Source organism: Hemitrygon akajei, chromosome 4 (assembly GCF_048418815.1).
Source record: "Hemitrygon akajei chromosome 4, sHemAka1.3, whole genome shotgun sequence".
Taxonomy (NCBI): Eukaryota; Metazoa; Chordata; class Chondrichthyes; order Myliobatiformes; family Dasyatidae; genus Hemitrygon; species Hemitrygon akajei.
In genome coordinates, this window is record NC_133127.1 from 181,638,002 (window position 1) to 182,214,717 (window position 576,716).

At 41.6% G+C, this 576,716-nt stretch overlaps 7 protein-coding genes and 2 long non-coding RNA genes across 27 annotated transcripts; 6 read left to right on the plus strand and 3 right to left on the minus strand.

Annotated features, from left to right (window-relative positions):
- Nucleotides 1-521: 521 nt before the first annotated feature.
- Nucleotides 522-7,271, plus strand: LOC140727011 (uncharacterized). The gene is made up of 2 exons (XR_012098774.1): nt 522-3,060; nt 3,107-7,271. It is a non-coding gene; the product is annotated as an uncharacterized lncRNA (long non-coding RNA).
- A 6,046-nt stretch (nt 7,272-13,317) lies between these two features.
- Nucleotides 13,318-43,133, plus strand: LOC140727012 (regucalcin-like). Of its 3 annotated transcripts, none has more exons than XM_073044157.1 (7): nt 13,318-13,473; nt 23,249-23,414; nt 25,117-25,299; nt 26,020-26,235; nt 28,685-28,816; nt 33,522-33,676; nt 41,762-43,133. In XM_073044157.1, the coding sequence occupies exons 2-7, from the start codon at nt 23,252-23,254 to the stop codon at nt 41,810-41,812; spliced, it is 900 nt and encodes a 299-aa protein (XP_072900258.1). In that variant the 5' UTR covers nt 13,318-13,473; nt 23,249-23,251; the 3' UTR covers nt 41,813-43,133. The 3 variants fall into 3 exon arrangements, with proteins under 3 accessions (XP_072900258.1, XP_072900257.1, XP_072900256.1); XM_073044156.1 differs by lacking the exon at nt 13,318-13,473 and adding an exon at nt 13,490-14,332; XM_073044155.1 differs by lacking the exon at nt 13,318-13,473 and having other exon boundaries at nt 19,561-23,414.
- Nucleotides 43,134-63,562: 20,429 nt separating this feature from the next.
- LOC140727016 (uncharacterized) lies at nt 63,563-78,710 on the minus strand. Its single transcript, XR_012098775.1, has 3 exons — nt 78,656-78,710; nt 65,015-65,095; nt 63,563-64,009 (listed from the first exon to the last, which is right to left on the minus strand). It is a non-coding gene; the product is annotated as an uncharacterized lncRNA (long non-coding RNA).
- Nucleotides 78,244-109,349, plus strand: plcxd1.2 (phospholipase C, X domain containing 1, tandem duplicate 2). 10 transcript variants are annotated; one of them, XM_073044161.1, is made up of 11 exons: nt 78,244-78,518; nt 80,287-80,413; nt 81,099-81,328; nt 82,776-83,047; nt 85,508-85,600; nt 86,009-86,138; nt 91,924-92,057; nt 95,440-95,568; nt 102,366-102,527; nt 103,074-103,254; nt 107,922-109,349. In XM_073044161.1, the coding sequence occupies exons 5-11, from the start codon at nt 85,571-85,573 to the stop codon at nt 108,152-108,154; spliced, it is 999 nt and encodes a 332-aa protein (XP_072900262.1). In that variant the 5' UTR covers nt 78,244-78,518; nt 80,287-80,413; nt 81,099-81,328; nt 82,776-83,047; nt 85,508-85,570; the 3' UTR covers nt 108,155-109,349. The 10 variants fall into 10 exon arrangements, with proteins under 10 accessions (XP_072900262.1, XP_072900264.1, XP_072900261.1 ...); XM_073044163.1 differs by having other exon boundaries at nt 80,287-80,385; XM_073044160.1 differs by lacking the exon at nt 80,287-80,413.
- Nucleotides 109,350-110,305: 956 nt separating this feature from the next.
- Nucleotides 110,306-135,275, minus strand: gtpbp6 (GTP binding protein 6 (putative)). Its single transcript, XM_073044158.1, has 10 exons — nt 134,458-135,275; nt 131,859-131,996; nt 130,437-130,507; nt 126,737-126,867; nt 125,836-125,906; nt 123,725-123,883; nt 120,911-121,119; nt 119,815-119,963; nt 116,649-116,801; nt 110,306-110,754 (listed from the first exon to the last, which is right to left on the minus strand). The coding sequence occupies exons 1-10, from the start codon at nt 134,906-134,908 to the stop codon at nt 110,631-110,633; spliced, it is 1,656 nt and encodes a 551-aa protein (XP_072900259.1). The 5' UTR covers nt 134,909-135,275; the 3' UTR covers nt 110,306-110,630.
- A 218-nt stretch (nt 135,276-135,493) lies between these two features.
- LOC140727017 (uncharacterized) lies at nt 135,494-156,045 on the plus strand. 2 transcript variants are annotated; one of them, XM_073044170.1, is made up of 8 exons: nt 135,494-135,582; nt 141,486-141,604; nt 142,706-142,766; nt 145,029-145,096; nt 145,436-145,538; nt 149,725-149,843; nt 150,197-150,342; nt 153,632-156,042. In XM_073044170.1, exons 1-8 carry the CDS (start codon nt 135,519-135,521, stop codon nt 153,735-153,737), a joined length of 786 nt encoding a protein of 261 aa, XP_072900271.1. In that variant the 5' UTR covers nt 135,494-135,518; the 3' UTR covers nt 153,738-156,042. The 2 variants fall into 2 exon arrangements, with proteins under 2 accessions (XP_072900271.1, XP_072900272.1); XM_073044171.1 differs by lacking the exon at nt 150,197-150,342 and having other exon boundaries at nt 153,632-156,045.
- Nucleotides 156,046-163,733: 7,688 nt separating this feature from the next.
- Nucleotides 163,734-305,590, plus strand: LOC140727018 (cohesin subunit SA-2). Of its 3 annotated transcripts, XM_073044172.1 has the most exons (35): nt 163,741-163,841; nt 165,305-165,408; nt 180,472-180,649; nt 181,642-181,714; nt 189,463-189,609; nt 193,106-193,202; nt 204,873-204,949; nt 212,562-212,633; nt 217,800-218,004; nt 219,345-219,487; nt 226,419-226,492; nt 230,128-230,251; nt 234,197-234,295; nt 241,141-241,220; nt 243,786-243,893; nt 246,249-246,363; nt 247,044-247,161; nt 247,248-247,351; nt 253,036-253,128; nt 254,359-254,454; nt 257,689-257,892; nt 261,063-261,133; nt 263,681-263,768; nt 264,754-264,834; nt 266,294-266,386; nt 268,399-268,573; nt 276,050-276,174; nt 280,569-280,670; nt 283,714-283,785; nt 284,411-284,559; nt 284,682-284,810; nt 287,398-287,600; nt 298,038-298,215; nt 299,430-299,557; nt 300,548-305,590. In XM_073044172.1, exons 3-34 carry the CDS (start codon nt 180,606-180,608, stop codon nt 299,545-299,547), a joined length of 3,657 nt encoding a protein of 1,218 aa, XP_072900273.1. In that variant the 5' UTR covers nt 163,741-163,841; nt 165,305-165,408; nt 180,472-180,605; the 3' UTR covers nt 299,548-299,557; nt 300,548-305,590. The 3 variants fall into 3 exon arrangements, with proteins under 3 accessions (XP_072900275.1, XP_072900273.1, XP_072900276.1); XM_073044174.1 differs by lacking the exon at nt 165,305-165,408 and having other exon boundaries at nt 163,734-163,841; XM_073044175.1 differs by lacking the exon at nt 283,714-283,785 and having other exon boundaries at nt 163,742-163,841.
- ppp2r3b (protein phosphatase 2, regulatory subunit B'', beta) lies at nt 262,776-409,200 on the minus strand. 5 transcript variants are annotated; one of them, XM_073044176.1, is made up of 16 exons: nt 409,101-409,200; nt 401,073-401,540; nt 359,874-360,059; nt 357,014-357,117; nt 354,634-354,736; nt 348,695-348,769; nt 343,972-344,058; nt 343,176-343,332; nt 340,644-340,692; nt 338,848-338,937; nt 336,649-336,824; nt 335,366-335,484; nt 333,980-334,089; nt 311,409-311,495; nt 309,307-309,364; nt 306,752-307,916 (listed from the first exon to the last, which is right to left on the minus strand). In XM_073044176.1, exons 2-15 carry the CDS (start codon nt 401,430-401,432, stop codon nt 309,340-309,342), a joined length of 1,728 nt encoding a protein of 575 aa, XP_072900277.1. In that variant the 5' UTR covers nt 401,433-401,540; nt 409,101-409,200; the 3' UTR covers nt 306,752-307,916; nt 309,307-309,339. The 5 variants fall into 5 exon arrangements, with proteins under 5 accessions (XP_072900280.1, XP_072900281.1, XP_072900277.1 ...); XM_073044178.1 differs by lacking the exon at nt 311,409-311,495 and having other exon boundaries at nt 333,980-334,086; XM_073044177.1 differs by lacking the exon at nt 311,409-311,495.
- Nucleotides 409,201-450,925: 41,725 nt separating this feature from the next.
- Nucleotides 450,926-545,199, plus strand: LOC140727020 (SH2 domain-containing protein 1A-like). The gene is made up of 4 exons (XM_073044181.1): nt 450,926-451,173; nt 463,762-463,822; nt 499,636-499,777; nt 544,718-545,199. The coding sequence occupies exons 1-4, from the start codon at nt 451,040-451,042 to the stop codon at nt 544,759-544,761; spliced, it is 381 nt and encodes a 126-aa protein (XP_072900282.1). The 5' UTR covers nt 450,926-451,039; the 3' UTR covers nt 544,762-545,199.
- The last annotated feature ends 31,517 nt before the right edge of the window (nt 545,200-576,716 follow it).

Sequence of the window (576,716 nt, forward strand, 5' to 3'; positions counted from 1 at the left end):
TGCAGACATGGTCAAGAGGTTTAGATGTTGTTCAGACCTCAGTGACTTTGACTGTGTAATGATAGTTGGTGCCAGATGGGGTGGTTTGAGTATTTCAGAGAATGTTGAATTAATGCACAACAGTCTCTGGAGTTTGCAGTGAATAGTGTGTAACCCTCAGGCTCCACAAACACGTGTTCATCTAGGGGAAAACAACTTCTGGCCCTGCCAAACTGAGAAATCTCGTTTGTGTGGATGCTGCGTGATGTGTTGCCCGGTTACAAATCTGCACTGCAAAAGATCAAACAGTACACAATATGCAATTAAATGATTGAACTTTATAAATCTTATCTATATACTACTAAAACTCTCATGTTCTGTTTGTGACTTCCAATTAGCCCAAACGGTGCATTATAGTGCTTTTTTTTTGACTAAATCGACTTAAAAAGCTCTAACTTACAGAACACAGCAGGCTAGGCAGCATCTATAGGGAGATGCGATGTCAATTTTAAACGTCGACATCGCTTCTCCCTATAGATGCTGCCTAGCCTGCTGTGTTCTACCAGCATCTTGTGTGTGTTGTTGTTTGAATTTCCAGCATCTGCAGATTTCCCCGTGTTTGCTAACTTACAGAATGCATGCAAAGTTCAGGGTTATATATTCGTATAAAATTGCTCTCTCGTCAATCAACAGGTCCTGCCTTCCACAAGCCAAGCCGATTCCACCTTTAATGGAAACTGCAAAGCGACACAACGATGCATGCTCACGGCCAGCTTCAGCAGTGCCTCACGATGCTCACAGAGCCGATCCCACCTTCCATGGAAACCGCGAAGCGACACCACAACGCACGTGCACGGCCAGCCTCAGCAGTGCCTCACGATGCTCACAGCAGTGACACCAACCCCAGCAAAAGGACAGGGCTATCACGTCCATTTAGGAGAGCGCCAACCACATCATCAAGAATAATCAGCTATCTTCTATCCAGCATTAAGGTAAAAAAAAATGATCAACCTAATTATGCCGCGTGGAAAGAGAAGGGGAACATTATGATCAAGAGATGACGCCAAACATCGTCGGGAAGCGGCAAGGAGAGGGAGAGAGCAAGATGAGACCAGGGAGATGCGACCAGGGATGCACGACTCCAGGATCAAAGAGTCAGGACAAGAAAGATGAGAGAAGAAGAAACAGAGGAGCAGAGGCAGGCAGTATTCATGAAGGGTGGCAGATCAACCAGAAATGTTGTGATCAAAAGTATCCTTCGTTAAACGAGGAGGAGCTATATTTGTCTTGCTACGCGTCTTTCTTCTTTAATAAACTGAGTTTTTCTTCTTTAATTTCCAAAGCGTATCACATCAGACTGCACTACTTTTCTCTCAAAGGGTGCCCCAATGGGTGACCTGGTTGTCTAGTTCTGAATAAAGGGTTATTAAAGAAAATAAAAAGGGTCCATTTTAAGGGGGAAAAAAGTCTATCGCACATCGTTGGAGCTCACTGATATGGCTATTCATCAACCGTCGACCTCCGAACGTCGCGGACCTCGTAGCTGGCCGTCGAACCCCCACTCCTCAGTCCACGCTGTCCTCTCCATTCGCGTCCTCTCTCTCCATCGCTCCCCGACGAAAGACCACGGAAAACTCGCTTCCAGACTCACAAGAAAGAACAACATTTCTCCCATTGGTTAACGTACATTCCAAAGTCCCATTATCTCTAGCCATAACCCAAACATTGTTGCTACAGAGAAACCATTACCTTAACAGTGGAGCATTACAGAGAAACCATTATATCAGCCTTAGCTGTGAAACCTTAGAGCCTGTTACAAGTGTGAGAAACAAAAAAATCCAGTGAGTGGCAGTTCTGTGGGCAAAAGCACCTTGTTAATGAGAGAGGTCAGATGAGTGAGGCCAGACTGGTTCTAGCCGACAGTAACTCAAATCACCACGCGTGATGGCGGTGTGCGGAAGAACATCGCCCAACGCACACCAGATCGACCCTTGAAGTGGATGGGCCACGAGCAGCAGTACATTCACAAAATACAGAAACACACTCAGTGGCCACTTTATGAGGCACCGTATCTCCTGTAACTAATAACGTGGGCACTAATTGTATGTGGTGTGTGAGATCTTGGTGCGCCATGACTTGCAACAGGAATACTGATGACGAACGGGCCGGTATCCAAACACGAGTCCACGTAGTCGCAAATATTTATTTTAAACGGCACCGAGGTAATCCCATTAATAATTGATCCCTTCGTGGCTTCTCCTCTTCCACCAAAATCCGTCAACATCAATCCAGGTAAGCGGGAGGAAAGAAGTCGCCCCTACCTGGTATCTGCCGGGATTTACACCTTACTCCTTTCGTTTCACGGTGGCCTGCCCGGGACAGGTGTTTGAGGGAAGGCACTGGGCAAGGGAGAAGTCCATCCCGGCCTGCAGCGCTGAGGGAAAGGGGGAAGGGAGGTCTGGGATGTCTGACCGGTCTGGCGGCGGCGATCCGGCGAACGTCAGTCGCTGAGAGGAGTGCCTGCCTGCCACTGAGTGAATGTAATCAGACGTGGTGAGGTTGGTGCGTGTGTGTGAGGTTGTGTCAGTGTAAATATATCTCGGTGTGAATCCGCCTCCCTCTCGCTCTGAGTCGGTACATGATGCACCATCAATAACTCACTCTGAGACGTAAAAAGCGAGGTATCGGCTTTTATTGACTGGAAGAATGAACAACACTACATCCTGGGGAATGAGGCTGGGCATCAGGCCTCAATCGCCATTATACAGGGGTCTGTGGGAGGAGCCACAGCAGCAGTCAGCAGGGGTCTGTGGGAGGATGATGCACCATCAATAACTCACGCTGAGACTTAGGAAGTGAGATATCGGCTTTTATTGACTGAAGAACAACACTACATCCTGGGAAAATGAGGGAGAGCAGCAGACCACAGTCGCCTTTATACAGGGGTCTGTGGGAGGAGCCACAGGGGCAGTCAGCAGGGTCTGTGGGAGGAGCCACAGGAGCAGTCAGCAGGGTCTGTGGGAGGAGCCACAGGGGCAGTCAGCAGGGTCTGTGGGAGGAGCCACAGGAGCAGTCAGACAGGTATATCTAGTTCACCACAGAGGAGCCACAGGAGCAGTCCAGACAGGTATATCTAGTTCACCACAGAGGAGCCACAGGAGCAGTCCAGACAGGTATATGTAGTTCACCACAGTACAGTATATGCTTTGTGTGCTTGTGGTGGGGAGTGCCGGTATATGCTTTGTGTGCATGCATTTCTGCATGTCGCTGAGCCTGCGTCCCACTGAGTGTGTGTGAGAGTCAGACAGGATCATGGAATCATATGCGTCATTTGGCCTACTATCTCCACGCCAGCAATCAAGTATCAATCTGTACTAATTCCATGTTCCAGCACTCAACCTGTATGTCTCTAGCGCTGATTTCAAGTGCTCTTCTAAGTATTTGGTATTAGTAATGGTTTATTATTGTCACATGTAGCAACATAATTTCTTCCCCACCTTCTTACTCTGACCTCTCATATTTTTTCTCCAGTCCTGATGAAGGATCTCAGCCTGAACCGTGAACTGTTACTCTTTTCCATAGATGCTGCCTGGCCTGCTGAGTTCCTCCAGCATTTTGTGTGTCTTGCTTGGATTCCAGCATTTGCAGATTTTTTTCTTGTTTGTGACTACACTGCAAAGTCTCTTCTAGGGATGTTTAGATCCCTGTAGAAGTTTAAATCTTCCCTTCGGAGACCTCTGCTGCTCGCCGGCTCTTCGACCATGTGCTCACCTATCACCTACTACCTTGTACTTCTTCCTCCACTCCCCCGCCTTCTTACACTGACTTCTCATCTTTATTGTCCAGTTCTGCTGAAGGGTCTCGGCCTGAAACGTCGACTGTTTACTCTTTTCCATAGATGCTGCCTGGTCTGTGAGTTCCTCCAGCATTTTGTGTATCTTGCTTGTGTATGGTTCATACAGTTCAGATCATTACACAATGCATTGAGGTAGAACAAGGTAAAAAAAATCTTAAACCTTATGAGACCACCTTTCTTCACTAATACCCTCAGGCAGTTCCAGATTTCAACCCTCTTTAGATGAACAGAATCTTCCTCAGATACTCTCTAAAACCTACACTTACTGTAAGTGTCTGTCCTCTGGTTATAGATACCCCCACTAAAAGGAGAATTTTCTTAATATCTACCCTCATTGTAGCCCTCATAACATTGTATATCTCAATCCAATCCTCATTCTCAGCTCTGAAGAAAACAATATCAGAATATCCAGATTCACCTCACAGGTGAAATGTTCCATCCCAATGAAGAAAGAGTGATGAAATGCTTTGGGAGGTTGGTCGTGGCTAGAATCAATTCCTGCCTCAGCAAAGACCTGGGCCCACAGCAATTTGCCCATGACTACAATGGCTCAATGGTAGATACAATCTCAATGGCTCTTCACATGACCCTAGATCATCTGGACAATACAAACACCTATGTCAGGATGCTGTTCATTGACTATAGCTCAGTGTTTAACACCATCATTCCCACAATCCTGATTGATAAGCTACAGAACCTGGGCCTCTGTACCTCCGTCTGCAATTGGATCCTTGACTTCCTAACCAGTCGACCAAATCCTTGTGAATTGGTGATAAAACACGGGCGCACCTCAGGGGTGTGTGCTTAGCCCACTGCTCTACTCTCTCTATACCCATGACTGTGTGGCTAGGTATAGCTCAAATATCATCTATAAGTTTGCTGATGATACAACCATTGTTCGTAGAAGCTCAGACGGAGAAGAGAGGGTGTACAGGAGTGGGATGTACCAGCTAGTTGAGTGGTGTCGCAGCAACAACCTTACACTCAATGCTACTAAGGTAAAGGAAGACAAACCAATCCTCATAGAAGGATTGAAGTGAGTAATTTCAAGTTCCTGGGTGTCAAGATTTCTGAAGATTTAACCTGGTCGCAGCATATCGATGCAGCTATAAAGAAGGCATGACATTGGCTATATTTCATTAGGAGTTTGAAGAGATTTGGTTTGTCAACTTAAAACACTTGAAAATTTCCATAGATGTTCTGTGAAGAGCATCCTGACAGGCTGCATCACCGTTTGGTATGGACAGGCCACTACACCGGACCGAAAGAAGCAACAGGAAGTTGTAAAATTAGTCAGCTCCACCTTGGGTACTAGCCTTGGTAGTACCCAAGACATCTTCAGGGAGCGGTACTTCAGAAAGGAGACGTCCATTATTAAGGACCCCCATCACCCAGGACATACCCTCTTCTCATTGTTACCACCAAGAAAGAGATACAGAAGCTTGAAGGCACACACTCAGCGATTCAGGAGCAGCTTCTTCCCCTCTGCCATCCGATTTCTAAATGGACATTGAACCCCATGAATACTACCTCACTTAAAAAAAAATATATTAATTAAGTTTTTGCACTATTTTAAATCTATTCAATATATAGTTACTGTAAATGATTTATTTATTATTTAATTTTTCCTTCAATATTTTATTGTTCTGCTGCTGCCAGTGATATTAACCTAGTCTCTGATTCTGATAGGATAAGGCTTTGGCCATGGTGCTGTGCTTTATCCTTGGTGTTTAGTCTATGTTAGTGCATTAACAACGAAAACTTGCCTTTGTAATGTTTTGTAGGGAGTCTGTTGGGGTCCTGGATAATGTAGGAGAGTTGAGGCGGGAAGGATTAAGGGAAGCAGGGACCAGACAGTTAGGTATAGATGGTGTGTTGTCTGATGGAAGATTTGGAAGAGGCTTGGACATAGAACAGTACAGCAGAACAAGGAGTAGAAAAGAAGGGAAGGGATAGAAAGAAAGAACTTGAGTGAGAAAGAGAAAGGTGTGAAAGAGAGAAGGAATGTGAGAAAGAAAAAAGAGAGAAAGAAGCCGGAGCTGGGAGAGAAGCAAGTATCGAAGTTGATCCAGAGACAAAAGCTGAGAAAAGGACAAGAAACCTCACTCACCTCAACGCTGAACTGACTCCACACCCTAGAGAAATAGCTCCAACGACTCCATATTATTTATTAATTGTTTGTATTATTTACACGATTTGTCTTTTGCAAATTGGTTGTCAGTCTTTATTATTTATAATTTTTCATCAATTCTATTGCATTGCTTTTTATTTCAAAGGTTTCAAAGGTACATTTAATGTCAGAGCAATGTATACTATTTACATCCTGAAATTCTTTTTCCTGTAAATGCCTGCAAGAAAATGACTCTCAAGGTGGAGACATATACACTCAGTAGCCATTTTATCAGGTACACCTGTACACTTGCTCGTTAATGTAAATAGCTAATCAGCCAATTATGTGGCAGCAAATCAATGCATAAAAGCATGCAGGTATGATCAAACATAAGACCAAACATCAGTATAGGGAAGAAATGTGATCTAAGTGACTTTGACAATGGAAAGATTGTTGGTTCTAGATGGGGTGGTTTGAGTATCTCAGAAACTGCTGATCTCCTGGGATTTTCATACACAACAGTCTCTAGAGTTTGCAGAGAGTGGTGTGAGAAACAAAAAGGCATCCAGTGAGTGGCAGTTCTGTGGGCAAAAATGTTGTGTTAATGAGCGAAGTCAGAGGAGGATGGCCAGGCTGGTTCAAGCTGTCAGGACGGCTGAGGTAACTCAATTGGCTAATCGTTGCAACAGTGATGTGTGGCAGAGCATCTCTGAACACATCAAACTTAAAAGTAGATAGGTTACAGCAGGAGAAGACGACATTGGGTTCCATTCCTGTACCTGATACACACTGGGCCACTGAGGGTAAATGCAGTTCGATAATAAATTTACTTTGAACTTTGTAAAGTAGGGCACTGGATTTCACAACTCTGCAATCTATAAGCTCAAACAGTTCAGACAATCCAGAAAGTTAAAATTTTCATGAGTTAGTTTAATGTCTAACAGGAATAACACTTTTCTCTTGGCTTGTGTTTGACAGTCATTGACCTTAGTGGCAGTGCTGAGAGACTGCAGAGTAAATGGTTGCTGAGTGATTATTCATTACTTAGGCATGATTGTGCCATTTTGGCTTAAGTAAATATTGAAGTAGTTTAATGGCTGGAAACCAAAAAATCTTCTGGAATGTTTTATTTTCCATAATTTAATAAGAGTGAATTAAAAAATAACTGCTGTGTATTAATCAAATGTAATTAATCCAAGGCGTTTGTCCGAATCCGAATTAGAATTACTGACATATGGCGTGAAATTTGCTGTTTTGCGGCAGCAGTACATTGCAATGTATTAAATAATAATAAATATATATAGTGCAAAAAGAAAGCAAAAAATAGTAAGGTTTGGCCATGGGTTAATTGTTTGGAAGCTTTTCTTAAAAATGTTGAGTGTGAGTCTTCAGGCTTCTGTACCTCCTCTCTGATGGTAGCAATGAGAAGAGGGAATGTCCTGAGTGCTGGGTGTCCTTAATGATTGATGCTGCCTTTTTGAGGCATCACCTTTTGAAGATGGCCTCATTGCTTGGGCGGCTAGTGCCCATGATGGAGCTGGCTGAGTTTACTAAAACTGGAGGGCAAAGTTTTAAGATGAGAGGGTAAAATTTAAAGGAGACCTGGGGAGTTTTTCACATGAGCTGCCAGAGGAAGTGGTAGAGATGGGTGCCATTACAATATTTAAAAGACATTTGGACAAGTACATGGATAGGAAAGATTTAGAGCAAGGGTTCCCAACATTTTTATGCAGTAAACCAATACCAATTCCCAGGTTGGGAATCACTGGCTAAGAAGGATATTGACTAAAATCAGCTAAATTAGACTATCTCATATAATCTTGATTCTTTGACCATCATCTTGCCAGCATTATCAGCAACATTCCCTCTAATTCTTTTTTACATTTGCATGGACCAACCATTGCTCTGAGTTGGAAATGTTTACACAGCCTGAAAATTGCGCGGCATGTTAAATGCTGTTTTTGGTAATATGCATACTATGAATATTTTTTTTAAAGAAATATTTTTTTTATTAGTTTTTCAAAACATTTTACAAATTAAAAACCCCAAATCCCAATGAGGAGCATTAATACAGTGCAAAATTAAGCATACAATAACAATATGCTACAAAGGAAGAGAATTTAACAAAAAAGCACCTAAATTAAAGACAAGTAAGCTTAGTGTCTTCCCCAAGTCCCACAACACAAGAAAAAAACAACAACAACTCCAGACCGACCACAACACAAGTCCAAGTCAGGACAGTCAAACTCCCAGACTGTGAATACACTTAGCAACAGAGGATAATAATGCCTACTACCAGAAAAAAAAGGGAGCTGAAAGCAAGGGACCGAAAAGAAGAAAAAAAAAGAAAAAAAAACCCTAGTCAAGAGGAAGGTTATGAAAGTACTCGATAAAAGGTCCCCAGACCTTATGGAACTTTAGATCCGAATTAAGAACTGAATAATGAATTTTTTCGAGGTCCAAGCAGGCCATAATGTCGTTAAGCCATTGCGCATGAGTGGGCGGGGCAACATCCCTCCATCTAAGGAGGATCAAGCGTCTCGCCAGGAGAGAGGCAAAGGATAGTATTCGGCATTTGGTCGGACCCAGACATAAATCTGTCTCGCCCCAAAAACCGAACAGAGCAATTAAGGGGTTTGGTTCTAGTTGCTGATTCAGAATACCCGATAATGTAGTGAAGACATCTTTCCAGAATTTCTCCAAACTAGGACAGAACCAGTACATATGGATGAGAGAGGCCACGCCCCTCTTGCATTTATCACAGAGTGGACTAATGCCAGGGTAGAATCGAGATAGTTTAGATTTAGACATATGGGCTCTATGAACAATCTTAAACTGTAAAAGGCAATGGCGAGCACAAAGAGAGGTTGAGTTAACCGATTTGAGAACTGAGTCCCAGCTCTCCTCGGATAAGGAGATATTTAAATCCTGCTCCCAGGCCATTTTAATTTTATCCACAGGGGCCCGTCGTAAGGCTGCTAGTTTATCTCCAATGTGCTCCTGGTAGGCAAATGTGCTCCAATGTGCTCCTGGTAGGCAAACTGCAGGGGATTTCTAAAATAGCACCAGGGTATTTTTTTTTAATTCTTCTCAGAGGACGCACAGATGACTTGGCCTCTCAGTCAGAAAGCACTAACGGGAAAGAACTCGTAGGGCAGTTTGTCAGTGAGATAGTTTTAGAGGCATAGAACACTACAGCACAGAAACAGGCCATTTGACCCATCAGGTCTGTGCCAACCAAATGGTGAGAGGGGTAAGATGGTTTACATCTCTAGGTTCAAGTGTCTGCAGTGGGGCCATGATGTTCAGACCTGGAGGCAGGAGTCCTTTCAACTCAATTGATTTAGAAGTCAGCTTTGTTCATGGTCATAGAGCAATAGAGAAATATAGCATGGATAAAGGCCCTTTGGCCCATCCAGTCCATGCCACCCATAGTGGCCTCACATCTGGTTCCAACATTGAGTGGAGAGTGTGTTCGGAAGTCTGCCGGGAGCAAGCAAAGGATGTTGGGAATGGCGAAGGTGGAGCTCCCTGGGAGGGTGTGGGAGAGCACAGCACAGGGATGGGGAGGTGGCGCAGGTGCAGACACACCCAGCTCTGAGACACCTGGCAAGGACATTTGATTCCAAACAATTGGTTTATTGATCATTACAGATCGTCCGTCTGGTGCTTCCCACTCCTTCCTCTCTCCCTGTCTCCTTCCAAATCTCAGTTAACAACAGAGATCTATATCAGAATCAGGTTTATCACGTCATGAAATTTGTTTTTTCGTACCGTGCAATACAAAATGTTACTACAGTACTGCGCATCCTAGCTATAGATAAATCAACACGTACAAACAAGCTGGACAAACTCAGCAGGTCGGGCAGCATCCGTTGAAATGAACAGTCAACGTTTCGGGCCGAGTCCCTTCGTCAGGACTTCGTCGGTCTCGGCCCGAAATGTTGACTGCTCATTTCAACGGATGCTGCCCGACCTGCTGAGTTCATCCAGCTTGTTTGTACGTGTTGATTTGACCACAGCACCTGCAGTGTACTTTGTGCTAGCTATAGTTATGTGCCCAAGACTTTTGAACAGTACTGTATATCCACATCAGCCACTCTTCTCCACAACCTGTCAGCACCCTTCATCCCCCATATACTGCAACTTTATTTGTACATTATGTTTTATAGGATTGCTCTGATCATTTATTGTGCTTTTTATGCTTATTGTGTTCTTTAATGCTGCATCAGATCTGGAATAACATCATTTTGTTCTCCTTTATACTCATGTACTTGGGCATTGCAATGAACTGTCTTGAATTTTGAAGCTTGAACACGAGATTCTGCAGATGCTGGAAATCCAGAGTAACGCGCGCGCGTGCACACGCACGCACACACACACTGCTGGAGAAACTCAGTAGGTCAGACAGCATCGGTGGAGAGGTATAAAGAGCCAATGTGTTCAGCCATGCCGCTTCATCAGGACTAGAAAGGAAGGGGGAAGAAGCCAAAATAAGAGATGCTGCTTCCAACATTGTGTGTGTGTGTGTGTGTGTGTGTGTGTGTGTGTGTGTGTGTGTGTGTGTGTGTGTGTGTGTGTGTGTGTGTGTGTGTGTGTGTGTGTGTGTGTGTGTGTGTGTGTGTGTGTTACTCATGAATCTAGATTTCCTGCATTTGCCCTGTTTCCCTCTAAGCCCATCTTATCGGTGTACTGATTAAAATTTCACTGTGGAATCTGATTGTATTTATGAAACACACAGAGGATAAATAGGGTTGACTGGGAGGTCAAAGAACCAATGATCTGATCAGTGAGCCTTGGGAAAATCAGCCGTAAAAATCCTACTCGTAGTGTCACCTCGCAGTGCAACAAGAATGTAGGCCCAATGGCCTAACAGTTTTTATTCTGTTTACCCATCACTCTAATGCAGGGGTTTCCAACTTGGGGTCCATGGACCCCTGGCTTAATGGTATTTGACCATGTCATAAAAAAGGGTTGGGAACTCCTGAGGAACGTGCTGTTCCTGGACTCTTGATATCTCACTCTTCAAGGCCCCCCACTTACTCTTATTCCTTTCCCTTTACAAGAAACATCATCTCCCACCATCCAAGCCATTCTCTCTTCTTGCTGCTGCCATCAGGAAGGAGGTGCAGAACCCTTAGGTCTCACACCACCAGGATCAGGAACAGCCATGACCATTCAAGCACCTTGTTAATGAGAGAGGTCAGATGAGTGAGGCCAGACTGGTTCTAGCCGACAGTAACTCAAATCACCACGCGTGATGGCGGTGTGCGGAAGAACATCGCCCAATGCACACCAGGTCGACCCTTGAAGTGGATGGGCCACAAGCAGCAGTACATTCACAAAATACAGAAACACACTCAGTGGCCACTTTATGAGGCACCGTATCTCCTGTAACTAATAACATGGGCACTAAAACCAGAAGAAGAGGGCCTTTAAAGATGGTGATCGGTTGGAGCTTAAAAGAGTTCAGGAGGAACTCAGAGTACAGATAAGGGGGGCAAAGGAGCAGTATAGGAGGAAGCTAGAACAAAAGCTGCAGAAAAAAAGCATGAAGGAGGTGTGGGATGGGATGAAGATCATCACCGGATGCGGTGCAAAGCGGGGGGCAAACATAAGTGGAGATGTGGAGAAAGCGAACCAGCTGAACAACTTCTTCAACAGGTTCGACAGCACAATCTCACCCTCACTGCAGAAATCCACACCAGGCTTACTTCCCTCACAGGAAAATAGCCACTCACAGGAGACCTTGCCCACGCCCAGGATTACGGCTGCACAGGTGGAAGGTCAACTGAGGAAGATCTGTACCAGCAAGGCGGCTGGACCGGATGGAGTTTCCCCACGATTACTGAGGGCCTGTGCGACTGAGCTGGGAGAACCACTACAGCGCATCTTCAACATGAGCCTGGAGCAGAGAAGAGTACCCAGACAGTGGAAAACATCCTGTATTGTCCCGGTACCGAAGAAACCACAACCAAAGGAGTTGAATGACTTCAGACCTGTTGCCTTGACGTCGCACGTGATGAAGACCATGGAGCGGCTGATAATACAGAATCTGAGGCCACAAACCAGGCACGCCCAGGATCCTCTTCAGTTTGCGTATAAGGAGAAGGTGGGAGTGGAGGATGCTATCACGTATTTGCTGCACAAATCACTCTCTCACCTAGATGGGGTCAGTTGTGCTGTGAGGATTACATTCCTTGACTTCTCTAGTGCCTTTAACACCATCCAGCCCAAGATCTTAAGGCACAAACTAACGGAGATGGGAGTAGACTCTCACATGGTGGATTGGATAGTGGACTACTTGACAGATAGACCTCAGTATGTGCGGTTGGGTGACTGTAGGTCTGACACGGTGGTCAGCAGTACAGGAGCGCCGCAGGGAACCGTACTCTCTCCGGTCCTGTTCACCCTGTACACATCAGACTTCCAATATAACTCGGAGTCCTGCCATGTGCAGAAGTTCGCTGATGACACGGCCATAGTGGGGTGTGTCAGGAATGGACAGGAGGAGGAGTATAGGAAACTGATACAGGACTTTGTGATATGGTGCAACTCAAACTACCTGCGTCTCAATATCACCAAGACCAAGGAGATGGTGGTGGACTTTAGGAGATCTAGGCCTCATATGGAGCCAGTGATCATTAATGGAGAATGTGTGGAGCAGGTTAAGACCTACAAGTATCTGGGAGTACAGTTAGACGAGAAGCTAGACTGGACTGCCAACACAGATGCCTTGTGCAGGAAGGCACAGTGTCGACTGTACTTCCTTAGAAGGTTGGCGTCATTCAATGTCTGTAGTGAGATGCTGAAGATGTTCTATAGGTCAGTTGTGGAGAGCGCCCTCTTCTTTGTGGTGGCATGTTGGGGAGGAAGCATTAAGAAGAGGGATGCCTCACGTCTTAATAAGCTGGTAAGGAAGGCGGGCTCTGTCGTGGGCAAAGTACTGGAGAGTTTAACATCGGTAGCTGAGTGAAGGGCGCTGAGTAGGCTACGGTCAATTATGGAAAACTCTGAACATCCTCTACATAGCACCATCCAGAGACAGAGAAGCAGTTTCAGCGACAGGTTACTATCGATGCAATGCTCCTCAGACAGGATGAAGAGGTCAATACTCCCCAATGCCATTAGGCTTTACAATTCAACCGCCAGGACTTAAGAACTTTTTAAAAGCTATTATTAATGCTTTTTGAGATAGTGATTTAGATGCATATCATATTTTTTACTGAGTTAAGTATTGTATGTAATTAGTTTTGCTACAACAAGTGTATGGGACATTGGAAAAAAAGTTGAATTTCCCCATGGGGATGAATAAAGTATCTATCTATCTATCTAATTGTATGTGGTGTGTGAGATCTTGGTGCGCCATGACTTGCAACAGGAATACTGATGACGAACGGGCTGGTATCCAAACACGAGTCCATGTAGTCGCAAATATTTATTTTAAACGGCACCAAGGTAATCCCATTAATAATTGATCCCTTCGTGGCTTCTCCTCTTCCACCAAAATCCGTCAACATCAATCCAGGTAAGCGGGAGGAAAGAAGTCACCCCTACCTGGTATCTGCCGGGATTTACACCTTACTCCTTCCGTTTCACGGTGGCCTGCCCGGGACAGGTGTCTGAGGGAAGGCACTGGGCAAGGGAGAAGTCCATCCCGGCCCGCAGCGCTGAGGGAAAGGGGGAAGGGAGGTCTGGGAGGTCTGACCGGTCTGGCGGCAGCGATCCGGCGAACGTCAGTCGCTGAGAGGAGTGCCTGCCTGCCACTGAGTGAATGTAATCAGACGTGGTGAGGTTGGTGCGTGTGTGTGAGGTTGTGTCAGTGTAAATATATCTCGGTGTGAATCCGCCTCCCTCTCGCTCTGAGTCGGTACATGATGCACCATCAATAACTCACTCTGAGACGTAAAAAGCGAGGTATCGGCTTTTATTGACTGGAAGAATGAACAACACTACATCCTGGGGAATGAGGCTGGGCATCAGGCCTCAATCGCCATTATACAGGGGTCTGTGGGAGGAGCCACAGCAGCAGTCAGCAGGGGTCTGTGGGAGGATGATGCACCATCAATAACTCACGCTGAGACTTAGGAAGTGAGATATCGGCTTTTATTGACTGAAGAACAACACTACATCCTGGGAAAATGAGGGAGAGCAGCAGACCACAGTCGCCTTTATACAGGGGTCTGTGGGAGGAGCCACAGGGGCAGTCAGCAGGGTCTGTGGGAGGAGCCACAGGGGCAGTCAGACAGGTATATCTAGTTCACCACAGAGGAGCCACAGGAGCAGTCCAGACAGGTATATCTAGTTCACCACAGAGGAGCCACAGGAGCAGTCCAGACAGGTATATCTAGTTCACCACAGAGGAGCCACAGGAGCAGTCCAGACAGGTATATGTAGTTCACCACAGTACAGTATATGCTTTGTGTGCTTGTGGTGGGGAGTGCCGGTATATGCTTTGTGTGCATGCATTTCTGCATGTCGCTGAGCCTGCGTCCCACTGAGTGTGTGTGAGAGTCAGACAGGATCATGGAATCATATGCGTCATTTGGCCTACTATCTCCACGCCAGCAATCAAGTATCAATCTGTACTAATTCCATGTTCCAGCACTCAACCTGTATGTCTCTAGCGCTGATTTCAAGTGCTCTTCTAAGTATTTGGTATTAGTAATGGTTTATTATTGTCACATGTAGCAACATAATTTCTTCCCCACCTTCTTACTCTGACCTCTCATATTTTTTCTCCAGTCCTGATGAAGGGTCTCAGCCTGAACCGTGAACTGTTACTCTTTTCCATAGATGCTGCCTGGCCTGCTGAGTTCCTCCAACATTTTGTGTGTCTTGCTTGGATTCCAGCATTTGCAGATTTTTTTCTTGTTTGTGACTACACTGCAAAGTCTCTTCTAGGGATGTTTAGATCCCTGTAGAAGTTTAAATCTTCCCTTCGGAGACCTCTGCTGCTCGCCGGCTCTTCGACCATGTGCTCACCTATCACCTACTACCTTGTACTTCTTCCTCCACTCCCCCGCCTTCTTACACTGACTTCTCATCTTTATTGTCCAGTTCTGCTGAAGGGTCTCGGCCTGAAACGTCGACTGTTTACTCTTTTCCATAGATGCTGCCTGGTCTGTGAGTTCCTCCAGCATTTTGTGTATCTTGCTTGTGTATGGTTCATACAGTTCAGATCATTACACAATGCATTGAGGTAGAACAAGGTAAAAAAAATCTTAAACCTTATGAGACCACCTTTCTTCACTAATACCCTCAGGCAGTTCCAGATTTCAACCCTCTTTAGATGAACAGAATCTTCCTCAGATACTCTCTAAAACCTACACTTACTGTAAGTGTCTGTCCTCTGGTTATAGATACCCCCACTAAAAGGAGAATTTTCTTAATATCTACCCTCATTGTAGCCCTCATAACATTGTATATCTCAATCCAATCCTCATTCTCAGCTCTGAAGAAAACAATATCAGACTATCCAGATTCACCTCACAGGTGAAATGTTCCATCCCAATGAAGAAAGAGTGATGAAATGCTTTGGGAGGTTGGTCGTGGCTAGAATCAATTCCTGCCTCAGCAAAGACCTGGGCCCACAGCAATTTGCCCATGACTACAATGGCTCAATGGTAGATACAATCTCAATGGCTCTTCACATGACCCTAGATCATCTGGACAATACAAACACCTATGTCAGGATGCTGTTCATTGACTATAGCTCAGTGTTTAACACCATCATTCCCACAATCCTGATTGATAAGCTACAGAACCTGGGCCTCTGTACCTCCGTCTGCAATTGGATCCTTGACTTCCTAACCAGTCGACCAAATCCTTGTGAATTGGTGATAAAACACGGGCGCACCTCAGGGGTGTGTGCTTAGCCCACTGCTCTACTCTCTCTATACCCATGACTGTGTGGCTAGGTATAGCTCAAATATCATCTATAAGTTTGCTGATGATACAACCATTGTTCGTAGAAGCTCAGACGGAGAAGAGAGGGTGTACAGGAGTGGGATGTACCAGCTAGTTGAGTGGTGTCGCAGCAACAACCTTACACTCAATGCCACTAAGGTAAAGGAAGACAAACCAATCCTCATAGAAGGATTGAAGTGAGTAATTTCAAGTTCCTGGGTGTCAAGATTTCTGAAGATTTAACCTGGTCGCAGCATATCGATGCAGCTATAAAGAAGACATGACATTGGCTATATTTCATTAGGAGTTTGAAGAGATTTGGTTTGTCAACTTAAAACACTTGAAAATTTCCATAGATGTTCTGTGAAGAGCATCCTGACAGGCTGCATCACCGTTTGGTATGGACAGGCCACTACACCGGACCGAAAGAAGCAACAGGAAGTTGTAAAATTAGTCAGCTCCACCTTGGGTACTAGCCTTGGTAGTACCCAAGACATCTTCAGGGAGCGGTACTTCAGAAAGGAGACGTCCATTATTAAGGACCCCCATCACCCAGGACATACCCTCTTCTCATTGTTACCACCAAGAAAGAGATACAGAAGCTTGAAGGCACACACTCAGCGATTCAGGAACAGCTTCTTCCACTCTGCCATCCGATTTCTAAATGGACATTGAACCCCATGAATACTACCTCACTTAAAAAAAAATATTAATTAAGTTTTTGCACTATTTTAAATCTATTCAATATATAGTTACTGTAAATGATTTATTTATTATTTAATTTTTCCTTCAATATTTTATTGTTCTGCTGCTGCCAGTGATATTAACCTAGTCTCTGATTCTGATAGGATAAGGCTTTGGCCATGGTGCTGTGCTTTATCCTTGGTGTTTAGTCTATGTTAGTGCATTAACAACGAAAACTTGCCTTTGTAATGTTTTGTAGGGAGTCTGTTGGGGTCCTGGATAATGTAGGAGAGTTGAGGCGGGAAGGATTAAGGGAAGCAGGGACCAGACAGTTAGGTATAGATGGTGTGTTGTCTGATGGAAGATTTGGAAGAGGCTTGGACATAGAACAGTACAGCAGAACAAGGAGTAGAAAAGAAGGGAAGGGATAGAAAGAAAGAACTTGAGTGAGAAAGAGAAAGGTGTGAAAGAGAGAAGGAATGTGAGAAAGAAAAAAGAGAGAAAGAAGCCGGAGCTGGGAGAGAAGCAAGTATCGAAGTTGATCCAGAGACAAAAGCTGAGAAAAGGACAAGAAACCTCACTCACCTCAACGCTGAACTGACTCCACACCCTAGAGAAATAGCTCCAACGACTCCATATTATTTATTAATTGTTTGTATTATTTACACGATTTGTCTTTTGCAAATTGGTTGTCAGTCTTTATTATTTATAATTTTTCATCAATTCTATTGCATTGCTTTTTATTTCAAAGGTTTCAAAGGTACATTTAATGTCAGAGCAATGTATACTATTTACATCCTGAAATTCTTTTTCCTGTAAATGCCTGCAAGAAAATGACTCTCAAGGTGGAGACATATACACTCAGTAGCCATTTTATCAGGTACACCTGTACACTTGCTCGTTAATGTAAATAGCTAATCAGCCAATTATGTGGCAGCAAATCAATGCATAAAAGCATGCAGGTATGATCAAACATAAGACCAAACATCAGTATAGGGAAGAAATGTGATCTAAGTGACTTTGACAATGGAAAGATTGTTGGTTCTAGATGGGGTGGTTTGAGTATCTCAGAAACTGCTGATCTCCTGGGATTTTCATACACAACAGTCTCTAGAGTTTGCAGAGAGTGGTGTGAGAAACAAAAAGGCATCCAGTGAGTGGCAGTTCTGTGGGCAAAAATGTTGTGTTAATGAGCGAAGTCAGAGGAGGATGGCCAGGCTGGTTCAAGCTGTCAGGACGGCTGAGGTAACTCAATTGGCTAATCGTTGCAACAGTGATGTGTGGCAGAGCATCTCTGAACACATCAAACTTAAAAGTAGATAGGTTACAGCAGGAGAAGACGACATTGGGTTCCATTCCTGTACCTGATACACACTGGGCCACTGAGGGTAAATGCACTTCGATAATAAATTTACTTTGAACTTTGTAAAGTAGGGCACTGGATTTCACAACTCTGCAATCTATAAGCTCAAACAGTTCAGACAATCCAGAAAGTTAAAATTTTCATGAGTTAGTTTAATGTCTAACAGGAATATCACTTTTCTCTTGGCTTGTGTTTGACAGTCATTGACCTTAGTGGCAGTGCTGAGAGACTGCAGAGTAAATGGTTGCTGAGTGATTATTCATTACTTAGGCATGATTGTGCCATTTTGGCTTAAGTAAATATTGAAGTAGTTTAATGGCTGGAAACCAAAAAATCTTCTGGAATGTTTTATTTTCCATAATTTAATAAGAGTGAATTAAAAAATAACTGCTGTGTATTAATCAAATGTAATTAATCCAAGGCGTTTGTCCGAATCCGAATTAGAATTACTGACATATGGCGTGAAATTTGCTGTTTTGCGGCAGCAGTACATTGCAATGTATTAAATAATAATAAATATATATAGTGCAAAAAGAAAGCAAAAAATAGTAAGGTTTGGCCATGGGTTAATTGTTTGGAAGCTTTTCTTAAAAATGTTGAGTGTGAGTCTTCAGGCTTCTGTACCTCCTCTCTGATGGTAGCAATGAGAAGAGGGAATGTCCTGAGTGCTGGGTGTCCTTAATGATTGATGCTGCCTTTTTGAGGCATCACCTTTTGAAGATGGCCTCATTGCTTGGGCGGCTAGTGCCCATGATGGAGCTGGCTGAGTTTACTAAAACTGGAGGGCAAAGTTTTAAGATGAGAGGGTAAAATTTAAAGGAGACCTGGGGAGTTTTTCACATGAGCTGCCAGAGGAAGTGGTAGAGATGGGTGCCATTACAATATTTAAAAGACATTTGGACAAGTACATGGATAGGAAAGATTTAGAGCAAGGGTTCCCAACATTTTTATGCAGTAAACCAATACCAATTCCCAGGTTGGGAATCACTGGCTAAGAAGGATATTGACTAAAATCAGCTAAATTAGACTATCTCATATAATCTTGATTCTTTGACCATCATCTTGCCAGCATTATCAGCAACATTCCCTCTAATTCTTTTTTACATTTGCATGGACCAACCATTGCTCTGAGTTGGAAATGTTTACACAGCCTGAAAATTGCGCGGCATGTTAAATGCTGTTTTTGGTAATATGCATACTATGAATATTTTTTTTAAAGAAATATTTTTTTTATTAGTTTTTCAAAACATTTTACAAATTAAAAACCCCAAATCCCAATGAGGAGCATTAATACAGTGCAAAATTAAGCATACAATAACAATATGCTACAAAGGAAGAGAATTTAACAAAAAAGCACCTAAATTAAAGACAAGTAAGCTTAGTGTCTTCCCCAAGCCCCACAACACAAGAAAAAAAACAACAACTCCAGACCGACCACAACACAATTTAAAGAGTATAGGTCAGGACAGTCAAACTCCCAGACTGTGAATACACTTAGCAACAGAGGATAATAATGCCTACTACCAGAAAAAAAAGGGAGCTGAAAGCAAGGGACCGAAAAGAAGAAAAAAAAGAAAAAAAACCCTAGTCAAGAGGAAGGTAATGAAAGTACTCGATAAAAGGTCCCCAGACCTTATGGAACTTTAGATCCGAATTAAGAACTGAATAATGAATTTTTTCGAGGTCCAAGCAGGCCATAATGTCATTAAGCCATTGCGCATGAGTGGGTGGGGCAACATCTCTCCATCTAAGGAGGATCAAGCGTCTCGCCAGGAGAGAGGCAAAGGATAGTATTCGGCATTTGGTCGGACCCAGACATAAATCTGTCTCGCCCCAAAAACTGAACAGAGCAATTAAGGGGTTTGGTTCTAGGTGCTGATTCAGAATACCCGATAATGTAGTGAAGACATCTTTCCAGAATTTCTCCAAGCTAGGACAGAGCCAGTACATATGAATGAGAGAGGCCACACCCCTCTTGCATTTATCACAGAGCGGACTAATGCCAGGGTAGAATCGAGATAGCTTAGATTTAGACATATGGGCTCTATGAACAATCTTAAACTGTAAAAGGCAATGGCGAGCACAAAGAGAGGTTGAGTTAACCAATTTGAGAACTGAGTCCCAGCTCTCCTTGGATAAGGAGATATTTAAATCCTGCTCCCAGGCCATTTTAATTTTATCCACAGGGGCCCGTCGTAAGGCTGCTAGTTTATCTCGGATAATTGATATTAAACCTTTACCTAGTGGATTAATGGAAAGAAATAGGTCCATAGCATTTTTCGCAGGCATTTCAGGAAAGTTAGGAATTAAAGGAGCAATAAAGTGTCGGATTTGGAGATATCTGAAAAAGTGAGCGTTAGGCAGGTTGAACTTAACAGAGAACTGTTGAAAAGAAGCCGAGCGATTATCAATGAAGAGATCTTCAAAATGTCTAATGCCCTTCCTATACCAAACATGGAATGCTAAATCGTACGTAGTAGGTAAAAAAAGGTGATTATGTGCGACAGGGCTAGAAACGGAAAACCCCTGGAAACCATAGCATTTCCTGAACTGAGCCCATATACGCAAAGTGTGTCTAACAAAAGGATTAACTATTGATCTGGGCAGACTACTAGGGAGTGCAGAGCCAAGAAGTGCAGATATAGATCATTCTTTAGTGGAGCTAAAAAATCAATTACTAATGCATAAAAGGCAGCAGGCATATAAAAAGTCAAGCAGTACAATAGCAGTCTGGGAGCAGAGATGTAAACATAGATTCGTAAAATCAAAACATATACATGTCCTGAGCAATAAAGAGAAACAATAAATACAGTGAGTGATGTTGGACCTGGAAAACCCACCCCACTCACACAACCCAAAACTAGATGGCTACTAAAACAAGTAGCTAGCTGTACCAAAAAAATTAACCCAAATACAACTTCCAGATCTGTGTCATTAACAACAGTTCCATATAAATACTATAGCAAATAGTAACTAGTTTATGCACTAGAAAACATAACTACAGATTAGAACACCTTCTGCAGAAATATAAAACTTAATACAGAGAAAATCGGAAGAAAACCAAAACTAACCTACTCGCGAAAAATTATAGAAGAATAAAGTAAGAGAAAGGAAAAAAAAGGTAAAAAAAAGGAGAGGAAGGGGAAAATTATAAATTCAAGATGAGTATTTATCAACCATTTACAGAGAGGAGAGAAAAAAATTCAGAGATTAGAAAAAAGGGGTGAAGAAAAGAAAAAAAGATAAAATAAATAAATATTTAAAAAAAGGAAAAATAAATCAGCAATTGAACTGTGAACCAACGAACAGGGAGGCCTTCACTAAAGACTTCGAACCTCCAAAACAAGTTAGAGTCAGTTGTAGAACTCTGTAGATAAAGTTATACAAGAATAAAAATAGATTACACACACACCAAATCCCGGGAGAGATTGTCAACAGCCCTTAGAGTTTCAATGAATAATGTCTGAGTGATTCAAGTGAAGTCTGAGTCCAGAAAAAGTAATTTTACTACGACGAGTACTTATCCACCATTTTAGGAGGTCCGATCAGATTCCGAAGATGACTGGATAGCTGGAAGACTTGCCACAAATGCTTCAGCTTCCTTCACTGATTTGAACCACTTGTATTTTCCAGTATTAAGCTTGATTCGTAGATCGGCAGGAGTACGAAGAGAGGGTTTAAAACCACGATCAAAAAGCACTTTCATTGCGCCTTTAAACTCAGCGCGCATCTTTAAGGTCTGGGGTGCAAAATCTTCCACAAAGCGAATGGTTGTATCCTGGAAAGGAAAATACCCCCTGCGACGTGCCTCTACAATCAGACTGTGTTTTACCTGGTATTGATGGAAACACAAGATTACTGGTCGCGGACGGGAGCTCAGAATTCCGGGGGGAACGTAAACTCTGTGTGCCCGTTCGAGCTCGGGCGGGTTCGGAAGCAAATCTTTCCCGAATATCTCACAGAGAAACTTGGCGAAAAACTTCACGGTTGATCCCTGTTTGGTCGCCTCTGGCAATCCAAGAATTCTAAGATTGCAGCGTCTGCTGCGATTTTCGAGATCCACCATTTTGGAAAGAAGTTTGTTAGATTTTTCCTCTAAGCTGGAACAGAGAGTCTCCAAGTATCGAACACGACTTTCTAAATCTTCAGAAGTCGAATCGATGCGAGATAGGTGTTCGGCATGCTTGTCCACTTTATCGTTGATCCGATCCAGTTTGTCTTCCAACTGTTTGAAAGCGGTTTTAAATTCCTTTAAAATTTTGTCTCGGAGCTTTCCGAGCGCAACCAGGGTCTCGTCTCAGGGCGCCATAGCTTCCTTTCTCCTGGATTTAGAACTCTTGCTAGACATTGTAAGTTAGATATGTTCACAGGCAAGTAAGAGATACCAAAAAAATTCCTAACTAAGGTTTAAAAAATGGAGACTTTTAGTGCAAAGACAGAGACAGTAACGGAACAAAAGTTCGGAGCAGCTAAACAATCGCCATCTTACCGGAAGTTCCTCAGGAGACGTCCATTATTAAGGACCCCTATCACCCAGGACATACCCTCTTCTCATTGTTACCACCAAGAAAGAGATACAGAAGCTTGAAGGCACACACTCAGCAATTCAGGAACAGCTTCTTCCCCTCTGCCATCCGATTTCTAAATGGACATTGAACCCCATGAATACTACCTCACTTTAAAAAAAAATTATATTAATTGTTTTTGCACTATTTTTAATCTATTCAATATATAGTTACTGTAAATGATTTATTTATTATTGAATTTTTCCTTCAATATTTTATTGTTCTGCTGCTGCCAGTGATATTAACCTGGACTCTGATTCTGATAGGATAAGGCTTTGGCCATGGTGCTGTGCTTTATCCTTGGTGTTTAGTCTATGTTAGTGCATTAACAACTAAAACTTGCCTTTGTAATGTTTTGTAGGGAGTCTGTTGGGGTCCTGGATAATGTAGGAGAGTTGAGGCGGGAAGGACTAAGGGAAGCAGGGACCAGACAGTTAGGTATAGATGGTGTGTTGTCTGATGGAAGGGTTGGAAGAGGCTTGGACATAGAACAGTACAGCAGAACTTCAGCCATGAACTTTTCAAGCAAGTTTACCCAATCGACCTCTGCTAGCTCCTACATAATTCCCCCAAAATTAGCCCTGCTCCAGTTTGGTACCCAAATCTGTGGTTCTATCCTATCCTGCTGCATCACTGTCTTAAAGCTGAAAGAATTATGACAGTCTTAAAACTAGAGCCAAAGTGACCACTTCATTTACCTGCTCTGCCTTTACTGAATGGTACGAAGATCAAGCCAACACATGTTCCCGGAGAAAATAGTAATGACTGATTTTATTTTTCAGATCATGGCGTCTGTCAAAATTGAATGTGTCGTGAACGGGCGGTATTCAGTTGCAGAAAGCCCAGTTTGGGAAGAGAAGGACGGCACTCTTCTCTATACGGATATCACTGAACAGAATGTGTACAGGTGGAATCCTGTTGATAACCAAATTAAAAAAATCCATGTTGGTAAGAAAATTGTGTCTCAATTTACTTCTGAATTGAATAAGGGCAGAACAAACTGTTTGCCAGCCATCACACCCCTCATGCTCCCTAAACCATAATGGGTCTTTTATCTTGTCTCACCGTTCTGTGTTGAGATACTGTAAGCCATGGAAAAAAGTTGAATTTCCCCATGGGGATGAATAAAGTATCTATCTATCTATCTATCTATCTATCTATCTCGTAATGTTATTCCTCCTTGCTTCTCGCCTCAGCAACCTTTTTGATGATCTGTATTGCTCTCATTTTTACTGGACTCGAGACAGATTGTGTGAGGGGAGTTTGGTGAGAACGCTATTGGGTTGAGCAAGGCGCTGGAGGATCTTGGCACCTGGAGAAAACACATGCGTTGGGAAATTATTGTTACATGTGAGTTGGCTGGAGGAGTGGAGATACGTCTCTGGTGTAGGGCACTCCTTTTCCCCTGCTAGCTGCAGGTCACCCTTGGGCAGGTTTAAGCACCTGATTAGCCCCTCCCCCCCCAACCCCAGTCAGGGTCACATGAAGCCAGGGTGTATAGTGGATGGTTGTTTGAGCAGCTGGTGTATATCACAAGCCCTGGTTATGCCACCACTGATGCCAGGCAGACATCCTGAAAAGTATTGATAACGGCTGGGGTCAGCCATCTTGTAAAGACACTGCCCAGAAGGAGTAATAGCAAACCACTTCTGTAGAAAATTTTTCCACAAACAATCATGGTCATGACACTGTGATCGCCCACATCATACGACATGGCACATAATGATGATGGCGACTGGGAGTAGAAGATGTGAGGTGCTATTACAGCCAAAGTAAAGGTCAAACCCGTGATCAGTGAGGCCTGGGGTTGATACCCACAGGTCCGCGAAGTCCGGAGGGTAAAACTGAAGGTGGAAGGTCAGAGCTTGGCAAGCTGGGAGGTAGAATGCCGGAAGGTCAAAGACCAGAGTTGCGAGTCTGGAGGTAGAGGTCCAAAGTTCGCAGACCCTGGGTTGGTTTGTCCGGAGGTTGGAGGCCTGATATCTGTGAGTCTGAGAATCTGGAGCCAGGGACTAGATGACCGAAGGTGACCTGTCACGGGGTTGGAGGTCTATATGTGTGTATGTGTGGGTGGGAAGAGGGCTTGTTACCCTGTTGTTCTCTTGTTTCATTGTTGTTGCTGCTTGTGTTGTCGTGCTGAACGTTGTGGGCATGTTATGTTGGCGCTGGAATGCGTGGTGACCCTGCAGCACATCTTTGGGCATGCTGGCTGTTACTGCAAATGATGCATTTCACTGCACTCGTTTCAGTGTACATATGATAAATAAATCTGAATCTAAATAATTATGATATTATGGCAAAACTAAACTGTCCATTTTAACCAAATAACCCATTTTCCTCAGTTAAATGACTTTGGTGAGAAGGTGTATAAGTTCCCACATATGTGTTGCTAAACATACAATTCCATCCCACCATCTCTTCTGGAAGGGGTTTGCAACATTAAGCACACCATACACCATAGTGTAGGAAGTTGTATCTTGTATCTTGCCCAATTTCCCTCGGGGCCAATAAACTATGTCTGTCTGTCTGTGTGAGTTGGACAGATGAAGACTATGTTTATCTTCTTTGTAGATAAAAGTTGTAACTGGAATGTGCTGCAGAAAAATGTTCTAAAACATAATCTATTTTTTTTGTTATTGTGTGTTTTCAGATGCAACTGCTGGTTCTGTTGTTCCTCGAAATTCTGGGGGTTATGTCCTGGCTCTTGGAAAAAGGTTGGCTTTTTTGGATTGGGAGAAACAGGTGGTTACTGACATAACTGAGATCGACCGTGAGAAATCAAACATTAGATTCAACGATGGCAAGGCTGACCCAGCGGGGCGCTTTCTGGCAGGTTTGAGTTTCAAACATATCTTGCTAGTACCACCTTATTCCACTGTGTCTCAATTCATCAGCTACTGAATCCCACCTCCCCCCAACTCCCCACCCATGCCTTTGTTACCTCTATACTTGATTATTCCAATTCTCTCTTCAGTGGCCTCTCACTCTCTGCCTTCTTCAAGTTGAACTCATCCAGAAGTCTGCTCTTCATGTCCTATCTTCCTGACCTATCACCAATCTGCATTGACTTTTGCAATCTGACAGCTTTAAAATAGTCACAGAGAGCTGAACAGCACAGACATAGACTCTTGGGCCCAGTTTGTCCCCACCAACCAAGTAATCTAGTCTGATTTGCCTGCATTTGGCCCATATCCTTCTCAACCTTTCTTCTCCGTGTACCTGTATAGATGTCTTTTAAACATTATAATTCTACTTGCCTCTACTCTTGAGAGAATTTAAAAAGGAAAAGAGAAAAAGAAATGGGGATTGAGTGAGATAGAGAGTTACAAGAGCATTGAAAGAAATGAGAGAAGGAAAAAGAGTGAGAGAAGAGAGTGTGGGAGTGTATACTTTAGTAAATGCAGTGAGTATCCATGAATGCATGTTGCTAAGAAGGTATTTTGAGAGGCAGCGACATTTATTCTAACCTTCAGTCATGGCAATCTGAGATTTTAAGTACTGGATTTTTTTAGGAAAGGTACAATTTTAATACAGTATTGCCATTTTATTTCAGGGACAATGGGAATGGAGACTCGTCCAGATGTATTTGAAAGGCACCAGGGATCTCTTTATGCCTTGCAGACAGATCATTCGGTAGTCAAACACTTGGACCAGGTGGATCTTTCCAATGGCCTAGCGTGGTCATTGGATCACAAGATCTTCTATTATATAGACAGCTTGCATTTTTCTGTGGATGCATTTGACTATGATCTGCAGTCAGGAAAGATCTGTATGTATTGCACCTTTATTCATTTGCATGCTTAATTTTTCTAACTTATTTATAAGATTCAGGATTGCTTAATGTCATTTCCAGTGCACAACTGTAAAGGAGAACAAAATAATTGCTACTCAGGATCTGATACAGAACAAAAATAAACACAATGAGATGAAGAATGCAATAATTTAAAAAAACACTATAAAAAATAAATATTGATTGATTGAGATACAGTGTGGGAGTCGCACCACCCAGCAACCCCTGATTTAACCCTAGACTAATCACGGGACAATTTACAATGACCAATTAACTTACCAATCAGTACGGCTTTGGACTGTGGGGGGAACCGGAGCACCCGGTGGAAAACCATGCAGTCACGGGGAGAACGTACAAACTCCTTACAGGTAGCAACAGGAATTAAACCCGGGTTGCCAGTACTGTAAAGCCTTGTGCTAACTACAGTGGTACAGTGCCACCTGTACATAGCCTGTACGCTATCATACATAGCTTTTCTATGTACAAACTGTATTTAAATAAGCTATCTAAATACATAAGATAGCTTATAGATAGAGATTGATTGTGTGCTCATAAAGTGATGCTAGGCACAGGAGTGTCTGTCCATAAGGTGACTTTGACAGGAAATGATAAACGGGTGGTGCAGTGTATATCCAGTAATTTTTCTGTGAGCTGCCCACAAAAAGTCACCAACTACCATCAGCGCTATTATAAAAAAAATTCTTAATACTTTATTTTTCTTCTTATTATTGATATATTGCTTAGCTTTGTTAATCAGTTATTTGCTAATTTAATTCTTCATTGTATATAATGATATATTGACTTGATTACCTTAATGTATTTTTTTGGTTGATCTTCAATAATAATTAATAAAAAAGATTTTAAAAATGAAATGAAAAAAAATCTCAATCACTGTTTGTTTAATGACTAGTTTTTTGTAAAAGTCTATTGTATTTCCTTTTTCCTGTAAATGCCTGCAAAGGAAGGATATAGTAATATATAATAAATTTACTTTGAACTTTGAATAATGTGGATGATACATCAGATGTTAGCTGGCATTAGTTGCCCAGAGTTCAAGTTGGAGCTGGCTACCCCTCTGGCCTGTTGTTGCCCCTCATTAGTACCTTTTTGGTATTAAGTAGTGTGGCAACCACACTCACTTATCCTACATTTTAGTAGTCTGTCTAGCAGCTGGACAGCCGATTGTGGATCAGGAGATGAGCAGAGCAAGCAGTCTCTTGTAGCAATCATACAAAGGGTGATTGATAAGATCATGGCCTAAGGTAAAAGGAGTCAATTTTAGAAACCCCAGCATATTTATTTTTCAACATAGTCCCCTCCTATGTTTACACACTTAGTCCAGCGGTCGTGGAGCATACGGATCTTGAACCTCCAGAAAGTGTCCACAGATGAGTGATCGACAAGTTTGTGGCCTAAGATGGAAGGAGATGAGTTATACAGCTCTCTTTAAATGCATATGCAGGTCAACTCTTTGAGTGATTATGCAGAAAGTTTGAAGTTAATAATTCATCTCCTTCTACCTTAGGCGATGAACCTATCTATCACTCCTAATGAGTTATTAACTTTAAACTTTCTGCATAATCACTGAAAGAGTTGAACTTAATGTGCATTTAACGAGAGCTGTGTAACTCATCTTCTATCTTAGGCCACAAACTTATCAATCACCCATGCTGTGGACACTTTCTGGAGGTCCAAGATCTGTATGCTCCACGACCGCTGGACTAAGTGTGTAAATGTAAGAGGAGAACGTGTTGAAAAATAAATGTGCTAGGTTTTCTAAAATTGACTCCTTCTACCTTAGACCACAAAGTTATCAATCACCCCTTGTAGGAGTGGAATAAGTATCATGAGAGGGTGAACAAAACAGCCATAATTGAATGATAGAGCAGACTTAATGGGCCAAATGGCCCAATTCTAGTCCTATGACTAAATACTTCATACTGAGTGAATGTGATTACTCCGTCTCAGTTCACCTATGCATTTATTCATTCTTTAAATACTTCACGAGTTTCTGCTTGTTGTTCTATGCACACAAAATGTTGGAAGAACCCAACAAGTCAGAGGGCACCTATGGCGGTGGATGAATAGCCAATGTGTCGGACTGGTCCTAATGAAGGGTCTCAGCCCAAACATTGATTGTTTCTTCCTCTCCATAGATGCTGCCTCGCCTGCTGAGTTCCACCAGCATTTTGTGTGTGTCCCTAAAAACAATTGTTTTCTCTCTTCCCCAGTTCTCTTGAAGGAAGCTAAACCTGAGATGTTAACTATTTCTCTTCCCACAGATGCAGCCTGACCTGCTGAGTGTTTCCAGCATTTTCTGTTTTACTTCGGATTTCCAGAATCAGTTTATTGATTTTTCAATTCCTGTGAGATAAAATACATTCAAGAAGTAGTAATCATTTGTAAACTATCTGTATGTTTTGAATAGCAAATCGAAGGGTCGTTTACAAGCTTGAACAAGGTGTGATCATACCTGACGGGCAATGCATTGACAATGAAGGGAAGCTCTGGGTTGCTTGTTATAACGGCGGGAGCATCCTTCGTATCGACCCAGAGACAGGTGAGAACACTACTTCAGGAGATTTCTATTTAGTTCATCCCAAGCAAGAGCCTAGGTTGGGAGAAAGAATCAGGAGTAACGAAGGAGAAACCAGAAATTAGGATTTAGGAGAGTTCTGACTCGTACACTAACTGAGAGGAATGAGGGGGTATCTCATCCCTGTCAAATACTCCACAATTTGAAACCTATCAAATATTGAAAGGCCTAGTTCCCAAAGTGGGCGATATTCCCCCCCCCCCACCCCCGGGGGATGAGTGAGTTTGTAAAGGGGCGCACAGTAGCAAGGGGGGGTGCGTAGCTGAAGGATTACACTTCAATTTAAGAAATGATGAGCATTTGATCCTTAGCGCCTCATAATTGATTACATTTATCATTTGATCACCTCATCTCTTGCTAATCTACTTAGACTTTGCTCGAAGCAAAGTTATAGTCGTAATAAAGCAATTGGGCACTTATGTACTTGGCATATTATGTGAAATCGGGACTGAAGAAATTTGTTATTTCTGGACCCATCTCAAGCATTATTGCCTTTCACTACTGTGGTCCAGTGTTAGCTAGTACGATTCTCATACTCTAAACACACTATGACACAACTCCTGTGAATTAGGTAACATTTAGAATCTGCCCTTTTGAATGGTCTTGACCACATTTCTCCAGTCCATGGCCCCATCGAGATAGATATTGCTGCCTCACTTTATGTACTTTCAGGCGGAGGGTCAGGTTTTGTCTGAGCTATGATGATGTCATAACTTCCGCCATTATTGATCACAGCACTTGGACTTAAACAATACGTGATTGACCATGGTTGTTAATCCATAATGAAAATGGCAGAAGCAGACCAAAGCAGAAAGAAGTATAGGCAGTATAGCGTGGAGTATCTGAAATATGGGTTTATACCAGAACCAAGCAACCAACAGTAGCCAAAGGTCAAAACGTTTTTTTTCCAAATGAAGCAATGAAACCATCCAAGCTTCTTGAAGAGAATACACGCTGATAAAGCAAACAAGAACTTGATTTATTTTCAGTCACTTCATGAAAACTTTCAGAAATGGAAAACACTTCAAACCATGTTTGCCAGCAGTTCACAACTGTTTCAAGTGATTCATGAAATAAGCGAGGAGAGGCTTCCCGAAGCAGAAATGAAGTGATTCTTGAAGAAACAAAGAAACCATTGTTCAAACCAATCCCAGCCAAGAAGTACCTTTTCTGAAGAGACTATGAAGAGTGAGTTTTCTCAAAGTAACTGACCTTTCGCCGAAGTGGTCACCACACAACACCCAAACCATGTAAGGATTAACAGAAGTGTGTGCCACATATGGATTATACCAAGTGTCAGTCACACCCAAAATGCACTGAATGCCGCTGATTAACCCCAATCCTTTGGGTTCGTTCGAAGCCTGCAATCTTCACTCTCTCTCGCTTTCTCTCTCTCTCTCTCTCCTACAATTGCGCAACCATCGACTGCAACTCCCCGACAAAGCAACTGCCAACAATCCGCACTCCCCCCCCCCTTTTATACCAGTGGGATATGCCATCATGTGACGCTCACAGGTTACAAAGTCATGGGACACTCATGGGAATCACGAGACACTCACGGGAATCGACACTGTGGAGAGGTAACAACAAAACAGTGATGGTTTGTGTGCTTCATAAAGCATTTCATTGCTCATTGCTGAATCTGGAAAGCCCCAGACAGACAGACAGACAGACATACTTTATTGATCCCGAGGGAAATTGGGTTTCATTACAGCCGCACCAACCAAGAATAGTGAAGAAATATAGCAATATAAAAACCATAAATAATTAAATAATAATAAGTTAATCATGCCAAGTGGAAATAAGTCCAGAACCAGCCTATTGGCTCAGGGTGTCTGACACTCCGAGGGAGGAGTTGTAAAGTTTGATGGCCACAGGTAGGAATGACGCTTGGTATAATCCATATGTGGCACACACTTTGGTTAATCCTTACATGGTTTGGGTGTTGTGTGGTGACCACTTCGGCGAAAGATCAGTTACCTTGAGAAAACTTACTCTTCGTAGTCATAATTGGAGAAGAACTGATTCTGCCAGCGGTAAGGGAGGTTCTGAGTATGATTTTGCTTATGTCACCAGACCAAATAATAAGAGGGATTCCATTCAGCGACAACACTGTTGAAAGATGAATAGAAGAGATGTCTGAGAATGTGGAAGGTACAATGTGCAACATACTTGGGACAACAACATTTGCTCTGTTGATGATTTAACTTTGCCAAGCAATTAATTATTGCTTCTTGGTTACATTCGCTTCATAAAAGATGAAAATATGATTCAAGAGTTATTACTAGCAAGGACACTAGAAACAGATATAAAGGGAGAGTCAGTATTTAGGTTGCTGAGCAATTTATCAAAGGGAAGACATTGCTCTCACCAGCATTCTTGCTTCTGCAACAGGTGGGGCACCATCAATCACAGGATGCCACCGTCTTGAAAAAGTCTGTACCATTCACTGTGTAATTCACAGACAGCATCTTGTCACAAATAAACCTAAGTGATCAGCTGCACAAATCATTGAATCCTGTTATCACAGTGGTAAATAAAATCAAGTCCCATGCTCTCAGTTCTCAACCACTGTATTTCTAGAGCTTTGAATTGAGAATTTCTATTGCTGTTGCCCACAGAAATCAGATGGCTTTCAAAAGGAAACTAACTGAGATGCTTTGGAAACTGGGATAAAATTCTTTGAAGACTTGAATGCTTCATTCAGTAATCGATTCATGAATATTAGGATGGCATTGCTTATTTGTCAGAATTATTCACAAAGTTTAATCAAATCTTCAATTGTAAGGAAATTATGTAAATCTTATTAAAGTCAAGTCAGTTGGCTCCACAACTGTCCAAGTTAACCGTATTTAAGTGCAATACTGGGCATCATGACCTTTTCCAACTTCTGATCCTCTCTGAGTTGGAAGAGAAAGAAAGAATCCCAGATGATGATCTTCTCGTATACCTGGTTAAGCTGCATAAAGTCATGTCAGATAGGGTTCAAGATCTTGACCCAAATTCCAGACTGGGAAATTATCCATTCCTGAAAACTTGTAATGAGGAATTAACAGGAAGGATGGAGGAAGAACTGAACTTGCTACAAAATTATTGAGGATCAAAAAATCATATCAAGTCATTTGATTGCAGAACTAAATCTCTGAACGCTATCCTGCACTGTGGAAAAAAGTTCAAGATGTTCTTTATTGCCTTTCCAACATCATATTTAGTGGAGTGTGGTTTCAGTGCAATTGCTTAACTTCTTTCAAAGCAATGAAATAGACTGCAAATTACTGAAAGTGGGTATTTGAGACTCCTGAGTGATATTCAGCCTGATGTTAAGAAGCTGTTATCATGTCACCAAGCCTCATTGAAAGGCAAAAAGGCAATGAAGGAGTGAATAGTTGGACTACTAATGTATGCTTTAATATTGTTGATGAAAATCAATTTTACTGTAATTAATAAAGAGATAATTTTATTTGTAACATTAACTAGATTTGAATATTTTTACAATTGTCACTGCTTTGAATTTGCAATTCCTATTTTCTTTCACCATGCATTGTACACCTTTATAGTTTTTATGTAATGGCTGGTCAGGGAGAGGCGGACACTATGAGTGTGGTTTTGGAGCCAAGAGGCAGTAACCCAAAAATATTTGGGAACCACTGGCCAAGATAGAATGGACTTGGGGAGGATGTTTTTCTATAGTGAGGGAGTCTAGAACCAGAGGGCACAGCCTTAGATTAGAAGGAGATCCTTTTAGAAAAGAGATGAGGATGAATTTATTAGCCATAGGGTGTGAACCTGTGGAATCTGTGACAAAGTCATTGTGTCTATTTAAAGCGGAAGTTGATAGGTTCTTAATTAGTAAGGATGTCAAAGGTTATAGGGCAAAGGTAGGAGAATGGAGTTGAGAGGGATAATAAATCAGCCATGTATCTCAACAGATTCAGTGGCTGAATGGCCAAATTCTGCTCCTATATCTTGTGGTCTTATGACCTTGGCAGGCGAAGGGGAATTCCATGGAGTTGAACCACACCAGTATTATTTGTTTATTTATTTGCACCATCTGTATTCTTTATGCACATTGGTTGTTTGTCAGTCTTTTATTATGCATAGTTTTCCCTAAATTTTATTGTATTTCTTTATTTTCCTGTAAATGCCTGCAAGAAAATGAACCTCGAAGTAGACTATGATGACGTATACACACTTTGATAATAACTTTGACTTTGTCCTGGTCTATGAACTTACCTTTCATTCAAGTGATGGTGGAAGACCTTGCTCCTTCAGTTCTTACTGTCACTACTCAGCCCTTTCAATGCCCACACCCTGGCTAATTCTGCACTCTACCTCTGCAGAATAAAGCTTATCCTCACCATCGTTCATCCTTCTCCCCTTCAATGATGTTTGCTTTTCTAACTTCCACTGCAATACATTATTTCTTTCCCGGTCATTCATTTCCCTCTTTCAATACCATAGAATGCTGTTCCCATTGGATTCTGTTGGGAATGTAATATTAATAAGCCATGATCAGTTATAAATCAGCTGTGATCGACATGGAGCAGACTCGATGAGCCAAATGGCCTCATTCTGCTCCTATAGCTCATTGTTGTATGGTCCTAATCAAAGTTGGGTCCCGTCCAATGCACATAGTTGTACAAGTAACCAAGGACGTTCTTTATTGCAGGAAAAAAGATGCAGACAGTGAAGCTGCCTGTCAGTAAGACAACATCTTGCTGTTTTGGAGGAAAAGATTATGCCGACCTTTACGTAACATCAGCTACCAGAAGTTTGGACCAAGAGTCATTTCAGAGAGAGTCACTGGCTGGTGGGATTTTTAAGGTACATTGAATCATCTTTCCGAATGCTGAATACTATTAGCAATGGAGTTGCGTTTTAATGGGGCATCCACCCACTTGTCTTTGCCCCATCCCGTAAACTTTTTAATCCAGATTTAAAGAGCAATACAGCACAGAAGCAGGGTTCATGAGCATTTGCTGTAAGGAGAGATTGTTTTCTCTGGGGCATCAGAGACTGAAGCACAACCTGATAAAAGTACGCAAATTATGAGAGGCACAAGCCGGGCAGAGCGAGTCTTCCTCCTGGGTGGAAATATCAAATTTTAAGGAGTGAGAGTGAAAGTTGTTTCATCCTGGGATAATTGCAGATGGTCTGCCATATATTCCCATGGTGCCCGTGGTTCAGGTGCAGAGGTGGGCAGAGTACGGTGGCTGGCTGGCAGATGGCACAGTCAGCAACTCAGGAGCACAAGAGAGTAGGAACGGGGGTAGGCCACCAGACCCCTCAGGACTGATGCACCACTCAGTTCAAGATTGTTTAATGCCCTTTTCTGTACACAAGTGTAAAGGATAATGGAATAACTGTTATGAAATAAGTATCATCATGGCTGATCAACTCCTTCTTTTGTACCAGTTTTCCATAGTCTTTGATACCAGTCATAAAATGTCCACTTCATGATTTAGCCTCTGCATCCCTCTGGGATAGAAAACTCCCAAAATTTTCATACAGAAGTGCTTTCCAATGGAGAGTACAGGTCAGCAACAAAGAACCTCAAACAAGGGAAAATCTGCAGATGCTGGAAATGCTTCTGAAGGGTCTCAGCACGAAACATCAATTGTACATTTTTCCCATAGATGCTGCCCGATCAAAAAACCTGTCTGGTTTGTCCTTCACTGAATCAGGTTGCCCTGACCAGGTTTATCTGACATTGCTCTGCTGATATTGTGTAGATGGGCAATTAAACCAACCTTCCTAGTGGCATAAATCAGTTAGTCATAGAGCCATCTACAGCACATCGACCCATCCCACAGACCCATTGACATGCAGCTGGACCATAGCCCTCCATACGCTTCCCAGCCATGTACTTATCCAAATTACTCTTAAATGTTGAAATTAAACCTGTATCCACCACTTGCACTAGCAGCTCATTCCACACTCTCACTACCCTTTGAGTGAATAAGTTCCTCCTTAAGTTCCCCTTAAACATTTCACCTTTCACTCTCAACCCATCAGCTCTAGTCTAGTCTGTTATAACCTAGGCCCCCTCCTTTTTGAGAATCACAAGAGCCCTAGTCAAGGGGGGTTCAACTGACCCAAGAGGGGGAGAGACGTGCTGAATAGACACAGGAAATGGGAGAGAGAGAGGGAGACGTGCGGAAGACCACGTTCTCCCGAGAAGCAGAATAAAGACGACATTGACTATTGTCTCATGGAGACCACGTGAAAAGCCCTTGGGCAAAGTGGGCTGGTTGAGAGAGAGATCGCATCACCTGCAACCTGATTGACACCTGCGATCCCGTGAAGAAGTATAAAGGAGGGTCTGAGGGGGGGAAACCCTCAGATGCACCCAGGAGACACAAAGGAAGCACGATACCGATTCCCGTGGGAGCGGGAAGGCATTTTGAAGGAAGCCACGTGCGTCAGATTCCAAATTTTGAATCTGTGGCTAGAACCAATGGAAGACTGCTTTTAACTAACAACGGGGAAGCCTGCTCCCCTGATTTCAAGGATTTGCTCTGTAAAGACAACGGGCAAGTATTTATCCTTTCTCAACCATCTCTCTCTCTCCACAACGTGAAACCCCAGCGGTTCCCAAAAGGGAAAAGCCTGCAAACTTCTGAGTGACTCTTTATATTTCAATTGGACTCAGTATTACCCCTAGACAACTATAGAGCTTATTTCTGATTGATTATTATTACACCGGTGTTTTAGATTGAGTTTTGACGATGTATATGATCTGAATGTTTTGTATTAACCATACGTTTGTGCCCCTTTTTGAATAAAACGTTTGAAAATAGTAGCATCTGACTCAGCTGATCCCGCTATCTTTGCTGGTAAGTTACCTGGTTACGAGGTTACATAACAAGTCTCACCCAACCTCCATGTATATGTAAAATTTTAGAGGGTGTAACTTTAGGAAAAGAGAATATAAGTATAAAGGAGATTTGTGCGGAAAATTTTTACACTGTAGTTACAGTGCCTATAAAAAGTATTTATCCCTCTTGGAAGTTTTCATTTTTTATTGTTTACAACATTTATAACATTGAATCCCAGTGGATATAATCTGGCTGTCTTGACACTGATCAACAGATTAAAAACTCTTTTGTGTCAAAGTGCAAACAGATCTCTATAAAGTGATCTAAATTAATTACAAATAAAAAACACAAAATACTTGATTGAGTAAGTATTCACCCCTTTGAAGTCAGTATTTAGTAGAAGCACCTTTGGCAGCAATTACAGCCTTGAGTCTGTGTGGATAGGTCTGTATCAGCTTTGCACATCTGGACACTGCAATTTTTCTCCATTCTTCTTTACAAAATTGCCCAAGCTCTGTCAGATTGCATGGGGATTGTGAGTGAACAGCCCTTTTCAAGTCCTGTCACAAATTCGCAATTGGATTGAGGTCTCAACTCTGATTTGGCCAGTAGAGTACATTAACTTTGTTGTTTTTAAGCCATTCCTGTATGCTTGGGGTCATTGTCTTGCTGCAAAACAAATCTTCTCCCAAGTTGCAGTTCTCTTGCAGATTGCATCAGGTTTTCTTCCAGAATCTCCCTATATTTTGCTGCATTCATTTTACCCTCTACCTTCACAAGTCTTCCAGGGCCTGCTGCAGTGAAGCAGCCCCACAGCAAGATGCAGCCACCACCATGCTTCACGGTAGGTAGGGATGGTGTGTTTTTGATGATATGTAGCTTACACTGAACATAGCGTTTAGTCTGGTGGCCAGAAAGCTCAATTTTGGTTTCGTCAGACCATAAAACCTTCTTCCAGCTGACTTCAGAGTCTCCCACATGCCTTCTGGCAAACTCTTGCCAAGATTTCAAATGAGTTTTTTCAACAGTGGGTTTCTCTTTGCCACTCTCCCATTAAGCTGCAACTGGTGAAGTACCTGGGCAACAGTTATTGCAAGCCCATCTCGGCCTCTGAAGTTTGTGACTCCTCCAGAGTTGTCATCAGTCTCTTGGTGGCCTCCCTCATTAGTCCTCTTCTTGCACAGTCACTCAGTTTTTGAGGACAGCCTGCTCTAGACAGATTTACAGCTGTGTCATATTCTTTCCATTTCTTGATGATTGACTTAACTGTACTCCAAGGGATATTCGGTGACTTGGAAATTTTCCTGTATCCATCTCCTGATTTGTACTTTTTAATAACCTTTTTGCAGAGTTGCTTGGAGTGTTCTTTTGTCTTCATGCTGTAGTTTTTGCCAGGATACTGACTCACCTGCAGTTGGACCTTTCAGATACAGGTGTATTTTTACTACAATCAATTGAAACACCTTGACTAATTATATGACTTCTAAAACCAATTGGCTGCACTTGTGATGATTTGCTGTGTCATATTAAAGGGGGGGGGGGTGGTCAATACTTATGCAATCGATTATTTTGTGTTTTATATTTGTAATTAATTTAGATCACTTTAGAGGTCTGATTTCACTTTGACATGAAAGAGTCTTTTTCTGTTGATCAGTGTCAAAAAGTGCCAAAGTAAATCCACCGTGATTCATTGTTGTAAAACAGTAAAACATGAAACCTTCTGGGGGTTGGTGGTGAATAATTTTTACAGACACTGTACCTATAACAGGCTGCCAGAGAAGAGGTGGAAGCAGATACAATGACAATGTTTAAGAGGCATTTAGATAGGCAGGGGTGGTGGGGTATAGAACATGTGTGTAGGCAGATGGAATGTTTAAATTGGCACAATGCTTAGCACAGACATTGTGGGTCGAAGGGCATGTTCTGTGTATTACTGTTCTATGTTCTTAAATCTGTATGTTTTTATTACCATGGGACAAAGATTCTGACCATGTACCCTATTTACAGTACTGTGCAAAGCAAAAGACTTTTGTGCATCTATAGTTAGGGTACCCAAAACTTTTGCACAGTACTGTATTTGTCAAGATGGAGTGAGGAGCTAGTTTGCTAATCTGGTGAGAGCAAAGGATGTTGGGAATGGCGATGGTGGAGCACTGGGGGAGGGGTGTGGGACAGGTGGCAAAGGAGTGCCAAGGGCAGGGAGTTGGCACGGGTGCAGGCACACATAGTGCTGAGACACCAGTCAAGGACATTTGATTCTAAACAATTGTTTATTGTTCATTTCAGAATCTCTCTCTGGTGCTTCTCACTCTCTCCCCCCTTACTTCCCCTTTTCCCAACCATGATTCCCCTCTCCCTGCCCCCTTTCCACTCTCAGTCCACAAAAGAGACCCATGTCAGAATCAGGTTTACCATCACTCACATATTTCATGAAATTGTTTATTTTTTGCGGCAACAGTATATAGTGCGATACATAAAATTACTACAGTACTGTGCAAAAGTCTGAAGTACCCTAGTTATAAATTTGTGCCTGGAACTTTTGCACAGTACTGTTTGCCTCTCACAATTTTATATATTGTATATCTATCAGTACACACCTGAGCTTCTTTCATACCAGGGAAAGCAAACTCAGCCTGTTCAACCTCTCCCCATCACTTCCATGCCCCATACCCATTAACGCAAGCAAGTCATTTGCCACCTTCACTACCCTATTGACCTGTGCTGCCACGTTCAAGCCACCAGGGCCTTGAACCCCAATGTCTCTCTGCTTACTAATGTTCTACTATTTACTGTGTATGCTCTTCTCTATTTGACATCCCAAAATGCACTGCTACAACCATTGTAGACGGAATCTCCGATGGAGATGAGAGGGTGTACAGGAGTGAGATATACCAGCTAGTTGAGTGGTGTCACAGCAACAACCTGGTACTCAATGTCAGTAAGACCAAAGAGCTGATTGTGGACTTCAGGAAGGGTAAGATGAGATCACAAACCAATCCTCATAGAGGGATCAGAAGTGGAGAGAGTGAGCAGCTTCAAGTTCCTGGGTGTCAAGATCTCTAAGGATCTAACCTGGTCCCAACATATTGATGCAACTATAAAGAAGGCAAGATAGTGGCTTTATTTCATTATGAGTTTGAAGAGATTTGGTTTGTCACCTAAAACACTCGAAAACTTCTTAGATGTGCCACGGAGAGCATTTTGACTGGCCGCATCACCGTCTAGTGTGTGGGGTGGGGTGGGGGGCTGTTGGACCAAAAGAAGCTGCTGAAAGTTAGTCAGTTCCTTCTTGGGTTCCAGCCACCGTAGTATCAGGACATCTTCAAGGAGTGGTGCTTCAGAAAGCCGACGTCCATTATTAAGGACCCCCATCACCCAGGACATGCCCTCTTCTCACTGTTACTGTCAGGTAGAAGGTACAGAATCCTGAAGGCACACACTCAGCGATTCAGGAACAGCTTCTTCCCCTCTGCCATCCGATTCCTAAATGGACATGAACACTACCACAATTTAAAAAAAAAATTCTGTTTATGCACTATTTTTAATTTAACTATTTAATGTACATATATACTTACTATAATTGATTTACTTCTTCAGTTTTTCTTTCTATGATGTCATGTATTGCATTGAACTGTTGCCGCTAAGGTAACAAGTTTCACGACACGTGCTGGTGATAATAAACCTGATTCTGACTCTGACCTCACACTTGTTGAGATTAAATCCCTTTTTCCAATGCTCTGCCCAACTTTCCGGCTGATTTATTTGCTGCTGTGGAAATAAATGTTCCTCACTTTCCAGAGCGCCTCCAATTTCCCTGTCATTGCCAAACTTCCTAACCATACCTCTTACATTCACATCCAAGTTGTTAGGATATTAGTTGAAGTTGTATGAGACATTGGTGAGGGCTAATTTGGAGTAACGTGTGCAGTTCTGGTCACGTACCTAAAAATATCAAACAATTTAAAAAGTACAGTGAAAGTTTGCAAGGATTTTGCCAGGACTGGAGGACCTGGGTTATAAGGAAAGATTGAATAGGTTAGGACTTTATTCCTTGGAGCATAGGAGAATGAGGGAGGATTTGCTAGAGGTATACAAAATGATAGGGTCGGCTGGTGGTGTAGTGGCATCAGCACTGGACTTCCAGGCAGGTGATCCTGAGTTCAAGCCCGGCTGGGTCCCAACCTGGAAGAAAGGCCTGGCAATCTACTTCCAGATCTTGCCATAGAAACCCTATGGACCCTCTGGTCAATGAAGAGTTGGTCATGGAAAATCATGAGGGGTACAGATAGGGTACCTATCTATAGGTAAGCAGACTTTTTTTTCCCTGAGGTTGGCTGAGACTGGAACTAGAGGTCATGGGCTAAGTGTGAAAGGTGAAATGTTAAGGGGGACATGAGAGGGAACTTCTTTATCCTGAGGGCGGGGGGAACGTGGAACAAGCAGCCAGTGCAAGTGTGAATGCATTTAGTGTGTGTTGCTTTGTATTCCCAGCATCTGCAGACTTTCTCACATTTGTACTTCATTTTATCTATTTTATGCATTGACACTCTCCTGATCCCTCCTCTCCTGAAGCCATTTGCTCTGTGCTAGGTTCTCTCCCATGAATGCTGGCTTCTACTGATATCTTCCCAAGTGGGCTTACTGCATCTGCTTGCCCACTCATGGGCATCAGGTTTCACTGAAGACATCGCAGTTCAACCAGATTCTGCCACAAACAAGCTTTACTGTAATTTACCTTTACGTCAATTCACAGATAACCAAGTACTGATCAGGAGCAAGATTTTCAAATCCACAGGTGTTGAAACCAACAATAGTAGTGTTCCACTGGGCATTATTACTGGGAGTTTATTCATTAGTTTGGTTCATATAGTCCTGGTGCGATCGCCTCTACATTGGAGACACCCATGCAGATTGGCGGACTGCTTCGTCGAGCACCTTTGTTCTGTCTGCCACAAAAAGCAGAAACTCCAGGTGGCTACCCATTTCAATTTGACTCCCCATTCCCATTCTGACATGTCAGTCCATGGCCTCTTCTACAGCCATGATGAAGCCAAACTCCGGCTGGAGGAGCAACACCTCATATTTTGTCCAGGTAGCCTCCTACCTGATGGCATGAAAAACGATTTCTCTAACTTATGGTAATTATTCCTACCCCCCTTTCTATTCCCAATTCTGGTTACCAATTTCCCCCTTCTCTTCTCTTCACCTGCACATCACCTCCCTCTGGTTCTCCCTCCTTCCCTTTCTCCCATGAACCACTGTCCTCCTGTTAGATTCCTTCTCCTTCAGCTCTTTACCTCTTTCACCTATCAGCTCTCAGACTCAACGCGTACAAACAAGCTGGATGAACTCAGCAGGTCGGGCAGCATCCCAGACCTCTCAGACTCATTCTTCAACACCCCTCCCCCACGTACCTGACCTACCCATGTACTCCTCACCTAGTCTCACTTATCACCTTCCAATTTGTACTCCTTACCCTCCCCCCAACCACCTTCCTATTCTGGTTTCTGCCCCTCCCTCTCCAGTCCTGATGAAGGGTCTGAGCCTGCTATGTCAACTGATTTTCCCCCTTTATAGAGGCTGCCTGACCTGCTGAGTTCCTCCAGCATTTTGTGTGCGTGGTTCATATACTTGTTGCCTTTTACCATTTGTGATTTCCCTGTCGAGTCCAATCACAAACGAGAGAAAATCTGCAGATGCTGGAAATCCAAGCCACACACACAAAATGCTGGAGGAACTCAGCAGGCCTGGCAGCATCTACAGAAAAGAGTTCAGTCTGCACGTTCTCTCTGTGCCTGCATGGGTTCCCTCTCACCTCCAAAGGACATGCTGTTATTTGGACAATTGTCTACTGTAAATTGCCTCGTGAGGGTGAGTGTGAGTACTGTACTCTTTTCCTACGATGCTGCCTGGCCAGCTGAGTTCCTCCATCACATTTGTGTGTGTTCCCTGCTGAGTTCTCTCTGACTAAAGTCTGTATAATTTTTCAAAGATTTATGGGGAGAAATTTAACTATTTACTGGCAGATATTTTGAAGATGTAAACAAGAAATTTCAAAGTGAATGAGTACCATTTTATTTCTATTTCCCAGGTTACAGGACTGGGCGTGAAGGGGATTCCGCCACATTCTTTCATGGGATAGAAAATTTCCTAGCAGCTTCACTGCCAATGGAAAAGAGACCCAGCAAACAGCTGCATGAACAAAATGAATGAAAATTATACTATATCTAACTCTAATGACTTACAGTTTTCTATTCAACGTGTGCAGATGTAGAACTATAACAGTAGTGCTAATTCACAGTGTAGAAAAAGTCCAAACAAAGTTACCTCTGTCTAAGAGGGGTAAACGTGGGTTTTCCTTCTCACTCTCTCTTCTGAGCCTCTTCAAAACGCAGAGACTCTTTCTGATGGTGTATTCTATGGGATCTTTGTTCTCCCATTGACAAGCGTGCCAGTGATTCACCAGTGCGTAACTATGGTGAACAATTCAGTGCCTTGAATTATTCCGAGGGTTTATTCGCAGAAGATGTGAAAATCCTCTCTAGGAAGCAAGCTTGTAAAAGTACAGCATATTGGGGATTTTCAAAAGCTTCGCAAACCCTTTTATCACATTGAGAAAGTGGATGCACCCATTTAGCTTTAAAATGTGAGAAAATGGCCAAAAACAAGCCACAGTGTTTTTTTTTAAATTTATTGAGAGATACGGTACATTAACAGCCTCTTCTGGCTCAATGAGCCTGTGCTGTCCATTACACTCATGCGATCAATTAGCCTACTAACCCGTATGTCTTTGGAATTTGGGAGAAAACCAAAGCACCTGGAAGAAACACACACTGTCACGGGCAAAACGTGCCAACTCCTTACAGACAGCGGCAGGAAATGAACCCGTGTCACCAGCACTATGCAAGCCGCTTCACTACTGTCCCATTTCTAAGTTTGTGCTGGAAATTCTCCCATCCATTTTTAACTTCTCCTTAGACAATGAAGGAAGTGATCAACTCACTGAGTTCACTGTTAACTCTCAGCAAAGTTATCAGTCTCATTCTCCCACTTATTTCCCCACAACCCATTCTCTCTCTTGTCCCCCTTGGGGCAATTTACAGCAGACAATCTTCCTACTAACAGCATGTGCTTTGGAGGTGAGCGGGAACCCATGCAGACACAGAGAGAATGTGCTAACTCTGTGCAAAGTGTTCTGCCACTGTGTCAGTGATAATTTTATCAGTAATGCCAAATGCAGAGATTGAATAACCTTCTATATGCAGTCTGAAAATGTGATTGATTATAAATGTAACTCTATTGATTTTCTCCCGGGGGGCTGGGGGTTTAATTGTGGGTTCCTGCATTGGTTTAGTGACTAGATTCCAAGCAGCATCTGACTATTAGCACTTGGCTTCTCCCGCTCTCTTCAGTGTTAATAGTCCCCTGCACTGTGGGTAATAATAAAAAATGTTAACCACTCAGTGTGTCTGGTGTTATTGGACAAATTTAAGCAGAATAGATTTGAGGTTCTTACACCTGCAGAAAGCCCCATTTAGAATCACAGAGCTAAGAAAATAGCCTGAAACATTCTGCAAGGTGAAATGGTGGAAGGTTGAGATTTAAGAGCAATTTAGATAGGTGCATCAAAAGGCAGATGATGGAGGAATATGAAGTAATACTGCACAGAAATAGGCCCTTTGGCCCATCTGGTTCATGCTGCCAAAATGCCCATTCAAGCTTTCCCATCTTCCAGCATTAGGCCCTATAATGCTAACATATAACATTCCAAATCTTAACAATTCACATACCTGACCAACTGTCTTTTAAAAGTTGCTAATACAAGAGGGCTTAATTGAATTGACTTTATTTCTTACATCTTTCACATACATGAGTAAAATTCTTTACGTTATGTGTCCGTCTAAATGTGCAATTTATAGTAATATATAAGTACTCTGTACAACAGGAGAGTCAATATAACATAGAAATACAATGGTATCAGCATGAATTAATCAGTCTGACGGCCTGGTGGAAGAAGCTGTCCCAGAGCTTGTTGGTCCTGGCTTTTATGCTGCAGTACCGTTTCCCGGATGCTAGTAGCTGGAACAGTTTATGGTTGGGGTGACTCAGGTCCCCAATGATCCTTTGGGCCCTTTTTACTCACCTGTCTTTGTAAATGTCCTGAATAGTGGGAAGTTCACATCTACAGATGCGCTGGGCTGTCCGCACCACTCTCTGCAGAGTCCTGCAGTTGAGGGAAGTACAGTTCCCATACCAGGCAGTGATGCAGTCAGTCAGGATGCTCTCAATCGTGCCCCTGTAGAAAGTCCTTAGGATTTGGGGACTCACGCTGAACTTCTTCAACCGTCTGAGGTGAAAGAGGTGCTGTTGTGCTTTTTTCACCACACAGCAGAATGTACAGACCATGTGAGATCCTCGGTGATGTGTATGCTGAGGAATTTAAAGCTGTTCACCCTCTCAACCCCAGATCCATTGATGTCAATAGGGGTTAGCCTGTCTCCATTCCTCCTGCAGTCCATAGCCAGCTCCTTTGTATTTTCAACATTGAGACAGAGTTTGTTTTCTTGACAACACTGTGTCAGGGTGATGACTTCTTTGTAGAAGGCTGCCTTGTTATTATTTGAGATAAAGCCAATCAATGTAGTATCGTCAGCAAATTTGATTAGCAGATTGGAGCTATGAGAGGTGACACAGTCATGGGTATACAGAGAGTAAAGGAGAGGGCTTAGGACACAGCCCTGAGGGGCACCTGTGTTGAGGGAGCCCATTCTTACCACTTGCTGGCAACCTGACAGGAAGTCCATGATACAGTTGCACAAGGCAGGGTGAATGCCGAGGTCTCTGAGCTTCTTGTCAAGCCTGGAGGGAACTGTGGTGTTGAATGCTGAACTGTAGTCCAAGAACAGCATTCTCACATAAGCATCCCTCTTTTTCAGGTGTGTAAGGATGGTGTGTGGAGCTGTGGCTATTGTGCGATCTGTCGATCGGTTGTGTCGGTAGGTGAATTGCAGGGGGCCCAGTGTGGGTGGCAGCAAGCTGCAGATGTAGTCCTTGACCAGCCTCTCAAAGCATTTGCTTGTTATTGAGGTGAATGTGACAGGCCGCCAGTCATTCAGCCATGTTACCTTGGTCTTTTTAAGTACTGGGACAATGGTGGATGTTTTGAAGCAGGAGGGCGCTCTACACTGGGAGAAGGAGAGGTTAAAAATGTCTGTAAACTCACCTGCCAGTTGTGCCGCGCACATCCTGAGTACCCGCCCTGGGATGCCGTCCGGTCCTGCAGCCGCTCGTTGGAAACACCTGCGTACTTCAGCCTCAGAGATGACCAAGGTGCAGGTTGCTTTGGGGGCTTGGTGTTGGTGACATCGAACCGAGCATTAAAAAGGTTTAGCTCGTCTGGGAGAGAGGCAGCGATGTTGGCAACACCACTGCACTTAGCTTTGAAGTCTGCAGACCTTACCATAGGCCCCATGTGTTGTTGGTGGAGAGTTGTCTGGATCTCATCTCTGTATTGTCGTTTTGCTGCCTTGATGACTCTGCCGAGATCGTAGCTGCATTCTTGTGTTCCTGTTGGTCTCCAGCAACGTAAGCTCTGTCTCGCGCGGTAAGTGCATGGAACTGTTGATCCAGGGTTTCTGGTTTGGATAGACCACAACTGATTTTTGGGACACAATTTTAAGGTGATTGGAGGAAAATATAGGAGGGGTGTCAAAGGTGAGATTTTTATACAGTAAGTGGTGGGTGGTAAAGGCAGTATCCATCAACATCACCAAAGATCGTCACCACCCAGGCCATGCTCCTTTCTCACTGTTGCCATCAGGTAGAAGGTACAAGAGCCTCAGGACTCGCACCACCAGGTTCAAGAATAGTTACTTCAACTGTCAGGCTCATGAACAAAAGGGGATAACTACACCTACTCTATTTCTAGTGTTCGCACAACCAATCATCTCACTTTAAGGACTCTTTATTTTGTTACTTCATGCTCTCGTTATTTATTACTATTTATTTATATTTGCATTTGCATGGTTTGTTGTCTTCTATGTTCTACTTGTTCTTTCATTGATCCTGTTTACAGTTACTGTTCTATAGATTAGCCGAGTATGCCTACAGGAGGAAGAATCTCACGGTTATATGTTGTTCCTTTTTGCCCCTTGTACCACATTAGATGGTATTTTTCCCATTTCCATAGCATTTGACTGCTTTTTATGAGGCTGAGTTGCTAGCTCGACGCTCAAGTGTACAAGGAACTGGCCAGATTCAAACTCGAGACCACTCGCCTCGAAGTCCAGTGCTGATTCCACTGCATCACCAGCCAACCAATGTATCTTTGAGATACATTAGGGGCATTTAAGAAACTGTAAGATAGGCGTATGGATAAGAGAAAAATGGAGGGCCATTTAGGAGGGTAGGGTTATATTGATCTTAGAGTAGGCTATAGGGTCGGCACAACATCATGGTCTGAAATGTCTGTACTGTCTTGTAGTGTTCTATGTTATTGTACCTGCCTCAACCACTTTCTCTGACAGCTCATTCCACCCTTTATGTAAAAAATCTACCCCTCAAAAGTTCCGATTAAATCTTCCCCCTCTCACTTTAAACCAGGGGTTTCCAACCTGGGGCCCCCAGATTCCTCGGTTAATGGTGGGGCTCCATGGCATAAAAATGGTTGGGAAACCTTACTTTAAAGCTGTGCTCTCTAGTTTTTAATTTCCGAACAATGGGAAAAAGACGGAATTCATCTACAATCTCTTCTTTCTCCACGGACTGAAGGGAACTTTCTTAAAATGAGAAGGTAAGTCCAACAACTACCTGCTTCAAAATGTAAGGAAAACAACTCCAACCATTGTCTCCCAAACCCAGATATTGGAGAAGATACTTTCACCCTTCTTTGTTGTAAAAGAGCATAATGATGAAAATAAGCAGAGGTTTACCCTAATAGTGTGAAACCTTTAAAGTGATCATTCAAAAATAAGGGATTGGCAGATTTCTTAGACATTCTCTGATATTTTTTGTTCGAAGTTCAAAGTAAATTTATTATCAAAGTACATACTATGTCACGATATACAATCCTGAGATTTGTGGGCACACTCAGTAAATCAAAAACCTGTAATAGAATCAATGAAAGAGCGCATCCAACAGGGAGGACAAACAACAATATGTAAAAGACAACAAACTGTGCAAATACAATAGAAAAAAGAAATAATATTAATAAATAATATTATAGTGAGGTAGTTACACCCAAGTAACACACAGGAGTTTGGGTTACAGTCAGGTAGGGGAAAGAGATTAAACAGCCAGTGCAGAGTATTCTTGAGGTAATTCCCTCAACAACATATATATCACTTTTGATACTGTTGGGGGAGCAGGGAAATGACCTGGCAGAGGGATATCACAGTGGTCAGGTCTCTGGCACTGACTCTAGCTCTATGACTCAGAAGGGAAGGGAGGAGAAGAGGTGACCTGTGGTGACAAGAATTTGTTAGGGGAACAGAAAGGAGGTTCTGTGGACGAGGGCCAGATTCCCAGATGGTATGTTGCCTCCTGGGTGCCAGGGCTGGGACATCACAGATTGAGTCCTCAGCCATGTTAAGTGGAGTAATGAGCAGTCAGAGGTCGTGATCCATGTAGGTACCAATGACATAGGCAGGAAGAGTGACGAGGTTCTGCAAAGGAGGTTAGGTGCTATGTTAAAGGACAGGACATCCGGGGTTTTGATCTCAGGATTGCTACCTGTGTTACATGCTGGCGAGGCCAAAACTAGGAAGGTTATACAGTTTGGCATGTGGCTAAGGAGTTAGTGTAGGAGGGAGGTGACAGATTTTTGGATCATTGGGCTCTCTTGCAGGGGCCTGGGAACCAGAGTGCCAGAACAGATAGTGGAGAGGTTGTGGAGACAGATGTTGTTCAGGCCTCAGACAAAGTCGGGAATCAAAAGGTTGAGTATGGTGCGACTAATGTTGAGCTGTGTATATTTCAATGTGAGAAGTATCGTAGGAAAGGCAGATGAGCTCAGGCTATGGATCAACTCATGGAATTATGATATTGTAGTCATTAGTGAGACTTGGATGCAAGAGGGGCAGGACTGGCAGTGTAATATTCGGGGTTCTGCTGTTTTAGACACAACAGAGCAGGTGGGATTAAAAGGGGATGGGTGGCATTACTAGTCGGGGAAAATGTCACAACAGTGCTCTGTCAGGACAGACTGGAGAACTTGTCTGGTGAGGCTTTATGGGTGGAATTGAAGGTTAAGAAAGGTATGTCCACATTAATAGGGCTATATTATAGACTACGCAACAGTCCATGGATTTAGAGGAACAAATTTGAAGAGAGAGATCACAGACTGTTTCAAAAAACATAAGGTTGTTATTAGCAGATGATTTTAACTTCCTACATATTGACTGGGACTTCCATACTGTAAAAAGCCTGGATGGGAAAGAGTTTGTCAAATGTGTTCTGGAAAGTTTCCTTAATCAGTACATAGAGGTCTTAATGAGAGAGTGTGCGATACTTGACCTGCTATTCGGGATTTTCCATTCAAGGGCAATGGTGTTTCCATACCAGGCTGTGATGCAGCCAGTCAATATATTCTCCAGCACACATCTATGGAAGTTTGTCAAATTTTAGATGCCATGCTGAATTCTAAGGAAGTAGAGGCACTGTCATGTTTTCTTCATAATTGCACTTATGTGCTGGGCCCAGGACAAGTCCTCTGAAATGATAATATCGATGAATTTAAAGTTGCTGACCCTTTGATCCTCCGATGAGTTCTGGCTCAAGGACCTTCGGTTTCTTCCTCCTGAAGTCACAGAAAACAATCAGCTCTTTGGTCTTGCTGACATTGAGAGAGAGGTAGTTGTTGTGGCACCACTTTGCCAGGTTTTCAATCCCACCCCTCCTCCCCATATATATACTGATTCATCTCCACCGTTGATTCAGCCAACAATAGTTGTGTTGTAGGCAGTGGAGCTGTGCTTAGCCTCATAGTCATAAGTATAAAGCCAGTGGAACGGGGGCTAAGCCACAGCCTTGTGCTGAGGGAGATTGTGTAGGAGATGCTGCTAATGCAAACTAACTGGGCTCTGCAAGTGAGGAAATCGAGGATCCAATTCCAGAAGGAGGTATTGAAGCTCATTGATTAGTTTTGAAAGGATGAATGGATTGATTGCAGAGCTGTGGTCAATGAAGAGCATCCTGATGTATGCATCTTTGCTGTCCAGATGTTCCAGGGTTAAGTGACGAGCCAATGGGATAGCACTTGCTGTGGACCTGTTGTTGTGGTAGGCAAATTGGAGCAGATCCAAGTCACTTCTCAGGCAGGAGTTGATATGTTTCAACACCAGCCTCTCAAAGCACTTCATCACAGTGGATGTAAGTGTTACTGGACAATAGTCATTGAGGCAGATTGCTGCCTTCTTCTTAGGCACCTTGATAATTGAAGCCTGCTTGAAGTAGGTGGACACCTTGGACGGCCAAAGTGAGAGGTTAAAGATATCAGTACAGGTCTTTAGTACTCAGCCAGGTATCCCGTATGGGTTGGGTACTTTCTGTGGGTTCACCCTCCTGAAGGTGCTCTCATATCGGCTACAGAGACTGAAATCGCAGGGTCATTGATGAGAGCTTGTGAAGGTGCCTCCATGTTTTGATGGTCAAAGCGGACATAAAAGGCATGGAGCTCATCTGGGAGCAAAGCCTTGTCTCCTATGTTGCCTGATTTTATGATTTAAGAGGTTATGTCACTCAAACCCTGCAACAGCTGCCGAACATCCTTCAGTGATTCAAGTTTGGTCCAGAATTGCTACTTCACATGTGTGATGGCTTTCCGGAGAGCATAACTGGACCTCCTGTATTGAATTTGGTCACCAGGTTTGAACGTCACTGATCTAGCTCTAAGCATATTGCAGATCTTCTGGTTCATCCATGAATGATTTTGTGGGTTCACACTCTTCATGACTGTTTTAATAAAGTTTGTGGTAACCGTGGTGTATTCATCCAGATCCGTTGATGATTCCTTGACCAGGGCCCAGCCAACTGACTCAAAGTAGCCACTCCTCTATCTCCCGCGTCCACCTCTTTGTTGCCCTTTCTCTGGAGCCTTGATCTGTAGTCTCTGCCTGTATGAGGGTAGGAGGAGGACAGCTAAGTGGCCAGATTTCCTGAAGTGTAGTCTGGACATGGAACAGTAGCATTTCTAATCACAGTACAGCAGTGTGCAAATGTGTTGGGCCCCGTGGGACTGCAGGTGATATGCTGATGATAGCTGGGCAGAGATTTCTTCACACAAGAAATTACATCCCTGACAATGATTTGGTGAGAGTTTATGAGCCAAGTATAACAAGGCATCAGGGTAGGCTGCTGCATGTTTGCTAATTGCGACATTCAATACACCGAGTGCTTGCTCAATGTGTGCTTTTGGTGGTATGTGAACTGTGGTCAGGATCACGGAGGAGAACATTCCTGGCAAGTAGAACAGATGGAACTTAAATCATCAGACGTTCCAAGTTGGGGCAGCAAGTATGTGACAAGAAAACGAGTCTATCATGAAACACGGGCCTCCCCCTTTAGCCCTCTTCGAATCGGCAGTCTGGTCAATCCGCTGTATTGAGAAGCCCACGGGTCTTTCCAATGTATCCAGATGGTCCAGAGAGAGCCATGTCTCCATGAAACACAGAATACAGCAACCCCTCATTTCCCTCCAATGTAACAATCTTGCCCTTAGTTCCCCAGTTTTGTTCTCCAGTGAATGTATGCTTGCAAGGTTTCATACCTCAACAGTTTAGTCTGGCTTGGAATCCTCCCCTCATCCCTCTCTCCTGGCCATAGCTATGTACAGGTACTTATGCTAGAAGGTGCCGTACCTGCATGCTTGAGCGTTAAGTCTGCTGAGTCCTTCAGAAGATCGTGAAACCATGAGTTGAATAAGAAGATTCAAAAGCATGTTGCTTAAAGGGACATTACACGCTACAGATTGCAGTGAGAGTAATCCAGACGTATAATTGGAAGTTTTATAAGCAGTGATTCATTGTGATTCACCAGCACCATCTTGGACGCATGTATCTCCTTCCTGATGGCGGAAGTGAGAAAAGAGCATGGCCTGGATGGTGGGCTCCTTCATGATGGATGCTGCTTTCCTATGGTGTTGGTGTCAGTATGAGAGTTGCTTTGAAGAACTTGAGGCCTTCATGAAACAAAATGTAATGCTCTGGTTAAGAACACGTTTTATTGTATTCCTACTGCTATGCTGTGAGGTATTTTGTTTCAGCAGCTTTTCTGCAAAATGTAGTGTGTTCTGTTAATTAAGCTTCATAGATTAGTGTTTTAGCTTCTGCTGAAATAAGGGACTGCTTGCTCAGCTTAGGAATGTTGTGTCAGCTAATCGATTTTGTCTTGGTAATGTTCTGTAACACTCTGCCCAGTGGGATGCCATGGAACATCTGACAGGGCTGGGTGGGCTCAGATTTCTGGGGGACAGCGGGGTGACTTTGGGTCAGTTGGCAGGAGGTGCGGAGCGGAGCACAAGGGAAGATGCTCGCGGAATGCCGGCTGAAGGAGAGACCCCCCCCCCTTTGTAAGAAGTGCTTTGTGTAGGCGAATGGTTCCGAGAAGCAAGTGCCAGTAGTCCTGAGTTAACCAGTTCGTTCAAAATGGTCTCTGAGGGTATTTCAAACTGTGGCTGGTGTCCTTCATGCAGAACGTGGATTCAATGGGTGAGTATACACCTGACTACTCCAGAAATGAGCTCCAGCGGTTATGTCCTCATTTAAAATGGTTTAACCGTACAGGGCCCTTTTTATCTTTTATCCCTATTAAGTGTTTGTTAAAGTTGAAATATTTGTAAATATACTTCCACTTTAATTTTATGCTGGTGTTTATTTCCTGGCGAATGGTAACTTTGCATAGGGTAGCACTGTATTTACACAGCAGTCACCATAACTTTCAAATCCTCATCGGAACATTCCAACTATCCTGTTTGGTTGAACCCGAATCATACTGACCCTAGACATATGTGCCTTGTAGTTCTTCCACCCTCATCCCACTCTCTTACTCTGACTCCCCATCTTCTTTTTTCCAGTCCCGATGAAGGGTCTCGGCCCGAAACGTCGACTGTACTCTTTTTCATAGATGCTGCCTGACTTGCTCAGTTCTTCCAGCAATTTGTGTGTGTTGCTTGGATTTCCAGCATCTGCAGATCTTCTCTTGTTTGTGATTGGACTCTAGACGTGTATTGCTCATCGAAGATGGTCTTCTCATCGTTTCCCATGCAATGCTGTGTCACACGGCTGTTAGCCAGAGTTAGCTAACGAGCCCGGTTTATTACGAGCCGCAGTGAGAGGGTTACAAATATAACGTAAATCATGTGATATCTGCCCCAGTTCATCTTTCTGCTGTTGGATTGATGAAGAGAGCTGTTCAGACTTATAGAAATGGAATCAAGACAATGCAGGGGACAAGCAATGTGAGAAGCACACACAAAGTAGTGTAGAAACCCAGGAGAGGAACAAAAAGCCAATGTTTCATGTCTTGGCCAGTGCCTACAGAATCTCTTGTGAGTATGATATGCCAATGTGGGTAAGCTGCAGTGTAATCCTTGGTTACTGCATCGCACTGCGTTTACACCTGGACAGTCTCTGGCAAAACTACTCATTGCAAGGAAATTGAGGTCAATTTGAGTTCTCGTCATTATGTGCGAAATCCAAAATGCAGGCTAATTATTTTAAAAAATTTTAAAAAACAACTTGAGAAATATGCAGACTAATTGGTTTCATATCTGGAATTTGCTGGTAGTTCTGGTTTTGGCTGAAAGTGAGTTTTTGCTGTGGTAGAGCAGAGTATGAAATACTGGTCATTCTGGGAAACAAAGTCATCTGTTGGCAAATAGACCAAATATGAATGAGGATCACATGCTGTCAGCTTGAAACCTCTCTGGGGAAATGGTCCCCAGTAACTGCTGGGGATTTTTATTTGTTTAGAGATACAGCACGTTAACAGGTCATTCCCGTCCAACAACCCGTTATACCCATGTGGCCAATTAGCCTTCTAACTTGTATGTTCTTCTGAATGAGCGAGGAAACTGCAGCAGCTGGAGGAAACCCATCTCGTCATGGGGAGAACATTCAAGCCCCTTCCAGAAAGCGGCAGGAATTGAACTCAGATCACTGTTGCAGTAAAGCATTGCGCTAACTGCGACGCTACTGTGCCACCCTCATATTCTAGGATGACGTCCTCTAGGACAGGGTTCCCAACCTTTTTAAGCCATGAACCAAAAGCATCAAGCCCAGGGCCCATGGAGCCCAGGTTGAGAAACCCTGTTAGTGGGTGACTGAGGCAGAGGAAACTTCCACGAGAGACAATGAGGATTAAGCTAGAGGTCATGTAGAGCCCAGACATCTGCCAAAGAGAGAAAATCTCAGGTATATGTGCTAAATAATAGAAACATAGAGAACCTACAGCACAATACAGGCCCTTCGGCCCACAAAGTTGTGCCAAACATGTCCCTACCTTAAAAATTACTAGGCTTACCTATAGCCCTCTATTTTTCTAAGCTCCATGTACCTATCCAAAAGTCTCTTAGACGACCCTTTCGTATCCGCCTCCACCACCGTTGCCGGCAGCCCATTCCACGCACTCACCACTCTCTGCGTAAAAAAACTTAACATTGACATCTCCTCTGTACCTACTCCCCAGCACCTTAAAACTGTGTCCTCTTGTGGCAATCATTTCAGCCCTGGGAAAAAGCCTCTGACTATCCACACAATCAATGCCTCTCATCATCTTGTACATCTCTATTAGGTCACCTCTCATCCTCCGTCGTTCCAAGGAAAAAAGGCCGAGTTCACTTAACTTGTTTTCATAAGGCATGCTCCCCAATCCAGGCAACATCCCTGTAAATCTCCTCTGCACCCTTTCTATGGTTTCCACATCCTTCCTGTACTGAGGCAACCAGAACTGAGCACAGTACTCCAAGTGGGGTCTGACCAGGGTCCTATATAGCTGCAGCATTATCTCTCGGTTCTTAAATTCAATTCCACTATTGATGAAAGCCAATACACGGTACGCCTTCTTAACCACAGAGTCACACCACAGTCCTGACGAAGGGTCTTGGCCCAAAATGTCAACAGTGCTTCTCCTTATAGATGCTGCCTGGCCTGCTGTGTTCCACCAGCATTTTGTGTGTGTTGTGTCAACCTGTGCAGCTGCTTTGAGTGCCCTATGAACTTGGACCCCAAGATCCCTCTGATCCTCCACACTACCAAGAGCCTTGCCATTAATACAATATTCTGCCATCATATTTGACCTACCAAAATGAACCACTTCACACTTGAACCATTGTAGGAAGGATATGAATGCAGATATCTATATGATTCACATGGCAATATATGTATCTGAAGAAGATGTGGTCATATATGCCTCAAGAAATCAGTTGTTAAATCTGTTGTTAAATTCCTTCACCATCTGAGACAATGCCCCTTCTCGTTATTACCATCAGCAAGGAGGTACAGGACCCGGAGACCCACACCTAACAATTCTGAAATAACTTCTTCCTGTCTGTGACCAGATTACTGAATAGAAACACAGAAACATAGAAAATAGGTGCAGGAGTAGGCTATTTGGCCCTTCGAGCCTGCACCGCCATTCAGTATGATCATGGCTGATCATCCAACTCAGAACCCTGTACCTGCTTTCTCTCCATACCCCCTGATCCTTTTAGCCACATGGGCCATATCCGACTTCCTCTTAAATATAGCCAATGAACCGGCCTCAACTGTTTCCTGTGGCAGAGAGTTCCACAGATTCACCACTCTCTGTGTGAAGAAGTTTTTCCTCATCTCGGTCCTAAAAGGCTTCTCCTTTATTCTTAAACTGTGACCCCTCATTCTGGACTTCCCCAACACCGGAAACAATCTTCCTGCATCTAGCCTGTCCAATCCCTTTAGAATTTTATACGTTTCAATAAGATCCCCCCTCAATCTTCTAAATTCCAGTGAGTATAAGCCTAGTCAATCCAGTCTTTCTTCATATGAAAGTCCTGCCATCCCAGGAATCAATCTGGTGAACCTTCTCTGTACTCCCTCTATGGCAAGAATGTCTTTCCTCAGATTAGGGGACCAAAACTGCACACAATATTCTAGGTGCGGTCTCACCAAGGCCTTGTACAACTGCAGTAGAACCTCCCTGCTCCTATACTCAAATCCTTTTGCTATGAATGCCAACATACCATTTGCCTTTTTCACCGCCTGTTGTACCTGCATGCCCACCTTCAATGACTGGTGTACAATGACACCCAGGTCTCGTTGCATCTCCCCTTTTCCTAATCGGCCACCGTTCAGATAATAATCTGTTTTCCTGTTCACAAATCCATGCTGACTTTGTCCGATGATTTCACCTCTTTCCAAATGTGCTGTTATCACATCTTTGATAACCGACTCTAGCATTTTCCCCACCACCGATGTCAGACTAACCAGTCTATAGTTCCCCGGTTTCTCTCTCCCTCCTTTTTAAAAAAGTGAGGTTACATTAGCCACCCTCCAATCCTCAGGAACTAATCCAGAATCTAAGGAGTTTTGAAAAATTATCACTAATGCATCCACTATTTCTTTGGCTACTTTCTTAAGCACTCTGGGATGCAGACCATCTGGCCCTGGGGATTTATCTGCCTTTAATCGCTTCAATTTACCTAACACCACTTCCCTACTAACATGTATTTCCCTCAGTTCCTCCATCTCACTAGACCCTCGTTCCCTTACTATTTCCGGAAGATTATTTATGTCCTCCTTAGTGAAGACAGAACCAAAGTAGTTATTCAATTGGTCTGCCATGTCTTTGTTCCCTATGATCAATTCACCTGTTTCTGACTGTAAAGGACCTACATTTATCTTGACCAATCTTTTTCTTTTCACGTATCTATAAAAGCTTTTACAGTCAGTTTTTATGTTCCCTGCCAGCTTTCTCTCATAATCTTTTTTCCCTTTCCTAATTAAGCCCTTTGTCCTCTGCTGGTCTCTGAATTTCTCCCAGTCCTCAGGTGTGCTACTTTTTTTTGCTAATTTATATGTTTCTTCTTTGGACTTGATACTATCCCTAATTTCTCTTGTCAGCCACAGGTGCACTACCTTCCCTGGTTTATTCTTTTGCCAAACTGGGATGAACAATTGTTGTAGTTCATCCATGCAATCTTTAAATGCTTGCCATTGCATATCCACCGTCAACCCTTTAAGTATCATTTGCCAGTCTATCTTAGCTAGTTCACGTCTCATACCTTCAAAGTTACCCTTCTTTAAGTTCAGAAGCTTTGTTTCTGAATTAACTATGTCACTCTCCATCTTAATGAAGAATTCCACCATATTATGGTCACTCTTACCCAAGGGGCCTTGCACGACAAGATTGCTAACTAACCCTTCCTCATTGCTCAATACCCAATCTAGAATGGCCTGCTCTCTAGTTGGTTCCTCAACATGTTGGTTCAGAAAACCATTCCACATACATTCCCAGAAATTCTCTTCCTCAGCACCCTTTCCAATTTGGTTCACCCAATCTATATGTAGATTGAAGTCACCCATTATAACTACTGTTCCTTTATTGCACGCATTTCTAATTTCCTGGTTAATGCCATCCCCAACCTCACTACTACTGTTAGGTGGCCTGTACACAACTCCCACCAGCGTTTTCTGCCCCTTAGTGTTATGCAGCTCTACCCATATCGATTCCACATCCTCCAGGCTAATGTCCTTCCTTTCTATTGCGTTAATCTCCTCTCTAACCAGAAATGCTACCCCACCTCCTTTTCTTTCCTGTCTATCCCTCCCGAATATTGAACATCCCTGGATGTTGAGCTCCCATCCTTGGTCACCCTGGAGCCATGTCTCTGTGATCCCAACTATATCATATTCATTAATAACTATCTGCACATTCAATTCATCCACCTTGTTACGAATGCTCCTCACATTGAACCACAAAGCCTTCAGGCTTGTTTTTACAACACCCTTAGCCCTTATACAATTATGTTGAAAAGTGGCCCTTTTTGCTTTTTGCCCTGGATTTGCCTGCCTGCCACTTTTACTTTTCACCTTACTACTTTTTGCTTCTACCCTCATTTTACACCCCTCTGTCTCTCTGCACTTGTTCCCATCCCCCTGCCACATTAGTTTAAAGCCTCCTGAACAGCAGTAGCAAACACTCCCCCTAGGACATTGGTTCCAGTCCAGCCCAGGTGCAGACCGTCCTGTTTATACCGGTCCCACCTCCCCCAGAACTGGTTCCAATGCCCCAGAAATTTGAATCCCTCCCCCTTGCACCATTTTTCAAGCCACGTATTCATCTGAAATATCCTCCTATTTCTACTCTGACTAGCATGTGGCACTGGTAGTAATCCAGAGATTATTACCTTTGTGGTCCTACTTTTTAGTTTATCTCCTAACTCCCTAAATTCACCTTGTAGGACCTCATCCCGGTTTTTACCTATATCATTGGTACCTATGTCCACCACGACCACTGGCTGTTCACCCTCCCATTCCAGAATGTCCTTCAGCCGCTCAGAGACATCCTTGACTCTTGCACCAGGGAGGCAACATGCCATCCTGGAGTCTCATTTGCAGCCGCAGAAACGCCTATCTATTCCCCTTACAATCGAATCCCCTATCACTATAGCTCTCCCACTCCTTTTCCTTCCCTCCTGTGCTGCAGAGCCACCCATGGTGCAATGAACTCGGCTGCTGCTGCCTTCCCCTGATGAGACATCTCCCCCAACAGTATCCAAAACAGTATATCTGTTTAGGAGGGAGATGACCCCAGGGGACTCCTGCACTACCTGCCTACTGCTACGCTGTCTAGTGGCCACCCCTTCCCTTTCTACCTGTGTAGCCTTTACCTGCAGTGTGGCCAACTCACTGAACATGCTATTCACGACTTTCTCAGCATCGCGGATGCTCCAGTATGAATCCAATTGCAGCTCCAGACGCTCAATGCGGTCTGCCAGAAGCTGCAGTTGGACACACTTCCTGCACACATAGTCGTCAGGGACACTGGAAGTATCCCTGATTTCCCACATGCTGCAGGATGAACAAACCACAGGGCCAATCTCAGCTGCCATCACCTACCCAATACTTGCCTCAACTTTTGAAACTTTCTCCTTTGAAGGGAGCTTACCCGGCCTTACCTCACTTGGAGTGAAGCTCGTCCTCAGCCTCTGCTCGTTGAAGCCTCTCGAGTCAAAGCCTCAAATCTCCACTCCTTCACTGGCCCACTCACTGAGTGGGTCAGTGGGGCACTGAATGCCCCAATTAATCTTTGAACACTACTTCATTGTTCAATTTTTTTCACTGTTTAGTTTGTAATTTATGGTAATTTTATGTCTTTGCACTGTACTTCTGCCACCATACAACAAACTTCACCTCAGATATAATAAACCTGGTTCTGATTCTGAAGGTTGAATGATAAGTTAATTGTTATTCTCTTCCAAGCCAGCAGGGGTCACTGTGTATTGGGTGCTTGTGACATGAGTTGACCTTTTTCAGATGTTCTCTGTAAGAGTTTGTGTTAGCAAAAGTGTGCACTCGGCCAACCTGAAGAAGTAAAATGCTTCATAAAGGATGAAACTAAGCCCTCACTGTTTTTGTACATTAAGATATAGCACTCCCACCTGGTATAGCACTGTCTACATGGGTGTATTAAGCCAGACCTTTGAACACACACTTGTATAAGAAGATGTGAGGAGGGGGATGTTTGTGTTCAGGCAAAATTGGAGGAGTGCAAATCTGATTAACATTTACCTGTTGATGGCCTTTCAAAATGAAACACAAATAAAAGCTCTATAAAGCCTACATTTCCATAAGATATAGGAGCAGAATTAGGCCATTTGGCCCATCGAGTCTGCTCCGCTATTTCATCATGGCTGATCCAGTTTTTCTCTCAGCTCCAATCTCCTGCCTTCCCCCCCATATCCCTTCAAGCCCCGACCAATCAAGAATCTATCAACCTCTGCAATGGGTAAGCCTAGTAATTTCTACGGTAGGGACATGTTTGGCTCAACTTTGTGGTCTGAAGGGCCTGTATTGTGCTGTAGGTTTTCTATGTTTCTAAATATACATAAAGATGACCTCCACAGCTGCCTGTGGCAAAGAATTCCACAGGTTCACCACCCTCTAACTAAAGAAATTCCTCCTCATCTCTGTTCTAAAAGGATGCCCCTCTATTCTAAGGCTGTGTCCTCTGGTTTTAGATTCTCCCAAAAGAGCAAACATCTTCTCCATATCCATTCTATCAAGGCCTTTCATCATTCGACAGGTTTCAATGAGGTCACCCCTCAGTCTTCTGAATTCTAGTGAATACAGGCCTGGAGCATCAAACGCTCTTCATATGACAAGCTATTCAATCCTGGAATCATTTTCATGAACCTCCTTTGAACCCTCTCCAGCTTCAGCACATCCTTTCTAAGATATGGGACCCAAACCTGCTCACAATACTCCAAGTGAGGCCTCACCAGGCCTTTATAAAATCTCAACATTACATCCTTACTTTTATATTCTAGTCCTCTTTAAATGAATGCTAACATTGCATTTGCCTTCCCCATCACAGACTCAACCTGCAAATGACTATTTAGGGGATCCTGCACATAAAATCCCGAGTCCCTTCACAGCTCAGATTTTTGTATTTTCTCTCCATTTAGAAAATAGTTAATTCTTTCTTTGCTTCTGCCAGAATGCATGACCATACACTTCCCAACACTTTATTCCATCTTCCATCTCTTTACACATTTTCCTAATCTGTCTAAGTCCTTTTGCAGCCAATGTGTTTCCTCAAAACCACCTGCCCCTCCACCTATCTTCATATCATCTGCGAACTTTGCAACAAAGCCATCAATTCCATCATCCAAACCATTCACATATAATGTAAAAATAATCAATCTCAACACAGACCTCTGTGGAACACCACTACACACCAGCAGCCAGCCAGAAAGAGCTCCAGTTATTTCTACTCTTTGCCTCCTGCCAATCAGCCACTGCTACAATCTTTCCTTAAATACCATGGGTTGTAGCTTGTTAAGCAGCCTCATGTGTGGTACCTTCTCAAAGGCCTTCTGAAAATCCAAGTACACACATCAACAGATTCTCCTTTCTGTTTGTTATTTCTTCAAAAAGTTCCAACAGATCTGTCAGCAAAGAATTACCCTTGAGGAAGCCACACTGGCTATGGACTATTTTAACATGTGCCTCCAAGAACCCTGAGAACTCATCCTTAATAATCAACTTCAACATCTTCCCAACCACTGAGGTCAGACTAACTGGCCTATAGTTTCCATCCTTCTGCCTCTCTCCCTTCTTGAAGAGCAGAGTGACATTTGCAATTTTCTAGTCTTCTGGAACCATTCAAGAATCTAGTAATTCTTGAAAGATCATTACTAATACCCCCACAATCTCTTCAGCCACCTCTCAGAATCCTGGGTGTACACCAACCGGTGCAGGAGACTAATTTACATTCAGAACTTTCAGTTCCCCAAGAACCTTCTGGGTAGTTATAGTAACTTCACACACTTCATTACCCCCGGCACCCGGAACTTCCACCATACTGCCAGTGTCTTCCACTATGAAACCTGATGCAAAATATTTATTCACTTTGTCCATCATTTCATTGTCCCCCATTACAACCTCTCCAGCATCGTTTTCCAGCAGTCTGATATCCACTCTCACCTCTCTTTTACACTTTATGTATCTGAAGAAACTTTTGGCATCTTCTTAAATATTACTGGCTGGCTTATTTTCGTATTCTATTTCTACCTTAGTGACTTTTTAGTTGCATTCTGTTGGTTTATAAAAAACTTCCTAATCCTCTAACTTCTCTCTAATATGCTCTCTCTTTGACTTTTATGTTGGCTTTGACTTCTCTTGTTAGCCATGGTTGTGTCATCTTTCCTTTAGAATACTTCTTCCTTTTTGGGATGTATATATCCTGTACCTTCTGAATTGCTTCCAAGAAATTCCAGCTATTTCTGCTCTGCCATCATCCCTGCCAGTGTCTTTTCCAATTAACTCTGGCCAACTCCTCTCTCACACCTCTGTAATTCTTTTTATTCAACTGTAATACTGATACATCTGACTTTAGCTTCTCCTTCTCAAATTTCAGGGTGAATTTGATCATATCATTTTACCTTAAGCTTTCTAATCAATTCCAGTTCATTGCACAACACCTAATCCAGAATATCTGATCCCCTAGTGGGCTCAACCACGAGCTGCTCTAAAAAGCCATCTCCTAGGTACTTTAGAAATTCTCCCTCTTGTAATCCAGCACCAACCTGATTTTCCCAATCTACCTGCATATTGAAATCCCCCATTCAAACAGAACATCTTATGTCTGGTATTTACCCTTCTCAATTTTGTCACACCATGTTCAACCTTTTGATTCCTAACTTTGTCTGAGGTCTTATCAACATCTGCCTTCACAATCTCTCCACTAACTGTTCTGGCACTCTGGTTCCCATACCCCTGCACTCCTAGTTTAAACCCCTCTGTGCAGCATTAACAAACATTCCTGCTAGGGTATTAGCCCCCCTCCAATTCAGGTGCAAACCGTTCCTTCTGTACAGGCCCCATCTTTCCTGGAAGAGAGCCCAATGATCCAAAAATCTTTTTCCCTTCCTCCTATACCAAATCTTTAGCCACATATTAAATTGTATAATCTTCCTAGTTCTGGCCTCAATGGCATGTGGCACGGGTAGCAATCCTGAGATCACAACGCCAGAGGTCCTGCCCTTTAACTTAGCACCTAACTCCCTACGCAGAACCTCATTACTCGTCCTACCCATGTCATTGGTAACTACATGGACCACGACTTCTGGCTGTTCTCCCTCCTACTTAAGAATGTCAAGGACTCGATCCAAGATATCCCAGACCTGGGAATCCAGGAGGCAAAATACTATCCAGGAATCTCATTCTTTCCCACAGATCCTTCTGTCTGTTCCCCTAACTAACGAATCCCCTATCACCACAGCATTCCTCTTCTTTCCCTTCCCTTCTGAGTCACAGAGGCAGACTCAGTACCAGAGACCTGACCATTGAGACTTTCCTCTGTTAGGTTATTCCCCCCCTCCACCCCCTGACAGTATCCAAGTTGATATACCAGTTGTTGAGGGGGTGGCTACAGGGGTACTCTGCACTGGCCCCTTAACCTCCTTTCCCTTCCTGACCGTCACCCAGTTTCCCGCATCTTGCACCTTGAGTGTGACTACCTCTCTATATGTCATATCTATCACCCCTTCAGCCCCCTGAATGATCTACAGTTCATCCAGTTCCAGCTCCAACCCATTACTGCGGTTGGCTAGAAGCTGCAGCTGGATGCACTTGTTGCAGTTGTATTGGTCAGGGACACTGGAGGTCTCCCTGCCTTCTCACATCCTGCAAAAGGAGTATTGCACTATCCTGCCTGGCACCTTTACTGTCCTAGCTGAGCGGATATAAAAAATGAGAAGGGAAAATCAAGCTTTTCTCTCCTTTGCTTTCTCTGAGTGAAGCCTCTCTTCGATGAAGTCTCGAAGAGCTGAAGCCTTAAGATCACCACTCCATGTCCACTCAGATGATGGCTGCTACGATGATTGCCATTGTGTTTCCTTAATTTGCTCTTACTAATCAATCCCAAATGCCTCACTTTGATCGAAGGCTGTAGACAGTGAGGATGACAATCAGGAATTACAGTGGGTTTTTGATCAACTAAGTAAGTGGGCCAAGGAATGGCAAACGGAATTTAACTGGGATCAGTGCCAATTGTTGCATTTTAGAAAGACAAACTTTAACAGTAAATGGTAGGGCTCTGGGGTATGTTGTAGAACAGACAAACCTAGGGGTACATGTACATAGTACTTTGAAAGTGGTGACACAGTTAGACAGGGTGGTGAAGTACACTGGCCTTCACCAGTCAGGGGCATATATGATGACATGATGCTGTTCTGCAAGACATTGCTGAGACCATACTGGAGTATTATGTTTGGATTTGGTCACCTACTGTAAGAAAGATGCCATTAAACCGGAAAGAGTGCAGAAAAGATTTATGAGGATGTTGCCAGGACTCCAGGGAAGACAGGGAGAGGTTGGGCAGGCTAGGACTTTATTCCTTGAATCGTAGAAGACTGAGGTGTGATCTTATAGATATGTATAAAATCATGAGGGGCATAGATAGGGTGAAAGCACATCAGCTTTTTCCCAGGGTTAGAGAGTATAGGCTTAAATTGAGAAGGAAAACAAATAATAAGTTGCCTGAGTGACAATGTTTTCACACCCAGGGTGTATAACTGTATATAGAACAAGCTGAAAGGGGAAGTGGATAAGGCATGTATTTTTACTGTAGATGTCACAATCACTTCCTCTTTCAGCTTAAAAAATATTTAGATAGATATGTGGATAGGAAAGGTTTAGGGGGTCAAACATAGAACTAATGGGTCTTGCATAAATGATGGCCATCTTGAGTTGACATGGTCAAGATGGGCCAAAGGACTGTATGTCTCTATAACCTCATAAAAGCACTATCTAAATGAAACATGTAACTGTGTGCTCTAACCTGGTAATTTTAACCCCTATCCTTCTCTCTTTTTCCATTTCCCATTCTGGCTACTAGCTTATCCCTTTTCTCCTCACTTGTCTGTCTCCTCCCTCTGATGTCCTTCCTTCTTGCTTTTCTCCCATGGTCCACACTCTTCTATCAGACTTCTTCCTTGGCCATTTGCTTCTACTCATCACCTCCCAGCTTCTCACTTCATCACCCCTTCTCCCCATCCACCTATTTTCCCCATCACCTGGCTTCACCTATCACCTGCCCAACTTCTCATTTCATCACCCCCCCTCCCCATCCACCTATCTTCCCCATCACCTGGCTTCACCTATCACCTGCCCAACTTCTCATTTCATCACCCCTCTCCCCAACCACCTATCTTCCAGCTGTTCTCCTTCTCATCCTTCCACTTTCTTATTTTGGCTTCTCCCCATCCTTCCAGTCCTGATGAAGGGTGTCAGCCCAAAAGGTCGGCTGTTTATTCCCCTCCATAAATACTGCCTGAGCCTCTGAGTTCCTTCAGCATTTTGTGTGTGCTGCTCTGGATTTCCAGCTTAACTGTAGGATTGTTCAGTTTTACTGTTGAAGCAGTGTGTAAGCCAGATGATGAATGTGAGAAGTGCCCTTAAGTTAAAACAGTCTGCTGGAGGAACTCAATGTGGGCTGATACTGGGTTTAAACACAAAACATCGACCATTCCTTTCCTCTACTGATGCTGCTCAACCTGTAGAGTTCCTCTAGCCGATTGATTGTAGCTTCATAGCATCTGTAGTCTCTTGTGTCTCCAGTATCCCCAGTTCCCTGGCTGGCCCTGTTGATGAAACATCATAGATCTCAAATGTCATATCTGTTTCCCCCATCATAGATGCTGACTGATCAACTCAGCCTCTCTTAGCACTAAGTTACAGAGTTATACAGTATAGAAGTAAGTGTGTTGGCCCAAGCAATTCATGCCAGTCGAACTTGCATGCGTATGGTCTCTGCTCTCCTCATTTCCCTTCCCTGTTCCATGCTCCACTCTCCTCTCCTAGAAGATTTCATCATCTTCAGGTCTTTGTTACTTCTGTCTATCACCTCTCAGCTTCTGGTGTCATTCCCACTCTCCCTCTCCCTCACCTGGATCCCCCTGTCACCTGTTGGACCTTGCTCTACCCCTTCCATCCCCCACTTTATAGTCTTCCCTCTATTTTTCAGTCCAAATGAAGGATCTGAATCCAAAAATTCCATTTCCCACCACAGAAGCTACCTGATCCACCAAGTTTCTCCAGCATTTGTGTATTACTTGATATCCTAGTTGTCCGCCGTACTACCAATTCTGGTGTCATCCACAAACTCACAAACCACACCGACTACGTTCTCTTCCAGGTCACTAATCTTCTGTTTGAATTTTGATTTCCTTTTCTACCACAAAGCCTGGTTCTACTTTTACGGTGCATTAGAAGATTGGGTAGTGTGGCCGCAGTACGATTGCACCTTTAGGTAGGGCCCTGCTTTGAAATGCTTATGCAGTTTAGAATCTGTAAAAATAGTTTTTTTTTACAAAATAAGAGAACAGTAAATGTTTATCGTGTTCCCGGACCTGAATGTTTACACTCCTTACTCTGGTATTTCCCGTCTGAAAGACATGCACTTTTCCTTGTTTCATATTTGAGAAACTAAAAATAAAACTAAAATATAGAAATGGTGGTAAAATGATAGGATTTTTAAATTATTGTAAAGTTTTCTAATAACATTATTTTTCATTATCTTGATAAAGATAAGCATTATTAGAAGAAAAAGTAGACAAAATAATTTCTACATATTTAGTGCTATTTACCTTCACCAGGGCCTCACTGAGTATATGATTGTGGCCGTGTATTCCTTTTGATGCATCTTTTCTCAGTTCGCTTCACCATAACTGTGTGTTGAAAATAATATAAAATACCTTAAAAATGATTAACATTTCTTGTGCAGGTTTTCTCTTAGTAAATTGGTATTATTGGATTTATTTTTCAGCTCAGGCTGGTAAAACCTGAGATACGGACATAGCCAAGCACGCTCATTTCTCAATAGTAGGAACTTTCGGACTATTCTAGTGGTGTTTAAGATTGTGGTATTCTGAAGATTTACATAAATGTTGCTGTGTAGTTTTACTAAGTAGATTGGGAGATGGCTTCGCCAAGCATCTATGCTCTGTCCGCCAGAACAAGCAGGATCTCCCAGTGGCCACCCATTTTAATTCCATTTCCCATTCCCATTCCAATGTGTCCATGCATGTCCTCCTCCACTGTCATGATGAGGCTACACTTAGGTTGGAGGAATAACACTTTATATTCCGTTTAGGTAGCCTCCAACCTGATGGCATGAACATCAATTTCTCAAACTTCTGGTAATGCCCCCCCCACCCACCCCCTTCACCATTTCCCATCCCCTATCCCCTCTCTCACCTCTCTCACCTTATCTCCTTACCCACCCATCGCCTCCCTCTGGTGCTCCTCCCCCACTTTTTCTTTCTTCTATGGCCTATCTTTTTCACCAATCAACTTCCGACCCCTTTATTTCATTCCTCACCCTCCAGGTTTTACTTATCACCTGGTTTTCTCTCCCTGACCACCCCCCCCCCAAACTTTGCAGCCTTTTAAATCTACTCCTCAGTTTTTTTTTCTCCAGTCCGACTGAAATGTTTTGTCCTGAAACATCAACTGTACTCTTTTCCTATATGACGCCTGGCCTGCTGAGTTCCTCTAGCATCTTGTGTGTATTGCTCGGATTTCCAGCATCTGCAGATTTTCTCTTGGCTATGTAGTCCTAATTGTTTAATGCTTTCATGTAGTGACTTTGGGATGATGCCAGTTGTTGGTATTACTATTGGGACAATGTATACCCTGAAGAAGGGTCTCGGCCCGAAATGTCGACTGTTTACCCCTTTCCATAGATGCTGTCTGAGCTGCTGAATTCCTCCAGCATTTTGTTTGCGTTGCTTTGGATCTCCATCTGTAGACTTTCTCGTGTATCTTACACTTTCCTCTTTTAATTTAGCATATTTCTGGTGTTTTTCACATACTGATTTCTGTATGTTATGTGTGTTTGGAATGGCTATAACCATTAAGTAAGTTGTTCTGGCTTGTTTAACCTGCAATATTATATCCAGATGGTTATTATGGATTGCCCTATCTGTAATAGAGGATTGGTTATTAGATAATTTGGAGGACTCCGACTCTAAAACTGGATCAGGCTTGTATTTATAGTCAGGTATGGTGTCTTTTATGAGTTTGTATTTTAAAGCAAGATTTTGGTGAATGATGTTTGTCACTTGATTGTGCCTGTGCAAGTAATCAGATTGAGTTAAACTGCTACAGGATCCTGTAATGTGTTGGATTGTTACTGGTTTCTCTTGGCATTCTCTGTATTATTATTATTATTATTATTATTATTATTATTATTATCATGATTGTCACATGTAAAACAGGAAAACAAAACTATTTTGCATGCAATCCATCCAGATTAGATCATCACATCACATTGAGGTAGTACAAGGGATAACAATACAAACCATAGGATAAAGTGTTATAGGAACAGTGCAGTGCTACAGACAACAAGGTGCAAGGTCATGGCAAGGTAGACTGTGAAATTAAGAGCCCATTTTATTGTATTTATAGACCATTCAATCATCTCATAATAGTGGGGCAGAAGCTGTCCTTGAGCCTGGTGCTACATGGTGGTTTTCAAGCTTTTCTATCTTCTGCCTGATGGGAGGGGGGTGCAGGTGAGACTTTTGATTACAAGTAAACCTGAAGATGCTGGAAATCCAAGCAACACACACAAAATGCTGGAGGAACTCAGCAGGCCAGGCAGCATCTATGTAAAAGAGTTAACAGATGTTGTTTGGACCGAGACCCTTCATCGGGATCTTTGATTAAATTGGCTGCTTTATCGAAGCAGGAAGTAAGAGCAGACAGAGTCTATAGCAGGGGAGGCTGGTTTCAGTAATGTGTTGAATTGTGTCCACGACTTTCTATGGTTTTTGTCAGTCTCTGGCAGAGCAGTTGCTGTGCAAACTCTTGATGCATCTGGATAAAATGCTTTCTGTGATGCACCTATAAATATTGGTGAGGGTGAGTGGGGATATGTCAAATTTCTTTAGCCTCCTAGGAAAATAGACATGCTGGAGCACTTTCTTGGCTGAATCAGGACAGGCTATTGGTGATATTCACTCCTTGGACCTTGAAGCTCTCAACTCTCTTGACCTCAGCAGAGTTGATGTAAACAGGAGCATGTGCCCTGCCCCTTCCTTTTTTTTAAATTAGTATTTTTATGCATTTTCTACAATGTTACAGATGAAAAAAAAACCCCAATCAAAATGAGGAACATTAATACAGTGCAAAAATAAACATACAATAATAATATAATACAAAAAAAGATAATTGAGAAAGCACCCAAATTGAAGACATGCAAAATTAGTATCCTCCCCAAGCCCCGCAACAAAAAAGAACTCCAGACCAACCACAATACAATATAGAGAATATAAATCAGGACATTCAAATCCCCCAAACTGTAAATACTCTTAAAAACATAAGATATTAATGCCTACTACCAAAAAAAAGGAGCTGAAAGCAAGGGACCGAAAAAAAAACCTTAGTTAAGAGGAAGGTTATGAAAGTACTCAATAAAAGGTCCCCAGACCTTATGGAACTTTATATCCAAATTAAGAACTGAATAATGGATTTTTTCAAAGTCTAAGCAGGACATAATATCATTAAGTCATTGAGCATGCGTGGGTGGGGCAACATCCCTCCATCTAAGGAGGATTAAACATCTAGCCAGGAGAGAAGCAAAAGATAATATTCGACACTTAGACGAACTCAAACATAAATCTGTCTCACCCAAAAAACCAAACAGAGCAATTAAAGGGTTAGGTTCTAGGTGGTGATTCAGAATATAAGATAAAGTTATGAAGACATCTTTCCAAAATTTCTCCAGGCTAGGACAGAACCAGTACATATGAATAAGAGAGGCCTCGCCCCTTTTGCATTTATCACAAAGAGGACTAATATTAGGGTAAAATCGAGATAGTTTAGATTTAGACATATGGGCTCTATGAACAATCTTAAACTGTAAAAGGCAATGGTGAGCACAAAGCGAGGTTGAATTAACCGATTTGAGAATCGAGTCCCAAGTCTCATCAGATAAGGAGATATTTAAATCATGTTCCCAAGCCATTCTAATTCTATCCGCAGGGGCAAGTCGTAAGAATGCTAATTTATCATGAATAAATGATATTAAGCCTTTACCCAGTGGATTAATAGAACGAAAGAAATCCATAACATTTTTCTCAGGCATTTCAGGGAAGTTAGGAATTAAAGGATTAATAAAGTATCTAATTTGGAGATATCTAAAAAAATGGGCATTAGGCAGATTGAACTTAGCAGAGAGCTGTTGAAAAGATGCGAAGCGATTATCAATAAAAAGATCTTCAAAATGTCTAATGCCCTTCCTATACCAATCATGGAATGCTGAATCATACGTAGTAGGTAAAAACAGGTGATTATGTAAGATAGGGCTAGAAAAGGAAAAACCATAGAAACCATAAAATGTCCTAAACTGAGCCCATATACGCAAAGTGTGCCTAACAAGAGGATTAACAATTAATCTGGACAAACTACTAGGGAGTACAGAGCCAAGAAGTGCAGAAATAGATAGACCTTTAGTGGAACTCAACTCCATTGCCACCCAATTAGGGCACTTGGGTTGGCCATGGAAAAAAGACCAAAAGGTAGCACAGCGTATATTGGCTGCCCAATAATATAAACGAAAGTTAGGTAAAGCCATGCCACCCTCTTTTTTAGATTTTTGCAGATAAACTTTATTAATTCTAGAACGCTTATTCTTCCACAGAAATGACAAAATAATAGAGTTTAAGGAATCAAAAAAAGATTTAGGAATAAAAATTGGGATTGATTGAAATAAATATAAAAATTTAGGGAGAACATACATTTTAACAACATTAATATGACCTACCAAAGACATAGATAGAGGTGACCATTGTAACAGACTCTGTTTTATAGCATATGGAAGATTGGCAAAATTTTCAATAAAAAGATCTTTAAACTTCCTTGTGATTGTAATCCCAAGATAAGTAAATTGATTATGAACTACTTTAAAAGGGAGGTCATGAAATGTTAATTCTTGTGCTTCTTTATTAATTGGGAAAAGTTCACTCTTATGTAAATTAAGTTTATAGCCAGAAAACTGGCTAAACTGATCAAAAAGTGAAAACATTGGAGGTAAGGATGTAGACGGATTTGAAAGAAAAAGTAATAAGTCATCAGCATAAAGAGAAACTTTGTGCTCAACACCCCCCCCTCCAAATCCCGGTCAGTTCAGGACAGTTTTGAAATGCTATCGCCAAAGGTTCTACAGCCAAATCAAAGAGAAAGGGACTTAAAGGGCATCCCTGACGGGTGCCACGTTTGAGGTTAACTAACTGGGAATTCTGAAAATTAGTCAAAACAGAAGCAGTGGGACACAGATACAGCAATTTGATCCAAGAGATAAAAATTTGACCAAGGTCAAATTTTTCTAAAACTGCAAAAAGGTAGTTCCACTCTATACGATCAAATGCTTTCTCCGCATTGAGGGAAATAACACATTCAGGAATCCCAGTTGAAGGTGAATATAAAATGTTAAATAAACACCAAATATTAAAAAAAGGAAGACGGTTTTTAATAAAACCAGTTTGATCATCAGAAATAATAGAGGGAATAACAGTTTCTAATCTGTAAGCCAAAACTTCGGCCAAAATTTTGACATCGACATTAAGCAAAGAAATTGGCCTATACGAAGAACACTCTGTTGGGTCTTTACCCTTTTTTAATAAAAGAATAATAGATGCCTCATTGAAAGAGGGTGGCAATTTACTGTAATTAAACGAGTCAGATAAAACTGAGAATAACTGAGGAGAAAGAAGTGAAGAGAATGATTTATAAAATTCTACGGGGAACCCATCAGGTCCAGGAGATTTCCCTGAAGACAATGCAGAAATTGCAAAGGATATTTCTTCTGATGATATAGGCGCATTAAGTTTGGCTTTAAAATCAGATGAAAGCGAAGGGATATTCAAATTGTTTAAAAAATGATCAACGGAGATATTCTCATTCAGAGATTCAGAGGAATAAAGTCGAGAATAAAATTTTTTAAATGCGTCATTGATTTCTAAGTGATCCGATGTAAAGTCTCCATTCTCCTTCCGGAGCTTTGTAATATGTTGTTTAGCTTTGGAATGCCTCATCTGATTGGCTAGAAATTTACCAGATTTGTCACCATGAATATAGAAGCGACTCTTACTTTCAAGAAGTTGGTGTTCAACAGGTTGGGTAGACAAAAGATTAAATTTAGTTTGAAGTTCTACAGGCTTCTTGTATAATTCAGGATTCTTAGTTTGAGCATACAGTTGATCTAATTCTTTAATCTGATTAATGAGGTCTTAGTTTGAGCATACAGTTGATGCCCTGCTCCTTCCTGAAGTCAATAATTAGCTCTTTGGTTTTGCTGACATTGAGGGAAGGTTTGTTGCTGTGACATCTTGTCATTAGGTTCTCAATCTCCTTCTGGTGTTCCAGTTCATGGTTATTTGAGATGTGGCCCATCACGGTGCTGTCATCTGCACCTTTGTGGAAAGAATTAGAGCAGACTTAAGTCACTGAGCCACAGGGAGTAGATTAGATGATGCAGCTTTGTGGGGCAGTTGTCTTGAGGATAATTGTATTAGTATTGGTTTATTATTGTTATATGTACCAAGATACAGTGAAAAGCTTGTCTCGCATACTGTTTGTACAGATCAAATCATTACACAGTGTATTGAGCTGGAACAAGGTAAAACAATAACAATGCAGAATAAAGTGAAGAAGTTACCTAAAGAGTGCCATGCAGATAAACAATAAAAAGCAAGGTCATAACGCGGTAGATTGCGAGGCCAAGCATCCATCTTACTGTACAAGAGGTCCATTCTGGAGTCCGACAACAGTGGGACAGAAGCTGTCCTTAAACCTGGTGGTTTGTGCTTTCAGGCTTTTGTATCTTCGTCTCAATGGGGGAAGGGAGAAGAGAGAATGTCCAAGGGGGGTGGGGGTCTTACAAAATCAAAAAAAAAAATGCAGATGCTGGAAAGCTAAGAGAAAAACAGAAAATATTGGAAACACTCAGCAGGTCAGGATGCACCTGTGGTATTGAGTTGATCTAAATGATTGATTGTATCGGTGTAAAAAGACAAGTCCGTCATCAATAGGGCCAATAAAGGGATTTCACACAGCTTAAATCCTTCTCAGCTGACTTGTATTCTGTGCCTTTGTAAATATGTGCTGGTAATAATGAAAGATGATAAGGATCATGATGAACGGTTTATATTGTGTAAAGTGAAACAGAAAATGAGACAAATATCCAATGGTTCACTATCTGTATAAGAAAAAAATAACCAGAGAGATAATATTTCATGCTAATGATATTTCAGGAAAAAAATAAGATTTAAGTTGTGCAGAGGGCAGGGGACAATAGCAGAAAAAAATTGTGGAGGATCTATGATACTGTGAAGGGCAGAAGGAATTGATTGAGAAAAACACCATTCGATCATGGCAGATTATTATCCGTCTCAAACCCATTCTCAATAACCTTTGTCACCTTTAATAATCAAGAAACTATCAACCACCACTTTAAATATACCCAATATACTTGGCCTCCACAGCTGTCCTTGACAATGAATTCTATGCCTTTACAACCAGCCCTGGCTCTCATATTCTCTGTGTAACACTTTGTGTAAAAAACCTACCTCTGACATCTCCATTCACTATAATTTCCTCCAATCCCTTTAAAATTATGTCCCTCATTTCTACCCTGGGAAAAAGGTCTCTGGCTGTCCACTCGATGTATGCCTCTATTTCTTAGGAAACTAGCAACACATATGGGGATGTTCTAGGTACAGCCTGCATTTGTTATCTAACACATTGAAAAGTCATGCTGTTTTTTTACACCACTGCAGCCTGTATGACATTGGTGTATAGGTGGGACGTCAGAGATTAGTTTTTTAACACAGGCAGGGGTGGGTGCATGGAACGCCCTGCCATGGGGGGTGTAGATACATTAGGGGTATTTAAGAAACTTTTAGGTAGGAACATGCATGACAAAAAATGGAGGGCCATGTATGGGGGAAAGGGTTAGATTGATGTTAGAGTAGGTTAAAAAGTTCTACAACATCGTGGGCTGAGGGCCTGGAATGTGCTGTTGAGTTTTATCTCGTAGAAATTGATACATATGAAGGGTCTTGACCCCAAATGTCATCTGTGCATTTCTCTCCATGAATGCTGCCTGACCCACTGAGCTCCTTTAAAAAATGTGTTTTATTTTCACTGTTACTCCCAAAAAATAATAATGTGTGAAATCTAAAAAGATATAGAAAATATTTCATGGTTGAGTAGTCATCTTAGAATTCTTGTCATGGTGAGTAGTCTTCTCTGAAATAGTAATGCCCAGGAATTTAAAGTTGCTAACCCTTTTAACCTCTGACCCTCTGATGAAGACTGCATCATGGACCTCTGGTTTCCCTCTCCTGAAGTCTACAATCAGTTCCTTAGTCTTGCTGACATTGAATGAGAGGTTGTTGTTATGACACCACTCAGTGAAATTTTCCATCTCCCTCCTGCAAGCTGAATCATCACCATCATTGATACTGCCCACAACATTGGTGTCATCTGCAAACTTGAATACGGTGTTGGAGCTGTGCTTAGCCACAGGTATAAAGCGAGTAGAGCAGAGGGCTTAGCACACAGCCCTGTTCTGCAACAGTTGCTGATGGAGACTGTGGAGGAGATGTTTTTTGCCAATCTGAACTGACTGGGGTTTGCAAGTGAGGAAATTGAGAATCCAATTGCACAAGGAGGTGTTTGAGGGCAAGGTCTTGGCTTATTGATTACGTTTTGAAGAGACGATGGTATTGACTGCTGAGCAGTAGCCAATAAAGAGCATCCTGATGTATGCACCTTTGCTGTCCAGATGTTCCAGGGTTGTGTGAAGAGCCATTGAGATGGCTTATGCTGTGGACCTGTTCTGATAAGCAAATTGGAGTAAATCCAAGTTGCCTCCAGGAAGGAGCTGAAATGTTCTATCTCCAGCTTCTCAAAACACTTCATCACTGTGGAGGTAAGTGCCACTGGGCAATCGTCATTGAGGAAGGTTGCCACACTCTTCTTAAGCGCTGGTATAATTGTATCCTCCTTGAAGTGTCTGGGTACCACACACTGTGGAGCAAGAGGTTAAAGAGCTCTGAGAACACGCCAGCCGGTTGGTCAGCACAGCTCTTCAGTACGTCTGGGTACCTTGTCTGGTCCAGGTGCTTTCCTCAGATTCATCCTCCTGAAGGCATGTCAGCTTCAGATACTGAGATCAAAGGGTCACCAGGAGATGTAGGGGTTCACGATGGCTCCTCCATGTTCTGATGGTCAAAGTGAGCACAGTAGGCACTGAGCTCATCTGGAAGCAATGCCCTGTTGTTCTCCATGTCGCTGTTGTATGAAAGTAGCACCCATCATCAGAGATCCTCAGCATCTAGGCCATGCACCTTTCTTGCTGCTGCCATCAGGTAGAAGGTACAGGAGCCTTAGGCACCATCAGATTCAGGAACAGTTACTACCCCTCAACCATCAGGCTCCTGAACTATAGGGGATAACTACACTCACTTGCCCATCCATTGAGATGTCCCCACAACCAATGATCTCTCTTTAAGGACTCTTTATCTTGTTATTTCATATTCTTGTTATTTATTGCAAACTATTTATATTTGCATTTGCACAGTTTATTGTCTTCTGGTTGATCTTTCATTGATTCTGTTATAGTTACTATTCTATACATTTGCTGAGTATGCCCACAGGAAATTGAATCTTAGGGTGGTATGTGGCATACTGTATATGCAGAACAATAATAAAATTTGCTTTGAATTTTTCTGGGGAAGTTGCAGTCTGTGTATCCAGAATGGGAAGGTGCTGACACTATAGGAACGATACCCGCAAAACAAAATATCTGAGCATATCGTCAATCAAGATGCCACTGAGTTGCGGTCTCTGTTGAGGCTGGGGCTCAGACTTACTTGTTTTTTAAATTTGCAGGGATGACTTCGGAGACAGAGAGGGGAGTTAGGGGTCAGGTTAGGGTTTATGGACAGTATTGAGGGGGAGTTAAAGTTCAGGTTAGGGTCTGTGGAGCTCTGCTCTGTGTTCGAAGTTCAGCCATGTTACTGGGCGATGAAGGGTATCTGGGGATTAGGGCTTCACTCCAGCGATTTGGGCATTGCTGCTCCACTTCGCAGTTTATGTCCAGCGATGTGGACGTGTGGACAAAGGACATCCGAAGACTAGGCCTCCATTCCTTGCTTCAAGTACAGCAATGCAGGTGTTGCTGCTCTGCTCCGCGCTCAAATTCCAGACGTGGATGTGGAGGCAAAGGATATCCAACCACCAGGACTCCACTCTGGGCTTGAAGGCCAGCGATGTGGACGGGTGGCGAAGGACATCCGTGGACTGTCCCAAGGTCAGATGTCCATGCGAGCAGGAGGCACGAGGGCCAATCGCTTTGCACACTCGAGGTTCGATCCTGGAGGTCAAGGTCCTGTCATTGTCTGGTCTGGGGGTCAACACCAAAGATCAAAGCTCAGAGGTTGAAACCTGGAGACGGGAGGACTGTCTGCATGTGTGAGTTGGTGAGAGGGCGAAAAGGGGATTACTTTGCTGTTGTTATTTTGTTTCTTGTGTTCGGTATAGTTCTGCTTATGGGCATACTATGCTGGCACTGGAATGTGTACTGACACTTACAGCTGCCCCAGCACGTTCCCAGGTGTGTCGGTTGTTAACACACTCAGTACATTTCATTGTGTGTTTCAATTTATATGTGATAAATACATCTGAATCTGAGATACATTGTGCCAATATCATTGTGTCTCTTTGGGTATTACAAAGACTTCACAGCACAAGATTCCGCCCAAATGGTCTGTGTAGCTCTTCCTACTCCAGGTGAGGTTCCAACCACCTTATTTTGAACCATCCTACCTGCTGAAAAAGTAGTTGATGCTTTCCCAGCGTATATGACAAATAACCTCTCCTCGGGCTTCCAGCTGGGTTCAGGTATCGATTGTAACTGACGTTTCGATGAAAAACTCTGCCATCTTCTCCACGGACTATAGGGGTATAACTATCACTGGACTAGACATACCCAGGCATCATCCCTGAAGAAGACGGCAGAGTTTGTCATCAAAACGTTGGTTGTAATCGATACCTGTACCCGGCTGGAAGACCGAGAAGAGTTTATTCACCCTATCTGCTCTTTCTCCTTGATTTCTCCTTCTCCCTCATAAACCTATAAATAAATACTTGCCATTGTGTAGCAACTGAAAGTGGAGAATTCCCAGTGAGTCATTATGAAACTAGACATGGTGACTTGTGCTGCAATGATCTATGTTTGGTTCTAAACTTTGCCCTTTGTTCTCAGCTGTTAAACTCTATGCCGATTATAACAAATTACTTTTAATTTCTACTGCACTGAAAGCAGGTGAACTGCCTCCTTGTAGGTCTACCAAAGTCACGGGGACTGCAGTGCCTTAAGAAGGCAGCAAGGCTTCTCAAGGTCAGAGGTTTAGGACCTTCACCCCAACTGGTCCCTGATGCCCTTTCCAAGCTAGACCTACTTGCCTACATTTGGCCTATAACCTTTCCAATCCACTTACCTGTCCAACTGTCTTTTAAAAATTGTTATTGTATCTTCCTTAACCAATCCCTCTGACAGCTCAGTCCACATAGATACAACCCCTTACGTGGAAAATGCCCCTCTCACCTATAATTCTTGATTCCCCTTCTATGGGGAAAGGGGCAAATTCACTGTACTCCCTCAATGGCTGTGTAATGAATTGATCAGTATGGCAAGCATTTCACTGTAACTAGATACATGTGATAGCAATAAATCAATTCCAGTTCCTCTGGGCATACGTGTCTTTACCAGAGGCACAGGTTTAGAATCAGAATCAGATATCACTGGCACGTGCCTTGAAATTTACTGCTTTGTGACAGCAGCACGGTGCAATACATAGTAAAACAAAACTATACGTTACAAAAAGGAAAATTAAATTAAATAAGTAGTGCAAAAAGAGCAAAAAGATAAGAGAGCAACACACACAAGATGCTGCAGGAACTCAGCAGGTCAGGCAGCATCAATGGAAAAGAGTAAACAATCGATGTTTTGGGTCGAGACCCTTCTTCAGAACTGAGGGGGGGGGGGTTGATGCCTGAATAAAAAGGGTGGGGGGGAGAGGAAAGAGGCTGGCTGGAGGGTGAAAGGTGAAACCAGGTGGGTGGGAAAGGTCAAGGGCTGGAGAAGATAGAATCTGATTGATGCACCATCAATAACTCTCTGAGACGTGAGGCGAGATATAGGCTTTTATTAACTGGAAGAAAGAACAAGCAGCAATTGACCACCATGCTGCATCCTGGAGACTGAGGGCAGGGCTCAGGCCCCAATCGCCTTTATACTGTGGTCTGTGGGCGGAGCCACAGTCAGTGGGAGGAACCACAGGAGCAGTCAGCAGGTATATGTCCAGACAGGTATATGTAGTTGTATATGTATATGTAGTTCACCACACTGGTAGGAGAGGTGAGTGGGCAATAGGAGAAGGGGAAGAAGGAGGGGAATCAGGGGGAAGTAATAGGCGGGTGAGAAGTGAAAGGTCAGAGTGGAGAATAGAGGGAGGGGAAGGGGGTTTAAATTTGTTCACTGGAAAGAGATACCAATATTCTTGCCATCAGGTTGGAGGGTACCCAGATGGAATATAAGGTGCTGCTCCCCCACCCTGAGGATGCCTCATCCTGGCCCAAGAGGAGGCTATAGATTGACACATCAGAATGGGAATGGGAATTTGAATCAGAAGGTAGTGTACAAGGATTAATTATCCACTTAAAAATATGAAGGCAGAGGGTTAGAATCTGCTCCTAAACATTGAGTGTGTGGCTTCAGGCTCCTCGTCCTTGATGGTAGCAATGAGAAGTGGGCATCTCCTGGGCGATGGTGTCCTTAATGATGGTTGCCACCTTATTGAGGCATTGGCAACCTGAACTGGTTAAGGTAAAGAGTAAATGGTTGAAAGGGATATAAAGGATAATTTTTCACTCAGAGAGTTGTTTAGAAGACACACTGCCCGAGAGGGTCGTGGAGGCAGAAACTCTTACAATGTTCATGAGATATCTAGATGAGCACTTAGAATTAACAACCTAGTGCAGGTAAATACAAGGATGTTGACAGGATTTGAGGACCTGAGTTATTGGAAAAGGTTGAATAGTTTACGACTTTATTCCCTGGAGCGTAGAAGAATGAGGTATACAAAGTTGATAGAGGTATACAAAATTATGAGAGGTATAGATAGGGCAAATGCAAGCCAGCTTTTCCACTGAGGTTGGTTGAGACTAGAAGTCATGGATTAAGTGTAAAAGATCAACTGTTTAAGGGGAACAAGGGGAATTTCTTCACTCAGAGGGTGGTGAGAATGTGGAAGTGGTGGATGCAGGTTTGATTTTGAACATTTCAGACAAGTTTCGATAATTACGTAGATAGGAGCGGTATGAAGAGCAATGGTCCAGGTGGTTCTTGATTGGTCAGGGCATGAGGGGATGCTGGGAGAAGGCAGGAGATTAGGGCTGCCAGGAAATATGGATCAGCCATGATGAAATGGACTCGATGGGCCAAATGGCCTAATTCCGCACCTATATCTTATGGCCTAAGGTGCAGGTTGATGGGACCGGTCAGAATAATAGTCAGCACAGACCAGATGGGCCGAATGGCCTGTTTTGCGTTGTTGTGTTCAATGACTCTGCCGGGAAGGGCCGTTTCTCTGCTCAATGGCAATATGAGAACGCTGTGATTTGGATTCTATGTGTTATTTTAACCAAATTCGAATTAAATTCTGTCAAAGGAACAGGAGCAATGAATGGGCAGTTAGCAAAATATCTCCTGCCTTTTCACCAGAGGATTTACATAACACTGGATCTTCAACACGCACATACCCACAGTAATTTCACTTTCTGCTGAGACCGACGCAAAGATACAATACACGATTCGGTGAACAATTTTTAATATCAGGTTGGACTGAATATCCGTCAGAAAGCATTAACAAGAGACACCCGCCCCTCAGGACTTCCGCACAGGCCGTGGCATCAGAGAGAGAGAGAGAGAGAGAGAGAAAGACCGACGCACTGTAACCAGGGCAAGGCAGCGGAGAATCGGGGCACCGGCCCTGAGAATCGCGGGCCGGTGGGCACACGGTAGCGCTTTCTTCCCTCCCTTCCTTCCACAGTGCTACCCCTGTTTACGTACAACCCCGGCCCACATAAAATGCTTCTGGTTATTCTGATTTGTCTTTGAGCTGCTAATGCTGAAATCTGGCTTCTAGCCAACTTACTGTTTTGCTCCTCTTCCGTCTCCGAGCCCACTTCTTCGGCGAGAATTCTCCACCCCACCGATGACCCCTCTCCCACCCACCACTTCTTGGAGACGTGGCTCTGGTCTTCTGCCTGTTCTGGATCTTTCCATCTCCAACTACCGACAAGACATAAACCGCCTCCACCCGGAACCTCACCTTGGTGAAAAAAGACTGCCTTTTCCCCCCTTACTTTCCAATCTTGATGAAGAGTTTCGGCCCGAAATGACGACTGTTTATTCCCCTCCATAGATGCTGCCTGACCTGCTGAGTTCCTCCAGCAGTTAGCGTGTGTGTCACTTCATATCTTGCCGGATTTCTTCTCTAGATCAGCAGGTTTTCATCAGTGTATCCTCCTTGTACTCGAAGATACTGTAGAGGGTTCTGCTTTGGGGTTTACTTATTGAAAATGACATTTAAGTAAAATATGGTTGAAATGGCGTTGGTTGACCAGTCAGAAGGGAGGAGAATAACAAGACATCTGAGGGAGGGCAGGAAAGGAATAGAAAGAACTCTCTCCAGCCTCCCACCTCAAATGAAAGTCTGCCCTTTACCTGGAAAATTCCAGGTAAATTTGGTTTATCCGTGAAAAGAGAAATAAAGTTAATATCTCGGTTGGTCAGAACCTGAGCAGGAGGGAATGCTTAGAGTGTGTTAGAATCTCAAAGTACTTATTTATAGTACTTTGAGCATGGTGCTGGTGCATGGAAGCATGGTGCTGCTTCCTGCACCCATGCTGAGCTCGTCAATTTCATCAACTTTGCTTCTAACTTTCACCCAGCCCTTAAATTCACGGTCCATCTCGGACACTTCTCTCCCCTTTCTTGATCTCTCCGTCTCCATCTCTGGAGACAGACTATCCACTGACATCTTCTACAAACCCACTGACTCCTGTAACTATCTTGACTTACCACCTTGCCCAATGCAAAAATGCCATTCTCTATTCCCAGTTCCTCTGTTTCCGCCGCATCTGCTCCCAGGATGAGGCTTTCCGTTGCAGGACTTCTCAAATGTCCTCTTTCTTTCAGGATCGTGGTTTCCCTTCTGGCGTCATCAAAGATGCCCTCACCTGCATCTCCTTCACCTCCCGCACTTCAGCCCTTAACCCATCCTCCCGTCACCACAACAGGGACAGGGTTCCCCTTGTCCTCACCTATCACCCCACCAGCCTCCGGATCCAACACATTATCCTCCGCAACTTCCGCGACCTTCAACAGGACCCCACCACTAAGGACATCTTTCCCTCCCTACCCCTCTCAGCTTTTCACAGGGATCATTCCCTCCGCGACTACCTGGTCTGCACGTCCCTCCCCACAGAACTCCCAACCGGCACTTATCCCTGTAAGTGCAAATGCTACACCTGTCCCCACACCTCCCCCCTTACCACCATTCTGGGCCCCAGACAGTCCTTCCAGGTGAGGCAACCCTTCACCTGCGAGTCTGCTGGAGTCGCCTATTGCATCCGGTGTTCCCGGTGCGGCCTCCTCTACATCGGCGAGACCTGACGCAGATTGGGGGACCGCTTCGTCAAGCACCTACGTCACAAGTACGTCACAATAGACAGGACCTCCCAGTTGCCACCCACTTCAACTCTGCCTCTCATTCCCATCTAGGTATGTCCATACATGGCCTCCTCTACTGCCATGATGAAGCCAAACTCAGGTTGAAGGAGCAACACCTCATCTACCGTCTGGGTAGCCTCCAGCCTGGTGGTATGAACATTGAATTCTCCAATTTCCGGTAATTCCCTCCCCCTCCCCCTCCCCCTTCCCCTATCCTAGGTCCCTCTCTGCCTCTCTCCCCTTTCAACTTTCTGCTCCTTTACCTCTACAGTTCTTTCATGCTTATCCCCTCCCCCCTTTATCCTTCCTCTGATTGGTTCTCCACCTGGCGCCTCTAGCCCTTCCCCCTCCCCTATCTCTATTACTGGGCTTCGGCCCTCTCTTCCCCCCCCCATTCCTGATGAAGGGTCTCGGCCCGAAATGTTGGCTACTCTTTTCTCACGGATGCTGCCTGACCTGCTGAGTTCTTCCAGCGTCGTGTACGTATTCTACTTATTTATAGAGCTACTGCATGGAATAGGCCCTCCGAGCCACACCACCTGGCCATCCACCAATTTAATCCTCGCCTAATCACAGGACAATCTACAATGTACAATTAACCTATCAGCCTGTACATCTTTGGTCTGTGGGAAGAAACCAGAGCACCCGGAGGAAACCCACGCAGTCACAAGAAGAACGTACAAGCAGGCAGCGATGGGAATTGAACCCGGGTCGCCTGTACCGTAAGACATTATGCTGACCACTATGCTACTTTTGCATCTCTATGTTCTGATGCTTGTGGTATGTCTCCGTAAAGTGACTCTAATAAGCCATTTTGACAAACTTTTACTCTGGTGACATTAATTCTATTTCTCTTTCCGCAGAGACTGCCTGACTGACTCGAGTATTTCCACACCTTTTGTCCTTGTTTCTACTAGTTGGCGGCGGAGCCGTGCAGTTGGTAGACTTCCCTTGCTCGCAGTTCTAGTGACCTGAATTTCATGGTGACTCGTGGTACCGACTGTGTAGAGGAGTTTGAAAGTTCTCCCTATGAGTGCACCGGTAGCCGCTTGATGCTCTAGTTTTGTCCCACGTTATAAAAACATCCAGCTTGGTAAGTAAGTTTGTCTGGGGCCAAGGAATAAAGACCTGTCTAGGGCTTTGTGTGCGAGGATGGGAAAGGGCTTGTTTTGCTGTGGTTGTCTTGTTCAGCTGTTATTGCTGCTTGTGTTGCATGTTGAACATTGTGTGCGTGCTGTGTTGGTGCCGGAATGTGTAGCGACACATGTGGGCTGCTCCCTGCACGTCCTTGGTTGTTAATACAAATGACATTTCACTATCCTAGGAATTTCATTATGTTTTGATGCACGCATGATAAACTTGTCTGAATCTATCTGGGCATTGTAAATTCTTCATAGTGTAAGTGGATGGTAGAATTGATGGGAAATGCAGGGAATGGGTTTGTTCTGTGAGCCAGAAGGTACTCGATAGGCCAAATGGTCTCCTTCTGCGTCATGTGGAAATATTTTTCTGGCCCTTCTGTGTAGCCAAGTGCTACTTTGCATCTGCAGATCCAGCTTTTTATATGTTGGCTGGATTTCCGGCCTCTGCAGACCTGCTGATTTCCTCCAGCATGTTGAGTGTGTTGCTACTTTGGAAGTGTGATTACAGTTGCAAACTAGAAAAATGACAGCCAGTTGGTACATTGCAAGCTTTCCCAAACAGTCTGAGGAACGTGGGCAAAACCTCCTTTAATTACAACCATCAGGCTGCGAAACTGGCGTGGACAACTTCACTCACCACTACTCTGAGCTGCTTCCACAGCTTACAGACGCACTTTCAAGGAGTAGGGGGTCATTGGTTAAGGGTGAAAGGTTAAATGTTTAAGGGGAACAAGAGGGGGAACTTCTTCACCCAGAGGGTGGTGAACATGTGCCCTGTTGTCTTGTTTATTATTTATTGAAATGCCTGCACTGTTTTGTGCACTTTATGCAGTCCTGGGTAGGTCTGTAGTCAAGTGTAGTTTTTTTTTCTCTGTTGTTTTTTACGTAGTTCAGTCTAGTTTTTGTACTGTTTCATGTAACACCATGGTCCTGAAAAACATTGTCTCATTTTTACTGTGGCAATAAAAAGTGACTAGACTTGATGTGGAATGAGCTGCCAGAGCATGTGGTGGATGTGGGTTCGATTTCAATGTTTAAGAGCAATTTGCAAAGGTATGGATGGGCGGGGAATGGAGGGTGCAGGTTGATGGGACTAGGCAGAATAATAATTCAGCATGGACTAGATGGGCTGAAGGGTCTGTTTCTGTGCTGTAGTGTTCCATGACTCTACAACCTTCTTAACATTTTTTTCATTTGCACATTTAGTTGCTTGTCAGTCTTTGTTTATGTATAGTTTTCATAAATCCTGATTAGTTTCTTTATTTTTTCTGTAAGTGGCTGCAAGAAAGTAAATCACGAGGAACATAACTTTAGGAATAAGTTTTACTTTCACATTGACTAAGTGATGAATATTTTTACAGCGTACTGGAAATAACATTCATGCTTTTCCTCAAACAGTGGTTTTTACAGCCTTCACTTCCATTTGAGAGAGCAGAGTGGAGGGGTTCAATGGATTGAACTGGCAACTCTAGAGAACCATCGGCGACCTGCACCCTGTATGCCCCCCTGCTATAAATCTGGGACAAGCAGAGTGATAGTTAAATCATTCGACCTGATGTGGTCCGCTGGTGTTGCCCCGTTGTACTGGGCTTCCCCTGGATTAGCAGCTGCTGTAGAATCTGTCTCCCCACTCCTCAGGGATTCCTGACCTGGAAATCAGGAAGGCAAAGGTATGCTTTTGTTCTTGCTTTAGTGTATTGCTTTTAATGATCATGGTTAAAATTTTTAATTAACTTTAATATTAAATAGTAATTGTATAGTTTTCAGAAGTACATCACAGAGTTTTAGGAAGTCCTGCAAAGCTGAGGTGACTTTGAAAGGATGCCAGGCTCCACCTCTATCCATGTGTCCTATCAGAGGCTGTCAGTGTTTTGTGGGTGGGGTGTCTAAGATGAGGTTTAGTCACCACTTAAATCTCTCTATTCCTTATTGCCTGACTGAAATTGGGAAGCCTAGGACTATTGAATCAATGTACTCCTACCAGGTTAGTATCAATGCAGGGAGAGAATGTGGAGAGAGGGGTGGGTAAGGATTGGCTAATGAGCTGAACTAAATGTAATTTAGCTTAGTGTCTGTTTTAGAAGATGGTCTGTACTCCCTCAGTATTGCTTTGGAGTGTTTGGCTAAATTATTTGTGCTTGTTTCTGATCGGGAAATATAACAAGCACCGTTCTGACTCGGAGGTGAAAGTGCTTCCCAGTGAGCCAAGAATTAATTTACCCATCCTCTCTGATTTCCTATTTCCCATCCTTAATCCCAGTCTTCTGTCACCCTTCTCAATCTCCAGTCTTTTTCCTCAACTTAAGTTTACCCTCTTTCTAATTTCCCCATTTGGAAAGGTTATCCTCCTGTAGCGTGCAGGGGAAGGCCAGGCAGCAACGATGGGAAAGAGTACACAGTTGATGCTTGGGGCCGAGACCCTTCATTCGGACTGAACAGTTGATTGCTTACTCTTTTCTACAGAGGCTGCCTGACTTGCTGAGTTCCTCCAGCATTTTGTGTGTGTTGCCTTGGATTTCCGGCATCTGCAGATTATCTTGCGCTTGCGCTTATTCTCCTGTGTTCCCTCACCCACCCACCCACCCACTCTTCATCCTTCCCGCTTCAGTCCTCTGGGCTGCTATGTGTATTTGGGTGCCATGGTAATGTAGTGGTTAGTGCAACGCTATCATAGCTCGGCGTTCCGGAGTTCGGAATTCAGTTCCAGCGCCGTTCTGTAAGGAGTCTCTGTTTTCCTCGAGTGTTCCGGTTTCCTTCCAGAGTCTGAAGACATGCCAGGTAGGTTAATTGGTCAGTGTAAATTGTCTCGTATTAGGTTGGGGTTAATCGGGGTTGCTGTGACGATGTGGGTCGAAAAGGCCGGAAGGGTCTAATCTGTGCTGTAATACTAAATAAATGAATTTGGGAAGTAAAGCGTAATGGTGAGGATGCAGGTCATAAGTGGGTTGTGGGATTTGAAGGCTGTTTAGAGATGTGGGTTCGGTTGGACGTTTAACGCTGGGTTGTGAGGCTGAGAGGAAGTACTCTTTTTGGCACAAGGATTACTGTAAGACACTTACTTTATTGCACCACACTGTCTTGGCTTCTTTCGTTTGCTGGGTTTCCCAAGACCAGGATATCAAGCTCAACTTTAAAAACTAGAATGTATTTATAAGAGTTAGGAAACTTCTTTATGCAGCTGCGGTGACTGTCCCCGTATTCGACCATATGACATAGGAGCAGAAATAGGTCATTGAGCCAGTCAAGTCTGCGCTGCTATTCGATCACGGCTGATTTATTTTCTCTTTCTCCTGCCTTCTACCCATAACCTTTGTTGTCCTTACTGATCAAGAACCTATCAACTGCTGCTTTAAATATTCCAGTGACTTGGCCTCCGTAGGGACATGTGGCAACGAATTCCACAGATTTGTCACTCTCTGGCTGAAGAAATTCCACCTCATCTCTGTTCTGAAGGATGTCCTATTACAAGGCTGCATCCTCTGTTCCTAGACTCTTCCAGTATTGGAAACCTGTCTGCTCTATCTAGTCCTTTCAACATTCAGTGGTTTTCAAAGGGATTTCCCCTCTCATTCTTTCAAACAACAGCCTAGAGCCGCCAACTGCACCTTGTATGTTAACCCTTTCGTTCCCAGAATAATTTTTTCTGGGAAACAATAGGCCTATAGGCCAAACAATAGGCCTAGAGCCACCAACTGCACCTTATATGTTAACCCTTTCGTTCCCAGAATAATTTTTTTTTGTAGAGGCCCAGAGCTTCAAACACTCCTCATATGTTAACCATTTCATTCTTGGGATCCTTCTCCTAAAGTTACTCTGGACCTTCTCCAATACCAGCACATCCTTTCTTAGATATGGGGCCCAAAACTCCTCACAGTACTCTAAATGCGGTCTGACCAATGCCTTTTGAAGCCTCGGGCATCACACCTTAAATGTAATGTACCTCTGTTCAAAGCCACAGTTTGAACTGAGTTGGATTTGGGTTTAAGAGTTAAACTTCCCACTTCATTCAAACCCACTTATTTATTGCGGCAAAAATTACCCTCCCCCCCTCCTTAATGACCTGTGATTGATTATTTTGCGTAATTCTCCTTTTGAAATCATTATGACCTCATTACATCTTATGCCCTCAGACAGTGTGCAACTGAGTGCAGTAGGGGGGGAAAGCAGGTTGAAAACTCACTGGATGATGCATCATGGTGAACAAAAGGATGATTTGCTCCCAGGTATGTATTTATCAAAATTGTCTGGCACCCGCCACTTTTGCTTTTTGATATTTTCCAACATTGCATTGTTTAAGACATGGGAATGTGTGGTACTCTTGGTCACACAGCGTGCATGTTTTTGGGATCTGAATTCAGGTTTGATTTGTCTAACTTCCTGAATGTAGTATCCTGTTCAAACTGAACTTGAGCACGCAGGCCAGTCTTGTGCACCCGTCATCACAGTTACAGCATGTCTATCATTAGCTAAGTAGGTTTGCTGCCTCATTCACTGTCATCTGGGATATTCTGGCATCTGTCAACCGAGTTTTGATGTGAGGAGGTTAGGGAAACGCAGTCTTGTATTTCCATTACTTTTAAACTTAGGACATCAAAATAAAACTGATAACTTCTTTGTAATTCTCGTTGCAGAAAATAGCAGATTCAAGGCCAAAGGAGCAAATAGTATTTCCAAGTCTTATCCAGAACCAGTTTTCTCACTGGATGTCTGACCTGCCGGAAAAGTTATGGGACATAGGTCTGTGCAATTTGGCTATTCCAGGTAACTATGGATTTGTCAGTTGTTCTTACCTTTTGTAGTCAGCATAGGTGTGGAAAGAAGTTCTCCGGCAACGTGTCAAATAAGTAAATAATCTCTAGAGTTCTGTACTCCCAGAGGGGTGTGGAGGCTAGATCACTGTATATATTTAAAGAGGACATCGCTAAAAATTTGAAAGGTCAAGGCATTGAGAGCTTTAGGGAACTGAAGCGGAAGTGAGGTTTGGGCAGATTGAATGGTGCTGCTCTTGAGAGATACAGGGTCAGGGTGCACTACAGTACAGAAACAGGCCTTTCAGCTCATCTAGTCCATGCTGAGCTATTATTCTGCCATTGGCAGTCCCATCGACCTGCACCCGGACTATAGCCCTTCTTACCCCTCCCATCCATGTACTTATGTTGTCTCATTTTTACTGTGACCTGTACCAGCAGTTATGGTCGAAATGACAATAAAAAGTGACTTGACTTGACTTGATCCAAATTTCTCTTACATGTTGAAATCGAACCCGTATCCACCACTTCTGCTGGCAGGTCATTCCACACTCTCAGCACCCTCTGAGTGAAGAGCCTCAGGTCCCCCTTAAATATTTCACTTTTCACCCTTAACCTGTGACCTCTAGTTATTGTCCTAACCTCAATGGAAAAAGACTGCTTACATTTACTCTTCAATCTTACTTATACTCTTCAATTTTATTGACAACTTTTCCTGTAGGTAGATGACCAAAACTGCACATAATATTCCAAGTTAAGCCTCTCTAATGTCTTACACAACTTCAACATAACATCCCAACTTCTGTGCTTTGGTTTATGAAGGCCAATGTGTCAAAAGGTCTCTTTATTATCCTATGTACCCGTATTGCTACTTTAAAGGAATTATAATACCACTTTCAAGGAACTATAAATTAACACAGTTGGGCTTTTTGTAAATTTGTGGAAAGGAAAAGGGAGCAATAGGCAAAGACTTGCCTGTTATATTTAGACAAGCAATGGGGAATAAAGGTGTGAGTGACTTGGGTCCTGGTGACAATGAAGTGAGGAAATATCTGAGAAATGTAATTTTGTTGCTGCCGTTTTCTCCGCCTCTGCTGGTGTTTGTGGATTCAGTGCTGGTTTAGGGATGCAGAATGCAACACTCTTCAAACATCCCAGAATGAGATAAAGTTCCCTCTGTTCTTTAAACTCCTGGCATTGTTGTCACCCCTCCCATCTCCCAACAGCAAACGTGCAGCCCGCAATAAAATAGGGTAGAATTTACTTCAGGAATGAGGATGCCAAGTTTTCTGATGTGAGTGTTGGTAAGTGCCTGTCTAAGTGACTTTAGTTTGAAACACAAGAAATTTAGCACATGCTGGAAATCCAGAGTAACATACACAGAATGCTGGAGGCAGCATCTTTGGAGAAGAATAGGGTCATCGTTTTGGGCCAAGAACCTTCATCACGACTGCCTGACATCAGGAGAGTTTAGTTTGAAACTCCACATATCTAGTGCTACTCCTGTTTTCAGACTCTGTGATCCAGGCCACTTCATCCCACTTCTTCACTTTCCCAATTGGTACATGGCATGTTGGTGTTTTCCCGGCCAACCTCTATTGTTCTAAGTTTGTTTGTCAGGCATACCAGAGAGCATTAAATACCACCTACATGGAACACAGCCCAATGGAAGCTATGTGGGACTGTTTCCTTTTGCTGAAGCCAATTAACAAACAGATTGCATTTTCAACAAAGCAGACTTATTAAATTCAGTTTATTAAATTGAATTTTCCATGGGATTTGAGCTTAGATTCTCGGGGGTTACATGCATGAGGCCTAGTACTATAATAGGACGTAGAATATCACAGTATAGGCCCTTTGGCGCACAATGTTGTGCCGATATTTAACCCACTCTAAGATCAATCTAAGCCTTTCCTTCCACATAGACCTCCATTTTTCTGTGATCCATGTGCCTATCTCAGAGATTCTTAAATGACCTAATATCTGCCTCTACCATTAACCCTGACAGTGAGTTCCACGCACCCACCACCCTCCATGTAAAAAAACAAACATACCTTAAAATATAAACACGAGGAAATCTGCAGATGCTGGAAATTCAAGCAACACACACAAAATGCTGGTGGAATGCAGCAGGCCAGGCAGCATCTATAGGAAGAAGCACTGTCGACGTTTTGGGCCAAGACCCTTCGTCAGGACTTTGAAGGGTCTCGGCCTGAAACGTCGACAGTGCTTCTTCCTATAGATGCTGCCTGGCCTGCTGTGTTCCACCAGCATTTTGTGTGTGATACCTCAAAATATCCCCATTATACTTTCCACCAATCATCTTAAAGCTGTGCCACCTCGTATTAGCCATTTCCACCCTGGGAAAAAAACTTCTGGCTATCCACTCAATGCCTTAAAGGTGTTATCTCTAATCTCATACTCTACATTGGTTCAGGAGCCTGAATTTATAAAATTCAGTTTATTAAATTGAAATTTCCCAAGTTTTACATTCTAATTATAGATCTGAATGTAAAATTACATTCAATTTTACATGGAATTTAAGGCAGACAAGCTTGAGTGTTGCGCTTTGGGAGGACAAATCAGGGTAGGACTTACACAGTCGATGGTAGGCTGTGAGGAGTGCAGTAAAACAGAGGGATCTGGGAATACAGATCCATAATTCCTTGAAAGAGGCATCACAGGTAGATATGGTTGTGAAGAGAACTTTAGGCACATTGGCCATAAATCAAGAGTATTGAGCACAAGAGTTGGGATGTTATATTGAAGTTGTAAAAGATGTTGGTGAGGTCTAATTTGGAATATTGTGTCCAGTTTTGGTCACCTATGTACAGGAAATACCTAAATAAGATTGAAAGAGTCCAGAAAAAATTTATAAGGATACTGCCAGAACTTGAGGACCTGAGTTATAGGGAAAAGTTGAATAGGTTAGGACTTTATTTCCTGGAGCGTAGAAGATTGAGTGGAGATTTGATAGAGGTATATAGAATAGTGAGTGGTATAGATAGGGTAAATGTGAGAAGGGTTTTTCCACTGAGGTTGGGTGAGATTAGATCTAGAGGTCATGGGTTAACGTGAAAGGTGAAATGTTTAAGGGGAACATGAAGGGGAATTTCTACAGTCAGAGGGTGTTGAGAGGGTGGAACAAGCTACCAGTGGAAGTGGTAGATGCAGGTTTGATTTTAATATTTGAGAGAAATTTAGATAGCTACATGGATGGAGGGAGTGGGTTTATGGTCCAGGTACAGATCAATGGGTCAAGTCAGGTTAATAGTTCAGTATGGACTAGATGGGGCAAAGCACCTATTTCTGTGCTGTAATGTTCTGTGACTCTGACTAAATCACTGCAGCTAAAGTAATTCAATCTGATTAACTCCCCTGGTCTTTCCGTGCAGCTCTTCAAATTAATTTCCTCGTGAGCCTTTTTAATCCCCTCTTGAGATTTTCCAATTCCCTCTCAACACTGATTCTGGTTCCAACCCTCCTCCAAGTTCCAAGCATCTCTCTGCTCAAAATAATTATCTTTGCATCCTCCTTGAATCTTTTGCCCATCAGTGTAAATTCAGTCCTTAAACCTCAAGCCAACTACTCCAGCAGCAGACTCGAATCAGAATGTTTTCCTTGAATGGACAGGGGTTCTGTATACGTGTCTTTATGTAGCATAGCTCTATCCAATTTCATCTCAAAGTCCTTTGTTCCAAGGAGAACAAGCTTGTAGCTGAAAGGACTCATTCCTGGATAAGTAAGACAAAGGCCATGTCTGCCTGCAAAAATAGACACCTGGGATAATGCTGTGTAATTTGAAAACTTAACTGGTTACTCAACAACATTGCTTTTAAAGGAGGAAGTGGGCGAAGGTAGTTTCAAGTTTATGCTTTTGGATGTTGACGGGAAAGTAAAGGATGTGGCTGATGGAAGTCATTCAGACCAGATGGGATGAAAAGCATGGAAGAATTGACCCTAGAAATTGGATTTAAAAAAATACATTCAGTCGTCACTTTATTAGGGTCACCTGTATGCCTCGTTAATGCAAATAATCTAATCAGCCAGTCACGGCAACATCATCAGCATCAGCGATCACTCATAGTCTTCTCTTGGTGGTTGATCTGGTCACCAGTGGGTCTTGAGATGACTGGAAGGCGGATGCGTGATCCACGAGTCGTATTGCAGTGCTGGCAGGTGTAGGTCATTGAGGTGGTGGTGGATGTAGCTGGTTGGGCCTTTCCCAGTCTCTCCTTATGTTGAAGCTTCTTAGTCTCAGTGGCATGGTGGAGGTATTCTTCCAGTTCCCTCGTAGGCAGTTCTTTTCCAGCTTTTCCTATCCCGTGCTAATTTCTCCCATCCAGTCAGGTCGATGTGGCACTTCCTCAGCTGGGTTTTGATATTGTCCTTGAACCACGTTTTCTGCCCTCCGGGAGCGCGCTTTGAATCCTTGAGCTGGCCGAACAGGAGTTGCTTAGGGAGGTGGGAATCAGGCATACGGATGACGTGGCAGACCCGTACCTTCTACCTGCTGGCATCAGTGCAAAAAGAGCATGGCCTGGGAGGTGAATGCTGCTTTTCTACGACAGGGTTTCATGTAAATGAGCTCAAAGCTTGGGAGGGCTTTACCTATGATGTACTAGTCCAAATACACAACTTCTGAAGTTGTGTATTTCTGCTCAAAGGCTCTGGTGTTTCCATACCAGGCCACAATGCAGCCAGTCAGCACACTTTCCACCGCACATCCATAGACATTTGCCAAGGTTTTTGATGACATGCCGAATCACCACAGACTCCTGAGGAAGTAGAGGCACTGAGGTGCTTTCCTTTGCAATTATATTTACATGATGGATCCAGGACAGGTCCTTTGAGATAGTGACACCCAGGAGTTTAAAGTTACTAACCCTCTGGATTAGGTAACCCTGTGCATTTGTTGCTGCCATCAGATAGATGATAGGAGAGCTTCAGGACTCACTTATAACTACATTCATCCTATTTCTGGTGTTCCCTCAACTGATGGTCTCACTTTAAGGACTCCATATCTTGTTTTTTCATGCTCTTGTTATTTATTGTAATTTATTTATGTTTGCGTTTGCACAGTTTGTTGTTCATTGATCCTGTTTACAATTACTGTTCTATAGATTTGCTAAGTATGCCCACAGGAAAAAGAATTTCAGGATTGTATGTAGTAACGTGCTTATACTGCGATAATAAATTTTACTTAGAATTTTTGAACTTTGAAGTTTAGTTATCATTCAACCGTACATGAATATAGCCAAATGAAACAGCGTTCCTCCAGTGCTAAGGTGCACAACACATTACCAATGACATAAAGCGCACTGCAAGTTGAAGAAATAGCACATATGGTTACAATTTCAAAAAACATAGTCACAAAGGTCAAAAATAGCCCAAGTCCCTGAGTATCCAGCTTGTTCTTCCACCAAGCGAGAACTCCCACATGATTGGCTGATTAGATGTTTGCATTAATGAGCAAGTGTACAGGTGTACCTAATAATGTGCCCACTGACTGTATGTCCAATACCAGCTGGTAAAGGTGGGGTGTTCAAACAATGCACAGCCATGGGGTGTCATCACCTCATTCCATGCACGTTGTCAATTTGAAGACGTTTTGAGGACGGCTTGTGATTTAATGTCATGTGTACCAACATTTACTGCACAAAACATGGGGGTAATCCAGCTTCTAAGCAGTTGCTTTGTGTTGATGTGTGGTAAATGTGGTTAGTAGAGTGGTGATTGATCTGTGTGCGTTTGTGATTCATCGTATGGTAAATAGAATGACTCTCATTCCGTTGCAGGAAGCCATGACTCCATGTCTTACTGCTTAGACTTAAATTCTCCTGTCACACCTTCGGATAAGTTTTTAAACTATCTGGATCATATAATACCCTGCATCACACGTCCAGAGATATACAGATGGTGTACGACACAGGTAAGCTCTGCCTTTTGCAGCCAACATTGCATGGCATTTGTAAGCAGTAGTTATTCCAATGTAGTGTGTCATGGTTAGGCAGAGGGTGAAGATTCCTTTGTCTTAATAATATACTTCATTTGCAAGTCCCATTAAGTGCCATGATGATCCTTCTCCATTTTTGACTGCTTTCACTCCACAGCCTGAAACAGGATCCATTTTAGTGTCAGATTTAGGTACAGCTTTGTGCTCTGGGTCGATACCAGTATGAAGACTACTTTAATTTATTTAACTTAAGTCTTCATACATTTTTCAATGTTAATCATATTCAGAGAGCAAAGTCATCTTTTCTTTGGTTGAAATAATTTTTCCAGCTTCTAGCTGTCCCACTTGAAAAGTTTTCTTTTATAATGAGTTATAATGCTTTATAATGTATTATCATTTTAAAGAATTTACAGAAAATAATAAAAGAAGATCTTCATGTGATGTTTTAATGAGATTAAAGCACTTAACCACTCATGCTGTCCCTAAATTCCCTCAGTTTTGTGTATGTTGTTCTATGTGGTGATGATGCTCTACAGTCGTCTTGTTTCTTGCAGTTTTATGACAGTTTCCGTGTATTCCAGTTACGCTGTTTACTTCTGTCTCTGGTGTTTACAGTTTGTGATAGATAGCTTTGCTTAGGAAATCACAGATCGTGACATAAATAGGAGTCAGACTACCATTTTACGTGGGAATTAGTCAGAATCTGCACATTGCAGCTCCCTCTAACTGCAAGTCTCACATTACTGTTATGGGCACTGCACATTTGAGGAGGCCTTCCGTTGGTCGAGGTCGACTATGGATGTTGTATCCTCGCTGTCTACATGATACACAAGCCAGGGCAGTATGATATGGAGAATAATCTGTGGACCATTGATGCACCATCAATAACTCACGCCGAGACTTAGGAAGTGAGATATCGGCTTTTATTGACTGAAGGACAACACTACATCCTGGGGAAAATGAGGGAGAGCAGCAGGCCACAGTCGCCTTTATACAGGGGTCTGTGGGAGGAGCCACAGGGGTAGTCAGCAGGGTCTTGGGAGGAGCCACAGGAGCAGTCAGACAGGTATATCTAGTTCACCACAACCATGCAGCAGGCTCCCCCTCTCCACACAGCTGATGAATCTAAAGGAATGGCAGAGACCGATACAGTGTGGCACCAGCGGCTTCGCGGGAGTTGCCAGTCAGCATTGAACTCAACGTAGGAGTTCCTTAGGGACTGCAGCTCTGGGTTTTTCATTGGGGTTTACTCCCGTAGTCTTTACCATGAGTGGGTATAGCTGCAAGGCACCAGAGGTTTGAGGTCAGAGTTTTCCTTCCCCAAGATGAGCTGCCAAACACTGAAGCAACTTGTTTTAAGGCACCAGTAATCCACCTTTGCCCCTTCTCCTGTCAGTAGAAACAGTTCCATTGGGCCTAGCAGCTAAGCCACACATGAAAGACTTGGTTGTCAGAGGGTATTTGAGTCACGCACCATTGGGGGCATTTGATAAGTGTAGGAACTTAACACCACTACCACCCTGGCTATAACAAGCTTAAGGAACCTGGCACATTTAAATAGCGGTAAAGCCTTATGGTGATGGGTGCCTGTTCGGTGTGAATAAATCATTGGAATGCCAGGATTCTTGTATCCTCCCTCTTACTTTTTCTCCTTTTGTGGCTCTCTTGATTATCTTTGTGCTTTGAGGTGCCTTTGTCCTGTTTGTAAGTTGTCACTCATTATTTGGTGTGTCTGTGATTCTTCCTTTCTGTCAGTGAGTGCATGACAGAAGGGACGATTGCAAATCATGCCCTTTAGGAGGTTTGTGTCGAGGGGTGTTGGTTGGTTTGATGTGAGGTGTAGCTCTTTGCAGTTGAAACCCCCACAAGGGTTGATTTTTTTAAGCGACATTACCTCATGTCTTGTCACTAGGTCCAGTAGAAAATCATGTGGGAGCAGAATTAGACCATTCGGTCCATTGATCTGCTATGCCTTTTCATCATGGCTGATTTATTATCCTTCTCAACCCCATTCTTCTCCCATTCTCCCCATAACCTTTGATGCCCTTACTTAATCAAGAATCTATCAACCTCTGCTTTAAATATACCCAATGACTTGGTCACCGCAGCCACCTGTGGCAATGAATATCTTATCTTATTAGCCTTCCTTCCCTTTTGTGATTCTCCTTTATAAACCATCTTCTTCATCAAACCCTTCCCATTTGTGATTTAGTTCACCTCTGTAACTGAAAACATTCTACCACCTATCACTGAAATAGTTACGTGTAGAATATGCAATTTTATTATTAGGCATATGCAGAGCATATGTATAAGGAATAAAAAGAGGTTAAAAAAATTCTTGTACAACATCCCAATTCATTTTATGACCTTGCAAGAAGTTGAATTTTATGAGGATTAAAAGTTCAAAGTACACATAAGTCACCATATACAACCTTGAGGTTTATTTTCTTGGGGGCATACTAATAAATTCATAATAGAATAATAACCACAATGGAATCAATGGAGGACCACACCAACTTGGGTGTTCAACCAGTGTGCAAAAGACAAGAAATTGTGCAAATAAAAAAAAAGTAAGCAATAAATATCAAGAACATGAGATAAAGCGTCTCTGAAAGTGAGCCCATGGGTTGTGGGAACATCTCAGTGATGGGGCAAGTGAAGTTGAGTGAGGTTATCCTATTCGGTTCAAGAGCCTGATGGTTGAGGGGTAATAACTGTCCTTAAACTTGGCGCTATGAGCCCTGAAGCTTTTGTACCTTCTTCCTAATGGTAGCAGCGAGAAGAGAGCATGTCCCAAGCTGTGGGGGTCCGTGTTGACAGATGCTGCTTTCCTTTGTTAACACTCCACATAGATATTCTCAATGGTGGGGAGGGCTTTACCTGTTATGCCGTATCCAGAATTTTTTTTTGTATTTTGATTTTCTATTTGAGGGCATTGGTGTTTCCATACCAGATTGTGATACAGCCAGTCAATATACTCCCTACCACACATCTGTAGAAGTTTGTCAAATTTTTAGACGTCCTGCTGAATCTGCACAAACTCCTAATGCATGCTTTCACGGCAGCACATCGACGTGCATTAAAAAATATGAACGCAGAGAGTTTGGATGATCAGGATGTTGATGCAGCTGTAATAGAAATGAATAATGCTGTAAAAAAAAATGTCTACATCACACAAAGAGACATTGCCGAGTTCAGAAGCCCAGTAAAACATTGAACGGGAACAAAGAGACAAGGTTTTTCTGGAGCTTCCAGAGAAGAACAAAAATGCTGTTTTAAAATGGAGTCAAAGAGAGAGCAAACATAATTATACAGCAGAAGGGATTTTAAAAATAGAATTCTGTTACTTATATTGTAGGAATCCAATGTAACTCAACAGCTGGAGGAAGGAATTCGATTCTTTGATCTTCGGATTGCTCATAAACCAAATGATACAACTGAAAATTTGCACTTTGTCCATGGGATCTATACAACGATAACTGTTCAGGTAAGACAGCTAACAAACATGATCTGAATTAGCTCTGGGGAATACAATTTTAGAGGACTTTATTCTCTAGAGTGTAAGAGAATGAGGGGAGATTTGATAGAGGTATGAGGGCAAGATAGGGTAAATGCAAGCAGGCTTTTCCCACTGAGTCTGGGTGAGACTGCTACCAGGGGTCATGGGTTAAGGTGAAAGGTGAAATATTTAAGGGGAACGTCTTCACTCAGAGGGTGGTGAGAGTGTGGAACAAGCTGCTAGCGGAAGTGGTGGATGTGGGTTTGCATAGGTACATGGATGGAAGAGGTATGGAGGGGCCATGGTCTGGGTTCAGGTTGATGGGACTAGCCAGATTAATTGTTATGCACAGACTGAATGGGCTGAAGGGCCTGTTTCTGTGCTGTAGTGTTCAATACACCTATCCAAATTATTCTTAAATGTTAAAATCAAACCTGCATCCACCACTTCCGCTGGCGGCTTATACAACTTCAACACAACATTACATCACCTGTTCTCAATAAATTGATTTATGAAGGCCAATGTGCCAAAAACTTTCATTACGACTCTACTTGTGATGCTACTTTCAATGAATAATGGACCTGTATTTCCAGATCCCTTTGTTCCACCTCACTCCCTGGTGCCCTACTGTTCACTGTGTAAGACCCACCCTGGTAGATCCTACTGAAGTGCAACACCTCACACTTGTCTGCATTAAATTCCATCTGCCATTTTTCAGCCCATTTTTCCAGCTGATGCAATTCTCTCTGAAAGCCCTGATAGCCTTCCTGACTGTCCACTACACCCCCAATCTTGGTGTCATTCACAAATTTGTTGATCCCGTTAACCATATTATCGTCCAGATCATTGATATAGATGACAAACAGAAAAGGACCCAGCACCGATCCCTGTGGCACACCACTACTCATTGCCTCCAGTCAGAGTAGCCACCATCTACTCTCTCTCTGGCTTCTCCCACAAGCCAATGTCTAATCCAATTTACTATCTCATCTTGAATGCCAAGCAACTGAACTTTCTTGACCAACCTCCCATGTGAGATCTTGTCAAAGGTCTTGCTAAAGTCCATGTAGACACCAGCTACCGCCTTTCCTTGATCAACTTTCCTGGTAACTTCCTCAAAAAACTCTTAAGATTGGTTAGTTAAGACCTACCAGGCACTATCCCTAATCAGTCCCTGTCTATTCAAATACTTGTTCCTTAGAATATTTCCAATAACTTGCCCACTATGAACGTCAGGCTCACAGGTCTAAAATTGCCTCTCTTAAACGACAGAACAACATTAGCTATCCTCTAATCTCCAGCTCCTAACACATAGCTAAGGACATTTTAAATATCTCTGCAAGGGCCCTGCAATTTCTGCCCCCACCTCCCACTAGGTCCGAGGGAACACCTTGTTAGGTCTTTATCCACCCTAATTTGCCTGAAAACAGCAAGCACCTCCTCCTCTGTATAGGGTCCAAGAAACTGATGCTTTGCTTCACTTCTACAGGCTCTGTGTCCCTCTCCTGAGTAAATACTGATGCAAAAAATACATTTCAGATCTCCCCCATCTCTTTTGGCTCCACACATGGATTACCATTCTGATCTTCCAGATGTCAAATCCCCTTGCAATCCTTTTGCTCTTAACAGATCTGTAGAATCTCTTAGGATTCGCCTTCACCTTGTCTGCTAGGACAACCTCATGCCTCCTTTTAACTTTCCTGATTTCTTCCTTAAGCATTCAGTTGCATTTTTTTATATTCCATAAGTACCTCTTTTGTTCCTACCTCCTAAGCACCTCCTTTTTTTTCCTTAACCCGAGCCACGGTATTTCTTGAAAATCAAGATTCCCTAAACAAGTTCTTTACTCTTTGTTCTGTCAGGCAATACTCAGCAGTTGTTTATTTTACTGCTCTCCTTGTTCTCATACTTACTTTTAGCTGCATCATAAAAGGAACATTCACAAGGAAAACTCTAAATTATAAAACCATAAGATATAGGAGCAGAATTAGGCCATTTGGCCCATTCGAATCTACTCACCATTTCATCATGGCTGATCTGATTTTCCTCTCAGTCCCAATTTCTTGCCTTCTCCCCCTATCCCTTCATGCCTTGACCAATCAAGAATCTATCAACCTCTGCCTTAAATATACATAAAGACTTGGCCTCCACAGTTGCCTGTGGCAGTGAATTCCACAGATTCACACTCTGGCTGAAGACATTCCTCCTCATCTCTGTTCTAAAAGGACAACACTCTATTCTGAGGCTGCATCCTCTGGTCTTGGACTCTGCTACTCTGCTCTCCACATCTGCTCTATCAAGGCCTTTCTCCATGCGATAGGTTTCAATGAGGTCAGCCCTTATTCTTCTGAATTCTAGTGAATACAGGCTCAGAGCCATCAACGCTTCATATGACAAGCCATTCAATCCTGGAATCACATTCATGAACCTCCTTTGAACCCTCTCCAGTTTCAGCACATCCTTTCTAAGATAAGGGACCCAAACCTGTTCACAATACTCCAAGTGAGGCCTTGCCAGTGCTTTATAATTGCTTTTATATTCTAGACCTCTTGAAATGAATGCTAACGTTGCATTTGCCTTCCTCACCACAGACTCAACCTGCAAATTAACCTTTAGGGAATCCTGCACAAGGACTCCCAAGTCTCTTTGTGCCTCAGTTTTTTTTTTGTATTTTCTCTCCATTTAGAAAATAGTCAACTCTTTTGTTTCTTCTATTGAAGTGCATGACCATACACTTTCCGATATTGTATTCCATCTGCCACTTCTTTGCCCATTCTCCTAATCTATTCAAGTCCTTCTGTAGTCTCTCTACTTCCTCAAAACTACCTGCCCCACCACCTACCTTCCTATCACCGGCAAACTTGTAACAAAGCCATCAAGTTCATCACCTAAATCATTGATGTGAAATGTAAAAGGAATCGGTCCCAACACAGAGCCCTATGGTACACCTCTGGTCACCAGCAGCCAGCCAGAAATGGCTTCCTTTCTTCCCATTCTTTGCCTCCTGACAATCAGCCACTGCTTTATCCGTGCTAGACTCTTTCCTGTCAGACCTTCAGCTGTAGCTTGTTAAGTAGCCTCGTGTGTGGCACCTTGTCAAAGGCCTCCTGAAAATCCAAGTATACAACGTCAGCAGATTCTCCTTTGTCTATCCTGCTTGTTATTTTTTCAAAGAATTCCAACAGATTTGCCAGGCATGATTTCCCCTTGAGGAAACTATGCACACTACAGCCTGTTTTATCATCTGCCTCCAAGTACCCTGAGACCTCATCCTTAATGATCGACTCTGACATCTTCCCAACCACTGAGGTCAGACTAACTGGCCTATAGTTTCCTTTCTTCAGCCTCTCTCCCTTCTTGAAGAGTGGAGTGACATTTTCGATTTTCCAGTCTTCTGGAGCCATTCCAGAATCTAGTGATTGATACACAGTTTTTTTCAAGAAAGAGCACGATTAGAATAAAAAAGCCTATTTTAGTGCCAAGTGATCATGGTGTTGCTAAACTGTAGTGATTACCGCTTTCTCAATTGGTTAAGGAAACAAATGGCGAAAGAAAAATAGTTGTTCTTGGACTTGGTGATGTGGGACCTCAGGCTTCTGCACTTCCTTTCCCGTGGTAGCTGCGAGATGGCATGGCATAGATGGTGGGGATCTTTGGTGGATGTTGCCTTTTTGAGGCAGCACCTCCTGTAGATACTGCAAGTGGGGAGGGATAGTCCACTACTCTCTGCAGCTTCTGCCCATTTGAATTGCTGTCCTAGACCATGATTCACCAGTCAGGATACTTTCTATAAACATGAAGAAGTCTGCAGATGTTGGAAATCCAAAGCGACTGACACACACACACCTCCCCCCCCTCCCCCCGCCCCCGGAGGGGACTCAGCAGGTCAGTCAGCATTTATGGAAATGAATTAAAAGTAAACATTGTGGGCCAAGACCGTTCTCCAGGGCAGAAGAGGAAGGGAGAGGACACCAGAATAAAAAGGTAGGTGGGAGGGGCAGGAGGATAGCTTGAAGGTGATAGGTGAGGCCAGGTGGGCAGGAAAGGTAAAGGGCTTGAGAAGAAGGAATCTGATAGAGTGGGAAGGAGAAGGGGATCTGGGAGGAGGTGATAGGCAGGTGAGAAGAGGTAAGAGACCGGGGGGGGGGGGGGAATAGAAGGGGAGGGGAGAGGAAGTACTATACTTTATCTAGTATGATCTGTGACATTTGTTAAGAGTGTTTGGTGACAAGATGAGCCTCCTTAACCTAAGAAAGTAAAGACACCATGTACTTTCTTTATGGTTACATCTATGAGCTGAGCTTAAGACAGGTCATCTGATAGGTTAATGCTCAGGAACTTAAAGCTGCCGATTCTCTCCACTGCTGATTTCCCCAGTGCATTTTGGCTGATGTTCACCCTCCTTCCCCTTCCTGAAGTCAACAATCAACACTTCAGATTTGCTAATGTTGAACAAGAGGTCATGACACCACTCAACTAGATATCCAATCTCGCTCTAGTGAGCTGACTCATCCATCAGCAGCTGGGATCCATCCAACATTAGTAATGTTGGCTAATTACAGGTAGCTCCACAGACTTGCTAACCAACTCCATATTTATAATTGAGAAGTATCAGATAAAATACAAGGTTTACAGTGAAAAATGCTTTTTTTGTAAGAAGGGTGAGAAATTTGTTTAGGTAAGTAATGTGAAATTGTCAATAAAAACACAAAATGCTGGCAGAACTCAGCAGGCCAGACAGCATATATGGGAGGAGGTAGTGACGACGTTTTGGGCCAACACCCTTCATCAGGAGGGTTTTCTTTAAGTTCCTGAAATTGTCAATATTGGATTTGCTACATGATATACTTATATACTCACTTAACATCAGTAAGTGCCAATTGTGGACTTTGGAAAGGGTATGATGAGGGAACACATACCAATCCTCATAGAGGGATCAGAAGTGGAGAGAGTGAGCAATTTCAGGTTCTTGGGTGTCAAGATCTCTGAGGATTTTAACCTGGTCCCTATACATTGATGCAGCTATAAAGAAGGCAAGACGGTGGCTATATTTCATTAGGAGTTTGAAGAAACACTCAAAAGTCTATAGATGTACCGTGGAGAGCATTCTGACAGGCTGCATCACTGTCTGGTATGGAGGGGGCTACTGCACAGGACGGAATGAAGCTACAGAAAGTTGTAAAATTAGTTAGCTCCATCTTAGGTTCTAGCCTCCATGGTATCCAAGACATCTTCAAGGAGTGGTGCCTCAGAAAGACGGCGTCCATCATTAAGGATCCCCATCACCCAGGACATGACCTCTTTTCATTATTACAGTCAGGAAGGAGGAACAGAAGCTTGAAGGCACACACTCAGTGATTCAGGAACAACTACTTCCTTTCTGCCCTCCGATTCCTAAATAGACATTGAACCCATGAACACTACCTCACTTTTTAATGTATATTATTTCTGTTTTGCCCTAATTTAATCTATTTAATATACATACATTTTTTTTTTCTTCCTGTATTATCATGTATTGCATTGTCAGTGGCCACCTTATTAGGTACAGGAGGCATCCAATAAAGTAGCCAGAGTGTATTGCTTGCTTTGCATTGTATTTTCCTTTGCAACAGGATCCTCAGCTTCTTAACCGGAAGACCATTGTCTGTCTGGATTGGTAATAATCTCTCCGCCTCACTGACAATCAACAGTGGTGCATGGAGTGTGTGCTTAGCTCACTGCTCTACTCTCCCTACATCCGTGGCTTTGTGGTGAGGCGTAGCGCAAATACCATCTATAACTTTGTTGATGATACAACCATTGTTGGCAGAGTCACAGATGGCAACGCAAGGGCATACAGGAGCGAGATATACCAGCTAGTTGAGTGGTGTTGCAGCAACAACCTTGCACTCAGCATCAGTAAGACCAAAGAACTGATACCAGACATCAGAAAGGGTAGGAACACAAACCAATCCTCATAGGGGGATCAGAAGTGGAGAGGGGGAGCAATTTCAAGCTCCTGGGTGTCAAGATCTCTGAGGAACTAACCTGGTCTCAATGTAACGATGCAGCTATAAAGAGGGCAAGACAGTGGCTATATTTCATTAGGAGTTTGAGAAGATTTGGTTTGTCATCTGAAACACTTAAACTTCTATAGATGTACCGTGTAGAGCATTCTGACTGGCTGCAGAATGGGGGAGGAGCCACTGCACAATATCAAAGCAAGGTGCAAGGAGTTGTGAGATTAGTCACCTTCATCATGGGTACTAGCCTCTTAGTATCCAAGACATCTTTCAAGGAGCGGTACCTCAGAAAGGCGGCATCCATCATTAAGGACCCCCACTACCCGGGACATGCCCTCTCCTTATTGCTACCATCAAGAAGGAGATACAGAAGCCTGAAGGCACACATTCAGTGCTTTCGGAACAGCTTCTTCCCCTTTGCCATCCGATTTCTAAATGGATGTTGAACCCATGAACACTACTCACTATTTTTAAAGTTTGTTTTTACACTACTTATTTAACTATTTAATATACACACTTACCATAATTCAGTTTTGTTTCTCTGTTTTTATCGTGTATTGTACTGCTGTTGCATAGTTAACAAATTTCACAATATACAGTTTGCCGGTGATATTAAATCTGATTCTGAACCATTGCAACCAATGGGCATCCAATTAAATAAAATTCACTTTGTACTCTATTATGTGAATTTCTATACCCAGGAGTAGAAAGGATTGTACAAAAAAATAGGTTGCTTAAAATCTTTAAGGTTGCTTTCCTGAATCACAGTTCTATATTTTAAAGGATGCGTTCAAGAAGATCAGAGACTGGTTGGAAACCCATCCCAAGGAAGTAGTTATACTGGCCTGCAGGTTCTTTGAAGGGATGAATGACCAACAGCACCACCAGTTAATTCAGAAAATTGAGAACATATTTGGGTCCAAACTCTGCCTGAAAACCTCTGCTGTAAGTTATGCTTTTAGAGAAATGATCAAAAGATTTAAAGATTAGCTTTAGTTGTTGCATGTACATCAAAACATACAGTGAAATGCGTTATTTGCGTCAAGTCACTCAGATCAGCGAGGATTGCATCGGGTAGCCCGTTTTTGGCACCAAAATAGCACGCCCTCAATTCACTAACAGTAACCTGTATTTTTTTTTGGAATGTGGGAGGAAACCAAAGAACTCAGAGGAAACCCACCAGTCACTTGGAGAATGTACAAATTCCTTAAGGTTGGGAGAATTAAACCCAGCTGGTGATTGTTGGCACGGTAATACGGTGCTAAGCTATCATGCCATCCTTGAATGAACAATTAATTAATTGTAAAGATCTGTGAATAACAAGAAAATGTTTGCACATTAGAAGTTAATTTCTAATTTATTGGGGGATGGAAGGAAACAGAAAGGGGAAAGGTGTTCATTCATTTGGTAAATTCTGCTTAATTTCTACAGATTGAGGATTATATAGTTTTCAATTAATAGAGATGTTTCTACAATGCTCTTTCTCTACAGGAACAAGTAACATTAAGGAAACTATGGAAGTTGGGTTGTCAAGTCATCCTGTCCTATGATGACAACATTGCAGAAGAAAATCCCAAACTTTGGCCTGGAATCCCCTATTGGTGGGCAGATACATACAAACCTAAATCACTTGTTCAATATCTAGAAACACAGAAACAGAAAGGACGACCAGGTACTAGAAACATGACCCTTTTACTCTTGTCAAGACAGATGTGGCAGCTGGTATTGAGGTCAGGTCACAAGGAATAGTTCTCAGAACGAACACGAACACACACACACACACACACACACACACACACACACACACACACACACACACACACACACACACACACACACACACACACACACACACACACACACACACACACACACACACACACACACACACACTTACTTTGGTGTCATGCTATCTCCTGCAAAGGATGGGTGTGGAGAAACCAGCAGACAGCAAAGTAAAAGTCACAGTCGAGATCATTGTGATCTGCACAAGTACCTCTATGCACAGGTGCGATGAAAAGCTTACTGCAACAGCATCACAGGCACATAGCATCTTTACAAGAAAAACATACATCAAACAGAAATTATATATTTTTTTTATAAAACCATAGGGTGTAGTGTCCTGATGAAAGGTCTTGGCCCAAAATGTTGACTGTTTACTCTTTTCATTAGATGCAGCCTGGCCTGCTGAGTTCCCCCAGCAATTTGTATGGGTTGCTTTGGATTTCCAGCATCTGCAGATTCTTTCATTTTTATAATCATTATCCCTCTATGTCTAGGAATGCTGATTGATTTGATGTGAGGTGTAGCTGTTTACAGTAGAGAACTCCACAAGGGGCGATGTGTCAAATGCTATTACCTTGCGTCCCCTCACTTAGTCCAATATAAAGCCTTAAGACAAAACAGCAGAATTAGGCCATTCAGCCCATCGAGTTTACTCTGCTATTCCATCATGGAAGATTTATTATCTCTCTCAACCCTATTCTCTTGTCTTCTCCCCATAACCTTTGATGCTGTTACTAACCAAGATCCTATCAATCTCTGCTTTAAGTATATGCAAGGACTTCGCCTTCAAGGAATCTGTGGCAATGAATTCCACAGATTCACCACCCCACCCTCTGGCGAAAGAAATTCCTCCTCATCTCCATTCCAAAGGGATGTCCTTCTAATCTGAGGCTCTCCCACTATAGGAAACACTCTCTTTATCCAGGCCTTTCAATATTCAATAGGTTTCAGTGAGATTCCTCCTTTATTCTTCCCAATTCCAGTGAGTACAGGCCCAGAGCCATCAAATACTCCAAATTCTTAACCCTTTTATTCCCAGGATAATTCTAATGAACCTCCTCTGCCAATGCATCCTTTCATCGATAAGGGACCCCAAATATTCCAAGTGTGGTCTAACCAATGTCTTATAAAGCTGCAGCAATACATCCTTGCTCTTATATTCTAATCCTCTTCAAATGAATGCTAACATTGCATTTGCCTTCTTTATTACTGTCTCAACCTGCAAGTTATAAGAAAGAACACAATTAGAAGAAAAAAATTTTTTTGTTCCAAGTTGGTTCAAGAACCAAATGGCCGAAGAACCTACTTCTATGCTTTACAACTCAAGGACTCTACCAAGTCAGAATACCAACCTTGACACAGTGAAGAATGTAGAAGGGAATGTTGGAAGCAGAATCCAGATCTAAACCTGAGCTGACACAGATTGCATGCACGCCAGTCCACAAAAATAGTGTGCAATAATGGATTGGATCAGATCTTCAGGCTTGTCACATCTGGTTGTGAATGGTGCTTGGAAAGTTTGCTTCCACATTGCCCACCATTCTGACTTGGAAATATATCACCATCCTTCACTGTTCTGGGTCTTATCTCCACCTAACCTGTCTTTACATGGCTTTTTCCCAGGGCTGAAATGGCTAATGTGAGGGGGCATTGTTTTTAGGTGCTTGGAAATAGGTACCGAGGGGATGTCAGGGGTAAGTTTTTCACAGAGTAGTGGGTTTGTGGAATGCACTGGTGGTGATGATGGTGGCGGCAGATACATCAGGGTCTTTTAAGACCATGGAGTTCAGAAAAATATAGGGCTATGCAATAGGGTAATTCTAGGCAGTTTCTAGAGTTCGTTACATGGTCAGCATAATGTGCTGTAGATTTCTATGTTCTAACAATGCTATGGGAAGAGCTTCATTTGAAGGACTGCAGTGATTCATGAACGTGCCTTAATGCCACCTTTTCAAGGGCAAGAAGGGATGGGGAATAAAATCTATCCTCGCCAGTAATGCTCAGATCCTGAAAAATTATTCAAAATATTCTGCAAGATATAATCGGTTATAGTATCTGGGACACTGGCAACTTTCCACATATGTAACGTTGAGAGCCTTCTGACTGGTGGCATCACCGCCTGGTAAGGAGGCTCCAATGCAACGGATTGAAAAAAATCTGCAGAGGGTTGTAGACTGAGCCAGCTCCATCATAGGCATTAGAATCCCCCCCCCCCCCCCACCCCCGCCACCATCAAGGATATCTTTAAAAGGCAGTGCCTTAAGAAGGCAGTATCCGACATTAAGGACTCTCACTATCCAGGACATGCCCTCTTCTCATACTACCATCAGGGAGGAGTCACACACCTAACATTTCCCCTCCACCATCAGATTTCTGAGTAGTCCACAAACACTACCGCATTATTTTGCTCTCTTTTTTTGCACAATTTACTTATTTTTCCTCATATTTCTTACTGTAACCTGAAGTATATTAAATTTGTTGCTATGTACTGCTGCCACAATTAATTTGTGTGCCAGTGATGATACACCTGATAGATCGTATTCTGATACATTCAATTGGCTTTTTCAACCTTTGATTTGGGGAGGATCACAATCAGATTTAATATCACCAGCGTATGTTGTGAGATTTGTTGTTTTTGCGACAAAGATTGGGCGAAAAACACAGAAAAATCACAACCTGGTACTCCAGCTGCAGTGCTGCTGACAAAAAAGCCTTGCAGAGGGTGGTTAGGGGAGCAGAGAAGGTTATTGGGGTCTCCCTACCTTCTGTCCAAGACCTCTTTCAGAGTCAATGCCTCCAGAAGACACAGAACATCAATAAAGACCCCTCACACCCTCTCCATAAACTGTTTGTTCTTCTGCCATCAGGCAAACATTACAGGAGCATTAAAACAAAAACCACAAGGCTACCAAACAGCTTCCTCCTACAAGCAGTCAGACTGCTAAATAACTGCTCTACCTGACTCTGCTTTGGACACTTTTAACTTGCACTGGACACTTATAACTTGATTTTAACTGACATGTGGCTGTTGTGTTTTACTACTTATTGTTGTGTTTACTATTTATTGTTGCGTTTGTTATGTTATGATTGCACTTGCCCCTGGGAAACGCTGTCTCATTCTGCCCTGCAGAGCTGATGTATGGTTGGAATGACAAAGTTTTTTGAATAAAGTTTTATAAAGAATGCAAAAAACTATAAGACTGAAAAAAAAGTGTATGGTCCAAGTCCACGTCTAAAACACAGAAAACCTGGGCAGAACTCTGTGGGCACAGTAACAAGTGCTCCCCTCTCTGGTAGCAAGCAATCAAGAGACACGCAGTTGGTGTTCACCCTCTGCACTTGCCTTGATGCCTCAATCTCCCTCATTGCTTTAATCAGCAAAGTGGAGTCTAATATTGACTTGCACCAATTAACGAATTAGAATAACGAAAAAGGTTAATTATAGTTCAAAATGGTGCAGGTTGGATCCAAATGGACGAAGGGCCTGCTTCTGTGCTTTACAACTCCAGGACACTCCCAAGCCAGTAGGCGGCGCGGCCCACGGCAGCAGCGGCCTTTCGGATCTGGTGCTACTTTAATTTAGCTTTTTAATTTTACGGCACATTTAGGGTTTAGGGCGATGGATAACAGAGCGACTACCTACCATTGCCAGATACTGCTACAATACAGAGATGGCCCAAAAACAAACCTTCATGAAAATCTGCTGGCTAGATTGCGCGACCTTGGCTTGCTGAGGGAATCGGGCCTGCAGTCCTTGGAGTCGCCTGATGCCGGTGGCCGGAGTTGGGGACGTCGTAAGCGGTGTGCGAGGAAACGGAAGCGAGGCGAGCGGGCAGGAGTCTGTGCCAGGAAAAAAGCAAGCTCTAGCCGGTCGGCTCTCCCGTCCATTCTGCTCTCCAATGGACATTAAATTGGACTATATCTGTGGCAACAAAATACTCGGCAGGAGTACAGAAACAGATGGTATCCTGGACGCCGCCATTCAGCTGTTTGTTTATGTAACAGATTTTCCCCCAAGCCATCGGACTACCAACCTACTGACCTCTGCTGTGCCTATTGTCTTGTTTATTATTTATTGTAATGCCTGCACTGTTCTGTGTACTTTATGCAGTCCTGGATAGGTCTGTAGACTAGTGTAGTTTTTGTGTTGGTTTACATAGTTCAGTGTAGTTGTCTCGTTTTTACTGTGTACTGTACCAGCAGTTATGGTTGAAATGACAATAAAAGTGACTTGACTTGACTTGAAATCAACCCTGATGTGATAAATACACAAGTAGAGATTTTGAGAAATCTATAAAGACTCATTTTGACACTGCCACTTCAATGTCTATGTTTTTAATGTTTAGTTTGAGTTTCATGCTGCATAGGCATATTGTTGTACTTTCCCTATGAAATTCATTCTATTGAGTTCAACAGAGCGCAACATGCTTTAATTTGTACATAGTGTGTTTAGCATTACTGGTCAAGGATAAATTTCTAAGCAAATATCTTTCATAATTATCTTTCTGTTTTGAATGCCATTTTAACCAGTTATTTTATTTACTCCCCATGTAGATGGCTTCTTTGTTGCTGGCATGAACCTTACAGAAGATTGGTGGTACATTGTGACTCACCTCCACAGCTCTTTGAAGAAACTGACTTTTTCTAATTACCCATATTTGAGAAAATGGATTATAAAGCAGACAGCAGGACCTGGAAAGTGCTGCCTTAATATAATTGCAGGGGATTTCATACAAGATGGTGACCTGGTTCCGGCTGTACTTGACCTCAATAGAAAACTGATCTAAAGTGAAAGAAACTGATATACATATATAACATTTTAGAAAGCAGTAGAGTTTCCTTTTTGGCTTGGGCAAGTGTAACGCCTCTGACTCTGGAGCTTACAGGTTTAATGTCCCATTGTTAAGAGTGTTCATAATTTAGCACTGAAGGAGTTTGTTTATTTGGATGCCACGTGAAGTGAGAAGTTCCAAGTTTAATTATTCAACCATACATAATTATAGCCAAACAAAACAGCATTCTTCCAGAACCAAGGTACAAAACATATTATCAACAGCATACAGCACAAATGACATCAACAGAAAAAACAGTCACAAAAAACTGTGTCTGTTTCTTCAAATGGATCCACAAGATCCTATGTAGCATTGCAAAAGCTTCCTGCATCCTTACTACTCTCAGTCATGGAATCATACTGCATTCAGCCCATCCTGTGTGCGTTGGTAGAATCTTGGCCTATTGCTCTTTCCTTATAAACCTCCATTTTTTTTTGAATGTTAGGTATTACTTTTTGAAAGTTATCAATGAATCTGTTTCCACCATTCCAGGTCATAACACCCTGACAAGTTTATCATCATGTGCACAAGTACACTGCAATGGAGAAAGTTGCTTGCAGCAAAATCACAGGCACGTAGGTACAGACAACAAAACAATATAAATTATAGTTAAGTTATACTAGTGAAAAACTAAATCAAGAAACCTTATGCAATAAATAACATCTCCCTACACAGATTAAACGAACATCTATTTGCTTGTTGTCTCTGTGCAAACACTGGAGGGAGTCTTTTGCTTGCAATCTAAAAGCAAAGCACCTCGTGCTCATTGGTGAAAGTAGGATGTGGTGGGGGTATTGCTGAAGTTGGATGTACTGTGAGCAAAACGGCTTTGTTAATGAGAGAGGTTAGAGGAGACTGCCCACACAACACACTGAACTTTGAAATAGATGGGTTACATCAGCGGAAGGCCACACACATACACTAGATCACCACTTTATTAGTTACAGGAGGTATCACACTTTATCAGCAACAAAAATATGAATGCAAATATTGATTATGATAATGAGTGCCAGTTACATTCTACTATGCAGATTCAGGAATACTTGATATGAATTACTTCCTGAAAGTTTACATAAAACTTGATTTTATATGTTTGCAACTGTTACAAATTGCATTGATGCATAATAGTGTATAAAAATAAAAGAGCATATTTACTTACCATGTTAGTCCAGTATTTTATCTGCCGTTCAGATTCCCCCCCCCCCCCCCCCCTCTATTTGAAGATGTTGAATGCACAGTGACACACACAAAACGCTGGAGGAACTCAACACGCCAGGCAGCATCTATGGAGAGGAATAAAAAATTTGACATTTCGGGGCAAGATCCTTGATCGGGTCCTTTTGAAGATGATCGGGTCCTGATGCAGAGTCTTGGCCTGAAATGTCGACTGTTTATTCCCCGCCATAGATGCTGAATTCCTCCAGTATTTTGTGTGTTGCTCCAGATTTCCAGCATCTGCAGAATCCCTTGTTTTTGCACTTTGTGAATGAATCTTACTTCTTCATAGTGTATACACAACTATTTGATGGAAGATTGGTCAGCTTTGTGAACTTTACTATCAAGGTCCACGACTGCTCCTGCTGCACACCATTTTCAGCTTTAAATGTTCATATTCATACAAGGAGCCATTTGGCCCATCAATGCCAGCTCCAGGGGCAATCTCATTTTGTCATTTCTTTCCCTCTAACTTATTCTTTCACTCTACCCTTGATTCTTCAATCACCCATCTACATGGGTGATAATTTATAGTCAATGAACCTACCAACCTGCATGTCTTTGGGATGTGGGGAGAAATCACATCACAGCGACACTCTGGGGTCAGGGTAACCATGAGCTAGCAACCCTACCTGCTGCACTAATACGCAGCTCTTCATGCTGTTCTGGAACAGAGATATTAGTCCACTACATTTCTCTAACCATGGGATTAAAACATTCCCATGTTGTAAAAATTATTAAAAACTTTAGCCCAACAAACAATCTGCTGGAGGAACTCAACTGGTCGAGCAGTGTCGGAGGGATGAAAGAAATTGCTGATGTTTCAGGTTTCTGCAATCCTGCATCAAATAGATTAGCCCCGAGTGGAATAAATAATGTTTCACTATTAGGTACTTTACAATATCTGTGATTTATTTATTGAACAAAATTTTGACTTATTTTTGAACCTCCCTTCTTTGCATGAGATAAAGGTTGTGCCTGTCTCTTGGAACTGATCAAAGACTGCTTAGAAAAAGCTATGAATACCTCCAGGACTTTGTTCCTGGGATCTTGCTGTGTGCAAGTTTTCCAACAGAACAATGATTCCTGCACCTCAGTGTAATTCTCCACATTTCTCAGTGAGGCAAGTAAGTACTTTTTAAAATATCCTCACCTACAAGAGGGCAGGCAAAAAATGGTAAAACCTCAGGGTACAAAAACAGCATTTACATTTCCTTCAATGTTGAAACAGCTTCCTGTATTTCCCATATGCAGAGTGACTGATGATAACAGTCACGTTGGCCAAACCATCTTCTGGCAAAACATCCACTTCCTGCACAGTGGCTTCCTTATGCAACCAGCTGAAAAGATGAAAAGCAACAGTGTTATAAGTCTGCATCTTTATCTGAGCATTTCCATCCAGTAATCCATTAGAAACCACTCCTTGTCCCCCTGAACAGACCCGCATTATTTCTGCAGTAGGACTTAAAAATGTTCACAGACAGGCTAGAACTTCAGTCATAGAACACTATCGCACAGAAACATGCCCTTCAGTTCATCTGGTCTGTGCCAGCCCATTAATCTGCCTAGTCCCATCAATCTGCACCCAGACCACAGCCCTTCATGCCCCTCCCATCCAAGTACCTGTCCAAATTTCTCTTAAATGTTGAATTTGACCCTGCATTCACCACTTGCTCTAGCAGCTCGTTCCACACTCTCACCACCCTCTGAGTGAAAAAGTTACCCCTCATGTTCCCCTTAAACGTTCTATCTTTCACCCTTAACCCATGACCTCTCATTCTAGTCTCACCCAACCTCAGTGGAAAATTCCTGCTTGCATTTACCCTCTCTATACCCCACATAATTTTGTATGCCTCTATCAAATCTTCTACGTTCTAGGGAATAAAGTTCTAAACTATTCAACCTTTCCCTAAAATTCAGGTTCTTAAGTCCCGGCAACATCCTTGTGAATTTTCTCTACACGTTTTCCATCTTACTTAGATCTTTTTTTGAAGGTAGATGACCAAAACTGCACATAATACACCAAATTAGGCCTCACTGATGTCTTATACAACTTCTACATAACATCCCAACTCCTGTATTATGAATGCCAATTTCTCAAGGACTTTTTACAACCTTATCTTCCTGTGACACCATTTTCAAGGTATTATGGATCTGTATTTCCAAATCCCTTTGATCTACCACACTCTTTGTCCTACCCTAGTTGGTCTTCACAAAGTGCAACTCTTCATATTTGTCTGCATTATATTCCATCTGCCATTTTTCAGCCCATTATTTCTAGCTGGTCTAGATCCCACTGCAAGCCTTGGTAAGTTTTCCTTGCTGTTCACTACACCTCAGTCTTGGTGTCATCCACTAATCCAGTTTACCACATTATTATCCAGATTGTTAATAAAGGTACAAGTAACAGTGAACCCAGCACCGATCTCTGTAGCATACCACTAGTCACAAGCCTCCAATGACAGAGGCTACTATCTACAACAACCATTCTCCAGCTTCTTCCGCAAAGCCAATGTTTAATCCAATTTACCACCTCATCCTGAATGCCAAGCAACTGAACCTTCTTGACCAACCTTCCATGCAGGATCTTGTCAAAGCCCTGCTAAAGTCTATGCAGACAACATCCACTGCCTTGTCTTCATCAACTTACCTGTAAAAATTCCTTGAAAAAAATCTTCGAATGTTTTGTCATGACTTACTATGCACAAAGCCATGTTGACTATCCCGAATCAGTATGCCTATTCAAATGCTCATATGATGTCAGGCTCACAGGCCTATAACTTCCCAGCTTATTCTTAGAGGCTTTCTTAAACAATGGAACAATATTAGCTATCCTCCAATTCTCCGGCATCTCATAAGTGGCTAAGGATGTTTTAAATATATGTTACAGCCCTTGCAATTTCTGCACTGGCCTCCCACAGGATTTAAGGGAACATATTATCAGGCCCTGGGGATTTATCCACCTTAATTTGCCTCAAGACAGTAAACACCACGTCCTTTCTAATCTGTATGGGGTGTATGACTTTGCAGCTGCATTGCCTCACATCTATAGATCAAAAATCCATTTAAGATCTCCCATCTCCATCAGCTCCACACACATTCTGATCTTCCAGAGGACCAATCTGGTCCCTTGCTATCCTTTTGCTTTTAATATATTAGCAGAAGTTCTTAGAATTCTCCTTAACCTTGTCATGCTTTCTTTTAGCCCTCCTGATTTCCTCTTGCATGTCTTATAATCCTCAAGTACCTCATTTCTACATACCTGCCATGCACCTCCTTTTCCTTAACCAGGGTCTTAATATCTTTTAAAAACCAATATTCCCTAAACCATTATTCTTGCTTCTTATTCTGACAGGAACATACAAACTCTGTACTCTCAAAATTTCACTTTTGAAGGCCTCCCACTTGCCAAGTACACCTTTGCCAGAAAATCACCTGTCCCAATCCACACTTGGCTAAATCCTTTCCGGTACCATCAAAATTGGCCTTTCTCCGACTTAGAATCTCAACGCGACAACCAGACCTATCCTTTTCCATAACTGTCTTGAAGCTAATGTCATTATCATTACTAGATGCAAAATGCTTCCATACACAAACTTCTGTTAGCTGCCCAGTCTCATTGCTTAATAGGAGAGCTAGTATTATATTCTCTCCATTTGGGACTTCTATGTACTGATTAAGAAATTTTTCCTGAACACATTTGACAAACTCTTCTCCAACCAGCCCTTTTACAGTATGGGAGTCCCAGTCAATATGTGGGAAGTTAAAATCACCTACTATCACAACCTTATGTTTCTTGCAACAGTCTGCAATTTCTCTACATAGTTACTCCTCTAAATCCCACAGACTGCTGGGTGGTCTGTAATATATCCCAGTAACATGGTCATACCTTTCTTATTCTTCAGTTCTGTCCATAAAGCCTCACTAGCTCTCCAGTCTGTCCTGTTAGAGCACTGCTGTGACATTTTCCCCAACTAGTAATGCCACACCTCCGCCTTTAATCCCTTCCGCTCTTTCATGTCTATAACAACGGAACCCCAGAACACTAAGCAATCATTCTTGCCCCTCCGTCAACCAAGTGTCACTAATAGCTACAGTGTTATAATTCCACATGCTGATCCTTACCCTAAACTCACCTGCCCTTCTTACAATTTCCCTTGCATTGAAATATACACAGTTTAAAACATTAGCTCCACCATGTTCATCCTTTAGACTCCTGATTTTGTATGTCGGCTTAACAACATCATTCACCACCACCATTCCACTATCTTTACTGGTGCTCAGGTTCCCAACCCCTGCAACTCTAGTTAAACCCACCCCCATGGGCAACATAGCAAAATTAATCCTCCTCCAGTTCAGGTACCAACCATCCCTTCTGTACAGGTCCCACCTTTCCTGGAAGAGAGCTCACAGATCCAAAGATCCGAAGGCCTCTCTCCTGCACCAATTCTTTAGCCACGTGTTAAAGTACAGAATAAATTTATTGTCAATGTACATATATGTCACCATATTCAAGCCTAATTCATTTTCTTGTGGGCATAATAAATCCAATGGCAACAGAATCAATGAAAGACTGCACCCAACAGAGCAGACAAACAACCAGTGTGCAAAATTCAACAAACTGTGCAAATACATAAGAAAAAAAAAATAATAATAATAATAATAAATAAGCAAGCAATAAATAGAGGACATGAGATGAAGAGTCCTTAAAAGCAAGCCCATAGGTCGTGGGAAGATTTCAGTGATGGGGCAAGTGAAGTTATCCCCTCTAGTTCAAGAACTTGACGGTTGAGGGGTAATAACTGTTCCTGTACCTGGTGAGCCCTGAGACTCCTGTACCTTCTTCTTGATTGCAGCTGCGAGAAGAGAGCATGACCTGGGTGATGGTATCCCTTATGATGGATACTGCTTTCTTTTGATAATGCTCCATGTAGATGTGCTCAGTGGTGGGAAGGGCTTTACCCATGATGGACTGGGTTGTATCTACCATTTTTTGTAGGATTTTCCATTCAAAGGCATTGTTAGTTTTCACATCAGGCTGTGATAGAGGCAGTCAATATACTCTCCACTAGACATCTATAGAGGTTTGTCAAAGTTTTAGTTGACATACCAAATCTTCACAAACTCCTAAGAGGTGCTGCTGTGCTTTCTTCATAATTGCACATACTTAACTGGGCCCAGAGTCGGTCTTCTGAAATGGTAACACCAAAGAATGAGGACTGGCTTGTGGACTTCCTGAAGTCAATAATCAGCTCCTTGATCTTGCTGATATTGGGTAAGAGGTTGTTGTTGTGGCACCACTCAGCCAGATTTTCAATCTCCCTCCTATATGCTGATTCATCATCACCCTTGATTTAGCCAATGAAAGTGGTGTTGTCAGCAAATTTAAACATGACATTGGAGCTGTGCTTAGCCACAGTTATAGTGTAAAGTGAGTAGAGCAGGGGTCTAAACTCACAGCCTTGTGGTGCACCTGTGCTGATGGAGATTGTGGAGGAGATATTGTTACCAGTCTGAACTGACTGGGGTCTGCAAGTGAGGAAATTGAGGATCCAATTGCACAACGAGGTATTAAAGCTTACTGATTAGTTCTGAGGGTAATGTCGAGCTGTAGTCGATAAGGAGCATCCTGATGTATGCACCTTTGCTGTCCAGGGTTCCACGGTTGACTGAAATGGCATCTGCTGCTGACCTGTTGCTCCAGTAGGCAAATTAGAGTAGATCCAAGTCGTTTCTCAGGCAGCAGTTGAAATGTTTCATCACCAACTTCTCAAAACACTTCATCACTGTGGATACAAGCGCTACTGGACAATAGTCATTGAGGCAGGTTACACGTTCTTCTTGGGCACCAGTATAATTGAAGCCTTCTTGAAGCAGGTAGGTACCTCAGACTTCAGAAGCGAGGGGTTACAAATCTCAGTGATTCAACCATCTTCCTACCTCTGGCCTCATTAGCAGGTGTAATGGGTGCAAACCTGAGATCACAACCCTGGAGGTCCTATCCTTTAACTTAGCATCTAACTCACTTCGCAGGACCTGGTCACCCATCCTACCCATGTCATTGGTACTGAGGTGGACCATGCCCTCTGGCTGCTCACCCTCCCACTTAAGAATGCTGTGGACTCAATCCAAGGTGTCCCTGACCCTGGCACCCGGGAGACAACAAAGCATCCAGGAGTTCGTTCTCATCCACAGAACCTCCTTTCTGTTCCCATATCCAACGAATCCCCTATCACTATGGCTCCCCTCTTCTCCGCCCTTTTCTTCTGAGCCAATGAGCCAGACTCAGTGCCAGAGACTTGACCACCATGGCTTTCTTGTGTTAGGTCATTCCCCTGAACAGGATCCAAAGTGGTATACCTCTTGTTGAGGGGAACAGTCACAGGGGTACTCTGCATTGGCTGCCTATCCCCTTTCGCCCTCCTGATGGTCACCCAGTTACCTGTGTCCTACCTGTGTAACTACCTCCCTCTATGTCCTACCTGATCAACCCCTTACCCTCCAAAATGATCTGGAGATCATCCAGTTCCAGCTCCAACTCCTGAACATGGTCTGTTAGAAGCTACAGCTGGATGCACTTCTTGCAGATGTAGTTGTCAAGGCCATGGAAGTCTCTCTGCCTTCCCACACCCTGCAAGAGGAACGTTCCAGTACTCTGTCTGGCATCCCCACTGCTCGAAATGTGCAATAAGAAAGACAAAATCATGAAAAAAAAACTAAACTCATTTTATTGGTCCTTGCAAAGTGCCGACTTACGTGCAATCCAATATCTCCTCGGGGACTGTGGTGTGCAAAATGTGCCGACTGCCCCCACTCAGTTCAAACACCCTCTATGTAATCCGGTGTCTCCTTGGGACTGCGGCGCATGAAATACGTCCTGCACCTCGGATGTAACTACTACCCTGTATATCCTGTCTTTCAACCCCTCAGCCTCCCGAATGATCTGGAGTTCATCCAGTTCCAGCTCCAACTCCTGAACATGATCTGTTAGATGCTGCAGAAGCTTCACCTTCAGTCACTTGTATTAAGTACACACTATGATAGTATGGCACTTCATAGTATCATACTATGATACTATAGTATCACTTTAAATACTTTAAATATCTGGTTCCACTGAATTCTGTTACCACATTCTACATTTAATACAAGTTACTGAGATTGAATTTCCACTCTGTTAACTTCTACTATGAAAAGAATTGAGACCTGTTCTAAAGACGTGTGATTTAATTTTTACCTCAGTTGAGGTCCAGCCAAATTTACTTCGATGGTGAGGATCAGCTTTCCTGTTGCCTGCAAAACCGCCTCCTCAATTTTCCTTTTCAGTTCATCTATACCGAGTCCATGAAGAGCTGAAACTGCAATGGCGTTTGGATCTGTTTGTTGATAGCTTAAGAAGAAAGGAAAAGAATTATCCTACAGAGTCTGAGAGGAAGCATGATTAACTAGATAACCTTAAACTTAAATAAGAAATCTGTACGACATCAATAAAGTCAAAAGTCCTCTTCATTAAGACTTATTGTCACTTCAACAGAAACTTAATAGAGCACTACTCACAAAATACTGTTACCTGTGGGAATGGGGGAATGGAAAGAAATGAAGAGAACACGATAGGAAAAAGGAAAAAGTGAGCTGGAGACATGCAAGAGTTAGTCAAGTCTTGATGAGAAATAATTTTTTTTAAAAAAAATCACTTTTATGACGGCATAGTACATTCTTTAATGAATGCATTCTTTGAACAAGGAGTGATTATTGTTTTGAGAATTTTGAAATTTGAGAAGGATAAGGGCAGATCAGAGGTGTCAGTGTTGCAGTTGAACAAAGGAGACTATGGAGCCATAAGGGAGGAGCTGGCCAAAGTTAACTGGACAGATATCCTAGCAGAAAAGACAGTGGAACAGCAATGGCAGGTATTCTTGGGAATAATGCACAAGGTGCAAAATCAGTTCATCCCCCGGAGAAGGAAGGATTCAAAAGGGGGAAAGGGGCCACAGTGGTTGACAAAGGAAGTCAGAGATTGCATAGCATTAAAAAAAAGGAAGAATGACAGAGCTAAGGTGAGTGGGAGGACAGATGATTGGGAAATTTTTAAGGAACAACAGAACTTAACTAAAAAGGCAATACGGGGAGAAAAAATGAGGTACGAACGCAAGCTAGCCAGGAATATAAAGGAGGATAGCAAAAGCTTTTTTTAGATAGAAGAAGATAGTTAAGAACAATGTTGGGCCCTTGAAGAATGAATTGGGTGAAATTGTTATGGGAATCAGAGAAATGGCAAAAGAATTTAATAAGTACTTTAGATCTGTCTTCACTAGGGAAGACACAAACAATCTCCCAGATGTATGGATGGGCCAAGGACATAGGGTAACAGAGGAAATGAAACAGATTGACATTAGGAAGGAAATGGTGATGAGTAGACTGATGGGACTGAAGGCTGACAAATCCCCAGGTCCAGATGGTCTGCATCCTAGGGTACTAAAGGAGGTGGCTCTGGAAATTGTGGATGCATTGGTAATCATTTTCCAATGTTCCTTAGATTCAGGATCAGTTCCTGAGGATTGGAGAATGGCTAATGTTATCCCACTTTTTAAGAAAGGAGGGAGGGAGAAAACAGAGAACTATCGTCCTGTCAGCCTAACATCAGTAGTGGGGAAGTTGCTAGAGTCCATTATTAAAGATGAAATAGTGGCATATCTAGATAGCAGTGATAGGATTGGGCCGTGCCAGCATGGATTTACCAAGGGCAAATCATGCTTGACTAATTTATTGGAGTTTTTCGAGGATGTAACCAGGAAGTTAGACAAGGGAGATCCAGTGGATGTAGTGTACCTCGATTTTCAGAAGGCATTTGATAAGGTCCCACATAGGAGATTGGTGGGTAAAATCAGAGCTTATGGCATTGGGGGGAAGATATTGACGTGGATAGAAAACTGGTTGGCAGATAGAAAGCAAAGGGTAACGGTGAATGGGTGTTTCTCGGAATGGCAGGTGGTGACTAGTGGGGTATCACAGGGCTTGGCATTGGGACCACAGCTGTTTACGATTTACATCAACGATTTAGATGAAGGCATTGAGAATAACATCAGCAAATTTGCTGATGATACTAAGCTGGGTGGCAGTGTGACATGTGATGAGGATGTTAGGAGAATTTAGGGTGACTTGGATAGGCTGAGTGAGTGGGCAGATGACGTTTAATGTGAATAAGTGTGAGGTTATCCACTTTTGGGAGTAAGAACAGGAAGGCAGATTATTATCTGAACGGTGTAGAGTTAGGTAAGGGAGAAATACAAAGAGATCTAGGGGTCCTTGTTCATCAGTCACTGAAGGTGAATGAGCAAGTGCAGCAGGCAGTGAAGAAGGCTAATGGAATGTTGGCCTTTATTACAAAGGGAATTGAGTACAAGAGCAAGGAAATCCTTTTGCATTTGTACAGGGCCCTGGTGAGACCACACCTGGTGTATTGTGTAAGTTTTGGTCTCCAGGGTTAAGGAAGGACATCCTGGCTGTAGAGGAAGTGCAGCGTAGATTCATAAGGTTAATTCCTGGGATGTCTGGACTGTCTTACGCAGAGAGGTTAGAGAGACTGGGCTTGTACATGCTGGAATTAAGGAGATTGAGAGGGGATCTGATTGCAACATATAAGATTATTAAGGGATTGGACAAGATAGAGGCAGGAAATATGTTCCAGATGCTGGGAGAGTCCAGTACCAGAGGGCATGGTTTGAAAATAAGGGGTAGGTCATTTAGGACAGAGTTAAGGAAAAACTTCTTCTCCCAGAGAGTTGTGGGGGTGTGGAATGCACTGCCTCGGAAGGCAGTGGAGGCCAATTCTCTGGATGCTTTCAAGAAGGAGCTAGATAGGTATCTTATGGATAGGGGAATCAAGGGATCTGGGGACAAGGCAGGAACTGGGTATTGATAGCAGATGATCAGCCATGATCTCAGAATGGCGGTGCAGGCTTGAAGGGCCAAATGGTCTACTTCTGCACCTATTGTCTATTGTCTATTATTCCTTGGAGACTATGGAGGGTCAATCTGCAACTGCGTGTTTGCCAGGCCCAGGATAAAAAAAATACTTACGACAATGCGGGATTTATTTGTCCCATGACTTGACGGTCTAAATGTCATCTTTCCATGCCACTGAACATATCTGTCTACCTGCACTGCACCTTTTTTGTAACTGCAACACTATCCTGCATTTTTTTGTTTTTAACTACCTTGGGTATGACATTATCTGTCCAGACAGAATACAAACAAAAGTTCTCACTGTGTCTCGGTATATGTGATATTAATATATCAAGACAAACTATAAGAAATTATGGGAGAGTATAAAAATAGTGAGAAATATGCCCTTTATGCATTATATATACTTATGGTATGCTGAACAACCACAATGTTCTTACCTGTCCACCAAATCAATTTTATTGTGGACCTCAATAATAGAATTTAGAAGTTGATTTGACAGCTGAAGATTCTTGAGAACGTTCAACACATTCACCTTCTGGTTGGTGGTTTCAGGGTGACTTATGTCTCTAACATGAACTATAATATCCTGGACAGAGAGAAGAGAACATTTTTATAAAACTAATCTTTTATATTAAATTGCATTCAAACATCATTGGAACAAAGGAAACTCATTTTTACTATTTATCATTTAACCATGGCTCTGAATGGCTTTATTAGATTCCCTCTCAATATTTTTATTCTATTGAAGAGTTCTCTCAAGTGGGTTTTCTATTACCTTGAAGCTCTTTTGAGCATTGTTGAACTTTTGAGATTTGTAAAGGGATGTAAAAGAAAGAAAGGTTAGGAAATCTTTACTCCAGATTATTACAGCTAGTTTAACGGTACCCACCTTGCGTTACTTGCCTTGATTATGGCCAAAGCTGACTCCGCTCTTATTTGAGATGTTATAATTGCATTTCTAGTGGGAGCTGCTCAGAAACAAGCTCAGTTTCACTGTTGTTTTCATTTGTTCATTATGTGCCATGTTGTATGACTTGGGCGATCGTGGTCTTTACCTGACCATCATTGTTCTTGGCAAATTTTTCATGGCCTTTTTCTGGGCCATGCCTTTACAAGATGGGTGACCACAGCCATTACCAGTGGTTGCAAAACCAGGACTTGTGATATGCACCATCTGCTCCCTGGCTTCATGTGACCTTGATCAGGGGGGTGGGGGGCGCTGCTAAGCAGGTGGTACACCTTGTCCAAGGGTAACCTTCAGGCTAGCAGAGGGAAGGAGTCCCTTATCCTTCCTTTGGAAGAGATGTACCTCCACTCCACCATTCACACCATTGTTTATCCATTTCTAAACCAGGCACCATGTCAACTTGCCTGAAAGAAAAGCTGGGCTTTTCCTGCTGGTATGATTCAGCTCAGAATTAATTACTTGAGCTAAAACACAGAAAGTTACATTCCATGGCTCCTAACAATATCAGGTATATGCACAGAGAAAACATGTGACAAAAACATTTAAGTTTAGAATATCAAACTTACTGAATGTGCCACATCCTCTAGAGTTGCTGAAAAGGATCCAATTAAGTTGTGGGGAAGTTGAGAGAGAAATCCAATGGTATCAACATAAAGGATTGTCATACGACTTGGAGTCAAGCCAGCATGAGTGGTAACATCAAGCGTAGCAAACAGCTGATCTCTGGGGTGAAGTCTTAAGTCTCCAGTCAAACTTTTGATCAGGGTGGTTTTGCCTGTATTGAAATGTGAAAGACACCAGGATTAAAACATATTCCATAGCCAAGAAAACAGGTTTTACTTATAAGCCTGACAATGCTTTACAAAATCACCCATTAAAAGTTCAATTATTGTTAACTGTGCTAAAAAATTCCCAATGTAATTAACAGTTGTCAAAACCTATGGACTCACCTTCAAGAATTCTACAACTCTCAGTATTATTGTTCTCAGTATTATTTATTAACTTAGTTATTTATTGTTTTCTTTTGCATTTGCATAGTTTGTCTTTGCACTTTGGTTGTCTGTCAGTCTTTTTGAGTAGTTTTTCAATGATTCTACTGTATTTATTTGTTACTGTGAATGCCTCCAAGAAAATATATCTCAGAGAGGTATATATTGACATATACATACATTGATAATAAATTTACTTCGAACTTTGAACACATCTTCATCTTGTTCTGAAACATCGACTGTTTATTTCCCTCGATAGATGCTGCCTGATTTGATGAGTTCCTCCAGCATTTTGTGTGTGTTGCTCAAGATTTCTAGCAACTGCAAATCACTTGTGTTTGTAATTAACAATAATGCAGAACTTATAACATGTAAAATACCCAAACGTTTTTCACTTTCTTTGTTTAATGAAGTAGAACTACTTTCATTTTAATTACTTGGAAGAGCTTACTGTAGATACATAGAAGGAGGCCATTTGGCCCAATGGATTCCTGTCCACTCTCAGTTTATAAGGATATAGCTTTCTTCATTCACAAATATTAATTAATATAAGTGTAATGTCCTGGTTAAGATTCTTAATGCTATGCTGCAGGTATTTTATTTTAGCAGTTCTGTAAGAGCAGTCTTTACTGCTCTCAGCTTGTTTGGGTTTGAGTTGAGATAAGAAGCTTTGTCATTCAACTTAGGAATGTGGTGTCAGCCAATCAGGATGGTGGATTTGGGAGGAGGTTCTAGAGGACGCAGGCAAAGAAGTCTTGGTTGGTGTGTGCTGGAAGTAAACAGGGTGATAAAGGATGCTTTGTGTAGATGAATGGCTTCAAGAAGAACAAATTCTCCCATGGGAGATCTGTTTGTTTGAGATGGTTTTCGAGCGACGTTCGGAAGGTGGTGTGTGTTTTCACACAGGCCCAGCGTGTGAGTGACAGACAAGTTTAAGATGAGCTCTAACTTAAGTGCACATTTGACAGTTTAAGAGTAATGGGCCCTTTTAGTTTTTTTTTCTTTCTTTCATTTAATAACTGTTTGCTTAAATTAACATTCTTAAATATACTTTTAATTGTATGCCATGTACGATCTGTTACTTCTTACCAGGGGCAGTAACTCACAAAGAATGCACACAGACCGGGGTTTGGGTGGGCAAGACATCCCAACCTCACAGATTTGGCAGGACAGAAGTTGTATACATCCTAGATGTACAAAGTTGTGGAATCCAGTGAGGGGCTCAAGCCGGTTTTCCAGAGACACCCAGCATAAGGGGGTTTCATAAGCAATCAGAATCTGGTTTAATATCACTGGCTTATGTTGTGAAATTGGTTATGCGGCAGCAATACACTGCAATATATAATAAAAATTGTAAATTACAGTATATATATTAAATTAAACAAGTAGTGCAAAAACAGACATTAAAAAGTAGTGAGGTAGTGTTCATGGGTTCAATGTGCATTCAGAAATCTGATGGCAGAGGGGAAGAAGCTGTCCTGAATCGCTGAGTGTGTGTCTTCAGGCTCCTGTACCTCCTACCTGATGGAAGCTATGAGAAGAGGGCATGCCCTAGGCATTGAGAGTCCTTAATGTGGATGCTGCCTTTCTAAGCTATTGCTCTTTAAAGATGTCCTGGATGCCGGGGAGGCTAGTGCCCATGGTGGAGCTGACCGAGTTTACAACTTACTGCGGTGTATTTCAATCCTGTACAGTGGCACCTTCGTAACAGATGGTGATGCAGCCAGTTAGATTGCTCTCCACGGTAAATCTGCAGAAGTTTTTGAGTGTCTTTGGTGACACCTCCAAGAGGACCACAACCTTGTTGTGGTTTGGAGGCTTGTGTGCCACAATGACCCAGACAGCTATGTTGGCTGGGGTCAGGATTTTATGCTTTGGCTCTTGGTAGAGTCACCAATGCCAAACAGGTCAAAGGGTAGAGGCCAGACTAAGAGTGGCCTACCGGTCCTCAAGGTTTGGCTGTTCAGCTCAGCGCCAATAACCCTGACTGGTAAAACAAAATTGTTATAGAAACAGCAATGAAGAACCCTTTTACACCTCAGTGTGATGGTATTCCTGAGTCTCCACCCGGGACTTGCATGTCTGACAGTAGTGAAAATTGAGAGGAAGCTATTAACTTGATGAAGGAAACCCTGAACATCGTCTGAGATGGAGACCTTCATTGCTGCCCTAAACGCCAGTGGCATAGCGAGCAGTAAGTAAATTTGGTGACATGCCAAGTCTCCTCAAATTTCTGATGAAATATAGCTGCAGTTGTGCCTTATTTGTAACTGCATCAATATGTTGGGCCCAATGTTTACTTGCATAATTTTATTTTGTTTGAGTAAAGACCAGAGGAAAACGTATCCCCTTGGAGTTCTACTGATTTTTTTAGCCGAATATAGAACTCACCACAATTAGTGTAGCCCATGACAGATATAACTGGGAACTCTCTGCGCTTTCGTTGAGCTCTCAACAGTTGCCGTTTTCGTCTTAGCTTCTCCAAGGCTGCTCTAATCTTCAGTTCCCTCTCCTTGAGGAGGCGCTGCTGAACCTCCATGAAGGTCTCACCTGGAAAATGGTAACTGCATTAACTTGTATGAACCATAACAGCACAAAAAATAGAAGCAGAACACTATTTGGCCCCTAGTGCCTGCACCACCATTCAGTAACATTATGGCTGATCTTTTATATTGGCACAACTTCTCTGCAGTAACCACACTCTGTCTATACTGTTTTCGTAAGGCAGCCAACATAATCAAAGACCCCTCCCACCCTGAATATTCTCTTTTCTCCCTCTCCTATTGGGCAGAAGATACAAAAATCTGAAAGAATACACCACCAGATCAAGGTCAGCTTCATCCCACTACTGTTGGACTATATGAATGGACCTCTTGTACTGTAAAATGGATTCTTAACCTCATAATCTACCTCTTCATGGTCTTATTGTTTGCCTGCACTGCACTCTCTCCGTAACTGTAGCACTATATTCTGCACTGTTATTCCTGTTCCCTTGTACTAACTCAATGTACTGATCTGATGTGATGAAGTGATTTGTATGGTTGGCCCTGGGAGGAACGCTGTTTCATTCAGCTGCATACACGTGCATGGTTGAATGACAATTGAATTTGAACATGAACTTGGATGGCAAGCAAATCAAAGTTTTTCACTGTACCTCAGTACACAGGACAACAATAAACCAATTTACTAATGGTGCAGTGGGTAATGCTGTTGCCTCTATTCCAGCAACTGGGTTTCACACACACTCAATGTTTCAGGAGCAGTGTCTTCCCCTCCACCATCAGATTTCTGAATGGACAATGAACCCTTAAACACTGCCTCAGTACTTTTTCTCTCTTTTTGCACTACTTATTCAAAAATAATTTTCTTTTTTAATATTGCTTCTTATCGTAAGCTATAATTTTATTACTATGTATCGCAATGTACTACTACCACAAAACAAATTTCACGACATATGCCAGTGATATTAGACCTGATTCTGATTTTAGTGTTGGTTGTGTGGAGTTTGCAAGGTTTCTCTGGAAATGCATGGATTCCCCTGGGTACCATGTTTCCTCTCACATTCCAAATACGAGCTGGCTAGCAAACTAATTAGTTGCTTCAAACTATTCCTGGTGTAGGTGAGTGGTATGAATTGATCGGTATGTGAACGAAAATAGGCTAGAAGGAAATATATGGGTGAGTGAGACGGACAGAAATGCAGAGACTTGATGGGTAAAATGGCTTCCTATATTGTTAAAAAATGAAAATATGACAATGGCATATCCTCTAATATCCTTAAATCAGAAAGATTATTAATTTCTGCTTCAGTACTGTAAGATCTGTAGGGTCATAAATTCCACTGCTTCATTACTGAAAGTTTTTTTCTCATCTTGGTCTTGAATGTCTGGCCTGCTGTGAGGCTGTGACCCTTGGTTCTCGATGTCCTAATGTGAGAAACAGTAAAATCAACATCTACCTGTAGGAACTCTGCATGTTGTAATAAGATCAACTCTCAGTCTTCAAGAAAGTACAGGCTCAGTTTGCTTAATCTCTCCAATAATGATAAAACTGTCATCTCAGTAACCAATCTGGGAACCCTTGCTGTACGTCCACTTTTACAAGTATATCATTCTTTAGGTAGGAAACCAAGCTTTACTTATTATAGATGCAGTCTTTCCAGGATACCATATATTTGGAAGATGACCTCTTCACTCTTATTATCAAACTCTCTTTCAACAAATGCCAACGCATAATTTTCCTTCCTATGACCTCAGATTCAGATTCATTTATTTATCACATGCACATGGAAACATTCAGTGAAATGTGTCATTTGCATTAATGACCAGCACAACCTAAGGATAAGTTGGGGACAGCTTGCAAGCTTCACCACATGTGCTGGTGCCACATAGCACACACACGGTGTTCAACAGAGCAACACAGAACACACCAAGCAACAAAAACGATGAGATAATTGGTAATTAACCTCACAGACAGAAGTCATGCAAGAGCTGAAATATTACCTGACCCCATGATATACCTGGATCCACCACCTTGTTGGTCTAAATGGGCCAATTCATTTCTCAACTGGGACCTGCCAAATAAAGGCAAAACAATGGAGAACCAAAGACTGGAGATGCAGGAATCCAGAGCAACCAACAATAGAACAAAACAGCACAGAAACAGGACCTTTGGCCCATCCAGTCTGTGCCTAATGTGCTGGGTCAAACAGAGTCTCGGGGTAGGGGGGGCAAACTTGTTGATGTTGCATCAGGAGCACGATCTAAGATCATGATCAAAACATTGATAATTCCTTTCTCTCTACTGATACTGCACAACTCACAATGTTCCCCTAGCAAGACTGTTTGTTGCTCCAAAAGAAATGAAATATTTAATTAAAAACAGCAAAGGCGTTCTTAACAGAAGTGGCTAGTACATGTACAAGTCTGGCTAGTGTCTACTATCGAAGAATTTTGCAAAAATTAAAAAATTATATTTAAATAGAAAAAATAAATTAAATACTATTTCACTGCATAATTTAATTGTGTAACAACTCTTTTTTATATGTGCAACTCCTTCCTCTTAAGCAGTCCACTAGGATTGTGGCTGACTGGCATCCACTCTTAATACATGTGATTTGAGATGGCAAATGAGGTGATTAAGAGAACTGAATGAAATTGAATGCTTCGTACTTTGTGAATAAATGTTGCATTGGGGTTTTCCCAGCAGTTTACAGATAACAAGAAAATTTTACAGAGATTCGTACTTCCTTATCAAATATGACACCAAGGTGTGATTTCCCTTGGGGGTGTGGGTGAAGAGTGAGGGGGGAGGGGGAGAGGATGATGGGTGAGGGGGTATAGGGGTAAGAGGGGAGTGTGGGTTGATGGGAGAGGGAGAGAGATGCGGCAACACAACTCTTACCTCAGGTAAGGGATCTCAGCGAGTGCTAACTGCAGTTTGGCTTCTTTGGTACGAGCATTGCAATGGAAGATATGAAGGACGATGGAATACCGGTCAAAAACTTTAACACCCCAAGTAGACTCCAACTCTTTCTAAAATATACAGACATAAATATCTTATCAATTCTCCTTCTCCAGAGAATAAATTGTGTAATGAAATGATAAATAAGCATAATGCAGCAAATAACACACACAAAATGCTGGTGGAACACAGCAGGCCAGGCAGCATCTATAAGGAGAAGCACTGTCGACGTTTCGGGCCGAGACCCTTCGTCAGGACTGCAGCAAATGATTATTTTTAAAAGTTTGATGATTCTTGTTTAATATTGGAACAAAAATAATGAACAATATCAAAAGCAAACCTAAATCTATCGTCTAAAATTCTCACAGGTCTGCAGCTAGAATTGAAAAAAATTCTTCTTTTAATAGGTATATAATTAATTCTTATTTTCTGTTCACAAAAATATAAAAGCCTTGACATGAAACAAACATCAAAGAAATTACTGTATATCATAATGGAAGAAAGAAAGATTAGCTTTATTTAAGACTGTAAGACATAGCAGCAGAGTTAGGCCCTTCAGCCCACTGAGCCCGCTCCACTATTTCATCATGGCTGATCCTAGATCCCATTCAACCTCATACACCTACCCTCTCACCATATCCTTTGATAGCCCGACCAATAGGAATCAATCAACTTCCACTTTAAATATACCCACGGACTTGGCCTCCACTGCAGTCTATGGCAGAGCTTTCCACACATTCATCACACTTTGCCTTAAAAAAATTCCTCCTTCCTTCTGTTCTAAAAGATCATCCCTCAATTTGAGGTTGTGCTCTTACATATCACATGTATGTCAAAACATAAGTGTTATGCATTGTTGTGAGTCAATGACTGACACAGTCTGATGTGTGATGGGTGCAGCCTGCAAATGTTACCACGTTTCTGGCACCAACAAAGCATGAGCATAACTGACAATGCAAAAGTCTTCTATAACTCGGGTGCCCAGGGCTTTTGCACTGTACTGTAGTAATTTTACGTACAGCTGCCCTGCTACTGCAAAAAAAACCATATTTCATGACATATGTGAGTGATGATAAACCTGATTCTGATATGGGTTTCTTTTGTGGACTGAGAATGGGAAGGGGGCTGGGAGAAGGGAATCACAGTTGGGAAAAAGGGAAGGGAAAAGGGAGGGAGTGGAAAGCACCAGACAGACATTCTGTAACAATTAATAAACCAATTGTTTGGAATCAAATGACCTTACCTGGTGTCTCAGGACTGGGTGTGTCTGTATTCCTTCTCTGCCACCTATTCCCCCCCTCCCCCCCTCTGTGGTGCTTCACCCTTGCCATTCCCAACATCCTTTGCTCCCGCCAGATTTACAAAGTTGTTCTCCACTCCACGTTGACAAATATAGTAATGTGCAAAAGTCTTAGGCATCTAGGTATATATATTGTCAACAGTTTTGGGCCTCTTATCTCAGAAAGGATGTATTGTCATTGGAGAGAGTCTAGAGGAGGTTCAGGAGGATTACTCCAGGAATGAAGGAGTTAACATAGGAGTATTTGGCAGCTTTGGGACTGTGGTCACTGGAATTTAGAAGAATGTGTGGGGATCTCAATGAAACCTACCAAGTGTTGAAATGACTAGATAAGATGGATGTGGAGAGGATGTTTCCTCAGGTGGGGGTAACCAGAATTAGAGGGTACAGCCTCAATACTGATGGGTGACCTTTTAGAACAGAAGCAAGGAGGAATTTTTTTAGCCAAAGGGTAGTGAACTTGTGGAATGTTCTGCCAGACTGTGGTGGAGGCCATGTCAGTGGGTAAATTCAAAGCAGAAGTTGATAGATTGCTGATTGGTTGGGGCATGGTGAGAGGGCAGTTGTATGGGGTTGAATGGGATCTGGGATCAGCCATGATGAAATGACGGAGAAGTCTTGATGGGATGAATGGCCTAATTCTGCTCCTATGTCTTATGGCCTTGTACATGTGCCTAAGATTTTTGTATAGAACTGTACATTTTTGGAAGGTGGGAGGAAACTGGAACACTCAGAGGAATGCCACATGGTAATGGGGAGAACGTACAAACTCTTTAGAAACAGCAACAGGACTTGAACCTGATCTTACAGCATTATGCTAACCACTGAAAGTTTCTGTATGGCCTTCTACAAATGTAAGTTAGTATTGTATTGAATTGATTTTATTTGAATTGGATACATTGCATGTTTTCTAGAATGAAATACTCCAATAAATAAATAATTTTTAAGATTTAAAGAATTTATATCTTCCTTTACAAGTTTCTCCGGCAGGCTCCAGCTAACAATGCAGGTTTTGTAGACCACTTTCCAGTATCTTCACTGAGTGTGACTTGGCTAGTGAGAGCACTCTCAGTCTATTTGGCTTTGGGATACATCACAACTAGAGCAGCTAATATACTCATTAAATGATCAGGAGCATTTGCTTTTTAGTGTCTGGGGATTACAGGATCAGATTCTGAGCAGGAAGCATAAATTACCTTAAATCCAATGAAGGCAATCCAGCTAAGTTACTATAGTAGGAAAGTCAGATCTATAACATTCTTACTTAGTAAACTCAGTTTTACACTCAGAATACTGAGAACAGAACAAAACAATATAGCACAGGAGCAGGCCCTTCGCCCCACAAACTTGTGCCAAACTAATTAAATCAGTAAGCTAATGCCCAACTAAACTAATCCCTTCTGTCTACACAATGCCACATTCCTCTATTCCCAATGTATTCATGTGCCTGTCTAAAACACTCCTAACCACCTCTATTTTATTTTCCTCTGCCACTCAGGGGGAATGTGCAGATTCCACATACACACACACACACCTACACCTGGGTCTCTGCAGCTTCAATATTATGAACTATTTTCTAACATACAATAGTGCTTCTGTGTAAGTATCACAGATCTGACATATTAAGCTCTTCACTCATGATACGCAAATTAACAGCCTCTGCTGGTGCAATAATACCACCAAAACTCTGTAAACTGTTACTGAGTATTAGGGATCATGGAGATGATACCTATATATTCCAGGACAATTTAAGATATGGACAAATGCATGGGCACACTATCATCATCAGTTTCCCCTCCCAGCTATACACCAACTTAATTACATGCTGGTCCTTCACTGGTACTGAGTCTAAATTCTGAAACACACTCCTCTTCAGCACCAAGGTGTACCAGAAGTGCTGCGGTTGTTTTAGAAGTTCGATAGCCAGGCTCTTAAGGGCTATTAGGAATGGGTAATAGATACTTAACAGACATGAACAACATTTTAAAGACATTTGAACAGATACATGGATACGAAAGTTTCCCAACCTAGAGTCCATGGACCCCTTGGTTAACGGCAGTGGTCTAGGGCATAAAAAAGGTTGTGAAACCTTGCTTTAGAGGGATACAGGTTAAATGTGGGCAAATGGGCCTAGCTTAGCCAGCATATGCCAGTTAAGCCAAAGAGCCTATTTCTGTGCTGTATAACCCTGTGGCTCTAGATGTTCATATTCCCAAAAAGGTAAATTAAAAATAACTTTTATCCTTGTGATTGTCCTAGTTCTTGCTGTCAGCTATTTAACATGTAACACATCACGATCAATTCTTTCTTAATGCATTCTGCTCATGTGAAGCTCTTTACCTCCGATATTGCAGACAGTCTTTCAACATTCATAAATACTGCAGTAACTTGTGGCATCCCTTTAATTATTTCTGTAAAACAATTGTACTTAAATTAAATTGCTTATAATTCCATTACTGGAGCAGTTAATCTTCAAAATTATTATTAAGCAATTGTTTTCAGGTGTCTTGAGTTTATAAAATAAAAGCTGATAAAGATACAAGGCTTCTACTACAACAAAGGATCGCCAAAGTAGCTTGATCATATAATAGTACAATAACTACACAAACTTGCTAGTGTTCCAATAAAAGTTTCTTAAAGTTGAATGGCAACCTACAGCAAATTCATAAAACTAAGTTTTATTGGTTAGTATTATTTTTAATGCACTGATGAAGTTCAGTGAGACACTTGAAATTTAAATGGTTAACTACCAGAAAAGGCAGTGTAAAGATATTAACTAGATATCAGTATCATTTTCAGTCATATTTTCAAAATATGATATCTAGACTTTTTAAAAAACTTTTTTATTGTGTTTTCAAATAGTTACAGAATAAAAGTGTGTGAAAAAGAAAATATGTGTTACCCATCCCCCCTCCCCTTAACCCCTCCCCCCTAACATCCCTATAGAAAAAAAGAAAGAAAGAAAGAAAAAAAAGGAATGCCTGGATATTGGAGGATCCCCACATGCTCCATGGAGTTCGTAATAACTTTAGTATATATATTTATTTATTTCCCCAAGTAACCAATTATTTCATCTTCGGAGCACCTATATATTTAATCCTATCTTTTGTAAATAAGGGCGCCAAATTTTCAAAAATGTTTCATATTTATCTCTTAAATTATAAGTAATTTTTTCAAGTGGAATACAGCCATAAATTTCTTTCTTACAACGATCTATACTTAAATATGTATCCGATTTCCAAGTAACTGCAATAGCTTTTTTGGCTACTGCCAATGCAATTTTTATAAATTCTTTCTGATATTTATTCAATTTGGATATTGGTTTTATCCCTTCAATATCACCTAGTAAAAGTAATATTGGATTATGTGGAAGTTGTATTCCAATAACTTGTTCCAATAAAACTCTTAAATTTGTCCAAAAAGGTTGAATTTTAGAACAAGACCAAGTAGAATGTAAAAAAGTACCAATTTTGTATGTATAATTTGATTCAAAAACAGGCAATTAAACAAGGAGTCCATAAGTCAAGACAAAAATGGGAAAGTGATTTGAATATTAAAATTGAAGAAAAAAATTGGTCAAGACTATGTCTTGAGAGTATGACAAATACAATAAATGTCCGATTAAGATTAGTGCAATACAATTTTTTACATCAATTATATATGACACCACAAAAAATAAATAAATTAAATCCAAATTTATCTGATCAGTGTTTCCGATGTAACCAAGAAATTGATATTTAGACTTTTTAAATAAGTTTTTACCTGTAAGAGTCTCAAAATTGCCTTTGCCAAAAACTAGTTTGTTATCTGGATTTTTTGTAGAAAGGATGAGTTTATCAACAACCTGCCAGTTGGGCAAAGTATTTACAAGAGCAACTGCTTCGGCCATTTGAAGTTCACCTTGTGAAAGAAGAAAGGAAGAATGAGATAATCTCAAATTAACAGTGCAAATAAAACAATGCACAATCGCATCTGGTCTGGAGTAGTTTAATCCTGCAACAAGGCACCAGACGGCCGATGAACAGAGCCTATTCATATAACAGTGTGAAAATAATGTTAAACCAATGCATATGCAAACAACTAACAAGAATGAAAGAAGAAAAAAAAGCGTAAACCAAGAATATCTTAAATCTTGAAATACAGAAGAACTGCACTGGGGAGATTGTGTAACAAGACTAAATTTCAACATTGATGCAGCCTATCAACACATTCAGATACAAAGGATTAGAGCATAGTTATTGAATGATCTAGATAATTTGGTTTAAGAGTCTGAGAAAAGAAGGCATGCTAATACCTCTACTTTCTTAGAAGCTCGTTTACATTTGGCATGTAACCACAGGCTTTGATGGGATAAAACAGAACTAGATTGCACGTGCAAGAACTATGATGACTATATTATAATTATGATCCAACAAATTCAACAGAGAATTTAGGACGAACATCTGCACAAACAGTGGCAAGATTGTGGAACTCACAAACAGAAGGAGGTAACAGCAGGCATATATTGTAAGGGATAAAATTAATGAACTATGTTATTGAGGATAGATATGAAGATTAGAGGATAAAAACGTTCACATACACATGGTGTTGAAAAGACTCGATATGAGCAAGTGAATTAGGGCAGGAAAATGTCACTCAGTCATCTGAGCATCATCATCATCATTACGTACAGTGTTGTATGACGTGGATATTCATGGTCTTTGACCATGATTGTGCTTGCCACATTCTTCTACAGAAGTGGTTTGCCACTGCCTTCTTCTGGGCAGTGTCTTTACAAGACGGGTGACCCCTGCCATTATTAATACTCTTCAGAGATTGTTTGCCTGGCGTCAGTGGTTGTGATGTGCACCAGCTGTTCGTACGACCATCCAACAACTGCTCACATAACCTGGATCAGGGGCTAAGCAGGTGCTACACCTTGCCCAAGGGTGACCCGCAGGCTAGCGGAGGGAAGGAGACCTTACACCTCTTTGGTAGAGACATATCTTCACCCTACTACCCACTATTTAGTAATGTTCATAGCTGATCGGCTTGTAATCTCACCTCCATATTTCTGAATATCCACTACAACTTTTCACCCCCTGTTTATTCAGAACATATCACTGCCTTGAAAGTATCTGAAGGTTCTTTCTGCTGTGCTTTCAGGAAGAAGTTCCAAAGACTTACCATCACATGGAAAAATCAATCTCACCCACAGTCCAAGGATGTACCAGTAGTTAAGTTAATTGGTCATAGTAAATTGTCCTGTGATTTGGCTAGGATTAAATCGGGGGAAATACTCGGCAGTGTGGCCCGAAGGGTTGGAAGGGCCTATTCTGTGCTGTACCTCAAGAATGAATGAACAAATAAAGTTGCCCTCAGGACTAAGTTCCCTCTCACTCTTCCAAACCATTAGATATGTCTAACCTGTCCAGTCTTTCCTCATTCCAGGTACAGGTTTAAAAAGACTTTTTCTGAACTCCTTCCAACACATTAACACATGAAGAAAGTGACTGATTTGTGCACAGACCACCATTACCAATCATACCAATGCTCTAAATAACTGAAGCAAATCATCCCAACTTGTGTATTCAATTCCCCTGGTAATAAAGATTAAACTTCTACTGCTTTTCTAATTAATTACTGCACTAATCTTTTGCAAATTATTCAGAAGGAGACCCAGATCTCTCTACATCTCTACTGCAATATTTTACCAGTTACATAATCTGAACTAATGTTCATTTTCCTATCCAAGTGTACAGTTCCACATTTTCCCACATGGTATTCCATTTGCCAGATCTTTTCCCACTCACTTAACTTGGATCTCTTGGTTGTCTCCGTATGTCCTCACCACCACTTGCTTTTCTCCAAGTGTCTGTGTTAACATCAAATTTAGTAACCATGCCATTAGTACACCCATCCAAGTCATTTAAACAGACTGTAGAAAATTCTGGCCCTACCATCAATCTCAGTGGAATACTACTCATTATATTTTGCCAGCGAGAAAAAGAGACATTTATGCCTCATCTTTATTCCCCATTAGCCAGTCAATTTTCATAACGCAAACACGAGGAAGTCTGCAGATGCTGGAAATTCAAGCAACACACACAAAATGCCGGTGGAGCGGAACAGGCCAGGCAGCATCTATAGGAAGAAGTACAGTCAACGTTTCGGGCCAAGACCCTTTGTCAGTCAGCTGTATTTCTTCCTGTAGATGCTGCCTGGCCGACTGCATTCAACCAACATTTTGTGTGTGTAGCCAATTTTCAGTGTGTGATACTATGTTAAATTTTATTTTCCACTGCAAATTTAATTCAGCACCTTACTGAATACTAGTATACACCACTGAAACATATTTTATATTAGTTAGTAACAAGTTTACCTGTTGTGAGATGTTGTTTCTTTGCTCCCCACTTAACATTTGGATGAACAACAAATACTCTGTGCCCTCCTTCAGAAGGAGCAAATGCTTGTCCCTGAAGAAGTTCTTCATATTCACTCTCTTCTATTTCACAGTCCAGTTCCGTTATCACCTCATCATCCCCACCACCTTGCTTTTCACTTCTTGATTTCCTATTGCAAGTATCTTTCGTGCTTTTTGAATTACTCTGACTTGTGGCAAAACACCTCACAGAGTTCCATGATAAATTTCGGGGGCAGAGATTTTTCAATAAATTAATAGGGACATTTTTGTTCATCAGAACCAGTTTTGGCTGGTAAAACAGCAAGTCTGATATCCTCCTACAAGTTAGGGTTGAACATAATTTCAAAGAGTAGAGTCTGTTCAGGAGATGTGGTAAAGGCATTTTCGAGATATTCCTTAGCAATCCCATGGCTGCAAGAATCACTTGGACACCAAGGTTAACAGGCTGAAGTTTCCAAAACCACGTGCTGATGACATCTTTATGGCAGGTAATTAACAGCCATAACAAAAATTAACAGCAAAATAACTCTCTAGAACCAAACCTAAACGCCAGGAAACTCGGCAGCTTTTGACAACCAGAAATTGCTCCTGGAGCCTTCAGAGGTATAATCTCCGTCCCCAATTCTAATCTGTAGCGTTTATTTCAATATATCTTTATCACACCCTGATCAGCCCACACACAAAAAAAACTTCAGCTGTCTGGCACGAACTAAGTTTGATTCCAAACATTTCAGTAACACAGTCATCCACATCGGTTTGGCTCCTCACTGTTCTGGTTTCCTCGGCCGGAACGATTAAACTGGGACACCCAAACAGACCCGTGCGATTATAATATGCGATTTTTTGAAGGACAATCTTAAAGCATTTAGTCATAACAGATTATTACAATGCTGCTAGTAAAACAAATTATTTTGGGTTGTAAGGGTGACCAAGCTGTCAGTGTGACCCCGTGCTGACCCATCAAGCCGGTACGGCGCTGATTGCGCTCCGGGCTGCTGTCGGCTGTTGTCCTGGTAACGATGGCAGCCGTGGGTCGGACGGAGCCGCTACGGGAGCCCTGTTGTTACCAGCGCCGCTTCCGAGGTAGGGTCGGGAATCACCGGCACACATTTAACTAGCACCAGGGGCTTTCGATCGAGGCGCCCTTGAATGGGGAGACACCTGATGTGTAAATTAATCACAAAGTCGTGTGATCGCCGTGCCGGGGTCCGGAGCTCTGGAACTCCCTCCATCACCCTTTCCATTTAGATCCCTTCGCTCCCACCTACCCCCATCTCCCCCTCTTTTTGGGCGCCCCTCAAACCTTGTCCTTGACTGAGCACTTACCTTAGTTTCTCCTTGAGTCAAGTTTTAGGAGTGAAGCTGCTGTCAGGCTTTCGGCATGTTAACGGGACTTAGATGAATGGGAACTGTGGTTGGGCGAGAGGTTAAACTGCGGCCTGGTTTTTCCCTTCCCAGGCAGATGTTGAGAACCATAAAATGTAGGAGTAGAATCGAGCCATGCGTCCCATCGAGTCTATACCATCATTCAACCATATCTATTTTTTTTCTCTCGACCCGTTCTTCCGCCAAGATGTAGTTCAAGGCAGTGACAATACCACTACGGGATCCAAGTGTATATATATTTATTCATGCATGGAGTATAGATATTGCTGATAATTTATTGTCCACCCCTAATCCCCTAAAATGACTAAACAATGAAGAATTAATCAAATTTATGGGCTGCGGCCGTGTAAAGGTAAGCAGTCAGATAGCTTTGTCCAAAGGGTAGGAGTGAACATAGAACATGGAAAAATACAGCACACGAACAAGCCTCACAACATCTGTGCTGAGAATGAGGCCAAGATAAATTAATTCATTCTGTCAGCACATGATTGATATCCCTACATTCTTCACCTATTTAAAGGCTTCTTGAACATCATTATTGCTTCTGCTGCCATTGCCACTACTAGCAGATTGTTCCAATCATCCAAACAAAACTGCCTCATACATCCCCTTTAATCTCTTCCTCTCTCTAAACTCTCTAGTATTTGACATTGCTATCCTGGGAAAAAAAGATTCTGCCTACCCTATTTATGCTTTTCATAATTTTATAATTTTTTAGCACGTGTCTTCCCTCAGACTCCTATACTAAAGAGAAATGATAACCAGATAATTTTTATGACAATTCTGTAGCTTCAGGTTTGATATTTTTTGATAAAGTAAACTAATTTGGCGGTGGTGGTGGGGGAGACCGGAGTGATAGGGATGTTGGTTTACAAGCAGAGGTGATGTACAGTGAGACTGTCAGGAGGGACAGGCAGATGATAGGGCAAAATTGCAGTCAGTGGGATGGATTGCACTGTAAAAGGGGGCCAACATTGAAAAGGGTGACAAATACAGGACTGAAGGTATTATATTTGAATGTATAGCAAAAAAAAAGGTAGATGATCTTGTAGTGCAGTTAGTGATTGGGAAGTATGATGTTGTGGGTATCACAAAGTCATAACTGAAATATGATTGTAGTTGGAAGCTTAATATATGAGGATACACAGTCTATTGAAAGGACAGGCAGGTAGGCAAAGGAGGAGAGTAGCTCTGTTGGTAAAAAAAAAGAAATCAAATCTTTAGAAGGAGGATGTAGAATCCTTGTGGGCAAAGTTAACAAACTGAAAGAGTAAGGAAACTCTGATGGAAGTTATTTAAAGACCTCCAAACAGTAGCCAAGATGTGGTACACAAATAGATAGAAAAAGCATGTCAAAAAGACAATGTTACATTAGTCAAGGGGGATTTCAATATGCAGATAGATTGGGAAAATCAGTTGATGCTGGATCCCAAGGGAGAAAATTTATGGAGTGCCTCCCAGATAGCTTTTTGGAGCAGATTGTGGATGAGCCCACTAGGGGATCAGCAATTCTAGATTGGGTGTTATGTAATGAACCAGATGTGATTAGGGAGCTTAAGGTACAGGAACTCCCTGGAAACAATGATCATAATATGATAGAATTCATCCTGCAATTTGAGAGGGAGAAGCTTAAGTCAGATATATCAATACTACAGTGGATGATGGCAGAGCAGCAACAGCTGTAATTTCTGGGAGAAATTTGGAGGGTGCAGAATAGATAAATCTCAAAGACGAGGAAGTATTTGAAAGGCAAGATGATGCAACCATGGCTGACAAGGGAAGCCAAAGCCAACATAGATGCAAAAGAGAGGGCATAAAAAAGAGCAAAAATTATTGGGAAGAGAGAAGATTGGGAGATTTTTAAAAACCAACAGAAGGCAACTAAAAAGCCATAAGGAGGGAAAAGATGAAATATGAAGGTGGGCTAGCCAATAATACCAAATTGATACCAAATGTTTTTTCAGATATACAAAGAGTAAATGCGAGGTGAGAGTAAATGTTTGTCTGCTGGAAAATGATGCTGGAAAGATGGTGATGCGGGACAAGGAAATGTCGGAGGAACGGAATAAGTAATTTGCATTAGTCTTCACTGTGGAAGATACTAGTAGTATGCCAGAAGTTCAAGAGTGTCAGAATGCAGAAGTGAGTGAAGTTGCTATTACTAGGAAGATGGTGCTTGGGAAACTGAAAAGTTTGAAGGTAGATAAGCCACCTAGACCATATGGTGTATACCCCAGGGTTCTGAAAGAGGTACCTGAAGTCATTAGTGGAGACATTAGTTATGGGCTTTCAAGAATCAATGGATTCCAGCATGATTCCAGAGGACTGAAAAGTTGCAAATGGCATTCCACTCTTCAAGAAGGGAGGGAGGCAGAAGAAAGGATAGGCCATTTAGTCTGACCTCAGTTAAGGATGTGGTTTCAGGATACTTGGAAGCACAGGACAAAATAGGCCATCGTCACGTTGTACTGTACGTCATCGATTTGGATGATGGAGTTGATGGCTATGTGTCCACGTTTGTGGATGAAATGAATATAGGTGGAGGGGAAGGTAGTATTGAGGAAGGAGAGGGGCAGCAGAAAGACTTAGATTCGGAGAATAGGCAAAGAGGTGGCAAATGGAATATAGTGTCAAGAAGTATCTGGTCATGCACTTTGGTAGATGGAATAAAAGCATAGACTATTTTTTCCCTTTTTGCACATTGTGCCGCAATGGGTGGCATTCTGCCGTTTCCATAGCATTTGACTCTTTAAGAGGCCGAGTTACTAGCTTGACGCTCAACCTGGCATGGATGGAAAGCGTGCAAGGAGCTGGCCAGATTCCAGCTTTGGACCATTTGTTTCAAAGCCCAGTGCTGACACCACTACATGATCAGCTGGCTACAGAATATTTTCTAAATGGAGAGAAAGTACAAAAAACTGAGATGCAAGCCGATTGGGAGCCCTTGTACTGGATTCCCTGAAGGTTTATTTGCAGGTTGAATTGTTTGTGAGGAAGGTGAATGCAACGTTAGCATTCATTTCAAGAGGACTAGAATATAAAAGCAAGGATATAATGCTGAGCAACACACACAAAGTACTGGAGCAACTCAGCAGACCAGGCAGCATCTATGGAATAGAGTACAGTCAACGTTTCAGGCCAAGACCCTTCAGCTGGATTTTTACATTTTCTGTTGTTTGTAACATAACGCTGAGGCTGTATAAGGCACTGGTGAGGCCTCACTTGGAGTATTGTGAACAGTTTTGGATCCGTTATTTAAGAAAGGATGTGCTGACATTGGAGAAGGTTCAGAGGAGGTTCACAAGAATGATTCTGGAAATGAAAGAGTTATTATATGAGCAGCAATTGAAGGCTCTGGGCCTGTATTTTCAGGAATGTAGAAGAATGAATGGGGATCTCATTGAAAACTATTGAAAGGCCTAGATAGAGTGGACATGAAGAGGATGTTTGCTTTGGTGAGGGAGTCTGCGACTAGAGGGCACAGCCTCAAAATAGAGTGACATCCATTTAGAACAAAGGTGAGGAGGAATTTCTTTAGCTAGAGGGTTATAAGTCTGAGTGTGGTGTTGCCACAGACAGCTAGGGAGACCAAGTCATTGGCTATATTTAAGGCAAAGGTTGATAGGTTCTTGATTAGTCAGGGCATGAAGGGAGAAGGCAGGAGGTTGGAGCTGGAAATGGATCAGACTTGATTAAATGGTAGAGCAGATGGGCCAAATGGCCTAATTTGGCTCCAATGGTCTCATGGAATATTCCTGATGTATTTAGTACTTGAAAGTCTCCAACTGCCATAGTACAATTCCCATCCTTCTGGATATTGGTCTTGACTATGCTAGTTTAATTACTTCATGACTAAGCTGCCCCATTCTATTTTGTGTGGTACATAAACAAAAAAATGCTGTAAAAAACTCTGGAGATCAGGCAGCATCTATGGAAAGAGAAGCAGTCAACTTTTTGATGGGCAGTCCTGACGAAGAGTCTCAAAACCAAAACATTGATTGTTTCTCTTTCTACAGAAACTGCCTGACCTGTTGACTTTTTCCAGCATTTTTTGTGCATCTACAGTTCTTTTTATTTCCACTTTTTATAAAAAGTCTGCACCTACAGTACTGTGCAAAAGTCTTAGGCACATATATATAGCTAGGCTGCCCAAGACGTATTTAGCACAGTCCTGTATTTGTCAATGTGGAGTGGAGAGCGAGTTCGTAAATCTGGTGGGAGCAAAGAATGTTGGGATGGTAAGGTTGTGGGATAGGAAGCAGATGAGTGCTGGGGTGGGGGAATGGTGGCGTGGGTGCAGCCACATCCAGCCCTGAGATAACAGGCAAGGGCATTTGATTTCAAACAACTGGTTTATTGATCATTACATAATGTCTCTCTGGTGCTTCCCACTCCTTCCTCTCTCCCTTCCCCTTTTCCCAATCATGATGCCCCTCTCCCTGCCCCCTTCCCACTCTCAGTCCACAATAGAGGCCCACATCAGTATCAGGTTTATTATCACTCACATATGTCATGAAATTTGTTACTTTTTTCCAGCAGTAGTACAGTGCAACTGTTACGTACACCGTAACAGGTTAAAAAGAACCAGCAGAAATGGACACACCTGGAGTCTGAGTCTGCCGTTATAAACTCTATTTTATTAGTAACTACGTGAATAAAGTAATATAAAACAAGATAAGGCAAAACAGGTTAGCAGAGTATATGCATATATATAGGTGAGTAAATAAGGTTCCCAAGCTTCCCCAGCTCAGGTGATTAGGTGATACAGTCTTACGGTGGTATGGTAAGTAATCAGTTCAGTTCTGGAATTTGATTTGAGTAGAGTTGGAGAGGGAGAGAGATAGAGAGTTGGTTTGTTTTCCAATGCCGATGCCGATCCTCCACATCGTCCTCCTGTTCCCGAAACTTATCTAAAGTCACTACTTGTGACCACAAGAAGTGGAATGCCGGTCTTCCACAGTGAGCTATCAACCCAGGCCAGTGTTAAACACACTGATAGCTCCCCACCGGTCACTCCTTGGTCCACACTGTGAGCAAAAACCCCACCCTTGTTCTGGGCACACAAAGCTCACCAGTGTCCTCCTTGCCTCTGGCATCATGTGTCTCCTGTGTGTGTCTTGTGTGTCTGATTAAAAAGTCGACTGACCTTGCATATATCTCCAAGTGCTGAACGCAAGCTGTCCATCATATAACTCCGCCTTTCAGTTTCCAAGGCAACTCAGACTTTCTCAGTCGTCCTGCTGCTGAATTAGCACACAAGCTGTTCACTCCCTCTCTCTCTCTCCCTTTTAAAGGAACAGTCCACTTTAGAATAATCCTTCAGATCTCATCACAGCAACACATAAAATTATTACAGTATTCTGCAAAAGTCTTAGGCACCTTAGGCACACTTTTCATTGTCTTAACTGTTAAGTTAATATAACTAAGAACAATTAAATAGACAAGGCATAGAAGGATATGGTCCTAATGGGCAAATAGGATTATGTCGATGGGAAATAAAGGTTGGCATAGATGTGGTCATCCAAAAGTGACTTCTGTGCTCTGCAACTCTATGATTCTATGAATTAACATTATTCTCTTTTTGCTTGTTCCATGTTCAGTGGATATTAATATTAAGAAGCCCCTTCAACCTACCCATCTAAGCAGTGAGCAAATAGCTGTGGAGATCTGGTCACTCTGCTTCCAGCTTGATCTTCTTATTCGGGCAGAGGTGCATCAGGTAAGTAATGTTGGGCTAATATAGTGTGAACAATGGTTGATAATCAATAACTGACCCAGAATACATTAGCTACAAAGTAACTGCCAAAAATATTTGAAATGAGACTTAACATGTTTAAGAATGAAAGTACATTAACTTCTGTGTGATTTTTGGGAATTTGTAGGAAGTGTGCATTTTATAGGAACTGAGTAAAAGAATGTGGCATTCTTTACATTACAATTAAATTATATGACTAATAAACAAAAGTTAGCAAAATATACTTCTGCAGCCTGCACCATAAGCATGCCATCACCATATTGTAGTTCTGAATACATGAAGGTAGAAATAATTTATTTTTGCTTAAATTCAGGTGTAAATTCATGAGTAGTAATCTCCCACATTCTTCTGTCAATGTCTTTTAATTATGCCTTCCCTCCTTAACTGCTTTCATTTACTCAATGGCCAAATAACCTATTTAAAAATTATCCCCATAGTCACCTTTCGGGCAGGTGGGACCTGTCAACCTTGGACAGCGGCCCACCTGGAGAAGGAAAACTCTGATTTTAAACCTCCGCTGCCTTGCAGCCATACCCACCAATGGGAAAGACTTTGGGAGTAAACCCCGAGGAAGATATCTGGAGCAGGGGTCCTTAAGGCAGTTTGATGTTGTTCACAACTTCACGCTGGCAACCTCTGTGACGACACTGGTGCCAAGCTGTATCGGTGCTTGCCCTTCCCTTGGACTACATCAGTGATGTGGAGAGGGGGAACTGGCTGCATGAGCAACAGCTGGTTCTTCAAATGTTCCTGCCCAGGCTTATGCCCTGGAGAGGACACAGTCCACCAGGGGCACAAACCCATGGTTCCCTGGGATCGATGGCTGCCTACAATAGACACCCTGTTTTCACCCTATCAGTGATATTCACCACCTGCCACTCACCCTGTAGCTTTACAAGTTTCCATTATCTCTTTTTCAGTCCTGCTGAAGGTTCTCTGTCCTGAAACATTAGCTCTGTTGCTCCTCCATGGATTCAGCCTGATCTGCTGAGTATTTCCAGGCTTCTCTTATTTATTAAAGTTTTGCACAGCCCTCTGAATTAAAAAAAATCTTTTGTTATCTAGTTACAGGAACAGCTAAGAGAAGATAAAAGCCCTGTGGAATCAGAATCTTTTCATACAAGAGGTAGGTATAGTTATACTTTTAAAAATGTAAATTAAAAAATGACGAATGCTGGAAAACTGCAAAACAGCAAATTCTTGTAATGTTCATTAGATCATACAGCGTCTGTGGAAAAATGAACAGAGTTGGTAACCCAAACCAAAGACTCAGAAAGTGAGAGATTCAAAATAGTTTTAATTTGTAGAGAAGGTAGGGGAGTGATGGATAGGACAAAGGTTGAAGCCAGGATTGTTGTGGGAATAAGATACAGAGGAACATATGGCCAGTAGGTTAATAGAGGAAGTTAGAGAGTGCGGATGCAAACAAAGGAGAATAAATAGTTGCAAAAATGCTTCTGGGTGTGTTGCAGTCTTCTGGAGTCAATACTGAATTCAATCACTTCAGGTAATTTGCTTGCTCTGCCTGTATCAGAAGAGGCCATTTCTACTCTTAAGTCATCCATCTGTGATATTGGCAGACTTTCTCCTTCTTCATGAGCAAAGCCTTTCTTGCTGGATATGTCCTATAGCCCTGTATTTTCTGATGTTTTATACTCTCTTTGCTCATATTGTCAGTCTAATTGCCTTTTCAATTTTTATTACAATAATAACATTTTTAGGCAAAAATATACTGTAGTGACCATATGATTTCTGTTGTAGTTGGTTCCAACACTGAGATGCCCTTTGATGTCCTGGCTGAAGTTTTCTGAAGTAGATGATGTACAGGTTGGTCATCCACAAGCTGAGAGCAATGAGAAAGATGTGTTTGCAAAAAGAGTGAGAGATAAAGGGAGACAGGCTGGGCTATCAAAATCAGGTGTGTTCTATATCCAAAGTATAACCAATTCACTAATTTGACTTCAGAGTTAACAAAGACCTAGAAGGTAATCATTTGCTTGAACTATAACACAACTGTGGAGATTACAGAACTAAATAACGACACTCTTACAGCTTGGGGCCTCAAAGTTCAATTCCGACACCATCTGTAAGAAGTTGTATGTCCTTCCCGTGAAGTGCATGGGTTTATTCCAGGTGCTCTGGTTTCCTCCCACAGTCCAAAGATGTTACAGTTAGTAGGTTAGTTGGTCATTGTAAATTGTCCTGTGATTAGGCTAGGGTTAAATAGGTGGGTTGTCAGGTGGTATGGTTCATTAGGCCGGAAGGGCCTGTTTTGTGCTGTATCTCTAAATAAATAAACCCAAGTAAGGCAGAATCATTATTGAGGACTTTTGCTTACCTTGGAAAAGTCACAAGTGGATGAGCAACAGTCATAGAGGACAGGTGCAAGATAAAGTTCTGCTTCATGTCAGAATGTTGAATTTAAAAAAGCAAAGCAAAGCCTATGATGCCTAAATGAAGTCATGTCTATGTTTTGTGATTATGTATCATTGGTGGATTTTGGTTATATGAAATAATTTTGGACAATAGCAAAAATTCACGTCAAAAGTTGACCTTTGAATTCTTCAGCATTCATGAAAGTGTGTTAATTTGTTATATACAGTGAGCTAACAACTCAGACATACTTGAAGGCTTGGGGCTTTGATGCATTTTCTGTTGTGCAAATGGAAATTAATGGACAGTCTGAGGAGCAGGGCCAGGGCTGAGGTTTACAGGGAAGAAATACTTGGCAACTGGTATCTGGGTTGTAGATTGGAGCCTAGAAGGATTGTGAATCACAGGCTTTGGTGTTAACCGACTATGTTTGTAGGTGTGCTTGAGTTGTATCAGTAAATGGTTATGAATTGGGGCAATGAGATGGATTGAGTACGTTTCCTGGGGTCTAGGAAAGTAACATAACTAAGGTAAAAATAACCCAAATCGGATTCCCATACCTTGGCTTCATTTAAATTGCATTAGTCAGTTCTATCAAAAACCTGCATTTTGAGAGTTTCAAGAGACATGCTTGTCTCTGAACACCGATCTAATTTCCCTGGCAGCAGAAAATTTATACCAAGAAATTCCTCTAGATTTATAGAGATTTTTTCTTGACATTCATTTTTTCTCTTCAGATGCTAACCATTCATGAGTTCCTTTTGCAAGATTGCTAATCTGGGATGACCTTCTACCATGGCTCATGTGTTCTGAGAAATAGGTTGTGATCATCTTGATATACTTAATACAAAAATAGTGACAAATAAAGCATACAGTTTATAAACACGAGCTGGAATTCTGTCATGGCCCCAAAAAAGAAGACATTTAATTGTGTGAAGAGTTTTAAAAATAATTATTAAAGAGTAGTAATTGGAATTTGGCAACTTTATTTAACAGTTGTTTAATTCTCATACAGGTATATATTATGTTGAAAGAATTAAACATTTTCTGGAGCATCTACCAGACCCTGTTCCACAGTTGGAGGTAACGTGTATTCACATCTAATAAAACTCTTAATTTTATAGTGGTGCAAATTATTGTTCCAGTCTACACATTTGTTAAGTTGCTTGAAAAATATATGCATTAAGAATCAAGTATCTCATTCCTGATCCACTAGTAATGATAACAGAAAGATCGTGAAACGTTTTTGAATCATTTTTCTACAGTAAAGGTGCTGTTTAAATATAAACTTTTTAAAAAATTAATAATTCTACCATTCTAAAGCAAGGAACTCTAAATTATAAAGTGTTTTCTAAATGGTGACTTCCTGTGGTATTGTTGTGTAGCTATATGACTCTCTATAATGCAAACTGCTTTTAACAGGATTACCTGGATTCTCAAGGATTGTCCACATTGTTTCCCCGTGTTGAAATATATGTGATCCATGGTAGACCTGTTGATATGCTGGAACGGCCTACTACAGATGGTAAGAATACTTTTGCATGCGGCAATGCTTTCAAGTATATCTAACAAATAAAAGTGTAACTGGATATCTAAACCAATATACAGCTTCAATCCTTTGGGTTGGATCTCTGACTTATTCTGCAGAGAAAGGTGCACCGTATACCAAGTGAATAATTATTGAAAAGAATAAGGTGTGCTTTGAAAAATTTCATCTTTGAAGTGGAGCACACTAACATCTTTTTGGATAACTTTATTCACCGCAACTCTGAACTGATTCTACGACTTACAGACTCACTTTCAAGTACCCTTTATAACTCATGTTCTCAGTATTTTTATTTGCACAGTTTGTCTTTTGTGCATTAGTTGTTTGTTAGTCTTTGTTTATGTATAGTTTTTCATAAATTTTATTGTAGTTCTTTATGTAAATGCCTGCAAAAAAATGAATCTCAAGGAAATATATGGTAACATATACATACTTTGATAGTAAATTTGAAGCTGGAACATTGTCATAAATGTTTTTATCTTTTTTTGCATTGTTTTAAATATGTTTAGGGAAGGGGATAGACAGATTGGTTAGAAATCAGCCTCCAGTCAGTCTGTTAATAATAATGATGTCTATTGCTTTATTTCAGAAAGTTTTTTAATCAACATTTGCTCTAGGGGAATTGGGAATGATCTTCCTGCTAGCCAGTGACATGCTCAATTCATGAATAACTGAAACAAAATTCTAAACATCCCAGAAGAAAACATAAAATTGGTTGCTGGGTAAGACCGTAAGATACAGGAGCAAAATTAGGCCATTTGGCCCATAGAGTCTGCTCCACCATTTTCATCATGGCTGATCCATTTTCCTCGCAGCCCCAATCTCCTGCCTTCTCCCCGTATCTCTTCATGCCCTGACTAATCAAGAATCTGTCAACCTCTGCTTTAAATATGCCCAATAATTTGGTCTCCCACAGCCGCCTGTGGCAATGAATTCCACATATTTATCACTCTCTGGCTAAATAAATTCCTTCTCATCTCCAATCTAAATGGTCATCCCTCTATTTTAAGGCTGTGTCTTCTGGTCTTAGACTCCCTCACAATAGGAAACATCCTCTCCATATCCACTCCATCGAGGCCTTTCAATATTCAATATGCTTCAATGAGATCCTCCCTCATTCTTCTGAATTCCAGTGTGTAGAAGCCCAGAGCTATCAGATGCTCCTTATATGATAATCCTTTCAGTCATTTTTGTGATTTGAACCCTCTCCAATGTCAGCAAATTTTCCTTAGATAAGAGGCTCAAAGCTGCTCACAGTACTGCAAGTGAAGCCTCGTTAGTGCCTTATAAAGCCACATCTTTGCTTTTGTATTCTAGTCCTCTCAGAATGAATACTAACATTGCATTTGCCTTCGTCATCACTGAATCTCCTGCAAATTAACCTTTAGGAAATTCAGCATGAGGACTCCCAAGTCCTTTTACACCTCAGATTTTTAAAATTTTCTCTCCATTTGGAAAGTAGTCTACGCTTCTATTATAAGGAAGATTATAAAAATAAAGGGGGGAGGAATAGGGCAAGATAAGAGAAACTAATAATGAAAACATTTCAAATGTAAATATGAACAACACATATTTATAAATGGAAAGTTTTATGGCTTCAATTTTCTAATTTGTATTCTCAAGGAAAAAGGGGATTTAAAAACATGAAGGCTAGAGAATGTGTCTCTATAGCTTCACCTGGAGTTCTTCATGACAAATGAACAAATTAATAAAGATAAATTTCTGGACACCAAAATGTATAAAGCTTTGTATTGCAAATGTGTTACTGATGTTGTTGCATTCTTCAGTGACTAGCTTACAATCCTAATGGGGCAGAGCAGGCTTCAGATTCTTGTATAGATTTGAAATGATGGTTTTATTATCATTTAATGCAGTTGAATGAATCACAAAATACAACATGAATCACAGCATCTAGAATAGCGCCAAACTTGTTCATATTACTTGCAGAATACAGTAATTATTTGCTGCCTGCGCTTTTTAAAACCAGCTGCTATAATCAGCATTGCTGGGGTTATTATGCACTTAAACCAAATATAATGTAGTTTTGTTATTCTCAGATAACACAGTTGTAACTGTCTTCTACGATGCAATGCAGTGTTTTTTTTAATTTAGTTATATCACTTTGTCACAGTGATATTCAGGTATTTAAAAAAAACCCAATGTAGAACTTGTGTAGTTGGCATAAAACGTGGCTATATGAGCTGTTTAAACTCCACCATGGACGGTCCCAAGGCTGGCTTTGAAAGGAGGAGGGTTGGGCATTGGGTAAGCAATCCCATCCCATAAACACCCAGACCTACAGAAACACCAACAGAAGCTCCAAAGACCTCATTCCTGGGAGAGGAGGAACTTCAAAGATGGGCTGTACCTGGGGACAACATGAAAGACTGGCTAGTTGCTGTCAGTGGCCTATGCCCCAGCATAAATTGTTTAGAAGCTTGTGGTTGGAAACCCATAATATATGATGCATTATTTACATACTGTGCTGCAATTATTATCAGTTTCTTTTTCAGATTTAATTCCTTAGTAGAGGCTTAAAGTACTTTTCATTTCATTAAATTATAGTTTACTTTATTTTAATTTTTATTTAGTGTTGAAACTCAGCCCCATGGTTTCTATAACTTTTGCATCAAAGATGGCTTTTTGTTACGTACATGAAGAACTATGGGGGTTTTGAATTCAGGTGAGTTAATAACTAAGATAAACTGATTCTTCCCATTTAATTTGTGTAAATCTTCTAATAATTGCATTTTTTAAAAAAGAAGGATCTTTCTTTGAGCTTGGTAGTGTGAGGTTTGCGCTCATGCTTGTCCATACTCGATATTCTCAACCTTAAGAATATCAAGTATGGACATTTCTTAGGTTTTCTAGGAAATAAAAAAAAAAATGGAGGACAGTTAAGCTTTTCAAATGGTGGATTTCAAAGTCTTTTACCTTCAAGAGGAAGTAAGGGTAATGAACAAGTTACCCCTCAGATGACAACAGCTGTTAACAAAATGAAACTGACTTTCAGCAAACTGATGGCAGTGCATTGAAACCATCTGTTTTGTGGAATTGCTAGACTTCCAAATATATGGAATTGGAATTGCTTTCTATGAATTCTAGAATCACCATTTCTGACTGGAGGAAGTTGTATCAGATAAATAGCATTGGCAGGAGAAAGTTATATTAACTTTTAAAAACATCTAAGTAACATGGTATAATGCTGGTGTAAGTCCAGGAACAGTTTAATTGCGTAGTTTTCATTAAAGGAATGGTACATGAGAAATGGGAAAATCATTTATCTATAGGTATTAAACCTGATTGCTGTCTGTATCTTACTGTGTCTTCCTCCACCACCCCACCAAAGTCTGACAAAAATATTTTGAAATAGGTTTCTCAAAGTTAAATTCACACATCAAAGTATTTGCTTATCTCCATTTATTGTTTAAATTATGTATATGGTACACTGATGATTTATCGAGAAAGTAGTATTAGATTTCAGATGTGGAATGTAGCAGTCAGATTTGCATATTGAAAATAAATTTTGATTCTTTGAAGTCCTAAATGGGTTTATTCTGTCAGCATGTGCAGGCTTGCAAAACATTTGCTGTTTTACACAGTTTGGGGCAGCATAATAGCTTAGCAGTTAGAGTAATAATTTGCAGCACTGGCAATCCGGGTTCAATTCTCACCACTGCCTGGAAGGAGTTTGTTTGTTCCCCCCCGCCGTGATCACTTGGTTTCCTCTGGGTGCTCCAGTTTCCTCCCACATTGCAAAGACGTACAGGTTAGGGTTAGTAAATTGTAGGCATGCTATGCTGGTGCCGGAAGCATGGTGACACTGTGGGTGCTGCCAGCAAATGTTTTGTTCGTTGATGCAAACAATGTGCTTCACTCTATGTTTTGATGTACATGTAACAAATACAGCTGATCATTTGATCTTGCATTAATTTTAATGTAATCTTGATAATTCTTGGTCCATATTTGTAGCAAAGTTTTATTAAAATTTTTTTCAACAATGCTAATTTTTAAGTTCATGATTAGTATATGTTTCCATGTGTTCTTGCTGATATGATAACTTTCCCTACTTTGCTATTAGTTCTTACAGAAAGCAAGATGTTATTGTGCCAATCGTGGATGTTGAGTCTGGAGACTAAAGTTGTTCTGTTTGTTTTCATTACAGATTATTTTTCCCATATTGGGAAACTAAATCAACTTTTGGTTTTAAGTCAACAACTGGAAGATGATGTTCAACATCTGGGAAGTCATAAGTACATAGCACATCAACTTTCAGTCTTGTATGTGAGTGTTATCTTGATTTACCTCAAAGTGTATTGTAAAAATTGTTCTTTTGCTTTTTTGATGTAAAGTACTACCGAGCATCGGAGTCATTATGCTTTCTGTGTCCTCCCGTTTTTCCACTTCCTTCGCAAATTTCACTAAAATTAAAGAAGGCACTATTTCAGTAAAATACACCAGAAATTTGATTTTGATTGAAGGCTTGTAGGATTTTAGTAACAAGATTCTCAGTTTTGATGGCATTAAACTTTGTTACTGTATTCTTATGGATTAGAAATAGACTCGATGATTGCCTTGCCCACTGGGCAATGATATAGTTGTTCTTATTCCAGAGGATATTTATGTTCTTCTTCTAGAAAGTTTTGAATTATTTCAGTGGATATAATGCATTTGATGTACTAATAAGAGACATTGAAGCTAATTTCAAGGCTTTAAAATCTGCATTGGCTGTTGTTGAGAGTCCTGAAGAGGAGCCTCTTCTGCCATACCATTATGTAAACTGGTGAGTATGACTGGAAATGACTAGTAGATATGGGGAGGATGCTTGTTTGCAATCCACTTTGGAAATTATTCATTGGAAATCACTAAACAATTTAAAATCTATGTTCAAAGTTCAAAGAAAATTTAATATAAAATAAATAAGCAGTGAATATTGAAAGCATGAGATGTAGATCCCTTGAATGTTGAGTCCATTGACTGTGGGAACATTTCAATAATGGGGCAAGTGAAGTTGAGTGAAGTTATCCCTTGTGGTTCAAGAGCCTGATGGTTGAGGGGTAATAGCTGTTCCTAACCTGGTGGTGTGGGTCCTGAGGCTCCTAATGGCAGAAGCAAGAAGAGAGCATGACCTGGGTGGGGGGGGGGGGGGGGGGTGGGGGGGTCCCTGATGATGGATTCTGTTTTCCTGCAACAACATTTCATATGGATGTGCTCAATGGTGGGGAGGGCTTTACCTGTGATGGACTGGGCTGTATCCTCTACTTTTTGCTGGATTTCCATTCAAGGGTATTGGTGTTTCCATACCAGGCTGTGGTGCAGCCAGTCAATATACTCTCCACAACACATCTACAAAGTTTGTCAAAAGTTTTAGATGTCATGCTGAATCTTCGCAAACTCCCAAGGAAGTAGAGGCATTGCTGTGCTTTCTTGGTAATTGCACGTAAGTGCTGGGCCCAGGACAGGCCTTCTGAAATAATAACACAGAGGGATGTAAAGTTGCTGACTCTCTTCACCTCTGATCCTCTGATGAGGAGTGGCTCATGCACTTCTGATTTCCTTCTTCTGAAGTCAATAATCAGCTCCTTGGTCTTGCTGACATTGAGTAAGAGATTGTTGTTATGGCGCTACTTAGCCAGATTTTCAATCTCCCTCCTATATGCTGATTCATCACCTCATCATTAGTTTTGATTCAGCCTATGGTAGTGGTGTCATCAGCATTCTTGAATATGCCGCTGGGCTTAGCTGCTCAGTCATAAGTGTAAAAGTGTGTAGAGCAGGGGGCTATAAGCACATGGCCTTTTGGTGCACCTGTGTTGATAGAGATCATGGAAAGCAAGTTGCCAAATCTGAACTGACTGGACTGCAAGTGAGGAAATCAAGGATCCAAGCAACACACACAAATGCTGGAGGAACTCAGCAGGCCAGGCAGCATCTATGGAAAACGTACAGTTGATGTTTCGGGCCGAGACCCTTCAGCAGGACTGGAGGAAAAAGGGTGAGGTGTAGATTTAAAAGTTGGGGGAAGGGGAGGGAGAAACACAAGGAGATAGGGGAAACTGGTAAGCAGAGGGGTGAAGTAAAGAGCTGGGAAATTGATTGGTGTAAAAGATACAGGGCTGGAGAAGGAGGAATCTAAATAGAAGAGGGCAGAAGGCCCTGGAAGAAAGAAAAGGGGGGAGGAGCATCAGAGGGAGGTGATGAGCAGGCAAGGAGATAGTGAGAGAGGGAAAAGGGGATGGAATTAGTGGAAGTTTGACAAATTGATGTTCATGTCATCAGGTTGGAGGCTACCCAGATAGAATATAAGGTGCTGTTGCTCCCACCTGAGTGTGGCCTCATCGCAACAGATATCAGAATGGGAATGGGAAATGGAATTAAAATGGGTGGCCAATGGGAGATCCTGCTTCTTCTGGTGGATGGAGCGTAGATGCTTGGCGAAGCGGTCTCCCAATCTCTGTCGGGTCTCACTGATATACAGGAGGCCACACCAGAAGTACTGGAATTGAGGATCCAATTACACACAGAGGTATTGAGATGAAGGTTTTGAAGCTTATTGATTAGTTTGAGCGGATGTTGGTATTGAATGCCAAACATTCTGGTGTATGCATCTTTGCTGTCCAGATGTTCCAGGGTTGAGTGAAGAGCCAATGAAATGGTATCTGCTGTGAACCTGTTGTGCTGGTAGGAAAATTGTAGTGGATCTGAGTCACTTCTCAGGCAGGAGTTGATATGTTTATTCACCAACCTCTCAAAACACATAGTTTTTGACATAGTTAACTAATAACTGAAAATGTCTAACATTGGGCTTCATAATTATTTCTTGAGGTACAACAGTTGTCTGCCACTAATTGGCCTTATTTTGTGATCAATGTCCAGTCTTTTGCTCTGTTTGGAGAACTTTTATTAGAATTGGCAACAGGAGATAAATGGCCAATGACCAGTCAAGGTTGAGATGAGGCATTTAGGATTATCCTGTTTAGGTGGCTGAAGGAACATACCATAGCACAATCTACCCTCTGCCGGCCCACTATCAGCCACCATATATGGAAGTCTGTGGTCTGCACAGTGGACTCATCAGCTCCCTCAGAATTCATAGACAAGGAATGTAAGCAAGTCATTCACAATCCTGAAGGACTGCCAAAGAAGAAATGGAGATGAATCTAGAAATATTTGCTAATCTACGATCATTTTAGTTACTCATTATTAAACTTGAACAGTATGTATTGAGCAACTGTTCAACTTTGGAGGCACAACCCCTTTGATTTGTGGCCTGCTGCAGTTAAGGGTTACTGACGCTACCTTTATGGGATGAGGTAATTCAGCACTGCAAGTGTTCAAATGTAAAATGTTTTCCATCTCTCTGGTTGAGTGCTACCTTACAAAAATGCATTTATGCACCGTGAAATCTGTTGATTTTAATGCCCCTATCAGGAAAAGTGGAGTTTAGATACTCTGGTCACTTCATTAGGTACCTCCTGTATCTAATAAAGTGGCCACTGAGTTTTTCTTCATGGTTCAGTTGCTGAAGCCCATCAATGTGTTGTGGAGCAGAGATGCAGTTTTGTTCACCGCTGCTGTAACATGTGGTTATTTAATTTACTGTCGCCTTCTTGACAACTTGAACTAGTCTGGCCATTTTCCTCTGACCTCTCCCATTTTGCCCATAGAACTGCCATTCACTGGAAGTATTTTTTTGTTTTTCATACCATTTGCTGTAAACTCTATAGAGTGTTGTGAATGAAAATCATAACAGATCAGCATTTTCTGAGATACTCAAACCACCCTGTCTGGCACAACAATCATTTCCCTGTCAAAGTCACTTAAATCACATTTCTTCCCCTTTCTGATGTTTGTTCTGGACAACAACTGAACCTCCTGACAATGGTCTGCATGCTTTTATGCATTAAGTTGCTGCCATATGATTGGCTTATTAGATATGTACATTAACAAGCAGGGTACCTAATAAAGTGGCCACTGAGTGTAGTTTGTGAGACTAATTATTGCTAATAATTAAGCAACTTAAATACTATTGTTAATACTAAGCTATTATTTTCTATTTGCTTTTCATTCAGGATACTCAGTCTTACTCGCAGTATCATCAAAACTGTGTCAACTCTTCCTGAAGAGCTTACTGAAGAACTCTCGTTGGTCATGTCTTTTGCCACGAATCTGAGATGATGCTCAAAGCACAAAAACTCTCTGAGTATGCTAGAGACTTTAAGTAGATATGTGTTGCACAGAAGAATAATCTGAGAACAAACAGCAATTAGTTCTTTTCGAACTTAATGGTCAAGAAATTCTATTGCATAATGTTTGCTACATGATTGAATTTCTACCAATAAAACATTTTGTTATGGGAAGTCAGGGACTTATTATATGAATAGTAAATATGAAAATCTGCTGGTGCTGGAAATCTAGAGCAACACACATAAAATGGTGGAGGAGCTCAGCAGGTCTATGGATGGGAATTAACAGTTGGCGTTTCAGGCCGAGACCCTCCATAAAGACTGCTAAATAAGGGAGAAGAAGGCAGGAGTAGCGGAAGGAGTACAAGCTTGCAGGTGATAGGTGAAACCAGGTGAGGGAGAAGGTGGGGGTGGGGAAATAAAGTAAGAAATTGGGAGGCAATTGGTGGAAGAGTTAAAGGGTTGAAGAAGAAGAAATCTGATAGGAAAGGACAGTGGACCGTTGAAGAAAGGGAAGGAGGAAGGCCATTAAAGTGAGGTGTTGGGCAGGTGAGAGTAAAAGCAGAATGGGAAAAAAGAAAGAGGAGGGGGGGAGAAATTTAAAGAATTTAGAGAAATTGATGTTCGTGCATCAATATGAATGGTGAAGTCTGTAATTTTGCTTCTGGTGCTTAAACATATACATTGGTATTCAATGGCATGCAGTACATGCCGGGATGAAACTGCCATGGTTTTCACTAGTACATTTTGGTTTTGGATGGCTCTGGCCAGTCATGCAGAGACACAACTTAGGAACACATATAAGGCAAGATACATGACTGGATGAAGAGAGTCTACGCCATGGAGTCCGGGTCTGGTTGGTCCACTGTGGTTCTTCCCTTGCCCACAACATTTACCACCTACTTTTGATGAAGAGTACCCCATAACCAAATTGCAACACCAATTTTATTTTACCTCCCCTTCCCCAACCCACAACTCAGTTGTGTCACCGTATCTGCACTCGTACATCAATAGCTGATTTTCCCTAATACACTTCCATCCATTGTCCCTGGGCTTCTATGCAGTTTAATTTTGCTTAGTTTCAATAATATGTTTGCTGATTTGGTACATCAGTAGAAACTTTGAAATCAGTAGAAAGTTTGATGATCAGAGCTGTGTGTTCTGTAAAGCAAAATGGAATAAATGTTACCACAAAAATATAATAATGCAGATGCTTGAAATCTGAAATAAAAGCTGGAAATGCTGAAGGTATTCAGTCAGCATTGGAGAAGAGAGAAATAAAGTTAACATTTCAGGTTGATATAATTCATTTTAGCTATTTATACATATTTTGTATGTATTGAATGGAATACTCTGCTCTGATGCAGAGCACCACGGTAGTGTAGTGTAGTGGTTAGCACAGTACAGTACAGGGGACCCGGGTTCAATTCCCACCACTGCTTGTAAGGAGTTTTCCCGGTGACCGTGTGGATTTCCTCATGGTGTTCTGGTTACCTCCCGTAGTCCAAAATGTACTGGTTGGTAGGACAATTGGATATTGTAAATTGGTTATTAAGTTAGAGAATTACTGAGCAGAAGGGCCTATTTGTCTAGATATGCACACCAGTTCGGTACGATATGGAGAGCAAGCTGTTGCCGATGTAGCAAGCTCCCCTTCTCCATGCAGATGATGAACCCAAATGAACGGCAAAGACCAATACAGTTTGGCACCAGTGGCGTCACAGGAGTTGCCAGTCAGCGATGAGGTTACCATAAGGCTCCAGCTCCAGATTTTTCCTCAGTGTTTACTCCTGAAACCTTCCCCATGAGTGGGTATAGCCGCAAGGCAGCAGAAGTTTGAGATCAGAGGTTTTCTTCTCCTAGATGAGCTGCCAACCACAGCTAACAAGCCCCATCTACCCATTCCATGCTGAATCTCAATAAAAAAAATGTTTTTGAATGACTTTTAATAGTGAACTGTGCTGCAACTTCATTTCTTAACAGCGTGCCATAGAGAATTAGGCTAGCAAGTAAGCTTTCACTTGAGAACCTTTTAAATTTCTTTTTTATATTTTCCTGCAATCCCTATCCTAGCTGACATTTATCCATTAGCCAATTTGACTGTATCTTAGTGGAAATCGCATTACATTTTGTTGAATCTCAGTCTCCAAACTCATCTTGCAGAGTCTTTGTTAGTTAAAAATACTTTTCTTCAATTTACACTTAAGACAAGAAAAACAAATACAAATCAAAATGGAACTAAAAGCATTTTGAAGAACAATTCTTGTCCTGGTCCATGACTTTGGAAATGTGATAGAAATTGAGACTGAAATAAAAACAGTTGTCATTCAAGGGTCAAATATTATAATCTCTTGACTTTTTTTGTGGTTGTATAAACTGTGAAATAGTTCCATTTAAAAAAAATATTGTTACTTAGTATTAGGAATACCCTTAGCCAAAGGTGGTGAATCTGCTACAGACAGATGTGGAGGTCAGATCACTGGGCATATTTAAAGTGGAGGTTGATAGATTCTTGATTAGTTAGAGTGTTGAAGGATATAGGGAGAAGGCAGGAGAATGGGAGTCTGAGGGAGAATAAATTAGCAACAATGTAATGGTGGAGGAAACTTGATGGGTGGAATCTAATTCTGCATCTGTGTCTTGTAGTCTAAACCCAATGAGGATCCCTCTGCCTCTGAAATTGAATTAACAAATAGTCAATTGAGATATGGAGGTAAAAGTTTCCTGACAATATCATTCTCCAACTGCAAAGTTCAGTGTTACTTGATGTGAACTAGACTGATGGTGGGTTGAAATTACAAGCAGAGTTAGTTGGAACAGGTGAATAGTTCACAGGGTTTCATCTTGCTATTGTGTAAGCATAGCGAGAAGATGAGCCAAAGGATATTAGCAACGTCATTCAATTATTTTTAGAGTTCTTATTTTTGTATCACTGTATGGAAGGAGTGCTGTTGTGCTATGAAGTCTACTGTGTAAAAGTTTTCCCATCAATCCCATTCATCCATTTATTGGATTATTAATCCTGAGGTTGAATTAATGATCTTAAAATATGGATTAAATTATCTCCATTTAATTCATTAATTAAATCTAGAATGGAAATTAATGTCAGCAATCATGTTCTTGAAACTTGTAGGATGTTGTATAAATGTATCTGGTTTTAGAGAAGAAAATCTCTCCTACACACCCTAGTTTATAGGTGTAGCAATGTAGTTAACTTTAATACCTCCTTTGTAATGAGTAGACAAACAATTAAGTTCAATGACAATTAGAGATCAGCAATAAATGCGCATCTTTCTAGTAAACAAAAATGAAAGTAAAATTAAAGATAACTTTTCAAGTTTTGTTTTTAATGTAACCCTTAACACCCACTATTCCACCCTGGCATAGTTCAAAGTAAGTTTATTATCAAAGTATATATATGTGTCACTACATACAACCCTGAGATTAATTTTCTTGCAGGCACACTCAAAAAATCCACAATAGAATAATAACCATAATATAATCAAACCGCACCAACTTGAGTGTTCAACCAGTGTGCAAAAGACAATCTACAAACACAAAAAGAAAGAAATAATACTAATAAATAAATCAGCAAAAAATATCAAGAACATGAGATGAATAGTTCTTCAAAGTGAATCTATAGGTTGTGGTAACATTTCAACTGAAGTTATCTCCTTTGGTTCAAGATTCTGATGGTTGAGGGTAATGACTGTTTCTGAATCTGGTGACGTGAGTCCTGAGGCTCCTGTACCACCTTCTTGATGGTAGCAGTGAGATGAGAGCATAGCCTGGGTGGTGGGGGTCCCTGATGATGGATAGAACATTGCAGGCCCTTAGGTCCACAGTGTTGTGCCAACCATGTAACCTACTGTAGAAACTGCCTAGAATTACCCTACCAAATAGCTCTCTATTTTTCAAAGCTCCATGTACTAACCTAAGAGACTCTTAAAAGACCCTATTGTATCCCCCTCCGCCACTGTTGCCGGCAGTGCATTCCACGCACTCACCACTTACTGTATGAAAAACTTAACCCTGTCATCCCCTCTGTACCTTCTTACAAGCACCTTAAAACTATGCCTCCTCAATTGTCTGTTCAATTCTCCCCATGACCATGTGGGTTTCTTTAGGGTGCTCTTGTTTCATTCCATATTCCAAAAATGTATGAGTTAGTTGATTAATCGGTCATATGGGTACAAATGGGCGATGTGGGCTCATTTGGCTGGAAAGGCCTGTTACCATGCTGTAAAAAAAATAGTGGATTCCAGTTAATTGGGATAAATTTGGACCAATGCATTTTGGCCCAATTATGTAGCTTCCCAAATTAGCTGATATTTCAGATAATTGTTAGAAAGATATAAAAAAGACAAACTGAGTAACAAGTTGTATATTTAATTGAAATATAGATCAAATAAGAACACTACCAATAGTACTACAATACCCTAAAACTACGTATTTGTTCCTTATATTTATCGATGGAGGAAGTCATCCAGCATATGGAATAAATAAAGTCAGCTCATACACCTTGTGTAGATAATGGACTGCCTTCATACAATGCTATCCATGATTCCATCCTCCAAATCCTCATTTTCATTGTAATATTGAAGATGATTGTCGATACCTTCAAATTCTTTGTAGTTCCTCAAAAGTTCAAAGTAACATTTATTATCAGTGTATATACATGTTACCACATAGAATCCTGAGATTCTTTTTCTGTGGGCATACTTAACAAATATATAGAACAGTAACTAAACTATAAGCATCAGGAATTGTTAACTTTAAACAAACTGTGCAAAAGGAGATATAAATAAATAGTAATAAATAATGAGAATGAAATAACAATATAACAGAGTCCTTAAATGAGTAAAGTTATCCCCTTTGTTCAAGAGCCTGATGGTTGAGTGATAGCAACTGTTCTTGAACCTGGTGGTATGAGTCCTGAGACACCTGTACCTTCTACCTGCTGGTAGCAGTGAGAAAAGAACACGGCCTGGATGGTGAGGATCTTTGATGATGGATATTGCTTTTCTACGGCAATGTTTCATGTAGATGTGCTCTATAGTTTGGAGAGCCTTACCTGTGATTTACTAGGCCAAATCCATACCTTTTGTAAGATTTTCTGCTCGGAGACATTAGTGTTCCCATAACAGGTCATAAAGCAGCCAGTCAGCACACATCTATAGATGTTTGCCAAGGTTTTCGATGACATGCCAAACTCTGCAGACTCCTGAGGAAGCAGAGGCGATGTTGTGCTTTCTTTGCAATAATATTTATATGATGGATCCACGACAGGTCCTCTGAAATAGTGACAACCGGGAATTTAACATTACCCTCTCCACCGCTGATCTACCGATGATTACTGGCTCATGGACCACTCATTTACCTCCCCTGATGTCTACAATCAGTTCTTTGGTCTTAATGACAACTAATGATTAAACGTACACCACTCTATTTGCCTCGAGAGTTCTTATCTGTGATAGTTTACATTCCACCAATAGTCGATTATAAGCACTTGGAAACTGCATGACGCTGTCTATAAACAAGAATCAGCCCATCCCGACACACTTCAAATGATATTTGGTGACTTTCACCAGGCCTGTTTGAAGAAAGCCCTTTCCAGTTATCACCAGCATGTAACTTATTGCACCAGAGGTCTCAACACTCTGGATCACTGCTACACTACAATAAGGAATGCCTATTGTTCCTTCCCAAGACCACATTTTGGCAAGTCGGATTATTTGGCTGTACACCTGCTACCTGCATACAGACAGAGCCTAAAGAACAAGGCTCCAGAGAGCAAGACAACCAAGAGGTGGCCGCAGGGTGCTGAGGAGTGATTACAGGATTGCCTTGAGTCAGTAGACTGGGTCACGTTCAAGAGTTCATCTGTGACCTGAGTGACTACACCAGGGTTGTTACAGTCTTTATTAAAACAACTTCGGATGAGTGTGTCCCCATTCAATCATACAGGGTTTTCCCCAATCAGAAGCCCTGGATGAATAATGAAATCTGGAACCTGCTCCGAGCCAAATCAGAGGCAGTCAAGTGTGTGGATCAAGAATGATTAATACACACAAAATACTGGAGGAATCAACTATTTTCTCCATCAATCAACATCATTAAACGGAATCAAAAACAGAAGACTTGGAAACGCCTAGTTAATCAAGCAGCATCCGTGGCAGGAGGAAGCAATCTGTTATTCGAGCACTTTTGTTTTTGGTTCAGATTCTAGAAGCTTCATTTTTATTTGTTTTCCATCACATAAACAGAATGGAACTATCTCATTTTTTCTGTGTTCTAATTAGCTATGTGTTTCTTACGAGTGACTAAAAAATACTTTGAAATATCCTTGACATATAAAAGATATATAATTGAAAGTTACATATGAGAAACAAAAATGCTTCATTTTCAAGCAACAGATGAACTGGAATGATAAGGCTGTATAAATCACGTCAGAGTGCATTTGGAGTATTGTGAGCAGTCCTGGGCCCCTTATGCTGGAATTGAAGGGGATCCAGAGGAGGTTAATGAGAATAATCCCAGGAAAGAAAGGATTAATGCATGTGGAGTTTACTGGAGTCCAGAGGAATGGTGGGGGTGGGGGGGGGGGGCAGGGGGAGAGGATGAATCTCATTAACACCGATTGAATATTGAAAGACCTAGATAGATAGGTTGTTTTCTATAGTGGAGGAGCCTAGTGTCAGAAAGCACAGCCTCAGAATAGAATGATGTCCATTTAGAACAGAGATGATGAGGATCTTTTTTTTAGGTTGAGGATGGTGAATCGGTGGAATTAAGGGCCACAGATAGCTGTGAGTTTACTGAGAGCAGAAGTTGATGGGTTTTTACTTAGTAAGGGCGTTAAAGGTTATGGGGAGAAGGCAGGAAGATGGGGTTGAGAGGGTTGTAAATCAACCCTGATAAAACAGCATAGCAAACTCAATGGGCTGATCATATATGCTTATCAATTCAAATTCTTTTGTCACTTAATTATTCTAAGAAGTAAGTTCCAGCTGATTTACCTAACAGCAAATATTTAAGATGTGGGAGGAAACCAGAGGACCCAGTGAAAACCCGTACAGTCACAGGGAGAAGAAGGAAACTCCACGGGTATAACATCTGAGGTCAGCTTTGAACCTGGATCCTTGGAGCTGCCACACCAATGTGCTGCCACCTCTTAGTTGTATTCCCTCCTCTATTTACTCTTTGTGAATGAATATAAAATATAGAATATTGTGTATCCAGTGGTTGTATGGGTACGGGGCTTGGTGGTGTATTAAAATAACACACACAAAATGCTGGAGGAATTGATTTTGCTCCTTTCCACAGAAGCTACAGGGCTAGAAAAGTGTGAATCTAATAGGAATAGACAGAAGGTCATGGAAGAAAGAAAAAGGGGGAGGAAGACTAGAGGGAGGCGATGGGCAGGCAAGGAGATAAAGTGAGAGAGGGAAAAGGGGATGGGAAATAGTGAAGGGGGGGTGGGTTATTACTGGAAGTTCGAGTTCATGCCATCAAGTTGGAGGCTACCCAAATAAGGTGTTGCTCCTCCAACCCGAGTGTGGCATCATCGCGGCAGTGGAGGTGGATTGACGTCGGAGTGGGAATGGGAAGTGGAACTAAAATTGGTGGCCACTGGGAGATCCTGCTTTTTTTGGTGGATGGAGCGTAGGTGCTCGGCGAAACTGTCTCCCAATCTACATCGGGTATCACTGATATACAGGAGGCCACACTGGACACAGTAGATGATCCAACAGACTCACAGGTGAAGTGTTGCCTCATCTGGAAGGACAGTTTGGGGCCCTGAATGGTAGTGAGGGAGAAGGTGTAGGGGCAGGTGTAGCACTTGTTCTGCTTGTAAGGATAAGTGCCAGGAGCGAGATCGGTGGGGACGGATGAATGGACAAGGGAGTCGTGTAGAGAGCGATCCCTGTGGAAAGCAGAAAGTTGGGGGGGGGGGTTAGGGAAAGATGTTCTTGGTGGTGGGATCCCTTTGAAGATGGCAGAAGTTATGGAGAATTATGTGCTGGATGCGTGGATGCGAAGGCTGGTGGGGTGGTAGGCAGGTGAGGACAAGAGGAATCCTATCCCTGAGTGGGGTGGTGGGAGGATGGGGTGAGAGCAGACTTGCGCAAAATGAAAGAGATTTGGTTGAAGGCAACATTGATGGTGGAGGAAGGGAAGCCCCTTTCTTTGAAGAAGGACGACATCTCCTGAGAGCAGATGTGGCAGAGATGGAGAAATTGAGAGAAGGGGATGGCATTTTTACAAGTAACAGGGTGGGAAGAGGTAGCTGTGAGAGTCAGTGAATTTGTAATAGACATCAGTGGATAAGCTGTCTCCAGAGATAGAAGCAGACCGGGAAAGGGGATGGAGGTGTCGGCAATGGGCCAGGTAAATTTGAGGAGAGGGTGGAAGTTGGAGGTAAAGTTGATTAAGTTGACTGGCTCGGAATGGGTGCAGGAAGCAGAACCAATGCAGTCATTGATGTAGGGAAAGTGGGTAGTGACACCAGTGTAGGTTTCAAACATAGACATAGATTATGATGGGTATAGATAGAGTGAATGCAAGCAAGCTTTTTCCACTGAGGCTAGGAGAGAAAAAACCCAGAGGACACCTGCAAACACCAGAGGGCATATGTACAAAATTAAGGGAGGGAAGTTTAAGGGAGACATCAGGGGTAAGTTTTTTACACAGAGGGTTGTGAGTGCCTGGAATGACTTGCCAGGGATGGTGGTGGAGGCTAAAACAGGGGTATTTAAGAGCCTCTTGGACAGGCACATGGATGAAAGAAAAATGGAGGATTATGGGGTAGTGTGGGTTTAGTACTTTTTTTAAAGGATTATATGGGTCCGCACAACATGGAGGGCTGAAGGGTCTGTACTGTGCAGTAATGTTCTATGGTTCTATGGTTCTAGGACATGGGTTAAGGGTGAAAAGGGAAAAGGTTAAAGGGAATATTAGGGGGAGCTTCTTCACACAGAGAGTAGTGGGAGTGTGGAATGAGCTGCCATGGTAAATGAGGGCTCACTTTTAATATTTAAGAAAATCTTGGAGAGGTACATGGATGAGAAGGGTATGGAGGGATATGGTCTATTTGCAGGTCAGTGGGACTAGACAGAAAAATGGTTCGGCACAGCCAAGAAGGGCCAAAAGGCCTGTTTCTTTTTATTAAACAAAATATACTTTATTCAAAAATAAAATTATGTACAATAAACCATTCAATGATTCTCAGTCCTTTACAAATGTTTCCATTACAGTCTTTACATTCCCACACTTTTGCCACCCAGGTGGCACTCTGTTACTTCATATTTACATACACTTGTTCAGGGGTATACACTGTTTCTGTGCTGTCATGTTCTATGGTTTTATAGACTGCTCCACTTTGCTGACAAAAAGGCAGGCATATCTGGGACCCAAGCGACTACCCATGGCTACACCTTTTGTTTGAAGGAAGTGGGAGGAACCCAAGTAATTGGGTATATTTGAAGTAGAGATTGATGGATGTTTGATTAGTCAGGGCATCAAAGGTTACAGCGAGAAGGCAGGAGAATGGGATAGAGAGGGGTAATAAATTAGCCATTATGCAATGGTGTAGCAAACTTGAGGGTCCAAATCGCCTAATTCTGCCCGTATGGGAGGACGATTCCTATCGTGGGGGAGTCTAGTGCTAGAGGGCACAGCCTCGGAATAGAAGGATGGCCTTTCAGAACAAAGATAAGGAGGATTTTTTCTGTGGAATTTATTGGTACAGACGGCCATGAGTATATTTAAAGCAGAGTTTGATCAGTAAGGGTGTCCATGGTAACGGGGAGAAGGCTGGAGAATGGGCGACGGAATGGCAGTGCAAACTCAGTAACCTGAATAACTACTTCACGGACCTATGGATTCAGCTGTAACCAGGGATAACAGTACACGGTTATATTTTCGCATAGTAGCTACATACTTCACTGCGACCAGAGGGCGACAGTGTTGCGGAAATAAATATACAGAGAAATCTTTTCGGAGCTGCATGTAAGGCCATCAGATGGCAGTGTGCATCCGTTGTTCGGCAGCACGGACGGCGAGCAGGACGGTGGGAAAAGAACATTTCTAATCGGTACTAATTAAACTTTCTTTAACGGTCGCGATTTCAGTAGTGCCATCCGTGCGCAACGCTGCATTTATTACCACGACAGAATCTCTCTTCCTAACGGGCTGTTTGGAAGCGTGTATTCTGCCATTGCAGGGCCGTGGGTCTAACAATACGACCAGGGAGAGGGAGAGGGGGAGGGGAAGGCAGCTGGTGTGATGGACGGCGGCCCGGAGCAATCAGAAGCTGGGAATTCCACCACGTGTATGGAAAGTGAAATAATTTCAGCCAATCAGGGTTGGAGGTTTTCGGTCGGTATTCTTTCTCTGTAAAGCGAGTTTAGTTGTGTGGAGGCACCTGAGAAGTTGTCAGTTTCGGGCCAGAAGTACTCTATTGTTAAATGTTTGTAGATTGTATATTGGGAATAGTGGATTGCATTTAAGGTTCATAGCGACCAAAGAGCTTGCTTCATATGGGATCGATATGCATTCAAAGGTTTCAAAGTACACTTACTATCAAAGTACGTATGCAGTATACAACTGTTGAGATTCGTCTTCCCCACAGACAAAACAAGAACCATGGAACCCGTTCAAAGAAAATAAAGCAACCCTCCCTCCCCCCCCTCACGCGGAACAAAGGGCAAATTGCCCAAGCTGTAACAAAATTATATATGAAAGATCACAAACAAGAGAAAACCTGCAGATACTGGAAATCCAAACAACACACACAAACTCCTGACTGAGGGTCTCGACCCGAAACGCCGACTGTACTTGTCCTATAGATGCTGCCTGGCCTGCTGCGTTCCACCAGCATTTTGTGTGTGTTGCTTGAATTACCAGCATCTGCAGATTTTCCTCGTGTTTACGTTTTTAAACACACACAAAATGCTGGAGGAACTCAGCAGGCCAGGCAGCATCTATGGGGGAAAAAGTAAACAGTTGATGATTCGGGCCAAGACCCTTATGAAAGGTCAATTGTCCACTTTTCCTCTGCAGATGCTGCCTGACTTGTTGAGTTCCCCCAGCAGTTTGTTCTTGGCTGGGGTCCTTGTTTGTAACAAATATAAATGACTTAAATGTGAATTTAGGAAATACAATTACTAACTTTGCAGGTAAGTTAAAATTGTTGGTGTTGTGGATAGAGAAGAAGGTTGTCTAAGGCCACAGCAAGATTTAGATCAGGCTGGCAGGTGGAATTTAATCCAGAAAGGTGTGAAAAGTGTGAAAAGACATGCTGTCTTTTTCGTTACTACCATCGGGAAGGAGGTACAGGAATCTGAAGGCCCACACTCAACCATTCAGAAACAGCTTCTCCCCCTCTGCCATCAGAATCCTGCATGGACCGTGAGCCCTACCTCATTATTGCTTTTCTTCTGCACTATTTCTTTATAATTTGTAGTAATATTTTTGCCCTTGCACTATACTGCTGCCAAAACACAACACATTTCAGGATGTACAAAGACTGATAATATACCCGATTCTTATTTTTAGTTGATGCATTTTGGGAAAGTGTGCAGCTCCAAAAGAAATCGTCAAATATTCCCGTTTAGAACTACTACAGCTGCAGTCCACAGTCATAGCCATGGGTACTTAAAGTAAGCAACATTATTTTACAATGTTCACTACTTGTTTAATTTTTCTATATATTTATTGTATAGTGTTTTTTATGTATTGCATTGTACTACTGCCTACAAATTTCACATCTGTCAGTGATACCGAAAATAATTCTGATTCTGAAGTTCAGTAGGAGTAGGACATACACATTAAATGGTCGGTCACTAAGAAACGTGTTGAACAGCGGGACCTTGGGATTCAGGTTCATAGTTCTTTGAAAGTGGCCACACAGGTTGATGGGGCAATCAAGAGGGCATATGACATGCTTACCTTCACAGGTTAGGGAATACTATGCAGAAGTTGGGACATTATGTTGCAACTTTACAGAATGTTGGTTAGACTGCATTCGGTGGTAAAGATGTGGTGGTGCTGGAGAGCAGATTAATCACACTTGTTTCCATGATTGGAGGAATCTAATTACCGGGAGCGATTCGATAGCCTGGGTTTATTTCTTCTGGAGCAGAGGAGCCTGATGAAAGTATATAAAATTGTTAAAAGTATAGGTAGGGTAGATAGTCAAACTCTTTTGCCCATGCTAGTGTAACAACAATAAGATCAAAGAACCATAGAACACTACAGCACAGTACAGGCCCTTCAGCCCTCCATGTTGTGCCGACCCATATAATCCTTAAAAAAAAGTACTAAACCCACACTACCCCATAACCCTCTATTTTTCTTTCATCCATGTGCCTGTCCAAGAGGCTCTTAAATACCCCTAATGTTTTAGCCTCCACCACCATCCCTGGCAAGTCATTCCAGGCACTCACAACCCTCTGTGTAAAAAACTTACCCCTGATGTCTCCCCTAAACTTCCCTCCCTTGATTTTGTACACATAAAGGGGATTTGAGGGGAAAGTATTTTTTACACAGAGAGTGGCTGTCATCTGATTTGTCTGCCAGGGAAGCGGGTGCCATTTGACACAGTCAATACATTTAAGAGACTTCCAGACAGATACTTAAATAGGCAAGGCATGGAAATATGCAGTTGTAATGCAGGCAAATGGGTTTGGTGTAGATTGGCAAAAAGGTATGGTTTTCTGTATTGTATGACTGTATGGCAAATACTTGTTAAACTGATGTAGACATGCAGTATGACTGATAATCTGCGATCTGTTAATGCAGAAATGCTGATGGCTTGGTGCCTAGCTTGCCACCTGGTGATCACATGCTCCCTCTCAAACACTGGGGCCCTTGTTTCCACCCTTTCTTTCACCTACTTGGACATGATTTAAGCAATGTAGTGTGTAGTGGCATAAGTGATTCAAAATCAAAGCAGAACCATTGCCGCTCGCCTGCGACCGCCACAGGGTTGTTACACTTGCATGACGCACCCTCAGCACTTGTGAAATGATTGCTCCAAAGAGTTGAATCCTTTATTAGCAACCATACCGTCTTCAGGTAGCAACCGTACAATCCTGAGGCGATATTCAGTGGTCAGCAAAGATATGACCTCTGCCGGCCCCAAGCCACAAAATAAATAAGAATGCGTAACTTATTCCCTTTCGCTTTTACCACACCTCCACTAATGTGACTAGTTACTGTAATAAGTGCACGACACAGAATACAAGGATCCTACAGTAGCCTGAAATGTCTCCAAGTACCACACCACTACAGTTCTAAGGGTGCCTAATCTGCAGAGTCTTACACCAGTTGATAGAGTAATTGACAATAGAACCAAAAGAGACATGAAGAAAAATATAAGCAGAAGAAATTTTGCAGATGCAAATCCATAGAAAACGCTGGAGGAACTCAGCAAGTCAGGCAGCATCTATGGAAATGAACAGTTGACGTTTTGGGCTGAGACCCTTCATCAGGTCTGGAAAGGAAGAGGGGAAGAAGCCGGAATAAAAATAGAGGGGGGAGGGGAAGGAGGATAACTAGAAGGTGACAGGTGGGTGGGGAAGGTAATGGGTTGGAGAGAAAGGAACCTGATAGGAGAGAGAGTGGTGTATAGGAAGGGGGGGGGACCCAGGGGGAGGTGATAGGCAGATGAGAAGAGGTAAAGGGTGTAGGGAATGGAAATAGAGGAGGGGAGAGGAAATTTTATTTTACTGGAAAGAGAATTCGATATTCATGCCATCAGGTTGGAGGATGCCCAGATGGAATGTAAGATGTTGCTCCTCTGGCCTGACAGTGGCCTCACCTTGGCACATGAAGAAAAGTATTTTACACAGCAAGTGATTATAACGAAAGAGGTAGATACAAGTGTGGCAGTTATGAAGTAGTTATATGTCAGAGAAGAACTGTAAACTATTTTGGAAAGAATGTAAGGTTTGGCAAGAGGGCAGGGAAACGTTGTATGGTGACGTGGAGCTAGAATGGACTCTGGGCTGAATGGTCTTCCGTTCTGTGACATTCATTCCTTCCACCACCCGTGCATGCTGTGGCTACAGTCTATGTCATCTGCAAGATGTATTACTTGTCTAGGTCATTCTGAAACCACTTGACCTGATAAGCTTTTTTAGAATCTTCTGCTTTGATTCCTACAAGCATTTTGGAAAAATGGTGACTTTTGCTGCAACTGTCTACCTAGGTTTTCATCACATCGTCTTTATTTATGTAGAATCATAGAGCACTATAGTGCAGAAACAGGCTCTTCAGCCCATCTAGTCCATGCAAACCTGGTCTTCTGAGTGAGCCAATTGATACAATAGATAGTTGGTGGCCTAACTTTTATAGTTACATATAAACAACCTAACCGTTGCAGATTTGGTCTAGCAGTGTATTGCTTGCAGTGGTGAGTTAGGACCTGAGTCAAATTGCAATGTGACAAGTTCTAATATCGAATTAGATCTTTTGGGATTCTGCTGCTTGTTATCTTTCTGAGCTACTTTACAGATTTATGCCACTTTATCTCTTTATCTGTCTACGTTTTGTTCAGAGATGGTTTTCCTCCACATGGTGGTAGAGTGTGTGTTTATATATAATCAGGGATGTTCCTTTGGTGGTGACCAATGTTTGTTGTTAGTGATGTTTACTTTTTGAACTATGCCCATTGCTTGACTTCAGGATGAAAGTATTTTCAGAGCTTAAAGTTAACTTTGTTGGTTCCTTATGAAATATTGGTTGATATTTTTTATTCTCAAGGTTCGCAGTTTCTCTCAGTGATCTTTGCTGAGTAGGGAGAAGGTTGCCAGCATTGAGATAATTTGTCATTTTGCGCTTTGTTTTGCTATTGACATTGGTTAAGCTACAATACATTTAACTTTTGCTTTGTAGAATATTATTTCAGGAATGATTAACACTTTCACTTGTTTAACAAAGACGATGGTTAAACTATAATTTGAGAGAAAGCAAAATCAGATTTTTTTTATCATGGCACTATATATAGAGCTTTGGAAAAAAATAATCCACAGACAACTTTATGTGTATTTAAGACATAGGTTGATAGATTTTTGATTGATCAGGTCATGGTGGGATATGGGGAAAAGGCAGGAGATTGGGGCTGAGAGGGAAAATGGTACAGGCATGATGAAATGACGGAGCAGATGCGATGAACCAAATACCCTAATTCTGCTCTAATATCTTATGGTCTTATGGTAATTTCTCCCTCATGTGACTCTGAATCCATCTAAATTATTTTTTATAGTAACACACACAAAATGCTGGAGGAATTGAGCAAGTCAGGCAGCATCAATGGGAATGAATAACCAGTCAATGTTTCTGGCTGAAGTCCCTGATGAATGGTTTCGGCCCAAAACGTCGACTGTTTATTTCTATAGATGCTGCCCGACCTGCTGCAGTCCTCCAGCATTTAATGTGTGTTGCTTTGGATTTCCTGCATCTGCATCTTTTTCATGTTTATAATTCAACATTTTGTTGGTCTAACCTTTCATTGTAGATAGCTAATCAATGGGGGTGGGGTGGTGTGGGGGGTAAAGGTGGATATGGCATTGGGCAGGGAGAAGATTCATCTCCACATATTGTGAAATGCCATCAGTTAATCACCCTACATTGTGATCTTCAAGGAAGAACAGAGTAACTATATTGACATGGAACGATGTCCTTGGTGTTAATTCTGTCGCAGTGGATACTATTTCTTTCGTTGATGACTCACATGCTAAATAGCTTCCTGTCTTATTGGAAAGCTGAGCCTCAATGAATGGAAAGAGGAACTGATTGCTCAGGGTCCACCACCTGATTTGGTAATCCTTCTTTAAATGTTGAAAGAAAAGGAGAAGGATACCTGAGAAGGGTTGTCGCAATTTTGAGGAAAGTTTTCCCTAGGTTTTCAATATCATGTCTCCAAAATTAATTCTGTTTGTATTGAACTAGGGGCTCTTTTGAGATCCAAGTCTTTTTAAGCCATAAGACATAGGAGCAGAATTAGGCTATTCGGCCCATCGAGTCTGCTTGCCAGGTAATCATGGCTGATTTATTTTCTTTCTCACCCTCAGCCTTCATTCCTCTGCCATCTCCCCATAAATCTGAAGCACTTATTATTCAAGAGTTTATCAAACTCCTCTTTAAATATACCCAATGACTTGCTCTCCACATCACTATGCGACAATGAATTCCTGGATTCACAACTCTCTGGCTAAGGCAATTCCTCATTATCTCTGTTCTAAAGGACATCCTTCTATTCTGAGGCTGCTCCCCCACTATTGGAACCATCCTTTCCACATCCACTCTATTTTGACCTTTCAATATTTGGCAGGCTTCAATGAGATCCCCCATCATTCTTCTAAACTCCAGCGAGTACAGACCCAGAGCTATCAAACACTCCTCTTATGTTAAATCTTTCATTCGTGGGGTCATACTAATATACCTCCTCTGGACCCTCTCCAATTTAATGGGAGGATAATTGGAGATAAGGTGTAGGAGAACTTTCGGAGCGTTGAGAGGGATAATGCATCAGCCATGGTGGAATGACGAAGAAAACTCAATGGCCTGAATGGCCCAATTTTGCTCCTATTCTTATGGCCATTTACTATTATTGAAAGCTTAATCACTACAATTTTGAGAAATAATTGGATTTGTCTATGATTGAAGGTAAGTTTCAGGACTTCCAGTAAGCAGTCTTTATGCCATCACTTAATTTCCACAGATGTTATATTCAAGAGCTTCTGCAGATCCAGAGTAAGACACACAAAATGCTGGAGGAACTCAGCATGTCTGGCAGCATCTATGGAGAGGAATAAAGAACCAACGTTCTGGGCCAAGACCCTTCATCGGGACTGGCCGATGCTTCTGGCTGAGACCCTTCATCAGAACTACTGATGTTTTGGGACTGATGAAAGGTCGTGGCCCGAAATGTTGGCCCTTTATACCTCCCCATAGATGTTGCCCGACCTGCTGAGTTCCTCCAGCATTTTGTGTGTGTTCCTCATATGTTACCTTGGGATGGTTTGTAATTTCATATCTCAGATAAAGTTGCAGGAAAATGGTTCATTTCAGGATTTCATGACGTAATCTAGGCTGACACTTCTGAACTTCTACATGGTGTGAAGATGAGAGATAGAGTTAAGCTCTATACTACATGACTCACCGCTTGTGACCAGAGCTGATTGTTTTGGCAGAGGAAGTGCTCTGTGTTCCAACAACCTCATCTCTCACCTTAATGACTTAATTCACCAGACAAAGAATTGTGTCTGTTGAGCTGTCTGGTTCAACATCAGTCAAGGTAGGTACAACACAGCAATATCTGAACACATGCTGATTGCAGCTGAATTTTCTCCAAACCTTTCCTGTCACACTAATTACAGAATTCTCAGTTTTGTTCTACACCACTTTATAAACTTGCTTAATTATAAATACATTCGTGTTATTTATTCATTCTTATCATGTAAATAGATCAATGAATCTATCTATTTAATTATAATTATGGAATTATGAATTAAACTCCAGCCCATCAAGTCCCTGTCCTTAACAGGACTGCATGGATGCAAACTTAGGATGTACAGTATTGTGCAAAAGTCTTAGGCACATATATATAGCTAGGGTGCCTAAGATTTTTGCACAGTACTGTAGTAATTCTATGTATTGCATTGTACTGTTGCTGCTGCTGCAGCAAAAAAAAACCAAATTTCTTGATCTATGTGAGTGATGATAATCCTGATTCTGATGTGTGTTTCTGTTGTGGACAGAGAGTGTGAAGGGGGCAGAGAGAAGGGAATCATGGTTTGGAAAAGGGGAGGGAGTAGGAGAGAGACATTCAGTAATGATTAATGAACCAATTGATTGCAATCATATAATCTTACCTGGTGTCTCAGGACTGTGCGTTTCTGCACCCGTGCCTTCTCCTCTCCAGCACTTCTCTGCCACTTGTCCCACACCCCTCCCAAGGCTCCACCCTTGCCATTCCCAACATCAAGACGTAAAAAATGCTGGATGAACTCAGCAGGTCGGGCAGCATCTGTTGAAAGAAGCAGACAACGTTCCGGGTCGAAACCCTTCCTCAGGACCAACATCTGATGCTCCTGCCAGATTTACCACCTCACTCTCTGCTCCACAAATACAGTACTGTACAATGGTTTAGGTACCCTAGCTGTTTATCGTGCCTAAGACTTTTGCACAGTACTGTATGCCTGGCCCGACACACAGGGAGTAGTGAGACCCAAGGGAAAGGCAGTAATTGGAAAAGGTTCAGTGTAAGTGTGGAACATAATTAATTGACACTATTCTTCACTAGAAGTATTCATACTGGAGAAGTATGATAAACTAAACAAAATGAGAGATCTCATGAGACCTTTTCTATTACAATTGAGCACAGATATTAGTGGCTGCTGTTATATCATAAGTATAATTGAATTTATCAATGTAATTGTATAATTCAGGATCCTGTTTCTGTGCTGCATGAATCCATTTATAATTAATAAATGGGCCACTCAGCCCATCTACAGTACATTGGCTAAAAATAATTATTAAGACTAGTTGTACTTCTTTGAAGGTTATGACATTAATCAGTGCTTGTGCATCTTTTAAATGTGGAGGGTTCCTGCTATGTGGTCTGCTTGGGCATTGAGTACCACCTGTGATGCCTCTCAGGTGAAATTTTTTTCCCCTCATCTTCCTTTTGATCCTTTTAGATGGGAAGGATCAAAATTAGCATGGAGCTCCCAGTACCAGTAATACAATGACCCAAACCATCAGCTGTCCATTTCTCACTGCACGAGCTGTCTGCCTTGACGACTTCTTACAGCAGTTTGTGTATTTCTGTTGTATATCCTGATTTATGGCTGTTGACTTCTGCGGTAGATCAAACAGGTTGGGTTAAACTGGGAAGTATCTGTTGCTGCTCCTGGCTTCTTCTGCTGTATTCACTCTCTTCGAGTAGTAGAGGTCCCTGCAGTCGAGTCTGATGTTCTCTTGTCTATTGAAGGGGTCTATTGTAGAGGCTGACCTGGATCACCACGAGACTTAACCTGGGATGTTAGGGTGGATTCCTTTAATTGAGAATGCCTGTACATGACCTTGTTTAACATGGGGAGGCTGATTCACAGGCAGCCAACCCACGGTCCTTGATGGTAAGGAATGCAAGACAACTGGGGACCCTTCACTGCTGCAGCCTTCCTCCACCTTCACAGCCATTGTGATGTGTCATCATCTCCTGCCAGCTCCACTGTTGAGGTCTTGGTTGGATGATCTTTGCCTGGAACCTCCCCCTTGACCTTAACGCCATGTGTGGCTGTACCAGGAGCTAGGCGCCAGAGGGCTAAACTCCAGTCAGTCACTCTCAGAATCTCAGTAACTCAGAGCCCCAGTAACTCAGAGCCCCTCCACCAAGTAGGGATGTTTAAGCAGTTGTCTGGCTAGAGGGATGGGGGAGGGGGGGGGGTTACCAGAGAATATTAATGGACCAAGGCTAGTGAACTGCCTTTGAAGCCTCAGGTGCTCCTGGACCGCATGCTGAGCTCCTGCAGCAGATTGATTGTTGCCAATAAAACTTAGAGAGGTAATCAGGCAATTAGCCTTCAATATACTGCAGTTCACCAGTGCCTCTGCTTTCTGAGGAAGCTGAAGAGATCTGGTCTGTGCAAACTAATATGGCCTTCTACAGATGCGCAGTTGTGAGCATCCTAATGTGCTGTGTCACTGTGTGGTGCAGAAACTGCAGTGTGGTGGGCAGGAGCTCTCTACAGGTAGTTAAATCTGCGCAGCGCATCACCGGCACCAGGCTACCCACCATCAAGGTCATACAGTCGATACAGAAAGGTGCCGGCAAAAGGCCAGCAATGTCATGAATATCCCAGCCACCCTGCTCATGAAAGAGTCTCCGTGGCATCTAGCCCAGGACCACCAGACTCAAAGTGGATGGATCAGCATCTAAATGACACCTCCACCCATTGACCCCCCCCCCCCCCCACATCCCTCATCACCACCACATACACATCATCCAGTGTCACTTTACACACATCAAGTCAAGTCAAGACACTTTTATTGTCATTTTGACCATAACTGCTGGTACAGTACACAGTAAAAATGAGACAACATTTTTTAGGACCATGGTGTTACGTGACACAGTACAAAAACTAGACTGAACTACGTAAAAAAAAATACAACACAGAGAAAGCTACACTAGACTACAGACCTACACAGGACTACATAAAGTGCACAAAAACAGTGCAGGCATTACAATAAATAATAAACAGGACAATAGGGCAAGGTGTCAGTCCAGGCTCTGGGTATTGAGGAGTCTGATAGCTTGGGGGAAGAAACTGTTACATAATCTGGTCGTGAGAGCCCAATTGCTTCGGAGCCTTTTCCCAGACAGCAGGAGGGAGAAGAGATTGTATGAGGGGTGCATGGGGTCCTTCATAATGCTGTTTCCTTTGCGGATGCAGTGTGTAGTGTAAATGTCCATGATGGTGGGAAGAGAGACCCCGATGATCTTCTCAGCTGACCTCACTATCCGCTGCAGGGTCTTGCAATCCGAGATGGTGCAATTTCCGAACCAGGCAGTGATGCAGCTGCTCAGGATGCTCTCAATACAACCCCTGTAGAATGTGATGAGGATGGGGGGTGGGAGATGGACTTTCCTCAGCCTTTGCAGAAAGTAGATACGCTGCTGGGCTTTCTTTGCTATGGAGCTGGTGTTGAGGGACCAGGTGAGATTCTCCGTCAGGTGAACACCAAGAAATTTGGTGCTCTTAACGATCTCTACCGAGGAGCCGTCGATGTTCAGTGGGGGGTGGTCGCTCTGTGCCCTCCTGAAGTCAACAACCATCTCTTTTGTTTTGTTCACATTAAGAGACAGGTTGTTGGCTCTGCACCAGTCCATTAGCCGCTGCACCTCCTCTCTGTAAGCTGACTCGTCGTTCTTGCTGATGAGACCCACCACGGTCGTGTCATCGGCAAACTTGATGATGTTGTTCGAGCTGTGTATTGCTGCACAGTCGTGGGTCAGCAGAGTGAACAGCAGTGGACTGAGCACGCAACCCTGGGGGCCCCCGTGCTCAGTGTGATGGTGTTGGAGATGCTGCTCCCGATCCGGACTGACTGAAGTCTCCCAGTCAGGAAGTCTAGGATCCAGTTGCAGAGGGAGGTGTTCAGGCCCAGTAGGCTCAGCTTTCCAATCAGTTTCTGAGGGATGATTGTGTTGAATGCTGAACTGAAGTCTATGAACAGCATCTGGATGTATGTGTCTTTTTTGTCCAGGTGGGTTAGGTCCAGGTGGAGGGTGGTGGCAATGGCATCATCTGTTGAGCGGTTAGGACGGTACGCAAACTGCAGGGGGCAGCAGGGTCTTGATATGCCTGATGACGAGCCTCTCGAAACACTTCATGATGATGGATGTAAGTGCAACGGGACGGTAGTCATTTAGGCAGGACACTGAAGACTTCTTCGGCATGGGGACGATGGTGGCGGCCTTGAAGCACGTTAGAACGGTGGTGCTGCTCAGGGAGATGTTGAAGATGTCAGTGAGAACATCTGCTAGCTGGTCTGCACATCCTCTGAGCACTCTACCAGGAATGTTGTCTGGTCCAGCAGCCTTCCGTGGGTTGACCCTGCACAGGGTTCTTCTCACGTCGGCCACAGAGAGACACAGCACCTGGTCATTTGTCGGAGGGGTGCGATCAGTTCATGTACTTGTACATTGTGTTTTATAGGATTGCTTCCATATTTATATTTGTTTTATATTTATATTTATTGTGGTTTTTAATTTGTTTTTAAAATTATGTCCTTTATTGTGTTTTTTATGCTGCACTGGATCCAGAGTAACAATCATTTTCTCTCCTTTACACCTCTGTACTGAAGAATGACAACAAACACTCTTGAATCTGGAATATACATTTTTAACAGAACGTGAAGCAGGAGCTTAGCAACTTATTGCAAGTGACTCTCTGCAGATCCACTCATTATTTCTGCTGCAATCATTCTACTTTTAAAAAACCTATGTGCTATGACTCCAAGAATTACTGATAATGTTCCTCCTGGACTGCAGTTACTCCGTTGCACTTTATTCTGCAGTATTGCCTTAGTAATACCCCAATGCGCTGGTGTAATGAAATGATATGTACGGATGGCATGTAAAACAAAGTTTTTCACTGTACTTTGGTACATGTGACAATAACCAACATATTTAGAACATAGAATCTAGAAAACTACTATACAGTACAGGCCCTTTGGCCCGTTGTGTTGTGCCAGACTTTTAACTTCCTCTGCGATCACTCAGCCCTTTCCTCCTGTACAGCCCTTCATTTTCCTTTCATTCCATGTGCTTATCTAAGAGTTTCTTAAATGCTCTAAATATATCTGCCTCTGCCACCACCCTTGGCTGGGCGTTCCACGAGCCCACCACTCTCTGTGTTTTTAAAAAACAAACTACCTCTGACATCCCTGCTAGACTTTCCTCCAATCATCTTAAAATTATGCCGTCCAGTATTGGCCGTTTCTGTTCTGGGGAGAAAAAATACCAATTTTCTTTTGCCTGTTAACACCCAAGGTTAAGATTTCACCCCATGAAATATACAACAGACTAGCTGTACTAAAGCCCGGAAGATAAAGCTAGTTTAATTCTGATCAAATATGAAGGCAAGGACAGCCCATACCTCCCATTAAATTTGAGGAAATTGCACTAAACTTGTGGATTAAGTTAACCGTGCTCTAATTGCCTGTCAGAATTGGACTGGTGGCTGAACAGCCCAAGTTCCCAACACATCGCATTGAAAGAAATGTTAACCCACCCTTATTTTTCTTGGAAAGCTGATCATTTTTGCACTTGCGGCATTTTCTGCTTCTTTCTTTGATCACTCGGGAGATGATCCCGCAGTACAAGCATCCTCTTTTTATTTAGCAGGTTGAAAGAAATAGTAAACGTGTTGAGCTACAAGTTACTAATCATCGTCGGAGATTACTTCCTCTCCGCGGACAGTCCCATTTCCCTCCGTTCATCTATCAGCATAAAATTTCATATGCACAGTACCTCTCCCGTTATTGTAACATTTTTCACTCTAATTCCAGTGATTGTAACCACATTGCCTGAATTTCTAAGAGAAAATGTTTTGCGTTCTGCGGGTGACAGCTGTCTGGGAGTAACTGATGTATGTATAGCTCCACTTACATAGATACATATGTATTAACTGTGTAGGCATCTCCCTGTCTCTATCTGTGCAAACCTGGCCTTTGGATATCTCCAATTGGAAGAAATTATCATGTGAAAAATGCCACAATAAACCGCGGGCCTGCAGTGCTGTAAAAATATTCAAGTTTGACTCATTCAGGAATTAAACAAGAAGGCTGCCTCCCACCACATAAATCTGCTCGTGACAGAGCATGGTGCTGCGGATTATGAGCTGGCTGCTTTTTGATTTTATGTAGATAGTATGATTATTTTTTCATGTATTGTAATAAGATGCTACGCTGTGGGTTATTCTCCCAGTGTGTGGAAGTGGTCCGTGGAACGGCTGGTCTTGCCCTTCAGAATCAAGAGGAGACGACCTCATTGTGTCCTGTGGCATTTTCTCGAAAGTGTCGGCTGTGACTCCGTTGCGATCTCTGAGCCAGTTCAAGTCCTGTTTGTCAGCTTTCTTCTGAGATTTGATAACAAAAATCTGAGAGCAAGTCGCACTGTCAGAACTGTAGTCTTACAAGTGGAATGTTAAACAGAGGCACCACCTGTCGTCAGGTGTGAAAGAGTAGGGCAGTTATCTCCATTTTCTTGGTTAATGTTGAATTCAGATTCAGATTCATTTATTTATCACATGCACATCGAAACATACGGTGAAGTGCGTCATTTGCATTAACAGACGAATCAGCTTAAGATGGGCTGGGTTCAGCCCATAGGTGCAGCCACACGTTATGGAGTTTAGTGCAAAGTTGTTGCTGCGGCACCACTCAACTAGCTGATATATCCAGCTCCTGTACGCCTCCTCATCACCATCGGAAATTCTGCCAACAATAGTTGCGTCGTCAGCAAATTTATCGATGGTATTACAGGTGTACCTAGTCACGGGTGGAGAGAGAGCAGAGCAGTGGGCCAAGCACACAGCCCCGAGTTGTGCCAGTGTTGATTGTCAGTGAGGTGGAGATGTTATTTCCGATCCACACAGATTGTCCTGGGCGTTGTGGCTTGTTGGGCCGGAAGGGCCTGTTCCATGATGTATCGCTATAAAAATAAATAAATAAACAAACTCAACATAACCACAATGTCCAGCAGAGTCAGTAATCTAATTGTCATCCTAGTGTTGCTCGAGGAAAATTGCAGATTGGTTACTCATTGCTCTAGTAGGGGTTCCCAAGCAGTTGGTGGCATAAACAAGGTAGGGAAGCCCTGTTCTAGAGTAATCGCTTGGACGAAAGGAGGAAGCGAAAGGGGTTTACAAATTCAAGCCTTTAATAGCATTGAAGTGCTTGCTGTGAATCAGAGGAAATTCCCCTCATGGGAATTTTTCCTAGGGTAGGGGAAATGAAAGACTAAAGGGCATAAGTTTAAGGTGATAGGGGGAAGATTTAAAACGGACCCGATGGAAGCTTCTTCATGTGGAGGGTGGTGATGTTATAGAAATAGCTGCCAGGGGTCATGTTTGAGATACAATTACATCATTTAATGGACATGTAGACAGGGGCCTAACAATTGTTAGCTAGAGGGAATGAGCCATGGGGAATGATATTCTTTTGTTGATCACTCAAATACGCTAGCTTTGCTAATTGTAACACTAATTTAGTTCGACCGCTAATTACGCTTAGTTATATTGCTAATTAGAATGCTTAGTTTCGCTGATTTGAATGCCAAGATTGCTCCATCGCTATTTTAGTTTTTTTTACTGCTATAAGATTGTTCATCATCTTTGCTGGTTTTGTTATAAAGGACCGACCATACCTTTTTCGATTTGGAACTTTGTTATTTGCCGTTCAGTGTCGATTACCCTGGCTTAGTCTCAGTGGTTTTGGTTTGTGTTCAGGTAACTGCTACACCTGGTTGAGAGGGACATGGGTCAAATGCAGACAAAGATTAGACGGGCATCTTGTTTGGTGTGGACGAGTTAGGTTAAAGGAACTATTTTCATGCAGTATAATTCAATGACTCCGTAATTCAAATCTGGAACTTTCTGCCTGATTTTGGAGTACAAAATTCCCTATATCTATGGGGTGGTGTGGTAGCGTAGTGGTTAGTGTAACATTTACAGCACCGGCAGTTGGGGTTCAATCCCTGCCAATGTCTGCAAGGACTTTGTATGATCTCCCCATTCAGTATGCCCTCTAGTTCTTAATTTCCCAGCCCTGGAAAAAAGACACTGCCCATTGACTCTATGTCTCTTATGATTTTATTTCCATTTTCCCAAATTAAAGTAGCATTGTAGAGTTATAAAGACATACAGTGAGGAATCAGGCTTTTTGGTGCACCAAGTCTGCACTGGCCATCCATCACTCATTTACACTAATCCACTTTTTTATTCTTCCCATCAACTCTCCTCACCTCCCCTCCCCCCACCCAGATTGAACCATTTACCTACACTCTAAGGACACTTTACAATGGCCGATTAATCTGCCAACATGCTTGTCGTTGGGACGTGGGAGGAAACCGGAGCATCTGGAGTGAACTCACACAATCACAGGGAGAGTGGGCAAACTCCACACGGACAGCACAGCAGCTCAAGATTGAAGCTGTGTCTCTGGCGCCGTGATACAGTGACTCTGCCAGCACAGTGCAGCAGCCCCAAAACAGCGCATATGCGCCATGGAAATCACTCTATAAATAATTAAATGCATCATCATCATTTTATGCCATGTCATATGACGTGCGTGATCATAGTTTCATGACCATGATTGTTCTTGGCAAATTTTTCTATGGAAGTGGTTTGCCATTGCCTGCTTCTGGGCTGTGTCTTTACAAGACGGATGACCCCAGCCATTATCAATACTCTTCAGAGATTGTCTGCCTGGCATCAGTGGTCGCATAATCAGGACTTGTGACATGCACCGGCTGCTCATGCGACCATCCACCACCTGCTCCCGTGGGTTCACAGGACCCTGATCGGGGGCTAAGAAGGTGCTACACCTTGCCCAAGGGTGACCTGCAGACTAGCAAAGGGAATGAGCGCCTTATACTTCCTTTGGGAGAGATATATCTCCATCTTGCCACCCGAAGATAAATGGACATCTTTCTTTAATTGCCTCGTGAGTTCTACCCCAGTCAACAAGAAACGATCTGCTGGATGAACTCAGCAGGTTGAGCAGCATCATTCGGAGGAAAGGAATTGTTGACGTTTTGGGTCCGAACCTGTGCCAGACCAATTTTCTCCCACAGCTGCTGCTCGAGCTGCTGAGTTCCACCAACAGATTGCTTATTGCTTTACATTCCAGCATCTGGAAGCCTCTTATACATCATTCCACTGTACTGCCCTTGTTCTGCCATTGCTTGGAGATTTGAAGGCTGCATTGTTTTCTAATGTTGGTCTCCAACTAAAAACTAGAATGAAGATCAGGCACTGAGCCCTGGGGCGTGTTCCTTAAGGCCACAGGACATAGGAATAGAATGAGGCCATTCAGCCTATGGAGTCTGCTCCGCCATTCCATCATGTTATCCCTCTCAACCCCATTCTCCTGTCTTCTCCCTGTAAACTTTGATGCCCTGACTAATCAGGAACCTATTATTTCTGCAGCTTGACAACATGTGAAACCAGACAGACCTGGAGTCCAGCTGAAGAGAAGGAGGTGCAGCAGGTGGACATGATAAAATGGCTGTCGACGCAACGGGGACACTTCGTTAGGACTGTGGCTGAATCTTGTAGCGGAGATGATAGCAGAAGTGGAGTCACCCAGCAGAACGTCTTGCCAAAAGTAAGGAACTCTCGGACTGTATTTCAGAGGCCAGTGTGATTTATTTTGGGTTGGATGGGGCTGCAGAGATGTTTCTACAGAACCAATCCCATAACAGTTAGATCCTTGACCAACTTGACTTCCACTACAGTTGCCCTCTTCTGGAATTAGAACACAGCACAGAAACAGGCCCTTTGGCCCACAGTGTCTGTGTTGATCATGATACTATATTAAACTAATCTCTTCTGCCTGCACACGATTCATATCCCTCCATCCCTGAATATTCATGTGCTGTCTAAAAGCCTTTTGAATGCCACTTCCACCCAGTCTGTCCGGGTGTCCACAGTTCTGTATGTAAAAACATTTGCCCTTTAAATTTTCCCACTCTCATCTTTAACCAGTGACCTCTGGTGTTTGACATATTCACCCTGGAAAAAAAAACCTTGAATGTTTACCCTCTGTATACCTTCCATAATTTTATAAACTTCTCTCAGGTCTCCACTAAGCTCTAACACTCCAGACAAATTAACCAAGTTTTCCAAAACCTCGCTTTGTAACTAATGCCCTCTAGTCCAGATGCCATCCTGGTAAAATTCCCCAAGAACGTGAAAACTTTATTTTTCATCTAACATAAATTTTCCATTAGAATATGTTTGTTAGATCAAGGCTTCTCCACTTTTACCTTTTTGAGCAAGCATTCCAGATTCAAGGAATGCAATTCTCAAAAAGGTAAAAATCCAAGAATAGCACTCAAAAATGCTGGAGGAACCTAGCAGGTCAGGCAGCATCTATGGAAAGGAATAAACCTCATGAAGGATCTTGGCCTGGTACATTGATTCTTTATTCCTCCCTATTGCTGCTGCCTCACCTGCTGAGTTCCTCCAGCATTTTGTGTGTATTACTCTGGATTTCCAGCACCTGCAGAGTCTCTGTTGGAAAATCCCAGAGCATTCTTTGATGCAATTTTGTTTGCTATAACTCAGGAGGTTTGATATGTTTTACGTTTGTTGCAGAGAGAATGAGAGCCACTCTGAGTCTGACGATGACCTGGAGAATCAGCGGAGGGGAAGTGAAAGCACCACTTCTGTGAGTACCAGGGAATTTCCTCTCCCAATGTAGGGTTGAAAATCGCAATCTCATAACCCTGAGATAAAACTTTGAATGCCACAGAGATGCAGGACTGAAGTTTGTTTTAATTAATAAGTATTTTATATTTTATAAAAATGTTTCTGTATATGGGATCTAGATATGAAACTTTTTCTTGCAGCACATTTTGCTTTTGGTCACATTGAATTTTGTCCTTCCTAAATCCTTTGCTGTTTCAGAGTCTAACGAACCTGACTCAACAAAAATGTTCATTTTGATACATTCTTTTAATAACTTCTCTTCAAAAATGCTTTATTTTTGGAAAGAACTGTGGCTGATCCAGAAATGAAAGGCACTGTATAAATGCGAACTCTGTTTCTCTTTGCACAGATGCTGCCTGACTTGCTGAGTCTTTTCACCATTTTCTGTTTCTTATTTTAGATTTCTAGCATCTGCTGGCTTTGTAATTGGCTGCTGTGTTTCATATGTTGCAAGAGTGATTGTTCTTCACACTTGCTTCTTCCAAGCCTTGCTATACCTCTAACAGGCTGGGACTGACTATTTGTTCATAGGGAGTCAGTAAATTAGGGCACATTGAAATTTTAAAGTAAAAGTGAAGTCAACACAAATTTATGATCAAAATCACTGCAGGGATCTTGCAGGGATTTACAGGAAAATAAAAAAAACCAATAGAATTTATGAAAAACTAAACATAAACGAAGTCTGACAAATGTGCAAAAGACAAATCATACAAAAACACACTGATAACATGAGTTCTCGAGAGTGAGTCTGAGGCTGTGGAATCAGTTCAGCGTGAGGTTGATTCTGAATCTGTAGAGGTCTGCTTGTACTTGAGAAATTTCAATAAAACTGTCCTCTGTCTCTTTAAGTTATGAGCTTAATACTACATACTGAGAACTACAGGTTTCAATAGCTGCATTTAATGTCAAAGAAATGTATAGAATATGCACCCTGAAGTTCTTTTTCTTTGCAAACGTCCATGAAAACAGAGAAGTGCCCCAAAGAATGAATGACAGTTAAAATGTTAGAACCCCAAACCCCCCCTAGCTCCCCCCTCCCCTGCAGCAGCAAGGCAACAACCCTCCCACTCCCCACCAGCAAAAAGCATCAGCACCCTCCACCAAGCTCTCAAGCCTGCAGAAGCATCAATAAAGACACAACCTTGCAGGCCCCCAAATACTACTCGTTCACCCGGTAATTCAAACATACCACAGGCTTTCTCTCTCCCTAATAAGGGAAAAAGAGGTATCCCCGTTTCACAGCGAGAAGGGAGACATTAGCAATCAACTCGTTGATTTACAATGTTAAAAGTCTGTTGCATGGCTTTTCTTCCAAGCTCTGCACCCAGAGAGTCGGCACCAGAAGGGTACAGCTCTCCAGACACACAACCTGCAGCAAACTCGCTGTTCCCGATGTTCCGTGTTCTCCCGCAATGCTTCAGTCAGGGGCACCGGCCTAGAATCAGCACGTCCTCAGAGCCACGAAGATCTGGATCCTGAAGGCGTGTTTGCCTTCCAGGCCGTGCCCTTGGGATATCAAAAAGCGGCTGGTCATGAAGCCCTAAGAGCGGGTCCCATTCCCACAAAGAACTGAAGTCGGAGTGTAACTCCAGGCCAGGGTCTTCAAAGGAACCTTGAAAAGGAAAAAAATAAATATCAAAGATAGAAATAGAGCTGTTTATGAGGATGTAAGCAAAGGAGTCGTCGTTTAGTGCCAGCTTGACTTGACTCGGCCTTCAGAAACCCACTGATGACCCATCGACGTACACATTCTGGTCACTGACCAGACCGCTGCTTTCTGACTGTAGTGTCATCACAACTGAGAGGCTATTCTTTTATGGCCAAACTCTGCCAGCTGTTATCTCTCTCACCCCGCCCGACCAAAACCCCTACAACCACAAGCTCTGAATCCTGCTTCTCGTGCCTACAGACCTTATAACCTTGAGTGTGAAAAAATTCATGTAGAACTCTCTTTGCTGCGTGTCATCCTCACAAACTGTCTCCATGCAAGCAGCAGCTCAGAAATCTAATTAAGTTACAGACCACATGCAGAAATGCACTGAGGAAGTGCTTTTGTTTATTTACTGTCATGTGAGGGGTTGGTTTATCTGCCAGTCAAAAGCCACTTCTGCGGTGTTGGTCATTGATTGGCTCATTCGAAGGATGCGGCCACATCTTCCCATTGATTGGCTTGTGTGTCGTGGCACCGGTTTCCGGTTCCGGGTGCCTTAGGAGTATAAGAATAGGATGTCCGAGAGACCTGGACTCTTTCCTTTTGTCTCCAGGGTCCACTTCAGGCTGAAGTTAACCATATAACAATTACAGCAAGGAAACAGGCCATCTTGGCCCTTCTAGTCCGTGCCAAACGCTTACTCTCACCTAGTCCCACTGACCTGCACTCAGCCCATAACCCTCCATTCCTTTCCTGTCCATATACCTATCCAATTTTTTTTTTAAACGACAAAATCGAACCTGCCTCTACCACTTCTACTGGAAACTCGTTCCACACAGCTGCCACTCTCTGAGTAAAGAAGTTCCCCCTCGTGTTACCCTTAAACTTTTGCCCCTTAACTCTCGACTCATGTCCTCTTGTTTGAATCTCCCCCACTCTCAATGGAAAAAGCCTATTCATGTCAACTCTATCTATCCCCCTCATAATTTTAAATACCTCTATCAAGTCCCCCCCCCTCAACCTTCTATGCTCCAAAGAATAAAGACCTAACTTGTTCAACCTTTCTCTGTAACTTAGATGCTGAAACCCAGGTAACATTCTAGTAAATCTCCTCTGTACTCTCTCTATTTGTTGACATCTTTCCTATAATTTGATGACCAGAACTGTACACAATACTCCAAATTTGGCCTCACCAATGCCTTGTACAATTTTTACATTACATCCCAACTCCTATACTCAATGCTCTGATTTATAAAGGCCAGCATACCAAAAGCTTTCTTCACCACCCTATCCACATGAGATTCCACCTTCAGGGAACTATGCACCATTATTCCTAGATCACTCTGTTCTACTGCATTCCTCAATGCCCTACCATTTACCATGTATTTCCTATTTTGATTATTCCTACCAAAATTTAGCACCTCACACTTATCAGCATTAAACTCCATCTGCCATCGTTCAGCCCACTCTTCTAACTGGCCTAAATCTCTCTGCAAGTTTTGAAAGCCTACTTCACTATCCACAACACCACCTACCTTAGTATCATCTGCATACTTACTAATCCAATTTACCACCCCATCATCCAACTCATTAATGTATATGACAAACAACACTGAACCCAGTACAGATCCCTGAGGCACACCACTAAGTTGCAACCAGCGCTGATGGACAATTGTGAAAGAGCGTTGCAGATATAGATATGTTTGTTTTGTTAAGTATTCATTTGTAGCATGCTTAGTTTCTCAGTTTTATAACCTGGGGAGATTTGATGGAGTACCTGTTAAGTTAAAAGGGTTTCTGAATGTTCAGTATTGTCGTTCTGTGTAGTTTAGACAAACACTTGTTTAGCTAGATGCCTGGTTTATTGTTTTTAGTTAATGTGCCCTTCCGCAATCTGTGTCTTCTGTTTCGCTCACTGGATCCGCGAATCTGCCTTGCTTTACGTTTACGCATATCCAATGTGTAATGGTAGCTAACAGTGTTATTCCGATGGCACTCAGTTAGCCCCCCACACATGGGAGGAGTTCGCGTACCGTACAAGCAGGGTTCTCAGTAATGTTCGGTTGAGTATCCTGCATGCTGGCCCCCTGGTGTGCTCTGCACTCTCCCTCAATAACAAACGCAACCCAGTCTTGTGCTGATCTTCACTCAGGCTGCCCCTCAGAGTTGAAGGTGAGATTTTTATCACTGCTGCTCTGTGGTTTTGTAGATGGACGTGTGTGGTAGGAGGAGAGCGAGATACTCAAGTCTTCTCACTGTTCCTGTTTGGCTTTGTAGTGGCTTCATCAAAGTGTTTCCAAAGAGATCACTCACTTTTGGGCCATTATCATCTTTTTAACTGGTGGGAAGTCAGAATTCTCTTAGACTGGTGAGGATGCTCCATTTCTTCAAGGAGGGTTTGAGGATGTCTCTGAAACAGTTTAATCTGTTCACGTGGGAATCTCTTGCTGTGGCAGGGCTCAGAATAGGGGTCAAAGTTGAGAGTTTACTTTGAGGCATGTGAATGATGCAGCCTATTTAACAGCAGTGCCACAACAGCTTTTAAACACCTGTATCCTCCGTGGTAGATGTCCTGAGAGACCTCCATGGCCAATTTCCATCAGGAATGCTTCTTGCTTCAGATTAGGATAAGATTAGTTTCTTTTGTCACATGTACATTGAAACATACAGTGAAATGCATCGTTTTGCCTCCCATTATATCAGCGAGGATTGCGATTGTGTAAGTGTCACCATTCTCCCATCTTTAAAATAACATGCCCACAACTCAATCACCTTAAACCGTATGTCTTAAGAATGTAGGAGGAAACCCATGCAGTCACGGAGCGAATGTATAAACTCCTTCCAGACAGCAGCGGGAATTGAACCCCGATCGGTGTTTGCTGGCGCTGTAATAGCATTATGCTAACCCTTACCCTACTGTGCTGCCCTGCTTCCTTTTGCTATGCCATAATTACGTAAATCCATTTAAAATCAGGAAATGTAGGACTGAGAGGTGCAGCTGGTAGAACTGCTGCCTCAGGCTATCAGCCCCTCAAGTTCAGTCCTAACCTCCAGGCGTTCTCACATCCTCCTTGTGACCGTGTTGGTTTTCTGCAGTGGGCTCAGGAAACCGGAGCACCCATACTGTCTCAATGGCATACGGGTTGGTCGGTTAATTGTCCTCTGTAAATTCGGTAGGGGGGGGTGGTAGAATCTGGGGTGCCAGGTGGGGGGTGTGCAGAGAATGAAATGAGTTTAGTGCGAGTGGCTGCTTGATGGTCAGCATGGGCTTGGTGGGCTAAGGGACCTATTTCTCTGCTGTACGACCATGACTGCAAGGATTTTGAAGGAGCAAATAAAGCAGAAAAAGACCTGTAGCAAATGGTGAAGCTGCCTTCACAAAAAGGATGGGAACATTTCAAATAGGAAGCTCACTATCACATTATATATCTAGCAATGCCAAAATTCCAGAAAGGAATACAGTAAAATAAGTGTCAGTGATTAGAGGATACACATTTTAAGGCAAACGGCAAAGGAATAAGAAACATATGGAAATGTTGAGCTGTGTTTGGATACACATTGTAGTCCATCACAGCTAAAGCACTCTCCATCGTTGAGCTCATCTACAAGGAGCTCTGTCACAGAAAACAGCTTCCATTATCAAGGACCTGCACCATGCTGTCCTCTCACTGCTGCCATCAGGAAGGAGGTACTGGAGCCTTAGGTCCCACACTGCCAGGTTTGGGAACAGTTATTACCCTTCAACCATCAGGCTCCTGAATCAGAGTGCATAACTTCACAACCTAAGATTCACTTTCAAGAACTCTACAACTCATGTTCTCAATATTATTTTATTACTTAAACACAAGAATTCTGCAGCTGGGGCTGGCCATTTGAAAATGCCAGTCCTTCCCTTCCCCCCCACCCCTCCCAGTGATTTTTCAATATTCTGGCCTGCTTAGGATGTACCAGTAGGCCAACCTTCACGAATCTCTCAAACTTGTAAAGGTCACTCTGTCTACCCCGTTGTGGACATTGCACCTTATATGTCTGCCTGTACTGCACTTCCTCTGCAACTGTAACACTCTATTCTCACCCTCAACAATTTTTCCTTCAATCTCTCCCACTTTCTCTAAACTCGAGGAATAGCCATGGGCACCAGTATGGGCCCCAACTACGCCTGCCTCTTCGTTGGCTATGTAGAACAGTCTATGTTCGAAGTCTTTCCTAGTAAAACACCCCAACTCTTCCACTACTTTGATGACTGCATTGGTGCTGCTTCAGGCACCCATACTGAGCTCATTAATTCCATTAACTTTGCCTTTAACTTCCACCCTGCCCTTAAATTCACTTGGCTCATCTCTTACACTGCCCTACATTTTCTCGATCTCACTGTCTCCCATCTCTAAAGACAAACTGTCAACCAACATCTTTTATAAACCTACTGATTCCCACGGCTATCTTGACTATACCTTTTCCCACCCTATCTCCAATAAAAATGCTAATTTCTTTTCTGAGTACCTTCGCCTCTACTGCATCTGTTCCTAGAACATGGCTTTCTGTTCCATGACATGAGAGATGTCCTCCTTCTTCAAAAAATGGAGTTTCCTTCTCTCCACAATTGATGCTGCCCTCATCCATATCTCCTTCATTTCCTGAACATCTGTGCTCATCCCATCTTCCCACCGCCTTAATAGTGATGGAGTTCCTCTTGTTCTTACCCATCATCCCATGAGCCTCTGCATCCAGCCCATCATCCTCCACTGCTTCTGCCATCTCAAAGGGATCCCACCGCTAAATATAACTTTACCTCCCCCCCCCCCCCATTCTCTGTTTTTCACATGGATCGCTCCCTCTGCGATCCCCTTGTCCATTTGTCCTTCCCTACTTGTCTCCTTCCTGGCACTTATCCCTGCAAGTTGCCCAAGTGTTACATCTGCCCATACACTTCCTCCCTCATCTCTATTCATTGCCACAAAGAGACCTGGACGAGGCAACACTTCACCTGCGAATCCACGGGTCCGATTCTGCCAATATGATCTCCTCTATGTTGGTGAGATCTGTTGTAAATTGGAACGCTCCGACGAGAACCTTCGCTCCATCCACCACAAGTGGAACTTTCCGGTGGCCAAACATTTTAATTGTGATTCCCATTCTCGATCCGACATGTCGGTCCATGGCCTCCTCTTGTGCTAAAACGAGGCCACCCTCAGGGTGGAGGAGCAACACCTTATATTCCGTCTTGATAGCCTTCAACCTGGGTATGAATATTGCTTTCTCCTTCAGGTAAAAAAACAATCCCCTTCTTCCCAGTTCCTCTATTCATCCCTCTGCTCTTCCTCTACTACACCCCCTCCTCTATTCCTGACCTCTTACCTCTTCTCACTTACCGATCATTCCTCCTGGGTCCCCTCCTGTTTCTCTTTCTCCTATGTTCCAGTCTCCTCTCCCATCAGATTCCTTTTTCTCTAGCCTTTGACCTTTCCCACCCATCTGGCTTCACCTATCACCTTACAGCCAGCCTCCTTCCTCTCCCTCCCACCTTTTTATACCGGCACCTTCCCCCTTCCTTCTCAGCCCTGCAGAAGAGTTGCAGCCCGAAACATCGACTGTTTATTCATTTCCATAGATGCTGCCTGATCTGCTGAGTTCTTCCAGCATTTAGTGTGTTGCACTTTGAAGTGATCCTCTGTGGTGGGGATGGTTCTGCCCATGATGTCTAGTATGCCCTGATTCTACAAACCTCTGAATCCTCTTCTGATCCTATGCCAGTGGGCGAAGCACCCAGTCAGAATGCTTTCCATGGTACGTCTGTAGAAATTTGCAAGAATCTTTAGTGACATACCAACATCTCCTTAAGCACCTAATGAAGTAGAGCTTCATCATGATTTCATGGAAGTATAGGGCCAAAGAGATCCTCTGAGATGTTGATGCCTGAGAACTTGAAACTATCCTCCCTTTCCACTGCTGACTCTTCAGTGAAGACTAGTGTGTGTTCTGCTAACTTCTCCCCTTCTCGAAGTCTACAATCAGCTTGGAAATTTGATTTAACGTGAACTATTTCCTGGCATTTGTAGACGTGGAAGAGACGAAGGAGCCAGTCATCGAAAGGCAGGCGGAGATCGAGGAGCCACCAGATCCGATCGCACGGAGAAGAGCAGCAGGATGAAGTTGAGGCCGTGACGCTATTTGAAGTGGTCAGGATGGGCAAGAGCGCCATGCAGGTACCTGGTCAGCTATGTTGGTAGTCCTCAAATCGGTTTACACTGTAGTGGTTAAATTACTGACCAAGTTAGTGTAGGTACTGTTAGTCACTCTCCCTGCCGGCAAAGCCACCTCTGGTTCAGGAGGGGGGCAGGGTAACTTCCCACAGTTGGCTGTGATTGTCTACCCGCCCTGTTGTGATGGCTGGGATTAATTCAGTCAGTGTTATGATCTGGTGCTTTATCAAGTGGAGTTTATTTGTCACATGCTCAGGTGCAACGTGGTTCATGTATAATGAAAAGCTTGCTTGCAGCCAATCACAGGCACGTGGGTTCAGAAAGAAATAGATCCTTTAGCCCTATTGGTCGATCTGACCAAGTGTCTGTCTATACATATCTCATTAAACATTTCCTGTCAAATACCTTTTAAACATTCTAGTTGTACCCACCTCTTCCGTTTCTTCTGGCAGCCCAAGAGAGATGCACTCTTATAAAAGAGTTTACAATTATGAAGGATGTAGATAAAGTGGATGGCAACCAACTTATCATCGGTGTAGGGATTAAAAAAAGTCAGATACACAAACACAAGAAAATCTGCAGATGCTCGAAATCCAAAGCAACACACAGAAAATGCTGGAGGAACTCAGCAGGTCAGGCAGCATCTACGGAAAAGAGTAAACACTGGATGTTTACTTTTTTCCATAGATGCTGCCCGACCTGCTGAGCTCCTCCAGCATTTTTGTGTGTGTGGTCTGAAGTCAGGTACAATAGTTTCCTTGAAGAAGCACTTGTATAGGTATTTGAAGGGACGGGGCTCAGAAGGACATGGGCAGAACAAAGGAAATTGGCTCTGACTGGGTAGACAGCATGATCTGTCTGTACTGATTGGACCAAAGTGCCAGTACCTATGCTGTATTGCTCTGTGACCTTGTGACAACACAGTGTTGAGAGGTTTCAAAAACCAAATGAAGTACACTTCCCTTGTACAGTCATTCTCAGGACATGGCTACTGATATCAAAACTGACATTTAAAGTTCAATGCACATACTTATATGTCACCATATACCCTGAAATTCATTTTCTTGCGGGCATTCACAGTAAATACAAGGAAACTCAATAAAATCAGTGAAGAACTGCAGACAGATAGAAAAACAACCAATGTGTAGAATGAAACAAATTGTGCAAATACAAAAGGAAAACAATGATATATTGTGTGCCCCTTATTGTCCCACTAGACTGAATAACAATTTTCATTTCAAAGTTGTAATAACAATTTCAATCAACAATTAAGAATCAGCCACATTGATGGGCCTGGAGCCACATCTAGCTTGAACTAGAATGGGACTTATTTGCCCAGAGCAAATGTAGTCAGCCAGATGGGTTTGGACAACATTTCCATTGAGTTCCTGGTCACTATTACCTGGTCAGCAATCTAATCGCAGATTTATTTGATAAATTGAATTTAAATTTACCCACATGTAGTCCTTTGGATACTGGTAGGAATGATTCCAGAAACTGGGAATGTATTGCTTGGTAATTAGAAATTATAGAAATAATTTGATCAAAGTAAATCAGTGTAGGGAGAAAGTATTCTCAGTGGTTGGGGGTGGTCTAGAGTTTGTGAACTGAATTAATTAATTAATTTGTTGACATACAACACAGATTAGGCCCTTCTGACACTTTGAGCCACTCAGCCCATCATTCCCCTGATTTAATCTAAGCCTAATCATGGGACAATTTACAGAGACCAATTAATCTACTACTCAGCACGTTTGTGGATTGTGGGAGGAAACCGGAGTGGTCACGGGGAGAATGTACAAACTCCTTCGAGGCAGCAGTGAGAATTGAATCCTGGTTGCCTGTACTGTAAAGCATTATGCTGACCCCAATGCTACCGTGCTGCCTTTACTGTGAAATTTGATGTTCCTAGAATAAAACTAGGTACGGAAAAAAAAACTTATAATCAAAACTGGGGAGAGGTTTAGGATTCTCTGTGCAAGCAACACGATACATTAGGTAGGTTGTTATTTTCACTCAGAGCTTTGTTAACTAAAAGACTTAGGCGATGCGGAGTATAGGTGTATATGTGGAGGCAGGTTATAGATCAGCAAGGTTGCTGAGACAATGTTTTCAAGATGGGTAGGAAATGAATTGCAGCAACTCTCAGATTGCAAGCAGAGGAGGGAGCGATTGTTTCAACCGTGTTAATAAACTCATGACTTTTTTCAGTTGAATTCATTTAGCTCTGACAAGAAATATACAAACATCAGTTAGACAGCATTTAGAGTATTGAGTACAGTTTCTGGTCACCACACCACAGGCAACATGAGGTGCAATAGAGAGAAAGAGTGCTGAAGAGATTCAACGGGAGTCACCTAAAATGGAGGGCTGTAGTTATGAGGAGTGATTGAATAGGCTAGTTTATTCTCACTGGAATGTGGGAGGCTGAGCGATAACATTATTGAGGCTTACAAAAATTTTGAGGGGCACAAATGGGGCAGGTAATCAAATATTTCTGATCATGCAGGTGAAGTCCAGAACTAATGGACACAGGTTGAAGGTGAGAGATCAGAAATTTCAAAGTTCAAAACATTGAGCGCATCTACATGCAACATTGTAGGAAAGCAGCATCTATCATCAGAGATCCCCACCATCCAGGTCATGCTGTCTTCCTGCTGCTGACATCAGGTAGAAGGTACAAGAGCCCCAGGACTCGCAGCAACAAGTTGAAGAACAATTATTACACCCCTCAACCATCAGGCCCTTGAATAAAAGTGGATAATTACACTCAACTTCACTTGCCCCATCATTGAAATGTTCCCACAACCAATGATCTCACTTTCAAGGATGTTCTTGTTAATTATTGCTATTTATTTATACTTGCATTTGCACAGTTTGTTGTCTTCTGCACTCTAGCTGTTCATTCATTGATCCTGTTGTAGTTACTATCCTAGAGATTTATTGAGTATGCCCGCAAGAAGATGAATCTCAGGGTTGTATATTGTGATATATATGTCGTTAGATAATAAAACTTACTTGGAACTTAATTGTCACAGGTTGGAGGTGAGAGAGGAAATTTAAACAAGATCTAAGAGGTAAGTTTTTGACGCAGAGGGTAGTGAGTTGGCAGAGGAAGAGATGGACACAGATACAATTACAACTTTTAAAAGGCATTTTGACAGGTACTTGGATAGGAAAGAAGGAGGATATAGGCTTCATGGGATTAGAACAAATAGGTATAACAGCCTACATGGACAGTGTGTGTTAAAGACCTGTTACTGTACTGTACATTCCTATGACATCGAAAGTAACTTTCCCCCTGCGACCTTCTTTATTGGATACTAACACAGTCCATATGTGAAGCAGTGTTGTGAATAGTTACTCTGGTTAAAACTTTGCGATTAAGACCATAAATCTTTGAAAATAATCCAATAACCTTACTGTAGTTTGCAGGTTTTTTATTTCTTTTCTGTAATGTTGTATTGGATTGCGTGATGTTAGTTTCCTCACCTTGCAGTCCGTGGTTGATGACTGGATTGAAGAATATAAACAAGACAGAAATACTGCGCTCTTGGATCTCATCATTTTTTTTATTCAGTGCTCAGGATGCAGAGGTGAGCCACTCTGATTTGTCATTACTGTGCCCTGTATTTTCTGTGATGCATTACCCTGTATTCTACTAAATGCTCCGGAATATATCTGGGTGATTTAATAATTTCGAGACTTCTCATTTCTCACTGCTGTGATTGAAGCAGGGCTTACATTCTAAAATGTGTCCATTAGGAATGATTGCTGGATTTATTTTAAAAAATGCTTATTTATAATGGTAATCCCCATTTCTGCCCCACTTTCACACTATTTCTCTTTGCTGACATTACAAAAATGACTGATCCTCAAATGTAATCCATAGGTTGTAAAGTTTTTGGAATTGCTGAAGATTTGGTAAAGGATGTGATGGCAGAGAAACTATTTCTTTGAAAAGCAAGTCCATAGCAAAGGGCCATTTAAGAGGGGAAATCAGTAAGCTCTGTCCCATTCAAGGGGCAAAAAGAAGCCGGAATTCTCCCCCGACAAAAGGTGTTGAATCTAGTCCAGTCTAGCTTTCAGGACTGAGATTGATAGATCTAAATTGGTTCAATGATATTGGTAAATGAATTTACTATTTTACAGTGAAAAACTTTGTTTTACATGTCATCTATACAGATCATTGAACGTTACAGCATAGTACAGACCCTTCGGGCAAAGATGTTGTGCTGCTCTTATAACCTACTCAAGATCAATCTAACCCAGTGATTCCCAAACAATTTTGGATTACCTCCCCCTTGCCTCCCAGTCCATGTCCCCAGTGCCCCCCTCCCTTTCAGGCCATTACATAAAACTATAAAGGATTTATGGTGCACAGTGAAAAAAAAATAGGAACTGCAAATTGAAAGCAGTGACAAATAATTGCACAAAGTTATTCAAACTTCTTTAAAGTACAAATAAGATTATTTCCTTTTATCGTTACAGTAAAAACAATTTTTGCCAACAATTTTAGAATTGTCCAACTATTCACTACTTCATTGCTTTTTCACCTTTCAATGTGATGGATGGGTGATGCAGTGATGTTAGCTTCACAGCATCAGGCTGAATGCCACTCGGGAGGAGTCTCAGATCCCCACGTTCAGTAATTTACAGTTCATTTCATCGCTTTGAAAGAACTTGGGCAACTGCACTGGAACCACGCTCCACTAAATATTATGTTGGAAAGGCAATAAAAATCACCTTGCTCTTTTTTCACCATGCAGGATAGCGTTCAGAGACTTCTTTCTGCAACCAAAAGTCTTGATAAAATTTTTTGAACCTCGGCTCAAAGCCATTTTGCAGTCGTCAGTTCTTCCTCCATCCTTCCTGTTAATTCTTCATTACATGTGTTCAGGAATGGATTTATTGCCCAATGTGGAATTGGGATTGAGAAGATCTTGGAATCTCTCTGACATGTCTTTATGCAGCTCACCCAGAAGGGTACAGTATACTTGAAGATTATCATCTGGTACTCTTCCAATTCAGAGAGGCTTGGGAATTGGAAAAGGTCACAATGATTAATGTTGCATTTAAATACGGTTACCTTGGACAGAAATGTGGAGGTGAGTGTGAAGTGGTTCATTTTGGTAGATCAAATATGATGGCAGAATATAGTATTAATGGTAAGACTCTTGGCAGTGAGGATCAAGAGGGATCTTGGGGTCTGAGTCCATAGGACGCTCAAAGCAGCTGCGCAGGTTGACTCTGTGGTTAAGAAGGCGTACGGTGTATTGGACTTCATCAATTGTGGAATTGAATTTAGGAGCCGAGAGGTAATGTTGCAGCTATATAGGACCCTGGTCAGACCCCACTTGGAGTACTGTGCTCAGTTCTGGTCGCCTCACTACAGGAAGGATGTGGAAACCATAGGAAGGGTGCAGAGGTGAGTTACAAGGATGTTGCCTGGATTAGGGAGCATGCCTTATGAGAACAGGTTGAATGAACTCGGCCTTCTCTTCTTGGAACGAAGGAAAATGAGAGGTGACCTGATAGAGGTGTATAAGATGATGGGAGGCATTGATTGTGTGGATAGTCAGAGGCTTTTTCCCAGGGCTGAAATGATTGCCACAAGAGGACACAGGTTTAAGGTGCTGGGGATAGGTACAGAGGAGATGTCGGGGTTAAGTTTTTTACTCAGAGAGTGGTGAATGCGTGGAATGGGCTGCCAGTAACGGTGATGGAGGTGGATACAATAGGGTCTTTTAAGAGACTTTTGGATAGGTACATGGAGCTTAGAAAAATAGAGAGCTACGGGTAAGCCTAGTAATTTCTAAGGCAGGGACATGTTCGGCACAACTTTGTGAACTGAAGGGCTTGTATTGCGCTGTAGGTTTTCTATGTTTCTGTGTCCTTTGTTCTACCACAGCCTCCAGTGTGTCCGGTTTGACTCCCATAACAGAGCCAGCCTTTCTAATCAGTTTATTGACCCCGTTGGCATAACCCGTAAAGGACTGGTTGGTAAGTTGTGCTGTGATTCGGCTAAGATTAAATAGGTGGTTTAGTGGACAGTGCAGACTGGAACGGCCTGTTCCATGCTTTTTCTTTCTGCACAGGGAACGATATCTGTAACATGCCAGAAGTGGTGGTGGAGCCAGTTACGATGGCTTCTGCTCTGCCCGTGACTGCAGAGTTGTGGAGATAGCTCAGTACATGACAGAAACCAGCTTCCCCTCCATGGACTCGGACTATATCTCTCACTTCTTTGGTTAATCAGCCAGCAGAATCAAAGTCCCCAGCCACCCTGGACGTTCCCTTTTTACCCCCCTTCTTTCGAGCAGAAGAAACAAAAGCCTGAAATCATGTATCTCCAATCTCAAGGACAGCTTCTACCCTGCTATTAAAAAACTATTAAGTGATCCCTAGTACAACAAGATGGAGCTCTTATCGCACAACACTCTATAAGGATCCCCCTCAATCGCCAGTGCTACAAGGAAAAAGAATCCGAGCTTGTCCAACTGCTCCCCATAGCTTACTTCCTTGAGTTCTGGCAATGTCCTTGTTAATTTTTTTTTGCACTCTTTCTAGTTTAATATCAGCCTTTCTATAGCATAGGAACATAATCCTGGAGTCTCCTACTAATGAAAACAGCCTCTTATTGTCTCTGCCATCCAGGCCTTTATCCAGGCTCCATCCAGGCTCTTCCCTTGTATTTCTGTCCATCCTTATCTTCCCTAGAGCAAAGAAGAATGGGAGGACATTTGATGGAGTTGTACAAAATTATGAGGGGTATAGATAGGCAGGCTTTTTCCACTGAGGTTGGGTGAGACTGGGACTAGAGGTCATGCATGGGTTTATAGGGTGAAAAGTGAAATGTTTTAAGTGGAACATGAGGGGGAACCCCCACTCAAGGTTGATAAGAGTGTGGAACGAGCTGCCAGTGGAAGTGGTGGATACAGGTTTGATTTCAACGGTGAAATTTGGACACGTACATGGATGGAAGGGCTATGGAGAGCTATAGTCTAGGTGGAACTTGTCGCTGGGACAAGGCAGATTAATAGTTTGGCATGGACTAGATGGGCTGAATGGCATGTTTCTGTAGTGTTCTATGACTCTACAGGTCCAGAGACATCAAATACTCCTCATACATCAAACCTGTCATTCCTTTATGATCCTCCTCTAGACGCTGTCCAAGACTAGCACAATCTTTCCTTAGATATAATACCCAAAGTTGCTCACAGAATGATGTTGCCATGTTTGGTTCAAGACGGGGCTCTTCTGTCCAAGAAGATCAGTTTCAGAAGGCCGCCTCATCCCAAAACTGGCCATTCTTTTGTTGTTTCCCTTTACCACTGTGGCCGTCTATTAGCCTCTCGCTCACGGCTGCTGGAGGAAGTTGTCCGTGTGTGTGGTCTCTCTCTCTCTCACTCTTGCTCACTGCTCTCAAGGGCAGGCCTCTGCGTTCAAATGATCTCTGTCTCTCTCCATCGATGCTGTCGGGTTCTGGGTCTGCGGTTTGTGGATTGGACCGTGGTTTTCTGTTTGCTCCTTTCTCTGCGGCGATTTTGGGCCGTCTGCAGATAATGGACACTGAGCCGAACCAAATATGGATTCTTTTGATTTTGTGTTTTATCTTCTGTGTTCTTGCTCGTACTTGTTGCCGTTTGCGCAATTTATTTTTTTGCGCTTAGGAGGTTGATATTTTTGTTGCTGTTTGCGTGGTTTGTTTTAGCGCGTGGAGTGGGGTTGGTTGATGTTTTTATTGAGTGGGTTCCATGGTTTTCTTTGTTTCATGGCTGTCTCAGAGGAAGATGAATCTCAGGGTTGTATACTGCGTAGATACTTTGATAATAAATGTATTTTGATAATAATACATTTGATTCTTTGATAATAAATGTATTTTGACCTGAACAAAGGTTGAATTGGAGTCTCTGATCCAAAACCTGAAATGTGGCAGCTCTCTGTAGCAAGCATGGTGGGTCACTCTGCTATAAACTCGAGATTCTGATAATGCTGAAAATCCAGAGCAACACATACAAGGGGTGATTGATAAGTTTGTGGCCTAAGGTAGAAGGAGTCAATTTCAGAAAACCAATTTTTCCTACATTTACACACTTAGTCCAGCGGTCGTGGAGCATATGGATCCTTCTTTGTAGAGGTCGGCATCTTGGACCTCCAGAAGTGTCCACAGCAGGGGTGATTGATAAGTTTGTGGCCTAAGGTAGATGGAGATGAGCTATTAACTTCAAATTTTCTGCATAATCACTCAAAGAGTTGAACTGCATGTGAATGTAATGAGAGCTGTATAACTCATCTCCTTCTACCGTAGGCCATGAACTTATCAATCACCCCTGCTGTGGACCACCTGGAGGTTCAAGACGCTCTCGTTGCATGCACGTGTAGTTCAACTCTTTGAGTGATTATGCATTAAGTTTGAAATTAATAACTCGAGAGGTCAGCAGGAGACGCTCATGGAGTGAGCACTGTTTCAGATTCGCTCCATAACCTTTACTTTTTTTTAACCTATGATCACCCTTATTTAACTTATTTTTACCTACACCAAAAGATTCTTGCTACTTTTTTGGACTTATCTTTAAGAGTTTATTGTGAATTTTTGAAGAAATGAATACAGAAATGGGTCTTAGATCTAAAGGGCGAGAACCTGGGAAGGTTCCTAACGGGAACGGGAAGAAGAAGCAGACTGATCCTAAGCGCACTGAATTGACTTATGAAATGTTATTGGAGGTTTTAAATCAAAAATTTGAAGAACAGCGACAAATTTTAAAACAAGATATAAAGGCTTTTCAAGATTATATGGATAAGACGGATTCAGTAGTTAACCAGCAGCAAGTTCTAATCGCAACTCTGCAAGAAGACGCTCGGAAGCGAGACTTGATAATTGAAAAACTGCAGCAGAACTTACTTTCGACGATTAAACAGGTGGAAACACTTAAAGCCAAGAGTGTTGACTTTGAGAATCGGTCCAGAAGACAGAACCTATGCATACTTGGTCTCCCGGAAGGTATTGAACAAGGGCACCCTTCGAAGTACTTTGCTCAACTTTTAAAGGGTGCGTTCCCTTCTGTATTCCCAGACAGTCCTCCGTTACTCGATCGCGCTCACAGAATTATGCGTCGATCACCAAGTGCTTCAGCTAAACCACCGGTTGTAATTGTCCGATTTCACTATGTGCATGTTAAAGAGCAACTTATTCATGTGGCTCGGCGTGTAGGGATGGTCAAATTTCAAGATCACAATTTTCGATTAGTAGAAGATTTTAGTCCAGAAGTAATGAAGGCAAGGCTTCTTTTTAAACCTCTGATATCTGAATGTTATGAGAAAAATCTAAAACCTGCGCTTTTATACCCTGCGAAGCTCAGAATATCGCCTCCGAATGCACCACGGAGTGTTTTTCTTTCTACATCTGAAGCGAGAAGCTTTCTGAATGAGAACTTCCCTACTGCTACGGACACTCATTTCTAATAAATGAGTGATTTTGATTGTGCAAGATGATTTTTATTTTCAAAACCAGATTTTGTTTCTGGCTATTGGTGTAGGTTTATTCTATATTTTATACTCTAGTTAAAGTTTTTTTTTTTACATACTAATCTTTTTATTTTACTTACTTCAACCACTGTACTTTATCTTTGGTCATTATTATTAATCCTTTGAAGGTGAATTTTTTTTTACTAAGATGGCAGTTTCTTTAAAATATTTTTGGCTTTTTTTTGATTTCGCCATTTTTTTTCTCTCGTCTTCCTATAATGCATCTCTTATCACAGTTTAAATTTTTTTTTGGTTTGTTTGGGTTTTTAACCCGATTTATAAGTTACTAGTGATTATATTCTTTTTGGTTTTTTTTACTGCCAATTATATTAAGAAGTTTGGTTTTAGTATAGTGATTATTATTTCTTTAGCGTTTGGGTGGATCTTTTTTTTATCCTTTATATACGGAGTTGTCTTCTGCTGATATGGGGGTAGATTTAGTTTCATCTTTCCTTTTTCCTAGCCTATCCCTGGCTGGGGTGGTCTTTTTTTTTCCTCTTGGGTGGGGGGTGGGAGGTCTTTTTCTAAATCTTATGTTTCTTATATCAGTTTTTTTTAGTTTTTTCATTTGGGCTGATTTTAAACTACAAAAATGTCCGCAATGTCGTCACTTCCGGGTCCGCCCCTTATTTTCGTTCCTCTTCCGGGTGCATGAGTTCATAATTTGGTTAACCCTTTATATACCAAAGGGTTGATTTCAGAAATATGGCTCAGACCATTAATTTTGTCTCTTGGAATACTAATGGCTTAAACCATCCGATTAAACGGAAAAAGATTTTCAAAGTATTCCAAAGACTTAATGCTCATATTATTTTTGTACAAGAAACTCAAGTGAGGAAAGAGGATAATTTTCGCTTTTTTAGGTTTTGGAGGGATCAACAGTATCATTCGAATTTGAATGCCAAAGTAAAGGGAGTTTCAATTTTTATTGACTCCTCTATTGCATTTGTCCAACATGATATCTTTTCGGATCCGAATGGTAGATTTTTGTTAATTACTGGCTTACTTTTTAACAAAAAGGTTGCTATGGTTAATGTTTATGCTCCAAATGTGGATTGTCCCGATTTTTTTAAGTCCTTATTTACTTCTCTACCTAATCTAAATGAATATAAGTTAATAATGGGTGGTGACTTTAATTGTTGTTTAAATCCTTTGATGGACAGATCTATATCTACTCAGACTTTACCTAATAAGTCGGCCACTTGTATTAACTCTTTTTTGAATGATAATGGAATTTTTGATATTTGGAGATTTCGGCATTCTAAGGACAAAGAGTTTTCATTTTTCTCACATGTTTATCATTCCTACTCGAGAATTGATTTTTTTTTATTGACTCTTGTTTTATTCCATCGGTACTTGGTTGTAATTATGATATTATAGCCATCTCTGACCATGCTCCATTAAAACTTTCTATTTAATTTACGGATACAGCTTCTAGTGCTAGACAATGGCGATTTGATTCTACCTTACTGCAAGATCCGGATTTTATTAAATTTATGAAGGAACAGATCGATTTCTTCTTTTCAACTAATTCCACGGATGATATTTCTTGCGGAACACTTTGGGACACTTTTAAAGCATATATACGTGGACAGATTATCTCCTACTCTGTTGGTCTGAGAAAACGCATTAAGAAGGAAACTCTTTTATTGGTTGATAAAATTAAAGAGATTGACAAGAAATATTCGATTACTCCTAGTAAGGAGCTTTACAAACAAAGGGTTGAATTTCAAACGGAACATAGTTTATTACTTACATCTTCGATTGAAAATCAATTAATGAAAACCAGATCTGATTTTTATATACATAGTGATAAATCAGGTAAACTGTTAGCTAGTCGATTGAAGAATGCTTTGGTTAAACGTCAAATTACTAAGATCCGTCAGCAGAATGGGGATCTGACAGTTAACCATGATGAGATAAATAAATCATTTCAAGATTTTTATACCTCCCTGTATCATTCCGAATTCCCTCATGATCGTAATACCATGTGTGATTTTCTTGGGAAAATGAATTTTCCAAAATTATCATCAGATGGTCTTTCAATATTAGAAACTCCTATTACGGATGCAGAAATTAAAGGGGTTATTTCCTCTATGAATTCTGGGAAAGCACCAGGTCCAGATGGGTATATAGTAGAATTTTTAAAATGTTTTCCCGCTACTCTTTCTCCTTGGTTATGCAGGATTTTTGAAGAAGTAATTAGATTGGGCAATCTGCCACAATCTTTTTATAGAGCTTCCATTTCTTTAATATTGAAGAAAGATAAAGACCCTACTGACTGTGCATCCTATAGACCAATATCTTTATTGAATGTAGATTCCAAGATCTTTTCCAAGTTACTGGCATCCAGGCTGGAGAAGGTATTACCCCAAATTATTTCGGAAGATCAAACCGGTTTTATTAAAAATCGCTATTCTTTTTTCAATGTTAGGAGATTATTGAATATTGTTTATACTCCTTCACATAGCACTTCAGAATGTGTTATTTCATTAGATGCGGAGAAAGCATTCGATAGAGTTGAATGGCCATACTTATTTAATGTGCTTGAGAAGTTTAATTTTAGTCCGACATTCATTTCCTGGATTAAACTGATATATCATACTCCAGTCGCCTTGGTGCTTACTAACAATCAAAGATCTTCCTTTTTTCGTTTATTTCGGGGTACTAGACAAGGCTGTCCTCTTTGTCCATTATTATTTGATATTGCTTTAGAACCCTTGGCAATTGCTATCAGAGAATCACAGAACATTTTTGGCATTAATCGTGGGACAGATATACATAAGTTATCATTATATGCAGATGATTTATTATTATTTATTTCTGATCCTGAGAAATCCATTCCTGCAGTTTTATCATTGTTGGCTCAATTTAGTAATTTTTTCGGGTATAAATTAAATCTTAATAAGAGTGAATTGTTTCCTTTAAATAGACAGGTTCCAATTTATGGAAATTTACCTTTTAAATTAGTTAATGACACTTTTATTTACTTAGGGATTAAAATCACAAAAAACTATAAAGACTTATTTAAGGTTAATTTTTTACCCTTAATCGATCAGATTAAATGTTTGTTTACTAAGTGGTCACCACTATCTTTATCTCTGATAGGTCGGATTAATGCTATTAAGATGGTTATTTTACCCAAGGTTTATATATATTTCAAGCGGTACCAATTTTTATTCCAAAATCTTTTTTTGCTAATGTTGATTCAAAAATTTCCTCATATATATGGCAGAATAAAAATCCTAGGTTAGGTAAAATATATTTACAGAAGGCAAGGAAGGAAGGTGGATTGGCATTGCCTAATTTTAGATTTTATTATTGGGCAGTTAATATCCGATATTTGATATGTTGTTTAAAGGATTGGGATATATCTTTTAGCCCTCATTGGGTGAACCTGGAAATTAAATCTGTACAAGGATTTGCATTGGGTTCTATTTTAGGGACTTCTCTTCCCTTTGCTCTTTCTAAATTGCCGAAACGAATTGACAACCCGATAGTTAAACATACTTTACGTATATGGTTTCAATTTCGGAAATTTTTTGGGTTGACTCAGTTTGTTTTAAATATTCCTATTGTATCCAATTGTTTTTTTTATCCTTCTATTATAGACCAAGCTTATTCAGCTTGGAAGACTAAAGGATTACTAACATTTTCTGATTTATTTTTGGATAATTGTTTTATGTCTTTTGAGCAATTATCTAATAAATATAATTTCCCTAGATTTCATTTTTTTAGATATTTACAGATTAGGAATTTCTTAAATACTGTACTTCCTACTTTTCCAAATTTTGTGTCTTCAGGTATTTTGGAGAATTTGTTTGAACTAAATCCTTTTCAGAAAGGGCTAATATCAAAACTTTACAATATAATTATGAAGATACGTTCAGTGCCCTTTTATAAGACTAAAAATGATTGGGAAAGAGAACTTAACCTTACTATCCCAATTGAGAATTGGGATAAAATTCTTCAATTAGTTAATACATCATCTATATGTGCTAAACATTCATTAATACAGTTTAAAGTTGTGCACAGGGCTCATATGTCCAAGGATAAATTGGCTCGTTTTTATTCCTATATAAATCCTATTTGTGACAGATGTCATTCTGAGATAGCATCTTTAACTCATATGTTCTGGTCGTGTCTGCTTTTGAAAAAATATTGGAAAGATATTTTTGATATTATTTCTGTGGTATTGAACATTGATTTACAACCTCATCCTATTACTGCAATTTTTGGTTTACCAATGATGGACTCACTCCATTTATCCTCTTCCGCTTGTCGAATGATTGCATTTCTTACATTAATGGCTCAAAGATCTATTTTGTTGAATTGGAAAGAAATTAATCCTCCTACCGTATTTCATTGGTTTTCTCAAACTACGTTATGTCTAAATTTAGAAAAAATTAGAAGTGTTGTATTTGATACTTCTATTAAATTTGAAAAGATATGGAGACCATTTATTCAATATTTTCATATGATGTAATATGACCCTGTTCCAAGCCTATTTGTTTTTCCAGTTTCGATTTTATATATGTTGAGAGGATCGGAGTTGACGACACTGATAATTTTGTATTTTTCTGAGATATTATAAACAGCCCTTTTTTTTCTCCATTTTTTCTTTTTCTCTTTTTTCTTTTTTGTTTTTTTTTCCTTATTAGTTATTAGATTATTAGATTAGTTTTTTTGCATAATTTTTTTTCTTTTTCTTTATTCTGTTTTTAAAAAAAATATATATTATGATATACCTAGGTTTGCCTTGTTTATTTGTATATTGTATCGTCCATGATTTGGGAATACTCATTTTTACTGTAATCATTGCTTATGTATTCTTTCATGTTCAGTTGAAATGTGTATGTTTGTAATCCCATTATCTATGTATCAATTTTGTTTTGTTGATATTAATAACAATAATAAAAAGATTGAAAAAGAAAGAAAGAAGTTAATAACCCATCTCCTTCTGCCTTAGGCCACAAAGTTATCAATCACCCCTGCTGTGGACCACTTCTACAAAGAAGGGATCCGTATGCTCCACGACTGCTGGGCTAAGCATGTACATGTAGGAGGGAACTATGTTGAAAAATAAATGTGTTAGGTTTACTAAAATCGACTCCTACCTTAGGCCACGAACATATCAATCACCCCTCGTACAACATGCTTAGGGAACTCAGCGGGTCAGGCAGCATCTATGGAAAGGAATAAACAGTCGATGGTTTGGGTTGAGACCCTGCATGGGAAAGGAAAGGACAAGAAGCCAGAATGAGAAGGTGGGGAGGGGAAGTAGTAGCAGCTAAAAAGTGATGGGGAAGCCAGGTGAACTGGGGAGGGGTGGGGAAGCGAAGTGAAAAGCTGAGTGGTGATAGGTGGAAAGGGTGTAAAAGGTGAAAGGCTGAAGAAGAAGAAATCTGATAGGAGAGGACAGTGGACCGTGGGTGAAAGGGAAGGAGAAAGGGCACCAGGAGGACGTAATAGGCAGGCGAGAAGAGAAGAGGTAAGAGAGGAGGCAGAGTGGTGAATGGAAGAAGAGGAAAGGGAGAGGTGGAAATATTACCGGAAGTTAGAGTATTTGATGTTCATCTGTAACTTGGGATTCCTGTCCACTGGTAGGTCTTAGAGTGGGCAATCTATTATTTATACATTCTGCTTTATGAGAGTGTTTCTTTTTTTGCAAAATGTAATGTATTTCAAGCATGAATATTTTGAAGTAATGTATTTTATTCTAAGTGTTTTTTTTTCAGGAATTGTTACAGCTGAAGTTTTTCAAAATATGCACAGTCCTGACATCAGGAGAAAAATGACTGAGGAATTTGATGAGGTGAGATAAGGTTTTTGAGATTGATTTTAAAACCTGGTTTTCATCCTGTGCTGCATATTCAATCCCCTCTCCCACAGCCGCTGTGGACGTGAACGCTGGATAAGCATCAGTTTCTCAGTAGGCAGGATGCGCATGGGGATTGACACTCCGGACAGACTGCTGGGGACAGGTGACACAGCTGACAAAGTTACGAAAGTGTGTCCCCGGTGTCTTGGAACAAAATGCACCTTGTAGGCGTGGCATAGGGAGTCACTTGTAAGGGGTGACCATACCATCAGCCAGTGACCCCTCCCTTTGTCGCTCCCTTTGCTCCCTCAACTCCACTTTACTGCCAAAATTCTGAATTCCATTAGCTTCTAAAAATGTACTCATATTAATCCCGAGTATACTCAGTTCCTGAGCATCCTTAGCCCACTGGAGAGTTAATACTTTATCCACACTGAATGAGTTCTTCAAATTGTTTAAATAAACAGTTTGATCAGATCTTCCACATTTAGTGAAAGTATTAGCACAATTGGAACAGCTTCTTCCCCTCCGCCATCAAATTTCTGAATGGACAATGAACCCATGAACTCTACCTCACCATTTTTTATATACATACACACACACACACACACACACACATATCTTATAGTTTATCGTTTTATTATGTATTGCAATGAATGTACTGCTGCTGCAAAACAACAAATTTCACCATGTATGCCAGTGATATTAAACCTGATTCTGATTCAGCACCGGCGATTGATCACTGATTGGGGTTTGACTCCCACTGCCGTGTTGTAAGGAGTTTGCACGTTCTCCCTATGGTTTTCCACCAGCTGCTCCTGTTTCCTCTCCCATTCCAAAGACATATGGTTAGGATTATTAAGTTGAAGGCATTGAATGTTGGTGCCGACACTTGTGGGCTGCCCCCAGCACATCACGGACAATGACGCCACAACGCATTTCACTGTATGTTTCAATGTGCAAATTAAATCTAATCTCTTTTACCCCTTTAGTCGTGAGGAGACACTGCTTAGGCAGGGCTTGTTTGCTATGAGACATAGAGTAATTGTAATGAATAAACTTATGTGTGGTTGAAGAAGAGAAAGGCCATTTCCCTTCAGCAGTGAGGCCCACTTTCCTGCATATACTAATGTTACTGAACTGCCATTATAGGAAGAATATGGAAGCTTTACAGAGGGTGCAGAGGAAATCTACCAGGATGCTGCCTGGATAAGGCCTTTGACAAGGTGCCACACATGGGGCAGATTACCAAGTTAAGAGCCCATGGTGTCACAGGAAAATTACTGGCGTGGTTAGAGCATTGGCTGATTGGCAGGAGGCAGTGAGTGGGAATAAAAGGATCCTTTTCTGGTTGGCTGCCAGTGACTAGTGGTGTTCTGCAGGTGTTGGTGTTGGGACCACTTCTTTTTATGCTGTATATCAATGATTTAGGTGATGGAATAGATGGCTTTGTTGTCAGTTTTGCAGATGATACGAAGACTGGTGGAAGGGCAGGTGGTATTGAAGAAACAGGAAAGCTGCAGAGACTTATTAGGAGAGTGGGCAAGTGGCAAATGAAATATAATGTTGAAAAATGCATGGTCATGCACTTTGGTAGTAGAAATAAATGTGCGGACTATTTTCTAAATGTGGAGAAAATCCAAAAATCTGAGATGCAAAGGGATTTGGGAGTCCTTGCGCAGAACACCCAAAAGATTAACTTGCAGAATGAGTTGGTGGTGAGGAAGGCAAATACATTCATTTTAAGAGGTCTAGAATATAAGAGGAGGGATGCGATGCTGAGGCTTTATAAGACACTGGTGAGGCCTCGCCTTGTGTATTGTGAACAGTTTTGAGCTCCTTATCTAAGAAAAAGATGTGCTGGCATTGGAGTGCATTCAGAGGATGTTCACAAGGATGATTCTGGGAATGAAAGTGTTATCATATGAGGAACGTTTGATATCTCTGGGCCTGTAGTCGCTGGAATTTAGCGGGGGGGGGGATCAAATTGAAATCTTTCGAATATTGAAAGATCTAGACAGAGTAGATTTGGAAAAGATGTTTCCCATGGTGGGGGAGTCTAGGACAAGAGGGCACAGCCTCAGGATAGAGGGGCATCCATTTAAAATAGATGTGGAGAAATTTCTTTAGCCAGAGGGTGGTGAATTTGTGCAATATGTTACCACAGGCAGCTGCGGAGGCCAGGTCATTGGGTATTTAAGGCAGGGATTGATAGGTTCCTGATTGGACATGGCATCAAAGGTTATGGGGAGTGGGGCTGAGGAGGGAAAAAAATAAGCCATGATTGAATGGTAGAACAGACTCGATGGACCAAATAGCCAAACTCTGCTCCTATGTCTGATGGTTTCATAAGGGAGCATGGCTTACGAGGAAACATTAACCCATCCAGTTCTTTTCTCTTTAAAGTGAAGGAGGATGAGAAGTGACTTGCTAGAGGTATATAAGATTACATGAGGCAAAAATAGAGTGGACAGCCAGCATTTTTTTTTCTCAGAGTGTCAATGGCTAATAGCAGAGGATATCCTTTTAAAGTGAATGGAGAAATGTTTAAGAGAGATATTAGGATAGGTTTTTACACAGAGCATGTTAAGTGCCTGGATTACACTGCTGGAGACTGGTAGATTAGGGACATTTAAGTGACTCTTGGATAGGCACATAGATGAAAGGAAAATGGAGGTTATGGGCTACGTTAGAATGGTCGTGGAGTAGGTTAAAAGGTCGGTACAATATCATGGGCCGGAGGGCCTGTATTGTGCTGTACAGGTCTATGTTTTATGTAAGGTGGGGATGGTTGAGAGCTTGAAACTCCCAGGTGTAGACCATCACCTGGTCCAAACACAGATACTATGGCCAAGAAAGCACACCAGTGCCCTCTACTTGCATAGAAGGCTAAGGAAATTTGGCTTATCCCTGTGGACGCTTGTCAATTTTTATATATGGACCATAGAAGGCAACTTATAGTAATGTTACTAAATTAGAAACTCAAAACCTAAAGATCAGTATAGTATATGGTGACATACATGGAGTGGTCACTTTATTAGGTACACCAGTATACCTGCTTGTTAATGCAAATATCTGATCGGTTAACCATGTGGTAGCAACTCAGTGTATAAATGCACGCAGACATAGTGCAAGAGGTTCAGTTGTTGTTCAGACAAAACATCAGAATGGAGAAGAAATGTGATATAAGTGACTTTGACTGTGGAATGATGGTTGGTACCAGTTGGGGTGGTTTGAGTACCTCAGAAACTGCTGATTTGCTGGGATATTCATGCACAACAATCTCTAGAGCTTACAGAGAATGGTGTAAGAATTTAAAAAAACATCCAGTGAGCAGCAATTCTGTGGACAACATCTTCAAGGAGCGGTGTCTCAGAAAGGCGGTGTCCATCATTAAGGACCCCCATCACCCATGACATGCCTTCTTCTCACAGTTCCCATCAGGTAAGAGGTACAGAAGCCTGAAGGCACACACTCAGCGATTCAGGAACAGCTTCTCCCCCTCTGCCATCCAATTCCTAAATGGACATTGAACTCATGAACTCTACCTCACTTTTATTATTTCTATTTTTAATTTAACTATTCAATACACTTATATATACTTACTGTAATTGATTTATTTATTTTTCCTATATTATCATGGATTGCATTGTACTGCTGTCACTAAGTTAACAAATTTCATGACATATGCTAGTGATATTAAACCTCATTCTGTTTCTGACCTTCCCCCAGTAATGGCAACTTTACACACTTCTGCCCCCTGAACCTCTTGAACTTCCAGCATACTGCTAGTGTCTCATGCAAAATACGTATTCATTGTATCTCCCATTTTCTTGTCTCCCGTTACTACTTCTCCAGCATCGTTTTCCAGCCGTTTGATATCCACGCTTGCCTCTTTTTTACACTTGATGTATCTAAAGAACTTTTAGTATCCTCTTTAATATTATTGACTAGCTTACTTTTGTATTCCATCTTTTCCTTCTTAATGACTTTTTTTAGTTGTCTTCTGTTTGTTTTTTTTGTTCTATTATATACCCTCTCTTTAGCTTTTATGTTGGCTTTGACTTCTCTTATTTGCCACAGTTATGTCATCTTGCCTTTAAAATACTTTTTCCTCTTTGGTATGTATATATCCTGTAACCTTCGAATTACTTTCAGGTATTCCAGCCATTGCTGCTCTGCCATCATCCCTGCCAGTGTCCTTTTCCAATCAATTTTGGCCAGCTACTCTCTCATGCCTCTGTAATTCCCTTTCCTCCACAAAAATCCATTTACTTCTCAAATTTCAGGGTGAATTTGATCATATTATGATCACTTTCCTCTAAGGGATCTTTTACCTTGAGCTCTCTAATAAATCTGGTTCATTGCACAACACCCAATCCAGAACAGTTGATTCCCTAGTGGGCTCAAACACGAGCAGCTCTAAAAAGCCACCTTGTAGGCATCCTAGAAATTCCTCCTCTTGGGATCTAGCACCAATCTGATTTTCCCAATCTATCTGCACATTAAAGTCCCCCATGACTATTGTAAGGTTGTCCTTTTGGCATGCATTTTCTATCTCCCATTGTAATTTGTAGACCACATCTTTACTATTGTTTGCAGGTCTGTATGGAACTCCCATCAGTGTCTTTTTACCCTTGCAGCTCCTTAGCTCTCCCCATGATTCAACACCTTCCGACCCTATGTCACTTCCTTCTAATGATTTGATTTCACTTATTTTACCAACAGAGCAACGCCACCCCCTCTGCCTCTCTGCCTGTCCTTTTGATACAATGCATATCTTTGGATGTTAAGCTCCCAGCTATAATCTTCTTTCAGTGATTCTTACAACATCATACATGCCAATCTGTAACTGTGCTACAAGTTCACCAACCTTATTCTGTACCCTGTGCACTTTCAAATATAACACCTTTAATCATCTATTCACCCTTTTTGATTTTTTTCTGCCTTTACATTGCAACTCATCCTGTCGACTGCAATTTTGCCCTATCATCAGCCTCTCCTTACTAGTAGTCTCACTACACGCTGCCTCTGCTTGTGAACTAACTACCTCATCCTTAGCACTATCACTCCGGTTGCCATCCCCTGCTAAATTAGTTTTAACCCTCCCGAACAACTTCAGCAAACCTGCTCGCAAAGATATTGGACCCCCTCTGGTTCAGGTGTAAACCGTGCCTTTTGTACAGCCGTACCTTCCCCAGAAGAGATCCCAATGATCCATAAATCTGAACCCTTGCCCCCTGCACCAGTTCCTCAGTCATGCATTCACCTGCCGAATCATCCTAATCTTACCCTCACTGGCACATGGCACAGGCAGCAATCCAGAGATTAATGCTCTGTAGGTTCTGTTTTTCAGCTTTCTACCTAGCTTCCTAAAATCTCTCTTCAGCACTTCCTTACCTTTTCTACTGTGTCACTGGTGCCATAGGTACCGAGACCTCTGGCTGCTCACCCTTACCCTTGAGAATGCAATGGACTCGATCTGAGACATCTCTCACCCTGGTACCTGGGAGGCAACGTACCATCCAGGTGTCTCTATCACACCCACATAATCTCATTCCTGTTCTTCTGACTAAGGAATCTCCTATCACCACTGCAATCCTCTTCACCTCTCTGCTCTTCTGAGTAAAACATCAGACTCAGAGCCAGAGACCCAGTCACTGTGGCTCCCCCGAACCTCCACCCAGGTTGTCCCTCCCAACAGTATCTAAAGTGGTATACTTATTATTGGGGGGAATGGCCACAGGGGTACTCTCCACAGGCAGAGCATTTCCCTTCCTTCTCCCGACAGTCACCCAGTTACCTGTCTCCTGCAACCTAGGGGTGACTGCCTCCCTGTTGCTGCTATCTGTCACCTCCTCATTCTCCCGTATGAGCTGAAGGTCATCGAGCTGCAGCTCCAGTTCCCTAATACTCTGTCCGAGGAGCTGTAGCTCAGTGCACCTGGTGCAGATGTGTTTATCTCCCAGAAATACCACATTCCACACACAGTACAAAACACTGCCCCTGGAACCATTCTCACTCTGGCTAAGCAGACGAGGAATGAAAAATTAAGAAGAAAATAAGAAACTTACCAGATACTTTACTTCACCCAAGTTTGCTGAGCCAAAGCCACTCCAGTCACTGACCCACTCACAAGACTAGCTGCTCTGCCTGCACTTGTGTTATTTTTATTTGCCCTTTTTAATGAATCCTGCCTGGTGATTGCTGGCAATCCCACTTTGAGAAACTGCTGCAAAGTTCTGTCTTTCAAATCTTGATTGTGGACCTGATTGAAAAGGTAGCTCCTGTCACGTACTCCTGCTTGGTGATTAGTCGCAGTCCGACTCCCAGCGTTAAAGAGGAAGTGTAGCGCAGGAGAACAAGGTAGATCATTAGTGTACAGGAGATCAGTACAGAAGTTTGATAACTGAGACTGTTCTTGAACCTTGAGGTATGTGTTATGGTTTGTAACTCCAAAACATAAAACTACTTGCAAGAAAAAGACAGGAGAATGTGTCTTGGATAAAAACACAAAATGCTGGCAGAACTCAGTAGGCCAGACAGTATCTATGGGAGGAGGTAGTGATGACGTTTCAGGCTGAAACCCTTCATCAAGAGGGTTCTACCCGCCCTGGATCTGTTCATCTCTAATTGCCGTAAAAAAATACACTGAAGAATGTGTCTTGGTTTCATTTTTACTTTAAGCGAGGCATGCACATATGATGTAGTGGCGCGATGATGTATGGCATTCACATAATATTCCATAAAATCCATAATGAATTACTTAAACAAACAAAGAATACTTAATCAAATAATATTACTCAAATATTACTGAAATATTAAATGCACAACAGTATGTATTCTCAAGTTTCTGTATCTTCTGTTCAGTAGGTGGTGGGGGTGGGGGGGGGAAGAGAATGACCAGCGTGGGAGGTGTTCTTGATTTAGTCGCTTGGTTTTTCAAGGCCGTGGGAAGTGACAATGGCATCGACTGAGTGAAGGCTGGTTTGCATGACGGACTGGGTTGCGTCCACGCTTCCTGCAATTTTTTTTGCGACCTTGCCATGCCCGCATGTGGTGCATCTAGATAGGATACTTTTTATGATTCATCTACGATCAATAATTCAACTAATCAATTAGTTGCTAGAAATATGCAAATTGTTTCCACAAGTGATTCCGAAATGCTGGAAATCCAGAGCAACACCCGCAAAATTCTGGGGGAGCTCAGCAGGCCAGGCAGCATCTATGGAAAAGAGTAACAGTTGACATTTCGGGCCGAAAGCCTTCATCAGGATTCTCTTGTTGGTGGGAGCACCCACAGATCTGCTGGAGGAACTCAGCAGGGTAGGCAGTCCTGATAAAGGACATCAGCCTGAAATGTCAACTGTTTATTCCCCTCCATAGATGCTGACTGACCTGCCGAGTTCCTCCAGCTTTTTTAGTGTGTTGCACAGCGAATCATTTTAATGTGTCTAAGAATTTGGAGCCTATATTCTTTAGTTAAATCAATTATAAACCCCCAAAAAATTAATATGAAGAACTTTATATTGCAAATAGACTCAAGAAAAAAAATGACATTGCAATGTTTTTGAAATTTGAGGTAACTTTTATTCTTTTTCTATAGGAGACTGGCTTACAGTACAAGAAGTTCATGGTGTATCCCTGGATCCTGAATGTGACGTGGCCACTTGAACTGGTATTGTGTCAATGTCTGAATTTTACCCTCTCTCTCTGGCTCTTCAACACAAGTTACTATTTCTACCATGGAGATTTTAATTCTCTTGAGTGAAGTGATCATATCTGAACTTTAAACAAACGATGAGCAGCGGGTCATGCAACACCTGCGGAGAGGTAAATTGAGTTAACATTTTGGTTCAGCACGTCATCGACCTTCACAGCATAGAGTCAGGCCCTTGTGCCAATTGCCAACCATACTACTCATCTGAGCTAGCGCTATTTGTTCATTTTTGTCTCATATCCCTCTAAACCAGGGGTTACCAAACGTTTTATAACATTGTCCCCTACCATTAACCAAGGAGTCAGTAGACCCCAGATTAGGAACCTCTGCTTTAAATCTTTCCTATCCATATGATAAGGTTTTCTCCAAGCCAGAAGAGTCTGTTTTAAAGAAAAAAATAGATTGCTAGAATTGGCTAGAATTTTGGATCCAATTTTGATCACCTGGCGTTAGGAAGGACATGAAGTTCATTGAGGGAGTACAGAAAAGACCATCAGACATAGGAGCAGAGTTAGGCTGTTGAGCCCATCAAGTCTGCTCAATCTCATTCTCACGTCTTCTCCCCTCAGCCTTTGATGTCCTTACTGATCAAGAACCTATCAACCTCTGCTCTAAATATACCAAATGGCTTGGTCTCCTCAGCTGTCTGTAGCAATGAATTCAACAGATTCACCACCCTCTGGCTAAAGAAATTCCTCCTCATCTCTGCTCTAAAGGGACATCCTTCTATTCTATGTCTGTTCCCCCGGTCCTAGATTTTCCCACTAGGAAACATCCTCTCCACATCCCTCTATCTAGGCCTTTCAATATTCAATAGGTTTCAGTGAGATTCCCCCCCCCCCCCCGCCCCCCCATTCTTCTAAACTCCAGTGAGAACAGTCCCAGAGCCATCAAATGCTCCTCATAGGTGAATGCTTTCATTCCTGGTCACAGGATCGTAGATTATTGATCGTAGATGAATCATAAAAAGTATCCTATCTAGATGCACCACATGTGGGCATGACAAGGTCACAAAAAAAATTGCAGGAAGCGTGGACGCAACCCAGTCCGTCATGCAAACCAGCCTTCACTCAGTCGATGCCATTGTCACTTCCCACGGCCTTGAAAAACCAAGCGTTGAGGTTGAGATTCTACTGCAGTTGTACAAGGCCTTGGTGAGACCGCACCTAGAATATTGTGTGCAGTTTTGGTCCCCTAATCTGAGGAAAGACATTCTTGCCATAGAGGGAGTACAGAGAAGGTTCACCAGGTTGATTCCTGGGATGGCAGGACTTTCATATGAAGAAAGACTGGATCGACTAGGCTTATACTCACTGGAATTTAGAAGATTGAGGGGGGATCTTATTGAAACGCATAAAATTCTAAAGGGATTGGGCAGGCTATATGCAGGAAGATTGTTCCCGATGTTGGGGAAGTCCAGAATGAGGGGTCACAGTTTAAGGATAAAGGGGAAGCCTTTTAGGACCGAGATGAGGAAAAACTTCTTCACACAGAGAGTGGTGAATCTGTGGAATTCTCTGCCACAGGAAACAGTTGAGGCCAGTTCATTGGCTATATTTAAGAGGAAGTTAGATATGGCCCTTGTGGCTAAAGGGATCAGGGGGTATGGAGAGAAAGCAGGTACAGGGTTCTGAGTTGGATGATCAGCCATGATCATACTGAATGGTGGTGCAGGCTCGAAGGGCCAAATGGCCTACTCCTGCACCTATTTTCTATGTTTCTATGTTTCTATGAAAGATAACGTTATCCAAAGGTTTTTCTTTGTGGAAGGAAGATGAAGAGAATTTTTGGGGAGTTGTGCCAAACCATGTCTGGAACTGATGGGATGAATAGTCAGAGGCAGGGTTCTATGCAATTAGTGCTGAGGCCCTCTCTTGTTTGAGGTTGACCATGGATGTAATGTCCTAGCAGTCTACGTGATCCAAAAGTCAGTAGGCAAGCCAGGGCAGTACGATATAGAGAGCTGTTGCCCCTGGAGCAGGCTCCCCCTCTCCATTCAGCTGATGAGTCCAAAGGAAAGGCACAGACCGATGCAGTTGGCACCAGCGGCTTCACAGGAGTTGCCAGTCAAAGCCGAACTCAACGCAAGGCTGCCTTAGGGACTCCAGCCCTGGATTTATCCTCGTGGTTTACTCCTGAAGCCTTCCCCCATGAGTGGGTGTAGCTGCAAGGCAGCAGAGGTTTGAGGTCAGAGTTTTCCTTCCCATACACGAGTCGCCAACCACAGCTGACAAGCCCTACCTGCCCAAAGTGACTGGTTTTAAGGTGCCAGTAACCTGCCTTCGCCCTTTCCCCTGTCAGTAGAAACAGTGCCGCCGGGCTTAGTAACTAAGCCACACATGAAGGCCTGGAGCTGGACTTGGTTGGCAGAGGCTATTTGAGATGCATGGGGAGCATTTGGTCAGAAGTGCGATCTTATCCCCACTACCCTCCCCGGTTTAAGGAGCTAGTGTAGGATTAGGTTAAATGGGTGCTTGATGGTTGATGTGGACCAGGTGGGCTCTTTCTATGCTATATGCTACATTTGGCTGTGGAAGCCAATCATTGGGCATATTTAAAGTGGAGGTTGATAGGTTCTTGATTAGTAAGGATGTCAAAGGTTATGTGTAGGAGGCAGGAAAATGAGAATGAGAGAGAAAATAAATGAGCCTGATGGAATGGCAGAACAGACTCGATGGACCAAATGGCCTAATTCAGCTCCTATATCTTATGGGCTTCCTGCCACTATCTGCAAGCAGTATGTGTGTTCTCTCTGTGACCACATGGGTTTCCTCCGGGTGCTCCGGTTTCCTCCCACAGTCTAAAGACGTACGGGTTCATAGGTTAATTGGTCATTGTAAATTGCCCCGTGATTAGGTTAGGGTTGAATTGAGTGGGTGGCACAGCTTGGAGGTCTATTCCGTGCTGTATCTCAATAATTTGAAAAATAGATATAACTTAATGAGTTTAAAGTGTTCCATTAGCATGTGTTTCGGGAAGCAGGGAATGTAACACACACAAAATGTTAGAGGAACTCAGCAGGTCAGGCATATCTATGGAAAGGAATAAACAGTCGACGTTTTGAGCTGTGCCTTTCACCATGATTAAATTTAATCAAATCTGAAATGTAATACACTTTAAACAAATTTAATAAATCAGGACCAATTCAAATTTAATAATTGGGAAAAGGTACAAAATAGGGGAGGAGTATAAACTAAGGGAATGGTTTCGATCTTTTAGTTTATTTTATCATGAGTTAGTGTCTCCAAAAGGGGAGTGGATGGGCACTCTCGAGAGAAAATCACAGGGCTAAAGGGAAAGAGTAGGAGAATATGACCAACGTGACTGCTTTAACAGGTGTCAGAACAAATATGCTGGGCTGAATGTCTGCTGCTGTGCTGCAGCATGTCTGTGATCCTAATTCTATGAAATTCTAACTCTGATGGGTTTTAATGGAGCACAGATGCAGAGAAAGAGGCGAGGAGAACAAATACAAGGGAAGGGCTCTGATGGGGTGGAACACAGGTATGACCAAATCGTCATGGGGATGCTGGTACTGGGTGAAAGTGGACTGTCATAAGACAAGTATAGAAACAAAAGTTGGGCGTAGAGGAGGCGTGAATGTTGAAAGCAGAATCAATAGAAACAGCCATTATCTGATAAATTTGTTTATAGAAATGTAGAACAATGATGGACTGAATGGCAACACACACGAAATGCTGGTGGAATGCAGCAGGACAATTTATAATGACTAATCAGCTTGCTAACTGCTACATCTTTGAACTGTGAGAGGAAACCAGAGCACACACAGTCAGGGAGAGAACGTAAAAACTCCTTACAGACAGTGGTGGGAGTCAAACCCGTGTCGCTGGTACTAAAAAGCAATGTGCTGACCACTACACTACTGCGTTGCCCCAAAGTATGAAAAGTGCGGGGAGAAATGTGGCTAGCAAAGAGAGGACATGAAAAAATACCAATAAATTCAAAACTCCAGAGATATTTTATACAGAGAGTGAAACAAAGCTAAGGAAAGGAAAGCCAAACAAGGGTCCTGACGAAGGGTCTCAGCCCGAAACTTCGACTGTACTTCTTCCTATAGATGCTGCCTGGCCTGCTGTGTTCCACCAGCATTTTGTGTGTGTTGCTTGGATTTCCAGCATCTGCAGATTTCCTCGTGTTTACATGGACTGAATGGCCTGTTTTGTGCCATTCAGTCTTTGCTAGCTCCTGTCCATCCTTTCCTCTAGTTCTGCGAATTATTCATCCTCAATTATGCCTATCCAATTCTCTTTGGAAGGCCCTTGCTAATTTGGTTCCCATCATTATTTCATGTGATGAAATCCAGATGCAGACTGCCCTCTAACTAAAACATTACTTCTTGTGCTCCCCTCCCTTGCATCCTTTGTCCAAATCCTAAATCTGTGTTATCTGATCCCTTGAGCTATTTGCTATTGGCACTTTTTCATTTTAACCACATTCCTAACAACCGTTTTCTTGTGAAGTAGCCTTCAACCTTACTCCCTTCAGTGAGAACAACCCTACCTAGAGTCATTGAGTCATAGAGCACTATGGAACTGAAACAGGCCCTTCAGCTCATCTAGTCCATGCTGGACTTACTATTTTGGCTAGTCCCATTGAACTGCACCTGGACCATAGCCCTCCATACCCCTCACTTTCCAAACTTCTCTTGAAATGTTGAAATCTAAGCCAATCCACCATTTTCCCTTGCCGGCTTGTTCCACACTCTCACCACCCTTTGAGTGAAGAAATTCCTCCCCATTCCCCTCATGAGCATTTCATCATTCACCCTTATTCCATGACCTAGTCTCACCCAAACTCAGTGGAAAAAGCCTGCTTGAATTAACCCTGTCCATATCACTCTTAATTTTATATGCCTTTATGAAATCTCCCTTCATCCTCCTACACTCCAGGGAATAAAGTCCTAACCTATTCAACCTTCCCCTATAACTCAAGTCCTGGCTGCGTTCTTGTAAATTTTCTCTGTGCACTTTCAATCTTATTGATATCTTTCAATAGCTTCTCAATAGCTAAAGGGATACCTTCTCTACTGCATTCTTGCTGTTGAAATCCCTGTTCACCCTCTGCACCAGTTGATCCTTGCTCTATCTCCTGTTTTCTCCACAGGACAGTGGGGATTACCCCCTGACAATGTCGGGACCCTACTGGAAGAAGTTCAAGTCCAACTTCTGTGAATTCCTCTCAGTGTTGATTCAGCACTGTCAGTACACCATCATACACGACGAGTACCTGATGGATACAGTGATCTCACTTCTAACCGGCCTCTCAGACTCCCAGGTGCGGGCCTTCCGACACACCAGTACACTTGCAGGTGAGAGAATTTCATTCTGCCATGACCCCAGGAAGCCCCCTGAGACAAAACAGAAGGAGGTGGCAGATGGACTTCAGAAACTGTCCATGGCAAAGATCTTCCCCAGATCCCTTTGGATTTCCACATGTTTGTAGGATCTCCTGAGGAATCTGACGGGATACAGTGTCACTGAGATGGGGCTTAGAGCTCTGTTGGGGCAGAGTAAGTTTGGCAGCATCTGCTGTAGGGTTCAAAGTATGTAAAAGGATCTCTAAATTATTTAAAATCTAAATAATTTTTAATTTTTAGATTCTAAAGGGCATTAGTACCCAATAAAGTGGCATCTGAGAGTATGCAGATGTTATCTTCTACAGCTGTTGTGTGAAGGCAGTCTATATTTTTGCTATAGTTTATTGTTCTTACGATGTGGTATTCTTAGTTGTGCTGAGAAGGTGGGCTAATTTGCTGATCTCCTGCAATTAGAGGACATAGTGTCCACAATCCTGTACAGTACATTGTATGTTAATGATCTGGATGGGAGAATTGATGGCTTTGCAGCCAAGTTTGCAGGCGATACAACGTTACAGCAGGTGAAGGGGTAGGTAGTATTGAGGAAGCAGGGAGTCTCCAGAAGGACGGACAGATTAGGAGAAAGGGCGAAGAAGGGGCAGGTGGAATATCGTGTTGGGAAGTGTGGTGGTCATGCCCTTGGGTAGAAGGAATGAAGATGCAGACTATTTTCTGAATGGGGAGCAAATTGAGAAATCAGAGGTGCAAAGGGGCTTGGGAGTCCTTGTGCAGGATTCCCTGAAGGTTAGCTTGCAAGTTCAGTTGGTGGTAAGGAAGGCAAATGCAATTTTAATATTCATTTCCAGACGACTAGAATGTAAAATCAATGGTGTAATACTGAGATTTTATAACTCGTTGGTCAAAGCATATTTGCAATGTTGTGAGCAGTTTTGGGCCTCTTATGTAAGAAAGGATGTGCTAGTGTTGGAGAAGATCCAGAGGAGATTTGTGAAAATAATCCCAGGAATGAAAAGGTTAACATATGAAGAGTATTTGATGGCTTTTGGCCTGTACTCACTGGAGTTGAGAAGAACGAGGGGGATCTCATTGATCCCTATCGAGTATTGGAAAACTGAGGGGGAGTGGACGTGAAGAGGATGTTTTCAATAGTGGGAGAGTTTAGGGTCAGAGTTTGCAGCCTCAGAATGCAAGGACGTGACGTAGTGCCTGTGTTATCCTGAAACCCCAAGGCCTTTTTATCACTGTAACAAAATCTGGCCATCATGTATTTGATACCGTGCCTGAATTTGCCAAGCCTTTCCTAAAACCAGGGTATTCTCCTTTCCCTCAAGCTATGAAACTAATGACAGCTTTAATCCACGTGTCTCTGAGTCTGCGGGTACAGTTGCACAACACGCAACGACAGTGTGAAGTGGAGAAGATGAACAGAAGGCCAAACCGGGGACTAGAAACATTCTTGCAGAAGAAGGATGAGGTAAGTAGATTCCTTATCTCCCATTTTCCTTGTGGAAATTTAGATTGATGCCACCTCTAGGTTTTAAATAAATTCTTGACATAAAGTGCAGGTTCCACCGAGATGGCTGACCCTTGACTTCATTATATGGGGTACAGAATTGTGCACTGGTAGTTGATCAGTACCAAATCTGAGGCTGCTCCTAGTCTGTTGTTAGAATACAATTTCCCTCCTGTGTGGAGCAGTCAAGGTAAGTCATCACATAGGAAAACACAGCAGTAAAAAAGAGTACCGTGGACCAGGGTTTGGTCCTATGGGTGTACCTATGGTCTGAGTTCCGCAAAGAAAAAGAAAAAAAAACAAAAAAAAATAAGGGGAATAGAAGGTGTTTCGGGCTGGGTCCAAATATTTCTGAATGTGGAAAGATGATATTGGTGCAAGTCTTGGATCCTGCTTGAAGACCTAAGGGCTGAGTAGTCTACTCTGTACCTAATTCATAAGATGTCTGAGAGCCCCGACGGTAAGATTATTACGGGATTGGACACGTTAGAGGCAGGAAACATGTTCCCGATGATGGGGGGTGTCTAGAACCAGAGGACGCAGTTTAAGAATAAGGGGTAGGTCATTTAGAACAGAGTTGAGGAAAAACTTTTTCACCCAGAGAGTTGTGGATCTATGGAATGCTCTGCCTCAGAAGGCAGTGGAGGCCAGTTCTCTGGATGTTTTCAAGAAAGAATTAGATAGAGCTCTTAAAGATAGCGGAGTCAAGGGATATGGGGAGAAGGCAGGAACGGGGTACTGATTGTGGATGATCAGCCATGACCACATTGAATGGTGGTGCTGGCTTGAAGGGGCAAATGGCCTACTATTGTCTATTGTCAGTGGTCGTTCTCCCATGGTAATGCTCAGTGGTGTTATCCCAGTCCTGAACTTCAGTATAAGAGGGTAGTGCGATCACTCATGTTGAGTATGATGTTCTCCAAAGTGGTTGCTTAATGGTGGGTCTTCAGGTGGCTGCAGAGGCTGATCAGGGTTCCACGCATTCTGCCCTTAATGGACAAGGCTTGTGCATGACTTTGTTTAATGTTGGGGAGGCTGATGCAGGGGAACCGCCACACGGTCCTTCACAGATCGGGGTAAAGGTCCAGTGGCATGGACTGCAAGATGACTGGGGACCCTTCACTACTGTAGCCGTCCTCCACTTTCACTGCCATTCTGATGTGTCATCATCTTCCAGTTCCATTGCTGAGGTCTTGGTTGGATTGCTCTCCCTCTTGACCTTACCAGATGCCTAAACTCCAGCCGGCTTCATTCTCGGGATCTCACATGTCTCTTCATCACGCCAAGGTGACAACTGTTGGAGAAGTCAGTTTAAAGATAAAAGTAGACGCACCAGAGACCACAGTTGCTAGAATATGGAACAACTAACAATCAACTGGAGGAACTTGGTGTGTTGAGCAGCATCTGTGTGATGAAGGGAATTGTCAACATTTTGAGCCAAGGTCCTGTATCGGGAGAGGGGGAGCAGTGAAGCAGGAGCCATCAGGTGATTAGTGGACTGACAGGAGTGAAGCATGATGGGTGGAGTGAGCCAGGTAGTGGTGGTGTTGGGAGACAGAGGTAGGCCGATGATGGGAGAAGGTAGGCAATGAAAAGGACAGGCACATGGCGCCAGATGGATGGGAGGGACAGTGAGGGTTAAGACAGCTTGAATGGTGTTAAATGGGAAATCAAAGGATAAAGTTATTATTTTTTGTTGTGTGTATGGGGCAGTATGTTAAAGCAGATATTGGAGTTTATACAGCACTGTGCAAAACTCTTATGCTGATATGTAAAGCTAGGGTGCCCATGAGTTTTGCATAGTACTGTATTTAACAACTTGGAGCGGAGAGCAGGTTTGTAAATCTGGCGGAAGCAAAGGATTTTTGGGAATGGTGAGGATAGAGTGACGTGGGAGGGGTTTGGGACAGGTAGCAGAGAAGGAGTGCTAGGGGTGGGGTGTAGCTTGGGTACAGACACACCTAGCACCAAGTCACCAGGCAAGGTCATTTGATTCCAAACAATTGGTTTATTGATCATTACTGAACGTCTCTCTGGTGCTTCCCACTTCATCCCCTTTTCCCAACCATGATTCCCATCTCCCTGTCTCTTGTCTCCTTCCCATTCTCAGTCCACAACGGAGACCCATATCAAAATCAGGTTTACCATCACTCATGAAATTCGTTTTTGCAGCAGAAATACGGTGTAATACATAAAGTTACTACAGTACTGTGCAAATGTCTTAAACACCCTACTGTATATGAGGCAAAGATATTTGCATAGTACTGTACTATTAGTGGCTGAAAGAAGGCCATGGTTGGGAGCTTAACATCAATGGATATACTTTGTCTCAAAAGGACAGGCAGGAAGGCAATGGTGCTGCTGTGGCTCTGTTGGTAAGAGATGGAATTATATCTTTAATAAGCAGTTGATAGAGAATGTTGAGTCTTTGTGGGTGGAGTTAAGAAATTGCAAGGTTAAAAAAAACATTATGGGAATCACGTATAAGCCTCCAGATAGTAGCCAAGATGTGGGGTTGAGATTGCAAAGGGAGATGGAAAAGGCATGTAAGAAGGGTATTGACACAATTGTAATGGGGGACTTCAGTATGCAAGGGGTTGAGAAAATCAGGTTGGTGTCGGATTGCCAGAGAGGCAATTTGTTTAATGACTATGAGATGGCTTTTTAGAGCACCTTGCGCGTGAGCCTACTGGGGGAAAGGCTCTCTTACATTGGGTGTTGTGTAATAACCCAGATCTTAGTAGGGAGCTTAATGTAAAGGAACCCAAAGGAGGCAGGGATCATAATATGATTGAATTCACACTGCAATTTGAGAGGGAGAAGCACAAGTCACATGTATCAGTATCACAATGGAATAAAGGGAATGACAGAGGCATGAGAGAGGAACTTGCCCAGGTGGATTGGAGAAGGATACTGGCAGGGATGATGGCAGAACAGAGATGGCTGAAGTTTCTAGGAATAGTTCACAAGGTGCAGGATAGATATATCCCACAGAGGAAGAAGTTCTCAAATGGCAGGTGTAGTACTAGGCAAACTCAAAGGTCTTAAGGTGGATATGTCACCTGGGCCAGATGGACGACATCCCAGAGTCTTGAGCGAGGTTGCTGAAGAGATAATGGATGCATTGGTCATGATCTTTAAAGAATCACTTGATTCTAGCATGGTCCCAGAGAACTGGAAGATTGCAAATGTCACTCCACTCTTTAAGAAGGGAGGAAGGCAAAAACAAGGAAAATATAGACCAGTTAGCCCAACCTCAGTGGTTGGGGTCTATTATGAAGGATAAGGTTTCAGGGAACTTGGAGACTAATGACAAAATAAGTCAAAGTCAGCATGGTTTCTGTAAAGGGAAATCTTGCCTGACAAACCTGTTAAAGTTCTTTGAGGAAATAACAAGCAGGGTGGACAAAGGAAAGGCAGTGGATGCCATTTACTTGGATTTTAAGAAGGCATTGGATAAGGTGCCACACATGAGGCTGCTTAACAAGATAAAATCCTATGGTGGTACAGGACAGATACTGGCATGGATAGCAGAATGGCTGACAGGCAGGATGCAGCGAGCGGGAAGAAAAGGGGCCTTCTCTGGTTGGCTGCCGGTAACTAGTGGTGTTCCTCGGGGGTCAGTATTGGGACTGCTGCTTTTCACATTGTTTGCCAATAACTTAGATAATGGAATTGATGGTTTTCTGGCAAAGTTTGTGGATACTACAAAGATAGGTGCAGGGGAGGTAGTGCTGAGGAAGCAATGCGATTGCAGCAGGACTGAGACAAATTGGAAGAATGGGCAAAAAAATGGCAGATAGAATACCATGTTGGGAAGTGTATGATAATGCATTTTGGTAAAAGGAACAATAGTGTGGACTATTATCTAAATGTGGAGAGGGTTCAAACACTAGAGGTGCAGAGGGACTTGGGAGTGCTCGTGCAAGACTCCCAGAAGATTAATTTACAAGTTGAGTGTGTGGTAAAGACAGCAAATGCAATGTTGGCATTTATTTTGGGAATAGAATATAAAAGCAAGGAAATAATGTTGAGCCTTTTAAGACTCTAGTCAGGCCACATGGAGTATTGTCAACAGTTTTTGGCCCCATATGTCAGAAAGGATGTGTTGTCATTAGAGAGAGTCCAGAGCAGCTTCTCGAGGGTGATTCTGGGAATAAAGGGGTTAATGTATATGGACTGTTAGGCAGCTTTGGGCTTGTACTCACTGGAATTCAGAAGAATGTGGGAGATCTCATTGTAACCTACCGACTGTTGAAAGAACTAGATAGGGTGGATGTGGAGAGGATGTTGCCTATGGTGGGGGTATCCAGAACTAGAGAGCACAGCCTCAAAATTGAGGGGCAACTCTTTAGAACAGAGGTAAGGAGGAATTATTTTTATCCAAAGAGTAGTAAATCTGTGGAATGCTCTGCCACAGACAGCGTTGGAGGTGAAGTCCAGGCGTATATTGAAGCCAGAAGTTGATAAGTTTCTTGATCAGTCAGGGCATCAAAGGATATGGCAAGAAGGCAGATGTCTGGGGTTGAGTGGGATCTGGGATCAGGCATGATGGAATGTCGGAGCAGACTCAATGGGCTGAATGGTTTAATTCTGCTCCTATGTCTTATGGTCTTATGTATAAACTTAGCTCACCTGGCTTCACCTATCACCTGCAAGCTTACGTTCCTGCCTCATCTTCCATTTTCTTATTCTGGCTTCTTCCCTGTTCCTTTTCGGTCCTGGTGAAGGGTCTTGGCCCAGTGAGGGTCTGTATGTTTGTGATCTTCTGCTGCAGTACCCCATCATCCATTTCAAGGTTCAATGTGTCGTGTGTTCAGAGGTGCTCTTTTGCACACCACTGTTGTAATGCGTCACCTTCCTGTTGGCTTGAACCTCCCTGGCTATTCTCCTCTGACTGCTCTCATTAACAAGGTATTTTTGCCTACAGTATACTGCTCCCTGGATGTCTTTTGCTCTTCGCATATTTCTCTGTAAAATCCCAGGAGATCAAAAGTTTCTGGAATACTCAAACCATCATGTCTGGCACCAACAATCATTTTGTGGTCAAAGTCACTAAGATCCTATCTTTTCCCCATTCTAGTGATCGATCTGAACAACAACTGAACCTCTTGACCACGTCTGCATGCTTTTATGCATTGATTTGCTGCCACATGATTGGCTGATTAGATTTTTACATTAACGAACAGGTGTATCTAATAAAATGGTCAACGAGTGTATATTATGTCCCTATGGACCTACACGGTTTACCCACTCCCAGATAAGTTTGCCCAACCCTCCGTGAGGATAAACTGCAACGGGTCAAGAAGAAAATGGCATCTGTCAACATCCCAGCTGGGAAAGTCCAGTGAATGCTGTCTTACCCCAGGGCACCCACATCCACAGAATGTATGTAAATTTAGTGAGGCTTTCAGGTTGGTGGCAGGCAGCGTTCAACCCTTCAACCCTTGAACCCTGAGAAGCGTTCAACCCTTCTCAGATTGGATGATGACTTGGCAAATTTCAGTGCTGCTTACGTCTCTGCAGAATGTGGATGTCACGAGTATGGCCGCCACTCAATGTCTTGTGAGAGTTAAGAGCCAACACTAAACCAGAGATTCTGCAGATGATGGAGATCTTGAGCAACACGTACAAAACGCTGCAGGAATCTCAGCAGGTCAGGCAGCATCTGTAGAGGGGAATAAACAGTCAATGTTTTGGGCTGGGATCCTTCATCGGGACTGAAAAGGAAGGGGGCAGAAGCTAGAATAAGAAGATTGGGATAAAGAAAAAGTTCTAGCTAGCAGGTGATAGGTGAAATTGGGTGAGAGGGATAGTGACTGGGTGAGCGAGGGGGTTTGAAGTAAAAAGCTGGGAGGTGATAGGTGAAATTGGGTGAGAGGGATAGTGACTGGGTGAGCGAGGGGGTTTGAAGTAAAAAGCTAGCAGGTGATAGGTGAAATTGGGTGAGAGGGATAGTGACTGGGTGGGCGAGGGGGTTTGAAGTAAAAAGCTAGCAGGTGATAGGTGAAATTGGGTGAGAGGGATAGTGACTGGGTGGGCGAGGGGGTTTGAAGTAAAAAGCTAGCAGGTGATAGGTGAAATTGGGTGAGAGGGATAGTGACTGGGTGGGCGAGGAGGTTTGAAGTAAAAAGCTGGGAGGTGATAGGTGAAAAATGCTGAAGAAGAAGGAATCTAATAGCAGAGGACAGTGGAACATGGAGAAAAAAAGGAGGAGTGCGACTGGGAGGTGATAGGCAGATGAGGCGAAGGAGAGGGGAACCAGAATGGGGAACAGAAAAAGATAGAAGGAGGGACGGGGGAGTAAACCCACTGGTTTTCACAGGCTCACTTCACTTCTTTACCGTCTGTCTCATCTGTTCATGAGACATGGACATTATTGGCCCTTGAACTGAGCTCCTGGCCAACAGATTTCGAAGGCCAGAAACAGTCAACAACATCAGTGGGTCTGGAGTCACATAATGGCCAGACCAGAAAAAGATGGGGATCTCATCCCCTGAGCAACAGTAGGAAAGTTGATGAGTTTTTGTGACAGTCAGACTATTTTACAGTTGCCATGACTGATAGTGGCTTTCTTTTTACTCCACTTTTAGTTAGCTGTATTTGAATTTCCCAGTCGTGGGATTTGGAAGAACGTAATAATCCAATCCTTTGGATACTTTAAGAGCATTCCGTATAAGAGGAGAGGAGGAAGAGGGAAGAGAGTGTGATAGGGAGGTAACCCTGACCCCGAGCGAGGGAGCTCAGTCATGGTGTTGTCCCATGTTCTGACTCACAAAGGTTCCTCCACCTCTCAAGCGTCCATCGATCATGGGGAAATGATGCAGAGTCAGTGTGGGCCAGAAATGCTTTCCTTTCTCAGTGTAATGAATATTTAATTTTATTTTTTCAGATTTTAGAAAAGCAGAGTAATATTGAAAATCTAATGGATGCCATTTTCAAAGGAATCTTTGTGCACAGATATCGGTAAGTTTGTGTGTGCTTAAGGTGCATCTCTGTAAAAAGCTAATTTCATTGGTGTTTATGTTCAGTGGCCACTTTATTAGGTATGTCCTATAATCAATGAATCAATGATCTTTATTGTCATTATACATAGATACAATGAAACTCTGTTTGGCTTCCTCTCAGGCAATTAAACAAAGCGGTAGATAAAAACAAGACAGTAATAGAATAACAGTGTTAAATAGATAAGTAGCAGAAAATAAGTTACAGCAGCACCAGAATATCACAGTAATGCACAAAGTGCTGTTAGTGCAAGTATTTGAGTCCTTGTGTGTGCTCACAGTTTCAGTCATTGTTCTGTGGGAGTGGTGTGATGGAGGCCACAGCTCTGGGGTAGAAGCTGTACCTCAGTCTATTTGTTCTGGCTTTTAGTGTCCTGAACCTTTTGCTGGACGGCAGCGGGTCAACCAGGGAGTGGCCGGGGTGTGTGGTGTCTCTAGTTATACTGATTGCTTTCCTCCTGAGTCTGCTGGAATAGATGGTGTCCAGTCTTGGGAGCTCCATCAAATAAAGTTACCACTGAGTGTATGTTTCGTGCTCTTCTGTCACATCCACTTCAAGGTTTGGCATGTTGTGTGTTCAGAGAAGCTCTCCTGCAAACTTCTCTTGTAACGCATGGATACTGGAATTACTGTCACCTTCCTGTTGGTTTGAACCAGTCTGACCATTCTCTTCTGACCCCTTTCATTAGCAAGGCGTTTTCACCCACAGCATTGCCACTCACTAGATTTTTTTTTTGTTTTCTGCACCATTTTCTGTGAAATCTAGAGCTGGGGTTCTCAACCTTTTTTATACCATGGTCCCCTACCATTAACATAGGGGTCTGTGGACCCCAGATTGGGGACCCCTGCTCCAGAGACTGTTGTGCGTGAAAATCCTCGAGGAAGTCGGCAGTTTCTGAGAGACGCAAACCACCCTGCCGGGCACCAACAATCATTCCACGGTCAAAGTCACTTAGATCACATTTCTTCCCCATCCTGATATTTGGTCTGAACAATAACTTAACCTCTTGACCACGTCTGCATGCTTTTATGCATTGAGTTGCTGCCACATGATTGGTTGAATAGATAAACGAGTAGATGTACAGGTGTACCTAACTAAGTGGCCTGTGAGTGTATACCCAAGGTATATATGCTTACCATAATAATCTTTAACTTAGAAAAATGCCACCTGATGCTAAGCTCCAAGATGGAAGAAAAATTTGATATAAATGGTCTGGGATATGTTTTCCTTTTCACATGCACTTAATTGGCTAAAACCTCATATCTTTGTAGATGTACATACATGCTAATAACCGGCTGGTGGTGTAGTGGCATCAGCGCTGGACTTTGGGGTGAGAGGTCCTGAGTTCGAATCCGGCCGGCTCCCTTGCACGCTCTCCATCCGTGCCTGGGTTGAGTGTCGAGCTAGCAACTCGATCTCGTTAAAAAAAAACCTGGAGAGGGATGGTTCCGCCAGGTTTCAGATGCGCAAGACACGCCGTACGATGAGCAATCACCAAAAGAATCGGTGCAAAAAGCTTGTCAAGACGGCGCCCTTGGCGCGCGCACACACACACACGCACGCACGCACGCACGCACGCACACACACACACACACACGCGCGCACACACGCACACACACACGCACGCACACACACACACACGCACACGCACACGCACACGCACACACGCACACACACACACACACACACACACGCACACACACACACGCTAACACGCTAATACTAAACTGGTCTGAAGTCAAGAGCTCTGAAGTAGTGCAAGAAATTATTTTTAAAAATATTAAATGAAGTGCATTTTCTCAAAAAATCATTTAGTGTTAAGTGTGGGAAATGTGAAAATGTCCCACCCTTTAGACTGGCCTTCTCCTTGACGTGCTTGTATCTGGAGCCTTGATCTCCATCACTGTCGAGGCATGTCCCTGGAGGGCGCACATTCTGAAGTCTCCGCAGTCTCCGGGGAAATATGTTAGGACAGATATTGTTGTGGAGACTGTTGCAGCAACCGATGCCACTTAATCCTCGGAGTTACCTTTGAGCTCGGGAAAATTTCCATCACAAGGAAGAATGATGTTTTTGAAACGTTCTAACCAAGGAGCATATGAAGCATAGAGAACGAAATAAATAATTCCAATCACCATAAATTTCAAACTGCCACAACAGTGCATAAGGTGGAAGGAAAGCAAGCCTGCATATATTTGTGGTTTTATTAGACTCTATCCAATTGCACAGTTTTCCTTCGGATTCTTGCAGAATGACTAATGGCCTAAATTAGTCATTCTCCATGAAGTAGCGGAACTATCAACCTATTTGACTGCATGAGAAATCGCAAATTCAATCTTTCTCCTTCCCTCACATCTAAAGGTGTGTAAGGGGTCACAGGAAATGCATGTCAGAATGGACCTTGTACCCTGTTTTAATTTAAGATGGGGGGATATATGGGAGGCAGGGTTTAAGGGTCGACACAACATTGTGGGCCGAAGGGCCTGTGCTGTGCTGTACTATTCTATGTTCTATCTCTTTGCCCTAACATCCTTTTTCCTCTGTATTTTATTTTATATATTTTTATCTAGAAATACAGCACTGTAACAGGCCCTTCTGGCTCAATGAGGCCCTGTCGCCCTATAACACCCTATTAACCTAGTAACCCATACATCTTTAGAATGTGGGGAAAATGGAGCTCCCAGAGGAAACTTAACCGGTCATGGGGAGAACAGACAAACTCATTACAGACAGTGGTGCAATTGAACTTGTAAACCTAAGTTGGTGCACAGCAAAGCTTGAAGTAAGTTTATTATCAAAGTACATGTACAACCCTGAGATTCATTTTCTTGTGGGCATACTCAATAAATCCATGGAATAATAACCATAACAGAATCAATGAAAGACTGCCCAACTTGGGCGTTCAACTGGAGTGCAGAGGATGACAAACTCTGCATAGACAAAAGAAATAAATAATAATAATAATAAATAAATAAGCAGTAAATATCAGGAACATAAGATGATGCAGCCCAGTGGACAGCCAGCGCCTCTTCCCCAGGGCACCACTGCTCAGTACAAGAGGACGTGGCTTTAAGGTAAGGGGAGGGAAGTTCAAGGGGGATATTAGAGGAAGGTTTTTCACTCAGAGAGTGGTTGGTGCGTGGAATGTACTGCCTGAGTCAGTGGTGGAGGCAGATACACTAGTGAAATTTATGAGACTACTAGACAGGTATATGGAGGAATTTAAGGTGGAGGGTTATATGGGAGGCAGGGTTTAAGGGTTGGCACAACATTGTGGGCTGAATGGTCTGTACAGTGCTGTATTGTTCTTTGTTATTTGTGTGAGGTTAATGAACACTATAAGGCCCAGAGATTATTCACTGGGGCCTGGAGGTGTTTTCAAGGCAAAGCTCTTGAAGAATTTTAAGCCTCGGCCTGACTCTGGAGTGTTTGTATCGATGAGGGTTAACTGTATATCTGCCTGGCTATCTACCTTTGCATCCATCTCTCTATAACATGTAATATACATATATATTAAATTTTGGACCATAGTGTTTATGTGATACACAAGCACGGTGCAGTCATTCATCGTAAATATAATTCCCATTTTCCTGCAGTGATGCATTGCCTGAAATCAGAGCTATTTGTATCGAGGAAATAGGCATCTGGATGAAAACCTGCAGCGATCGCTTTCTGACTGACAGCTACTTGAAATATGTGGGGTGGACTTTGCATGACAAAGTGAGTCAATCTATAATGTTCTCCGGTCCTCTCTCCGTCTTGGTTGGGGGGTGATTAATTCTCCGTTCTGTGATGGCTTTTTTTGCAGTCCTTTTTGAATGCTATTATATATTCAAACTAATCTGGGAATTTTGCTGAAGTGGTGTTGTAATGAGCCCAAAGTAGACAAAGTGTCAGCCTGCTATTTGCCAAGTTTCAGTTCATGTTCATCATGGTCCATGCGCAAGTGAAAATAAAGGCCCCAAAGTCACTCTATATTGGCATTCGTTGCTTGGACAGCTACTTGGGACTTGTTCATGGGAGTAGGAAGCTAACTAGTTGAGATTGGTGAGCCCAGAGGACATGGCTGCATTCTCACCGGCTGCATCTCCGTATGGTATGGTGGGAGGTGGGCACTGCACAGGATCAAAATCAGCTGCAGAAGCTTGTGAGCTCAGTTAGCTCTATCATGGGCAATAGCCCTCCCCTGCTTCCAGGACATCTTCAAGGAACAATGCCTCAAAAAGGTGACGTCCATCATTAAGGACCCCCCCATCATCCAGGACATGCTCTTTTCTCATTGTTACCATCAGGAAGAAGGGACAGGAGCCTGATGGCACATACTCAATGATTTGGGAACAGCTTCTTCCCCTCTGCCATCATATTTCTGAATGGACATTGAAGCCATGAACCTTTTTTCTTTATGCACTATCTATTTAATTTAATTTAACTTACTGTATTTACAGTTTTTCTTTATTATGTGTTGCATTGTACTGCTGCCACAAAAACAAATTGCACTGATATTAAACCTGATTCTGATTCTGAATAGGTTTTTGCTGAAAGACGATGTTATCATTTACAGAGGTGGTTAAGATAAGTAGGCATCACCTATTAGACTTTGGAAGGCCAAACTTGAAAGGCAGAACACAGAATTAATGGCAGGATTCATAACAGTGTGGAGGACTGGAGCGACCTTGGGGTCCATGTGCATAGATCCCTCAGAATTGCCGTGCAAGTTGATAGGGTGGTTAAGAAGGTGTATGGTGTGTTGGCCTTCATTAGTTGAGGGATTAAGTTCAAGAGTCGCGAGGTAATGCTACAGCTCCATAAAACTAGTTAGATAGATAGATAGATAGATAGATACTTTATTCATCCCCATGGGGAAATTCAACATTTTTTCCAATGTCCACTCGTGAAGTATTGTGTTCAGTTCTGGTCACCTCATTAGAGGAAGGATGTAGAACCTTTAAAGAGGGTGCAGAGGAGTTTTACCAGGACGTTGTCCTGGATTAGAGAGCATGTTTTATAAGGACAGGTTGAGCGGTCTAGAGCTTTTCGCTTTGGAGCAAAGGAGGATGAGAGGTGACTTGATAGTGACATTGGGGTTACAGTTGTGACTAGCATTCAGAGCCCTGGACCATTTATCTGTAGATTTGAGTTCAATTCCCACCAACACAGCTGTGGAATTTAAATTCAGTCAATTAGATATATCTGAACTTAGAAGTAAATCGAATCATATTGGTCGATTATAAAACTACTGGATTGTTATAAGAATCTATTTCGCTTACTAATACTCTTCAGGAAATCTTCTATCTGGTGCTCCTGATGTTGCCTCCTTTATACTGGTGACTCCCAATGTAAATTGGGGGGGGATGGGTTTGCTTTGTTGAGCACTTCTGCTACATCTGCAAAGAGCGGAATTTCCTGGTGGACTGCAATTTTAATTCCTTTTGCATTTCCAGTTCCGAATATTGGTCCATGATCTCCACTTCTGCCATGATGAAGCTACTCTCAGAGTGGAGTAATAACTCCTCATGTTTCGTCTAGGTAGCCTCCAGCCTGAAGGCAATGACATCGATTTCTCCTTCCAGTCATTTTTTCCCCCACTCCCCTTCTCTCTTCTTCTTTTCCCTATTCTGCTCTCTTATCTCTCCTCTTCAGCTGCCTATCACCTCTCCCTGATGCCCCTCTTTGTTCCCCTTCTCCCATAGTTCTCCTATCAGATTCCTTCTTCTCCAGCCCTTTACCTTTCCCACCCATCTGGCTTTACCTATCACCTTCCAGCTAGTCCTCCTTTCCCTCTCCCTGCCTTTTGGCTCTGGCATCCTTTCCAGACGTGATGAAGAGTCTTGGCCTGAACTGTTGACTGCTAATTTATTTCCATAGTCTCTGCCTTGAGTTCCTCCAGCATTTTGTGTGTGTTAATCTTCTATTGTTTGAATCTGGCAATTATTGGTCAGCAGAACTCACAGCAACTATTAGCCCTCCTTACAAAAGGTCCGTGTTGATTGGTTGAGTGGTGACTAGGGTGGGAAGTATGGGCTACCTTACCAACAATGCCCAAGTCTTGGTAATGAACCAATGTGAGTGAGATGGCAAGTTTCAGATTTCAGTATATGTGTGTAGATTCAGAATGAGTGAAGACTAAAGGAGAGGGAGAGGGAATGGTGAAGAGGCATCTTATAACTTTGCAATGGATTAACAAAAGATGAGAGTCCAAGTCAGATAAGTAGGGGGAGCTGCTCATATCTTTCCTTGCTCATGACCTTATAGATTTATATAAAATATTGAGGGGCACAGATAGGTGACTGCACACAGTCTTTTTCTCATGGAAGGGGAGCTAAAAAATTAGAGGGCCTGGGTTTAAGGTAAGGGATGAGATTTAAAAGGGCTCTGAGCTATGTTCCCTCTAAGCTGTGCGCATGCAAACACGTTTTTCAACCAGCGCACAAAATAAATTAATGTGCACGCAAAAGGTTAGTTACCTAAAATAATAATTATACTTATTGAAAATAATTCACTAGCTAAACATTTCTGTTAACTAGTTAACAGAATATGTATGTTATTTTGTTGTTACTCTGTGCAGTTTTATGTCAAATATTTTGTAAACCTACATAAACTGTGCCATGTGTGCATTCAGTGTGCACATACTTTTGTCACAGGAAAAAAATTTGCACAACGTAAGATTTTTGCGCACACTGACTACTAAAAATAAGAGGGAACATTGGTCCTGAGGGGCAGTTCTTCGTGCAGAGGGTGGTGCCTATATGGGACAGGTTACCAGAGAAAGTGAGAGAGGCAGGTACAATAACAACATATAAAAGACAATTGGCTCGATATGTTGCAGGAGTTCAGAGGGATAGGGTCCAAACATGGGTAAATGTAGCGTATCATGGACAGCATGGACAAGTTGGGCCGAAAGGCCCTTTTCCATGCTACATTGTCTATGACTCTATGATGGGGACCTTTCCTTGATATTGTTACTTGCCAAAGCTGTTACAAGTGGGAACCTTCAGATTTCCTTTTCAGCTCTTTCAAATCTAAGCTTGTTCTTAGATCAATTCCCATATCCCCACGCTCCTGCAAGCCTCTCTCTCTTGTCTAATTGAAGGAAGCCAAAGACGGTAACTCAGTTGTTAATTTAGATGCATTTTTAGTTAATTAAATATGCTTCTGGAGATAGGTCACAGAACAACAGCCATCTGCTGAAAGGAAGACCAGGTTCGGCAGGTTATGTGACCACCTCCTGCTCCCATGGTCTTGGGTTCCAGGCTCCCATTGTTTGCTTTTGTAAGAGGTCGATTTTGGTTTCTCAATGTCCTTCGGGGTGAAATTAGTCATGATCCAATATCTTAGGTTTCAGATCAGTTAGCAGGTTAACCACAAGAAGGGGATGGTGGAAGAAAATACCCCCACAACATTTAAGACTGGGGTTCCCAACTTTTTTTATGCAACCAAGTGTCTGAGTTGGATTAGTGTAGTTGGATTGGCTTGGTGGTGGATATGAAAATGGTATGCTGAGGTGCCTGCTTGACTCTAAGGCTATGATCACTCACTCCGATGATATCGCCAATAAGAAAAGCAAAAAAAAAACATCTATGACATTCAGTTCAGGTAATTTATTTTGAAGAGAAAATGCAGTCTGACCATTTTTCCTCTAACCCTGCTGCTATTATTCTTTTGAAGCAAAGTGAGGTGAGATTGAAATGCCTGATTGGATTACTGGCCCTGTACTCTGACCAAGAGTGTTGCGCAAAGATGGATCTTTTCACCTGTCGCTTCAAGGTGAGTTGACGTCTTTCCTTCTGATGGCATCTGAGAGGGAGGGTTCTGGGAGAAGCAGCAACCATGGAATCTTTGCCCCAATCTTGGGTTGAATGAATTTATGGAGGTTTCAACGCATAACCTCTCATATCCAATCTTACTTTCCAGTCTAATAGCCCATATATTCAACTCCCAAACTTAATACAGCTAAACATCTAATGTACTGGTGTTGTTAATGTCCTTGGGCCAGAGTGTGGAGAATACCAGTAGCTCCACTTCCCACTGGTGTGGGGACGGCACCAAATTAAACTTGGAATCAATGTTGCTAACATTGAAAGTAAATAAAAGCAGGAATCTCTGAGTTAGACAGTGTTATACAGCACTTAGAGTCCGAGCCCTTCCTTGGACGCTCAGGCGTGAGGCAGGAGTGTGTGCTAGCGTCAATGCTCTTTAACATCTTCCTCCTGTGTGTTACCAAGCTTCTCCACAATGAGATTGAGGATAGCAGCGGTGTGGCAGTGAACGTCAGATTAGATGGCAACCTCTTTGACATCAGGAGGCTCCACGCAACCACCAAACTCCGTAGAGAGCAGGTCTTGGTGCTGCAGTATGCAGATGATTGTGCTCTTGTGGCCCATACTCTGGAGGATCTTCAGACTGTCCTTGCTGTGGCAGTGAGAGCGTACAGCAGGATGGGGCTGACCGTCAATATCACCAAGACAGAAGTGGTTTGCCAATGGAGTACCAGTGTCCCACCCACCCTACCTGCCTACACTGTTGGTGATGAAAAGCTGACAGTTGTGCCATCTTTCAAATATCTAGTGAGCATTCTCTCTGAGGATAGCGGCATTGACAACGACATCCAGAGCCGCATTAAACAGGCATCAGCTGCCTTTGGGAGACTTCGGCGTAGAGTCTTTCAGAACAGGAGCCTTCGTCCCTCCACAAAGGTCGCTGTATACCAAGCGGTCTGTCACCACCCTCCTTTATAGCTGTGAAGCTTGGGTAACCTACAGCTGTCACATCAAGTCCTTGGAGCGCTTCCACATAAGCTGCCTTCAGCGCATCCTGGGAATTACTTGGCGTGAGTGGGTGCCTCTCACTGAAATACTTGTTAAGACCAACTGCAGAAGTATTGAGGGCATGATCACCCAGCATTATCATGGTCGACACTCAGCTGGAGGGTCGAAGAAGCGCTATAAGGATCAGATGAAGAATGCTTTAAGGAAGTGCAAGATCAGACCTGGATGTTGCAGCTGACCGTAACACTTGGCGACAGCTGTGTAGGGATGGGGTTCGTATTCTGGAGATGGAAAGAACAACCAGAAGAGAGCCAGGAGAAATGCAGCCATGGTTGCCATCACTACCACCACTACCACATACACATGTCCCACCTGCAATAGAACTTGTGGGTCCAGGCTAGGACTGTATAGTCATCAAAGATCTCACCGCTAAAGGAGTGGACATCGTCATCGGATTCCGATGGACAACCGGAGAAGAGGAGAGAAGAGACAGCACTTACACAGGTCCTTCGGCCTAACTCATCCATGCCTAGCAGGATGTCTAGCTGTGCTAATCCCATTTGCCTGCATTTGGCCCATATTCTTATGAAACTTTTTTATCCCCATACAGTTCTGTGTGAAAGTCTTAGGCACATGTATATAGCTAGGGTGTCGAAGACTTTTGCACTGTACTGTACCTGTCTAAATGTTTTTTTTAAACATAAGCAACAAACGATCCACTGGAGAAGCTCATGGGTTGAGCAGCGTCTGAGGGTGGAAAGGAGCTGTCGATGTTTCGAGGTAAAACCCTGCAGGAGGACGATCCTGGTGACAGTTCTTTTCTCCCCGCAGATGCTGCTCGACCCACTGAGCTGTTCCAGCAGTTTGTTTGATTTTTAATTATTTGTCACACGTACATCGAAAGACTGAAGTGTGTTGTTTGTGTTAGCGTGCTGGGGGCATCCCACAAGTGTTGCCACACATTCCTGGCAGAACAACATAAATGCCAACAGCAGCAAAACAGCCCCTTTCTCATGCTCCAACCCCCCTGCACTCTCACCCATACAGACTGGCCTCCGACCCAGAACAGGCTGCCTCTGGGCCTCCGACTTCTAGTCATAAAACTAAATTCCTACCCACTGATACAAAGCCTTGGTATTTTTGGTTACTTTCTCCCAGTTAGCATACAAGGTGCAAATTAAATGGAGAAATTCACACATAAAATATGTAATGAGAAATGAAAGACCGGTTAGACAGTATTTTAAACAACTTTGTTCAAAGCAGCTTACAATGCTTGGCAACCATTAGTTTTGAAAACTCCACATATCTGCAGCATTAGAGATTGAATAACTTTCTAGTAAAGCATACACAGGTCACCAGCTTAATGTTAAGTAGTATAAAAACTCATTCAGCCATCAGGAAAAAAGAGCCTGCTTCACTTACTACAGTTGAAATTAAAAAGCACAGTATTTGCCATTACCTTCGAGAAATAAGACATCATTTGAATAAGATGTGATGCAATTGGCCTTATCTATGGGAAGATTGATGTGATGTTTAATTTCTGTCGTCTGACAGCCATTTTAAAACTTTGCTACTTCTATCGCTTGTTTTATGCTCCAGATTCCAGCATCTGCAGTCCCTTGTGTCTCCGGCCTTTTAAGTGTAACTGTACCCACCTCTAACACCTCCTCATGTTGCACCACCCTCTGTGTGGGAAAAACCAAGTCCTACAGATCTCCAAATTCGAATGCTACCAAGTAGCAAGTTGTGGAAAGATTTGTATTGACATAATGAGTTCTATGTCCACTCTTGAGTACTTCTTAGTTGATTAGATTTGTAAAATATAATTTGAGTTGTAAAGTAGGAAAAATAGCAGAGAGTCATAAACACAGGAGATTCTGCAGATGATAAAACCCAGAGTACCACATACAAAATGCTGGAGGAACTCAGCAGCTCAGGCAGCATCTATGGAGAGGAATAAACAGTTGAAGTTTTAGGCTAAGACCCTTCATCAGACCCTTCCTGATGAAGGTCTGATCAGGTCCTGATGAAAGATCTCAACCTGAATTGTCGACTGTTTATTCCTCTCCATGGACTCTGCCTGACCTGTTGAGCTCCAAGCAGAGCAGAAAATTTGCATACAGCAAAATCTCACTGTAATATCAATCAGATAATGTGCTGATTATTGTTTTGGCTGAATGAGAGTAATGATGGGCCTGGACACTAGGGATAATCCAGTTACCCTGGATACCAGAGATAATCCCATTTTTATGGTGAAGTTTCTCGAGTGTGGTGTGGCAGTTGAGCCAAATCCCTCTAGAGTCAGCTCCTTCTTTTCTTTGAATTCACCCAGTTGACTCTATTGGGTAGGCCACTGGCCTTCAAGTGCATGGTTCGCAGAAAGTGAAATCGCATGTAGACAGGATGACAAAGAAGCCAATTTGCACACTGTAACTCAATGGAGTGCACAATGACTGTAACTCAATGGATGCACTGACCCTTAGAATCCTCTAGTCAGTGAAAATGGAGATGGTTTTGGGAAGTTTAAGATCTTGTAGTGGGAGCAGGTAGAGCTGCATTAGCAGAGGAAGGAGCAGCCTACCACACAAGCTACCCATAACCCTCCCCGTTCTGTGGAAGTGTATGTGGATCCCATGTTGACCTCAAAATCCATATGAGAACCCACAAAACTAGAGTGGAAGCTATCTTTGATTCCAGCGCAATTCTCCTCCAGCCTTGGAACTCTCCTAGTCGTCTTAAACTTAACATCTCCAGAGCTGGGGGACTGAACCCTAAGCTCTGGAACTTCCTCCTTTTTCTCCTTTAGTTCTTCCTGACCCATTAAACTTAACTCCTGAATCTGTCTGTCACTATATTTCCTTATGCAACTCAGTCATACTCTTTCTGATAACATATCTGTGAAGGGAGGTTTTCTGTCCTGAAAGCGGTGTCTAGATGGGAGTTTGTTAGATTTTTCAAAACCAGTGTTGTGTCGATGTGTGCAGGCCTGTGTACTGGGTTATTTAACTGACAGACCCTAGTATATGTTAGTGCATACAATAATTAATCTGTTCAAGAGCTTCACATGATCTATAGTATAAGTGTGTTTAAAAAGCAGTTAATACACTCAGTGGCCGTTTCATTAGGTACACCTGTACACCTGCTTGTTAATGCAAATATCTAATCAACCAATCATGTGTCAGCTACTTGATGACTAAAAGCACGCCGGTATGGCCAAGAGGTTCAGTTGTTGTTCAGACCGATCAGCAGAAAGGGGAAGAATTGTGATCTAATGCTGTTCCGTTATTCAAGAAGGGAGCCAGGAATAATTCTGGAAACTATAGACTGATGAGTCTTACATCAGTGATAGGGGAAGTTACTGGAGAGCTTAGGGATAAGGTTTATGAGCATTTGGAACACCACGGCTTAATGAAGGAGAGCCAGCACGTCTTTGTGTGGGGCAAGTTGTGTTTTACTAACTTGATTGAGTTGTTTTGACGAGGTGACTCATCAAGGTGATTGATGAAGGTAGAGCTGTGGATGTTGTTTAAATGGATTTTAGTAAGGTGTTTGTCAAGTTCCCTCATAGGAGGCTCGTCTGGAAGATGAAGATGCATGGGATCCATTGTGAATCGGTCATTTGGATTCAGAACTGGCTTTCCTGCAGAAAACAGTGGATAGTGGTCAAAGGAACTTAGTCTAACTGGAGGTCTGGGTTTCTTTTGTAACTTTAAAAACATTAAACTAATTCAAAGGAAAACAAGAGACCCGAAAGATGCAAGTTTAATTTTGTCTTTTGAGGCATGCACATATCCTATGGTGGCATCATGCCGTGTGTGATTCATGCATTTTTACATATAACCCGTTATGAATTATTTAAATGAACAAGGATGCTTAATCAAAGATTACTCAAGTACTACTGAAATATTAAATACACTAGTCTGATTCGTGGTGTTCCGCAGGGCTCTGTACTGGGACCTCTGCTGCTTGTGATGTTTGTAAGTGACCTGGATGAAATTGTAAGTGGGTGGCTTAGTAAGTTTTCAGATTAGTGGTGTTGTGGATAGCTTATAACACTGGCCCAGAATACAGTGAGGTATAGGCCAGTTGCAGGTATAGGCAGATGGAGTTTAACCCAGACAAATGTGAAGTGTTGCACCTTAGTAGGTCAAACGTAAAGAGACAGGACTCTGTTAATGGAAAGACTAACAATGTTGAAGAGCAGGGTGTCGTTGCAGTCCAAGTTCAGAGCTTCCTGAAAGTGGCTACCCAAGTTGACAGGGTAGTTAAGAAGGTATATAATATGCTTGCCTTTGTTAGTTGAGGCACTGAATTCAGGAGTCTGCAAGTTATGCTGCAGCTTTGTAATACTCTAGTCAGGCTGCATCTGGAGTATTGCATGCAGTACTGGTCACCCCATTATTGGAAGGATGTCAAGTCTTTAGAGAGAGTGCAGATGAGGTTTACTAGGATGCTGCCTGGATTAGAGTGCACCTGCTATAACAAAAGGTTGGACAAACTTAAAGTTAACATGAGTGAATCTGCAGATGCTGGAAATAAATAAAAAACACAAAATGCTGGCAGAACTCAGCAGGCCAGACAGCATCTATGGGGTTCCCCTCCTGATGAAGGGTTTCGGCCCGAAACGTCGTTATTACCTCCTCCCATAGATGCTGTCTGGACTGCTGAGTTCTGCCAGCATTTTGTGTTTTTTACAAACTTAAGTTGTTTTCTCTACAGCGGCGGAGGCTGAAGGGAGACCTGATAGAAGTTTATAAGATTATGAGAAGCATAAATAGAGTAGAAAGATAATATCTTTTTCCCAGGGTTGAAATGTCTAATATCAGAGGGCATGCTTTTAGGATGAAAGGGGTTAATTTCAAAGGAGATGTGAAGGGCTAGTTTTTACACAGGGAGTGTAAAAAGGGATAGATATGGATATTGTATAGACAGAGTGGATTAGTTAGTTTGCTCATTTGATTACTAATTTAATTGGAACAGTACAGCATTGTGGGCTGAATGGCCTCTTCCAGTGCTGTACTGTTCTATTACTGACTTTGACCATAGAATTATTGTTGGTTACAGAAACTACTGATCTCCTGGGATTTTTACACACAACAGAATCTAGAGTTCACAAAAATCAAGAAAGCACAGGATAAGATGTTAATATCCCCTGTGCCAATGGGCTGTGAGCATTTGCTTGAGACTGCCCTGATGTTGGGAGAGAGTGGTCCGAAAAACAAAAAAAAAGTGTGTGGCAGTTCTGCTGGTGAAAAGACTTTGTTAATGAGGGAGGTCAGACTGGTTCAAGTTGACAGTAACACACATTACCACAAGTTACAACAGTGATGTGCAGAAGAACATTTATGAGTACACAGCACATCAAGCCTTGAAATGGATGGGAAGAAGGCCACACTGAGTTCCATTCCTGTATCTAATCGGCTGGCCACTTGTTGCGTATTTAATATTTCAGTAAGATTTGAGTAATAATGTAAATATATTGTTTGATTAAGCATTCTTATTTAAATAAATAATTATGGGTTTGTTGTAAAAGTACGTAAATGGCATTCGTCATAATGCCACCACGTCATGAGTGCATGCCTTGCTAAAAGTAAAAACGAAACTAACGTGAATGCATTCTGGACTTCCATATTTTTTATTTCAATTAGCTTCATGTTTATGAGTTACAAAACATAACGCCACTGATTGGATTACTGCAATTCTTGAATTATTATTTGAACAGTAAAATATTACAAATGTAATCACAAGTGTGGCGGTCATATCCACTGCTCTTTTTAGTGAGTGGGGCCCAGTTTAACTATTTGAAATCTCCTAACCACACCGTGTCCTTTTCCTTTCCAACAGGACAGAATCAAATCAATGACTCTGGACACTGAAAGTGAAGTAGCTGTACAAGCAATTAAGGTGTTAACTCTCATGTTGGAGTGAGTAATTGCCTCCTTATTGTTTTCTGATAAAATGGGGATTTTCCCAATTATGTCAGCACCTTTGGAATAATAGTGATCCTAACCATTTTGGGATTTCACAAGTATGAGAAAATCTGCAGATGCTGGAAATCCAAAGCATCACATGCAAAATGCTACAGGAACTCAGCAGGCCAGGCAACATCTATGGAAAAGAGTAAACAATCGGTGTTTCAGGCCGAGACCCTTCTTCAGGACTGAGAGGGAAGAGTGGAGATGGCAGAGTGAAACGTTGGGGGGGGGGGAGAGGGAAAGAGGCTAGCTGGAGGTGTTAGGCAAAGTCAGGTGGGTGGGGAAGGTCAAGGGCTGGGGAAGAAAGTATCTGACAGGCGTGGAGAGTGGATGATAGGAGAAGGGGAGCAGGAGGGGACCCAGAGGAAGTAATAGGCAGGTGAGAAGAAGTGAACGGTCAGAGAGGTGAAGAGAAGAGGGTGGAGAAATTGATATTCATGCCATCCGGTCGGAGGGTACTCAGATGGAATATCAGATGTTGCTCCGCTACCTTGAGGATAGCCTCATCTTGGCACAAGGCACATTGGAACAGGAATGGGAATATTTTGGGATTTGCACAATTAGAATTGGAATTGGTTTGTTAGTGTCGAATGTACGCAGGTGCGGTAAAAAAGCTTGACTTGCGTACTGTTCATACAGATCAGATCATCATTGAGGTAGAACAAGGCAAAACAATAAAAATGTAGAATGAAGTGTAACAGGGCCAAAGAAAGTGCAGTGCAGGTAGACAATAAAGTGCAGGATCCTAACAAGGTAGATGGTGAGGTCAAGAGTCCCAATAGGAATCATTCAGTAGTCATTTAGCACCGGGGTCAAAGCTGTTCTTGAGCTGGTTCTGTCGGCTGCGTAAGTCTAAGGAAGACACTCTCCAAACGTGGGAGATTGAGGTGCAGGCCCCCCCCCCAAAATCCCCCCGTTTGTGTGGGTGCTGCATGATTTGTTACCCTTTTACAAATAAGTACCACAAATTAACAGACAGTACACTGCATACGATTAAAAGATTTAGCTTTATAATTCTTAATTTGACTAAAGGGTTAGTAAAGAAAAAGCAAAAAAAAAGAAAAGGGCCCATTTTAATGAAACAGTCTAATGTGCACAAGTTGGAGCTCAGGGTTTCCCCTTCGCTGATCCTCCTTCGATCTCCCCGGGCTTCATCGAACCATGACCCCACTCTGGGTCGTCTCCTCCAACCTCTTCTCTCTGGCGTCTTCTCTCTTCTTCCCTCTCAAAAAAACCCCAAGCCCAACCTTAGTGTCCCTCAGCAGTGAAACTTCCCCTGAATCCGTTCATCCCAATAGGATGGCACACGTTTCTCCTATCTCTCATCTCCAACAGTAACCCAGACAAGCAGCTTACACAGAGAACAGGAGAGCATAACAGAGAAAAACTATGAACCATGTGAGGCAGGGCATTACAGACCGTTCTTTCAGTCTTTTGTAAGTTGTGCATGAGGGAAGGGGGGGAGAGAGTGGGGTGGGGTCTTTCAATATGCTGGCTTTTTTACTGACCTAAAGACAGAGTTATGGAGGGGGAGGGGAGGCTGGTTTCTATGAGCTTTGTCCACTACTCTCTGCAGTTTCTTGCAGTCACGTGCTGAGCAGTTCCCGTACCAATCCATGACACATCCAGATAGGATGCTTTCTCTGGTGCATCAATAGAAGTTGCTTACTTTTTCAATGATATGTAACACTTACCAATTAGTTCTAGCTCATAACTCAATATCAATATGTTCTTGCTCATGATAAGGTCCATTTGTTCAAAATAGCTTCCATTCCCTTCTATCCTGTAGAAATGCAGTTGACTGAATTGAATTAAAATTGAATGCCTGACCATTCAATTTTATCCTAGACTCTTAACAGATTAAGGCACTCTCATTCCTTCCCATTATGTAACACTAGGTTGCACTAACAGCAGTAGCTTTAGAGGAGTGGAGTAACAGTCCAGCATCCTACACTGATTATTCCAGGGATCAGAGGTCAAATCCAGTCAGGAAAGTTAGCTAGAGTTGAAAAAAAATCAGAGTGTAAGATATCAAAAAGAGAATTTACAATGTGAAGCTTGTTCTTATGGAGAATTAATAATAGAGAATTATGAAGTATTTTGCATCAGTCTTCACATATAGCATACAAGCAACGTTCTGGAAATGCTTTAAGTCATGAATTGGAAGGGCAGAACTTGGGACAATTGGAATCACTCTGATAGAGATGCTGAGGAAATTGTTGGAATTGGGAACCAACAAGATCATGTGTCCCAGGGTCTTAAAGGAAATGGTTAATGAGGTAGTTGGTGTAAATAAAAATAAAGATGGATGCTGGGAAGTCTGAAATAAAAACAAGAATTGCTGGAAGAATTCAGGTCAGGCAGCATTTGTGGAAAGAGAAACAGAATGTTTCAGGTTGAAGGTCCGTTGTCGGAACAGAGAGGAAACGTTGCAATGGTCATAAAAATGTTGGAGCACTGTACTCAAAACTGAGATTAAAACACTGGCACTTCTCTGTTCATGATTTTCTGTAGGAACTGCGAAGATGCATTGACTTCAGTAGACTGCGAGCAGCTCTACCATTTTGTGTACTCGGCACACAGGCCCGTTGCTGTGGCCGCTGGAGAATTCCTGCATAGGAAGTAAGTATGGATCTTCTCAATGAGCCCGATGAGGGGCCAGAACATCTCATTCTGTTTTCGCATTGGTCATTCATAGGAGAGGAGAGGCCACGGAGAAAGAAGTGATCATGGGAACCAGAGGTTCCAAGCCAACAGGAACAGATGAGGCAATGTAATTCCCAGCTTGCTTCAACTCCTAGTACACAGTGGACCCTGTTCTACCATTCCAGTTCTAACCTCTTTCTCCCTTGAGTTCAAGAATCCATGAATTCCAATTCCTGATTTTTAGAAGAATGAGGGGCCATTTCATTGAAACTTATCAAATGTTGAAAGGCCTAGATAGAGTGGATGTTGGGAGGATATTTCCTTTTGTTAGAGAGTTTAGGACCAGAGGGTACTGTCTCAGAATTAGAGGGATGTTCATTGAGAACAGAGATGAGGAAGAATTTCTTTAACCGGAGTATTGTGAATCTGTGGAATTTATTGCCAGAAACAGCTGTGGAGGCCAAGTCATTGGGTATATTTAAAAATGCAGTTGTTAGATTATTGATTAGTAAGGGCATCAAAGGTTACCGGGAGAAGGCAGGAGAATGGGGTTGAGAGGGATAATTAATCAGCCGTGATGGAATGGAGGAGCAGACTCGATAATTCTGCTCCTATGTCTTATGGTCTTATGAGTGCATTTAATGAAATTAATTTATTTAAAGAAACAGCGCATTAACAGGTCCTTCGAGTCCAATGGGCCGGTGCCACCTGGTTATACCCATGTGACCGATTAACTTACTAAGCCACATGTATTTGGGATATGGGAGAAATCTGGAACACCCTGCAGTATCTTTGCGTCCTCATTGGCCACAGGAGTAGCACCAGCTGATTGGAGGGTTTCAAATACTATTCCTTTGTTCAAGAAAGGGAGTGGGGATAGCCCTGGGAATTTTAGACCAGTGAATCGTACTTTAGTGGTGGGCAAGTTATTAGAGAAAGCTCTTAGAGACAGGATTGATTAGGGATAGTCAGCATGGCTTAGTGAGGGACAGATCATGCTTCATGAGCTTGACTGAATTCTTTGAGGATGTGGCAAAGTACTCCGATGAAAGCAGAGCAGTGGATGTGATGTATATGGATTTTAGTAAAGCATTTGATTAGTTTTCCCATGGTGGTCTTACTCAGAAAGTCTGTAGGCATGGGATCCAGGGAAACTTGGTTGGGTAGATTCAGAATTGGCTTGCCCCTGGATTCTGTCTGGAGATCAGTGACAGGGGTGTTCCACAGGGATCTGTTCTGGGACACCTACTCTTTATGATGTTTATAAATAACTTGGATAAAGAAGTGCAAGGGTGGTTTAGTAAGTTTGCAGATGACATGAAGGCTGGTGGGATTGAGTCAGGTTGTCGTAGGACGCAACAGGATATTGACAGGATGCACAGTGAGCAGAGAAGTGGCAGATGGAGTTCAACCTGGAGGCTATGAAATGATTCACATTGAAAGGTCAAATTTGAAGGCAGAATACAGGGTTAATGGCAGGATTCTTGGCGGGGGGAGGAATAGAGGGATCTTCGGGTCCATGTCAATAGATCCCTCAAAGATGCTGTGCAGGTTGATAGGGTGGTTAGGAAGGTGTATGGTATGTTGGTCTTCAGTATTTCAGGGATTGATTTCAAGTGTCGTGAGTTACTGTTGCAGCTCTATAAAACCCTGGTTAGACCACACTTGGAACGTTGTGCTCAGTTCTGGTCACTCCAGTAAGGGAAGGATGTAGTAGTTTGACCAGGATGTTGCCTGGATTAGACAGCATGTCTTATGATAGGCTGAGTGCACTAAGGCCTTCCTCTTCAGAGTGAAAGAAAACGAGAGGTGTACAAGATGATGAGAGGCAGTGCTAGAGTGGAACAGCCAGAGACTTTTGTCCCACGATGGAAATGGCTAATACCCGGGGCATAATTTTAAGGTGATTGGAGGAAAGTATAGCGAGGAGTTCAGAGTTAAGTTCTCTGCACTGAGAGTTGTGGGTGTGTGAAATGCCCTGCCAGGGATGGTGGCAGAGGCAGATATTAAGGACATTTAGGAAACCCTTTGATGGATAATAGAAAAATGGAGGGCTATGTAGATCTATGTAAGATCTTAGAAAAGGTTAAGAGTTTGGCATGATGTTGTGGGCTGCAGGACCCTGAACTGTGGTTTAGTGTTCAATGTTCTAAAGCCCACGTGGTTCCAGGGAGAACACAGATAGTGGTGACATTGAACCTCCGGTCACTGCTATGGAATGATGGTACGCAAATCACTACGCTACCATGCTGCTTTGACAATCCTATAAATGTTGCTTTTTTGACAAAGAAACCTGAGACCCTCTAATCATAGGAAATGTTTGTTTTTCAGGTTGTTTTGCAGTCAGGATTCTGAATTTCAAGATGAATTGACTGAGAGAAAGGAGAGTGGCGCCTGTAACATCAGCCACTTAAAGACTCTGGTGAACTTCTATCTGGAGAGTGAGGTGGGATTAACATTTGGCCGTATTATAGGATTAAGTATCATACTGGGGAAAGGATTGAGAGTCACGTCTACTGAAGTGTGAGTTGTGTTGATTGCGATGCCATCTCTACCTACAGAACGGAACTGGAATTAGAATTGGTGTATTGTTATACCATGTCCGAAACGCAGTGAAAAGCTTATCTTGTATTCTGCTCATACAGATGACATGAATACACAGCACACGGGTAGGACAAGGTAAAACAATAACAATGCTGAGTAAAATATAACAGTCGCAGAGCAAGTGCAGTTCAGGTAAACAATAAGGTGCAACATCATAATGAGATCGTGAGGTCAGGAGTCTATCGAGGGAACCTTTCAATTGTCTTATAATAGTGGGGTAGAAGAGTTCTTGAGCCAAGTGGTGCATGTTTTCAGGCTTTTGTACCTTCTGCCCAGTGGAAGAGGGGAGAAAAGAGAAGTGGGACCTTTGATTCTGTTGGCTGCTTTACTGAGGCACTGTAAATGAGTGGGATTTAAAGAATTGATAGATAGTGCTGTATAACACACGCCTACAAAATTCTTGGTACATGCCATCTTGGACAGGTGTGCCGTAGATTCGTCTTATGGGGTCCTGCTTTAAGGACAAGGTCTCAGTTTGAAGATCACACCCGTAAACTCCTTGTTACCATGTATTCCCTTCAGGGGTACACCCATTCAGCCTACCTCGTCGACAGCCTCTGGGATCACTCAGCGTTCCTACTGAAGGACTGGGAGTCCATGACGGCGATACTGTTGAAAGATGGCAGTGTGGGAGAGAAAGGTGAGGAAGTTGTGTAAGGGCCAGTTCTCAGGTCATTGCGGTCGTTCCGAAAGCATTGTTACTCTTGAGGTTCTGCTGTCTTCCAGGTTTCTCTAACCTACAGAAGAAGGGGCTGGTGGAGATCATGCTGAGCTCGATCCGGCAGGCGGCAGATGGCCTCCCTCCTGGTGGCAGGTGCTTGGGAAAGAAGGTTAGTCTCTTCAGAACCCGAATAGAATTATCATCACTGACGCATACCGTGACGTTTATTGTTTTGTGGTAGCACTACAGTGTAAGACATAAAAGAATGACTGTGAATTGCAATATAAAAAAATAAATAGTACCGAAGATGAATAGTGACCATGGGTCATGGACTGTTCAGAAATCTGATGGTAGAGGAGAAGCTGTTTCTGAAACATGGAGTGTGGGTGTTCAGGCTCCTGTACCTCCTCTCTGATAGGAGTAACGAGCAGAGGGCTGGTCTCGGCTGGTGAAGGTTCCTAATGGTGGATGGTGGATGCTGCCTTCCTTTTGAAATGTATAGGTGGTGGAGATGGAGCTGGCTGAGTCTCCAGCCTCTGTGCTTTGGAGCCTCTATACCATGTGGTTATGCAAGCAGTCAGAATTCTCTTCACGGTACATCTGTAGAAATTTGCAACAGTCTTTGGTGACAAACCAAATCTCCTGGAACTCCTAATGAAGTAGAGCCCCCACTGTGATTGCATTAATATGTTTGGCCCAAGGTGGATACAGGTTTTCCCCGCTATCCAAAGGTAGAGAGTTCCTTTGAAACCAGTCGTAAGCCGAAATGTCGTAAAGCGAAGAAGCAATTTCCATTAATTTATATGGGAAAAATTCTTGAGAGTTCCCAGACCCAAAAAATAACCTCCCAAATCATACCAAATAGTCCATAAAACCTAAAATAACACTAACATATAGTAAAAGCTGGAAAGATATGATAAAGACACAGCTATATAAAGTAGAAATATTGTATGTATGGCGTAGTTTCACTTATCAAAATAGGGAAGACAGAGAGCCAAAATCGATTTGGAGAAAAAAAAATCACCACGTACACGCATGCGAGGCACAACTGCCTGCACAAGGCTTCACGGTCATGGTAGTCTTTCCCAGGGTAAACACACGTATAAAGAGGGTGTCTTTTTTTCGTAAAAGCGAAAATCCTCTTTGATTATCGAAAACAGGCACTAATGTAGGTCTTTCGTAACAGCGAGCTATCGTAAAGCGAACGTTCGAAAAATGGGGGCCACCTGTAGTCCAAGATGTTGAAGCCCAGGAATCTGTGGGGCCAAAAGGTCTCTCTATTCCGTGAGAAGTTGTTCCTACACATATTTTAAGTAACTGCTTCCTAATCTTGCAACAATGTTCCCTAATTTGAGGCTCTCCCAGTAGTGGAAATAATCTCAGTATCTACTGTGTCAAGTTCCTGTAGATTTCTACCTCTTTCAATAACATCACCTTCCTAAACGCTAATGAATACTGATACATCTTTTTTAGATCTTCATCATAAAACAACTTCCTCATCCTAAGAATTAGCCTGGTGATCAGTTTAGTTCAGTTTAGCACTGTGTCTTTCGTTGACTGAAGGTTACAGAGCCAGTCCTCACTCCCCGATCAAAATCGCACCAAATAGCAATAAAAAAAAGAAACATAAAACATAAACCGTCATAAGCAACACACACAAAATACTTGATGAACTCAGCAGACCAGGCAACAGTTATGGAAAGGAGTAAACAGTCGACGTTTCAGGAAACGCACACAAAATGCTGGTGGAACGTAGCAAGACAGGCAGCATCTATAGGGAGAAGTACAGTCGACGTTTCGGGCCGAGACCCTTCGTCAGGACCCTTGAATTTCCAGCATCTGCAGATTTCCTCGTGTTGATGTTTCAGGAAGGTAGGCAGAGTGGGTGGCGTGGCTCTGCTGGTAAAGAATGGCATCAAATTACTGGATGTGACAGAGGATCAGAAGATGTTGAATCCTTGCGGGTTGAGCTAAGAAACTGCAAGGATAAAAAGACCCTGGTGGCAGTTATATGCAGGCCTCCAAACAGTAGCTAGGATGTGGATTACAGAATACAACGGGGAATAGAAAAAGGCAAGTCAAAAGGACAATGTTATGATAGTCATGGCAGATTTTAACATGCAAGTAGATTGGGAAAATCAAGTTCATAATGGATCTGAAAAGAGTGAATTTGTTGAATGCCTCTGAGATGGATTTTTAGAACAGTTTGTCATTGAGCCTACCAGGGGATCAGCTAAACCGGTTTTGGTGTTATTTAATGAACTGGAGGCGATTAGCGAGCATAAGGTAAAGGAACCCTTAGGAGGCAGTGATTACAATATGATTGAGTTCAACTTGAAATTTGATAGGCAGAAAGTAAAGTCTGATGCAGCAGTATTTCAGTGGAGTAAAGGAAATTACAGTGGTATGAGAGAGGAGTTGGCCAAAGTAAATTGGAAGGAAATGTTGGTAAGGCTGACAACAGAGCAACAATGACTTGAGTTCCTGGGGAAAATGAAGAAGGTGCAGGATAGATGTATTCCAAAAACAAAGATATACTCTGAAGGCAAACTAGTACAACCGTGGCTGACAAGCAAAGTCAAATCTAATGTAAAAGCAAAAGAGAGTGCATACAACAGAGCAAAAATTAATGAGAAGACAGAGGATTGGGAAACTTTTATAAACCTACAGAAAGCACAAAAAAATCATTGGGAAGGAAAAGATGAAATATTAAAGCAAACTAGCAAACAATATCAAGGTGGATAAAAAAAAAGCTTTTTCAAGTAAATAAAAAATAAAAGACAGCTGAGAGTGGATATAGGAATGCTAGAAAATGAGGCTGGAGAAATAATAACGGGGACAAGGAGATGGCAGATGAACTAAATGAGTATTGTGCATCAGTCTTCACTGTGGAAAACACTAGCAGTGTGCCAGATGTTGAAGGGTGTGAGGGAAGAGAAGTGAGTGCAGTTACTATTACAAGGGAGAAGGCGCTCAAAAAGCTGAAAGACCCAAGGTTACATAAGTCATCTGGACCAGGTGAACTGCACCCTCGGGTTCTGAAAGAGGTAGCGGTAGAGATTGTGGAGGTATTAATAATGATCTTTCAAAAATAATTAGACTCTGGCATGATTCCGGAGAACAGGAAAATTGCAAATGTCACTTTACTCTTTAAGAAAGGAGGAAGGCAACAGAAAGGAAATTATAGACCAGTTTGCCTGACCCCAGTGACTGGGAAGATGATGGAGTCAGTTGTTAAGTATGAGGTTATGGAGTACTTGGTGATGCAGGACAATATACGACAAAGTCAGCATGGTTTCCTTAAGGGAAAATCTTGCTTGACGAACCTGTTGGAATTCTTTGAGGAGATTATAAGTAGGATAGATAAGGGGATGCAGTGGATGTTGTATATTTGGATTTTCAGAAGGCCTTTGACAAGGTTACAAGTTAACAGCCCATGGTATTACAGGAAGGTTACTGGCAAGATTAGAGCATTGGCTGATTGGTAGGAGGCAGTGAGTGGGAATAAAAGGATCCTTTTCTGGTTGGCTGCCAGTGACTAGTGGTGTTCCGCAGGGGTTGGTGTTAGGGCCGCTTATTTTTATGCTGTATATCAATGATGGCTTTGTTGTAGATGAAATGAAGATTGGTGGAGAAGCACATGGTGTTGAGGAAACAGGAAGGCTGCAGAAGGACAGACATTAGGAGAATGGGCAAGAAAGTGGCAAATTAAATACAATGTTGGAAAATGCATGGTCATGCACTTTGGCAAATCTGAGATGCAAAGGGACTTGGGAATCCTTGTGCAGATTCCCTAAGCGTTAACTTGCAGGATTAGTTGGTGGTGAAGAAGGCAAATATAATCATTTCAAGAGGTCCAGATTATAAGAGCAGGGATGTGATGCTGAGACTTTATAAAGCACTGGTGAGGTCTCCCCTTGAGTATTGTGAACAGTTTTGGTCTCCTTATCTGAGAAAAGATCTTCTGGCATTGGGCAAGGTTCAGAGGAGGTTCACAAGGACGATTCCGGGAATGAAAGGGTTATCATATGAGGAACTTTTGGTGGCTCTGGGTCTGTACTCACTGGAATTTAGAAGGATGAGGGGGAATCTCATTGAAACTTTTCGAATGTTGAAAGGTCTAGATAGAGTAGATGTGGAGAGGACGTTTCCCAAGGTGGGAGAGTCTAGGACTGGAAGACATAACCTCAGGATAGAGGGGCATTCATAAACAGAGATGCAGAGAAATCTCTTTAGCCAGAGGGTGGTGAATTTGTGGAATTTGTTACCACAGGGAACAGTGGAGGCCAGGTCGTTGGGTGTATTTAAAGCAGAGATGTATAGGTTCTTGATTGGCCATGGCATCAGAGTTTACGGGCAGAAGGTGGAGAGTGGGGCTGAGAAGGGGGAAGAAAGGATCAGCCATGATTGAATGGTCGAGCAGACCGGATGGGCCAAATGTGCGAAATTTGCTGCTATGTCTTAAGGTCTATGGTCTTATGGAAACCCTTCATCAGCGTCCTGATGAAGCTTCAGCCCAAAATGTCGACTATTTACTGTTTACCATAGACGCTGCCTGGCCTGCTGAGTTCCTCCAGCATTTTGTGTGTTTTGCTTTGGATTTTCAGCATCTGCAGATTTTCTCGTGTTTGTATCTCATCATAACATGAACTACAGAGTCCAATCCACAAACCACATTGGGTAAACCTTGCCCAAGGCCCAAGACTCTGACACCATCCTCTGACAGCACCGAGTGAGAGGCAGAGAGAGAGAGATGGTGATTTTTATAAATGACCTGGATGAGGAAGTGGAGGGATGGGTTAGTAAGTTTGCTGATGACACAAAGGTTGGGGGTGTTGTGGATAGTGTGGAGGACTGACAGAGGTTACAGCGGGACATTGATAGGATGCAAAACTGTGCTGAGAAGTGGCAGATAGAGTTTAACCCAGATAAGTGTGAAGTGGTTCATTTTGGTAGGTCAAATATGATGGCAAAATACAGTATTAATGGTAAGACTCTGTGCCCCCAATCCAGGCAAAATCCTTGTAAATCTCCCTTGCACCCTTTCTATGGTTTCCACATCCTTCCTGTAGTGAGGTGACCAGAACTGAGCACAGTACTCCAAGTGGGGTCTGACCAGGGTCCTATATAGCTGCAACATTACCTCTTGGCTCTTAAATTCAATCCCACGATTGACGAAGACCAATGCACAGTATGCCTTCTTAACCACAGAGTCAACCTGCGTAGCAGCTTTGAGAATCCTACGGACTTGGACCCCTAGATCCCTCTGATCCTCCACACTGCCAAGAGTGGAAAGTGTGTGGATTGCACTGCCATGAGTGGTGATAGAGTTAGATATATTAGGGACCCTTAAGTGACTCTTAGATAGGCACATCGATGAAAGAATAGTGGAGGGAAATGCTAGGTTGATCTTGGAATAGGTATAATGGTTGGCACAATATCATGGACTGAAGGGCTGAACTGTTCTATGTTCTATTCAAATCAATTCAATTCATGTTTAATTGTCATTCAACCATATTTGAATACAGGCAATCAAGACAGTGCTACTCTGGGGCCAAGGTGCAAAACACAGACCCATCAGTCACACACAGCACAAAGCATGCACAAGGCAGCAAGCACATGTAAGATACAGTACCATTAAAAAACAGCTTGTTGTCTGCTGAGCGAACACCAGGGGGCAGCACAGACCCCAGCCTGGATGCCGCATCACAGCGCCCCCCGGTGGAGCACACCAGATCCGACGGCTCTCTCCTCGTGACTGTGAACAGGCATACTCCACGCATCTGTATTCTTTCTCTGTTTAGACAACTCCTGCTACAATGATAATTAATGAGGATCTGTTGTCTACTTTAGGTTCAGATGGTAAAGGAGAGGAAGTCCCAGACGGACGATCGAGCAAAGCTCACGGAACATTTCATTGTGGCACTTCCACAGCTGCTGGCTAAGGTTTGTGTGGAGGCCGCACCTCATTTCCACACAGAGGGCAGTGTGTATATGACATGAGATAGGCAGTGCTTGAGTCAGACACAACAGCATCATTTAAGAATGGGTACATGGAAGGGCGGAGCTTAAGGGAATATGGGGTCGAATGCAGGAATTAGGGACTAACTGTGTGGGTGCCATGATCAGCATAGATTGGATAGGCTGAATGGCCTGTGTCTGTGCTGTGACTCTATTTTGGTTCAGAGGGCAGACTGGCCCCTAGCCTGCTGAGTCTATGCCAATTGTCGAGGTCAGAGGGCATGCAGCCAGTTATTTCTTCATAGGCCCAGAGCCTTAGTCATAGTGTTATACAACATGGGAACAGGGCCTTCGTTCATGCTGACCAAAGTGTCTATCTAAGCTGGTTTCATTTGTCACATTTGTCCCATATCCCTCTAAACAATAGGGACTGGGGGGAAAGGTATTGTCTAGGACCAGAGGGCAAGACCTCCAAATAGAAGTATGTCTCTTTAGAACAGAGATGAGGAGAAATTCCTTTAGCCAGAGTGTGGTGAATCTGTAGAAATCCCTGCCACAGGTGGCTGGGAAGGCCAAGTCATTATCTTTAAAGCGGAGGTTGATTGGTTCTTGATTAGTAAGGGCATCAAAGGTTACAGGGTGCAGGCAGGAGAATGGGGTCAGGAGGGATAATAGATCAGCCATGATGAAATGGCCTAATTCTGCTCCTATGTCGTATAGTCAAATGTGGCTGTTGTATCAGCCTCAGCCACTTTCTCTGGCAACTCATTCCATATATGAACCTCTGCACGAGCAAGTTACCCTTCAGGCTCCTTTCAAATCTTTCTCTTCTCATCTTAAACCTTTGCCTGCTTGTTCTTGTTTCCCTGTCCCTAGGAGAAAGGGTTGCGGACAGTCACCTTACCTGTGCCCTCAGGATCTTATGCACCTCTATAAGGTTGCCCCTACATTCCAAGGAATGAAGTTCTAGCCTGCCCACCCTTTCCCTATACCTCCTGCCTCTGAGGCCTGTCAGAGTACCCAAGAGAAGAAACAACGCTTGACCCTAGTGTCTTCAGAACGTGGGGAGTGGGGCAGTGGAAACCAAACTGTGTGATAGAGATGGACGAATCTATGAGACTGATTGATTAGTATCTATGAGAATCTTTGAGATCTATGAGGCTGTTGGAGCCTGTTGCAACCTAGAATCTGATTTTGTGTACGTTAATTTTGCAGTATTCAGCTGACGGGGAGAAAGCAATTAAGCTCAACCTTCTACAAATACCCCAGTATTTTGATCTGGAGGTCTACAGTACAGTGCAAATGGAAAAGGTGAGCCCACTGCGTTATTCAAGCCACACCGCACGGAAACAGGGTATTTTCTCCCACCAAATCTGCATCCACCAGCAACCTCCCCCAAGGGGGAAGCAGATTCGCAGATTCATTAACTGACACTGATTATGAGTAAGCTCGTTAACTATTTATTTACAATTCAAATGGTGAAACACTCAACCAAACATCTAAGTCAAACAGGTACTTATCTAAGTCCCCAAAGTTACCAGACCACGACACTAAATATTTAATGACTCTTCAAGCTACACTTGGTTGCAAATTCTTAACTAAACTGAGCGGCCGAATCGGCAGGACAAAACAGACATTAAATATACAGACGGTGGCAAGTACTGATCTCGAGTGTGTACATGGGCATTCTGCACTAAAGCATATCCTCCACTGTTTACCGCCTCCATGAAACACATCTACTTGGTCCACAGCGACCTCAGACATGGTTACTGCGTACTGGACTTAAGCACCATCGGCGCCAGAATTGAGCAGAGGAGCTGCCGTGCTCCTTACACAGGCCAGTCCCCGCCTCCCACTGTGGAGTGACTTTCCATGAGCAGGCAAGTTAAGACACTTTAGTCCAACACAACCCCACACTAATCTACTGCTTTACAAGGCCATCGAGTCATTCACCACTGAAGTAGGCCCTTCAGCCCACTACGTCCACACCAACTTTCACCCATCCATTTTCATTCACGAACCCCATTTTAATCTCTCTATATTCCCTTCAATTTCCCCTAAATTCTGCCAATCACAGGGCAGTTTATAGTGGCCAATTAACCTACTCAAGAGAACACCCACAGTGTCGCAAGGAGAACGTGCAAACTCCATATAGGTGACACCGGAGGTCAGGAATGAATCATCTGGGAGAACCATATCTTCTTCATTAACAAAAATGCTCAACAGTGGATGTATTTCTTGAGGCAAGTGGTAAAATTCCATCTCCCCAGAACATACTGGTGCAATTCTACACTGCCAACATAGAGAGCATCCTCACATCAGCCAGTACTGTCTGGCTTAGCGCAGCATCCTCGAACTCCAGCGAACCATCAGGCAGCACTTCTGCTGGCTGTTTCACTTACTTGCCACTGAAGAACAATAAAATTGTCAAAGCAATGAAGATTTATCTAGGAGCATCGAGGAGACGTGGACACTAGAAGTCAAGTTTAGAACACAGAACATAGCAGAGCACAGTACAGCCCTTTGGCCCACAATCTCGTGGCAACCTTTCGCCCTACTCCAAGATCAGCCTAATGCATAGCCCTACTTTTCTCTTTTGCCCATGTTCCTATTTAAGAGCCTCTAAAATGTCCCTAATGTATCTGCTTGGGTGGCAGTTTGGAGATTTGTCTCTACTAAAGGAGGTTACGGCACTCCTTCCCTCTGGTAGCCTGCAGGTCACCCTTGGACAAGGTGTAGCACCTGCTTAGCCCCCCAATCAGAGTCCTGTAAAGCCACGGGAGCAGGTGGTGAATGGTTGCATGAGCAGCTGGTGCATATCACAAGTCCTGGTTTTGCGACCACTGACACCAGGCAGACAATCTCTGAAGAGTATTGATAATGGCTGGGGTCACCCGTCTTGTAAAGACACTGCCCAGAAGAAGGCAATGGCAAACCACTTCTGTAGAAAAATTTGCCGAGAACAACCATGGTCAAAGACCGTGGTTGCTGACGTCGTATGACACGACACATAATGGTGATGATGAATGTATCTGCCTCTACCAGCCATCCCTAGTAGCCATTCCACGCACCTACCACTCTGTGTGTGTGTAAAAAAAATAAACTGCTCCTGACATCGCACCCCCCCATACTTCCCTCTAATCACTTTAGAATTATGCTCTCTCATACATAATAGCCATTGCCTCCCTGGGGAAAAGTTGCTGGCTAACTATCCACTCAATCTATGCCTCTTATCAACTTACACACCTCTATCAAGTTGCCTCTCGTCCTCCTTCACTGCAACAAGAAAAGCCCTAGTTTACTCAATCTGTCCTCATAAGACATGCTCTCCAATCCAGGCAGCATCCTGGGAGTTAATTTACAGATTCAGGAACAGTTTACATTTCTATCAGTACTCTCACCCTGTTGGCCATTTGCCAGTATTGGGAAGCTGGGGTTTCGATGACAGAAATTTTCCAGAAACTGACAGAGAGTAAGAATTTACACAATATTGCACATTATGGAATAATTTATGTCTCGATAATAGCAGGTGCTATTCAGCTTATCATTACTGTGGCAAATTGCTTCCAGTAAAGATTGCGCCACTGAATGCGTGCAGCAGCTCACTGGTAGTTAAAAAGATAAGATATCTAACTAAAAACATCACCGATATCACCTTTTCTGAGGTAAGTTATGTTAGGTTGTGAAATTGGATCACTGTTGCTGTCGAGAGGAGAGGCTGGGGCAGAGGAAATTTGATGCCCGTACATCTGGCCCGGATGCGAGGTTGGATCGTTTTGGGCACCGAGCTGATTTGAAGAGCTTGGGAGCGGCTTTGGGCTGGGTGGTGAAATCAGTCGCTGGGCGGCATGGTCTAGGCCCCAAGCCCTTCACAGCGGCCGGGTCCTCGTGCGAAGTAGGATATCGCTGTTCAGACAATCTAAACGCCGGCTCAGATGGGAGGCAAGAGCCGTTTTCGCTCGCTTTCCGTGATGTTCACTCTTCTCTCCAGGGGATTGGAGTCTTTTGCTCGTCTGCTTTTTGGTCAATTTAAACGCCTGTCCAGATGGACTGAAAAGGCAAGGTGCCAGGATCTGAGGTGAGAACCGATTTCACCTGCTCTCCATGATGGTCACTCCTCTTTCCATGGCGCTGAGGCTATGAAGACTGCCCTGGCTGCCGTGCTCCGTGCCCACTAATATGATGAACTGATAAGTGAGGCTTTGGGCCTACTCCAGGCTGCTCTGGGATTCAGATCTGAGGATTCAGTTTGGCTTGGAATGCTGTTGTTTGCTTCGATTGTTTGCGTGATTTGCATTTTTTTCTTTCTCTTGCACATTGTATGTTGGAGATCTTTTTTTTCCTTTAATTGGGTTCTTTCAGGTTCCATGCTTTGTAGCTACCTGTAAGCAAACAGATATCAAGGTTGTATAATTTATACATTCTTTGATAATAAATGTACTTTGAATCTTTGGAAAATTAATCTAGATCAAGGAAATATGGGTGTTTGGTTTTGGAATTCCATTGCTCTTCTCACGGTGTTTTCTTCGTTTTTGGAATTGGCAGCATTTGGGTACCCTGCTGAAGCAGATAAAGGAGATAGTGGAACAGGAGACAGGCTCTGAAGTTCTGGAGTTCTGTTCGAAGGCGTACCTCTTCCTTAGCAAGGAGGAGCTGGCTGCTCACGAACAAGTAGAACAAGCAAAGAGTCAGTTATTCGACCAGCTTGTGGGGAAGTTCAACCGGCTGCTGAAAGACTTTCTTCACAAGGTGAGATCTTTATATTTTTTCTCCTTTTAATTAAGGAATTGTTTGCATTTATATATCACCTAGTGAAACAAATTTTTCAATGAAGCCAAACTTGGAAATGGGGTAGAGTGCGACATACTGTATCTGATTCTGTGATGATGCTCACTTTCCAGGGCCCGAGAAGCTTATTGCTAAACTTGGCCTTCTAGCACAGCTGCAAGACCTTTCTGAAGGTCAGAGTTATTGGTGATAGAATTAAAATTTGATTCTTCGTTCAGCTTTTTTTTTGTTAAGAACATCCCCAGTCCTTAATGTTAAGTTGCAAGCAGCAATCAGTTTGAAGTTGGAGGCACATTTTTGCAGGGCCACGAGACTTGTCTCCATTAGCTGAAGGCTAGACAGTGGGGTTACGTTGCTTAGCAGGTCAAACCTGGTTACAAGTAGGGATGTTTGTGTACATGGTGTCATGCATCACAGCATTCATTGTGAATGTTTGGGATCTCTTTTGCCAGAGGCTTTTAAGACCATCTGTGCAAGTTACTTTGCCCCAGCAAAGGTATCTAGAAAACATCACATGCAGATGATGTTATCTAGTAGAAACTAGTATTGGAATGATGGGAAATTGTCAGGAATGTCAAGGAGAATAACAGAGAGATGGGTTACAAAAGGAGGATCTAGGACTTATTCCACAACCTTTGTTTTCTGCGATGGATGACTCATTCGTCTGCAACTCATTGGTATGTTTTTCCAGTTTGTAAGAACTGTATCTCTGTTTGTGAATCCTTTGTATTTTGTAATTTGCATATCTTTTATAAATTGGGAATTCTCTGTGATTGTTAATCGTGTGTTATGAATTATTTGTCTGAATTTAAAATAAACTGTGTTTGAACTACTTCATTAGTTGGAAGTATCTCCTCCTTATTAGAGCAGGAAGGGCACACCACTGAAGCAAAGGGTACTGGCTCCTCAGCATCGCCACCGAGGCTAGACAGGGAAGTAAACTAGTCCTTAAGGAGTAGGGAGATATAGTATAACCTTCCTATAATGAGTGTACCCATTGATATCTACTATATATTGGATGGGGTTTAAAATCTTCGTTTGAGTTTAGGGCTTTGCAGACAGGAACCCAATACCATCATAAAACTTGTACTTCTTGGTATTGAGATGTTCTTGCATGGGTCTCTAACAGCTTTTCAAAGATTCTATAAAAGATTTGTTAGGTTAGGTCAGATTAGTTTCTCATCATATACAATAGGATGCAAGATGATTACTTGCTCTTGTAAAGATCACGCGGGCAGCAGTGAATATTGTATCGTCAGCAGTTCTGAGGCTCATATCTATGAAAGGATATGCTGGCATTGGAGAGGATTCAGGAATGAAAGGGTTAATGTAAGCGGAGCGTTTGCTGGGCTTGTACTTGCTGCAGTTTAGAAGAATGAGGGGAAAACCTTCTGAATATTGAAAAGCCTAAATGGAGTGGACAGAAAGAAAATATTTCCGGGGGCGGGGGGGAGAGTCCAGGACCAGAGGGCACAGCCTCAGAATACAAGGACATCCCTTTGAAACAGAGATGAGGAGGAATTTCTTTAGCCAGATGGTGGTGAATCTGTGGAAATTATTGCTACAGAGGGCTGTGGAGGCCAAATCATTGGGGATATTTAAAATGAAGACTGACAGGTACTTGATTATTCAGGATATTATAGGTTACAGGGAGAAGGCAGAAGAATAGTGTTGAGAGGGGAAATAAATCATCCATGATAGAATAGCGGAGCAGGCTCGATGGGCCAAATGCCATAATTCTGCTCCTATGAATTATGGCCTTATGATAATAATAAATACAGTGATGAACACAGAAATGGAGTGGTGCAAATGTTGCAATGCAAAGTAAAAGTGACAACAGTGAAATAAATGAGAGGTCGAGTTAAGAATATGAGAATGTGGCAGCACTGCCAGGAAGAAGTGAAAACGGTGGTTGATCCGGGAGTCTAGTGGGGAAGAACGGCTGTTCCAGGCTTTCGAGCTCTTGTGTCTTCAAGAAGATAGAAGAGAGAAAAGCGAACGGCCAGTGTTGCGTGATCAGAGTCAGGTTTATTGTCACTGACTTAAGTCATAAAATGTATTATTTTGTGGGAGCTGGACAGTGCAAGACATAAAAAATATTATAAGTTACAATCTAAACATAAATAAATAGTGCAAAAGAGGAGTAGTGACGCAGTGCTCATGGGTTGATGGACCATTTAGAAATCTGATGGCAGAGGGAAAGAAGCTGTTCCTAAATGTGGGCCTTCAGGCTGCTGTAGCTCTGTGTTGTTGGTAGGAATGAGGAGAGGGCATGTCCTGGATGGTACTTTGTGATGGATGCTGCCTTCTCAACGCACCATCTTTGGAAGATGTCCACGATGGAGGTGAGGCTTGTGCCCGTGAAAGAGCTGGTAGAGTCTACAACCTTTTGAAGCATCTATAGCAGTGATGATGCAAGCAGTCAGAATTGTATCTGTAGAAATTTGCTACAGGCATTGATCATGTGGATAGTCAGAGACTTTTTCTCAGGGCTGAAATAGTTGCCACAAGAGGACACAGGTTTAAAGTGCTGGGGAGTAGGTACAGAGGAGATGTCAGGGGTAAGTTTTTTAATCAGAGAGTGGTGAGTGCGTGGAATGGGCTGCCAGCAACGGTGGTGGAGGCGGATACGATAGGGTCTTTTAAGAGACTTTTGGATAGGTACATGGAGCTTAGAAAAATAGAGGGCTATGGGGAAGTCTAGTAATTTCTAAGGTAAGGACGTGTTCGGCACAGCTTTGTGGGCTGAAGGGCCTGTATTGTGCTGTAGGTTTTCTATGTTTCTAGTGTCTGAGGTGTACTGATTCTCCTCAAACTCCTAACGAAGTATAGCCACTGCCATGCCTTCGTCGTAATTGCTTTTGTGTGCAGGGCCCAGGCAGATCCTCTGAGATGTTGAGTGTGTTTGCTTTGAGAACCTGGCTCTACAAGCTGGAAAAAACTCCAACCTACAGGGGGCAGTGTGATATCTGAATGCTCAGTTAACCTTGTCCCTTGATGGTTTGTACGTCAGTTTGTATTTGGCTACAACATTAGATTAATTCCCAGTCACACAGAAAGTTGGGGGCACTTACCCAATGGTACCACTTTTGACTTTTATAGCTCCTTATTTGTGATTTATTGTGCCACAGGGAGACCGGTTCAACGAGACTGAATCTTACCAAATGTGGTCAACGTTGAAGAGAATAACTACCTTCCATAAGTAAGTGAGACCTTTGCAGTAATGGACTGAAATTTAGTTTGTAAATTGACAATGGAGACATGGAGATCACCACTTACTGTTGAAATATACACACCATGGACACTTTAGCAGGTGCCTCCTTTACCTAATAAAGTGGCCACTGAGTGTATATTCATGGTCTTCTGCTGCTATAGCCCATCCTCTTCAAGGTTTGATGTGTTGTGTGTGCAGAGATGTTCTGCAGCACGTCACTGTTGTAATGTGTGATTATTCCAGTTACTTTCACCTTCCTGTCAGCTTGAAACAGTTTGACCATTATCCTCTGCCCTCTCTCATTAACAAGGCAATTTCACCCACAGAACTGCCACTCACAAGATGTTTCTTTGTTTCTTGCACTATTTTCTGTAAACACTGGAGACTGTTGTGTGTGAAAATCTCAGGAGATCAGCAATTTCTGAGATACTCAAACCACCCCATCTGGCACCGAGTTGAAGTCACTTGTATCACATTTCTTCCCCATTCTGATGGTTGGTCTGAACAACAACAATCTCTTGACTGTGTCTGCATGTTTTTAGGGATTGAGTTGCTGCCATATGATTGGCTGATTAGATATTTGCATTAACGAGCAGGTGCCCCTAAAAAAGTGGCCACTGAACATAGAGCTCATTTTGGTTTCCCACATTATAGAAAAATGATATGGAAGACTCCAGTAAAAAATGCTCTCTATTTGACGAGAAGCCCAATTCAGTATTAGTGTGCATTGTCATTGTATACGGTGTTATACAGCCTCCACCTTTCCAATTTTTGGTAAATTTTCCAACAGTATGCTGCTTTCTATTCCTGCAGCCATTTATGACAGAACCAGATTTGCACCTAAACACACACACGCACACAAAGCTGAAGGAACAGCAGGTCAGGCAGTATCTGGAGTGGAGTAAACAGTTGACATTTCTGGCTGAGACCCTTCATCAAGACTGTAAGGGAAGAGGGAAGAAGCCAGAATAAGAAGTTGGGAGGAGGGAAAGGAGTACAAACCAGATGGTGATAGGTGTAGAGGTGAAGGCAGGTGAGGGGGAAGGTAAATAGGTGGTGGGGTGAAGGGGATGGAGATGAGGTCAGAAGCTGGATGATGACAGGAGAAGCCAAGTGAGAGGGAAAGTGGGGTTGAAGTGAGAAGCTGGGAAGCGATAGGTGAAAAAGGTAAAAAGCTGAGGAAGAAGGAATCTGGAGGGAGACTAGACTGGACCCTGGGAGAAAGGGAAGGGCACCAGTAGGAGGGGATGGGCAGATGAGGAGAAGCAAGAAGGTGAGAGGATAGCCAGAACTGGGAATGGAAAAGTACAGAAGGGGGAGGGGGAGAAATTAGTGGAAGCTTTGTTTTGATTTACTGGGGCTTGAAGATTTGAGTAACAAGGAGGGGCTGGATAAGCTGGAACCTTTTTTTTCTGGAGGATAGAAAACTGAAGGGTGACCTTGGAGACGTGCGTAAAATCATGAGGGGCACAGATAAGGTGGATGGTCCCAGTCTTTTCCCCGGGTAGAGGCATCCATAACTAGAGAGCGTCGCTTTAAGGTGAGGGTGGTGGGAGATCTAAGGGGGACTTGAGGGGCAACTTTTCACACAGATCGTTCAAAGTTCAAAGAAAATTTATTATCAGAGTACATATATACTACCCTGAGATTCATTTTTTGCAGGCATTCGCAGTAGAACAAAACATGTAATAGAAACAATAAAAAGCTGCACACAAAATCTGACAAGCAGCAAAGTGCAGAAGATAATCTGTGGAAATACAAGAAAAACACAAATAATAAATAAATAAATAAATAGTAAGCTAATAATCCTGAGAGCATGAGTTGTAGAGTCCTTGAAAGTGAGTCTGTAGGTTGTTGAATCAGTTCAGGGTTGAGGTGAGTGAAGTTATCCACGCTGGTTCAGGGGCCTACTTTCAGGCTTTTCTATCCTCTGTCTGACGGGAGGGGAGCGAAGAGAGACTGTTCGGAGCGGGTGGGGTCTTTACGTTGACTGCTTCGTTGAGGCAGTGAGAAGTCTAGACAGCGGATATAGAGGGCAGGTTGGTTTCTGTGATGTGCTGAGCTGCGTCTACGACTCTCTGCAGTTTCTTGCGGTGTCGGGCCGGAAGTCATTGTTGATCAGCAGGTCAGGCTGCATCTGTGGGGAGAGAAACAGAGTTAACATTTCAGATCTAAAGTGTTCTGATGATGCACCTTCCGCCTGAAAAAATTGATTCCATTCCTCTTCCCACAGATTAGAGATGAGCTTTATTCGTAATATGCACATCAAAATATTGAATCCTACAGTGGAATGTGTTGCTTATGTCAATGACCAACACAGTCTGAGGGTGTACCTGCCAGTGACGCAGTCTTTCAGTGTCAACGTAGGAGGCGCTGTAAAGCTTTACGCTCCATGCTGTGTTACTTTGCTGCCCCGAACTGCTAAATCTTCCCGGCATGCCCTGCTTGAGGTTTCCACCATCTGCAGTTTCATTTGATCTTCAAAAGTACATTTTCTTCCTGACCTGAGTTCCCTCTCCCTGTTCCCTGCTTCAGTGCTCATGACATAACTCGATGGAATTTGTTAAACAGCACCTGTAAGCTGCTGAAGAGTGGGCTGGAGGACGGGAATGTCCCGGAGCCGGTGAGTCTCAACTTATTAAACTGGTAATTAGATGGCTAACTAAACTTATCCCTTCTGCCTACATAATATCGTTACCCCCCCCCCCCCAACTATCTACACATTCACGTACCTATGTAAGAGCTTGTGAAATGCCTCTATCGTTTTTGCCTCCACTGCCACCCCTACCACCACCTCTCCCTGTAAAAACTCTTACACATCTTCTGTGAACTTCCTCCTTCACACCTTAAATACATGCTCTCCAGTGCCAGACATTTTGACCCTGTGTAAAAGAAGCCAGCTGTCCGTCAATGCCTCTAATAAAATTATAAACCTCCGTCAGAGCTTCCTGTTGTGCAATACTGCACAAACCTTGAGAGTCATTTTTAAAATCTCTTTGACCATATTACAAATCACAAAAGCTTCATTGTGTCTCTCAGAACATAGAATAATACAGTGCAGTCAGGCCCTTCATCTGATGACCGTGACCTTATAGCCTACTTTATCAATCTAACCTTAACCAATCTAGACCTTATCAATCTAACCCTTCCCTCCTACATATCTTTCCATTTTTACTTTATCCATGTGCCTATCTCTTTTCATAGTCTCCAGAACCAAGTCTCACTTGGCACTGAATGAGTTAACTGAATGGTTTCATGCTGTACTTAACTACACGGCGTGGTAGCTTTACAGTACAAGTGAGCTGGGTTCAATTCCCACCGCTACCCGGAAGGAGTTTGCACATTCTGCCCGTGACCATGTGGGTTTCCTCTGGGTGCTCTGGTTTCCTCCCACAGTCCAAAGACGTACCGGTTGGTAGGTTAATTGGTCATTGCAAGTTGTCCTGTGATCAGGCTAGGATTAAATCAGGGGATTGCTGGGTGGCAAAAGGGCCTATTCCTCGCTGTATCTCAATAGATAAATAATAAATAACATTTAACGTAAAAGCCCTAATTATTTTAACTTAAAAAGGCAAAGTTTACAATGACTTTTCTCCCCCATGTTGCAGATCATTATTCAGGCAATAAAGTGTAGCTACTTTCACATCATGTGGCAACTCTCCAAAGTTTCTGAAGGCATTTCCTCTAAGGTACTGTATGTCGACTTCCTATTGTATTGCACAGTTTGTCTTCTTTTGTATATTAGTTGTTTGTCAGTCTGTGTGTAGTTTTTCATTCATTCTGTGCTATTGTGAATACCTGCAGGAAAATGAATCTCGGGGTAGCATACAGTGACGTGTATGTACTTTGATAATAAATTTACTTTGAACTTGGCCATTATTTACTCAATCCACTCAGAATGATTAACCTGTCTAAATTCATGGTCAACAGCTCACCTTTTCAATCCTTCCCTGACTACATCAGAGAATGGAGCCATTTAGGCTGTTATTCCTGTGTTAGCCCTTCCAAAGTGCTGTTCGATCAATCCCATTCCTCTGCTCTAGATTCTTCAAGCTCCACAGAGCTGTATAAAATAGGCCATTCAGCCCATTGTTTTCATGCTATACTGATCCATAGAATCAAAGACGACCTGCGGCACCAATGTTACAATAGCACCTGGTGTACAGGCTAACTATGCAGATTCTAGTCTTTCTTAGTAAAGGTGAGGAGATTTATTTTTTGGTGTGTTGTCCCTTACCACACGCCAGACAGGTTCTGGACTACATACGTTTAATCGCCACTGATACTATCTCAAAATGGTTCTTGTTTCGTGTAAGCAATACTGGTGATCAATCAGTCCTGGAAATCTCTGTCCATTAATTGTAATTAACCGTCTTAAATCTGATAACTTATTCTGAGAGAATGTCACAGACCAGTCCCCATCCCCATGTGGACTCACTTCCAGATTTCAACTAGGCTGAGCACGCTGTCCATTCTAATATTCTGCACCGGTTGTATTAACACTCAGATTACTGCAGCCCCTCTGTATGTACAGTACTGTGCAAGAGCCTTAGGCACATATAAAAACAAATCTGTAAATGATATGAAAACGTTCTAAATATCAAAAAAAAATTGCTATAAAGAGCAGTAAACAGGAACAAAAAACTAAACTAAATCAGAATTTGGTGTGACCACCCTTTGCCGTTAAAGCTGCATTGATTCTTTTCGGTACACTGTCGTGCAGTTTTTTTGAGAAAATCAGCTGGTAGGTTGTTCCAAGAATTCTGGAAAACCTGCCAGTTCTTCTTCAGACCTTGTCTGTCTCGCTTGCTTCTGTCTCTCTAGGTAATCCCAGACAGACTCAGTGATGTTGAGATAAGGGCTCTCTGAAACCATACAAAAAATCTAGGGTGTCTAAGAGTTTTGCACAGTACTGTGTATAGGACTTTTGCAGAGTGCTGTATACTGGAGCCTACCATATGAATGTTTACTCCAGTATTCCTCGCCTGGTTGTTATGGTTAGAGAGTCATTGATGTTCTTCCTTTAACGTGTGGATACAGTTCTTCATGATAGCCTGGCCAGGGTATAAGAAATCTCGACAGTGCAACTCATATCGGAAAATTATCCTTTGTCTTTGGCGTGTAAAAGTTGGCTTTGTTCTTACGCAGACCATGCAGGAGTCCGTGGGGAAGCAGATGAGGGGATTCTGTTATATTTCCAGACAGTATTTGACCAATGTCAGCGATGTTATCAGAGAGCAGGTCAGTATGGATAACAAAACCTTCAGATTTTGTGCTGTTTTTCTGAATTTTACCTGCTGTTGATAGAGAAGGAGGCCATATGGCTTGTTATGCAGGTGCTAGCTCTTTCAAGGGTCTATATGATTGGCCCCATTCCCTTGCTCTAGACTTTACAAATTTCACAGAATTGTGGAAAATAGGCCATTTGGCCCATAATTTCTATGCTACAACAATCCATAGAATAAAAGTATTAATGGATTGAAACAGGGCTTTTTGAGTTGTGTTGAAGGTCTTAACTCTTATCCATTTCCCTCTATAGATGCTGCCTGACCTGCTGAGTTCTTCTGTTGTTTTGTGTGTGTTGCTCCAGACTTCCAGCATCTGCCTTCGTTCTTGTGTTTTCAGTTTCTAAAGCACCTTTGACGTAGGTTCCCAATATTCACAAGGGTGAATGTGAGCTCCCACCAAAGGGAAGATGATCAGAGGATGAGCGTCACCCACCAGCAGTTGCTCACCAACATCGTCCATTAACCATCATTCACCAATCCTTGTCCACCAGCCACTGCTCATCAATAGTCCCTCAATCGCCATCCCCTAACCATTGCCCACTACCCATCCATTGTCATCGAGTATTGAAGGGCCGAGAGATAGAAGATGTTTCCTATCGTGGTGCAGTCTAGGACCAGAGAGCACAACCTCAGAACAGAGGGACGTCCCTGTTGAACAGAGATGAGGAGGAATTTCTTTAGCCAGAGGGTGGTGGGTCTGTGGAATGCATTGCCACAGATGGCTGTGGAGCCTAAGACATTGGGTATTTTTAAAGCTCATACAGATCAAGTACAGGGCTCATACAGGGCGCATTGCAGAGGAGCAAGGTCAAACAATAACAATGCAGATTAAAGTACAACAGCTACAGAGGAAGTGCAGTACAGGTAAACGATAAGGTCCAAGGTCATAGCCCACAAAAGGCATTGATACAACGTGGTTCCTGCCATCTCTAGCAGTCCACCAGGGGATGATTGTAATCTGTGAGGTTGATTGATGCAACAGAGGATTTAGTTCCTGACCTGCTTGGGAGTTAGTCCTTGGCTCCCTCCCACAAGGGAAAGGAATATATGAACTTTGGGCTCATGAGGAATTAACGTGTTTGCCAACTCTGTTGGACTTGTTCCTCATGATTTCATCACTTGATCTATTGCCTTCCATTTCCCCACATCCATTTTCATATCTAATAAATTAAAGTGTTCAGAGAAAATGAAAAAAAAGTCAAACACCCAGTTTCTTTAACACACGGGATTCTGCAGAAGCTGGAAATCCAGAGTTATACTTATAAAATGCCAGAGATCTCAACAGGTCAGGTGGCACCTATGGAATGGAATAAATAGTCACTGTTTCTGACCGAGATCCTTCATGCAGGTCCTGATGAAGGGTCTCAGCCCAAAGCATTGACTACTTTTTCCTTTCCACTGGTGCTGCCTGAAGTGCTGAATTCCTCCAACACGTCGTATGTGTTACCCAGTTTCGTTAAAGGCCCCTGATAATTTCTTGGGATTTTCACTGTAATCTTTAAAGGCTGGGATCTCCAAGGGAGATCTGGATAGTTGACTGTCCTGTGGCACCTTGATCAATGGGTTCTGGCTCAAATAAGTAAATATTGAAAAGTGGATCATTTGGGATGGGTTTATGGACCTTTCAGAAATCTAATGGTAGAGGGGAAGAAGCTGTTCTTAAAACAGTGAGTGTGGGTCTTCAGGCTCCTGTACCTCCTCCTTGATGGTAGCAATGAGAACCCGGCATGTCCTGGGTGGTGAGCATCCTTAATGATGGATGCTGCCTTCTTGGGGAACCCCATTTTGAAGATGTCTTCGATAGTGGGGAGGGCAGGGCCCAGAATGCTTTCCACCATCTGCCCCTCAGTGAGGGCTGATGAGCATTCTCAGTCGATGTAATTAGCATGGCCAGGGATGCTGGCAGAATCCCCCAGGTCAGAGTGTGTGCCCAGTGACTAACAATGTGTGTATTTCCAATGCCAGGCTTTCGTGATCCTCTGTGACCTCCTGCTGGTGTTCAGCCACGAGGTTCAGTCCAGTGGCGGTGACAACGTCGAGTCCTTCCCCTACGTTCCCGAGGCTTCCCTGCAGTCTGAGCTTTTGGCCTTCGTCATGGAGCACGTGTTCGTTCCCCAGGACAGCGAGAACGTCAGCAACGGCAAGTGGGGGCGGGTGGAGTTTGTAGGCTGGCACTTCGCAGGAGCTGGCGAGCCATTACAAATAACCTCTACTTTCTTAGAAGTTTGTGCAGATTTGGCATTTCATCTAAAAACTTCCAAAACAGACGTGCACAGTGGAGAGTATACTGACTGGTCGCATGGCGGCATGGTATGGAAACACCAATGTATAAGAACAGAAAAGCTTCTCAAAGGTGGTGGACACAGCCCAGTCCTTCACAGGCAAAGCCCTCCCTGCCACTGAGCACATTTACATGGAGTGCTTGCAGAAAAAGAAACAGTTTCTATCCTCAGGGACCCCACCATCCAGACCATGCTCTCCACTCGCTGTTGCCATCAGGAAGGAGGTACATAAATTTTAGGTCCCACACCACCAGATTCAGGAATAGTTATTACCCTTCACCCAACAGGCTCCTGAATCATTGTGGATAACCTAACACACCTCAAGTCTAAACTGTTTCCACAAACTATGGACTCACTGTCGAGGATCCTGCAACTCTTGTTCTCAGTATTAGTTATTTATTATCACTATTTGTTTTGTTTGTACAGTTTGTCTTCTTTTGCATATTGGTTGCTTTTCATTGATTCGATTATATTTTTTCTACTGTAAATGCCTGCAAGAAAATGAATCTCAGGGTAGAATATAATGACGTATACAGTACTGTGCAAAAGTCTTAGGCACATGTAAAAATTTCTGTAAAGCGAAGATACTTTCAAAAATAATTAAATGTTTCTAAATATCAAAAAAACACTGTAGAGCAGCAACAGTTTTTAAAAAAACTAAAATCAATATTTGGTGTGACCACCCTTTGTCTTTAAAACAACATCAATTCTCTTAGGTAGACTGTTGTGCAGTTTTATAAGCAAATTGGCTGGCAGGTTGTGCTAAGCATTTTGGAGAACTTGCCACAGTTCTTCTGTAGTCTTTGCCTGTCTCGCTTGCTTCTGTCTCTCCAGGTAATCCCAGACAGCCTCGATGACATTGAGATCAGAGCTCTGTGGAAGCCATACCATCTGAAAACATATTAAAACTCGAGGGTGTCTAAGTCTGTTTTACAGTACGCTACATACTTTGATAATACATTTACCTTGAACTTTGAACTGTGATGGAACAAGTTACCTATCGCTCTGCAGCAGGCTGTCATCCCAGGAAATGCTGAGCTTCTAATGGGATGATATTGACCATAATGTCCTTGTTCTAGATTAAGACAGGAGTTTGAGGCTTATCTGTCGTGAGTATATCTGCGTACCTTCAATTTAGGGAGCTTACATTGTACAAACCTTCAAAGACTATTTCACGGTTTGGTGTCCACGGCAAGGTCTAGCTGAAAATAAACACAAGAGATTCTGCAGATACTGGAAGTCTTGGGTAGCACACACAAAATGATAGTGGAACTCAGTACATCAGCAGAAGTAAACAGTGTATTGGAGAATCAGAGCTGGTAGTGATGATCCTGATCCTGAGGGAAGTTCTCAACTATTTATTTCCCTCCGTAGACGCTGCCTGACCTGTCGACTTCCTCCAGTGCTTTGTGTGTGTTACTTAGAGACAGGCACACATCCCACCCCCCCCACCTGGCTTCACTTGTCACCTTCCAGCCTGTTCTCCTTCCCCTCCCTCCACCTCCTGTTTCTGACTTCTTTCTCCTTTTCCAGTCCTGATGAAGGGTCTTAGCCCAAAACATTGATTCTTTATTCCTCTCCATAGACACTGCCTGACCTGCTGAGTTCCTCCAGCACTTTCTATGTGTTACTCTGGATTTCCAGTATCTGTAGAATCTCATGGTTTACCTTTAACCCCAGGACAGGCGTTCAGACTCCTGCAGGATAGTCATACCTTAGCATTTTCTTTCACCGATCAAACAAGTTGATATTGAGTTCATTGACAGTTGTTTGAGTTGCACTCATCCAGGCATGTGGAGAATAGTTTATCATGGTTTGGACTTGTGTATTCTGTTTACAGCAAAACTTGTACAAAGATTATAATTATTTCTTACTAAATTTGAAAAGACACTTGAAATGCTGCCTTGTGTAATGTGTCCAACAACCACAAGATGGCAGTCACATTCCACCTTACCCTCTGATCTCTGCCAGTTGCTGGACAAAAATTCAGAATCAAAATCAAGTTTATAATCACTGGCATACGTTGTGAAATTTGTTGTTTTCTGGCAGCAGTGCAGTGCAATACATTAAAAAATTAATAAAGTTTCGTTAAGAAATATAGTGAGCAAAACAAGAAACCAAAATAGCGAGGTTGTGTTCGTGGACTGTAGAAATCTGATGGCGGAGGGGAAAAGCTGTTCCTAAAACGATGAGTGTGAGTCTTCAGCCTCCTGTACCTCCTTCCTGATGGTAGCAATGAGAAGAGGGCATGACCTTTATGGTGAGAGTCCTTAATGATGGATGCCTCTTAAAGATGTCCTCAGCATTGCTAGGGTTGTGTCCATTATAGATCTGCAGTTCTGCATTTTTCCACAGCCGAAGAAGGTCACTTTTTCTTCCAAATATTGTGGTCCAGTGGAAGAGGTGTATTTGCATCGTGACTGTTCTTTAACTGAAATAAAAGTGGAGATGACATTCATTTAACAATGAACGCCCGCTTTGGTAGTAGACATCTTCAGCTGATTTCCCTTCATGGTACCCCTTTCGTAAGGTTTCCCTCTAATTAGACTGATCGTTAGCTCGTGGATCCCCGGGGACCTGCTGACTGGCTGCATTCACACCTTCTACACTTCGGTACCGCAGTGTGGAGTCGCGGGGTGTGGCGCAGGTCAGATGTCACAGCAGATGACCTCTTGCTTCGCCCCTGGACTTGGCACTCAGGTTAGTGGCTGGATACACACCCCCTCTGATCTCTGGCCTTTATGCTGGGCAAGGCTGGGGCATCAGACACGGGTTCATTCATTGCAACTGCTGGAAGTCCAGCATCAGAATTAGAACCTGTACTGAAATAGACTGAGAAGTTAAGAGTCCATCTTATCAAAGTAGGTTTGTTCGTTATGTGCCTTGTCGTAATGACGTGGGCGATCATGGTTTTCCGTGACCATGATAGTTCTTAGTAAATTTTTCTCCAGAAGTTGTTTGCCATTGCCTTCTTCTGAACAGTGTCTTTACAAGACAGGAGAGCCCAGCCATTATCAATACTCTGCAGCGATTGTCTGCCTGGTGTCAGTGGTCACATAACCAGAACTTGTGATAAGCCCCAGCTGCTCATACGACCATCCACCACCTGCTCCCGTGGCTTCACGTGACCCTGATCGGGGGGGGGGGGGGGGGCAGGTGCTACACCTTGCCCAAGGGTGACCTGCAGGCCAATGAAGGGAAGGAGCACTTTACACCTCTTTTGGTAGAGACATACCTTCACTCCATCATCCTGTCATTCCAGGTGACCGTTCAATAGTCTTATAATAATGGGATAGAAGCTGTCCTTGAGCCTGGTGGTATAAGCCTTCAGGCTTTTGTATCTTCTGCCTGATGGGAGTCGGGGGTGGGCAGGGTGTTTGATTATGTAGGCTATGTCACTGAGGCAGCGAGAACTTTAGAATCAGAATGAAGTTTATTATGTGATAAAACTTTACATCATGAAATTCCTTGTTTTGCGGCAGCAAGCCATAAAAGTAATTATAAGTAACAAAATAAATGAAGAGTGCGAACGACAAATAAGGAGATAGTGTTCATGGCTTCATTGACTGTTCAGAAATCTGATGGTGGAAAAGAAAGAACTCGAGCTAAGGTATTGTGTGTGTGTGTCTTCAGGCTTCTGCACCTCCTCTCTGATGGGAGTAATGGAAAGAGGGCGTGTCCTCGATGGGGAGGATCCTAAATGATGGATACCACCTTCCTGAGGCACCACCTTTTGAGGATGACCTTGATGGTGGAGAGGATTATGGTCATGATGGAGTCGTCTGCAGCCCCTTGTGATCCTGTGCATTAAGGTCTCCGTCGCAGGCAGTGATGGAACCAGTCAGAATCCTCTCCACAGTTCATCTGTAGAAATTTTCAAGAGATTAAAATGGGAAAAAAAGAGCTGATGCTCTAGAGTTTTAAAACAGAAAAAAAAGGACCTGATTGAGGCTCTAGAAATGCAGATATTAATTAAGAGGTGTGGGGGGAGGTATGTTCAATCTGCTCCTCACTGAATCCCCCGTTTTCCATTTTGCTGAATTTTAGTTGATTTTTCACTGGTGAATGGGCAGAAGTTGCTGCAATTAACTTCCTTTCCATCTGGAGAGCAGTATAAAGTTTATTGTCTTGACTTGGCATGGATTAGTGAGTACTAAAGAAAGCTCCCTCAATAACGCCATGGAGATGGAAACTTGAAACCTGCTGACAGACATCTCATTTTGTTTTGGGCAGCAGTTGTATGAGATCATGTGAAAAACATAACGGTGGTGGTGGGGTTGGTAATATTGGACTCGTTGCCAGTAGCTATTTTGTGAGTGACTGATTTCCTCATGGAATTATCCTTCGGTGAAGGTTTAGATTTGCATCATGTGTTGGATTCAACAGAGGATATAAACGGTTCAAGGGAACTTTATTAAAGCACAGCTCAAGAAAATTGTGAGAGGAAGTATTTGTGCTTTTTCAAGAGATAAAAATCTTTGTATTTGACAGGAATTTTTGCAAAGCACGGATGCAAAATCTGCTCCTGAATGTGCGGTGACACTTGAGGGCTACCCTCGACACATCCTTGCGTGTGTTGGTTATTAACAAAAATAACACCTTTCAGTGAGTGTTTCGATGCACATATGACAGATTTAAATCTGAATCTGAATATGAAATCTGAAATATTTGTCTAGTTTAATGGCGCAGAGTAACCCAGACTCAGCATTGAAACAGGCCCTTTGGCCCATCAAGTCTGTGCTGACCATTAAGCACTCATTTATACTAACCTCATATTGTTCTCCCATATTCTCCTCATCTGCCGCAGAGTCTAACAGTGACTTGCACACAATTTATGGTTAAAGTCCAAAGAAGATTTATTATCGAAGTACGTATATAAATGCAACCTTGAGATTCATCTCCTTAAAGGCAGCCACAAAACAAAGAAACCCGATAGAAACCATTAAAAAAGACCATCAAACATTCAATGTGCAAAAGAACACAAATCACGCAAACAATAAAAGTAAGTAAGTCACATTGGCAACTGAAATTCATGAAAGTGAGTCCAGAGCCTGACTCTCACAACCAGTCAGAGCTGGCTACCCACGTGCCTTTGGGGTGCGGATGGAAGCTGGCGGAACTTAGTGGTTGTAGGGGGAACATGCAGACTCCACACGAACAGCACCAGAGGTCAGGATTAAGGCTGGCTGGAGTTCTATTAGTTGTGCTACCACTGTGCCATCTACAAGGGTTTAAACTCTAGGGATTGTGGTTGCTTTACATCCACCAATAAATCCAGGAGGAAAGTATTTGCAAAGGACATAATCAGAGTATAGATTTCTGCGAGACTTGACAAGTAGGTCCTCTCTGTTCACTTCTGTCAATTTTAGCTTAGGCAAAGAAACTTCAATAGAGTTACTTCCCAACGAGAAACCAGACAGTGGGAGACTTGCAAAGGCAGCATATGCAGACTGCCAGAATTCTGCTGATGCCCTACTTTAAATTTAACAACACGCTTTACAAACGGCTGAATGGGACTCCTGTGGATTAGCCCATCTCCAGGTTTATAGCAGAGGCCGTCATGCACAAGTTAGGAAAGATGGTGTTGTCAATTACAAACCCTAAAATTTGGGTCTGTTATGTCGATGATAGCTTTGTCATAGTAAAACGCAGTGAACTGGAAATAATTTATAAACTAATCAACGTAAGTGAGGGGGAACTAGCATTCTTGGACGTGCTTGTCAGTAGAAACACAGACATAATTTTGGAAACTTACATTTATCGTAAGGGAACACGTACAGATCAGATCCTAAACTATCACAGCAACCACCCAAAAGCACACAAAACGGGGTGTATCCGAAGAGTGGAGACACACTGCAGCACAGCGGGGCTGAAGGATAAAGAGGAGAAATATCTCTTTTAAGTATTCGCATGAAACGGATACCCACATAACTTCATACGCAGATGCCTATGAGGCTGACGATGCACTAATCAGGAAGTGACCAAACGGGTTGTCCATCCATACATTCAAAGTATCTCAGAAGTGACAGCCTGATTGCTCCAAGAACATAGAATTTTGATCGTGCCTAAGCCAACAGCAACATTGAGGAGAGTACTCTGCAGACCCAAAGAACACACCAAGTTATTGGACAAGACCAATATGGTCTACAAATCTAAAAGGGGGACTGCAGAAAATATTACATTGGTCAAACTGGGAGAAAACTACCCACAAGGATCCATGAACATCAACTGGCTATCAAGCCGCATGACCAACTCTCCCTAGTCTCTACCCATGAAGGTCGAGAGGGGCACCAATTTGACGGGGCATCAGTGAAAGTCAAGGCGCAAATAAACACGTGGCATGCAAGAGAATTCCGCGAACAATTCCGTACACAGACATACAGACCTTGATCTAGACCACAACGTACAAAGTTTGCCACACAGTCAAGTCTCCCCATATCAAAACTGAGTTTCTGAAGTGATGTCTAATCAGCTGATTGAAATGTATATAAAGGTCAAGCAGTTGGAGAACAATCTCAGTCAACAGTGCACTGACGATGTCTCCTTGCATGGTGATGAAACGTTTGCAAGTAAATTACCAAGATTGGAGAACAACTCAACCCAATAGACATCTACTACATGAAATAGAGACGCCTAAGGAAGATGGCACCTGGCACAATACAGCCTCTTTTAGATATTCCATAGATAAGAATAGTCCAATTAGGAATTACTTATTTAATACTGTAGTAAAATCAACTATTGAGAAAATACTTGTTCCTAACAAAGAAGCTAAGGAGCTTCCAGAATAATACTCTGAACATCCATTAAAGGCATATATAAACTGTTCTGTGCATAAAAGCTACTTAACACGCAAGCAGATACTGGATTGTTAAACTGCAAAGGAAAAAACAATTAAAATTAATCAGTTGGATCCAATGGTGTGGAACGAGCTGCCAGAGGAAATGGTGGGTGTGGGTTCAATTGCAACATTTGGATATGTACATGGAGGGGAAGAGTTTAGGGAGCTATGGTGCAGGTGTGGATAGATGAGTCGAGGCAGAGAAACAGGTTGGCACATACTAGATAGGCTGAAGGGTGTGCTTCTGCACTGTACCACACTATTACTGCATTAGCCACAACTCATAGACATTACTTATGCACGGAGAGTGATGGAACGCCCTGCCGGGGGTGGTGGTAGAGCTAGAGATATTAGAGGCATTTAAGAGTCTTTTAGGCACATGAATGATAGAAAAATGGAGGGAAGGGCTAGATTGATCTTAGAGTAGGTTAAAAGGACAGCACAACATAGTGAGTTGAAGGACCTGTGTTGTAATGTTCTGTTGATTTCATTACAGATGAAGAAGGCAAAGTGGGTGTTTTGCACAAGAGAAGGAATCTCCTTGCTGCCTTCTGTAAGCTGATAGTGTTCAGTGTGGTGGAGATGGACATCGCTGCCAACATCTTCAAACAGTATATCAAGGTAAAGATTTTGATTTTATCAATTCACTTAAGGGACGAGAATGCCGCTGGCAGGGTTAGCGTTAACCACTCAACCTGGACAGTCCTCGTGAAAGCAGAGGTGATCTGCTACCTTGAACTGCTGCAGTCTCCCTGCAGAAGGTTAAAGTGGGCCAGGCGTTCCAGCAGTTACATCCAGTGTCCATGGAGCAGAGGGGATAGACACAAAGAGATTCTGCAGATGCTGGAAATCCAGAGCAAAGCACACACAAAAATGCTGGAGGAACTCAGAAGGTCAGGTAACATTTATGGAGAGGAATAAAGAGTCGACATTTCCAGTTGAGATCCGTCGTCAGGACTGGAAAGGAAGGAGGAAGAAGCCAGAATAAGAAGGGAGAGGGTGGGGATGAAGTACACGCTGGAAGGTGGTAGGTGAGGGAGAAGATAGGTGGTGTGGGTGGGGGATAAAGTGAGAAGCTGGGAGGTGACAGGTAAAGGGCTGAAGGAGGAAGGAATCTGATAGGAGAGGAGAGTGGATCACAGGAGAAAGGGAAGGGGCAGTGACACCAGAAGGAAGTAATAGGTAGGTGAGAAGAAAGGAAGGCGTAAGTGGGGGAGCCAGAATGGGAATGAGAATGAGAAGAGAGGAGGAGTTGGGAAGAAATTCGTAGATGAGACTTTTACTGAGGGGGTCACACCCAGAGTGCTGGCTTCAGATAGCAGAAGGGTGACCAGCTGGGGAGGTAAGGAGAGTTAGCAGTCAGTGCAGTGGTCTTCCACAGGGTCACTGTTGGAGCTGCTGCTTTTCACATGAAATATCAATGCTTTGGATGACAGAATTGATGGCTTTGCGGTCACGCTTGCAGACGATACAAAGGTAGATGGAGGGTCAGGTAGCGCTGAGGAAGCAGGGGGTCTGCAGAATGATTTGGACAGATTGGGAGAATGGGCAAAGAAGTGGCTGGTGGAGTGAAGTGGATGGCCATGTACTTTGGTAAAAGGAATGAAGATGTAGACTGTTTTCTAAACAGAGAGAATATACAAAAATCAGAGGTGGAAGGGCTCTTTGGAGTCCTCGTGCAGGATTCCCTGAAGGTTAACTTGCAGGTTGAGTCGATGGTGAGGAGGTAAATGCTATGTGTAGCTCTTATGCTGCTTGCAGGGGTAAGTGCCAAGAGGGATATCATTTGAGAGGGATGAATGGACAAGGGAATCAAGAAGAGAATGTTATCTGCAGGAAGTAGAGAGTAGGGATGAATCATAAGCAGAAGGAAAAATCATACAAAATACGGGGTGAACTTAGGTCAGGCTGCGTCTATGGAGGGGAATAAACAGTCAATGTTTCAGGTCAAGACCCTTCACCACTGCTGGAAAGGAAGGGTTAACGAAGCCAGAGTAAGGTGGCTTCTTTCCCCCTTCCTTTCTAGTCTTGATGAAGGGTCTCAGCCCAAAACGTCTATTCTTTACTCCTGTCAGTACAGTAGGTATTGTCTAGTCTGCTGTGTTTCACCATCTCCTTTGTCTTACTAATGTTGAGCTGTAGATGATTCAGCTTGCACCATTTGACAAAGTCCTCCACCAGGGCTCTGTATTCCCTCCCTTTATAAACCAACTATTGCTGAGTCAATAGGGAATTTCTGCTGATGACACGACTCAGTGTTGTATCTAAAGTCTGAGGTATACCGAAGGGAGCCAATCCAGTCCCCTGTGGGGCCCCAGTGCTGCTTATTGCCATGTCTGACACATAGCTCTGAAGCCACACAAACTGTGGTCTGCCAGTCAGGTAGTCCATTATCCAGGATACAATGGAAGTGCCAATCAGCATTTTGTGTCTATCCCACTATTACTGACCTTCGAACTTGAGGTTATACCCCTTCAAACTAGTCTTCCCCCACGGGGGTCGAGGTTTTTTGTACATCTGTTACATAATATTTTAAATTACTCCGTTGGCTCACTGTTGCACACTCCAGGAATACAAGGCAGCCTTCATCATAAATGTCTGCAAGTCTTGGCATCATTTTGGCAAATCGGGATTGGTGTGAACATTACATCTAGATAGGATTCTACCATAGCTTTGTACTCATCTTCAGGCCTTTACCTCTTCCTCGTCTTACTGCATTCCCCCCGCCCCCACCCACCCACCTTCCTCCTCACCTGATTTCACCAATTACCCTATCACCTACCGGTTTGTACTCCTTTCCCTCGCCCCACCGTATTATTCTGGCTTCTTCCCCCTTCCTATCCAGATCTGAAGAAGGGTCTCGGCCCGAAACGTTGACTGTATAGATGCTGCCTGACTTGCTAAGTTCTTCCAGAACTTTTTTTTTGTGTGTGTTACTCTGGACTTCCAGCATCTGCACAATCTTTTGTGTTTTCCCAGTGAAATCTGTCTTCAGATAAATAAAAGGTGCCTAATGAAAAAGCAAATTTGAACACTGGCTCAGTGAAAAGCAACACAATTAGATACCAAATTGAATTCCCTTTTCTCAGGTTTACAATGATCCTTGGAAAAGGATACATGTCTAAATATACCTCTTGAATTACTCTCACTGCAGTCTGCAGCCTGTAATTTCCTTTTAAGCAATGTACTTTTGAACTGACTTGATGAACGACAGATTTCACAAACTTCTGAAGGACTCGGTGAACTTAACCCTCAAGCAGCAGGTACAGCACCTTTAAGCCGATGAAGGTTCATCGCCATGGCCAGAGGTAAGGCGGGGAGGGGGTGGGGGGACTCTAACCCAGCTGAAACGCAGAGGGTTGAGCCCCTCTTCTACCCAGCATCTTGTTAGCAAGTGTGCAGTTGCTGGAGATGGAAACTGAGGACCTAAAGGCACGGGTGGTGTATCGCAGAGAAATGAGAAATTGTTATATTCTGTGTTTTACCGAGAGATAGCTTACTCAGGGTACGTTAGATATGGCGATCAGACCTGAAGGTTTCTCGATTCACAGGATGGACCGAACTGCTGATTCGGAAAAGGTGGAGGTGTGTATTTCGTGATAAATTCTCTGTGCTGCTCTGATGTGGTGGCTTTGTCGTACTTGTGTTCCCCCTACCATGAACACTGAATGATCAAATGCTGACTATTCTATTGACCAAGAGAGTTCTCCTGCATGACTGCAGTTTACATACCACCAGAGGCCGTCTCGAGTCAGGCGCTTGAGATACTGCACAACGCCGTCACCAAACAAGCAGCAGTCCGTCCTGATGCATCTCATATCATAGTTGTGGATTTCCATCAGGCTTGTTTGAAGAAAACCCTGCTCAATTGCCATCCGCATATTACTTGCAGCATCAGAGCATCACACTAGTCCACTATTATATGCCCAGGCCGTATTTTGGTAAATCTGAACACTTGGCTGTCCTTCTCCTACCTGCGTACAGGCAGAGGCTGAGGAGCAGGGCTCCAGAGATGAGGACAACAAAGAGGTGGCCGCAGGAGGCATCGGAGCACCTGTGGGATTGCTTCGTCAGTGGACTGGACCATGTTCAAGGATTCATCTGTGGATTTGAATGAATACACCATGGTTGTCATGGACTTTATAAAAACAGTCATCAACAAGTCATTCAGGCTCTTTTCCAAGCCCAGGATGGGCCATGAGATCCACAATCTGCTGAGAGCCAGATCGGAGACATTCAAGCCTGGCTACTGAGAAAGTTACAGAAGGTCTAGGTATGGTCTCCGAAAAGCCAACTCGCAGGCGGTGGCAATTCTGGACTAAACTTGAATCATGAAAATGCTTGACAGTTGTGGCAGAGCTTCAGTTCTATCAGCTCTTACAACACGAAAGCAGGCAACAAGGATTCACTCCCAGATGAGCTCAATGCCTCCTATGCTCGCTTTGACCATCAAAACATGGAGGAACCATCAGAAACATCCACAGCCCCCGATAATGCTGTGATATCAGTCTTAGGCCGACGAGCCAGCATCCTCCGGGAGGGTGAACCCACAGAAAGCATCAGGCTCAGGTAGGGTACCTGGCCGAGTACGAAAGATCTTTGCTGATCAACTGGCTGCAAGAAAATGAATCTCAGGGTTGTCTATGGTGACATGTATGTACTTTGTTAATAAATTTACTTAGAACTTTGATTCCTGACTGCACAGGGACATCTTTCCCATTCACAAAACAGCCTTGCCTATGGCTTCATAATTAATTTTGTTGATTTAGTGATAAAATTAGCAAATAGTTGGTAAATTAATCTCCTGTTGTTACGTGTAGCAGAGTGCAGTGAAGAAAACATTGTTTTGTACGCCATCTCAAACCGATCATTTCATCGCATCAGTACCCTGAGATAATACAACGGAAAAGCAATGCAGAATTTAGTGTTACAAGTTAGGAAATGATTATTAAGTTGGTTTATTACTTTCAGGTGTACCGGAAGTCCAATCTAAAAATGTGTCTGTTTCTCACTAGTATTACAACGACTATGGGGACATCATTAAGGAGACACTCAGCAGGACGAGGCAGAATGACAAAATACAGTGTGCAATGACTTTAATTCACTGCTTAAAGCAGGTGAGAATCTCTTACGAAATCATCGGGGTTTACTGGACTATGTTTGATGTTGAAAGAGGCAGCAGTTCATTCCCCAGTTGCAGTGTATCCCTAGGTAAAACCATAAGATATAGGAGCAGAATTAGGCCATTTGGCCCATCGAATCTACTCTGCCATTTCATCATGGCTGATCCATTTCCCTCTCAGCCCCAATCTCCTACCTTCTCCCTGTATCCCTTCATGCCCTGACTAATCAAGAATCTATTAAGCTCTGCCTTAAATATACCCAACGATTTAGCCTCCACAGCTGCCTGTGGCAATGAATTCCACAGATTTACCATTCTCTGGCTAAATTTACCATTCTCCTTATTTCTGCCCTAAAAGGACATCCATCTGTTCTGAGGCTGTGTCCTCTGGTCTTAGGCTCCCTCACCATAGGAAACATCCTCTGCACATCCACTCTGCTGAGGCCTTTCAACATTGGATAGCTTTCAATAAGGTCACTTCTCATTCTTCAGAATTCTATTAAGTACAAGCCCAGAGCCATCAAACACCCCTCATATGATAAGCTGTTCAATCCTGGAATAATTTTTGTGAACCTCCTTTGGACCTTTTCCCATGTTGGCACAGTTTTTCCTAGATAAGGGGCCCAAAACTGCTCGCAATACTCCAAGTGAGGCCTCACCAGCGACAATCACATGAAGTTCGCTGTATTTTTCTAATCATTTTCCTGCACAATGATATAAACACTAGCTAGGTTTCTTTTCCTTGTGCAATCATTGTGATCTAACACCAGTGTGCAAGCTGGTTGAGCTGCTGCCTCAGCACCCCACAGATCCAGTTTCAGGTGCTTTCTGTGTGGAGTCTGCATGCTCTCTCTGTGACTGCATGTTTTTTCTTTCCGCAGGCCTGCTGGTATGTAATTTATCCAATAGTGTAGGTTAGTGATCAAAAACAAGCAAAAAGGAGTAGGTTAAAGATAAAAAGAATCAACGAGGAGTTGATGAGAGGGGACAAGTTGCAGGACTACAGGGAAATAAAGAGACGGGAGGAGACCCTTTGGCTTGTGCTGTCTATGATCCATCATGGACCCAAGGATCCAAAGGCTTCTTTATATGCATATGTTTAAGATTACATTATCTGGGAGCAGGTACAACTTTAAATTGAATATATAATTAAAAAGGGATAAAAAATGGCTGTAGAGAAAGACTGAAGGTGTCTACACCAGCCTGACAGGCTGTTCATCTTCTTCCTAGCAGGAATATTTGCTGATTCAACTTCCACAACTGAGCTCAGTTGAATTTCTTGCTGGATTACTTACTGTGCTGAGAACGGGATAAATCTCTGCAGTGTTTTCTATTCTGTCGAATAAATTCTGGAGATGTGAGCATCACTCAGCAGGCCAGCGGTCCATTCTCCCATCACCCACCTTTGGGTATGTGGTGCTGGGAGCTCATAAACTCTAGAACATCTAGTGAAGCTACTCACAGTAATTCAGCAACTTTCTGATGAGATATAGAGCAGGGAATGCAGCTCAGTGCAGGCCTTTGGCCCGCAAAATTGTGCTGACCTTTTAGCCTACTCTCAGATCAAATTTCCCTTCTACACAGCTCATGATCATGGGTCTTGACCCAGACGTTGACTGTCTATTTCGCTCTATAGATGCTGCCTGACCTGCTGAGCTCCTCCGGCATCTTCTGTGTGTTGCTCTGGATTTCCAGCATGGGCAGAATCTCTTGTGTCCCTAACCCTCCATTTGTTTGCTTCATCCATGTGCCTACATAGGAGTTTCTTAAGTGTGTCAGCCTCAACTGTCATGGGTGTCTGGAATGCCGGGCAGCCACAGGTCCCTGTGTATACCTTCGACAACTCCCCTGAACTTCCCTCGAATCACCTTCAAAGGCTGTCCTCTGGTGTGAGTCATTGCTGCCCTGTGCAGTGTGTGTGTGTGTGTGTGTGTGTGTGTGTGTGTGTGTGTGTGTGTGTGTGTGTGTGTGTGTGTGTGTGTGTGTGTGTGTGTGTGTGTGTGTGTGTGTGTGTGTGTGTGTGTGTGTGTGTGTGTTTGTCTGTGTGTGTGTGTATTATATATGCTAGGGTAGATCACAATTCTTGCAATTTTTAATTTACGTCCAATTTTACCATGATTTTCACTTATTTTAACAAAAAGCAAGGTAGATTGGCAGGGTCTTTATACTAAATAAATGTTAGAGGGGGGGGAAGTTCAAAAGAGATTTGCAAGAGAAGTTTTTTTACACAGAGTACTAGGAGCACGCTGCCAGTGGAGGTGCTAGCAGCAGAAACGATAACAATGTTTGATAGACAAACTTGTGAACAGGCAGGGGATGGAAGGACTATGCACAGGCAGATAGGATTAGTTAAATTGGCATTATGGTCGGCACAGTCGTGATGGGCTGAAGACCCTGTTCTTGTACTGTTGTACAACCATGTGAATCACATCCTCTAAATGACATGTTTTCAGCCCAAAATGCCGGCTGTTTATTAATTTAGATGCTGCCTGACCTGCCAAATTCCTTGTGTTTGTGACTGGCTGTTTTACCTGTTATCCACGCACTTGATTGCTTCTGAGATTTGCAGGTGCTTGTTCTGAAACACGTCCTGGCTCGGTGCAGTCAATGGGCGCCACTGTAGCGTAGTGGTTAGTGCAGTGCTGTTGCGGCTCGGGCGTTCCGGAGTCAGAGTTCAGCTCCGGCGCTGTCCCTGTATGAAGTCTCTGTACATCCTCCCTGTGGAATGCATGGACTGTCCCTGGGTACTCTGGATTCCTCCCACAGTCCAAAAGGATGTATTGTCATTATAAATTGTCCTGTGATTAGGTTCGGGTTAATCAGGGTTGTATGGTTGATGGGGTGGTGTGGCTCGTAGGGCTGGAAGGGCCTTCTCTTCACTGTATCACTAAATAAATAGATAAAATAAATTAACTAAGCTTTAAACTCAGCCAGTGCTGGCAATGCCGAATTTCAACTTCTATTTGCTCTTTACTTTTTAGTTACAGTTTCTCATAAAAATGCAGGTTGAAATTGAAATTGGTTTATTATCGCCACAGGTACCAAGATACAGGGACGAGCTTGTCTTGCGAACTGTCCATAGGCATCAGATCGTTGCACAATGCATTGAGGTAGAACAAAGTAAAAGAGAAAAATATTGTAGAATAAAGTGTAACAGCCGCCGAGCGAGTAGAGTGCAGATAAACAATGGGGTGCAAGGTCGTAATAAGGTAGATTGTCAGATCAAGAGTCCGTTTTACTTACTAGAGATTCATGTAATAGTCTTTAACAGTGGGGTAGAAGCTGTTCATGAGCCTGGTGGTATGTGCTTTCAGGCTTTTGTATCTTCTGCCTGATGGGAAACGGGAGAAGAGAGAATCTCCAGGGTGGGTGGGGTCTGGCTGCTTCACTGAGGCAGCAGGAAGTATAGACAGAGTCCATAGAGGGAAGGCTGTTCCCCAAGACGTGCTGAACAGTGTCCGCAGCTCTCTGGAGCTTCTTGCAGTCATGTGCAGAGCAGCTGCCATTCCAAGCCGCAATGAATCCAGAGAGGATGCATTCTATGGTGCATTGATTAAAAATTGTTAAGGGCTAATGAGGACATGCCAAATTTCTCTACCCTCCTGAGGAAGTAGATTAGAAGCCTTGGTTGCTTTTTAAAAAATTAATTTTCTTGAAATTGACAGGATGAAGAACAGTTAATTTTGAGTTGGAAACTTTGTCTTTATGTTTTCCTTAATTCATTTGTTACTACAGCTGTTCAGTGAACTGCTGCAAGCTCAAGGCTCCAATGTAACCAGATGGTTTCAGCCGTTCATCAGTATAAAGGACTTGGCCAGGCGCTTCTCACTGACCTTTGGCTTGGACCAGTTGAAAACCAGGGAAGCAATGGCCATGTTGCACAAGTACAACTCTTCCTATTTCTTCTGTCTTGTTTACGAACTGTCATTCTGCCTTTAAGAATTATTTTTATTTTACCATCGTGTATTTTCGTTGCTGACCCATTGCACTTCACCTCTTTTGACAGAAACGGCATTGAGTTTGCCTTCAGCGATCTCAGTGAAAAGGGCAAGAATCAGCCTCCCCCTAATCTGCCATTCCTGGATATCTTGAGTGAGTTTTCCTCAAAGCTGCTGAGGACAGACAAGAAAACAGTGTAAGTGGAGCAATTATTCTGAGTTTATAACTGGGTACCGATTTCTGTTGTCTCTCTTTATAGAAGAACGTGGTCATCCAGTCAGTACATAGAACTCACAGCATTGATGTGACCATCTCCACTCAACCCAATATACACTACAAACTTTCCACAATGATGATTTGTTAATATTTCTTTACAGCATTGCAAGGTTAAGTACAAATCCAGGACATGAGATGCCATGGAAATAAGCTTTTTTTTTGCAACAGTCCGTTAAATGATGAATATAAATGACATAAACTCAAATTAACATAAATTATCATAATATACAGTGAGTCGCAAAATTGTTTAAGATGTTGGTGAGGCCAAATTGGGAGTATTGTGTGAAATAGGTTAGTTCCCGAGAGTGCAGGAGAATGAGGGGAGATCCTATATACGGTACTGTGCAAAAGTCTTGGGTAAGCTAGATTTTTAAATCTGGTTTCAGATGGTATGGCATCCACAGAGCTTTGATCTCAACATCATTAAGGCTTTCTGGGATTAGCTGGAGAGATAGAAACAAGCGAGACAGCTAAAGCCTGCAGAAGAACTGTGGCAAGTTCTCCAAGACACTTAGAACAACCAGCCAGCCAATTTTCTTATAAAACTGCATGACAGTGTACCTAAGAGGGCTGATACAGTTTTAAAGGCAAAGGGTGGTCGCACCAAATATTGATTTAATTTAGTTTTTACCATTTACTGTTCTTTATAGTAATTTTTTGATGTTTAGAAACTTTTCATTTCATTATTTTTGAAAGCATCGTCACTTTATTGGAATTTGTTTACATCCCCCTTATACTTTTGCACAGTACTGTAACTTTTACTCTCTTTCAACTTTCACTTGTGTCATTATATTTATTTTAGAGTGATAGAGTCGTACAGCACTACTAGCTAGAATCAGGTCCTTTGGTCCATCTAGTTCATGCCGGCCTAATTTATGCCTAGTCAGACCGTGCACCCAGGACACAGCCTATCCACTTTCTCTTAAACATTACAGTTGAACTTGCATTTACCACTTCAGTGGGCAGCTCTTCAACGTTTGCACTGCCCTCTGACTGAAGAGGTTCCCCCTCACGTTCATATTTCACCTTTTACCCTAAACTTATAAACAAAGTCCATCTCAGGAAGGAATGTTTAAACTGTGGTTTGCCAGGAATTTAGCTTATCAGATTGTGCTGTAAAATTATAATTAGGTTTCAGAATACCAGGGGGCGGGTAATAAACAAGGGATACTGGAAATCCAGAATTACACGTACCAAATGCTGATGAAGGGTCACAGCCTAAAATATTGACTGTTTATTCCTCTCCATAGCTGCTGCTTGTCCTGTTGAATTCCTTCAACACTTTGTGTGTGTTTTACCCTAAACCCATCCTCCAAGAGAACCACAAACTTGATGCTGTGATTTGAAGGCTTGCAATTCTCAAAGACCCAGAGGGCTATGTTGGCTGGAGTTAGGGCTTTATGCTTTGGCTCTTGGTAGGGTCACCTGTGCTAAACAGGTCAAAAGGTAGAGGCCAGGCCAAGAGTGGTCCACTGGTCCTCCAGGTTTGGAGGTTCATCTCAGGGCTAACAACCTTGACTGGTAAAACAAGGTTGTTAGGGAAACAGCAATGAAGAATCCTTCTATATCTGAGTGTGACGGTATTCCTGAGTCTCCACCTGGGACTTGCATGACTGGCAGTAGTGAAAACCGAGAGGAAGCTACTGACATGATGAAGGAAGCCCTGAACACCACCAGAGATGGAGGACCTTCACTGTTGCCCTAAACGCCAGCACATAACAGGCAGTAACTAAGTAATTCTAAACCTACGACCTCTCAGTCCAGTCTCACCCGACCTGAGGGGGTAAAAGCCTGCAAGCATTCACCCTATCCATATTCCTCATAATTTTGTAAATAAATCAATCACACTCATCAGCTCAAGCTGATTGTCTTGTGCACAGGTACGGTACAAAGGAAAAACTTGTTTGTAGTTGCAACAGAAGCCTGTAGCTACTGACTATGCCCAAAAATTTGAATTGTACATCAAATTATAAATATAGTAAGAAACAAAGACCGTGTAACAGCAGGACCTTGGTGCAAGAAAAAAAATGACACTAGCGAAGACAAGTCCCTAGTAGCTCACGAGGTGATCCGCAGTGCTCTGTTGCCGAGGGTTGTGGCGGTCTGTTCACAAACCTGTAGTTTGTAAGAATGTAGCTGTTTCTGAACCTGGTGGTGTGGGACTTCAGGCTCCTGTATTTCCTGCCCGATGGAGGTGCTGAGAAGAGGACTTCACCCAGACAGATGCATGAGACAGCACTTCCTGCACATGCTAGCTGTGATAGAGAGGGCAGTGCCCCTGAAGGTCTGGGGTGACTCTGGTAATTGTTGGGAAATACAGTGGAATGCAAGAGAGATTTGGATAGGTACATGGATGGGAGGGGTACGGAGGGCTGTGGTCTGGCTACAGGTCAATGGGATTAGCCAGATCAATAGTTCAGCACAAAAGTGCTGTAGTGTACTGTGACTGTATGACTACCTACTGTTTATCCTTAATGGCTTTGACCACTCTTTTTTCCCCCTCTCAGACTCAATTACCTGGAGAGATTCGTAACAGACCAGATGTTAGCAGAGAGTGGAGAGGGGTGGCTCCCACTCGTCTCATACAAGCGGTCCTTGTTGGACACCAGGGACGATGAGACAACTTCCATAAGTAGTGATGACAGGAGCCCACCATCACCAGCACAACACAGTTCCAAAGCAGCATCCCTGAAAAGACAACACCCAACGGGTGAGTTGAGCGAGGCTACACCACAACTGTGCAGGGTACTGGTGAGGCAGCGCCTAAAGTTCTGGTGTCCCTACTTAAGGAAAGATGTACTGGCTTTGGTGGCAGTGCAGAGGAGGTTCTGCAGGTTGGTATTGGAGATAAGGAGAGATTGAATCGCCTGGATTATGCTCACTGAGATTCAGAAGAGGTGATCTTTTAGAAAGATTATGGTAGAGATTAAGATAGAGGCAGGAAAATTGTTTCCACTGTAAATTGAGACTAGACAATAGACAATAGGTGCAGGAGTAGGCCATTCTGCCCTTCAAGCCAGCACTGCCATTCAATGTGATCATGGCTGATCATCCACAATCAGTACCCCATTCCTGCCTTCTCCCCATATCCCTTGACTCCGCTATCTTTAAGAGCTCTATCTAACTCTTTCTTGAAAGCATCCAGAGAATTAGCCTCCACTGCCTTCTGAGGCAGAGCATTCCATAGATCCACAACTCTCTGGGTGAAAAGGTTTTCCCTCAACTCTGTTCTAAATGGCCTACCCCTTATTCTTAAACTGTGGCCTCTGGTTCTGGACTCCCCCAACATTGGGAACATTTTTCCTGCCTCTAGCATGTCCAATCCCTTAATAATCTTATATGTTTCAATCAGATCCCCTCTCATCCTTATAAATTCCAGTGTATACAAGCCCATTCGCTCCAATCTTTCAACATACGACAGTCCCACCATCCCGTGAATCATCCTCGTGAACCTACGCTGCACTCCCTCAATAGCAAGAATGTCCTTCCTCAAATTTGGAGACGAATTTGGAGACTAGAGCCGTGGACATAGTCCAAAGATACAAGATTTAGGATGGAAATAAGGAGAAACTGCTTTTCCCAGAGAATAGCGAATCTGTGAAGCAGTAGAGGTTACCTCATTAATTAAAACACAGTTAGATAGGATTTTGCAATGGTGGGAAAATAAGGGATGTGGGGAAAAGACAGGTAGGTGGAGCTGAGTCCACAGCCAGATCAGCCATGATCTTATTGAATGGCAGAACAAGCTCGACAGGCCAGATGGCCGACTCCTGTTCCTATTTCTTATGTTCTTATGAAAGCACATGTCGAGAAACGCCCTTTGTATTTTGTTTGAATTGAGTTGTAGCGTGTGGCTACCAAAGTCGAACTGATTGTCACATGCACGGGTGCAATGAAAAACTTACCTGCAGCAGCATCATAAAAGTGGCACTCACAAGGAAAGCATAAATAGTACATTATACAGTACCAGAAAGAATACATTTGGGAAAAAAAAGTCCATTGTAGTGCAGGTAGGCATGGTAGCCTGGTGGTTAGCACAAAACTTTACAGCAATAGCACTACAGGTTCAATTCCCGCTGCTCTTTGTAAGGAGTTTGTACATACTCACCATAACTGTGTGGGTTTCCTCCCACAGTCCAAAGACTTAATGGTTGGTAGGTTAAATGATAAATTGTCCTGTGATTAGGTGAGGGTGAAATTGGGGGTTGCTGGGCGGCACGACCCGAAGGGCCGGAAAGGCTTATTCCACACTGTGCCTCAGTAAGTGAATGAATGAATGAATGAATCGGTAAATGCTACGGGAAGAACGCAGGAGATTGGGAATGAGGGGGAGAATAGATCAGTTACGATTTATTGGCAGGGCAGACTCAATGGGCCAAATAGCCTAATTGTGCTCCTATATCTTCAGAGGTTCATTTATTATCAAAGCATATATCCAAATATAACTCTGAAATCTGTCTTCTCCAGATAGCCACGAAACAAAGAAAGAACATGAAAGTTGTTCAGAGAGAAACATCAACCCCTCCCCCCGCACAAAAAAGGAAGGCATCTCGATCATGAACCCCCCCCCTCCCCCCTGTTCAAAATGAGCAGGAACATCGACCCTCAAAAACAACCCTCCCCCACACAGGAAAATGAATAGAACGCAACAGAACATCAACCCCCAAACACCGTCCCCTTTCACAACAAAATGGAAAAGGATCTGGCTATAAAAAGACAGTATATACAAACTGTAAGTGTGAAAGGGTCCGTAGTCCATAAACACAATAGTCCGATTCATAAATGCAGAACTCACAAAACCATCCTACATTATCACCGACAATCATCAAAAGAGAGGGACACCACAAGAGGCAGAGAGGCCTACTGCCTGCCACAGTGAGCCACACAGTGCTAGGTCGCTCACAGATTCCTTCTCCAGCAGCAATCAAAAGGCAGGCAGTCAGCGCTGAACTCTCGCTAGACTTCCGCATTCGCCTCGATGTCCCAGTCTTCCTCGAAGGTTTAAGCAGCGACTGGTGGACGTTTTAACCGATGAAATGGAGCCAAACATCGGTTCACGCTGTCTCAAAGTTTCTTTGCATCAAAGCTGTCCTAGTTTGCGCGCGCTTCCCGGAATCTTCTCAGACACAGCAAAGCGATGGCTCACTCAAACCGTCTCCTAACTGTAAACTGTGGGCTCTAACAATCCCAGAAACACACTTAAGGTAAAAAACAGATGTAAAAAAAAGTGAGAGACATTTTCAGGAGCCATCTGGAAGATGTCGACCGAAGGAACCTTGTACGCTAGTGCCATCTTATGGTCTTATCTGGAGGTTTTAGTGAGCTGCTTATAAGTCTTGGCATGCATCACTTCGATCCACTATATCTTTGCTGATGATCAGCACCTTTCTGCACTAATCCTGTTTCCCAGCCCTTAGCCTATAGCCTTGTATTCCATGGTGACAGTTTTTAAATATTGTGAGAGTATTGTCCTCCATTGCCCCCTCAGGCAGTGCATTCCCGATATCAATCACACTTCGTATGAACACATTTTCCTTAAGTACCCTTAGGTCTCCCAGTCCTTATTGTAAATCCATGCCCTTGGGTTATAGACACCTCTGCTAATGGTCAAAGTTTCCCACTATCTATCCTGTCTACAGTATATCCTTCATTTTATATAATTGGGTCAGTCTTCAACCTTCTCTGCTTTGGGGAAAACAAAACCAGCCTATCTAGCCTTTCCTTGCAGCTGAAGTACTCTATCTCACACAGAATCTCGGTGAATCTCCTCGGCATCCTCTCCAGTGCAGCCATGTCCTTCCTATAGTGTGGTGATCAAGACTGCAGACAATTCTCCAGCTTTGTATCTCTTACCTTTGAGTCCTTATAAATTGTACAGCATTATACAAGAAAGAACACAATTAAAACAAAAAAAAACCTTTCTATACTCTTTATTCTTTGTCTTGGCCAATGAAAGAAAATATCCCATATAACTTCTTTAACACTTTATCTGTGTGGCTGCTTCTAGCGATTTTTAGACATGTAAAACAAGGTCCCTCCGTTCCTCAGTAGTAAAACCCTACCATTCATCTGATTAATCAACTTTCAGAATTAAATTTGTTTGCATTTCCCTCCCTATTTTACCAACTTGTTGGCATCACCCTACAGCTGAAACTATCTTTCTCAATATTTTTGTGTCATTTGCAGACATGTTATTCAACTCACTACCTTCCCCTCCATGTTGTAACATTATAACATATTGCTGTTTCTTCGTCACGGCTGGCTCTATACCCTGGAGCTCCCTGCCCGTTGGCACCTGTACCACATGAACCGCAGCACTTCACCACTGTGGCTTACAGTCATCTCTGCAAAGGTGATGTCAGCCAGTCCCATATCCTGTGAATGAATGAGTCAGAAAAACACATTCTATCTCTCCGCTCAGTTAAGCCTGTTAATTACTGACATGGGAGTAATGATTGGAGACTTTGATAATGCTGGAACCTCAGTGTACTTTGGAGTTTTAAGCCCCTAAGACATAGGAGTAGAATTACTAGAATCCTAGAATTAGGATCGAGGCAGGACAGTGAAGGGGCATAAGCGTCAGTGAGTCAGACCAGCAGAAAGAATTTAAAAGGAGATCATTTTTTCTTCAGCGGTTTCATCAAGGCACGACTGAGCAGGCACGTGGACGTCAGCGAGATTGGCTGGCGGGAAAAATTTTAAAAGGAGACAGCTTTGTAGAATGCGTGTCGGAGTAGAGGGAGTCAGAGTAGGAGTGCTTTGGCGATAACAGGTCGAGGTGAGGTAAATTACTTGTGAAGAATAGGAATAGGAAGTATGTCTGCAAAGTAGTCACACCAGGGCCTCGGGAGACAGATAAGTGGGTAACAATCAGGAGAGGGAAGGGCAAGAGTCAGGTACTAGAGAGTACCCCTGTGGCTGTGCCCCTTAACAATAAGTACTCCTGTTTGAGTACTGTTGTGGGGGACGACCTAGATGGAGAAAGGAACAGTAGCCGTGCCTCTGGCACAGAGTCTGGCCCTGCGGCTCAGAAGGGTAGAGAAAGGAAGAGGATGGCAGTAGTGAAAGGGGACTCTATAGTTAGGGTGTCAGACAGGTGATTCTGTGGACCCAGGAAAGAAACACAAATGGTAGTTTGCCACCCAGGTACCAGGGTCTGGGATGTTCTTGTTCGCGTCCACGATATCCTGAAGTGGGAAGGTGAATAGCCAGAGGTTGTGATACATATTGGTACCAACGACATAGGTAGGAAAAGGGAGGAGGTCCTGAAAACAGACTACAGGGAATTAGGAAAGAAGCTGAGAAACAGGACCACAAGGGTAGTAATCTCGGGATTACTGCCTGTGCCACGCGACAGTGAGTGTAGGAATAGAGTGAGGTTGAGGATAAATGTGTGGCTGAGGAATTGAAGCAGAGGCCAGGGACTCAGACTTCTGGATCATTTGGACCTCTTTTGGGGCAGGTGTGACCTGTATAAAAAGGACGGGTTGCACTTGAATCCCAGGGGGGCCAATATCCTGACAGGGTGGTTTGCTAAGGCTATTGGGGAGAGTTTAAACTAGAATTGCTGGGGGGTGGGAACCAAATTAAAGAGGCAGACGAAGGGGAAATTGGCTCACAAATAGAGAAAACTTGCAGACAGTGTGTGAGGGAGGATAGGCAGTTGATAGAGAAGGGATGCCCTCAGATCGATGGTTTGAGATGTGTCTATTTTAATGCAAGGAGTATCATGAACAAAGCAGATGAGTTTAGAGCGTGGATCAGTTCTTGGAGCTATGATATTGTGGCCATTACAGAGACTTGGATGGCTCAGAGGCAGGAATGGTTGCTTAGAGTGCCAGGCTTTAGATATTTCAAAAAGGACAGGGAGGGAGGCAAAAGAGGTGGCATTGTTGATCAGAAATAGTGTCACGGCTGCAGAGGAAGTCATGAAGGGATTGTCTACTGAGTCTCTGTGGGTGGAAGTTAGAAACAGGAAGAGGTCAATAACTCTACTGGGTGCTTTTTATAGACCACCCAATAGTAACAGGGACATTGAGGAGCAGATAGGGAGACAGATTCTGGAACGGTGCAATAATAACAGGGTTATTGTGATGGGAGATTTAAATTTCCCCAATATTGATAGGCATCTCCCTAGAGCAATGGGTTTAGATGGGGTGGAGTTTGTTAGGTGTGCTCAGGAAGGTTTTCTGTCACAATATGTAGATAAGCCTACAAGAGGAGAGGCTGTACTTGATCTGGTATTGGGAAATGAACCAGATCAGGTGTCAGGTCTCTCAGTGGGAGAGCATTTTGGAGATAGTGATCACAATTCTATCTCCTTTACCATAGCATTGGAGAGGGATAGGAGCAGAAAAGTCAGGAAAACGTGTAATTGGAGTAAGGGGAAATATGAAGCTATCAGGCAGGAACTTGGAAGCATAAATTGGGAGCAGATATTTTCAGGGAAATGTATGGCTGGCAGAAATGTGTCAAATGTTCAGGGGATATTTGCGTGGCGTTCTGCATAGGTATGTTCCAATGAGACTGGGAAAGGATGGTAGGCTACAGAAATCATGGTGTACAAAGGCTGTTGAAAAGCTAGTCAAGAAGAAAAGAAAAGCTTACGAAAGGTTCAAAAAACTAGGTAAATGATAGAGATCTAGAAAATTATAAGGCTAGCAGGAAGGAGCTTAAGAATGAAATTAGGAGAGCCAGAAGGGGCCATGAGAAGGCCTTGGCGAGCAGGATTAAGGAAAACCCCAAGGCATTCTACAAGTATGTGAAGAGCAAGGGGATAAGATATGAGAGAATAGGACCAATCACGTGTGACAGTGGAAAAGTGTGTAAGGAACCAGAGGAGGTAGCGGAGGTACTTAATGAATACCTTACCTCAGTATTCACTATGGAAAAGGACCTTGGTGATTGTAGGAATTGACTTACAGTGGACTGTAAAGCTTGAGCATGTAGATATTAAGAAAGAGGATGTGCTGGAGCTTTTGGAAAGCATCAAGTTGGATAAGTCACCAGGACCGGATGACATGTACCCCAGGCTACTGTGGGAGGCAAGGGAGGAGATTGCTGAGCCTCTGGCAATGATCTTTGCATCATCAATGGAGACGGGAGAGGTTCCAGATGTTGTTCCCTTATTCAAGAAAGGGAGCAGAGATAGCCCAGGATATTATTGACCAGTGAGTCCTACTTCAATGGTTGGTAAGTTGATGGAGAAGATCCTGAGAGACAGGAGTTATGAACATTTGGAGAGGCATAATATGATTATGAATAGTCAGCATGGCTTTGTCAAAGGCAGGTCATGCCTTATGAGCCTGATTAAACTTTTTGAAGATATGACTAAACACATTGATGAAGGTAGAGCAGTAGATGTAGTGTATATGGATTTCAGCAAGACATTTGATAAGATGCTCCATGCAAGGCTTATTGAGAAAGTAAGGAGGCATGGGATCCAAGGGGTCCTGCTTGGTGGATCTAGAATTGGTTTGCCCACAGAAGGCAAAGAGTCGTTGTAGATGGGTCATATTCTGCATGGAGGTCAGTGACCAGTGGTGTGCCTGAGGGATCTATTCTGGGACCCTTTCTCTTTATGATTTTTATAAATGACCTGGAATGAGGAAGTGGAGGGATGGGTTAGTAAATTTGCTGATGACACAAAGGTTGGAGGTGTTGTGGATAGTGTGGAGGACTGTCAGAGGTTACAGTGGGACATTGATAGGATGTAAAACTGGGCTGAGAAGTGGCAGATGGAGTTCAACCCAGATAAGTGTAAAGTGGTTCATTTTGGTAGGTCAAATATGATGGCAAAATATAGTATTAATAGTAAGACTCTTGGCCATCGTCCTGCCTCGTTCCTGTACCGAAGACGCCGTGTCCCAGCGGCTCCAATGACTACAGACTGGTGGTATTGACCTCCCACATCATGAAGACCCTGGAGAGACTTGTTCTAGAGCAGCTATGGTTAGGTCACACTTAGACCCCCTCCAGTTTGCCTACCAGCCCCGACTAGGAGTTGAGGATGCCATCGTCTACCTGCTGAACCTGGACACTCACCTGGACAAGCAGGCGAGCACTGTGAGGGTCATGTTTTCTGACTTCTCCAGTGCGTTCAACACCATCCGCCCTGCTCTGCTGGGTGAGAAGCTGACAGTGATGCAGGTGGATGCTTCCCTGGTGTCATGGATTATTGATTACCTGACTGGCAGACTGCAGTACGTGCGCTTGCAACACTGTATGTCAGACAGAGTGGTCAGCAGCACTGGGGCTCCACAGGGGACTGTCCTGTCTCCCTATCTCTTCACCATCTACACCTCGGACTTCAACTACTGCACAGAGTCTTGCCATCTTCAGAAGTTTTCTGATGACTCTGCCATTGTTGGATGTATCAGCAAGGGAGATGAGGCAGAGTACGGGACTATGGTGGGAAACTTTGTCACATGGTGTGAGCAGAATCATCTGCAGCTTAATGTGAAAAAGACTAAGGAGCTGGTGGTGGACCTGAGGAGGGCTAAGGTACCGGTGACCCCTGTTTCCATCCAAGGGGTCAGTGTGGACATGGTGGAGGATTACAAATACCTGGGGATGTGAATTGACAATAAACTGGACTGGTCAAAGAACACTGAGGCTGTCTACAAGAAGGGTCAAAGCCGTCTCTACTTCCTGAGGAGACTGAGGTCCTTTAACATCTGCCGGACGATGCTGAGGATGTTCTACGAGTCTGTGGCGGCCAGTGCTATCATGTTTGCTGTTGTGTGCTGGGGCAGCAGGCTGAGGGTAGCGGATACCAACAGAATCAACAAACTCATTCGTAAGGCCAGTAATGTTGTTGGGGTGGAACTGGACTCTGACAGTGGTGTCTGAAAAGAGGATGCTGTCCAAGTTGCATGCCATTTTGGACAATGACTCCCATCCACTCCATAATGTACTGGTTAGGCACAGGAGTACGTTCAGCCAGAGACTCATTCCACCGAGATGCAACCCTGAGCGTCATAGGAAGTCATTCCTGCCTGTGGCCATCAAACTTTACAACTCCTCCCTTGGAGTGTCAGACACCCTGAGCCAATAGGCTGGTCCTGGACTTATTTCCACTTGGAATAATTTACTTATTATCATTTAATTATTTATGGTTTTATATTGCTATATTTCTACACTATTCTTGGTTGGTGCGACTGTAATGAAACCCATTTTCCCCAGGATCAATAAAGTATGTCTGTCTGTCTGTCTGTCAGTCAGTGTGCAGGATCAGAGGGATCTTGGGGTCCGAGTCCATAGGACACTCAAAGCTACTGTGCTGGTTGACTGTGTGGTTAAGAAGGCGTACAGTGTATGGGCCTTCATCAACTGTGGGATTAAGTTCAAGAACTAAGATGTAATGCTACAGCTATATAGGACCCTGTTCAGCCACCACTTGGAGTACTGTGCTCAGTTCTGGTTGCCTCACTACAGGAAGGATGTGGAAACTTTAGAATGGGTCCAGAGGAGATTTACAAGGATGTTGCCTGGATTGGGGAGCATGCCTTATGAGAATGGGTTGAGTGAACTCGGCCTTTTCTCCTTGGAGCGACGGAGGACGAGAAGTGACCTGACAGAGGTGTATAAGATGATGAGAGACATTGATCGTGTAGTCAGAGGCTTTTTCCTCAGGGCTGAAATGGCTAACACGAGAAGGCACAGTTTTAAGGTACTTGGAAGCAGGTACAGAGGAGATGTCAGGGGTAGGTTTTTTACGGAGAGAGTGGACAGCTGGTGTTGGTGGTGGAGGCAGATACGGTAGAGTCTTTTAAGAGACTCCTGGACAGGGACATGGAGCTCAGAAAAATAGAGGGCCATGGGTAATCCTAGGTTATTTCTAAAGTAAGTACATGTTCGGCACAGCATTGTGGGCTGAAGGGCCTGTATTGTGCTGTAGGTTTTCTATGTTTCTAATTGGGCTATTTGGCCCATTGAGTCTCTTCTGCCATTCCATGGTGGCTAATTTATTATCCCTCTCAACCCCATTCTCTTGTCTTCTCTCTGTAACCTTTGACACCCTTACTAATCAAGAACCTATCAACCTCCGCTTTAAGTATACTAATGGCTTGGCTCCCACAGCCATTTGTGGGAATAAGTTCCACAGATCCACCACCCTCTGGCTAAAGAAATTCCTACTCATCTGTTCTAAAGGGATATCCTTTTATTCTGAGGCTGTGTCCTCTGGTCCAGACTCCCCCACTATAGGAAACATCCTGTCCACATCCACTTTGTCTAGGTCATATATGTCAAACTCAAGGCCCGCGGGCCAAATCCGGCCCGTGGTGGAATTATCTTTGGCCCGCGAGATAATATCTAATTACTATTAAAGCTGGCCCCAGTAATCGAAGCGCCTATGGCGTATGATATGGCTAATGCTGAGTTTATTCAGGTACCAGGTTTTCAGGGTTTTTAGTGTTTATTCGGCAGTCTTCTTCATAAGAAACGGAATTTGTAAAGTGAAACACTTTGTAGTTATAGCAGAGACTGAGACACATGAGAGCAGGCTGAAAAAACGGAGGCAACGAAAGCTACGTTCGCACGCGTCCGACTGATCCGGCCCGCATGAAGCTGCATTTTGCTCAATCCGGCCCGCGACCTAAAATGAGTTTGACACCCCTGGTCTAGGTCTTTCAATATTCGATTGGTTTCCATCAGACCTCCCCTCGTTCTTCTAAACTCCATGTTTAGAAAATAATTATGGTGTAATATCTGTTAGGAGTGATATTTAAATATTATTGAGCCTCTCTGAGGGGTAATGTCTGTAACGATAATATTCTTTACACATGAAGCCCTGTACTTCTACCATTTCCAGCAGGGTAGCATGGTAACGTTACGTTACAGAGCTAGCGATCACTTTATAGTGTCAGTGATAATTGATTGGGGGTTTGATTCCCGCTGCTGTCTGTAAGGAGTTTGTACATTCTCTCCATGACTGCATGGGTTTTCTCTGGGTGCTCTGGTTTCCTCCTACATTCCAAAAATAATAATGAGTTCTGGTCATGCTATGTTGGCGCTGGTAGCGCAGTGACATATGTGGGCTGCCCTGCCACAACCCTCACTGATTTCATTTGACACAGCACATTTCACTGTATGTTTCGGTATTTTGCTGTACATGTGAGAAATTAATCTTTATTTTACCTCACAGGGGACAGCATTAGTAGTGTGGCACTGAATGAGGAACAGCAGAGAAAGCCATTACCCAACTTTCTGATGTCTCAGTTAAAGTCGACGGAGCTCAGAGAAAGTGAGAGGGACGTAAACCAGATGGGGAGTTGTGTAAAGGAAGATCCAGTGGACAAGGATGGTTTACAGTCACCTTGCAGGTCAATTTTAGTTTAACTTGCTTTTTATTGTCTTTTGCTATCTCTCTTCTGGAGAGAAGAATTAGGTTTTGAGAAATTCGATTTGCCCACAGTAAGTAACCTACAACTATTGTTGGGCAGATTATTTACTTTTTACTTCCTCCCTTTCACTGCTGAAATGCAGTATTGTTTTGGGGTATGGTTTGCCTCCTCAGACAGTGAGGCACTGGTTAAAAGTTCAGATCTAGATATTAGCATCAAACTAACTGGTTGAACATGGAACGTGAACATAGGCATCCATTAGTCTCGAGAGACCATGCGTTTGCGCCTTGAAAAGTTTCCAGGGTGCAGGCCTGGGCAAGGTTGTATGGGAGACTGGCAGTTGCCTATGCTGCAAGTCTCCCCTCTCCATGCCACTGATGTTGTCCAAGGGCAAGGGTCGATATAGCTTGGCACCGGTGTTGTCGCAGAGCAATGTGTGGTTACGTGCATTGCTCAAGGACACAACATGCTGCCTTAACTGAGGCTTGAACTAACGACCTTCAGATCACTAGATGAATGCCTTAACCATTTGGCCACGCGCCAACAGAACGTGAATACGGTATGTTCAAATGGAAGTGTAATTTCCTCACCTGGAATGGTGGGAGATGTCAAGGTTTTAAAGAGAGGTGTTGTACCTGAATGGTAAAACATCACGAGAAGGGAAATGGTTAGCAATTGTGTTTTTTGTTGCCACATGCACTATGATACAGTGAAAACCTCTACTTTGTATGCCATTCAGACTGGTCACTCTAAGCTTAAGTACAATTCTGTTCAAAAGTCCTTAAGGACATAGCTAGGGTACCCAAAACTTTTGCACATTACTGTATATTTGGTTAAAATATGAAGGTGGTTGGGAAACAAAAAAGGGTACATAGCTTTGTATTAGCTCAGTCATATCAAGTGTTATTTCGTAACTGGAAAGACAATATTCAGTTTTGTTCAAAAGTCTTAGGCACCATAGCTATATACATGAGCCTAAGAATTTTGCACAGTACTGTACCTCAAGGTGATACAAAAGGAAAATCAGAAATAGAGGGCATATTATAGTGTTAGGAGTACAATTCAGAGATCAAGAGTTCATCTTTAATGTACAGGACATACTTTTAGGTCTTATAAAGGGGATAGAAGCTGGCCTTTTGGTGAAAATGGAAATATGCATGTGTGTGAAATTATATGAACTCTTTCTCCTTTAGTGAGTATGGGATCACCACAATGGAAGTCACAGAGAATATAGCAACAGAAGATGCAGCTAAATCACCTGAAAGTGACCTTGACGACTTGAATGAAATATTGGATATTGATAATGACTGATGTGAACCTGGTAAGTCTTAGAATGAGTCTGCTTGTATTTATTATTTTCCCCCTGAAGTATTGGAAATATGGATCAAAAAGATACTGCAATTTTTTTGAAGTAAAACTAATATCCTTTCCTGCTGTAAGAGCTATAAATAATTGTTTGATTATTTCTGTCAGATTGAAATCTAAAATATATATATATAGACATGTTTCAATTTAATCTTTGTGATCAAAAATGTTTGGTGAATTCAGAGTGGCACAGATGCTAGGGTCCCTGCTTCACAACTCCAATGGTACAGTCAAATCCCTAATCTCTGGCATTGTATGAGCAGAGTTCGCCTGTTCTCCCTGTGACCGCTTGGATTTGCTCCAAATACTCCATTTTCCTACAACATCCCAAAAGGTGCGTGGTTTCGGAAGCTAAATCTCCACCTCATGTTATCTGTTGGTCAGTGGTAGAATCTGTGGGGAGAGGATGAGAGAAGTATGGTGTGAAATAAAACTGGATCATTAGTGCTAATGTGTGCTTGGTGGTTATCGCGGACTTTGTGAGCTGATGGATCCGTTTCTATGTTAAGACCCTACAGCACACTGTTCTAATATTTTGTATGGGTTATCAAACTGAGGCCTTATTGACTCCCTTGAATGGTGTATAAAAGAGAACCAAGGATACTATATTGCTGCAGAGTAAGTTGTCCTGCCCGACTTACTTTGCTGGTCGAGGGATAAATAATATCCCTCAACCAGCAAGTCACAAAAATAGGTTTTCCAGTCAATATCAGAAGCTTGCCACGTGCCAATTAGCTGCAGCGTTTCTCACATTTTACCAGAGACCATACCTAAAAGATCTTTCTGTATAGTGATTTGCAATGACAACTTGAAAGGCATCTATAGCAATTTGTTTAAGAATTTCATCAAAAAAAGTTTCTAAAGCCTGTAATTATAGAAAAGACCAACAGGACTTAAATAGCATTTCAATGTCAATAAGAATTGTGTACTGTTGTTATTTTCATAGATGCCAGTGAGGGGGATATCTCGAGGCAGTGTCGGCGTCAACATTTCCAATTGGGAGCTGTCGAAAACACTGAAATCTTATAAAATAATTTATGTTACCAGCATAATTGGAACCAGAGACCAATGTATAACAGTTGGTGGTACTATAGCAGTACCTAGGAGTAAAACAGAAGTAAGTTTCTTTGCAGAAAAGCCCCTGCAGAAGAACATCTCCCATGGCTGAGGTAGTTCTTTAGAGGATATTAATTTCTGCAGCTTGTAAGATCTTATTCCTTCCTCTCAAAAATAGTTAGTGTACAAGTAGAATATCGTGCTTTCACCATTTTTATTCTTGGGTAAATGGATGGAGTTGCATTTCATCACTTTCAGCATTACAGTAGGAAAAAAAACAAGGTGACAAAATGAGTAAAAAAAGTGTCATTCAGTGTAATTATGTATGATAGCTAACGGGGTTTGTTTGTTAGGAATTTAGAAATTAAGAGCTGAGTGCCAAATAATAAATGGGGGAAGGTTATCAATTTATGCCAATAACTATTAAAATTATACACAATAGTGTTCAAGAAGGTGTATCCCAATCTGTCAATCATGAATTTTTAAAAAATTATAAAGACAACCCATTTAGGGCTTTTAAGTCTGGATTTAACTGGCAGACCATCTCCAATTTGATCTTATTTCTCTGTAAACAGTGTAAGTGGAGGTTAGAGAGGATTTAAGTAAAGCAAGATAGAAATGGAGAGCTAGGAAAAGGAAGCAAAAAAATTGATATTGTAAGTGCAGACTATATGCAGTGGCCACTTTATTAGGTACCCCTGCTCATTAATGCAAATATCTAATCAGAATCATGTAGCAGCAACTCAATGCATAAAACTCAATGGTCATATGATTCAGCTGCAGTTCAAACCAAGCATCAGAAAGGGGAAGAAGTGTGATCTAAGTGACTTTGACTGTGTAACGATTTCTTGGTGCCAAATGGAGTGGTTTGAGTAGCTCAGACACTACTGATACCCTGGGATTTCATGCACAACAGCCTTTAGAACAGGGGTTTCCAACCTTTTTATGCCAAAGTCGCATACCATTAACTGAGGGGACTGTTGACCCCAGGTTGGGAACCTCTGTTCTAGAGTTTACAGAGAATGGTATGAAGAACAAAAAAAAAACAGCCAGTGAGCGGCAGTTCTGTGGGCGAAAACATCTTGTTAATGAAAGAGGTCAGAGGATAATTATCAGACTGGTTCAAGCTGACAGGAAGGGGACAGTAACTCGAATAACCATGAGTTACGACAGTGGTGTGTCGAAGAGCATCTCTAAATGCACAATGTATCGGCCTTTGAAGCGGATGGGCTACAGCAGCAGCAGACCACACCGGTTTCAATTCTTGTAATTAATAAACTGGTAACTGAGTGTTGGTTGTTATTATCCAAAGTAGATCTAAGAATGCTTGTTACAGGGGAACTTTGAGCATGTTTAATAAATGTAATTATCAGTAGATTCCAAATAGATGCTGAATTTTGGTACAATTGACTAGTTATAGTTCTGCAATGCCAAGGTCATTTCAAACCCCCATTGCAGATAAATTGAATTTAATAAATCTGGAATCAGCAAAAAGCAACTGCAAAACATTTAAAATTATCATTAAAAAAGCAAACTTATTAACATCTTCTAGAGAAAAGATTCGCAATTAATGCTGGGTCATTCATTAATTTTAACCTGACTAAATATGCCAAGGGATATTGGGGATTTTATTGAATGGGGAATCAGGCTAAAGGGACAACCATCCCTATGAAATCAGTCTGACAAAGAAATTGTCGTTCTGAGGTTCAATACCACAGTGGTTTGTCGGTAACATCTAAGCGGCTGAGAAACACAAGTCACCTGGTCAATAATCATACGAATCCTGGTAAACAATAAGATTGGTTCTGGGAGTCCTCTGTATTCACCATTGCCCTTTTGATTTCAAGTCAAGTCAGATCTGCTTCTTACCTACATTCTTCCTGCTCAATCATTCAGCTTTTGAATCAGTAATTCTCCCATTTAACATTATTTGTTGAAAATAATGCAAGAATATAGACTTCTGTCGAAGGGTTTCGTTCCAAAACGTTGACTATTTTTTTCCATAAATGTTGCCTGGCCTGCTGAGTTCCTCCAGCATTGTGTGTGTATTACAAGTATGTAGAATTTAGCTCTAACCTGTCTCTCCCCATGGCTCCAGTGACTATAAGTCTAGCATTTTTGAAAAATAGCAAGATTAACTAATCTCAATGCTGTGAATGGGATATTTTGCACAAAATATCTACCTTACTGGCTTATATTTGCAATGGCACATAATCAAAAACCTTCAGTGAATTAACACACACAAAATGCTGAAGGAACTCAGCAGTTCAGGCAGCATCTATGGAAAGATGGGGCACCACAGCAGCTAGCACAACAGAATTACAGTGCCAACGACCAGGGTTCAATTCCTGCCGCTGTCTCGAAGGAGTTTCTATGTTCTCCCTTTGACTGTGCGAGTTTCCTCCGGGAGCTCCGATTTCCTCCCACATTCCAAAGAAAGATGGGTTAGTAGGTTAATTGGTCACATGGGTGCAATTGAGTACAGCAGGCTCCATGCTGTATCTCTAAAATAAAAGAAACGGAATAGAGTCCTTTAGTAAATTGATGTTCTGCCAAGTTATAGCAAACAAATACACTTATACATTTTATACAAACCACCTTTGAGGCATTTCTGAAATGGATGCTAGTGCAATTCATAAATACAGGATTTACAACCTGCAGGATCAAGTAGCTCTGTGAGTACTACACCGATTACTTTCTGGAGAATGGCTCAGCAAAACTATCTGAAGTTCAGCCAGGTTATAAGAGGGACATTTCTATTTTAAATCTATATGAGGAGAGATCTGTACTTAATTCTTTCTTTTCAATTAAAGAAGTCATAGATGCCAGTTGAATACCTCCTCACGGTGTGACATGGGCCTGAGGCTATGGTGCCCCATAAATTAGAGTAAAATAGCCATACCACTGCCTCAAGCAGTGCATTAAATATCTCCCCTGCCTCCTCATTAAATGTACGATTTCAGGCCTCAATGGTGAAAACTGGGGGTGGGGGAGGAAGAAGTGGGCAAAATTTGACACATCATTTGCATAGTAGTGATATGCAGAGATGTACAGGCCAAGGTGACTTTATAATGTATTTGGGCTTGCACAAGCTATTAAAAATACAAACAGAAAAATAATCATAGCCAAAATGTAGTCTTCATAATAGAGGAAGGTTGAAACGGTTCAACAAACACTAAAAATTGCAGTGTTTAGTGCAATTGCTTTACAGCACCAGCTTTCGCTGATCTGGGTTCTTTTCTTGCTGCTGCCTGGAAGAAGTTTGCACATTCTCCCCATGGCAGTGTGGGTTTACTTCAGGTGTTTTGGTATTCTCCCACATTCCAAAGATTTAAGGTTAGGTTCTTATTAATCAAGAACCTAGCAACCTCTGCTTTAAATATACCCAATGACTTAGCCTTCACAGCTGTCTGTGGCAATGAATTTCACAGATATACCACCCTCTAGCTAAAGAAATTCCTCATCTCCACTCTGAGGCTGTGCTCTCTAGTCCTAGTCTCTCCCATTGTAGCAAACATCCTCTCCACATCTATCTAGACATTTCAATAAGCACTGGGAGACCTGGATGAGCAGCTTCAAAACTCAGGTTCCTTAAACATTTTACAAAGTTCACTGTGTGCTTAAACCAACAGGGAGTGTTTAATTTAGCATCTATCTGCTGATATGTTCATTCCATGGGTGCCTTAGTAGTGACACCATCAGCAACACTGCATTAACAACTCTTCTATCTGAGTGTGACAAGGTCTGCAGGAATCCCAACAGCTGCCACAACAGTGTCAACTCTCTCTGCTCCAACGACAGATGTTATTTCCCTAAATATGGGCACATTTCAACAGCAGCCATGTGTCACAGTCATTTATAACAACAAAGATAAATATAGAATTAGAATATTTTCCTGTAAATCATACAATCTAATTCTTTATTATACTACTTAAATGCAAATTTTGACATCTAAACACCATTGTCCCAGTGACTGCAGTATTTCAGTTGGTCTACAGCTCACTTTGGCATTTCTAAAATTTCCTCTCTGCTAGCTCATGTTGTAAGAATTCTCATTCTTGGCAAAAATTACCTTGGCACCTCCTGCCATGTCTGTCACACTGGACCACACTCCTTACATCTCTGCCACCTCAGCTTTGATGTTGCTCCAGAATTATGGAAAACCTCCCCCACTTCACCAGAACAGCCATTGTCTGGCTGTTGTCTGACTGCCACGGACTTGAACTTGGGGCAGCATGGCAGTATAGTGGTTAGCTCAACAGTTTACAGTACCGGGGACCCAGATTCAAATCCTGCCACTGCCTTTAAGGAGTTTGTACGTTCTACCCATGACTGCATGGGCTTTCTCTGGGTGCTCTGGTTTCCTCCCACACTCCAAAGATGTACCTTTTGGTAGGTTAGTTGGTCCTTGTAAATTGTCCCGTGATGAGGCTAGAATTAAATCGTTGGATTGCTGGATGGCGTGACTCAAAGGACCAATTTCTCACTGTCTCAATAAATAAAATAAATTATTCTTACTGGTGTGCAGCTAAGTAGTTGCAGTTGCTTAACGACAGCAGGGCATCACTTTCTGTAAACCACGAATAATGCTTTGATATTTGTTCAATTTGTACACAGCTGATAGTTCTTTTTAAACTATTAATTGATGTAATATTCAGAATTTAACTTGGTTTGGTAGCAGTAATTTTAAGATAAAGAGATTCTCTGCTCAAATTAAAATATCTACTAGAATTCTGAAGAATATTTGTTTCCAAATAACAATAAGACATGGCTATAAGAAATTTCAAAGCTACATTCATTGAAATGTTATTTTTCCAAGTCATTCATGTAATTGTTCATTTTGTTCAAACAAAAGACAGATTGCAAGGTACTCACCAGTTAAGGACTATAATTGTGCATGTTAAATAAAGCTGATATTCCAATACAAAACAAATTCTTGTTCTGTCTTCTTCAGCCGTTTGCCACTTCTATCATCTCCCAGTTTATGGCACCATTCCCACACTCCCATCTCCCTTCTACCCCTCACATGGATCCTCTCATCATCTGTTAGCTCTTTTCTGCTCGGGCTATCTCCCCTCAGTCTTGACCAAAACACTGACAGTCGATCGATCACACCACGTTAATGTAGAGTACTTCTTTAGAAAAAATATTCATCTCCATAATAACATTAAGCACTCAAAACAACCTTATTTTTGTGTAAAAATATATTTTTGAAGCAATTGCTTTAAAATATTGTTAAAGTGACAACAAATTTCAGATACATTAATAAATTACTGATTTCTGTTATCTCCAAAGCAGCATTCAAGCGGTTCAAATGATTCATTTATTAAATTATAATATGCTAGCGTGCATTGACAGACCATTTGGAATGGCATTTTTCTAACTGAAGTGTGAAATGTCTAGATTTTCTGATAGAGTCATGTTTTACTTTGAATTAGTGTGGTAGCAGAAGGTTGTTATATTGTTTATGATAAAAAATCATTGCACAGTAATTAATATATTAAAAGGTACTGTACTGGTGGAACTGCCTAAAATATTACACTTAGGGGATTCAACATCGGCACTGTAATAAATTGATTTGAATTTCTCAAAGAATAAGATGGCAAAATAACTAATTGATAATAGAAGTTGTTGGAAAAAAAAGCACTTGTTCAGAAAAACAAACATTTTACGCTAACATGATAGGACGAAGCACATTGATAAACAAAGGTTCCGATGAAAATTGTGGCACAACCACAACAAACATGGGAGTTGCAGAATAAATTCAGGGCTTGCTGTGTAACTGCAAAGAAAGTGATAATCATATTGGCTAAAAGAAGCAGGCCAGGCAGCATCAATGAAAGAGTAAATAGTTGCATTTCGGGTCTCGGCCTAAAACATCGACAGTATACTCTTTTCCATAGATGCTGCTTGGCCTGCCGAGTTCCTCCAGCATTTTGTGTGTGTTGGCAGTAAATTAGTTCAGTCAGACTGGAAACACAGCTACAAGTCAGTAAGCATTATTCCAACATATTGCATGACCTGAACTACTTTTCTGATCCTGATTACTTCTCCAACAGCATTTTCTGAATCTCTGCAATAGAAAATACAACCATTTATAGTATTGAAACATCTCTTTTATTTTGAAAACTGCATGAGATTGTGATCTCAACACAAAAGTACTGTATGAATTTACTCAACACAAATATACACTGCAAGGCTCTACAAATTGTACACAAATTAAATATGTACATCAGATTCTAATAACTTAAAAGTTTGCTACAGCAAAATTTCATTTCAAATATTTAATGTAAAAAATCTTAACCTTTGAACACAAGGCACATTTAAGGTCAGTGCAGAGTGACTACTGGGCAATTGTTCATATATCAGTGATGATTTATTTTTGTTCTTGTGGAATGTTGTGACAGTTGATTCAAACAGGAATTGAATGGCAGGCAATAGAAATAACTAATTATTGTACTGTGAATTTTAAGGCATCCAGATTATTGAAATGTCACAATTATCAAAGTATCACTACTGCAGTACACACAAGCAGCTTCAGGTTCTAAAAGCAGGCATAAATCCATACTATTATTTTTAAGTGCCACACATCAATTTTCTATGTCTAACAAATAATTGCTGCATGGAGTATCAGTTTTTATGGCTTTTCATTTAGCTTCATTGTTTACCAACACTATTTAAAAAAGGAACTATTGAATTATCACCTGTATCTTACCCTGCTGTCTTTGCTGCATAATATTGCTTTTTATATTTTAAAATTAGGTATAGCTTTTGAACCCAATTACTCTGTCAACTACAGAGATCATATTTACTCCAGAATTAGTCAAGTACATTGTGGCTAACCGCACAATAAACACAGTCTGCACTCCCAGGAAGATGAGCAAGCAGCTCAAACACACTCGTCTTTGTTTAACATTTTTGACATCTGTTCTCAAACTTTGAAATTGGGGAAAAAACAGAACTTTAGATGGCAAATCAAACTAAAAATGAAGTAAAAACAATTTACCAATTGTTGACAACCTGAGGATAGGGGCAGGGAGCATCTGTATACAGATTTTAATTTTATTTCAAAATTCTTCAAAGCAGACCTGCTGCACTATCACTTTCACATCAAACAACCAATTTTTAATGTATGCTGATAAATAATGTTAACCTATAGAAAAAGACTCCACACTGTGAACTTCAGAATCTCCTTTAACATTGACCTTTCAAACTCGTGCGTTAGACGCTGATTATTAGGACAGTCATTTCAAAGGGATCTAAAATGAAATAAAATAAAATGAAATATGTTAAATAATGTTTTAAATACATTATGGAGCACACACATTAAAGGTAAACCAGTAAGATTACAGCAGTTAGTCAGGGAACATCCCTTCCACTTTCAAATAGAATGTGCTCCCCCGTGTTTCATCAATCTGCAAGCTGCTTCAAAACTGATTTCTACAGAAACTCAATAGTAACCTTTACTTTGGATATACATTGAGGACAAGGGTTTGGAAAATAGGCAAAAGACTAAAATGGCATAAGTGGCTACAATGAGTGGACCAAAATTATAGTTACTTAAAAGGTACAGCTAATGACTTACTGTTCTCTCATTTCAAATAGGTGTTTGATCAATGAAACATAAAATAATTTGTCAAACCCTCCCATTTCTACTTAAAATTAAATTCAAATAGTTAGGTCTTTGGGTAACAGGAAATGTATTTATTGGAGATTATAGAGGGAAAGCAATGCTTCTGATATTCTGGGAATTCTCATTTGAAGATGCACACCACAGGTGAACTGCCAGCTAGCAGAGAGAAATTTATTCAGTCCAAGCACAGAACTCTAAATATAAAGTAAGTTTTGCATACTTAACTGCAATTGAATCTTAATAGAAACTGTCTCTAGAAACAGAAAACACTGGAACATACCTCCTAATAGTCTCTCTAGTTTTAGGATGAAAAACCATTCCACTTTTTGTTCTAAATTGGTGGCATTTTTATGAATTGTTCTTGCTGTTAAACACTGACGACTTGTTATTTGTAGGTATGCTCAGAAAGAAAACAGACTTAATTATAAAGTAATTTTGTCTGTAAAATTCATTGAGACTAAAAACTAGAAAATGCCTTTTGTGCATCCATTTCTTTTCAACCTCTGGGTTATAATCAATTCATTGGCAATTTCTAAGCATTAAAGAGAGAAGGATCCAATAGTTAACTGCTTTGCAGTCAAGCACAATGCATTGAAGTTTCTATTAAAGGAAGTATGCAAGCCAGTGAAATAGCCCTGCTACTAGACCTGTTGCTGCAAAGCAACCCAGGTTCAATCCTGGCCTCCTGTGCTGTGCAGTTTGCATGTTCTCCCTGTGACAATGTGGGCCTCCTTTTGGTGCTCCCATTTCCTTCTATATGTCAAAGGGTTTGCAGGTTAATGGGCTGATTGCCACTGTAAGTTGACTCTAGTGTGCAGCTATGTGGTAGAATCTGGTTGGGAGTTGATGGGAATATGGATAGAATACAACTTAGTATAGGACTACTCTAAACATGCTACATGATTGTTGCTGCAGACTTCGTGGGCTAAAGGGACGTCATTTTGCTGTTTCAACACATTAACTCAATGTTTAATCAGCATATTAGTTATTGCTCATAGTTGCAAGGATTTCCATACCTTTACATTGTTTCTTTAGAACAGCAGTATCTTTTAGTAGTCAGATAGTTCTGAGTCTCTGTATTCAACAATGAATAAAGTCAGTATTAAAATTATACATACTCTCCCAGCAAAATAATTAGGTATTGAATAAGACAATCTTACAATGGCTTAGATTCATTGGTTGCCTAACAATTGCACTGTATATTGAAGTGCCAATGCACATAACATGGTTCACAACCTGATGTAATCCAACCCATACACTGAAACCCAATGCTAAGATAGTCAGAAACATTCTGAGTTAGATAGTCATATACTACAGCACAGAAACAGGCACTTCAAGCCATCTAGTCCATGCCAAACTGTTATTCTGTCTAGTTCCACTGACGCACACCTAGACTCTGTACTGCCATTCTGCTCCCAGCCAAACTTCTTAAATTTTGCAAATGAACCCATATCCACTTCCGCTGGTAGATTGCTCCACAAGATGTTTACTATTTTACAAACTACTCAGAGGTAAGCTTCTTCCCTTGCACCTATCCTCCAATAAGACTTGCAGTACTTGTTTAACAGTTGCCACTGTGTCCATTCTCCTCAAAATAATCTTTCCTATCCTTCTTCCCATGATGATTTTAAAAGCCTGAAACTGTTGATGTTGAAAAGCTCTGTGGGCCTTCCCTACTGTTGAATCTCCATGGAGGGTAATAACTTGAGTGACTGATTTACAATTATCGATACCAGTGCCAATATACTTCCTGAACTGGTTGGTCAGGGCATGAAGGGATAAGGGGAGAAGACAGAAGTTTTGGTCTAAGGGGAAAATTGGATCAACCATGATGAAATGGCAGAGTAGACTTGATAGGCCAGATGGCCTACTTTTGCTCTTATACCTCGTGGTCTTAAAATATTCTATTCCCCATTCTTTCTCCCCTCTCACCTCCTTTCTCCTTACATGTCTATCACCTCCCTCTGGTGTCCCTTCTCCCTTAATTTCTTCCACATGGTGCACTCTCCTCTCTTATCAGATTCCTTCCTCAGCTCTTTAGCTTGTCTACCTATCACCTCCCAGCTTCTTCCTTTAACCCCTCCCCACTCACATACCTCCCACCCTCACATGGCTCACCCATCATCATCTAGCTTGTACTTTGCTTTTCTCTTTTTCTCCCCCCCCCCCCCCAGTCCTGATGAAGGTTTCTTGGCCCGAAATGTTGGTTGTTTATTGACCTGATGCTGCCCGAGTTCCTCCAGCATTTTGTGTATTACTACTCAAAAGATTACTTCGATCCCAAGTAATATTTAATGCCTTCAACATACACAAAATAAAATCAGCTTAGAACTTCACCATTTTATACAGTGACATAAAAATGTAGATTCTGCCACTCCTGTCACAATCATTGATGTGTTCTGCATATTACAACCCCATATGCAACTTCCTCTGAACCCCATCCAAAAACAGAATGCAGGACTCAGCAATTTAACCTGTCAGATTTTGCTTTCTTACAGAAGATTCTTTTTTCTTTCAAGTTACTGTATTATTCACAAATTAAGTTGACTACTCTGTTTCATAGATAAGGTAACTTGTTCCTACTTGCTGTTCTTGATTCTTATTTACCAAATTGGACTTGGACTGGTAATTATTTACAGTTCAATTAGAACTCTATGCCTGAATAGTGTGCCTTGTATGCTTGTATTATAGCAGCCAGCAGATGGACTGTGGAATCTTTTCTGCTTTTGTACTATTAGGTATAATGCCTTAATGGTCATACACATTGGTGAATTTGCACAGGGCAAAATAAAATCAATTAATACAGATACGCAATCTCAATATTCCTTAATCCTCTTGATATTTACATCGAATTTATGTATCTGTGCCAACTGGTACTTTGTGCACACTGAAAATATCATTAATTCTCTCTTTGGTAGGAAGTCCATGGGAGGGACAACATTAGCTCTTTAGCCAAGACAGTGTTAGGCATGTGCTACAAAGCACAATTAAAGCTAAGTTTTGTTGCTTTGCGTGGGAGACAGGAATGCTGTGTTTTAGGTAATGATGACAGGAACATGCAGTGAAGATAATTGAAGAGTTAGAGCCCACACAGTTAGATTCTCATTAACTGGCTAACCTCCAAGGTCCCATCATCTTGATATGAAAGACTACTGGCTCATATGACGAATCTGAAATAAGTAACATCACAAGTAGCTCCATTTTACTGAAGGCAAGAGGAAAAAAAGACTCACTTTAATAAATGTGTTTTAATCCAACAATGGCAGATGCAATGAGTATAGTCTAACACCATGCCAAATACTCATTCATAAAAGACAGATCATGTCTTTTATGCAAGTGCATGTAAAACACTAGACAAAACAGTCAAATTTTAAAGTGGAGATAAATATATTGATATTAATGAATATTAGTTCATTGTAGATTCAACATCCTTAACCCATAGTAAGAATTTCCTCAAAATATGTGGATCCAGGAAACTGTTCACTAGCTTCCAGCTGATTCACCTCACACAGTATTCTTACTTTGGAAAAGAACTTTCTTTTCATCAAAAAGGAAAAAATGGCAAGTAGTTCAAATGCATTACATAGTTATTGGTGCCAATCATCTACATTGCAATCAATGGCATGCAATCAACTGCAAGTACAACTCCACAATTGGGACACAAGTACAATCTTTAAAACAATCTTTATAATTTAAATAAAAGCTCAAAATCAAATTCAAAAAGACTTAGTTATGCAAACTTCAGTTCCTCAATTTAAATGGGTGACACACACCAAATAGAAGTAGGCCATTCAGCCCTCCTTCACCAATCAGCTCATTATCTTCATCACTACCTTTCTTCCCATATCCACTGAATCCTTCAGCATTACAACAAATCAATCCTACTCCTGAAAACATTAAATGACCAGTCTACCACTACTGTCCATGCTTGAGAACTGCACATGTGCACTGACCTTTGAAGAAATTTCTCTCAAATGGTACACCCTGCATCCAGAAGCAGTGATCCTAGGTTCTGGACTCTGGTACTGTCAGGAATACAGAATTTGTCCAATCCCATAAATACTTTAACTGTTCTTTTAAACTAGATCATAGCACTTTTTCCTCCCATTGATATGAAAACTTCCTGGCATGCAACTCCATTTATCCCTCTTTCTCCATGTAAATGAATTGTGGAGGTATATTTCCCACTGTTCAGTCTGTTAAAACGACACCACAATATAAACAATCTTGGAAGATGATCACCAATCCATCCACAATTTCTAGGGATGCTTCCTTTAGTATTCCTGGATGTAAATCACCAAGTCCGGAGGATTTGTCAGCCCTTAGCCCCAATGAATTCTTTGGCACGATTTCTTAAGCAATACAAATCTCATTTATTTTGTATAGTCAAAGTCATAGAGAATGGAAACAGACCTTCAGCCCAACTGGTCTGTGCTGACCAAGGTGCCCTATCCAAGCTAATCTCATTTGCCAGCGTTTGGCACATAACCTTCTAAACCCTTCCAATCCATGTATCTGTCCAACTGTCTTTTAAAAGTTGCAATTGTACCTGCTTCAACTACTTCTTTTGGCAGCTGATTCCACAGAAATACTACGCTGTGGAAAGATTTGCTCTTTAGGTTCCTGCTCACCTTAAACTAATGCCCTATGGCTCTTGATACTCCAACTCTGGGGAAAAAAAGACTGAGTACATTCACCCCATCTCTGCTCATTTTTGTACACCATTATAAGATTACCTCTGCCTCCTACACTAATGAATTAAGTCTTAGTCTTTCCAACCTACCCCTCTAATTCAGGAAACAACAACACACACAAAATGCTGGTGGAACACAGCAGGCCAGGCAGCATCTATAGGGAGAAGCGTTGTCGACATTTCGGGCGAAGGGTCTCGGCCCGAAACGTCGACAATGCTTCTCCCTATAGATTCTGCCTGGCCTGCTGTGTTCCACCAGCATTTTGTGTGTGTGTGTTGTTTACATTTCCAGCAGCTGCAGATTTCCTTGTGTTTCCTCTAATTCAGGACGTTAAGTCTGGCACATCCTTGTATTATAATTAGCAGTTCATTGTCTTTATAAGTAATGTTTTGCATATTTAAATATCTGCACTGCTCTTTGAAAATTTTGACAACTTCAAGTCTTTTTAGCATTGTACTTAGTAGGCACACCACTAAAAAGAAAACACAATAATGTAGAATGGAAAAAAATATTGATGGACAGAAGAAACTGTTAAGCTTCCTCTAATGGTCATTACATAGAATAATACAGCACAGTAATTGCTCTTTAACCCATGATATTGTGCTGAACTTTTAACCTACTTCAAGATCAATTTTGTGTTACCCAAGATCAATCTAATGCTTCCTTTCCACATAGACCACCATCTTTCTTTCATCCATGTGCCTATCTAAGATTCCCTTAAATGCCCCTAATGTATCTCCCCTAGGAGTCTGTTCTATGTACCCACCACTGCAAAAAAAACAACTTAATTCCGACTTCCCTATACCTTCCTCCAATCACCTTAAAATCATGACCCTTTGTATTAGCTATTTCCATTCTGGGAGAAAGGTGCTGGCTGTCAATTATCTATGCCCATTATCATCTTTCATCAACAGTCAAAACTCAGTTGAAGTTGCTGTGCCATTTTTTAATTTACTTTTTGTAAATCTTGGACTGTATTTTAATTTAATTCAATAGGTGGCAGCAAAACCTTTTACTATTTTACCATGGGCCATTAAAACAGGGAATCTAATGGCAATCAAACCCATCTCTAACATTTTTTTTCAAGAAAAAAGCAACTTATGGAAAATTACTGGAAAATCTAAGAGAAAACATGCAGCTATTATGCAGGATATTCTTCATTCTAAATGTACAAGATAACCAACACACATCTCATTAATCATTGAGAATGATGTTTGAAAAAAAAACAGGAAAAATAGACACACGAAACTAAAAAGCAATTGGATTTGACGGCTAACCAAGAGAAAGCATGGATTAACACAGAATGCAAAACAAAACCAAGGTAAAATTACAATCACTACTCCCTAAAATCACATTAATGAGTATTTTTTGTATGTTAATGGAAAGAAAATAACATTTCAGTCAAATTGCATCATGCATTAATTACAAGCCATACTGACTGCATATTTAGTTTGTATCAAATATACAAAACCACTTTCATAATACTGAAAGCTAGTGAATGATCAGATGGGTAATTAAGAGTTAATTTATATGAAGTTTTGAACCAGAATTATCACTAACCTAGAAAAAGTGACATTTGCTGTTTTGTGGTAGCAACATACAGATATAAAATTACTATAAATTATAGAAATAAATCATGTAAAAGAAAAAATAATGAGGTAGCACTGATGGACCACTCAGAAAGGTGGTGGCAGAGAGGAAAGTGTTTCTGAATCATTCAATATGAGTTTTCAGGCTCCTGTACCTCTGCCCTGATGGTAGTAATGAGAAGAGGCCTATTCTGAATGCCTACTGAAGTTGGAACACAAGTATGAGAAATGAAGTTCTGAAGGTATTCAAATTCATTAGTGCATTCTCATCTTTGCTCAAAATTGTTCTGCATATGGTTCATTTACACCGATCGGTGGCATGGTGGCATCCACACCAGACATTGAGGCGAGTAGTCCCAGCTCCTCGCATGCTTTTCATTCGTGCTGGGTTGAGCGTTGAGCTACCAATTTGGCCTTGTAAAATCAAACAAAAATGCTAAAGAAACAGCACGGTTGCTGCCCAATGTGCCTCAAGTCGTGGAAAGGAACATCAAATCAATCAATGGTTCATTTGATAGTAAATTCTGGCTTACTATTAGATCTGAAGTTGCTTTGGGATATTGAAATTAACCATGAACCTGTGTACCTGGTCCTCAAAAATATTTAAACACAATTTACAGATTAGTCATGTCTTAAAAAGAAATACATTCTTTTTCTCTACTTCTTAACCACCTTGACTAATCACACTGCCTTTATCACTAATGCATAATCAATTATAAAAATCAAGATAATGCTCTACGGGTAGACATGTAGAACAAGGGTACGAATGTTGGTATCGTCTATGTGTCTAGACAATTGCAACACACTCGTACCTTTTTATTAGGTAAGCTGAGGGAGGGATAGATGGGTATGAATCAAGTGCTTCTGATGATAGAAAAACACCTCCACATTTACAATAAGTACCAAAACTGAAATTTAAAGTTCAAGGGAGATTATTATTATGTGCATTTTTGCAGAATTGTTAAGTGAAGATTTTCATTACAAAACATCAAAAAGTACACAATGTAATCAATGAGGCAGAAATTCTGTCCAAATGAAAACAAACAATAAAAAAAGCAAACACGAGGAAATCTGCAGATGCTGGAAATTCAAACAACACACACAAAATGCTGGTAGAACACAGCAGGCTAGGCAGCATCTATAGGGAGAAGCACTGTTGATGTTTCGGGCCGAGACCCTTCGTCAGGACTGGGGGTCTCGGCCCGAAACGTCGACAGTGCTTCTCCCTATAGATGCTGCCTAGAATAAAAAAAGCCTCTGACTGAACACTTCGGAGTCATTCCAACAGCTAAGTTAGAATAATTATGTAGGATGAAACTACTTTAGTCAAAAGAGGTATACATTTCAGAAAGTTATGCAGCTGCCATCTAGGAACTGAGGTGTATGCAATATGTATAACCATATAATTACAGCACGGAAACAGGCCATCTGGGGCCTTCCAGTCCATGCCGAACGCTTACTCTCACCTAGTCCCACCTACCTGCACTCAACCCATAACCCTCCATTCCTTTCCTGTCCCTATACCTATCCAATTTTTTTTTTAAATGACAAAATCGAACCTGCCTCTACCACTTCTACTGGAAAGCTTGTTCTACACAGCTACCACTCTTTGAGTAAAGAAGTTCCCCCTCGTGTTACCCCTAAACTTTTGCCCCTTAACTCTCAACTCATGTCCTCTTGTTTGAATTTCCCCTATTCTCAATGGAAAAAGCCTATCCATGTCAACTCTATCTATCCCCCTCATAATTTTAAATACCTCTATCAAGTCCCCCCCTCAACCTTCTACACTCCAAAGAATAAAGACCTAACTTGTTCAACCTTTCTCTGTAACTTAGGTGCTGAAACCCAGGTAACATTCTAGTAAATCTCCTCTGTACTCCCTCTAATTTGTTGACATTTTTCCTATAATTCGGTGACCAGAACTGTACACAATACTCCAAATTTGGCCTCACCAATGCCTTGTACAATTTTAACATTACATCCCAACTCCTATACTCACTGCTCTGATTTATAAAGGCCAGCATACCAAAAGCTTTCTTCACCACCCTAACCACATGAGATTACACCTTCAGGGAACTATGCACCATTATTCCTAGATCACCCTGTTCTACTGCATTCCTCAATGCCCTACCATTTACCATGTATGTCCTATTTTGATTATTCCTACCAAAATTTAGCACTTCACACTTATCAGCATTAAACTCCATCTGCCATCTTTCAGCCCACTCTTCTAACTGGCCTAAATCTCTCTGCAAGTTTTGAAAACCTACTTCATTATCCACAACACCACCTACCTTAGTATCATCAGCATACTTACTAATCCAATTTACCACCCCATCATCCAGATCATTAATGTACATGACAAACAACACTGGACCCAGTACAGATCCCTCAGGCACACCACTAGTTACTGGCCTCCAACTTGACAAATAGTTATCCACCACTACTCTCTGGCATCTCCCATACAGCCACTGTTGAATCCATTTTACTACTTCAATATTAATACCTAACGATTGAAACTTCCTAACTAACCTTCCGTGTGGAATCTTGTCAAAGGCCTTACTGAAGTCCATATAGACACCATCCACTGCTTTACTTTCGTCAACTTTGTAACCTCTCCAAAAAATTCAATAAGATTTGTCAAACATGACCTTCCACGCACAAATCCATGTTGACTGTTCCTATCAGACCCTGTCTATCCAGATAATTATATATACCATCTTTCTATTAATTTACCCACCACTGACGTCAAACTGAAAGGCCTGTAATTGCTAGGTTTACTCTTAGAACCCTTTTTAAACAATGGAACCACATGAGCAATACGCCAATCCTCCGGCACCATCTTCATTTCTAATGACATTTGAAATATTTCTGTCAGAGCCCCTGCTATTTCTACACTAACTTCCCTCAAGGTCCTAGGGAATATCCTGTCAGGACCCAGAGACTTATCCACTTTTATATTCTTTAGAAGCTCTAGTATTTCCTCTTCTTTAATCATCATAGTTTCCATAACTACCCTACTTGTTTCCCTTACCTTACACAATTCAATATCCTTCTCCTTAGTGAACACCGATGAAAATAAATTGTTCAAAATCTCCCCCATCTCTTTTGGCTCCACACATAGCTGTCCACTCTGATTCTCTGAGGGACCAATTTTATCCCTCACTATCCTTTTGCTATTAATATAACTGTAGAAACCCTTTGGATTTATTTTCACCTTACTTGTCCTAGCAACCTCGTATCTTCTTTTAGCTTTTATTTCTTTCTTAAGATTTTTTTTACATTCTTTATATTCCTCGAGCACCTAATTTACTCCGTGCTGCCTATATTTATTGTAGATTTCTCTCTTTTTCCGAACCAAGAAGTAGATGGACAAAAATTCAGGATATGCACTCAGTGACCATTTTATTAGGTACAGGAGTGGAACCTGGTGTTGTTTTCTACTGCTGTAGCTCATCCACTTTTAGGTACTATGTGGTGTGTGTTGTACTTGTGGTTACTCGAGTTACTTTGTCAGCTTGAACCAGTTTGGCCATTCTCCTCTGACCTCTTTCATTAACAAGGTGCTTCATCTACAGAACTGCTGCTCACTTGATGCTTTTTTGTTTCTCGCACCATTTTTTGTAAACTCTAAAGACTGTTGTCCATGAAAATCCCAGATCAACAGTTTTCTGAGATACTCAAATCAACTCATCTGCCACCAACAATCATTCCAGTCAAGGTTACTTGGATCCTATTTCTTCCCCATTCTGATGTGTGGTTTGAACAACAACTGAATGTCTTGACCACATCTGCATATTTTTATGTACTAAGTTCCTGCCAATATGATTGGCTGATTAGATATTTACATTAATGAGCAGGTGTACCTATTGAAATGGCCACTGATTGTTAAAAAAACAGGTGCTAGAAATCTGAACTAAAAAAACATTGGCTAGAAACATCTGAACTCTATTTTTCTCCCCATGGATACTGTCTGATCTGCAGACAATTTCCAGTTTTCTGGCAGAATTGATTCCATTTATTAATTTTGTAAACTGATTTAAAAAAAACCTTTGAACCACCTGAATTAATAATACTATTTTGTCTCTGAAAAAAATGGGATTATTGAAGATTTTAATTAGCAATGAGCCAAAAGTATAAACACAACTGAATGGGGAGATTGATAGGCTGGCATCACAGAGACCAAAAGTGTAACAGAAGATAATAGAAGTAGTTGATAAATTACATGTTGCTTGGTTTGAAAACTATTTAGCATTTGCGTCACTTGGCCACATAATGGGTATGAACTGTTTGACACTTTACTCAATGTTCTAATCATTTCAACAGAAAATGGAAACTGTCCGTTAGTTTTTGCCATTGACCAATACATTTGAAACATGTTGACCATAGATCGTTTGATAACTTTAGTGGTTATGTCACAAGGTCAATTCAATGGTTATATGAAAGGTCCCATCTATCCATAATCTCTAGTGTGCACAATTGCATACAAAAAATTCTGGTGGTGAACTTTCTGACTTGGAATGGAGGCTCCAATACACTGGACATTAAAGGCTGCAGACGGTTGTTGGCTCAGTCAGTTCTGTCAATTACACAATGCTCCCCATCGGTGGACAACTTCAACAGATGGTTTCTCAAGACAGCATCCATCATTAAGGACCCTCACTACCCAGGATATTCCCTCTTCTCAATATTACCATCAAGGATGCAATACAGGAGTCTAAAGACCCTCACTCAACGATTTAGCAACTTCTTTCGCCAGAAGCAGATTTCTGAACAGTCTATGATCGTGTACACCACTGCATTATTTTTGTTGTATCGTGATTTACTGTAACTTTACGTCTTTGTATTTTGCTGCCATAAAACAACAAATTTCACATAATCTAAGTCAGTCATTATAAATCTGATTCTGTTAGCTCCAATTATCGCTATCAATACTAGTCAATCCACAGAATGCAGCACCGGATATTGTTAGATTGGCCCATAGGCATTTCAGGACAACTCGATATTCTTTTGCAAATGTAACTTTGTCCCATAAACAAAACACAAATGAGCAGATAAATTTCCTACAAACATAATAAATGGGAGAGGGCCATTTTACTCTTTCAACTATATGTTATCTCTGTATGTACTAGGACAACTAGATATAGTGTGCTGTGTGTGACTATATGTACTGCTTTGCACCTTGGCCCCAGAGGAATGCTGTTTTGTTTAGCCGCATACTGTACAGGTGTATAGATGAATGACAATTCAATCTGAACGTGAATCTACTCTACAATTCAATAATAATATTATCTTTAGCCTCAACATTTTTTGATCCTAATAACCATTGATTCTCAGACTCTAATCAGCCTATATTTTTATTTATTTTATTTAAAGATACAGCCCAGTAACAGCTCTTCCAGCCCAATGAGCCCACACAACCCAATTACACCCATGTGACCAACTAACCTACTAACCTGTAGGTCTTTGAAATGCGGGAGGAAATCTGAGCACATGGAGGAAACCCACTCAGTCATGGGGAGAACGTACAAACTCTCCACAGACAGTGGCATTCACAACCCTAGTTTAGTTATAAAATTTCAAAAATCTTCAAATTTTTCCTAATCTTTAGCAGTCAATTCATTACTAAAAAGCAGTATGTTAGAACCTTAAAGAAGATGTCTCCCATTCATTTGTGTCAGCCACAGCATACTCCCACCTTGCTCTTGTGCTCACATTCAGCTTGTAATCCTCCAAGCTCTTCCCTTACATATACCTACACAAGTACCCACGTAGATGATGTATTTGTACCTGCCAGAACTACTTCCTCTGGCAGCTTATTCCAGATACTCACTACCCTCAGTGTAAAGAAGTTACCTCTCCAGTCTTAAATTTCTTCCCACATATACTGTATCTGTGCCCTCTCATTTTGGACCCCCAACCCTAGGGAAAAGACTACTATGACCATCTACCTTATCCATACCCCACGATTTCATAAACTTCTGAAGTCACCTCTCATTCCACCGAGATGCAACACTGAGCGTCATAGGAAGTTATTCCTGCCTGTGGCCATCAAACTTTACAACTCCTCCCTCGGAGTGTCAGACACCCTGAGCCAATAGGCTGACCCTGGACTAATTTCCACTTGGCATTATTTACTTATCATTATTTAATTATTTATGGTTTTATATTGCTATATTTCTACACTATTCTTGGTTGGTGCGACTGTAACAAAACCCAATTTCCCTCGGGATCAATAAAGTATGTCTGTCTGTCTGTTCTACTGTGCTCGAAGGAATAAAGATCACTGTGAGCAACCTCGTGCTGTTTATTCAGGGAAACGCTCATGTACATCTCATCTGCACCCTCACCAGCTTGACAATTTCCTTCCTATAACAGGGTGATCAAACCTGCACATAACACTCCAAGATTGGCTTCAGCAATAAAGCACCTCCCCCCACCTGTATATAATGCTGTTTACATAGTAAATACATGGTAGTATTTATGCACATTTGATTTTGTATTTTAATCTTTAACTTCCTTTTTTAAAAATAATCTTTTATTCATTGCAATTGGTTAATGTTTTTGGTTAATGGTTAATTGGTTAATGGATAATGTTGCATATCGAGGCAACCCACCACTGCAAGTTCCTAATACATGTAAATGTATTTGACAAACACAGTTGATACTTATATAACTACAAGATAATGCCCTTGCTCCTAAACTTGATGGCTTACCTAGTGAAGGCCAGCATGTTAAACACCTTTGTCACCACCTTTTGCATTTGCGTGGCAGCTTTCAGGAAACTGTACACTTGTATTCCTAGGTCTCTCTGTTCCACATCAATGTCCTGCCATTCACAGCATAGGTCCTAGCTTGGTTTGAATGTCCAAAGTACATCACCTCACATTTATTTAAGTTGAAATCTATTTGCCATTCCTTGATATAAGACAGGACTGGCTCAAAGGGCCAAATGGCCTACTCCCACTCCTATTTCTTATGTGCTTAAATTGTTTCTTGCTACAGGATCTTTCCCAAACACATGCACAATGTCATGATTTGCTGCTCACTTCAGTAGAGGTCAACTAGGCAAAGTATTCACAAATAATTTTGATCTATTTTAATTTCAATAATGAACAGGTGGTAAATGAGGCCCGGAATTTACCACCATTGTTAGCTTTCCACAAGCCCAGAGACTACTGAGTGTACTCGTGCGTCAGTAAGGGTTCATCAACAGGAAGAAGTTTCAACCACTCAATGCGTAGTTTGTTGAGGGTCAGATTTCTTCTTACTAAATGCAATGCTTCTGGAAAGTACATAGCCTGAGGGAATTTGCATTACCAAACATTTATGGCAGCCAGACTGCCCAGAGGGAGTTATTCCAAGGCCAAAGACATCTGACTACACACACTAATTCAGACTCCTATCACACAGTGTGTCATTACAAGAAGGTATGAGGGTGCCGGAATCCGTGGAGAATGCCACAGGTTTTCTAATAATGAAATTTCCTTGCCTGCTTCAATCCAGGGCACTCTGTACTACATATCAATGAGGTGCATAACTTCATTGCTGTGTGTTGTATGCTACATAACCCAGCCTTATTTATTACCTATGTATTCATTATTATTACATTTTTTTTGTATTTGCACATCAGTTGCTAATCCGTCTTTGACAGTGTATAGTTTTTATATAACCATGTAACAATTACAGCACGGAAACAGGCCATCTCGGCCCTTCTAGTCCATGCCGAATGCTTACTCTCACCTAGTCCCACTGACCCGCACTCAGCCCATAAACCTCCATTCCTTTCCTGTCCATATACCTATCCAATTTTACTTTAAATGACAATACCGAACCTGCCTCTACCACTTCTACTGGAAGCTCGTTCCACACAGCTACCACTCTGAGTAAAGAAATTCCCCCTCCTGTTACCTTTAAACTTTTGCCCCCAACTCTCAACTCATGTCCTCGTGTTTGAATCTCCCCTACTCTCAAATGAAAAAGCATATCACGTTAACTCTATTTATCCCCCTGATAATTTTAAATACCTCTATCAAGTCCCCTCTGAACCTTGTACACTCCAAAGAATAAAGACCTAACTTGTTCAATCTTTTCCTGTAACTTAGGTGCTGAAACCCAGGTAACATTCTAGTAAATCTTTTCTGTACTCTCACTATTTTGTTGACATCTTTCCTATAATTCGGTGACCAGAACTGTACACAATACTCCAAATTTGGCCTTACCAATGCCTTGTACAATTTTAACATTACATCCCAACTCCTATACTCAATGCTCTGATTTATAAAGGCCAACATACCAAAAGTTTCCTTCACCACCCTATCCACATGAGATTCCACCTTCAGGGAACTATGTACCATTATTCCTAGATCACCCTGTTCTACTGCATTCCTCAATGCCCTACCATTTACCATGTATGTCCTATTTTGATTATTCCTACCAAATGTAGCACTTCACACTTATCAGCATTAAACTCCATCTGCCATCTTTCAGCCCACTCTTCTAACTGGCCTAAATCTCTCTGCAAGTTTTGAAAACCTACTTCATTATCCACAACGCCACCTACCTTAGTATCACCTGCATACTTACTAATCCAATTTACCACCCCATCATGCAGATCATTAATGTGTATGACAAACAACATTGGACCCAGTACAGATCCCTGAGGCACACCACTAGTCACTGGCTTCCAACCTGACAAACAGTTATCCACCACTAATCTCTGGCATCTCCCATACAGCCACTGTTGAATCCATTTTACTACTTCAATATTAATACCTAAGAATTGAACCTTCCTAACTAACCTTCCGTGTGGAACCTTGTCAAAGGCCTTACTGAAGTCCATATAGACAACATCCACTGCTTTACTTGTCAACTTTCCTCATAACCTCTTCAAAAAATTGAATAAGATTTGTCAAACATGACCTTCCACGCACAAATCCATGTTGACTGTTCCTAATCAGACCCTGTCTATCCAGATAATTATATATACCACCTTTCTATTAATTTACCCACCACTGACGTCAAACTGACAGGACTATAATTGCTAGGTTTACTCTTAGAACCCTTTTTAAACAATGGAACCACATGAGCAATACGCCAATCCTCCGGCACCATCCCTGTTTATTATGACATTTGAAATATTTCTGTCAGAGCCCCTGCTATTTATACACTAACCTCCCTCAAGGTCCTAGGGAATATCCTGTCAGGACCAGGAGTTTTATCCACTTTTATATTCCTTAAAAGCGCCAGTACTTCCTACTCTTTAATCGTCATAGTTTCCATAACATCCCTACTTGTTTTCCTTACCTTACACAATTCAATATCCTTCCCCTTAGTGAATACCAAAGAAAAGAAATTGTTCAAAATCTCCCCCATCTCTTTTGGCTCCATACATAGCTGTCCACTCTGATTCTCTAAAGGACCAATTTTATCCCTCACTATCCTTTTGCTATTAATATAACTGTAGAAACCCTTTGGATGTATTTTCACCTTACTTGTCCTAGCAACCTCATATCTTCTTTTAGCTTTTATTTCTTTCTTAAGATTCTTCTTACATTCTTTATATTCCTTGAGCACCTCATTTACTCCATGCTGCCTATATTTATTGTAGATATCCCTCTTTTTCCTAACCAAGTTTCCAATATCCCTTGAAAACCATGGCTCTCTCAAACTTTTAACCTTTCCTTTCAACCTAACAGGAACATAAAGATTCTGTACCCTCAAAATTTCTCCTTTAAATGACCGCCATTTCTCTATTACATCCTTCCCATAAAACAAATTGTCCCAATCCACTCCTTCTAAATCCTTTCGCAACTTCTCAAAGTTAGCCTTTCTCCAATCAAAAATCTCAACCCTGGGTCTAGTCCTATCCTTCTACATAATTATATTGAAACTAATGGCACTGTGATCACTGGACCCGAAGTGCTCCCCAACACATACCTCCGTCACCTAACCTATTTCATTCCCTAACAGTAGATCCAACACTGCCCCTTCTCTAGTTGGTACCTCTATGCATTGCTGCAAAAAAACTATCCTGCACACATTTTACAAACTCGAAACCATCCATCCCTTTTACAGTATGGGCTTTCCAATCTATGTGTGGAAGATTAAAATCTCCCACAATCACAACCCTGTGCTTACTACAAATATCTGCTATCTCCTTGCAAATATGCTCCTCCAATTCTCGCTCCCCACTAGGTGGTCTATAATACACCCCTATAAGTGTTACTACACCTTTCCCATTCCTCAATTCCACCCAAATAGCCTCCCTAGATCTATCTTGCCAGAGCACCGCTGTAATATTTTCTCTGACAAGCAATGCAACACCTCCCCCTCTTGTCCCTCCGATTCTATCACACCTGAAGCAACAAGATCCAGGAATATTTAGTTGCCAATCACACCCCTCCTGCAACCATGTTTCACTAATAGCTACAACATCATATTTCCAGGTATCAATCCATGCTCTAAGCTCATCCACCTTTCTTACAATGCTCCTAGCATTAAAATAAATGCATTTAAGAAATTCTCCACCTCTTCCTCTCTGTTTATCTCTAACAGTACAAAGAACTTTACTGTCTTCTTTTTCTTCCTTCTCCCATACATCTGTTCCTGCACTCTGGTTCCCCTCCCCCCTCATATCTAGTTTAAATCCATTGGAGTCTCTCTGGCAAACCTACCTGCAAGAATATTTGTCCCCCTCCAGTTCAGATGTAAACCATCCTGCTGGAACAGGTCCCACCTTCCCTGGAAAACTGCCCAATTATCTATAAATCTGAAGTCCTCTCTCCTGCACTATGTCTTCAGCCACGTGTTGATTTGCACTATCTTACTATTTCTAAACCCACCTGCACGTGGCACTGGTAGCAATCCTGAGATTGCTATCCTGGAGGTCCTGTCCTTTAACTTGGCACCTAGCTCCCTCAACTCACCTTTCAGGACCTCCTCACTCTTCCTACCCACATCATTGGTCCCCAAATGGACCATGACATCCGGCTGCTCACCCTCCCTCTTGAGAATACTGAGAACTCGATTTGAGATATCGCAGACCCTGGCACCAGGGAGGCAACAGACCATCCGGGACTCTCGATCTCTTCCACAGAACCTCCTATCTGTCCCCCTAACTATCGAATCCCCTATCACTACTGCTCTCCTCTTTTCCTTCCTTCCCTTCTGAGCTGAGGGTCCACTCTCGGTGCCAGAGATGCAACCACTGCAACTTGTCCCTGGTCGGTCGTCCCCACCAACAGTATCCAAAACGGTATACTTATTGTTGATGGGAATGGCCACAGGGGTGCTCTGCTCCTTCTGTCTATTCCCCTTCCCTCTCCTGACAGTCACCCAACTACCTGTCTCCTGACTCCTAGTGGTGACTATCTCCCTGAAACTCCTGTCTATTTCTGCCTCCCGAATGATCCGAAGTTCATCCAGCTCCAGTTCCCTAACACGGTTTGTCAGGAGCTGCAGCTGGATGCACCTTTTGCAGGTGTAGTCATCAAGGACAACAGTGCTCACCCTGACTTCCCACATACTGCAAACGGAGCACTCAACTGCCCTAAGTGCTGCCTCCATTACCTACTCCTAATCTAATTAGATTAATTAAAGGAGCTTATCCAGCCTTACTTCACCTGGAGTGAAGCTCATACTCAGCCTCTGTTCACTATTTAAACTCTCCTGCTGCCTCATGTGCCGACTTTCACGCGCTTGCGCAGTCGTGCCCCGTTCAAACCTCGCCTCTTGCCTGTTCTCGCCGAAGCCTGATTGAGCCAAAGCCAACCCACTCTGCCTCAGTCCACTCTGATGATGGCCACTGTATATGGCGGTCCTCCTTTTTAAACCTTTGGCGCACTACATCACGCGCCTGCGCAGTCTAGCCTCTTTGCCGTGATCAGTTAAAAAACTGCTCTCCGAGCTTCTTTTACCTCTTCCCTCTCTGCCTCTTGCTGCGATTTTTCATTGATTCTATTGTTTTTCTTTGTATTTACTGTGAATGTCTGCAAGGAAATGAATCTCAGGGTAGTACATGGTGACATACATACATAATTATATATATACACATACACACATACATATGCATACACACACATATACACATACACACACATATACACATACACACGCATACATATATATACACACACACATATATATACACACACACACATATATATACACACACACACACACACATATACACACACACACACACACACATATATACACACACACACACACACACACACACACATATATATATATATATATATATACACACACACACACACACACACATATATATATCTAAAAATATACACACACACACACTTTGATAATAAATAAATTTACTTTGTCTTTATTTACTTTGAGATCAGGAGGGAAGCCATGGGCATTAGGTGATAGCCCAAGCTTAACAGCCACACCTCCCTACAAATTAAAAGACAGATGCAGACAAGGACTAGCTGAGTGGGTCAACTGTCACATGGTAGCCCGCTCAGCCTCATTTTCCAATGTAAACCTAGTCACCTTCTCTACACCATAATTCCCGACAGCAAAAAAAAACAGCCAGGCAAGACCAGATTTTGCAAAACACTTCCCATGTCCTGCTCTGCATGTTCATGTGTTCTACTGGTTTGCTTGATAAGTCAGTTTCCCAATGAATGGCACATACATTTAGCAGGAGCTGGCCATCTAGCCTCTCAGGCCTGCTCCATCTACTTTTGCAAATGTGCTTTTTCAGATTTGCAACCCCTTGCCTAAACTAACCTCTACACAAATCCTCTCTACCGGTTTCAATATAGTTTAAAATCTCAAACCTACTAGGCTGCTGTTCAACATCTGTGGCAACTAGTCAGCCATTGTCGTCTCTACCTTTGAGAGTATTGCACAAAACATTCATCAGATGTGGCATTCAATGAGAGGCAAGATGAACCATATTCACAAATATCCAACAATGAGAAATCCCTCATGAGATCAAATTACAGTTAATCTTAAACCACTGCATCAACTGACCCCATCAGAATACCCAATGGGCCACAGCTAATAAATTATCACCAGCAGACATACAGCACTAGACCTAGCTCATCATAGAAAGTTAAACTTTCCTACCCAAGCAAACCACTTTTGACTAACACTCACATCCGCTCCTATATTTTTCAACCCTATGTGTTCCTCAATTTGCCAAAACTTTGGCTCGAGTCTTCGGCAAGGAGGCTGAGGGAGGAGACTACGCCACAGTTGGAGAGGGTGAGAAGCGGTGAAGAAATGACAGGTAAACTGATTCAGTGTGATGCTTGTATGATGTGGAAGGTCAGGGACACCGATGGTGCCTCTGGCTGCTACAACTGTGGAAAGTATGTCCAGGTTCAGCTCCTGAAGGACCGTGTTGGGGGATTGGAGAAGCAACTGGATGACCTCAGGTTTCTGGACAGGACCTACAGTGAGATTGTTACACCACAGATACCAGAAGAGAGAAGTGGGGGGCGGCGATGAGGAAGGGAGGGATGCTTGGAGTACAGGAGACCCCGGGGGATGTACCTCTTGAAAGCAGGTTCACCTTCTTGGAAGCTGTTGGGACAGAAGACACTGCCTGCCTGAGAGACAGATGGGTCTGCGAGTCAAAAATTGGCACTGAAGCAAAGCCTAGGAGACAGACGTCAGGCAGAGCCGTGGTAGTAGGGGACTCCATAGTGAGAAGTACAGAAAGGGGTTCCTGCAGCAACAGGCAGGATTTAAGGATAGTGCGTTGCCTCCCTGGTGCCAGGATCCAGGATATCACGGACTGATTGCAGGGCATCCTCAAGGGTGAGGATGAACAGCCAGTAGTGGCAGCGCATGGTGGCACAAATGATGTCAGGAAGAAGAGGAAAGATATTCAGAAGCGTGACTTTAGAGAACTCGGAAGAAGGCTGAAAAGCTGGACCTCCAGGGTGGTTATCTCCGGTTTGCTTCCAGTCCCTCGTGCTGGTGAGGCCAGGAACAGGGAGATAGGGGATCTGAATGTGTGGCTGAGGAGCTGGTGCGGGAAGCAGGGATTTAGATTTGCAGACCACTGGGATCTGTTTTGGGGTAAGGATGAATTGTACAAAAGGGACAGGTTGCACCTTAACAGGCAGGGGACCAGCATTCTGGCAGGCAGGTTTGCCCCTGCTACACGGGTGTGTTTAAAGGAAGTAGTCGGGGGGAGGAGATGAACTGGAAATGTAAGGATGGAGTTAAAGGGAAAGAGAGAATAAGAAAAGTTAAGAAAGACAACAGAATTAACAGAGCAGAAAGCTCAGGAAGGGAATCGGAGAGTATGGCCAAGTGCAACAGGAATCGAGGTAAAAGGTGAGGGGAGTAATGGATTAAAAGTATTATATATGAATGCACGAAGTATAAGAAATAAAGTGGATGAGCTTGAGGCTCAGTTGGAAATTGGCAAATATGAATAACAGAGACATGGCTGCAAGAGGTCCAGGGCTGCAGTGGCTCTGTTGGTGAGGGATGAAATTCAGTCCCTTGTGAGGGGTGACATAGAATCAGATGTAGAGTCAGTATGGATAGAACTGAGAAATTGTAAGGGCAAAAAGACTCTAATGGGAGTTATCTACAGGTTCCCAAACAGTAGCCTGGATATAGGGTGCAAGTTGAATCAAGAGTTAAAATTGGCAGGTCACAAAGGTAATGCTACGGTTGTTATGGGGGATTTCAACATGCAGGTAGACCGGGAAAATCAGATTGGTACTGGACCCCAAGAAAGGGAGTTTGTGGAGTACCACCGAAATGGATTCTTAGAGCAGCTTGTACTGGAGCCTACCAGGAAGAAGGCAATTCTGGATTTAGTGTTGTGTAATGAACTGGATTTGATAAGGGAACTCAAGGTGCCATTAGGAGGTAGTGACCATAATATGATAAGTTTTAATCTACAGTTTGAGAGGGAAAAGGGAAAATTGGAAGTGTCATTATTACAGTTGAACAAAGGGGACTATGGAGCCATGAGGGAGGAGCTGGCCAAAGTTGACTGGAAAGATGACAGTGGAACAACAATGGCAGGTATTTCTGGGAATAATACAGAAGGTGCAGGATCAGTTCATTCCAAAGAGCAAGAAAGATTCTAAGGGGAGTAAGGGGCGACCATGGCAGACAAGGGAATTCAAGGACAGTATAAAAATAAGTATAACATAGCAAAGATGAATGGGAAGCCAGAGGACTGGGAAACTTTTAAAGAGCAACAGAAGATAGCTAAAAGGCAATACAGGGTGAAAAGATGAGGTACGAAGTGAAGCTAGCCAAGAGTATAAAGGAGGATAGTAAAAGCTTCTTTAGGTATGTGAAGAGGAAAAAATTAGTTAAGACCGAAGTTGGGTCCTTGAAGACAGAAACAGGTGAATTTATTATGGGGAACAAGGAAATGGCAGATGAGTTGAACAGGTACTTTGGATCTGTCTTCACTAGGGAAGACACAGACAATCTCCCAGATGTAATCCTGGAGAGAGGACCTAGGGTAACAGAGGAACTGAAGGAAATTCACATTAGGCAGAAAATGGTGTTGGGTAAACTGATGGGACAGAAGGCTGATAAATCCCCAGGGCCTGATGGTCTGCATCCCAGGGTACTTAAGGAGGTGGCTCTAGAAATCGTGGACGCATTGGTAATCATTTTCCAATGTTCTATAGATTTAGGATCAGTTCCTGTGGATTAGAGGGTAGCTACTGTTATCTCACTTTTTAAGAAAGGAGGGAGAGAGAAAACAGGGAATTATAGACCAGTTAGCCGGACATCAGTGTTGTTTGAAAGATGTTGGAGTCAATTATAAAAGATGAAATGGCGGCACATTTGGATAGCAGTAACAGGATCGGTCCGAGTCAGCATGGATTTACGAAGGGGAAATCACGCTTGACTAATCTTCTGGCATTTTTTGAGAATGTAACTATGAAAACGGACAAGGGAGAGCCAGTGGATGTAGTGTAACTGGGCTTTCACAAAGCCTTTGATAAGGTCCCACATAGGAGATTAGTGGGCAAAATTAGAGCACATGGTATTGGGGATAGGGCGCTGACATGGATAGAAAATTGGTTGGCAGACAGGAAACAAAGAGTAGGGATTAACGCGTCCCTTTCTGAATGGCAGGCAGTGACTAGTGGGGTACCGCAAGGCTCGGTGCTGGGACCGCAGCTATTTACAATATACATTAATGATTTAGATGAAGGGATTAAAAGTAACATTAGCAAATTTGCAGATGACTCAAAGCTGGGTGGCAGTGTGAAATGTCAGGAGGATGTTATGAGAATGCAGGGTGTCTTGGACAGGTTGGGTGAGTAGGCAGATGCAGTTTAATGTGGATAAATGTGAGGTTATCCACTTTGGTGGCAAGAACAAGAAGGCAGATTACTATCTGAATAGTGCCAAGTTAGGAAAAGGGGAAGTACAATGAGATCTAGGTGTTCTTGTTCATCAGTCACTGAAAGTAAGCATGCAGTGAAGAAAGCTAATGGCATGTTGGCCTTCATAACAAGGTGAGTTGAGTATAGGAACAAAGAGGTCCTTCTGCAGTTGTACAGGGTCCTGGTGAGACCACACCTGGAGTATTGTGTGCAGTTTTGGTCTCCAAATTTGAGGAAGGACATTCTTGCTATTGAGGGAGTGCACCGCAAGTTGATTCCTGGGATGGCAGGACTGTCATATGTTGAAAGATTGGAGCAACTGGGCTTGTATACACTGGAATTTAGAAGGATGAGAGGGGATCTGATTGAAACATGTAAGATTATTAAGGGATTGGACATGCTAAAGGCAGAAAACATGCTCCCAATGTTGGGGGAGTCCAGAACCAGAGGCCACAGTTCAAGAATAAGGGGTAGGCCATTCAGAACGGTGTTGAGGAAAAACTCTTTCACCCAGAGAGTTGTGGATCTGTGGAATGCTCTGCCTCAGAAGGCAGTGGAGGCCAATTCTCTGGATGCTTTCAAGAAAGTTAACGATAGAGCTCTTAAAGATAGCAGAGTCAAGGGATATGGGGAGAAGGCAGGAACAGGGTACTGATTGTGGATGATCAGCCATGATCACAGTGAATGGTGGTGCTGGCTCAAAGGGCCGAATGGCATACTCCTGCACCTATTGTCTATTGAAACAATACCTACATGAAACCAACAGGTAATATTTTCTCAAATCTATCAAAACTAAGACTCCTTCTAAATTATGTACTTGAAAAATTTTTGTGAAATTGGAATTGGGATTTTCCTCACCATCCAAAGTGAGACCTAGCTTGGATTTAAAATGTGACATACTGAAATAAGGGATTTATAAAATAGTTAAATACAGAGTAGTCAAGTAATCTACTTTAATACAGCTAGTTATCACACAGTTCAAATGATCTGGTAATTCATAATTTTGTGAATAAATGCAAAATACCACAGAAACTAGAAATCTAAAACAGAAGTTATTGGGAAAAATTCAGATTAGGCAGTTTCCATAGAACCCAAAGCTCAATCCTTTATTTCACATTGTAGCTTACTGTGCTATTTAAATTGATCAAACTGGATAATATGAAGTGCTTGATCATGGAATTGATTTCAAAGTATGGTCATTTAAGTAAACAAAAGATAAAGGTACACTATTTGTAAATGATAATCTATGGGAACCTGGGATTATTCATGGGACATACAGTGGCGCACACAGTTTATTAATCTGGAATTAATCATGACTTCAGGTGGTGCCTGCGCAGAGATTACACATTTATCTTATGCCTGCACTAGTTTCCTCCTATATCCAAAAAAAATAATAAGAACATGACGTTTAAAGCAGAAGTCAGCCATTTGACTTGTTGAGCCTGCTCCGCCATTCAATAAGATCATGGCTGTTCTGGCTGTGGACTCAGCTCTACCGACCTGCCTTTTCCCTATAGCTCTAAGTTCTTCTGCTATGCAAAAGTCTATCCAACTGTATGTTAGATATATTTAATGAAGTAGTATCTATTGTGTCTAAGACAGAAAATTCCACAGATTCATTACTCTTTGGGAAAAGTAGTTTCTCCTCATCTGACCTACATCTATTCCCCTGGATCTTGAGTCTATATCCCCTAGTTCTAGTCTCACACACCAGTGAAAATAACTTTCCTGCTTCTACCTTAACTATCCTTTTCATAACTATGTGTTTCCCTCTCATTCTTCTGAACACCAGGAATCATACATAATCCTAGGCTACTCCATTTCTCCTCATAGGCTAAACCCCTCACCTCTGTGAACCTCCTCTGCATTGCCTCCAAGGCTAGTACATCTTTTCTCAAGCAATATGACTCAGTCTCCTCTTCCAAACTGTTAATGTATATTGTGACCAGCTGTGGATCCAGCTCCAACCCCTGTAGCACTCCACTCACCAGTGATGGCCAACAAGATAAACAACCTTTTATTCCAACTCTAGCTTCTATTGGTTAACCAATTCTCCATCTATGCTAATACATTTATATCAATTCCATGCATCCTTATGGACAAGTCTTCTATGTGGCACCTTATCGAATACTTCTGAAAATCCAAGTATACAAACATCCATCTGTTCCCATCTATCACTAGGCTCATTACATCATCAAATAACTGGAGTAAGTTTGTCAAACAGGATCTCCCTGCATGAATCCATGCTGTGACTAACTGATGGAACCACTTCTATCCAGAAATCTCACTATTCTTTCATTAATGAGAGTTTCAAGCATTTTCTCTGACACAGATATTAAGCTAACTGGCCAATAGTTACTCGCCTTTCATCTATCTACTTACCAAAAAAAAACCAACAGTGGCAAATCATTTGCTGTCTTTCAATCCACCAGGACATTTCCTGAGTCCAGAGAATTTTGGTAAATTATAATAAATGTGTCCGCTATAACCTGGGATGCATCCCCAATGAGGACCAGGGGACTTGTCTAACTTTAGGCTCGCTAGTTTGCTCATCACTCCCTCTTTATTGACAAGGATCATATCAAGGTTCTCACCTCCCATACATAACATCTCTCTTGGTCTGTAAGGTATGTCCTCCATCACGAAGACTGACAAGAAATAGACATTGAAGACTTCAGCCATTTCCACATTACCCAATATGAATTCCCCCCTTATCTACTAAGGGATCTACATTCACTTTAGCCAACTTTTCCACTTTATATAATTATAAAAAATTGCTACTATTTTGTGCTAGGCTATTTCATAATCTATCCATCTAATATGTTACTGTAATTAGCTACCATATGGTGTCCCTTAAGTAGGCAGGTGAATTAGAGAGGAGCTGATGAACACGCGAGAGCAAATGTGATAGAGGGAGATGAATAAGGAAATAATATTGATGGGTGTGTTCTGAGCACCAGCACAGACTTCAAAAAAAGTCTTTCATTTTGATCAAAATATGAGAGGTTAATTTTCAATTATCCACAAGTTAATTCAGCAGTCTCTCACCCATCATTCCTGTTTTCATTAGCTGCTTCCTCAGCCACCAGATTTTCATACTCATTTAAAGCATACCGCTCCCAGTCAGTCATTTCTGGTCCATCATTCTCCACATCCTGCTGCACAGGAAAGATTGCAGTTGTTGAGGCTTCATAAATGTTATTGTTAGTGTACTGTGCATGGAGCTTAAAACACATTGCACAATTATCCCAGCTCTTTATTTAATTACATGTACACTTCTACATATATCATTAATTTCAGCTTTTGCATAATCATTCAATTTGATGGGCACTTTTGCTTGAGTATCTAAAGATATAATCTGGCATGGCTGGGTCCAACCAGAAATTTGGAAACTTGGTATAGAACTTTTCTTAAATCTTATAAAATGACAGCTCTTGGCTGGTTTTATTGCACAGTTTGCCTTGAACATTAGTGTTTTCTTGTCCATGTACAGATTTTTTCCTGTAAATCCTTGCAAGAATATCAATTTCAAGATAGTATATGGCAATAAATGTGCTTAGATTAAAATAAATTACATTGACTTTAATTGAGAAAACAAAGCATTTAAAACTGAATAGATGTGGAAAGTTTATATGGGTATTTTTATAATTGTACTTCTAAATTAATATTCATTTTAATGCAATTTTAACAGAATAAATAGCCCACAGAGTACAAAATTAAATAGCTCCCCCTTCAGCTCAGTTGTCAACAATTATCATCACTTGAGAACAAACAAACAAATTGACGGATGCCTTTTTTAGGCTGGTTCTTGGTGATTCCTTAAGGATGTCATAGTGGGGGTGGGGGGAATAAGCTCCCACTACTTATTAAATGCTCCCACCAGTGTGCATCTCAAATAGCCTCTGAGAACCAAATCCAGCTCCTAGCTTTCACGTATGGCTTAGCTACTAAGCAGAACTATTTCTACTGGCAGGAGAATGGACAAAGGCTGGTTACTAGCACCTTAAAACCAGTCACTCTGGGTACATGGGGCTCATCAGCCGTGGTTAGCAACTCATCTAGAAGGAAAACTCTGATCTCAAACTCCCGCTGCCTTGCGACTATACTAACTCATGAGGAAGGCTTCAGGAGTAACCCAAAGAAAAATTTGGAACTGGAGTCCCCAAGGCAGTTGAGTTCAACAATGACAGGCAACTCCTAATGGTGTCAAACCACATTGGTCTCTGCCATTCTTATGGATTCATCAGCAGCATGGAGAGGGGGAACCTGCTGCATGGGAAACAGTTTGCTCCTCATATCTCACTGCCTGGCTTGTATAGGATGCAGCATCCGTGGTTGAAACAAGAGGCCTCATATCTTCATGATGTACATTTGATTCGAAAGAGTACTGAGAAATGTAGTACAAAGGAAAAGATTTAATGTTAAAACAATTACCCTCTGGATAGAAAAAGGATCCTTCTGCTCATGCTCCAAGTACTTGTCGATATTAAAAAGGGTGTCAAAAAATATATTTGCCATCTTGCATTTCTTTAGATCATGAAGTGTGATTTTTCCTGTGTAACACAAAAGTTGGCAAATTAGTTTCACAGGAATTCTATATTATTCATGTGGTTTTTAAAACTAAACACTTATACTCTCTAGAAAGCTTGGTTGTTTTTTTTTTACAGCAAGTGTCAATTAAATTCTTGTAATTTGGTAAACATTGGAAGCAATTCATATTCAAACAAGTCTTGCCTGATCATCTGGAGCTGCTAGTTAGATTGTATTCTGTTGCCAAAGCAAACTATACTAGGCTATATTATTGTGATGAAAACATATTCAAAATCAATAATATTAAAATACATTTATGGTTTGGAAGGAATTGTAATGTAGCAGTTAAGAGCAAGAATACCTCTCCACCCCTTCCCCACATAGCCATGTTTCTAGTAATAGTATCACTTTTAAGGCCTGGCTGAATTTCCCTGAAAGTATGCCAGAATAGAAATTTTATTTTTCATGTATCTATTGAACATCCTGAGCTGAAAGTACTCAGGGTTAACAAGACCAAGAACTGCACTGCAGTGGAAGAGGACTCTACAATGGGTAGTTGAAACTGACCAATGCATCACTGGTATCAGTTTGTTAGCCATCAAGGACATATATACAGAAAGGTGCCAGAAAAAGGCCAGCAATATCATGTAGGATCCCACTCACCCCACTTTTGGACTGAGGGAAGAAGCTACGGAGCACTAGACTTGGAAAAAAAAACAACAATTTACTACTCAAGCCATCAGGCTGGTCAACACCACCAAGGAACTTGCCCCACCAACCTCTACCACCTAGCATCCTATTATATACAGTCTATGTATACAGTAGTTACTTGTACTTTGTGTTTTGTAGGATTTTTAAACAATTATTGGGTTTTCTTTTTTATTGTATTCTTTATGCTGCATCAGATTCAGAGGAACAATCATTTCATTCTCATTTTCACTCCGGTACTGAAGAATGACAATTAAACAATCTTGAATCTCTTGTTGCACAGCCATCCTGCCTCAACAAACAATAACAATCTTTCTTTAATCAAGGAGAATATTAAAAAAAGCAGCAAAATATAAATAAAATACTTTAGATAATTAGCAATATTATTCATTTAATACCACACTGAAGGAAGAGAATTATTTACATTAAAAAGCAAACATAACTAGACCACTTGAATTTGAACAATTTCAAATAATTACCTTCACATTCTGGCTTAACAAGATCGAGCAATTGACAGAGGCAGTCCTCAAAAGGCAATGGTTCAATAGACATGCATTCAAGCTTCTTGCACTGTTCCTCATAGAAATAGTTCAGTTCATACATAGAAAGGACTCCATCTCCATCAAGGTCTAAGCAGCGGAACCAATATTCAATACTGCAAAGGAAAAAATGACAGATAATGCTAAGAAAGTGCATTCAATTTTACTCTTCAGCGATGTCAAATAGAAAGTGTTGGTGAATGTTTTCTCTGCAGTGTTATCCCAATGTTCCAAAGATAGAAAAATAATAGAAACAGCTGTGAGTAATTTTCTTAAATGTGAACCCAAAAGTTATTTAAATTATTCAAGTATCGAATTCCAGGTCCACACAAGTCTTCTTACTTCCCTTTTCTTCTATCAACCCGAAGTAGGTTAGTTCTTAGAGGAGAACCCTTTGTGAGAAGCTTAAAAAAAGTGTGGCTTTGATCAGGACTGATCAGTCATATTAACTGAAAAACTGGAAAAGTTATATTCAGTGGCCACTTTATTAAGTACACCCTTACACTTGACATTAATATAAATATCCTATCAGCCAATCGTGTGGCAGCAACTCAATGCAGAAAAGCAAGCAGTCATAGTTGCTGTTCAGATCAAATATCTGAATGGGGAAGAAATGTGATCCAAGTGACTTTGATTGTGGAATGATTGTTGGTGCCAGATGGGGTGGTCTGAATATCTCAGAGACTGCTGATCTCCTGGGATTTTCATGCACAACAATCTATAGAGCTTACAGAGAATGGTGCGAAAGCCAAAAAAAACATCCAGTGAGCAGTACTGAGTGTGAAAAATGCCTTATTAAGAGAGGTTAGAGAATGGCCAGACAGGTTCAAACTAATAGAAACTCAGATAACCACACCTTACAACAGTGCTATGCAGAAGATCTTCTCTGAACACACAGCACATCAAACTGTGAAGTGGATGGGCTTACACACCAGAAGACCACAAACATTCATAAATATACTCAGTGGCCACTTCATTATGTACATGGCATACTCAAGTTAAATATTTTGCATCTTGCAACATCTCAAACAGCCCAGTTCTGATGCCCTGGGGGAACATGTCCTATGAATGCAATAGCTAGTTAGTTTCGTATCAATACGCTCTGGAACACTATGGCGAGTAAGTCGGACATATGGAGGCTAGACAAAAATGGATACTAGAGACTCAAATATCTGGGGTGTTGGGCAGATGTGTGAAACTAATGGGGAGATGGTTAGAGGGTAGCCTAGTGAATGGGCAGAGGGGCAAGAGTGCAAGTCAATGAAAGAGTGGGGTGGGGGCAAAAAGAGGTAAAATAACAAAGTAGTAGCATCTGTATGACTGCATTCTCTGGCTTCATGTACATCAAAATATACCTTACATGATTTGACAAGCGCAGCTGACACTGGCACAAGTTACCTTAGCAATAAATGCCCCACATTTTAGCAAGGGTATCTTCTAGTAATGAGCAGAAAAGAAATCTGCAGTTATCAGATATTCAAATAAGTGGAGACATCCTTAAATAAGAGTCCTTGTATTCATTTTTAAGCCTTTGGTATTCATTCTCATGAAATTTGTTAGCTTGCAAATATTAAAGGATTTACAGGAAATAAAACAGATGGACCTTTCAAGTAGCCTTCTGATTCCTTTGACTCATCACTATTACACTCCCTTCAATGAAAGTTCAATGTTACTTTGATATCTCCCATCTTCCATGGAAGTCTTTTGCATTAGCCCATAAACACAAGATCTTATTATAATACAAACTTGTGCATTTGTTCCACTGGTCTGTAGAAATTCAAAATTTCTAATGGTAGGAGCCTCTTTACCCAAGATTGGGGGTTTTCAACGTGGGTTTCATGGACCCTTGCTTAAGGTATTGGTTCATGGCATAAAAAAGAGATTGGGAACCCCTGCCCTAGATGAAGGTGGAGAAATTGTACAGAAAATAATATGCCTCAGCATTAAAGCACAAGCAACATCATCCCAATAAATGTTAACAAGAAATTGTATGACCCCATTCAAAATATTTAAAGTGAGGAACTTGTAGCTTGACAGTCCAAATGTTCAAATCTCAAAGCAGTCAAGGAACTTTTTTTTTGGCATGGACTTATAAAATCCTCTGATCACTTTGCTTCCTTTATTATTAAATAGATTTACCTGGTTGCTGTCTTTTTGTCTTCTTCTGAAATCAAAAACCACACAAAGTCTGCATAACCAATTTTTCTTTCTTTTGTAGCATTTCTGTGCCTGTACATTAAATGACAATTTTAAAGTTAGATCTGAACTTACTAGATTTATGGAACTTGGTGAATAAATTTCACATGGTGCTGTTAATGAGCAGCATTACCAAATTCTTGTAAAAATCTATTGAACAAGTTCATAATTTATCATAACAAGGGCAAGTGTGTTTAGTCAGACTTCCTTCTTGCCATTACATTTTGCAGAAAAAAGACATATGACAATTGCTGAAAGGTTTGAACTGATCTAAAAAAAAGGAACAGATCATCTGTGAGTGGATATAAACCTCAAACAACTGTCCTTTAATCAGATTGAAATACTGTGAAAATGACTGAGGAAGGAGAATGTGCACAAGTTAAAATAGAAAAATTCAAATGTCAAAGCGAGATAGGTGTAGAGGAAGATGATAAATGACAGGAGAGAAAAGTTCATTAAAAAAAAATCAAGAATTAACCTTTAGAAATAAAGTATCTGTAATAGAGTATCAACTCCAACTACATTCTTCAGTGAAGTTCCAAACACACAACAAACTCATGCTTGGCAGATGGAAAGATTTTGGGGACCAGATGGTTAACACTCATAGCAGGATTAAACAGAGAGCAACACACACAAAATGCTGGTGGAACGCAGTAGGCCAGGCAGCATCTATAGGGAGAAGCGCTGTCGATATTTCGGGCCAAGACCCTTCGTCAGGATGGATAGAGATAGAGATTAGCTTTTTGTCACATGTACATTGATATAGTTAAATGCATCATTTGCACCTTCGAAGATTGTGTTAGGCAGTCCTGGTGTCAACATAGATTGCCCAGAATTCACTAACCCCACTGTACAGCTTTGAAATGTGAGACGAAACCTGAGCACACAGAGGAAACCCAATTCTTGATTGGGGAATATATATATAAAAAAAGAGTAATGCCATTACTCAGTTGTAGGTGGCCATTAATTGTCCAAAAGGTTAATAAATTAATAAATTTCATCAGCAAGCTGTACATAGGCACTGAGTATTTACAAATGGAATCAAAAATTGTGTAAAGATCCTAAATTTTTACCATATGATGAAGGGGAGGTCACTGATAAAGCAGCTGAAGATGGTTGATTTCAGAATCAGAATCAGGTTTAATATCACTGGCATACGAAGATTCAGCAGCATCTATGGAAAGGAATAAACAGTCGATGTTTTGGGCCCTGATCTTCCATCAGGATTCTCATGAAGGGTCTCAGCCCAAAACATTGATTGTTCATTCCTTTCCATAGATACTGCCTGACTTGCTGAGTTCTTTACAGCATTTTGCATGTTACTCTGGATTTCCAGAATCTGCAGAATATCTTGTGTTTATGCTATCGTGGGAAATTGTTAGTGCTGACCTGGGTGGAGATTATTTACCATTAACTAATGATGTTCAATCATTCTCCTGATGACTGAGAGTAGATTGACAGAGTATTATCAGAGTATTATCAGAGCACACCTGAAAAAAATTATCCATAGTGCCAGACAGATATGATAAAAACAGGATCACAATTTTCAGTCCGTGACAATTAAAGCTTTCATTGCTCTGTTAATTAGGTTTTTCCATAAAAGAAAACTAAGCTCCTCAATTCAAAACAAAATGTAGAGGTAATAATAGAAGTTTACAAAAGGAAACCTGATCATTAAAGTTGTTAGATGGCTAACCAGAATACAGTAATGTTCAGGATTTTAAAAAAAATGTATTTACCTCGTAACTGCTCCGGAGAAAATTCTTTCTATCATTCTACTTGATATTGCTAAAAGGAAAAAGGATTATTCAAGCAACAATTATAGAAGTTCCTATAAAATTAAGAAAATTCATAATTAACACTTAGACTGTTCCGAATCAATGAACATTATAACTAGGTTCTGGACTAACAATGTTTGCCAGCTAAAACATCAAATTCCAACTCATTCATTTTCAAGAATAATCTAATTAGTACTACATTAAAAGTTGTCATTTGGTGTTAATACATTGGCTTTATGAGTGGCGGGTGGAGATATGTCCCTACCAAAGGAAGTGTAAGGCACTGCTTCCCTTCCACTACCTGCAGGTCCCCCTTGGGCAAGGTGTAGTACCTGCTTAGCCCACCCATCGGGTCCTGTGAAGCCATGGGAGCAGGGGTGGATAGTCGTATGAGCCGCTGGTGCATATCCCAAGCCCTGGTTATACGACCAGAGACACCAGCAGACAATCTCTGAAGAGGATTGATATTGATTGGGGTCACCAGTCTTGAAGAGACACTGCCCAGAAGGCAATGGCAAACCATTTTGGTAGAAAAAATTTGCCAAGTACAATCATGGTCATGGATAGACCATAATCACTCATATCATATGACACTGCACATAATGAATGAACAAATATTGGTTTTATCAAGTTGAGGTCATTGTATCTTTCAAATGAATTTTTAAAACTATAAGCAGAAATATGATTTAGACAGAGTTGCTCAAAGTAATAACAGCTGTGAAATGTCATCAGATCTGATTCTAATCACTTAGAAAGTAGGATGACATATTTGTGTTCATGGACACAATGACTTCCTACTTTTCTAGAGGTCACAGAAAGTAATCAAAATCCATTGTCTCAAAGGAATAATGTCCAGAAGCAAGAAATCTGTGTCAATCTCAGCATTATAGCCAGTGCATTCCACAAAAGTTCAGGGTTTTCCATTAGTGCATTTGACAGACTGTTAATTTACACACTCCTCCCATCACCCTCTCACCAACCAACCCCCATTCATTTTTCAGGATCATGAAAATCCAAGGTTGGTGAGCATATCCTAGTCTTGATGTCAGAATGTTATCACTATTTGCTAAACAAGATTCTGAGTATTAAATGGAGTCAAGATAAAATGACAGCTTTTAAAATTGTGGGGATGAATTCTATGGGATTCTTTTATTTATCCACCCCACACTTTCCTCAAGAACCACCACCTTCTCAGAAAAAAAGCGTGTCTAGATTGATTCAAATGCAAAATTAACAAATATAATCATATGAAATAGTGTTATGGAAATTGATAAGAATTCTATTAACTCTATAACCTTATATAATACTCTCATTAACCTGCAGGAAAAATGTGTCTCCTCTCCACCAACTAATTAACAACTCTACAGTTACAACATTCGGGTTCCTGGGCACCAATGTTTTGCAGGACCTTATGAGAGAGAATCATATCTCCTACATTAACAAAAAGGCTCAGATGACGTACTTCTTGCAGTGAGTGGTAAAATTCCATCTTCCCAAGCATATACTGGTGCAATTCAATACTACCATTATAGAGAGTGTCCTTACTTCAGCCATTGTCTGGTTCGATGCAGCATCCTCTCACAGTATACAAGAACTGCAACGAACTGTCAGGTCAGCAGAAAAGGTAATTGGCTGCAGTCTACCATCAGTACAGGACTTGAATGTGTCCAGTAAAACATGGGCAGAAAAAATATCATTGTAGAGACTACCCATCCTGCAAATTGCCCTTTCCAAAAGCTCCCTCTTGAAAAATGCTATAGGGCTATTAAAAATTTTTTTTTATACCATCTTAAAAAATTTTCCCCTAGGCAGTTAATCTGATCAACCATTCTAGTTAGTTACCCCACTCCCTGCTGTATTTTTTAATACAAATTTTATTTTTTGTTGCATGGCATACAAACACACCACAGCGAATTGCTAAAACATGAATAAAGTTGATCCTTGATCCTTTACAAGCTATTGGACATGTTGAACGAAAGCCTAATGTGAATATTAGGGAACTTGAATGCAGATGTTCAACATTCACAATATATTAATGACTTTGCCTCGAAAGTGACCAGTGCAATATTCTTTCAAAAAAAATAAAACACTATGTGTGTGTGACTAAAATCATAAACATCACAGATGAATGCTTTTGTACCAATAGAGAACAAAAGAAAAATGTTTCCCCAATTTAACATTTTCACAGTGATAAATGGAATTAATATAACTTCCCGGCTCTTATATTTGGATTTAATTAATTTTTTCTCCAAAAAGTTGATTATTGATGGGCCACAACTTAATTACAATGTGACAAAAGGAGTAGGATGAAAAATGGGAAATACAATGCAGATTTTTGTTTTGTGGATTGGCTTACGTTCCAGAATACAAACGAGGCTGATTTGAAATAGTTTATCTAGATAGCAGTTCACCACTTATTCATGCACGGTCTGTCATTTGAAGCATCTAGCATCTGACTACTAATGACCTGTAACTTCATGTTGCATGTCATACCATCATCATTATGTCTTGCCAGGTCCTTCTGATCAATGTAGAGGTCATGGTCAGTGTCAAGTTCCCAGAACTTACAATAGATCACATAAAAGTGCTCGTATGAGAAAAATTCTGTGAGCTGATTAATGTCATCTTCCTCTTCCAATAAGGCTACATTCTGCAAATTAAAAACATACCCTCATTTTAGAATTCATACTAATTATTCAAAAAGTAATTACCCTTGCAGCTAATAAATGGAAAATTGGCCATGTTCTGCCACAGAAAATTTAATGTTAACTATTTTTAAGAAAACTCACAGTTTCTACTTTGTGTGATGTGCAGTTTTTTAAACAAGTCTGCAAATGTGTAAGTTTTTAAATCACACAAAGTGATCAACAGATATACAATCTTTCTGTCTAATGTTATAAAAATAACTTGATTAACCAATATTTATTACATGGGCAATAAAAACATTTATCCATTTTTGGGTGGTGAGATAATACTTTAGTGATGCAAGTGTCAGGCATGCTGTTGCATTTAAGTCATGGTATGCTTATTATGTACTATAATTCGGAGCAAATTATGAATGACAGTTGTTTCCCATGTGGAATGAATCATACAATTACTACCTCATGGAAGCTTTTGTTAAAATAAGCAGATAAAAATATCAGAGGGTATTAATGGAGTTGGATATATATATCCAAGTGCTTTGAGATCACTCAAGAATTAAAATTTCAAGTACTTTACTCATACAAATAGAAAGGATTAAATGAGTGAGGATCAGGAAGGAACACAGATAGACTGCATGATTTAATACCTGCAGAAGGTTGCTCTTCCTAATTTCTGTACATGTTATTCGTCCTGTCCATGATCTGTTTACTGTGTAAAATATTCTCTGTATGACCTATGCAAAAAAAAATTATTGACATTTGACAGCAATTTAAAATGGAGACAGCAAATAGTGCGTGATGGGCGCAAAGGTAATGCTGTTGTATGTATTAAACAAAAATATTTGTAGACAACCTGAATTCTCCATGAATGATAGAAGTAACTGGTAAAACATAAATATCCCCATCTTGGCAAATTCCACACTTAAAAATGTCTAAACAATACAGGGCTAGAATTAGAAGCAAAAGACTGTCAAATTAGATAAGCAAAAGAGCAGAATGCAAGCCAAAGGAAATTGCAATCATGTGCAACATTCTTGCCAGCTACCTAGGTCCAAAGCGACTTGATGCACATAACCACTGTCATGGCAAATATCTGTCAAGGACATGGAAAAGATGCATTGGGAATAATTTTAAATTAGTGGGAGCAATATAAGTTCAAATGAATGAAACTCATCCAATCAGAATCAGTAAGCGCTTACATAAACCACTATGATGGAATTTGTGTAAATGAAAACACTGAAATAACTGAATTATTAGATTCAGAAAAGCAGGGCAGGCAAGATCTTCCTGTAGGGTAAACAACCTTCCTCACCTTGTCTTTATGAATAATGATAAATGAAAGGTTGATTATTAAAATGCTAACTTAAAAATCCAGTCAGTCACAACACAAGGAATTAATTGTGTTATTGAACAAGTGGTATACATTTTCAGGACCTCCATCACAGGTCCTGTGGAACTGAAGAAAAAAGTGGGCAAGGCTATTCAAGGGTCACCAGGCCAAGTTAAAGGCCTAAGAGAAATCAGAACTCTGAGTGGAGGTCAGGGTGGAGACAAGAGGGCAAAGAGTGATCTAAAGTGGAACATGCCTCTCTCACTACCTGTCCCTCCAACCAAGACCAGAGCAGAATTTACAAATCCCATTCTTCAGAAGATGTCATCACAATGTGTATAGTACAAAGATGCTGAATGGGATAGATGCAGAACAGATCTGGCAGCTCAAGAGTTGGCACCCATAAGCCACCATGCGCCACCAACAGCAGAATTGTGGGCAATCAGAATCTCTAACACCTCATGATCTGACATATCCATTGCTTTACAATTTCCACCAAGTCAAGAAATCAATTCTGCTTCACTGAGTGAAGGGCAGGTGAGCAGGATCACCTAGCATACCCAAAGATAAATACGATGCCAGTTTAGTGAAACTGCAATACAGGAATATAGGCACACTAGGCAGCAGAAAACAGAATGCAATAGAAAGCATGCAGTGGACAGATTAAACCAAGCTCATCCAATGGACCAAATCCGGTCCTAAAATACTTGGCCATCACTGGTAGACAACAATTAAAACAGAACATGAAATGGCAGTTGCAACAACATCCCCATCCTCAATAATGGCAGGGCTGAGCATGTGACTGCTAATGACTGAATCAAACATGTTAACCAGATGTGTCAAATTGAAGGTCTGTCCTGGCTTCCTGCTGAACCAAATTTAATTCACTTCACATAGTTCTTAGAAACAGTTGAGAGCTCTGGTTAAAATGAGGCTAACATCCCAATTACGGTACTAAAGACCTCTACTTCAGACCTGGCTGATCCTCTAACCACACTATTCCACTACTCTGGCTATGCTCTTTGCACTACTACCATTGAGCAATAGGTACAGGAGCCTTGGATCCCATCAGGTTCAGTAAGTTATTATCCTGCAGCCAACAGGTTCCTGATCTAACATTGATAACTTCACTCACTTCATTACTGAACAGACTCCACAACCTATTGACTCACTTTCAAGGACTCTACAACTCTCTTTCTCAGTATTGTTTATTTAGTTGTTATTGGCACAAGTTCTGGCAGATGGAGCAGAGGTGCTCGATGAAGTGGTCCCCCAACTTACAATGGGTTTCACCAACGTAGAGGAGGCCACATTGGGAGATCCACTAAAAGCAGAACTTCCTGTGGCCAAACGTTTTAATTCTGATTCCCTTTCTAATGTGTCTGCCCATGGCCTTCTCTTGTGCCATGATGAAATCACCTTCAGGGTGGAGAAACTATACCTTATATTCTGTCTAGGTAGCCTCCCACCTGATGGCATGAATATCGACTTTTCCTTCCAGTAGAGAAAGAATTCACTCCCCCTCCCGTTCTATTCCCCACTCTAGCTTCTTAGCTCTTCTCACCTGCTTATCACCTCCCCCGGTGCCCATCCTCATTCCATTTCTCCTCAGGTTCCCTCTCCTCTCCTATCAGATTCCTTTCTCTTCAGCCCTTTACTTTTCCTACTCACTTGCATTCATCTATCACCTTCTAGCTATCCCCTGTTCCTCTCCCATGACCCCACCTTTTTATTCTGGTGTCTGCTTCCTTCCTTTCCAGTCTTGAAGTGTCTGCCTGAAATGTCAATTATTTCCATGGATGCTACTTGACCTGCTGAGTTCCTCCAGCATTTTGTTCATGTTGTTTTGGAATTCCAACATCTGCAGAATCTCTTGTATTTACACTTACCAATAATCTACTCACTAGTGCCCAGTCTAGGTTTCACTGGCCACTAAATTATCCCAAGTGTGAAGGCAGGTTGTAATACTTAAGGGCGTGTTTCTGTGCTGCACTGTTCTATGACTTTAATTTGTAAAATGTGCATGAGGGATTGTTAATAGAAAAAAAACGTTTTAGACTTTTTCTAAAAATAGTGCTAAATACAAAACGATCTCACAGAAACACGGTTGAGAAGGAGAGGACAAGTTCCTTTGAAGGGAAAAATTAGGTAAAGTATTTTGGGTGGCAAAAACTAAACCATGCAGTTAGAAAGTCTGCATTTCCTAACAATGTTTTGGCAATACAAAGTGTCCAGACAGTTGCTAAGAAGCTAGAGAAAAAAAAAACTTTTCCATTGGCATGTTCTGCTTAGTTAAATCAATGTCCTAAAATACAATTAGACAGATGAATTTAAAAAATATTGGTGGCTAATTTTCCCCCAGCCTCAGGAAATATGGCAACAGAATAAAGCTGGGAATAGCTGGCTGCAGAGGTGTGTTTTTAAGCTCTTGAGATAATAGAATCACAAAGAACCACTAGCTTATGGCAGTTTTCCCAAAAAGCACCTGCCTATGTTCTGCCCTATCACCCAACAATTTTTTCTACCTAATCTGGCACTGCAATGCTATTGTCTGCACCCTGTTGACCCAACAGTACCTTGAGCTTTCATCCATACAGCTGACATTTCATTCCCAGAAAAAAAACTGCAGCCTTCTGATTCTGACTTTTCATGTCAAAACTATTGCATTTATTAAGATGGGTGGCTATTCAGTGGAAGATCCTTTGGAGTTTGACAGTGTTACCATTCACCCTACAACCACACTTGCCCAAATGAATGACTTGCCCATAGATGTGCCTAAAAGCAAGCAAATCTCTATTAAAGGCTGTACACTCAGCAGAGATCTGGCCACGGAACATCTATACTAATAAATACAAAATAATTTTATTATCCAAGTACATATTTCATCCTGAGATTTATTTTCTTGCAGGCATTCACAGAACAGAAGTACAACAGAATCAATGAAAAACTACACAAAGACTGACAAGCAACCAATGTGAAAAAGAAACTATGCATATACAAAAAAAGTGTATATAAATAATACTGAGAACATTAGTTGTAGAATCCTTGAAAGTGAGTCCATATATTGTCTTCAGTGTTGTGGAGAGTGAAGTTATTCACGGCGGTTTAGGAAGCTGATAACTGAAGGGTTGGACTGGAGTTCAAAGCAGTACATGAGGTTTTGCAGATTTCCCAGCTCCTGACATGCAACTGGATACTTGTGAGTGAGTGTCCACTTGCCTCACCAACATACTTGGAGTCTGATTGTGTCTTCGATCATGTTGTAATAAACAGCATGCAGATGACCAATGAATTTGGGATAGTGCAAGATCTGCTACGTTGAGGCCAATAAATCAGTACTGATATTATAAAACACTGGGAGTATTTATATTGAAATTTAAGCACGCAAGGAAGTAACACACGCAAAATGCTGCGGGAACTCAGCACACCAAGCAGCATCTATGGGGGGAGAAAAAAAAAGTACATTTGACATACTCTTTTCCACAGAAGCTGCCTGGCCTGTTAAGTTCCTTCAGCATTTTGTGTGCGTTGCTTGGATTTCCAGCATCTGTAGATTTTCTCAGATCATCTGCACCTGGTTATATAAAGGTTTCATGATTCTTTCCGCAGACTCTTTTTGCTTGAAAGAACACTATAAGATCTTAAGCAACACACACAAAATGCTGGAGGAACTCAGGCAGGCAGCATCTGTGGAAAAGAGTAATCAGTCAACGTTTTGGGCTGACAACCTTCATCAGGACCTGATGAAGTGTCTCAGCCCGAAACGTCAACTGGTTACTCTTTTCCATAGGTACTGCCAGGCCTGCTGAGTTCCTTCAGCATTGTGTGTATGTTGCTTGGATTTCCAGTATCTGCAGATTTTCTGTTGTTACAGATTTTAAAAAACATTTTTTGTGAAAATGTACAAGACGTTCAAAATGGAAATAAACAACATCTATTTGTATGTAACAAACAGGTAATGGTATAGAGCACTTTAGCTAGCACAGGTAAAACAAAAGACAACAAAACAACATGTTTTCATACTCTGAAGCATCACTTACCGTGGTGACATATCGAGTGTGAAACTCTGTGGCTTCTCTGAGAAATGTTAACCCAGGATGCACATTCACCACATCCTATAAAAGGAAACCATAGTCATTCAACCAATTCAGTTCTTATCAAGCCGATTTTCTTTATAATCTTTTGTTCTTAAACAGGGTGCACTGTAAATGCTGTAGAGCTCAAAACTAGGTAAAGAGGACAAGGCTGCTTTATACCTTCAATTTAAATTTCATATAAACAAAGTGTTTAATATTTAAGTACAGTATATATTTTTTATTTACAACAAATATTAAACAATACAGAAAAGGAACAGATAGATCATACACTAGCTGCATGCTCATTGAAAGGAGGGGAAAGCCTGTTTTTGTTTATGTAAAAAGGTCAATATAATTGATCATATTCACAAAAAGCATGACAACATCGGATGAGTCTATATGGAACAAATCTGCTAGAAAACAATGTTTGAGGAAAGCAATGAGAAAGCCAAGGAAAATTTATAGAAACAAGATAGATGATGAATTCCTACATTAATTCTGAGGAAATGAACATCAATTTTGCAATACCCATGTCTATTGAGTAGGACTGTCCCGGTGCATTAAAAATCTAATGTTAGAGTACTGGCTTACATCTCACTTTGGAAGAAAGCAGCTCAAAATATACAGTGAATTGTGATACTGTAGCCAAATTCTTACTAGCTATTTGTTGTCTTTTTTCCTGTGGAATGAATAATTTTTGAACGGTCAGGATCAGAATTAGGTTTATTTTCACTCACAGAAGTCATGAAGTTTGATGTTTTGTGGAAGCAGTATTGTACAGGCATAGCAATTTACTACAAGTTATAATAAATAAACAGTGCGCAAGAGCTAAGTAGGACACATGGACCATTCAGAAGTCTGATGGCAGAGGGGAGGAAACTGTTCCTGAAACATTGAGCTTGGGCCTTCAGGCAGGAGCCTCCTCCTTGAAGGCACTATGTTTGGAAGATGTCCTCAATGGTGGGGTGGTTTATGTCCATCATGGAGCAGCTCGACACTACAAGCGTGGGCTTCCAACCCTTTTTTATGCCTCAGATCCATGCTTTAAGCAAGGGGCCTGTGGACCACAGGTTGGGAACCCCTGCTCTAAAGCCTCTTATGATCCTGAGCATAGGCTGGTAGTGATGCAATCAGAAAGCTCTCCATGGTACATCTACAGAAACTTGCTACAATCTTTGCTGACATACCAATTCTCCTCAAACTCCTGATGAAATATAGTTGCATCATGCCTTTGACATGATTGCATCAATATGCTGGACCCAGGATAGATCTTGAGATATTGACGCCCAGGAACTTTCAGTTGTGCAATGTTTGGGAAGGATTAATTTTCTTCCAAACCCAGTAAACACTCCCCCCCTTACTCCCACAAAATAAACATCTGCTGTCTAATTGAAGGTTGATTTCTCCATATCCATTTTGTCAATGGACAGCATGGTTTGCTTATTTCTCCAATACTAAAAAGTTGCTGAACTGTACTTTTGTATTAAAAAATATTGCCAAGGGAAAAATCTGACCTTGAAAGTTGCATTGATTAAGATATGTTTACTTACAAATTGTTTCCATGCATTTTAAATGGGAAGGTGAGGCTCCACTCAGAAACCTAACCACCCTGAATGAAGCAATATATAGAACACATAAATCAATGCTTTAAGGGTTACCAAAAGAAATTGATTTCACTCTGAACGGATTTTTATTTCATTTATCAAAACAGTCAGATCAAATGTCACCAGCTCATGATGCAAAAAGAAAGATCAAATGCCAGAATTAATTATTTCACTGAAATAACTTTAACACTCTCCCTGTCAACTGCTGGTTTGATGGCAGCATCCACATCTTACAAAATATTGGTAGGTGAGAAAGGTACAAGACAAAATGGGCGCAAAAAATAGCACTAGATCCATCTAACTTGCATTTCTAATCTCAAAATCAGGGCTATTTTAATAAAAGGAAGGATGTTTGGGGAGATTTTAAAAAAAAAAATCCCAAGATCTACATCATTTTTGAGTTTGTTCTCAGAAAGTGTGTGCTATTATGATGTACATTCTTCAGTTCATTCCATTTGAACTTTAGTTTAGGAACAAGACACAAAGTATAGATTTAATAAGATTATACACTCAACGTCCACTTTTTGGTACACCCTTACACCTGCTCATTAATGGAAATATCTAATCATCCAATCATATGGTGGCAACTCAATGCATAAAAGCCTGCAGGCATTGTCAAGAGGTTCAGTTGTTGTTCTGATCAAACATCAGAATGGGGAAAAAAATGTAATCCAAGTAATAATGTGAATTGATTCTTGGTGTCAGATGGAGTGGTTTGAGTATCTTAGAAACTGCTGGTAGCCTGTGATTAATCGATTATTTATTTATTTATTTAAAACATAGAGTCTCTAGAGTTTAAGATTTATAGAGAATGGTACAATAAACAAAGAACATCCCCTGAGCAGCAATTCTATGGGTGAAAATGCCTTGTTAACAGAGGTCAGAGGAGAATGTTTAAAGCTGACGAGGTAACAACAACTCAAATGTGTTACAACAGCGATGTGCAGAAAGAGCACCTCTGAAAACTTTGAAGCAAATGGGCTACAGCGCAGAAGACCACAAATATACACCCAGTGGCCATTGAGTGTATTTTCTGCATTATACTATGTTATCAGCAAAAAATTGCCTTAAAGAGCAAGGGTTATTTTAATGAAACAGAATGTGGCATCAGTGAAGGCTATTGGTCTTATGGTCAGAGAGATGTGTACAGAAATTAGATGGATTTTCTGCATTGTGGAAGCTTGGCAAAAGTGTCGTTGCTCCCTGAATCAAATGTTTCATGATAATATATCCAACAAAACCGCAACATTATGCTAATACCTACTGGAGAAAACCTCTGGCCTCCTCCACAGAAGCAACACAGAAATCATAGCACCCCCATGAAATTTAGATTTTAATTTCCACTTTCCCACAAAGCCAATTATTTAATTTTCTCCTATGAAGTATATTTACAGTAAATCAAATGTTATTCTTTTAAAAAAAAATTTCTAGAGGTTTAATGGCACTTCAGTTTACGGTTGAAGAACTGGCATGCTTGTTTGCACTAGCACTTGCTTGACATAATTCAACATTCACAAACCAACTAAAAATCTCAATTATGAAGAGTCCTCATCTAAGTGAGACTATCTGGAATGCACACTAAGGTGGAACTATAAATTTTAGTATCTAGGCTTCTTGTTAGCTGTTACGTATTCTTCTCTCCCTCTACTAAAATTGGGACCAGTAGGCCCAATAGGATGTGGGGGTTGAGCATTCATTGGACCTGGAGCACCCTATCCAAAGCAGTCATTATGCCCTGCCATGTCGCTGGTGTTCGCACTGGTGCTCATCATCTGTCCAGTCATTGCACTAGGTCCTCCAGGGTTACTTAATGTACTGTGGCCTTCATTGACCACTGCTGCCATTGGCGGAAAGCTTTGATTTGCAGTAGTATATTGTTCTGTCATTCCTCCAGCCATTCGCATTTCACGCTCTCTAGGATCCATGTACCCCATGCAGAAGTTCTCCTCCCTCTGGCGCCTCATCATCTCCTCTTTTTCTCTTTGCCGCATCAACATTTCCTCTTCCCATCTCTAACGTTCTTCCTCTTGCCTCAACTGAAGCTGTTTGCACTTCTGAACTTCCTGGCTGTGGAGTTCCTCAAATGTTATTCTAAAGCAGTGGATGTAAAATTTTAAGCAGCATTTTACTTTAGGATGTATCAACAATTTGCAGTTAATTCTATGTCAGTCTTCTTGCATCCAGAAACAGACCATTTTATGGGACACCAATCATACCCCATTTCTCTTGACTCACTGAAAACTGATTACTACCTACAAGGCAGTTATTCTCACAGCACTGACCTAGACATCTTGTCAAGACCCTTTCACTACATTGTCCATAAGCAGACTTCTTAAAATTAAATTGCATTTCATGTGCATCCAATATTCAAATAATTCATGTTAGCTTATAGTTGAACATGGAATTCTTCAATTCAAGTACAAACATTTTGCATTTAAAGTATCTTCTGAACTCCTAAGAGTCCAAATTATTTTACAGTCAAAATCAAATGAATATGATGTAGAGATTTTACTATATATCCATATTTATAAGTATAACACAAATATGATAGATAAATGTGTTTGAGCACTGTAGGTTGGTGGTTTATCCTTAAGACATGGAACCTTCCCATTATCATTTCCAAGGAGATATATCATGTCTACTTAAAAGGCCATACCTAAAAATTACAGATTTTTTACAGTTTCAAATAAGTACATTTCCTAAAAGTCCAGATAAGAACTTACTAGATGTAATTTTTAATTTGAAAACTTTTTATAATGGATCTATATCTAATATTTATAATATGCCGTTGGGAATGAGAAGTGTTCCTTTAGATAAAATTAAAAATCTTTGGGAACAAGATTTACAGACTTCAATTTCTGAGGAAACTTGGAATCAAAATTTTAAATTGGTTAACAATTCATCATTATGTGCCCGCCACTCTCTCCTACAATTTAAAATGGTCCATAGGGCCATATGACCAAGGGTAAGTTGTCTCATTCTTATTTAGATACATCTCCATATTGTGATAAATGTAATAATGGATAAGCTTCACTCATTCATATGTTTTAGTTATGCCCAAGTCTTGGAAAAATATTAGAAAGTAGTATTTCAAACTTTCTCAATACTTTTCAAAGTAAACTTTAAGCCTAATCCTTTGACCATTTTATTTGGTATTGTTGGAGGAAAGGATATTATTTTGGAGTCATCTGACTTGTACATTTTGGCTTTTATTTCTCTTTTGGCCAGAAGGATGCTCTTGCTTAAATGGAAAGATGTGCCCCCCCCGCCCCCCCCCCCCACTCACGCCCAATGGTTATGTGATGTGATGTGATGTTTAAGTTTAGAGAAGATTCGATTTTCAATCTCTGAATCTGGTCAAGACTTTCAAACATTGTGGGGACCTTTTCTGAATTATTTTCAAAACCTTTGATTTGCTGTTAAAGCACAGATGATGACTAACTTTTTTTTTCCTTTACTAATCAACTTTGGTCTTGATAGTGAGTTAGATTTTTTTTATATAATAAAATTACTATATTTCAATGTTACTAATTAATCAATCTGTATGAATATAGGGTAAGGAGACTTTATATGCGATTTAGCATAATGTATTAATATATATTTTTTCTTGTACTCTGTATTCTTATACGTAAATTAATAAAAGTATTGGAAAAGAAAAGGACAGCATATAACATGAATGTTTCATCTAAAACGTGTCACTTCCAACATTATATACCCACAAAACTGTATTTAAATGCAGAACGGGGTATATGCTCAGACCATAGGTGAGGTTTGGTTGGTAGTAGATGACTGCTAGAATCTCTCAAAAGAAAAAGTGAATAAAAATACATTTCATTCTTCTCCAGAATGGTTCATGGTATTTAATTTCCTTGAACCTACTTTAATATACATCTTGTGCAAATTGGTAATACCTTGACTCATTAGTTGAATAACTATACAGCTTGGGCAACTATCAGCAACACAAAATGTATACTCCAAAGCATTTGAGACATCAGAGTACTTAGGCCTGCTGGTTATTGCACCCCTTCCAACTTTAGATTATTATTTATCAAATCACACAATTTTTTAGTCTAACAAACTACTTTAAAATGAACTTAATAGCATGGGCACGTTTTAAAAAAGAAAACAAATTAAGAATGTTAATCAAATTGCTATGAAATAAGATCAATGAAATGACCTTTATTTATTTCTAACTACCATTATAAAGAATAAGTAGTCAAATTATTCTTTACATAGATTAGCAATGGTAAAAATCTCAAAATATATTCTCATGAAAAAACAAAGGTCACAAAACAGCACCTGAATCAATGGAATGAAGTCTTCTTGCTCCAAGTAGTTACATCCAGGTTTTGACAGAAGATATAGGAATTTAGAAGCATCATCGTGGCAGTTTTGCAATACCCTAAGATTTTCAAGATATTAATGATATAGTTTTAAAACATCTCCATCAGATGCCTCAAAAATTAATTAAATTAGTCAACAGGCTATGCAGCTTTAAGTTTGTATCTTGTGCTAAAATAATATCTGAAACACAAGGGATTCTGCGGATGCTAGAAATCAAGACAGACAGAGACACACACACACACACACACACACACACACACACACACACACGTCAACTCAGAAAGTCAAGCTGCATTTATGGAAAAGAATAAACAGTCAACGTTTATTCTGATAAAGGGTCTCTGCATGAAACGCTGACTGCTTATTCCTTCCATAGATGATACCCAACCTGAATAGAATATATGATGAAACAAATGCACATCCACAAGCACTCCACAAGCTTGACACCACTCAGCAAGGTACCACACTTGATTTGTACCCCATTTACCATTCTAAACGTTTATTCTCTCCACTACTAATGCACAGTGGCTGCAGTATGCATCACTTACAAAATGCACTGTAGACATTTACATATACTATTTTGACAAATGTGACCCCAATCACCATGGACACAGACAGAAGGATAGGAACATCACTATTGAATTCCTCATCCCCAAAAATGCACAACATATTGACATAGAATTATAGTCACTGTCTTTCATTTCTTATGCCTGTATCCTGGAATCCCCTGTCAAAGTTATGTGTGAACAGCTTGACCAGAAGAAATGTAACAGTTCAAGGTGACAATTCACCACTCCATTCTCAAGGAGAAATGGGAAAGAACAATAAATGCTGGCCTTACTAGCAGCGCTCATATGCTTCAAAAACAAAAGTAAAAGTTGATATATTGTGCAAACCTAGGTGAGTGAACACCTCCAAATCAAATCATCCCAAATGTATCTTTGAAAAGAGAAATATTGGGGAAATATACATTTTGCCTCTACTGGATAGGCAAAGGTATTACAATTAATGTCCATGATTATGACCAGCAATTTTGAAATTCAACTTTTGGTCGATTGATGCATTGATTACATCTACATGTTATGACATCAAGTGTCTCAGGCGATAATAATGATTAGATGCTGAGATTCTTTCAGGTTAGAAGGGAAGAAATAATACAAACTTATCCTTTCTCAGATTTTCCATTCATAAACACCTTCAACAGATCCAAGAGAAAGTACACGCTTAGGTTCGGCTAGGACTCAAACCCACGTTTGAATGCCTGTAAATCTTATCTGGTTTAACATGAAAACAGCAATTTTGATGAGCCAGAAAACTTCTGGTATCAAAAGGAATAGCTTTTGCCAAAAGAGAGCAGCTCATGAATTTATTAACTCAATTCTTAAATTAGGCAGCCCAAATGCTATCCAAACAAAATTTTGACAGTAGAACAAAATAATTACCTACTCTGAAAAGTGGTTATAACCAGAAAACTCCATAAATTAGCAAAATGCAATAACACACAGAAAACACTGGAGGTACTCAGCAGGTCAGGCAACATCTTTAGAGGGAAACAAACAGTTGACATATGGGCTAAACCCAGATGAAGGATCTTGGCCCAAAATGTTGACTGATTATTCCTCTCCATTGGTTCCGCCTGACCCAATTTGTGCCTGTTGCTCAATTTTCAGCATCTCTTGTGCCTCTAACCAAAATACAGAGTATTTAGGTGCAGTCTAATTTTGCTGATATTCATTTTTTTTTCTTTTAAATCATCCATATAACAAGAGCACGCTGATAAGCATTCACATTCAGGAGTGTCTTTTGTTTTCAAATTTTTATTTAAGATAATCAGAAAAAATCTAAAATCTAGTATTTCAAAAAAAAATTATTTAATTTATGTATTTTATTGTAACTTAGTTTATTTGTGCATTTCACTCTACTGCAAAAAAAAAAGAAATTTCACAACATATCTGTGATATTAAACCCTATTCTGATTTTCATACAAGTTTGTGGTCAGAAACCTGACCGAAACTGAAAAATTCCCTGCATCCATATTTGTTTAATTTCAAATACATGCTCTTTCAGACAAAAATAGCTGCATAATTTTTGTTTTCTCATTATTTGCTTTCGAACTTCAGCTTCAAAAATGTGATTCAAAATTTGAAATGAAAGCACTTTTCTATTGTGCTGCTGCACTGTCAAAAACCGATAAACGTAAACTGAGAATTCTAATTATGGACTCCAAAAGGTCCTTTTCTCAATTAGTTACCAATAAACTAAGCAGAAAGGAAATCAAGAACTCCGTACTAAAAATTACAGTTAAGAGCAGTGGAACAAGCAGGAGAACACTTACTTTCTCCATGTTGCGACAAACTTGTGGACAGACACACATCCTGTTCTTTCCCCACCAGCAGCACAAAACAACGGGGCTTTCCAATACAGTGGGCAGTCACATACCTTTGAATTGAATAAAAAAAGCCTTTTGTTAAGCCAGTAAATTTAATGTCTCATATAGAGATGTTATAATGAATGATTGAAAGCAAAGGAAGCAAATAAAGCTGAAGCAAAGACACAATTAGAAAAATAACTAAAAATACTCATTAATAAACTTGAGTATACAGCATCTTTATGAAATCAGAATTGAAGACTTTTAAGGATTTGGCCACTTTAAAAGACAAAGATATTCAAATTGAATTTGTATCTTTGCATTTGGTACTCATTGATTTCTTGCTAGCTCCCTCCTTCTATGCTCCATAGACAACCGATGAAATCCAGTTTATTTGGTTCAATGAAAAGATGCTAAAACAATGTATGTCTGAACCCCAGATTGGATGCTAAAGCCGAGGAAGAAATCATAAAATGGTGTGCTTTATGAAATTTATTTTAGATGAGCTGATGTATTTTTCCCCAAAAAGGAAAATACTAAACCCAACTATGAAAGTATGGTTAGATTAATTAGTTATAATTAGCTACTTTTCCATTACACTGATGGCCTTCAAGGAACAGCGGTGTTAAATCAGAGCACTATGGTACAGCAGTAGGAGCTGCTACACTGTGATGATTGTACGCTCTAGTATCAATTGTTTGGTGACAATAAAGTATTTGTATTTGTACACCTTACAGCTCTGGAAACCCAGATCTGATTCTGACCTTGGATGTGGCATCCAGGTTACAAAGTAGGGTTCTATTCTTCTGAACTGTTAAGTTGGATGGTTGAAAATGCAACCACAGAGTTCCCAGGCTGCAGAAGATAACTGCAGCCGAGCAGCAGCAAGCAAGCCTACATGGCCAAATGCTTTTATGTATAAGCTGTAGACAAGTGATGGGTTTGTAATCTGTGGAGGGCTTATAATTTGCACTTTCTCCTTGTGACCAGTTTTCCCCCCAGTGTTCATCCCACAACAATTTCACATGTCCAATGATGGATGAAAACTTGTAATATTTAACTATCATCGTAAATCGCCCTTAGCACGAAGGCAAGAGGTAGGGGAGTTGATGGGAAAATTCAACAGGATTACTACAAACAGATACACGATGAGTGGTGCAGACCTCAGGCTTCCTCTTAAATCCCAAACAGGTTAACAAGATTCAAAATGAAATTGATGAGTATGTGGGAGAACACAAGTTGCATATTTACAGGGAAACAATAAGAGGGGAAATGACATTAAAGGAAATGATCTTTCCTTTAGTCATACATAATTTTTCTTGTACTTTATTGACACAGAAAGGAGGCCCAAAGCCACCTTCTGTGTTAATAAAGTACAAGAAAAAACAGATGGTCAAGTTATAAAGCAGAGCATTTTGCCTGTTGTGGCTGTGCTGGCAAATAATATACTTCAACTGATCTTACTTTCAGCATTAGATCTGTGAACCAATGTTAGTGCTTTGAGACCACCCTTGATATATCAATATATAATATCAACGTACATGTGACAAAAAGCTAATCTCTATCTCTATCCATCCTGACGAAGGGTCTTGGCCCGAAACATCAACAGTGCTTCTCCCTATAGATGCTGCCTGGCCTGCTGTGTTTCACCAGCATTTTGTGTGTGTTGCTTGAATTTCCAGTATCTGCAGATTTCCTCGTGTTTGTCTTTCATAAGAACCAGTAGGGCTTAAAAAAACTAACATACTGTCCAATTTATTATCAAAGTACATACCATATACTACCTTGAGATTTGTTTACTTTCAGGCATTTACAGGAAAAAAAATACAAAAGAATTTACAAAAATCTATACGTAGACAAAGACTGACAAACAAAAACCAATGTGCAAAAGCCAAATGTGCACGTCTTTCAAATTACTTTTTTAAAAAAGTATAAATTAATATATTAGCTAGTAATGAAAGCAGTAAAAATGTGGAAACACAGCAGACCAAGAAGCAACTGTGGCAAGAGAAACAGAATTAATATTTGAAGATTGAAGACCTTTTGTAGGAAGTGGGAAAGAACATAAATTATGAGAAAATGAGGGAGGATGGATTGGACAAATGGAACATCTCTAATTGGATGAGGACAGCAATGCCTTGGGGATAACTTTTTGAACAAGTTATCCTGCTGATAGTTAATGAGGGAGTCGGAGAGAAATAAAACAATTTTTTAATAATCTGGTGTTTGTGAAATGCACGAATGTGAGAAATACCCAGCAGGTCAAGCTGTGCAGAGAAAGAAAATTGAACTAATGTTAAGGACTGATGACCTCCAATAGAACTGGCCAGAAATCAGGAAAAAGTGAGTTACCCGAAGCATTTACATTCTGTAGGAGTCTGGAAGGCTGCAACTTGCCTTGATGGAAGCTGAAGTACCGTTTCTCAAGCTACATTAGGCTTTATTATAACAGTTCAGGAGTGGAGAATTAAAGTGGGAGATAATTATAAGGTCATATCACCCCTTCCGACTGATTGCTGAGGCTCTGCAAGGCAATCAGCAAGTCTGCATTTGGTTTCTCCATTCTGAGAAGATTACATTGTGATCACTGAATGAAGTATACTCAACTGGTAAAAGTGTAAGTGAATTGTTTTGTTAGCTGAAAGATATGTTTCCAATGGCTTCTGATCTTGTTTCAGCTTTCCAGTGATCTGCAGTTACTTTGACTTTCATATTAGCTAGTGACATTTGGTATTTTGATATGCACAAAAAAGAATCGCACATGAAACATTCAGAAAAGGACACTATGAAATAACAAAATTTCACAAAGTGCTAAATAAAAACTTACTTTGGCAATTTTTCCCATGTCTTCCAAGGTAGCCTTTTCATTTTCAAATTGAGTAAACACATTTTCTATCCTGGCAATGACTGCATCTACATTAAGAGTCTTCTTGGGGCATCCTTGAGGAAAATAGAACTTCGGAATGCACTCGCTCAGTGTGGGGGGTAAAAGGTTCTCTTTCTTCGTTTGAACCTAACAGAAATAAATAACAGACATTTAATTCATGGCAAGCCACTTGGACATCAAATGTACTACCTCAGTAAGACTAATAATTATGGGTTATAATAGAGTATCATCATGTATTCTTTCATGAAACAATACAGCATAAAATGCTTTAAATGATCACTGATGAGCCAAGATTGCCTCAGAATTTTATATTTGTGGGTTAACTTTTGTGCTCAAGATTCAAGACAAAATCTATTGTCACATGCCCATCAGTACTGAGGAAGTGATGTTCTGGTGGAGGTGACATCTTTTGATTGAGATGTTCAGCCATAAATATTAATTAACATTTTCAACATTGTATTAACTGCTAAACTACTGTGATTTCAGTATCTGCATAGTGCAAAAGACACAAATTAAACTTTTCAAATTAAGGAAATCTAATCTGTAGCTGGTTTTACCCCACTGTTCACTAAATTCCCAAAACTATAATTCACTGTCAGCTACAGACATCTACTTATCCTTTTTGCACAGTATCTTGTTAAAGTCTATAATATTAACCATTACTTCAGTCATGTTTGGGGGCAAGTGACAGTGCACCTTGGCTTAGCATCCACCTGTCAACCGAAGTACAGAGTATTATCAAAAGCAAACACGAGGAAATCTGCAGATACGGGAAATTCAAGCAACGCACACAAAATGCTGGTGGAACACAGCAGGCCAGGCAGCATCTATAAGGAGAAGGTCTCGGCCCGAAACGTCGACAGTGCTTCTTCTTATAGATGCTGCTTGGCCTGCTGTGTTCCACCAGCATTTTGTGTGTGTTACAGAGTATTATATTACAATTGTACAGTGTCATGGCATGATCATATCCAAGAATTCTGTGCAAATTTAGGTGTCCTTATCTTAAAAGGGATCTGTTTGCTATAGAAGGGGACAGAAGATCCTTCATACTGACATGACAAGTCCATAATGAACAGACAGTATTCTAGGCTTCTATTCCTCAGAGCTTAGAAGATGAGAACATTGAAACATCAAAATTCTAGACAAGCTTGACAGAACAGATGCAGTAGAATGCATCTCCTAGCTGAAAAATCTAGAATTGTGGGCCAGTCTTAAAGAAAGAAATGGGCCATCTGGGACTGAAGTGTGGAAATATTTCTTTACCCAAAAATGGTAGGGATCATTGGAAATTCACAAACAGGGACTTCTTCACACAAAATCTATGTTGATCAACAAATGCCTATTTGCAACAATCCCATATGTCAGCATTTTACTGTGGCCTTCTCTGCCTTGGTAATCCATGTGCTCATCTAGTTATTTCTTGAAAGCATCTGCTATATCTTGGGCAAAGCATTCTAGATTTCAACCACCCTCTGGGTGGAAGAAAAAACACTTCCCTAGATTCGCTCCAAACTTCTTACCCCATGGTTTTGATCAATCTGAAATGGAGAGATTTCCCATCTATCCAGTCCACATCCTTTATAATGTTGTACATCTCACTTTCTGCCTCCTCTGTTCCAGAGAAAAGAAAACCCATTCTGGCCATTCTCCCTCATCACAAAAACAGATCCAAAGCCAACGTCCCAGCACAAATCCAGGTCACTCGAGCTGTGTGACAGCACCTCTATTTGCTGCGTCACTGTGAAGCTCTCGAAAAGATTTTCATTGGTTGAAAAACAGATGGCAGAATTTGTCTGAATAAATTGAAAGGGAGTGAGGCTATTAATTGAAAATAAGAAAATGCAAGTGCCAGCAAGACATGGAATGAAGATACTCAAGAGTCAAAACAGTCCAAAGACAGCAAAAAAAATAGTAATTTGTTATCTTATTCTTTGAGAATCCCAAATACCATCTGATTTATCAGAACTCTAATTATTACACTCACTTTCAAGCTTAACTGGTTCTGCTTCATGCACACCCTTTAAACTCAATGATATTCATGATACCCCTTTATAACATGTAAATGAAAATCAAAATTTAAAACATGTTGGGAAAAACATCCAGTTGTCCAATGTGCTAGTCTGGTACTGAAAACCTGAGTATGCCAGATTAAAAGAATTTTACTGTAGCAATTTGCAAACATGAGGAAATCTGCATATGCTGGAAATTCAAGCAACACACACAAAATGCTGGTGGAATGCAGCAGACCAGGCAGCATCTATAGGAAGTACAGCCTACATTTTGGGCCCAGACTCTTCGTCAGTTAGTCCTGACGAAGGGTCTCAGCCCGAAACGTAGGCTGTACTACTTCCTATTGATGCTGCCTGGCCTGCTGCATTCCACCAGCATTTTGTGTGTTACTATAGCAATTAATGCCTTAGATTCTTGACAGATATTAAATCCATTAAAAAGTAGTTAGTGTAGAAAGCAGCATTTTATGTAGACTTGTCTCTGACAAATTATTTTTCAATAGCTCGTACAGGTTAAGAAGCTTACTCCGAGTTTTCTTGAACTGAGCTGCTCAAGAAACTTACAAAGGATGCTCTCCATTTTCCAGATTTAACAGACATTTGGCAAGTACCCAATGTTCCATCAACACTGCATGTACGTACAAATTACATTCTTCCATTGGCAAAATAATATTTAACACCAATGTATTTGCTAGGAAATATAAATGCAATTGCCCTTAAAAATGATATCCTGTTACATGGGAGAGAATCTACAATGTAACTGAATAACATTCTTCTTTTAAAACACTGATCAAATTTTCATTCATTACATTACGAGTTGAAGCAACACTATTGTTAACAATGTCTAAATACATATCACTGCACATTATATGAAAACTATTTCAAATTCTCCTATTTCCTCTTCATACACTAGTTTTTGTGCTTTGATTCAATGTTATACTATAGCCTCATTATTCAGATCCACAATTTCACTTTGCTGAAAATGATTCTTTTATTTTGGTAGACACATTTCTAAATATTGCACATGAATTTAATGGCCTTTCAGCAAATAAGCAGAGGGAGAGCAAATGCATTCAAAAATCTTGGCAAAGGTCTATACTGACAAGCAATTATATCTGCACTTAAAGAGCATACAGTATGCCAAAGTCAATTTAACACTCACATTGAGATTTATAGAATTTGGCCCATCTCCCATATCCCTTTGCTACTACAAACTTCCTTTAAAAAGACTATTTCCTGTGGCTAAGGAGGCAGGCAGACTTCAGCCTAATAGTTTTTATAAAAGATTGGATGGAGTGATTCCACATGCTGCAGTCCAGTAGCTTCATACTTGTTTTCAGATAAATGGGTTTACCATCATTATTCACTTAGTCTGTCTATATCCCCAGAGCCTCCTCGCATTCTCATCCATCTCTGCAATCCTACCTAGATTTCATACTGTCAGTAACCTTGGACAATTAGTGATGCTGAATGCAAAAAAAAAAAAAAAACCGGGGCCTCCCAAATTATTGCAACTTCTGGTACCTTAATCCCTCCCTTTGCTCTCTGTACAGTACTAATTTTCTACTAATACCATGCCAATACCAATACCATGTTTTCTAATCTTGCTGATCAACCTTGTACGGGATCTTATCAAACACCTTCCAAAAATTCAAGTACATTAAAGCTATTGGCTCCTCCATTCCAATAGTCATATCCTCAAACACTAGTACATTAATTAAACACATTTCCTTTCATGAATACATGTTGGCATTACTTAGTACAGCTACTCTCATTTAAAACCTACTTTTATTATATACTTAATTTTTGGCATTTTCCCTATGGCTGATGTTAGGTCTACACATTGGTAATCATCCATTCTCTCTCTCAAACCAGTCTTAAAAGCACTATCCCTCAACTCACAGAAACAATTCCAGAATCTATAGAATTTAGGAAAGGGATACAAAACTAAAAGTTCTGGAAACACTACAGATTAGGCAGCATCTGTGACAGATGACAACCAAAGCATTTACCATCCTCCACACTACAACTTTAAAAACTGAGATGTAAATCACTGGTCTTTGGAAACAATCCATTTAAGTCACTAGTCTTTGAGTACTCATTTATGTGTTTTAAAACAAATAGTTTATTTGTTCCTCATACTTGTTTGTCCTTTTGATTCCAATATTATTAGCTGGTTTTCTGTCATCTGTGACATTAGACACAAGTAACTGCTTATTTCTTATCTATTACCTTATACCTCATCTTCCTCTCCATTTTATTTTAGAGATACAGCAGGATAATCTGCCTTCTGGCCCCAATGAGCCTGCTCTGTCCAATTACACCCATGCACTTGGGAAACCAGAGCTCTTGGAGGAAACACACGTGTTCTCAGGAAGAATGTGGCAAAATTCAACCTGGGTCGCTAACGGTACTTTTTAGAACTTCAAAGCAATAATCTAACTCAAAAGGAAGACTCAGGAGTCTGAAGTGTTATTCTAACTTAGTGTTTACTTTTTAGTGAGGCATGCACATATCACATGATGACATTGCTGAATATACAAGGGGTGATTGATAAATTCATGGCCTAAAGTAGAAGGAATTAATTTTAGAAAACCTTTAGCACATTTATTTTTCAACATAGTCCTCTCTTACATTTACACACTTAGCACTTAGTCCAGCGGTCGTGGAGTGTGTGGATCTTGGACCTCCAGAAAGTGTCCACAGATGGGTGATTGATAAGTTCGTGGCCTAAGGTAGAAGGAGATGAGTTATACAGCTCTTGTTAAATGCACGCGCAGTTCCACTATTTGAGTGATTATGCAGAAAGTTTGAAGTTAATAACTCATCTCCATCAACCTAGGCCACGAACTTATCAATCACCCCTTGCATGAAGCAACAAGAATGCTTAATGAAACTCATGCATATACATACATTCTAAATTGTTCTATTCAGGCTTAAAGATTTAATCGCTGTGGAGGATTTCTTATCCTTGTGGGATAATGTTTTTTCTGACAAAGGGTATCACTCTGCTTGGCAGGTGAGACTTGTGGCTGTGAAAACCATCTCAGGTCTGGGGCTTCCTCCTTAGTGTTTGTAGGAGTTGACAGAGACTACAGGAAGTGGTTCTGACAGCTCTGAACATTCTTTTTCTTCCTTTTTCTTCTAGTTTGTGCATCTTGATACTGGGAAGGTGCACTCAGTTCACTGGAATACGCACGCATTAATCTTTCAATTGGTCCCTTTAAGATCTGATTTCTCCTTTTGGATTCTGCACCCACAACATTATTCTGTCAAATCCTCTACTTTCGTGTCTCTATTGACTTTTCTTTTTGGCCTTCCATTCACTGGTGGGCTTTGGTCTTTGCATCTACTTTTACAAGCAGCTTTTGGTATACCACTTGAAGTGCATGCAATACCTTGATGTACGCAGATTTCTTCATCAGGATCAGATTTAATATTACCAGCATATGTTATGAAAACTGTTAACTTTACGACAGCAACACAATGAAATACATGATAAATAAATACAGAGAAAAAACTGAATACAGAAAGTACATGTCTATTAAATAGTTAAGTTAAAATTAGTGAAAAAAAATCCACAAATAAAGTAGTTAAGGTAGTGTTCAAGGGTTCAATGTCCATTTAGAAATCGGATGGCAGAAGGGAAGAAGCTGTTCCTGAATTACTGAATGTGCACCTTTGGGCTTCTGTACTCCTTCCCACAAATGCCAAATGGGGCTTACAACTTTCCTAAAACTGCTTGAACTCTTCCAGCTTAAAACGAACCCACATTTTATAAGTACTGTAACTGCCTGATTAGTATAACCAGAAACTGAGAAAGTTTCAGGAAAGTTGCAAGCAGTTCCCAACCTTTCAGTGGTTCCCAACCTTTTCTATGCCCCACACCCCTAGGAAATGTTTGATTAATGTTCGCACCCCCTACAAAAGTAATATCACATTTGAAGATGAAGAAGTCTAATTTCTAAACCAAATACAATACTGCAGGTGAACAAATTGAACTTAAAAAAATAAGTTTTTAACTCAGTGCATAAAATGCATTTATAAATTGAGCAATCAGATTTTAATTTATTCAGAAAAAATTGTAAACAGTAAAATCAATTCCAATTGTGAACATAAAATTCAATGACTTCTTTGCTCCTGCTTCTCATTCATGATTTTGTCAAAACGTGGAACTTTCTTGCTGACTGTGATCCGCAGGTCTGCCTGCAGATTCAGGTGATTCCTAGATTTTGTCTTGATTGACAAAAGAGGACCGAATCCAGATTCACACAAGTATGTTGTTGCAAATGGAATGAGGACACGGAGTGCTTTTCCACCAAGTCTTGGGAACATATCCAGTGCTGCACACCAAAACTCCTCCAAAGTCTTGCTTTCAAATTGCATTTCAAGAGCTCGATTTGTCCGCAAATCAATAAGATCTTCCTTCAGCTCTTCATCATCTGACATCTTCTCCAAATTCTAGGAATATGGATTCATGATCCATTCTTCTGAAATCTTCAGGTCTCTAGCAGTAAAATATCCATCAAACAATTCTGACAGTATTTCCAAATGAGCCACAATTTCTTCACGCACAGTGGGAGTTAATGGATCCAGCATCATCAACCATCTCTTCTAGTGAAGGAAAATTTGAGAGACTGCCTCTTTCGATCCTTCAACACCAAAGACGCAACTTTTCTTTGAAGGCATTCAACTTTTCACAAGCCTTCAATATGTTTATCCCTTTTCCTTGAAGAGAAACACTTAGGTCATTCATATGAGTGAAAATGTCAGCTAAGTAAGCCAGCATTTGGGTGAGTTCTTGTGATTCCATTGCCCCAACCAGATCACATTCACGCTCCTCCAGAAAAGCTTTGATTTCTTCCCGCAGCTCAAAGAAGCGGGTTAAAGCTTGTCCTCGTGACAACCAACAGATTTCTGTGTGGAAAAGCAAAACTGAATGCTCACTTCCCAGATCCTCACAAAATGATTTGAAGATGCGATGGTTCAAAGCACGCCCCCGATCCAGTTGATAATCTTCACACAATTATCAAGGACTTTCTTCAAATTTGGAGGCAATGTTTTTGATGCTGTTATGAGTGATGAACAGACCTGATGGACAATGGGGTAAAGAGTTAACCATCCCCCCCCTGAGAACCATGAACTATTACTGTTGCTATGCTGACCATGAGAAAGAGAGACAAAAAACAGGCAAGAACATCTGCGACAGACAAGAGAAAGAGGGAGTTTACTGATTAACTGTATTGTGACTCCTTTTTGAATTATTTACTGTTTCGCTGCAAGGACAATAGTTTGCTCGTTAACATTCGTCAGTGGACTGTAGGAGTGGCATGATTTAATGGACACGATCATTCAGGATTGATGGATAGCTGAGACCCCATTAGTAGGGATAAAAAGACAGGTCTGGAGAGACACCCTTCAGACACGCCAGTGGACACTGATTGAGGGTTGGAACCCACAAAGAAAGGTGGGGGATTCGAAGACCGAACCAGGAGATCGGTCAGTAAAACTCAGTGTAAAAGCAGGGCCGGTGGGGACTTGTGTGTGTGTCCACTCATGCCAGAGTGACGAGTCCACCACAGAAGAACGGTCTAGCAGAAGGACGGAGAGGTCATAGCTGGATGACCACGACGGTACGACGGATTAAGAAAGCAAAGGAAAGTTTGGCTGCTGTAGCTGTTACATCTCGCTCGCTCTCTCTCTCTCTCCCCAACGATTACAACTCAACAAGCATAACTACTTCAGCACTCATGAACTGAACTGAACTTTATATTCTATGACAATTCATTTACTCCTAGACATCGATAGAGCTTGTTTAGTATTGCTTATTATTCCTACACTTTTAGGTTTATTACTGCTAACTTGTGTTATACGTATATTCACATTATTGATATGGGTTTACTTATTTTTATTAATAAACACCTTTAAATATAGTACCACCAGACTCCAATGGGTTCTTCTTTCTCTGCTGGTCAGACACCCAGTTACGGGGTATGTAACAATGCCAAAGCATGCCGATGAAGAAAACAATGGGTAACTTGCAAGTCTGGAATCTCCTTTTTCATCAATGCAGAAAAGCTAGATTTATTTCCAAGCATTGCAGGTGCCCCGTCAGTGCACACAGAACCAATGACTTTGATATCTAAATCATGTTTGGCAAAGAAGTCTTTCACCAGCTGCATCACATCCTTTGCAGTTGTGTTTGTTTTCAGATCTTTACAAAGCAGGAAATCTTCTTTCACAGCACCATCATTGACATACCTCACTAATGTGATGAGTTGACTACAAATGGAGACATCAGTTGACTCATCCAACTGAATAGAGATTTTAAGAGGACTAGCTCTGACATCTGAGAGGACTTGGTCCAAAATATCTTCACTCAAATCACTGATTCGGTTGTGAATGACATTATTTGATAGGGACACCTGTTCAAATTTTTTTCTTGCTTCTTTGCCCAGGATAATTGTTGCCATTTCCAGTGCACATGGCTTGATAAGATCTTCTGCAATTGTATGGGGCTTCTTGGATTTGGCCACTTTGTATGAAGCAAGAAGTAGTGGTTTTTCAACAGAAATGAAACCTAATTTTGGAAGAGTTCCTTGTGAATCAAAACAAGCTCTTTTGATTTTCAATGATTCAGTATCATGTCCTTCAACATCAGCTCCACCATGCTTGTTCCTGAAGTGCTCTTGAAGCTTGGATGGCTTCAGATTTGAGTTGGAAAACACAACGCTACAAAGAATGCACTGGGGTTTTTGCAAGCCATCATTTCCTGTTGTGCAAGTGAAACCAAAGCACACAGTCATCATTCCATTTCCTTCTTTTTGACATGATGAAGGGTTAAGGGTAAAGAGAAAAATATGAGCTAATATGAGAAAAACTATCTGACTAAGTCAGGGATGACCGCTTTACTCAACCAGACACGCCTATAGCAAAGTATTGCGAGAAATACGCTTTCGAATATTATATTACAATATTATCTGCGGTTACGCCAAGATAAATCGTCAGGTGTAAATGCTACGGGGACATGACACGACTTATTAGACTACTCTTTACTGAATTTACACAACCATTTCCGGTGATTACCGGAAATATGAACTCCCATCACACGATTCAAAGTCCTTGGTGCTAAACATGATACCTCAACTAACACAATTCAAAATTATCAACGATTCAAGAAAAAAACCTTTGAAATTCAAAAACTTCTTTAATGCATTGAGACAAATACGAATGAATAACTTCAGCTGCTTTTTATCAAAATGCCGCTTTCGTAAATTTTATAATTGAACTATTTACCTACTGTCTGCAGGTTTGCTTTAACGTGAAGTCATTACTCGATGGTTGATTCGGGATGTATAAAGATTTTGGTATTATGAGATGGTTTTTAATTCTGAGATGTAACCTTCTAGCTAACATTGATGAGACTCTTCAACTCTGAGGTGTAACTCCCAGGTAACACTGAGGAGAATCCTCAACGCTGACTCAGGCAGTGGGAGACTGGAGTGAGTTTACATCTCTCTTGACTCGGGCAGCGGGAGACTGGAGTGTTCTTGGGACAAACATTACTACCACTTCTCAAGGCACACTGGCTGCTGGCTGAGTGATGACTCGTGACTCGTCATTCAAGGACACAAGCCACTCTTTGTCGCACCCCCTGGGGGTGCGGGCACCCCAGGTTGGGAACCCCTGTTCTAATTGGACATTGAACCCATGAACACCATCTCACCTTTCTCTAATTATTTCTCGTTTTGCACTATTTTTAAATTTAACTATTAACATACAAATACACTGCCTACTGTGTTTACAGTGTTGCCAAGTTTAGCCAATCCTGTGGCACTCTCATCCTTACCAGATTTTTCATTAAGAGGATACAGATTAGTGCTCTTTTTGAAACTGCAACTCGAATTTTTAAACCTTTTTATCTTCTCTGTGCAGTCCATCTATTTTTCTCTGTCCAACATACTCTTTGTACGTGTCCTACTTTGTTGCATTTTCTACAAGTTTCACCTTTAAATATGCATTGTCTGGTGTATGCGAGTCCCTGCCATAATGGTAACACAACCTGTTTGGCCAACTCCATCTAGATGCTGCAATTTTGTTCACGCTCACTTTCATTCCTGACTACAACTCTGCCTGTGGTTTCCACTGAAACAGCAATTTCAACTGCTCTTTTAAACGCAAGCTATGCTTCAGTTAGAAGCAGTTTTTGAATGCTTTTGTGGAAGATGAAATGATCTCTCAGTGCATCAAGACAGTTACTGAACTGACGATGCTCAATCTCTTCAATTCAGCCACGTGTGCTGAAAAGGACTCCCCTTCTTTGTGATTCTGTTTACGAAACCCAAGGCATTCTGCAATCAACAATGACTTCAGATCTAAGTGTTCCTGAATTACTTTGACAATATCAGCAAAGATCATCTCGGATGGCTTGATTGGAGCAGTTAAACTTTGAAGCAAACTATATTCCTTTAAATTCAATGAAGTCAACAAAATGGGTACTTGTTTCTCATTGGCCATTTCAGTTGCTTCAAAATATTGTTAAATTTGGGGGGGGGGGGGCGGTGTGTGTGTGTGTGTATTCATTCATTCCAGTTATCTTTTTATAATAAAATATCGATTTTTGAGTAGCCAGCCATTTTTGCTTTTTAAAATTTTCTACCCAATACTCAATCTTAATAAACCCAAGAAATTCACTGTTTACTGCCCTTTTTTAAAAATAACTTGATCATGTCTTCTTTTCTGAAGAACAGGCACTGCTTTTTCTTTTTTAAAAACCATGCTGTTACTTGCTGGATTTTTTTGAAATTTTGATCATCTCACTGTACTTCAACAGGTCGACAGCCACCTATTTTAAAAATACCTCATCATCATTATGTTTCGCAACTTCAAAAACATCAATTCAAAGTAAGGCTGAAATGTAGGTCTAACTTCATGTTTACTTTTTAGCAAGGGCACATCTATTATGTTGAGGCCCCATGTGCCACCTAGGCACTAAGGGTTCAGACGACATCTATTACGTGGTAACATGACGACACATTTATACATACAGTGCCTATAAAAAGTATTCGGCCCCCTTGGAAGTTTTCATGTTTTATTGTTTTACAGCATTGAATTACAGTGGATTTAATTTGGCTTTTTTGACACTGATCAACAGAGAAAGACTCTTTCATGTCAAAGTGAAAACAGATCTTTACAAAGTGATCTAAGTTGCAAATATAAAACACAAAATAATTGTTTGCATAAGCATTGAATCCCCTTTAGCATGACAACACTAAATCATCACTGATGCAGCCAAATGGTTTTAGAAGTCACATTATTTGTTAAATGGAGATCTGTTTTTGGAGACCCATGTGCAATCAAAGTGTTTCAACTGACTGTAGTAAAAATACACCTGTATCTGTAAGGTCCAACTGCTGGTGAGCCAGTACCCTAACAAAATGACACCATGAAGTCAAAAGAACACTCTAAGCAACTCCACGAAAAGGCTATTGAAAAGCACAAGTCAGAAGATGCTAGAAAATTTCCAAGTCACTGAATATCTCTTGGAGTACAGTTAAATCAATCAAGAAGTGGAAAGAATATGGCATAGCTGTAAATCTGCCTAGATCAGGCCATCTTCAAAAACTGAGTGACTGTACAAGGTGACTAGTGAGGAAGACCACCAAGAGATCTATGACAACTCTGGGGTAGTTACAAACTTCAATGGCCGAGATGGGAGAGACTGCGCATACAACTGTTGCCCTGGTGTGTCACAAGTTGCAGCTTTATGGGGGAGTAGCAAAGAGAAAGCCATTGTTTGAAATAAAACTCACATGAAATCTTGGCTGCAGTTTGTCAGAAGGCACTTGGGAGACTCTGAAGTCAGCTGGAAGAAGGTTCTATGGTCTGATGAAAACAAAATTGAGCTTTTTGGCCATCAGATTAAATGTCACGTTTGGAGTAAGCCAAATGTTGCACATCATTGTAAACATACTATCCCTACCGTGAGGCGTGGTGATGGCTGTATCATGTTGGGAGGGTCCAGAAGGCATGTAAAGGTAGAGGGTAAAATGAATGCAGCAAGATGCAGGGAAATCCTGGAGGAAAACTGATGCAGTCTGCAAGAGAACTGCGACCTGAGAAAAGATGTGTTTTCCAGCAAGACAATGACCCCAAGCATAATGCCAAAGCTACACAGGAACTGCTTAAAAGCAACAAAGCTAATGTTCTGGAGTGGCCAAGTCAGAGTTCAGACCTCAATCCAATTGTGAATTAGTGGCTGGACTTCAGAAGGGAGTTCACTCACGATCCCTATGCAATCCGACAGAGCTTGAGCAGTTTTGTAAAGAAGAATGGGGAAATATTGCAGTGTCTAGCTGTGCAAAGCTGATAGAGACCTATCTACACAGATTTAAGGCTGTAATTGCTGTCAAAGGTGAATCTACTAAATACTGACTTGAAAGGGGTGAATACTTATGCAATCAATTTTATATTTGTAATTAATTTAGATCACTTTGTAGACATTTGTTTTCACTTTGACACGAAAGCCCTTTTCTAATAAGTGTCAAAAAAGGCAAATGAAACCCACTGATTCAATGTTGTAAAACAATGAAACATGAAAACTTTCAAGGGGGGTGAATATCTTAAAAAAAAATATAGGCACTACACATCCTGTAATGAATTATTTAAACAAACAAGAATGCTTAATCAAACTATATATGGGAAGAGCCTACTCCGCACTGTGTCTCAATAAATATTAATAAACAATTGCCTTCACTAGATTATTCCTTTTTATACATGTATAAAAAGGCCCTACAGTCCATTCTTCTGTTTCTTTGGCAAACAAAAATCAAAAAAGTTGGTAAATGACGATAACATAGAATATGGCAAAGTTCTAAATGGTCCTAACCCTCAGGCCTAATGTACTTCTGGCAACTTTATAAGTCTCTTCCTTGGATACAGTACTAGTCCCTTGTCAACCAGAGGGAAAGTCACTTCCCCCGTTGGGTCTTTGGACTTTAAAGACTTTCCTTTATGTGCATTCTTTTAATGCTAACCATTGAAAAGGTATAACAATGAACAGGAAATATATTCTCCCTATCAACCAGAGTTAATTTTCTTATGTTTTCAGTGTATGGTTTAGATTTAAGACTTTTGTTTTACATTTCAAATGCAGAAACAATTTTTTAAACATGTTTGTCACTCTTTCCTACAAGTTCTGTGATAACAAGACTACAGTGTATTATCCTGTTTTCAGTGCAAAAAAAATTAGAATGAGCCAGTCTTTTCCTGAGTTGATCTAGTAGTATACATTCCATAAATTCATTTTTTTTACATTACAGCAAATTTGATTTATCTACTTTATGTAGGTTAAGTACTCATGTTAGCTATTTCCTTCACCTATTCTGCTCATCCCTATTCCAGTTCTGCAATATTTATTGTTTGTAGCATATTTTCTTGTATCTTACACTCTACTGCTGCCTCAAAATAAATTCCACAACTTATGTCAGTGATAATAAATCTGACTGAAAAAAATTGTCAAACAAATTTCCCTTTCATAAACCTACATCAACACTGCTCAATCCCATTATGCTTGCAATGTATTGTTAAATTTCTAAATAACAGACCCAAACATTATTCTCTATTACAGATGTCAAATTAACTAGCATGTGATTTGTTACTGTGTCTTTGTTTCTTGGTCAGGTTACATTTATAATGCTTTTTTGTGGCACAATATATTGTGCATTTCTGTCCCCTGAAGTATATTTAGCAGTCAGAAAAAATTGAAGTTTTCAAACTTAGATATGAGTTTCAGAAAGTGTGGTTTTATGGATTTTTAAGACAAAAGACAAAAAGAATAACTGACAATTGCAATTAATAGCTGCTGCATAATCAAACACTTCAAAGCTTGGGATTACAAAGTTTACTTCCTTATTAAAAGTTTTGCCTTCAGTTACAGATTTGTTCCGACAGGGAAGAAAATTTAGCTTGCCAAATCTGTACCAGCTCCATACAAGCATGATCCTACTGCCACACCCCAATTCTTTCCCTCTGTAGGTTTGAAAATTCTGTTTTCAGTTACTTGTCCAAAATGGAGTTGGGTATCAGTTAAATCTATCATTAACCTACTAATGAATTCCTCACCATTCTTCACTTGGGTATACAATTAAAAACCTGTATTACTTTTGTTTTCTTTGTCAACAAGTTCCTAGCTTTGCATTAACTGGAGTATTTCTATCTGCTTTATCCTAACTATGCACAAGCAACTTTATGATCTCCTCCCAGCCTTTTGTTCCAAAAGGCAAAACTCCTGTTTCTCTAGTTTATACATTGTGCAATTGGAACTTCCTAACCAACAGACCTCACATAGACAGGATGCTCAATCACTCCTCTCATCCCATCATCAACGTGTCTGCCCCCAGGACTGTGTGCTGAGTCCATTGCTGTACACTGTTCACACGTAACCTCACGGCCTAACACCCGAGAAATCACATTGTCAAATTTGCCGATGATATGACAGTGGTGATGCTCATCAACAACGATGATGAAACAGCCTACAGAGGGGATCTGGAAGAGCTCAAAGGCTGATGCCTCTTCATTAATGTCAACAAGACGAAAAAAAATGGTATTCAACTTCAGAACTCACACCCCTCTTCACATCGGCAGCACAACAATGGAAACTGCGAGCAGATTTGAACTCCTAGGATTTCACATCTTGCACAAGAACATATCCTACACCATCAGGAAAGCTCATCAACAACTCTACTTTGAGGAGTCTGAAGAGAGCTAGACCCACATCATACTACAAAAGCTCAGCAGAGAGCATCCCAACATGTTGCATCACTGCATGGTATAGAAACTGCACTGCAATGGCCAGGAAGGCTCTATAATGGATAGTCTAAACTACCCAATGCAACTTTGGTACCAGCCTACCCACCAAAGACATACAGAAAGGTGCCAGAAAAGAATCTGTAACATCATGAAGGATCTCACCCACTCTGCTCACGGACTGTTTGCCCCACTCCCATTAGAGAGGAGGCTACATAGCATCCAAAACTAATTTCTTGTAAGTCATCTTATGTATAGCCACTCCTGTGCTTAGTGTCACTTCATGGACATAGAATCGATATGCAAGCTATCATGCATATTAATTGTTTTTGTTATTGTGTTCTTTATCTTAATGTTTTTTGTATTGCATTGGATCTGGAGTAACAGTTTATGGACTGTTCAGAAATTTGATGGTGGGGAAGAAGCTGTGCCTAAAATTATCAAATCAAGCTCTTGTACCTCCTCCTTGATGGTAGCAATAAAGAGGGCATGTCTCAGATGCAGAGAGACCTTATTAATGGTTGCTGCATTCTTGAAGATGCCCTCAATTGAATGTTCCTGTGCTGGAGCTGGCTCTGTCTATAATCCTCTGTGGAGCTTCTATGTGATCCTGTGCATTGGAGGCTCCATAACAGTCAGAACTCCCCCCACTATACATCCATAGAAAATTGCAAGGGTATTTGGTGATATGCCAAATTTCTTCAAACTCTTAAAAGTAGTCACAAGCATGCCTGTTTTGCGATTGCATCAGTACTGGGCCCATGATAGATCCTCAGGATGTTGACATCTGGGAAATTGAAGCTGCTCACCCTTTCCACCACTGACGCCTCAATGATGACCCATGTACAATTATGCGCAAAAATCTAAGGCACATTTATATAGCTAGGATGTCTAAGACAGTTGCACAAGACTACAGCGATTATGTATTGTAGTGTACTGATGCTGCAAAAACCAAAAAAAAAGTGACATATGTGAGTTATGATAAATCTGATATGGATCTCTATTGTAGATCGAGAGTAGGAAGGAGGGAGGGAGAGGAGAATCGTGAATGGCAAAAGAGGAATGGAGAGGGGAGGGAGCAGGAAGCACCAGAGAGATATTCTGTAATGATCAATAAACCAATTGTTTGGAATCAAATTACCTTGCTTTGTGTCGCAGGGCTGGCAGTGTCTGCACCCATGCCATCACCCCCATCCCTGGCACTCCCTTGGCACACATGCTCCACACCCCTCCATTAATTCTCAACATCCTTTGCTCCCATTTTAGGAGTATATATTTTATACACGCACACACATATACATTTTATATACACACATACATATATAGAGCTAGGGTGCCTAAGACTTTTGCACAGTACTGTATGTTCTCCTGACTTCCCTTCCTGAAGTCCACAATCAGCTCCTTGGACTTGCTGACATCAAGTGAGAGGTTGTTACTGCAACACTACTTAACCAGCTAAGCTATTTCACTCATCACCAGAGATTCTACCAACAATAGAGAAGTCATCGGCAAATTAATAGAACGCTGGACACCAATGTAGGGACAGAGGGATGTCAAGTGCAGAAAAGTCCAGAGTTGGCAAAAAACTTATAAATTTTTATGCTGGAGAGCATGCATTGAAAAATGATGGGAGGGTAGGAAAATTCAAAGGAGATATGTAGGACAAGCTCCTTTTTTTGATACAAATAATGATGGGTGGCTATCAGAGGTATAGATGGAGGAAAGTATCAGAGGGATTTAAGAAGCTTTTAGATAGGCATATGAATGTACAGAGAATGGAGGGATATGGACATTGTGTAGGGTAAAGGGATTAGTTAAGTGAGGTACTTAATTACTAGTTCAATTGTTTTGGCACAATATTGTGGTCCAATGGGCCTGCTTTGTTTTAAGTTTGTACACAGATTTCTATGTTAATCTAGGAAGCAAGGCAGCAAACCAAGAAACAAAAGAAGTCTCTGAACAAGAAAGCTATGGGCAAAAGGCATCTACGATGAGATACCTGAAACACTTGCACATTTTATTTTACAAAAAAATACTCACAAAAGCTATTCATACATGTTTGATTGTGCTGGCATTCATTTATGCATACAGCGGTATACCAGGGTTAAATTACTAGATAGCCAGTCAATGCCCTAGGGTGCAAATCCTACCACAACAGATGGGGAAATAATTAAATGTTTTTTTTAAATAGCTAGACTCAATAACTAACTTACTCAGCTGCTCTAAAAACAATTTGGTCTTACTAATGTCCTCCAAGGCTTCTTGTGTGGTTTACAACCAGATGGTCAACTTCGATCATCAACTCAGATAGGTAATGTGCTACCTTTGCCAATGACATCCACATGCATAAACAAGTAAATAAAAACTAAACTTGGCAAGCCAATGAACTGCTATTGAGAAAATATCACGTGGGAGGAGGTGTCAACATATCTGCCAACACAATGATGTGTCTTATCAGATGGAGTGAGAGATGTCAAAAAAGTTAGATAGAGAGCATGTAAAAGCTAGCACCAACAGCAGCTCTGTTGTAAAAAAAAGAGAGAGTTCATTACTGTGCCTAGGAAGGAAATCTACATTCTTATTCTAGATTTACCAGCAATATGGTGTATTTTAACTCCATTCATATTAGCTCGCAAGGGGCAATTAGAAACAGGCAATAAATACAACTCATCTTGACTAGTCCACTGCCCATGAACGAAAAATGAAATCAGAATTATGTATTTTTCTGCAGCAAAGAGATGTCTGCAATAAAGGAACTTAGACCTCTGCAGGGAAGATAAGCAAATGTGCATTCAGCTAGAATGAAGAATGCCTACTAAAGCTAAAGTAAAATTGTAATGATAAATACAATATATAGTCAGGTGTAAAGGAAATATTGAAAAACAATAGACGATTAAAACAAATTGTTAATAACCACAGCCTGAAGGAACATGTCGGTATGCATTTAAAAGTAAATTTACAGGACTAGAGGGGCTGCATGGTGTGAATTAAAAATATATTCTTATCTTTAAGTATTCACAAGTTGAATGCATAAATCTTACTTTTTTTTGACATGCTTAGTGAATATCTTTTCACTAAGTGTTGCAACGTCACCCAATTTCTGAGCTCTAATCCAAATTGCTAGAAGATCTAATGGAGAAAGGAAGCTCTTGTCCTACATGTAAGCCAATTTTAAGCTTTATTCCTACTGCAAAATCTAGGCTGGTATGTCTACGATTGCCATAAAACAGAATGCACAAGTCCAAAGTAAACTAAATTCCAAGAAAACATTTGATAAGGAAGAACAAGAATTCTGTCAGCTCAAGACTCAGATACAGTGACTTTTTAACCCTGTCAGCAAAGGAGATCATCATTGGTAACTACAGTAACTATGAACAGCAACCTCTTGTACAGTAAAATGTATTCTTGACCTCACTATCTACCTCATTATGATCTTGCACTATATAGTTAACATGAACTGCACTCTCTCTGGCTTTTACTCTTAATTCTGCATATTTAGTTTTAACTTGTTCTACTTCAATGCACTGTGTAATGATTTGACCTGTATGGACAGTATGCAAGAACATGCATCTTGGTACATGTTCAACAATAAACCATACCAATATAACAAGGCCAATTCAAAAAATGTGTTGATAGCAAAACCAATGATGCTGTTGGTGGGGGGGGGGGGGGTCTTTGAAAATATAGAATAAACAAACATGGTGAATACTATTTATTCAGAACATGTCACTTAATATCTGAGTGGTTTGTATTGTGTAGCCACATTTTGAATTTAGATCACATTACTAGACCAGATAGAGGGTGATATTAGTTCATAATTGGCATTACTGAACCAGACTGTCATTTAAAGTCAATCAAGTAGCTTCTTTGTTGTCAATACAAGCTTTATATTCTAGTATATATTTTTATATGCTGCTCTGCATTTCTAGCATCTGCAGAATCTTGTGTTTATATTCAAGACTTTTTTTTAATATATATGAACCATATTTACAATTCCTCAGCTGCTATGGTGGAATTTAGACATGTTGCTCAACTCTTATTTCAAGCCTCTATGATAGCATACTGATTATTGGTTCAGTAACATAATCACTATGCTATCTTATCCTATACAGACATGTATTTTCAGACTACATTCTTCAGCTTTCCAAATTCATAGCATCCCATAACCTAAAAAGGTCTGTCTATTTTCCCGAAAATAAAACCTACATCTTAAAATTTTCAAGTATATTTGCAACTATCAAGTGTGGAAATTTCACTTATTTGGTTTTATTTCCATGTAACATTTTCAGGTATCAGAAACAAAAGACATTAACTGAACACTATTTCAGTTTTATAATGGAAAAAAAAACACCAAAGCAAGGTAGCTAATTATTAAACAATTAAACCAAGTCTCACCCACTTTTGTCCAAATAGAGAGTTTATTGTCCAGTTCTGGATCATTATAATTAACAGGTTTGCCAGGTGTAGCATAAATTTTGCCCCATGCTTTAAAATTAAACAGGTAGAAACACAACCTGAACTTGCTGGAACGCCTTCAGTCGCTTCTTGAATCTTGACGGAAAAACAAGGTCACATCCCCGGGCCAGCAAAGCCAGTTCTTTCCTGAGGTCTGGATCCTGGCGCAGTGAAGTGTCCTTTATCATCATTGTCAAAGCTGGGATGAGTATATAGCTTCAGATTGGAGAGGGTATATCAAATGAAAAAGGTCCCAATAAAATGGAGTATTAATTTTGGCTGCAGAAAATCAGCTCCTTCCAGTTTCATCAAATCCACTCTTGACCTCGTACACCATCTGTGATTCTGTGCAATGATACTTAAAGTAGGCTTAACACACTGTTCCATACATCACACAGATCTTGGCTTAGACAAAGTGCTGAAACTGTAGTCACTTTGGGGCCAGCCCTTCGCGCAGTCACATTCCAAAATCTTAATGGGTGGTTATGTAAGGAAACAAACCCGTTGTTTGGGACCCAGCCGTGCTGACAAGCAATAATCAATCTGGACAAGAACTACAGGGTTGTTTAAATAAAAAACGCGTAGAAGCTAGCCTTCATAGAAATAGCTAGCAGCCGATTTCTTTCTGTTACGGACAGTAGAGGGTAGCTCAACCGATTGAAATTTCTAGTTGTGTGCCAATAGTTCAGGCAGTTCAACTAAATAAGCTTCATTTTCCTCACAGATTCAGCCTCTAAAGGCCACCTCCAGCATATTGTAAGAAGTGCAACTGTGTCATTTGTGTTATCTATAGATGGTGTCAATTATAGCAATAGCAGCCTGGTCTGTTTATTTTTAAATTGGTCATTATAACTGCTTTTATAGTTAATTCTTGTGCAGACCAAACTGATCCAATTCTAGTCAGCTTCTAGCTGCTTTACTTCAGTTTAATTAGCTAACCTAATAGGTTCTTCTGTCATTTAGACAGAACACAAACAGAACACATGAATACATTCAGTATCACAATATTTTCTAAATAAAGATACTAAATACCCCAACTGATTCAATAAATTGGTGTTTGTGCATTTGGCATCCTGCATTAACAGCTGCAGATAGAACACTTGACTGATATCAGGTGTTGCACACTAGCTTTCTTCTTCTTTGACAGTTATTTGGGATTAAACAATCTTACTCCCATTCCAATTCTGTGGGTTCTGCTGTAACTGAAGATTTTATTTGATATTCAGAAATAAACGCAGGTGGATTTTGATGTAGTAGGGCGTTTCAGATATTTTCTGTATCCAAAGTTAGTTGCTCTAGTTTGCACGATGCCCCATACATACTTGTCACGTTGATTCTGGATTTTGTCATCATCACAGGTATTCTTCCATTTTAATGAAATATAATCCCAAGTTCCCTGTGAAGCATTTGGGATAATATAGAAAACAAATCAAGCAAAAAAAAAAAAACAAGCATAAAATGTCAGGAGTGCACTACTTCATGAACTACCAACCTGCCTGCCCAGTCAAGCACTTCCTGCTCTATCTCTAGTAGGTTTTCTGGTTCTTACCGGCCTTCCTAATGTGTCAAAACTGGTCAGCTCCCACCAAATTAAATCTTTCAATAAATTTCCCTTAGTGTGCTGGTGTGTGTAAAATAGGAATGTAATAAGAGCAGGATCAATGTAAAAATAATGCAAAATGAAGAGGTTGCCAAGATTAGTGGAATGAGCAAGACAGATGCAACTGGTTGAAAGGCGTTGCAACAACAAAACTCAAGTGTCAGCAAAAGCAAGGAATTGATGTGAACTTCAGGAGACAACAGTCAGTGCAGATCAGAAATAACATCTCCTTCTTGCTTACAAGTAAGGATGTGTGCTTAGCTTATTGCTCTACTCCCTCTATACTCATGACTCACAGCTCAAATGCTATCTATGAATTTGCTGATGATACAACTATTATTGGCAGAATCTCATGGTGACAAGGTGGTGTACAGGAGTGAGGCAAGTCAGCCGGTTGAATGCTATTGCAAGGAATGGTTTGCGGACTTTAGAAAGGGGCAGCTGAGAGAACACACAATAGTCCTCATTGAGGGGATCAGTAGTGGAAAGGGTGAGCAGCTTCAAGTTCCTGGGCCTCAACATCTCAGAGGATCTATCCTGGGCCCAACACAGAGACAATCATGAAGAAGGCATGCTAGCAGCTACACTTCATTAGGAGCTTGAGGAGATTCAGTACATCACCAAAGACCAAATTTCAACAAGTGTACAGTGGATATTATTTTGATTGGCTGCATCACCACCTGGTATAGAGGCTCCAATGCACAGGATTGAAAGATGCTGCAGAGGGTTGTAGACTCAGCCAGCTCCATCACGGGCACAATTCTCACCCACCATTGAGGGAGTTCTTCAAAATGCGGTGCCTCAAGAATACGGCATCATCATTACAGACATTCACCCACTCAGGACATGCCCTCTTCTCATTACTACCATCAGGGAGGATGTACATGAATCGGAAGACCCACACTCAACATTTTAGGAACAGCTCTTCCCCTCTGCCATCAGATTACAGAATAGGCCACAAACACTGTCTCGCTATTCCTCTTTTGTACTATTTATTGTAACTTAGTGATTTTTGTCTTGCACAGTACTGTTGCCACAAAATAACGAATTTCACAAAATGTCAGTGATAACAATCCTGATTCTGAAATGGGAAGTGCACCAAAGAAAGGTACGTAGTTAGAATTTAACACAGATAAATGTGAAGTTAAACTTGGGCAAGACTTAAACAGTAAATGGCGAAGTCCTAGAGAGTATAGTATAGAGTGTGTATATGTATGTATGTATAATACACACACACACACACACACACACACACACACACACTTCCTTTACTCTTAATATTACCATTACGCTTTACAGCATAAAGCAAGAAAAGCTTTTTAAATACACAAAAGTACATGTTCAGCACAGCATTGTGGGCCGAAGGGCCTGTATTGCGCTGTAGGTTTTCTATGTTTCTATGTTTCCAAAATTACTGGGCAAAACTGAAAGTATAAACAGTTACAAGGAGACAAAGCAATTTTTAAACATGTGACCTGTAAATGAATGGATTATATGTTGTTAATGGAGTAAAAAATAATTACAGTGAGAAGTTCTGGCTAAACTTTGTTAATGGCTCAAGCTAGAGTTACGCACATACACCAGCTGTTGTGGGCTGGATCTGTGAGATGCAATTTGTATTTTTAACTAATCCTTTCCGAAAGCTCTCATATCCTGGTATTTTACCATTTTCTAAATTAGAACATGACAGTATGCAAGATCAGAAGAGAATTAGCAATAGAAACTTCATACTTTGACCAAGTATTATAGGGCTCTGTAAATGAATGCCTTTCAGAATACATACCATGCAGAAATAACAAATCTGAAAACTACAGATGTTGGAAGCATGAAATAGGAACAAAATATGTAGCAGATCAGGCAGCAATGGCAGAAAGACAAACTGAGATTCAGGCAACAAGGAAATCTCTGAAAGAAGTTTAAATGAAGGTTCATTAACCCAAAATGTTAATAACATTTTCTATTCACAGATGCTGCTTGACTTTCTGCATACCTGCAGCATTTCCCTTTTTGTATTGGCCATGAAAGGTTGAGACCAGTTAATGGCTGTTAATCCTAGTATAACCTGGAAGTCAGTACAGCACAGAATCAGGCTTTTCAGCCATCCACATCCATGCCAGCCATCTAAGTATCAATCTATGTATAATAATCCCATTTACAAACACTAGGTTCATAGCCTCTGCCCTCAGATTCCCTATAAATCTTAGCCCTAAATATATGCTCTTTAATTTAGCTATGTCTGCTTTAGAAACTTTTGGTACTATCTATCCTACATGTCCCTCATTTTTTTTTTAAAAAAAAACAGCTCTCTGGTATCTCTTCAGCCTCCTCCACTCCAATAAATACAAAACAAGCCTACCTGGCCTCTTCAGAAAAGGATTATGACACAAGTGGCAAAATTTTAGGACATCTCCTGTGCACCCTATCCACTGCAATCATACATTTCCTATGGCAACCAGAAATGTACACAATTCCCCAAACATAGTCGAAGAAGTCTTTTAGTAAGTTGAACCATGACCTCTTTGTTCTTGCATTTTATCACCTTGGCTAAAGACAAGCATCTTATAGTCCTCCTTTAACACATTAGCTCTGCTGCCACTTTGAAGGATCTATGAACTTGTAGAGCCCAACATCCTACTGTTTACTACATACATTCTAGTTTTCTTCATATACATGGATTCACACTCATCAGGATTAAATTCCTATCTGATGTGGTTATGCCTATTTTACCAACTAATCATCAGTTGGTAATCATTATCCTGTAACCTACTATCCTCTTCATCATCATTACAAAATTTTGTCAGCTGCAAAGTTATGAATTTTAATCCTTACATTTATATCCAAATCATTAATGTACGTAACATCAACAAGCAGCTCACCATTAATACTATGGTACACCATAGTCATGGGCACTCAATCACAAAATTCCTCTAAGCTAATTTTAGATCCAATATTCTAACTTGCCCTGGATCCCATGGGTTCTAACCTGTTAGACCTGTCTTCCATCTGAGTCCTTGTCAAGGCTTCTCTGAAGTCCTTGTAGATTATATCAACAGCACTTCGCTCAATGCATTTTGTCTTCTTCAAATAAACTCAAATAAGTCAGACAGGATTTGTCCCCAAGAAAATTCTCCTGACCATCTTTGATTTATCCTTGGAGAAGGGATAAGTTGAAGAGGGTGGTGTATAGGGTAGACTATTGGAGTAGATGCTGGGATCCTTGATTTGATATATATTAAATAATTGGATGTGAATGTAGGAGGAATGATCAGCATGTTTGAATTTGCCAAACATTACCAATGTGGATAGCGAGGAAGATTGTCTAAGGCATAGATGAGATAGAAAGTTGAGACAGTGTTGCCAGATGGAATTTAATCCCCACAAACTCAAGGTGATGCATTTTGAGAAGTCATATAGGGGTAGCACATAAATAGCAAAGTGCAAGAATATTAATCAACGGAGGGACCTCGAGCTTGAAGTCCACAGTTCCCTTAAAGTGGCCACACTGGTAGATATAGATATCGGTGAACTGGTTAGTATTCAAGGACTCGGCAGCGAACCTCAATGAGTATGCCTCAGCTGTCATGGACTTTATCTGAAAATGTACAGAGGACTGTGTGTCTCGCAAGATGATCCGTGTATTCCCTAACTGGAAACCTTGGATGAATTATGAGGTCCAGTCCCTTTTGAAGGCTAGAGCTGTGGCTTTTAGGTCCAGGGATATCAGTCACTACACGGAATCCAGGTGTGAACTCCAGAAAGCCATTAAGAGCGCCAAGAGGCAATATCGAGCCAAGTTGGAAGCCCAGACTAACCAGTAGACTATGGCAGGGTCTAAATGAGATCACTGGGCGCAAACAAAAGGCTGAGAATATCAATAACTGTAGCGCTTCTCTTCTTTACGAACTTAACATATTCTACGCAAGATTCGAAAAGGAGCGTCCCGCCCCCTCTTGATGAACGGGACCTGGTGGCATCGCGATTCATCGTCATCGAGGAGGACTTTAGAAGGCCCTTCCTAAAGATAAATCCAAGGAAGGTGACAGGCCCAGATGGCATCCTGGGACGGGTTCTCTAGGCCTGTGCAAGTGAGCTAGCTGGAGTTTGCTGACATCTTCAACTGCTCCCTGCTTCAGTCTAAGATCCCCTCGTATTTTAAGAAGGCAACAATAATCCCGGTGCCGAAGAAGAGTAAGGAGGCATGCCTGAATGACTATCGACCTGTGGCTCTGACATCAATTGCTATGAAGTGCTTCGAGCGATTGGTTATGGCACACATCAACCATAGCCTACCGGTCAACCTCGACGCTTTGCAATTCGCCTACTGGAGCACCAGGTCAACGGCAGATGCCATTTCTCTGGCACTACATTCCTCCTTAGAACACCTGGAGAATAAAGACACATATGTAAGGCTCCTTTTCATTGACTACAGCTCTGCCTTTAATACCATCATTCCAAATAAACTGATTCCTAAGCTCCGGAACCTGGGTCTTAGCACTCAGATCTGCAGCTGGTTCTTCAACTTCCTCACAGACCGGACACAGGCTGTAAAAATAGGGGACAAGCTCTCCTCTACAATCACTCTGTGCACTGGTGCCCCACAAGGCTGTGTACTCAGCCCCCTGCTGTACTCACTGTACACACATGATTGTGTAGTCGTTTCCATCGAACTCAATATACAAGTTTGCTGATGACACCACAATTGTAGGCTGTATCTCGGGTAATGATGAGTTTGAGTACAGAGAGGAAATTAAGAACCTGGTGGCATGGTGTGAAGACAATAACCTATCCCTCAACATCAGTAACACAAAGGAATTGGTTGTTGACTTCAGAAGCAGTAGCGGACCACACGAGCCTATCTACATCGGTGGTGCGCAGGTGGAACTGGTCAAAAGCTTTAAGTTCCTCGGGGTCATTATCTCAAATGACCTGACTTGGTCTAACCAAGTAGAGTCCGTGGCCAAGAAGGCCCACCAGCACCTTTACTTCCTGAGAAAGCTGAAGAAATTTAGTCTGTCCCCTAAAACCCTCACTAATTTTTATAGATACACCGTAGAAAGCATTCTTCTAGGGTGCATCACAACCTGGTATGGAAGTTGTCCTGCCCAAGACCGGAAGAAACTGTAGAAGATTGTGAAGACAGCCCAGCACATCATGCAAACCAGTCTTCTGTCCTCGTACTCTCTTTACACCACACGCTGTCCAAGCAGTGTTGCGAGAATAATCAAGGACACGTCCCACCCAGCCAACACATACAGCCAGATTTGGGAACAGCTTCTTTCCAACTGTGATAAGACTGCTGAACTGATCCTGACCCGGATCTGGGCCGTATCTTCCAAATATCTGGACCTGTCTCTTGGGTTTTTTTTGCACGACCTTACTTTCTCTTTTTTATTTTTTTAAATTTGTGACTCATAATTTAAATTTTTATTATAGTTACTATTGATTTGTACTCCAGTGAGCGTGAAGCACAGAGTCAAATATCGCTGTGATGATTGTACGCTCTAGTATCAATTGTTTGGTGACAATAAAGTAATATAGGTACATAACAGTAAGGAATATGATATGCTTGGCTTCATAGGTCAGGGCATAAAATAAATATAAATGGACGTTATGCTCAACTTCACAAAATACTAATTAAACTGCACTTGAAATATTGTGTACAGTTCTGGTTGCTACATTATATAAAGGATGCAGCTGCACCAGATAGAGTGCAGAGAAGATTCACAAGGATGTTGCCTGGATTAAAGGAATTTGGATAGTCTGGGTTAGCTTTTCCTGGAGTGAAGAGGGCAAAGGAGTTGCCTGACAGAGATATTTAAAATAAGAGGCATTTGGAATAATAAGAGACAGAAACAGAGTCAGAATTGTTCCCTCCATAGTGGGGGGCATCACAAACAAAAGGACACAAGTTTAAAACTCCTTCCTTTCACCTTAAAAGGGGACTCCAGGAGAATTCTTTTCTAATATATATGGCACCTCATGGAAAATGGTTGATATCTGGAACTCACTGCTGGAGACTCAGATTCATTTATTTATCAGATGTACATCAAAACATACAGTGAAGTGCATCATTTGCATTAACAACCAACATAGTTTAGGGATGGGCTGGGGGTAGCCTTATAAGAGGGGATATTATAGAAACATACAAAATTTTGAAAGGGATAAATAAGATAGAAGTAGGAAAGTTGTTTCCATTGGTAGGTGAGACTAGAACCAGGGGACATTGCCTCAAGATTCAGGGGAGAAGATTTAGGATGGAGATGAGGAGAAACTGTTTTTTTCCTCCCAGAGAGTGGTGAATCTGTGGAATTCTCTGCCCAGGGAAGCAGTTGAGGCTTCTGCACTAAATATATTTAAGATAGTTAGATATATTTTTTTTTACATAGTAGGGAAATTAAGGGTTATGGGGAAAAGGCAGGTAGGTGGAGCTGAGTTTACGGACAGATCAGCCATGATCTTATTGAATGGTGGAGCAGGCTCGATGGGCCAGATGGCCTACTCCTGCTCCTATTTCTTATGTTCCCATGTTCTAATTGTCACCACACATTCCGGTACCAACACAGAATGCCAGCAGAGTTCAGCAGAATATTCTCAACATTCCTTCCCAAGAGGTCTTATATTCAATGTTATTAAAACAATAATACAAGAAGGGAATAATTAGTACAATACCCATAAAAGATGGCCTGCAGTGGAGACCACTATTTGTATTCTAGGAATTGCTCATCTACAGTTAATTGTTAGCGTGTTTTGTATACAATTTGATTTCCAATGGTTACAGTGTACTTTTAATGCAAGCTCCTCTTACTTCTTGTTCAGTAACATTCCTAGTAATAGTTCAGAGTAACTTCAAAATTCAAAGCAAATTTATTATCAAAATAGATGTCACCACATACTACCCTAAGATTCATTTTCTTGGACATTCATTATAGAACAAAGAAATACAATAGGATTAATGAACAGCTACATGCAGATTGACAAGCAGCCAATGTGAAAAATGCAAACTGTTCAAATACAAAACTAATAATAAATAAAAATATTGATAAAATGAGCTAAAGAGTCCTTGAAAGTGAATTGACAGGCTGTGGGATTAATTCAGTGTTGAAATAAGTGAAACTATTACGCTGGTTCAGGAGCCTAATGGCTGAAGGGTCATAATCGTCCCTGAACCTGGTGGTATGAGACCTGTACCAGCAGCAAGAGAGCATGGCCTGGATGGTGGGGATCCTTAAGGATACAACCAGTCAGGATATGCTCCACTGCGCATCTATAGAAGTTTGTTGAAGTTTTATATGACACGCTAAATCAAACTTAAGTAGAGATGCTGCTATGCCTTCTTTGTAATGGCACTTACATGCTAGCCCCAAGAGAGCCTCTGAAATGATAAACGAGGAATTTAAAGTTACTGACCTTTCCTACCTCTTATTGGCTCATGAACCTTCAGTTTCCTCTTTCCGTTGTCAATCACCTCTTTGGTTTCGCTGACATTGAGTGAAAGGTCATTGTTGTGACACTATACAACCATACTTTCAATTGAACCTCATTTGCTGATTCGTCACCATCTTTGATTCGGCCAACGGTGTCATCAACAAACTTAAATATGGCATTGGAGCAGTACTTAAACTCAGTCAGAAGTTAAGGAGTAGAGCAGGGGACTAAGCACAGAGCTTCGTGGTGCACCTGTGCTGAAGGTGATTGCGGAGATTTTGTTGCTGATCTGAACTAACAGAATTCTGCAAGTGATGAAAGGATGCAGTTGCACAAGGAGGTATTGAGGCCTAGCTCTTATTACCACTGGCAGAGGTCGAGGATATACAGACAATTCACACTAATGTTTTCTGTCCTGTGGCTTTTTTTTTTGCTCCATCTAGATTCCACTTTATAGAAGCCAATATCCTTCTTTAATATAGATAGATAGATAGATACTTTATTCATCCCCATGGGGAAATTCAACTTTTTTCCAATGTCCCATACACTTGTTGTAGCAAAACTAATTACATACAATACCTAACTCAGTAAAAAAAAATATGATATGCATCTAAATCACCATCTCAAAAAGCATTAATAATAGCTTTAAAAAGTTCTTAAGTCCTGGCGGTAGAATTGTAAAGCCTAATGGCATTGGGGAGTATTGACCTCTTCATCCTGTCTGAGGAGCATTGCATCGATAGTAACCTGTCGCTGAAACTGCTTCTCTGTCTCTGGATGGTGCTATGTAGAGGATGTTCAGAGTTATCCATAATTGACCGTAGCCTACTCAGCGCCCTTCGCTCAGCTACCGATGTTAAACTCTCCAGTACTTTGCCCACGACAGAGCCCGCCTTCCTTACCAGCTTATTAAGACGTGAGGCGTCCCTCTTCTTAATGCTTCCTCCCCAACACGCCACCACAAAGAAGAGGGCGCTCTCCACAACTGACCTATAGAACATCTTCAGCATCTCACTACAGACATTGAATGACGCCAACCTTCTTAGGAAGTACATTCGACTCTGTGCCTTCCTGCACAAGGCATCTGTGTTGGCAGTCCAGTCTAGCTTCTCGTCTAACTGTACTCCCAGATACTTGTAGGTCTTAACCTGCTCCACACATTCTCCATTAATGATCACTGGCTCCATATGAGGCCTAGATCTCCTAAAGTCCACCACCATCTCCTTGGTCTTGGTGATATTGAGACGCAGGTAGTTTGAGTTGCACCATATCATAAAGTCCTGTATCAGTTTCCTATACTCCTCCTCCTGTCCATTCCTGACACACCCCACTATGGCCGTGTCATCAGCGAACTTCTGCACATGGCAGGACTCTGAGTTTTCACTAACTGCCCAAAATTCTTTTAAGACTAACATTTATATTTCTTGAACATCTACTCAGTCATTTCCCATCCTTGGGTCTGCCACTGTCAAAGTTGCTGCAATTTCAATTACATCTCATCTTCTCATTTCTATTTGTTAGATTACTTCATCCATCTTCTGGTAGATGCTCTGCACATTTAAGATAATGCCTTTAAACTAGTTACAACATTCATTTCCCTTCATTCACATTTTCTGCTATGGCCCTGTTTGTTTATTGCTCTCAATTTCTGAATTCTACTTTTTCTCCTCTGCTTATTCATTTGTTTCTATCCTAGTTCCCATCTGCTTTGCATAGGTTCCCATCACGTCTAGAAAACTTGGGAAACTACCAGCTGAAGTATATAAATAAAAGAATAGCAAGGATACTTCACAACATTTCTATCAGATGAATGAACTGTTGTTTCTATCTTGTAATCATATAGCAGATGCCAAATCTTTTCAACACATGGAGATTTTTTTTTGTTCTCTCCAACAATATTGCAAATTTGAACTAATCAAAAGGAATTTATAATATGCCCCTTAATTTCAAACCATCTTCCATGTATTTTTTTGTCTTCCTACTAACATTAAAACAAAGGCTGATTGCTGAGAGCGTTAGGGGGCTTTATATCACGAGAGAAAGAGCCAGAAACAGTAACCACTGTTCCATGAGTATATGCCAACAATTCTGTTCTCAAGTCATGCAATTTATAGTGTCAAACAGCTGTGCATTCATTTGGCTTCCCTTTACTTCTATAAATAGTATAATGCATGCAGGCTTGTATTGAAAAAGGCACAAGTCTGTTCTGAATAAATGAAGCGTTAAGACCTCTACAGAAATGACATCAAAATATAGCAATACATAGCAATTCACAAGCTGTCAAATGCAGGATGATCTGGGAAAAATACAAGTGAAGCCAATGAAGATGCCAAGACAAGTCCCAATCAAATCAACAATGAATTTTGGATAAACAGTATTCTGAGTTCAAGTAGCGAATACACAAACACCAAAAGTACAATACAAAATGCAAAAAAAAAACTTGAGAATTTAAATCTACTCACCAACATAAGCTACATTTCATATGGGAAATTGGAGGAAACACTTTAATAAAAAGCTTCAATAGAAAAGAAAAAACATTTCCCAAAAGCTAGAGGGTTATATCTAACAGCCTCCCAGATAAGTTCAGCCACAAAACAGATTTCAACATTTCCGTAAATGACAATGCACTATACTTTCTGCTTGAAAACAATAAAACTTAAACACAGTTAAACATTTTATCTGATAAAGGCATCATTTGTTCTTAGCTAGAACACAGAGCTACCAACTCTTCCCCTGGTAATGCTCCCCAACTCTTCCTCTGCTACATTAGTGCTTCTTCAAGCACCCATCTGAGCTCAACAATTTCATCAACTTTGCTTCCAACTTCCATCCTGCTTTTAAATACACGGTGCATTTCTGACACCTCGCTCTCCTTTCTGGATCTGTTTCCATCTCTGGAAACAAACTGTGTATTGACATCTTCTATAAACCTACCAATTCCCATGGTGATTATCACTATACTTCTTCCCACCATCTCTTGTAAAAACACTATTCCTTTTCCTCAGTTCCATCATCTCCACCTCATCTGTTCCCAAGATGAAGCTTTCCAGTGTCCTCCTTCAAAGAACGGGGATTCCCTTACTCCACCATTGATGCTGCCCTCAACCAGATCTCTGCCATTTCCCAGGCATCTGCACCCACATCTTCCTGCTACCTTAACAGAGACAGAGTTGCTTGCCCTCACCTACCAACCCTCGAGCCTCAGCATCCAACACATCATTCTTTGCAACTTCCACAATCTTCAACAGGACCCTACCACCAAATACAACTTTACCTCCCTCCCACCCCCCCAACTTTCTGCAGGGATCACTCCCTGACTTCCTTGTCCATTGTTTCTCCCGACTAATCTCTTTCCTGGCACACATTCTTGCAAGCACAGAAATGCTACACCTGCTCATTCACCTCCTCCCTTAGCTCCATTCAGAGACCCAGACAGTCCTTCGAGGTGAGGCACCACTTAACTTGTGTTGGGGTCGACTACTGTATCTGGTACTCCCAACATGGCCTCCTCTATGTTAGTGAGACCTGACGTAAACTAGGGGACCACTGTCAAACACCTCTGCTCCATGTGCCAAAAGCAGAATTTCCTGGTGGTCAACCATTTTAGTTACTATCCCATTCTGACATGTCGGTCTATGGCTTCCTCTTTTACCACAATGAGGCCACTCTCAGGGTGGAGGAGCAACACCTCATATTCCTCTGAGGTTCAAAAGTTCAAAGTACATTATCAAATTATGTATACTATACACAACCTTGATATTTGTCTCCTTACAGGCAGCCACAAAACAAAGAAACCCAATAGAACCTATTAACAAAAGACCAAACACCCAATGTGCAGAAAAACAAATCATGCAAACAATAAAAGTAAACAAATAACTGTAAGTTCATCAGAGTCGACAGCCACAAAGCCAGTCATCACTACAGCTAGTCCAGGAGCCCATTAGTTGCAGGTTACAGCTTTAGTTCAGCACAGGGAAGAACAAATTTCACAAGCAGCAAGCTGAACACCAGCCTGCACCTCTCCTCTGGTCCCAACACACTGAACTTTTCAATCTGGTCTGGCGCTTAAACTGGCCAAGCAGCAGGGCATTCCTCATTCATGGACCTGGGCTTTACCGTTTTGATATGCTCTTGGGCTTAGAACCCCAGCGCCTTGATTAGGCTCATACCAGACCTTTCCAATTCAGGCAGCCTCCAACCTGATGGAGTGAACATCTATTTTTCCTTCCAATAATATTTTTCTTTCTCTCCCCTTTTTATTCCTCACTCTGGACTCTTACTTCTCCTCACTGGCCTATCAACTCCCCCTGCCCCCGGTGCCCCTCTTTCTTCCCTTTCTGCCCTGATCAACTCTTCTATCAGATTCATCCTTCTCAAGCCCTTTACTTTTCCTACTCATCTAGATTCATCTATCACCTACTTAACTAGTGTAACACTCTGGGAAAGGTTTCACTGTTAATGTAATGGTCTTTCTGTCCAAGCAGTGTTTGGGTTATAGTTAGAGATAGCGGTTGCTTTGGAAAGTGAACCTCCAATGAAGGCCTCCAAAGCCGAGCCAAACTCTTAGGCCAAACCCTTGGTGTGCCGAACAAGGCCAGTTATGAAACCTGAGAGTGGGTCCCATTCCTGCAAAGAACCAATAGTCATGTAACTCCAGGTTAGGGTCTTCAAAAGAACTCTGAAAGGGAAAAATAAAGATATTAAAGATGGAAATAAAGCTGTTTCTGAAGATGCAAGCAAAGGAGTCACCATTTAGCACCATCACTTCGCTCCGTCTCCAAAAGTTTGCTTGAGGTATTGGTGACCTCAGTGTTTGGATCAACCTTGGAGGACCATGAAGTGAGGCTACTGAAGGTGTTGAGCTGCCTGAATGCTGAAGGGTTAAAAAACTTTCCCTGGACAAGTGCCAGTTCTGCAAGATGTCAGCTATGTTGGGCACATTGTCTCACGGGATGGAGTAGCTAGAGTCGTCTAAGATAGAGGCGGTGACCACATGGCCAAGGTCCCAGACTGTGTGCGCTTTGCACTCATTCCTTGGGTTCTGTGGGTACTATCGGAGATTCTTGAAGGGCTACGTGAAAGTAAGTCACCCTTTAAATCAGCTTCTGTGTGGTTACCCTCCCTTGGGGAAGAAAGGGAGGAGGACAAAAGGAGAAGAGGTAAAGGAGAGGAGGTTAAGGAGTATCTTGGCTCTTTGGAGCGAGGTGGGATGCCAAATGTGAAGAGGTCTTTCAGTCGCTGAAAGAACTGCTGACCCAGGTGCCTGTGCTGGCTTTTGCAGACCCTTGACTGCTTTACGTACTGCATACGGATGCCAGCGGGGAGGGCTTGGGAGGTGTCCTGTATCAGGATCAGGGCACCGGGTTAAGACCTGTTGTGCTTGTCAGCCGGAGTCTGTCGCCCTCTTAGAAAAACTATCCCTCGCACAAGTTGGAGTTTCTGATATTAAAATAGGTTGTGGTGGATAAGTTGAGTGATTACCTCTATGGTGCCAAGTTTGAGGTGAGGACAGATAACAATCCCTTAACTTATATCCTGACCTTGGTGAAATTGGATGCTGCAGGCCATTGGTCATTGGCAGCATCCAATTGTAAAGCCGAATGGCATTGGGGAGTATTGATCTCTTCATCCTGTCTGAGGAGCATTGCATCAATAGCAACCTGTCGCTGAAACTGCTTCTCTGTCTCTGGATGGTGCTATGTAGAGGATGTTCAGGGTTTTCCATGATTGATTGGATGTACAAAATAAATTGACGGGAGCACAGATGCTCTCAGGCACGTGTTTAAGCAATGTCGGCTAGAATGCAGTTCTGGGGGAGGAGCTTGGTTGCTTGGCACGCACGCTGACTTTTTTCGTAACAGTGAAAACACCTTCTGTTAGTGAAAAACAGCTAACTATTGTAGGTCTTTCGTAACAGCGAGGTGTCGTAAAGCAAACGTTCGAAAAACTGGGGACACCTGTAGTCTTATAACCAGCCTCAGTCCTGTAACATTATTGATCTTCAGCTGACTTGTTCTCAAAACTCTCCAAAAGAAAAGTAAACTTCAAATACTTCATTTCTAAATGCAAATATGTCTTCAATATTTAGGAAAATATTTTTTATCATATTATTCCGAACTGAAATCTGCTGGCTAATTTGCCATTCATTTGTTAATCCCTAAATTGAACATCTTGTCAAACCCGTTCAGAGAGCATTAATATATCAACCATATTGCTGTGTCTTAGGAACCATGTGAGCAAAACAATCAGGATTTCTTCCCATGAAGAACCATAACGAAACAGTATGTCTACTTTAAAGCAGACGACAATCTGATAGTGCCAACATTCTAGCTTCTTACTTCAAGCCATCTTTACAGGAGGGTGAACACTCGCAAGGCTACTGGCCCCCATGAAGTACCTAATAGGGCTCTGAAAACCTGCATCAACCAACTGGAGGGGGTGTTCAAAGACAGTTTTAATCTCTCATTGCTGTAGTCGTAAGTTCCCACCTGCTTCAAAAGGGCAATTATACTCAAGAGTAGGGCAAGCTACCTTAATGACCATCATGCAGTAGCACTCACATCTACAATAATGAAGCGCATCGAGAGGACCTGGACCCTCTGCAATTTGCCCATCGTCACAATAGAAGACAATTTCATTGGTTCTTCACAGGGCCTTGGGTCACCTGCACAATACAAATAGAAATGCCAAGATGCTATTTACTGACTACAGCTCAGCACTTAACACTATAATTCCTACAGTTATGATTGAAAAGCTCCAGAACTTCGGCTTCTGTATCTCCCACTGCAATTGGATCCTCCATTTCCTAACCGGAAGACCACAATCTGTGTGGATCAGAAATAACATCTCCACCTTGCTGAGAATTAACACTGGCGCACCTCAGGGATGTGTACTGAGCCTACTGCTCTACTCTCTCTATACCCATGACTGTGTGGCTAGGTACAGCTTAAATGGCATCTATACATTTGCTGATGATACAAACATTGTTGGCAGATTTTCAGAAAGTGACGAGAGAGCATACAGTAGTGAGATACAGTACATCAACTAGTTGAGTGGTGTCAAAGACCAAGAACTGATTGGGGACTTCAGAAAGGGCAAGAAGAGGGAACACACACCAGTCCTCAGAGAGATCAGAAGTGGAAGAGTGTGCAGTTTTAAGTTCCTGGGTGTTAACATCTCTGAAGATCTAACCTGGAACCAACGTATCAATGAAGCCACAAAGGCACAACAGGAGCTATATTTTGTTAGGAGTTTGGAGAGATTTGGTATGTCACCAAAAACACTTGCAAATTTCTACAGATGTATTTTGGAGAGCATCCTAACTGGCTGCATCACCATCTGTTATTGGGGGGGGTGGGGGTTACAGTCACTGCACAGGATTGAAGCAAGCTGCAAAGAGTTGTAAACTTAACTCCATGTTGGGCACAAGCCTCCGTAATTCTTTTCCCTATTATTGTGTGCCTCAAAGTCAACAAAATTTCACAACATATGCCGGTGATATTAACCCCTATTCAGAGGTTTTCAAATTTGAATTCCACAACTAGAATGGAAAAATTCAAAATAGTTTTGATAATCTTGAACTGTTTATAGTCTAGTAATTGAATTACCAGGTGTGAAGAGTAGGCTATTTTCCTGTTAAGCTCTCTCCAGTATTCAGAAAAGTTATTGCTGATCCATATTTTAACTGAATCTGCCTGCCTTGACTCAACATTTAGCATTCTTTCCTGGAAAAGTCCTCAATTTGTTAGAAGATTAAGCCATCTTCTGCATTTTGTTTAAGAGTTCTATATTTCCAACACATTTAAGAAGCACTTCCTGGAAAACTGACTATCTGCTTCTGAAAAGGAGATACCAGCTGCTATCAGAAACTTAACATTAGTAGGCACTTGATTAACTGCCAGTAATTATAAGAGACTTCCTCTCCAATTAAAGTATTGCTGACAATTTGATTACAAGCCATTTTAGTTCATTAGCTACCAAATAAAAGGAGGTAGACTTTCATCATCTGGATGCATACTTGGACAAATCTGAAGTGGACACGGACAAGATCTTGTCAAAAATACAAGTGTAACTGATTACACAATTAATATAAACTGCTTAAAATAATTTAGTCTTTAAATGAGTAGGGCTCAAAACAGAGGGTGGGAGAAGCAAGAAAAAAAAATGTACAAAAAGGACAAAAACAATTCCTGGATCAGTGTTTCTCCCCCCAGCTGTAGGACGTGAAGATCCTAAATTGATCCTATAAATGTACTGTATTGCCTTTCTTCTAAACTATAACCATATTCTGTATTTCTGCTACAGTACAGCAGAACACATTGCAACAGTGAATCCTAGTTAGACTGGCTTCTCACTGCTGCTTGACATGATTAATGCCACCCTTAAGTATCTTTTGTTGTAGATCGCTACAACATATGCAAGAACTACTTAAAGTTTCACAGAATGCAATAAATCTCCATTTTTGTAGAGGGAGGGAATTATCCTTCCTATTCCTCTTTTACCCTATCTAACAATCACCCCAATACCAAAGCAAAATTTTTTTGTTTATTGAGTGCATTAATCTTGTTCAACAGTACATGCCACAGAAAGTGCAAAAGGATTATAATTAACTTTTAATGCAATTACAAGGGAAAATAACAAATTTGCTGACTGCCATGCTGCTTCTCCCTGAAAACTTCTTCCCTTTGAAGATGCAACAAAAATGCTAAATTTCACTAGTTTTCCTTAAAAGCAAATGTTACTGGAGGGGGCTCCTCATTTAAATTCAATGGAGTTGCCCATTGCCTTCTACTTGTCCAATCATACTGTCAGGATTCCAATGTCCCAGAATCCACAGGAAATAGCAGTATCTTAAACGTAAAGATTAAGGAGAATAGTGCTTCCATGCATAGATTTACTGGCCACTAGGGACAGCACTGCCAGTTTTTCATGAATAAAAGGATTGATATGTAGGAAAGGATTCATGGAATGCCCATGAACAATTAATTTTATGTCATCATGATCCCAAGCCACCAGTAACATACAATTCAATTTGTAAGAACATGGGTACAGAAGGCCATCAAGCCCCTCAGGCCTCCTCTGCCATTCAATTAGATCATGGTTGATCAACTACATCTTTTCACCTTTGCTCCAAAGCCCTTGATGCTTTTACTTAGCAACGAACTATCAAGTTCACAAAGATTGTTTAAATTATCACATTTGAAAGCCCTTTGTTAGAATTTTACCAATAGAATTGTGAACTATGGGTTATTTCCTAATAGTAGCCAACTCATAGAGTCAGAGCAATACAGAATGGATACAGGCCCTTTGGCCCGAACAGTCCATGCCAATCATGATGCTGACCCAGCTAGCCTCACTTGTTTTACTTGGCCCATATTACTTTAAATCTTTCCTATCCACTTACCGGTGTGTATATATCTTTTAAATGTTATTGTACCTGCCTCAACCACTACCTCTGGCAGCTCATTCCATTTATTCACCATACCATGCATGAAAAACTTGACCCTAAGGTGCCTTTAAAATTTTTCTCTTCTTATCCCAAACCTTTGCTTCCTTAATTATGACTCTCCTTCACTAGAGAAAAGACTGTACCATACAAGATTATCTATGACTGTCATTTAAACATTTCTTCAAGGTCATCCTTATTCTCCTATGTTCCAAGGAACTAAGACCTAGCCGAGCCAACCTTTCTATATCTCAGACCCTCTAGTCCCGGCAGCATCCTCAAATCTTTTTCTGCACTCTTTCTATTTTAACCCCATCTTTCCTGTAACAGGGTGACCAAAACTGTACACAATGCTCCAAGTGTGGTATATAACACACTCACATGCACATATACCCATGTTTTTGTTGCAGCTGAACAGAAATACAAGTGTCTTGTAAGACCAAAGGGCCCCAACCACTTACAATCCACAGTACTGTGCAAAACTGAGGCACATGTAACAAAAATTCTGTGCAGCTAAGATGCTTTCAAAAATAATAAAAAGCTTTGAATATCCAAGAGTTTACTATAGAGCATATATGTCAAACTCAAGGCCCGCGGTGGAATTATCTTTGGCCCGCGAGATAATATCTAATTACTATTAAAGCTGGCCCCAGTAATCGAAGCGCCTATGGCGTATGATATGGCTAATGCTGAGTTTATTCAGGTACCAGGTTTTCAGGGTTTTTAGTGTTTATTTGGCAGTCTTTCTCGGCAATCTTCTTCATAAGAAACTGAATTTGTAAAGTGAAACACTTTGTAGTTATAGCAGAGACTGAGACACATGAGAGCAGGCTGAAAAAACGGAGGCAACGAAAGCTGCGTTCGCACGCGTCCGACTGATCCGGCCCGCATGAAGCTGCATTTTGCTCAATCCGGCCCGTGACCTAAAATGAGTTTGACACCCCTGCCCAATGAACAGCAAAAAACTAAATATTTGGTGTGACTACCCTTTGCCTTTAAAACTGCATCAATGCTCTTAGGTACACTGTTGTGCAGTTTTAAAAGAAAAACAGCTGCTAGGTTGTTCCAAGCGTCTTGGAGAACTTGCCACAGTTCTGCAGACTCTGGCCGTCTTGCTTGCTTCTGTCTCTCCAGGTAATTCCAGACAGCCTTGAAGATGTTAAGATCAGGGCTCTATGGAGGCCATAGTGTATTTTGTAGAACTTTTGTTCTTTCTGCTGAAGGTAGTTTTTATGACCTTGGCTTTGTGTTTGGGGTCATTGTCTGCTGCAGAATGAAGTTGGGACCGATCATACGCCCTCCCCCTTATAGTGTTGCATGATAGCTGAGAATCTGCTTATACTTCTCAATATTGAGGATTCCAATAATTCTGACCAGATCAACTCCACTTGCAGAAATGTAGTCCTAAACCTGCAGGAAATCTCCACTGTGCTTCCCTGTTGGCTGAAAACACTTATCCATGTAGCGCTCTCCAGTTCTTCTACAGACAAACTGCCTCCTGTTTGAGCCAAAGCTTCAAAATTTGACTCTTCAATCCAGAGCATATGCTGCCATTGTTCAGCATCCCGGTCCTTGTGTTTTTGTATGTAGGTGAGTCTGTTTCCACTTCAGAGGAATGGCTTTTTGGCAGCAACTCTTCCATGACTACTTTCTCCCAACTGTAGAGAGATTCCAGTGCTTTTGAGAGTTCAGAGCTGATAGCAGTGCTGGACTTCTTCCGATTTAGAAGGGACGTTAATTTGATGTCTTTCTCATCTGCTGCATTCAGTTTCTGAGGCCAACCACTGTTTCTGGTCCTCAACCTTGCCTGTATGTTTGTGCTTCTTCAGAAGACCTTGAACAACACATTGAAGTTTCTGCATGGGAGAGGCCTTGCTGATACTAGATGACCTCCTCGTGCCTTGCATGCTATGCTCACTCTAGCCATGGTGTAAGAATTAATGATTAAGGTTAAACTGTCACATTTGCCACATCTTCAATTTTAGTTTGGTTGTCCTTTGTCCAAGATTCCTTCTATAGCCATTTCTGTTTCAGAAAGTCAGTTTAGTTCATTCAGCTCATTATGTCATTGATCTATAGCATCCTGTTTGTTATCTTTGTTTAATCATGCATTGGGCTATACACCTAGAAATTAATCAAGTTTTTAATTTGAAAAATTAGACTACTAGTTAATATGTTACTTTCTTTAACAAAATACAAAAATTTCTCTTATATTTCATTTTATGAAAAATGGATGTTTGAAAATCTAAAATTTGCTCTTTTCTATTGATACACTAACGAAGACGACAAAAAATAAACATCTAAAACAAATTTATATAAAAAAATCTGAGGTGCCCAAGACTTTTACACAGTACTGTACATCAACTTGGATAAGGTGTACTAAATGCAGGATTCAAATGGCATGTTTATATTTAATCACAACAGGATTTGACAACCCGAGTACAAATCTCTTTCAGCAATTAGACAAAAAATCAATTTGCAGATTCTGGAAATCTGAATAAAAATGGAAAAAGCTTGAGACACTCAGCAGGTCAGCCAGCATCCACAGAAAGACAAAATGGCCTGAAACAAAACCTGGGAGAGGTGTGTACAAGTTTTTAAAAAAATATTCTATAATAAATCATTGATAATGTCAAAAAACTAATTCAATATAACTGCAAACATGAGGAAATCTGCAGATGCTGGAATTTCAAACAACAACACACACAAAATGCTGGTAGAACACAGCAGGCTAGGCAGCATCTATAGGGAGAAGCGATGTCGACGTTTCGGGCTGAGACCCTTCGTTCAATATAACTGAATAGGAGAGCACAAAAATTATACCATATTTCAATTATTCTCACTGGTCTCTCAGGCTTCAGCCCAAGTAAATCAATCTATCCGAGATTTGTCAGTCATTGAAAAACCTTCCGCTGGATCCCATACCCACATGGGAATTAGAATTTCTTCATTCTTGGCCATATATTCTCCACAGCTTCTTCCACTTCTATATCCCCACTCACACCTCTTCCTTTTGATTCTGATTTTCTGTTTACTCTTTTCCACCATCATAACTAGGGAATGCACAAATTCTTTCCAAATTTCTCCAGGCTCTTGGACCCATGGTCTTGACCCTCCTAGTGGTCTGGCCTTGTTCTCTTCTCCTAATCCACTTTTCAGATGCCACAACTTGCTGCAAGACTAATTTAGCACAAAATTAAGGATAAAAGCCCGAAGTTTTCTGCACATTATACTCAATCTATTACTTCATACATCTACTAAGCCATGGACAGAAGTCTGGGTAAAACATTAATTCAGTAATTATACAATTACATTTTCAACTCCACTCCCCTGCCTTTGAACTTTCAAAGTATTTATAATACATTTCCAAATAATGTTAAAAAAAACTAAAAACTTACTGTTTTAGTGCCTGATGATCTCCGTGGTGTTCGAGAATTTAATCCATTTCTGGGACTTGTACATGTACCAGATGGGAGAGCAGAAGAAAGTTGTGATGGAGTACTTGAGCAGTACTTAGAAGTCACCAAAGGGGATTTTGAATACCCCAATATGTACTCAGAATGATTATTATTATTGCTTCCAGTTGGAGTTTGTTCATACGTTGCATCACCAATGCCTATATCAATTGGTTCTCCACTTTCTATTTTCTTCAGGTAATCTTTTAGCATGGACTGTGTGGTTGTCTCACTCAACCAGCACAGAAAGAGTTCATCAACTTTCATTTTAAGTACAGGCTGTAGAACTGGGGCAGCAGGCATTGTCGGTTTAATCCAGGTATGCCAGCGAATGAAAATTATTTCAACCACCTCTAAAAAGCGAAAGTCCTGTTATGACGAGAGTCCTTCAACTTTTTTCAATTAATTTTCCTATGGGAAGGAAAAATAAGTTTTGTTAATGATGGAAGCTGCAATCATGCTGCTAATTTCTTCCTGCAATTGCTGTGGTGGGCAACATGCCACAGTGAGAGCCTTTGTCTGTCTGTCCTGCCCCAGTTTAATTAATGTTTTTTGTAATAGCCAAAATCTAGAAAAATGCAAAAGTTCAAGGGCATTCTACCTCAGTACATTAAACTCCAATGACTAACCAGCACTTGAACGTATTACCATGGCAACATGTTTTGTGAACTACCATCAAAAAAAAAGATGAAAACAAACTGGATCATTAATGTTCAGTGAACACAAATGGTGAAGCCCTCAAATAGCAGAAATTTATGAACCTTAGATAAAAACAGGAAATGCTGGAGATACTCAGCAGGCCAGTATGCATCTGTGGAGAGAGATGAATAGTTATAATTTCAGAAAATATCTTTTCAATACAACCCCTCTCCACGTGTACTCTCAGTCCCATATTCCATGAAAAACACTCAATGGTTGCATGTTTAAGGTAGATAGGTAACTGACTTCCCAGCATCACCAAACACCAAGAACAAATTATACCAGTACCTTGCTTATCACATAGGATGCACTCCCAAGAACAAGAGTTTCAGCATTTACCAAGACTGCAGATGTATCCAGAATATGCAATAACCCTTGCCCTCACAGACCTGTGCACTGTTATGCCAGAAATTTGGTTCAAAGCTGACAATGAATTGCCCCACAGCATAAGGTGCAAATGACATCTATAAAGGTGTGTATTCAGACATCCTGGCTGGGCACTCTGGCACAATGTCATGTGTTAGATGTGAAGGAATAGGTGACCACATTCTGAATTTGTATGCACAACTTTCCCAAGCCTCAGGTAGCAAGCACAGTAATGGCTGCCATTTAGCCAGGAGCACTTGTGCACTAAGGGGGGAGGAGACAATAACTTGAACTACATTCAACACTAGGTTAAGAGATCATAAAAATCTCCCTCTCTAATCACAAATAAATTCCAATTGATATTAAACATCAAATACAGTTAGCATATGTTGAACAGTGAGGTTAATATAATCAACTGCACATTTGTTGTCTACATTTTATTTAAAATAAGACTTTCATATTGCATATTCAAATTAAACAAATCCAACTCAATAATGATTGATCAGATGAAGATACTTATATAGCTTAACTATTATAATTGAATGTAAACAAGAATTCAATAGTCATTGACAAACTATTGGAGAAAAATGAAAACAGCAAGTTATAGATACAAACATACAAATCTTTCAAACAAGCGTGTGACAAAGTAATACCTTATACTTCATCTCTCTTTACTCACACTCATATCAAACGTTTCTTTCCTACTCTTCAAGTCAAGTCACTTTTATTGTCATTTTGACCATAACTGCTGGTACAGTACACAGTAAAAAATGAGACAACGTTTTTCAGGACCATTATGTTACATGACACAGTACAAAAACTAGACTGAACTACGCAAAAAAAAACAACAGAGAAAGCTACACTAGACTACAGACCTACACAGGACTACATAAAGTGCACAAAAACAGTGCAGGCATTACAATAAATAATAAACAGGACAATAGGGCAAGGTGTCAGTCCAGGCTTCGGGTATTGAGGAGTCTGACAGCTTGGGGGAAGAAACTTAACTGCCCACCTATGAGGTTCTCTCTTTATTCATCTTTTCCGTTCTTCCCATCAACCTGATCTGTTACCACTTCCCACTTGGTTCTATTTGCCCATCACCTATGCATCTCAGTTTCAACCTTGACTTAAAACTGCCTATCCCCTCCTTTATATAGTTTCACCTACCCATCAGCTCTTTTCAATATCAACAATATCAAGGTGGATAGAAAAAGCTTTTTCAAGAACACAAAAAATAAAGAGTGATGAGAGTTAATATGGGACCGCTAGAAAATGAGGCTGGAAAAGTAATAACGAGGACAAGGGAGATGGCAGATAAACTAAATGACTACTTTGCATCAGTCTTCATTGTAGAAGACACTAGCAATGTGCCAGGTGTTGAGAAGCAAGTGAAGTGAATGCAAGGCAGAAGGTGCTCAAAAAGCTGAAAGGGCTAAAGGTACACAAGTCACCTGGACCAGATGAACTGTGCCCTAGGGTTCTGAAATATAGCAATAGGGATTGTGGAGGCATTAGTAATAAATCTTTCAAGAATCACTGAACTCTGGCATGGTTCCAGAGGAAAATTGCAAATTTCCCTCCACTCTTAAAGGGGGAAGGCAGCAGAAAGGAAATTGTAGACCAGTTAGTCTGATCTTAGTGGTTGGGAAGATGTTGGAGTCAATTATTAAGGATGAGGTTATGAAGTACTTGGTTGCAATAAGACCATAACACTTAGGAGCAGACTTAAGCCATCCAGCCCATCGAGTCTGCTCTGCCATTCCATCATGGCTGAATCCGGATTCCACTCAATCCCATACAACTGCCTTCTCACCATAACCTTTGATGCCCTGACCAATCAGGAAACTATCAATTTTTGCTTTAAATATACCCACGGTCTAGGCCTTCACAGCTGTCTATGGCAGAACATTCCACAGATTCACTACTCTCTGACTAAAAACATTCTCCTGCCCCTGTTCTAAAGGGTCACCCCTCAATCTTGAGGTTGAGCCCTCCAGTTCTGAATGCCACTACCACAGGAACTATCCTCTCCACATCCACCTTATCTAGTCCTTTCAACTTTCAATAGGCGACACAGGACAAGCCTGTTGAAATTCTTTGAGGAGATTACAAGTAGGATAGATAAAGGAGATGCAGTGGATGTTGTATATTTGGATTTTCGGAAGGGCTTTGGCAAAGTGCCACACATGAGGCTACTTATCAAGAGCCTATAGTAGAGTTACTAGTATGGTTAAAGCATTGCTGATTGGTAGGAGGCAGCGAGTGAGAATAAGAGGATCTTTTTCTGGTTGGCTGCCAGTGACCAGTGGTGTTCCGAAGGGGTCGTGTTGGGACCACTTCTTTTTATATTGTTTATTAATGATTTAGACAATGGAATACATGGCTTTGTTGTCAAGTTTACAGATGATATGAAAATTGGTGGAGGGGTAGATGTTGAGGAAACAGGAAGGCTGCAGAAGGACTCACATTAGGAGAATCGGCAAAAAAGTGGCAAACGAAATACAATGTTGGAAACTGTGTGGTCATGAACTTTGGTAGTAAAAATAAATGTGCAGATTATTTTCTAAACAGGGAAAAAACCCAAACATTTGAGATGCAAAGGGACTTGGAAATCCTCATGCAGAACCCCCTAGAGGTTAACTTGCAGGTTGAATCGGTGGTGAGAAAGGCAAATGCAATGTTAGTATTCATTTCAAGATGTCTAGAATACAAAAGCAGGGATGTGATGTTATGGCTTTATAAGACACTGGTGAGGCCTCACCTTGAGTATTGTGAATAGTTTTGGGCTCCTTATCTAAGAAAAGATGTGCTGGCATTGGAGAGGGTTCAGAAGAGATTCACAAGGATGATTCCAGGAATGAAAGGGTTATCATATGAAAATATTTGATGGCTCAGGGCCTGTACTCACTAGAATTTAGAAGGACGGGGGGGTGTGGGGTCTCATTGAAACCTTTTGAATATTGAAAAGCTTAGACAGAGTAAGGCTACATCCACACTAGACCGGATAATTTTGAAAACGCCGGTTTCGGTAAAAACGATAGGTGCCCACACTATGCGTTTTTGAAAATATCTCTATCCACACTGAAACGGAGATTTCGGCGAATCTCCTCCTCCTGCGCATGTGCAGGACACATCTACCAAAAAAAGCGACATGTTTGGTGTCAAATCTCGCTGTAAAAGTGCATGTTTGTGTAGTTACAGACTAGAAAAACTTAAAATGACGGACAGCTGTTGCCCTCGCGCAGGAGAACTTAAAACTAAAAAAAAAACCAAATACTGGAGCGTACGGCGGCAACCGACAGGGAGTTCACAGACAGATTGACCCAGATGACGGTGAACATTGAAAAACTGACCAACTCTGTTGCATTAATAAAGCACCTTGTTAAATGTATAAAACATGTCTGCATCAGTGTTATTTTGTATTTCCATACAATGTTACATTAGGCTGTTACACATTTATTGTCAGAGAAGTACTTGCATAAATAGGTAAAGCACCTTCATACAAGCAAGGACAGAAAACAGGGCAAAGTGAGTACAATATACTTATTTATTCAGTAAGTTATGGGTCAAAGTATTTGGTGAGTACATTTCTAACTCTTCTGGCTTCAGTCTCATTGCCGTCTGTTCTAAAATTGTTAGGTTGCGTTCAAGAAAACAATGAAATAGCGTGCTGCCGTCTGACAGCGTTTTCAAACGTCTCTGGTTACCCTGTCCACACTGATCCGCCCGAGCAGCGTTTTCAAAAATACCCACCCTGGAAAGCGTTTCTGAAAAGCTCCAGTTTCGGGGGACGAAAACGCCATTTTAGTGTGGACAGAGGGTAAAAACGAAGAGAAAAAGCTTAGGTTACGGATTTATCTGGCGTAGTGTGGATGTAGCCTAAATGTGTAAAGGGTGTTTCCCATGGTGGGGGAGTTTAGGAGAAGAGTGCACAGCCTAAGGATACAATGGCATCCACTTGAAACAGATGTGGAGAAATTCCTTTAGCCAGAGGGTGGTGAATTTGTGTAATTTGTTACCACAGGGAGCTGTGGAGGCCAGGTTGTTGAATGTATTTAAGGCAGAGATTGATAGGTTTTTGATTGGCCACAGCATCGAACGTTGATTTGAGAAGGCTGGGGAGTGGTTGAGAAGGGAAAACAAAAAGGATCAATCAGCCATGATTGAATGGCAGAACAGACTCGATGGGCTAAATGGCCTAATTCTGCTCATACGTCTTATGGTTTTACTTTCCAGCCTCTTTCTCTATCTTACTCCTCACCTGACTCCAATTTTGCTTCTTCTGCCTAAAGTTTTTCTTCTTACCCTTTTCCACCCAAGGTATACAAGTTTGTCTCAAAATGCACCCCTGATGGGTGAAGATGGATGGCAGGGTAGAGATGCTTCTTTACAAAAGAGTGTAAAGCACTCCTTTTCTTGACTAGCCTGTAGGTTACCCTTGGGCAAGGTGTAGCACCTGCTTAGCTTTCCCCAATCAGGGTCACGTAAAGCCAGGGTAGAAAGTGGTCGTATGACCAGCTGTTGTACATCATAAATCCTAGTTATATAACCATTGATACCAGGCAGACAATCTCTGAAGAATATTGATAATGGCTGGGGTCACCCGTCTTGTAAAGCACTGCCCAGAAGAAGACAATGGCAAACTACTTCTGTAAAAAAAAAAATTGCCAAGAACAATAATGGATGTAGAAAGACCATGATCACCTACCTAGCAAATGATGGAAATGAGGGTTGAAGGGTAACAACTGTTCCTGGTGGTGTGGGACACAAGATTTGTGTATCTCATTCCTGATTGCAGTAGCTAGAAGAGAGCATGGCCCAAATGATGAGGGTCCTTGATAATGGATGCTACTTTCTTGTGGCGTGTTCCTTATAGATATGTTCAATGGTGGGGAGGGCTTTGCCTGTGATGGACTGAGCTGTATCCGCTTCATTCTGTAGGCTTTTCTGTTCTTGGGCATTGGAACACCAAATAAGGATGTGAATTGCAAGAGATGAAATACAGGGTATTACTTTGTCACATGGCTCTGAGAGGTTTGGATGCTTGTAAGTGGTGTGTTAGTTATTAACACAAAGATGCATTTCACTGGATGTTTTTATGTACACATGATAAATAAAGCTGGATCTTGAATTTTTTACATTCTCGAACATCCATAACTTTTAAACAGGACTAAATTGTCATGCCTCGATACACATGCCTATTTCCACATTCATAATGTCATCTCTTCCAACCTTCAGTTACTGAATTCCATTTCCCTGCCTTTTTAAAATGCTAGACTCCATTAGTACAAAACACATGGATGGCTTTGCTCATTCTACCCCAAGACTGAGTTCCATTCAAACTGATGCCATGTTCTCAGACACATCAAGTCCCATGCTAACAAACCTCACTGCGCTCCTGGTTGAGCAACACCTCATTTCAAATATTTCTACTTTCTCATCTTTAACTCCCTTCAAGTTTAACCCTTCGAGAATAAAAAGGCGAAAGGTGGGGAAGGATTACAAGCTGGGTAGTGACAGGTGAAGCTAGGTGAGGGGGAAGGTGGGTGGGCGAGAGAGCATTGAAGTGAGAAGCTGGGAGGTGAAAGGTGGAAGAGAGAAAGGGCTGAGGAAGAAGGAATCTGATAGGAGAGGATAGTGGACTATGGAAATAAGGGAAGGAGCACCAAAGGGAGGTGATGGGCAGGCGCGGACGTAGTGAAGAAATGTGAGGGTAGCTGGAATGAGGTACAGTAAAAGAAAAAAGTGGTGGGAGGTAGAAGACAAAGTGAAAGAGAGAAATTACTGGAAGTTACAGAATTTGATGTTCATGCCATCAGGCTGGAGTCTACTCAGGCACACTACGTGATGTTCCTCCTCCAACCTGAGTGGCCTCATTGTGACATCAGAGTTTCTCTAACTTCCAGCAATATGTTTGCATCCATGATATTCTCCTTAGTAAATGCATTAAAATCATACAAACATATACAAATTTAAGCACAATAGATCAGATATTTATATGGTAAGTTAGCAACTGATAGTTAAAAACTTAATCACATAATTTGTACACTTCTATAATAATCAACCCGCACCCTCATTTACAGACAGTGCAAAGCCTGTCCAAGTACAATTACTACATTTTAGTTCAGGCCACTTCTGCCTTCAACTCAGAATTTGAATGCTTTTGACATTTTCTGTTTACAACAGCTACAATTATCCATCTGGAATTCCAATTCTGTCCCTTTGTACCAAACGTATATTACAAGAAAACATTATTTTAAATCAATTTTATCAGAAAAGAAAGGAGCAAGATTCCAATAGCACAAAATTTCTGGAATCAGCTCCTAGCTGCAAACAAATAAAGAACCTACAAATAAATATAACGTTCCAGTGTTATTCAAGTAAATTAATGAAAAATATATTATTAGCTCTATGAGTCTGCACACACACACAAGGCTAATGGGAAAGCCTACTTGTTTATAGTCCTAATCAGATAAATGATAATATATTTCTTAGACTCCCAGACGTCTTAATTGTACTTCACTAGCTAGTTTCTAACAGTCAAGGTGTGCAAGTGGGAGGGCTGGCTTTGAAATTGAAAATAACATATTAGTAGGAGACGGATCCTTGGCATTCTTTTCAGAACATTTCCAATTGCTTCACAACTAATGAAAAAGATATGAAATGCAGCCACTACTGTAACTCGCAGGGTAATTTGAGGTCATTAAGTTTTCGGAAAGGGAAGAGAGATAATAATGACGTGGTTCGGGATAACATCCCGGGAGGAAGTTGGATGGACTGGAGCTGAGGTGAACCGGCCTAACTGCACTCTGAAGCCTGGCGTCCGGTTGCCATGCCATCCCCCCCAGTGACAGCTGTAGCGGGACTGCTGCCTGCATTAAAGTGGGCGGCGCAGATATATACCTGCACTCGTTACCGCTGCCGGTCTCCTCCTCTCCTCAGGCTCCGGCATCACCACTACCTGTACTAACGACAGAACGACCCGCCCGCCCGCGTTTTTTTAACTCTCCGCCACGTCTCGCGAGGGCGGCGGAGGCGCGCAGGTTGCCACAGCAACGGCATCACGCGGGAACTACAGTAAACGCCGTGCATTACCTGGCGTATGTAAGATATAAACATTTTTAAAAGTATTGTCGAAAAATATTGTAATGTTCAAGTTCTTTTTGCCTGGAAGTGTAGAAAGTTTGGCTGACACGTGTATTGGGCAATTATCATTCTCCAAGCCTTTAAAAATACCGTTAAGTATTGTAACTGTCAATCACAAAGTAACCAAGACTTTTCCAGTTACAACAACTTAAGTTATTCTAGCTATAGAAAAATCATTGTGTTGTCTTTGGTGCTTTGCCATCTTATTAATAACACTTTACAAATAGAAGTAGTTTCTAGCCACTTTATCAAACTCTACAATTCTACATGATTCTGACAATTAGCATCAATCTGCAGCACAGGCTTTGGCCATGTGAGGAAAAAGGGAGTGCATGAAGATCAAGACCTCGTGTATATGGACTATCCCTTCAATTTCATGTTCAAGTTTGCTGTCATGAGGCCCTCTGTAGGTTGGGGTCGTCCATGGATATTGGGTCCTAGCTGTCTACATGATACATGACCGAGTATGCAAGCCAGGGCAGTACGATATAGAGAGCTGTTGCCCATGTAGCAGGCTCCTCCTCTCCACAATGATGATGAATCCAAAGGAACGGCAGAGACCGATACAGTTTAGCACCAGCGGCATCACAGGAGTTACCAATCAGTATTGAACTCAATGTAGGATATCCCTAGGACTCCATTTCCAGATTTTTCCTCAGGGTGTACTCCTGCAGCCTTCCCCATGAGTGGGTATAGCTGCAAGGCAGTGGAGGTTTGCGATTTGAGATCAAAGTTTTCCTTCTAGATGAGCTGCCAATCACAGCTGATGAGCCTCATCTGCCCAAAGCGACTGGTTTTAAGAAGAGAGTAACCTGCCTTTACCGCTTCTCCTGTCAGTAGAAAGAGTTCTGCCAGGCTTAGTCACTAACCTCATGTGAAGGCCAGAGATGGACTTTGTTGTCAGAGGCTATTTCAGATGCACACCATTGGAAGAATTTAGTACATAGTGGGAGCTTACCCCCACTATCTCCCACCGACTATGACAACCTTAAGGCACCAACCCCCATACATGTATACAGCCAAACAAAACAACATTCCTCCAGACCAAGTTGCACAACACAGCACATATAACTTACACACATAACACAGAAAGTAATATTACCACAAATAAATTTATGAATAAGGTTTCTTTATTAATAAGACACAATTTTTAAAAGTTCAATAGTTCTATTTAATATCAGAAAGTGTATATGATATGCAATCTGAAATTCTTATTCTTTGCAGACATCCACAAAAACAAAAGAGTACCCCAAAGAATGAGTGACATTATCCCCAAAACATCCCACACTCACACACACTGCACCCCAAACCTCCCACACTCACACACATCATACCCCAAAACCTCCCACATTCACACACACTGCACCCCCAAACCTCCCACGCTCACACACACTGCACCCCCTAACCACCCACATTCATACACATTGTACCCCAAACCTCCCATACTCACACACTGAACCCCAAAACCTCCCACACTATACACCAAAATCTCCCCCACACACAAAGCCCAAAGCCCCCCCCCCCCCCACTCTCCCATCCCATGCACAGGCAGCAGCAAAGCAACAACCTTCCCCTCCCCCCCACTTATTCAGCAAAAAAACATCAGCACCCTCCACCCACCAAGCAAGCAATAGCAAAGCCCCCAAGAAAGACCATGGTCTGCAGTACAACAAAAACTAATCATTCACCCAATAATTCAACATACTACAGGCTCTCTCTTCCCCTAGCAACAGAGGTGTCACACAGTGAGAGGGGAAACCAACAAACACAAACAACTCACTGATTGCGGTGTTAAAGTCTGCTGCGTTGCATTTTTCCCCCCCGAATTTTCTGACTCGAGAATCAGCAACAAACCTTCCCCCACAAATGAGAGAAAGAGAGGGAGCGCGATCCAAGTTCAGAGCTCCTGACAGCTGATTGGCTGTTCCCAATGTTCCGTTTTCTCCCACAATGCTTCAGTCGGCTTGTCCCCAGGGCCGTAAAGCCTTAGAACCCCAAAGGCGCGCTTGGTCTATTAGACTGCGTCCTTGGGATATCGAAAAGTGGCTGGTTGTGAGCCCCCAGGAGTGGGTCCCACTGCTGCAAAGATCCAAAATTTGAGTGTAGCTCTAGGTCAGAAACCCATCCACCTTGAAAAGGAGAGAAAGAGATGTTAAAAGTAGAAATCAAGCTGTTTCCGCAGATGAGCTCGAAGGAGTCGCTACTGGGCGCCATCATGGCTCCATCCAAACAGTATAACGCTGCTGGCACTTCATATGTGATGAGACCTGTGAGGTGGCAGGGAGTTCAGTAGCTTCACAGCCTGGGGGAAGAAGCTGCTTCCCATCCTAACAGTCCTTGTCCTAATGATAGGCAGTCAAAGAGATTGGATGGGTGGCATCGTGGATAATGCTAAGGGCCCTGCATACACAGTACTCCTGATAAGTATTTCAGTTGGGTGGAAGAGATGTACTGATGATCCTCTGAGCAGTCTGCACAATCCTTTGTTGGGTCTTGTGGTCAAATGCCATGCAATTCCCATACCAGACAATAACTGATAGCTGACACATTAAAATACTGGTGAGATGCTAGTTGTGTTGTCTCCCCTAGATCCTCCATATATTAACCACACAAGAGACAAGAGACTGCTGCTGCTAGATCTGCTAGAAATGGATAGTCAACATATTGGGGGAAGACATTTCAATTGGATATTGAAGCCCTAGTTACACACAGATGACTCTGATGGTCAGGCAAATGGTGGTCTACTTCCATGTTAGGATAGTATATGAATGGAATAGAATGTTGCATAATCGTCAACTGTCCTTACTCCTGAACTTGTGATAGAAGGAAAACCATTGAGACAGAGATACCTAGGACACAGTGTAACCTTCAACAACCACAATCATTTTCCATTGTGTATATGTTAGAATCACTGGAATGTTTTCACTGTGAACCTCAATGACTTAAGTTGTATCTGACCTCATCAATATGGACATAGTCCATATTATCTCCCTCCAGGATATTACATTCACTGACATACTGGCCCATAATTACCTAGTTTATCCTTGCTGCCCTTCTTAACTAAAGATTCACTGTCTTCTGTGCTCCATCATCTGACACTGCTTTTCTGGAAGGAGAAGATTTGTAAAGTTCTGTCGGAACTCCAGTATCTTTCTCCTTCATTTCCTATAGCTGTTTCCAATTCAGATTCAGGTTCAGGTTCGGATTTATTTATCACATGTGCATCAAAATATGCAGAGAAATGCATTCTTTGGGTTAACAACCAACACACACAAGGATATGCCAAAGACAGTCTGCAAGTAACTCCACAGATTCTGGTACTAACATAGCATGATCAAAACATTCCGCAGATAAATCTCATCAAGCCCTGCTAAGATATCCAATTTAAGACCGCTAGGATATTTAACTCAGATACCTGTGCTTGGCCTTTAATGCTCTGTAGCCTTTTTCAGGTCAAGGCCTTGCCTTGCTACTGGTACCATGTAGCCCTGTACTACCTGTCTCGGGTCGGGTTGTCGGCGACTTAACCAGCACACCCCCGGTGCACTTCGGTTAACCAGGGAGGAGGGTGTGTAGGCACCCAGCAGGACTAAGAACAAAACCTGTCAAAGGGCGGATGAACTCCTTGTGAGTCAACGGCCACCTACTGTCTGTGTGAGGTGTGGTGCGCCACACAGTCCTTCGTTTCGTGCCTTGTAAGGCAGTTGCCTGACGCCGGCCCCCTAGGCCTGAGTCAATGTAGTAGTAGTAGTAGCCTTTGCTGTTATCCAGTGATCTCAGCTATTTCTCAATATCATGTGAAATAAATCAAATTTTTAAAGAATGACTTTGGCGAAGTTGGTCATCTTAGGGGTAAAACAAAGACCACTCACTCACTAGCTGTGTATGGTTGAGAATGATTCAGCCTTGCCTTGAGCACTTGCATTTTGGGTTCTGCTAGCGCTGAGAATAGGGATGTTCCTTGACCCTCATTCGCTTATTAAATGTTTAACTGTTTGCCATCATTTGGCTAAACTGCAATTCAATCCATTCTGGTGAGACTGCTGAGCTCCGAATGCTGAATTCAATTTTGCTGTGTAGTACACATGATCATTTTTGTTTTGCAGCCTTATTGGACCAGCACCTAATTTTAAAGTATGCCTGGCTCTTCTGCATTCCTTGTTGAAAAAAGGTGATCTCTAGTTTAATTATAATACAGAATGGCAGATGTGCTGAGCTGTTAGTTTGCAGATTATGGTGATGTACAGGTCTGCTGTTGCCAATGGTTCACAGCACTTGCAGTCCAGTCTGAGCTGCCAGATGTGGTTTGTTCCATCCCATTTAACATGATTGGAATACCATATGACACAATTTAGTGCATCCTCAGTGTGAAGAAGGGACTTTCTCTCCATTAGGGCTGTGTACCACTTCCTTCTAGCTGTGCTATCATGTACAGTTAAATCTACAATCTTAGTGAGGGCAAGATCAGATACACTCTGTAGCCACTATATTAGGTACACCTGTACACCTCCTCATAATGCAAGTATCTAATCAGCCAATCATGTGGCAGCAACTCAATGCTTAAAAGCATGCAGACATGGTCAAGAGGTTCAGTTGTGCAGAACAAACATCAGAATGGGGATGAAATGTACGTATATTCAATATATGTATACCTTAATTGATTTACTTATTTATTTATCATTATTATTTTGTGTGTGTTTTTTTCTTCTATATTTTGCATTGCATTGAACTGCTGCTGCTAAGTTAACAAATTTCACAACACATGCCGATGATAATAAAACTAATTCTGATTCCTGGTTCTGAAATGTGATTTAAGTGACTTTGACTGTGGAATGATTGTTGGTGCCAGATGGTGTTCCTTGAATATCTCAGAAACTGTTGCTCTGCTAGGATTTTCACACTTAGCCGCCTCTCAAGTTTACAGAGAATTGTGTGATAAACAAATATCTACTGAGCAGTGGTTCTGTGGGCAAAAAAAAATGCTTTGTTAATGTGGGAACAAGCCAAATCTACTTCTCAGCCTTTTTTCTCCAGTCCTTCCAAAGGGTTTTGGCCCGAAATGTTGACTGTACTTTTTTCTATAGGTGCTGCCTGGCCTGCTGAGTCCCTCCAGCATTTTATGTGTGTTGCGTGTTAATGAGAGCGATCAGAGGAGAATGGCCAAGCTGGTTCAAGCTGACAGGAAGGTGATAGTACCTCAAATAATCACGTGCAACAACAGTGGTGTGCAAGAAAGCATATCCGGACACACAACTCGTCAAACCTTGAACATAAGAATATAAGAAATAGGAGCAGGAGTAGTTCATCTGGCCATCGAGCCTGCTCCGTCATTCAATAAGATCGTGGCTGTTCTGACCATGGACTCATCTCCACCTACCTGCCTTTTCCTCATAACCCTTAATTCCCCTACTATGCAAAGATCTACCAACCTTGTCTTAAATATATTTATTGAGATAGCCTTCATTGCTTCATTGGGAAGAGAATTCCACAGATCCACCACTCTCTGGGAAAAGCAGTTCCTCCTCTACTTCCCTGAATCTTGAGGCAATGGCCCCTAGTTCTAGTCTCACCTACCAGTGGAAACAACTTTCCTGCCTCTATCTTATTTACCCCTTTCATTATTTTATATGTTTCTATTAGATCTCCTTTCATTCTTCTGAATTCCAGCAAGTACAATCCCAGGTGACTCAATCTCTCCTCATTGTCTAACCCTCTCATCTCTGGAATCAACCTGGTGAACCTCCTCTGCACCTCCTCCAAAGCCAATATCCATCCTTAAGTAAAGAGACCAGAACTGTACGCAGTATTCCAGGTGCGGCCTTACCAGTACCCTATACAGTTGCAACATAACCTCCCCGCTCTTAAACTCAATCCCTCTAGCAACGAAGGCAAACATTCCATTTGCCTTCTTGATAGCCTGCTGCACCTGCAAACCAACTTTTTGTGTTTCATGCATTAGCACTCCCAAGTCCCTCTGCACAGCAGCATGCTATGATTTTTTACCACTTAAGTAATAAGCTGCCCTTCCATTTTTCCTTCCAAAGTGGCTGACCTTGTATTTACCAATATTGTACTCCATCTGCCAGACCCTTGCCCACTCACTTAACCTGTCTATATCTTTCTGCAGACTCTCTGTATCTTCTGCAGAATTTGCTTTTCCATTCAATATATTATCATCAGAAAACTTAGATATACTACACTCGGTCCCCTCTTCTGGTTTGTTAACGTACACATGGAATCGTGGACAGTTGCAGCCCAGTACTGACCCCTGCGGCACACCACTTACCACTGGTTGCTAACCAGAACAACACCTATGTATCGCAACTCTCTGCTTTCTATTAATTAACCAATCCTCTATCCATGCTAATGCATCACCCCTAACTCTATTGTTACGTATTCAGGCAACAATAATTATAGATGAGTTAGACGAAGGGTTTTATAACAAATAACACGTTTATTAAACACTGATAACAAACCCCCTTCAAATGTAAACAAACCCAAACAATGATCCGAGCTCAGCTGCTCAAACAGTCCTTAATAGCGTTGCAGTCCCAAACAGTCTTCAAAGCGGTATTGAAAAGAACTCAGTTCGTTAAAACGGTATGCCGAAAGAAAACAGACTTTAAAACGATATGCCGACAGTTCAAAAGCTCACGGTACTTTTAAAAGGAGAGACTTTTTAAAGCGATGTAAATTCTCTTCCACGTCGATGTCCTTCGATTCCCAGCGTCGAAATCCCACGTCGAATTTTATTAAATATAACAACTTAAAGTGACTGACCTTCCTTCCACAATATTCTCAATCTCCCGCTTTTTCCAGCGGAGACTATCGTGAGAATAGTAAACGAAATCCTTCCGAATGAGGATCACACAAGGTCGAAGTCAATCCATCGAAAATCGATTCTTCTCTTCACTCTCCATTAGCAAAGAAACCGTTGGCTCTGACCTTTTAAACTTTAGGCATTATATAAAACTTCATTTTTAACTAAACTGCGTCATCACATTAAATCACACAGTAACATGAAGTCATCTTGGCAAATCCAGCCACGAACTGCCCCACCTGACAGGGTGGGTCTTCCTTTTATACCCTGTAGAAAAAACCTGTCACATGACCTCTACTGGCGGGAAAATGACATCACTCCACCATTACCTCATGTCCAGTATAACTTCAACCCCAGTCACGTGACAAGGGTACCACTGTCACGTGTCACGGGTACGTAACACTATGCATACTTATGGATAAGTCTTTTATGAACCTTATTGAACGCCTTCTGGAAATCCAAGTAAATATCGTCTATCTGTTCCCCACTTCGCTCATTATATCCTTAAAGAACTCCAGTAAGTTTGCCAAACAGGATCTGCCTTGGCTGAATCCATGGTGCATCTGCCTGATGGATCCATTTCTTTCCAGATGCCTCACTATTTCTTCTTTAATGATAGCTTCAAGCATTTTTCCAACTACATATGTTAAACTAACTGGCCTATAGTTACCTGCTTTTTGCCTACATCCTTTTTTGAACAGTGGTGTGACATTCGCGGTCTTCTAATCTGCCAGGACCTGCCCAGAGTCCAGAGAACTTTGGTAAATTATCACCAAAGCCTCGACTATAACTTCTGCCATTTCTTTCAGTACCCCGGGATGCATTCCATCAGGGCCAGGGGACTTATCAGGCTCATAAGTTTGCTCAGCACTACCTCTTTAGTGATAGCTATTGTACTGAGGTCCTCACCTCCTATCACATCTATAGCATCTCTCTTTGGCATGTTAAACATGTCCTCCACCATGAAGACCGACACAAAATAATCATTCAAAGCCTTTGCTTTCAATATCTGTTTTTATACATTGAAACTCCTCTACTTTCTTCGAAGTTCACAAAGATTTGGTATGTCATCTAAAACTTCAATTAACTTTGATAGATATGTGTTGGAGTAAATATTGACAGGTTGAAATATGGCCTGGTATAGAGATATTAATGCCCTTGGATGGAAAAGCCTACAAAAAGTAGTGGATACAATACAGCCCAGTCCATCACAGGTAAAGCCCTCACCACCACTGAGCACATCTCCAAGGAGTGCTGTTGAAGGGAATAAGCAAACATCATCAAGGAACAAGATTGAACAAGTTCGGTCTTTATTCTTTGGAGCTTAGAAGGATGAGGAGGGACTTGATAGAGGTATTTAAAATTATGAGGGGGATAGATAGAGTTGACGTGGATAGGCTTTTTCCATTGAGAGTAGGGGAGATTCAAACAAGAGGACATGAGTTGAGAGTTAGGGGGCAAAAGTTTAGGGGTAACACGAGGGGGAACTTCTTTACTCAGAGAGTGGTAGCTGTGTGGAATGAGCTTCCAGTAGAAATGGTAGAGGCAGGTTCAATTTTGTCATTTAAAAAAAATTGGTTAGTTATATGGACAGGAAAGGAATGGAGGGTTATGGGCTGAGTGCGGGTCAGTGGGACTAGGTGAGAATAAGCATTCAACATGGACTAGAAGGGCCGAGATGGCCTGTTTCCATGCTGTAATTGTTATATGGTTATATAATCCCCACCATCCAGGTCATGCTCTTTTCACTGCTGCAATCAGGAAGGAGGTACAGGAGCCTCAGAGCCCACACCACCAAGTTTAGGAACAACTATTACCCCTCAGCCTTCAAACTTTTGACCCAGAGGGGATAACTTCAGTTAACATCACTCACCCCAACAATGAACTGTTCCCACAAACTATGAACCAATGTTCCTTCTAATTTTTTTTTACAACTGTGTGGACATCCATTTCTCTGAGCAGGAAATTTTTACATGGCTTGGAAACTGCGTGGCACTTTAAATGTTTTTCTGTAATATGCATACTATGAATATTTAGAATGAATTTTTTTTAATCACATACTTTTGATTTTATTTATTAATTGAAGGGTATAATGAAATACAGTACAACATAGAAAATCTTTCACATCTGCCTTAATACAAATCCATTGTCTATAAACACTGTCCAGATTAATTTTGCATCTATATGAAAGATACCTCTTAATCATTAGATCATCCAAATGTTCTACTTCTAGTTTGATTGGATTCATAAGACTGAACCCACATTCACAGTCAGCACCAGAAGTTTGAAATATTCCAATGATGTCAACAAGAATTGACAGTTCTTCAAATTCTTCATTTCTAAGCATGTAGTTCAACATACCAGTGAACATCTTAATTGAGCCAATCTTAACTTTATCAGAAACGACAAATTAGAAATCACAGTTTTGCTGTGATATTTTTGAGGCTACGCTTCTGTTGTTGTTCATGATAGTAGCTGAGTATTTTTTTGTCAGCCGTACAACATTTTCTTTTCCAAATTCAAAATTGGTTGAGTTTGTAATAGCAACAGGGTCAAAAGCTTACCATTCCCTTCACTCATCGTCAGGAAATCAATTATCTAAGTGATTACCCAAATGTTAATTGAATCAAATAATAGCCGCAGTAACGACACCAGAACTTTTAGATGCAACTGATATTTTACTTTGTTCCCATAGGTACAGTATTGCCAAACACTACTGACTTCCATTCTGTGCTTTTTTGTTACAATTTGTAAGTGTTGTAAATTGAAATGCTGACAATGTATTTACATTGAAGTTCTAAAATATTTCAAAGTAAAGGTCATGGTCTGTTAATTATTTAGAAAATTTATGGATTATATTCATTAACACATAATTAATTACAGGGTATTCCACAATTATATTCACATTGATTGCAGTGTGAAATATGAGGTGGGTGTTAGGAGAATGCAGGGTGACTTGGACAGGTTGGGTGAGTGGGCAGATGCATGGCAGATGCAGTTTAATGTGGATAAATGTGAGGTTATCCACTTTGGTGGCAAGAACAGGAAGGCAGATTACTACCTGAATGGTGTCAAGTTAGGAAAAGGGGGAGTACAATGAGATCTAGGTGTCCTTGTTCATCAGTCACTGAAAGTAAGCATGCAGGTACAGCAGGCAGTGAAGAAAGTTAATGGCATGTTGGTCTTCATAACAAGGGGAGTTGAGTATAGGAGCAAAGAGGTCCTTTTGCAGTTGTACAGGGCCCTGGTGAGACCACACCTGGAGTATTGTGTTCAGTTTTGGTCTCTAAATTTGAGGAAGGACATTCTTGCTATTGAGGGAGTGCAATGTAGGTTCACGAGGTTGATTCCTGGAATGGCGGGACTGTCATATATTGAAAGGTTGGAGTGACTGGGCTTGTATACACTGCCCAGTGTATACTTAGAAGGATGAGAGTAGATCTGATTGAAACATATAAGATTATTAAGGGATTGGACACGCTAGAGGCAGGGAACATGTTGCCGATGTTGGGGGAGTCCAGAACCAGAGGCCACAGTTTAAGAATAAGAGTTAGGCCATTTAGAACAGAGTTCAGGAAAAAACTTTTCCACCCAGAGAGTTGTGGATCTATGGAATGCTCTGCCTCAGAAGGCAGTGGAGGCCAATTCTCTGGATGCTTTCAAGAAAGAGTTAGATAGAGCTCATAAAGATAGCAGAGTCAAGGGATATGGGGAAAAGGCAGGAATGGGGTACTGATTGTGGATGATCAGCCATGATCACATTGAATGGTGGTGCTGGCTTGAAGGGCCGAATGGCCTACTCCTGCACCTATTGTCTATTGTCAATATTATATTAGCATAATTTCAAAATTATATTAACATTATATAAAATAAAATTCCAACTGCATGGCAACAAAGGCTATGTTCCCAGGAGCATTTCAATTACTCCGCAGCTGCGCACTTGCACAGCTTTGAGGGATTAGTGCTATTAACTCATTTTTAATTATTCTTCATCTCATGTTCTCAATATTTATTGCTTATTTATTTATTATTATTATTTGGTTTAGTTTTTTTGTACTTACACAGTTTGTTGTCTTTTACACATTGGTAGTCCATCTTGTGTGTGGTTTTTCATCGATTCTATTGTGTTTCTTTGTATTTACTCTGAATGCCCACAAGAAAAAGAATCTCATGGTGGTATATTGTGACATATATGTACTTTGATAATAAATTTACTTGGAACTTTGAACTTTTATTTTGGATGGACAACTGCAGTAGAAGACCACACTGGGTTTCACTTCTGCACCTAATAAATTGGCCACTGAGTGCAGCACATTTCCTTGAGTTGGTTCATTCATTACCTGCTAAGCGCCTGTGATCAAATCAGAATCAATTTTATTTTCACTGACATGTTGTAATTTTTTTTGTAGCTGCAGTACTGTGTAATACATAAAGTTATAATAAAAAATAAACCATGCAGAAAAAGAGCAAAATAGTGAGGTAGTGTTCATAGGTTCATGGACTGTTCAGAAATATGAAGCCAGAGGGGAGGAAGCTGTTTCTAAAATGTTGAGTATAAGTCCTCGGGCACACTCCTTTTTGATGGTAGTACTGAGAACAGGGCATGTCCTGTATGGTTCGGTATCTAAACATGGATGTCACCTTCTTGAGGTAACACCTTTTGAAGAGGACCTCATTGAAGGGGTGGCTAGTGCCCATAATGGAGCTGGCTGAGTCTACAACCCTCTGCAGCTTTTTTCAAACCTTTGCATTTGAGACTGCTTACCAGACAGTGACGCAAACAGTCAGAATGCTCTATGACCATATATAACAATTACAGCATGGAAACAGGCCATCTCGGCCCTTCTAGTCAGTGCAGAACGCTTACTCTCACCTAGTCCCACCAACCTGCACTCAGCCCATAATCCTCCATTCCTTTCCTGTCCATATACCTATCCAATTTTACTTTAAATGACAATATTGAACCTGCCTGTACCACTTCTACTGGAAGCTCGGTCCACACAGCTACCACTCTCTGAGTAAAGAAATTCCCCCTTGTGTTACCCCTAAACTTTTGCCCCTTAACTCTCAACTCATGTCCTCTTGTTTGAATCTCCCCTACTCTCAATGGAAAAAGCCTATCCACGTCAACTCTATTCTCCTCATAATTTTAAATACCTCTATCAAGTCCCGCCTCAACCTTCTACGCTCCAAAGATGGTACACATGGTACAACTGTAGAAATTTGCTAGACTCTTTGCAACATACCAAATCTCCTCAAACTTTTGATGAAGTATAGCTACTAGCATGCCTCCTCCATGATTGCATCAATATGTTGGGCCCAGGATAGATCCTCTGATATGTTGACACCCAAGAACTTTAAGCTTTTCTCCCTTTTCACTGTTGACCCATCAATGAGGACTGGAGTGTGTTTTCCCAACTTCCTCTTCTTGAAGTCTACAATCAATCCCTTGGTCTTGCTGATGCTGAGTGCAAGATTGTTGGTGCAACCTCACCCTTTGGTCCTTTAATCATCAGGCTCCTAAACCAGTGTGGATAACTTCACTCACCTCAACTCTGAACTGATTCCGCAATCTATGGACTGACTTTCAAGGACTTACAACTCATGTTCTCAGTATTATTAATTAATTATAAAAAAAATTGTTTGTATTTTTTGCACATTGTTTGTTTGTCAGTCTTTGTGTGTAGTTTGTCATTAGTTCTATTGTATTTCACTGTTCTACTGTGAATAGCTGAAAGAAATATATCTCAAGGTAGTAAGTATATGGTGACATATATGTCACCAAGATAATAAATTTTCTTTGAACTTTGAACTCAACCAGCAGCTCTACCTCACTCTTACACACTTCCTTGTCACCATCTGAGATTCTGCCAACTACATATATTCATTGGCAAATTTATAGTTGCAGTTTGAGTTGTGCCGAGCCATACATTATGAATGTAGAAAACACACATCTTTGAGGTGTGCCAGTGTTGATTGTCAGCAAGGAGAAGATGTTATTTCTGATTTGCACTGACTGTGGTCTCCCAATCAAGAAGTCAAGGATCCACTTGCAGAGGGAGATGCCCAGCTTTTGAATCTTTCTGATTAGTGCTAAAGATGAGGTGTTGAACACTGTGCTGTAATCAATAAACAGCAGCCTGACATAAATATTGATGTTGTCCATGTGGTCTAAGGCTGATAGAGCCAGTGATATTGCTTCGGCAGTAGGATTATTGTGGCCTGTTTACAAGTTGACTTATAACCCTGTAAACTTGATGTCCTTTAAATTTCACCCAGCTTGGTCACCAGTGAAACAGGCCATTATTTGGTGAAGGAAATTGAGGTCCCTCACCCAGAGTACATAGCATGCCCTTGACAATGGAGAAATCCATTTGCTTAAAGCTAGTTGATTTTAATGCACCAAATAGAAGACCATAAGACATTAAAGCAGAATTAGGCTATTTGGCCCATCAAGTCTGCTCTGCCATTTAATCATCGCTGATGCTTTTTTGTCCTCCTCAACCCTATTTCACGGTCTTCTCCCCATAATCTTTGATGCCGTGTCCAATCAAGAACTTATCAATCTCTGCCTTAAATACACCCAATGACATGGCCTCCACAGTTACAAGTGGCAACAAATTCCACAAATTCACCACCCTCTGGCTAAAGAAATTTCTCTGCATCTCTGTTCTGAATGGACACCCCTCTATCCTGAGGCTGTGCCTTCTTGCCCTAGACTCTCCACCATGGGAAACATCCTTTCCACATCTACTCTGTCTAGTCCTTTCAACATTCAAAAGGTTTCAATGAGATCCCCTCCTCATCCTTCTAAATTCCAGCGAGTACAGACCCAGAGCCATCAAACGTTCCTTGTATGATAACCCTTTCGTTCCTGGAATCATCCTTGTGAACCTCCTCTGGATCCTCTCCAATGCCAGCACATCTCAGATTCAGATTCAGTTTATTGTCATTTAGAAACCACAAATGCAATGCAGTTAAAAAATGAGACAACATTCCTCCAGAATGATATCACAAAAGTATATGAAAAAACAGACTACACTAGAAAATCCACATAACGTTTGGCAATCCCCAATTTAGAGTCCGGAGTGGCTGCTGCGTATTAATATTGCGCTATCGTCTTAGCGCGTTCCCCGGAAAGGAGCTTCAAATCCACCAGACAAACAAGACCAAAAACTAAAGCTACAAGACCTGCATAAAAGCACATAGTTACAACAGTGCAAACAATAGCATAATTGATAAAAAAAACAGACTATGGGCACAGAAAAAATAGTCCAAAGATGTTAAAGGACTATAAGTTCAAAAGAAATCACCACACAGTTTCCACAAGTCCCCAGGGTCCCGACAGACTCGCCATCCCACGCAGGCGGCAGAAGGGAATACCCCTGCTATGGACTTCCACGGTGCCGGCCGACTCAGCCTTGCAGAGACAGCACACACCGAAAGCAACCTGACCGCAGCGGACTCCGAGTCTGTCGAACCTCCGAGCTGACGACCATCCCCTCCGGCACAGCTTCTCTGAGCACTAGCCTCTGCCGAGCGTATTAAGACGGCCTCGCCAATGGCCATCGGCAATGCGACCCCGAGGACTGGGGGCCCATTCTTCCCAGCAGAGTCCCGGACCTCACAGCAGCAGCAGCAACGAAGAAGGTCTTCCTGGAGATTTCCCGATATTCCTCCATGCTCCCACGTCCGTTTTCAATTGATTATGATTGCGCACAGCATCCCGCTTCACAAATAACAGATAATGAGCTCTGGAGTGGCCGCTGCAAGCTGCGTCGCACCGCCATCTTGGAAATCTCTTCATCTCTTCTAAGATGAGGAGCCCAAAACTGTTCACAATACCGAAATTGAGGTCTATCCAGTGTCTTATAAAGCCTCAACATCAAATCCCTGCTCTTGCACTCCAGAACTCTTGAAGTGAATGCTAATATTGCATTTGCCTTCCTCTCCACCAACACAACCTGCAAGCTAACCTTCAGGGTGTTCTGCACAAAGACTCCCAAGTCCCTCAGCGTCTCAGATTTTTGGATTTTCTTCCCATTTAGAAAATAGTCTGCACATTTATTTCCACTTCCAAAGTGTTTGACCAAGCATTTTCCAATATTATATTTCATTTGCCACTTTCTTGCCCATTTTCCTAATCTAAGTCCTTCTGCATCCTACCTGTTTCCTCAACGTTACCTGCCCCTCCACCAATCTTCATATCATCTGCAAATTTGGCAACAAAGCCATTTGTTTCATCATCTAAATCATCACCGACAGCCAACCAGACAAGGATTCCCGATGAAGAGTCTTGGCCCGAAACGTTGGCTACCCTTTTCTCACGGATGCTGCCTGACCTGCTGAGTTCTTCCAGCGTTGTGTACGTATTCTTTGATCCACAGCATCTGCAGTTGTATTTTTGTGTTTTGAACCAGACAAGGATCCTTTTATTCCCACTTGCTGCCTTCTTCCAATCAGCTAATGCTGTAACTATCTTAGTAACTTTCCTGTAATGCCATGGGCTCTTAACTTGGTAAGCAGTCTTGTGTGGCACCTTATCAAAGGCCTTCTGAAATTCCAAATATACAACATCCTCTGCATCCCCTTTATCTATCTTATTTGTAATCTCAAACAATTCCAACCGTTTCGTCAGGCAGGATTTTTCCTTAAGAAAACAAATGCTGACTTTGTCCTATCTTGTCCTGTGTCACCAAGTACTCCATCACCTCATCCCTAACAATCCCTAACTCATAATCATCACTTATGTCAGAAGGAAAAATTCTCCATTTTCAAGCATCTGTAGACTTTGTTGAATCCACTTTACTACTCCACTCTGAAAACTCTTCAAGGTATGTCAATTTTGAAGAATTTTTCCTCCTCCTTCTATGGTAGTCTGTGATACCCTCACTCACCGCTCTCTCTCAGTGGTTTCCGCTGCTCTCTTGCTCTTCAATAATATTATTATCAAGTCACCACTCTACCTGACCATTCACTATTTTCCCTCTCTATTCTCAGTCCTGTTGCAGCTTTTCAACTAAAGATGTCGACGATTCCTTTCTCCTTATAGATGCTACTTGACTCACTGAGTTTTTCCAGCAGGCTATTCATTGCTCCAAATTTGTCAAGTTAAATTTATTGTTCTTGGTCTTAAGTCGGGAACAATAAATTTAACTTGAGAAATATGGAGCAATATAGTTTTTAAGTTCTTGTGTGAAGTTATTTTCTCTGTGATTTATAAACTGTGTGTAAGGTCATTTAAAATCTTTAGAGATGAGCTGAGTATTTAGATCAAAGTAGATACCAGCTGTTTAAAAAGATTAAATTGCCACTGATATTTAACATTTCTAAATTATTAGAAGAGTCTGCATTCTGACTTAACAGCTGATGTATCGTCAGAGTTAAATACCACACTGATATTTTTGGATCCATTTGGATTATATGATCTAAGATTAAATCGTGCATGTGTGTAAAATAAACGGTGTTTTTGAAGTGTCTAAGAAGAGTGGTTTTGTAGAAATACTTCTGGAGTCCACCATCATGCTCACATATAATTCTGTTCAATGTAACAATCTGCAGATTTGACTCATATGCTGCCAGCTTGGCCAGTGACAGAAATAAAATATGATTATTAAACAGCAAGGGTGACGCACTGTAAATGTGAATCAGAAGGAATTTCTCACTTCAAAGCAAGAACTTGATGAGAATGCAAGGACTCCAACATATGGTCCGTGCAGCACATTCCAGGAACATGTTTGGAAGCTTTTCCAAAAGTACCACAGATTAAGTAGGAATCTTGTACTTGTAAGGTTCTCTGTGGGCTTCAGCAAAGCATGCTAAGGTCTTTTATTGAAATAAAATTTACAATTACCGAGGGGTTATACAATTAGTGTGGCTGCTCCCTGTGAGGAGCTTGTACGTTCACCCTTTCACCGCATGGGTTTCCTCCCACATTCCAAAGACATACCAGTTGGTAGGTTAATTGGTCATTGTAAATTGTCCTGTGATTAGGCTAGGACTAAGTTGGGAGATCGCTGGGCGGCGCGGCTGGAAGGACCTATTCCACACCTATCTCAATAAATAAATAAATAAATAAATAAATAAATAAATGGCAAGGATAGAAATCAAATAGATTTTTTGTCGGTACTTTCATTAGCTGAAAAGATCAAAAAGTTTGTCTAATTTTTTAATTGAATTCATATTTAATCCTTGACACTGTTGGTAAAAGCATCACCTGGTATGGTGTTGAACTGTTGAGATTTTAAAAATTGTACATTTAACTCCTGATATTTGCTGATTTTGCTGATATCCACTGTGGTGAAAGGTTGACATGCGGTACAAATAGAAACAAAAGGATGATACATCTGATATTTAGGAGGGAAAAGAAGATACAGTCTATATAATGAAGAGAGTATTCAGAAAGTATCACAAAATATTATTAACTGACAACCTTTGCACCTAATTTTCTGAAATACCTCTCAATGTATAGGACTGATGCTATTAATATAGGTACCTATATACCTCCTGTACCTAATAAAGTGGCCACTGAGTGTATGCTCATGATCTTCTGCTTCTGTAGCCCATTCACTTCAAGGTTTGATGTGTTGCGCATTCATAAATGCTCTTCTGCACTCTACAGTTTTAATGTGTGGTTATTTGTATTATTGTCACCTTCTAGTCAGTTGGAACCAATCCGGCTATTCTCCTCTGTCCTTTCTCATTACCAAGGCATTTTCACCCACAGAATTGCCACTCACTGGATTTTCTTTTTGTTTTTCACACCATTATCTCTGAATTCTAGAGACCGGTGTGTGTGAAAATCTTAGGAAATCAGCAGTTTCTGAGAACTCAAACTACTCTGTTTGGCACCAACAATCATTCCATGGTCAAAGTCACTTAGATCCTATTTCTTCCCCATTCTCATGTTTTATTTCAACAGTTGAACCAATTGAACATGTCTGCATGCTTTTATGCATTGAATTGCTGCCGCATGATTGGCTGATTATACAGTTACATTAACAAGCTGGTGTACCTAATAAAGTGGCCACTAAGTGTATTTCTCAATACATATGACAGAAATAATAAGTCATATACACTAATATATTATAAATATAGGCACAAAAGCCATAAACCAACAAATTGGCAGCAAGTAATCTATTAATCAACCAGTTATGGAAAGAAGGCAACAAGTTACCCAGCTCTTTTTTTTATAATCATTTTTCATCTTGACTTGGTTTAATATCTGTAGATTAAGTTTATGACTTAACAACCACATAAAAAGGATTGAGTGAGATAACAAATCAATCATGATGAGATGGCAAAGCAGACTTGATGGGCCGAATGGCGTAATTCTGCTCCTACGTCTCTCACTAAATGTTAAGGAATTAAGAACATCTCCCTTTGAGTTTTTTTATCCACTTTATTTTGATAATCTAAACCAATGAAAAGTCTAATAACTGTTAACTATTCATCTCTCCACAGATGTTGCTTGACCTGTTACATTTCCCCAGCATGTTTTGCATTTATTCCAGATTTATAACAGTCACAGACATTTCTCTTGCCTTAAAGGTGTATTGAAAAATAATCACAAACCTCAACTAGAATGGAAGTCATTTTAGCTTAAAACCATATTTCTGAGAGATTTTCAGCAGAAGCTTGCATATTGACAAGTGTCAAGTTTAACCCAGAAGTTTATGGAGTAAAAGCCAGCTCCTGCAACCTAAATACAAAATAGACAAGATACAGGAGACTGCAGCTGCTAGAATCTGGAACAAAAAAACCAATATGCTGGAGGAACTCAAAGGGTCGAGTTACATCTGTGGGGGAGACAAGAATCGTTGAAGTTTCAGATTGAGACCCTGTATCTGGACAGAGTGGAGAGGGAAGATGGCTAGTATAATGGGGAGAGAGGGAGGGGTGAGGCAAGGTCTGGTGGATGATAGGTGGATTGATGAGGAGTGAGAGATGATGGGTAGAAGGAGGTGTAAGTGAGGTGGGGGTTAGAGGAGGGAGAAAGACATATCATTGGATTTTCATTTAATTTTACATCAAATCTTTCCAATTCAGGTAACACTTGCCTTCTGTGTTCCCATTTCTCTTTCTCCTTCCAGTCCACGTCTGGCGTACCCAATTTTGTTCACTTTCCCATACTGGCCACCACCCTCCTAGCACCCATTTTGCCCTCCCCCCCCCCCCCCGGTTTCACCACAAGCTGCCCACATGCTTCAAACCCCAGATCAACTCCCCTAAATGATTCCATCTGCTTGTCTCACCCTCAGTGGGTCATATTATCATCTTTCTTGCTCACCAAATTCCAATATATGTGGCTTTTCTGTCCCTGGTTATTTTCCTCCAGCCTCCCCTTCCTCAGTATGGTTCCATCTACCCCCTCCTCCCTTGTTGAACTTCATCTATGACCCACCTGCCTCAGTAGCTGAACTCCACCCCTCCTCCTTCCCCAGTGACTCCTGCCCATTATCCCTCATCCTTCCTTAGTCCACCTATGACCTACCATCTCCTGTCTCATCCCTCTCCCTCTTCACTCTATATTCTCAAACAAGATGCCGAATCTTTCCTGAACTGAATATTTACAACTATCCCTTAATTCTTTAATATTTACAACTGGACTGTCAATTGGAATCCCACTGTAAAAAATGTGAAATTTTGCAGGAAATTCATTTCATATATTTTGAAATTATTTAATTATCAGCTTCTCTGTTTAGTATTTTCTTTTGTTTATCAACTTCTGCTAATTGGTTCCATCAGCTGGATGAACATTTAGAAATAGATGAGTGTGGAGAAGAAAAAAAATCCATTTGCAACTCAAATTTAAGATGCTTTTGTTGGAACTGACCGAAAAGGAATGGATCTGTATCTTTAAATAGTTCATTTTATTAAGTCCCTTTGAATACATTTGTAGTGATGAGGTTGTGTCCAGGATAATGCTACACAGTCACTTTGCAGCAGCAGTGGCACTGAATATAAAAAGTGACAAGAAGTTGGAAAAATAGGAGCCTCATCACTCACATCTAGTAAATCTCATTCCTCATATTACATAACATCTAAATTGTTTTCATGTGTCTTTTAGACTATTTAAAGCACAATTTACTGCTTCAAATGCATATTAAAGCCTAAGCTTATTCCCTTAGGGGTATAATGGAGAATTTTTGCCAAACAAATCAGTTTGTTGTGCAAAGGCTAATGCTATATTTGCCAAGGAAAACAGCGCCACTTTTTTTCTGGTGAAGGGAGACACCAACTGGAGAGTGCACATATATTTTTTCCAGTTTCTATGCTTCCCTAGAATCCCATGAATCTATGAAACCTATGTGGTCAATTGGGCTTCACGTATCCAATCTATAGAGTCATAGCATCATACAGCCCAGGAAGGGGCCCTTCGGCCACCATGGCAATTCTGTACATCCACCTGTCCTAATCTCATTTACCTGCATTTTATCCATAGCCTTTTATGCCTTGGAAATCAAGCATTCATCTATCATGAGAGCACCTGCTTCCAATACTTATTTACATATTGAATTCCAGATTTCAATCACCCTTTAGGTGTTTTTTCTTATATTCCTCCCAAATTTCTTGCTCCTCCCTCTAAAACCAAAGTTTTCCTATTTTGACACTCCTGATATGGGGAAAAGTTTCTTACTATCTACCATGTTTATGCCCCTCAGATTTTTTATATCATGGTGAAATCCCCCATCAGCCCCCTCCAGTTCAAGGAAAAAAAAACCAGTTTATCCAGTCTCAGGATTAATAAACCACTCCAGCCAAGACAACATCTTAGTGAATCTCCGTTGCACCCTGTGCAATGCAATCATGCCTTTTCTGTGGTGTTGTGAACAGAAATGTGCACAATACTCCATTTGTGGATTCACTAATGTTTTATAAATATGCTCCATGAGCTCCTTGCTCTTATATTCTATGCCCCCAAATAATGAAGGAAAATATCTCATACAATTTATCTCATATACCAGTTTTTTTTTTGCTGAAGGCTCTTGATACGAATGCATTCATGAAAAGATAGATGAATTAATGGAACAAATGGAAGTAATGGACACAGTCTAATAATCATTATGGAACTGTGGTTATAAGGTCATCAGTGGATATCTAACTCCTAGAAGTTTTGGACAAAATGGAAAAAGAAGATGACAATATAATATGGGATAAAGGCAGTGGAGAGAAAATATCATCTAGAAAAATCAAGAAGTAAAATTAGCTTGGTGGAGATAAAGAAGCAGCAAGTATAGAAAAGATTTGAGGGAGTTGTCCATAGTAATGGGAATGTAGTGGGTAGTATAAATCTGGAAATTAATGGAATAATGACATATTATAATAAAAAAGGACTTAAATCTACATATTGACTGAGCAAACCAAATTAGCAGTCATAGTATGAAGACCATATTCATGGAATATAAGATACATTGAAGAAATAATGAGCTACTGTATTTAAAATCCCATATTGCTTATGGGAAGGAGTTAAGCAGTTACCTGGTAGTTAAAGAAAGATTGGTCAGAATACAATATAACTTTATTTATAAATATTGAAAATAATTTGATTCAGTGTCAAACCAGAGTCTTGAATTTAAACGATGCAGATATCATGACCTCTGGTGCTGTCCATGTGAATTTCCCCAGGATGTTCTGCATTCCTTCTACATTCTCCAGGTTGGGGAGATGTTCCCTCTGAGGAGATATTAAGCAGGCTAGGCCTATACTTGCTTGACCATATTCAAAATTCCATTTGAACGTAATAGCATAAAATCAAGAATGATGTTTTCTCCAGCTGGAATATCTAGAAGTAAAGAACACAGTCTCAAAATAATAGGTTGGCCATTCTGAACAAAGATGAGATGATTTTTTGAACTAAAAATTAATATATCTTTGGCATTCTCTGCCCAAAGGGACATGGAAGCTTGGCCATTAAATATATTTAAGATAGACCATAAGACCATATGATATTGGAGCTGAATTAGGCCATTTGGCCGATCGAGTCTGCTCCATCATTTCATCATGGCTGATCCATTTCCCTCTCAGCCCCAACCTCCCATCTTCTTCCTGTATTCCTTTGTACCATGACTATCAACTTCTGCCTTAAAAATATCCAATGACTTGACCCCCACAGCCACCTATGGCAACAAATTCTGCAGATTCATTGCTCACTGGCTAAAGAAATTTCTCATCATCTCCATTCTAAATGGATGCCCCTCTATTCTGAGGCTGTCCTTTGGTCTTAGACTCACCCGCCATTGGAAATAGCCTCTCCACATTCTCTCTTTCCAGACCTATCAACATTCAATAGGTTTCAATTATTTCACCCCTCATTCCTCTGATTCTTCTGATTATTGAGACTGATAAATTTTCAGATGTTCTAAGTTCAAAGTACGTTTATTATCAATGTATGTATAAATTATGCATACCTTGAGATTTGTCTGTTTGCTGGCAGCCACAAAACAAGAAATTGGAAAGAACCCAATTAAAAGAAAGACCAACACCCAGTGTGCAGAGAGAGAGAAAAAAACACAAATCATCCAAAAAGTAAAAGCAAGCAACAGCATTCAGAACAAAAGTGAATCCATAGCTTGAAGCCTAGAGCAAATAAATGGATATGGAGTTAATGCAGGAACATGATAAATGATCAGCCATAATTTTATTAAATGGTGAAACAGATACAAAGTTTCAATGTTCTACTCTTTCTTATCCTTCTGAATCTTGTGTTCTTAGAGATAAAAATTGTCAGGGACAAAATTGGTCCTCTTGAAGATCAGGGTCATCATCTATGCATGAAGCTGAAAGAGGTAGGGGAGATCTTAAATGTATATTTGTATCTGTACTTACTCAGTAGATGGACATAGATGTTATGTTTTGTAACTCCAAAACATAAAATTAATTGAAAACAAAAACACAGAGCCAGGAATAATGTGCTTTAGTTTCATTTTTACTTTTAATGAGACATGCTGGCCGGTGGCGCAATGGCATTAGCACCTGACTCCGGAGCGAAGGCTCCAGAGTTCGAATCCCAGTTGGGCCACCCCCGAACATGCTTTCCATCCGTGCCAGGTTGAGCGTTGAGCTAGCCATTCGACCTCGTAAAAACAAGGGTCGAGTCAGGAACGTTCATATCGTGACCCGGTTAATCCGAAAGGAGACCAATCCTGACACCACGCGCCAGACAAGAATGGCTGACTGTCTGGTGTGACACGCTTAAAAAAAAAAGTGAGACATGCATGTATGAAGTGGTGGAATGATGATATATACCATCTGTGTACTTTTACATATAACCTGCAGTGAACTATTTAAATGAACAAGAATGCTTAATCAAACAATATATTTACAATATTACTCAAATATTAAACATGCAACATTCCTCCCTGCTTAGCTATAAATTCCAAATCAATTTAGAATGCATCTGAACTATATACACACTATACTAAATAACACAACTACTATATAGACATTCACAGCATAATAAATTAAAAATTGTTCCAGTCAGGCCTAAGGATTTAGTCAATGTGGAGGATCTCCTACTCATCTGGGATAATGTCTTTCTTGACGGCAAGGTTTGGAGTGCTTGGCAGGAAAGACTTGCGACCATGAAACAATCTCAGGTTCTGGGGCCTCCTCCATGGTTGTAGGAGTTGACTCTGGGACAGCAGGAAGTGGTTCTGACAGCTCTGGACATCTTTCTTCTCTAATGATTAACTTTGCTCTTCTTAATGTATTGATATGTTGTATCAGAAGCCATCTCCACTGTGTAGGATCATGGTCTTTTGATCACCTCTGTAGTCTTTTGCCAGAACTTATAGGAGTTAAAATCAAACCTCCTTGGTCTCAGCTGTTTGTCCTGCATACTCCTTCTGAGATTGGATTTCAGGAGATCTAAGCATGAACACAAAGCTGATGAGGAACAGCGTAGCTGATGAGTCATTGGATGTGGAGTGTGCTGCATTGTGATATGCAAGGAAGAAATTGGTGAGCTTCTGATTCAGTGTCAGTGTAGTGTGTTGTGCTGACTTTAGTTGTAGTATATTCTTTAGACCCTTGTCAAACCTTTCCACAAAGCCATTCTTAGCCGGATGGTATGTTGCAGATGTCATATAACTTATTCCATTCATACATTATCAAGAATGACTGAAACTGTTCTGCAACAAACTGTGATCCATTGTCACTGACTAAGTGTTTTGGAACACTAGTCCTTGAGAAGAGGCTTCTCAATCCATCAACAGTGTGTGAGTCTGTAGTGGAGGCAATTGGGAACACTTCTGACCACTTTGTAGCCGCATCCACTACTACCAAGAAATTTGTGTCCGTGAGTGGTCCGGGAAATACACATGAATCCTCTGCCAGGGCAATGCAGGCCATTCCCAGAGATGGGGAGGCACTGCTCTTGGCAGTTTCTGGACGTGTTTGCATCCAGTACAGTGCATAGCAAGCTGGTCAATTTGCTAATCTATCCCAGTCCACCAAACAACGCTTCAAACGAGGATTATCATTTTGACCATGCCAAGATGACTGGCATGTAGCTTCTCCAATACTTTAGATCCCTGTTTTAATAGTATAACAATTCTTTATCCCCACATAAGGCAATCCCTGTCAAGAGCACGTTCATCCAGGCACTGATAAAAATGAGGGAACTGGGATTTCTGCTGCACATTTTGAGTGTCCATATAGACCTGAGATGGTATGAGGTCTTTTTTGTTTTCCCTTTGGATCATCTCTGGTGTAATAGAGAGAATTTGATTTGCATTAGGAAGAATACATCAAGTGGAGTGTCCTCTTTTTGTAAATTTTTCAGGTATTTCATTTTCCAAGGGTAAATGGGCATGATGATGGTGAGGCCACATTGGTCAGGGTTGACCATGGATGTTGCCTCATAGCTGTCTAGATACACAAGCCAGGGCAGTACAATATAGAGAGTAAGCTGCTACCCATATAGCAAGCTCCCTCTCTCTATGCATTTGATGAACCCAAAGGAACATCAGAGACCAAAACAGTTTGGAACCAGCAGCATTACAAGAGTTGCCAGTCAGCGTTGAACCCAACGTAGGACTGTCTTAGGGACTCCATCTCTGGATTTTTCCCTTGGGGTTTACTCCCAAAGCCTTCCCCATGAGTATAGCCACAGGGCAGAGGAGGTTTGAGATCAGAGTTTTCCTTTTCCTAGATGAGCTGCACCACAGCTGACGATCCCCATCTGCCCGAAGCGACTGGTTTTAAGGTGGTAGTAGTCTGCCTTTGCCCCTTCTCTTGTCAGCAGAAATAGTTCCATCAAGCTTAGTAGCTAAGTCACATGTGAAGGTCAGGAGCTAGACTTGGTTGACACAGGCTATTTGAGTCACACGCCATTGGGAGCATTTAATAGGTAGTGGGAGCTTGTTCCTGCTACCTCTCCCTGATATTACAACTTTAAGGAACACAAATGGGACAATCCATCATCATATCCTTGATTAGTCATCCTCTTGAATATAATCTTGTAATTGTGTCCACTAAGAAACAGAGCCCACTTCTGCATTTGTGCTGCTGCTGTTAGTGGAACACCCTTCTGTGGATTGAAAACGGACACTAGTGGTTGATGATCAGTAATGAGAGTAAACTCTCTCCCATACGAGTACTGGTTGAAACGTTTTACACCCCAAACCATATTCAAGGCATCTCTATCGATCTGTGCATAGTCTTTCTCTGCAGCAGTAAGGGAATGTAATGCAAAGGCTATGGGGCATTCACTTCCATCACTCATAACATTTGACACGATGACACCTAGGTACCATAAGGCGAGGCATCACATACAGGTTTCACTCGACACTGTGAAAAATAATGTGTGAGTACTTCACCATTTCATTTACCTTTTGGAAAGCCACCTCATACTGCTTTGTCCATTGCCATTTCTTACAGATCTGTGGTAATAAGTTCAAGGGGTGGAGCACAGTAGCCAGGTTTAGTAGAAACCTATTACAACTAAAAAGAACCACAACTGTGAGACGTCCTTTCGCCTTGGGGCATCCACCACTGTTTGAATTTTCTCAGCAAACGTGTAAATATTGTGTGTCAATAGTGTGACCAAAGTAAGTGATGCTTGGTTTGAAGAAGTCACACTTGTTGTGCTCTGAGCCGAGAATCTTCTAATCTTTCTAAGACCGCCTTGAGATTTTGGAGATGTTCTTACCAGTAACAATACTGTCATACACTTAACCCTGACTGTCTTGGCAGCCTTGCAGCACCTGGTTCATAGTTTTCTGCCAGATTGCAGGTGCAGAAGCTACTCTAAAAGTAAGCCTAATATAGCAAAAAGCCCTCTGTGAGTGTTTATGGTGAGGTCAGAATCAGAATCAGGTTTCAGTAGAACAGAGTGATCTAGGAATAAGGGTGCATATTTCCCTGAAGGTGGAATCTCATGTGGATAGGGTGGTGAAGAAAGCTTTTGGCATGCTGGCCTTTATAAATCAGAGCATTGAGTATAGGAGTTGGGATGTAATGTTAAAATTGTACAAGGCATTGTTGAGGCCAGATTTGGAGTATTGTATACAGTTCTGGTCACTGAATTATAGGAAAGATGTCAACTAAATAGAGAGAGTACAGAGGAGATTTACTAGAATGTTACCTGGGTTTCAGCACCCAAGTTACAGGGCAAGGTTGAACAAGTTAGGTCTTTATTCTTTGGAGCACAGAAGGTTGAGGGGGGACTTGATAGAGGTATTTAAAATGATGAGGGGGATAGATAGAGTTGACGTGGATAGGCTTTTTCCATTGAGAGTAGGGGAGATTCAAACAAGAGGACATGAGTTGAGAGTTAGGGGCAAAAGTTTAGGGGTAATATGAGGGGGAACTTCTTTACTCAGAGAGTGGTAGCTGTGTGGAACAAGCTTCCAGTAGAAGTGGTAGAGGCAGGTTCAATTTTGTCATTTAAAGAAAAACTGGATAGGTATATGGACAGGAAAGGAATGGAGGGTTATGGGCTGAGTGCGGGTCAGTGGGACTAGATGAGAGTAAGCGCTTGGCATGGACTAGAAGGGCCGAGATGGCTTGTTTCCGTGCTGTAATTGTTATATGGTTATATGGTTAACTCCAGTTAGCTGAGATAGGCCTCAGCTAAATCCACTTTGCTGAAATGTTTCCCTGCAGAAAGGTATGCAAAGATAGTCTCTACCCTGGGCAAAAGGTATTGATCGATTTTCAGTACTGGGTTGATGGTTACCTTAAAATCACCATAAATCCTGACATGTCCATTCTTCTTGGCTGCTGGGACAAATGATGTTGTCCATAGGCTCCACGCAACCTTGGAAAGTTTCCATGCAAACTGCGTAGCTCACTGGCTACTTTTATTACAGATGGTATAAGGAATGGGACAGGCTTTGTGTAAGTTCTCTGTGGCATTTTCATATAATAATATTTTACCCTTGATATGTTTGAGTTTTCAATACCATCCTTGAACACTGCAGTAGCATCATGCAGTACACTCTTAATTCACTTTCTGTTGACTCTATTGCTGGGGATGTGGCACCCAAATGATGGAAGGATCTCCAATCAAGCTGCAGTTGTTTCAGCCAATCACGTCCCCATATTGCTGGCCCTTTTGGTTTCACCACATACAAGCCCAAGTGGCTTGTTGGTTGTTGTATTTCACTGTTATGAATGTCATTCCCACAGGATTTATCTTTTCTCCAATGTAAGCTCTTGGTAGAATATTTGCAGACTTCAGTTCAGCATCTTTGAAAAGCCATTCAAATGCATTTTGTGGAATGACTGAAACAGCTGAACTATTGTCCAATTCCATTTTAATTAATTGGCTGTTCACTTCTGGTGTAAGCCACATTGCTTGTTTGCTGTTAGTTTCCACATTGTAAATCTCGAGGACAGCCAGTTGGGTGTCACTCTCTTCATTATTAGATTTTTCATCAACAGCATGCAGATTGGTGTTCTTTTTGAAATTGATTGCAGCTTGACTTTTTAGCTTTTACTTCTCCTTGTGCTGTCTATTTATTTTTGTCTGCCCATAATGCTTTGTGTATGTATCCTACTTTGTTGCATTTTTTGCAATTTTCACCTTTAACCCTGCATTGGTCTGGTGTATGTGAGTCCCTGTCACAATGTTGGCACAATTTGTTCATCCAGTTCATCCGGTTTCTGCTGAGACATTGCAACTTTGTGGCTGCTCACCTTCATTCCTGACTACAACTCACTTGCGTTTCTGTCTGCTGTTTCCATAAGGCTGTAAGATATAGAAGCAGAAGGCCATTCAGCCCATCGAGTCTGCTCCGCCATTCAATCATGGGTTGATTCACTTCATCCAGTCATCCCCACTCCCCTGTTTTCACCCCATACCCTTTTATGCCCTGGCTAATCAAGAACCTATCCATCTCTGCCTTAAATACACCCAATGACTTGGCCTTCACAGCCGCTCGTGGCAACAAATTCCACAGATTTACCACCCTCTGACTAAAGTAATTTCTCTGCATCTGAGTTCTAAAAGGACGTCCTTCAATCCTGAAGTTCTAGAATCCCCTGCCATGGGAAATAACTTCACCATATCTAATCTGTTCAGGCCTTTTAACATTTGGAACATTTCTATGAGATCCTCCCTCATTCTCCTGAACTCCAGGAAATATAGCCCAAGAGATGCCAGATGTTCCTCATACGGTAATCCTTTCATTTCTGGAATTATTCTAGTGAATCTTCTCTGAACCCTCTCCAATGTCAGTATATCCTTTCTAAAATAAGGAGCCCAAAACTGCACACAATACTCCAAGTGTGGTATCACGAGTGCCTTATAGAGCTTCAACATCACATCCTGGCTCTTATATTCTATACCTCTAGAAATGAATGCCAACATTACATTTGCCTTCTTCACATCCGACTCAACCTGCAGGTTAACCTTTAGGGTATCTTGCACAAGGACTCACAAGTCTCTTTGCATCTCTGCATTTTGAATTCTCTCCCCATCTAAATAATAGTCTGCCCATTTATTTCTTCCACCAAAGTGCCTGACTATACACTTTCCAACATTGTATTTCATTTGCCACTTCTTTGCCCATTCCCCTAAACTAGCTAAGTTTCTCTGCAGGCTCTCTGTTTCCTCAACACTACCCACTCCTCCACCTATCTTTGTATCATTGGAAAATTTAGCCACAAATCCCTTAGTACTGTAGTCCAAATCATTGACATATAGTACCTTGTAAAAAGTAACGGTTCCAACACTAACCCCTGTGGAATTCCACTGGTAACCGGCAGCCAGCCAGAATAGGAACCCTTTATTCCCACTCTTTGTTTTCTGCCGACTAGCCAATGCTCCACCCACGCTACTAACTTCCCTGTAATTCCATGGGCTCTTATCTTGCTGAGCAGTCTCATGTGCAGCACCTTGTCAAAGGCCTTCTGAAAATCCAAGTACACCACATCTACTGCATCTCCTTTGTCTACCCTGCTTGTAATTTCCTCAAAGAATTATAGTAGGTTTGTTAGGCCGGATCTTCCTTTCAGGAAACCATGCTGGCTTTGGCCTATCTTGTCAAGTGCCTCCAGGTATGCTGTAATCTCAATCCTAGCAATCGATTGCAACAACTTCTCAACCACTGATGTCAAGCTAACAGGTCTATAGTTTCCTTTCTGCTGCCTCCCACCCTTCTTAAATAGTGGAGTAACATTTGCAATTTTCCAGTCATCCATTACAATGTCAGAATCTATTGATTCTTGAAAGATCATTGTTAACGCCTCCGCAATCTCTCCAGTTACTTCCTTCAGAACCCAAGGGTGTATTCCATCAGGTCCAGGAGTTTTATCCGCCCTCAGACCATTAAGCTTCCTGAGCACCTTCTCAGTCATAATTTTCACTGCACAAACCTCACTTCCCCAACACTCTTCAATGTCTGGTATACTGCAGACGTCTTCCACTATGAAGACTGATGCAAAATACTCATGCAGTTTCTCTGCCATCTCTGTGTCTCTCATTACAATATCTCCAGCGTCATTTTGTATTGGTCCTATATCTACCCTCGACTCTCTTTTACCCTTTATATACTTAAAAAAGCTTTTAGTATCTTCTTTGATGTTAGTCGCCAGCTTCCTCTCATAATTCATCTTTTCCTTCCGAATGTCCTTCTTAGTTTCCTTCTGCAAGTTTTTAAAAGCTTCCCAATCCTCTATCTTCCCACTAGTTTTGTCTTCCTTGTATGCCCTCTCTTTTGCTTTTACTTTAGCTCTGAATTCATTTGTCTGCCATGGTACTGTCCTTCTTCCCTTTGAAAATTTCTTATTATTTGGAATATGTCTGTCTTGCACTTCTCTCATTTTTCACAGAAACTCCAGCCATTGCTGCTCTGCTGTCCTTCCTGCAAATGTCCCTTTCCAGTCATCTTCAGCCAGTTCTCTTCTCATGCCATTGTAATTTCCTTTACTCCACTGAAATAACGACACATTAGATTTTATTTTTTCCCTTTCAAATTTCAAAGTGAACTCGGACATATTGTGATCACTGTTCCCTAAGGTTCCTTAACCTTAAGTTCTCTTATCAACTCCTGATCATTGCACAACACCCAATCCAGCACAGCCGATCCCCCTAGTGGGCTCAACAACAAGCTGTTCTAAAAAGCCATCCCTTAGACATTCTACAAATTCTCTCTCTTGAGATCCAGTACTGGCCTGGTTTTCCCAATCCACTTTCATGTTAAACTCCCCAACGATTGTCATGACATTGCCTTTCTGATATGCCTTTTCTACCTCCTGCTGTAATTTGTAATCCACATCCCAGCTGCTGTTTGGAGGCCTGTATACAACTGCCATTAGGGTCCTTTAACCCTTTCTATTTCTTAACTCAACCCATAGAGACCCTGCACCTTCTAATACTATGCCATCTCTTTCCAATGATTTAATATTATTTCTTATACACAGAGCCACACCATCCCCTCTGCTAACTAACCTAACTTTCAATTAATAAATCAATTTCAACTGCTCTTTTAAGTGTAAGTTGTGCTAATGTTAGGAGCCATTTTGAATGATTTCTTGCAAAATTAGGGTTAACTAAATGGTCTCTCTTTAAGCCCATCACTGAACTGACAATGCTCGGACAATCTCTTCAAATCAGCTACATAAGCTGGAATGGACTCTCCTTTCTCTTGATTCCCCTTATGAAACTTAAAGTGTTCTGCAATCAATGGTGGTTTTGCTTATAAATGTTCCTGTATTCCTTTCATGGTACCAGCAAAGGCTAATTTGATTGGAACAATTAAATTTTTAAGCAAACTGTATGCTATTCCACCTTTTGCACTCAGCAAAACAAGCACTCACTTCTCATTGGCAATTCCATTTTCTTTAAAATATTGTTCAATTCATTCAGTATACAGTATCCAGTTATCTATTATGCAATTGAATACATCTACCTGGATATAGATGAGGTGTCAGGCAACTTATCATGGCTATCCCTTGAGGTCGAGGATGATGGTTTTCGTTCTGAAGAAGTGGCCCACAGAGCGAAGACGCCTGTGCGTGTATTTGTTTAACATGTACTTGATGTTGCACTCCAAGAAGGACACGATACTTCACAAATCAACCAACTGATTCCAATGGCATGGAAACCACAATGATTGGAACTGATGGATTTGTTGCAGCCTTCATCCACCTTCACAGCCGTTGAGATCGAAGTAACTTTGTCTGCCTGTTCCACCGTTGAGGTCTTGGTAAGATTGTTCTTTGTCAGGGACCTCACCCTCGACCTTACTGCCATGGGTGACCCTACCAGGAGCACAGCTCCAGACAACATTGCTCTCGGGATCACAGGACCACACAAGCTTCTCCACCATGACAAGGTGGAAGGCAGCAAATGGAGTATTCTTCCTTATTCCAGATGGGCAACATTGATGATGAACTAGGCAATTATAGGGCTGTGAATCTAAGATAACTGGGAGAAACTTTTGCAAAAATAAATGAGTGTGTAGTCTACTCTGATGTACCTCAGTAAGACTTGATAAGATCTCTGTGGAAGGTTGGTTCTTAGGATTAGAACCTATGGGTTTGGGCAAATGGCAAAGTGGATCCAGAATTGGTTTGGTAGTAGAAGGTAGAAAATGATTGTTTTTGTGATTGGAAACCAATGACTAGTGATGTGCTGTATGGCAGGTGTAGAGACCCTTTCTGTATGTTGCATATATTATTGATTTGGATGCGAGACTTCAAAAAGGCTAAGACGAGAGAACACACACCAATCCTTATAGAGAGATCAGAAGTGGAAAGGGTGAGCAATTTCAAGTTTCTGGGCGTTAACAGCTCTGAGTATCTATCCTAGGCTCAACATATTGACGCAGTTACAAAGAAATCATGACACTGGCTATATTTCATTAGGAGTTTGAGGAGATTTGGTATATAACCAAAGACAATCGCAAATTTCTACAGATGTACCATGGAGAGCATTCTAACTGGCTCTCCACCTGGTATGGGAGTGGGTAGGGGAGAGGCACAGGATCGAAAAAATCAGCAGTAAGTTGTAAACTCAGTCAGCTCCATCATGGGCACTAGCCTCCCCAACATCCAGGACATCTTCAAGGAGCAATGCTGCAAAATGGCGGCATCTATTATTAATGACCCCCATCACCAAGGACACGCCCCTTCTCATTGCTGCCATCAGGAATGAGGTACAGAAGCCTGAATGCATGCACTCAAGAATTCAGGAACAGCTTCTTCCCCTCTGTCGTCAAATTTATGAATGGACGGTGAACTTATGAACACTACCTCACTATTTTACTTCCCCTTTTTGAACTACTTATTTAACTATATATACTGTAATATACCATTTTTATTATGTATTGCAATGTGCTGTAGCTGCATAACAACAAATTTCGTGATGTATGTCAATGATATTAAAAGTAATTCTGATTCTGTATATTGGAGATATAATGCAGAAGATGAGAATTGATGGTGTTCTTCATGGTGAGAAAGTTATCTTACACCACAGGATGATACTGATTCATTGGTAAGAAAGGTAGAGCAATGGAAGAAGGAATTTAAACCTGATAATTGTGAGATGACGTAATTTAGGGGAACTAATAGGAATAGAATCCACCAGTGGTATCATGCCCTCTGCATGATTTCAAGGCGAGTGGTCTCGTATTTGAATTCAGCCAGCTCCTTTCCAGACATGTAGGGTTAAGAATTGACCTAGCAACTGGCTTTTTCATAAAAAAGCAGACAAAAATGCTAAAGAAATGGCAAGGGTGCTGCCCAATGCGCCACAAAGTGGGGAAAGGAACAACAACAAGAGTAGAGCCTACACAATTAATAGTATTTTAGGAAGTATTGAGGAACAGAGAAACATCAGTGTACAAATGTGAAGATCCCTGACCATATTAGCACAGATAGATAAGATGGCGAAGTGAGTATATGCAATGCTTGCCTTTATCAGATGGGGTTTGGAGAGGAAACGAGGAAGAACTATTTTCAGCTTCCTAGAGAGTGGTTGGAACCTGAAATGCACTGCCAGAGGGGTGGTGGAGGCGAAGACCCTTTCTTTTAAGAATATCTAGACTAGAACTTGAATTGCCAAGGTATATAAGGTTATGGAATTAATATAGATGAGCATGGAATTGGTGGGTTGAAAGCCCTGTTTCTGTACTGTGTGGCTATGACTATGAACAACAATAGCAACAATGGGTAGGACCTTAGCTTCCAAATGTACAGAAATGCATATGTTGTCTTTGTACAGTAACTCTGACTGTATCAGCTGTAATTCAATGCAATGTTATTTAAATCATGCTAGATTACACTTCCAAAAGGGTATTAGTTATGCAGCTGACTGGTTAGCAGCTTTGAGAAACAAATTTATCACAATGGTTAGCAGCTTTAAGTAACACATTTATCACAATTCATCTGAAATTTATTTCAGTATACAGCTGCAAAGTTGGAACTAGGTTTGGTGATGGAATTCAGGATTGAGATGAAAAGAAAATTGTTTACTAGAAGGTCACCAGGAATTGTTTAAAGGACAGAAATCAATAAATTTTTGGATATGAGGAAAATGAAGGATATTGTTTTGGTTAAAAAAGTAATGAGTCTAGCCATTATCTTGTTGAATGACGGACAGATAACCTAATCTTATGCAACACAATGCATAAGAAAGAGGAATGGAGAGGAAAAAGCTGACATTTTGGGCCGTGATCCTTCACCAGGGCACTACTTCTACTAGTTCTAGTCCTACTTCTACATCTTGCTTCTTATTCCTGAAGTTTATAAAATCTCATCTTTTCCATTTAGTCACAGTATTCATCTTATATAGTAATGCTCCTGATATACAATGGCAAATTTAGATTTCAATTGTTATAGCATTATTGTTGACAAGGTGTATAGTTAGTAATATCAATCTTTTTACTATCAATCTTCTTACAGTCCTGTAAGAAGCAGGCTGATTTTCATATCATTATTGTAAACATTAATGGCAAATGTTGAGCTAATTGCTTAATGTACAATATATTGCTGAGAGCAAGCTGGATTTGTCTGGTGCATTTCAGCTAATGTGAATTATGTACTCAAATTACGAGTTATTTTTTCTACATTTGATTTTTAATTAAATAGGGACCATTCATACATATTAGATTTCTTACATACTGAGCACATAAAACTCCAGAGTTTTTATTTCAGTGATTCTTACATAATTTGGGAATGTGTTGGTGCTTTTAATGTTCCTTCTTATTCATTACCTTTGCTAGCACGGACTCCAAACTATTTATGCATTCTGGATGTCGATACATTTTGGTTTAAGGCTTCCATTAATATAAGATGTCCATCTCAGCATTCTCTTTTTAGCGCTTCATAAATTGCCCTTCTTTCCCCAACTGGAGACCCTTGTGGCATAGAATTTGCTACTCTCACAAATTAATTATGAGGAAGTGAAGTAGTCTGAAATTAAAAAAAGCAAATGCCAGAAACTCTCAGCAGGGCAGACAGTTTCTATAGTTAGAAAATAAGAGTTAAATTTCAAAATCTACATGCCTACATTTGATGGTATTACAATTTCCAAATCTCCCACCATCAATATCTTTGGAGTCACCATAAACCAGGGTCTCAACGGTACTGGTCATTATGGGTACAAGAGCTGGTCAGAGGTTGAGTATCCCATGGGGAGTGACTCATTTCCTAACATCCCAAAGCATTTTCATCCTCTATAAAGTTAGCAATGTAATGGAATATTCTTCACTTACATAGATGTAGAGTATTCAGTTCGAACTGCATCAAGGACTGTGCAGTCAATTTGATTGATCCATTGTGCCAAACATTACCTTTATCTGTCACTGGTGTATAGTGATTTTGGGGTGCACTATTAATGGTATATACTGACCTTGGTCTACTGCAAAAGCAGGTCTCAATCCTATGACTCCTAAAACAGAGAAGGACAAGGATTATTATTAATGAGTTATTATTGTCAAACCTACTGTGACATGAAAAAAATTGTTTGCATGCCATCCAGAAAGATCATTTCGCACATAAGTACATAGGTAATAAAGAGAAAAACGGAATGCAGAATATAGTGTAGCAGAGACAGAAATTATTGTGGAGGTAGACAAATAAAGTGCAAGAGTCACAGCAAAGTAGATTAAGAAAGAGGCACGTGGGAACTTCCAAATTACATGCCATTTTGATCCGAAAATATATCAACGGTCCATCATTTCATTGGGTGCAAATCCTGGAACTCTTGCCCCAACAGCGTCATAGGAGTTCTTTCATCGGGAGAAATAAAGTGAATCAAAAGGTAGCTGGTCAACATGTTTGCAAGGCCTGTTTACAGATGCGCCATAAATGCTGACCATGCCAGCAAAGCCCAGAGCAGTTTTCCTTCTAGGCACTGGAGAAAAACCATCAATGTGTGTCCACAAGGTCCATTAAATTCACTGCCAGGATCGGTGAACCTACAGTTGAGTGTATTTCTTGCCCTTAAGTCACTATATTTACTTTTTGTACTTATGTAAGTTATGTGCAATTTACCTTAATTCAAGTTTGGTAACTTACCTCTCTCCTTGTCTTGTACTGCTGCTTGCTGCAAAAAGCCAACATTTATGGCATTTATACCCTGCATATGCATGCCAATGACAAAAATAAATTTGAACTTGAGCTTGCCAGTCTCTTCCTAGGTTTACATTGAGATTCTGTTCCTGCTGGATAACTTTGTAGGGTGGGTCACTCTGCCACAATGTCTGACACCAGACACCCAACACAGACAATTTACTCTAAGTTCCTTCATGACCATTAATTTCCAGAAGAAGAGAGAAAATGCTTCAAGGACCTTCTGAAAATACCCTTGAGAATGATTCATGTCCTCCTTGACTCATGAGAATAACTGGCCAAAGATCATGACAGGGTTGCTTTTGCAAAGGGGTTACTTGGAAGCTAAGTACAAATAGCAGTAGAAGCCCATCAATGCTAGAAGCTTTAGAGAGGATTCAAAGGAGATTATCAGGATGCTGTCTAGATTACACAACATATCTTGTGAGGATAGATTGAGTGAGCTAGGGCTTTTCTCTTTAAAGCGAAGGAGGATGAAAGGTGACGATAGAATAATACGAGATGATAAGAGGCATAGATAGAGTGAACAACCAGAGACATTTTCCCAGCTTGGAAATGGCTTCTGTACCTGTTGACATCAGGAAGAAGGAACAGGAGCCTCAGGACTCACACAATCAGGTTCAGGAACAGTTATTACCCCTCAACCATCAGGCTCTTGAACCAGAGGGGATAATTTCACTCATCTTCATGCCCATCGTTGAAGTATTTCCTCAACCTATGGACTCACTCTCAAGGACTCTTCATCTCATGTTCTCTATATTTATTACTTATTCATTTTTATTATTATTTATTTATTTTTATATTTGCAGTTTGTTGTCTTTTGAACACTGGTTGAATGCCCAAGTTGTGTGGTCTTTCATTGATGCTGTTATGGTTATTAGTCTATGGATTTATTGAGTATACCCACAAGAAAATGAATCTCAGGGTTGTATATGGTGATAGATATGTACTTTGATAATATATTTTCTTTGAACTTTGAACTAATATGGAAGGACATAACTTTATTTTGCTTAGAGGAAAGTTTTGGTGGGGGGGATGTCAGAGATACATATTTTATGCAGAGAATGGTAGATTCACGGAATACACTACTAGAGGTGGTGATACAGGCAGTTTTTTTTCCTGTGTTGTTTTTATGTAATTCAGTCTAGTTTTTGAACTGTTTCATGTAGCACCATGGTCCTGAAAAACGTTATCTCATTTTTACTGTGTACTGTACCGGCAGTTATGGTCGAAATGACAATAAAAAGTGACTTGACTTGACTTGACTTGATAAATTAGTAATATTCAAGAAACTCTCAGGCACATGGATGAAAGAAAAATGAAATGCTATGTTGGAGGGAAGGGTTAGATTGATTTAGAATATGTTAAAGAGCCTGAGCAACATCATAGTCCGAAAGGCCTGTATTGTGATATACTGTATGTAACCCACCCACCTATTTAACAAATATCTGCCACCTCTTCCCCTTGCTATTTCTTCAAAGGATGTAGTTACTCCGGAAGGCCAGAAACCATAAGATGCACAGGACTGTAGTAGAAGTGCTAGTTGTCAGAGGAATTACTGTAGATGAGATCATTTCCCTGAAAATGTGTGTTCCTTCCAATAATTTAAATGTGCACTCAATTTGACTAGCATTCAAAGTATTATCGCATTTACTTTTAATGCTTGTACACAGTAATGAGTTTTGGTTAATATGCTTTATTTTTACATCAGTTGAACCACTAGAGGTCCTCACACCCTATTTCATGCCAAATCAGTCTTGTTGGCAACACCATGCTCATTTTCAGCCAATCATCCATCAAGCAGGTCGTTGACAATTTAGTGCAGAGCTATTTCTATGTTACAGATCTTAAGTGGTTCATGTTACTGTCAGGTACAGAGGCCTTCTGAAATCCGTAGGGGCTTCCTCACATGAAAGGCCACTGCAAGTCAGCACATAATTTTAGTTGAGGGGTCAAAAACCAGGAAGCATAGGTTTAAAGTGTTTCTATAGATGCACAGTGGAGAGTATCCTAACTAGTTGTACTACACGCTGGTATGGAAACACCAGCGCCAGGAACGGAAATGTCCACAGAAAGTAGTAGATACAGCACAGTCCATCACAGGCAAAGCCCTCGCCGCAAATTAGCACATTTACATGGAGCACTGCCACAAGAAACTATCATCCATCATCGATGGCCCTTGCTATCCAGGCCACGCTCTATTCTTGTTACTACCATTGGCAGGAGGAACAGAAGCCTTAGGCCCCACACCTTCAGGTTCAGGAATAGTTATTACCCTGAACTGGAATGGATGACTTCAGAAACCTCAAGTCAACCTACAGACTCACTTTCAAGGACTTTTACAACATACTTTCTCAGTGTTTTTTTTTATTTGCATGATTTGTCTTCTCTTGTACATTAGTTGTTTGTTGGTTTTTGTTTATGCATTATTTTTCATAAATTAGACCATAAGACCAAAAGACATTGGAGCAGAATTAGGCCATCTGGCTCATCAAGTCTGGTCCACCATTCAATCATGGCTTATTCTTTTTTTTCTCCTCCTCAACCACATTTCCCGGCCTTCTCCCCGTAACCTTTGATGCCATGTCCAATCAAGAACCTATCAATCTCTGCCTTATTACACCCAATGACTTGGCCTCCACAGCTGCATGTAGCAGCCAATTCCACAAATTTACCACCCTTTGGCTAAAGAAATTTCTCCGCATCTCTGTTTTGAAAGGGCACCCCTCTATCCTGAGGCCGTGCCCTCTTGTCCTAGACTTTCCCACTATGCGAAACATCCTTTCCACATCTACTCTGTCTAGGCCTTTCAACATCCAAAAAGTTTCAATGAGATCCCCCTTCATCCTTCTGAATTCCAGTGAGTACAGACCCAGAGCCATCAAACATTCCTCCTATGATAACCCTTTCATTCCTGGAATTATCCTTGTGAACCTCCTCTGGACCTTCTCCAATGCCAGCACATCTTTGCTAAGATGAGGGGCCCAAAACTATTCATAATACTGAAAGTGAGGCCTCACCAGTGCCTTATAAAGCCTCAGCATCACATCCCTGCCCTTGTATTCCAGAACTCTTGAAATGAATGCTAACATGGCATTTGCCTTCCTCACCACTGACTCAAAACTGCAAGTTAACCTTCAGGATGTTCTGCACAAGGACTTCCATGTCCCTCTGCATCTCAGATTCCTGGATTTTCTCCCCGTTTAGAAAATAGTCTGCACATTTATTTCTGCTACCAAATTCTATCTTATTTATTCATGTTCCTGTAAATGTCTGCAAGAAAATGAATCTCAATGTAGCATATGGAAGAGTATATGTACTTTGATAATAAATTTTAATTGAGTTTGAGGAATTAGTAGAAAAGTTAGGGTGGAGTTGAGTAAAAGATCTTTAGAAGTGCCTGAAAGCTCTTGAAGAGCCAATTCCTGTAAGACTGAAGAACGTGTGATAGAAGGTGGAATTAGGTTCGGGAGACCAATTTTTGGAAGGCAAGAGCATGACCAACAGAATGTCCTCTGCTTGTGTCAGATATTTTCTGTAATTGTGAGTCCCCTTTGGCCAGGTGTGAGTTTCTTTTTTCTTCTCTTTTAAAATTATTATATTAAAAAAAATCTATACCCCCCCCCCCACGACAAAGCTGGTTGGAGAAAGAAAAACAAGAGAAAAAGAAAAGAGTACTTGACCATATAGTATTTTATAATAATAGCCCAGATCTATATTATAATAACAATTGAAAGATTTTTAAAATAGTTCAGAAAGGGTCCCCATAATGTTTGAAAATCTTGGTTGGAATTGGAAAGCGAACAACGAATCTTCTCTAGATTTAAATATGACATAACAACACATAACCATTGAGCCTGTGTGGGGGGGGGGGGGCAATCTCCTTCCATTTAAGCAAGATCACCTTCCTAGCCATAAGAGAAATAAAAGCCAGTACCTGCGAATGAGAAGGCTCCAAAATTATAGTTCTTTCCTCAACAATACGAAATAAGGCAGTTAAAGGATTGGGCTTAAAACTAACTTTAAAAAGTACAGAAAAAGTTTGGAATACATCTTTCCAATATTTTTCAAGGCTTAAACATGACCAAAACATCGGAATTAATGAAGCCTCTCCATTATTACAGCTGTCACAGTAAGGAGATATATCTGCAATATAGCGAGAGAGCTTGTCTTTAGACATATGAGCCGTAGATAGATAGATAGATAGATAGATACTTTATTCATCCCCATGGGGAAATTCAACTTTTTTCCAATGTCCCATACACTTGTTGTAGCAAAACTAATTACATACAATACTTAACTCAGTAAAAAATATGATATACATCTAAATCACTATCTCAAAAAGCATTAATAATAGCTTTTAAAAAGTTCTTAAGTCCTGGCGGTAGAATTGTAAAGCCTAATGGCATTGGGGAGTATTGACCTCTTCATCCTGTCTGAGGAGCATTGCATCGATAGTAACCTGTCGCTGAAACTGCTTCTCTGTCTCTGGATGGTGCTATGTAGAGGATGTATGTACTACTTTAAATTGTAGGAGGGAATGGCGAGCACAGTTTCTTCTGAATGGTACGTAAATGATGCTATGTGCCTGCAATGCTGCTGCAAGTAAGGTTTTCATTGCACCTGTACATGCATGCCTCTGACAATAAACTCGCCTTGACTTCTTGATGTTGATGCATTGATATACTTGGGACTCCATGCTGAGTTCCCTGATTTTGGAAGATGTTTCTATTTTCACATTTAACTTGCATCAGATAATTTCTTATTTTTCTTTGCTCCTTTCTTTACTTGCCTACAGCCCAGCACCTTTGGTTTTGCATCACCGTCTCATGTGTTACTATTTTTGTCCATCCCACCATATACATTCCCTCTGAACTTTATCCAATTCCAGTGTAAGGACATTTATCTACATAGTTCTTCCCCCTTTTGTTTTATCTGCACAGATACCATCAGTTATGCTGTACAGAACTAACAATTTCTCTGTGCATTAAACAACCACAATAATTTGGTCATGTTATTTTAAGAGAGGGAGGATTGCAAGGATGGACTGGGTGATGACTGGGACAAATCAAAGCTCTCTCCAAGAACCAACACAAGCCCCATGAGCCAAAAATGGGTTCTCTCATTGCCATTATCCCATCTCATTAGAACATAAGAAACGAATGCTAGAGGTAGGCCTCTCAACCCTTCAAGTCTGTGTCACCATTCAATATCATGACCCATTTGCCCCAGGCATTTCCTCTTCTGTGCCAATTCTTCAAGTGGTCCTCAAGCCTCCAACCCGTCAAAAGTATATCTGCATCCTCTTTATATTGTGCAATGACCTTCATGAAGCCCCCATGACCTTCAGTCAGAGAGGTTCAGAGATGCAACGCCCTCTGCAAGAAGTTCCCACAGATGACTTACCCCCTTTACCTTTGTAACTATGTCCCCTCTTTCGAGGTTGTCCTACACTTGTACAAACATCTCCACTTCATGTAACCTCTACATCGCACATCTGTTTCAAACACCCAGCAATATGTTTCAATAGTTGCTGCTAGCGAACAAAGACAAAGCAAGGTAGATGCTATCAGCTATTGGTGTGTTTCCTGTAACATTGAAAAAGAATCTAGCGTTTCAACTCGATCGTGAGAAGATAAAACACGTGAAACGACTCCTGACCCACACTCAAAAGGGCAAATAAAGTTTTTTATAAAACTGCTTTGAACCTAACACGTTTATCATTCAGGAAGTCAGGGGAGTCGCATTGAACACACCAAGCCCAGACTGCCCAACACTCACTGTCTACCAGAGACGCGACCAAGAGAGAGGAAAAGAGATCCCCTTACTAATCAGTCTCTTCCCTGGAACCATGACATTGTCCGCCTACCACGGGCGCATCAGCCTCGCAGAGACCGAAGATCTGCTAGCATCGATGGGGAAGGATGGCAGTTATCTGATCCGAGATAGCGAGACCATACCGGGAGTCTACTGTCTGTGTGTGTTGTAAGTACGGAAAAATGGGGTTTACAGAGAGGTTGAATAAAGGTTATAAATTAAAACAGAAGGAGTCAGAAATTAGAGCGAATCACATGAGTGCAATGTCATTGTATTGAGTTTTGACCGTGCGGGAGAATCAAACAAGGAAGAAACGAAGGGTGGGGAGGAAAGACATGTTAACCCCGGTGAGAGAAGTTATTTATTTCGTGGCCGGTGGGAATGCACGGATCTTTGAGCAAAGAATTTCATTCCAGATATAATAAAACGGGCGAATCATAAACTATATTCAGTAGTAAAGGAGTGCGATGGACGGTTGTTTTACGCCCCGAGGTATACAGCTCAGGAGGAACAACGATCGCCGCCATATGCTAGGCATTAATTCTCTGGTATTAAGCTGTGTGGGTAGCAGAGTTCCAATTAATACCTTCTATCATCTAAGTAACATAGTTCTGCAGCATTGCAGATGTTTGAAAAATCAAAGTTCAATCGAAGTACACCTCAACCATTAAAGAGGAGGAATTGTTTGGTCCAGGTCCAGTAAAAAACCGGAGTAATCCGCCGATTATACTAAATAAAACAAAATTTCTGGAGCGCACCTTTAGCCACTCGGGAGAGCTCCGGTTCAAGTTCAAGTTTGTTTCATACAAACCCTGAGAATTAGCTTGTTGCAGCAACAAACAGCAGGAGACATTACAAACGTAAGAACATAAACTTGAATTCACGGATTTACATAATTGCTCAAATCTGCCGCTCGGTTCTCTGTAAATACAGGAAACGCTGCAAATACCAGTAGAACTCAACATTTGTGGAAAAGGAAAGAAGAGTCGACGTTTCTTTCGGACCGAGACCCTGAATCAGTATCGACTGTATCGACTCTTTGTTCCTTTCTATGGATGCTGACTGACCTGCTGATTTCCTCCAGCATTTTGTGTGTGCTACTCAGTTCTCTGGACCGATGGAGATTTTGCGGTACCTAATACCTACCTGCTACAGTTAAGCAAGTCTGTACCTGGGACAAAGTCAAACCACCGACCCGAGGAATAAAACAGCCCAAGTATGTTTCTTCACTATAATTTTACACATTTACAACCACCTAATAGTTTATACAAAACGTAAATACCACGGTAATGGCAAAGTCGAAGCCTAAGTTTTTGAAACATTAACGAAATTGAATAAAGGTACTACGAATGTTTTCTGAAACACTGTTTTGACATATAATTTCTCTAGCAAATATTCAACGCGTTTATTTTTTGGCGTAAACAAGTCAAAGCGTTAACTTTGCGTTCATCGTGGGGTTGTAACCCACGCTCAAACAGCGTTATGTCTGGTGGTCAGGGCTCTAAATGTACTAGTTACAATCTACGGCGCAAAATAAACGCGCTACCAACAATAACGATATTTAGTGATGAGGATTCTCGGCCCGAAACAACGACTCTTTATTCCTCTGACAGACCTGCTGAGTTCCTCCGGCATTTTGTGTGTGTTACTTGCGATATTTAACTTCTCGCCTTCGGGACACACAGTGGCCAGTGAGAGTAGAGAATCCAAAGAAAATAAAACACGAAATGAAAATAAGAAAATTACATCTTCACCACCCGTATCCTAGTTTAACAAATGGAGACGGGTGATGTAATTTAAAACTAACCCCGCTGTCTTCTTTCGAGGTAATGAAAACACAACTACAGACGGCGTCTAAAAATGTTTATGCCGCTTGTTAAGTACTGTGTATCCAGTTTTTTCCCCTTATTTCCCAGTTGGGAAGTAGTAGGGATTCCGCTAAAATATTTCACCAGTCATATTACCGCCTGCCAATGAAATTCTCTTCGGTTTGTCCTTTCATAGTCTGGCTCCCATCCTTTGGAGTCTGCCGGAAGATATTGATCTAAAAATTTAAGTGTAAGTGCGCGTGTGTGTGTGTGTGTGTGTGTGTGTGTGTGTGTGTGTGTGTGTGTGTGTGTGTGTGTGTGTGTGTGTGTGTGTGTGTGTGTGTGTGTGTGTGTGTGTGTGTGTGTGTGTGTGTGTGTGTGTGTGTGTGTGTGTGTGTTTGGAGTAGATTCCAATTTCCGCAATGTGTAAGATCAAACAAAACAAAACTGGCGGAAATAAAACAAAAGAAAGGGGGGAACTACTCCGATGAGGTAGTGGAAGAAGAAGCGCAGTTAATGTTTCATATCGAAGGATTAAAGGAGAGATGAAAAAGTTTTGAGTATGTGGGGCTGGCGGGGCGGGGTGTGTCGGGATTTACTGGCCTGGCATGGTGGCGGAGGTAGAAACAGTTCGACGCATTCAATAAAGCTTTATTTAACGTGCACTCGAAGAGCCATGACCCATAGGTAGTATTCGGCGGCATAAATTTGATTTTGAACTGGCACAGAAACGATGGGTGAATAGCATCCTGTGTCGTGGATGTTTTGCGATTCTAGCAATAAATTAATACAACAGGAAGATACTACACCAACCAATGGGTACCCACTCGTACTAATCCATCTTCCGACACGTGACACGCAGTCTTCCCTAAGACATAGGAACAGAATTTGTCCATTCGGCCCATCGAGTCTGCTTCGTACCTTTGCGATTCAGCCGCTTGTCTAGACACTTCTTATGCGCAAATCTATATATGTAACTGGAAAATCTTAATAAAAAAGACACAAGAACCCTTTAAGAAGTTAATAACAGTATTAGATGGCTTCAAGGATAGAGGTTGACAAACTGAATTGACCACGGCCTTTCACTCCCATCTCAGGCACCGGAATTTAATTCTCTGTGTTAATGCCAAGACTTGTGTTATCTCGGGCAGGTTCTTTCTTGCACTATCCCCGTCACACACTCCACCATCAGATTTACAATTGGGCGATTATTTCATCTGATGCACTACGCCAAGAGTTGGAGGCAGCCTGGATGTCAAGGAAGGTTCCAGGTGTCTGAATTTTGTTTTCTCTGTCGGAGAGGGAGAACTGGAGCCATAATAAAACGGAGATTTCTTTAGGTGGAACATTTTACCCTTTGAGACGCTAAAGGTGTTTCTGAGAACCCAGTTCATTTGCTAAACAAAAATCTAGTTCAGGAAGCGGTCTTCGTGCTTTTGCATCTTTGCGGGAGCTGAGATCTGGACCACAGAATCAGTCGGAGCAGTAGTTCACAAGATGTAAAACAGGTTTTATTATTAAACATTTTATTTGAGGTATTGAGGTTGGCGACGAACTGAGGGCGTAGGCGTGAATAAGGAGCATTTACAGAATCGCTTTTGTAGCTTATTGATTTAAATTGACCACACTCTTGTTGAAGAGAGCAGCTCTTTGGACAGTTAGCACCTTCCCCGAGAACCACTGTACCTGTACCTCATAATCCCTGTATAGAAACCGCTCTGCACACCTCTCCTTGTTCACCACTCTCTCTCTGTGTATTACCTTCCCTGTGCGCCACTCTCTCTGTGTATCCTTCTCCCTGCACACCGCTCTTTCTGTGCACCACACTCCCTGTACACCACTCTCTCTTTAAAGCATTCTTGTTGGGTATCACTCTCTGGGCATGACATCCCCTAGAACTTCACTCCCCTGGACACCATATTCCCTAGGTATCATGGTCTAACAGCACCATTCTGCCCAAGACCCTTTTTGCTTGGATGTTTCTGCTCCTGATCGGTTTTGGTTTATTGTTGTTTATTATCACGTACAATGAAAAGCTTGTCTTGCACACTGTTCATACAGATCAAATCGTTACACGGTACATTGAGATAGAATAAGGTAAAGCAATAGCAATGCAGAATAAAGGGTAAAAGCTATAGAGAAAGTGCAGTTGTAGTAAACAATAAAGTGCAAGATCATAACAAGGTAAATTATGAGGCCAGGAGCTAATTGTATCACACAAGAGGTCTCGTCAAGAGGCTGATAACAGTGGGATACAAGATGTCCTTGAGCCTGATTGTACGTGCTTTCAGGTTTTTGTATCTTTTGCCTGATGGGAGAGGGCAGAAGAGGGAATGCCCAGGTGGATGGGTTTTGTATTAAAGTCTGTTGGTGCCAGAGACCCTGGTGCAACCCTGACCTCCAGTGTTGTGTGAAGTTTGTACATTCTACCTGTTGGTGCCCTCTGGGTACTCCAATCTCCTGCCATATCCTAAATATTTGTGGCTTGGTATGTTAATTGTCCACTGTAAATTGTCCCTAGTGTGTAGGGAATGGGGTGGAGATATAAAAAAAATTCATGTGGACTGGTGGTTGGTGGTTGGCACTGATGGTGGGCTGAAGGGCCTGTGTACTGTATCTCTCTGTGTGACTATGATTATACACTCTAAGTACCAGTGTCACTGGAGATTATATTCATAGCCACTACTCTTGATTACAATCCCATGGGCAACATTTTCCATGGACACAACTCTCTGGCAATACAGTCCCCTAAACCACTCTCTGGACACGCTACCTGGGCACACTGCCTTGGCACAATACCTGGACATACTCCCTGGGCATCACTGCTCCGTCACATCCCTTGGGCATAATCCCGAGGCCGATGGATACAGATTCGGTGAACATCTCCCTTATCGAATCGATCAATCCGAGCAGGGTGCCAGGTTTTTGCGCCTGAATGAAGTCCGTAAAGCGAAGGCGTTAGCTATTTAAATGTTTACTGTACAACGGCATGTTTCATACAAATAACAGACAATTCAGGAGATTAAAAAAACACGAGCATTCCTTTCGTATCGTTCACCATAGAAGACGCCCCAAAACACCAAAGAAATGCAAGTCTTGAACAAACAAGCACTTTCCCAATGCAGTCATTATTATACAACAGGAGATTACCGCGGGTAAAGGCCAAAGACTGAAGAAGTGTAATGTACACATCCGATGTTTAATGCAGTTTAACATATTTAGTTCACTGATGTTATAACAGTGGTGGAAACATGATTACACAGATAACAAAATACTGAAATGTGAATGTTTCAGATTGAGAAAGTCGCCCCGATGTTTAAACTTATCACCATTCACAGTTGATAATTTTCCAGTTTCCATTCTCTTATCGATTCCGAATGATTTGAAACCTAAAATTTACCGAGAGTGTGTGCAAATAACTGCTTTTGTGCACTGGATGTTAACCTGAAATTCAAGCGTATTTACTGACTGGAGAGTTAAATTACAAAAAAAAACGCAGAGAAGGGCGAGGGCGCGGACAAGTGTGAACTGTAACATCTCCAGCAAAGTGGCTCGCGTTTTGCAGCATGTAAACATAATCCGTTGCAAAGAGTTTCAACTTCAGGTCGACCGCAGAGCTCACACGAAAACAAAAGATCAGCAAAAAAAAACTACGAGATTCTGCAGATGCTGAAAATCCAGAGTAACACACACACAAATGCTGGAGGAACTCAGCAGGTCAGTCAGCATCTATGGAGGGGAATAAACGGTCGACGTTTCGGGCCAAGACCCTTCATCAGGACTGAAAGGCGGAAGAAGCCAGATTAAGAAGCTGGGGGGGGGGGAGGTGAGAGGGGAAGGGGTACAAGCTAGAAGGTGATAGGTGAAACCAGGTGAGGGCGCAGGTAAGTAACAAACACCAGAAAATCTGCAGATTTTGGAAATGAGGGGAAAAGTAGATTGGGGGGTAGGGAGGATGAAGTGGAGAGCTGAGAGTTGATAAGTGGAAAAAGTAAAGGGCTGGTGAAGGAATCTGATATGAGCCAGTGAGTCAAGCAGCATCTTTGGAGGGAAATGGATGGTTGACCTTTTGGTTGGAGATCCTCTATTGACTGACTTGCTGAGCTCCTTCAACAGTTTGCTTTGGCTCCAGGTTCCAGCGTCTGTAGTCTCTCATATCCTCTAAACAAAAGAGGAATTTTCAAATCAATCAAATCAAGTTTAATCATCCTTCAAGCCTTACTTAGATACAACTGAACGAGAGAGTGTTCCTCTGGGGCCGAGGTGCAAAATATTCAAAATGGCATGCAAACATTCAAAAATAGCAAGTAAGACACAATTTAAGATACGTAGCCAGAAATGGCACCAGCAAACATGCGAAAAGAAAGTGGGAGTGCAATTCTGGAAAGGGAAGAGCAAGAAAGGATTGGGAGGTCATGGAGAGGGCACAGTAAAGGCTTACCAGGATGCTCCCTGCATTAGATTGCATCCGCTATAGGGAAAGATTGGACAAACTTGGGTTGTTTTCTCTGGAGCAGACGAGGCTGAGGGGATCTAATAGAAGTTAATAAACTTATGAGAGGCACAGATAGAATAGACAGAATCTATTTCCCAGGGAGGAAATGTCACACACTAGAAGATAGGCATTTAAAGTGAGAAGGGGAAAGTTTAAAGATGTACATGCCAAGTTATTTTGTACAGTGAGTGATAGGTGCTGGAACAGGATGCCAGGGATGGTGGTGGAAACAGATAATATAGTGGTGTTTAAAAGGCTATGAATAGACAAGGGAATATGCAGGGCATGGAGATAAAGGAATCAGTAAGTATTCTATACTCACTTACTTACTTTTAGCCTGTTATGCCGCTGGCTTTTAGGGCAGCAATGAAGGTCCTCCATTTCTGGTGGTGTTCAGCACTTACTTCATCATGTCAGTAGTTTCCTCTCAGTCTTCACTACTATCTGTCATGCAAGTCCTTGATGAAGACTCAGGAATACCTTCGCACTCAGATGTAGAAGGATTCTTCATTGCTGCTTTGTAACAATTTTGTTTTTACCAGTAAGGGTTGTTAACCCTAAGCTGAACCCCTGAACCTGAAGGACTGGTGAACCACTCTTAGTTTGTCCTCTACCCTTTGACCTGTTTGGCATGGGTGACCCAATCAAGAGCCAAAACATGAAGCCCTGACTCCAGCCAACATATATGTCTGGGTCAGTGAGGCACACCGCCTCCAAACCACGACAAGGTTGTGGTCCTCTTGGAAGGTTCTACACTCTGTGGCCACTTTACTAGCCATCTCCTGTACCTAATAAAGGAGAATGGGGTTGAGAGTGATAATAAATCAATCATGATGGGGCAGCACACTCAATGGGCCAAATGCTTAATTCTGCTTCTATGTCTTATGCTGTTATAAGTGGCCACCGAGTTTATGTTCGTAGTCTTCTGTATCTGTAGGCTGTCTGCTTCAAACATCCACATGTTCTGCTTTCAGGGATGCTCAGTTATGCTCAATTCTCTGTAACCTCTAGAGCAGAGGTTCCCAACCTTTTTATGTCATGAACCAATAGCATTAAGCAAGGGGTCTGTGGATCCCAGGTTGGGAAGCCCTGCTCTGGAGACTGTTGTGTGTGAAAATCCCAGAAGATCAGCAGTTTCTGAGATACTCAAATCACCCAACTGGAACCAATAATCATTCCATGATCAAAGTCAATTAGATCACATTTCTTCTCCGTTCTGATGTTTGGTCTGAACAACAACTGAACCTCTTGACCACATCTGCATGCTTTAATGCATTGAGTTGCTGCCATATGATTGTCCAATTAGATTTTTACATTAATGAGCAAGTGTAGAAGTGTTCATAAAGTGGTCACTGAGTATATGATTCTATTGTATGTTTTATGAAAGAGATTGAAAGCTGTGTGGCAGTTTCTATGGATGCAGAATATATAACATAGAGCAGTACAGCACAGTATAGACCCTTCAGACAATTATGTTGTGGCAACCTTTTAACCTTCTCCAAAATCAAAATAAGACCAAAATCAATCCTTCTCTCCTCATAGTTCTCAATTTTTCTTTTGTCCAAATGCCTATCTAAGTGTCTCTTAAATGTCTTTAACACATACCCTGGCAGTGCATTACTTACACTTACCATCTCTGTGTTTAAAAAAAAACTACCTCTGACCTCCATACTTTCTTCCAATCACCTTAATGTTGCAGTGAATGGGTGAACCCAAATGCAGGACACTAACACTTAGGTAGAGTAATCTGAAGAGTGTTTATTAATGGTTGCAGGGAAGGCAGAGGAGCGAGGAATAGGCCGAGGAAAGCAGAGGAGTGAGCGAGGCTTGACTGTGGAATGAACCCGGGTCACTGTGGTGAGAGCGTGGCATTTATCCACTGAGCCAATGGAGAGTGTAGGCAGGCAGTGCAATGAGGCAGAGCAGGGATCAGACCAGGTTGTGAGCGTGGCTTGAGCTGAACGGCAAACAGGAGAATGAACGGAAGGGCAGGCGGCAGGCAGTCCCTATCTTGACACAGAGCATTGCTAGAGCTGAACGGCAAACAGGAGGCAGGCGGCAGGCAATACTTATCTTGACATGGAGAGACAGAGTTACACAGGCAAACCTCGGTACTGAACTAAAACTTAGAATACACAATCCTAAGCAGCTGGGAACGTGAATTACCACACTGGCTGAAACAGCGATCTAGCAATGAGTGGAAGCAAAGCCGGGATATTTATGCTGCAGATTTAGATGAGGATCAGGTGTGCCGCTATCAAGGAGCCCGGGAGAACATGGGGAAAAGGGAGTTAGGAGAATATGAGGAATTAATGGTCAGGACTGTAACACTTAAAGGTATGTCCTCTTATATTAGCCATTGCCACCCTGGAAGAAAGACACTGGCTGTCCACTCTATCAATGCCTCCTATCAGCTTATATACTTCTACCAAGCCTCCACTCATCTTCTTTCACTCCAAAGAGAAAAACCCTATCTTGCTCAAAAGACATGCTCTCTAATCCAGGCACCATCTTGAGAAGTCTTCTCTGCACCCTCTCTAAAGCTTCCACATTCTGCCTATAATGAGGCTACAATAACTGAACACAACATGCCAAGTGTGGACTAACCAGATTTTTACCGAGCTGCAACATTATCTCATGGTTCTTGAACTCAGACCCCAACTAATGAAGGCCAAGACACCATATGCCTTCTTAACCACATTATCAACTTACATGGCAGCTTTGAAAGACCCCAAGATCTATCTGTTCCTCCACACTGCTAAGCATTCTGCTGTCAAGTTCAACCTCTAAAGTGTATCACAGTTTTTCAGATTGAACTCCATCTGCCACGTGTCAGCCCAGTCCTGCATCCTGCCTATGTCTCCTTGTAACCTACAACATCCTTCTACACTATCCACAACTCCACTGACTTTTGTGCTATCTGAAAACTTACTCATCCACCCTTCCACATCCTCATCCAAGTCCTTTATAAAAATCACAAAGACCAGGGGTCCCAGAATAGATCCCTGCAGAACACCACTAGTCACAGAGCTCTAGGCAGAATTTGCTCTATCTAGTACCACCCTTTGCCTTCTGTGGGCAAGCAAGTTCTGTATCCACACAGCTAAGTTTCCCTGCTTCCCATGGCTCTTGACTTTCTGAATGAGCCTACAATGGGAACATTGTCGAACACCTTACAAAAAATCCATATACACCACATCCACTGCTTTACCTTCATTGTTTTATTTTTCACTTCCTTGACAAAGTTGATCAAGCTCGTAAGGCATGACCTGCCCCTCACAAAGGCCATGCTGACTGTCCCTAATCAGATTATGTAAGGTTGCATTATTTGAAGAGATAAGCATTGCTGCTATCAGTGGGAAGGAGAGAGAAAGATTTTGCAAAGAGAAAGAGAACATAACAATTTCAGCTTCTAGAACAGCTATAGATGCAGAGTAGAGAAAAGTAAATTTCCCAGATCCATGACGGAAGTGGTATCAGTTGGTCATGTAGGTTAATGTGGGTGCCTAGAGATAGTACCAGTGGAAGAGATTTGTAATGTGTTGTTATAACAGAACTGTAGGCACTGCTGGGCACATTCCACATCCCCAGTACTAGCAATGTATTATGGTTCCTTGTTTACATTATTGCCCTATTACTTTCCCAATTAACTCAGATAACTCTTCTTTGTGGTGGTGTGTTGGGGAGGAAGCATTAAGAAGAGGGACGCCTCACGTCTTAATAAGCTGGTAAGGAAGGCGGGCTCTGTCGTGGGCAAAGTACTGGAGAGTTTAACATCGGTAGCTGAGCGAAGGGCGCTGAGTAGGCTACGGTCAATTATGGAAAACTCTGAACATCCTCTACATAGCACCATCCAGAGACAGAGAAGCAGTTTCAGCGACAGGTTACTGTCGATGCAATGCTCCTCAGACAGGATGAAGAGGTCAATACTCCCCAATGCCATTAGGCTTTACAATTCAACCGCCAGGACTTAAGAACTTTTTAAAAGCTATTATTAATGCTTTTTGAGATAGTGATTTAGATGCATATCATATTTTTTACTGAGTTAAGTATTGTATGTAATTAGTTTTGCTACAACAAGTGTACGGGACATTGGAAAAAAAGTTGAATTTCCCCATGGGGATGAATAAAGTATCTATCTATCTATCTAATTCCATGGCAACCTTGGTCTCGCCTTATCACACATATTCCCTTTGTTCCAACCATGACACCTGCCACCCTCTCAGCAACTTAAAGCTGTTAATAATCTCTCCAGCCACCACACACAAAATGCTGGAGGAACTCAGCAGGCCAGGCGGCATCTATGGGAAAGTGTACGGTTGACGTTCAGGCAAAGACCCTTCAGTGACCTGACCTGCTGAGTTCCTCCAGCATTTTGTGTGTGTTGCTTGGATTTCCAGCATCTGCAAATTTTATTTTGTTTATAATCTCTCCCACTACTATCTGAAATCTTAGTTTTGATGCTGCCTAAATTTGTTGAGTGTTTCCAACATTTTCTGTTTTGATTTTAGATTTCTAGCATTTTTTTAAATTTCCATTTGTAGGACATAGAATATAGAACACTGTAGCACAGTACAGCCCTTTGGCCCACAATGATGTGCTGACCTTTTAGCCTACTCTAAGGTCAATCTAACCCTTCCCTCCTACATAGCATTTTACTTTCATCTATCTGCCGATCTAAGAGTTACTTGAATGCTCCTAATATGTCTGTCCCAACCACCACCATCCCTGGCAGTGCATTCCATGCATTTACTACTCTGTGTAAAAAACTGATCTCAGACATCCTCTGTATACTTTTCTCCAATTATCTTAAAATTATGCCCCTTGGTATTAGCTATTGCCACTCTTGGAAAATGCCTGTAGGTGTCCACAATATCTATGCCTCTTATCATCTTATACACCTCTTATCCTCCTTCACTTCAAAGAGAAAAGCCTGAGCTCGCTCAACCTACCTTCATAAGAAATGCTCTCCAATCCAGGCAGCATCCTGGTAAATCTCCACTGTACCTTCTCTAAAGCTTCTACATTTCCCTATAATGAAGCAACCAGAACTCAGCACAATACTTCAAGTGTGGTCTAACCAGAGTTTTAGAGCTGCAACATCACATCATGGCTCTTGAACTTAATCCCCCAACTAATGAAGGCTAGGATCAAAGTTTTATTCCATTCCAGAGCTTAATTCCACTTAAGCATACAGATCCAAGATGAGACTCCAGTACTATGTGCTGTAGTGTTGGAGGTGTTCTTTGTCAGTGATAAATGGAGGTCCTGTCAACCCTACCTGGTGGAGATAAAAGATCCCATGGTGTCATTTTGAAATTAGGTAGGAGGAGGGGTGGGGAACGGATGTCTGCAGTGACCTGGCCAACAGTTTTTCTTATAATATGATTTCATAAATAGGTTATTAGATTATTTTGACGTTACGTTTTCAGAAGCTTGCAGAGGACAGACATCCCAGCTCCTTGACTCAATATCCTAAATAATGAATGCTAGTGTGTCAAAAACCGTGTTCACCACCCTGCCAGTTTCAGGGAACTATGTACCCGTACCTCTCGGTTTCTCTGTTCTATAACACTCCCCAGGGCCCTTGCCAGATTTTGTACGAGTTCTATCCTGACTTGTCTTATCAAAATGCACCAACTTATATTTATCTGAATGCATCATTTGTGAGATGTTTGTGTTTTTTCTAGTACTTATGAAGGCTCTTTGCTCTGGATGCATAGCCTTAGGGTTCTTAATCCTCTCCTGTATAGTCCATCCCTCATGGAGGTCATGGGCAAGAGATTCCCAAGAGCCACCGGGGAGATGGCAACAATGACTACATTCAAATGTACATGATAGGCTAAAGGAATCTTAGGGACATTCTGAGAGATGTGAAATATGTCATAGGAATGCAAACCTTTCCCTTTATTCACAAATAGTTGAAAGGGAAGGATAAGGAATAACTTTACAGTTTTCACTTTCACTCCTTAGAGGACTGACAGCATGTAAAAGCATTTAACGGTGCAAATGCATAAGAAAAAAATCTTTTGTTTGTTTTGGCTATATTATTGCAATGGTTCGCAGTCAGCAGATAGTTCTTTAATCTGCAATGAGTTGGACATGTGCATTTCACTCATGGAAACCCAAGATCCATACATGCCTTTAATTCAGTCACCAGTTCCAGCACAATCTACGATTTCCAGTGTCAAAGTTCAAAGTAAATTTATTATCCAACTTTATGGAAAACTATACACAGACAAAAACTGACATACAACCCATGTGCAAAAGAAACCAAATTGTGCAAGCAAAAGTAATTCAGAGAACATAAATTGAAAATGTCCTGGAAAGTGACTCTGTAGGTTATAGAATCAGTTCAGAGTAGTGGTGAAGAGGTGGTGAATGAAGTTATTTTTACCCAGTTTTAAAATCTATTTAGATCACTATTTACAAATGTGTCTTCTTTCTCTCTAGGAATAAAACATTTGTTCATACCTACCGGATTTCTGAAACATCTGGGAAATGGTCAGTTCAGGTAAGGAAACTTGCTTATTCCATTTGCATTACATTGACTCCTAACTTTAGGGGAGTTGTTAATTCCACTGCCCGTACTTATATAAAATATTGTGGTACTTGCACAGAAAACATTAAATGTGGGCAGAGAAAGAGGATAACTTGTGAGCTTTTGGTGTAGAAATGTCAAAATGTGTAATGATAAGTGGTAACTCCTGACAACACAACTGAAGGTTTTAATCTAATAACAACAGGAAGTAACGGCACTCTATGTTTCAAAATAAGAGCTCATTATCAAATAGTTTTGAAAGTAAGGTGGAAATGCCTTTCAATAAGAAGGAGTGATGTTTTCTAAGGATAACCTGAAGGAAAACTAAGAGTTAAAAAATGGACTGGATAGTGTTCAACTGGGCATGTAGTCTTCTCATACAATAATCCCACCCCTCCTCTCTCACTACCATTCATTCCTCTCCTCAACTCTTCTAATGCTTTTACTGATGGGAAGCTCGGCTTTGATGGTTCAGTGAGCCTGATGGTCCTGGAGGTCCAGGTTGCAAGTCTGCTCTGCGAAGTGGATCAGGCTGGTGAACAGCTCAACCCCAGGTGCCCCTGGAAAGCCCTAGGTAGTCTTCTGACACCTCTTAACTGCTGTTAGCATCTCTGAGACAAGTGAAAACCTGGTAAAATTGATTTAAATGATTAAAATAAAAATAATGAAGTTACTTAAAATAACTTAAATTAGAATTTAGCAATACGCATAAAGGTAAATAAAATAAAGAAAACCGAACAAATTATCAAGTTTTCTTTGAGGTACGTGACCTCAGATGAATAAGGATAACTACTCACACAAAGCCAAATGGTGCATGTTATTGGCATCTGCTGCCTCGCTTGTCTCTGACTACTACTTTGCATATTTATTTGAGAAAAGTAGCCCAAGGGGAAGGAGTTGCCTGTTACAAACCTGCTGGGCTCAGCTAGCCACTTTTGGTCATTTATTTACAAGAATGATAAATTGAGTCTGGCAGTCAATTCTGACTAAATATATTGCTCACATTTGGTGCAATGTTAAAATAAATGAACTAAGGCACAAGGCATATGCTTTTTATGTTCTGTTACTACTTGCATTATAGACTTGTAATACCGTATTTCATAACAGCTGTAAGTGTTTCACAGCATGTGGTCCATATAGAAATATCAGGGAAAATGTGCTTATCAACTCTTGGAAAATGTATTTTGCACTGTATGTTTTCTTTCTGCCTAATCATGGATGACAATTTTATCTTGTGAGATTGTCCAGATCAGAGAGTTCTGGAAAGAAATTTCTCTCTCTCTCTCTCTCTCTCTCTCTCTGTGCTGTGAGTGTATTGTTCCAGGGAGTTTCTTATGTACACAGACTGAATTAACAAACAACTTTAACACAGATAAAATAAAATTATTGCTAGTAATAAAAGCAGAAAATGGTGGAAATACTCAGCAAGTCAGATAGCATTTTAGAGGGTTATGCTTCAGTATGATGACATCCCATCAGGACTAGGAAAAGTTAGTCACCATAACTTTTCCTAGTTGATGTTCTGGAGCATGTTGATATTAAGGCAGAAGAGGTGTTGGAGTGTTAAAATACATTAGGACAGATAAGACCCTGGGGCCTGATGGAATATTCCCCAGGCTGCTCCACGAGGTGAGGGAAGAGATTGCTGAGCCTCTGGCTACGATCTTTATGTCCTCATTGTCCATGCCAATGGTACTGGTGGATTGAAGGGAGGCGAATGTTGTCCCCCTGTTCAAAAAAGGTAGTAGGGATAGTCTGGGTAATTACAGACCAATGAGCCTTACGTCTATGGTGGGAAAGCTGTTGGAAAAGATTATTCGAGATAGAATCCATGGGCATTTAGAGAATCATGGTCTGATCAGGGACAGTCAGCATGGCTTTGTGAAGGGCATATCATGTCTAATAAGCCTGATAGAGTTCTTGAGGAGGTGACCAGGCATGTAAATGAGGGTAATGCAGTGGATGTGATCTACATGGATTTTAGTAAGGCATTTGACAAGGTTCCACACGGTAGGCTTATTCGGAAAGTCAGAAAGCATGGGATCCAGAGAAGTTTGGCCAGGTGGATTCAGAATTGACTTACCTGCAGAAAGCAGAGGGCCGTGGTGGAGGGAGTACATTCAGATTGGAGGGTTGTGACTAGTTGTGTCCCACAAGGATTGGTTCTGTTATTAACAACCTGGATGTAGGGGTGGAAGGGTGGGTTGGCAAGTTTGCAGATGACACAAAGGTTGGTGGTGTTGTGGATAGTGTTGAGGATTGTCGAAGATTTCAGAGAGACATTGATAGGATGCAGAAGTGGGCTGAGAAGTGGCAGATGGAGTTCAACCAGAGAAGTGTGAGGTGGTACACTTTGGAAGGACAAACTCCAAGACAGAGTACAAAATAAATAGCAGGACACTTGGGAGTGTGGAGGAGCTGAGGGATCTGGGGGTACATGTCCACAGATCCCTGAAAGTTGCCTCACATGTAGATAGGGTAGTTAAGAAAGCTTTTTATTAACAACCTGGATGCGGGGTGGAAGGGTGGGTTGGCAAGTTTGCAGACGACACAAAGGTTGGTGGTGTTACTTTCATAAGTCGAGGGATAGAGTTTAAGAGTCGTGGGATAATGATGCAGCTCTATAAAACTCTGATTAGGTCACACTTGGAGTACTGTGTCCAGTTCTGGTCGCCTCATTATAGGAAGGATGTGGAAGCATTGGAAAAGGTACAGAGGAGATTTACCAGGATGCTGCCTGGTTTAGAGAGTATGCATTATGATGAGAGATTAAGGGAGCTAGGACTTTACTCTCTGAAGAGAAGGAGGATGAGAGGAGACAAGATATTAAGAGGAATAGATAGAGTGGACAGCCAGTGCCTCTTCCCCAGGGCACCACTGCTCAATACAAGAGGACATGGCTTTAAGGTAAGGGGAGGGAAGTTCAAGGGAGATATTAGAGGAAGATCTTTTGCTCAGAGAGTGGTTGGTGCGTGGAATGCACTGTCTGAGTCAGTGGTGGAGGCAGATACACTAGTGAAATTTAAGAGACTACTAGACAGGTATATGGAGGGATTTAAGGTGGAGAGTTATATGGGAGACAGGGTTTAAGGATCGGCACAACATTGTGGGCTGAAGCGCCTGTACTGTGCTGTATTGTTCTATGTTCTGTTCCATGTTCTATAAACACAAGAGATTCTGCAGATGCTGGAAATGCAGAGTAACACATACAAAATGCTGAAGGAACTCTGCAAGTCAGGCAGCCCCATGGAGAGGAATAAACAGTTGCTGTTTTGGGCCAGGACCCTTCATTAGGACTGGTGAATGATCTAAACATTGACTATTTATTCATTCCCATAGATGCTGCCTGGCCTGCTGAGTTCCCCCAAAATTTCGTGTGTATTACCCCAAAGTTTGGGTGGTGGTGGAGTTACATTTCTACCAAAGGAGGTGTAAGACGCTCCTTCTCTCCTCTAGTCTGTAGGTCACACTTAGGCAAGGTGTAGCACTTATTTAGCTCCAGATCAGGGTCATATGAAGCCATGTGAGCAGATAGTGGATGGTCATATGAGCAGCTGATGTTTATCACAAGTCCTGGTAACGCGACCACTGACACCAGGGAGACAATCTTTGAAGAGTACTGATAATGGCTGGGGTCACTCGTTTTGTAAAGACACTGCCCAGAAGAAGGAAACAGCAAGCCACTTACATAGAAAAGTTTGCAAGAACAGTCATGGTCATAGACCATAATCACCCACGTTAAACGACACAGCACATAATGATGATGTCTCCAAAGTCAGTAACAAAGTATGTTTCAAGTTATTGAGAAAGGGAAAGAGTGAAGAGACCAAAGGAAATATGTGTGGTAAAATGGAAACCAAGAGTGATTGAATTAAGTAAATTTCAGTCAAGATCTTAACAAAACCAAGAATGGAAACAGAAATCTTTTTGCTGGTGATCAATATTAGTTGATACAAAACAGCAGAAGGAGAGTCCTACCTCACAAACAATCCACCCACTTATCCTTCCAATCACATATCTCCTGGCCCACTTGTGGTTCTCATATTAGCCTCAGTTACTCCAATGGATAGAAATGGATTAGAAAAAACAATCTCAAACCCAAAGGAATATATAAGAAGAAAAAGAAACAGATCACCACTCATTCCATTTGCTCTCTCTACCCTTCTCCCTTCTCTGCGGCTTAAAAGATGTTTGATTTCTAAATGTTCTTAGTTCCATGACATAACCAGATGTCAGCAACCTGGCATATTAACTCTGTTTCTCTGTCCTGACCTGCTGAGTGTTTCCAGTATTTTCTGTTCCTGTTTTAGATTTCTAGTACCGGCAGTTGTTTCTAAACCTAGCAGAACCTGGACTCAGTTGTGGGATTTTTGCTTTGATCTCTGATATTAGCTCATGGTTGACTGGTAAGAAGGCAAAATGCTTGGGCTTGTGTGAAGCTTGTGGCATCCAGTCAACCATGCAATAGACTTCAGTGCTTGTACTTTTGGAGTTCAATCCTCATTATGCAAGTCAAGGATCTCATGACGATGTGATAAATGGATAGCTAGAATCATACAGGAACACTAGTCTAATACAAACTCTAGTCCTTTTCAATTCTTGTGTAATGTTTCTAAACCAAAATCATTATCATATCCATCACTGGAAAAGCTGTACATGTAAATGGTTTGTAATATTCAGGACCACCTATTAAAACTTTAATTTAATGTTTTGAGGGCTGCTGTTGGATGAGCAATCAAAATACTCAAATTTTCCAAGGTCATTGCGTGAATGAGAAAAGTTCACTGTTTACAGCTGAGGTGTGAACTGCACTGTGGCCATAGAATTGGTCAACAACCTTTGCATTCTGTGATAAATGATCTTGGATCAGCAGCCTTGTAAAACTTAGTCTTAGGGGATTCATTTATTACATTTTAAATCAGAAACTATCAAAATTTAGTGCTGAAGAGGGAATTTTAGCTTCTGATGTTGTGCTGCCTCTTTGTTTTTACTTTGTTTTGTTTTCAATGGTTTGAAAACGTTTATGTACTTTTTAATATAATTTCTCTCCTATCACCCTCAAATTTGGAAATGTTCCTTAAGTTTAATTATAATGGTTTTCAACAGAAACCATGGAATATTGTATACTTTTGACATATCTTGAAGGGAGCCTTATTCAATTCCCAATAGTCAAGATATACACCATTCAATTTTAGCAGAATGACATCACCCTTAAAGGATTAAATTGCTGATCTTTGCAAAATATAGCAAAGAAAAGTACTTGGAAGAGAAGCTTCAGTCAGGCTTAAGTAAAACTGGTTATGTTAAGGTAAACATTCCAGTGGAGTCTCACTCTACCAATGAAATGGGAAAGCTATTCTCTCTGTTCTTCCGTCCACATTAACACTTGCTCGCGACAACAACCCCTTATGTTTATATATTAACTTTGACTTGGCAATGTCATGCATTTGCTATATTTGACTTTCAAGAGGAAACAGTGGCAGAGCAGATAGACCTTCTCTGTCACAGCTCTAGCATCCCACATTTGATTTTGACTTCAGATACAGTCTTTGTGGAGTTTACGTGTTCTCCCTGTGACTGTGTAGATTTCCCCCAGTGGTCTGGTTTCCTCCCCCATCCCAATGACATTTTGGGCGATAACTTAATAAATTGCTCCCATTATGACATGTCTGTCCATGGCATTCTAATGCCATGATTAGGGCACACTCAGGTTGGAGGAGCAACGGGTAGCCTCCAACCTGACGACATGAACATCGATTTCTCTTCTGCTAATTTCAGCCCCCCTTGTCCTTCCCTTTTTCCCAGGGTCCGCTGTCCTCTTCTATCAGTCTCTTTCTTCTTTAGGCCTTTAACTCTTCCACTTATAACCCCCCGCCGTTTCTTTTATCATTCCTCCTCCCCCACATACCCACCTTACCCTTTGTTATGTCTTGTAACTCCAAAACATAAAACTAATTAAAAGGAAGACAGTGGAGTCTGAAATGTGGCCTTAGGGGTTCCACTGCTGCTTGAATTTTCTCAGCACACTTGTGTGATCTTTGTGCTTTAATAGTGTGACCACAGTAGGTGATACTTAGTTTAAAGAATTCACACTAGTTGTGTTGAGCTCTGTGCCCTTAATCTAATAATCTTTTTAATACTGTCTTGAGTTTTTGGAAGTTTTACTTGTCATCCTTACTGGTAATGCTGAGTACCTGGGTAGTCTTGCAGCACCTGGTCGATAGCTTTCTGCCAGAGTGCAAGTACAGACGCTACTCCAAAAATAACCCCATTATAGAGATAAAGCGCTTTGTGACTTTGGACTCTTCTTCCATCTCCACCTGTAGGTAGGCCTCAGCTAAGTTTACTTTGCTGAAATGTTTTCCTCTAGAAAGGTTTGCAAAGATATCCTCTATCCCAGGCAGAGGGTATTGATATACTTTCAGAAGTGGGTTGATGGTAACCTTAAAATCACCACAGATCCTTTTCCATGGCTACTTGGGCCGCTGACATTGCCCATGGGTTCCACTCAACCTTCAAAAGAATTTCTTCAGCCTCCATGTGATCTAGCTCACTGGTTACTTTAACACAGGTATCATAAGGAACCGGATGGGCTTTGCAAAACTTGAGTGTGGTATGTTCATTTAACACTATTTTACCCTTGATGTGTTTGAATTTTTCCAATACCATCCTTGAACACTGCTGTGGCATCATCCAGTATCTTTCTTAAGTTGCTTTCAGTTGGCTTCATTGCAGGGTATGTAGCATACAAATAGAGGGTGGATCTCCAATAAAGTTGTAGCTTTCTCAGCCAATCACATCCCCATAATTGGCTCTCCTGTTTTTACCACATACAAGCCAATGAGGCTTGTTGGTTGTTATATTTCACTGTTACAAATGTCATTTCCACATGAGTTAACTTTTCTCCAGTATAAGTTCTTAGTTGAATAGCTGCAGGTTTCAGTTCAGTATCTTCGAAATACCATTCAAACGCACTTTCTGGAATGACTGAAACAGCTGAGCCAGTGTCCAATTCCATTTTAATTAATTTGCTGTTCACTTCTGGTGTAAACCATATTGCTTGTCTCTTGTTGGTTTTCACATTATAAATCTCAAGGCTACTCAGTCCTGTGTCATGCTCATCGTTATCAGATTTTTCATCAACAGCATGTAGATTAGTGCTATTTTTGAAACTGCAACTTGACAATTTATCTTTTTATATTCCCTGTGTAGTCTGTTTATTTTTGTTTGCCTGACATGCTCTTTGTACATGTCCTTCTTTGCTGAATTTTCTTCAAGTTTCACCTTTAAAGCTGCATCGGTCTGGTGTATATGAGCTCTGTGACAATGGTAACACAATTTGCTGGGCCAGGCACGCTTCTGTTTCGACATTGCAATTTTGTTCATGCTCACTTTCATTCCTGACTGCAACTTAATTGCATCTCTGGCTGCTGTTTCCATTAATACAGCAATTTCAACTGCTCTTTTAAGTGTAAGTTGTGCATCAGTTAGAAGCTGTCTTTGAATGCTTTCTTTTAAGATTCTGCATACTAAACAGTCCCTCAGTGCATCATTAAGCCCATTACTGAATAGATAATGCTCAGACAACTTCTTCAATTCAGCTATGTACATTGAAATGGACTCCTCTTACTTTTGATTCCACTTATGAAACCTAAAGCGTTCTGCAATCAACAATGGTTTTGGTTCTAAATGTTCCTACATTACTTTTATGATATCAGCAAAACTCATTGCAGCTGGTTTGCTTGAGGTAGTCAAACTCTGAAGCAATCTGTATGCCTTTAAATCTAATACACAGTAAAATTGGTACTTGTTTCTCATTGGCTATCAATTTGCCTTTAAAATACTGTTCAGTATATAAAATCTGTTGTGTAGTCAAATGCATCAATCTTTCTGATGTAACCAGACATTTTTATGATTATTATCACCTGGTACTCACTGTCTATGAACCCATGAGTTCTGCCATTTTCTGTCTTGTTTTGAAACTCGATTGTGTCTTCCCTTCTGAGGAACACATGCTGTGCTGCTTTTTAAAAACTCATACATCTTACTGCACTTCAACTGGTAGATAGTTGTCTATGGTTTGTTTTAAAAAACATCTCATTGCTACTGTTATGCTTTGTAACATCGAAGTATTAAACTAATTAAAAGGAAGACACAGGAGTTCGAAATGTGAGTCTAACTTTGTGTTTTTTACTATAAGCAAGGTGCACTCATATCATGTGGTGGTGTGATGATGTATGTGATTCATTCATTTCACCTATCACCTGCCAGCTTGCACTTCTCCCTCTCTCCCTACCTTCTTATTCTGGCCTCTTCTTCCTTCTTCATTTCTAGTCCTGATGAATCCTCCCCAGTCCTCTCTGGAATTGATGGGATTGCTTTGAAAACTACCATAGATTTAATGGACCAAATAGATGATAACTTTGGCTTTGGTTGTGGTTTACAATTTTCAGTTACCGGGATACAGTGAAAAGTTTGTTTTGCATACTGTTTATACAAATCAAATCATTACAAAGTGCATTGAGCTGGAATAAGATAAAGCAAAGACAATTGCAGAATAAAGTGTAAAAGCTTGCAATAAGTGCAGTGCAGGTAAACAATAATGTGCAAGATCATCACAAGGTGGACTGTGAGGCCAAGAGTCCATCTTATCACACAAGAGGACCACTGTCTGATGACAGTGGGACAGAAGCTGTCCTTGAGCCTGGCGGTACATGCTTACAGGCTTTTGTATCTTCTGCTTAATGGGAAAGGGGAAAAGAGAGAATGTCTGAGGTGGGGGTGTGACCTTTAATTATTCTGGCTGCTTTACTGAGGTACAGAGTGGATGGAGGGGGGAGGCTGGTTCCTGTGATGTGCTCAGCTGTGACCACAACTGACTGCATTTTCTTGCGGTCGTGTGTGGAGCAGTTGCCGTACCAAACCATTATGCATCTAGATAGAACATTTTCTATGGTGCATGAATAAAAATTGGTTAGAGTCAATGCAGATATGATAAATTTATTTAGCCTCCTGAGGAAGTAGAAGCTTTCTTGGTCCTGACATCAACATGGTCCTGACAAGGACGGGCTATTTGTGATGTTCAAACCTGGGAACCTGAGGCTCTCAACTTTCTCAACCTCAGCATCATTGATGTAGACCCGAGCATTCCTTTCTGAAGTCAATGAACAGTTCTTTTGTTGACATTGAGGGCAAGATTGTTTTCATGGCACCACATCACTAAGCTCTTTATCTCCCTCCTGTACCCTGATTGTTCTTTGAAATATGGCCAACGACGGTGCTATCATCTGCAAACTCGTAGATGGGGTTAGAGCAGAATTTAACCACACAGTCATGAACGTACAGGGAGTCGAGCAGTGGGCTGAGGATGCAGTCTTGTGGAACACCAGTGCTTGGAGTAATCATGGCGGATGTGTTGCTGCCTGATTGCTGCCTGTTGATGAGGAAGTCAAGGATCCAGTTGCAGAAGGAGAAATTAACTCCCAGGATCCAGAGTTTAATGATAGAGATACTAATGAAGGATAAGGTCATGTGATTTGAATGTTGCAGATCTAGACATGCCATTTGAAAATATGAAAAACATACCAAAATGCTTTATTGCACTGTTATCAAATCAAAAACAAAAGGTGGCATTCAAAATATCTTTGGAGTCTGTCTCCATCTTTGGAGACAAACTGTCTACCAACATATTTTATAAACCTATTGATTCAACAGTTAACACATACAAAATGCTGGAGGAACACAGCAGGCCAGGCAGCACCTATGGAAAAGGAGTATGGTTGATGTTTCAGGACAAGACCCTTCCTCAGGACTAAAAAAAAATATATGAGGAGTCATAGTTAGAAGATGGGGGGAGGGGATGAAAAACACAAGGTGAAAGGTGAAACCGGGAAGGGGGAGGAGTGAAGTAAAGAATTGGGAAGTTGATTGGTAAAAGAGATAAAGGGCTGGAGAAGGGGAATCTAATAGGAGAGGACAGAAGGTCATGGAGGAAAGAAAAGGAGGAGGAGCCCCAGTGAGTGCAGACATGGAGATAAGGTGAGAGAGGGAAAGGGGGATGGGGAATGGTGAGGGTGAGGGTGGGTGGCCATTAATAGAAGTTTGGAAAATCTATGTTCATAACATCAGATTGAAGGTTTCCAGACAGGATATGAGGTATTGCTCCTCCAACCTGAGTTTGATCTCATCGTGGCAGTAGAGGAGGCTATGGATTGGTATGTCAGAATGGAAGTGGGAAGTGGAATTAAAACGTGTGGCCACTGGCAGATCCTGCTTTTTCTGGCGGACAGAGTATAGGTGCTTGTTGAAGCGGTCTCCCAATTTATGTCAGGTCTCACTGATGTACAGGAGGTAACATTAGGAGCACCAGATACAGTAGATGACCCCAATAGACTCACAGGTGAAGTGTCACCTCACCTAGAAGGACTGTTTGGGGCCCTGAATGGTAGTGAGGGAGGAGGAGTAGAGGCAGGTGTAGCATTTGTTCTGCTTGCAAAGATAAGTACCAAGAGGGAGGTCAGTGGGGAGTGATGAATGGACAAGGGAGTTGTGTAGGGAGTGATTCCTGTGGAAATCAGAAATCAGGGATAGAATTCCTCTTGCCCTAACTTACTAGCCCATGAGCCTCCACATCCAACACATCATTCTCTGCAACTTCTGCATTCTTTACCAGGATCCTACCGCCAAATGCATTTTTACCACCATCCACTCCCCCACCCCCCCACCCACAGCTCTTGGCTCCCGTTGTCTATTCATTCTTCCCCGCTAATCTCTGTCTTGGCACATATTCCTTTAAACAACAGAAATATTATACTTGTGCATTTACCTCAGCCTTGCCTCCACTCAGTGCATCAAACAGTCCTTCTAGATGAGGCAACACTTCACCTGCGAAGCTTTTGGGCTCATCTATTGTATCCAGTGCATGCAAAGTGGTCTTCTCTACATTGATGAGATCCCACATAAATTGGGGTCAAAATTTATCGAGCACCTCAGCTCCATCTGTTAAAAGCAGAACTTCTGGGTGGCCAACCGTTGTAATTCCTATCCCCATTACTGTTCTGACATGTAAGTCAATGGCCTCCTCCTTTGCTATGATGAGGCCACTCTCAGAGTGGAGGAACAACACCTCATAGTACCACCTATAACACCTCTGGTCACCAAATTATAGGAAAGGTGTCAACAAAATAGAGAGAGTACGGAGAAGATTTACTAGAATGTTACCTGGGTTTCAGCACCTAAGTTACAGGGAAAGATTGAACAAGTTATGTCTTTATTCTTTGGAGTATAGAAGGTTGAAGGGGGACTTGATGCAGGTATTTAAAATTATGAGGGGGTTAGAAAGAGTTGACGTGGATAGGCTTTTTCCATTGAGAGTAGGGGAGATTCAAACAAGAGGACATGAGTTGAGAGTTAGGGGGCAAAAGTTTAAGGGTAACACGAGGGGGAATTTCTTTACTCAGAGAGTGGTAGCTGTGTGGAACGAGCTTCCAGTAGAAGTGGTAGAGGCAGGTTCGGTATTGTCATTTAACGTAAAATTGGATAGGTATATGGACAGGAAAAGAATGGAGGGTTATGGGCTGAGAGCAGGTCAGTGGGACTAGGTGAGAGTAAGCGTTTGGCACGGACTAGAAGGGCCAAGATGGCCTGTTTCCGTGCTGTAATTGTTATATGGTTATATAGTCCATCAGTGTAGCATCACACTGATGGCATGAACATCAATTTTGCCTTCCAGTAATTTTTTTCCCTTCCCCATTCTATTCCTCACTCTTTACTTTTATGTCTTTTCCTCCCCTCCCCCTGGTGCCCCTCCTTCTTCCCTTTCTCCCATGGTGCACTCTCCTTTCTTATCAGGTTCTGTCTTCTCCAGCCCTTTACATTTCCCACCCACCTGGCTGCACTTACCACATTCCAGCTTCCTCCTTTTTATTCTGGTGTCCTCCCCCTGCCTTTGTTGCCCGAAACATTGCCGATTTATTCATTTCGTTGACGCTGCCTGACCTACTGAGTTCCTCCAGCATTTTGTGTGTGCTGTTCTGGATTTCCAAAATATGCAGAATCTCTTGTGTATATTCATAATTTAGGAATGGAAAACAAAGGCTTGGTCAAAGACATAAGTTTTAGAGAGGTGCTTAAAGGAGGCGAGAGCTTAATCATTGTGCTGATCACCGTGGTTATCTAATTGTTATCTTACGATTGCTTATACAACGCTGGAAGGTTTGAGTTCTGCTACAATCTTTCTGGTGAAGTCCTTCCACAATGGCACGGTATAGTAACAGTTTGATTCCCACCGCTGTCTGAAAGGAGTTTGTACGTTCTCTCTGTGACTGTGTAGGTTTCTTCTGGCTGCTCCAGTTTCCTCCCACATTCCAATGACAGATGGTTTAGGCAAATTGTGGGCATGCAACATTGGTGCCAGAGGTACTGTATGGCAACAGTGGTGGGCTGCTCCCAGCACATCTCAGACTATGTTGGTCATTGATACAAAACTGCACATTTCACTGTATGTTCTGATGTTTTAATGTCTATGCAAAAAATAAAGACAATTTTTCCCTTTAAGAATTTACCTCCTCACTTCTTTGTGTGGGAGGTTTTAGGATTTGGACCAAGAAACAATGAGAGATTAACTTGGTTGGTTTAGGCTTACCTGTCAGGTGTTTTAGATGGTACCTTTCTCCATCTTCTCCTTAGGCTGTCCATCAGACAAGAAAATGAATTTCCTCCTCTCTCTGGTTTTGTTGGTTCTGAGATGGCTATTGAGGCTAATGTGAGAATCATATTGGCAGATAGACAGGTAGTGCATGACATTGCAATGGGTGGGCAGTTTCTTAGGTGTTGTGAATATCACATACTCTTGATCTTTTCAATAATTTCAAGTTCCCTGGTCCTGATCATTTTATTTTCACTATGGATGTCCAGTCCATAGTCCATAGTCCCTATGCACCTCCATCCCCCACCAGGAAGACCTCAAAGATTTCCATTTCTTTCTGGACACCAGGCCCATCCAGCTCCTCTCTGTCTCACTGTACTGGTCCTCACTTTCAATAATTTCTCCTTTGTCTCATCCCACTTCATCCAAACAAAAGGTGTAGCCATGGGCACTCACATACATCCCAGTTATTTGCCTGTTCTCCATCTCCCTCTGGTGCTTCCCCCCCTCCCCCTCCTTCTTTCTCCTGAGGCCTCCCGTCCCATGATCCTTTCCCTTCTCCAGCTCTGTATCACTTTCGCCAATCACCTTTCCAGCTCTTAGCTTCATCCCACCCCCTCCGGTCTTCTCCTATCATTTCGCATTTCCCCTCCCCCCACTACTTTCAAATCTCTTAGTATCTCTCCTTTCGGTTAGTCCTGACGAAGGATCTCGCCCCAAAACGTCGACAGCGCTTCTCCCTATGGATGCTGCCTAGCCTGCTGTGTTCTACCAGCATTTTGTGTGTGTTGTTGTTTGAATTTCCAGCATCTGCAGACTTCCTCGTGTTTGCCCAGTTATTCCTGCTTTTTTGTTGGTTAAGCGGAACAGTTTATGTTCCAAATCTACACTGATATCACTTCCCAACTTTTCCTGTGCTACATCAATGACTGCATTGGCAGTAGAGGAAGCCGTGGACTGATATGTTGGAATATGAATGGGAAGTAGAATCATTCAGAGTTCCTTGTATTTTTCTTGGACAACTCGTTCTTTGTAATGCGGTTTCCTGGTGCTTTCTGTTTAAACTTGTTAAATTTATAAGCTTGAGGATTCTGTGTGACTTGCATTATTTAAGTGGATGCTCGATTAGCACTAATTGTGGGCTCCTAATTCCTGCACCCATGTAGAACTCGTTGACTTCACCACCTTTGACTCTAACTTCCACCCTGCCCTCAAATTTACCTGGTCCATTTCCAACACGTCCCACCCCTTTTTTGATCACTCTCTCTCAATCTCTGGAGACAACTTATCTACTGATATCTTTTATAAACCCATTGATTCTCCACTTAACATGGACTATACGTCTTTCCTCCGTGTTGCTTGTAAAAATGCCATTCCCTTCTCTCCATTCCTCCATCTACGCCACATCTGCTCTCAGGATGAGGCTTTTCATTCCAGACTAAGGAGATGTCCTCCTTTTTCAAAGAAAGGTGCTTTCCTTCCTCCACCTAAACCGCATCTCTTCCATTTCACAGACATCTGCCCTCACCCCATCTTCCTGCCTCCCCAACAGGGATAGGGTTTCTCGTCCTCATCTGCCATCACAGCAGCCACTGCGTCCAGCATATAATTCTCTGTAATTTCTGCCATCTCCGATAGCATCCCACCACCAAGCACATCTTTCCCTCCCTCCCCACATTTTCTGCTTTCCTCAGGGATCACTCTCTATGCGATTCCTTGTCCATTCACCCTTCCCCACTGATCTCCCTTCTGACATTTATCCTTGGAAGCCAAACAAGTTCTACGCCTGCCCCTACACCTCCTCTCTCACTACCATTCACAGCCCCAAACAGTCCTGCTAGGTGAGGTGACACTTCACCTGTGTGTCTGTTGGAGTTACCTACTGTATCTGGTACTCCTGGTGTGGCCCCCTGTATATCGGTGAGACCCGATGTAGATCGGGGAATCACTTCACCAACATACCAGTCCATGGCTTCCTCTACTGCCATGTTGAGGCCACAGGTTGGAAGAACAACACATATTCCATCTAGGCAGCCTCCAGCCTGATAGCATAAACATCGATTTCTTGAACTTCCAGTAATGTCCTCCCCCCAACCATTTCCCATTCTCATTTCCCTCTCTCACCTTATCTCCTTACCTGCCCATCACCTCCGTCTGCTGCTCCTCCCCCTTCCCTTTCTTACATGGCCTTCTGTCCTCTTCTATTCAGTTCCCTGTTCTACAGCCCTTTATCTCTTTCACGAATTGACTTCCCAGCTCTTTATTTCACCCCTCCCCTCCTCCCAGTTTCACCCTTCACCTTCCTCCTTGTACTTCTTCCTCCCAACCTCCTTACACTGACTTCTCATCTTTTTTCTGCAGTCCTGATGAAGGGTCTTGGCCCGAAACGTTAACTGTTTACTCTTTTAGATATGGCCTGCCATTTAAGTTAGATATGGCCCTTGTGGCTAAAGGGATCGGGGGTATGGAGAGAAAGCAGGTACAGGGTTCTGAGTTGGATGATCAGCCATGATCATACTGAATGGCGGTGCAGGCTCGAAGGGCCGAATGGCCTACTCCTGCACCTATTTTCTATGTTTCTATGTTTTCCATAGATGCTGCCTGGCCTGCTGAGTTCCTCCAGCATTTCATGTGTATTGCTTGGACTTCCAGCATCAGCAGATTTTCTCTTGGTTGTGATGTTTATGCAGGTTGTCTTTGTATGGCTGACAATAGACCCCAGGAGTAATGAGCTCTTTGGGCCTACCCTAACCCTATTTCAGGTTTTTAGAGCACCCGAATTGGTTAATTGTCATTTAATGAGTCGTTAATCATTTAGAGTTCCTTGTGCTTTTCTCGAGCAACTCGCTCTTTGTAATGTGGTTTCCTGGTGCTTTCTGTTTAAACTTGTTAAATTTATAAGCTCAAGGATTCTGTGTGACTTGCATTATTTAAGTAGATGCTTGATTAGTGCTAAATGCGGGCTCCTAATTTGGTGAATGTTACTTCTCGCGGTGTGACTCAGCTGAGCCTCCAATATTCTTTTGGAATTATTATTAATAAACTCCCATCGCCGATTCTACATCAGAATCTGTCCTTCCTCCTCTCTTGGTTCCGATATTGCCAGCGCACATCGTGACACCAGGTTCAGAGTACCAGGTTGAGAACATATATCCAGAAAATTGCCAGAAAAAGGCCAGCAATATCATCAAAGATCCCATCCACCTTGCTCGTGGATTGTTTGCCTTACTCCCGTCAGGGAGCAACGCCAGGACCACCAGACTCAAAAACAATTACTTTCTCCAAGCAGTAAGGCTGATTGATATCTCCACCCAGTAACCTACACCACCACATTCCCCATCACTTCCACTTTATCATTTTCTGTCAGAGTTACCTTACGTGCAGATGCTCCTATACCTAGCTTCACTTTATGTACATACAATCAATCTATGTCTATAAGCTATCTTATGTATTTTATATTTATTGTTGTTTTTATTAATGTGTTCTCTATCTTAATGTGCTTTATTGTGGTGCATCAGACTGGAGTAACAATTATTTCATTTTCCTTTACACTTGTGTTCCGAAAATGACATTAAACAGTCCTGAATCTTGAATCTTGAATGTTCCTTTTCCTGCTTAACTGGAATAAAGAGATATCTAGAAGTCAATAGGGATATTTCAAGATGCTTTCCCCACACCCTGGTCAGCTGACTGTTAATCCCTGCCTATTTATACAATCAAATCCCTTTTGACAACATCTTCTTCCCCACTGGTATTAGGTTCTTGAACTGACCTGAAAAACCCTAACAGTATCTCAGACTACAGTATATTCATTTCTCTCTCTCTCTCTCTCTCTCTCTCTCAACTTGCACTAATGTCATCACACCTACTTTATTTAGTCATGTAAATTATTTATAATTTTATGTTAAGTTTATATTAACTTATACTTGTCATGTTTGTAATATACTGTGCTGCTTTAGCAAAAAGCTAATTTTCATGGCATTAATACCCTGTAAATATATACCTGTGATAATAAACTTGAACTTGTCTGGTCTTGTTCAAATGTTCATTTGAAAAGCTCTTAGTCAGAATTGCCAACTCTTTAAATCTTTTCAAAGAAAAACTGAATAAAGATCAAATATAACTCACAGTGACCTCTTTTATTCAACTCTGTTCGACACAGGGACACATTACATTTACACTCTTATCTAATTTTGGAAATAAATATAAATAAAAATTACCATGACTACATTCAATTGAATTAGTACAATGATTGACTACCTCAATGTAATATTTAATCACTGGTTCGCAGTAATTTGGTGTAAGGGATTAAATAGATAATTACTGCGGATTATATGTGCAGAAAACCTGGTGCACAGTAACCTCATAAAGTCACAATGATTCATATCATAAATCACTAAACATCAGAAATGTAAGCTCAGTGCACAGCCATCGCTTCTGGTGGGAAACTGATAAAATCACTCATTCGTTTCTTGTTCGGATTTGCATTTTTGCTTTTTTTGTTTTGAAAAATGTCTTCAAATGTTTTAGTAATAACTTTGCATTTTATAGATGGAGGATGCACCTCAATTATACATATTGTTTCAATTTATATCTGCACAGACCTAACTACTTCTCAGTGCATGCACCTTCTAATAAGCAAAAACAATCCTGTTAAAGCTAAAGGGCTTTTAAAATATTAGACAAAGGCTTTGCTTACACGGCGAAGAGAGGTGAACAAAACTGCTAATGTTTTATGCATTATTCTATTAATGTCTTAATTACAATGATGCACATTTTTTTTAAACCGTTGCTCCCTGGCAAGCTTACTAGATTGCTCAAGCTAAATCCTTTAAATAAAAGATCATTTGAAAGGAAGTCTCCTCCCTTTCCAGTAAGAACCCAAACAAACAGCAAAGACAGAGACAATTCAAGTAATAATTGTAGAAGTGGCTGTATGTAATGGGATTACATATTAAAAAAGACATCATTGTTCTGTGTTGTGGAGACTAAACTTGCTCATGGAAGCTATTAAATTAAAGGAAAATAGTGAAAAGACTTGAGTATTTCTACAGATGTGCCACGGAGAACATTCTAACTAGCTGGTTCGCCGACTGGTATGGTGCAGGGCTACTGCACAGAATCAAAATAAACTGCAGAGAGTTATATACTTAGTCAGCTCCATCATGACCACTGCCCTCTGTAGTATCCAGGACATCTTCAAGGAGTGACGTCTCAAAAAGGCAGCATCCTTCATTTAGGACCCCCATCACCCAGGTCATATAACCATTGGACCATAAGATATTGTAGCAGAATTAGACCATTTGGCCCATCGAGTTTGCTTCACCATTCTATCATGGCTGATCCAACTCAAGTGCATACCTGATGTAAAACAGATGTGTTCTGTTCTCATTGCCACCACCAGGAAGGAGGTACAGAAGCCGGAAGTCACACACTCTATGATTCAGAAACAGCTTCTTCCCCTCTGTCATCTGATTTCTGAATGGACATTGAACCCGTGAACACAACCTCACTACTTTTTTATTTGTTTTTGCAAATCTTATTTAATTTAACTATTAAATATACATATATACTTGCTGTAATTCACAGTTTTTTCTCTATTGTGCTCATTGTACTGCTGCTGCAAAGTCAACAAATCTCATGATATATGCCAGTGATTCTGATTCTGAGATGTGAAGACCACCAAATACCATAACCTTGAAACACTGTTTTGCTTCTTGTTTTCCTGTTTATTCTGTTTTCCTTTTTATTACCTTGATGTACTTAATGTATGGAATGCTCTGTCCGAATGGCAGGCAAACATAAACTTTCTCTGTATTTCACCACATGAGCCAAAAATAAACAAATGCTGGTAACAGTACAAATTCTTGAGAAATTTGGAGTTTTCCTTGATTATACCAGTGGGCCCAGGAATTACTTGTGCACCGTTTACTCCTCAGAAGATTTGAAGAATGCAGTAGAGCTCAAAGCAGAATGTAGACTGAGAATGTCTGTAGAAGAACAGATGACCTTTTCCTGACTTTTGTTTCATCATTGTAGCTCAATTATATTCAAGCACTTCTGAGATGTGTTTTATCCTGCTATATTTTTGATGATATTTCAATTACATGGTGTTCTTTGTTTTATTCCAGCCAATTTAAAATTCTTATTTAATTTGGGCAAGGTCAGATTTATTTCCCCTTTCTAATTGTCATGAGATGTGAACACTAAATGTGGAGAAACATAAAAGGGAATCAGAATCGTCAAAGTTTATGGAACTTTTGTATGAAATTTACAGAATGAAACCATTAAGCTCACCTAGTGCAAACTGATTAAAAATAGACATTGTTCACCCCACTTCCCTGGATTTGGTTCATACTCCAGCAAGTTATCGAGTTTCAAGAACACTTTCAGTTACTTTCTGAATGTTGGAAGAGTTTCTGTGTCTACCATCCTTTTTGGCTGTGAGTTCCTGATTCTCGCACCTCCACAGATGCTGCCTGACTTGCTGAGTTCCTCCAGAATTTTACATGTGTTGCTCCTGATTTCTAGCATCTGCAGAATATCTTGTGTTTATGACTTTTTTCCCCTCAATTTTTCACTAGTTCTTCAAATAACGTAGACAAGTAACCATTGTAGGCGTCACATAATTTTATACATCTTATTTAAAAATACCTTCAGTTTCCTTTGTTCCAAAGATAATAACCCTGTCTAAGTCAGCTTTCTCTTCAACTGTTGTCCTTGAACCCTCCCAACAGCCTGTATAATACTATTATAGGGAGTGGGAAGTTCAATATGTATTTATTAGGAAGTGCATGCATTCCAATCAAGATTATTAATTAAACAATTCGGTGGAAGAAAGTGGGTCGAAGAGACTTTGTGGCTGCACTATTATTGATTGTTGTGTCTTGGGTCCCCTTTTACAGTCTCTGCATGTCCCTCAGACTGGCCCAAATCAGTGTTGTTGATGTCTTCCAGACCTTTCATGGTTGATATGATAGTTGCACTACAGTGCTCAACTGGAGAATCTAGAATGTGAGCCCATAAGAAACATGGATAGTGATTTATGTCCACATTGAGGTGGCAAAAATAATTGATTTTGATGGTATTTCTGTATGGTTACACTTGACCTTCATGGTGGCAGGTGATGCTGTAGAGCACGGCTTCCCAACCAATTTTGCCATGGATGCTTACCATTAATTCAGGGATCTGTGGACCCCTGGTTGGGAACTCCTGCCATGGAGGGAACTAGTATAGTGCATTCTACATGTTTTCTACATTGTTATGATGTGGATAGAATGCTGTTTGAATTAATAGACAAGTATTCAGAGTGATGAACAATTGACTCAAATCCCATCACAATACCAAGGAATTTAAATTTAAATACTTGGATTAATCTGGAGTCTCAAGTTCATATCAGTAATAATGACAAAGAAACAACCGATTTGCTTTTTAAGAGAAATATCTGGTTCACTGATATCTTTCCGAGAAGGAAATTTGTCATCCTGTCTATTTGCACAGGATACCCAGTATTTGAGTAAATCTGGATACAGAGTGGTGTTCATGACTCTGAAAAACACCTTTCAGATTTCTTTGTTTGTTCATTTTCTGGATTTGGGCATTCCTGAGAAAGTCAACATTTAATGCCTATCTCTGATTGCCCCCACTCCTATTTGGATAAGCAGGGCAGCACTGTGAGGATGATGCTTTTTGATTTCTCAAGTGCCTTCAATATCATGCAGCCCTCATTGCTGTGGGAAGGCTCTGTTCAATGCAGGTTTGCACTTACATTGTGTCTTAGATAATGGACTACCTGACTGGCAGACCACAGTTTGTGTGGCTTCAGAGCTATGTGTCAGATATGGCTATAAGCAGCACTGGGATCCCACAAGGGACTGTATTGACTCCCTTCCTGTTTCCATAAGACCATAAGACAAAGGAGCAGAAGTCAGCCATTTGGCCCATAGAGTCTGCTCCGCCATTTCATCATGAGCTGATCCAATCTCCCTTTCAGTCCCATTCCCTCGCCTTCTCACCATACCCTTTGATGCCCTGACTACTCAGATACCTATCAATCTTTGGCTTAAATACACCCAATGACTGCCACCTGTGGCAACAAATTCCATAGGTTCACCACTCTCTGGCTAAAATTTTTTTTTCGCATCTCTGTTCTGAATGGACATCCTGCAATCCTCAAGTCATGTCCTCTCGTACTAGACTCCCCCACCATGGGAAACAACTTTGCCACATCCACTCTGTCCATGCCTTTCAACATTCGAAATGTTTCTATGAGGTCCCCCCTCATTTTTCTAAACTCCAAGGTTTCCTCTGTATATTTCAGACTTTAGATACAACACTGAGTCATGTCATCTGCAGAAATTCTCTGATGACTCAGCAATAGTTGGGTGTATAAAGGGAGGATGGGAGGATGAATACAGAGCTCTGGTGGAGAACTTTGTCAAATAGTGCAAGCTGAATCATCTGCAGCTTAACATCAGTAAGACAAGGGAGATGGTGAGGGACTTTAGGAAGACCAAGTCTGCACTGCTTCCTGTTACTATTGACAGTGAGGACGTGAATGTGGTGAGGACCTACAATACCTGGGGGTGCATCTGGATGACAGATTTGAGTGGAGCACCAACATGGGGCTATGTACAAGAAGGGTCAGAGTCACCTCTACTTCCTGAGGAGATTGAGGTCCTTTGGAGTATGCAGGCCTTTCCTTCACATTTTCTACTAGTCTGTTGTCGCTAGTACAATCTTCGATGTGGTGGTGTACTGGGGCAATGGCATCAACAGGCCCAATAAACTGACTAGAAAGGCTGTCTCTATTATAGGAGTCAAACTGGACAACTGGAGGCTGTGGTAGAACAGAAGACCCTCCAGAAAATTCTGGCAATCCTGGACAATGGTTCTAACCCTCTGCATGCCACCTAGGCTGAACAGAGGAGCACTTTTAGTACAAGACAACTGTGCTGCTCCAAAGAGGGCTCTATGAGGTAATTCTTACCCTTGGCCATTAGCTGGTGAAGTGATGACCCCCTCCTGTTGGACTGTTAAATCTCTGTTTAAACATCATTTAGCTCTGTTTATCACACTCTGCTATCATGGACATCCTGTGCAATACTACCATCACTTCTTACCTGGATGGTATGAATGTGCACCATAACTGTATAATACTACATTAATCCTTGCACTGCCATCTTATCAGTGTGAACTTGGAAATCTTGTACATCTATTTTTAAGGTAACTTATTTTTTTATTTTTACTTACTGCTCTTCTCATATTTATATATCTGTGCACTTGTAATGCTACTGTAAAGGTGTGATTTCCTTTGGGATCAATAAATTATCTATCTGTCTACCTATCTATCTAAGGTGGGTTGTGAGCTATTTCCTTCTTCTAATGCAAGATCTGCATGGAAAACAATAACTCTGCCTCCACGGCTGCTGCCTGAGCCACAAAGCTCCTCCAGCAGTTTGGTTTTTGCACTTCCTTTATCTTTTGCAGTCCTACAGAGTGGAACACCACAGTTCTAGGATTTAGACCAATTAATAAGAACATAAGATCATAAGAAATAGGAGGAGGAGTAGGCCATCTGGCCCATTGAGCCTGCTCCGCCATTCAATAAGATCCTGGCTGATCTGGCCATGGACTCATCTCCACCTACCTGCCTTTTCCCCATAACCTTTAATTCCCCTACTATGCAAAAATCTATCCAACTTTGTCTTAAATATATTTACTGAGGCAGCTTCCACTCCAAAGATGAATCCACGGTGGCATGGTGTGCAACTTGGAAGGGGACCAACAGATAGAACATCAAACAGTACAGCACAGTACAGGCCCTTGGCCCAAGATGTTGTGCCGACCTTTTAAACTATTCCATGATCAATCTAACCCTTCCCTCCCACACAGTCCATAGCCCTCCATTTTTCTTTCATTCATGTGCCCATCTGAGAGGCTCTTAAATGCATCAGCCTCTACTGCTGCCCCAGCAATAGATTTTTAGTCATTTATACTCTCTGTAAAAAAAACTCTGATATCTCCCCTATTTTTCCCCAATCACTTTAAAATAATGTCCTTTGCCATTAGTCATTGCCACCCTGAGAACAAGGTGCTGATTGTCCACTCTATATATGCCTCTCATAATCTTATACACATCTGTCAAGTTGCCTTTCATGCTCCTTTGCTTCAAAAAACCCTAGCTCACTCAACCTTTCCTCAGAAGACATGCTCTTTGATCTAGGCAACATCCAGGCAAATTTCCTCAGTACTCTATGTCTAGCAGGGGTTCCAAACCTGGGGTCCATGGACCCCTTGCTTAATGGTACGGGGTCATGGCATAATAAAGGTTGGGAACCCCTGCTCTAAAGCTTCCACATCCGCTCTGTAGTGAGGTAACCAGAGCTGAACATAATACTCCAAGTGTAGTCTGACCAGAGTTTTGTAGAGCAGCAATATTACCTCATGGCTCTTGAATTAAATTCCCCAACTACTGTAGGCCAACACACCGCATGGCTTCTTAACCACCCTACAACACACACAAAATACTGGCCAGACAAAATCTATGGAAATAATCAATGTTTTGGGCCAATACTCTTCATCAGGACTGGAAGAGAGATGAGAAGTCAGAGCAAGAAATTGGGGGGCATTGGAGGAAGATGTACAAGGTGCCAGGTGATAGGTGAAACCAGGAGAGGAGGAGGGATGAAGTAAAGAGCTGGGATTCTGATTGTTGGAAGAGATAAAGGGCTGGAGAGTGGGGGAATCTGATACGAGAGAGTAGAAGACCATGGAATAATAGGAAGGGTGAAGTGCGCTGGAGGGAGGTGATGGGCAGGTAAGGAAATAAGGTGAGAGAGGGAAATGGGAATGGGGGAAAAGGGGGGGAGCAATTACCTGAAGTTTGAGAAATCAATGTTCATGCCATCAGGTTAGAGGCTACCCAGACAGAATATAAGGTGTTACTCCTCCAACCTGAGTGTAGCCTCATCACATCCGTAGAAGAGCCCATGGACTGACATGTCGGAATGGGAATGGGAACTGGAATTGAAATGGATGGCTACTGGGAGATCCCCCGTTTTCTGGCAGATGGAGCATAAAGGCATCTTGAAAATATTCCGGTGCCTGTCTGCCTTGTGTTGCAGATGGTGGAGAGGCTTTGGGCTGAAAGTCGGTGAGCCACTTGCGACAGCCCAAGCTGCTGCTGAAGGCAAAGGATTTACCTGCTGACCACCAGGCGAAGGGCCCAGCAAGCAAATCAGTTGAGGGACCTCAATTGAAGAAGAAAGTCTTCGCTAATCTTGATCTTTGCCTTACCTGCGATTCTGAGTCAGAGTCTGGCTGGAGGCCAAAGACGGCCTGTCCTGGGGTTGGTGGACTATGTATGTACATGGGTAGGTGGGTGGGAGGGAGGACAGGGCTTGATTTGTTATTGTTATTCTGTTGTTTGTTGTATTCTGTGCTGTTATGCCAAGCATTGTAGGAATGTTATGTTGGCGCCTGAATGTGTAGCAACACTTGCCCACAGCACATCTTGGTTGTTAATGCAAACGATGCGTTTCAGTGTATGTTTTGATGTATACATGATAAACAATTTTAAATCTTGAACCTTGATCTCTCTGACTGACGCCTCTGTTGACGGATCAATGAGCACATTCTATCTGCTTGGAGCAGCGCCTGCCCTTTGTAAGTGAAGTTTTGAAAGAGGATAGTGATAGTTGTTACTTTGTCAGCCTCTGGCCAATAAAAATACACTTGGTTAGACCTGAAGCGACAGTACTGGAGCTGACCCTGAAGAAAGCTGCGCAGACAGATCTATGAGTGGGTGCCCTCCTTTCTGATGCTGGTTTCTCTAAAGCAGGTCATCTGTCAACTGTGAGATCATCAGCTGGGAAAAAATATTGCACAGAGAGAACAGAGACCATAGAAGAGCACTGCACAGGAACAGGCACTTCAGCCCACAATGTCTGTGCTGAAGATGATGCCAAAGTAACATAACTCCCTTCTGCCTGATCCCTCCACCCCTACATATTCATGTCTCTATTAGCCTCTTAAACATCACGGCAAATGATAAACAGTAAAACACAATTTCTAATCAGAATCAGGTTTATTATCCCTGACATATGTTGTGAAATTTGTTGTTTTGTGGCAGCAGTACAGAACAAGGCACAGAAATTATTTAAAGCCACAAAATAAATAATTAGATAGATAGATAGAGCAAATGAGGAATACTGAGGCAGTGTTCATAGACTCATAAACTGTTCAGAAATCAGATGGTGGAGGGGTGGAAGCTGTTCCTAAAACTTTGAGTGTGAGTCTTCAGGCTCCTGTATCTCCTCTCTGACAGTAGTGTTGAAAAAATAATGAGTAATGAGAATTAAGAAAAACAACTAAAGGCTCAGTAGATTGCAATATGTACAGAAGTTTAATAGCATAAGTAAACCTTATACATACTAAAAAAATTTTTAAAACATTTATCTGGAATCACAGTGTACATGTACAAAACACGAGGAAATCTGCAGATGCTGGAAATTCAAACAACACACACAAAATGCTGGTGGAACACAGCAGGCCAGGCAGCATCTATAGGGAGAAGCGTTAATGTTAACATTGACTTCTCTAACTTCTGTTAATGCCCCTCCTCCCCTTCTTACCCCATCCCTGACATATTTAGTTGTTTGCCTGTTCTCCATCTCCCTCTGGTGCTCCCCCCCTTTCTTTCTCCTGAGGCCTCCCGTCCCATGATCCTTTCCCTTCTCCAGCTCTGTATCACTTTCGCCAATCACCTTTCCAGCTCTTAGCTTCATCCGACCTCCTCCGGTCTTCTCCTATCATTTTGCATTTCCCCCTCCCCCCACTACTTTCAAATCCCTTACTATCTTTCCTTTCGGTTAGTCCTGACGAAGGGTCTCGGCCCGAAGTGTCGACAGCGCTTCTCCCTATAGATGCTGCCTGGCCTGCTGTGTTCCACCAGCATTTTGTGTGTACATGTACAAAATCCGTTTTATTATCCGTTTTATCAGAAAGTTTGCTTTGATGTAATTAGAACTAGCTAAATTACTAAAAACATATTCAGACCTCATGCAAAAAAATGTTTAGAGAGATTATAAGCTGTTAGCTAAAAGGGAGAACTTGCACCATTTACACCCCTGTTTTCACATCGCAGCAGTGTAAAGTACAAGCAGTTTCAAAGTCCTGGAGTGAATATCTCGCACAGCCTCTCATGGTCCTAGAAGACATTCTACGCAATCAGGAAAGCTCACCAACACCTCTACTTTCTGAGGAGGCTGAAGAGAGCTGGACTTTGCACACCTATACTCACATCATTCTACCAATGCACTGTAGAGAGCATCCTAACAAGCTGCACCACTGCATGATATGGAAACTGCACTGCGGTGAACAGGGAGGGTCTACAATGGGTAGTCAGAACTGCCCAACACATCATTGGCATCAGTCTACCCGCTGTCAAAGACATATATAGAGAAAGATGCCAGGAAAGGGCCAGTAACATCATGGAGGATGCCAGCCACATTGCTCATGGAATGTTTGTCCCACTTACATCAGGGCGGGGCTATATAACAACTGTGCCAGGACTACCAGACTCAAAAACAGTTACTTCCCAAGCAGTAAGGGTAATCAACACCTCCACCCTCTAACCCACCCCACCACCACTACTTTATCATTTCTTGTCAGTCACCTTACGTACTGACATTCCTGTGCCTAGTGTCACTTTATGGAGATTCAATCAATCTGTGTATATTAGCTACCTTATATTTATTGTGTTTTTATTATTGTTGTGTTCTTTATCTTGTGTTGTTTTTGTCCTGGATCGTATCCAGAGCAACAATTATTTCATTCTCATGTGCAGGAAATGTCATTAAATAATCTTGAATCTTGAAAAAGCTTGCAGATACTGGAAATTTAAACCAAAAACACAAATAGCTGGAAAGCTCAACCCGTCAGACAGCATCCATGGAAAGACAAACACAGTGAACATTCTTGGTTGAAGATCCTTTGTCAGAAGGATCTTTAAAATTTCCAGTGGGACAAATTCTTAAGTTTGTATCAATCAAATTGATTCTATTGGAGTTGTTCAGACAACTTGTAGGATTTTGTGTTCAGCTAGGCAGGTATAACAAAATTCCAGCTGTTGTGGATCCATTATCGGTTTCTGCATTCATGACACAGAATCAAGTTCATTGTTTTGAACACTGTCAGATAAATGCCATGATTGTTAACTTATTGCACAACAGGCTGTTTGCGGTAATATCTCCATTTGGTTGTGCAGAGTATGCAGTTCTCATGAAATCCTACTACGACTGCAAAAGGTTTGCATCAGCTGAGCAGCTGAAAAGTACACCCTCCTCAATGTGGCAAGAGGCTTTTACAATGTGATTTGGCTGCTGTGTTTCCTACACTGAAACTTGTTTCCAAAGAACTTTGAGTTACATAAAATATGTGCTTATTTAAAGCTGGGGCATGTAGAAATTTATTTTTGTAGCATGTGGTTAGGCTCTGGAATTCTAGAGGATTGTGGCTAGATCATTAGAAGTTCAAGACAGAGGTAGGCTGTTTTTGAAAGATCAAAGGATTGATTGGAACCGGCATAAATGAGATGAGATTTAGGAAAGATCAGTTGTGATCCCATTGAGTGGCTAAATGGCTACACCCTTTCTAATTTGTTGTGTCTATTTGCCATAAAGCACATCTTCAGCCACTGTGATGTTGTAAAGGGCACAATAGAAACGCAAGTCTATATTTTTTTAACATTTGGAAGTTGAATTTTAATGCCTTTGAAAGCTTCAAAACAGACTTTAAACCATTTTTTTACAAAACCCAGCAGTGGTTATTGTTGGATTCCACCAGCAATCTCTCCCAGCTTCTTTTCAAGAGCTGTTGAGTTGGCAAAGGTCTAGTGGTCTTGCCTTTGGGAGCATGGGGTGGCATTAGAGCATCTGAATATCAATGAAGAGGAGGGAAGGAGAGGGGGAGTCATTATTCTACCACATAGAGTACATATTCTAAACATCTGTTTCAGAGAATAGAGCATCTTTGACCCAGATGACTAAGCCATCACTCTTTGATGCACATAAAAACCAGACTGCACCTGTTTTACATCAGATATGCACTTGCAATATTACATAGATGACAGCATTTATTACCGTGCAGATACCTCCTCAAATCATAACACAAGTTTATACCACTGGTGTGACATGTGAGTAATGGTTTACTTGCAAAGATTTATTACTATCATGGATTACTTCTGTGCATGATCCTCTCTGAGCTGCGTGAGTGCACGGCCATGCAGTAACTGAAATGCTCCTGTGAACTTAGCCTTTGTTGCTGCGCAGCTGGAATTTCCTTTTGTACAATGTTAACAAAATTTTGAAATCTATGTTAATATAATTGTGAAATACACTGTAATTAATTATGTGTTAATGAATAAAATCTGTAAATATTATAAATAATAAACATATCACAACCTTATTGTTACAATTCAGTCCTGTTACAAAAATTCTGTTTCATGAATTTAATCGAATGCAAATCCAGAAGTGGACTGCAAATGTAACATTTGGATGATCTCATGAAGATCAAGACGTATCTTTCATCTGGATGCAAAATTAATCTGGCCGGCATTTATAGACAATAGGTTTGTAATAAAGACAGATGAGAAAAAGTTTATGAAACTTCAAAGCAACACACACTAAATGCTGGAGGAACTCAGCAGGCCAGGCAGCGTCTATGGAAAAAAGTAAACAGTCAATGTTTCGGGCTGAGGTCTTTCATCAGGACTCGGCCTGAAACGTCGACTGTTTAATCTTTTCCGTGGATGCTTCCTGGCCTGCCTAGTTCCTCCAGCATTTTGTGTGTGTTGCTTTGGAATTTCAGCATCTGCAGAGTTTTTCTTGTTTGAAACATGAAAGGATTTCTTTGTTATACTGTATTTCATTATACCCTTCGGTTAATACATAAAATCCAAAGTATGTGATTTTTCAGTTTTCATTCTAAATATTCATAGTATACATATTGCAAAAAAAAAACATTTAAAGTACCGCACAGTTTTCAGGCCATGTAAAAATTTCCGGCACAAAGCAATGGTTGTAAAAAGAATCAGAAGGATTGTTGTTTCTGTGCACAAGCTGTAATTCCACTCCTGTGCCCCAATCGTAACGTTGTCCCCATACCCCATCAGATATCTTTCTCTAAGCCTTCCTGCCATTTGAGGTCAGGAAACCTAGGTGCTGAGTCATTTTGTTTTCCCCATGTCTGTACTCAACGGGGTTGTATTCCTTTTTTGATGGTTGTATTTATTTTTAGGGCACGCAATGCATGTGATTAATGCCTTGTACAAAGCAGTACTTGCGCTGGGCATCTGCTTCATGCATCAGCTTAAAAAATGAATTCTCCCCAGCAGTAATACATTTCCATCATCGTAAGGAACTCTCTCCATCTCTTCACTGTAGTTTCTAGTATGTAACTGTTTTAAACTAATTGGCGGAAGAACCAAAGGCAGTACAGTAGGTCTACTTGGAGTGATGTGGAAAGGATGTCTCCTGTAGCGGTGGAGCCTAGAACCAGAAGAATTCTAACCTCAGAATAGGAAAATGGCTCTGCTCTGTTGGGTGGCTGTGGTGGCATGTATGTGAGCACATTGGCTATGAAAGACTGGACCACAGTGAACATAAACTGTGAATTTGAAGTTAATAGATCATTTTAAATTACCCCATTGCATGAGAATAAAAGAAGGGATGATGGGCATATAACTAGAAATAGATTATTATAAGACCATAAGATGCAGGAGCAGAATTAGGCCATTTGGCCCAAAAGGTCTGCTCCGTCATTCCATCATGGCTGTTTTATCATCCCTCTCAACCCCATTCTCCTGCCTTCTCCCCATAACTTTTGATGCCCTGACTAATCAAAAACCTATAGAACTTTGTTTTAAATATAAACAATAACATGGTCGCACACGGCAATGAATTCCACAGATTTACTACCGTATGGCTAATGAGATTCCTGCTGATTTTTGTTCTGAAGATTACAGGGAAGTGAGTGGAGCTGTGGGATTGATGGGACTGCTATGCTAGCCATTGATGGTCTGAATGTCCTGCAAAAGTGTAACATTTGAAATATGATTGAGCCTGTTCAAAATTAAATATTACTGAAGACTTCTAAACAGTTTAAAATCATCTTTAAAACCTCAAACCTGAAAGATACTGAAAAACATTACAAAATCTTGATAGCAATCGAAGTCTCTTGCAACTATTCCTCTCAACTGAATTGATGGGAAAACGCTTTCTGTGTAAAACAAATGTGTTTCAAAATGGAGCAAGCTGATAGGACTATATTTTGCATTCTATACAAGGATGAATTTCCAGGCAAAGATATTTATTGGCCCCTTCTCACGAACACTGTCAGAGTTAATTCACTGTAGCACAAGTGTTTTGTGAACATGAAGCCATGAGGGATTTACTTCATTCAAGACCACAAATGCCAATTATTTTTTATTTTAGCTCTATTGCCTTGGCTCTTTTTGTAAGACTGTCTTGGCTTGTTTCACAGTGTAGCCTTGAATTTAAGTCAAGAGAAACTAACCTTAAATATCTTGTGGTTTCAGCAAACCGTTACACAGAGTCAGCTAAATGGTGGCCTGATGAATCTAAGACAGAAGCAACCCAGGAGTGAATTGATTTTAATTGCTTCGGTGTGCCTATATTTAGTACAAAACAGTGAGCTATCTACAAGTAGAAAGGAAATGAAAGCTTTAATCGACTGATTAAAAAAGATTTCAAGTTTTGATAGTTTATGTGACTAGGCAAATAATGGAGACTTGGACTATTGATCGAGAGACTTGAGTGTTAATCCCAAGGAGGAAATTTAAATTCAGTTAATTAACTAAAGTAGAGCTTAAAAGAAAAGCTAGTCTTAGTGTAGTGACAATTATAGTAAAATTTCACCCGGTTCATTAGCACCAGAAGATCAAATACCTTTCTCTAGTCTGACCTGTTCATCAGACCTACAACAGTGTGGTCGGCTCTTTGTTCTGGTGCAAACATATTGATGTCATGGCCTCTAGCACCTCTATTTCCTGAGGAGGATAAGGAAATTTGGCATGTATTCCAATGACCCTCACCAATTTTCATTGATGCACCACAGAAAACATCCTGCCTGAATCCATCATTGTTTGGTATGGCAGATGCTCTACCCAAGACCAGAAGAGACTGCAAGGAGTTGTGGAGACAGATCGGCACATCATGGATATCCCTCCATAAACTCTGTCATTGCCTTGGAAGAAGAGCCTATATGACCAAAGACCCCTTCTACCCTGGTCATGCTCTCCCTTTTCCCTCTTCCTATGGGAAGAAGGTACAGAAGTTTGAAAGCATATATCACCAGGCTCAAGCACAGCTGCTATCCTGCTGTTACAAGACTATTGAATGAACCCTTTGTATCATAAGATGAACTCTTTACCTGGCAATCTGCCTCGTAATGGCTTTGCATCTTATTGCCCACCTGCACTGCACTTCCTCAGTTACTGTAACACTATACTCTGCTTTCTGCTATTGCTTTTCCCTTTTACTATTTTGATCTATTGATGTGAAGAAATGATCTGTATGGATGGCATCCAAAGCAAAGCTTTTCACTCTACCTGGATACACAAGACAATAATAAACAAATTGCCAATTATCTGCCTCAAAATCTGCCAAAAACAGTGACAAATATAAAACTTTGAACAAAGAAATCAAGTGAAAATGTAGGGAAGTAAAAGAACTATAAATATACCCTCTTATCAACTGCACATATCCATGAACAGCTAATGTACTTAATTCCAGCTACTTCAATTTCAATGTCAGGAAAATATAATGAGACAAGGGCTTTTGATCAACACCAGGAGTGGTCTTCCTCATCAAGGATGAGAAAAAAACAGCTGGTCCAATCTGTTAGCCCACACTAGTCACACTGATCTGTCTTTGAGTCTCCGTCTAGCATTTTGTTGGCTCAGAAAAGAAGTTTGATGGAACCAGAAGGAGGTGGTTGTTATTGATCATGTGAAATATGAATCCCTGCTGCCATTTGGATTGCTTGATCAAAGTTGCTCAAGTTATGTGTCAAGGACATAATCTGATAGGATGGGGTGTCAGTCAAATGATTGGGTGAAATTCACAAGAGTGCAGAGTGTTTGGACAAGTTGACAGTCATAAAGCATGATATCATAAATATGCTAAGGAGACTGCAGTGATTGATTTGAGTTACAGCTGTTACTGCAGCAAACCTAATCTCTCATATCCATTCTTATAACAAGCAGTGGTGCAATGGCTGAATTACTGGAATAGCAGCAAACACTTTAGAACCATGAGTCCAGATCCCACTGTGGTGGCTACCACCGTGTTTGGCACTTCTTTCCCCATCTGTTGAAGAGTCTGTAGTTCTCATATCAGCCTTAACAGTGACTCAGAAACTCACAGAAGAAGTAGTTCTCTTTATTCCCAATGAACTGTCTAAGAAGAAGAAGAAGTGATAATAGTAATTAAAAATATATATGTTTAAAAAAAAAATATTGAAAGGCCTAGACTGAGTGGACGTGGAAAGTTGTTTCCAATAGTGGAAGAGAATAGGACTAGAGGACACAACCTCAGAATAGAAGGATGCACTTTTAGAACAGAGGCGAGGAGGAATTTTTTGAGCCAAAGGATGATGAATCTGTGGAATTCATTGCCACAGATGGTAGTGAAGGTCAAGTCACTGGATATATTTAAGGTGGAGATTGATAGGTTCTGGATTAATAAGGGTGTCAAATTTCATGGGAAAAAGGCAGGAGAATAAGGTTGAGAGGGAAAATAGATAAGCCCTGATGGAATAGTGGAGCAGGCTCAATGGGTTTAATGACCTAATTCTGCTCTTATGTCTTATGGCCTCATAAAATGAAAACTAAACAAAACTGTTTACAATCATGATAATCTTTGAAACTATTGGATTGTTTTGAAAGAATCATCTGCTTCACTAAAGTAAAAAAAAATTGCTAGTGTACATAGAATACATAGAACATAGAAAAATGCCCTATGGTCTCACTATCAATATGATCCTGGCTGATCATATGCTTCTGTACACTACACCCATATCTCCTAATCTCATGTTATATTATAAACACACTTCCTTTTTTTAATCAACTTACCATATATAATATATGTATTAGGAATTTGCTGTGGTGTGTTGGCCAACGTGCATGAAAAGACAACATTCACCAATTATAAAGAGTAAAAAACTATATAAAATCAAGTTAAGACATTAAATCATTAATATGAAATATAATGTGCATAAATACATAAATGCCACCGTATATTTATAATGCATTATGAAGGTGCAGTGCAGTGATGGTGGTCATAGATAAAGTTGCGTGGGAGAGTTGCTAGCTACAATTACTGATCAGATTAACTGCCTGAGGGGAAAAACTTTTAAGATGGCATGAAATTTTTTGTTTTAATAGCCCTATAATGCTTTACAGGGATTGTTGTACAGGAACATCCCAGATCTTGTTGTTAACTTCCCTTTTTTTAAAATACTTTTTATAAGACATTTAGATGAATTAATGTAAGACTAAAATTGTAGTTTAATTAGTTGTACTTTTTGACAAAGTCTTCTATTTTACATAGTCCAGTATGTAGTGGTTCATCCCCACTTGCTGGCGGAAAGGGGTGTAGCAATTACATGATGGTTTATCTCCTTTCTTATTTTTCATTGGCTAAGTGTTAGCACATTACCCATGTGATGTAATTGTGTAACCATTGATAGGTTTATTATTATCTAAGGAATGTCTCTTATTTCGATTATAAAGGTGATGGATTTTTCAGAGTCTCCATCTTCTCTTTTTGCCGTTTCCAAATTTGCTTTTCATTGAGTCTCTGCTTTGCTTCTCAGGTCTTCACTTAGTTTGCTTAGTATTTGTCTGTTTGTTTGAACTTTAAAATAAACAATCATTAAGAATGAAGACTCCTCACCATTCTTGACCCTTGGAAGAACCCTAAGGATCAGAAAATAACAGAGATACAACAGTATTCAGATAGTAATCTACCTTTCTTAACTTGAAATGGTTCTGAATTGAATTTTTATTTTGGGGTACATCATGGTTACAGTCCAACTTACACCCGTGTTACCAATTAACCTACTAATCTGTACATCTTTGAAATGTGGGAGGAAGCTGGAACACCTGGAGGAAACCCACATGGTCACTGGGAGAATCCTTACAGACAGCAGCAGAACTGAACCTTGGATGTTGATGCTGTAATGACACCCCAGGAAAGAAGAAGCATTCCTGAAGATGATTTTCTTGCTTGGAAATATTGCATGTTGCAGCTTCATTTTCAGATACACTGATTAATACTGGGAGTTTTGAACAAAGCAATAAACATTTCTGTAACATTGATGAAGGGTCTTGACTCAAATGTTGAATGTCTATTGATACTGCCTGACCTGCTGAAAAGTTCTTCCAGCATTTTGTTTGTTGCTCCAGAGTTCTAGTGTCTGCATTCTCTTGTATCTCAAATATCTATATAACTTCTTTAACATAGAAGCATGTGCTAAAGCACTCCGCGAGTTTCCATACTGTGCAAAGGTCTTAGGCACATACCTAGTTTTATATACCTAGGGTGCCCAAGACTTTTCACAGTACTGTACTTGTCAACGTGGAGCAGAGAGTGAGCTTGTAAATTTGGCAGGAGCAAAGGATATTGGCAATGGTGATGGTGGAGTGCTGCAGGAGAGGTGTATGGGACAGGTGGCATAGAATTGCCAGGGGTGGAGGATGATGTGGGTGCAGATAATCCCAGCCTCAAGATACCAGGCAAAGTCATTTGATTCCAAACAATTAGTTTATCGTTTGTTACAGAATGTCTCTCTGATGCTTCCTACTCCCTGCCCTCTCCCTTTCCCTTTTCCCAAACATAATTCCTCTCTCCCTGCTCCCTTCCCACTCTCTGTTGACAATAGAAACCCATATCAGAATCAGGCAGCAAAATGGAGGAAAATGTAATCCATTATGTATTCTGTATGGTGTCATTCCTTCAATAAAAATGTATTTTAAAAAAAAGTATCAGGCTTATTATCACTCACATATATCATGAAATTTGCTTTTTTTTGCGGCAGCAGTACAGTGCAATATATAGAATTACTACAGTACTGTGCAGAAGTGTTTTGCACCCTAACTATATATATTTGCCCAAGATTTTTGCACAGCACTGTATGTTGAATAACATCTGGCCAAACCAGAGGTGAGGGGTTTATTTTTGGTGTCCTGAAGCTGAGTGCAAAGGGCATCATGGTGGAACATGCTGATAGAGGCCCTCAGTGTCCTGGGTTCAATCCTGATGTTGGGAGCTGTCTGTGTGGAGTGTAGACTCTTGTGATACACTTTCATAGGATAAAGAACATAAAATATTACAGCATAGCACAGGTCCTTTGCCACACAATGTTGTGGTGACCTTTTAACTTATTCTAAGATCAATCTAAACATTCCCTCCATTCTTCAATCATCCATGTGCCTACCTAAGAACCTTTTTAATGTCTCTAATGTAACTGTCTCTACGACCACACTTGGCAGTGCTTTCTATGGGCTCACCACTCTCTGTGTAAAAAACTTACCTCTGACATCTCCCTGTACTTCCCTCCAGTCACCTTAAAGTTATACCTTGTGGTATTAACCATTTCCGCCCTGGGAAAAAGTCACTGGCTACCCACTCGATCTATCTCTGTGTGCTCCAGTTTCTCTCCAGATCTGAAGATTGTGAGGGTGCTGGCTACTGTAAATTGCACTTAGTGTGTGGGACAGAGGCAGAATCTGGGGGAGTTGGTGCGGATCAGAAGAGAATAAAAATAGCATTGATGTACTGTAAATGGCTGCTCAATGGTCATTTTGGACTCTGTGGGCTGAAGGGCCCTTGTGGGACTGATTCATAAAGGTAGGTTTTAATTTACATCAGAAAGGAAAAAAGTACGTGGGTCTGGGGTTGAGGGGGGGAATCAACTAAGAGACAGGGGAGGGGTTGGCAATGTTGATTGATTCAGGCTTAGTGTGGTTACCAGCTAGAACGATGAACTCTGTCTCAAGCTGAACGATCAGATGTAAGAATCTAACTTCTTTTCATTTTGTTCTTTCCTGCAACAGACATTGAAAGGCATTCCTCCTCGTTATTTCAGTAGCATAGAAAATCTCCTTGTAGCGTACAAGAAAGCAGGCCAAGGACTGGTTATACCTCTGTTACATCCAGTGGAACACAAAGCGCAAAAAATCCAAGACCAGAACGAAGGTGAGATCTCGTGTGATTCTAAGATAACATGAACCTGTTCATATATTAGTGAGCAGGTAAATAAGAGCATCACTGGAAAGCTCATATTTATGATTTTTAACCATTTTCCATGAAGGAGATCAATTACTAAATTGTCTATTTAAGATAAATCTTCCTTAAAATGAGTTTGAGCACCATAATAAGTAGAGGTAGAAGGCTTAATTTCAATGTAACAGTGGGAATGGGTAGAGTAAATTTGTCAACATTTCTGCCTGCTACACTGTGATCCCATTGCCAGTCACATCCCCCTTTCCCAACCTTTTCTTCTTTCCACGGGGACCACTCTCTCCTTGACTCTGGTTCACTCACTAGTCCCCATCCATCACATTTCGTTCCTTGGCTCCTCTCCCTGCAACCATAAGATGTGTAACACCTGTCCCTACACTTCCTCTCTCACTACCATCCAGGGACTTCAATAGCCCTTTCAGCTGATTTGGAGATTCAAGTGCAGAGTCATTGAATGGTTCATTGTAAATAATTATAATTTTGAATAAAGTATATTTTACTAAATAAAAAATAGTGCACCTTGTCCAATCTTGTCTATTGCATCTGGCGCTCTCATTGTGGCCCTCTTTAGAGTGGTGATACCAGGTACAGAATACTTTGCTGAGCACTCGTGCACCATCAACCATGGACATCTGGAGTTCCTGTTTACATGCTGCTTTAATTCCCCTTCACATTCCCACCCCGGCCTATCTATCCTCAGCCTTGAGGCTAAACACAAACTGAAGGAGTTCATATTCTGCCTTCGTGGTCTACAACTGGAATTGGGGTCACCACAGTGGCGTGGTGGTTAGTGCGATGCTACTACTGCTCGGAGTGTTGGAGTTCGGAGTTCAATTCTGGCTGCGTCTATAAGGAGTTTGCATGTCCTCTCCATGACCGCGTGAGTTTCCTCTGGGTGCTCCAGTTTCCTCCCACAGTCCAAAGACCTACCGGTTAGTAGGTTAATTGGTCATTATAAATTGTCCTGTGATTAGGCTAGTGTTAAATAGATGGGTTGCTGGATGGGACACCTTGTTGGGATAGAAGGAGGTATTCTATGTGGTATATCTTAATGAAATAAATGAAATAACACAAAGGCATGAATATTGAATTTTCCAGTATCAGCTAACTGCTCTCCCTCTGTCCATTTTCTCTGTCCTTCTGGTCTATCCAGTTCCTCATACACCCATCCCAGCTTCCCATCACCTTGTTTCTATCCCCTCTTCCAAATACTCCTTCTGCTTATCACCCACACGCTCTTTCCACTGAGTCCCTGCTGCCTACTGTTTCCAACTACCCTCTCCAACTTCCCTGTTTGATTCTATGCTCCACCTTCCTTTCCCATCAGATTTTGTCACCTCCATTAATCACCTCCCAGCCCCTGTCACTATTTCCACTTTTCCCTCCAGCAACCTTCCTCAGCTGGATCCATCTATTACTAGCAAGCTCTTGCCCCATCCACCTGTCACATCTTTATACTGAATATCTTCCTTCTACTCTTTCAGTCCAGGTGTAGGTTCTCGACCTAAAATGTCGAGTGTCCATTTTCCTCTGCAGATGCTGACTGACCTGCTGAGTACCTCCAGCAGTTAGTTTATTTGACTATAAGATTTAGGAGCAGAATTAGGCCATTTGGTGCATCGAGTCAGCACCACCATTTCATCATGGCTGATCCATTTCCCTCTCAGTCCCAGTTTCCTGCGTTCTCCTCATAACCCTTCATGGCCTCACTAATCAAGAATCTATCAAACTCTTCCTTAAATATAACCAATGACTTGGTCTCCATAGCCCTCATTGGAAACGAATTCCACAGGTTCACCACTCTGTGGTTAAAGAAATATGCTCCATTCCAGCATCTGCAGTCTCCTGTGTCTCCAGGTATTTTCTCATTTGACACTGACACAATGAGCTGCACATACTCCTTTTGTCTCATAAATATTCTAAGATTCAATGATTGTAAGTAAAATCTGAAAGTCTATGTTAGCACTGAGAAGAGGTGTGTAAAACTGGTATCCTGAAGGATAATCTAATGCTGGAGGTGTTCTGCTTTATTGAACACACTGATACTGCAGTACTGTATTGGGCAGAAGGAGCAAAAGGCTGAAAGCAGGTAATACCAGGCTCACGGAGAGCTTCTACCTCACTCTTATAAGACTATCAAATAGTTGCCTGGTGTGGTAAATTGGACTCTTGACCTCACAATTGACCACATTATGATCTTTGATTGTAAACAAGGTGGAGCAGAGGAAACCTGATTGGATGAGGATTAACCTGTCAGGAGAGACAATGATTGCACATTGCATTGAGATGGAACAAGTTAAAACAATAACAATGTAATTGCCACAGGGAAAGTGTAGTTCAGGTAAACAAAGGGTTGAAGAATAAACTCTGCTTGGGCTTCCAGGAGGGATGGACTACGGGGATGTAAATACCACCGGATGAGACAAACCCAGGCAGTTGCTCTGTGGCAATTGTTTTAACTTGTTCTATCTCAATGCTTTGTGTAGCCATTTGATCTGAATGAACAGTTGGGTGGCACAGTATTGAAGTGGTTAGCATAACGCTATTATAATGCTAGTGGCTTGAGTCTTTGGTTGCCTGTTACAGGGTATGTAGTGGTTAGCCAAACACTTCTCAGTACCAGAGAGCAGGGTTCAATTCCCACTGCTGCCTGTAAGGAGTATTTTCAGTTTTCCCGTGGCCACGTGAGCTTCCTTTGGGTGCTCCGGTTTCCCCCTACATTCCAAATACACATGGGTTAGTGGGTTAATTAGTTACATAGGTGTAATTGGGTGGCGCAGGCTCATGGGACTGGAAGGGCCTTTTACCATGCTTTCAAAGAAAAGAACATGATTAACTCCTTTAGCCAATAAAATATGGGAAAGGACCAAAGGAAGGAAACTTCAGAGTGAGTGAAACTAAAGAGAAAATGTTGGACCTAACATCAGAATGGGGAAGAAAAGAAACTGTGAGAGTAGAATGATTATTGGTGCCAGACTGAGCGGTTTGAGTATCTCAGAAACTGCTGATATGTTGTGATTTTCATGCACAATGATCTCTAGTGTTTACAGAGAATGGTATGAAAAACAAAAAGAAAATAACATTCAGTGAGTGGCAGTCCTGTGGGTGAAAATGCCTTGTTTATCAGAGACATCGGATGACAATGGCTGGACTATTTCAAGCTGACAGGAAGGCAACAGTGACACAAATAACCACACAATAGAACAATGGTGTGCAGAAGAGTGTCTGAATGTCAAGCCTTGAAGTAGATGGGCTACATCAGCAGAAAATCAGGAACATATACTCAGTGGCCACTTTTTAAGGTATATGAAGTACTTAATAAAGTGGCCATTGCGTGTATGGAGATATGCTCACCATGTATTTTCTAACTTATGGAGAAAATTAAGTTATGGACATAGGTAAAATCAGAACTCTTTCATTATGCACCGATGACTTGTATAGTTTTCAATAGAATTATGATTCAAAACAAACTATATCATCTATTGTCTTGTCAACAATTATTCATATAATTTGAAAGCAATCAGATGGAATAGTATGCAGTGTAGCTTGCAAGGGTGGGGGTGGTCATTGTCCAATTTCAAGATAGAATGCAATTGTACAAGTGGGAAAGATAGCAAATTCTATCAATGATTATCATAGTAAATTTCTCTTACCTATAATTATAATCTATTAATTGTAAATGATCTATAACAATTATCTACAATTGTTATCATCAAACCATTCCTCTAACTAAAGATACTACTTTATAGCAGACAGCTCCTCACACCCTTGCAAAGTTCACATTTAATCAATCTCTTTCATGGTGCAGTTTCTGTTATATCTTTAGTTTATCAATGTCTCTGAGTGGGAGGACAAGGGCTTACATGTGTTCTGTGTTGTTCTGTTGAACAGTGGGCATGCTATATTAGCACCAGAATGTGTTATAACACTTTTGCAGTCTGCCTCCAATGCATCCCTAGATTGTGTTGCTTGTTAACACAAGCAGCATGTTTCACTTTCAATGTACATGTGACATGCACTGTCAAGTACATCTTCACTGGGGACCCTCAGCACCCAGGACTTGCCCTCTTCTCATTACTTCCATAAGGGAAGATGCACAGGATCCTGAAGACGCACACTCAATGTTTGGGAAAGGCTTCTTCTGCTCTGTCATTAGATTTCTGAACAGTCCATGAACTCATGAACATGACCTTATTATCTTATTCTCTTTTTGCAGTATTTATTTATTTTTTTACATATTTCTTAATGTAACTTATAGTAATTTTTCATGTTCGAAAGCCGCAAAATAACAAATTTCATGACCTATAGTATGTCAATGATAATAAACCTGATTCTAATTCTGAAAGGCCATAAAACTGAATTTAAGTTGTGTCACTATGTTGCCTCTACCCTCCAATTTGTTTCCATTGTTGAGTGGTGCGTGGGTTCAGCAGCACCATTGCACCTTTGAGTGTTTCGGTACAAGTTCTCAACTCTTGATCTTAGTTCAATCACCAATTATACAATGGACATCAGTCTCTATCAAGGCAGTTGGCATCATGGTAGTAAGGGACGGCATGAGAGCATAGTGGTTCATGTATCACTCACTATTATATTCATTTCCTGCCGCTGTCTGTACGGAATTTGTACGTTCTCCCAGTGGGTTTCCTCTTGGTGGTCCAGTTTCCAACCACATTCCAAAGATGCTAAAAGTTCAAAGTTCAAAGTACCTTCATTATCAAAATATGTTTAAATTATACAACCTTGAGATTCGTCTGCTCACAGGCAGCCACAAAAGAAGAAACCTGAAAGAACCCAATTAAAAAAAGATCAAAACGTAATGCGCAGGGAGGGAAAAAAAAACAAACCACAAACCGTGCAAACAATAAAAGCAAGCGACAGCATTCACAGCAAAACTGAGTCCGTAGACCTGGAGCCGCAGTAGGCCCATGCCACTAGTCTCAGTTCATGACACAGCGAGGCAAATCACTGCAAAGCTCGCAGATACAAAGCCCGGAGCAGTCGCACAGCCTCCGTGCCATGGAGAGAAGAGTAGAGCGAGCAGAATTGACCTGACCCTCACCTCAGGATCTGGACTGACATATCTGGGTACAAGTTAGTAAGTTAATTGGTCACATGGGTGTAAATGGCTGGCATTGGAGCTCATTGGGTCAGAAGGGCCTGTTACCATGCTGTATCTCTAAATTTAAAAAAAAATTAAAAATGCCATCCTAGTGTACTAATTACAAGAGTTAGGTGAGTCACATCAGGCTTTGTATTGCTAGTTGATTAATCCAGGTATAAAACTACAGGAGTTGTGACAATGGTAACTGATCTCTCAAATATAGTGAAGCCATCTTCCACTAATAGCTACAAGTATGCACATAGTTTGGTCCTGATCCTCTCTAAGGACGCTCTTACAATCCCAGAAATTCTAAAGCAAGGTAAAATGCTTTGAATGCACATACGGGATAAAACATAAAACATAGAACAGTACAGCACATGAACAGACCATTTGGTCCATAATGTAATCAAATGGGATAAGCAACTAAACTGATCCCCTCTGTCTACACAATGTCCATATCCCTCCATTTTCCTCACATTCTAATAACCATATAACCATATAACAATTACAGCTCGGAAACAGGCCATCTTGGCCCTTCTAGTCCGTGCCGAACGCTTACTCTCACCTAGTCCCACTGACCTGCACTCAGCCCATAACCCTCCATTCCTTTCCTGTCCATATACCTATCCAATTTTTTTAAAATTACAAAATAGGACCTGCCTCTACCACTTCTACTGGAAGCTTGTTCCATACAGCTACCACTCTCTGAGTAAAGAAGTTCCCCCTCATGTTACCCCTAAACTTTTGTCCTTAAATTTCCTAATAATCACTTAAATTTCTCTAACGTATCTGCCTCTAGCACCACCCCAGGCAGCACATTCCAGGCACCCACCACTCTGTTATAAAGCACTTGCCCCTCACTTTGATATTGGTCAGACGAGGGATCGGGGTATCACGTAACTTATCCGATTTAATTTTCCAAAATTTATAGGGAGCTAAAAGTCAAGTTTGTTTGAAGTCATCCTTGATTTATCTCTTTGCCTCTTCACTTTTTTTATATCCTGGTGGTGTTTGGTTTAATTGCTCTTGATTCTGGGGTTAGCTATTGAAAGGAAATAAGAAGTTTACTCTGATCATTGCTACTTTTTTCACTTTGATGAACACAAGAATAAAACATTCAAAAGGAAGAAAAAGCAAAATAATGGCCACCAAAGAAATCAAATGTCAGACTGTGTAAGGACACATTGTATTTCCCTTTCATTTGATATGTGCCTTTAGGATATAAATAAGTCGGTAATGTTGTGATAGGGTGGTTGGCAGTCGCTCACTCTCTTTGCCACATGCTCATTAATATAATTGTACAGTTTAGTTCGGTGACTTTTGACCAGAGTAAAATCACAAAGGAATGCAGAAAGTCCTCAATATTCACATGTATAAATCATGGACCAGATCAGAGAAGTAGAAAAAGCTGTATACAAAATCCTGTATGTTATTGGTTTGCAGGATTATTGAGTCAAAGAAGAATCCCAATCTTAGGTGTAGCTTTCTCCATTTCCCTGCTGAAACTGACTTAACCCCTTAATGAGTGATATTGCTTTTCAATTAACATCTATGCCTTGAAACCTGACTTAATTCAAGAATTTATTTATTAATTTATTCATTAAGATATAGCGTTTTCAAGCCATGTCACCAGCAACCCCCAATTTAACCCAAGCCCAATCACAACTTACAATAACCAATTAAGCTTCCAACTGGTAGGTCTTTGGGATGTGGGAGGAAACCGGAGCACCCAGAGGAAACCCACACAGTCACGAGGAAAATGTGCAGACTCCTTACAGGCAGTGTCAGGAATTGAACCCCAGGTCACCTGTACTGTAAAGCACTGTGCTAACCACTATGCTACCATGAATTAGGCAACAAAAGCCTCAAGTCTCCTAAAATTCAGTAAATAAATCCTAAGATTGATAAATAAAATAGTTGAGCAAAAAATGAAGGAAGCTATACTAAGCATTGGAAAACTTTTGGTAAATGATTTATTATTGTCATATGTACATTGAAAACTTTGTTTTGCCTGCCATCCATACAGATAATTGCATTTCACCAGTGCATTGAGGTTGCAAAAGGAAAAGCAAAAATTGAATGCAGAATAAAGTGTTAAAGGTACAGAAAAAATGCAGTGTGGGCAACAAAGTTCAAGGCCACATTGGGGTAGACTGTGACATCAAGAGTCCATCTTGGTGTACTTGGGAACTGTTTCATTTAGCAGTGGGATAGAAGATGTCCTTGATCATGATGGATTGTGCTTTCTCACCTAGAACACTTAGCCGCATTTAATTGCTTCCCTATTCCATTGCCTGCAGTTGCTGTTTTTGTCCTGTGAGTTTCAGACCTGGCTGATGCAGTGACTAAGTCTCAGGTGGATGACAGGGAAGCTCACCTCCAAACACCCCCTACCCTCACCACACCACCCTAAAGGCCTTCTGAAACTCACTGCTGTCAAATGCCTTTAGTCAGAGACCATTAAATTATACCCGATTTAATAATTAACTTAAATAATAAAACATCATCAAAGAATAACAACATAAAAAATGGACTCACTGGGTGACAGGGTGGAGATGCATCTCTATCAAAGGAGATATAAGGCATTCCTTCCCTTTGCTAGCCTGCAGGTCACCCTTGAGCAAGGGATAGTACCTACTTAGATCCCCCTCCCTGATCAAGGTCATGTGAAACCACGGGAGCAGGTGGTGGAGGGTCGTATAAGCAGCTGGTGCATATCACAAGTCCTGGTTATGCGATCACTTAGATCAGGCAGACAATCTCTGTGGAGTATTGTTAATGGGGTCACCCATCCTGTAAAGACACTGCAAACCACTTCTGTAGAAAAATTTGTCAAGGACAATCATGGTCATGGAAAGACCCTGACTACCCATGTCATACGACACAGCATATAACGAATGAACACAATGGACTTCAAAACATAAAAACACTGCTGGGAATTATTTAAAAACAGAAAGATTAAGTAAATAAAGAAAAAAAAGATTAGCCCAATTTGGGGACCCAATCAAAAGAATGGAGCTGCATTGAACATTGGAGTCTAATCCCTGGTATAAAGCTGAGAGGCTGGATGCAAAGCACACTCTCAGCCAAGACCTTCCGTCAGCACTGGAAAGGAAGGGGGCAGAAGCCAGAAGAAGAAGGTGGGAGGAGGGGACGGAATACAAGCTGGCAGGGAATAAGTAAAGCCAGATGACTGGAAAGATAGGTGGGTGTGGGGCGGGGGTTGGTGAAGTGAGAAGCTGAGAGGTGATAGGTGGAAGAAATAAAGGGATGTAGGAGAAGGAGTCTGATAGGAGCAGACAGTGGTCCACAAAAGTAATCGAAGGAGGAGGGGAACCGGGGGAGGTGATGTGCATGTGTGGAGAAGAGAAGGGGGAATAGAAAAAGAGAGATGAAGGGGGAATAAGAAATTACCAGAAGTTGGAGAAATCAATGCTCAGTCCATCAGTTGGGAGGCCAGCCAAGCAGAACAGGAGGTGTTGCTCCTCCACCCTGAGTGAGACCTCATCACAGTGGTAGAGGAGGCCATAGACCAGTGGTTCCCAACCTGGGATCCACAGACCCCTCAGTTAATGGGAAGGCTCCATGGCATAATAAAGTTTGGGAACCCCTGCCATAGACTGATGTGTGAGATGGTGAATGGGAATCACATTGAAATGGATGGCCATCAGGAGATCCTTTCTTTGGCAGCTGATAGAGGGAAGGTGTTCAACAAAGTGGTCCCCTAATAAAGTGGGTATCAATGATGTAGATGCACTGGGAACACCTGATACAGTAGATGACCCCATCAACAGGTCATTTCTAGTTTCCATGTTGCTATGCACAGGATTGAACATTAGGGACATACTTACCCAAGTGCTGCACAGGAGTTTGAAGTGCTCAGGGGAAGCTGGAAATGTGCATTTCATTTGAGCACTTCTAATATTGTTCAAGTTTTGTTCTGAGTCTCTGAAGAGCTGTCCCGCACATTTCTTCAATTGATGGTGATATGTTAAGATAATTTTATTGCTATTATTGTTCTCAGTTGTTTTTTTTTGTTTTCTTTTGTCTGTTGATTATTGTGAAAGTCCACATCAGTATGGAAATTTTTGATGAGTAATGTTGTTGCTAATTATTTTCATGGAGTCCCTGCTGAATTTGAAAAGCATAACTCAAATCAAAAACTTGCTTCTACAACCTATGGACTACCTTTCAAGGATGCTACAACTCATGTTATCAGTATTATTTATTAACTAATTTATTATTATTATTATATTGAATATGCTGTTTGCACATTGGTTGCTTGTCAGACTTTGTGTGTAGTTTTTCATTGATTCTATTTTATTTCTTTGTTCTATTGTGAATGCTCTACAAGAAAATACATTTCAAGGTTGTATATGTTTTTACACACTCTCTCACACATACTCACACACACACACACACACACACACACACACACACACACAGAGTCAGTGGCCACTTTATTAGGTACATCCTTACATCTGCTCATTAATGAAAATATCTAGTTGGCCAATCATGTGGTGGCAACTCAATGCATAAAAGCATGCAAACATGGTCAAGAGGTCCAGTTGTTGTGCAGGCCAAACATCAGAATGGGAAATAAATGAGATATAAGTGACTTTGACCGTGGAATGACTGTTGATACCAGACAGGATGGTTGGAGTATCCTGGTAATCTGCTAGGATTTTCACAATATACAGTCTCTAAGATTTATGAGACAATAGTGTAAAAATTTAAAAAAAACCCAAAGAGTGGATGTTCTGTGGGCAAACACACCTTGTTAATGAGAAGATCAGAGGAGAATTGCCAAACTGGTTCAAGTGACAGGAAGGTGACAGTAACTCAAATAACCACGCATTACAGCAGTGCTGTGCAGATCATCTGTGACTTATCCAGTTTGTTTATTGTTTGGACTTAAGAAAGTATCTGCCAGCCTTTTAGCTGTTCTTCTTTTTAATGGGCCATCTCTTGTACCCCCTGCTGTTAAAGGTGTACTGAATAAAGAGAGAAGATTCATAGCCCTTTTTGAATGTCAGAACAGGTTTGAAAGGCTATGAAGTTTACATGAGATCCTTTGTTTGTAATTTCCAAGTTCACCCTACTCATTTGGAACTAGAAGGAAGGCATGCAGTGGCTGTTCACTGCTTAGCATCAGGCGGTTAAAGTGTATGGTGTTTGAAGCCTTAGTCTCAGTGGGGTATGTTTGCAATGGTGCCCACATGAAATAGACGAAAGAAAAATGTACTGACAGATGTCTGTTTGGTGACAGCAGCGTGTGTCTGCAGTAACTAGGGTAAGACACAGCGGTGCAAGTGAAAGTGTGTTTGCATTACTTTCTGCAGATGATAATAAATTTGATAAACAGAAAGGCCTTGTTCTAGGTCAGAAACAGGATGATTGGGTAATTCCAGAAACAGAATTAGAATCAGGTTTATTATCACTAACATATATTGTGAAATTTGTTACTTTTTGGCACTAGTACAGTGCAGTACATAAAGATATACCATAAATCATAATATATAATTAAGTAATTATATTAATTATATATTAAATTAAGTAAGTAGTGCAAAGTGAAAGCAAGAATAGTGAAGTAGTGTTCATGGGTTGGTTCATTGTCCCTCCATCTGATGCTGGAGGGTTGAAGCTGTTCTGAAAAAGTTGACTGTGTCTCGTTAGGCTCCTGTACCTCTTCTCTATTGGTATCAATGAGAAGAGAGAATGTCTAATAGTTGAATGTGCCTGGATACTGTTGTGCTGCTAGTGTCTGTGATCCTTTTCCCACAGCTGTTTTCAATAGACCTAGGCCATCAGCTCTACAGTACAGGGAGAAGCCTCCCTCTCCACCCCCATCCGAATTTTCTGACTGTATCTCCCATCCTTTTGTTTCTTCTCTTTAACTTCTTTAACTTCCTCTTAAGGATATCTGTGCTATGTGCCTCTGCTATTTCTTGTGTGAGCAAGTTCTGCTTTCTCAATGTACAATGTAAATGTAACCCCAGTCTTTAAGGGAGAAGGAGAGGGGGGAAAGGGAATTAAGAACCAGCTATCCTGACAGAGGTAGTAGCAAAATGCTGGATTCTATTATTAGAACTTAGAACATGGAATATAGAACATTACAAGCCCTTCAGCCCATAATGTTGTGCTGGCCATTTAACCAACTCCAAGATTATTAACCAGGCATTTTAAAGTTCAAAATAAAATTTTAAAGTAGGACTGGGCAGTCAACATAAATCTATAAAAGGAAAATCAGGTTTGAGAAGTCCTTTAGAATTTTCTGAGGTTGTTACCAGCAGAGTAGAAAATGGCAAATGAATTGATATGGTGCATTTAGACCTTCAGAAGACCTTTGATTAGGTATCACATGCAAGAGATTATTCAACAAAACTAGCAAGAGGTTATTAAAGAAAACTAGAGCATGTGTATTGGTTGGACTTACAATTAGTTGATGGAGAGAAGATTAAGATAATTTTTAAGGTATGTCACTAAACAGGAATGAGTGCAAAAAGTGATACACTAGGATTCTACCAGCTTTGAAGGGTTGAGTAAGAAGGAGAGCTAGATCAACTGGGACTTTTTTTTTATCTAGAGCGTAGGAGGCTAAGGGGTGACATTGCAGAAATTTATATAAATCTATGAGGCGCCTAGATAAGGTGAATAGACACAGTCTTTTTCCCAGGGTAGGAGAATCCAAAACTAGAGAGTACAGATTTAAAGTGAGAGGGGAAAGATTTAAAAGGGACCTGAGTGGCAACCTTTTCACATGTAGGTAGATACTTATATAGAACAAGCTGCCAGAGGCAGATACAATTCTGACATTTAAAAGACATAAAAGCTTAGAGAGATATGGACCAAATGCAGGCAAATGGGACCAGCTCAGTTAGGCAAATTGGATAGCATGGACAAGTTAGACCAAAGGGCCTGTTTCCATGCTGTATGACTTGACAGTCAAGAAGATGTGACCAGTAGGATGCACAGGGATCTGTGCCAACTATTGACAATCTACAATAGTTGTTTGAGATAGAATCTCAACTTACACACATCATGGGAATCAAGGGACATGTGGTTAATGCAGGAAAGTGACGTTACAGTAAAAGATTATAGATAGAATATTGTTGTTGATGTTCCTTTCCATGCCTTGTAGCACATCAGGTGGAACCTTGCCATTCCTTTAGCATTTCTTGTCTGTTTTCTTTTGAGACCGAGTTGCTGGCTTGATGCTTAACCCTGCATGGATGGGAAACATGCTAGAAGCTAACTGGATTTGAACCCGGACCACTGGCCTCAAAGTCCTATGCAGGTGCCACTACACCACCAGACAGCTATAGATAGAATATAAAAGAGTATTGGACATTTGTATTGTGGTCAACTGAAGACCGGAAAATAATTCTGGTTGAGCTGACGGCGCCGTGGGAGGAGGGATGGGAAGAGGCCCACGAGAGAAAGGCCTTGAAGTACCAGCCCTTACTGCAGGAGTGCAAAGACAAGGGATGGCAGGCATGGTTGTTCCCTGTGGAGATCGGCTGCAGAGGTTTCCCAGCCAAATCAGCTTGGCGGTTGTTGTCAGCTCTGGGCCGGGACGAAAGGAGGAAAAAACAAGCAGCTGGTAGGGTGGGGGAAGAGGCAGAACAAGCCTCTTGTTGGATTTGGCCACTACTGCCATCCCACCAACTGGGGAGTGTCATGGTTAAGGGTTGAAACACTCTGTTAAGGTTGGGAACCAGCTGATGACATCTGCTCCTGGCTGAAGGCTACAGTTACCTCATAAGATATCTGGAGAATGCACCCTAACAGGTGTACGTAACAAGTAACAAGCAGGCTGTGCAGACTATTATCTTGAATTACTCAAAAGCCCAACTAAATGAATCCATTCTGCCTACACAAAGTCCATGTCTTTTCATTTTCTCCATATCCATATGCCTATCTAAGAAACTGTTAACTGATTTACATCCATCACCACCCCAGGCAGTGCCTTCTCTGTGTAAAACACTTGCCCCCATGTCTTGTTTGAACTTACCCATCTAACATAAAATGCAGTCCATTTTTGAATCATGGGATACTACAGCACAGAAACAGGTGCTTTGGTGCATGTAGTCTATGCCTAACAAGTCAGGCTACACTTGGAGTATTGCCAATAGTTTTCTTATCTCAGAAAGGATGTGTTGTCATTCAAGAGAGTCCAGAGCAGATTCACAAGGATAATTCCAGGAATGAAGGAGTTAACATAGGAGGTGCATTTGGCAGCTTTGAATTTTGAAGAATGAAGGGGTATCTCATTGAAACCTACCAAATGTTGAAAGGACTAGATAGGGTGGATGTGGAAAGGGTGTTTCTTATGGTGAGGGTATCCAGAACTGGAGGGAACAGCCTCAAAATTGAGATCGACTTTTTAGAACAAAGGTAAGAAGGAATCTGTGCAATGCTGTGCCAAGTCCATGGGTATACTTATGGAGGAAGTTGATAGTTTCTTGATTGGTCAGGGCATCAAAGGATATGGTGAGAAGGCAGATGTATGGGGTTGAGTGGGATCTGGGATTAGCCATGATGGAATGGTGGAGCATTCTTGATGGGCTGAATGACCTAATTCTGCTCCTATGTCTAATGGTCTTATGGTCTCTTGCATTTCTTATACTTGTCAATACCTCATTTGTTCCTATCTGCCTATAACAACTATATACCTTCTTTTCCTGAACTAGGGCCTCAGTATCTGTCAAAATCCAAAGTTCCCTAAATCTGTTATCCTTGCCTTTTATTCTCACAGGAACATACAACTCTATTCTCTCAAAATTTCACTTTTGAAGGCCTCCCACTCACTAGGTACACATTTGCCAGAAAATAACCTGTCCCAATCCGCACTTGGCCAGATCCTTTCTGATACCATCAAAATTGGCCTTTCTCCAATTTAGAATCTCATACCGACAACCAGACCTACCCTTTTCCATAATTGCCTTGAAGCTAACGACATTATCATCACTAGATGCAAAGTGTTCCCATACACAAACTTGGGTCACCTGCCCTGTCTCATTCCCTAATTGGAGATCTAGTATCATATTCTCTCTAGTAGGGACTTCTATGTACTGATTAAGGAAAATTTCCTGAACACATTTGACAAACTGTTTCCCATCCAGCCCTTTTACAGTATGAGAGTCCCAGCCAATATGTGGAAAGTTAAAATCACCTACTATCACAACCTTATATTTCTTGGAACAGTCTATGATCTCTCTAAAATTTGCTCCTCTAAATCCTGTGAACTGTTCAGTGGCCTATAATATAATCACATTGATGTGGTCATACCTTTTAATTCCTCAGTTCTACCCATAAAGTCTCAATAGCTGAGGTCTCCGGACTGTCCTGTCTGAGCACCGCCATGGCATTTTCCCTGACCAGTAATCCTACTCCTTCTCCTTTAATCTGTCAGGGCTGTGTCCTAAACCCCCTCCTTTACTCTCTGTATACCCATGACTGTCACCACACACAGTTCCAATACATTAATTAAATTTGCTGGCGATACTACACTGACTGGCCTAATCTCAAATAATAATGAGGCAGCCTACAGAGAAGAAGTCATCGCCCTAACACAGTGATGTCAAGAAAATAACCTATCCCTCAATGTCACAAAAACGAAAGGAGCTGGTTGTGGATAGGCTATCCCCTATTGACATCACTGGATCTGGGGTTGAGAGGGTGAACAGCTTTAAGTTCCTCGGCATTGACATCACTGAGGATCTCACATGGTCTATACATATTGGCTATGTGTTGAAAAAGACACAGCAAAGCCTCTTTCACCTCAGACAGTTGAAGAAATTTGGTATGGGCCCCAAAATCCTAAGAACTTTCTACAGGGGTACTATTGAGAGCATCCTGACTGGCTGCATCACTGCCTGGTATGGGAACTGTACTTCCTTCAGTCGCAGGACTCTGCAGAGAGTGGTGCGGACAGCCCAGTGCACCTGTAGATGTGAACTTCCCAGTATTCAGGACATTTACAAAGACAGGTGTGTAAAAAGGGCCCGAAGGATCATTGGGGACCTGAGTCACCCCAACCACAAACTGTTCCAGCTGCTACCATTTGGAAAATGGTACTGCAGCATAAAAGTCAGGACCAACAGGCTCCAGGACAGCTTCTTCCACCAGGCCATCAGACTGATTAATTCATCCTGATAGAATTGTATTTCTATGTTATATTGACAGTCCTGGTGTACATAATATTTATTATAAATTACCATTAATTGCACATTGCACATTTAGACAGAGACATAACATAAAGATTTTTACTCTTCATGTATATGAAGGATGTAAGGAATAAAGTCAATTCGATTCAATTCCTGCTCTAAAACAAGGGAATTTTGGAATATTGAGCTGCTAGTCCTGCTCCTCCTGCAACAAAATATGGCTATAATTCCTGATGATGTTGATCTGTCCTAAGTTCATCCGCCTTTCCTACATTACTCCTTGCATTGAGATAGATGCAGCTCAGAACATTAGTCCTACCATGTTGAACCTTTTGAGTCCTGACTTCATATGTAGGCTTAACAACATCTTTCTGTACAGCCACTCCACTATGTGTTCTGTTGCTTTGGTTCCCATCCCCTAAAATTCTAATTTAAACACCACCACGTGCAGTACTAGCAAACCTTACTACCTTCAGTTCAGGTGTAAACTGTTCCTTCTGCACAGGTCCCACCTTCCCTGAAAGAGAGTCCAATGATCCAAAGGTCTGAAGACCTCCCACTTGCACCATCTCCTCAGCTGTGTCTTAAACTATATGATCTTTCTATTTCTGGCCTCACTTGTACAGGGCACGGTTAACAATCCTGAGATCACAATTCTGGAGGTCCTGCCCTTTAACTACTTCCCTGCATTCTCTTCGCAGGACCTTGTTACCCCTCCTACCCATGTAATTGGTACTGACAAGAACTATGACCTCTGGCCGCTCACCCTTGCTCCGGACTCAATCCAAGATGTCTCTGACCCTGGCACCCGGGAGGCTTCAAAACATTTGGGAATATGGTTCTGATCCACAAAATTTCCATTTTGTTCCCCTAAACGGTGTACCTCCTGTTGCTGCAGCTTGCTTCTCCTCCTTCTTTCCCTTGTGAGACACAGAGCTAGACTCAGCGCCAGAGACCTGACCATTGTGGCTTTCCTTTGCTAGGTTAACCCCCCACCGGCAACAGAGTCCAAAGCAATATACCTATTGTTGATGGGAGCAGTCACAGGGGATCTTTGCACTGGCTGCCTATCCATTTACCCCCTCCTGACAGTCACCCATTCACTTGTGTCCTGCACCTTGGGTACAACCTGTGTGTCCTGTCCATCAACCCCTCAGCCTCCTGAATGATCTGGAGTTCATCCAGTTCCAGCTCCAACTCCTTAACACGGTCTGTTAGAAGCTGCAACTGGATGCACTCCTTGCAGGTTAATTATCAGGGACACTGGAGGTCTCTCTACCTTCCCACGTGGTGCAAGAAGAGCATTAAAGAATCCTGTTTGGCATGTCCACTGTTCTAAATGAGCAGCAATAAAGAATAAATAACAAAGAAAATTTTAAATTACATATTTCAACCCTGGTAAAAAAAAGTCTTGTATGATCCATCTCAACCCTAGGTAAAAGATACTGGCTGTCTATCTAAAGCTCTTGATAGATGGGCATGGGGAGGATGTTTCCTATAGTAGGGGAGTCTAGGACTAGAGGGAACAGCTCCAGAATACATGAGAGATCTTTAGAACAGAGATGGAGGAACCTCTTTAACAAGAGCATTGTGAATCTGTGGAATTCATTACCACAAGTGACTGTGGAGGTCAAGTCACTGGGTATATTTAAAGTGGAGGTTGACAGGCTCTTGATTAGAAGAGTGTCAAAGGTTATGGCAAGGTGGTAGGAGAATGTGGTTGAAAGGGATAATAAATCAGGCATGATCAAATAGCAGAGCAGACTTGATTGGCTGAATGGTCTAATTTTGCTTCTATGTCTTATGCTCTTCTGGTCTTTAGGTCCATATCTTTCTGTACTTTGCCTATTCAGAGTGGCATGCAAAAGTTTGGGCACCCCGGTCAAAACTTCTGTTACTGTGAATAGTTAAGTGAGTAGAAGATGAACTGATCTCCAGAAGTCATGAAGTTAAAGATGAAACATTCTTTTCAACATTTTAAGCAAGATTAGTGTATTATTTTTGTTTTGTACAATTTTAGAGTGAAAAAAAGAGCACCATGCAAAAGTTTGGGCACCCCAAAAGATTTGAGCTCTCAGATAACTTTTACCAAGGTCCCAGACCTTAATTAGCTTGTTAGGGCTATGACTTGTTCACAGTCATCGTTAGGAAAAGCCAGTGATGCAAATTTCAAAGCTTTATAAATACCCTGACTCCTCAAACCTTGTCCCAACAATCAGCAGCCATGGGCTCCTCTAAACAGCAGCCTAGCACTCTGAAAATTAAAATAAATGATGCCCACAAAGCAGGAGAAGGCTATATTGGACTGTCTCAGTACTTTTATATTTGTATGCTGTAGGCACTTACTTTTTATTCGCAGTTATTTTGTAAATAAGACTATTCTTTTGCACTTCTGGTTAGATGCTAATCACATTTTATTGGCTTTTTATCTGTACTTGGCACAATGACAATAAAATTGAATCTAATCTAATAAGATAGCAAAATGTTTTCAGGTCACCGTTTCCTCAGTTCGTAATGTAATTAAGAAATGGCAGTTAACAGGAATGGTGGAGGTCAGGTTGAGGACTGGAAGACCAAGAAAACTTTCTGAGAGAACTGCTGGTAAGATTGCTAGAAAGGCAAATCAAAATCCCCGTTTGACTGCAAAAGACCTTTTGCAGACTCTGGAGTGGTGGTGCACTGTTCTCCTGTGCAGCGACACCTGCACAAATATGACCTTCATAGAAGAGTCATCAGAAGAAAACCTTTCCTGTGTCCTCACCGCAAAATTCAGCATCGGAAGTTTGCAAAGGAATATCTGAAGTAGCCTGATGCATTTTGGAACCAAGTCCTGTGGATTGAGGAAGTTAAAATAGAACTTTTTGGCCACAATGAGCAAAGATATGTTTGGAGAAAAAAGGGTGCAGAATTTCATTAAATGAACACCTCTCCAACTGTTAAGCATGGGGGTGGATCGATCATGCTTTGGGCTTGTGTTGCAGCCAGTGGCACAGGGAACTGGTAGAGGGAAGAATGAATTCAATTAAATACCAGCAAATTCTGGAAGCAAACATCACACCATCTTTAAAAAAGCTGAAGATAAAAAGAAGATGGCTTCTATAACAGGATAATGATCCTAAACACACCTCAAAATCCACAATGGACTACCTCAAGAGGTGCAAGCTGAAGGTTTTGCCATGGCCCTCACAGTCCCCCGACCTAAACATCATCGAAAATCTGTGGATAGACCTCAAAAGAGCAGTGCATGCAAGACGGTCCAAGGACCTCACAGAACGAGAAGCCTTTTGCAAGGAAGAATGGGCAAAAATCCCTCAAATAAGAATTGAAAGACTCTTAGCTGACTACAGAAAGTGTTTATGAGCTGTGATACTTGCCAAAGGGGGTGTTACTAAGTACTGACCATGCAGGGTGCCCAAACTTTTGCTTCAGATCTTTCTCCTTTTTTGTTATTTTGAAACTGCAAAAGATGGAAATAAAAAAAGTAATCTTGCTTAAAATATTAAAGAAATGTGTCATCTTTAACTTTATGCCTTTTGGAAATCAGGTCATCTTTTACTTGCTTAGCTATTCACAGTAACAGAAATTTTGACCAGGGGTGCCCAAATTTTTGCATGCCACTGTATGTAACAGTCTAAATGTCTCTTAAACATTTTGGCATTGGTTCTGTTAAAAGATACAGTGAAAAGCTATTGTTTGTGTGCCATCTGGCCATAATAATTACATGAATGTACCAGAAAAAAATGGAGGGCAGAATATAGTATTGCAGTTACAGAGAATGTTAACCCTTTTAAATCAAAGCAAGAGGCGGAGAGGGAAGAAGTAAAGGCATCTCGGAGAGAAGCCGTTTTTGTTAACTGATCGGGGAAAAGAGGCTGGACTGCACAGGCGTGTGATGCCAAAGGTTTAAAAAAAAGACTGCCATATATAGCAGCCATCGTCATAGTGGCCATCGTCGGAGTGGACTGAGGCAGAGTGGGACGGCTTTGGCTCAACAGGTTTCGGCGTGAACAGGCAGAGGCGAGGTTTGAATGGGGCACGACTGCGCAACCGCGTGAAAGTCGGCCTCTGAGATCAGTGGGAGAATTTAAAAAGCGAGCAGAGGCTAAGGACGAGTTTCACTCCAAGTGAGTTAAGGCTGGGTAAGCTCCTTTAATTAATCTAATTAGTTTAGGAGTAGGTAATGGAGGCAGCAGTTAGGGCAGTTGAGTGCTCCGTTTGCAGTATGTGGGAAGTCAGGGCGAGCAAAGCTGTCCCTGATGACTACACCTGCAAAAGGTGCATCCAGCTGCAGCTCCTGACAAACCATGTTAGGGAACTGGAACTGGAGCTGGAGGAACTTTGGATCATTCGGGAGGCAGAGGCAGAAATAGACAGGAGTTTCAGGGAGATAGTCACCCCTAAGAGTCAGGAGACAGGTAGCTGGGTGACTGTCAGGAGAGGGAAGGGGAATAGACAGAAAGAGCAGAGCACCCCTGTGGCCGTTCCCATCAATAATAAGTATACCATTTTGGATACTGTTGGTGGGGACGACCTACCAGGGACAAGTTGCAGTGGTTGCGTCTCTGGCACCGAGAGTGGACCCTCAGCTCAGAAGGGAAGGAAGGAAAAGAGGAGAGCAGTAGTGATAGGGGATTCGATAGTTAGGGGGACAGATAGGAGGTTCTGTGGAAGAGATCGAGAATCCCGGATGGTCTGGTGCCAGGGTGCGTGATATCTCGGATTGAGTTCTCAGTATTCTCAAGAGGGAGGGTGAGCAGCCGGATGTTGTGGTCCATGTAGGGACCAATAACGTGGGTAGGAAGAGTGAGGAGGTCCTGAAAGGTGAGTTTAGGGAGTTAGTTGCCAAGTTAAAGGACAGGACCTCCAGGATAGCAATCTCAGGATTGCTACCAGTGCCACATGCAGGTGGATTTAGAAATAGTAAGACAGTACAGATCAACAGGTGGTTGAAGACATGGTGCAGGAGGGAGCGCTTCAGATTTATAGATAATTGGGCAGTTTTCCAGGGAAGGTGGGACCTGTTCCGGCGGTACGGTTTACATCTGAACTGGAGGGGGACAAATATTCTTGCAGGTAGGTTTGCTAGAGAGGCTCCAGTGGATTTAAACTAGATATGAGGGGGGAGGGGAACCAGAGTGCAGGAACAGATGTATGGGAGAAGGAAGAAAAAGAAGATACTAAAGTTGTTTGCACCGTTAGAGATAAACAGAGAGGAAGAGGTGGAGAATTTCTTAAATGCATTTATTTTAATGCTAGGAGCACTGTAAGGAAGGTGGATGAGCTTAGAGTAAGGATTGATACCTGGAAATATGATGTTGTAGCTATTAGTGAAACATGGTTGCAGGAGGGGTGTGATTGGCAACTAAATATTCCTGGATTTTGTTGCTTCAGGTGTGATAGAATTGGAGGGACAAGAGGGGGAGGTGTTGCATTGCTTGTCAGAGAAAATATTACAGCAGTGCTCTGGCAGGATAGATTAGAGGGCTTGTCTAGGGAGACTATTTGGGTGGAATTGAGGAATGGGAAAGGTGTAGTAACACTTATAGGGGTGTATTATAGACCACCTAATGGGGAGCGAGGATTGGAGGAGTAAATTTGCCAGGAGATAGCAGATATTTGTAGTAAGCACAGGGTTGTGATTGTGGGAGATTTTAATTTTCCACACATAGACTGGGAAGCCCATACTGTAAAAGGGCTGGATCGTTTGGAGTTGGTAAAATGTGTGCAGGATAGTTTTTTTGCAGCAATACATAGAGGTACCAACTAGAGAAGGGGCAGTGTTGGATCTCCTGTTAGGGAATGAGATAAATCAGGTGACGGAGGTATGTGTTGGGGAGCACTTCGGGTCCAGTGATCACAATGCCATTAGTTTCAATGTAGTTATGGAGAAGGATAGGACTAGACCCAGGGTTGAGATTTTTGATTGGAGAAAGGTTAACTTTGAGGAGATGTGAAAGGATTTAGAAGGAGTGGATTGGGACAATTTGTTTTATGGGAAGGATGTAATAGAGAAATGGAGGTCATTTAAAGGAGAAATTTTGAGGGTACAGAATCTTTATGTTCCTGTTAGGTTGAAAGGAAAGGTTAAAAGTTTGAGAGAGCCATGGTTTTCAAGGGATATTGGATACTGGGTTCGGAAAAAGAGAGAGATCTACAATAAATATAGGCAGCATGGAGTAAATGAGGTGCTCGAGGAATATAAAGAATGTAAAAAGAATCTTAAGAAAGAAATTAGAAAAGCTAAAAGGAGATATGAGGTTTCTTTGGCAAGTAAGGTGAAAGTAAATCCAAAGGGTTTCTACAGCTATATTAATAGCAAAAGGATAGTGAGGGATAAAATTGGTCCCTTAGAGAATCAGAGTGGACAGCTATGTGTGGAGCCAAAAGAGATGGGGGAGATTTTGAACAATTTCTTTTCTTCGGTATTCACTAAGGAGAAGGATATTGAATTGTGTAAGGTAAGGGAAACAAGTAGGGAAGTTAAGGAAACTATGATAATTAAAGAGGAGGTAGTGCTGGCGCTTTTAAGGAATATAAAAGTGGATAAATCTTCAGTCCTGACAGGTTATTCCCTAGGACCTTGAGGGAAGTTAGTGTAGAAATAGCAGGGGCTCTGACAGAAATATTTCAAAAGTCATTATAAACGGGGATGGTGCCGGAGGATTGGCGTATTGCTCATGTTGTTCCATTGTTTAAAAAGGGTTCTAAGAGTAAACCTAGCAATTATAGGCCTGTAAGTTTGACGTCAGTGGTGGGTAATTTAATGGAAGTATTCTTAGAGATGGTATATATAATTATCTGGATAGACAGGTTCTGATTAGGAACAGTCAACATGAATTTGTGTGTGGAAGGTCATGTTTGACAAATCTTATTGAATTTTTTGAAGAGGTTACCAGGAAAGTTGACGAGGGTAAAGCCGTGGATGTTGTCTATATGGACTTCAGTAAGGCCTTTCACAAGGTTCTGTATGGAAGGTTAGTTAAGAAGGTTCAATCTTTAGGTGTTAATATTGAAGTAATAAAATGGATTCAACAGTGGCTGGATGAGAGATGCCTGAGCGTAGTGGTGGATAGCTGTTTGTCAGGTTGGAAGCTGGTGACTAATAGTGTGCCTCAGGAATCTGTACTGGGTCTACTGTTGTTTGTCATATACATTAATGATCTGGATGATGGGGTGGTAAATTGGATTAGTAAGTATGCAGATGATACTAAGGTAGGTGGCATTGTGGATAATGAAGTAGATTTTCAAAGGTTGCAGAGAAATTTAGGCCAGTTAGAAGAGTGGGCTGAAAGATGGCAGATGGAGTTTAATGCTGATAAGTGTGAGGTGCTATATTGTGGTAGGAATAATCAAAATAGGACATACATGGTAAATGGTAGGGCATTGAAGAATGCAGTAGAACAGAGGGATCTAGGAATAATGGTGCATAATTCCCTGAAGGTGGAATCTCATGTGGATAGGGTGGTGAAGAAAGTTTTTGGTATGCTGGCCTTTATAAATCAGAGCATTGAGTATAGGAGTTGGGATGTAATGATAAAATTGTACAAGGCATTGATGAGGCCAAATTTGGAGTATTGTGTACAGTTCTGGTCGCTGAATTATAGGAAAGATGTCAACAAAATAGAGAGAGTACAGAGGAGATTTACTGGAATGTTACCTGGGTTTCAGCACCTAAGTTACAGGGAAAGAATGAACAAGTTAGGTCTTTATTCTTTGGAGCGTAGAAGGATGAGGGGTACTTGATAGAGGTATTTAAAATGATGAGAGGGATAGATAGAGTTGACGTGGATAAGCTTTTTCTATTGAGAGTAGGGGAGATTCAAACAAGAGGACATGAGTTGAGAGTTAGGGGTAACACGAGGGGGAATTTCTTTACTCAGTGAGTGGTAGCTGTGTGGAACGAGCTTCCAGTAGAAGTGGTAGAGGCAGGTTTGATATTGTCATTTTAAGTAAAATTGGATAGGTATATGGACAGGAAAGGAATGGAGGGTTATGGGCTGAGTGCAGGTCAGTGGGACTAGGTGAGAGTAAGCGTTTGGCACCGAGTAGAAGGGCCAAGATGGCCTGTTTCCATGCTGTAATTGTTATATGGTTATATGGTTACAAGTGGACAAGGGTAAGGGCCACAATGAGGTAGATAAGGTGATAAACATCTTAAGAGCTCATCATTTTGTTTATGAGGTCCTTTTGATTATTATCAGATTCTTTTACCTCCTCTGTCAGCAAGTTGCGGTTATCACTCACTCATCGTTCATCGTTAGGTTGCATCTGGAATTTTCAGTTGACATATGATTTCCCTCCACGCCACTCTGACATATTGGGAAATCGTGTTCTTGGCAGGTTACAGCAGTGGTTTGCCATTGCCTTCTGCCAGGTGGGTTTGAAGAGATCACCACCTCTTGCAGTGGATGACCAGGACGTCTAAGTGCCTTGTCGTGCTCTTAGCACTCCACCAACGCCTGCTGGCCTGCCTTCTTGACCGTTGGACCATTAATCGGTCTCCTCCGCTCAATCTGCCAGGGCCAGACTTCATTCTCTGGGACAGACAAATCCCCTACCTCACTGAGGGTCGAAGACCCGTCAGCTACCCTCACCTGTTTTACCGGGGTGTGGCCGCTGCATGTGCTACAGCTACTTGGAGCCACAGGTGAGAGCTGAGCACCAGGTGGGGACCAAAGGTGGAAGAGCTGCCCTGAAAAAGGGCATGGCAGATCCCCATCAGAAGTGCTACCCCTCCCTAGACACCCCATACACCCCTATCACTCACTACTTGTGTAAAAAAATCTTTCCTCTCAAATTCTGAGGGGTGCGGGTTAGTCTGCTGTGCAGTCTCATTTTAAAGGTCCTACATATCTCCTGAGAGTATCCCAAATCATGGCACAGAACTCCTCTACTGTAAGGACATTTCACTCGCCTAACTTCAGAACTGAGGAGTATCCATTGAAGGTCCATTGACCTACCATATTACCCCTCAACCATCAGGCTCTTGAATCATTGGGGATAACTGCATTTTATTTATTTATTTATTGACTGATTCATTCATTCATACATTGAAATGCAGAGTGGAGCAGACCTTTCTGGCCCTTCAAGTCATGCCAGCCAGCGATCTCCCCCATTTTAACCCTAGCTTAATCATGGGCCGATTGCAATGATCAATTAACCTACCGACCGGTACACCTTTGGACTGTGGGAAGAAAGTGGAGCACCCGGCGGATACCCATGTGGTCATGGGGAGAACATATCAAACTCCTTACAGGCTGTGGCAGGACTTCATTCACCCCATCACTGAACGGTTCCCACAACCTATGGATTCACTTTTAAGGACTCTTCATCTCATGCTCTCGATTCTTGTTGCTTATTTATTTATTATTAGTAGTCAATTTTTTTTCTCTTTTGGATTTGCTCAGTTTGTTGTTTGTCTGCTCTGTTGGTTGCAGTCTTTCATCGATTGTATTATGGTTCTTGGATTTATTGAGTATCCCAGCAAGAAAACAAATCTCAATGTTGTACATGGTGACTTATAACTACTTTTAAAATAAATTACTTTGAACTTTAAACTTTGAATCCTGAAGGTATCAGTCTGTTTACAAAAATGATCCCAGGAACAACAGACTTAATTTACGAGGAGCATTTGAAGTTTCTGGGTCTGTACTTGATGGAGTTTATAAGGCAATGCGGGGAGATCTGATTGGAACCATTGAATACTGAAATACCTGGATAGAGTGGACTTGGAGAGGTGTTTCTATTAGTAGGTGAGTCTAGCATCCAAACACACAGATTCAGAATAAAGTGATATCCTATTAAAATTGTAATAAGGAGGAATTTCTTCAGTCAGAAGGTGGTGAATTTGTGGAATTTGTTTTTGCAGTGATTAGTAGAGGCCATGCCACTGGGGGTATTCAAGGCAAAGATTGATTCAGATTCTGATTAATGTTCTGATATTGATTCTGATTCAGATTCAGATTAATTGACTTATCACATGTACATCAATATCAATATTTACAGCGTCTTGCGTCATTTGCATTACAACTAACACGACCTAACGATTTGCTGGAGATAATGTGCAAATATCACAACATGTTCCAAATTTTGATTGGTAAAGGAGGTTATGGTTTACAGGAGAAAGGTGGGTGAATGGGGTTGAGAAAAAGAAAATCAGCCTGATTGAATGGTGCAGCAGATTTCATGGGCTGAATAGCCTAATTCTGCATTGATATCTTATAGAGTTATGTTTGTAATGTAACTGGCTCCGGATTCCCACCTGTATATAACCACACTGCAAGAGTGAAAATAAGTCCTGATACAGGGTTTCATCCCAAAGCATCCACAATTCCTTTCCTCCCACAGATACTGCTCAATCTGATGCATTCTTCCAGCAGTTTGCTGCTAAAGAAAAATATGTGCCTTACTGCTCTTTTTTTAAATGTAGTTCTCTACTGGAAGGATTTACTGAGGTGGATTAGGTTTACATTGAAAAAGGAACAGCAAGAAATAATTAAAGGGAAATGCCAATGGGGTGAAGGCTAGCGGCTCTTGTGGAGCATTAAACTTCAACATAGAGTAGAAATGCTGACTGGCTGGTTCCTGTAAATTAAATGTAATTCTTTGCAATAAACCCTCCCTAGGGAAGCTGTTTCTAATATTTAGAGTTATTCCCTTAACAGGGTTGCTAGCTTCTTGCAGATAGATTCCTGATAAATCTATTTGAGTGGAGAAGTGTAAGTCAGTAGGACTGCAAGCGATAGTTATTGAAAAGGATGATACACTTTGTGGCCGTATGGTGGGTGTCACGTCCTATTGCCAACTGATTTGCTTGTGCATATTCATCTTATACGGATCGCCTGCTGTAAAAATCAGTCTAAGTTTACTGACTTGGTGATTTTGGCAGGGCCTGGAAGTGTGTGTGATGTGGTGGTAGTGCCATTGCTGAATAACTGGACTCTGACAACTTGCAGTCGTTTATCAATCACACTTTACTTACCTGTGCACAAGGAGCAGAACATGGCTTCTGTCACCACACTGCTCTTAAGTCTGAATAAAGAAATGATATTTATATACAAAGAAATGACTAGTTGTCTACAAATATTATTCCCATAGAAAGTTGATGTACTTCTGAATCTCACCATTTGCATAGTTATGTACCAATAATAATAATACATATTTTAAGTGTTATTGACCAATTAAATTTACTTGTTAAAGGCCAATAACACTTGGAATTTAGTAAAATAATTGTCTAATCCTTGGTTTGCAGTTTTATCTTGGCTTGGTTTGCTTGGTGACCTCGGTTCACAAGTTTGACCAGAAAGTCTGTACAAAAGTTAGACTTTCATGGGCCATGCTCAGCCTGGGTGACAGTACTATGTCTGCATACTGTCTCTGTCAGCATATCTCTCACACTATCAAGTGGGTTTATGTTTTGTGACACCCAGTGTCATCATGATTGTTCAAACTAAGTAAGGGCCATTTTTCAGAGATAACAAAATCCCTCAAGCATCAAAGCCAAAAGAACATGTGCAGAGCTGGACAATACATTCAGTGGCCACTTTATTGGGTACTTCCTGAGTGTACATATGTGGTTTTCAGCACCTGTAACCCATCCACTTCAAGCTTCAACAAGTTGTGCATTCAGAGATGCTCTTTTGCACACCACTGTTGCGGTTCCTGACAGCTTCAACCAGTCTGGCCATTCATCTCTGACTTCTCTCATTAACACGGCATTTTCCCCCCACAGAACTAGATTTGTTTTTCATTTCTCGCACCATTCTCTGCAAACTCTGGAGACTGCTTTGGGTGAAAATCCCAGGAATCAGCAGTTTCTGAGATACTCAAACCACCCAATCATACCACGGTCAAAGTCACTTAGATCACATTTGTTCTCCATTCTGACATTTAGTCTGAACAACAACTGAACTTCTTGATCATGTCAGCAGACTTTTCAGCATTGAATTGCTACCACATGATTGGATGATTAGATTTTTGCACTAATGAGCAGGTAGACAGGTGTACCTAATAATGTGGCCATTGAGTATCTATGTTAAAGTCAATTTATTATCAAAGTATGCATATGTTACCAAATGCTACTTTAAGATTAATTTTCTTGCAGGCATTTACAGGAAAATAAAGCAATACAGTAGAATTTTTAAAAAGCTAAATGTAAACAAAGACTGACAAACAAAAGACTTGCTCATACATCTATTACCTTCAGACTACATGTTAATGTGGCATAGGAAGGAAACAAGGGAAAATAGTCTTTAATTAACATGGGGATGCATTAAATGTAGAATAATCTGGTCAGAAAATGAAATGAAAAGTAATCAAGGCTATTTCTTGGTCTCAAGTGTTTGGGTCTCAATATAGTGGATGCTGGCAATCAACTGGTTAAAACAGACTTATTTTTATGCAGAATGTGGTTACAAGCAGCATAGGAATGATGACCAGATGACCTATTTTGATGACGATTATCAAAACCAGGCAGGAAGTGTGGAACAAATTTACATTGCTTATCTGTAATGATGAAGTGGAATTTTTTATATGGGAGGAAACACTGGACCACAGTTTAGCATCTTGTCCCTTCAAAAGGCCAGCATGGATCTTTGTCTTCAAGTCTCCAGTTTGGGACTTGAACAACCCACAATCTCCTGAATTACAGGTTCTTCCTTGAGTAGTGTTATAGTATTTTTTTGTTAACATTCGCCTGAGGGAGTATAAAGGTTCTGCAATTAATCAAAAAGAATCACAAATCTCAAATCTCATTATATTTTCCTCTGAATTCCCCCAGCTTCCTCCAAATTCTGAATCTCAGCAATATTCTAGGAGCAATTTATAGTGGTCAATCAATATAGTAACCATCTTTTATTAGGATATTGCAAAAAGAAACACACATCAGAGACAAGTACATGGCAGTGCAAGAGGTTGTCCATAGTGTTCCATAGATGAGGCAGGATTAGAGATGTGCAGGTTGGTTCAAAAACCAGATGGAAGCAAAAAAGTAACTGTTCTTGAATGAGGTGGTGTTGGGCTTCTGATTTCTGTACCTCCTGCCTAATGGTAGGAGCGAGAAGAGAGCATGAGCTGGATGATAGGGATCCTTGGTGGTAGATGTCACCTTCTTGAGGTGTGATGGTATTGGGTTTGCTGCCCGTGAAGTTCTAAGCTCCAATGAAGATCTTAAGCCATGTCCAATATAGATAGCTATGGGTGCCTTCAGTAAAAGGTGATACTGTAGCTACCTGCTCTTTAAAGACTAGTTCACTTCCCTGATTATCCTCCATATTGACCTTAGCTGCCAATGCCCACTATTTGAGTGATGGGTTCTCCATCCCTACAAAGGAGGAGATACTTCCAGTTAACAAAGTTGTTTAAAAACAGTTCATTTATTTTTTGGATGCACATTTAAATTTAGATAAAATTCTTAAAATACAGTGAAAAATCACAGAGGGCTTCCATCTTATAAAAGATTTCCAAATTACAAATGATTTCTAAAATACAAAGGATTTCCAAAACACGGGTTCAATTCCTATTAACTAAAAAGACATACCAAAGAGTGCAGAGAAATGAATAATCTGTTGCAGAAATTGAAAGCAGAGGAATAGATCCTAGTTAGTTTGTCTTTCTGTTTTTCATCTTGCTTTTCCTTGACCATTCCTAACAAGCCTGACTACTCTCTAATATTTATACTGTTTTACTGCCGCTTTGGAGTCTTCATAGATATGTGATATCTTTTTCAGAACCTGTATCTTTTTAGACACAGCTTGTCTAAGAGCTTCAGTGGGCAGAGTTCCCAGATACCACAATTAATGCTTGAAGCTGACTTTCTGACCACACAAGCCTTCCAACTATTAGTAGATCAGCTACTTGATGAGCTAAGTGATAGTATCAATCTAGGCTGCAAGCTTTTTTGAACTAAATAACTTAGCTACTGTTGTCTGGTTTGAAACAGGCCAATTAACATAACCCCACTGTCTTATACTGCTACTTGCCCCTTGCTCTATGGACAGTGCTGTTAGTTTGCAAAGCTGTCTTTTAACTTCAGACTGATTATTGCTTGCAATTTGCATAAATAACTGAAGACCGGCTCCTGTTTATGGCATGAAGCTGAACAAAGAATATTGGTTAACTTACTCAAAAACAACTCTTCGATATCTACAAGTGTAGACTGCTATGTTAGAAAGCTGAGGTTGGCAAAAATGGCCCCATAGCCCTGAACAGTGACTATCCATCATAGAGGCCTCCTGTTGATGCCTTCAGTGGTGGGAAAGGCTGAACTAAGGGCTAGTTTAATTAGTTGTGCATAACATCATGGGTTGAAGACAGCAAATATGTACACTCTAGCCTCTAACAAACAAAATCATCTGTTGTCTATCATGTTTTTATGAAGAAATCCTGACCACCATGGATTAAATCCCCCCAGTTCTTCCTTGAAATAGTGTTGTAGGATGTTTACCCAGCTGAGGAAGCAAACAAAACATCAGCTTAATCCAAAAGATGGTACTTTTTGTTCTTTGGTTATGCACTATAATGCCAGCTTTGATATTAGACTTCAAGGTGTAGGATGGAAATTCACAAGCTTCTGAATTAATGCTATGGATTCAGCCTTGATTGACACTTGTAATTTATTAGTGGTATGCTGTTTATTTTTTCCACTTTCTTCTGTACCTTCTAGTGGAACCTTGGAGTGCCAAGAAGGAACATTTACATATGTGAAACTGCTTGGTAGCAAATTCTAAGGGTTTGGGCATTAATCAAAGCCAACCTGTCCTTGGAAAGACTGTGCAGTGCATGTTCTTATCCTCTGCAGTCTATTCTTTGAGGGCACACTCACGGTCTTGTTGATTCAACAATAATGTAGTGATAAACCCCATGAGGAGATGTTTATTGCAAGAATTATGGGTGAACCTTTATATCAGTCATGCGCAGTCTACATGCTTTTATATACCACCTGCAAGGAGTACCGTTTGATTTTATCAAAGATTTAAAGGAGGTGCTGTGTTTCATTGATCAACAATGTGCAGAAGTGGAGACCAGAACAGCTACAGACCAGAGAAAAGAATCACTTGAAGTTGCTGCATGGGAGAAACCCCAAAGCATCTTGCTGTGAAATGAAACCAAACTAGTTACGCCATTTGAATAGCAATCTTCACCTGCAGTTTGGTCATACTCAAACTCAGACATGAGACAAAGGAGCAGATTTCGGCCATTTGAACCATCAAGTCCAAATGCCATTCCATCATGATTTTTTTTATCCCCTTTCACCCAATTCTAGCCGGCCGGTGGTGTAGTGGCATCTGCACCAGACTTTGAAGTGAGTGGTTCCAAGTTTGAATCCGGCCATTTCTGTACATGTGCTAGGTTGAGCATCGAGCTGGCATCTCAGCCTCATAAAAAAACAGACAAAATACTGAAGAAATGGCAAGGTTGCTGCCCTATGCGCTACATGGCACGAAAAGGAACTACAACAACAACAACATTCGCATTCTCCTCAACAGGAAGTATCTTTTTGAGACAGAAAGTATCCTCCTTGAGGCTTATAGTATCTTCTCTGGAATTGGTTGGTTGCTATTATCCTCCTATGTTGCCTCTATTCTATCCGAGATTGGTACTTTCCTTGTTGTGGTTCGTTAGCTGGGGTCACTGCTACAATTTTGTTTTCAGCATGGCCATTCAGCTTATAGTAGTGTTGCTTGATTCGTTTACTGCTATTCTTAGTCACTTTATTGGTTCAATTCTTAGCATCCCTGCATGTTTGCAATGCCCTTGCAGACTGAATATGTCCTGTTAAATCACCTTTGTAGTTTCCTTAGGTTAATTTAGATCAATGAGTTTATTACCATATACACCAAGGTGAAATGCAATTCCTTGCTTGTGTGAAGCCTCTAGGCTAACCCTATGCTTTTGCACTTGCAGTTGCTCTTAATTTATAAACTTAAAAAAAAAATAATTTCTCAATGCTCCATGCAATAGCTTCAGTTTGAAAGAAATCAACTTTCATTCAATTTTAGAAGGTACATTTTTTTTTGCAATCCATTTGCCAACAGTTATCACCAATTATTTTGTTGGAAAACCATTCTTATTCCTTTGACATACAAGGACATAAAACAGAACGTGGATTAAGCCATCTGGCTCCTAGGCACAGCTCTACCACTCAATATCAATATATCAGTGACCCCTCATCGCCTTGTGTCCAAAGATTTATTACTTTCAGGTTTCAGTATAAAGGCTAAGCGTCTATAACATATGGAAGTAGAGAACATGAAAAAACTCACAACCTTGAGGACTGATCATTGCAGGGCAGTAGATGTGGTCTACAGGGGCTTTAGTAAAGTTTTTGACAAGATCCCAGCTGATAGGCTTGTCTGCAAAGTTAGGTTACATGGAATACAGAGTGAGCTAGGCAACTGGATACAGAATTGACCTGATAGATATGTTAATAAATATATTTAAGGCACAGTTAGATAGATTTATGCATAGCAGGGGAATGAAGGACTAAGGTGAAAATGCAGGTAAGTCCAAGGCACGATCTTACTGAATGGGTTAGGGTAAAGGGCTGATGGGCCAGATGGCCTACTCCTACCCCTATTCTTAAACTCTTATGTAGAAGAGAGCAGTTGGTGTTTGTGGATTGGAGACCTATGACCAGTGGTGTGCCTCATGGATCAGTGCTGGATCCACTGTTTGTCATCTTATATTATTAATTTGGCAAGTTGGTAATTTGATTTAGTTTTGCAGTGAAAAAAAGCTTTGTTTTATGTGATATTCTTACAAATCATTTCATCACATCAGTGCATTGCGCTAATACAAGGCAAAACAATAGCAGAATACTAGATAGAATATTACAAATACAGAGAAAGTGCAGTGCAGGCAGTGAGGTGCAAGACCATAATGATGCAGATTGTGAAGTCAAGTGTCTATTCTTATCATACCACGGGATTATTTGTATTACAGTGTTGCTAACATGATTTGTAAAATTATGGTGGATACCAAAATTAGAGGTGTGGTGGACAGTGAAGAGGGTTAACTGAGATTACAAGGTGTTCTAGAGATTCTTCACTCTGAGGGAACCACCCTCTCTTTGTTTATTCTGTTAATCTTCCTAATAAGGTCTATGTTTCAATAACACAACCTCTCATTCTTATAAAATGGGTCTCTCTCCCTCTTGTTCACTGCTGCCAGTGGAAGCTACTTGCATATGACTGCTCTCTCTCTCTCAGCTGATACTGCCGAAGGATGGTGCCAGATTTTATTCAACACGGTTTGTGGATTGGCCTCTGTAGATCATGTTATGATGTGCTTCTGGCTTCTGCTTACTTCTTGTTTTTAATTGCAATTTTGATTGTGGCAGGCTGGCTCTACAGCCTGCAGTCAACGAAGGACATTGCACTAAATTGAACTGAACTAAAATGACATTCTTGGACTGTTTCAATGACTTTGTGGTTTGATGCTTTATATTCTGTGTTTTTCGCTCATGTTTTGCTATTCGTTCTTTTTGTTCAATTTTAATGCGACGGGTGTTTGATGTTTTTCTTTGAACAGGTTCCCTGGAGTTTCTTTGTTTTGTGGCTGTCTTTGGGAAGATGAATCTCAGCATTGTATATTGCATACATACTTTGATAATAAATGTACTTTGAATCTTTGGAAACTTCAGTAAGTGTAGGCCTGTCCGAATCAATCTCCCTTCATAGTATTGCTCCCTCATTCCAAGAATGATATATGTGAATCAACGTATGCTGTATAACCACCAAGATAACTTGTGTGCAATTGTCTTATCTCATGATCTGAAATTAAAAACAGTAGCCTTCTCAAAACAGCACTAATTTCCAGTAAGAAGCTGGTTTCCTTTCTCGCCTTCATGCATCACGTTGCTTCGGCTTCCAAAGCCAGTAGATTTAGCTGGGAACTACTCCAAAAACTTGAGTACCCACTCAGTGATGGATGTGCTGATTTTAGGAGGAACTGTTTAATTGACATTGAAACTGCCCTCTCATGCAAATATAAAAGATTTTGTGGCAGATTGTACTTTAATATTGATGCAATTACAAAGAAGGCACATCAGTGGCTATATTTCATTAGGAGTTTGAGGAGATTTGATGTCTCTAACAAATTTCTACAGATGTGCCATAGAGAACATTCTCACTGGCTGCATCACCGTCTGGTATGGTGGGGTCACTGTACAGGTGTGGAAGAAAGTGGCAGACAGTTGCAAACTCAGCCAACGCCATCATGGGCACTAGCATTGCCTCCATCAAGGATGTCATCAAAACGAGATGGCTCTGAAAGATGACTTCCATCATTAATGATCCCCAACACCAGAACATGCTCTCAGAGAGGAGGTACAGGAGCCTGAAGACACACACTCAATATTTTCAAAGCCGCTTCTTCTCCTCTGCTATCAGATTTCTGAATACACAATGAATCAACCCAGGAGCATGATGACCTCATTATTTTTGCTCTCTTTTTGCACTCTAATTTAATTGTTTAAATATATATATATTTCTTATGTAATCGATAGTATTTTTATGTTTTGCATTGTACTGCTGCTACAAAAGAGCAAATTTGACAAAATATGTCGTGATATTACACTTGATTCTGATTAAATGTTCATAACATAAGGTAATCTTCCTTTTTTTCTCTTTTTTCTTTCGCTCAATCACAAACAGTGAACTGACATAAGGGACAGTTTTCCATGAAAGAACTTTGTGGTAGAGGATCACATGGAATGTCTTACACTGACCCAGACATCCTGTTTGCTGGCCTGTGCCAGTGTCTAACGCTTCTCACACATCTCCACCATCAGTACCTCACTCATTCCTATTCCTTTCTTCCTTAAGTACAAAGGAATACAGTCCCCTCTCCCTCCAATATCAGCAGCACAGCTCCAGGGTCCTGGATTTGATCCTGATCTCGGGTACAATCTCTCCATGAATATGGAGGTCTTCCTCCCAGTGCTTCAGTTTCCCGCGGCATCTCAGAAACCAGTTGGTAGGTTGATTGTTAGATAGCTCTCGTGTAAACTAATGGCAATAAGAGAATGAAAGGAGAGTTGATGGATATTTGTGGGAAGGACTAAGTTGCAATCCAGCAAGGAAATACGAAGAAGGAGTGAGACTAATAGGGTTGCTTCCAGGAGCCATAAAGGACCTGATAGGCTGAATATCCTCCTCCTGGGCCAATATAATTAGAAATCAATTAATCACATTAACAATTTATGTGTTTGTGTATAAATTGTACCCCTTTCACTTGCCCCTCCAAAGCAACAAAGATACTTTCTCAGTTTTGGCACCGTATTAGTAAGTCAGTCTTCAAAGTTGTCTTCACTAGTTAGAGGATTAAGTTCACCAGTCTCGAGGTAATGTTGCAGCTCTATAAAACCATGAAATATTGAGTTCAATTTTGGAATTATCGGAAGGATGTGGAAGGTGCAGAGAAGTTTTACTAGGATGCTGCCTGAATTAGAAAGCATCCTCTCACATGGTGGATTGGATAGTGTACTACTTGACAGATAGACCTCAGTATGTGCGGTTGGGAGACTGTAGGTCTGACACGGTGGTCAGCAGCACAGGGGCGCCGCAGGGAACCGTACTCTCTCCGGTCCTGTTCACCCTGTACACATCAGACTTCCAATATAACTCGGAGTCCTGCCATGTGCAGAAGTTCGCTGATGACACGGCCATAGTGGGGTGTGTCAGGAATGAACAGGAGGAGGAGTATAGGAAACTGATACAGGACTTTGATATGGTGCAACTCAAACTACCTGCGTCTCAATATCACCAAGACCAAGGAGATGGTGGTGGACTTTAGGAGATCTAGGCCTCATATGGAGCCAGTGATCATTAATGGAGAATGTGTGGAGCAGGTTAAGACCTACAAGTATCTGGGAGTACAGTTAGACGAGAAGCTAGACTGGACTGCCAACACAGATGCCTTGTGCAGGAAGGCACAGAGTCGACTGTACTTCCTAAGAAGGTTGGCGTCATTCAATGTCTGTAGTGAGATGCTGAAGATGTTCTATAGGTCAGTTGTGGAGAGCGCCCTCTTCTTTGTGGTGGCGTGTTGGGGAGGAAGCATTAAGAAGAGGGACGCCTCACGTCTTAATAAGCTGGTAAGGAAGGCGGGCTCTGTCGTGGGCAAAGTACTGGAGAGTTTAACATCGGTAGCTGAGCGAAGGGCGCTGAGTAGGCTACGGTCAATTATGGATAACTCTGAACATCCTCTACATAGCACCATCCAGAGACAGAGAAGCAGTTTCAGCGACAGGTTACTATCGATGCAATGCTCCTCAGACAGGATGAAGAGGTCAATACTCCCCAATGCCATTAGGCTTTACAATTCTACCGCCAGGACTTAAGAACTTTTTAAAAGCTATTATTAATGCTTTTTGAGATAGTGATTTAGATGCATATCATATTTTTTACTGAGTTAAGTATTGTATGTAATTAGTTTTGCTACAACAAGTGTATGGGACATTGGAAAAAAAAGTTGAATTTCCCCATGGGGATGAATAAAGTATCTATCTATCTATCTATCTTATGAAGATAGGTTAAACGAATTGGAACTTTACTCTTTGGAGCAAAGGAGGATGAAAGAGAAGTGACTTGATAAAGGTGTGCAAGATGATAAGAGGCATAGATCGAGTGGACTACCAGAGACTTTTTTCCAGGGCAGAAATGACTAATATGAGGAGGCATAATTTAAAGGCGATTGGAGGAAAGCTTAGTGGGGGGATAAGAGATAAGATGTGTGGAATGTGCTGCCAATGGTGGTGGTAGAGGCAGATAATTAGGGACATTTAAGTAACTCTTAGATAGTACATAGACAATAGTAAAATGTAGGGCTATATAGAGGGAAAAATTAGATTGATCTTAGAGAAGGGGTAAAGATCAGCATAACAAAGTGGACTGAATGGCCTATACTGTGTTGTGCTGTTCTATTTTCTAAGAGCCAAATATACAATGTATAATGTTGCATTTGATTGTTGAAATAAATGTACATCTTAGTTAATGGCTTTTACTGGACTGTTGGATCAGAGTGCAGACTTGAGCATCAAAGTGTTTGGGATTTCCCTCTCTTTGATTAACCTCTCACCATTCCTTTCAATCCTTTCCCTCCTTATCCAAAGTTCTCATTATTCAGACCCATTCTCTGATGTCTAATTTTCTAACTTTACCATTCTTTCTTAAAAGAAATTCCACCTGTCTACTAGATGCAGCAAAAAATGTATTTGTAATTTACTGCAGTTAACAATTTGCCATCATTAGGTTTTGGTCCTAGTCATGTTATATTGAAACCTGGCTACGCTGAGAGCAGAGTAACTAGTAATCCAGCAGGTGATCATTCCTAATGTGGAGTACGCAAATAGAGTCATAGATTCAAAGAGCACTACAGTACAAAAACAGGCCATTTAGCCCATTGAGTCCATGCCAAACTATTATTTTGTCTACTCATAGCCCTGGATCATTGCCCTCCATATCCGTCCCATCCATGTACTTATCCAACCTTCACTTACATGTTGCAATCGACCCACACCCGCCACTTCTGCTGGCAGCTTGTTCCACACTCTCACCACACTCTGAGTTAAGAAGTTCTCCCTCAGGTGTCCCTTAAATATTTCACCTTTCAGCCTTAACCTATGACCTCTAGCTCTCGTCTCACTAAACCTCAGTGGAAAAACCCTGAAACCCTGCTTGCATTAACCCTATCTATACCCCTCATAATTTTGTATACAAAATTTGGAAAGAAGATGCATGAGCAGATTATCTACGTTGAATGGGAGGAACATGGGCCAGGATACGTGGAAATTCTCTGCCATTATCTCTTTACCAGACTCCACCAGAAAGTTTCTGACACATGTGATAACGAGCTGAAACCCCTGGCATGGGATTCAACACTATAGTTTTCGAAAAAAGTGATGGAAGTTCTCCAATTGAAGCAACATTTTATAATGTTCTTAGATTATTTTGTTATCTTGTTAGAAGAATACACTTTCTCAAAGGTGATAAAGAATGGACAATAAATCCCAGGCTATGCAGCAAACCTGGTATCGTAGCGGTTAGCGTAACACTATTCACCAAAAGTGACCTGAGTTCAATTGTTGCCACTGTCTCTAAGGAGTTTGTACATTCTCCCCATTCTCCTCCAGAAGCTCTGGTTTCCTCCCATATTCCAAAAGTTATTTGGTTACATGTGTGTAAAAGGGAGGCATTGGCTCAATGGGCCAGAGAGACCTGTTACCATGCTGTATCTCTAAATAGATAGATAGATAAATAAATAAAAAGAAAAAACACGATTTATGAATGAACTACACATCTTCAGTTCACTAGTTTGTTGGATTGAAGTGATTTTACCTGCAAGTACTTTCCCTTCTATAATGTGCAAATGCTCCTTGAGATCGTTCAGAAATCCATGTGCCTTTGTCAGACAAGTGCAGACTGATTCTCTGATTGATTGGGCTTGTCCAGAAAAAAGTCCTTCAGTTTATTCCTTAAACCTTATCAACAGTTACTAACGCATCTGGTTAATTTAGCTCAGAAGTTGTTGTCTTTATTACTCCAAGATTCAAGCCCTGGCTCCTAAAAAGAAATAAAATAAATTCAATTGGGCCTCAATTTTAAGTTCACATATCAAGACATTTTGCAGTTGTGTTGTTTGCTTGCCTTTTTTTTTGTTTATAATTGCCCGGTAACTTACAAATTGCATGTTTTTGTTCAGAGGATCAATCAGATTATATTTTATTTGTTTTTGTTAGGATGCCTACACTGCACACCAGCCAGCGTTGGGCAGATAAATTTAATTTTTCTATCATCGATTTTCATGTTTTATTATGAATTATATCAGTATGAGAACTCCCAGTAATGGAGAGCTTGTATCTGAGTTACTATCATCTTCCAACCCTCTTTCTACATGTAGTTTTTCCAATATTGCCTCTTACAAGTTCAGAGTTGATCACGAGCATTATCGAAGCATTATGGGTTGGAAGATATTATAGAGATAAGGAGGGCCAGTTTAGAGGGGTTCCAAAAACAAAGCTAAAAAATTTTAAATCTCGCTTTATTAGTTACTAATAGAGAATCAGTACTAAGTACAGGTATGATAGGGATGGGCTTAGAGAGAAGGGGAGTTGTGTTTTTCATTAGGCAGCGTTAGGGAGAATATACCTTCTGCCATTACACAGAAGGCACAGCAGCACATCAGTCATGGCCTTGAGTTTAGGAGTTGCGACAGTATATTGAATTGTACAAGATGCTGGTGAGAAAGCATTTGGGAATTTTGTATGCAGTTTGTCCAGCCTGCTATAGAAAAGAGTCATTTAACTGGAAAGAATGCAAAACAGATTTAGGACTTAAGGGCCCGAGTTGTAGGGAGAAGTTGAGCAGATAAAGACTTTATATATAAAATCATGTGAAACCTAGATAGGTGAATGCATACAGTATTTTTCTCAGGGAAAGGGTACTATAAACTAGAAGGCATAGGCTTAAAGTGAGAAGATACAGTATTGCTGTACTACTCTGGGACAATATTCTATCTTAGTTGCTGGAATCTTGTAACAAGATCATACTGAGGAAATACTTCCACAAATAGTCACCAGCAGTTCGAAACACAGCTGTCACCACCTCTACAATATCATTAAAGATGAGCAGTCAATATTGGACTCAGTAATGATGCTTATCTCTGTTGAAGGAACTTTTAGACAAGCTGTGAACCACTTTTGCCCAATTGCCTCTTTGTTAGACCTGCTGTGCATTTTCAGTTTTCTTTTCTGCAAGGAATATTATCCTTTCTTATAAGAGGCAATATTGGAAAAACATTATATGTAGAAAAGGTGGTTAGAAGATGGAAATAACACTTGGATCACAGCTTTGCTGGGAGCTCCCATACTGATATAATTCATTATAAAAATGAATATTGACATGCTTTGTGCACTAAGGCAGACACAGTCAAGATGAGGAAATTGAAGTCAACTACTATTACAGCCCTATTGTTCTTACAGCTGCCTGTAATCTCCCTATATATTTGCTCCTGTAATTCCTGTAGACTATTGTGGGGGGGGGGGGGGGTAAAATACAATTCCATCAGAGTGATCACCCCCTTCTTATTTCTGAATTCCACAAATATAGCTCCAATGGATGATTCTCCAAGTACGTCAAAGTTTAAAGTAAAATTTTTATACAAGTACATATATGTCACCATATACTACCCTGAAATTCTTTTTTTTTCAGGCATTCATGGTAGACAAAGAAATATAATAGAATCAATGAAAGACACACATAAATAAAAACCGATAAACAACCAATGTACAATAGAAGGCAATCTGTGCAAATACAAAAATAAAGAAAAAAAGAAAACAAGAAGGAAAGAAAGAATGAAGATATGAGATGAAGAGTCCTTGAAAGTGAGTCCATGGGTTGTGGAATCAGTTCAGTGTTGAGATGAGTGAAGTTATCCATACTCAATAAGGAGCCTGATCATTGAGCGTTCTGAACCTGGTGGTGTGGGACCTAAGGCTTCAGTACCTCCTTCTCAATGATAGCAGTGAGAAGAGAACATGGCCTGGATGGTGGGAGTCCTTGATGATGGATGCTGCTTTCCCCTTCCTTTCCAGTCTCGAAGAAGAGACTCTGCCCAAAATGTCAACTGTTCATTTCCAAAGACCCTGCTTGACCTGTTGAATTCCTCCAGCAGTTTGTGTTTGTTGCAGTGTACCAAAAACCTTCTTCAACTCAGTTTTCAATGTTGTGAGACACAATAGAGGGTGACTTAGAAATGAATGGGGAAGTAGTCTTGTTTCTGGTCTCCCTAGATGGCACATTCAGAAAATGATAGTGGAATCTTCACTTACACAATGATATCTACGCTTTCACAACAAACCATTACAGGTTCAGGAACAGTAATTATCCTGCAAACATCAAAATCAGTTCCTAAACTAGTGTAGATAACTTTACTTACCACAACCCTGAAATGACTCACTTTCAAGAACTCTTTACAACTTATATTCCCTTTTTTATTTGCACAATTTGTCTTCTTTGCTCATGGGTTGTTGTCAGTCTTTAGTTATGTATAGTTTTTCTTGAATTCTATTGTCTTTATTTTCCTGCAAATGTCTGCAAGAAAATGAGTCTCAAGGTAGTATATGGTAATATATACATACGTGAATAGATAATCAATCTTACTTTGATTTTAACTACCAACTCTCGATAAGTGACAGCGAGCAGAAGTATATTCTTTAACAGCAGCAGAACACGACATTGCTGGAAGAAAGCACTGAGAAAAAAGAACATTTCACAGGAACGAACCTTGTGTTCAGTAAGGATCCTAATGGATGTGGTGAAATGCAAACAGACCATGCAGAATCAGAATCAGGTTTAATATCTCTGGCATATGTCATGAAATTTGTTGCTATGTGGCAGCAGTACACAACAGTACATAATAATATAAACTGTAAATTGCAGTAAAAATATATTAGAAATGTTAAGTAAGTAGTGTGAAAAGAGAAAAAAGTGAGGTAGTGTTCATGAGTTCAATGGCTAGTGGAAATCTGATGGCAGAGGGGAGAAAGCTATTCCTGAATCATTTAGTATGTGCCTTCTGGCTCCTGTATCTCCTACCCGATGGTAGCAATGAGAAGAGGGCATGTCTTGAGTGATGGGGTTTCTTAATGATGGATGCCGTCTTTTTGAGGCATCATTCATTGAAGATGTCCTGCATGCTGGGGAGACTAGTGCCCACGATGGAGTTGACTGAGCTTACAACTTTCTGCGGTTTATTTTGATCCCATGCAGTGCCCCCCACCCCCATACCAGACGGTTAGAATGCATTCCATGGTACATCTGCAGAAATTTGAGAGTGTCTTTTGTGACATACCAAATCTCCTCAAACTCCAAATGATGGATAGCCACTGTTGTGCCTTTTTTGTAACTGTATCAATACGTTGGGCTTAGGATAGATCCTCAGAGATGTTTGCACTCAGGAACTTGAAATTGCTCACCCTTTCCACTTCTGATACCTTGATGAAGACTGGTGTATTTTCCCTCATTTTACTCTTTCTGAAGTCCACAATCAATTCTTTGGTCTTACTGAATTGGTCTTTAATGAATCTTTCTGTTCTTTAGGTGGTTTTTCAACAATTCCCACTCTCAAAGCAGCAAATTAACTTCATTGGACAAGGGTCTCGGCCTGAATTGTTGACTGTTTACTCTCTTCCACAGATGTTGCCTGGCCTGCTGATTTCCTCCAGCATTTTGTGTGTGTTCACTGGACACTTTGTTAGATTCCCAGTCAAAGGCAATGGGTGTGATTTTCATCTTAAGTGCATTAACGTTAAACTTTCCTGAACAAAGCTCTTATTTCAATTTCATTCTAGGAAATAAAACCCAGCAAAGGAAGAAATAAAACTTAAAGAATTTGCTGAGTTTATCATTAACTGAACCTTCTATGTCTTCACACCTTGCTTCCTGTACAGCTAGCTCTGAAATGTATTTGCCATTTGTAAAAACATTCAAAGGACAGGAGTGAGATTGATTGGCTGGTTGAGTGGTATAACAAGAACAACATTGCATTCAATGTCAGTAATTCTAAGGAACAGATTGTGGACTTCAGGAAGGGGAATTTGAGGAAACACACATCAGTCCTCATCGAGGGATCAGCAGTGGAAAATTTTGGGTGTCAACATCTCTGAAAATCTAGCTTGGACCCAAAATATTGTGATTATATTTCATTAGGAGTTTGAGGAGACTTGGTAGGTCATGAATGACTCTCGTAAATTTCTACACATGTACCATGCAGAGCATTCTGGCTGGTTGCAACACTGTCTGGTATGGATGGGCCACTACACAGGATAGGAAAAAGCTGCACAGGGTTGCAGACTCAGCCATCTCCATCATGGGTGCTAGCTTCCCCAATGTCGAGGACATCTTCAAAAGGCAGCATCCATCATTAAGGATGCCCATCACCCAGGACATGTCCTCTACTCATTGCTACATTCAAGTAGGAGATACAGGAGCCTGCAGACACATACCTAACATGTTAGGAGTTTAAAAGAAGTGTGCATGGATAGTCAATACAATTTGCACACCACAGTTTCTGTGGAGACATTCGATTGTGCATAATTAGGCACCTGGAAGGCCCAATAAAAATAATTTAGTTTAAGTGCAGAAGCCATTGTGGGAGCGGCCATTGTGTGAGTGAGCCAGTGTCGGAATGGGGAGTTGAGGCTGTGGTGAGTCTTCTGTGGGGAGAGCCGGAGGCCATACGTAGATTTTTTTTCATTATTTATTCTTTCTTTCTTATTGCACACTTAGAGCAATGGGGGTTCCAGACAGGATACCGGAATGCTCATCTTGTAGGATGTGGGAAGGCAAGGAGACCTCCAGTGTCCCTGACCACTACAGCTGCAAGAAGTGCATCCAGCAGCAGCTTCTCACAGACTGTATTAAGAAGTTGGAGCTGGAACTGGATGAACTCTGGATCATTCGGGAGGCTGAGGGGGTGATAGAAAGGATTTATAGGGAGGCAGTTACACCCAAGGTGCAGGACACGGGTAACTGGGTGACCATCAGGAGGAGGAAAGGGGATGGGCAGCCAGTGCAGAGTACCCTTGTTGCTGTTCCCCTCAACAACAGGTATACTTCTTTGGATACTGTTGAGGGGATGACCTAGCAGAGGAAGGCCAGAGTGGTCAAGTTTCTGGTACTGAGTCTGGCTCTGTGGCTCAGAAAGGAGGGGGGTGGAGAGGCGAGCAGTAGGGATAGAGGATTAATTGGTTAGGGGAACAGAAAGGAGGTTCTGCGGATCAGAATGAGATTGCCAGATGTTTTGTTGCCTCACAGGCGATAGGGTCAGGGACATCTCGGATCGCAAAAACCGCATTCTAAAGTGGAAGGGCGAGCAGCCAGAGGCCGTGGTCCACATCAGGACCGATGACATGGGGTAGGAGGGATAATGAAGTCCTGCAAAGTGAGTTCAGGGAATTAGGTGCTAAATTAAAGAATGGGACCTCGAGGGTTGTGACCTCAGGATTGCTACAGTGTAAACCCCCAGTGCCCAGGACAAGCCCTCTTCTGATTGTTACCTTCAGGAAAGAGGTACAGAAGCCTGAAGGCACATACTCAATGATTCAGGAACAGCTTCTACCCCTCTGCCATCCAATTTCTGATTGGACATTGTATCCAAGAGCACTACCTACTATTTTTTACTTGTTTTTGCGCTAATTTAATTTATACACAGTGTCTCACAGGTTTTTTTCTCTATATTATCACATATTGCATTGTACTGCTGGTGCAAGGTTAACAAGTTTCAGGCCTGATTCTGAGGAATGGCTTTTAAATTCAGAAGTGTGAATAGTAGACTCGTGGTTGTGATCTTCTCTAGCGCACTAAAAGCCCACTTGACTTTTCACCTTAAGAGTGTGATACAATTTACCCCATGCTCCAGCTCTTTCTCCAGAGCTCTGCATCTTTCCCCTTTTCAATTGAAGGTTCAGTTCCTAAGACAATTCCAAACAAGAGAGCTTTTGGCACATTAGCCTTCATACATCAGATAATTGAGTGTAAGAGCTGGCATGTTATGTTGAAGTTATATAAAATGTTGGTGAGGCCACATTTGGAGTAATGTGTGGAATCCTGGTCTCCTACCTTCAGGAAAAATGTAAATAAGATTGAAGGGATACAGAAAAAATGTACAACGATGTTACCGGGACTTGAGGACCTGCGTTAAAAAGTTTATTCCCTGAGCCATAGGAGATTTGATAGGGGTATACAGAATTGTATGTGTAGGCCTCCATTAGTCTCAATAGACCATGGATTTGCACTTTGGAAAGTTTCCAGGGCGCAAACCTGGACAAGGTTTTTTTTAATGGAAGACCGGCAGTTGCCCAAGCTTCAAGTCTCCCCTCTCCACGCACCAATGTTGTCCAAGGGAAGGGCATTAGGACCCATACAGCTTGGCACTGGAGTCATCGCAGAGCAGTGTGTGGTTAAGTGCCTTGCTCAAGGACACAACACGCAAGACTCAGCTCAAACTAGCAACCTTCAGAAAACTAGACGAACGCCTTAACCAGTTGGCCATGCACCAACACTGTATACAAAATTATGAGGGGTATAGATAGGGTAAATGCAAGCAGATATTTTCCCACTGAGTTTGGGTGAGACTACTACTACAGGTCATGGCTTAAGGCTGAATGGTGAAATATATAAGAAGAACTTGAAGGGGAGCTTCTTCACTTGGAGGGTGGAGTGCATGTTGATCAAGCTGTCAGTGGAAGTGGTGGATTCATGTTTGACTGCAACACAAGCGAACTTTGGATAAGTACATATATGCAAAGTATATGGAGGGCTACAGTCCAGGTGTGGATCAATGGCACAAGGCAGAATAATATTTCAGCATGGACTGAATGGGCCAAAGGGCCTGTTTCTGTGCAGTTGTGCTTTATGATTCTCACTGTTATATAACAAATAAAAAATCTCCATGCTGTATCTCAGCTCTGGTTTTTATTTTGGCAATTAACTTAAACCTAAGTTCTCAGGTTACTGATTTCTACTAGTGGAAACACTTTCTCCCCATCAATCAAAAAAAAAGTCATGTTAAAATCGTTAAACCCTTGCATTATGTTATTTTAATACTTTCCTTTTCTTGTAGATTTTCAGGAAGAACGGAAGTACATGGAAATGCTTGGCGTATGATACAGCCAGAGTATAACCGAAGAGTCCCCAGAGTATGATGGAGGATTATCTTGGATGAAAATATAGTATCCTGTTCAATGCTGTATTTCCACCTTAGTTATTCGTTTAAATGTTCTACATGTCTAAAAATGTGGAAATCAATTTTCTGTAAATAAGATATGTTCATCTTTTCAAGTTGTAGAATTCACTAATGTAAAATTATTTACTAAAGTCTCTTCTTGCCTGTTCTATTCTCAAATAGATGCTTCTTAGAAGGAGATCATTTGGCCTAATGTGCTGTATTGGCTTTTTCAAAGAGCCGTCCAATTGGTTCAGGAGGTCCGGCTGGTTCTGGCTACACTGAATAGTCAAAACTATACTGCATGTTCTATTTTTCAGATAGTATCTGGAATAAAAATTTTGTCTTTGAGTAGGATTTTAATAAAGTATTGAATTTTATTGGTTTTTTTATTGGGGTAATCATAATTTAAATAAGGCTTAAATATTTGTAGTCAAATATTTTATGGAACTCGGTGTCTGATCCTCGTCAACCAGGTTTTGGTCCCACCACACTACTAAAGTGACCCTTCTCAAAATAACAAATAACGTGTCTAAAACAAAGGAAGTCCATTCCTGCCTCAGTATTCACACATTACAAAAATGTAATCACACCTTGCAGACAGTCCTCCAGCTCAGTGATAGGCCAACTCCGGGCCTCCAGACTCACTGACTTGCAAACACCATGCCTCCAACTACCCCAGTGAACTCCCAGACTCAGGGCTTTGGCTGTTGACCTGAACAGAAGGGGTAATTGTTTGCAAGGGCAGAGGGAATTTTCAAATCAAACAGTGACGATGATAATTTTGAAGGAGAGTGGAACACTGTCTGTGGAAGTCACTTTAAAGTTAGGCAATTTAGTGATCAGAAATCCACACTGCTACTCAGCAAAATGGAGACAAGACTGTGACTTTATTTACTCACCTCAGCCTCGACATATGCACGGAAGATCTGCACATGGTACAAACTAGTAATTGTTTTTTAAGGGAAAATGGACAGTGTTCTACAATAATATTTAACAATGATGTTACACAGCAACTTCAGTTAACTCAGGGGAGAATCCTACAAAAAGTAGTGGATACTAGCCCAGTCCCTCATGGGTAAAGTCCTCCCCACCATTGAGCATAAATACACAGAGCTCTGTAGTAGGAAAACAGCATCCATTTCAGAGACCCCCACTATCCAGGTCATGCTCTCTTCTCGTTGCTACAATCAGGAGGGTACAGGAGCCGCAGGACTCACACCACCAGGTTCAGGAACAGTTATTACCCCTCAACCATCAGGCTCCTGAACCAGAGGGGATAACTTCACTGGCCCCATCACTGAACTGTTTCTACAAACTATGGACTCACTTTCAAGGACTCTTCTCTCTTGTTCTTAATATGTATTGCTTATTATTATTATTACTTATTTTCTGTCTTTTTGTATTTGCACAGTTTGTTGCCTTTTACACATTGATTGTCAACCCTGTTGGTGCAGTTTTACATTGTGGTTATTGAATTTATTGAGTATGCCTTCAAAAAATGAATCTCAGAGCTGTATACAGTGACATACATATACTTTGATAATAAGTTTACCTTGAACTTTGAGCTTTGTACAGCAATGAAGTCAAATGAAAGGTATGTAGTGAGAATAATATTGAGTGAATGGGAGAGTCTCCTGGAAAAGGGGTGCTGAATGAGTTCAGGACAGGTGTTGGGGAAGTGGGAGGAACAACAGTAAAATGTCAGCCTAATGGCCTGGGGTGAAGGGAAGAGGCAGCAGACAATGCTCTTAACATTTGTGATAAAGAAGTCCTTTAGCTCACTGCACGTTAAAGGAACTGAGTTTGATTAGTTTGAGAAGAGGCTTGCTAACTTTATTCAAAAGGAAAAGAGAAGTTAACCCAGTGGTAAATGGATCAATTATGGTTAATGTGATGTGCTGCAATTTGCTGGCCAAACCTTTCATGGTTTATCACATTAGAAAACACAATAAACTTTGGACCAAAATACTTTCACATGCCCACTTGTTCTCTCATGTTGATTTAATCAGCACTGATTTGATTGTGTGCATGTTTTTTTTAGTATCCTAATAGATTAAGCAGGGATGATGATCTATTTAGGCCTAGTGCTTAGCTTTCAGACTTCCTTATGTTTAACACTTGGACTTAGGCAGTAGATTATCACTCAGGAAATCCTGTAAATGTGTCTTGGACAATGAATGATTGTGAAATGCAGAGATTATTGCTTTGAGATTCATATTCCTCCACTGGACACAAGTACAGGGAAATATTCATTTATTATTGCAGTTTATCACCCACTAACAAAATTGGGAGAGTTTGAAAGCATGCAATTGCTGACAATGTGATCTTGCCTCAAACAGTAAGAACTACACCATGTCATACTGCATTTCTGAAGCAATCATCTCTTAATAAAGTCCAAGTAGGCAGTGAGTCATATAACCTGCAATTTCAGAACTTTGAAGCAAACATTTATCTCCTATTCTCTTATGACAAAGGTGGTCCAATGTGTTTCTGCTAGTTCTAAGATCAATCCCTTGCTCTACTTAATCTTCATGGTCACTTTATCAGGTATCTCCTATAAAGTAGCCAATGACTGTATGTTTGTGGTCTTCTTCTGCTGTAGCCCATCCACTTCAAGGTCTGACATGTTGTGCATTCAGAGATGCTCTTCTGCACACCACTGTTGTAATGTGTAGTTATTTGAGTTAATGTCGCCTTCCTATTAGCTTAAAGCAGACTGGCCATTCTCCTACAACTTTCTCATTAACAAAGCGTTTTCGCCCACAGAACTGCCGTGCACTGGATGTTATTTTGTTTCTTGCACCATTCTCTGTAAACTCTGTTGTTCATGAAAATCCCAGGAGATCAGCAGTTTCTGAGATACTCAAGCCTCCCTGTCTGGCACCAACAATCATTCCCCAGTCAAGGTCACTTAAATCACACTTCTTCCCTATCCTGATGTTTGATTTGAACAACAACTGAACCTCTTGGCCATGTCTGCATGCTTTTATGCATTGGGTCTCTGCCAGATGATTGGCTGATTCAATATTTGCAAGAATGAGCAGGAGTACAAGTGCACCTAATAAAGTGGCCACTGAGTGTATATCTAAAGAGGTAATCTCTTGATAAAGTATAAGCAGGCAGTGAGTCATTTAACCTGTAATTTCAGAGTTTTGAAGCAAACGTTTATCTCATATTCTCTTATGACATAGAATGAGGCCATTTGCCCCAATGAGTTTCTGCTAGATCTCAGATCAATCCCTTCACCCACTTTATTTCCCAGTGACCAGTTTTCTCATGCTCTATCAGCATGATCAGCATCTTTTGGTGTAAGCTGGCGCTGGTGAATCTCAGCGACTTCCGGCTGGTGGCTCACGAAACAAGGAAGCAACTAAATACTTTGTTAATCACTATTTTTCTGGCAAACAACCATCGCAAGCAATAGTCTGTAACCTCCCTTTGAACTTGGAGACAATGCGAAGTGGCAAAAGCAAGGTGAGGCAATGGGCCCTTCGCTGAGAGCGAGGAAGACCCGAGGTTTGATTGATTTCAGTGGCAGGCTGAATCGGAAAGGTTGAATGCAGTGAAGCAACTGAACCTGAGGTTTGTTCGACTAGTTAGATGCCGGGCCAGACTGAAGTAGTGGGGTGTCAGGGCCTAAGGTGAGGGTCAGCAGAATCATCTCGCTGCTCGGCTCTGCGCAGAACTAAGGGTCTGTGGACAAACTGTGGACTTCAGTTCAGAACGCCATTTGCTTGTGTTTATTGTTTGCCTGATTTGTGTTTTTTCCCCTCTGCACACTGGGTGTTCGACGGTTTTCTTTTAATGTTTTTTTTTGTTTTGTAGCTGCCTGTTAGGAGACAAATCTCAAGGTTGTATAATGTATACATACTTTGAGAATAAATGTACCTTGTCTACGGAATTTGGGAGGTAACCAGGGCACCTAGAGGAAACCCACACAGTCATGGGACGAACCTGTAAACTCAGTGCAGAGAGCGTCACAGGTCTTAATTGAACCAGGATCACTGGATCTGAACTACCCGTGGTGCTGCTTTGAAAATTGTTTTCAAGTTCAAGTTTATTGTTATATAACTGTACATATGTACAATCAAATGAAACAACATTCCCCAGATCACGGTGCACCCACAAAACATATATCACACACAGCACAGCAAAATATTAACACAGATGTTAACGAAGTATAAGTCAAAATAGTATATGTAGTGCACAGGACAGGTAAAAGGTAAACAGAAAGCAGTAACCAGCTCATTGTCCTAGTGACCGGACCTTGGTAGTAGTAGGGTATTCATTAGTCTCACAGCCTGAGGAAAGAAGCTGTTGCCCAGTCTGGAAGTCCTGGTCCTGATGCTCCTGTACCCCCTTCCTGATGGTAGTGGGTCAAAGAGATTGTGGGATGGGTGGTAGGGATCTTCAACAATGCTTTGAGCCCTTTGCATACAAAAGCTCCTGGTGAATGTCACAAATAGTGGGGAGGGAGACCCCGATGATCCTCTCCGCCGTTTTGACTATCTCTTATTTCCTTTGGGAATGTTTTGGAATAGTCAACTCTGCTTTTTGGATTTCTGATGGAAAGGATATCATCCATTGATGTATCAGAATCAATGTAGACACTCACTGTATCCTCCTACAATTGTTGTAATTCTAGATCCTACTGGTTTAATCTTTGTACCTGACTGCTGTTAAAGGGAAATCATTCTCTTTTGCTTGTTAGGTCTTTTTTGTTCTTCATATATTTGTTTCAGCTCTATTGATCAGCAATGTTGATAATGCATTTTAAGGGAGGTTCAGAATTTGACCAGGAAGAAGAAGAAAGCATACATTCAGTGGCCATTTCATTATGTACAGGAGGTACTTAATAAAGAGGCCACTAAGTGTATGTTTGTGGTCTTCTGCTGCTGTAACCCAACCATTTCAAGGTTTGACATGTTGTGCATTCAGAGATGCTGTTCTGCACAACACTGCTGTAATGTGTGATTATTTGAGTTACCATAAGACCATAAGATGTAGGAGTTGAATTAAGCCGTTTGGCCCATTGAGTCTGCTCCCCCGTTTCATCATGGCTGATTCATTTCTTCTCTCAGTCCCATTCTCCTGCTTTCCCTCTGTACCCCTTCATGCCCTGACCAATCAAGAATCTATCAACCTCTGCCTTAAATATGCATAAAATCATGCCTGCAGCTGCCTGTGGTAATGAATTCCACAGATTCACCACTCACTGGCTAAAGAAATTCCTCCTTATCTCCATTCTGAAAGGACGCCCCTCTATTCTGAGGTTGTGCCCTTTGGTCTTAGGCATTCCCACCATCGGAAACATCCTCTCCACATCCAGTCTATCAAGGCCTTTCACCATTTGATAGGTTTCAACTAGATCACCCTTCATTTTTCTGAATTCTGGTGAATACAGGCCCTGTCATGGTCCGGTCCGTCGACTCCTCATTTCAGTTAATTTCCTTTCCCCGTGTTCCACTGGGTTCCTTGTTTAGGGCACCTGATCCTCATTTGAACCGGCAGCATGAGACCTCCAGCTTTCATCTACTTGCTGCTGGTTTGTCACCTCAGCAGTGCAGCTATGCTTGTTCCAAGCCGCCGAGAATGTGTCGAGTCAAGAGCCTGTCATCCACAATTCCTGGGCTGAGTCAAGAGCCTCGTGTCCAGCTGAGTGTTGCCAGCCGTTTGCCATCGCTCCAAGCTGGGATGCAAGTGGTCTGTTGTTTTGTTTTGCCGAGTCCCAGTCCAAGCAAAGGCACCGAGTCCCAGTCTAGGTTCTGTGCTCCTGTCAAGTCCAGTTCCAGGTTCCGTGCTCCAGTTCCAGGCTCCAAGTCAAGTCCAAGTCCAGGCTCCGAGTCCAAGTCTAGTCCAAGTCTGTCTCCGTGTCCAAGTCTAGTCCAAGTCCGTCTCCATGTCAAGTCTCTGTGCCTGTGTCCTGCACTTGGGTCCTACCAAAGTGTATGACCATACACTTCCCAACACTGTATTCCATCTGCCACTTTGCCCATTCTCCTCATCTGCCTAAGTCCTTCTGTAGCCTCTCTACTTCCTCAAAACTACCTGCCCCTCCACCTATCTGCATATTATCTGGAAACTTCACAACAAAGTTATCAATTCCACCATCCAAATACTGACAAATAACAAAAAAGAATCGGTTCCAACACAGAGCCCTATGGAACACCACTAGTCACCAGCAGCCAACCAGAAAAGGCTCCCTTTATTTCCACTCTTTGCCTCCTGCCAATCAGCCACCACTTTATCCATGCTAGAATCTTGCCTCAATACTGTGGGTTCATAGCTTGTTAAGCATGCCTCATACAGTGCCTATAAAAAGTATTCACCCCCCCCCCCGGGAAGTCTTTAGATAGATAGATAGATAGATAGATAGATAGATAGATAGATAGATAGATAGATAGATACTTTATTCATCCCCATGGGGAAATTCAACTTTTTTCCAATGTCCCATACACTTGTTGTAGCAAAACTAATTACATACAATACTTAACTCAGTAAAAAAAAATATGATATGCATCTAAATCACCATCTCAAAAAGCATGCATCTAAATCACCATCTCAAAAAGCATTAATAATAGCTTTAAAAAGTTCTTAAGTCCTGGCGGTAGAATTGTAAAGCCTAATGGCATTGGGGAGTATTGACCTCTTCATCCTGTCTGAGGAGCATTGCATCGATAGTAACCTGTCGCTGAAACTGCTTCTCTGTCTCTGGATGGTGCTATGTAGAGGATGTTCAGAGTTATCCATAATTGACCGTAGCCTACTCCGCGCCCTTCGCTCAGCTACCGATGTTAAACTCTCCAGTACTTTGCCCACGACAGAGCCCGCCTTCCTTACCAGCTTATTAAGACGTGAGGCGTTTTGCAACATTGAAGCGCAGTGGATTTAATTTGGCTTTTTTAACTCTGATTAACAAAAAAGACTCATGTCAAAGTGAATACAAATTAGTCCAAATTTATTGCAATTATTAAACACAAAATAATTGATTGTGTAAGCATTCACCCCTTTCAAGTCAGTATTTAGTAGGTGTGCCATTGGCAGCAATTACAGCCTTGAGTCTGTGTGGATAGGTCTGTATCAGCTTTGCACACCTAGACACTCCAACTTTTCCCCATTCTTCTTTGAAACACTGTTCAAGCTCTGTCAGACTGCATGGAGATTGTGAGTGAACAGCCCTTTTCGAGTCCCGCCAGAAATTCTCAATTAGATTGAGGTCTAGACTCTGACTTGGCCACTCCAGAACGTTAACCTTGTTGTTTTCATGACATTCCTGTGTACCTTTGGCTTCGAGCTTGGGGTCATTGACCTGCTGGAAAACAAATCTTCTCCCAAGTTGCAGCTCTCTTGCAGGCTGCACCAGGTTTTCCTCCTAGATTTCCCTGTATTTTGCTTCATTTACTTTTCCCTCTACCTTCACAAGCCTTCCAGTGAAGCATCCCCTCAGCATGTTGCAGCCACCACCATGCTTCACGGTAGGTAGAGATGGTGTCTTTTTGATGATGTGTGGTGTTTTGGCTTACGCCAAACATAGCATTTAATCTGATGGCCAAAAAGTTCAATTTTGGTTTCATCAGACCATTGAACCTTCTTCCATCTGACTTCAGAGTCTCCCACATGCCTTCTGGTAAACTCCAGCTGAGATTTCTTGTCAGTTGTTCTCAACAATGGCTTTCACTTTGCCATTCTCCTATAAAGCTGTTACTGGTGAAGCACCCGGCCAACAGCTTCTGTATGTGCAGTCTGTTCATCTCAGCTGCTGAAGCTTGTAACTCCTCCAGAGTTATCATAGATCTCCTGGTGGTCCTTCTTATTAGACCCTTTCTTGCATAGTCACTCAGTGTTTGAAGACAGCCTACTCTGTGCAGATTTAAAGCTGTGCCATATTCTTTCAATTTCTTGATGATTGACTTAACTGTACTCTAAGGGATATTCAGTGACTCGGATATTTTCTTGTAGCCATCTTCTGACCTGTGCTTTTCAATAACCTCTTCGGAGAGTTGCTTGGAGTGTTCTTCTGTTTTCATGGTGTAGTTTCTGCCAGGATACTGACTCACCAGCATTTGGACCTTTCAGACACAGGTGTATTTTTTTCTACAATCAATTGAAACACCTCGAATGCTGAAATAGCTGGGACACTTTAACTAACTATATGATTTCTAAAACAAATTGGTTGCACCAGTGAAGATTTGGTGTGTCATATTAAAGGGAGTGAATGCTTATGCAAACAATTATTTTGTGTTTTATATCTGTAATTAATTTAGATCACTTTGTAGAGATCTGTTTTCACTTTGATACGAGGTTTTCTGTTGATCAGTGTCAAAAAGCCAAATTAAATCCACTGTGATTCATTGTTGTAAAACAATAAAACATGAAAACTTCCAAGGGGTTGAATACTTTTATAGGTACTTGTATGTAGTGTTACGTACTCGTGGGTATCATGTACTTGTCACGTGACCGTGGTGTTGAGCTGCTGGAGATGAGGTAATGGTCTTGTGATGGTGGAGTGACGTCATTTTCCCACCAGTGAGAGGTCATGTGATAGGTTTTTTCAAAAGGGTATAAAAGGAGGACCCCTCCCTGTGACGCAGGGCAGTCGGTGGTTGACTTCACTGGTGACGCCATGCTGCTGCATATTCTGACATTATGACGCAGTTTCATTTAAAAATGGAATTTTATTTTCTGCCTTAAGTTTTAAAAGGTTACTGCCGGCAGTTTCGCCATTAATACTGCCATTTCAGCCGTGGCGAGTAAAATTCACTGACATTTGGAGACCCCGAAGAATCGGGGAAGTCGATTTTGACGGGTAAAGCAGGCTCGACTTTGTTTAATCTTCATTCGGAAGAAATTCATTTGCCCTGATGACTCCTGTTCTGCCAGAAGAATAGAGGATCGGGTAAAGTTTCACCAAGGAAAGGTCAGTGCCTTTAAGCCTTTTCATTGTTTGCTTTGTAAATTTTCCGGGAAAAAAAAAAATCCTTCTACGGGAATCAACATTAACACCACGAAAGAAAACTTAAGTTATAAAGGAAAGACTCTTGTTAACAGACTTGGTAAAACTTTGGACTTTTGCATTACTACTTCTAAGAACTCTTTTCGCATTATCGCTTTAAGAACTCTTCGAGCTGCCGCAGAGCAGCTGACTTCCTGTTACGTTAGTTTTGTTTACTTTTGGTTTTTTTTTCAGTGTTTAATAAATATTTTATTTGTTATAAAAAAACCTGTCTCAGTTATATATTTGTTGTTGCCGAATCCATAACAGTAGCATCTTGTCAAAGGCCTTCTGAAATTTCAAGTACACAACATCAACTGATTCTCCTTTGTCTATCCTGTTTGTTATTCCTTCAAAGAATTCTAACAGATTTGTCAGGCAAGATTTTCCCTTGAGGAAACTATGCCAACATTTTCCCAACCGCTGAGGTCATACTAACTGGCCTATAGTTTCCTTTCTTCTACCTCTCTCCCTTCTTGAGGAGTGGAGTGACATTTACAACATTTTAGTCATCCAGAACCATTCTGGAATCTAGTGATTCTTGAAAGATCATTACTAATGCCTCCACAATCTCTTCAGATTCCTCTTTCAGAACCCTGGTGTATATACACTCTGGTCTGGTTGACTTATCTATATTCAGACCTTTCTGTTTCTGAAGAATCTTCTCCCTAGTAATGGGAACTTCACACACTTCATGACCACTGACACCTGGAACTCCCACATATTGCTAGTGTCTTATACAGTGAAGACTGATGCAAAATACTTAATCAATTCATCTGTCATTTCCTTGTCCCCCATTACTACCACTCCAGCATCATTTTCCAGCCATTCAAAATCCACTCTCGCCTCTCTTTTACACTCTATGTATTCAAAGAAACGTTTGGTATTCACTTTAATATTATTGGCTAGCTTAATTTTGTGTTCCATCTTTACTTTCTTAATGAGTTTTTTAGTTGCCTTCCATTGGTGTTTGAAAGCTTCCCAATCCTCCAACTTCCCACAATTATTTCTCTATTATATGCTCTCTGTTTGGCTTTTATGTTGGCTTTGACTTCTCTTGTTAGCCACGGTTGTGTCATCTTGTCTTTAGAATACTTCTTTCTCTTTGAGATGTATATGTATATCCTGTGTCTTCCAAATTGCTTCTTGAAATTCCAGCCATTACTGCTCTGCCATCATCCCTGCCAATGTTCTTTTCCAATCAATTCTGGCCAACTCCTCTCTCCTGGATCTGTAATTCCCATTACTCCTCTGTAATACTGATACATCTGACTTTAGCTTCCCCTTCTCAAATTTCAGTGTGAATTCAATCATATTATGATTACTTTTCCCCTAAGGGTTCTTTACCTTAAATTCTCTAATCAATTCTGGTTCATTACACAACAACCAATCCCAAACAGCTGATCCCCTAGTGGGCTCAACCATGAGCTGCTCTAAAAAATCATCTTGTAGTCATTCTAGAAATTCCCCCTCTGGGAATCTAGCACCAACCTGATTTTTCCAACCTTTCTGCATATTGAACTCCCCAGTGACTATTATAACATTGCCCTTTTGGTATGCATTTTCTATCTCCCATTGTAACTTGTAGACCACATCCTTACTACTGTATATAACTCCATTCGGAGTCTTTGTTCCCTTGCAGTTCCTTAGCTCTATCCACAAAGATTTCTGACCCTTTGTCACCTCTTTCTCATGATTTGATTTCATTTTTTACCAATAGAGCAATGCCACCCTCTCTGCATTCCCGCTTGTCCTTTTGATACAATGTGTCCTTGGACGTTAAGCTCCCAGCTATAAGCTTTTGTCAGCCATGATTCAGTGATGCCTAAAACATCGTATATGCCGATCTGTAACTGTGCTACAAGTTCATCGACCTTATTCCGTATACTGCCACATTCAATTATACCACCTTCAGTCCTGTATTCACCCTTTTCGATTTTGTCTGGCGTTTACATTGCAACTCTTCCTGTTGACTGCAATTTTTCCCTATCAGCCTCTCCTTGCTAGTAGTCTCACTATACATTGCCTCTATTTGTAAACAACTACCTCATCTTCAGCACCATTACTCTGGTTCCCATACCCACCAAATTGTTTTAAACCCACCTGAACAGCTCTAACCAACAAGCCTGCAAGGATATTGGACTCCCTCGGGTTCAGATGTAGCCTGTCCCTTTAGTCCAGGTCATACCTTTCTCAGAAGAGATCCCAATGATCTATAAATCTGAATCCCTAATCCCTGCACCAGTTCCTGAGCCATGCATTCACCTGCCAAATCATCCTATTCTTACCCTCACTCGCATATGACACAGGCAGCAATCCAGAGATTACTACCCTGGAAGTCCTGTTTCTCAGCTTTCTACCCAACTCCCTAAAATCTCTCTTCAGGACCTCCTCACCTTGTCTATCTATGCCATTGGTGCCAATATGTACAAGATTTCTGGCTGCTCACCCTTGCCCTTAAAAATGCCATGGACACGATCTGAGATATCCCTGATCCTGGCACCAAGGAGGCAACATACAATCCAGGTGTCCCTATTACATCCACAGAACCTTGTCTCTCTTCCTCTAAGGAATCTCATATCAACACTGCAATCCTTTTCACTTTTACAGTGCTAACAATTGCAATTGGGATTCAATTCCCACTGCTGTCTTTAAGGAGTTTATATGTTCTCTTCTTGACTACATGGGTTTCCTTCAGGTGCTCTGATTCCCTCCCGTATTCCAAAGATGTACCGTTTAGGGTTGGTAAATTGTGGGCAAGCTATGTTGGCACTGGAAGCATGGGGACACTTGTCAAGTCAAGTCAAGTCACTTTTTATTGTCATTTTGACCATAACTGCTGGTACAGTACACAGTAAAAACGAGACAACGTTTTCCAGGACCATGGTGCTACATGAAACAGTACAAAAACTAGACTGAACTACGTAAAAAACAACACAGAAAAAAAAACTACACTAGACGACACGACTTACCCAGGACTGCATAAATACCCAGGCATTACAATAAATAATAAACAAGACAATAGGGCAGTAAGGTGTCAGTCCAGGCTCTGGGTATTGAGGAGTCTGATAGCTTGGGGGAAGATACTGTTACATAGTCTGGTTGTGAGAGCCCTAATGCTTCAGTGCCTTTTCCCAGATGACAGGAGGGAGAAGAGATTGTATGAGGGGTGCATGGGATCCTTCATAATGCTATTTCCTTTGTGGATGCAGTGTGTAGTGTAAAGGTCTGTAATGGCGAATGGCGGGAAGAGAGACCCTGATGATCTTCTCAGCTGACCTCACTACCCGCTGCAGGGTCTTGTGATCCGAGATGGTGCAATTTCCGAACCAGGCAGTGATGCAGCTGCTCAGGATGCTCTCAATACAACCTCTGTAGAATGTGATCAGGATGGGGGGGGGGGGGGGGGGTGGTGGGAGATGGACCTTCCTCAGCCTTTGCAGAAAGTAGGGACACTGCTGGGCTTTCTTTGCTATAGAGCTGGTGTTGAGGGACCAGGTGAGATTCTCCAGCAGGTGAGCACCAAGAAATTTGGTGCTCTTAACGATCTCTACCGAGGAGCCGTCGATGTTCAGCTGGCAGTGGCTGTCCCCAGCACCATCCTTGGATCATGTTGGCCTTTGATGAAAATGATGCATTTCACTGTATGTTTTGATGTTTTATGTACAAATAAAGTTCATCTTTTAATCTTAATCATGTTCACATGCTCTGTTTCCTGTGCCCCCTTTTAAACCTACCAGGATTCTGTTGTCTGCAGTCTTTTTAAACTCCATGGTGCTCTGCCTTCACACTCATTCTCACTCACTGTGAAATTTATTACACAGGCATTTAACATCTAAATAGAGACATTGAACGTAAAACATAGCACATTACAGACCCTTTGACCCACAATGTTGTACCGACCATGTAACCTACTCTAGAAACTGCCTGGAATTTCCCTACCACATAGCCCCCTATTTTTCTAAGCTCCATGTTCCTACCTAAGAGGCTCTTAAAAGACCCTGTTGTACCTGCCTCCACCACTGTTGCTGGCAGTGCATTCCACACACTCACCACTCTCTGTGTGAAAAACTTACCCCGACATCTTCTTTGTATCTACTTCCAAGCACCTTAAAACTATGTCTCCTCATGTTAGCCATTTCAGCCCTGGGAAAAAGCCTCTGGCTATCCACACGATTAAATGTGCTGATGTATTAATGGGAGTAATATCCAATTGTACGGAAAATCCTCCTATCTAGCATCAGCAAAGCATGCTGGGCTGTTGGAGTTTGACATACTGTATGTTCCGTTTAAAATTTGCTCTTTGGGTCATTCATCTATTTCATTGTTTACGGAGTGATGGAGTCTTATAGCCCAGAAACAGGCCTAACATACCACCATGTTGACAGTGACCTTTCTGTCCATCCATACTAACCCCATTTGTCCACATTAGGACACCTTTCCTGTGCAAACGTCTGTTTAAGTGAGTCTTAACTGTAGTGATTGTTTATCTGACTTCCTTTAGAACATAGAACAACTCAGCACAGTACAGGCCATTCAGCCTGCAATGTTATGCTAACACTTTAACCTACTCCAAGATCAATTTAACCATTCCCTCCCACATACCCCTTCACTTTCCTATCATCCATGTGCCTATGTAAGAGTTTCTTAAATGCCCTTAATTTATCTGCCTTTAGCACCATCCCACCAGTCTCTCTCTAAGGAACTTACCTCTGACATCCCCCCAATACCTTAAATACTTCCAATCACAAATGATGCCCCCCTTGTATTAATCATTTCCACACTGGGAAATAGTCTCTGGCTATCCACTCAATCTATGCCTCTTATCACGAGCGTGCAGCCACTCTTTGTGTAGAAAGCTTACCGGTCAGATTCTCTACAACTTCTTCCTCTCACCTTAAACCTATGCCCTCTTGTTTTTGATACCATTCCCCACGGGAAAAAGATTTTGACAATCTACCTTATTTATAGCTCTCATAATTTTATTGTGTCACTTCCCTTCATCCTTTTGGTTCTTGAACCAACCAGCACAACTGTAATCAGTACAGTTCAACAACACTATGGCCACTTTGATCACTTTACACTAAAAAGGACCGTTGTAATTGAGTTCTTTCTCTTAAAAATTACAGTACTGTGCAAAAGTCTTTGGCACAAATATATAGCTAGGGTGCCTAAAACTTTTACACAGCATCGTTTTTGTCAATGTGAAGCAGAAAGCGAGTTTGTAAATTAGGCGGGTGCAAAGGATGTTGGGAATATCAAGAGTGGAGCATCATGGAAGGGATGCAGGGCAGGTGGCATCGAAGGAGTGCCAGGGGTAGGGGTTGGCACAGGTGCAGACACACCCAGCCCTGAGACACCAGGCAAAGTCATTTGTTTCCAAACAATTGGTTTATTAATCATCACAGAATGTCTCTCTGGTGCTTCCCACTCCCTCCACTCACCCTTCCCCTTTTCCCCAACCATGATTCCCCTCTCCCTGCCCCCTTCCCACTCTCAGTTCACAACAGAGACCCATATCAGAATCAGGTTTATCATCACTCACATATGTCATGAAATTTGTTTTTTTTTAGCAGCAGCAGTACAGTGCAATACATAGAATTACTACAGTACTGTGAAAAATTCTTAGGCACACTAGCTATATATATATGCCTAAGAATTTTGCACAGTACTGTATCTATAGTTATGTTTAATTTATGTTTTTCTTATGAATGCTATGAATTCAAGCATTCTAACTGGCTGTATCATCGTCTGGTATGGGGGTGGAGGTGTTGGGGGCATAGCATAGGATCGAAATATGCTGCGGAGAGTTGTAAACTCTGTCTGCTCTATCATGGGCACTAGACTCCCCAGAATCCACGACATCATCAAGGCGCGATGCTTCTAGAAAGTGACATCCATCACTACGGACCCCCACCACACAGGACATGCTCTATTCTCATTGCTATCATCAGGATGGAGGTACAGAAGCCTGAAGTCACACACTCAGTGATTCAGAAACAGCTTCTTTCCCTCTGCAATCTGTTTTCTAAATGGACATTGAACCCATAAACACTATCTCACTACTTTTGTTTTCTCTTTTTTCACTATTATTTAATTTAACTTCTAAAATAATTTCTGTAATTTACAGTTTTTAATTGTTATGTATTGTAGTACGCATAACCAGAACCTGTGATATGCACCAGCTGCTCCATGGCTTCATGTGACCTGGATCGGGGGGCTAACAACAAATTTCACGGCATGGGCTGGTAACTTAAACCTGTTTCTGATTCTGATTCAGAAGTAGTGGATACAGCCCAGTCCATTACGGCTAAAACACTTTCCACCATTGAGCACATCTACATGGAGTGTTGTTGCAGGAAAGCAGCATCCATCATCAGGGACCCCCACCACTCAGGACATGCTCTCTTCTCACTGCTGCCATCAGGAAGAAGGTACAGGAGCCTCAGGACTCACACCACCATGTTCAGGAACAGTTATCACCCCCTCAGTCATCAGACTCTTGAACCAAAGGGGATAACTTCACTCAACTTCAATTGCCCCATCATTGAAATGTTTGCACAATCTATGGACTCACTTTGAAGCACCCTTCATCTCATGTTCTTGATATTTATTGCTTGCTTATTTATTTAGTTAGTTATCTATTTCTTTCTTTCTTTCATTAATTTTGCATTTGCACAGTTTATTGTATTTTGTGATCAGTTGAACGTCCAAGTTGGTGCAGTCTTTCATTGATACTATTCTGGTTATTATTCTATTATGGATTTATTGAGTATGCCTGCAAGAAAATGAATCTCAGTGTTGTATATGGCGACATATATTATATACTTTGATAATAAATTTACTTCAAACTTCAACTTATTATTTGCTGCATTTCCCATCTAAAATGATGTTCATGCCAAATGATTTAGACTTAATGTCAGAATTCTTGCCTCACCGTTACTATGTGATTATGCAATCCATTAATGCTGATGTTTTACACCGGCCAAAGTTCTTAATGTATTTTTAGAACTAATCTCAATTTTAGAACTAGCCTCAACTGTGTTACCTGCATGCTCAGAGGTTAAATCCTTTAAGATGGTGAGGAGGAGGTGTACAAGAGTCAGATAACTTGTCTGGTTGAGAGGTGTTGTAGCAATAGCCTTGCATTCAATGTCAGTAAGACCAAGGAGCTGATTGGGTTCTTCAGTAAGGGGAAGTTGGCAACAACGCATACCAATCCACACCTAGTGGTCAGCGGTGGAAAACATGAGTAGCTCCATGCTGTTGGGTGTCAACATCTCCGAGGAACTGTCCTGATGTCAACACATTGATGCAGTCTGAAGAAGGCACACCAGCCATTTGATTTAATTAGGAATTTGAGGAGATTTCATATGCCACCAAAGACTCTCGCAAATTTATTCACCTACAGTATATGGTGGAGAACATTCTGACTGGTTACATCACTGCTTGTTGTGGAGATTTCAAAGCAGAAGATCAAAGGAAGCTGCAAAGGGAAGCTGTAAAATTAGCCAGCTGCATCATGGGCACAAGTCTCCCCACCATTGAAGATATCGTCTAAAGATGGTACTTCAAGAAGGCAGCATATATCATCAAGGACTCTCACCATCCATAGCAACACACTCAAAATGCTGGAGGAACTCAGCAGGTCAAGCACCATCTATGGAAATGGAAAGAGTCAGCGGTTCAGCCCAAGACCCTTCTTCAGGACTGGAAAGGAGGTGTCAGAATGACTATCTATTACTACTATCAGGGAGACGGTACAGGAATCTGAAGACCCACACTTAATGATTTAGGAACAACTTATTCCCCTCACTATTGGATTTCTGAATGGTCCTTAAACCCATGCACACAATATTGCTATTCCTCTTTTGCGTGATTAATTAATTAATTAATTTGTTTGTTTGTTTTTTTATTTATTTGTAATTTATAGTAATTTTGTATGTCTTGCACTGTTTACCACTCTCTGGTTTCCCCTACAAAGCCAATGTCTAATTCAATTTACTACCTCATCTTGAATGCCAAGCAACTGAACATTCTTGACCAACCTCCCACATGGGACCTTGTCAAAAGTCTTGCTAAAATCCATGTAGACAATATCCACTGCTTTGCTTTCATCAATTCTCCTGGCAACTTCTTCAAAAATCTCTATAAGATAGTTCAGACACGACCTACCACGCCCGAAGCCATGCTGACTACCCCAATCAATGCTTGTCTATCCAAATACTAATACATCCAGTCCCTTAGAATACCTTCCAATAACTCTCCCACTACTGATGTCAGGCTCACCTGTCTATAATTCCCTGGTTTGTGTTTGGAGCCTTTCTTGAACAGTGGAACAAAATTGATTATCCTCCAATCCTCTGGTACCTCACCTGTCACAAAGGACGATTTAAAAATCTCTGCTGGGGCCCCTGCAATTTCCGAACTTGCCTCCCACAAGGTCTGAGGGAAAACCTTGTCAGGCCCTGAGGATTTATCCATCCTAATTTGCCTCAGGATAGCAAGCATCTCCTCCTCTGTAACCTCTATATGGTCCATGAATTCAATACTGCTTTGCCTCACTTCTATAGACACCTGAGTAAATAGCTGCAAAAAAATACATGTAAGATCTCCCCCATCTCTTTTGGCTCCATGCAAGGATTACCATTCTGATCTTCCTGAGGACAAATATTGTCCCTTGCAATCTTTTGCTCTTAACGTATCTGTGGAATCCCTTAGGATTCTCCTTCACTTTGCTAGGGCAACCTCATGCCTTCTTTTAGCCTTTCTGTGTTCTTTCTTAAGTGTTGTCCTGCATTTTTTAATATTCCATAAGCACCTCATTTGTTCCTACCTGCCTATACCTGCTATACACCTTTTTTTTTCTTAACCAGGACCTCGACATCTCTTGAAAACCAAGATTCCCTAAACCTGTTATCCTTACCCTTTATTCTGACAGGGCCATACAGGTTTTGTACTCTCAAAATTTCACTTTTGAGGGCCTCCCACTTACCAAATGCACCTTTGCCAGAAAACAGCCTGTCTCAATCCACACTTGTCAGATCCTTTCTGATACCATTAAAATTAGCCATTCTTCAATTTAGAATCTCAACTTGTGGACTAGACCTATCCTTTTGCATATTTACTTTGAAACTAATGGCATTGTGATCACTGGATGCAAATGTTCCCCTACACAAACTTCTGCCACCAGCCCTGTCTCATTCCCTAATAGCAGATGAAGTATTGCATACTTTCTCATTGGGACTTCTACATACATATTAAGGAAACTTTCCTGAACACCTGCGACAAAACTCTATTCCATCTCGTCCTTTTACAGTTTGAGATTCCCAGTCAATATGTGGAAAATTAAAATCACCTACTATAACAATCTTATGTTTCTTGCAACAGTCTGCGATCCCTCTACAGATTTGTTCCACTAAATCCTGCAGACTGTTGGTTGGTCTGCAATACAACCCTATTAATTTTGTCACACCCATCTTGTTCCTCAGTTCCACTTGTAACATCTCACTAGAGGAGTTCCCCTGAATGTCCTAACTGAGCACTGCCATGATATTTCCCCTGACTTGTACAACACCCTTCCTCCTTTAATCCCTCCGCTCTGTCTCATCTAAAACAATGGAGTCCCGGAATATTGAGCTGCCAATCCTGCCTTTCCTGCAACTAAATCTGACTGCAATATCATAATTCCATGTGCTGATTCATGCCTTGAGATCATCCACCTTCCCTACGATACTTCTTGCATATTAACTGCTCAGAATATTAGTGCTCCATGCTCAGACTTTTGATTCATGACTTTTTCTTGATGTCTTAACTCCATCTGTCTCCACAACCTCTCCTCCTTCTGTCCTGGGACTCTGGTTCCTATCCCCCTGCAACTCTAGTTTAAACAACCAACTCTTCTTCTTCCCGTGCAGAACTAGCAAACCTTTCCTCTAGGATATTAATCTCCTTCCTGTTTAGGTGCCAATTATCTCTTCTGTACTGGTCCCACCTTACCTGCAAGAGAGTCCAATGATCCAAAAACCCGAAGCACTTCCTCATACACCAACTCCTTAAATTGTATAATCGTCCTAGTTCCGGCCTTGCTAACACATGGCACAGGTAGCAATCTCGTGATCATGACCCTGGAGGTCCTGCCCTCTAACTTAGCACCTAACTCTCTGAACTCACTATGCAGAACCTCGTCACTCTTCCTACATATGCCTTTGGTACCTACATGGACCACGGCTTCTGGCTGTTCACCCTCCCACTTAAGAATGCTGAGAGCTCCATGACCCAACTTGAGAAGCAACATACTCCCATGAATCTCGTTCTTGTCCACAGAACCTCCCTTCTGTTCTCCAAACTAATGAATCCCCTATCACCCCAGCCCATCTCTTCTTCCCACTTCCCTTGTGAGTCATAGAACTAGACTCAGTGCCAGACACCTGACAGCTGTGACTCTGTTAGTTCATCCCTCACCCCCAACAGCATTCAAAGTGATATACCTGTTGTTGAGGCAGATAGCCACAGGAGTGCTCTGCTCTGGCAGTCTAACCCTTTCCTTCTTGGCTGTCACCCAGTTTCCTGTGTCCTACACCTTGGGTGTAACTACCTCTCTATGTGTTTTACTTATCACTCTCTGAGCCTCCTGAATGATCTGGAGTTCATCCAGTTCCAGCTCCAACTCCTCAGTGCAGAGTGATAGAAGCTGCAGCTGGATGCATTCCTTGCAGGCGTAGTCGTTAGTGACCCTGGTGGTCTCCCTGCCTTCCTATATCCCACAAGAGGAGCATGCCACTATCCTGCCCGGCATCTCTACTGTTCTATGGAAACCGAGCAAATATAAAGAAGGAGAAACAAAAATTAAACTGTGGGAAACAAAATTACTTACAGCTTTTTGTTTTATATGACTGAAGCCTGTACTTGCTGAAGCCTTGAAGAGCTAAAGCCTCAAAATCTGTAGTCTTTCTAATTCTGTAGTGGCGACCACAGATGTATACAATACTCCCTGTGTCTTGTATTGTTGCCATATAGAGTTATAGAGCCCTACAGCATAGAAACAGGCCTACCTAATTCATGCCAGACTATTAATCTGCCTAGTCCCATCTACCTATACCCAGACTATGTACTTATCCAAACATTGAAACTGAACCTTCTCTTAAACATTGAAATCGAAACTGCATCCGCTACTTCTGCTGCCAGTTTGTTCCACATCCTCCCCAACCTATGAGTGTAGGAGATCCCCCTTAGGCTGCACTTCAACATTTCATTTTTTACACTTAACCCATAACATCGAGTTCTCGTTTCACTCTCCCTCAGTGCAAAAAAGCCTGCTTGAACATAGCCTCTCTATACTCCTCCAAATTTTGTACACCTCTATCGAATCTCTCCTCATTCTTCTATGCTGCAGGGAATAAAGACTCAACCTATTTATCATTTCCATATAACTCAGATCCTCAATTCCCAGCAACATTCTCACATCCCAATTTTTATATTCTACATTCCAATCAATGAAGACCCACATGCCAAATGTCATCTTAACAACACTGTCTACCTATGTTGCCAGCATTTAGGGAACTATGGATATGAAACCCAAAATTCTCTGTTCAGCGACATTCCTTGTTGCCCCAACACTTACTGTATTTATCCAACCACTATTTGACTTTCCAAAATGCTTCAGCTTGCTGATGATTCCTGATGAAGGGTCTCAGCCCGAAATATCGACTCTTCCATTGATGCTGCCTGGCCTGCTGAGTTCCTCCAGCATTTTGTGTATGTCCATTGCATTTGCTGGGATTAAATTCTATCTGCCAATGCTCTATCCAACTTTCCATCTGACCTATATCCCACTGTAGCCTTAGATCATTTCCCCACTCTCCACAACGCCATCAAATTTCATATCATCTGCAAACATACTAATCATACTTTCAACATTCACATCCAAGTTGTTAATGTACATCATGAGCAATTAATGTCCTAGCATCATTTTCTGCACCACACTACTCCACGCACACTTCCAATCAGAAAAACATTACTCTCTGTCTTCTATCGCTAAGCCAAATTTAGATCCTATTAGCCAGTTTACCTTGGATCTCAAGTGCCTCGACTTGCTGGCCTGGCTTACAATGCAGAATCTTATCATACACTTCACTTGGGTGCCACAGTAGTGTAGTTGTGAGTGTGATGCTGTTGGAGTTTGCAGTTCAATTTCAGCATCATCTATAAGAAGTTTGTACCTTCTCCCCATGACCATAAGGTTTCCTCTGGGTGTTCTGGTTTCCTCCCACAGTACAAAGGTGTACCATTAGTAGTTTAATTGGTCATTGTAAATTGTTTTGTGGTTAGGCTGTAAATAGGTGGGTTGCTTGTTGGGCCAGAAGGGCTTGTTCTGTACTATATCTCTAAATAAAATAAATAAACTCCGTGTAGATAATATCTACCACCCTGTCTTAATCTATATTCTTATTTACCTCCTCAAAAAGTTCAATGAAGTTAGTAAGACAGGATTTAACTAGGCTGGATACCCCTAATCAGCCCCTGCTTTTCCAAATTCACCCAAATCCCATCCCTTAGGATTTTCTCCAGTGATTTCCTTCCACTGACATAAAGTCCCTTGCCCTGTAGTTATCCTTGCCGAGTTTCTTAAATAATAGAACAACATTAGCTATCTGGATGATCCTGTTTCCTCCGGCAATCCAAAGACCTGTACATTGGTAAGTTAGTTGGCCAGTGTTAATGGCTTTGCGCGTGAGCGGCTGAATCTGGGGAATGTCGGGAGATTATAAGGATTGTAGAGGGGTAAATATAGATAGGTTGTAGTGGACTCACTGGGCCAAAGTGCCTGTATCTGTGCTGAAGGGCTGTGATCACTGCAGCTAATGCCCAATATATAAATAACAAAAAAAAACCAGACCAATTGGTCTTTCCGTTTTGCTTCACACTGGAGCATTACAGCCAGACACTTTGCACCCTCAGTAGCCCTTCCCTTCTGTTGAAATATCTTAAATGTGGGGAAGAGAAAATTATTCTGGATATCTTCACCAAAGACCATTAAAACCAGGCCAGGGGATTATGCTGTCCAGATGTTACCTGTAAAGCTACTTAACTCCAGTATGATGCAATCTCTACTCTGCTCCAGCTTCCTCCTAAAGGCGCACCAAGAGTCAGTCCCCAAATCTAGGCATGAGGCTTCAGCCATTAAATACGCAATCCAGTACTTTTGCAAATTCCTCCAATTGCTTTGTCGGGAAAACGTCATCATGAGCAACAGGCAGACATCTTGGAAATGCCACTTGGAGCTTCAGAGGCGATGTTAGAAAGATTTGAAAAAAATAACTTGATACCAAAATCTCCAAACCTTGAAAGGAGAACTATTCAATTGGTCTCTCCAAAGTTATTCACCTAAAAACCTGAAAATTTCAGAGGCTGGAGAGGTGGAATTTTTGTAAGCTAGTATGTTCTACCCATTCATACTTGGATACTTTGCACGTTTTGGATCCTTTATGTGCAAATCAGTTAGTTTTGTTATGAGGTCTATAGAAAGGGTTAATGCAAACAGGCTTTTTCTACTGAGATTGGGTATGACTATAACTAGAGGTCATGGACTAAGGGTGAAAGCTGAAATATTTAAGGGGAACATAAACGGAAACTTCTTTACTCAGATAATGGCGAGAGTGTGAAACAAATTGCCTGTGTAGGAGGTGGCTGTGTGTTTGATTTCAACATAAAAGAGAAGTTTGGAAAAATACCTGGATGGGAGGGACATAAAAGGCTATATAAAGTACAGCTGCAGGTAAATGTGACTAGGCAGAATAATAGTTTGGCATGCACTAAAAAGGCCAAAGAGCCAGTTTCTGTTCCGCAGTGTTCCATAACTCTATGACTGTGCACAAATTTGTTCCCCTTGCTGTTAAGAGACTGTGTTGGTAAAGTTCCTGCATTCGATTCCTGAAAGCCTGAGAGGTGGCCTGTACAAATTTAAGATGTTCCAAAGTTATCCCAATTCTGGACTCTCAAAGCTTTAATCCCAGTGGATCCCAAAGGGCATAATTGTTCGGTTGTGAAGGAGCAAACATCCTCCAAAACATTTTTTTCCCTATCTTTCGTTATAATACCTGCTTGCAAGGGAGGGATACTGTTGATGCCCTCCCTGTGACACCAGGAATATGTGGATGTTATGACAGTGTGTAGTCTATCCCTATAGCAGTATTTCAGTTGGAAGAGGAAGAGAACAGACATGCCTTCTAGGGCCCAGAGGGTTGTTTGAGTTGTTCAACACTTAATTTTGGAACTTAATAAACTACAGCCTCCAGTGTGGGGAGAGAATTCCATTCCAGCAGGCCAGGGAGCCTCAGTATAGGAAGGCCACCTCATTATTGGAAGGATGTGGAAGTTATGGAGAGGGTGCAGAGGAGATTTACCAGGATGTTGCCTGGTTTGGAGAACAAGTCATATGAAACAAGGTTAGCAGAGCTGGGACTTTTCTCTTTGGAGCGTAGAAAAACGAGAGGGGACTTGATAGAGGTTTACAAGATTATGAAAGGCATAGATAGGGTGGATAGTCAGTACCTGTTTCCCAGGGCATCAATCGCAAACACCAGAGGGCATATGTACAAAATTAAGGGAGGGAAGTTTAGGGGAGACATCAGGGGTAAGTTTTTTACACGGAGGGTTGTGAGTGCCTGGAATGACTTGCCAGGGATGGTGGTGGAGGCTAAAACATTAGGGGTATTTAAGAGCCTCTTGAACAGGCTCATAGATTAAAGAAAAATAGAGGGTTATGGGGTAATGTGGGTTTAGTACTTTTTTTTTAAGGATTATATGGGTCGGCACAACATGGAGGGCTGAAGGGCCTGTACTGTGCTGTAATGTTCTATGGTTCTATGGAACTCACGGCTAAAACTTCTCAATCAATTTTTTGTGAACACATATTCCCAACTAAAAGTGACTTCATGCATACAGGCCAACAAAGACAATCTACGTGACAAGAAGTGCAACCATCTCAATGTGAGAGTTTTATCTTTAACAATCTGGTGGCCTAAATGGTGATTGCATTTTATATATTAAACTAAACACGTCAACTCTGTTTTGAGGTTTGGATCATAGTAGCACAGAGCCTACAGCTCAGAAACAGCCACTTCCACCCAATATGCACTCAGTAGCTGCTTCATTAGGTACCCCAGTACTCCTGCTCTTTAATGCAAATACCTAGTCAGCAAATTATGTGGCAGCAACTCAATGCGTAAAAGCCTGCAGTCGTGGTCAGGAGGTGGATCAGTTACGGTTCAGACCAAATATCATAAAGGGGAAAATGTGATCTAAGTGACTTTGACCGTGGAATGATTGTTGGTGCCAGACAGGATGATTTGAGTATCTCAGAAACTACTGATCTCCTGGAATTTTTACACAACAGTCTCTAGAGTTTACCGAGAATGGTGTGAAAAACAAAAAAAAATTCAGTGAGTGGAAGTTCTGTGGGTGACAACGTATCGTTAATGAGAAAGATCAGAGGAGAAAAGCCAGACTGACAGATGCTAATCAATGGCTGGAGAGTTTCCTGATATCTATAAGCTCTCCGTTTGGCAGTTTGTTGTACCTACGTGCTTCAAGCAGGCTTCAATCATAGAAGAATGTGGTAATCTGCCTCAAAGACTATCATCTAGTAGCACTTTCTGTACATCCACTGTGACGAAATGCTTTGAGAGGCTGGAGGTGAAACATATTAAGTCTTGCCTGAGGACTGACTTGGGTCCACTCCATTTTGCCTACCATCACAACAGGTCCACAGCAGATGCCATTTCTTTGGCTGTTCACTCAGCCCTCGAACATCTGGTTAGTGAAGATGAATACATCAGGATGGTCTTTATTGAATACAGCTCTGCATTTAACACCATCATCCCCTCAAAACTAATCAATAAGCTCCAAGACCTAGGCCTCGATACCTCCGGTAAATAGATTCTCGATTTCCTCCCTTGCAGAACCCAGTTGATTTGGATTGGCAACAACATCTCTTCAACAATCATCATCAGCACAGGTTTAACATAAAGCTGTGTGCTTAGCCCCCAGCTCTACTAGCTTTATACTTACGACTGTGAGGCTAGCTAGGTACAACTCCAATACCAACTTTAAGTTTGCTGATAGCTCATTGTTGTTAGCTGAATTAATGTTGTTGATGAACTGGCATGTAGGAGGGAGATTGAAAATCTGGCTGAATGGTGCCACAACAACAATCTCTCATTTGACATCAACAAAACCAACGAGCTGATTATTAACCATAGTGGGAGGAAATCAGAGGTCCATGAGCCAGACCTCATCAGGAGATCAGAGGTGGAGAGGTTCAGTAACTTTAAATTCCTTGGTGTTACCGTTTTAGAGGATCCGCCCTGTGTCCAACACACATAAGTGCATTACAAAGAAGGCATGGCAGTGCCTCCAATTTCTTAGAATTTTGTGAAGATTCAGCATGTCACCTAACACTTTTGACAAACATGCACTCTGGAGAGTAAACTGACTGGCCTGCTATGTAAACACTGGTGCCCTTGAAAGGAAGAGCCTACAAAAAGGTAGTGGACATAGCCCAGTCCATCACAGGTAAAGCCCTCCTCACCATAGAGACCATCTACAAGGAGCACTGTCCCAGGAAAGCTCATCCATCATCCAGGATCCTCACCCTCTGGACCATGGTCTCTTCTCTCTGTTGCTGCTGGGAAGGAGATACAAGAGCATTAGGTCCCACAAAACCTGTCTCAGGACAGACATTACCCCTCAGCCATCAGGCTGCTGCACTCACCCCAGCACTGAGGACCCTGTTGATTACACAACCCATGGACTTATTTTCAAGCTCTGTACAACTCCTATTCTTTATATTATTTCTTACTTTCAAAGTAAAGTTTGGGCAGGTGGGGCTCATTAGCCTGGGACGCCAGCCCGCCCAGGAGAAGGAAAATTGATTTTCAACCTCCGCTGCCTTGCGGCCATACCCACCCATGGGTAAGGCTTCGGGAGTAAACCCCGAGGAAGAAATCTGGAGCCGGGGTCCCTAAGGCAGTTTGATGATGTTCATAATTTCACTCTGGCAAACTCTGTGACGACACTGGTGCCAAGCTGTATCAGTGCTTGCCCTTCCCTTAGACTACATCAGTTACGTGGAGAGGAGGAACCCATTTACCTAGATGACATTTTAGTAGCCAGCTCTTCTAGGGACAAACATTTCTTACACTAAAGAACACTTTTCGAATGTCTTAGCACGGTCTTATTGTCTACCCAGCAACGTGCCAGTTTGGACTGTCCGTGGTTGATTTCCTCGGACACTGTGTCAATGCAGCAGGGGCAGTTCCCCTGCTGGCTAAAGTTGAGGCCATTAAGTGCTTCCCTTGGCCAGTCACCGTTGAGGCCCTGCAGGAGATTTTGGGCATGGTGAACTTCTATCACCCAAAGCAGCTCAGCTCATGCGCCTCCTCTATGAGACCCTTCAGGGCAAAGCAGACAAGCATGTCGTGGACTGGACGGTGGAAAGGTCCAAGGCGTTCTCGGACACTACACAGGCATTGTCTAATGAAACACTGCTGGCGCAACCCCTCCCAGACACGCCGATTGCTCTCACTGCGTCGGATTGCATGGTTGGCGCGGTGCCTGAGCAGTTGGCCAATGGCATTTGATAGCCTCTTGCCTTTTTTAGCCATGAGCTTCACCCCGAGAGCTCAAGTAAAGCATGTTCGACTGTGAGCTTCTCGGCCTACACTTGGCAGTGCGGCATTTTTGTTTTCTCCTGGAGGCCTGTCCATTGACGGCTTTTGTGGATCACAAGCTCCTAAAATTCACCATGGCTAATGTCTCTGAACCTTGGTCTGCTCAGCAGCTGCACCATCTTTCTTTTATTTTAGAGTTCACCACTGACATCCAGCATGCCATGGGGAAGCGTAACCTCATGGCTGACTGTCTTTCCCGCTCCCTCACTGGGCCTGGACTATGCTCAGATGGTGGCAGACCAGGTTTCGGATTGGAGCGTGCAGCAGACACAGGGTTGAAATTGGAGGACGTTGCTTTCGGTGACAGCAGTGTTTCACTGCTGCGTGACGTGTCACTGGGGCAACCCAGGCTGGTTGTGTCCGCAAGCTGACGGCAGTACATTTTTGTTGTAGTCCAAAGGCCTTCTCAACCAGGCCCCAGGGCATTGCAGAAACTGGTGACAGAAACGTTCCTGTGGCATGAGCTTAAGAAGGACACCAAGAACTGGGCTAGTGCCTGTTTGGCGCGTCACGTCAAGGCTCCTTTAACTCCTTTCGCAGTCCCTGAACAACATTCTGACCACGTGAGTGTTGATTTGGTTGGCCTGTTGCCTCTGGCCCGTGGGTTCAATCACTTCTCCATGGTTGATAGGACCACACATTGGCTGGAAGCGGTGCCACTGTCGTCATTCCAGCCGCGGAGGTGCCGCAAGCGTTAGTTGGCTCGTGGATCGCTCCGTTCAGCGTCCTGTTGGATAGTTCTTCAGACCGAGGGTCACAGTTTACACCCGAGCTCTGGTTTGTGGTTGCCCATGATCTGTGTGGGGTGGGGGGGGGGGGGGGGGGGGTGGTGGTCAACGGCACCGGACCACGGCTCAGCACCCTCAGGCCAATGGTCAGTGCGAGCAGTTCCACCGTTCAACGGAAGCCGCTCTCCGTGCGTGCCTCAGTGACAGCTGTTGGGTGGACAGACTGCCGTGCCGAGCCTCAGGGTGGCCCCTAAAGGCGGACCTTCAGTCCTCTTCTGCGGAGCTCGTCTTCGGGCAGACCCTGTGGCTGCTGAGGGAGCTTCTCCCAACATCCACGGTCCCACGGTCCACTTCGCGGCAGCGGTCGGCTCTCATCGACAGCTCCGGTGCCCACGGCAAAGCATGGCCTGCCGTAGTCACCCCTGTTGCTGGGTCTGCAGGAGGCGAAGTATGTGTGTGTGCATCATGATGGACATCGGGGCCCCCTGCGGCTGCCTTCTGCGTATTGGATGCAGGGGACAAGTTTCTTACACTGAACTTTGGAGGTATCCCGGACAGTGTCTCTGTGGATTGTCTCAAGCCTGCCCATTTGGACCTGGCATCTCCGTTGGAAGTGGTACAGACTCTGTGGAGGGGCCGGCCTCCCACCTCCAGACCTTCTGACATTGACTGTTCTTCCTCCCCAGCACTTGCCCATGAAGGCAGGAGTAGGTTTGGCCGAGTTTCGCTGGTCCCTGTCTGCTAGAGTGAATTCTGGGGGGCAGGGGGGGTGGTGGGGGTGCGTGTGTAGGGGAACCATAATTTCATTGGGCAGAATTCACCCAGACTGTTAAGGGTTACGTTCACTGTGTATGTTACATGTTACGATGTGCGTTATTACATTTTTATGTTTTTTTCTTTTATATATATGACTTCGCCATTTGTTTACTGTTGGAATAAAGCGAACGTTAGAAGTAATTACACTTGTGTCGAATTTTGTTGACACTCCTACAGCCTTAACATAATATCTTTACTTTTATATTCTAGCCCTATTGAAATGAAAGCAAAAATCTCATTTGTCTTCCTCACCACAGACTCAACCCAGGCAAGATTTTCCCTTGTGGAAACCATGCTGACTGCAGTCTATTTTGGACTCAATTTGCCAACACATCTCAGATCCCAAGTTTTTTCAACTTCTGAACTAGCTTAGCATGTGGACCTTATTATCAAAAGCCTTGCTAAAGCCCATAAAGCCCTGTCTATTACCAGCCTTTATCATTTCTTTTAAGTTATCTACAGTGTTTCCTCAAAAATTCAATCAGATTTGTGTGATAGGATTTCCTTTGCACAATACCATGCTGACTCTGGTTTTGACATAAAACCAAGCAGGAAAGTAAAAAAAATGATCTGATCTTACAATAAAAAAGACCCATTCTTCTGCTTTCAGTTCAAAGCAGTGGACATGGGTTGAACTGAGGCTACGGAGCCCAGGCCCAAGAGCGTATTGAAGCAGCAGGGCCACGGTCCGAAAGTGAGGAATGTCCCACTGTTTGGCCAGAGGTGAGGGATGGGCTGGTGTTCAGCTTGTTGCTCATTGAGGTTTAATTGTCTTTGCAGTGAACTGATGCTGCGGCTTTCAACTAACAGGCTGGAGCGATGACTGGCTTCGAGGTCGTGGACTTACCTTTGTGAATTTCAAAGTCAAAGTACATTCATTATCAAAGTATGAATACAGAATACAGTTTCGAGATTCATCATCCCACAGCAGCAACAAAACAGAAACATACTTATTGTAGGGATGACTTACAGCGGACTGAAAAGCTTGAGCATACAGACATTAAAAAAGAGGATGTGCTGGAGCTTTTGGAAAGCATCAAGTTGGATTAAATCACTGGGACTGGACGATATATACCCCAGGCTACTGTGGGAGGCAAGGTAGGAGAGTGCTGAGCCTCTAGCAATGATCTATGCATCATCAATGTGGACGGGAGAGGTTCCGGAGGATTAGAGGGTTGCAGATGTTGTTCCCTTATTCAAGAAAGGGAGTAGAGATAGCCCAGGAAATTATAGACCAGTCAGTCTTACTTCAATGGTTGGTAAGTTGATGGAGAAGATCCCGAGAGGCAGGATTTATGAACATTTGGAGAGGCATAATATGATTAGGAATAATCATCATGGCTTTGTCAAAAGCATGTCATGCCTTATGAGCCTGATTGAATTTTTTGAGGATGTGACTAAACACGTTGATTAAGGTAGAGCAGTAGATGTAGTGTATATGGATTTCAGCAAGGCATTTGACAAGGTACCCCATGCAAGGCTTATTGAGAAAGTAAGGAGGCATGGGATTCAAGGGGACATTGCTTTGTGGATCCAGAACTGGCTTGCCCACAGAAGGCAAGGAGTGGTTGTAGACAGTTCATTTTCTGCATGGAGGTTGGTGCCCAGTGATGTGCCTCAGGGATCTGTTCTGGGACCCCTCCTGTTCGTGATTTTTATAAATGACCTGGATGAGGAAGTGTAGGGATGACTTAGTAAATTTGCTGATGACACAAAGGTTGGGGGTGTTGTGGCTGTCAGAGGCTACAGTGGGACATTGATAAGATGCAAAACTGGGCTGAGAAGTGGCAGATGGAGTTCAACCCAGAAAAGGGTGAGGTGGTTCATTTTGATAGGCCAATTATGATGGCAGAATATAGTATTAATGGTAAGACTCTTGGCAGCGTGGAGTATCAGAGGGACTTGGGGTCTGAGTTCATAGGGTGCTCAAAGCTGCTGTGCAGGTTGACTATGTGGTTAAGAAGGTGTACAGTGTATTGGCCTTCATCAATCAGGGAATTGAATTTAGGAGCCGAGAGATAATGTTGCAGCTATATAGGACCCTTGTCAGATCCTACTTGGAGAACTGTGCTCAGTTCTATTTGCCTCACTACAGGAAGGATGTGGAAGCCATAGAAAGGGTGCAGAGGAGATTTACAAGGATGTTGCCTGGATTGGGGAGCATGCCTTATGAGAATAGGTTGAGTGAACTTGGCCTTTTCTCCTTGGAGCAACAGAGGATGAGAGGTGACCTGAAAGAGGTGTATAAGATGATGAGAGGCATTGATCGTGTGGATAGTCAGAGGCTTTTTCCCAGGGCTGAAATGGCTAACACAAGAGGGCACAGTTTTAAAGTGCTTAGAAGTAGGTACAGAGAAGATGTCAGGGGTAATTTTTTATGCAGAGAGTGTTGAGTGTGGAATGGACTGCCGGCGACAGTGGTGGAGGGGGATACGATAGGGTCTTTTAAGAGACTCCTGGACAGGTACACGGAGCTTAGAAAAATAGAGGGCTATGGGTAACCTTAGGTAATTTCTAAAGTAAGTACAGGTTCAGCGCAGGATTGTGGGCCGAAGGGCCTGTATTGTGCTGTAGGTTTTCTGTGTTTCTAAACATCATTGAACAAGTTCAAGAAAACATCAAACGCCCAACACGTGATAAATTGTGCATGGCAAAAAGCCCGTGAGAAACACAAAGAACATCAAACATCAAACTAGATGTGTTCAGTTTGGTTCAGAGTGTTGCAACACAAAACCATTGCAAAGCTTTTCTCGCTGAAGCCCCCAGACCACAATACTTGTCTCAATCCAAGCACTCAAAAACAGCACAAAAAAGAGTAAACAGAAACCAGGAACACCAGGAACATGAACCCCAAAGTCCCGCAAAATGAGTTCACAGCCACTCCGATCAATCCTTGCGACGTGGATCCCAAGACTCTGACACTTTCCTCCTACAGCAGGTGGTGAGGGGGAGAGGAAGACCAGTCACGTGCAGGCAGATGGCACCGAAAACCTGCTTGTCCTCCGCTCTCGTCCTCGTTGATTTCAACTGTGCTTGATGCCTCAATCGGAGAAAAGCAATGGGGTTGATCGTGGGCTCACACCCTCAACACCTCAATCACAGAGAGAAGGAATGAGTCACACACACAAAATGCTGGTGGAACGCAGCAGGCCAGGCAGCATCTATAGGAAGAAGCGCAGTTGACGTTTCGGGCCGAGACCCTTCATCCTGAAACGTGGACTGTGCTTCTTTCTATAGATGCTGCCTGGCCTGCTGTGTTCCACCAGCATTTTGTGTGTGTTGCTTGAATTTCCAGCATCTGCACATTTCCTCGTGTTTGCGGAAGTATTGAGTCAATCATGGACTCACACCCTCGACACCTCAGTTGGAGAGAGAAGCAATGGAGTCATCATGGGATCACACCCATAACACCTCAGTCAGTGAGAGAAGCAATGGGCTTGTGCTCTTGACACTTCAGATAGAGAGAAAAGCAATGGAGTCAGTCATGGGAATGATCCCTCAACCCTCAGTCAGAGAGGGAAGGAAGAGTCAATCATGGACTCACACCCTCACCACCTCAATCAGAGAGAGAAGCAATGAATCGATCATGGGCTCTCACCCCGTCTCCAGGCCTCCAGGCTGCACAT

Coding starts and splice junctions, on each gene's coding strand:
- LOC140727017 (XM_073044170.1), top strand. CDS start 135,519: ATGGCAGCCGTGGGTCGGACGGAGCCGCTACGGGAGCCCTGTTGTTAC. Junction 145,097..145,435: donor ACCCTGTTCCACAGTTGGAG/GTAACGTGTATT, acceptor TGCTTTTAACAG/GATTACCTGGATTCTCAAGG. Junction 150,343..153,631: donor CCATACCATTATGTAAACTG/GTGAGTATGACT, acceptor CTTTTCATTCAG/GATACTCAGTCTTACTCGCA.
- LOC140727018 (XM_073044174.1), top strand. CDS start 180,606: ATGATAGCAGAAGTGGAGTCACCCAGCAGAACGTCTTGCCAAAA. Junction 189,610..193,105: donor TGGGCAAGAGCGCCATGCAG/GTACCTGGTCAG, acceptor CTCACCTTGCAG/TCCGTGGTTGATGACTGGAT. Junction 247,162..247,247: donor TGGCAGTGTGGGAGAGAAAG/GTGAGGAAGTTG, acceptor GCTGTCTTCCAG/GTTTCTCTAACCTACAGAAG.
- ppp2r3b (XM_073044176.1), bottom strand. CDS start 401,432: ATGCCTGCTGCCCCAGTTCTACAGCCTGTACTTAAAATGAAAGTTGAT. Junction 343,333..343,971: donor GGAAGAGCAACCTTCTGCAG/GTATTAAATCAT, acceptor TTTAATTTGCAG/AATGTAGCCTTATTGGAAGA. Junction 338,938..340,643: donor TTCTCCGGAGCAGTTACGAG/GTAAATACATTT, acceptor TTTAATGTACAG/GCACAGAAATGCTACAAAAG.
- LOC140727020 (XM_073044181.1), top strand. CDS start 451,040: ATGACATTGTCCGCCTACCACGGGCGCATCAGCCTCGCAGAGACCGAA. Junction 463,823..499,635: donor CTGGGAAATGGTCAGTTCAG/GTAAGGAAACTT, acceptor TTCCTGCAACAG/ACATTGAAAGGCATTCCTCC. Junction 499,778..544,717: donor AATCCAAGACCAGAACGAAG/GTGAGATCTCGT, acceptor CTTTTCTTGTAG/ATTTTCAGGAAGAACGGAAG.
- plcxd1.2 (XM_073044159.1), top strand. CDS start 83,221: ATGTGTCCTATCAGAGGCTGTCAGTGTTTTGTGGGTGGGGTGTCTAAG. Junction 86,139..91,923: donor GTGCAATTTGGCTATTCCAG/GTAACTATGGAT, acceptor ATTCCGTTGCAG/GAAGCCATGACTCCATGTCT. Junction 102,528..103,073: donor TCTGCCTGAAAACCTCTGCT/GTAAGTTATGCT, acceptor CTTTCTCTACAG/GAACAAGTAACATTAAGGAA.
- gtpbp6 (XM_073044158.1), bottom strand. CDS start 134,908: ATGGGATTGCTAAGGAATATCTCGAAAATGCCTTTACCACATCTCCTG. Junction 126,868..130,436: donor GACTGTCTGCAATATCGGAG/GTAAAGAGCTTC, acceptor TGTATATTTTAG/AAAGAGTTGGAGTCTACTTG. Junction 121,120..123,724: donor CATGGGCTACACTAATTGTG/GTGAGTTCTATA, acceptor ATTTCAATACAG/GCAAAACCACCCTGATCAAA.
- LOC140727012 (XM_073044155.1), top strand. CDS start 23,183: ATGGTACGAAGATCAAGCCAACACATGTTCCCGGAGAAAATAGTAATG. Junction 26,236..28,684: donor TCTGCAGTCAGGAAAGATCT/GTATGTATTGCA, acceptor TGTTTTGAATAG/CAAATCGAAGGGTCGTTTAC. Junction 28,817..33,521: donor TCGTATCGACCCAGAGACAG/GTGAGAACACTA, acceptor TCTTTATTGCAG/GAAAAAAGATGCAGACAGTG.